The following is a 542133-nucleotide window of genomic DNA, read 5'->3' as shown; positions in this document are numbered from 1 at the left end:
AATTTAAGACAAAACAGCTTTAAGATCAGTTAGCACAGATGTGTGTTAAAACAAATTGCTATACACCTAGTGTTAATTCTATTAATTGGAGTGTGAGTCTTTTTGTAGGGTAGAAAGAAGCCTTCTACCCAGCAAACTGGTAGATCCAAATATTGAAAAAAAGCTGAAGACAAAAACAACAAGCATGAAGATGTCATATTTGATGTCACGTTCAGTTTTTTCCCAAAGGCTTACGCAGTGACTCAGTTTGGAAAGCTTTTCAGCTTCCAGCCCTTGAATGTGAAGTGTCGTTGGCATGTCTGGCAGTAGTCTCTCATTCACTCCTCAATAAACAACATTGAAATACAAAAGACGTTTGTGTAAAAATTCAGTACTGTCTGGCTTTAATTCATTTAATGTTTTTAATATAAGAATAAGCTAATATTTTTTTAAAGTAATAACTCTGGCTCTGAATGTTTTTTCCCTAATATTTTCCTTGTGCAATTCAAACTTAAAAGCATATAGTTTTTACCGTCTTCCACTTTAGTTTAAGCTAAGTAATGATACACCTACTCCGTTCACAATTGGTGTCCAACCAATAGTTTTTTACACTAGGATTGTTCTGGTTAGATCAAAAAGATTTGGTTTAGTGTTTTCATTGCAAATTGTAATTGCTATAGAGCCACACACAACTTGCAAACTTAGTTTTATGATAAATATTATGGCTAAAATTATCTACTGATAAATTCAGTAAAATGTGTGAATGTTTTTTTTCTTTATGTATTAACCTCATAGCAGTAAATGACTTGCTGTTGTTTCTTTAAATAATTTTTCTAAGGGATCTTAATAGATTTCTGTTGAAACAGTGTTAACATTTTTGTAGTTTGTACTAAATTGAACCGTGATATAAAAAATGAATTTTATGCATAGATCAGAATTTAAAATTAAAGGTTTTTTCTTTAAATGATTTGCATTACTTTATTAAAACTAAGTATGAAATGGAATAGAAAGTAAAATGGATTATGTTAAGATGGTTCATTTGGTAGCAAATACCTTTCAAATATATTTTGAGTTCTCAGCACGACAGCATTAGCCCAGAATGACTCCACCAGCACAATCGTTGCTTTCAGTGGGTACCTACTTGACTCTTTTGTAATGTGTGTGGGGTAATATTTGGAGCTGCTTTATACCCTATATTCCTGTTGGAGTAAAAATGTGCCAAGATAACCCCTTTCTGCTTTCTCACATAGAGTTGAGTTTGAAAAGTCAATTCATGTACAGATGCCAATCAACTGGAACAATTTAGGTTTTGTTTTTAATTTAAATCATTACTACACTTAAAGCCAGCCATGGTCGTTTAGTGGTTAAGATTCTGCGCACTCACCGCTGCGGCCTGTGTTAGTTTCCTGGTCAGGGAATCACACCACTTGTCTGTCGGTTGTCATTCTGTGGCGGCTATGTGTTGCTGTGATGCTGAAAGCTATGCCACTGGTGTTTCGGATATCAGCAGGGTCATCCATGGTGGACAGGTTCAGTGGAGCTTCCAGAGTAAGACTAGGAAGAAGGACCTGACCACCCACTTCCAAAAAAATTGGCCGTGAAAACCATATGAATAGCAGAGCACTGTCTGGTACAGTGTTGGAAAGTGAGAGGATGGCGCAAAAAGATCGGGCATGGTTTTGCTCTGCTGTACACAGGGTCACTAGGAGGATCGACTCGATAGGACTAACAAAAAACACTTAAAGAAAACATGTTAAAAATGTGGCACACCTGCCTAAGTTGAGGAGGAAGTATGGTCAGGAGATGGCTACATGTTCTTTGGAGAATCTAGTGTTTGCAAAGCGCTTGTGGGCAAGAACTTCCGAGCTTCCAGTTTAAACGCTAACGGGAAGGGCAGAAGATGTCCAGTAAAAAGGGTCTAAGATCCCTGAAAGAAATATGCAAATGGACACAAATCAATTGAGGACTGACTACATCTTTCTCGTAGAGGTAGAAAAACAAGTAATTGGAGTGGCATCAAGCTAATCAAAGAAGGTTGGTATTAAAGGCTGTTAATGTGACATGATCCTGAAATCCAGAACTTCTAACTAATTGTATTATGTTCCATGAACTAACAATTCTTTGGAATTATCTGGGGAAACATTTTTAATACATTTTTTCTACACGAGATGAAAATTCACTTTTTTTCCCTTTTGTACCAAATTTAGCGGCCTAGGGCCTTGCATGTCAGCCAGTAATAATGTATTTATGAATTCAAGCTATTTCTGGAGGCAGAAAACGTGTGTGGGTATTTTGTAACAAAGGATTAAATTACATGCACAAGTGTTAGAAATTTTTAGCATAACTCATTTGAAGTACTTTTTTAATGCCGTAAATTGAAAGTAAGATTGTTTTAAAGCTAACTTGACACTTCTGTAATGGGAGGCAGCTTGATCGTAACTCTGGAGTGGTAGTTTGCTAACAGAACCATCGGTAGGTTCGTAAGCAAATAAACATTCTTGATGCACCTGGTCTCATAATAAATAAAGGAGGGTACATACTTACAGTGCTGTAAGCATTATATTTTTATGGTAATCTTGAATGATCTGTTTGGAGTTATAAGCAATTTGAAAGTTTAAGGAGCTAGCTAAATGTTGTACTGAGTACTGCTTCGTCCTGCCTACGACTGTGGCATCAATTTTCTGGCTCTCGTTCCATAGAAATCACTTTGCTACTCTTATCCCTCTTTGCCTCAAAGGAGTCATAGCCAAAACCTACCATCTGTCATTTTCTCAGCCCTAAAAGTGTGAGTACCACTGTTTTAGAAGAACGTGAATTACCTTCAAGCAGTAGGCTTGGTTTTTTTATTTCTAACACTTAGACTTCTGAACAGAAGGGGGTGTGTGGGTGGCTCATTAACTCTGAAACCACCCTGGACTGACCCCCTTTTTATCTCAGAGCTGTAATCCTAACAGTCATTTGCTAGACAATATTTGTGCTTATTATTTCTACATATTATTTATATTGTCATGTATTTGAATGTACAAATACCAACAACGCTTTGAAGATAAATTATAGCACAATTGTTCATTTCTAAAAAATGAATCCAAAAACGGTGCAATATGGTTTTTTTGTCAAACACCACAAATTGTTAAGGCAGCAGAGTATAGTTCTGAAATGTGTTCCCTGCTAATTCTGGATCTTTCATTGTTTCCTCCTGATTGGTCTATACATTTCTGTCCTCTTGACTAGCATTCAGATTGTAATAGAAATCAAAACTAGTACCATTCACTATGGATTAGACATTAGTTCCCCTACTTTCTGGGAAGTTTTGTAACAGATGGGTAGAAAATGTAAGTCTTCAGTTGCAGCCTGACAACGTCCTGTGGTCTGAAGGTATACCTGGAAAGATCGTGGTGTTGAATGGGTAAGACCAGGGCTCAGCAAACTTTTTCTCTAAAGGACCAAATAGTAAATATTTTCAGCTTTGCAGGCCCTGGGTTCTCTGTCACAACTACTTAGCTGCCATTCTAGTGCAAAACAGCCGGGCAATACTAAAATGGCTGTGGCTGTGTCCCATTCAACTACAAAAACAGGCTGGCATGGGTTGCTGACGCCTGATTAAAACCATTGACTGCTGGGTTCAAAAATGTCACTCTACATGAACTGAGACCTTGGACAAATTAACCTCTGTGCCTTAGTTGCCTTCTCTGTAAGAAGGGAATAATAATAGTACACACATAGCCCCTGCTGCTAGTCTGGGTCCTCGGTGAGCTCCCTAACCTCTCCGTGCCTCTGTACTCTTGTAAGTTCCGCAATGGTATCTACCGCACAGGGTGGTGGTGAGGCTTGAGGTTATATATAGATAGAGAGGTTATATATATGTATAAGCACCTAGAACAATGCCTAGCAGTGCAGGTTTGCTATTATGAGTACACATGTTTGAAAGGAGAGAATTTGGATAGCATCTGTTTTTACAACTAGTTAACTACGTCATATAATATTTACTCCGTGGAAAATGGGAGCAGTACTTAACCAAGAAGAATCCAGTCAAGAATTGTATTAATAAGCCGTGTAACAACTGATGGCCTGAGTGCAAGTGCTCAGCAAAACACATGGTCTCCTTCAGGTAGGGACACGTAATTACATAGCGAGGAAAAGTAGAGGGTGCACAGAGCGTCTAATAGGAAGAAATTAGGGGAATAACATGTAGTAAATAGTGTAAATAAGATGGGCCTCCAGTGGCCTCAATTTAGGCATTCTAGCAAACTGCACCAGAGACTAAAGAGATGCCCACTGCTGGGCATTGAAAAACCCGCCGTGGGATGAGGCTTTCCATCCAGCCTGGCCAGCACAGTTGGGATTGTCCTAGGGTGTGTCACATGTGGGACCAGTGCATGCTGTGTGCTGCCATGGAGGGTGAAGGAGCCAGACGGGCAGAGGGCCAGGAAGGTTGGGTCTCCACGCCCTTTCCCCACATCGGACCCCTGCTCCTGCCTGGGGGGAGTATTGCTTTTAAGTCACAATTAAGCTGACAGTGGAGAAAGAATGTACGAAATTACTTGTAGCCCATTTAGAAACTTGGCCCCAGCGCCCAAATGCAGTTACACTCTTGTCACCATATCTAGAAACCTCGTGGGGTAGGTGGCCTTTTTTTGGTTTCTGGTTGTGTCCCAGCTGTGTGTGGCTGCTGCTTAGCACTTAATTTCACGTTCCTGGGTTTTCTCAGACCCCGCTTCTCTTGGTGTCTGTGTAGTTTTAAACATTTAGCCATTAAAATAGGGCCCCCTGTGACCGGGAAATAGTGAAAGAATATTTATAGGGTGATGACCCTATGCATTTTATGATTAAAAAGACATTTAAAGTTTATTATTAAGAGGTCAGAAAAGATAGTTCTATTTTAAGAAAAATACAACCCGTCAATATTTTTAGTGTTCTTGACTTGGGTCTCATGGGAACAGGCCACCACTAATGTAAATGATCAATAGTCCACAAGACAGAAGCCCACTTTATAGGTGGTATTTCAAGAAGAGAGTCAACATATAAAATAGCAACACAGATGTGGACACATAATGTATTAAAATAATAACTGTAATCATTTCTTTGATGATAATCCAGCAATGACTGTCCTAGATAAAAATAGCGAAGGATTCTGAGGCAGAGCGAAGGTTGCATTTGAGGATATTAATGCGCCTTTCTGATTCGCAGTTGGTCCCCCCAATTGCTGAGGTAGAGACCTCGAGGTCGCTCTGTCACCAGAGATGGTGAGTGAGGGGCCCAAGCTGGCCTTCAGGGATCCCACTCGCCCTGAAGCTACTTGCTTCCCCTGCAGCCCAGCCAGCTCCAAGCAGTCATTCCTCAAGGCGCGCAGAGCTGGAGGGACAGCCAGCCGGCCTGATTCCATCCCAGCATCCCACTCCAGCCACCGTCCCTTACACCCTTGCCTCCCGAAGTCCCAACAGCCCCAACTCCCTTCCCTCCCAATAAGGGAGTCCTAGACCCACAGGCTGCTTTCTGTTTTGAAAACTGCTGCCTCGACCTGCAGGGAAGGGATGTTGTCCCTTTATGCCCACTTCCGCTTTATTGTCCTAGGAGAGCATTCACTTCTTAATTTTTTTTTTTTAATTTAATTTTTTTTTTTCCCCCCAAAGCCCCAGCAGATAGTTGTATGTCATAGATGCACGTCCCTCTAGTTGCTGTATGCGGGACGCGGCCTCAGCATGGCCGGAGAAGCGGTGCGTGGGTGCGCGCCCGGGATCCGAACCCGGGCCGCCAGCAGCAGAGCGCGCGCACTTAACCGCTGAGCCACGGGCCCGCCCAAGCATTCACTTCTTGCCTGGACCTGTTTTCGTTGCAAATGTCCCTCTTCGCCTTTGTCTGAGCTATCTAGAATAGATTGATTACACTATTTCCAAGTTTCTTTTGGATGCTGCAAAGGCTTCCTCTAATTTGTGTGTGGTGGAGACTGCTGGTGAGAATTCAATGGAATAATGTCACCAAAGTGCTCAGGTGGACACGGGTAATGGCTATTAGTGTGACAGCTACACCCAGGCCCCAGAGACCAGCCCCCAATCATTCAAACGTTCCAAACACCAACCGAGATTGAGAACCTACTGATAATCCGAGCTTCCTGCTTCTGAACTCATCTGAACATATTGCTGGAAATATTTTAATTATTTATGAAGATCCTTGACATATTTTCTCAAATCAGATGGCAAGGGCAAGTGGATAAATAAGAAATTCTCTCTTCCTTTAGTTTTCATACATTACAAAATATGCAAGTATTTTGAGAAGAGGCCCAAATTCTGTAGAGTCTTTTTTTTTTTTTTATCTTTTTCATAAAGGGCCACCTGTACCTGGTTCAAAATTTAAGATTTATAAAACATTATTCAGTGAAAAGCTTCTTCCCGCTCTTGTCCCTCAGGCACCCCCACCCAGCTCCCCTTGTGAAAGAAAAATTCAGGACTTGGTCTCAACAGAACCCTTTTGCTCAATGTAATTCATAACGTCCTTTTGGAAGGAAATTAGCATTCTTGATGAAATGCATGCATATCTTTCTGATGGATATAAGTTGAGTTAAAAACTATTCTGAGAAACTACCCACCTACCTAGTTAACCCAGCCTGAATTCTTTATCCAGACATTTGGGTTATTCTTTTTTTTTTTTTAATACGTCAACAATAATTATCTACCTTAATTTTTTTTGCCTCTAAATGCCCCTGCTATGAAAGAAATCTTTGAAATTGGCCTGCTTTGAGGTCTCTGGCCTTGCAGTGAATTTATAATAAAATTCTAACATAACTAAATTGTCTGAAATGGATTTTTTCAAACATCCTCCCAAGAAGAAAAGATTATCTATTCTTATGTATCCTTCCAGGGCTATAAATATTCAAATGGTTTTTTGGAATAAAAGTTACATTATTTTGGCTAGGAATTAATTCTCAATATCTAACTCTGTTAAAGATGGAGGTTAAACATGTTTTGCCCTTTAAATGACAATATATAAATTGATATGCTCAGTGCTGGTTATCATCAAAATGTTAAAACTAGATCATCCTATTGATTTAGAACCTCATTTCGTCTTAGACTAAGTGGCATCCGGCGAAGTATCCTTTTATTACTAAATCAGCAAAAAAAGTTTCACTCATTAGGGAACGTTTTTCAAGTATGCATTTTCGTAAAATAAATATCTTTAATAGCATTTATTTTATTTTATTTTTAAAAATTTTATAACATTGTTCCGGTTTTGATTTTTTTTTTTTTTTTTTTTTGTTGGTGAGGAGATCAGCCCTGTGCTAACATCTGCCAATCCTCCTCTTTTTTTGCTGAGGAAGACTGGCCCTTGGCTAACACCCGTGCCCATCTTCCTCCACTTTATATGGGACGCCGCCACAGCATGGCTTGCCAAGCAGTGTGTTGGTGCGCGCCGGGATCCAAACCGGTGAACCCTGGGCCACCGCAGCAGAGCACGAGCACCGAACCACTTGTGCCACTGGGCCGGCCCCATTGATGTATTTATTTTTGTGGTTGCCTGCTATTTATAGCAAATGATACCAGTTTTTCATTTGTTGTAATGATTTAAAATTTTCTTTTAAAGCACTTTAAAAAAACATAAAAGTCACGGGGCCGGCCTGGTGGCATAATAGTTAAGTTCGAATGCTCTGCTTTGGCGGCCCCAGGTTTGCAGGTTCGGATCCCAGGCACAGACCTACACACCACTTGTCAAGCCATGTGGTAGCAGGCGTCCCACATATAAAGTAGAGGAAGATGGGCACAGATGTTAGCCCAGAGCCAATCTTCCTCAACAAAAAAGAGGAGGATTGGCAGCGGATGTTAGCTCAGGGCGAATCTTCCTCACCAAAAAAGAGAAAGAAAAAAAAATCAGTGAGTTGATTTTTAAAAATATAATGTAAGCAGAGGCACAGTTGCTTTGAAGGTGTAGCAAAAATCATGCAGATGGTACTCATGATTGAAGCTAGGAAATACTTTCTCTTGGCCGAGGTTTGCAATGTGATCATATAGGTTCGAAGTTTTGTTCTACTTAGTTACAAGAAATACAATGCAATGAGTATTCTATCAGGTTAGGTGAACAAAACTCAGGCAGTGAGAATATGGCTCAGCCAACGAGACACTTGGAGGCATGAGCCAGTTCTGCACCAGTTTGGGTTTGTCTTTTTTTGTGAGGAAGATCAGCCCTGAGCTAACATCTGATACCAATCCTCCTCTTTTTTGCTGAGGAAGACTGGCCCTGGACTAACATCTGTGCCCATCTTCCTCCACTTTATATGGTACGCTGCTACAGCATGGCTTGATAAGTGGTGCGTCAGTCTGCGCCTGGGATCCGAACCTGCAAACCCCGGGCAGCAAAGCTGAGTGCGTGAACTTAACCACTGCACCACCAGGCCAGCCCCGACAACTTTGGGTTTTTTTACTTTTCATTTTAAAATAATTTCCAATTTATAGGAAAGTATAAAAAATAGTACAAAGAACTCCCATATATCCTTTATCGAGATTCATCAGCTTTAACATATTGCAACGTTTACTCTACCTTCTGAAACCCTTGAGAGTGGCAAAGATTCTCTCCCTGACCAAGCTCTACCCAGGCCCCTTGAGCTCTTTCTCACCCAGGCCTCAACTTTCAGACTTCCGTGCTTGTCTCTGCACTGTCCAATTTTAGCAAGAGTCCTGCTAAGTCAGTTTAGCAGGATGTCTGATCAGGTTCCTCATTCCCCACCATCCGCCAGGGGTAGGTCTGAGCACCCTGGCCTGCCTTCAGCAAGAGTCCTATTAGGGCGATTCAGCCAGAACAGCACTTACTCCTAATGTTTCCTCTTAGTAATTTCCTATCCACTGATCCCCAACCTGCTCATTGGCTATAAATTCCCACTTGTCCTTGTTGGAGTCAGAGGTGAGCCCATCTCTCTGCCTTACTGTCTTTAGCAAGTGTCATGGATAATCTTTTCTTTAACAGGAGTAAGTTGCAGAATCATAACCTTTCATTCCTTAATATTTCAGGATATATCTCCTAAGAATAAAGACATTTCCTTACATATCCACAGTATGATCGCTATCAGGAAATTTAACACCACTACACCATTACCTAATATAATGTCCATATGGAAACGTCACCAATTGTGCTGGCTATTTACTTATCATCTCTCAGCACCAGGCTTACCTTTCTCTGCTCTGCTCAGTGACACGGGTTGGGACTTTACTAAGTGCATTTTCAGGACTCCCTTGCCAGTCGGTCTGTTTGGATCCTACCGATGGGAGGCATTGGTGGGAGATGTGAAGGGGAGAAGAGAAGGGACGTCCTTCTGTTTCCAGATCCTGGTAGCACCCTTCTAGTGATGTGGGGACACTGAGTTGTAGGTCGAAAAAGAATTTTCAGACACGAGCCGCTCGTTTGTTTCTGCACATTTATTTTGTGTTCAGCATGGGGACAGGAGCCATGGCAGTAGAGAGCGGCTGCATGGAGTGTTTCAGCATGGGGACGGGACCCATGGGCAGTAGAGAGCTGCTGCATGGAGTGTTTCAGCATGGGGACGGGACCCATGGGCAGTAGAGAGCGGCTGCATGGAAGTGCCTGTGTGGGGCCATTATATACCAGTTTAGCTATTTTTAGTATTCTATAGAAATGTCAAAGGAAAAAGTATTAGGTGGTCTGGTTAGCCTCAAAGATTAGGGCATGGGGGCGGATGAATGAGATGTGTCCTTGCATTCCAAGGTAAAGTTTGCCTCAAGGAACACATAGGCAGGAGAGTAAAGTCATTGATTACCTCCTGAAGGTACATTTCTTTGCTCCTAGCCAGAGACGATTGATTAATGCGAGACTGAATGAAGTCTCATGGAAAGAATTGGAAATTGTAAAACAAGGTGTAAAGAAGGTAAACAGGGTTTCGACCATGTCACTAGTAGCAGAGGGAAGGTCCACTTCAAGCTCCTGTTTCTTTAGGTCTTTCCAGCATTAGCCACATGATGCACCCCCCGCCAATTCCCAGCCATACAGGGGCCCCTCCTCTGAGCTCTGCTTTTGGCCATCCCAGCTCCTTCTTTCTGTCCCCACAGCCCTAGGGTGGTAGTCACTTCCCAGAGTAATAGTATCTCAGTTACTTTAGCCCTAGGCATGATAGCTGTTTCATGAATTTACCAATATTTAAGTATCCCTTTTTTTACACATTCAGCCTTCCCGTACCTATATAACCATATTTTTTTGCTCTGATTCGCATTTTTTTATTGAATTTTTTAAGTTATGGTAAAATACACACAACATAAAAACTGCCATCTTAACCATTTTTAAGTGTGGAGTTCAGTAGTGTTAAGTTCATTTACATTGTTGTCCAACCGACCTCCAGAACTTTTTCATCTTGCAAAACTGAAACTCTACCCATTAAACAATGACTCCCCATTCCCCGCACCCCCCTCCACCCCGGCCACTGCCATTGTCTTTCTATCTCTATGAATTGACTGCTCTAGGAACCTCAAGTAGGTGGAATCATACAATGTTTGTCCTTTTGTGACTGGCTTATTTCCCTTATCATTAAGTCCTCAAGGTTCATCCATGTTGTACCATGTGTAAGAATTTCCTTCCTTTTTAAGGCTGGATGATATTCCATTGTATGCACATACTGCGTTTTCTTTATCCATCATCCGTCAATGGACACCTGCATTGTTTCCACCTTTTGACTACTGTGAATATTGCTGCGTGAACATGGGTGCATGTTTGTTTTTCTAAACCATTTCTGTGCCTCCTCCCTCGGTTTCAGTTTGCCTTTGCTTCTGAGGGCCTGAGCCTGGACCTCTTCGTCAGAGCCCTGCTCTTGGGCTGCTGAAGCCACTTTGCCCGAAAGAGCAGAGAGCCCTGAGTACTTGGGAGTGTGTACTCTGCCCCTCCTGCTGGCGCGTAGCCCCGACCGAGGGCTCAGGAGAATGAAAGTTCAGCTTCCCCAGGGCAGGACAGCACAGAGGTGTGAGTTATTCTCCGGAGCCTCCCTCAGGGTCAGATTGTGCCATCCACTGAGGGAATTCCACCCTTGCTGGGCTTTTTTCTGGTCCCTGTCTTGGTCCCCCCTCTCCCTTCCAGTGTCTCCTGGGAGCACTGCTTCATGTCACCTGCACATGAATTTCCCCGCAAGTGGGCCGCTGCGGGCCCCACCTAAGCCTTGGGGGTGCTTGAGTTAGATCTGCCTTCCACACTAGAAGGTTTTTAACTCTGCCTTCGGGCCCACCTGGAGCAGGTTCTCCATGAATTGCCAGTGTGGAAGGATGAATGGGAAACAGAAGACTAAATGAAGGGATGAATGAATGCATGTTTTATCGTATGGAAGGTAGCAGGCTGTGTTGGAAAAAGCATGAACTTGGACCTCAGAACAACCTGGGTTTGAATTGCCCCTATACTCTTCATTAATTGTGTGGATTTGGAAAATGTCCTTGGCATCATAACCTTTCTAGTTCAGTTTGCTCACTGAAATGGGAAAATACCTACTTTGCAGGGTTGCTGTGAAAGTTAAGTGAGGTCAGGAATGCGGAAGTTCCTGGCAACAAGAGATGTGCAGCAAGGTTGGCTGTCTCTCCATCCCTCCCCCAGACAATCTTCAAGCTGTACGTAACTAGAGTGGGCCTGTTTACAATACTATTTATAAATAGTTTATAATACCAGAAAATTGACATTTTACAATGTCAATTCTTTTGTAAAGTAAAAATAAATCAAAGTAAATTCTTTCATTTCAGAACAAAAATTTAGTTGATACGTTGATGTTGGACACAGTAAAATAATAATCAAAATGCAATTTATTGTGACATATTTATACCACGATTATCTTAAAACCTAAGAACATTAGATATCCAAAAAACCGTTTTGCTCTTTTACCTTAAAATGTATGCAAAATATATTTTTTAATTATACATTTTAAAGCTTCATCATCCCTGAATTATGTTAATGGAAAGTAAATAGCCACCCTATGAAATACATATGTGGAAGATAATAGCACTGTTTTTTAATAATTGAGACGATCAATAGTTTGCATTATGAGCAGCTTATGTATGGTTTTTATATTCTATTTTGGGTGGTATTTTCGGTTATTTAAAAATTTGTCTCTCTGGAGAAAAATGCGAGAACCTTGAGGGGGCAGCAGAGGAGCGTCACGGCTTTAAAAGTTAGAGAACAATGACTGAGTTTCATCATTTTGGGGGAAAAATGCTAACCTATTTTGAAGCTGTTTCTAAAGAATATACCAGTTATATTAGAAATACCTCACCGCGGGGGCCTTCTCTTCAGTCCTCAGGTGTATAATGTGGCCTCATCTCCTGTTGCTGGTCAGGATCCCATTCTTCCGTGGTCAACTTGCAGAGCATAAATAGGCAAGAATGCAGGTTATCATGAATCATTAGAGCCCTTGGGGCAAAAAAAGATAGTAAATGATTCTCAGGTGGTGCTCTCCTGGGTTAGTTATTAGTATATTTGTATTATCTTTTCTGATCCTCCTGCATTGTTGGGACAAATAACCCAATTAACAACCGAAACTTGGTAAGGCTTGAGGCCTGAGCTATTATTTATGTAATATTATTTTGATAATTTTCCAAATTGAGGATTTTTTAAAAACTCTTTCTGTACATTCAGTCCTGATAAATGCCAACTAATTATTTGACGTTCAATAAATGTATGGCAAAGAATTTGTTGCTATTTGATATCTAGAATTATTTTTTAAAGCAATGTTTAGATCCCAGGATCTACATATTCCCATCAGAATTATGGCCTGGTACAATATGGTTAAGCAAATGAATAAGAAGAATTTGGAGACACCATGAGAGTTTTATGATCAAACTAATAAACGTAGTAGGATTAAGGGAATCATTGAGGATAAATATTAGAAAATATGAAAAATAACATGTTACCCTAAAATACAGGTTAAGCTAGCTCTATGTAGCTCTATGTAACAGAAATGTGTTGTTTTCTGAAAAGGAATATGTGCACCACGTGGTGAACTCTTTTTACATTGTTATAAATTTGGCATATGCCTATGGAGAAAACAATAGCCTTCATATATGATAAAAACACATAATTTTGACATAACATTGGACTTGTTAAGTTACGTCTTTTGTCATTAGTGGCCAATATGAGTACATTCTCCCACACTAAGCAGTCAACATGAACACCCAATTGATTAATTTCTGTGTATGACCAAACCTTGTGTGTACTAAAATAGGACATGGCTAAAGATGTTGGACATCTTTTGATGTGCTTATTTGCCACCCATATCTCCTGTTTGGTGAAATATCCGTTTATATCTTTTGCCTGTTTTACAATTGCATTGTTAATCTGTTAGGGTTTTTTACTGTCAAGTTTTGAGAATCCTTTATATACTATAGATACAAGATCTTTGTCAGTTATGTGATTTGCTAATATTTTTTCCCAATTGGTAGCTTATCTTTTCATCCTTTTAACAGAGTCTTTTGCAGCATAAAACAGGACAGGGTCTACATGCTGAAAATCACAACATGTTGATGAAATAAATCAAAGAAGATCTAAATAAATGGAGAGAGGTTCTGTACTCACGGACTGGAAGACTCAATAGTAAGATGTTGGTTTTCCCCAAATTGATGTATAGATTCAACATAGTTCCTATCAAAATCTCAGCAAGATTTTTTTTGTAGGTATAGACAATCTGATTCTAAAATTTATGTAGAGTGGCAAAGGAACTAGAATAGCCAAAACAATTTTGAAAAAGAAGAATTAAGTGGGAGGAAATATTCTGCCTGATGTTAAAACTTACTACATAGCTACAATAATCAAGACAGCATGGTACTGAAAGACGACTAGACACATAGATCAATGGAAGAGAAAAGAGAACCCAGAAATAGATTAATGCAATACATCCAATTAATTTTGGGGGAGGTGCAAATCAATTCAATGGCAGAAAGAGTCTTTTCAACAAATGATGCTGGAAAATTGGACATCCATAGACCAAAAATGAACTTCAACCTAAACTTCAGATATGGATCATGGATTTAAATGTAAAACTATAATACTTGTAGAAGAAAACAGGAAAAAGTCTTCAGGACCTAGGGCTAGGCAAAGAGCTCTTAGACACGACACCAAAAGCACAAACCATAGAAGAAAAATTTAATAAACTGGATCTCATCAAAATTTTTGTGTCCATCTTCTTTTGAAGAACCATTCTTTCTCCCTCCCTCTCTAGGTATGGGACCTGCTATTTTCTTAAATGATCCCATCTCTGTGGCCACGAGAGATGGGACATCAGACCCAACCTGGGCCAATTGAAATACCTGGTCTCCTGGTCATGGGAATTGGTGGGAAGCAAGAACACCTGACACAAGCCAGGCCAATCAGATACCCCTGGGATTTTTCTACTTATGGCCTGGGGAAGTGAGCCCCCTTTCTTCTCTAACCATGGGATGTGAGGATAGGAGCCCGAGAGGGTCAGTTGCCATATGAGACAGCAGGTGTGCAATGGAAAAAAAGGAAGCCAGCATGCCAAGGAAAGCAGAGTGATCTGCCTTGCATGTTCATACAGCAAGGTGCCAGCCCGGCTGACCCCTCCCTTCCCCAGGACTGAGGGGAGGACTATTCCAGCACACCTGTAACCTATGCACTGTACGTGTTTGGGAAGCTCTGCCATAGCCAGCAAGCACCCTTTTTTTGTACAGGCTGTTTGGGTTGGTTTCCTGTCACTTGCAGTGGAAGAAATTCTGACTACTTTGGGGCAAAGCTAGTTTGTGGACCCAGGACTATCTGGTTTCAAAGGCTGTGCTTTTTACCACCATGTGACATACTGCCTCCAGCATGGGTGCCCTCATCTTGTTGAAATTATACTTCCTAGAGGTCCTTTTTCCTCTAGGGGGACTCATCATCTGTACGTCTATTATGGTTTCCCCTACATTTTCAACTACACTGAATGCCCCTGTTAGTAAAGAATATTGAGATTCAGCTAACTATTGTTGATTGTCTACATTGCGCCAGTGAGTATGCTTTCTCATGTTTTTTCATATAATACTCAAGGATTCTGTGATGTCATAGTTTCTGTGTTTCACCCATGAAGAGAGCAAAGCTCCATGAAAATAAGGAATTGGCCCATGGCCAAAGGTTATTTTCCTCCCACTGACTCCTGTATGCCCCGTAAACACTGCCCTTAATGATGTCTAAGAATATATGACCTCTCTAGTGCCTGTCTTTTATTTATTGTTTTTTAATTTAAAAAATCCTATTGGAATCCTCATATATTGCTGGTGGGAATGCAAAATGATTCACTCACTGTGGAAAAGAGTTTGATTGTTCTTCAAAAGATAAACATAGAATTATCATATGACTCAGGAATTCTACTCCCAAGTACCCAAAAGAATTGAAAGCAAGTATTCAAACAAATACGTGTACATGCATGTTCATGGCAGCACTATTCACAGCCAAAAGGTGGAAACAACCCAAATGTCCATCAGTGGATGAAAGGGTAATCCAATAGTGTCATACATATAATGGAATATTATTCAGCCATAAAAAGGATGAAGTATTGATACATGCTACAACATGGATGAACCTCAAAAACATTCTGCTAAGTGAATGAAGCCAGACACAAAAGCACACACATTACATGAAATATCTAGAATAGGTAAATCCATAGAGACAGAATGCAGATTGGTGCTTGCCAGGGGCCAGGCGGGGCCAGGAATGGGGAGAAACTGCTTAATGGATACAGAGTTTTATTTTGGAGTGATGGAAATATTTGGGAACTAAATAGAGGTGTGGTTGAACAACATTGTGAATGTACTAAATACCACTGAATTTTTCACTTTAAAATGTTTAATTTTATGTTACGTGATTTCACGCGAATAAAATTTTTAAAATTCTCACGTACACACACATAGCACCGAAATGCATGAAATGCATAAATGTGGTCATACTATACTGTGATGGTTAATTTTAAGTGTCAACTTGACTGGGCTAAGAGATGCCCAGAGAACTGTTAAAACGTTGTCTCGGGAAGAGATTAGCGTTTGAGTCAGTAGACTGAGTAAAGAAGTTTGTCCTCACAAATGCAGGTGGGCATCATCCAATCTGTCGAGCACCTGAACAGAACAAAAGGCAGAGGAGGAGCGAATTTGCTCTCTGCTTGAGCTGAACATCCATCTTCCCCTGCCCTGAGACACTGGTGCTCCTGGTTCTCAAGCCTTCGGACTTGGACTGAATTACACCATTAGCTTTCCTGGTTCTCTAGCACGCAGATGGCAGACCGTAGTTTCGGAATCCATAATCCCACCAGCCAATTCCTATAATAAATATCTATATGTATAGCTCTATCTATCTATCTATCTATCTATCTATCTATCTATCTATCTATCTATCTATACACTGTTGTCAGCACCATGAAGTGGATTCTGACTCCTAGTAACCCTGCGTAGAGCAGAGCAGAACCCTGCCCGGTGTTTTTGCGCCATCCTCTCACATTCCAGAGCTGTCAGACACTGCTCTACAGCTATTCATGGGGTGTTCGTGGCCAATTTTTTTGGAAGTGGGTGGCCAAGTCCTTCTTCCTAGTCTGTCTTAGTCTGTGAGCTTCAGTGAAACCTGTCGAGTATAGGTGACCCTGCTGGTATTTGAAATACTGGTGGCATAGCTTTCAGCATCACAGCAACACACAACCACCACAGTATGACAACCAATAGATGGGCTGTGTGGTTCCCTGACCGGAAACAAACCCGGGCAGCAGCAGTGAGAGCACCAAATTTTAACCACTAGACCACCAGGGCTGGCTATATACATACATGTTTCTTCTGTTATATATATACACAGAATCAATAGTAAACTATGGATTCTGTTTCTCTAGAGAACTGAGACTAATACATATGCATAGTCTTTTTCTTCATTTTTTGTTTTTGTTTTTCCTTTGGTGCAGCCTTTCCTTTCTGTTCTGTTTTGGCTTAGCTTCTCCCGTTTCCCCTCTTCCCTGTATTCTCATATCAGTGTCCTCCCCAGAGCACCTCATGTTAACACTATGTTTCTTCAGAAATGTATAAGACATTTACATGTACATACATACATAGACATATACAAGAGTTTTTAGTTGTCTTATAAAATGAGATCGAACTATAGGTGCCTCCTACATCTTGCTTTTTTTTTACTAGAAATTCCTACTGAAATCAATCCAAGTGCTGGTCTAACTCTAATTTGTTTACTTTTAATGGCTGTGTATTGCCCTTCCAACAAAAACTGAAAATAGACCCTCATTCAGTGTACAATGTTAATTATGGGTCCTTATTTTATTCTCCCCTCTCAGTTCCTTAAAAGTCCTCTAATTCTGTCATTCCTCTACAAAGAAGGCACTGAGGGCCCAAGATGGATGAGTCATGTACTTTTAAATTGTTTCTCTATTGTGCTGAGGGGCATACCCACACTGCCTCTCCCAGACCCTCTTGGGACCAGTGACATGCATTTGTAAGAGGGCCGAAGTCGAGGTGCGGCTTGTAACTGTATCAGGAGCAAAGTTGACTTGCCCCCATGGGGACTGAACCCGAGGCCTAGGACTCATTAGAGCCACGGAGACAGCCAGTAGCTGAAGGTAATTAGCTGTGCAGACAGACCCTGTCTTCCCATGGGTCCTTAACGGCCAAAACAATCTTTTGAGGCAAAGAAAACAAGTTCAGATTGTTTTTCTGCATTGACATGGAATAATTTTCCTCTGCTTCCTCCAAAATAAGATTAATAATAAGAGTCATTGGTTTCAGAGGTTAATGACACAGGTGGTAAAAAGACAAAAATAATCCCTTATTTTATTCATTCAACTTGTTGACAGCTGAAGCCATTTCCAGTTGCTGTCTGCAGGCAAGGGGGAAGCCAGGGAACACTTTCTTTTAGACTTGATGGAACACCTCCAGCGTAGCAGGTTGCCAACACAACGTTCTTCATGCCAGGAAGGTGCCAGCCATTGTGATTGCTCTGCAGCATGGATGAGTGGTCTCCACTAATGAAGACTGAGCCACGCATTGGGTAAGTCTAATCCACAAGGGCTGGATAAAAATGAAATATGGCATTCAGGCTGAGCCTTGCAAAGTCATGGTGGCCTCAGAGGTTTCCACAGGCCTCTCCGAGTACCTGGAAAACATGACTTTGCTATTTATCAAAAGGAAGGAAAATAACTACAATTTTTTAGCAGGGAAAGTTCCAGATTTTGTGGCACTTAAAAGTTATACAATTCAGGGAGATCTCTTTAACAAAAAAGAATGCAAAAATGTATTACTTTTGCAAATTTTACAAAAATTGAGGACCAAGGGAACACATCGCTAGGGGCCATGGAAGGAGCTCATGCTAACAAGAAAACCCGAAGCTTAAGTTCTGTTTGTTTAGGGTAAATCCACCCCTGCTGTATGTTCTCTCATTTAACCCTCCCAACAGTCTTGTGATGTTGGTGTTCTTACCTCTACGTTTTCTGGATGCTAAGAAAAGTGCTAACCACTTTTTTTTCTTCTTTATATTTTTTTGTATTATTTTAATTTTCTATATAACCTGTATTTTCTTTCTTATCATAAACAACAGTAAAGTCATTTTCACTTTGGAAAAGCATGGGAAAGAAAGAAACAGGCCCACAGCTTTTGTGTATTGGGTTTAAAGCTATTTCACCAGCATGCAGCAGAAAGCCTGGCATTCAGTAGGTCTTCAGTAATATTTGTCATCTTTTCAAACCCAGATCAATTTTGCTTCGAAGGCCACATTCTTCACATATCCATGTTGTCTCTAAAGGGCTAAATGCCAGGCTAGGGGAAAGGGAAGACAACCTCATGGATAACAGATCTATATCCAACAAAGAAAATGATTCCAGAAAAATTAGGAAGGCCCTTTGCTCCCAAATTCTCATCCTCCTCTTCTTTACCATCATCACTCTTACAAAACTAAGCCATTGTTCTTATGTTTATTGAGGCTTCATATTCCTTTAGTAAGATGTAACATTATTTTGTCTCATAATTGGAATTAAGTCTATAATTCCTCTGGGATTTTGACATGAATCCCCCCTCTTACTGCAGCTGATTCTTAGGAACAGTTTTGGGAGAAGGTGGTGTTCTGAGGGTGCAATAGGCTCTAAGGAACTGACTTCTGGGGAAAAGAGGGCTCTACCTCCACCAGAATCAATAAAATCTGAGTGTGCCATGGATTGGAAAGACGTAATAAGTTCTCAAGCTACTGGAGGAGAATCCTTGTCATCTATTTTTGTGTCTTTCAGGAGAACTTAAAAACTTTCCTCATACAGTCTCTGCATATATCTGTTCTACTCACCTCCTGTTCACCCCACTGGTGAAGGAGGGATTTCCCCACCTAAATACTGTGTGATGGCGGAACACACAACACTGTCACGTACACTTACAGCCTAGGGAGGAGGAGGCCACACACCGTGCAGGCCACTTGAGGGTTGCACTTGGGAACAGAATGAACCAGTGGGAGCTGAGGGAGGCAGACTTTGTAGTAACAAGAGGGTGAGATGCTCTCTGGTTCCCCCAGGAGGATGTGATTGGTTTGTTTCAATAAAGGTGGGGAACCTTTCCCACTGGAAGGGGGACGTATCTGGCAAGAGCAGGAGAACTTATGACTATGCCCTTGGGGCCCCGAGAGGCTCAAATATATCAAGGCAGCACATGGAATTTCAGGCCTTACAATGCAATATCTTGTTAAACTTATTCCTGAGAAGTTTCTCTCATTTGTTACTATTGTAAATGGGGTTTTCTCTACCATTATGTTCTGTAACTAAACAATATTTTTTAAAAGATAACACAGGGGCCGGCCTGGTGGTGCAAGCGGTTAAGTGTGCGCGCTCCGCTGCAGCGGCCCGGGGTTCACCGGTTTGGATCCCAGGCACGTACTGACGCACTGCTTGGCAAGCCATGCTGTGGCGGCATCCCATATAAAGTGGAAGAAGATGGGCATGGATGTTAGCCCAGGGCCAGTCTTCCTCAGGAAAAAAAAGAGGAGGATTGGCAGATGTTAGCACAGGGCTGATCTCCTCACAAAAAAATAAAAAAGATAACACAGGCAGCCGAGTGAGGCAGCTGCCATTCAGAGATGTGAAGACAAAACAGCTTCAATTTTACAACTGAAAAATCAGGGAAGACATTCATGGAGCCATTTAGGACCAAGCATTACCATCCCAGGTCAGTTACCCTGTCATGCTGCTCTGCTTTGGGAGTAGAAGAGTGACATTTGTGAATCCTCAAGAACAGAAAGGGCTACTATTAAAAATCATTCATTTCAAGGATCATTAAAAATGGACAATTTAATTTGCATTTCAAAGATAGACTCAGAGAAAAGATAAATTTGTCCGTAAGACTAATGGGGAAAGTTTGATGGTGCAAATTATTATCTTTTGTCTTAATGGAAAATACAATATATAATAGCAAGTTATAAAAAAAGGAACTAAAATGATTTAAAAGCAACAATATTAATGATTTAACAAAGATAAAGGAGAAGACAATGAAACCAACTGCCCCCCAAAAGGAACTCCAAACCGTTTTTAAAAATCCATAAACAGCAAGATTAATGTCTCACCCATTTATTTATTCAACAACCATTTACTGAGTGCCTACCATGAGCCAGGATTCATTCTAGGAGCTGGCATTCAGAGGTCAAGTTTACAATGCTGGCCATCAAGTTGCTCACAGGCTTACAGGGAAGATGGACAAGCAAACAGGGATGTCCCGGGTGCCGCAGGCTTCTACTTAAGCTCTGTGAGGAGCAAGGAAGGGGCACCTACCCCAGACTGAGAAAGAGAAGGCTTCCCAGGGAAGGGAACATCTAACCTTAAATCTCAAGGATGGAGAGGAGTTATCCAGGCAAAGAAAGAGGGGAATTCCAGGCAGAGGGAAGAGAATCTGCATTCAAGGACATAGAAAGTGAGGCAGGTGTGGCCAGAGCATAGGGCAGAAGAGGATGTGACTGGACAGGGGGCAGGGTTTGGAGAAGAAGATTCTTGTAGTCCATGTGAAGAGTTTGGTTCTAATTCTACGGCAATGGGGAGTGATAGGATCAGATTTGCAGTTTGGGAAAACTACTATAGGCTGCGGGAGCAAGTAGGAAGATGATGTACAATCCAGAAGGAAAAATACGAGGGCCTGGAAGCAGTGGGATTGGAGAAGAGAAAATAGGACAGATACGAGTTATGTTACGGAAGGAGAATCAATAGGACATGTTCATTGACTGGACTTGAAAAGTGTGGCCAAGGCAAGGCTGTGCCCTGACTTGGATGAATGGGATTTTAAGGAGCAAAGAAGATGGTAAGTTCTGCTTGTCAAGTGCTGAATTTATTAAAATAGGAAGTGCTAAAAAGTTCATTAGACCAGAAGTTCTCAAATTTTTATGTGCACGAGAATCACCTGGCGATCTTGTTCAAATGCAGACTCTGTTTCTGTAAGTCTGGGATGGGGCCCGAGACTCTGACAGGCTCCCAAGTGAGGCTGATGCTGCTGGACCATGCACCACACTTTGAGGAGCGAGGCTTCATACTAGGAGGTCGATTAAATAATTACTTCTTGATTTCACATGACAGAAATAAGGAAATACCTATTTTATGATATCTGAAATTTAATAACAAATCTAATGAGATTGGAGGAATAAACGCAAAGAAGAATTACTTTTGGAGAAATGCTTTGATAAGTGCTCAGGGTGGGAGGTGAGACCAGAAGTACACAGGTGAGGGACAGCTGGACACAGGCTTCTGAGACGGTGGATCTGCCCTGCCTGGGAAAAGGGAGCAAGACAGCAGTGTGCCGGGGGGAGGACCAAGTCTTTCTGTCCTCCCCAGTCATCAGGAAAGTACATGTGGATCACTAATGGTCTTGTTGGGTGGTGGGGATGTGGAGAATGTGAGTGTGAGTGTGCTCTTGTGAGTGCAAATGTATGTGTGCGTGTGGGTGTGCATGTGTGCACAGGTGTGAGGGCATGTATTTGAGGCAAGGCTAGTTCTGCGTCCTGGCAGTGCATGCCAAATGCAGAGCCAGCAACAAAGACAAAGGGGACAAAGGGCCAGCTGACCTCTAGGTTACAAAAAGACCATCTCAACAAAGTAAAACACACACGATGACAGGATAGAGTGCCACGTGACAGTTACCACATGGACCAAACCCTCTAAAAACGAAGAGTCACCGAGTGAATTTAAAAACCAAATCCAAAGATTTGATGGCTTTTGGATTATATCCAAAGACACATTTAAAGAAAAGAGAAAAGGCCAACTAAAATGAATGCCTGTGCAAACGCAAGAAGGTCAGGAGTTTTAATCATGATCTCTGACAAAACAGACTTTAGACAAAGGCCTGAGGAAATACGAACGCTGGCACATTAGATGATGAAAAGCACAGTGAGGAATGAAAACACAGCAATATTCATTAGGTGCTACATGTTTCAAAACAACAAAATATATAAATGAAAAGGTGGCAGTTATCCAAAAAGAAATAAATGAAACTCTATTAGGATTCTCAGTGCCTTGCTTTCAGAATATGGCAGATCACATACACAAAAGAACAGCAAAAATCACAGAGCTGAACAGCATCACTAATAAGGTAGACAGAGTTCCAGAGAATTAGATGAAAAATTAGACAATCTACCTTTTAAAAATCTATATGAACCTCTCTTACACTCCAAATAATTACATATTAGGTAAAGAAGTTTCAAGTAAATAAGAATATACAGACAGGCCGTACATTGATATAATAGCAAACCTTCAGATGGTGTTCATCACGTGACAGGCACTGTTCTCTGTGTGTGCGTGTGTGTGTACAAACATTAACTCACTTCATTTTCGTAGCCTTATGGAGTAGGTATCATTATTATCTTCATTTTACAGATGAGAAAACTGAAGCAAAGAGAAGTTAAATAACTGGTCAAAGGCTGTGTCTGTGCTGTATCTTCCCACTGGACCCAGAAGTGGACACCTGCCCCAGTTGGGCCAATCAGATTTTCTCTCCCAGGAACTTAAACCTGACACAGAGAGATCCGGAGGCTTGACTTGATTTCCCAGCTGAGCCCTTTAAAGCAGGGTTCCCTAGATGATGCAGTCGGGGCTGGGCTGCCAGGCACCTGCACCGTGGAGCTGGCTGTTCAACTCTTTCTTTACTATTAAGAGCTATCCCAGGATCCTTCCAACACTTTCCAATTTTTTTTTTGTTTTTTGGTGAGGAAGATTAGCCCTGAGCTATCATATATTGCCAATCTTCCTCTTTTTTTGCTGAGGAAGAATGGCCCTGGGCTAACATCCATGCCCATCTTCCTCTACTTTATATGTGGGACGCCTGCCACAGAATGGCTTGATAAGCGGTGCATTAGGTCTCGCCCACGATCAAAACTTGCGAATCCCAGGCTGCTGAAGCAGAGTGCAAGAACTTAATCACTCAGCCACCAGACTGGCCCCCTAAAACTTTCCACTTTTGCATAAGTTACCCAGGAACCAGAAGAGCCTTATCTAGCACCCCCACGGAATTTAAGAACACTTCCCCATGATAACAATGGAGTCATGGAGAAAATCTCCCCAAATAATAACATCCTATTTTATTTTATTTTATTTTTTTAATTTTATTTATTCATTTTTCCCCCAAAGCCCCAGTAGATAGTTGTACGTCGTAGTTGCACATCCTTCTAGTTGCTGTATGTGGGACGCGGCCTCAGCATCGCAGGACAAGCGGTACGTGGGTGCGCGCCCGGGATCCGAACCGGCCGCCAGTAGCGGAGCACGCGCACCTAACCGCTAAAGCACGGGCTGGCCCAATAACATCCTATTTTAAAAACACAAACTCCACCCACCAAAATTCATGAGTGCCAAGTGTTATTTAAAAGAAAACATGTTTCTCTAACTATATACATTAATTAGAAGGCAAAAGGAAAATATAAAATAGATCTCAATCTAAAAGATTTAGAAAAGGAACAAAGTAATTAAGCATTGTTCAATTAAATAGCATTGAACAAACTAGAAACTAAAAAAAAAGGAAAAAGGAAACAAACCAATGACTAGTTCCTGAAAAGGTTAGCCAAAATAATAAACCATTGAATCAACTTAAAAAAAAATAGAAAAAATTAAGAAACTTAGAAAGCTATTAATTAATTCCACAAGAGGAGGGAATTGGCAATAAAAGTAAGACTACACCTGCATAATGTAGATTCATGGGATCAGTTGTGTTTATAGGCTTAAACTGCACTTTATTAAATCTGCGTATGATTAAGCCATACGGTATCTTTGCCTCTTACCAGCTAATTCCTTTGGGTTTTCTTTTCTTTCTTTCTTTCTTTTTTTTTTTTAAGTGCCAAGTTAAAGAAATCTGAGTTACAAATCAGAAGACTCGAATCTCTGAGGATGGAAACAGCTCGTCATCGGGTCAGATCCGGGCGCCTGGAGCATCCACAGGACTCAGGCAGCAGCGGTCGGGGCCCTGTGAGGTGAGTGGGCGCTTCGGGTAGTGGCCCTGACCACAACCATGCCGCTGTCCGCAGCGCCGTCCACAGGGACCGTCGCTGCTGCTGGCGCGTGGGGTGCGGTATGCACCGATTTTCGGAATTCGCGCTCCACGCCCGCCTCACGCGCCCCCCACTCGAGGAGCTGGTGCTACTGGGGTGTCTGCCCACTGCAGAAATCGCCACACCACCACCCCGGCCTGTTGCAGGGGAAGCTCAGAGCACCTCCCTCCCTTGCGCCTCTCCCAAACTTTTCTCCACGCAGCCCATCGCCTTGTAAAGCCTGGGGCTGTCACACCCGAAAACGCGGGTGGGGATTCTCTCTCAGAGGCCTGGGATTTCTGCTTTTGGCTCAGCATCCCTAAAACTATTAAGGAACCCTCGACGCAATGAAAGGCAGGCTCTCGCTTCCGTGGAACAGAGAGGAGAAAAAACACTCAACAGCAGCAAGAGACAGACACAGATTAAAACCTATCCTGACACGGTCCCTGTGGGCTGCGCGGAGGATCCCTCAGCTCGGGGCGTGGGGACTCCGGAGCCTTGAGCCTGTTAGTGGTGCTCCTGCGGGATGCACCAGGAGGGGGGTGTGGAAAGAAGGGAGAAGAGCCGGCCACGAGAGAGGCGGGGGACCCCCTGACACCATGGCTGCCATTCTTGCATGTTCTCTGTAGGAAGGAAAATACAATTTTTAAGAGGCTAGGAAATATCATGGTACCAGTAGAAAGAGAAATCTATTTGTTCCATCTTCTGAAGAAATGAGTATATTCCAAGGAATAAGTCAATTATAACACTAACTAAAGACCTGTATCTTTATAGATTTTCTCTGAGAACGTTGTTGTTTTAAATTGTTAGGAATAAATTATCACAGAAAGAAAACAATTACTAAAGTGCCGTCATTCATAAGCCTTCTTACTGAAGATTTGCCCAATGTTTTAGATATTTGTTATAAAACAACTATTGCTGTGATTCATCAGATTAATAATACAAGATAGTTAGACTTCATGTCTTTTGGAATTGGGAAATATAAGAATACTTTAGGATCTAAACCTAAAAATATATCCCAAAATGAACCCTTACAAGGCACTACTTTAGTTAAAGAAATTATCTGGGAGGAATAACACACCTGCTTGCTCATATATTAATATTTAGTAATTTATAATTATAATTATTATAATAATATGATTATGATAACAATAATTATTTTCTAATAGCCAGTAGATTAAGCGCTAACTTGTGGCCTGTCCTCTTCTAAGCACTGTACCGGTATTAACATATTTTATCCTCATAAAAAGGGAGTTATTATTACTGCCTCTTTTTTTGAGATGAAAATGGAAGCCCAGGGAGGTTAAGACACTTGCCCAAGGTCACACAGCTATTGCATGGCAAAGCTGGGCCTTGAACACAGGAATTACAGCTCTAGTCATTTCCCTTTTCTATTTTCGTTAAAGTAATACAAGCTTATCGGTTAAAGGAAATCAAAATAAGATGGCCCCATAATGAAACGCTTCTCCTCTGCTTGTTCCTGTGGTTACGAGGCACCCAACGTCACCACCCCAAGGAGAGAATTCCCAGTGGTCTCCACAGTGCAGCCTCTTCCTGTGGGCAGTGTTCCCTGGCACCCTAGTGGGCAGATACTCATTGAGTTCCACCAGTGTGCAACCTTAGCAACCTCCCTGTCACCGGGTGGCACAGCCATACTGTCTTCCACAAGGTCTGCATCTGGGCCTTGGCTGGGGAGGGGTCCCCTTTCAGTGTCTTCCTTTTTTAGATGCTCTGCCTCAGCCCTGAAGGTAGCGGCTTCTCTCTACACCTTCTTTTCCTGTATTCTTGAGGGTTCTCTTTACCCCTTCGTAGGTAATCCCAAATTATGGGTAATAATTCTTTACAGTCAACTCTCCCTGTTCAGATTGCTATGTGGTTTCTTTCTCCTGATTGGACCCTGACTGACACAGTGAATTATTCCCGTAATAATTTATAATAAAGGCTGCCACTTGTGTGTTTCTTACGTGGGAGACACTGGATTAAGCATGTTGCAAACATTATCTCATTTAATCCTACCAATAGCACTTTAAGGTAGACATCATTATCTTCATTTTCAGATGAGGAAATTAATGCTGCCTGGGTAAGAAATCACAGATCTGGTCTAATGGACTCCAAGCATATGCTCTTAACCATCAGACTATGAGGAAGTCCAACGAAGAAAACAGGCCTTCTGACCTAACTAAGGCACAGGTGCCAATGCACCAAACTAGTCTCGTAACCTTACATGGAGGTCAACATGGCACATTCACCCACAGCTGAAATCACAAGGTTTCTTGGAAAACCTATAAATAACTAAAATTGCCTTCCCTTATAAACATGTCCATCTGCTCCAAGGCAAACAGTCTTTTGTGATAGTTTTCAGCTAATCAACTTGCCCAAAGACAAAAAAATAAGGGCAATCTCTGGTCCACAGACAGTCTGCAATTTTTACTTTCATAAACCTTGCCCTGACTTTGTCCAGTGAGATTTGATTTACAGTTGATTGATCGCCTTTGTATACAAGTCATGTCTCTGAATTATCCTTTGACAGTTGTTTCTGGAGGTCCCACTGAGATCCGCTCATTGGAATGTGTTCGTAGGAGCCTACAGAAGCATGCAGCTTGCGTGTATGCCTCGTCTGGACCCCTTGAGTCCTGGCTGCCTTCTCTAAGTCCCTCAGGTGAGTGTCATCATCATGTGCCAATTAATTCTTTAGCTCTTGAGCACTGATTATACTTCCTGGCCAAGTTTGGTCCTGCTGTGTCCATGGCCATTGTGTTTTTGTGTGTGCGCGTGTGTGTGGTCTGGAGCAGCCAGATAGGTCACGTAGTGACGATTCTCTGGGAATGTGGCTTTTCAGGGAGCTCCAGGGCCATTCTTCTCCCTCCAGAGGCTGCCAGTTTCCACAATGACTATGATTCCAAGATTTGTAGGTTTCAAGGCTAATTCAGAGTTGCAGAGAGGGGGTGCGGAATAGGGCAAGTTCAAATGCCAGAAAGATCATTGTTCCTACCAAGATTCAGCAAGTTTTTTGAATAAACACGCTTTGGATTGTCACAAGCCTTCGGTTAATTTCCAGAGTTCTGAAAATTTTGATTTTGACAATTTTTGCTGGTGTTCTTGTCGATTTTATGGAAGAGATTTTCGGAGGTCCTTACTCCATCATTCTACAAGTGCTTTGATAACAAGGTTTAAATAAATCATAAATGTGAGCCCTTAATTTGACTAACATTCTTTCTGAACAAGTACAGCAGAAAACAGCACAAAACAAAATGGCAGGAGTCGGCTACAAACGTCTCCAGAGTTACCTTATTGTGCCTCAGGAGATTTTTCCATGTGTGAGTGTGGAGCAATTTCTTAACACATAGGTTTTTATATCTTTGGCTACCTTTGGAGGAGGTTAATAAACTGGACTGTAAAGTCTCTTGAATTAAAAGAGCTCCTATTCTGATTCGTAGAGATGGGTAAACACTTATAATAAAAAAAATTCTGAGTTGCAGTTTATCAAGTACTGAAGTTTTCTCAAAGGACCAGCATTCTTAAAACATGTGGAGTTAAAATTTATTTCTTCTCTAAGTATTCTTGAGTTACATTATCTTGATTTATACAAGCATTTATTAATCTCCATAAATTAAATTATTGGCCTTGGTTGTTAAATTATAAGATAAGAAGCAAGAAAAATACAAGTTATTATGAGGCTAACAAATAGAGAAAATACTAAGAAAACATCACAACTTTGCAACAAAATGTAAAGATTTTTAGGATTTTGGTATGTAAATACAAAAAAATTATAAAAATATATATTAAAAAAACAACGGCAAGTACAGGTAATATTATTAAACATGATTAATCCTTGGACAAATTGTACTGCTCTAATACTTTGGGTTTAAAAAGAACTATATGACTTCTCCCTGATTTTATAACAGTATGAAAAAAGTTAGCATAATATTCTAGCTGATGTAAGGCCTGAGTTTATTTTCACAGAGAAAGCTTAGTTAATATGAACTGCTTAAGTTTCCTCTTCTCTTTGTAATGGTCAAATAATATTTTCCTTAAATGTTTAACATTATAAATGATTATATAATAATCGATGTCTTCCAAAATAATTTACTCTTATAAATTTCAAGTAATGCTACAAATTATACACATTTTGTTTTTCCATTTGCTCTGGGTATATAAAATTTTAGATGCCATATTTCTCTTATGTACTTTTTCTTTTAAAAAAATTTATTTTCAGTGTCTGTACCATATTCCATCACATGGTGTTATCATACTTAGCCATTACCCAACAAGTGGACATTGTTGTTTCTATTTTTCCTATTTTCCTATTAAGTAAGACCCAAAACACCCTCATATGTTTATCTTTGACCACATCTCTGGCTATTTGCTAAAGATGAAATTTTAGAGGGTGATTACTGGAAAAAGATAATGAGCTCTTAAGCTCTTAAAATGTGCAGTCAAATAAATCTTCAGAAGTGTACCAATTTACAATTCCACTAGCCCCATTTAAAGGGGCCTATTTTGCCACATTGATATTTTCAAATAGCTGCATTGAGATATAATTCACATACAGAAGATTCACCCCTTTAAAGTATACAACACAGTGGTTATTAGTATATTCACAGAGTTTGCAACTGTCACCATTATTGAATTTTAGAATATATTCATCACTCCCCAAAAAAATTCTATACCCAGGCCGGCCCCGTGGCTCAGTGGTTAAGTGCGCACACTCCGCTTCTGCGGCCCCAGGTTCTCCGTTTCAGATCCCTGGCGCACACCGACGCACCATTTGTCAAGCCATGCTGTGGCGGCGACCCATATAAAGTAGAAGAAAATGGGCACGGATGTTAGCCCGGGGCCAATCTTCCTCAGCAAAAAGAGAAGGATTGGCATCAGACGTTAGCTCAGGGCTGATGCTCTTCACAAAAAAGAAAAAAAAGAAAGAAAGGAATTCTGTACCCATTAGTCATCACTGCTCACTCTCCCCCCCTGGAACCCCAGGAAACCACTCATCTACTTTCTTTTTTTTTTTTTTTTTTTTTTTTAATTTTTATTTATTTATTTATTTCCCCCAAAGCCCCAGTAGATAGTTGTATGTCATAGTTGCACAGCCTTCTAGTTGCTGTATGTGGGACGCGGCCTCAGCATGGCCGGAGAAGCGGTGCCTCAGTGCGCGCCCGGGATCCGAACCCGGGCCGCCAGCAGCGGAGCGTGCGCACTTAACCGCTAAGCCACGGGGCCGGCCCATCATCTACTTTCTGTTTCTATGGATTTGCCTATTCTGGACACGCCATGTAAATGGAATGTGGCCTCTTGTGTCTGGCTTCTTTCACTTAGCACAATGTTTGCCGGGTTCATCCATGTTGTAACATGTATCGGTACTTTCCCCCTCTTTATGGCAGAATAATATTCCATCATATGTACATACTACATTGTATTTATTCACTCCCCAGTTCATGGACACATAGATATTGTCAATTGATTTTTATATAATCTTTTAAAAGTCTGATTTATCAAGGAATAATTTACATACAGTAAATTCATCCTATTTAGTTCTATGAGTTTTGACAAATGTATATAGTTCTGGTACTATCACCAACCCAAAAAGTTCCCCAGTGCTCCTTTGTAGTCAGTACCCTGCCCCATCCCCAGAGGGGAGCTGATCTGTTCTCTGTTCCTAGAGTTTGCTTTTTCCAGAATGTCATATAAATGAATTCATATAGTATGTAGCCTCTTGAGACTGGCTACTTTCACTTGTGTAATGCTTTTGAAAAACTCGATCAGTTGTTCTCAATCAGAGAAGTTTTCTGACCCTTCCCCTTTAGTAATGTTACAGAAACCCTGCTCCCACCTCCTGGTCCCCCTACTTGAGAATCTGTGGGCTCGACGCCCTCTGAGATCGTTTCCAGTATTAACATGTTATTACTCATGACCCCTGACTCATCCAAACTGCTGCAGTCTGCACATTGACAGGTGTGCAAACACTGATAAGAAAAGTGTTTTTACACACTTAAGTCCCAGTAGCTTGTGGGAAATAAAACCTGAAATGTGCAAGTGGTGTGTCCATCCTGCTTGTCTGTCTTTTCATGAACTCTTCTATCATTTTCTATTTTTAGTAGTTTTATTTTTATTTAGTTTTGATCTTAATTAAAGTGGTACATTAACAGAATTTTCACAGTTGAATAGAACTATAACACTTGTTATGAAAAACAATAGTCCCCCAACCCCACCACCAACTTCTCACTCTCGAGTGGCCACTATTATAGTTCTTTTAACTGATTATTTGTATTTTTATTTTTCTCCATCTCTTTACATAACATATTGATATTTCTTGCTTTTTTCAATTTTAGGCAGTATCTGTTGACTTCCTGCAATGGAATATGAGGATTTAGCTCTTTCTTACACCCCTGTGCCCCCACCCTCCTAATACAGCAATATTATAGTTTTGGTTAAAACAATATCCAGTATTACATCCCTAGGACTATGTAAACACCGTTGACAGGTGAGGTGTGTAAAATGCTCTGATTATTTTCCTTTTCTATATAACTTTTTGTTTTCTCTGGAATTAATAATTTTATCATTTTTTAATATCCTGGGTTTTCTATATTCTTACCACTGATTTATCCCCAAACTCTCCCCAGTTTGTGTAAATCTCCTCTCAACATTTTCATATATATTCGATTTCTTCCTTTCTTCCTTCCTTTGTTCCTTCCTTCGTTCGTTCGTTCGTTCCTTCCCTTCTTTCTTTGTATTTCTTTTTTAATTTCTTAATTTCTCCTCCCTCCCCCCTTCCTTCCTTCCTTTCTTTTTAAAAGAAATCTCACCAGGAGTCTTCTAACCTGCTCCCAAGAAGACTGGTTGATCTCTGGGCTGGCTGCACAGTTACCATCCTAGGATCTCATTTCACCATCATCCTGAGAATTCCTTCATCTTTCTTTGGGTTGGAATCCCCATATTTTTCTATTTTTTGGCTCACTATTGTTTTGGTAGAATGCGTCTTAGAATAGTTTCCTGAATAGAGTACCGGGAGGAAAATTTTTTTGAGACCTAAAAATGTCTTGATTCTGTCCTCGTGCTTGGTTGGTAGCTGGGTTAGGAGTGAGGTTCTAAGTTGGAGACCATCTTCCCTCAGAATTCTGTGGCATTTCTTCATTATCTCAAAATTCCAATGTTGCTAATGAGACGTCTGCTCTTCTGATCCTTGATCCTTTATAGTAACTTATTCTCCCTTCAGGAAGCATGTGGGATCTTCTCCTTGTCCCTGGTGTTCTGAAATGTCATGGTGATGATCTTAGTATGGGTCTAGTTTTCTCTCCTATCCTGGGCACTGGAGAGGACCTTTCAATCTGAATAATTAGATTCTTAAGTTCTGGGGAATTTTCTTGGTTTGTTTCTTCAGTGATTTTTTTTTTATTGATGTTTTAATGGTTTCTAACATTGTGAAATTTTGGGTTGTACATTTTTGTTTGTCCATCACCATATATATGACTCCCTTCACCCCTTGTGCCCACCCCCCACCCCCACTGCCCCTGGTAACCACAGTCCAGTTTTCTCTGTCCATGTGTTGGTTTATATTCCACATATGAGTGAGATCATACAGTGTTTGTCTTTCTCTTTCTTGCTTATTTCACTTAACATAATACGCTCCAGGCCCATCCATGTTGTTGCAAATGGGACGATTTTGTCTTTTTTTATGGCTGAGTAGTATTCCATTGTATATATATACCACATTTTCTTAATCCAATCGTCTGTCGAGGGACACTTAGGTTGCTTCCACTTCTTGGCTATGGTGAATAATGCTGCAGTGAACATAGGGGTGCATAAGCCTCTTTGGATTGTTGATTTCAGGTGCGTTGGATAGATTCCCAGTAGTGGGATGGCTGGATCATAGGGCATCTCTATTTTTAATTCTTTGAGGAATCTCCATACCGCTTTCCATAGAGGCTGCACCAATTTGCATTCCCACCAGCTGTGTATGAGGGTTCCTGTTTCTCCCCATCCTCTCCAACATTTGTTGTTTTTTGTCTTGGTGATTATAGCCATTCTAACAGGCGTGAGGTGGTATCCTAGTGTTGTTTTGATTTGCATTTCCCTGATGATTAGTGGTGTTGAACATCTTTTCATGTGCCTATTGGCCATCTGTATATCTTCCTCGGAGAAGTGTCTGTTCATTTCCTCTGCCCATTTTTTGACCGGGTTGTTTGTTTTTTTGTTGTTCAATTGTGTGAGTTCTTTATATATTATGGAGATCAACCCCTTGTCAGATGTATGTTTTGCAAATATTTTCTCCCAGCTGGTTGGTTGTCTGTTCATCTTGATTCTGGTTTCATTTGTCTTATAAAAGCTCTTTAATCTGTTAAAGTCCCACTTGTTTATTTTTTCTTTAGTTTCCCTAGTCTGGGTAGGCATGTCATCTGAAAAGATTCCTTTAAAACCAATGTCAAATAGTGTGTTGCCTATATTTTCTTCTATAAGTTTTATAGTTTCAGGTCTCACCTTCAGGTCTCTGATCCATTTTGAGTTAATTTTTGTGAATGGCGATAGCACATGGTCCACTTTCATTCTTTTGCATGTGGCTGTCCAGTTTTCCCAACACCATTTATTGAAGAGACTTTCCTTTCTCCATTGCATGTTCTTAGCACCTTTGTCGAAAATTAGGTGTCCATATATGTGTGGTTTTATTTCTGGGCTTTCAATTCTGTTCCATTGATCTGTGTGTCTGTTTTTGTACCAGTACCATGCTGTTTTGATTACTATTGCTTTGTAGTATGTTTTGAAGTCAGGGATTGTGATGCCTCCTGCTTTGTTCTTTTTCTTTAGGATTTCTTTAGCTATTCGGGTCTTTGTTGCCCCATATAAATTTTAGTATTCTTTTTTCTATTTCTGTGAAGAATGTCATTGGGATTCTGATTGGGATTGCATTGAATCTGTAGATTGCTTTAGGTAATATAGACATTTTAACTATGTTTATTCTTCCAATCCACGTGCATGGGATATCTTTCCATTTCTTTATGTCATCTTGGATTTCTTTCAATAATGTCTTGTAGTTCTCATTGTATATGTCCTTCACCTCCTTGGTAAGATTTATTCCTAGGTATTTTATTCTTTTGGATGTAATTGTAAATGGTATTATCTTTTTGAGCTCTCTTTCTGTTAGTTCATTATTAGCATATAGAAATGTAACTGATTTTTGTAGATTGATTTTGTACCCTGCAACTTTGCTGTAGTTGTTGATTGTTTCTAATAGTTTTCCAACCGATTCTTTAGGGTTTTCTATACATACAATCATGTCATCTGCAAATAGTGAGAGTTTCACTTCTTCGTTACCTATTTGGATTCCTTTTATTCCTTTTTCTTGCCTAATTGCTCTGGCCAAAACCTCCAGTACTATGTTGAACAGGAGTGGTGAGAGTGGGCAGCCCTGCCTCGTTCCTGTTCTCAGAGGAATGGCTTTCAGTCTTTCCCCGTTGAGTATGATGTTGGCTGTGGGTTTGTCATAAACAGCCTTTATTATGTTGAGGTACTTTCCTTCTATTCCCATTTTATTGAAAGTTTTTATCATAAATGGATGTTGTATCTTGTCAAATGCCTTCTCTGCATCTATTGAGATGATCATGTGGTTTTTATTCTTTGTTTTGTTGATGTGATGTATCACGTTGATTGATTTGCGGATGTTGAACCATCCCTGCGTCCCTGGTATAAATCCCACTTGATCATGGTGTATGATCTTTTTAATGTATTGTTGTATTCGGTTTGCCAATATTTTGTTGAGGATTTTTGCATCAATGTTCATCAGCGATATTGGCCTGTAATTTTCTTTCTTTGTATTGTCTTTGTCTGGTTTTGGTATCAGGGTGATGTTGGCCTCATAGAATGATTTAGGAAGTGTTCCATCTTCCTCTATTTTTTGGAATAGTTTGAGAAGGATGGGTATTAAATCTTCTTTGAATGTTTGGTAAAATTCACTGGAGAAGCCATCTGGTCCTGGACTTTTATTTTTTGGGAGGTTTTTGATTACTATTTCAATCTCTTTGCTTGTTATTGGTCTATTCAGATTCTCCATTTCTTCTTGGTTCAATTTTGGGAGGTTGTATAAGTCTAAGAATTTATCCATTTCTTCTAGATTGTCCAATTTGTTGGCATATAGTTTCTCATAGTATTCTCTTATAATCCTCTGTATTTCCATGGTATCCGTTGTAATTTCTCCTCTTTCATTTCTAATTTTATTTACTTGAGCCTTTTCTCTTTTTTCTTAGTAAGCCTGGCTAAGGGTTTGTCGATTTTGTTTATCTTCTCGAAGAACCAACTCTTTGTTTCATTAATCCTTTCTACTGTTTTTTTGGTCTCAATTTCATTTATTTCTGCTCTGATTTTTATTATTTCTCTCCTTCTGCTGGCTTTGGGCTTTGTTTGTTCTTCTTTTTCTAGTTCTGTTAGCTGTAATTTAAGGTTGCCTATTAGGGCTTTTTCTTGTTTGTTCAGGTGGGCTTGTATCGCTATGAGTTTCCCTCTCAGGAACGCTTTTGCTGCATCCCATATGGTTTGATATGGCATGTTATCATTTTCGTTTGTTTCCAGATAGTTTTTGATTTCTCCTTTAATTTCATCAATGATCCATTGGTTGTTCAGTAGCATGTTGTTTAATCTCCACATTTTTGTCACTTTCCCAGTTTTTTTTCATGGTTCATTTCCAGTTTCATAGCCTTATGGTCTGAAAAGATGCTTGTTATGATTTCAATCTTCTTAAATTTATTGAGGCTTGCTTTGTTTCCCAACATATAGTCTATCCTAGAGAATGTTCCATGCGCGCTTGAGAAGAATGTGTAGTCAGCTGTTTTTGGATGGAGTGCTCTGTATATGTCTACTAGGTCCATCTCGTCCAGTTTTTCATTTAAGTCTAATATTTTTTTATTAACTTTTTGTCTGGATGATCTATCCATTGCTGTAAGTGGGGTGTTAAGATCCCCTACTATTATTGTGTTGTTGTTGATTTCTCCTTTTAGGTTTGTTAATAGTTGCTTTATGTACATTGGTGCTCCTATGTTGGGTGCATATATATTTATAAGTGATATGTCTTCTTGATGTAGTGTCCCTTTTATCATTATATATTTCCCTTCTTTGTCTCTCTTAACCTGTTTTGTCTTGAAGTCTACTTTGTCTGATATGAGTATGGCAACACCTGCTTTCTTTTGTTTGCCATTAGCTTGGAGTATTGTCTTCCATCCTTTCACTCTTTAGTGCTAAGATGTGTTTCCTGAAGGCAGCATATTGTTGGGTCTTGCTTTTTAATCCATCCTGCCACTCTGTATCTTTTGATTGGAGAGTTCAATCCATTTACATTTAAGGTAATTATTGATACATGAGGGCTTAATGTTGCTGTTTTGTCACTTATTTTCTGGTTCTTTTGCATTTCCTTTGTTTCTTGTCCCATTTGTTTTGGACTGCCAATTCAGTTTGGTTGTTCTGTCTTATGATTCTTCTAGTTTTCTCTTTGTTTATCATATGTGGTTTTGCTCTGATTATTTGTTTAGTGGTTACCTTGAGGTTTGGGCAAAAAATCTTGTGTATGAGATAGTCCATTATCTGATAGCCTCCTATTTCCTTATACTAAGTCAATTCAGTCACTTTCCTCTTCCCCTTCTAAGTTGCTCTTGTTATACCTTATTCTATCTTGTGTTGTGGCTGTGTGTTTACAGTGATGAGGTTAAATTTATTTTTGGTGAATTTCTTCCTTTGATCTTTGAGTTTAGTATTTAAGTGGTTGCTAACCTATTCCGGTAAAGATCTACTATTTCTCTGATTTTGTCTACCTACTTTTCTCCTTCCTCCAAGCTTTGTGTTCCCTTTCTCTTCTTTTTTTCAGGCCTGAGGGCCTTCTTGAGTATTTCTTGTAGTGGGGGTCTTGTGGCCATGAACTCCCTTAGCTTTTGTTTATCTGGGAGAGTTACTATTTCTCCATCATATTTGAAGGATATTTTTGCTGGATAGAGTATTCTTGGCTGAAAGTTTTTGTCTTTCAGTATTTTGAATATATCATTCCAGTCTCTTCTAGCCTGAAAAGTTTCTGTTGAGAAATCCGCTGAGAGCCTGATGGGAGTTCCTTTGTATGTTATTTTTTGTTTTTGTCTAGCTGCCCGTAATATTGTTTCTTTGTCGTTGACCCTGGCTAGCCTTACCACTAGGTGTCGTGGTGATGGCCTTTGTCTGTTAATATATATAGGTGTCCTGTTGGCTTCGCTTACTGGTATTTCCTGCTCCTTCCCCAGATTTGGGAAATTCTCAGCTATTATTTCCTTGAATAGGCTCTCTGTTCCTCTTTCCCTCTCCTCTCCCTCAGGAATACCTATAATTCTTATGTTACATTTTCTAATAGAGTCAGATATTTCTCAGAGTCTTTCTTCATTTCTTTTAAGTCTTAGTTCTCTCTCCTCTTCCAACTGGAGTATATCTGTATTCCTATCCTCTAAAGTACTAATTCTTTCCTCCATATTGTCAGCTCTGTTCTTTAAAGATTCCAGATTCTCCTTTATCTCCTCCATTGTGTTCTTCATCTCCATCAGCACTGATTGGTTTTTCTTTATGATTTCAATCTCTTTTGTGAAGAAACTCCTAATCTCATTGAATTGTTTGTCTGTGTTGTCTCATATTTCGTTGAGTGTTTTTATGATAGCTATTTTGAAATCTCTGTCATTTAGTTTATGGATTTCTGTGTCTTCGGGGTTGATTTCTGGGTGTTTGTCATTTTGTTTCTGGTCTGGTGATTTCATATATTTTTGCATTGTGGTTCCTGTGTTGGTTTTGTTTTTCCTCATCCTGGAAGTCTCTGGTTGCAATTTCCACCTGCCGCCACTGTCTGGTGGTAAAGGGCTGTGTAGTCTAAGCCCCCTGCGCTCTGCCCCGGTTTTTCTGCTGCGATCTGCAGTTTTTTTTCAGGTCTGCCTCGGATCGCTAGGTCTGGTCTGGTCGAGCTGCAGACTCCGGGTTGCGGGGAGAGGGGAGCTCTCTCTTTTGCCCTCTGGGTCCCTGACATGGGAGGCTTCTCGTTTGCCCCTCTTTATCCGCTCTCTGGGGTGCTCAGATGTTGATGGTAGCCCTGTGGCTCCTCTGAGTCCTCTGTGCGGGAGTTTCCCACTGGCTGAGAGAGTCCGAAGAGCCACGGTTTCCCCGCCCGGCCGCCCCTCCCCCCTCTCGGGAGCCGCGCGGACCAGGATCGCTGATCTGATGGGGAGGGAGAGGAGTTCTCCTTACCTCTCCCCACTTCCTCCGGGGGCCCAGCACGTTCCGCTCTCAGATGTGCAGCAGTGTGGATCCCTCCGCTCTAGGTTTTCACTGTCTGGGATTCCGTTGTTGGTCTGTGGCTGTTGCTTTTGTTGTATCTTGTCGGGGGAAGAGTTCACGGGAAAGCTCACTCCGCCATGATGCTGACGTCACTCCTTCAGTGATTTTTTTCACATTTATTTTTTGCTATTCTCTCTCTCCAGAACTTCCATGACTTGGCTGTTGAGAATCCTGGACTGGGCCTCTATTTTCTTATCTTCATTGTCCACATCTTTGTCTTTTTGCTTTGCTTTCTGGGAGGTTCCCTCAAATTATCTTTCAAATTTTCTGTTGATTTTTTCATTTCTGCTCTTATACTTTTAATTTTTAAGACCTGTTTTGTGTTCTATAATTTTTTAAAACAGCATCTTATCTGTTTCATACATTCAATATCTTCTTGTAAATTTCTAGGGCTTGCAATGATAGTTTCTCTCTCTCTCTGTCTGTCTCTCTTTGTCTCTCTCTTTGTTTCTGTCTCTGTTTCTGTCTGTCTGTCTCAATTCTCTCTTTTCCTCAGGCTGCTTTGTTTTCTGTTTGTTCATTTTGACCACTCTCTTCTCCCTGGGGGCTTCCCTCTAGTAGCCGGGGAGTTGGGTCTCTAGTCGTAGAGGGCTCTGTAAGACTAACTGAATGCTCTCTGTCCATGGTGGGCTGTTGATGGTGGGCATCAGGGTAGGGGGTTGGCTTTGTTTAAGTCTGGGCCCCTATGTGAGCATCCTTCTCTGGGGCAGGTCAGATTCCTCCGAGGACTCTCTAGTCTCTTGCTTGGAAGGGTAGAATGATTCCGGCCAGGACTGGGGAACCAGGTTCAGGGGTCAGGAGAAAATGGCTGGGGGAAGTTGTAACATTCTGGTGTGAATCTCCACTTCATCCCTCTGTCTGTTACTCCATCTTCAACTCTGCATGGTATCCACAGCCCAGAGGCAAAATGGGAAGAACCTGGGGATTTCATTGCTGCTTGAGCAATCTTCTAGTCATCCTGTATGTAGCCCCTCAGTCACCCTTCTAGATGAATCTGACAGTTTGGTAGAGGAGCCTCCGAGGGTATTTTGGGTTGTTTCTCAGCTTTCTCCACTGCTGGTTTATGATTCAGAATTCTTGATTCCAGCAAGTCAATTTGCTTTATCTATCCTTTCCAGCTTCTAAGAGTTTTTCCTTTTTTCATTCTCTTTGTCCTAATTGTTTATGCCTTTGTTAAAAACAAATTCTTTTACTGAGGATTTAGGAAGTTGGGGAGGCTAATGGGTATATTCAACCTGCCATCTTGTTTGGAAATCAGAAATCATGCCATTCTTTGCTCAAAAACCATGATGTAAAAACAATCAGAAAAAAGCCAGCCATTTTACGACCCTTCCCCATTCTTCCACTCTTCCTTCCCCTCGCCTGATACTTTGCCGCTGTTGCACTGAAGATAGGAGCAAAGATGTTTGGCACTGGAGACAAGTAAACCAGAAATGTTGCACTGTATTCAGGCAAGAGCAGTTTGCAGTGTCGTCAGCACTGATACAAGATGCCAAGCAGTCAGGAACAGTATCGTTCACAGCCAATACCGCCTAAGTGTAGTAACTAACGTCCAGTATAATCAGAAAGGAACATCATTTACTGTGCGTCTTCTCTATGTGCATGAAAGGCCGAATGCCCCATGGCCGTGGGCCAGTAGATCAGGAGTTTTCCTGAAGTGATATTATTTTTACAGATTCAGTTCTTACAATTCAGAGTTGCATTTATTTTAATTAAGGCAACAACCAAATGCTCAAAGGACGAGATGCTACAAGAATCAACTAGACACAGCCAGAGAGGACAGAAGCCCCTCAAGAGTGGGCCTGGGAATGTTGTATGAAAGCTTCATCCAGCACAGATGAGGCAGGCGTGGTTGAGTCACACATCCAATGGGTGACTGGTCCAGAAGAATTTATTAAGCAGTTTTTCTCTACATAGATTTAAATTTTTTTATAGTAAAAAATGTTAATCGGAGGGGAGCGAGGCAACCTCATCCAAGTGTTGTGCCTCCCTCTCAGCTCCTGGAATTATTCAGATGTCTACTCCCCAACACTGCCTCACAGTGGCCCAAAATATTAGGTCAAAGGTAAGTTTTCTGTGTGGCAAGACTCACTTCCCCGCCACTTCCTACTTGCACGCACACACACACACACACCTCCCCCAGCTGCAATACTCCGCTCAGGGGTGTCCTTTTAGGCACCGTGGGAGCACTGTCGCACAGCAGAAAGATTACCAGAAAGGCAGGCAGGAAGTAGGTGTTCTAAGACTTCAGGCAAATCACATATTCCCTGTGCTTCAGTTTCTGCATCTGAAAAATGAGGAGACCGATCTCCATGATCACTAAAGTCTCTCCCAGGAGCAACCATCCGTGGTCCCACCTATGGCGAAGTGACCTACTGGGGATGTGACCCTGGTCTTATTAGCATCTTGCTTTTCACAACTGGCCCCAGACTAGAACACATTGTTCGTTATCGGCCTGGACAGGTGGATGAGAGGATATGCCGGCTGCCGTGACTGTGACCGAGAGGGCTTTATCGGGGATGCCTCCCCTCGTGAGCCTATGGTCTCCTGTGATGGCAGTGACGGTCTTCTGAAAATACCATCACCAGGAATGAAGAAAGCTCCTCAAGTGTTTTGAAGTCCCCCTCCCGTCACAAGTCTACTTGTACTGTCTACACACTGTCTTCTCACAGATTTCTTTTTCGTAGGAAGAAGGTTGTGATCACAGGTCTTACAGTCATTTCTCTCTGCTCCGGGGCGTATTTTGTACTTATTCACATACAGCCTAGTCTGTAGCCCCATTTGACGTTAATTTGAGTGGTGGGTACCACACCCAGTAATTCTTCTCTGAGAATTTACCCTCTAGATACACTGGCATGTGTGGTGAAGGACCCACACGCAGAAGGTTCGGTGCAAGGCTGTTTGTAAAAGCAAAATCTTGGTTACGGAATAGATGTCTGTCGTAGGGGAACAGTAATAACAGGGCATCCATGATGTGGGGCATCGTGCTACTGTCAAGAAGGGAGGCGGGTCTGTGAGTGATGTGTTAAGTGAGGAGGGTTGGGATGTGCTCCCATCTCTGTAAGCACAGGGTCTCTCATATAATAATAAAAATATCCAGCATTGACAAGTGCTTGCAACGTGCCAGGCCCAGTTCCGCGCACTTTATACACATTAACTCATTTAATCCTCTCACAATCCTATTAGCTACATTCTATTATTATCCCCTTTTTACAACTGAGAAAACTGAACTGGGTCAATGTTGCACAGTTAGTGGCTGAGCCAGGGTTCAAACCAGGCAGCCTGATACCAGAGCCCTGACTTCATCACAGAGGGGCACACACACACACACACACTCACTCTCATATGTGCACAGAACATTTCTGGAAGGAGATGAGTATCAGTGGTGTGTTATCAGTGGTTGCCTCTGGGGAGGGAAGGTTTCAAGGGGTAGGCATCTTGGTAAAAGCAAAATATCTATGATTGAACACCTTTCGTGCTGTTGATGTGTATTATATATTCTTTTTTTTTAAATTAACAAAATATTGTTAGTGCATCATTTTAAAAAGTCACATGGTATGAAGAATGACAAAACAGGAGCAGTAAAATATCACATCTATGATTATTATGTGGAATATTTTTTTTTCTTGTCCCTGGCTTTTTACCTCAAACTCCTAGTAGGCCTGCCGTTGATGTTAAGTCCCTGGCAAAAACCGAGAATTCTTGTGAAAATGGCTTCTCGTATTTAGCAGCATTTAATGACATCTTTTTGAAACTACAGTGTTGGGATAGCTTTTGTAACATTTGTGTGATAAATAAAGTAATTCCCCTCTAATAGCGATTACACTTACTTCTATACACCAGTTACTAAACCTAGCTTGTCATTGTAAAGAAAGATTTTCAGTATTTGCTTGTCCATGGCACACTACAAAAAGCAGTGCACAAGGTGCTTTTTTGTCTGTAATATGACCCAGTGGAAAACCCAAAATGTGACCGACCAGCATCCTAATTCCCAGGACTGTGGTTGTGACAAATCACAGATGAGTCAGTCCTGCCTGTAGGGTTTTGTAGGAGAAACTCATTATGTGGCTTATATACTCCCTAGAGAGTGTTCAAGGTTATTCATGAAGTGAGCTGCCTGAATTATGTGGCAATGTGGGCAGTAGACAATTGTTTCAAGGGGCTGGCCCCATGGCCTAGTGGTTAAATTTGGGGCGCACCACTTCAGTGGCCCGGGTTCAGATCCCAGGCGTGGACCTACACCACTTGTTGGCAGCCATGCTGTGGTGGTGACCCACGTACAAAGTAGAGGAAGATTGGCACAAATGTTAGCTTAAGGCAAATCTTCCTCAGCGAAAAAAAAAAAAAAGAAAATTATTTCAAATTGACCACTCCACCAAAGAGTTTCTTGGGGATTCCAGGAATGAGACTGTAGTAAGGGATCTCAAGTCATCTGCCATGCATGTAAATGTTATTAAAAATAGCATGTCTTTTCTCTTGTTAATCTGTCTTTTGTTAGTCATTCCCAAATCTAACTGGCTAGCAGAATCATTTGAGGGGTCTTTTGTTGTTGTTGTTAAATAGATTGCTAGGTCCTGCCTAAATATTCAGTAGTTCGGGGGGACCCGAGAATTTGCAGTCCATCACAGTTGATATCTGATGCTCAGCCAAGTTTGGGAGTCACTAGTTCAATTTATCCCACTCTATTTACTAATGTAGTTTTGACTCAACTAATTGTGCTTTAGTGAAGTAGCTGGTTAGTCAATGAATAATGAAATGCCCACTAACATGTTTAAAGCTACATCCTGCTGTGTTTATATGGACTATATGAATATAGTACATAGAACAATAATTCACATGTAGCCAGCACTTTATGGTCAATAAAAGGTATTTGCAGATGTTGCAATGGAGGCAATAAAGTGTTGTGGTCAAGAAGACAGGTTCCAGAGTCAGGCTACTAGGGAGATCAGAATATGCCATCCCAAAACGTGTCATTTTGGCATAAGGATTATTTTCAGCTGAAGGCAACTGAGAATCAACAGATGCAGGAAGTGTTCTCTGTCCTCCCATATCCACCTAAAAGCAGGGCATAAATTTCCCTTTGTGAAGATGTTTTCCCCCTGTACCAGAAAAAGAAGAGCAACTCATTTCACTGGAGAGAGGGAGTTGACACGGAGTCAACTTTGTATAAACAGACCTTACTAAAAATCATGCTTACCTTCCGTTAGTTCTCTTGTATATTTTCTAGTCACCTCCCCATGGTTTATCATCCCTCAGAGCCCAAACCCCCTTTCCTTTGTTAAAATGGTATATCAGCCCCTGAGTCTAACTGCTTCTTTGAGTTTTGCTTCTTTATTATGAACTCGCATGCATGTAAATGTTATTAAAAATGGTATGCCTTTTTTCCTGTTAATCTATCTTTTGTTAGTTTAGTTTGCAGCCCCCCCAGTGCTTGAATATCAGAGGGTAGAGGACAGGTTTTTCCTCCGCAACACTTTAAACCTCAGTTCTACAACTTCCTATCTATGTGACCTTGGACTCATTTCTTTTTTAAATTCTCTCTGTGCCTCATTTTCTTTATCTGCAAAATTGTGGTAATAATATCATGAGATTGTAGAGCTCAAATGAGTTAGTACTTTTAAGCCCTTAGATCAGAGTCTGGTATTTAGTAATTACTTGGCAGATATTAACTGTTATTTTATGTGATCTTCATAAAGTACTATTACTGCAATTTTATGATTGTAGAAATTGAAGTTTGGAGAGTTTAAATTACTTGCCCCAGGTCAGATTTAAAATAGTAAACTCAAAACCAGATCTTCCAACTCCAGATTTCATGCTGTCTGGCTTTTAAGTATTTATTTAACATTATAGAATTGTCTATAACTTTGATTCTTACCAAGAGGATTTGAGATAAAGATTTAACATTAATTGACCAAAGGACTCTAGAAATATAAGAAAAAATGGAAAGATATAAAACAGCAGAGAGATCTCACTTCAAAAACAGCTGCTGATACCAAACAGGAGAAGCTTTAAACAACAGTAAGTAAATGACACATGTAAAGGTAAGTATGGGTATGAAATTGAATTAGGTAAGTGAGGATATGGCAAAAATAAAAAATCAGGTGTGCATTTGCCAAATCTGCTGTAAATGAGGGTAATATCACAAAGCAGACACGAGGGGAAGTTCCATTTCACAGTTACTGCTTCCCAGGTATCATTCATTTGACTTGGAGACTATGCATGGACTGTTACCATGTTATTGTAAAGATTCAGCCACTCAAATCAATACAGTGGATTCCAGCTCAGCACTGGGATGAAATTGAGTAGAGAACCAACTAGTACTATCGGTCATACAGAAATAAAAAATGATAAGCTCTGTATTCTTTCATTCCAACTTGGCAAGAGATTATAACTGAAGCCAGAAACTACAGGCCCTAGTGGGCAGTTTAATTTTTAAAAAATTAAAACAATGGGGGCAGCTGATACAGGTTCTTTGAGATGACGAGCTTTCAGCCAGCCATTAGTCTCTTCAAATAGACAAGGAAAAGCTTACCAAATATTTACAAGCCTGTTATCATATAACTTAAGTTAAATTTATATTTATTCTGTACCTGGTTATCTTAATGCTGTGTTCCTAAATTTTATGTTAAAGAATGAGGAAGAATAGGAGCACCAAAGTACATAAAGCAACTATTAACAAACCTAAAAGGAGATATTAACAACAACACAATAATAGTAGGGGATCTTAATACCCCACTTGCATCAATGGATAGATCATCCAGACAAAACATCAATAAAGAAACGGTGGACTTAAACAAAAAACTGGACGAGATGGACCTAGTAGACATATACAGAGCACTCCCTCCAAAAACAGCTGACTACACGTTCTTCTCAAGCACACATGGAACGTTCTCAAGGATAGACCATATGTTGAGAAACAAGGCAAACCTCAATAAATTCAAGAAGATTGAAATCATAACAAGCATTTTTTCAGGCCATGATGCTATGAAACTGGAAATCAACTGCAAGAAAAAAACTGGGAAAGTGACAAAGATGTGGAGATTAAACAACATGCTACTGAACAACCAATGGATCATTGATGAAATTAAAGGAGAAATCAAAAAATATCTGGAAACAAATGAAAATGAAAATATGCCATACCAACTCGTATGGGATGCAGCAAAAGCAGTCCTGAGAGGGAAATTCATAGCAATACAGGCCCACGTCAATAAACAAGAAAAAGCCCAAATAAGCAACCTTAAATCACACCTAACAGAACTAGAAAAAGAGGAGCAAACAAAGCCCGAATTCAGCAGAAAGAGAGAAATAATAAAAATTAGAGCAGAAATAAATGAAATTGAGACCAAAAAAACAGTAGAAGGGATTAATGAAACAAAGAGTTGGTTCCTTGAGAAGATAAACAAAATTGACAAACTCTTAGCCAGACTTACTAAGAAAAAAAGAGAAATGGCTCAAATAAATAAAATTAGAAATGAAAAAGGAGAAATTACAACGGATACCACAGAAATACAAACGATTATAAGAGAATATTATGAGAAACTATATGCCAACAAATTGGACAATCTAGAAGAAATGGATAAATTCATAGACTCATACAACCTCCCAAAACTGAACCAAGAAGAAAGAGAGAATCTGAATAGACCAATCACAACTAAAGAGATTGAAATAGTAATCAAAAACCTCCCAAAAAATAAAAGTCCAGGACCAGACGGCTTCTCTGGTGAATTTTACCAAACATTCAAAAAAGATCTAACACTCATCCTTCTCAAACTATTCCAAAAAATAGAGGAAGATGGAACACTTCCTAACTTATTCTACAAGGCCAACATCACCCTGATACCAAAGCCAGACAAAGACAATGCAAAAAAGGAAAATTACAGGCCAATATCGCTGATGAATATAGATGCAAAAATGCTCAACAAAATGTTGGCAAACCGAATACAGCAATACATTAAAAAGATCATACACCATGATCAAGTAGGATTTATACCAGGGACACAGGGATGGTTCAAAATCTGCAAATCAATCAACGTGATACACCATATCAACAAAAAGAGGAATAAAAACCACATGGTCATCTCAATAGATGTAGAGAAGGCATTTGACAAGATCCAACATCCATTTATGATAAAAAATCTCATCAAAATGGGTATAGAAGGAAAGTTCCTCAACATAATAAAGGCTGTTTATGACAAACCCACAGCCAACATCATACTCAGCTGGGAAAGTCTGAAAGCCATTCCTCTAAGAACAGGAACGAGACAAGGCTGCCCACTCTCGCCACTCTTATTCAACATAGTTCTGGAGGTTTCGGCCACAGCAATTAGGCAAGAAAAAGGAATAAAAGGAATCCAAATAGGCAACGAAGAAGTGAAACTCTCACTATTTGCAGACGACATGATTTATATATAGAAAAGCCTAAAGAATCCATTGGATAACTATTAGAAATAATCAACAACTACAGCAAAGTCGCAGGGTACAAAATCAACCTACAAAAGTCCATTGCATTTCTGTATGCTAATAACGAACTAACAGAAAGAGAGCTCAAAATGATAATACCATTTACAATTGCATCAAAAAGAATAAAATATTTAGGGGCCAGCCCCATGGCGTAGTGGTTAAGTGTGCGCACTCCACTGCTGGTGGCCTGGGTTCGGATCCCAGGTGCACACCAACGCACCACTTGTCAGGCCATGCTGTGGCGTCGTCCCACGTAAAGTGGAGGAAGACGGGCACGGATGTTAGCTCAGGGCCAGTCTTCCTCAGCAAAAAGAGGAGGACTGGCTTGGATGTTAGCTTAGGGCTGATCTTCCTCACAAAAAAAAAAAGAAAAAGAAGAAAATATCTAGGAATAAATCTCACCAAGGAAGTGAAAGACCTATACAATGAAAACTACAAGACATTATTGAAAGAAATCAATGATGACATAAAGAAATGGAAAGATATCCCATGCACATGGATTGGAAGAATAAACGTAGTTAAAATGTCTATATTACCTAAAGCAACCTACAGGTTCAATGCAATCCCAATCAGAATCCCAATGACATTCTTCATGGAAATAGAAAAAAGAATACTAAAATTCATTTGGGGCAACAAAAGACCCCAAATAGCTAAAGCAATCCTAAGAAAAAAGAACAAAGCTGGAGGCATCACAATCCCTGACTTCAAAACATACTACAAAGCAATAGTAATCAAAACAGCATGAGGGCCGGCCCTGTGGCTTAGCGGTCAAGTGCGTGCGCTCTGCTGTTGGCAGCCCGGGTTTGGATCCCGGGCGCACACCGACGCACCGCTTGTCCGGCCATGCTGAGGCCACATCCCACATACAGCAACTAGAAGGATGTGCGGCTATGACATACAACTATCTACTGGGGCTTTGGGGGAAAAATAAATAAATAAAATTATAAAAAAAAAAAACAAAAAAAACAGCATGGTACTGGTACAAAAACAGACACACAGATCAATGGAAAAGAATTGAATGCCCGGAAATAAAACCACACATCTATGGACAGCTAATTTTCAACAAAGGAGCTAAGAACATACAATGGAGGAAAAAGTCTCTTTTTTGGGAAAACTGGACAGCCACATGCAAAAGAATGAAAGTGTACCTTCTGCTATCACCGTTCACAAAAATTAACTCAAAATGGATCAAAGACCTGAAGGTAAGACCTGAAACTATAAAACTCATAGAAGAAAATATAGGCAACACACTATTTGACATTGGTCATAAAGGAATCTTTTCAGATGCCATGCCTAATAAGACTAGGGAAACTAAAGAAAAAATAAACAAGTGGAACTTCTTCAGATTAAAGAGCTTCTACAAGACAAACGAAACCAGGATCGAAATGAATAGACAACCCACCAGCTGGGAGAAAATATTTGCAAAGCATATATCTGACAAGGGGTTAATCTCCATAATATATAAAGAACTCACACAATTGAACAACAAAAAAACAAACAACCCAATCAAAAAATGGGCAGAGAAAATGAACAGACACTTCTCCAAAGAAGATATACAGATGGCCAATAGGCATATGAAAAGACGTTCAGCATCACTAATCATCAGAGAAATGCAAATCAAAACAACACTAAGATATCACCTCACGCCCATTAGAATGGCTATAATCACCAAGACAAAAAACAACAAATGTTGGAGAGGATGGGGAGAAACAGGAACCCTCATACACAGCTGGTGGGAATGTAAACTGGTGCAGCCTCTATGGAAAACAGTATGGAGAATCCTCAAAAAATTAAAAATAGAAATACCCTATGATCCAGCTATCCCACTACTGGGAATATATCCAACGAACCTGAAATCAACAATCCAAAGAGGTTTATGCACCCCTGTGTTCATCACAGCATTATTCACTATAGCCAAGACATGGAAGCAACCCAAGTGTCCCTCGACTGATGATTGGATCAAGAAAATGTGGTATATATCTACAATGGAATACTACTCAGCCATAAAAAAAGACAAAATTGTCCCATTTGCAACAACGTGGATGGACCTGGAGGGTATTATGTTAAGTGAAATAAGCCAGAAAGAGAAAGACAAATAGGGCATGATCTCACTCATATGTGGAATATAAACCAACACATGGTCAGAAAGAACTGTATTGTGGTTACCAGGGGCAAAGGGGGTGGAGGGTGGGCACAAGGGGTGAAGGGAGACATGTATATGGTGACTGACAAACAAAAATGTACAACCAAAATTTCACAATGTTATAAACTATTAAGACATCAATTAAAAAAAAAAGAATGAGGAAGAGCTTTCTTATAAATGAAGAGGTTATTTTTAGTAGGTCTAGGTAATATTCACTTGTAATTTAGAATGTACATATTTGTTATATGAAACTTAATGTGTTAGAATTTTTGATGGAGAAAACTTTATTCTCTTCAAATTTAAAGTTTATGTCAAGTTTATAACTATGGTTGGAGTGGGCGTGATATTACCTACCACATCTGTACTAATTTACTAAGTCCTCATAATCTGTTCTATTTAACTAAAGATCTATATAAACTCTCTTAAACTTAAGAACAAAGCTAAAGCATTTGCTACTTGTAAAATTCTGAGTTTTTTTTTCTTTTACTGATTGGTTCAAAATTGTTTTAAAATTCTGTTTTATTACAAATAAGAATAAAGCATTTCTAAGTGAGTACAAATCTTGACAAGTGCATCAGTGGCTGGTCAGATGTGACTTGGAAGTCTTGGCTAAGTTATGAAATACCTATATTTGCGTACTCAAATCAACAACATAAAGAGGGAGGAGGGAGACTTAGGTCAGTGGGGTGTGGTCGACTGTGAGCTGATGAGGCTGCTAGAAAATCCAGTGCAGCCTCAAGCTTGACCATGAGACGTGTAGAGAATGGGGGAAGGAGGTAATGGCTTGCCCTACTTTTCATCACAACTGAATCATTTGTAAGACCCAAGGACGCTATTTTGAGAGGAACCATGAGAGCACAGAGCGTGGCCATATGCAGCAGCCGTGGGGGTACAGCTGGGATCTCCCTTCAAGAGGAACTTGCCGTCCAGCAGTAGGAAATGCAGGAAACTGGTACCTCCAGCTACACCACCTTTAGGTTCTACTCAGCTTTCAGACTGAAGCCCCACTCTGCCCAGGCAGCCCCCAGCCCATGACTGTGCTCAGAGGGAGTGTGAGGGCCTGGCTATTTCTTCCCAGTGCAGGACTCCTCTTATGGGTAATCGTTGAGCTCCTAGTTGGGTTGAGCAAGACTCTGAGGCCTGCAACACAGTCTGGGGCTCTCTCTGCCCCGTCCTGCTTCCTTTCCCCTCTCCTTTCCCAGGCGTTAGATTAGCATCATGATGTGAAGCCTTTCCTCGTGTATTTCTCATTTCTCCCCCTTTTATCTCCCACAGGCATTACTCCCCTCAGCCCCCATCAATTGCTTACACTCCTAACTCCATCTCAGCTTCTGCTTCCTGAAAAACCCAAAATGAAGGACTAGGTCAATAGTTCTCAATACTTTATCCTTCTAATCACTCTATCAAAGAACCAGGTTACAGCATGACAGAAACCAAACTTCTGGTTTTTTCCAAGAAGCATGTTTAAATGTTGGCAGCTTCCTTTTTATACTTTGACAGTTGATATAAAAACCATGGGTCTCACCCGACTGCCTTTGTGTACCAGCAGTGGGATGTAAACCTCTGAGGAAGCTCCCTACATGACCTCTTCAGATACTTTCTAGCTTTAAAGTTCTTTGTTCTATCAATAATTGAGTGTCATCACATAAAATGGGGAGCCGATTTCTTCTGGGTTGCTCTAACAGGCAGAAATATAAGTAGCAAAGGGAAGGAGGATTGCACTCCGTATAGAGAAGAACCTTTTGACAACCAGAAGAGTCCAAAAATGAAATGGACTGCCACTAGAAGTTGTAGGCTCCTGTGTTGGTTTCCTAGAGCGGTCATAACAAAGTACCACAGACTGGGTGGCTTAAATAGAAATTTATTTTCTCATAGCTTTGGAAGCTGGAAGTCCAAGATCAAGGTGTCAGCAGGTTTGGTTTCTTCTGAGGCCTCTCTCCTTGGCTTGCCAACGGCACCTTCTTGCTGTGTCCTCACATGGTCTTTCCTCTGTACCCATGCATGCTTGTGCCCAAATGTCTTATTCTTATAAGGACACCAGTCATGCCGTATTGGATTAGAGTTCACCCACCCTAATGACCTCATTTTAACTTAATTACTTCTTTAAAGATCTTATCTCCAAATACAGTTACATTCTGAGGTACCAAGGGCTAGGGCTTCAATGTATAAATTTGTGGGGGACACAGTTGAGCCCATTATAGCCCCCTCAGTGGAAATTTTTAGTTGGAGTTCCAGTATTGCTGTCAGAAAGTTGTAGACTGGGTCTCCTCCATGAGTGTGTCTCCGCACATTGGTTTGCCACTAGCCGCTTCAGGTGTGCAGCCAAACTTTGATTAATGTCCATGTTCTACATGGGGTTCCCCCGGAAACAGGCCCTTAGACAAGGATTCAAGTGCAAGTAGTTTATTTGGGAGATGGTTCCAGGAAACACTGGTTGGGCAGGGAGTAGGGAAAAGAGAAGGCAGACAATAAAGGGTGCTTTATTAAGAAACTATCACTGTGGGCAGCTGGCGCTCATCCTACTAGAGGTGAGGTGGAGATGCGCCTGTTATCCCACCCAAGGGGTGAGAGAGCTGGAGCGTTTGTCCACTGGCCCCACTATGGAGGGCTGCTTCCTGGGCACGTTCACTCACTGGCATTTCCATCCTGCCCCATACAGACAGAGCAAGGTGCCGAAGCCAGACAAGTCTCCCGGTAAAGAGCTGCAGGAGCTGACAGCTGGAAGTCAGGCCAGCATTCCTGAAAACAGTTCCTGCCAAGCAGATATGGGCATGGCACTGACGCTTCTCCCACAGGGTAAAATTTATTTTAGCCGTGACTGAGGTGATGCATAGCAGACAGAATGTGCAGTAGAGCAGGTCACCATTTGGTCTAGAATGGACATTACCTGCCGTGTGTAGAAGGTAAGAAGGAGAGCACAACAGCATTAAAAGATCATTTGTTTCCTGGAACATGCAAGAACTTTCCTTCCTGAGTGTAAAGGCGAGTTCTGTCAAGGCTGTCCTACTCAAACAATCCTATTAAAAATCCATTACCATTTGAAAGAGCAATCAAGGAAAGAGTGAAATCATGGGGAATGTTATCTAATCTCTTAAAATACATGGCAAAAAATTTTAATGTTCCAAATTGTACTTTTATGTTAAACAGATGATGTGGAACTGTATTCTTGATGATCAATGTACTGTTCAGTGGGAAAAAAGCAAAGTGCAGAACAATGAAAATAGTATGGCACCGTTGTGTAAAGAAAAGGTTTACCTATGATCGTGTTGATTAATGCAGGGATTATCTCTAGAAAGATCCCCAAGTCATTGGCCACAGCAGTTACCTTTGGGACGGTGTGCTGAATTGAATTGTGGCTCACTCCATCTCCATTCCACCCTCTTTTTAAGGTGCTGTCCTGAATGCAAAGGTTGGAAAGACAAATTCTGCATTCCCAGACTCCTTTGCAGGTAGGATTCTGAAAGTGTAGCTCCCTTGGTTGGATACACTCACTCATGATTTGGGAAACAGAAGTGAGGCGCAGGGCATCTTTCCTGCTGTGTTTTCAGCTAGTGAGCAAGGTCATGGGACATGAGCAGCTGAACTCCAAGTTCCAGTATCAGAAGCCATTTCCTGGATGCTGAGAAGCAGTCGGGGTGATCCGGTGGCCACAGTGGCCCTCTGGATCTCTGCCATGGTGGCTGCTCTTGAACTCCAAAACTCCAGGGCTAGCCCTTCGACTGTCCCTCTCCCAGCCCTCCTGGAGATTTTGTAGGCACAAAAGTGCCCAGTTCCAAATTCCTCATATTAAATCCCTTTCTGCTTGAAGTATCCACAATGAGCCCTCACTTGTGTAGCATTGGAACTGGGTGAAAATGATTTTTTATTGTGGTAAAATATACAAAACAAAATTTACCATTTTAATCATTTTTCAGTGTACAGCTCAGTGGCATTAAGTACATTTACACTGTTGTGCAAACTTTACCACCATCCATGTCCAGAGCTTTTTCCATTTTCCAAACTGAAACACCATGCATATTAAACACTAACTTCCCATTCTCTCCCCCCGCCCCTGGCAACCACCGTTCTCCTTTCTGTCTCTATGAATTTGGCTACTCTAGGCACCTCATATAAATGGAATCATAGAGTATTTGTCCTTTTTTGTCTGGCTTATTTCATTTACCATAATGTCCTCTAGGTTCATCCATGTCATACCATGTGTCAGAATTTCCTTCCTTTTTAAGGCTAAATAATATTCCATTGTACATATATATCACATTTCGTTTAACCATTCATCCATTAATCAACACTTGAGTTGCTTCCACAATTTAGCTATTGTGAATAATGCTGCTGTGAACATGGGTGTACAAATATCTGTTAAGATCCTGCTTTCAATTCTTTGGGTATGTCTGTAGGAGTGGAATTGCTGGATCATATGGTAGTTCCATGTTCAATTTCTTAGGAACCGCCATACTGTTTTCCATCACTCCATATCCTTTTGAACTGTCTGAATGACTGTATGTAAACCTTATTTTTAAAGACTATTAAAAAGTATTTAGTGTACTTAAACGCAGAAAGAAAAAGAACATCTAGAGAGAGAATGAATAAAACAATGTAAGTTTTCTTCTGTGATGAGTCCTAGAGGTGCCCTGTGGTTTAATACTTGAGGAGGTACGTGGTGCGTCCCTCATCCCCAGACGTCAAGGCTCTTCTCTTAGTCTCTTCACTACTGCTCTCTCCCTTCTGTGATATATTCTAATTATCATTGCTCTTGAGCCCACCACAGAAACTTCCAGTACAGATATCTGCCCCCTTTCCCCTTCTCTTCCCTAAACTTTTCTTTGATCTTATCTTCTCAGAATTCTGATTCCTTCCCCTCCTCCAATAATTTTCATCTTTTTGCAAAAGGGCTGGCCTTTTGTACGTATAATAAGTTGATCAGTGGACCCCTTTGCTTCCTTGGGATAAACTGATCAATTATAGTCCACCAATGGAAGTTCTGGGTCTTTAGCATTTTAGGGTTGCGTTTGTTTCACGGCTTGTTAGAGTTGTCTGCAGTCACCCAGGATAAATTCGGAAATATAACTTTCTATGTCTATGTCTATATCTATATCTATATCTATATCTATATCTATATCTATATCTATAGCTATATCTATATCTATATCTATATCTATATCTATATCTATATCTATATCTATATCTATATCTATGGTTTTGCCTTATATGATACAGCTCTAAAGCTTTGACTTCACATAAGTAGATTGGATCCCAAGTAAATATGAATCCATGTTGATCATGGTGGTGGGCCATGATAAGAGATGAAAAGGAATTTCAAAACTACAGAATATTTATTCTAGAGGTCAGTTGCAACGTGATGAGGAGACGTCTGCTCTGAGTCTCACCATAATGTGGATGGAGTCACCCTCAAAAATATCCACTGCTCTTTGCTCTTAGGCTATGCTTTCTGGTTACTCATTTGGCTTTCCAAGAACCTCAATGCCTGGAAATGAGTACCCAGGTTGGATGACTATACCTTCTCAGAGGCCTGAGAAAAGCAATGCAAACAAATCAGTCCATTTATCATTAGAAATTAGTAAACTGGCATTCTGGTTTCTATATTATGGGTCTCTTCTGAATTTGGTTAGCACCAGTCTGACCAACTGTGGGACATGACAAGATTGTGCTTTAAAATATACAAGATGGAGTGTCAGAGTAAAGATTCTGGGTTCTGATAAATTACTGAGATGACATGCGATGTAGTCAAACTTCTCCTGGTGACAGCCCCTGTGTCTCCCTGGGCTTATTTCAAAATACAGCAATTGTTTCACCTTTGTCTCTCTTTTAGAAACATTCCAATGTTGTCTCACAAAAGGACTGTTCCCGGACTTATGACTAGAATATACAACTATGTACTGGGGCTTTGGGGAGGAAAAAAAAGGAGAGAGAGAGGAAGATTGGCAACAGATGTTAGCTCAGGGCGAATCTTTCCAAGCAAAAAAAAAAAGAAAGACTGTTCCTGTAAATTATATAAAAATGGACGGGGAAATGGTTCCTTGGACTCTCTTTCATCCGTCAGTATTATAACACAAGGTCATATGTGGCCCTGTCCAACCTTTATAAGAAATTACTGCTTTTCTAAAAATGTTGGCAGTTTATAATCGTTGGATTGCATTGCTCTTTCTTCTGTCTGGTTTATAAAGCTGTCACTTTCTAGGACACCTTCTAAAAGTCAAAATGAAAGGAACAAGTTACACAGTGCTAATTAAGTTATCCACTCTGAATGACATTAATGTTTTTTAAAAGGACAGCTGTCTACCATTCAGTTACTATTAAGTTTCATGGGCCGTCCTGAGGAAGGGGCAGCATCTTGCCAGGCTATGACTGGTGCAAACCTACAAGCCAAATATGAAGTTCATTGAGGTAACATACATAAGAATTATCAAGCTCATCATAATAAAAGTAATATGAAAGAGACACCTGTGACATCTTCTAAATTTCTAATATTAGTCCTATTCTAATAGTTTATTCTTTCTTCTGCATTTGAAAACCATTAGATTTCATATAACATCTGGAGGATGAGACTGATGTATTAATTCAAAGTAAAGGGAAATACTGGCTTGCTTCTCTGCCCTCTGCTCGTTCATGTATACTATGCTGAACCAAAAATGATTCTAATATGAATATTTGTTAAATTCTTCTGCAAACACCAAATGTCTTACAAGGCCCCCTAACTACTGACTAGCCTACTCACGTTTTCATTTAAATGGGTAAATGCGCTAAATTATAGAAATAGTTAGTAATAAACATTTGAATTCTATTAAAACTGTTACAAAATAAAAATGTTATTGAAGAAAGCTAGTTTCCATGTGTCACCATAGTCTAATTATTTCAAAAAAGGTAATCTGACCCAGAGGAATAGTTAAACCGTTTTAAAAACAGCCTCATATCCCTTGTTAATTGAAGACTAGAGATTTTTTTTTTTTGCGCCTTATTTCGGGAAAGATCGTGCAGTGTTTATTCCTGCAGAGGGGAAAGCAGCAGAGTCATGCTGTGCTTGGCCGCTCTGGTTCTTATTCTCGCTTGTCATTCACTGTCATTTTTAGCTTCTCCAGAGAGAAGTAAGGAACTCTCAACAAGCTAAGGTATTTTCAGTTAGGCTGTAATTCCTCCATGCTTCCGGAGTATTCTGGAGAGTCCAAGAATTCTTGATTAGGACCTGGCCTTCAGATTGTTATGAAGGAATATTTGTCAAGGGAGAAGAGTAGACCGTGCCTAACTGAGCACTTTGTTAGCTTGGCTCAGCTCTGAAGGGTTTAGTCCTGGGGACTGTGGGCCTCGGGTTGCAACACCGCGTTCCCTGCCTTCATCTTCATGTGGCGTTCTCGCTGAGTATATATTTTAGTCTGCTAGGACGTAACAAAACACCACAGACTCGGGGGCTGAACAACAGAAATTTATTTTCTCACGGTTCCGGAGGCCGGAAGTCCAAGATCAAGGCGCTGTCAGGGTTGGTTTCTGGCGAGACCTCTCTTCCTGGCTTGTGGACGGCACCTTCTGGCTGTGTCCTCACATGGCCTTTTTTCTATCTGCGCTTGGAGAGAGAGGGAGATATCTGGTGTCTCGTCCTCTTCTTTTAAGGACACCAGCTCTATTGAAATAGGGCCCACTCTTATGACCTCATTTAAACTTATTACCTCCCGAAAGACCCTATCTCCAAATGCAGTCCACGGTGGGTGTTAGGGCTTCAACATATGAATTTGCAGGGAACACAATTCAGTCCGTGACAGTTCTGTGTCTCTCCTCTTCTTATAAGGACACCAAGTCATATTGGATTAGGGCCCAGGCTACTCCAGTATGACCTCATCTTAACTTGGTTACGTCAGCAAAGACCCTATTTCCACACAAGATCACATTCACAGGTACATGTGGTTAGGACTTCAACACATCTTTTGGGGGGCACAATTCAATGCAACCAATTTTAGCCAGCATTAATGTTGTGTTGAATGACTCAGCCATCCTGTTGACCATCAATGCATGTGCGAAGCTGGGATTCAGGGATGTCTTTAGGAAACACTCTAACTGGTGGCTGCTAACTTTTAGCAGATGTACCTGCACCGTGATCTGCAGGGGCTGTGGGGCTTGGTTTGTCTGTTCAGTGAGGATTCTAGACCAGGGCAGTACACACTGTATAGACTTTTGCTCAGTAATTGCTTCTCTGGCTCCACCTTCTGTCTTGTGGTTGTGTTGTGTAATAGAGAGAGACTGAGCTCATACCCTGACCCTGGAGCTTAGTCCTGGTTCTGCTAATAACTAAACGTGTGGCTTAGGCAACACGTATACCAGTGGTTCTAAACTGCAGAATCCCCTGGAGGCCCTGATAAAACAGACTGCCGGGCCCCAGCCTCAGAGCCTCTGATTCAGCAGGTCTGGGGCAGGGCTGGGACATTTGCATTTTATCAAGTTGGCTGGTGATGCTGATAATGCTGGTCGGAGGATTACTCTCTGAGAACCATCATTATATGCTGTTGCCTACGCATGAAAATCTAGTCAACCAACAAACTTTAAAAACATTTCATTATTAAAAACTTAAAAATGTACCAAAGTAAAGAGAACAGTAGAATGGATCCCTGTGTATTCACTCCCTAGCTGAGCCAGCCTCATGCACGTCTGACCTGCGTGCACAGGGCTCCATGCTTGAAACGACTGCATGCTTGTCTAATGCTCTGCTGTCACTGTCTTGAAATTCTTAACAATTTCTTAACAAGGGGGTCTGCGTTTTCATTTTGCACTAAGCCTTGCAAATTATATAGCTGGTTCTGTCTCCCAAATTCAACAGTTATCAAGATTTTGCCAATTTTATTTATTTATTTATTTTTTTATAATTTTATTTATTTTTTCCCCCAAAGCCCCAGTAGATAGTTGTATGTCATAGCTGCACATCCTTCTAGTTGCTGCATGTGGGACGCGGCCTCAGCATGGCCAGAGAAGCGGTGCATTGGTGTGTGTCCGGGATCCGAACCCAGGCCTCCAGCAGCAGAGCGCTCGCACTTAACCGCTAAGCCACGGGGCCGGCCCAGATTTTGCCAATTTTAATCAGCAAAATTTTATTGATGACCTACTATGTGCCGACTATTGTTGGGGGTTCAAAAACAAGTAAGGCAGGATCCTCGCTTTTGAGAGCCTTACCGTCCAGTATAGATAAAGTTGCCAGATTTAGCAAATAAAAATACAGGATGCCCCATTAAATAGGGCCTTAGTTTAAGTGTGCCCCAGATATAAAATTTGGTCTCCAAATTTTTCTGATGGCCATCCTATGAGTAAATTTTGGGGGACAGGCACTCCAATATATGTTCATTTATTTATTTAAACCTTGTACACATGTAAACTACTATCATTAGCTAATATCTTAAGGGAAGTGTCATTTTGATCTTGAGAGAGGCAGTATGTATATTGGTTAAGGGCCTGGGGTCTGTAGCCAGACACAGTTCAGATCTGCCCTCCCCAGCTGCGTGGTTTAGGCAGCCTGCTCGTCTGCTCTGTGCCTCTGTAGACCATTGACCACACCGACCACTGCCTCATAGGGTGCTGCATGGTTTACATGCTAATGCGTTAGATGCTTAGCACAGTATCTAGCACATGGTGATTGCTCAGTAAGTGCCAATTGTCTCAAGATCCAGTAGGAAAGTTGGCAACAAATGATCACAGGGGTGATCAATTTAAACATTTATGACTCTAGCCAACCGTGATCATTCAAAGTATGATCATTCCGTCATCTCTCTTTGTCTCTCAGTTGAGTTAATTGTGCGCTTTGTTATTTTTTAACTGTAGTAAAATACACATGACATAAAATTTATCATCTTAACCATTTTTAAGTGTACAGTTCAGTAGTAAGTATATTCACATTGTTGTGCAACCAATCTCCAGAACTTTTTCATCTTCCCAAACTGAAACTCAGTACCCATTACACAATAACTCTTATCCCCTCCCACCAACCTCTGACAACCCCCATTCTATTTTCTGTCTCTGCAAATTTGACTACCTTAGATATCTCGTGTAAGAGGAATCATACACTATTTGGCTTATTTCGCTGAGCATAATGTCCCTATGGCTCATCCATGTTGTAGTGTGTGACAAGATTTCTAACTTTTCAAGATTAAATAATACTCCATCGTGTGGATATACCGCATTTGGTTTACCATTCATCTGTCTAGGGACACGGGTTGCTTCCACCTCTTGGCTAATGTGAGTAATCTTACTATGAACATGGGTTTGTCCACATTATTTTTAATCAATTTATTCCATCATTACCAATAACTGTAGCCACAATTCTTTAATTACTTGCATAGCTCCTGTCTTGTACAACCAGGAACTAGAAGGGAAAACAGAGCAGTAAAGGCCATATAAAAACATAGATGTTGCTAGTATTGGTTAGTGCGGCCTCTTCTGGCCTGTATTTCCTTTAGTTCATCTGCTCTCACTGCCCCTACCGACTCCAGGGAAGGGAGAACACCGTGTCGTCCACAGCTCCCTTTCTCTCTCGGCTTTTGTCCCTGTTGGTGCGTTGTGTCCCTTCTCTTGGTTTCCCGCCTAGTCTCCTCACTCTCCTCCCTCTGGCACCACTTCCTCATGGGACCAGAGCAGCCAGTCCCACTGCGCATCTGTGATTTCTGCAGCTCTCCCAGGGCCAGGATCCGGCTACTGCCCCGCTCTCCCTAATAACTGCTCGGCTGCAGGCTCCCCCAAGAAGTTAGACACGGGAAGCCTGTCTCCCAGGAGTGGGGGAGGGGCATCATGGCTGCCTATGAATTATTAATGCATTCCATTTGCTACAAGGTTTCAGGACTAATTAATTATCCCTTTAATAAGGGTCAGCTCCTCTTGTGCAACGGCCTTAGAGATGGTTTCTTAAGGTCTCTGCATCCCTGGGTTTTGCGAGCTGCATTGTGGTGGCAACGCCAACGATTTCCACTGCTGGTCGGTCTGCCCCATTGCTTTGGTCTCAGGGGGCTGTGAGGCTGAGCGTTTCTGCGCACCTAGCTGTAAAGGAGAGAAGGCTAATGAATTACTTCAGGTGAGCTGTATCGGTTGTCAACTTACCGGGGGATAGAAGGATCAGCAGAGAATGCTCCCCACTGTCTTACGCTTATGCAATGGTGGGTGGCAGGACGGGGTGCAACTCTTTTCCTACTCAGGCACCTGCAGCCAATTTTAATAGAGACTCTCAGGGGCAGTGGGTTTAGTTCTCTAGTCCCACGTAACCACTGGGGGAGAAAGAATGGCTGTTCGTGTGAGAAGACTGAGAACAGCCCCGACCAGTGGGGCCCGGATTAGCTGGGGTGGAGGTTCCCATTTTCTCTTCTCCTGGACAGGCTTCCAGCCACACCATCCACGGTCCCTGGGAAATCGAACACTAGATTTTCTTATTTTGAAATTCCTTGCTTGCTTTCCCTTCTACATTTCCTCATTATATTGCATTTTAAAACTCCTTCTACCTGTCTCTTCTCCTGTCACCCCATCAGTTTTCACTGTTGTTTTTTTGAAAAATAATTATCATAAGAAAGTTGCTTTTACAGCTGTGTAGATCTGGGTGCAGTGCCCTGAAGTTTTTGAACCAAAGAAACCATGTCACACATCAAATATGTTAAAATTCACGAGTCCGTATTGCCACTATTTTAAAAAAACTCACCTGGCCTAAGAGTCCTATAGACCAACTTATTGTTTTGAAAACTGGTAAGTAAGGGGAGAGAATGAATCGTTTGATCTACCCTTCCAATAGGAACTGTTTCCTCTAGATGTTTCTCTTTCTAGAAGCATTTCAGCTTCAGCTGCTGTAAATGAAGAAGGAATGACAGAATTAGAATATCTATAAATATTTCAGTATATATCTCTAAAAGATAAAAACTCTTTTTTCAACACATAACCATGATTTAATTACTACATCAGTGGTAATATCCAGTCAGGGTCCAAATGTTTGCAAATGAAATAAAGAACTTAGGCAAGGACCATCAACGGGCATAAACTGCATAAAAAGAGACAATCGGATATTATTTGCCTCCTGTTGAAGTTTACAATATCCGCTTATAGAGTGTTCCTGCAAAAAAAATTGAAGTGAATCAGATCAAGTCTTTAAATCTAACTCCCAGTTACAGGAAGTACTGAGGTCAGAGGAATATGTTAATATCACGAGAATATAGTGAGCAAAATCCAGAATGTGGGAAACTATACAGGGCAAATGACCTGATTTCTTCAACGACAAAAAATTACAAGAAAAAAACAAAACAGGAAGAACCTATACATTAAAAGAGACTTAAGAGACGTATTGATGAAGTACTATGTGCCGACTTTGTTTGGATCCTGCCTCAAACAAACCAAGTGTACAAAGATTTATGAGAGAACTGGGGAAATGTAAATATGAATAATTTTAGTGAAAATAATGGTAGTATGATCATATCTAAAAATAGAGTCAGACACACATACATTATACACCAAAATATTTACAGGTGAAATTGTATGATATCTAGGATTTGGTTTAAAATAACGCCTGCATGTGTGTATCTGGGGAGGGGGCTGCGTGGGATCAGAGATGAAACGAGATTGACCAAGAGTTGGTAAATGTTGAAGTTGGCCATTGCAAGTTCATCATGTTATTCTATCCAATTTTGTGTATGTCTGAAATTTTCCATAATAAAAGATAAAATGAATGATGAATGAATGAGTGAAGGAACAAATGCTCTGCTGTCCCTCCCTCATGAAGTGACAGGACCTAATGATGATTCATTCTACCGCTTCCCTGTTCCGGGTCGTCCCAGCCCTGATCGTCTGCCCCTTTGCTGAGTACCCCGTCCTCGTATCACAAAGAGCTTGAGGCAGCCTTGACATCCCATTTTTCAATTCCCCCAAGTCACTTAGAACAAAAACCTATATTGATTCAAATGACACCAACCTTTAAAAGCAATTAAATATACGTTTTATGAAATAGAATCAATCCACATGTAAATATCATCTGGTTCTTAAATATCTAATTATTTTTTCTCTGGGTTTTACAAACATTTACTGTTGTCATCATGGCTCACTTAAATAGAGATATTGTTTCCCCTGGGTGTAATACAACATTTTTACTACCAACCTGCCTTGAAATTGGGTCAGCGTTGATATTTTAGGGGTTGATTTTTTTCTTCCTGTGTTCCTCACACCAATGCTGTTGGCCTAGTTAGTCTTTGTTGGTGTTCCTGCTGAATTATTGTTGCTGGAACCACTTGTCTGATGTCTCTGGCTTCATTTGCAGGACCTATGGATGCAAAGTCTGCTGCCCCCTCATTTTAAAATAACAAAGAGAAAAGTACATGTTTCAGATCAGGAAGAGAGGTTGTTAATTCTTTTTCCTAAATAAAGGGCTAAATCTTGAAAGGCTGTTAATTTTTAAGAGCGACCAAAACTTGAGAAATTTTTAAAAATAAAAAGAATGCAGGGGCATGCCTGGTGGCATAGTGGTTAAGTTTGCGCCCTCTGCTTCGGCGGCCCGGGGTTCGAAGTTTCAGATCCGGGGTGCAGACTGACGCACCGCTCATCAAGCCATGCTGCATCGGCGTCCCATGTATAAAGTAGAGGCAGATTGGCACAGATGTTAGCTCACAGGAAGTGACACAGAAGTGACAATCTTCCTCAAGCAAAAAGAGGATTGGCAACAGATGTTAGTTCAGGGCCAATCTTTGTCATCAAAAAAAAGAAAAAGGAACTCAAAATGCAAAAGTTCTTACTTTGAGATACTTTTTTTTGACATTTCTTTGTTGTACTGAGGAAAGAAAATACAGCCCCCCAATGCAATAAAACCACATAAACGCACAGAAGGCAGAGTATAATCAGTTCCTTTTAATTCAAGTAAAGTAGCTAGTTTCTAGCTATTAAATTAAAAAGAAAAATGAACTCCCAAGTCCTTTTAGAGACTAATTTTATTTTAAAAGCAACATTCATTGCTTTACTAAAAACACACATTAGTTTCACATTTTCCATATTCTAATTTAAGAAATATTCATGGGAAATGCTAAAATATTCTCCTGTGTTTAAGTGATGGAAAAGACAGGAAAAAATAGAAATAACTTTGAAAAAATAGTTTTGCATCTAATTTTGTGTTTCTCAGTTTTAATTTTTCTTCTTTTCAAATTCTCTAAACTAAGGGCACTATTCGTGGTTTTGATACTCATAAGTGCCCAGAGTCAACTAATTTTGGCGTGTTGGGAATTTTATGTCATGACTCACAGTAATTACATGTTTGCTTTGAATGCGTGTCATTGCCATGCAACATTCCCAAATTCCCATACATTTGATCAGTAACGTTTGAGATTTTGTGGGGCAAATAAATGACAAATCTTAGTTATAGCCAAGGGTGTTCCAATTTTTTAAAAAGGGGATAGGTGAAATTCCACAACCAATAGACTGGTTTGCCAAAAATTTCTCACAAGCACTTTAAAAATAACATGGTGATTACTGGAAGACCATATGGATCAACTAAGCATAAGTCATACAAAATGTATCCATTTCCTTTTTTGAAGTTGACTCTAGGTTGATCGAGTAAGGTGATGCTATAGACCAGTGTTCTTCATTTCATTAGGTGATTAACATCAGCTTTGATGTGGTAGATGGAGAAATGTGGAGATTTTAGAGAAGTTAAAATAAGTTGACCCCACACCTGGGTTATATAATGGTGGTGCATTAATGTAGGGGGTCTCTTGGGGAATATCACAGGGCATGGCCCATGACTCCTGTGAGTGATGTGATGTGAGATGAACATGAATGGGGACGTGCAGGAGACATTTAGCAACCCTGCAGGTGACACAAAGATACATACAGTGATAGAAGACAACCCAAGTGTTTCAAATGATGGTGACAGCTTGGAACACCAAGCCAAGGCTAACAGGAAGAAATTCAATGAAGATAAATGTAAACTGTCTAAAAATGGACCCAGGATTTGTTTTAATTAGACACAGACACGGAAATGACTGTCATGAAGGCAGAAATTTTTATTGTACTTGCAGTTCCCTAGAAACAGGAGGCATGGCACACCGCACAGGGCCACATGGGGAAACACCAGTGTCAGCCAGGAGGCAGAGGGAGCCAGGGGGAATGTGGACAAGAGCCTTTATGTGGTTTCCTCGGAAAAGGCAAGGCAGGATGATCTGGCTTAGGATTGGCTGGTTTGAATAATTCCAACAGGCTCTGGGGTATGGGGGCTGCCCCTAGTTGTCTGGTACCTGGCCCTGGGGTGATTAAGGTGGGGGAATAATGTTCCGGAGTGTGAGAGCCAAGTAGAGGAGGTGGTTGGCATGTGGGCTCCAGATTGGTTGGCTTGCATTTGAAAGATGTGCTCGCAGGCAAGTTTGCTATCTCTAGAAATTGGCTAGCCCTGGGAGGGTCTGTCCCTACAGGGTCAGCAAGGCTTTAAGAGGTCAAAGCCTCAAATACAGAAACTAGAAAATGTAGTTATTACATAAACACAATGCATACATCTCTTGCTGAGGAAAGGATAGGAAGATCAGGCTTAATAATTCATGTAAAAACAACTAGATTTTTGTTTTGTTTTGTTTGGTGATTGGTTAATGAATCAACAGTGTGATACTTTGCTCTTCATGTAACAACTGGTCATCCTTCAGGTCCCTGCTCAACAGTCACCTCCACAGAGAAGTCCTCCCTGACCACCGTGTCTAATACTGCCCATTCCCAGTCACTCCCCATGATATTCGACTGTTTCATGTCCTTCTGGCACTTATTATCTGAAGTGATCTGAGGTACTTACCTATCTGTTGTTTAACATCGTCTCCCCACTAGAACATAAGGTCTTGTTCACGTCTGCATCCCTAGTCTCTAGAACAATCCCTGGCACATAGTAGATGCTCGATAAGTATTTGCTGAGTGAACAAATGCAGAGCTAAAATAAAATCCAGCTGCCTCTTTGATTGAATAGGCGTCTAGTAGTTGATCTCAGAAAATAATAGTTGCTCTGATTTTGTTAGTAAACACATAATAGATTACATGGGATTTGGGGTTCCACACATTTGAAGAAAAATATTGACCAACTAGAGAGACCAGAACACAGAGAAGTGTCCCCAGGACAGTCTACATATCTTCTCGCATAGAATCAAGGGAGAGCGAATGGACATTTAATTAACAGCTACTAAGTGCCAAGAACTGTGTTAAGTTTTGAAGGAATAAACTTCTAGTCACTTGCCTCTGAATTAAACTGGCTAGGGTTGAGAGGTGAGTGTTCTGATGGGAAATAGGCCCCCTTGGCCTATACACATGAAGCCCTCTTCTTCTCTGCGGGGCACTGGGGTTCAGCACAAGCTGAAGTTGTTCTCTGGCAGGGCATTGCCTTCAGCAGAGGCCAGATGGGGACAGGCAACCTCAGGCAAAATGCAGAGCACATGGGACCCTGGCTCTCTCGACCCTAATCATCTAAAGAAGGCCACAGTCAAAGACCAAGCCTGTGCAGCACTCATGGGCTTAACCCTTGACCAGCCTGACATCACCCAGTTGTACCACAGTCCACCTATGGCCTGCTGGGTACACATGAAGATCAGCCCCTCTGACTTGCTTACGACACTGGTCCCATCTGTGATGGTTAGTTTTATGTGTCAACTTGACTAGGCTATAGTATCCAGTTATTCAACTAGCCACTGATCTAGGCATTGCTGTGAAAGGATTTTGTAAATGTGGTTAACATCTACAATCAGCTGACTTTGACTAAAGGAGATTACCCTTGATAATCTGGATGGGCCTCATCCAATCAGTTGAAGGCCTTAAGAAAAAGTCAAGGTTTCCCTGAGGAAGAAGAAATTCTGACTCACGACTGCAGCAGCAGCTCCAGCTGGAGAATTTCCAGCCTGCTGGTGTGCCCTACAAATTCCACACCTGTCAGCCCCACAATCGCATGAGCCAATTCCTTGAAATAAATTTCTTAAAACACACACAAACACACACACACACACACACACACACAGAGGTTCTGCTTCCCTGGAGAACCCTGACTGATACGCTGCCCCTGGCTCTTGAGGGTGCTCCAGTATGCTCTTTTTTGTCTGGCCCCAGGGTTTAGAACAAGCTTTCCTGTCTCCTCTTGCCTGATTAAATCCCACGTATTTAACGGAAGGTCTCAATTCATCGGACACTTCCGGGGCAGGTCCTCCCTGACCGTTCACACCAAGTTTGGCCCCTCTTTGTGGGTTGTGGAGGAAGGGGCAGCCTCTGTCTTACTCCCGCTGAATACCTGGCTCCTGGCACAGCGCCAGCACATGGTAGGGGCCCAATAAATATTTGCTGAATGTGTATGAGGTTGGAAATTTACTCACTCCATCCTCGGAGTTACAAAGAAATGCAACTTCTTTATTTTCTACAACCAATCTGATCTTCCTATGAGCGCCCCACTCTGCTGAGCAGTAAAAGGGAGAACATTAAATTCCACTCTGCTGCATCATCCTCTTCTGGTTTAAGTAGCCTCTCTCAGAGGGAAAAAAATTAACATACAAGAAATAACAAAAAACGTTGTTTCTATGGGCAAGAACGTGATAAAAATACCTTCCCTTTTCCTATAAATCAGCACTGTAGATGTTCTGTAGCTCTGTAATTTCCAGCTTCAATGGATATTAGAAACATTATTTCTAAAGAATGATCCAAACAAAATAATTTCGAAGCAACCTCTAACCTTGTACACTGACTTCAAAAGACACCTCTTAGTTTATATGGTTCTCAATTCCCATAAAACTCATATGGTTATTGGTTACTTTCTCCTAATCTGTCAACTACCAGAACATTAAAATTCTGCTTGTGTTCTTGTGTTGCACATATGAAAAAATTCTGGTTAAATTTTTAAGTTTTCTAGGAAAAGTTCTATAAACAAATGTGTGTTGACGTTTAATGTTACATTTAAAAAGCATTAACAATTGAGGCTTCCATTGGGGATTCTTTTTTTTTACAGGTTTTATTGACCTGTAATATTTAATAAAGAATATTTTTGTAAAAAATTTTTTAAAAAGTATCTTTCGGATTACTTGATTTCTTTTGGGCAAATGCTCATATTCTTCAGGTTTGTAAACTATGTCAGTTCAATAGTGGCCTCCTCCCTCTTCTTCCTGCCCTAATGGCATCTGGTGTATAGGGGAGTGTCAGACAGCTTGGGCTGCCATAATGGAATACCATGGACTGGGTGGCTTAAACTACAGACATTTATTTTCTCGCAGTTCTGGAGACTGGAAGTCCAAGATCAGAGTGCCAGCATGGTTGGGTTCTGGTGAGAGCTCTCTCCCTGGTTTGTAGACAGCCACCTTCTTGTTATGTCCTCACATGGAGGGAGGGAGTGGGGACAGAGCTTTCTGGTGTCTCTTGTTATAAGGGCACTAATCCTATCATGAGGTCCCCACCCTCATGACCTTATCTCAATCAATTTACCTCCCAAAGGCCCTGACTCCAAATACCATCTGACTGGGGGTTAGGGCTTCAACATATGAATTTGTGGGGGCACACAATTCAGTCCATAGCAGGGGGTTTACTTGACCTCATGGTAGCAGGATGGGAAAAGACCCCAGAATTGCACCCTGTTCTCTAGATGTGTTATTCTCTGTTGTAAAGTATCTAGTGTTTTCTAGTCTCTAGACTGGTAACCACTGAAATGTGGCTGGAACTATCTGGTCTTCTAGGATGACACGCTGGCACCAGGCACTGGACCCTGGCACATGGCCACCTCCTTTGGTTCTGCACACGGCCTCTACTGGCCCCTAGGCTCTCTCAGAAGCTCCCCATCCAGCAGGCTCTCAAGCACTCAAGAATCTTCTGCAGGCACACGGAGGCCGTGGGGAGGTGGGAACACCTCCCTTCTCAGTGCAACCTGCTCACTCATGTGCTTTGCTGAAAGTGGACTCGATCTTAGAGGTGTGGAGGGTCCCAGCCTATGCCCAGGGAAGCATGCCACTGGCATTGACATTCTCAGGGGTCTCTGTCCTCTCTTAATGTTTCTGTGACCCCAGGGGGGAAGAAATGAGGACTCTGGCATCCTCTGTACTCCATTTCCATCCTCTTCTTCCTGCAGTCCAAAGTCCTTAGCACTGCCCATGACGCCCTTGTGGAGAGAAGAGTTAGCACGGCGGGCCTGACTGCTACCCCAAGAGGGGTCTGCTTGCGTGGTTAGCCCTTGGCTGGCATCTGGAAACTTAGATTTTGGGACATTTCCCACCATTAACTGGTAAGAGTGTCTCGCTGTGCCTCAACTGTCTGTACAAACAATACAGTTTATGCTGAACCCCTGCTTTCCTTCTGGAAGTCTGGAATTTGGTACATGCCAGGCAGAGGGTACCATGTGGTCAGCCCCTACTAAAAACCCTGGGCACTGAATCTATAATGAGTTTCCCTGGTAGACAACACTTCACACGTGTAGTCACAACACGGTGCTGGGGGAATTAAGTGTGTCCTGGGTGACTCCACTGGGACCAGATGCTGGAAGCTCTCGCCTGGTTTCCCCAAGTTCACCTGTGCGCCCTTTGTCTTTGCTGACTTTGCTTTGGATCATTTTGCTGTAATAAATCATAGCCGTGAGTATGACTATATGCTGAGTCTGTGAGTTATCCTACAAATCACCCAACCAGGGGTGGTGTTGGGGACCCCCAACACAGCCCTACATCATCTGGTCCAGACACCTTTCTGACCACATCACCTAATACTCTCCCCCCACTACTCTCTGCAAACTCAGGGACACATGCTGTTCCCTCTGTCTGGAGCGCCCTTCCCCACATAACCACATGGCCTGTTTTATCACCTAGTTCAGGTCTCTGCTCTAACATCATCCCATCAGGAAAGCGTTCCTTAACCACCCCAATGTGAAATTGCAGCCCACCCTCTCATTCTCTGCTCCCTCACCCTGCTTTGTTTTTCTTGTTAGCACTTACCACCAGCTGGGGCGTTTATATTAGTTTCTTGACTTACCGTCCACTCCCAACTGCCGGCACCAGAGTGAAACCTTCATAAAACAGCAGTGATTTTTCATTTCTTTCCTGATTTGAGCAAACCATCCTGAAGCATGCCTGGGTGCAATGAAATGATGTCTGGGGTTTGCTTTAAAGACTTTATCGAATAAAAAAATATGCTGCCATGCCCGAGAGCACCAGCAACTCACTTGAGAAATTGTCTGATACAAAATGCATGTTTGAGTTTATGTCTTTATTGCACGACAAAGACAGATTATCGTGTGATAACTACTATTGGTATTTTACTACATGTGTTTTCTAAATTTAGCATGAAAAATTTCCAACAAAAGTAGAAAGAATAGTAGAATAGATTCCCATAAAACAAAACCTAGATTAAGTTATCATCAAACTTTGTCACATGTGTTTCCTCCTTTTCCCCTTTACTGTAATATTTTAAAGCACATTTCAGATTTCGTGTCATTTTACTCTTACTTACTTCATAATGTATCTCTAAAAATTATGGACATTTTCTTACATAACCACAAGGCCATTTATCACACCTAACAAAATTAACAATAATTCTTGGAATCGTAGTCCCCAGACCATAATAAAAATTCCCTGGTTGACTCAAAAATGCTTTCTACATTTGTTTTGCTGGAAGCAGAATCTAAACAAATCCCACACATGTTCTTTTGTTCTGTCTCTTAAATCTTTTTTAATCTAAAACAGTCCCCGTTCATTTCTTTTTCATGACATTTGTTGCATAATATGTTTTTTTAACTAAAATGTTTATTTCAGAAAACACAGATTAGAACAAATGGAGTAACAAAAATGAAATTTGCATATTCAGTGGAAATATGGTCTGGTGAAAAACACTTAGAAACACGGAATTAGGGAGTAACGATCTTGCTGGTTTCTTTTGTAGAGCTGGCTGTGTGGGGTCTTGATTGAATTATAGTCTGCTTTCTGCTTTTCTAAAGACAATAACGATTTTAATTTACGTACTTTGGAAGGTGCTGGTGGTGGACCCTGTCCCCGGAACATTTAGTTTAGTGCCTAGTACATAGGAGGCTCTCTGTAGACAGCTGAAAAATCAGACCATTTCAATAATACAACAGTGTTTTGTCTTAACACTGCGTATGATTGTTAGAATTTCATGAGGAGGTGTGGTGATGGGGATGAAGAGAAAGTGTTTCCAGTCTCGGGTTTGCTGGGCTGATTTGCCGGCCCTTGGATAAGTCGATAATCTCCCCAGGTCTCAGTTTCCTCATCTGTAATGTTTTATAAAAATAAATTCTAAAGTACAACTATCTTTGGTGTGAGTTTTTTCATGGACCACCATTTTGTATAATATAGTTTGGAAAGTCTGCCTTCGGAGATCAGGTGCAGTGGAACGGGCACATCACCCTGGTCTAAGTGGATGGTAATTGGGTCAGAAACCTGCATTTTGCTAGCTGCATCATTTTTATGTTTGTCCTTTCTCTGCCCCTTTGGCATTTAGCAAAACAACCGTAAAAGCTGCAGTGTGCCTCAGATGTGATGAGAGGAAACAATAGCAGAGGACGGGCCAGGCCTAGCACGTTAATTAGGACTCTCTGGACAATAAGCAGCACAAACCAGCTCTAACTCACGTCACAGTGAACTTTGTTGCTGGGGGACCATAGGGATGCAAAGCCAGGGTACAGCTGGGCCTTAGAGCTGGAGCCCGGGCCTGGTGAGCAGTAGAGAATCCAAGAGCACCTTCTGTTTTGGGTTGATGTGTCCCCCCCAAAAGATGCTGAAGTCCCAACCCCTGGTACCTGGAACGGGATCTTATTTGGAAATAAGGTCTTTGCCTATGTAACCAAGTTAAGATGAGATCATACTGGGGTAGGGTGAGTCCTTGTAAGAAAAGGAGAAGAGATACAGACAGACCCGGAGGGAAGAACGCCATGTGAAGACAGAGATAGAAGAGGAGTGATGTGTTTACAAACCAAGGAACACGAAGGATTGCCGGCAATGCTAGAAGCTAAGAGAAAGGCATGGACAGATCCTCTCTGGATCCTTTAGAGGAGTATGGCCCTGCTGACCTTGATCTTGAGCTTCTAGCCTCCAGAACTGTGACAGAATAAATTTCTGTTGTTTAAAGCCATCCCAGTCTGACACTTTGTTCCAGCAGCCCTGGGAGAATGATACACCTTTCTGCCTCTTGCCTCTGCCTCCCTGTGCATATCTCTGTCTCTCCCCCTTCACACTGCAAACAAAATGTTTGTTTCCCCGTCCATATGGCAGAAAACAGTTGTCGACAACAATTTCCAAGTTTACGTGATACAGCAATAGAGACAGAAAGAGAGACTAAATGGTTTCTCTTCATTCCAGTTCCAGATTCTCAGGGAAGGGTCTCATGGTCCATCTTGGATTGAGTGCCCATCTCAGGCCCCATCAAATGCTGCCTGGGTGTGAAGGTTTACGATTATATGTCGCGCAGACGGGGTCTGATGGTCAAATAATCCAACGGATGTCCACGACACAGGTTCAGCGGAGAAGAGGGGAGAGAGGCCACGTGCCACAGGGTTCCCTTTCGGGCCTGGTCAGTGAAGCGAGAAAACCCCAAGGGAACAGTGAAGTCAGGGAGACAGAGACAACTGCGCAGAAGCCACCACTTCCCCGCAGGATCTTCTCCTTAGATGTTTGAGTTTTCTTTCCTTTTTTTTTATTTTTTAAAGAAGGATACTTCATTTACAAAAAGCTTTAGTCGTGTGGTTATATTTAATCCTCCCGAATGCCATATGAGGAAGCAATTTTCATCTCCACAAATGCAGAAACAAAGGCTATGAAAAATGAAGTGAGATGTTCAAGGTTACATTGCCAGCAAGTAAGAGCCAAGGTAGGACATAAATATAAGAGAAATTCCGGCTAGTCATGGGAAAGTAGGACAGATAAATCCTCCGGTCTACTAAACATCTAAAACTTCTAGGAATGTTGATTCATAGCAATAGTAACAATACTTACTTTTATGTAATATCTTTCTCGTAAATACCTTGAAGTACTTCTCTTATATTCCCATTTGCTTTTTTTTTTTTTGCCTTTTATTTTTTTTTATTTTTTTATTTTTTTTGTCTTTTTAGCTTATTTGTTTATTGCAGTAACATTGGTTTATAACATTGCAAAAATTTCAGGTGTACATCATTGTACTTCTATTTCTGCATGGACTACATCATGTTCACCACCAAAATACTAATTACAACCCATCACCACACACATGTACCGAATTATCCCTTTCACCCTCCACCCTCCCCCCTTCCCCTCTGGTAACCATTTGCTTTTATATATTATCCAAAGATTTTTTTGATATAACATACAAAATATTTTTTAAAAGACAAAATAATATTCATGTTCTGATTTAATCTTCAAGAACTACTGGTTTTAAGGGATATGTATTTCTTTCCAATATTTCTAGTATTCTTTCTTTTAAATATCAAAATTTCAAACTGCAATATATTAGAGAGTACCTATTTTAGAGATTCTGCAAATCTTACGACGTCTATCGAGGCACACCGTTTTCTTCTTACTTTCTTCCAGTAAGGGCTATTAGGTTGAGGTCAAATTCTGGATTTTGTTTTGTTTTCTTTTGTTTTTCTACCACTTACTTTTTAATTTCCATTTTATTCCCATGTCATCTCCTTGGCTGCTTTCTCATATTAAAGACTTACATCGTTTTTGTGTGTGCCCCAAGTGCAGTTTTGAGCACAAAGCAGAGTCTCTGTTTCACGGGCCCCTATTCTATGTTTCAGTGCCTTGATCCCTCCACGCTCTGCAAATGGGGCCCCAAATATTCTGCTTTAGAAGAAAAAAATCCGTTGAGGTACACGAAAGTCAAAGGGTATTGTCTTCATTTACTGACAAAGAGGTGATAAAATCGAGGAGCAGAGCAACATACCCAAATTAGTTACTCAACCCACCCACCCTGTCTTAAGTGTTCTTGTTGCCGGTCTAGGACTTCCACAGCATCTTCGTCTTCTCACCTAGCATGGCTTTCCCGTGCAAAGGCAGAGGAAATGCAAACAACAACAACCACAAAAGTCCTGTGGCAGGACTTTGCTGCTGTGGTGTTGAGGAAAGGACAGGAGGTGACATCTGCAGATCATACCCTCTTCTGATACTTGACAAGTCGTCTCAGCCCACTGGGTGGCCCCCAGCCTTTGAACAGTATGCCCAAGAACTTTCAAGACAAGTAGGTGGTCTTTCAATTACAGTGTGTGACCCTGAAACGTCCCTAGAAGACAGGGTCTCTTTACTAGGCAAGACTGGACACTGAGGGGTCTAGGATGCCTCGGTCCCAGTCACAGATTGGGTGGGAAGTTATATGGAGCACAAAGACTGCAGGAAAACTCATCTACTTCCTCTTAAAGTGGTGTAATGGGCTGGGTTGTATCCCCCAAAAATCCATGTATTGAAGTTCTAATCCCCAGTACCTTAGAATGTGACTGTATTTAGAGATAGGGTCTTTAAAGAAGTAATTAAGTTAAAATGAAGTCATTAGGGTGGGCCCTAATACAATAGAACTGGTGTCCTTATAAGAAGAGGAAATCTGGACGCAGACACACACAGAAGAAAGATGATATGAAGACAAAGGAAGAAAATGGCAGAGAAAACCAACTCTGCTGACACCTTGAGACTGAGGACTTCCAGCCTCCAGAACTGTGAGAAAACAAATTTCTGTTGTTTAAGCCACCAAGTCTGTAGTACTTTGTTACAGAAGCCCAAGCAAACTAATACACAAAGGTTACTCTCACATTTGAGGACACTTAAATTAGCATCAAATTAGAAATAAATAAACACTGCAATATGGAGTTTACGAAAGTGGCTCTCTGTAACAGTGTCCGTTCTTCCTTCCACATGGCGCAGACACTACTTACTGTAGATGACTGAGTAGCATGAAAATCAGTGAAACCCACTCCTCATTTTCCTGACCTCTAACCATGGGAGCCCCAAGGCTCTGTCCTTGGGCGTCTAGCATCACTCACTGTCTTGGTGAGCTCATCTGGTCCTTGGCTCTACGTGCCCTCTGGATGCTTTTAACATCTGTCTGAGTCAGCTCAGGCTTCCAGAACAAAGTGCCATAGACTGCGTGGCTTAACCAACAGCAATTTATTTCTCACAGTTCTGGAAGCTGGAGGTCCAAGATCAAAGTTCTACCAATCTGATTGCTGGTGAGGGCTCTCTTCCTGGCTGATAGATGGCTGCCTTCTCGATGTGCCTCACATGGCCTTTCCTTGGTGCCTGTGCCATGGAGAGAGAGGGCAATCTCTCACCCTCTTCTTCTTCACTAATCCCGTCATGAGGACCCCATCCTCGTGACCTCATCTAACCCTAGTCACCTCCCAAAGGCCCCATCTCCAAATATCATCACAATGGGAATTAGGGTTTCAACGTGAGTTTGAGGGGCATACAAACATTCAATCCATAACAACTTCTAAATTTTTAACTTCAGTCTTGACCTCCCCTGAGGGAGAAAATAAGGAAATTCCATTACATCTTTAAGTCTTCCTCATGCCCCGCACATTTTGAAATCTCAGATGTCAATCAATGGCTTTTCCCTTCAGCCCAATTACAGAGACCCCAAAGTCGAAGGAGTGGATTTGAGTGTAGCATCTTTTGGCTTTCCTGGTCAGGTGGAAAGGTGAGCTTGCTTCTGAGGATGGGGGATTAGGGAAGAAGTTGGGAAATGGGGGTGCTTCTACACCAGGCTCTACCTAGTCGTCTCCTAGTCATCCAAAACCCACCCATCTTCCCCCTGCAAGAAACATTTTCTTTGCAGATTCTCTTCTCTTCCCCCTCCATCTGGTCGACTAGAGTGACTCACATCCTTGTACTAACATAACTTTGATTCCAGTTTTGCTGAAAATACTCCAACTTTATTTTGTTAAGATGGCATCTGTCTTTCCTCCTCCAACATACTATCCTGGGTTACGTTATAGAACTTTTTGGGTTAATTGACAATAAATTACATCATTCCCAAATCAACCATTTGTAATTCCTTGTGGTTTAGGACAATAGGAAAGACTCAGTTTACCTATCACAAAAACATTGTAAGATATTCACATAAAATGACCAAGCTAAGTAACCAGATGGACTCTATCATTCTAACGTCCATCAGCCAATGTAGTTGGATCCGATTTTCTCAGGGCTTAGTTAATAGAAGAGAAAGGCAATTAGTAAAAGGAGTTTATTTGTATGTGATAATAACTTTCCCCCACCAAAAACATTCTCATTCAAGGTAGGTTATCTTTCAATCTTAGAAGAGATGGCTGTACAAAGGACAAACTTTAACTGATGTACCATCAAACACAATTAGAAGGCAATTGAAAGAACATTAAGTAGGATATAACTATTGTTTTATATTAGGAAAAAAAAGCTTCACTGGGACAAAAAAGAGGGGTCTTCTAAAACTCAAATGTTCTCAGAGACACTTGACAGCAAGTGTTGAGATACTGCAAAGTGTAATTAATTCCACAGATATTTGAGCAAAGAGTACGGAAAAGAGCAATTTTGGGGTAAACTCTGCTGGGACCATCTTTTCCACTGCCTTCTGAGCCCAATATTTGTTTCTTACCCTTTCAGGTCCCAGCTTGGTGTCCCTTCCTTCTGGCAAGCTGCCTTGTCCATCTGGGTGGACTTGCCTTCCAGGCCCCTAGTCCCACCTTCATGGTGCTTACCTCACAGTATTATGCTTGCTGCCAGCTAGTGCATCTCGCTGGCTGTACTAGAAGCTCCTCCTAGCACACGTCCTGATACGAGTTGTGCTCTCAGGTGTTTGAGGAATATATGAATGGATGGTGGAAGTCTTTTTGAGATATTTAGATTTTCAAAAGCCGAAACCCCAGTTATCTTCTGTGTTCTATGGCAACGGGAGAGAGAGGTAGTGTCTCTGAAAGAATCAAGAAAAGAGCAGGGATTTCCTCCAAGCTAAAAAGGAAAGGGGTCTATGATCCTGCAGGCGGCAGGTCCCCACCTCACCTGTGGTCCCCAGCTTTGCCAGCAGTGCCCCTGCCCTAAGCAGGGCATGGAAGTAGCAGAGCTGCTGCACGGATCCGACAGGTAGCCCAGGACGGTGATGTGGTCCCCAGAGGGTCTCCCAAACCTTGACGCTACCTGAGCTGCTGGGACTCTACTATCCTTCAAGAGGTGCAGGGAGGGGGTGAGGTATGGCCCACAGTGACTGGGATTGAGTTTCTTTCTGCCTGGTGGGATGAAGTTTGGAATAGAAATTGATTTAAATGACACTTTTTGCATGCCTGAATTTGGAAACAAATATAGAGTTGTTTCCACCATGGGAAAAAATGAAAGTCTGTTCATTCCATAATGGAGAAAAATCAAAGTCATAAGTTAATTACAGTGTGAATCTGTTTTGATGACTGATTTGTGAGAACTGAAGAAAAATTTAGGAGTAATCAGCATGAAATTACATTATGATGGTCAATGAGATCATTTTGAGCAATAGGTGTTGGAAAGTTATTCAGATGACTAGATCATAAACACTGGGATAGGAGAATTATTGAAAGAACGAAAGATCTTTCCTTGGAAATGCTTTAAAATAAGAAAGATGGATCACCTCTGTCTAGCAAAGAGCCTGGGGGATTGACTAGATGCCATTGGAAAGTCCTTATGAGGTCTTCTAATTTACACCCAAAGAAACCAAACTAAATCAGAGAATAGACACACATAAAGTTCTCAAGTAAGAAAAGGCTTTGGGAAAATAGTAATGTGTAAATCAGAAATTTTGTACTTTTAGGTGGTGGAAAAAATGCTAAAAGTGTAAAGCTTCCATAGCTAGAAGCATAATTTCAAATTTTGGATGATTAGCTCAGTTTGGAGTAGCTTAATGCAAGGAAAATGTGAAAAGTATGAAACGGTAGTTTAATTATGACTAATAATGGTATAATTGCATATCAATAACCATAAAAAAGAAACATAGAGGGATATTGGTGGAAAGACTTCTACCATTAAAATGTAATTTTGAGCTGTACGTCTTAATTCCTCCATTCTTTCATCTTTCATCCATAGGATATGTTTTGCATATAGTAGGCATTAAATTAATGTTATAGGAATGAATGAATGACAGTGTATAGTGACCCCTCAGGCATGTAAACAGTGTGAGTCCCTTTGGTCAAGGATGGAGGGCTTCCACTTCTCCACCTCTCCAACCACCTTGTTCCTCCCAGAAGAATTGCTAAATTATTGGACCATGTGGACAGTAGGTGAAACCATATGCCCTGAGGAGATCTTATCTTTCTTCTATGCTGCAGGTGAGCCACCAAGGATATGAGTGAACAATGATAGGAGAGGAACTACAAAAGGATCTTAAACATAGGAAAAAACATACAAGTTGACAAGCAAGAAAGACCAGCAAACCAAAATATACTGAGATATCATTTTTTTAACCTATCAAACTGGCAGAAAGCTTAAAAGTGTGACAATCCACTCTGTGGTGAGGCAGTGCGGAAGCAGGAACTCTCGTTGGTTGCTGGTCTAAGTGTAAATTTCAACCACCCCACGGAGAACAACTTTACAATGTCCATCAAAATTATAAATCCATGCTCTTTTGAGCCAGCAGTCCTGCTCCTAGGAATTTATCCTATGGTTATATTCATGCATGTTCAAAATGGCAGACGGGGTTACTCATGGGAGCATTGGGTATAGTACTAGGAAACAATTTAAATGACCATCAACAAGTCACCCTAAAACAAATTCTGGTGCATCCTTATACTGGAATACCATGCAGATGTAAAAGAGTGAGGAAGCTCTTTAAGTATTGATATGAAATTATTTCCAAGATTTTCCCAGGAAAAAATAGCATAAAGTCCTACCTTCTCTGTTGAAAAAAAAGGGAGGAAAAAAAGAACATACATCTGGATTGGCTTGAATTCTCTAGAAAGATAAAGAAGAAGCCATTGGTACTGGTGCCCTCTTTGGGGGTGGGAGATGGGATAAGAATTGAGCAATGCGGGAACGGGATAAGAGGAAAGCTTTTCATGAAATACCTCGTTTTATAGAGTTTGATTTGGAATCATGTAATGTACTCTCTTTTGAAAAATGAAAACAGGAGGATGATGTCACACTCTGCTGTGTTCTCTCTATCTGCACGCACTCGCCCTTGCTGGGGTTCTTCTATTTTGGGGCCACCTAATCAGGGGTGAGATCCCACCATTTGGATTTAGGCTCTGAGCTGAGCCTCCGCTCCAGCCCGGCTCTCCCGGAGCTCAGGATATTGTCCTAGGCCTGAGGTTCTCGACCTGCTGCACGTGACAGTCTCCGGGGAGCTTTAAAAAATCCTAATGCCCAGACTGCACCCCAGACCCATTACAGCTGGATCTCTGGCGGGGGAAAGAGGAGGACCCAGGCATCCGTGTTCTTTTTAAAGCTCCCCAGGTGATTACCATATGCACCAAGTTTGAGAACCAGTGGCCATCATCAATAACTTCCTTGTTTCATGGGCACTCTCATTCTCTGTGTCTCTCTGTCCCTCTGGCACTTCACAGGTACCTGGGGTGACCAGAGAGTGGTCAGACATTGCTTACTCCCTTGTCTGAGACAGTTGTAACTAGGAATTATTAAAACACACACACAAAAAAGACAACCCCCTCCCCCAAAAAACAACAAAAAACATCTGCTAGAATATTAGAATTCTCCAGTTAGAATCAGTTGGACAAATCAAAGATTAATACCAGGTTCATATGTTTTGTGAACTTAGAAATTTCTTATTAGGAAATTTGTATTAAATATACATATTAGAATATATGAGAAGGATGTTTCCTCTTCATCCAGAGGGAGAGATCTGCAGTTCATAGGGCAATTAATCATATGATAATAGGGCTGATCCTAACAATTTTTTTCAACACTTTATTTTTTATAACAGCTTTATTGAGTTATAATTCATATACCATACAATTCACTGACTTAAAGTGTACAATCCAATGGCTTTTAATATATTCACAGTTTCACAGTCATCTCCACGATCAATTCTAGAACATTTTTATCACCCCAAAAAGAAATCCCATACCCATTAACAGTCAGTCCCCATTTCCCAACACCCCCAGCCCAAGGCAACATCTCATCTACTTTCTGTCTCTGTAGATTTGCCTATTCTGGACCTCTCATATAAGTGGAATCAAATAATATGTGGTCTTTTGTAACTGGTTTCTTTCACTGACCATAATGTTTTCAAGGTTCATTGATGTTGCAGCATGGATTAGTATTTCATTTCTTTCTATTGCCAAATAATATTCCATTGTACAGATATACCAAATTTTGTTTATCCATTCTTCATCTGATGGGTATTTGGGTTGTTTCCACTTTTTGGCTATGATGTATCATGCTCATGAACATTCATGCATAAGTTTTTGTGTGGACATATGTTTTCCTTTCTTTTAGGCATATACCAGGAGTGGAATTCATCATTTTATTATGAAAATTTCAAACATACAACACAGTTGGAAGAATTTTATAGTGAACATGCTTCTAGCCACCACCAAGATTCAACCATTACCACTTTATTCTCCTTCCTTTATCACATACCTATCCCACTAGCCATCCATCAATTGACATTATTTTTAAATCTATTTCAAAGTAAATGGCATCAGTATTCTTCCTCCTAAATACTTCAGCATGTATATCATTAACCAGAATTCAGTATTTGTTTCATTTCATTTCTTTTGAGGTAATGTTTACATATGATTGAATGCACAAATCTTAAGTGTATATTCACTAAGTTTTGATAAATTCATCAGTATAACCCAAACCTCTGTCAAGATAAGTACATTACAGTCACACCAGAACATTCTCTCATGTTCCTTCCCAGCCAGTCTCCACCCTCTGCCCTTCAAAGACAACCTCCACTCTGAGTTTTTCTCCCTGTATTTGGTTTGCCTATCATAAAACGTCACACAAATAGAAAAGTACAATACGTACTTTTTTGTGTGGGAAGTTCCTTTCAATCAGCAAAATGCTTCTGAGATTCACCTATATTGTTGCATGTATCAATAGTTTATTCCTTTTTATTGTTGAGTGATAAGTCCGTTGTGTATGAATATGCCACAGCTTACTTTTCCATTCTCCTGTTGATGGGCATCTAGAGTTTTATGAATAAAGCTGCTATGAACATTTTTGGACAAGTCTTTTTGTGGACATATGCTTTTGTTTTTCTTGGGTAAATACATAGGAGTGGAATTACTTAGTCTTACAGTGAGTGTATGTTTAACTTTATAAGAAACTTCCAGACTTTTTCCCAAAGTGGTTGTACCCTTTTACATTTTCATCAGCATTGTATGAGTTTCAGTTGTTGCACATCCTCATCAAACTTTGATGTTGGTAGTCTTTTGTTTTTTGCAGGGAAGGATTTGCCCTGAACTACATCTGTTGCCAATCTTCCTCGTCTTTTTTTTCTCCTCAAATCCCCAGTGCTTAGTTGTATAACTAGTTGTAAGTCCTTCTAGTTCTTCTATGTGAGCTGCCATCACAGCATGGCTACTGACAGACAGGTGGTATGGATGGTGTTTCTGTGATCGGGAAATGAACCTGGGCCACCAAAGTGGTGAGAGCGCCAAACTTTAACCACTAGGCCATCAGGACTGGCTCAGGAGTCTTTTAAATTTTGGCAATTCTAGTGGGTATGTAATGTGTCTCATTGTGGCTTTAATTTATGTTTCCCAGACTCATAATAAGCTCTTTAATCACTGGGCTATTCATATTATCTTCTTTTGTGAAGTGTCTATTCAAATCTTTTGCCCATTTTTTAAAGTTTTACTATCTTGATTTATGGAGCAGTCCCGAAGAACCACTGATAATATACAAATCTACTCTATTTTTAAGGATTTCTAGGAAAGGAAAATTTTATCTCATTATTATTATTCTTTTGCTATTGTATAACTACTAACTGTAAGAACTTAATTGACTTTAGATTAGTGTCATTTAAGTCCATTTCTCTTGGCTGCTCCTCATGCATAGTTAAATCAGAAATATTTAGAGAAAATGTGTGATTAGGCTTTGCACACTTCTTTAGGTTATGTTTGAATGTATAATCGGGATTTTCGTTTGTTAAAGGATAGAAATTATTTCATAAATGATATGCCTTTATTTCCTCCTTTTCACTAGGATTCTCAATCTGTATGAAAAGGATAAAAAGGAATAATTCCACCAGGTACTGGTTTATTGCTCCATCTGTCCACCTTCATCCTCTTTATTAACGAGCTAAAGAACAGCGCTCTTCTTGCTGGAAAAACATCCTACTGCTTAGGAAAAAGGTGTGGTTCTATTTAGGATTTGCTTTCTCTTCCAGGATTAAGAGCTGTATTTAAGCAGCCTTGATCCCATGCAGGAGGATACAGAAGCTGCTAAAGCTCAGTCAATCAAAAAGATCTTCCCCACAGAGTTGGTGCTAATTTGGGCTTTAAGAGGACTGATTGCCCTTAGCTCTGTGGAGGGAAGAGTAAAGCCTGGCGATGCAGGTGTCCATGTTGACTGGCTGTCCCTCACCCTGTCCAGTTAGGGGAGGAGCAAGTAGGTGATTTCTTCTCTAACTTATTCTTTGACGCTCCTTTAGCATGCATTAAATTTATGGATCTTCAACAGCAATTGTTGGGGGAAGAAAACATTTTTCTTTATTTTTGCCTTAAAATGTGTGTAGGTCCAATTTAAAGAAGGGGATAATTATGCCAAAGCATATGGAAGCCCTACAGATTTCTAAGCATTAGAGTGATTTTGCAAGGGCCATCATACGTGAGATCAATAGCCCAAAGAGATTATTGAACAGTGAAAATGCTTCAAGTAACCATCAACAATGATATACCTTCCCCTTATGTATCATTTCATTCTCTGAGAATCAAAAGGCAAGATCACAGGCCAGATTCAAAATGATTGCAGTCTATGACCTTCCTCTGGTTTCCTCCTAAATTTCTCCTTCTGAAAGGGAATTGCAAAAAAAAAGACCAATAATTCTTGCTTTTTATCCTATTCTATTTTCTATCCTAAAAGAAGTATGTTTTTAGTATTTGTCTCAGCTGTCCTAGATTTATGAATATAAAGCCACAACACAGCATACTGGCTAAGAGCATAGCCTCTGAAGCCTGACTACATGAGTTTGAAGCCCTTCTCCACCATTTACTAGCTGTATGACCTTGGGTAAGTTACTTAGCCTCTCTGTGCCTCAGTTTCCTCATCTGTAAAATGGGTATAGTAGTACAATTCCTACTTCATAGGGTCGATGTTGTCAGTTAAACGAATTAATATTCACCAAGGTACTAATAGCTATGTTTTACCTATTATTACTATGTATTATAAATAAAAAAGAAGAAACTCTAGAAGGAGTTGAAGTTTAGGGTTAAAATTTCAAAGTGATTCTAATCAAAACTGCAACATGAGTATTTTTAGAACTTGACAAAATGATACTAAAATTCATCTGGAAAAACAAACATGTAAGAATAGCCAGGAAAACTTTGAAATTAACAATAATTATGGGATATAAGTTCTATCAGATAGGAAAATATATTATGAAGTTATACACACAAACATTTTGGTACTAGAACAAGAACAGGCAGATCAGTGGAGAAGAATGTGAACTCTCCTACATGACAAAATTGGCATTTCAAAATGCCATTTGGAAAAAAGGAAAGTTGGATCCATGTCTCATTTCTTATGCTGAAATAAATACTATATAGATCAATTATATAACATAAAAACAAAACTTAAAGAGTGAAAATGTGGTGACTTTTTTAAAAAACCTTGAATGGGAAGACCTTTCCAAGCAAGACACGAAAACTTGAAATCATAAAAGCAAACATTGATAAATCTGACAATATAAAAATTAAGAACTTCTGGCTGCAAAAAAGAGGACCATAAACAAAGTCAAAACAGGAAAAACATTCCCTCCATGACAGCAAAGGGCTAATTTCCTTAACATATGACCATATTATGAATCATAAGAAAACGACAAACAACCCAATGGCAAAAAGAGCAAAAGATATAAAAGTCAGTTCACGGAGAAAGAAATGTCAATGGATAATTAAAAAATAACGAGATTCCATGTCACCTGTAAGATTGACAAATTTTAAAAGTTTGCAGTACCCAGAGTGGGCTAAGGTGTAGGGAGCAAGCACTCTCAAGCATGGAGAGTGGGAGTTCTGGTTATCTATTGCTTCATAGCAGGCCATGCAAAGTTTGATGGCATAAAATCACCATTTTATCATAGATTTTGTGGGTCAGGACTTTGGAAAGGGTACAAGAGGAGGGATGGCTCTTCTCTGCTTCAAGATGTTCTTAGCTGGCATGACCCAAAAACTTGGGGGTCGCTAGAATGGCTGAAATAGGGACAGCGTGGGCTGGAAAAGCCACTCTAAGACAGCTTCTTCACTCACTTCCTGGGACCTGGGCTGAGATGGTGACAGATGGGCTCACCTAGGACTGTCACCTGGAGTACTACTATGTGGCCTCTTGATTATGGTGGTCCAAGGATTGTTGGGACTTCTTGCATGGCAGCTCAGGGCTCCAAGAGCAGGTGTATGCAGAGAATAAACTAGAAACGGCGTGGCTTTTTCTGACGGAGCCACACACATCACTTCCCCTCTACCCTATTGACTATGTCCCAAGCTTGCCCAGATTCAAGGGGGGCAGACAGAGATTTTTGCCTCTTAATGACAGGAGTGTCAAAGAATTTGTAGCCATGTTTTAAAACCGCCACAGTGGAAAAATAAATTACCGCAGTGTCTTTGGAGGGTAATTTTGCAATATCTACCAAACTTTAATATGCAACCATCTTTTGAATGTAAGGTGTCCTAGATGGACAATCCCTTGATTCCTATTCTCTACCTTCCCCCTCCCCGCTCCCCACTTAACCTTTTCCCTACCTGGTTTCTATCACCACTATTGCTGCCCCTTCCATTCCTAGATCTGGAATTTTCTCTGCAAAAGAATTAAGTCCTCCTCTCTAGAACCCTTCTTGTGTCCTGTAAATTCTGCAACCTCATGTATCCACTTGTTGTCAATTGCTTCCTCTGCAACTCAATATCTGCTGGTTCCAGTAAAAGGGAGCAGCTAGGAGAATGTGGTAACTCTGGCCCCACGGGTGGTAGGGCCCCAGAAAGAGTAGGGCTCCATAATAAATCCTGAGACTTTATTTCTTACCTACTCTACAGAGAGATTCATATTCTTCCTGTTGACTTAACTTTGAACTTTCCTCTTCTAATTCTGCTACTCCTACCACCTTGTGCCGTGTTTCTTAGTTATCTGTTGCCCTACAACAAATCACTCCAAAACGTAGTGGCTTAGAACAAAGACATTTATCATCTCACACTTTCTATGGTCAAGAATCTAGGCGTGGCTTCCCTGGGCCCTCTAGCTCTGGGTTTCTCCCAATGCTGCAGCCATTTCAAGACTTGAATGGGAGGGATCCCCTTCCTAGATCACTCCCGAGGTTGTCCCAGATTCAGTGCCTCAGGGGCTGTGGGAGCCAGGCCTCATTTCCTCACAAGCTTCCTCAGTTCCTTGCCACCTGGGGCCTCCCGGGGACATCTCCCAACGTGGCCCTTGCTTCATCAAAGCAAGTGAGAGGCAAGAGAGTGCCGGCAAGGTGGAAGTCACGGTCTCTTGTAAGCTAATCATGGAAGTGACACCACCTTGCGCTTCTGTATTCTATCCACTAGCAGTGAGTGGCGAGGGGATTACACGGACCGTGAGTACCAGGAGCCACTCAGAGCTGCCACCACAAGTGCTGCGGGCACATCCGCTCCTCCTCGCCTTGGGTTTTTGAGTAGGACCTCACGTTACCCACAGCGCATATTCTCACGTCCAGAGAGAGTGCTGCCCTAACCCACACCGCCAGGACCCAGAAAGGTGAGGGTGGGGAGTGTTGTGTGTGTGTGTGTGTGGGGGGGTGGTAACTACGGAATAAGAAGTTTCATTTCACTGTGACACATGATCGCTTTAGTGGAAAAGATTTACACACTCACACTTTTGTACAAGTTTAGAAAATTTCTGGATGACTGCAAAAACTGTTGGGAAAATGATCTCTGAGAAGAGGGATTGGGGATGCAGGGAGGGGTCCCTTGTGAGCCCCACTTCATACCCTGCTCACTGCTTGATCATTTCTTAATTTACCCTGCACACACATTGATTGTAATAAAAACAGTTAAAGTTAGTAAAAGGAAATTTAAGAACAGCATAACTACTGAATTCAGAAAGATTTCTAAATAACCCCACAGCATGGGCTAAAAAGGGGACCTAGGTAATTATAAATCTTTATAATCTGCAAGTGAGGCATAAATGACACAAAATGACACGGAAATACCTCAATTTTTGGGGGGTTGATTGTCCAGGTGGCGGATTTTCCGGGCCAGGTGGCTTTTCAGGTGGAGGAATCTAAAAAGTGCTTTCAGTGAGATTAGGTACCTAGCACAGAATGTTCGGGAGAGCGAGAAGGAATCGGGGGATCTCCAGCCTCTCCCGGCGGGAGCCCCCAAGCCTGCCCTCTTCTCTCTTCTGTATTAACTGTCTCTCCACACGCTCCCACCCTCCGCCTGCAAACCCTCTCAGATCGCCTCCTTTAAAGTCGCCTTCCCTCAGAAATGCTGGTAATATCAAGACAAAACAGCATCAGAGGTTATGTATTATGACCATACGTGTGCTAAGAGCAAAACAACACAAACCTTATTCCAGACATAGAAAGAAGATGGAAGAAACACTATAAGCGTGTGGACAATGTTTGTCTTCCAGAGAGGGTGACTAGGTAAATGTCATTTTTCTAATTTTATGTGATTTCTACAATTCTTTTGTTTTTAGTTGTGAGGTATGGCATAGCAGAGTCCCTGGACTAGCAAAAACAGAGCACCTGAGAGCTTGTTAAAAATATAGTGTCTCAGGGCCAGCCACAGTGGCCTAGTGGTTAAGTTTGGTGTGCTCCGCTTCGGTGGCCTGGGTCGGTCGCAGGCGCAGACCTACACCACTCCTCTGTCAATGGCCATACTGTGGCAGCGGCTTACATACAAAATAGAGAAAGATTGGCAGCAGGTGTTAGCTCAGGGTGAACCTTCCTCAGCAAAAAAAAAAAAAAACAAAAAAAAAAAAAAGAAAGAAAGAAATATTGTGTCCCAAACTTACTAAACGAGAATCTGTATTTTAACCAGATCCTCGCATGATTCATATACACTTTCTAGTTTAATAAGCTCTGTCTACAACAATTGTTCTCAAACCCGGCCACGCATTGGAATCACCTACAGAACTTTAAAAATACTGATGCCTGGGTCCCAACCTCAGAAATCTTGATATATTTGGCTGGGGTGAAGTCTGAGTGTGGGGTTTTTTTTAATCTTAGGTGATTCTACAACTCTGAGACCCATTACCCTAACACAGTGGTTCTCAACGTGTGGGCCCAGCGCTACCTGAAATGCAAATGCTCAGGCCTCAGTGCAGACCTACTGAATCAGAAACTCTGGAGATGGGGTCTGGCAATTGATTTGAATTAGGCCTCCAAGCGATTCTGATGCACTAAGTAAGGTGCAGAACCTGATAAGGTAGGTCTAGGGTGGACCCCAAGAATTTACTTCTTATCTTTCCAGGTGCTGCTGGGGCAGGTCTGAGAATCACACTCAGAGAATCACTAGCCTAAAACCTCTGATCTACAGCTTGGCTAGAGCCATACAGCTGGTGAGAGCAGAGCCAAGCCTCCAACCTACTGTTTCTTCTCTTCAACCACAAACTACCCATCTACTGTTTCTTCTTAGGTCTGAGGTCTATATGGCCCTCTTTCCCTTCACCTTCACCAAATATGCAGGCGTTAAGAAAAAATACAGATTAGTACCTCATATTCACAATGTGTCTCTTTGCTGCTCTCCAGAAGCTACTCACACTAGCTGCCCACGAGAAGCCCCGTACTTCTAATGCACCTGCCCGGGTGTCAGCCCACACTTCGCAAGGAGTCCCTGCCCTGCTCCTCTCTGAGTTCACTTGTGGCCTCGCCCATGAAACCTGCCCTCCCGGCCTGAGGTCAGTGAACTCCTCCAGGGCGCAAAATGACCAGGTCTCTGGGGCCAGCGCCTTCAGGGGCGGGTGCCCATTAGCCTCCGATCTAGCCGAGGGTCGCTTTCGGTTCTAACCTGCTGCCGCCGGTCCTTTTCCCCTCCCCGCGCAGAGGTCTACAGGCACGAGAAGAAAGGGGAGACCAGGGGCTCAGGAAGGGGAGGATGGAGACGGTAAAGCGCCACTCCCAGCTGGAGGGTGGGGACAGTGACTGTCCCCACCTTAGGTCCCTGCCACCTCGGTCCTGAGTCTTGCTCCCTCCTGCATCGAGTTCTGGAAACCCCGAGGACGAACAAGAATCTGCAAACCAGCTCCTAACCAGTTCCACTCCTTTCCCCCGCGAGGCACCGCTCCGGTCCCCGGAACGGGGCGAGTGGAGGTGGGGACTGTTCTGGGCTTCGCCGGGGTGGAGGACGCTGGGCCGTGGCGGGGGAAGGGGCCAACTATCCCTCCGGGATTAAGGCCCTCGCAGCCTAGGTTGGTGCCGGAAGCCCGCGCATGTGGCCCGGGAAAGGGGGTGCTCGTGCGTCCCTGCAAAGCGCCGCTCCCCGCGGGACATTTTAAAGTCCTGGGTCGGCACACGGAGGGGCATCCTCTGTATGACTTCAACAAGCGACCTGCAGAGTCTGCGCCACCGATCGCCCTCCAGCTGCTTCTGGTTTCGCCTGTGCGTTCGTCTCTCGCTCTCCTTATATCGCTTTCAACCGCAGCAGCAGGATCGGCGTGTCCCTGGTGGCGCAGCGCACTCCCCAGCGCTTCCTGCGCTCGGTTCGGTGGCGCAGCGCGGAGAGACTGTCTTTGGTCGTAGGACCAAGTAAGGCACGGATCGGAGGTGGGCTCGCCCGGGTCGGGGAGGGGTGCTCCGTGCGGGCTGCCCCTCGGCGCACCTGCCCCCAGGGTGGAGCGGGGCGGGGCGCACCAGCGCGCAGGTCGCAGGCCCGGACGCTGGAGGGGGCTGTGGCTCTCCCACTGTCCCCGCGGCTCAGGCTGCGCGGTGCCCAGGCTCCCCCCGCCGAGGGGCCGGCCCAGGCCCGGGGAGGGGCACGACTGCCTTCACTTCCCGCTCGCCGGCCTCGGAGGCGGCCGGTCCGGCGCGGGCGCAGGGCTGCGGGCGCTCTGCTGGGGCGCGGGGCGTGGACGCGGCCACCGCCCGATTTGCGCCGCTCCTCCCCGTGCGAGTAGCGCTCGGCCCGGCGTCCAGGCGGCCATGGCGACCCTGAGCCCGCTCCCCACCCACCCCGCCTGCTCCGCCCTCCCCTCCGCCCAGCGCCACCTTTGATGGCTCGGACCTCGGCCGGCCGCCGCCAGCCCCGCTCGCGCGTCCGCGCCGCCGCCGCCGCCGCCGCCCACGGGTATTAATAGCCGAGAGCCCGCGCCGCACGCGCAGCCCGGAGCCGCCGCACCCTCGGCTGCCGGGGGCTCGGAGCTGCTGAGCCCGGAGGCCGGGAGTGGGAGCCGGAGCCGCCGGCGCCGTGGAGGTAGGAGGCGCGCGGCGAACAATGACTGCGGCGGGGCGGGCGGGCGGCAACTTGTGCGAGTCCGGGCTCCCCGAGCCGACCCACCGGGGGCGCCGGTGGAGGTGGGTGCGTGGCCCTCGGGGTCCTGCCCGGAGGAGACGGGCGGGATCGGGCTTCCCTTACTAAGGCGGGAGAGGCGCCGGCCGGGCCCGGGGCAGTCCCGGCAACAATAGGAGCTCGGGGGCCTCCGGGCTCCGCGCCACCCTTTGCACCCTCCTCACCTCGGCGGACTCAGGCTGCGGGCTCCGCGCGCGTCCCCTCCCGCCTCCCCCACCCCGCGGCGCCCTTCCCCCCGCTTCCTCCCGTCCCACCCAGCACGGTGACAGCGCTGGACGCCGCTTCCGGACCTCTGGCCGCAATCTCGGCCCCTGAGGCCGATCGCCGGCCCGGGAGGTGGCCGCTGGCAGGGGTGCCACCGCGCTGCCGGGTGCCCGCGGGTCGCCCAAGCGCGGCTTGAGGACCTTGGTGCGTGACAAAGAGGAACACACCCTCTGCCCAAGTTAGATTTTGTCTCTCTTTACCGCCAGCCTTTATGGAGAGCAAAGTTTTTTAATTTTCTTCTTTCTTTTCTTTCTTTTTTTTTTTTCAGCGAAGGACACATTTTTGTGGTTAGCCTTTCAAAACAGCAACTTCTGATTGTGGTTTTACGATTTAAGTTCCGGAAACTTTAGCTGTGTGATTCGGCCAGACCCTTGAGTGTGTGTGTATATGTTTTATTTGAGGGGGAAAAAAATGAGTTCCCCGTAATGAGTCTGGATTTCGTTTATAGCACTTGGAACCCAGCGGCTGTCGCGATCTGTACAGGGTCCCCTAGAAAGGAGGGAGGTGAGGCTCACAAAGAAACGAGGATCCTGGTATCAGATCAGCCCCTTGAGATGTGGAGAGATTGCCTCTCATCTGGAACAGTTTAGCGGTCTCAGCCTGTCTCCCCGAGCCTTGTCGGTACCATGGTGGCCTCTGGCTGTTTCGTTTTATTATTGTTGTTAATGCCTTTCTTGTTAGTTTCCCGGGTTTAACTTGCTGAGCCAGGCCCTCCTCTGTGCCCCGGTTTCCCCTGAGCCATGGCGTTTGTGGACCCCCATCTCCCCACCCAGCAGGCAGTGTCTCTGGAGCACACCCCGGCCAAGCATTGGGTTATGTTTAACGTGCTTTGCACGTGGTGACTTGCCAAGCCCATGTCAGAACATCCGCTAGCATTGTCTTTTCTTATTCAGTCTAAACTGGAGAGGAGGAAGAAAGGCCTTTTTGCTCCTGAGAGCTTTGGGGGAGTTGCCTTAAAATTTGTCCTCCTTGTTGGGATCAAGGGGGCCCTTCTGAAGTCTGTCTTTGGCTTTCTTCCCTCATTCTGCAGCCTTCCTGCTGGGGGTTTACCCTCAGCCTTTCCGAAGGGTTGGTCTTCTGGGTATGACAGTTTCTGACAAGGCACTTCGTGTATGGGTTCGGCATCCACGTGGCTCACTTTATATTCCTGCAGCATCGATCTGCAGCAAGGCACCAATATTGGAGTTACTCCAACCACAGTGAGAGGGTTGTGTTTTTAGAATGTCTGGCTAATAGATCTGCTTCTGGGTAAAATAAATAGACATTATTGGCCAGCAGCTGGCCTACTGGGCGAAGTGTTGGTGGAGATAGTGAGTTGATGCCTTCCCAGCCCAGTGCTTCCCAGAATCTCTTGTTTCTTTTATGTGGATGGGAAACGTGAAATGCTTGGTGATGACGTAGCCGTGCCCCATAGGGTCACAGAGTCTGTCCGCGCCCTCTGTGACTTGGGGTGCGGTTTTTCATTTAAGGAATTCTGTCCCTGCGGGAATCCTGGAATTAGGTTTATAATGCCTCTTTTCACATCGATAGTCTCTCCCTGGATTATACAGGGATTTAATTCCTTGGGTCATAATAGAATACTAATGCTACTTTGTAGCCAAGTTTACCAAAAGGAGATTTAAAAATCTATCCTAGACAATTTTCTTCTGTTTATGGCAGTTATTTCATAATTATCGAGACTACCAGGAACCTGGGTGAATGTTTTTGTTTTGTTTTTCATTAAAGAAACTGTCCAAGCAAACAGCTTTAAAAATATCATAATTAAATACGTATTGAAAGGGTTAGTTTTTTTAAAAAATGTGGAATTCATCTTCTGATATTCATTGAGCATAGAAGAGTTTAATTCATTTTGAAAATGATAAATATTTATGAGGAGAGTGCTTGTGAGAAACATCAAAAAAGAAAACCTTTTTCCATCCCAGAGAAGGTTAGAGAACACTGGAGACAAGACAAGAGCCTAGTTTTGAAGGCTGAGCACTGTTTAGGAAAGAGGCATGGTGACTTTCCCAGAGGCTGAGGGAGTTTCATGGGTTTGTATGTACTTGGCGAATGCTCTGATAGCATGGTGAATAGGGCATTTCGAACAAACCCCTTGTAACTGGCCTTGCTTATTGCAGAGAACTGCCTACTATTGTTGAGAAATGCTCTTTCCCCTCTAACTGAAGATGCTACAGATAAGAGAGGGTTCATATAATCCCAAAATACAGTTGCTTGAGTCCTTTCTTTGGGCTCACAGGTATTCCAGCTGTTGGTTACCATGGCCTGGGAGGGGAGAGGGTGGACTTTTCAGTTCCTGTGGCTGCATGTGGCTGTGTCTCTCCTGTTGTTTGGTGCTTCTGATTGAAGGGAGGGCTCTCCCAGCCTGGCTATTGAATGGGAAGTGGTGGATCAACTTCTTTTTCTTGCTTTTTAATGGTTAGAGTTTCTGCCGCGCCCTCTGTTTCCGCCAGGTTGCTGCGTTAACCACTTCCACATGTCCAGGAAGATCAGAGCCCAACGGTTTCCATTAAAATTACTTGAAATACTGATTTCACCAGTCTTTTTATGCCAAATACAGCCTTTGTTTTTAATCAAGAAGCCCCCAGAAAATGTTTATTTTAAAGTGGATGGGGCCAGCCTGGTGGCGAAGCGGTTAAGTGGGCGCGCTCTGCTGCAGCGGCCCGGGGTTCAGATCCCGGGTGCGCAACAATGCACCTCTTATCAAGCCATGCTGTGGCGGCGTCCCATATAAAGCAGAGGAAGATGGGCAGGAATGTTAGCCCAGGGCCAGTCTTCCTCAGCAAAAAGAGGAGGATTGGCAACAGACGTTAGGTCAGGGCTAATCTTCCTCACAAAAAATAAAATAAAATAAAAAATAAAGTGGAGACACTGGCTTTCTATAGGCTGCCCTTGCCCTGGTTTAAGTCAGTTAAAAATGTTTTGCCAAGTGGATACTTTGAGTAAAAGTGGGCAATAGATACATCATTGAATATGGTGCTCTAAGCTTTTGATACTTGTATAATAAGCCAGGGACTGTCAAATACAATGTGACTAAAACTGAGTACGTGCTCAGTGCTGCCTATGAACTCAACTCAGAACATGGAAATTATAGACAAACTGCAAGATTGGCAGGTAAATTAATGTAGGAATTCATCATTTACACCAAATTAATGTCATATGTAAAACTGTCATATTTGTGTACATTTTCAAACAAAAGAGCCACAGTCCAAACTAGATTGCCTTTAACTCTCTATTATGATCATATTCCTGACCACAAGAGTAACTTCATTTTTCATGCAGACTTTTGGCTTTCTGTAAGGACATCTTATAAGAGAAGACTTATAAATCCAGTATTATGATGACTTTCATTTTTTGTTCTCATCCAGTTAATTCAGGATCTAGTATAGTGCCTGGCACATGGCAAACCCTTGGCGAATACTTGTTAAGTGAATAAATAAAACTAGTTTTTAATGTCCTTTCAAATTAGCCTTTAAGGCTTTTAAGGGAGATTTGATATTAGACTGATATATTGCTATTCTGGGAATCTAAAAATTTGATATTTGGTTTTGTTTCCATTTTGTTCTAATTGAACAGTTTCAATTTTAAACTTTGAAGCTGGGTAATATTGTAAAAAGATATAGACTCATTAAAAAAATCAGACAATAAAAGCATGAAGAAGAAAGTAAAACTTACCTGAGAAACTAGCTTCTGGGATAATTTTCTTTCTTCTTGAGATTTATCTTTTAGAATTTCCATCAGTGAGCATCTGTTGGTGGTAACCTCAGTTTTTGTGTGCCTTTAAATATTTTTGTTCCAGAATGATAGATTACCTGGGTGTGAAATTCTGGATTGTTGCTCCTGTATTAATCAACTATCTTCTAGTTCCATTGCTGTTGCTGTGATGTGGGCAGTCAGGCTAGTTTTTATTTGTAAATAGTCTGTCTTTTCTCTCTGGCTGCTTTTAAGATCCTTTGGAGTTCTACAGTTTCCCCGTGTCTAGCTGTAATTTCTTTTCTCCTTTACTTTTTTTTTGTGTGTGTGAGGAAGATCAGCCCTGAGCTAACATCCGATGCCAATCCTCCTCTTTTTGCTGAGGAAGACTGGCCCTGGGCTAACATCTGTGCTCATCTTCCTCTACTTTATGTGGGACACCGCCACAGCATGGGTTGACAAGCAGTGTGTCAGTGCGCGCCTGGGATCCAAACTGGCGAACCCAGGCAGCGGAGCACGCGCACTTAACCCCTATGCCACTGGGCGGGCCCCTCTTGTCTCCTTTATTTTTATTTCTCTCTCTTTTCTTCCTTCCACTCCCTTCCCTTCCTCCTTCCCATCCTCTTATCCGTTTATTCCTTTCTGTTGCTCAGTAGTATTTCAAGGTCTGGATGTGCTATGATTTGTTTATCCAATCACCTTTGGCCACTCTGGATGTTTCCAGTTTGGGCTTTCATGAACAAAGATGCTGTGAACACTTGTGAACAAGTCTTTGTGTGGAGACGTCTTCATTTTTATTGCTAGGTCTCATAATAAGTGTGTGCTTAACTTTATACGAAGCTGCCTTCTGTTTTCCAGAGTGTTGTTCTATTTTACATTCCCACCAGCGATGTATGAGCATTCCAGTTACTGTAATCCTCACTAACACTTGAAATCATCAATCTTTTTCAGTTTAGCCATTCTGGTGGGTGTGTAGTGGTATTTCATTGTGGTTTAATTTTATCTTTCCCTGATGACTAATGATATCTTTTCATGTGCTTCTTGGCCGTTTGTATACTTTCTTTTGTGACGTGTCTATTAAATCTTTTGTCTTTTTAATTGTTTTTTGTCTGATTGTTTTATATGGCTTTTGGGTATAATTGACATACAATAAATTGCACATACTTAATGTCATCTTGTTTTATAGTTGTAGGAGTTCTGTGTATAGTCTAGATACAAGTTCTTTGTTAGATCTATGTACTGTGAATATTTTCACCCAGTCTATTTTTTAACCTTTTCATTTTTTAATCGTATCTTTTGAAGAGCAAAAGTTATTAGGAAAACATTGTACATGATCTGATTATTGAACTTATTAAAGGTCAGGGAATTTATCCAGCTTTGGGAAAATGACATATTTTTGTACGTCAGGCATTCACTAGTATTGCTGTGTTCAAGAGCTCAGACTCCATTTACTTGAGGGTGATGGAGAAGTTTTGTTCTTTGCTAACTAAAACTGAGTTGAAAAAACATACAAAAGAAAAAAATTTTGTTTATTTTGAAAATTTGGGGAAATAATCATTTAAGATTATGATCAAATAAATAGATTTTTAAAATTCAAAATTGAGTCAAGTTTGTTCTTTAGCACACAGAAAGACTATGGGACAGAAATATTTCTGAAAGCAATAAAAAAAATGGGGCTGTGGGTAAAAGCAAGATGTAACATTCTGAAAAGAGGTCACGGTGGCATATGGAGGTGGTTGTAAAAGGACTGTAGGGCCTCTATTTTGCAGGAATTATATCTTGTTATCTGTGTATTCTCATTTTCTGAACCAGATAATAAGCATTGTCAGGTCAGAAAGTATGTTTTCCTAATTTTTGTTTCTCCTGCCCATAGAAGGTAAATAAATATCAGTTGATTTGAATTAAAATTTGTGCAATGAAAATCCTATGACATTTGAGAATATGGAAGTTAGAGGATGGTGTCAGAGGTAACAAGAGTTGGGAGTACAGGCATAGAAATCAGATGGATCTGCCCTTCTGCATCATCCATCTCTGTGATGTTGGGTAAGTTATTGGTACCCTTTCCTTAAACCCTCCAGGGAACCTTTCAGAGTGCATTTGTCTGCAAGTGGTAGAATGTCTGACTAATAGCAACTTAAGCCATCAAACATTTAGTTGCCTCAAGTAATAAGAAGAAGGGGTTCCCAGTTGGGTGTCTCAGCTCAGAGTATCCTGAAGGACCCAGATTCTTTCTGTCTTTCCACCCTGCCATCCCCAGCATGTTGCTTTTTGTACTCGAGCTTGTTGCCTCGTGGTTAATTAGACTGCTGCAGCCTACTTAGCTATGATTGCTAATGGCTGCTGCAGCTCCATGCTTCATACTCGCACACATTTGGTGTTGTCAGGTCAGTCACTGCACAGCCTTCTTCAAGCTCCTCTCAGTCATTAAGTAAAATCCTTCCCAGAAGCCTCCAGCATCAGGGAGGTCTTTGAAGGCAGTTCTGTGCTCTTAAATGTGTCTGTGCTCTTAAAAAGAGACCCAAAGACTAGACTGGATGTGATGCCTGGAACCACAGCAGCCATGTTGTGACTAGCCTTGGGATGAAGACAAGAGGATGATGGAGCTGAAAGATGGAACCAGAGTCCCTGTGGGCATCATTTAGTCATTGATCTTCCTGCACCTGGAGCTTAGTATACTAAATAATAGTAAATTTAGTATACTAAATAATACAGATCTAGACTTAGTGTACTAAATAATAAATTTAGTTACTTCCTAATTCTGCTTGAGTTGGAGTTTTCTGTTATTGTCATCCAAAGCATCCTGACCGATACATTAATTGGAAGACTTTATCTTTCATTTGCCATTTAACGTTACCTATGAGAAAGTAAGTTTCTACTTGTTAATTACGTCAACAGTGACTTAGTGGTCATATCGAATCACTGTGAGAGATGAACTATTTTAAAGGACTTCAGATAGCTGATAACCTGTGCAATTTTGTAACTAAGTCTACGTGAATTTTACCTCTCCTTTTGAGGTGGGCTTGCAGGACATCTGCTTGGAATTGACCATTTGGCAGTTTAGATTACAGGACATACTTGAGGGTTGGATTTCATTTCTTTAAGAAAAACTGGTGGCAGTGCCTGCCACGTCTGTCAACCTAGAATGGCATTTATCTGCACATTTAATGTTGCTTAGGAGATGTGTGAAGACATTATTCATCAGAGATGCATATCTGCCTTTATAATCCTACCAGAGCTTTTGGTTCTCGGGCATCAGATCTCATTGGGGGCCAACGTTGTTAGTCGAGTGAGCTGCTTGGAAACATGAGGATTCGGGTAAACCAGAGGTTTCCTAAATTAGACACAGATATTTGTGAATCTTTGAGGAAAAGTTAAATAATTTAATAATAACCTGAATATTAATCCAAGCAAATAAATTGAATGTAAAATATCTGGGTGAACAAATTGCAGGATATAGAGCAACAGTATTCCTATCAATTTTTATTTAATTGATATAACTTTTGAAAAGAATTCTGAGTGTTCCTCCCTATCCCTTACTATCATCATGGCCAACTGACCAGGGTAATTTGCATATTCAGTGCTGTTTTATTTTTACTTCAGTTTATATAAGGGCTTATCAAGTCAACAGATATTTAGTGAACCTTTATGTTGAGTATACTAGTTACTGTTGGTGCCACAAAAATAGGGCTCAGTTCCTGCTCTCAGAGTGTAGCATCTAGACCGATGGGAGAAGTATCTAGATAATTATAGTAGAAGGTGGAATATGACAAGAGCTTTGCAGAACGTACTAGGTAATGGTGCAAGTGTTCAGGATAGTGAGACACTGGATTCTGGTTGGAAGAAGTGGCGTTTGAGTGGAGCTTTGAATAAAGTATGTTTTTATTTGTTTATTTTAGTGTTCACTTTTGTAGTATGTTTATTGTAACAGGATTAGTAAAGTATTCACGTATAAAACAGAAACTAAAAATCTCTTGTAATCCTGCCAAAGATTATGAAAATTAAAATTTGGTTTATTTCCATTTGCCTTTTGGTTTATTTGAAATATTCCCAGTATTTTTTCCTATACATACAAACATATATTTTTTAAAAATTAGGAGAATTTGGGCCGGCCCCGTGGCTTAGCGGTTAAGTGCGCACGCTCCGCTGCTGGTGGCCCGGGTTTGGATCCCGGGCGCGCACCAACGCACCACTTCTCCAGCCATGCTGTGGCCGCGTCCCACATATAGCAACTAGAAGGATGTGCAACTATGACATACAACTATCTACTGGGGCTTTGGGGGAAATAAATAAATAAATAAATAAAAATTAAAAAAAAAAATTAGGAGAATGGTGCATGTACCTTTAGAAGCCACTTTTGCCCCTTAACATTGTCTGAGTTTTTCCATGCTAAGTTTTCTTTGGAGTGAAAGTGTTTCCTGGCCATGTAATATTCCATTGTATGGTTCTGCAGAATGTGTTTAACATCGCCCTTTATTGGTTTTTCTTTTGCTTCCAGTATTTGCTGCAGGGACCATCTGTACACAGATGTATGAAAGGAAGGTCTCTAGGCCTCTTTTCTTGCGGGGGACAAAAGCCCAGCTTGAGCCATAGGAAGCACAATAGGGAATTTCTTAGCTCTCAATAGCAACCCGGGAATGGGCAGAGGTGGATCCAGTCTCAGGAATAGAGACCTGGATCCAAAGAGTCAAGCCCCTGTGGGATTTTCCTCACAGGGTCCAGTCTCTGCTTTTGTGCTGGGCATCAGCTTCATTTTTCCGGTTATCCTCTCTGCTGGCATTTTGAGTGGGACACTTTGGTGGTGAGGGGGGAGGAGGGAAGTAGGGGGCTCTCCTGCACATTGTAGGAAGTATTGCATCCATGGCTCCTGCCTTAAAATCCAAGCTTTCCCCCAGTTATCCTGGCAATTCATCGCACCTTGGTGCATTTTCAGTTCCCCTGGAGAAGCGTTCATACTGCTCCTGCTCTGTTGGAGAATCACCTGTTGGAGTTTGAACCCCCATCCCCAGCCCCCAGGGAAGGACCCCTGTTTAGGCCAGATGAGGGACCACTCTTGTGATGCTGCGTGGGGGTGGGGGGAGAGGGGGAGTGTACAAGGCTGGGGGGATGACGAGATTGTGCCCAGACAACAGTAGCCTTTCCAAATGGATAGGATTGATAGGCAGAAATAAGGGGGAAAAAACCTTCCTGGTGGGGGACCAGCAGGGAAAGTAAAGGCAGAAGCATGAAGGACAGGCCTCTGTCCCACCACCTCCCGGGGCTGTGTGCGAGCTCAGCAAGTTCATGATCACAGAAACATTGATGTCTGTGTTCCAAGAGCAGCGCTCCTAACCTAGCGATCCCTCGTGAGGGGTGTCATAAGTAATTTGTCCTTGTTCTATGTTATCCCCATGACAACATTCCTCTCGCTGGCGCTGAGGAACGCTTGCCCAAGTGAGAGGACGGGGTGGCACTGGAGCTGGCTCAGTGTGAGTTTGTAGTTTATAGCGCAGCTGGCCTGCGCGGAGCCCACCAGGTGCGCTGGCGTGGGGAGGTGGGCATACTGCTCTGTTTTCTTTGAACTTGGGCAGACTCTTGACCTGCCCCCTTTTCTCTGTGGTTGGTCAGAAGCCTTAGCAAGTGAAGGTCTTAGTTCCTCACAGCCCTAATCAATCCCCAGCAAACCACGTGTGACACGTCCAAGTCGTGCCCATTTTTCAAATTCCCAATTAAAACGTGTCTATTTCTGGAGCCCATTGGCACTCCTTTTGCGATAATACGCGGAAGCCCTCGGAGAGCTCCTCAGCAGTGCTGAGGAAATAGGGCGGCGAGGCCGACAGCACAGCGGATTTCATCCTTCTGGGATATCATACTTCTGGGATCTTGCGTGGTTAGTTACCCCCAATGTGTGCATTGTGCCTTGCTCACCAGAGTTAGTTCCTGGAGGTCCAGGGCCGTGTCACAAACTACTGTTATATCTTTTAGGTACTTAAAAAAGAGCCTTTCTTAGATGGATTAATGAAAGTCTTAGCGTAGGATCGTAGGCAGCTGGAAAATCACAACTCATTAATTTCTCAATGTCTTCACAAGTCAAAAAGCATGAAACTGGTCTTACTTTTGACAGAGATCCATTGAGCACCTCTCATAAGGCGAGCACGATTCTTGACATTCACATTAGTGAACTAAACAGACAAAAAAATCCTTGTCCTCAAGGGGACTACATATATATTTTTTGGTCCAGATTGAGACATTTTTGATACTAAAAGGAGGTGCCAACTGCATGGGGTGCCAGAACAAGAGGTGTCTAAGTGGATGGTCCCCTAGTGCTCATAGAGTGCCCCAAAATGGAGGAGCTGATTTTTCCCGGAAGCCTTCACACAGATGCCTTTGGGACAGCCTGGGGGCAGATACAGCTAATCTCCTGTGACTTCAGGGATCAACCCACCATTCACTCACTCAGCAAATACTTATTGAGAACCTTTGCAGTAATATCTACATTCTCCTGAAAGATCTTTTGCTCCCAGGCAAGATTGTTTATGGGACACATAGCAGGAGATTTGTCTGCAGCTGTAGGGGAAAATCACAAATGGTAGTTGTTTGAAAGAAAGTGGACTCCTGAGATACAAGTCACGGATTTTAAATAACTTACTTGTGAAAGTCCTTGTGATCAGCATTTTTTCTAAGATTTGGAAATCAACAGATGTCTAGGCCCTGAAGGTGATTTAACAAAGGCATATGTTTCTTCTTAAGGGAGAAAGGAATTGAAATTGCTTCAGAAGGAAAGTGTATGTATATTTGTTTTTTAAAAAATTAATATAGAGTAAAGTTACATTTTTTTTGCTGTGCAGTTTGCTACACATGCACCAATTTGTGTGACTAACACTACAATCAAGATATGGAGCATTTCAATCAGCTCAAAAAATTCCCAAATGTTGTCCCTTTGTGTCATCCTCTCTTCTCCCCTCCTCCACCCCTGTTAACCACTGATCTTTGCTCTGTCACTATTGTTTGGTCCTTTCCAGAATGTCATAGAAGTGGAATCACAGAGTATGTAACCTTTTGAGACTGGCTTCTTTCACTCAGCATAACGTCTTTGAGGTTCTTCTAAGTTGTTGTGAGCGTCAATAGTTCTCTCTCTTCCATTGCTGAGTTGTAGTCCATCATGTGGACGTACCACAGTTTGTTTCTCCATTGGCTTGTTGAAGGACATTAGAGTTGTTTCCAATTTGGGGCAGTTATGAGTAGAATGGCTATAAACGTACAGCTGCTATAAACTTTCACCTCCAGGTTCTGATGTGGACGTGGTTTTGCTATCTCATAGGCAAATACCTAGAAGTGGAATCCACAACAGCACTTGATATTGTCAATGCTTTTTATTTTAGCCATTTTAATAGGTGTGTAGTGGTTTCTCAGCATAGGTGTGTAGTGGTTTCTCAGCATGGTTATGTTTATTTTTTTAAAACAAAACACGCAGAGAAAACACCTTTATAAGGGGCTTAACCAAAGACATGACTAGATAGTTTCCTGGACTGTCTAGCAGAGGCTGTACGAGCTCTGCCAGCTGCCTGTTTTTTGAAGGGATAGATCAAAAACAACGATTGTGTATATAAAATCTGAGGCCTGGAATGTAGCAATGCCAGCAAGAAATAGGTGTAAATAAGATTCAGTTCTATAAGTGCTTATTTCAGAGACCTGATAGGGTGTATAGGTTTGATTTCAGTAATTATTTTTTTAATTCTCTATTTGAATATACAGTGATAATAATTAAAAGATAAAATTACAGAAGCAGCTGAAAGCCAGTGTAGATATGGAGAAGAGAACACGGGCTTCAGGGCGTGTATTCGTTATCTAGTGCTGCGTGACAGATTACTCCCAAATTGAGTGACTTAAAACAATAGTAAATATTTATTGTCTTCTGTAGTTTCTGTGGGTCCGGGCTTTGAGAGGGGCTTGGATGAGCAGTTTTGGCTCTGATGTTTGCAGTAAAGATGTTGGCTGGGGCTGTAGGATCTGCTTCCAAGGAATCCCACAGGCTCCTTGGACAGGATGCTGGAGTGTCTTCACAACGTGGCAGCCACCTTCTCCCAGAGTGAGTGATTTGTGAGGATGCCAAGGTAGAAACTGCCATGACTTTTATAATCTAGGCTTGGAAGTCATACAGTGTCACTTCCACAGGATTCTGGGTCACACAAGCCAGCCATGATTCAAGAAGAGGGCACTACACAAAGGCGTGGATGCCAGGAGGCAAGGATCATTGGGGGCCAAGTTGGAAACTGGCTACCATAGGACCTGAGGGACCTGTGTTCAGATCCCAGTTTGCCACTCAAAAGTTGTGTGGTCTAGAGCAAGTCATTTCATTTCTGAGTCCTCGTTTCCTCTCATTTAAAAAATGAAGATAATAATATCTACTAAATAATACCGATTAAGATGTAAATCACAGATGCTAAATCACTTGCTTGTAAAAGTCCTGGTGATCAGCATCTTTTAAGAGTTGGGATTTTGGAAATTTGGAATTTCTTTTGAGAATTGAAGATAATATATAAAAAGAGACTGTCAGGTTATACAAAGCTCATGGTAGATGTTATTTGTATTATTAAACCATGAAGCTTAGAATCTTAACTGTTCAGAACATACCAACAAAGATAAACACATTAAATAATCACATTCTTTTTGGCAAAGGTGTTGGTCACAGCTTCTTTTAGTCTCTATATATGTTTTCCAATTTTTTTCCTTTCCTGAAAAGGAAATCTAATCATTGTGAATTAGCAAAGAACAAATTTCTTGTCTAATCTTGTTCTCGGGTCTTTCTTTTTAGTAATATCCCCCAAATAGGAAATATGTTCTGTGAGCTCAGCTGTATCATGCTGGAAGGACTCTGAGAGACATCACTGATGGGTTAGGGCTATCTGGAGAGCAGGTATGAGGATCTGCTTACTGCATCTCTGCCTCTATAGAACTTTTAGAAAATGCCTACTTGTAAAAGTAATTTTAAAATACGTAAATCAGCACCCTTTGACTTGACTGGAATGGTCCAGAAAGCTTTCCTTTTTGAAGGGATCGTGATGTAGAATAATGTACCTCTGCCTGTTTAGCTGTGACTGAAAAGAAGAGTGGCTGAACTCTGGCACCTTCGGCCCATTTCCTTTCCCAGCCTCCTTTATTTCACCTTCCCCCTGACCCGCCCCCCTCCCCACACTGGTCTGTGTGCGGTTCCTGAAACCGGACAGGAGCCCTCCTCCCTCACATCCTCCCATCTCTGCACCTGCTGCTTCCTCGGCTTGGGATGCAGGGGTCGTCTACCCAGTCCCTCTCAGCTCCGGTGTCCACCCAGTCCCTGCCACCTCCTTCAGAAGCCTTTCCTGAGGCTAAGGTCTACTCCCAGGGCCTTCCACCCTCTGTGTTTGTGCCGGTGTGTTTTCTCTCTTCCTTGCTCGTTTCGTTTCTTTGAACACTAACTTTTATTGAGTGCTTCTAAGTCCCAGGCTGAGTTCTAAATGCTTTACCTGTACAGACTCATTTAATCATCTCAACCACCCTGATTTTTTTTTTTTTTGTGAGGAAGATCAGCCCTGAGCTAACATCCATGCTAATCCTCCTCTTTTTTTGCTGAGGAAGACCGGCTCTGAGCTAACATCTATTGCCAATCCTCCTCTGTTTTTTTCCCCAAAGCCCCAGTAGATAGTTGTATATCATAGTTGCACATCCTTTTAGTTGCTTTATGTGGGACGCGGCCTCAGCATGGCCGGAGAGGTGGTGTGTTGGTGCGAGCCCGGGATCCGAACCAGGGCCGCCAGCAGCGGAGCGCGAGCACTTAACTGCTAGGCGACGGGCCGGCCCTCAACCACCCTCATTTTTAATTCCCATTTTACATAAGAGGAAACTGAGGCACAGAGAGGTTAAGTGGCTTGCCAAAGGTCACACAGCTTATAATTGGCAGAGCCAGGAAAGAAGCTCAGGAAGTCTTTCCTCACTTACTGAGAGCAACTTCTACTTAAGTGTTTTACACCACTGCCTTCCCAGTGCCTGGAATACAGTAGGTACTCAATAAATATTTGTTGAAGCTTAACTCTCTTAAGAGGTAAACTTTGTCGCAAATCATTTTTTTCCATTTCTTTGTAAAATGTAGTCCCCTTGTCCTTCGGTGGGATGCTGAGGTTCTAAAGTTACTTCTCATGCTCTTCCTGGACCCTCTTGTGTCTGGGGGGTCACTTACCTCATCTTTGGTGAGTATCCTCTTGGTTTGCTTCTTAGTGTTGAACACATTTGTTTAAAATTGTATGTAAAATATATATTCACGTGCATTGAGAAAAGGGTGTTACCCATGGTTTTCTTCGGATAGGACTCATATGAGTGATTTTAATTTTTTCCTCTGAATTTTTCTTTTTTTTCTAAATTTCCCGTAATGAATTTTTATTGCTTTTATAATTAGCCAGCCATATTATTTAAATTTTAAGGTTTTTTTCTACAGATTAAGCCAAGCCTGCCCACATATGTAAACAGTCACGTGAGACGCACTTGGAGCATCGCACATCTTTCCCTGCTGTATTAGTGAAACCATCGACTAGAAGAAAAGAAGGTCATTTTCTTCTTCCTAGTGTTTCCGAGGCACATAACAAAGGAATGTAGACGCTCATGACACTTAGTGAGAGGTAGTCTTCCAGGGGAGATGATTACCGAAAAGTGTTTCATTATTCCTGGTTTGGAAGTTCAAGGTTGCCTGAGGTCTGTGGTCCAGATCAGTGGGGTGCTTTTGTTTTGGAGGTAGAATAATTCATAAACATGAACTCAGACTCTAGGTACCATATGAGAATAGTAATTCCAAGGTCATATAAATAAATTCCAGAGTCAGCGTTATCGGATCCACAGTTGGTGGTAAGGCTCAGAGCCGGTGGGCGAGAGTTGCTTCTCCCAAGCTCGTAGGTAAATTAGCAAGGACTGCAGGGGATAAGAAACCTCTTGGTGGCCTGATTCCTTTTATTTAAAAAATGGCCATGCTTTGCTGTAGGAAGGAAAATTCTGAGAATGGCAAAGGTTGTTTTGTCTTCTAGCTATGCCATGCTGTGTGGGCATCACTTGCCTGTTCATCTTGAGGAGCTACCAGGGGGGACATTGTCCACATTCTTCATTCCCCACTCGCTCCCTTCCTCCAGCATAATTCAGTGCTAGGAATGGTCCTCAGTTACTAAGACTGAAGAAACAGTAAGAAAAGTCTGTCTTCAGGGTGATGTTAGGGAAAAGCCAATGACCCCTCAAAAGCCTTCCCCTGAAATTGCTTGAAAGTCTACTGCGTGAGCTAGAAGGGCACATAGCATGTGGGAATCACCTTCTGGCCTCTCCTTGGAATTAGGATCCTGGTGTGATGCTGTGTGGACTGCCCGTTACATATTAGATATTATGAGAGACAGTGTGCTGGGCACTTCGCATATATTTTTATTTGGTCATTTATTCATTGAGGAAGTATTATCTCCATTTTACAGAAGAGGAAACCGAGACTTAGATTATTGGGTAACGTGTGCAAGGTCACACAGCTAATAAGTGAAATCAGGTTTCCTAAAGTCCACACTCTTCTTTGTGGCTCAGTTTGGGATCTTCCTTTTTTTTTTTTTTTTTTGTGAGGGAGATCAGCCCTGAGCTAACATCCATGTTAATCCTCCTCTTTTTGCTGAGGAAGACCGGCTCTGAGCTAACATATATTGCCAATCCTCCTTTTTTTTTTCTTCCCCAAAGCCCCAGTAGATAGCTGTATGTCATAGTTGCTCGTCCTTCTAGTTGCTGTATGTGGGACGCGGCCTCAGCATGGCCAGAGAAGCGGTGCGTGAGTGCGCGCCCGGGATCCGAACCCGGGCTGCCAGTAGCGGAGCACACGCACTTAACCGCTAAGCCACGGGGCCAGCCCTGGGATCTTCTAATACAGCTGTAACTGAGCACACCGAGCTAGGGCGAGGTGAGACGGATCCTGCAGTTCAGGGTCAGATCCTGTCTTTATTTAAAATTGTTTTGTTCATCGTGAATTTTTTAAAATTACTTTTGATTTTTAAAAATATTCATTAAAATGGTCTTAGTTACAGAGTGTTGTGATGCCCCCTTAAATTTAGCACCCCAGGCTGTGCCTCACTGGCCTCACCCCAGTCCCGAGTAGCGAGCAGTTCTGGAGTCAGAATGATGACAGTCTAATCAGCCACCAGGGGATTTCATCATCCTTTTCAGTATTGTAATACTATTTCTTTTTTCCTTCAAGGCATTTTGAGGGATGAATCACAGTCTTAAAGCCATATCTTGGCTTCACCTTTGAAGATGCTGCTCTGCCTCTGATAGACACAGTTGTTGGTACCGTAGGGGACTTAGAGCAGGTCAGCTTTGAGAAACTGAAGCCCAGGTCTGGTGAAAGCCTGTTAGAGTCGTGGTGGCCAGGAAGCCAGGGGGTTTGTAGCTTGCTAGTGCTCTGGGGGGAGGCAGGGATGGGAAAGAGTTTCTGTTTTATAAGTTGAAGCCACATAATAAAGGATCTGTGAAATGAGGCTCTCCCTGAATGCAGAAGCCAGTCCTCGGCAGGTAGGTGTGTAGGCCTGATGACAAAGCCCGGGCAACACAGGCTGCGGCGGGCTGGGCGGGGGCCAGCCTGGGCCAGGGGGATGGTGGGTGCATCTCTCCCGCATGTTTGCAGAGTGGCTGGGGTGGCCTGGGGGTCCCAAATAGATCACCAGCCTAGCCAAATGCATTTCACGTGGGAATTGGCTGTGTTTCACTGAGTTCTTTTTTTTAATAAAATATTTAAAAATAACTGTTTCTTTTTTATGTTTGCAAACATAAAAAACTCTATTATTTTTAATTGCAAAAATAATAGAGTCGTAGAAACTTTGAAAAGTGAAGAAAAGTAGTCTGGCAAAACACCCACCCACCCACCCACACACACACACACACACACACACACACATTGCTTTCTTCTTCATATTAGCCTTACCTAGTTTTCTTTCCTTAATTAAAAAGACTATTTTTTAGAGCAGTTTTAGGTTCACAGCAAAATGGAGTGGAAGGTGCAGAGGGTTCCCATACACTCCCGGCCCCCCCAACCTCCTCCATTATCAACAGCCGGCATTTTCCTTAATTTTTGGTTTTTTTCAACGTTTAATTTTTTCCAGATTTATAATATATTGTACATATGTTTTGTGAATTTCTCCCCCCCTTAATCTTGCTTTAGTAATCCTTAAATTAATGTGATTAAGGTCAAAGGTCTCGTGAGGTCATTTCCTGTTGACATTTCCTCAGAGGAATGCGGCCGAGGGGAGTGGTCCCCAGATGACTTGCCCTCTGGATATTTATCATGAGGAGATTTCCCAGAACGTGCTTAGGAGGACTGAAGGGCTATGAAGACTCCATGCTCCTGCCTCTTTTATCACTGGATTTTTTTCCTCAATGGCGTTTGGAGGAAGGGGTTTGGCATCTACTTTCTATTAAAAGTGTTCAGCCTTCCACATGACTTAGAAAATAGAACTGTAGCAGGAGTGTTTCCAGAACAGTCTTAAGTGTTAAAGGAAACACCTAGCTGATGGATGCTTCTGGCAGTTAATGCTCCTGTGGGGCAGGCCTGCTTGCCAGCTTGGGGGTTGCAGAGTGGTGCAGGATTTCCACGGGAGGGGGTGGGTGAGAGCTGGGAGCATGCTGCCTTCTCAGTGATGTGTGCTGGGAAAAGCACGTCTCCCTGTGTCCCTGTAGACGCTGGCTTATTTTGTTCACTTCCGTGTAACTACTGCCTAGCACAGGCCACGACCCGTTGTCAGCAGTCATTAAATCTTTCTTGAATGAAGGAGAATGAGACCCCCTTTTGGGGCTTCTTGATAAAATTGTCTTGAACCCCCCAAACCTGAGCTGACCTTCTCACCAGCTGTTTGGCCCCCATGGTCTGTAAAAGCCTTGCATTTATAGTCAGAAGTTGATGGCAAATCTAAATTTATTCATCACCCACGTCCTCAGACTCTGTTTATCTACGTTACAGTACCATTCCTTAGCTTCTGGACCTCATTCCAGCCTCTCTCTGTGCATGCCTGGTTAGCCTCCCGTGAAGTTAAGAGCTTCTTTAACAATGTTCTCTGACTGGCTGAGGTGTCTTCAAGTGAGAAGCTTCAAGATCTTAAAAACAAATACCCAGTTAGAGGGAAAATAAAAACTTTATTTGGGAGCCATGATACCCTACGTTAGTGGCCTATAAAGTAAACCCAGCATGGCCTTTTCTAATACTTCTGATTACCCCTCTTTAGCTGAATTCTGAGTAAATTACTGGCTTGCTTGACTCTCTGAGTAATGCTGTTGGCACCAACTCCAGTAAATAGTCTTACTTTTAGTGAACAGTGTACCTAATGGCATTGAAGATTGTGTGGGACAGGAGGGAAAGAAAGGACCAGGAAATTGGCATGTGTGTATTTTGCCTCCATTGGTATTTGTTGATTTGCCGGCTACCCCGGTCAGTTGCAAGGGAGGGAGGGCCATTTGTTTTAGCCACACGCAGGTTGGCTGAACATCTGGATTCTTTACCTGACACCAACCAGGCAGCATTTCAGGGACTCTTGTTTTGAGAATGTTGAAAAGGACATTTTAATTTGAGACTGAAAGAGCCGGAAAGGCTGGGGTGCTCTTGGTGGGTTTATGCTGAAGTCTCTTGATTCTTCTTAATTGAATCTCTTGACTCTTTTGATTTGTACTTGGTTACACAACAGAACGACACATCTGGGGCCTTCACTTTACGTGCATTTTTACCTACTGCTGTGAAGCCGCTGGAGGCGTTGTTAATCTTTTAGAAAGCTTCAATTTTTGTTTAATATGAAATAAGCTCATAGTCTTAATTGTTTTAAGAATTAGATAGCGTTCTTCATGGCTGTTGTTTTAGCTTCCTCCTATGTCATTAGTGTGTATCTTGTGTGAGATGGAAGTGTCTGTCTCTTTGGGATAGAGCCCATGTGGCAGGCCAAGAGGCTCAGCTGTTAGGTTTGTCCGAAGTTAACATGATTCTTCCTTTAATCCTATCAAGTCATCCTTAAAATACTATGAAGTTTAGTTTGATTTAAAAATCTACTTTTGTTTGAGTCTATTTTTTGTTGTTATTTATCTTTTAAAAATTTTAAATTGTCCTGTAATTTGGCATATTACGCTGATATTAAAGGAAATGAAACATTTTTTGAGAAGCAGCGTCAGTGTTTTAAGACACATGGTGACTATTGCAGTATTAATAGGTGTTGTGAGCAGCTACTCTGCACATGGACCCACATGCCTCGGTTTTCAACCCCACTAATTTGGAGTTCACGGCTGTTTGAACTGTGTCAGGCTGAAGTTTGTTTTAACACAATGCCGTGGGAACAAGGTTTGTTAAGCAAATAGTGAAAATAAAGTTACATGGGGGAAGTTTACTCTGTAAGAGAAGAGACTTTTCTAACACTTTGGAAAGAATCATTCATGATTCTTACCCTTTAATACAAACCTGGTAGGACCTTTTATGATAATCTCCCCTCATTTAAAAAAATATCGTTCCAGAAATATTTTATGCATAGACATTTAACACAAATGGTAGGGTATACTGTATAATGCGTTGATCTTCTCTTTACTTAATGCACCTTGAAGATTGTTCTATGTTAGTACGTACAGATCTGCCTCATTCTTTCTATTGGCGCATAAGATTCCATTTTCTAGGGGTACCTTCAATTATCTGTAAAGTTGTCCCTAGTGATAGACATATAGGTTGTTTGAAATATTTTGCTATTTTATAAACAATGCTGCAATGAAGATCCTTCATGTCTCTTGGTGAGTATATCTGAAACACAAATTCTAGAAGTGGGATCTCTGGTCAAAGGGTCTCTTTGTTTTTCCTATAGATAGATATTGTCATGTTGCTCTCCAAGAGTTTATACCCATTTGTTCGTTTGGTTTGCTGACTCTTACATAGTGCTTTGTGCTAGGAACTAGTGCACATGCTTTATTATTATTATTATTTTTTTAATTTTATTTATTTATTTTTTCCCTCTAAGCCCCAGCAGATAGTTGTATGTCATAGCTGCACATCCTTCTAGTTGCTGTATGTGGGACGCGGCCTCAGCATGGCTGGAGAAGCGGTGCGTCGGTGCGCGCCCGGGATTGAACCCCGGGCCGCTAGCAGCGGAGCGCGCGCACTTAACTGCTATGCCACGGGGGCCGGCCCTAGTGCACATGCTTTACAAATATTAACTGATTTGATCCTCAGAGGAAGCCTTAGAGGTACTGTCGTTATCACCGGTTCACAGATGAGGAAGTTGAAGCAATAGAGATGATGTGACCTGTCCAGGGGCCGCGTCCAGTAAATCCCACGAGCTGGGATTTGAACCCAGGCCGTCTGGGTCAGAGTCCCCTCCTCGTCACGGTGCTTAATGGCCTATTACAGCGAGGAACTGCCACGAGGTCAAATGTTTTCACCTTCCCTGATCTGACCGGTCAAATGCCCATTGTTCTTAATGGTCATTTTGTACTTTTGTTATTATTAGTTGAGGATGGATACATTTTCAAATGTTGACAAGCCATTTAGATTTTCTCGGCGATCTATCCGCTACCTGTTCTTGTCCTTTGCCCGTTTTTCTGTTGAGTTGCAAATATTTTTCTTATTGATTTGTAGGAGTTCCTTTGCATATGGAGAAAATTAGTCCTTTGTCAAATGTATTTTAAATGCTTTGTCCTCCTTTGTAGTTTGCTTTTTGGCTTTGTACTTTTTCCGTCTTTTCCTTTATGGTGTCTGGAATCTAGGTCATATTTAGAGAGATCTTCCTCAGTCTGGGAGCATTTTATAAAATCTCACATTTTTTTCTAGAACTTTATGGTTTATTGTAAAAAAATTATGGGGGGCCGGCCTGGTGGCATAGTGGTTGAGTTCGTGCATTCCACTTTAGTGGCCCTGGGTTCGCCGGTTCAGATCCTGGGCACGGACTTACGCACCGCTCATCAAGCCATGTGGAGGTGGCGTCCCACGCAGAGCAACTAGAAGGATGTACAACTATGACATGCAGCTATCTACTGGGGCTTTGGGGAGAAAAAAGGATAAAAAGGAGGAAGATTGGCAACAGATGTTAGCTCAGGGCCAATCTTCCTCAAAAAAAAAAATGAAATAAAAATCAAAAAATAAAAACCTTATGTTAGTTCAAAGATTAATGTGGGATCTAACTTAATTTTTTTCTAATAATAATCAGTGGTAATGACATGCATCTATGCAGGAATAAAAAACAAACTCCCAATAGATTAGCATTTGACGTCATGCTATTGTCATAGACTCTGCTGTGACTCTTGGCAACTGAGCCACTCTCTTAGCCATGGGGCTCATGTTTATACCATGGCTATTTTTCTTTTTTGTCCAATTTCGCTTTCCCTGAAGTTAATAATTATCTAGCTTTTCCTTTGCTTCATTTTCCATGTACTTATCTAATTCATTCCAAAACTCTCACCTCTTGCCTAAATCCCTTGAAGTACATTCCAATTCATCAGATGCTCAGACATTCTGTTTTATCCTCGAGGAGATTTGTCTGGAAGGCTTCTGAGCTGCTCTAGTCTGGGCTGAGTTTTTCTCTGGCCTGGTCAGCATCCTGCCACCTCCCCCATGGTTACCCTGGGCATCCCTTTGCCTCTGTCACCTGATGTAGGACCTCTGGCCTGGTCGGCATCAGGGGTCTCTCCCATGTTACCCGGGGAGTCCTCCTTGCTTCTCTTCCTGAAATCTTTTCCCGGAGCCTATGTCTTTCTGTTTCCACACTTTATCCCTCATTTTGGTGGAGCCCCTCCTTCAGGGTGTAGAGAGACGTTGTGGGCTGGGTGGAAGATCTGAAAACAGGATGATGGGTTGAAAGGCTGTTTAAGAAGCAGTTAAAACTTCCAGGTCGCCTGTGCTTCCTGAAGCTGGGGACAGTGGCTTAGCTCTCTGAACCCCTACCTCACCTGTGTTTCTCCTCTTGTCCCCCTCTTGACATGGTTGTAGTACAGTGTTCGGTTAACTCAGTAGTTGGTGTGTATGTTATCGTCACTGCTTGCAGTGTTCACTGCTGAGCCAGATACTGTCCTGTGATTGCTTTCTTCAAAAACTTTGTTTTTCCTGGAGATAATTCACTTCTTTAAAATTTGCTTGGGGCCAGCCCTGGCGGCCTAGAGGTTAAATTCAGCGCACTCCGCTTTGGTGGCCCAGGTTCAGTTCCCAGGTGTGGACCTACACCACTGGTCAGTGGCCGTGCTGTGGCAGCGACCCACATACAAAATAGAGGAAGATTTACAACAGATGTTAGCTCAGAGCAAATCTTCCTCAGCAAAAAGAAAGAAAAAATTTGCTTGATTTTCTGTGTACCCATTGCTAATTTTTCCCAAATAACTTCAAGAGACCTGTCAATTTTCTTTCAACTAATTTTTACCAAATTCTAAAACACACCGTATAACCATTCAGTTCCCCCATCTCCTAGCGTACCACCATCTGCAACACCCCCATCCTCAATTCCTGTCTGCATGGGTTATATTCTAGGCTTGGTACGCAACCACTATTCAGGGATTTTCCTGCACTCTTCTATTTTCTTGGACCCACTCTTTTCCAGATGCCATATCTTCTAATTTCATGGTTTACTCCATTGTTTTGATAGAACACATATTCCAGTGGCTTTCTCAGAAAGGTGCAAGGGAGCTGCATTTCTTTTGAATCTTTGCATGTACAAGTGTCTTTAACGTGTACTTAGATTTTCTTAATAATTTTACTACATATGGAATTGAAAATTGAAAATATTATTCTTGAAATTTTGAAGACTTTGCTCCACTGTCTTCGAGCATCCTATAAATAAATGTGATTTATTTTTTTTCTCATTCTCTCTGGAACATTTTAAAATCTTCACTTAATTTCTCATGTTTTAGAGCCAGCCCTGATGGCCTAGTGGTTAAAGTTTGGTGCTCTCACTGCTTCGGTGGCCTGGGGTTCGTTTCCCAGTGGTGGAACCAGACCACCAGTCTGTCAGTAGCCATGCTGTGGTGGCTGCTCATGTAGAAGAACTAGAAGGACTTACAACAAGGATACACAATCACGCACTGGGGCTTTGGGGAGAAAAAAACAAAGAGGAAGATTGGCAACAAATGTCAGCTTAGGGCGAATCCTTCCCTCCATAAAGAAAAAAAAATTTCTCATATTTTCAAGTTTTACAATTTTTGGCATATATCTCAATGGGTCCTTTTGAAATTGTTTATGCTGGGCATTTGTTTTTTATTTTTAATCTAATGACCCTTGTCTATCAGTCTGGGACATTTCTTGAATTTTAAAAAATAATTTCTTTTAATTCTCTCTGTAATTCCTATTATTTGAGTATTACATCTTTTAGAAGATTCCCTACTTTTAATCTTTTTAAATTTTCATTTATTTTTTTTTTGCTCTACTTTCTATGAAATTTCCTCAAATTAACCTTTCAATTAACGATAGAAACACAAAAATTTCTGTTATCCATATTGTTAATTTCCAAGGGCTGTTGGCCTTTTTTCATAGCATCTCTCCCTATATTTTGAGACGTGAATTCTCTCTGGGGTTATTAATTCTAGATTTTAAAATTTTTCCTCTGCTCCCTGTAACATCTGCATGTTTTCAGCAAGCTTTTATCCTCCTCTGTGTTTTGGTCCTGACTTCCGTTTCGCAGGCTTTTCTTACGTGTTTGCTGATCCTTGGCTGTCTATTAAGAGCAAGTGCTAAGAGTAAAGTACAAAAACACAGACCTGAATCCCTGTGCATGTGGACAGGCCTGTCCATTGTTGAATCTTCTTTCAAGTGATGAAGCAGCAACTGGTCTTTTTGTTGGAGGAAACCCTCAAAGGTCACTGTGTGTGTTCGTTCAGATTCTCCGGAGAATGATTCCACCCGCCCTGCCTGGGATAAGCCTGGGATAAGCTACATGTATTCAGGAAGCGGGGTGGAGAAAGGGGACTCTGGGTCCCATGGGGTAGTAAGTAGACTTTTCCTTTATTCCCACCATCTCTTGCTGTGTTTTCAGCCCTGAATCACATCATTCTTTCTCACTGTGCCTGTTATGTGAGTTTCTGATCTCCCTGGTTCAATGTCTTTGGATAATAAACCTCTCAGTTGGTGGTTGGGGCAGATGGGGGAGGGACCTGGGGCTCCAAGGTCCCTCCTCCTTGTATCTGACCTGCATCTTCTGTCCCATCCTGCCCCTCACCCTTCCCTTCAGGGGGAGCCTCCCAGGGGCTCTGGGTGGGAACTGGCCCATTTGTTGGAACCCTTGAGAGCATCGCTTAGGGTACAAAATCATCAGTTACTTCTCTCTGCTTTCCATCATCCGAGAGTCAGTTGAATGTCTTCTCTCTGCTGTCATACATTTTTGTACTTTTAAAAAGACATGTTTACTGGCATTTTGTAGGATTTTTGGTGGGAGAGGGAATGCAGGCATGTGGTTTATCTGCCATGTTCAACCGAAAGTTCGTTTTATTTTGCTGATGGTGCAGTATAAAATAATCAAAATATTTACTGTAGAAGCAGTAATCCCACCAGACCTAAACTGTTAAAAAAAGCTACACATATTTTTTTTCCTAAGGGTGCAGCTTCAGTCCCATATTTACGGATTAGTCTAAGAGAACGTGTATGATTTGTTATATGCGAGGTTTGCCGTTCAAACACACCTGTGCCCCTGCGTGTATCTGCACACGCACTCGTTCCCAGTTTTCTATCTCATTTTTCTATCACACAGAAAATCAAATACAGTCTGACTGAGAGGTTTCTTTTTTTAAATCTCTAGACCACAGATGTTTTCACTCTCTCTGTGGGTGCTCGCCAGCCTCACATCGGTTTAGCACTTGTCTTCTGGATGGAACAAAGAGAAGATGTCACTGACAACTCGGGGCTGAGGGGATCCTGTTGTGCTGCTTCTGCCTGGTGCTGTTCTGTTGGGTGGGTGGGAAAGAGCGTGAGGATTCTAGTTCTGATTAGCCGTGAATGAGACATTTCTGAGTAGGAATCCAGCAGACACCAGGCTACTGAGTTAATTTTGGCTGCTGAGGGAGTTCTTGGTGGCCCAGGGGAGGAAGTGATGGAAAGGAGGGAGAAACTGGCAGGATAAACACGCTCTGAAAATAGGGTGTCATGGGGGTTGGCAGGGGGGAAGGGACTGGTCTCAGACCGGCTACTTTACCAGTGCCACTGAGTTATGTGACCCCTCGGAATTTCCCCATGACCTCACCTCCCCAGGGGTTGTAGCCAAAAGAACAAGAATCATAGGGCTGCCTCTAGCAAAAGCACCCTTAAAATACTCACCCACGAAACCAACAGCTCCTTAAAGTTCAGCATGAAGGAACAGAGGAAAATGACCTGTGAGCTCGTAACCTGCCCACTTTCTGCTTTTTGTTAGACCTTGGGCAAGTGTGATAGTTTCCATGTTTATTTTTTTGGAAGTGGAGAAGCTGGAGAGAGAAGGAAGTGAGCTAAAAGCCAGCTTTTCAGCACCACGCTGACTTTTGCATTTCTTTGTACAGTATTTTGCCAGGCCCTTGACTTTCATTTAAGGAAAAAAAGTTCTTTTTCCTTGAACATCTGTGCAAAATCAGATAGGGTGGGGGGTTTGGAGCCCAGTGAGAGTATGGGATAATTTGGTGCATTTCTGAAAGCTGGAGTGAGAGACAACAGATCCACTCTATTGTATTGCACTGGCAGCAACCCAATAGCAAAGGCAGGCCGGCAAATTGTGCCAAAAAGATGCATTCATAGTGCTGCATAATCACATTTTGAAAAATGTGTGGTAGATAAGTGGGAAAATATGCATTCTGCTTGCTTCATAAATAAAGTAGTTAAGGATGTCTGTCATTCTCACGGTTTTTACTCGAGTGTTGTATATGCACGTCCAAAAAAGCAAACCCAATTCACTCAATCAGTTTGGCATCCAGCCCCTTTCAAATTCAGCATCATTTCATTGCATTTACTCTTCTACGTAGCTGTAAGCCAGGAAATCTCATGTTCAACTAGGTCATTTGTTCTTGAGAGTTCTGTCCTTGCAAAGCAGGAGAGGAATTTTTATGAGCAGTTGGTATAAATAAAAAGTCAATGGCAAATTGTTCCATGGTTCACTTAAGTTTCAGGTGTACTTATGAACATTCCTTACAAGGAATTTTGTATATTTCAGGATATCACTCAACCCGGGTAAAATTTCTTCAGGTTTTGATTTTCATTTACTCTAGGTTTTTGCCTCTCAACTTGGAGTCTGTGGAATCCCAAGGGGTTTGCAACACTGGAATGCAGGCCTGTGAGGTATTTTCAGGATTTCGGAAAGCCTATAACCAGAATCCCATAGTCATGGGGGCCGGGATGTGGGATTGGGTGGGGGCCACCTCATTAAGTTCCTGCATTTAATGAAAGCATCAACGTGCTATTTGGCTTAGCCAGATCTTTCTCACCTGGATGTGATAACACACAGTCTCAGGCTGATCAGAAGGCCTTAGTGACCATTCATTGCATGTGCCTTTTTTTTTTTTTTTTTTTTTTTAAAGATTTTATTTATTTATTTTTTTCCCCCAAAGCCCCAGTAGATAGTTGTATGTCATAGCTGCACATCCTTCTAGTTGCTGTGTGTGGGACGCGGCCTCAGCATGGCCGGAGAAGCAGCGCGTCGGTGCGAGCCCGGGATCCGAACCCGGGTCGCCAGCAGTGGAGCGCGCTCACCCAACCACCAAGCCACGGGGCCGGCCCCTGCATGTGCCTTTAATGAGTGAGAATGAAATAGAGTTAGCTGTTGCTTTTTAACTGCAGCCTGGCAGATGTGCACTTGTGACCAGGGGTTTGGGGTTGGAGTGTGGAGTGCTGGGAGGCTAGTGAAAGGGACCCCGATCAGAGAGAATAAAGTATGGGTGACCACAGTCCCAGCTGAAGGCCAGCTGTCGCCATGCTGCTCTGTTCCGTTCCCCCCAGTTTGCTGTGTAAGATGGCGCTGGCAGGGGAGGGTTCACATCCCTATTCGTAGTTATTTAAGCAAAAACCAAAGATCCACCACTGCTGGGATCTTGGTGTCATGGTGATGGACTCAACTGCTGGTGGGTATGTGGATTCCGCTGGAGTCCTGGCTGGCTTCTTGCCAACTCCAGAATGTTTATTTCATGTATTAAAAATACACAGAGGAGGGGCCAGCCCTGTAGCCTAGTGGTTAAGTTCGGCGAGCTCTGCCTTGGTGGCCCTGGTTCAGTTCCTGGGCGTGGACCTACACCACTCGTCAGTGGCCATGCTGTGGCAGTGACCCACAGACAAAAATAGAGGAACATTGGCACAGATGTTAGCTCAGGGCGAATCTTCCTTACGAAAAAAAAGTCCACAGAGGAAAGGCTGGAAGGAAATTGACCACAATATTAACAACTTTTGTTTACCAGCTGGACACTGGTAAACCAAGTCTTCAAATTTAGCAACGCTTTGCAATGATTGCCTTTCTGCTTTCGTTTTGCAAGTGATCAATAATGAGACTTACTCTATTATTTTAAAGTGAGACTAAAGATCTTTTTAGTGCGTCTTTGGAATGTTCTCAAAGGTTGATGACGTGGAGCCCTTGACAGAGTTCACGGGGTGTGGCTGCGTCTTGCCCCCGCCCCCAGAAGTTCTACAGCACACGGGGAGTGTTCTGACAGAAACGCTAGCCAGAGCTGCAAGGAAAACCCTGGAGCAGAAGCTTAGAATTTCTGCTTATCGCCACCCGAAAGTTTCATATTTCTTCTTTTGTGCAGATTCCAAATGTTTTTGGAAGGCCTGAAAGTGAATAAAATAGCCCTTTGACGGAGCTGACAGAAAGTGAGGAATTTGGGGGGAGGGCCGAGTGAGTCATTGTACAGGAGCATCGTATTGTTAGCTTTGGCAAAGACAGTTCTTAGAGAAAGCTCTGTGAAATGACTCCCTTTCATGGGGCACTTGAACTCTCTGCCTCCTCTCCTGTCTAGTTGCCCTTTTTCCTCCTTGAATGATAATAACCAACACTTTTAGAGCACTCGCTCTATGTCAGTCATGGTTATAAGCACCTTACATATATTAATTTGTTTTCTCAAAACAACACTGTGAGGTAGATACTGTTATGTATGAGGAACTCAGGCACAGAGAGGTCAAACTCACACAGCTGGTAATCAGTAGAGCCATGATTTGAACCCAGGCTGGCTACTGGGTCTGTGCTCTTGACCACTACCCTGCCTCTGATGGAACCTGGGCCAATGGGGATGGATGGGTGTGGTTCAAGGTTAAAGCCAGGTTGAAGGATTTGCTGAAGCTCTCTCTGTCACAGGTGTTTGGGTCACAGACTGCTGGGCAGCTTAGTTTAGTTAACTTTGCCCTAACCAATCAGTCTTTGTTGAGGCACCTATTCTGTTGGCCATTCAAAAACAGGAAGTATAAGCCATGGTTTCTGTCTTCAAGGAATTCACAGCCAAAGTTGAGATACGAGATACGTTCCTATGAAAATCTACCTAACACATGACATAATTCCTCGTAAGGAACTCAGTGTGGGTATTTTGTGTTTGTCTTGGGAGAGGAATAAGTTGCCGTGTGAAGTGAGAAATGGAAATATACCCAGAACTGGGATTGCTGGAGCTCTGATATCTCTTTAATCTCCTTCAACTGGTCTCTTCTCCTAGTCTATACACAAACTTAAGTCTTTCCCATCTTAAAAAACAAAAACGAACTGAAGAATTTCCCAAACCGTTCCCTCTATTGACCTATTTCCTCACTCTCAGATGGATTTCTTGAAAAAATCTTCATTTGCTGCTCAACTCCCTCACCTAACCTTCATTTCCAACACATTCCGATAAGGCTTCCAACAGAATCATTCCACTAATTCCTAATGCCTAGAGGTAATCATATTCAAATATTTTAACTCTTGTTTTTCTCATGTTTATCTTCACAAGTTTTGAAATAATTTGTTTATATAATTTAGATTGGTTACAATTCTTATTCATTCAGCAGATGTATACCGTCAAGTGGTATGATTTAGGTTTTCTCTATCTACTTACTACTAAGAGATGAGAGGTAACTCACTCGCAGAGTCGCCCCAAACACTGCCGCTGTGGGATGAGGGAGAGGCTGTGGGGGTTACTATCCTGGACACCTAATCAAAGCATCCTCTATTGGAGCAAATAAGATGAATGAGCTTACAGTGTAAAGAACTATTGATCATTGTCAATTCTTTCTTAAGGTAGTAATTCTAGATTTTTCTTTCCTTCGACTGTTTGATTTGTTCCCATCTTTCGTGTTGGAAGCTTCCCTAAAATATCTGGTTATCTCTGGCTGTTTGCACGTAACAGGGAGGCACTGAAACAAAAGCTGATTGGAATCGATGTGTGTTGATAGGGCTTGTACACTGGTGGGCCTCTCCTTTGTGTAATTGGGCTGGAACTCATCTTTTTTATTGGGGACCCCCGGGGTTCAGTCTCCACAGAGGGGAAATGTTCTGCTTCTGCCAGGCCGCAGGGGGTGGGAGATTTTCCAGATCTCAGCTGGGCCCGCTGTGATCGCCACCCTCTGTTTTCAGGGGTATCTGATGCCTGCACTTCCTGAGCTTTCCAGAATTTTGTCTTGGAATTGGTGTGCTCCTTCTTGTCATCTCCCTCTGCAGACTTAGGGTTCAACTTTCTGCTAAGTCAATTAACAGTCGTCAATGCACTTTCTTTCTCCTAAAATATTTTTGACATTCTTGTTTTCTACTGTCTCTTTCTTCTGACTCCTTTTGTTGGGACCCTGCCTTTTAATTTAATTATTATCATTAAAGTGGGTATTGGAGAGGGAATGGAGATGAATGCCTGAGTGCAGCCTGCTGCGTTTCACTCGGAGTGCTAGTGGGCTCTCTTCACTTGATGAGAATGTTCCCGGGACACTTGGTGTTCCTTCATAATGTGCATTTTAATGCCTGCGTATGATCAAGCATATGATTCTACTCTGCTTTACTGTACCAATCCTCTGTTGTTAGAAATTGTGTTGCTAACTTTTTGTTAGTATAAATAATCCTCCATTTTAATATCTTTATTTATATACTTTTTCCTGTCTTTGTCATTATTTTCTTAGGTGAGATTCCTGAAAATAGAAATACCGTGTTAAAATAGATTAGCATTTTTAAAACTCTTGACTACGTCTTTCCAGCTTGCTTTCTGAAAGAGTTGTGCCAGTTTCCGCATCCACCAGACATGAGTGAGTGTCCCCATTTCATTGCAGATCACACTTCTTCCTGCCACTATGGGCACAGACCTGCCAACTGAGTGGAAAAAAAAATGAAGTGAACCAAATTGACTCCAGTAATTCTGTCAGCTCTCGTGCTGTGAAGCCTGGCTGCCTAAGGTCGCATCCTGGCTGGCTGACCTTGAGCAGGTTACTTAACTACTCTGAGTTTTAATTTCATCGTCTATAAAATGGAGATAATAGGAATAATAAGAAGAAAATAGACTTAAATTTAGATTTTTGCCTGACTGGTAGGAATGGAGAAGAGCAACACCAATAAAATTAGTTTTTTAGGTGGTAATAAGATTTTCTTCGTTGTTAAAAAGTGACTTGTGCAGGGGAAATGATACATTCTTTTTTTTTGTTCCAGTGGGAGATTTGCCCTAGGCTAACATCTGTTGCCTATCTTCCTCCTTTTTTTCCTTCCTCCCCTACCCCCAAAGCCCTGGTACATAGTTGTGTATAGTTTTAAGTTCTTCTGGTTCTTCTTTGTGAGCTGCCACCACAGCCCGGCTACTGACAGACGAGTGATGTGGTTCCGTGCCCAGGAACAGAACCTGGGCTGCCAAAGCAGAGTGCGCTGAATTTTAACCGCTAGGCCATCAGGGCTGGCTCAAATCATACATTCTTATTACAAAAACAAGTCAAACAATACAAAAAAGTACAAAGAAGAAGTAAAAAAAAAAAACTTACTCCAAATTTCACCATTTAGAAATAATGTTAACATTTTGTGAATTCTATCTAGAACTTGTCACAGGCAAAGGGAGAAGAGTATATAGGATTTTATCATACATGTTATTTTACTTAAAGGTATAAAATAAAATTGACTTTAATTAAAGCAAAGAAAATGAAATTGAAGCCAGATTGAAAAAATTGTTGACTTCTTTGCCACAAGAGAGATGAGGTATCTTTTAGAAACTAGATTTATGAGAAAAGATGATAAAAATGTTGCATGTGGAATAATTTCTTATAAACGACTTGTTTTAAATGGAGACGTACTGACTTCTCTATTGAAAAGTAAAAAAATTAACTCTGACCTGATGCCACTTCTCTTCCTCCCAGTTCCAAATTTGTATTAATTATGAATTTTACAGTGGAAAGGATGGTAACATTTATATTCTGCTCTAATACTACAATTCCCATAGTTCTTTTAGTAGTCCTTTTTTTGATGGATTCACTACTTATCACCAGTCTTTTTACTGTGGTTTTGCCATTCCTGAGTTTTTAAAAATTTTGATTCATCTAGGCTGGCTGGATGTCGTTGTCAAATTGCAGTCCTCGTGGGTACTGTGTTCCATGAGTTCTTAACTGCTTGAGAATGGCTTTTCTTGTCTTTATTTTTGAAGGACAGTTTGGCTGAGTATCAAGTTCTTGGGTCACACTTTCTTGCTCTTGGAATTTCAGACATTGCTCTCCATTCTTTTTTAGCATTGGATATTTCTGGAGGAGAAGGCTCAGGCCAGGTTAATGTTTTTCTCTCTTCCACATGACTAGCTTTTTCCATTGGACGTGCCCATAGGATTCTTTCATTCTTTTTTGGAGTTTAGAGCTTTGCCAGCATTGTCTGGGCATTGGTTGTTTTATGTCACTTTCCTGGGACTTTGTGTACCATAATATCTGTAGATTCAAGTCTGTCTTTGTATCAGAAAGTTTTCCTCTATTAGATCTTTTAATATTTTTGCACCTGTTTTGAATAGTATTCACTTTTCAAGAACTATCGTTGCTATGGTCTATCTCCTTTGTCTTGCAAATCTAGCATCTGTTCCTGTAATCATTTATGTATCTCTGTTTCTTTCTATTTAATTTTGAGTAATTTCCTCAATTTTGCTCCCTATGTCTCTTTGTTCAGGTGCGTTCTCTATGTTTTATTGTTGCAGTTGTGTGGCTACCATTCTGTAATCTTTTTCTAATCCATTTCTTCAGCTCAGTCCATTTAAAATCTCTTAGATTAATGATCATCAGTTCATGGAAACTTCGTATCTAGTCACTGAGCCTCTTCTTTTAGAGAGACCATTTAATCTTTAATATTTTTGAGACAACAGAGAACCATTTTTTCTGAACTCTTCGTCTGTTACTTTTGCTGATTTTCATGGCCAGCTTCACGGCACGTGACCTGAGCATTCACACAGGGCCCCGTGCTTAGATTACTGCTCTGCTATCACTGTCTGGAAATTCTTAATAAATTTTGAACAACGGGCTCTGCATTTTCATTACGTAGCCACTCCTGTTGGTTATTTTTACAATGCATATTCTTATCTGCCTATTGCCTCTGTTCCTACTCTATGATTACTCATATTTGAATGAGGCTGAGCTATTTGCTAAGAAAACTGATGTGTGGGATATGATGAGGGTCGGAAGGCTGGGGTGGGGAGTATTGTGAAACATCCTGTCATATTCATTGCATCCACTGTCTTTTTACCAGTTGTGTTATTTCTTTTACCTGGAGAATAATCGTCCTTCAGTTTTAACGGGTATTTTAACAGGTCATTTTATAGTTACATGCTGTAATAAGGGTGTGGGAGGTTATTTGATGATTGGAAAATTATTACCACTGTATTAAAATTTAAAAGCAGTTTATAAAACAGTATGTGTAGTGTGATCCTGTTTTTGCTTTTTAAAAAAGTATGACTGTGTTGAAAAATATTGGAAGGAAAAACACCAAAATGTGATTTCCCAGATTTCTGAAATCCATTCTACTCTTGCCTGTAGTGATTGTGGATAGTGGTAACAGGCTCTGTGTCCTGTAGAGTATCTCAGTAATAATCTCTAAGAATGGGTGAGAAATTCCCCTTTCTAAAAGATTGTTTCAGTTCCTCTACCTACTTAGCTTTTGTGGATTGGAGTAAAATTCATTCTTTTGTTTTTAGCTAGTACTAATAGTTGGTCATCTCTAGGCTTATGACTAGTTTTTAAGGTACATAATTTTATTGAGGTACTTTGAATGGGGAAGAACTGGTTTAACAACCAGCTCTCTTGAAAAACAAAAACAAAAACAACCCTCTGGTTCATGGCATTCACTGATTTCTGTGGTGTAAATATTCCCACCCTGGCAGATTCAGGCTACCAATGTGGCATCATTGAACACAGAGTTAGAATGGGGTGTGCAGTAGCACAGTGCTCTATAAAATTGTCACTATACAGGCACAATAGGCAAAAGTAACCTTGAGTATAGATTATAGTAAAAATGTAGGAAAATAATCAGGAAGTGATGACATCTGAATATTTATTACCTTTGCTTTTAATATAATAAGTGTAACTTTATATGTTTTAGTTTTTAATAATGTCTTTATTTAACAACTGGCTGGTAAAAATTCCCGAAAATTTAACAATGGTTCTCACGAGCCGATAAACAAACTGGCTCCCGCAAACCACTGGAAAGAACTCTTGACAGGACAAGTACAGTAAAGAAAGTCAAGCATTCAGGTGTTGGGGTTAATCAGGTTGGTTCAGAACTTTATTCTGGGGTGAGCTTGCTTTTCTGTTTAAGTTTCCGTATGATCAGAATACCAATAGAAGACCTGGGGAAATAGTCAAGTACTGTGCTCTTTATTAAAGGATTTCTGGCCATTTGGAATAGGACGGTACCTTTCTTGGTGGACGCCATTCCTGGAAAGCGGCATACGTTCCTTCAGGACCTTTTTAATAAATCCCAGATGACTTTGATTCTCTGACATTTATTCATTCATCTTCTTTTGTTGTGGTGGTAAAATATACACGACATAAAATTTATTATTTTAACCATTTTTAAGTTTAGAGTTCAGTGACAGTAACTACATTCACGTTGTTGTACAACCATCACTGCCATCCATTTCCAGAATTCTTTCATTTTCCCCAACCTAAACTCTGCACCCATTGAACAATAACTCCCCATTATCCCTCCCTCAGCCCCTGGCAACCATCATTCTACTTTATGTCTCTGTGAATTTGCCTCTTCTAGGTACTTCATATAAGAAGAATCATATAATATTTGTCCCTTTGTGTCTGGCTTATTTCACTTAGCATAATGTCTTCAAGGTTCATCCATGCTGTAGTATGTGGTAGAATTTCCTTCTTTTTTAAGGCTGAATAATATTCCATTGCATGTATATACCACACTTTGTCTATCCAATCATCTGTTGGTGGACACTTGGGTTGCTTCCACTTTTTTGGCTATTGTGAATAACGCTGCTATGAACACAGGTGTACAACTTTCTGTTCAAATCCCTGCTTTTACTTCTTTTGGGTATATACCCAGAGTGGAATTGCTGGATCATATGGTAATTCTGTGTTTAAAATTTTGAGATATCGCTATACCATTTTTCACAGCTCATTAATCATTTTTTGACCTGGAAATTAATATAACTTTCCAAAATGATTGCATTCTTATTGATTGTATCCTTTCCCATGCAGATAGCATGTCTTTCTATGAGCTTTATCTTTTGTGATGGTGTTCTTTGAACATATCATATATTTGAATGTCTAAAGTGTGATGTGATAGCCCAATTAAATGTAAAGATGTTGTCATAAGGTAAAGCGTAATATGACATGTGCCAGAAGAGAAATACAATATGCTTTGAGCACTCAAATGGAGAAGAATAGGAAAAATTTCATGGAGCATGTGGCATTTGAGATAATCTTTGATAAAGGAGCAAAATGTTGCCAAGTGGAGATTTGGAGAAGGATGATCCAGGCAAAAGTAAGGAAAGGGGGCTGTGTATACTGAGGAGAGGGAGAGAAAATTCTGGAAAGGTAAGTTTGGGTCACTTTAAGGGGCCTTGAATGTCAGGCTAAATAATTTATTCAATTTTGCAGGTAATAGAGAGCTATGAACGGCTTTTTAGTAGGAGAATAACACAATTGTAGTTGGGTTGAAAACATTTTAATCTGGGCATTCGGATGGATTACCATGTGGAGCTGGAGATCATATTTGCCAAAGCCATTTGGCTGTTGAAATAATCTGGTGGAGAGGTGTGAGGCGGAAACGGAAAGTTAGTTCTCTTATTCCCATTTTCCTCTTGTTGATGTATGTCCGTGACCAGAGTTTTGTTCAATTTTGTCTATCACCTTTTTACCTGTAGTTACATCATTCTATTAAATATGACATATATATGTCGATCATTGTTTAGGGAGTCAATTAAATCATTAAGACAATTAGTTGTGACTTGAGAAAAATGAAATAAAAATCCTGAGGTGAAAAGTGTTTAAATGTGCTATTTCAAGCTGGGAGAGCAAATATTCTGCAAGCTGAGTTCCTCCCGGTGGGTGCAGTGTTCCATCTAGTGAACATGAGTTGGCAGAGTTACCAACTTGACCATGGCCGTTGGTCGTCCTCGTGGGTGTGGATGCCTCTAGGGAGGCTGACCGTCTTTCACGTTTCTGCAGGACCCATGAGGGCAGAGACTCAATTTTGTTCACGGCTCTATCCTAAACATCTGGAACAGTTCCTGTAAGAAAGAAGCCCAATAAATATTTGTTGAATGAATGAAGTTTCACGATACAAAGGTGAGGGTAAGATATCGTAAAGGTTTATAGTAATGCCCTCATGCCTTGACTACTCCCTGAACTGCTCAAGTTTACTTGAGGGCCTGATGTTGTCCTCACTGTGGCTGAGGACAGTGAAGCCTGAGCTGCCACAGTTAATGCTCTTTGAAGGACGCCCCTTCCTAGAGATGAGTCCCCGAGTAGTTAACAGGGTGCTCATCCTGGGTATCCAACATACGCCAAGTGGGCCTGGACTAATTCTTTAAATGATGTCAACCTCCTGTGTGGTGGGGAAAAGCATCGGCCTCTCGCACCAAGATGTTTCCACCGTTGAAACTCAAGGTTGGCTGCAAACTGATACGGCACATGGAGGCTTGCCAGCCCTGCAGGTGTCAGACTTCATCAGCTTCCCAGCACCCCTGTCCACAGGTGGTAGAGAGAGCACTTCTTCCTCTACCTGTTGCGAGATGCAGGGCCACTTACCATTATGTTCCCAGCCAGTGACGAGGGCTGGGTAGCCTGATGGGTGCTGGCTGGTGGAGATGTACTTGTTAATTGGGAGTAAGATTTAGGTGACAGGATGGTCAAGTGCATGAACTCATGCCCTCTGACGGGTTTTAAGTAGATCGGGCAGCCAAAGCAGGCTTCTTAAGGTTGGGATGGTCAGAAATGAGTAGTTTTTTTGTAATCATGAAATAGTACAAGAAAAACATTTAAATTATATTAAAGGCCTTTAATTTTGATACATTCTTAAGTAAATACTCAGTGTCCCACCAGATTCCCATTGGCTGCTTTGGGCCAGGTTCACAGAGGATACCTGTTCATCTTTGTGCCACACTTTGATCGTTGTCACAAGTAGACAGTAACTGCTTTGGATCATGTGAGAATAATTAAAGATTCTGTTAAGACACCGGGTATTATAATGAGCAGTACAGAGACGGATTTGAATAAATGATAAATTAGTTAGCCAGATTATGTAAATCACAGGAGTAGAAATTCCCTAACCAACCAAATGTAATATTAAAATTAAATACATATTCAACAGAAAGAATATTTATTTATTATTGCCATGCATATTACAAGGACTTCTCAAGTCGGGCATAGTTGAATTTCTAATTTAAAAACTAGTTTGAGGCCTAATGTAATGCATATATTTTGAAATTTTATTTTCAGTTCCCTAGAAAATATTTCAAATGTACCTAGTGTATTATCACAGTTTCAGGAACAAAAGCTGAGATGTGTGATATCTGTAAACAGAAACCTTTTGGGTGATTCTTGTTGAAAAGCTTCATTAATTTTTTTCTTGCTTATGTAAGTTCTCCATCTTCATATTATGCTGTATTTCCTTTACTAGAACTGTCTATATTTAGTGACGGAGATTTGCCCCCATCTTCTGTCTTTTGCCTGTTACCACTGTGGCATTCTCTCTTGCCCCTGCCCCTTTGGTTTTCTTGACTCTGTCTATAATAGCCTTTTTATTAGCTTTTCTCTTTTTGAGCTGATCTGCTGGAGAATTGTTGCTTAGCAATGCCTCAATGCCTCCAATGTCTCCCATTGGTAGTGGGATTTAAGCAATCTCCATTCCTTTGTTATTTTCTCTTAAAAATATTTTACAATGGTCTCCTTTCTGCAAGGTTCTTTTGCATTCATATATGAACAATTACTTTTAAAAAACTTTAAAAAAATGGATTCTCTCCCTCTGTTGTACCTCAATATCATCTTAATAAATGGTAAAACTCTGAAAAATGTTCTTTCTCTTAGGCTATTCTTTCTAGAGATACTTTCATTATAAATCAGTGTTCAAAGAAGATCCTACCTCAAATCTTTAACTCTGTATATGTGTATTTTATACCTTTTTCTCTCTTCCAGACTTATTAGAAGCAAAATCAGGGTTGATTGATAGGAAATTTGCAGAGTCCATTTCCTTCTCAGCCAGGTAACTGACAGATAACAAATGTAATATGACATTTCAAGTAGATCTATAAACTCTAGTGTCCTAGTCTGGCTGCCATAACAACATACCACAGGCTGGATGACTCAAACAGTAGAAATGTATTTCTCAGAGTTCTGGAAGCTGGGAAGTCCAAGATCAAGGTGCTGGCACGTTTGGTTCCTGGTGAGGGCTCTCCTCCTCGCTTGTAGATGGCCACCTTCTCACTCTGTCCTCACGTGGTCTTTCCTCGGTGGGTATGTGAGGAGGGTATCTCGGTGGGTATATCTCGGTGGGTATCCTCCGAGATCTCTCCTCAGAGGGAAGATCTCTCTCTCTTCCTCTTCTTACAAGGCCGCTGATCCTCTCGGATTTGGGCCTCTCCCCCTTATGACCTCGTTCAGCCTTAATTACTTCCTAAAAGCCCCATGTCCAAATACAGTCACATTGGGGGTTAGGGCTTTAACTTATGAATTTAGGGGGGACAAAATTCAGTCTTTAGCATTTGGTTTCTTTTTTTTTTTCATTAAAAACAAACTTTTATATAGGTAGTCCTTGACTCTAGAATGCCAATTACAAATGCTCTAAATGTATAAACACTGGCTTCCTACCACCTCCTCTGGACCAGCGCCTGGCCCTGTCACCCACCCGTGCCCCAACTCTCCCTAAGAGTGGAAACTTGACACACACAGCCTGGCCAGGACCTCACTCTCCCGCCCCACACTGCTGGAGGCATTATGGGAACTCCCAGTCCTGCCCCAGCTGTCCTGGTAACCTTTGATACTGCTGCACTGCTGGGTTCCCCACAGTGCTCCGGGTTCTTCCTGCTTCTAAGAACTTTGACCTGCAGAACCCCTGACCCTGCTAACCCCTGAGAACCTGCTGGGATTCTTGACATCTAAGACTCTTCCTTGCCTGGTTCCCCTCACTACTCTACCCTTAGTGCTCCCTAAGGGAGCAACCTTAGGAGTCTCTGAAACAGGTGAAGTGAGAATTGGGGACATTGACTTGGGCTACAGAATATACTTTTCAGTAGAAACGAAACTATAACTAGTAGTTAGATCTTGTTCATACTGTTGGTAAGCTTCACTGTGGGCTTTCTAGGGCTGCCTTGAGAACCCTTCCACCATGTAACAGTGGAAAATGCTTTTGGGGTTCCAAATATTCATCAATACGGGAGTAAATATTTGGAATATTGTGGAAGCCACAGAATTTCACCCATATAAGTAATAAGAAAGGACTCTTGTCTCTCTCATCTTCAGTGGATATTTTATCAAGTAAAATAGATTTTATGAGCTGTCTGTTTCTCCAGTCCCTGACCTAAGCAACAAGTTGTACATAGATGGATAGAGAGACACACCGATTGATCAATCAGGGCTCAGCAATCTTTCACAAGTCAGATGCCACACTGCTAACTAACCCTTGTCTTCTGATAATTATGGTTGTGGAGTCACCAGAAAAGCAGGCTTTCCTCACGGTTGTTCATTTCCCCTCATAGAAGTGTGCTCAAGTAGAAGCAGCCAGCTGACTTCTGTATTTAGAGCAACCCGTCAGAGTGTTGGTATCATACACTATGAAGAGATGTAATGTGGGATGTTTAGTACATTCTTACGAATTTCCTCCTGGCATTTCTCTGTGTTAGTGCTTTGTCATCCATAAATATGATTTGCATGCCATTAAAACCTTCATTGAAGCAATCAATAAAAGATAACTGGTAAGTTACAAGGATGGGGCCTTTTTCTGGGACTCAGAGTCTAGGGAGATGTTCTCTAATTATTCAGAACTTTTGGGGCACATTATTCACTTGAAACTCACTTGGCTGTACTGTCACCCAGCCTTTATTTCCGTCTATTGCACAATCATGTTATGAATGTTTCTTCCAAATGCGTAGCTGAAATCCAGCTATCCTACGGCTCTGACAATCTCCCAATCTCCCAGAGCAGAAATCTGTCAAAGACAGAAAGCAGGTGATTGTGGCCTGATTTGTTCTTAATGAAGCCATCTTAGCTTCTAGTGATCATTGCTTCCTTTCCCAAGGCCTTTTATTTATAATGATCCATTTTGACAATTGTCCCTTAGCAGTGCATTTGAAATTCTGAAACTACATAAAATTAATATATTCTTTAGTTTCACTGCCTGCCTATTTTCTGGATGGATTTTTCTATTGCTTTGTCATGCTCTATAAGTATTCTCCATGGATTTTTGTATTGCAGGAAATTTACATATTCATTTAAAGAAGACTGTCATGGCTACCATATTGGTTCCTTCTTACAAGTAATAGGGTTAACTCGCCATTTACCTATATCTTCTTTAAATTGCTAATTAGTTATACTTGATTATCAGAATTGATCAAGATTATTAATCACAATTAAAAAGTTTAATAGAAATAAGATAATGTTGGAATGGTAATAATTTTTTATAATGGTTATAATAACTATAGAATTGTAAGGGTTTTCAACTTGGAAACTGTTCTTTTTTGTAAACCACAAAGTTCTGCTCTCTGGGGTACATATACATAAATCCCTGTGGATCTGGAGTTGGAGCTCTACACAGTTGCCCATTGTAGGATGGCCGCTCAGAGGCAGCTTGATTACACATGAAATGCATGATATGCATACTGTACATAGCCTACCCATGTAATTTATTTAGTTAAAGCAAAAGTGGACATTAGAAGCTGAGAATGTCAGAGAGTCAAGGGTGGTGAGAGGAGGCATCACTGTGCTCTCTGCTCCTCGTTCAGGTGCACTGAGACTAAGTTTTAAATGTCAGAATTCCAGATATGGGGCCCTCAGAATGATATATATATATTGAGGCTTAGTTTTCTGTTTTAAAATAGTGGCAACTTTAAGACATTATGTTAATATTAGATTCCCTAGCACAGTGGAGTAGGAGCTTACATTTATGGTTTCTTTTACCCAATCACAGGGTCCAGTGTTCGTGACAGCCTCTGCAGATGGGCAGCCACATGTCCCCTCACTTGACCTAGGTTTAGCCTCCCCGTGAAAGCCGAGCTCTCTTGCCTGGCAGTGATGGGGGCCTTTCTGGAACTCTGTCACCTGCTCCAGAGGATGACCGTGCAGCTCTTCTGAGCATTCCTCACGGACACGCGTCTGCCTTTCCCTGTTGGCCAAGGAAGGTTCTCTGCCACTTGTCCTGGAGACGGCCTGACTTTCTGTGCTTGCTTCAGATGGGTATCCGTTTCATGTTGACTTCTGTATCTTCTCAAAAAAAGAAAAATAAAAATCATCTATAAACTCACCTTCTAGATAAAAGCTATCTTAATGTACCTACTACTGGTTGCTATTCGGTGCTCATATAAATAAGAGTATTAATAAAGAATACAAGTTCAATTTTGAATGCCTTGTTTGCTATCTAGTAGTTATTATACGATTGATACTGTCGTTTTCAGTTATAATGAATTAAGTAGATATTTTTCCATGGGTTATTCCATCTCAGAATTACCAGTTTAAGTGTTACTTATTCATAGTAGATATTCTGTTTGTGTTTTTTTTCATTACTTCAGTAGGATTTTATTAAGAATTTTTGAGTATAACTTTCTTTTAAAATGTTCTTAAAATGTTTTGCTTGGGATCAAGTAAAATGAGTTTGGGAATATAACATTTTATTTTTTAAAAAAAAGATTGTTTATCTATTGAAAGTTTGGAAAAATTTCCCAGGCTTATTTATTTATATAGACTTTGGGGAGAGGAAAATTCCATAATTATTTTCTGATTTTTCCTTTTTTGGTCTCTTCATCTTTTCTGTCACAGATAACATGCTTTTTTGTTGTTTAATTTTTTCTTATTCTTTGTTTTTTATTCTCATGTCAATCATTTCAAAATTCTTTAAAGACTGTTTTTCCATTCTTTTTGCTTATATTGGTATAGAGGACAATACATTTTCCTTTCAGGCGGACTTTGGTAGAACACTATTTACTTGCATTACAGTCACGCACCGCATAACATTTCGGTCAATGATTGGCTGCATATATGACGGTGATCCTATAAGATTAGTACCATAGAGCCTGGTGTGTAGTAGGCTGTACCATCTAGGTTTGTGTAAGTACACTCTATGATGTTCGCACAATGACGAAATTGCCTAATGATGCATTTCTCAGAACATATCCCCATCGTTAACTGATGCCTGATGGAATATTTGTATTTTCAATGTTAAAAATGTCATTAATGACTTAAAAAAATTTTTTTCTTCTTCCAACCAATGTCTTACTGTAAAACAGGGCATTTGAGCCTGCAAATGATTGGTTGAGTTTTGCTTTGTTCTTTATTTCTAATATTATGCTTTATGATCTGGGAATGTATAACATACATATAACTTCTGTTATGGGTAAATTTTTGTGTTCCAGCAAAATTGTTATTGTTATTTGAAAAACTGGAGTATAATGTGAGAAAGTGTATGTTCCTTATTTGCTGTTTCTTGCTTTCCAAGTGTGGTTTCTGACCTTGTTTATTCTACTGGGTAGGTTTGTGTTTCCTTAACTAATGGCTTGTTGGAGTGGATTATAGAATGTTGGGGCCTTCTGGGTTTTGGCTGCTACCTAAGTGAGCCTTAGGCACTCCATCTTGGAAACAGAGCTGGTGGTACCTACTTTTAAGCTATGGGTGGGATCAGGGGCGACGCCGCTAGCGAAGGGTCAGACCAGGGCCTGGCATTCAGCCGAGAGCTTGCTTGGCCGCCTTCTGCCTTCTTGGTTCTCTAGTGTTTCACAGCTTCTCCCAGTAAACCTTTCTCTGCAGGTACCCACCCCCTTTGGTGGTTGTGTAGAATTGTGAGTAGTAAATGAAGTAATGTCAACGATGCTTAATGAATGGCACCAGTTATGAGGAGAAAGTGCTTTGTGAGAAGGTGAAGCGATTTGAATGAAAAATTTGTGTTTCTCAAAAGTTACAGAAATAGAAGTACTGTGCTTTGGCGTCTCATTTCACACCAAGACTTGTCCTTTGAGCTGGAGAGTGATCTGGAACTTCCTCCTCAGCCCACTTCACTGTCAGTTTCTCTTTTGTGACAAGCACTGTGGATTGTGTCTGGTTTTGTACGTGCCTGTTTTAATTGAGCAGTGGATTCCATGGGAATCGAGAGGAAGGCTTATCTGAATTCCCCTTGGGCTTTATTGACTTTGCCCAGTAACGTCTCCTGTGTGTCTCAGTCTCTGAAGATCTGCAGTTATAACTACTTTTGAAGGTGGTGCCTCTGCCTGTGCTCTGAGCATCTTTAGTTCTGAGAACCCAAACTTCAAGAAGGGCTTCCAGAGCGTTGTCGTGCAGCCTTTCTGGTTGCACAAGGCAGGAAGCCCATGGGAAGTGGGCCTTGGGGGCCCTTTCTTTCTTGGATGTTTCGTGGATGCTCTGGTCCACTGCATGAATACTAGGCCTCCTGGCTCATGGAAGTGAGAACGGTTTTAAGACATTTAAAAAATTCATAATTTAGAACCGTATAAAGACAGTACACCATACTCTTTCTAGGTCTAGGAATAATTCAGTCAGCATTTTGATGCTTTGATGGATTTTCTCCTTTGGCATCCTTAGTAGCTTACATGGGTGATTAGCCCAGAAGGTTGATTGGCACCTCTGTTTTAGAAAAGGGGAGAGGTTTGGGGGAGACTTTGTGATTGCATCTAAAATGACAATCATAAGGTCACTGAATATTAGGGAGGGTGACACCTTTAAAGATTATCTTGTCCAGGATGGCCCATGTCATGGTGCTAAAGACCAACCCCTCTGGCACCAGCCTTTCTGTGTCCTGGTCACCTTACTAGCTGGGTGACCACGGGGAAGTTGACTTAATCTCTTTTGCCTTGGTTTCCTCATCTGTAAAAGGGGTCAATGATAGTATGCACCTAATGGTGGTTAAAAGGATTAAATAAATTAGTATAAAGCTCGTAGAACCGTGCTTGCTCAGTCCTAGAAAGTGCTACAGAAGTGTTGGTTAAATTAAAATTATAATAACTTATATTTTTTCCACAGTCTATGAATGAGAAGCCTAAAATCTAGGAAAGATTAAATGAATGTTACAGTACACTCAAAAATGTCAAAAATTAGGATTAGAACCTGGTGGACAATCTGACAGCATCTAAATCTTTTTTCTTCCCTATCAGCAATCCACAGCAAAAATGTGCTATTCATCATCATTAATTTTTTTTAATGGACAACATTGTTTAATTAAATACCTTATTTATTAACCAGGCTGACGTTTAAACTTCTCATTTTTTCACAAAGTTTCACTTTTTTTATTATGTACTTTATTTTCCTTGACATTTCACTATTTTAATTAATAATTAATTCTAGGACAAGTGTCCCAGGACGCGATACCCTTTACACTTCTGTTGTATTTTATTGTACCATTTGGTCTGGGATCATATTGCCTAGTTTATTTCTTGACTAATATCGAAACTGTGAGAGTTTAACAGTCTGTTCTTTAATGGCTTAATAGAAATCGTTTCCTTTTCCCACCTGGAAGGAAAGCCCTGTCATTTGTGATTCACTGGATTTGGTAAGCTTTAGGAAGTGCTTTTTTTTTTTCTTAAAGTTGTATGAATTAATGCTTTTACTCCAGAATAGATGTCGGTAGGATGTTACACAGGATGCAGGACGTGTTTAAAATTTGGCATTCATTTCTTAAGCATCATTCTCAGCAGAGAATGATACAGTGTAAGTGAACTTTTTACTAAAAACTTCCTTATTTAATAATGAGGCTGTTGGGAATATCCTGACTTCATTTGAAAACAAACTTAACAATGCTTTGTAATTTATTAAAGAAACTACCTTGTGCCCCCCCCCTTTTTTTACATTCCAGAAACATTTTTAGTTATTTATTAAGTCCTGTCATTTTCTCATGAAGTAAAGGAGAAGAGTTATCTCATCTGACATCTGAAATAAGCTAAATTACCTGCCAAGATGTGGGCTTGACTGAGCTGGAAATGGGCAACACAGTGTCTGCTCACTAAGCCCGAGGAGTTGCCTTTCATTTCTAACCTCAAGTTGAGGTGGCTACCTTTGGAGGTAACGTCTATGCTCTTCTGTTGCTGTAACTGAAAAGCATCTCAGCGTAGCCCCAAACTGGAGGCAAACACGATGTGCTTCCCTAGGTGAATGAATAGACAAACTGTAGTATGTCCGACAATGGAACATTAGTTCATTTAAAAGAAATGAACTATCAAGCCGTGAAAAAAACATGGAGGACTCTTAAATGTACATTGCTTCGTGAAAGAAGCCTGTCTGAAAGGCTACATACTGTATGATGTCAGCTATATGACATTCTGGAAAAGGCAAAACTGTAGAGATGGTAAAAAGATCAGTGGTTGTCAGAGGACGGGATGGGAATTGGGGGCAGGGATGAGCAGATGGAGAACAGGAGTTTTTAGGGCAGTGAAATTATTTTATATGATATTGTAATGGTGGATACATGACATTATGCATTTTTCAAAACCCACAAAACTGTACAACACGAAGAGTGACCCCTAATGTATACTATGGACTTGAGTTAATAATAATGTATCAATCCTGGTCCATCAGTTGTGACAAATGTAACACATTAATGCAGGATGTTAATAATAGGAAAACTCTGTGTGAAGAGAGAGAAGGTATTTAGGAACTCTGTATTTTCCTGGAAACATGAAACTGCTCTAAAAAATAAAGTCTATTAAAAAAAAAAGGTTAGTATTGAGTTATGTATTTGCTGTCTGTGTTACTAATAGTCAATCTGGCTTCTGCCTGCATTTCTCAACTAGACAATTTTTCTCTTCATACCAGTGACTGTGGATCATACCAGATCTCCCGAATAAACTTTTCTTAATCCTCATTCTCCTTCTTGCCCCGACAGCATTCAGCATTGTGGTTCAGCCTCTGGTTCTTGATGCTCTTGCCTCCTTGGCTTCCTGCTATGATTTTAGAATGGATGTTCAGGCTCAGACTTTTATAAATAGGGGATTCATCCATTAGGGAGAAGGTTGTCGTAGGTGCTCTCCAAAAGTCCCTCCAACTCTAAGAATCTGTGATTCCTTCACCAAGTCTTCTTCCTTTTCCCGCCCATGAATGTTGGCATGCACTCCAGGCTGCCATCTTGGTTCTTTCTTTTTATGCCCCTTCCAGCCTCTCCCTCTGAGATGTCACCCACTGTCACAGCATCACCTCTGACTTGTGTGTGGATGACTTATAAGGATTCTTTCCTGAACCTCAGGCCCCTCTGCTCAGCTTACCAGAGTTGAACTTTGGAGAAAGCATTTGAGAGGGGCTAGCTAGGCGCTGATGAATGGTGAATGTTGAGAAAATGGAGGCAGTGACCTTGGGAATATTGCCAACGTCCTACCTCCATGCCCTGCAGTCACCTTCAGTGAGCCACAACTTGGACCTCTCAGCACTTCCTTGTTCTGTCTCTCACTTGCATCTAAGTTCTGGATTTGTCCATAATTCCATCTTCTTCTCCCACATCTAATTTGTCATCAATTTCTGAACATTCTTAATGTCAAAGTATTCCCCAAATATGCCTCCTTTACCTCTGTTCTCATTGTCACCACTGTCCTTTCTTGCCTAGGGTATTACAGATGTTTCCTACCTGATCTGTGCCTTAATCCAGCCAACACCCACTGTCAAATTTTTTCTTAAAACGGCACGGTTTCACTTTGTCTTAAAAGCTACAGTGGCTTCTTTGGCTCCATCAAACGAACCTCCTACTCCTTGGCTTGTTATTTCAGGCAGACCGGAATCTGCCTCCCCCTTCCCGTCTCATTTTCTTTTCACTATTTTCTCGCCTCTGTTAGTCTGTATCCACCACTGGCACAGCTCCTGGCCCATGGCGGACACTTCCTTATTGAATGCAAGAATGAGCTCCACCAAGAATGCACATCTTATCCACAGCGGTCCACCTGCCCTCAGGGCTATTTAAAAACTGTTGTCCTTTTCCCAAGGACCAGGTGCCATCCCACTTCCTCAGTGAGGCACCATTCTTGTTTCTGTAGCTTTTACGATTCACATAATACCTATTGTCAGAAGTAAACGTGTCGCCTTCAACAATGATCTCCGAGTCCCTGTTTTCTCTTGCCTGATAGATTTTACATGCCGTAAAGACAAACCATATGGTGCCATATGACTGCTTTGTGTCCCAGAGTGTGCTAAGTGTAGCTGCTGAAACATAGTAGTCCTTATAAACGCTTGTTAATGGTGATGATCTCCATTATTGTGACACTTGAATGATAGTATACTTGAAAAAGTATGTTTGTTATTTTCAAAGACGTTGAGTAAGCGAATCCAATAATATACTGCACCCACGTTATGGGCTAGGCAAGGGTTAGGTGCTTTTCACAAGTATTTGGAGAGGCTGACCGGTGTCAATTGCAGACAGAGAGAGAGAAGGCTTTCTTCAGTGAGGGGACGAGAATGATTTGTGTTAAGTAAAGCCAGCGTGGCTGCAGCCTAAGAAATGCAGGCTGTGCTTTGCACTGCAGCAACATTACGTGGGAACTGCGGAAGGCGGTGAGCTGGTTTCTTGTCTCCAAGAGGACCGCCTTTCTCCTTACAGCTTATTTACCCCGGCCTTTTACTTAGAGGTAGAATAGAGGGGGAGCTAAAGTTGCATTTTGTGCTCTCAGAATCATCAAGAAATTGACATCACTGAAATGTGAATAATTGGAGATTTCTTTCTGGTTTCCTGACTTTTTTCTACTGGGGTAAAACGGCCTTTTCTTCCCAATGTGTTTTACTTCCACCTCCATTCTACACATTTTTTGTTTGTTTGTTTGTTTGTGAGGAAGATAGGGCCTGAGCTAACATCTGTTGCCAATCCTCCTCTGTTTGCTGAGGAAGATGGGCCCTGGGCTAACATCGTGCCCATCTTCCTCTACTTTATTATGAGGGACACCGCCACAGCATGGCTTGACAAGCGGTGTGTCGGTCTGCACCCGGGATCCGAACCTGCAAACCCTGGGCTGCCGCAGTGGAGCGTGTGAACTTAGCCACAACGCCACAGGGCCGGCCCCCATTGTACACATTTTTGTCTTTGCCTATTTAATGGAGGAAATATGCTCCAAATCAGTGAAAATGCAAACAAAAGTATTGTGTTGTCTTAAATCGTTTTTATTTTTAACGATTTTTAAAAATTTTAGAACAAAGTTGGAGTATAAATTAAAATTTGGAAAAGGAATGCCACTTTTTCTTGCTATTGAAAAAATCAGGCACTCACCACGTCTGGTGCATGTGTGAAAAGTGGTCAAGATGTTTTCTTGGTGAAGGTATCTAACCAAGTAAGCACTCAATTTGTCTTAGGTGGATTTACTCGTCTTAGCTAATCCTCACTGGGACCCTCAGAAGTAGAGCAGTGGTTCTCAGGCTGGAGCCTGGGTCAGAAGGCTCGTTGAACCCAGATGCTGGGGCCCACACCCAGCCCTTCTGTTCAGCCGGCCTGTGCTGAGATGGAGAATTTGCCTTTCTAACAAGTTCCCAGGTGATACAGATGCTGCTGATTTACAACCACATTTTAAGAACCCCTGCAGTAGAAGGTCGGCTTTCTCTCCGTTTTCTAGGCAAGGAACATGATGTCTAGAATGATATGTGACTTCCTGAAGTTCTCCCTGGCCCCAAGTCTGAGCCTAGGGTGGTCTCTTGCACTAAGACAGGAGGAGCGTGTCACACTCCCATGTAATGTAGACAGACTCCTGCCTGCACTTCTGGACTTGTAATCTAGTTGGCAATGCAGGAAAAGAGGAGAAAGGCCTGGGCAGCAAATGAAATATCAGCTAAATACAAGCAAAACCACAGGGAGGATAAAGTGAGGTAAGTTTTGCCCTGGAAGAGTAGATCAGGGAAGGCTTTCTGGAGGAATTGACATCAGAGCTGGGTAGAGAAGATGGTATTTTAGGAGGAAGAAACGGAACAGCAAAAGCACAGCGCCAGGACGACACAGGCGGGCTGAACAGAGTCCAGTTGGATTAGAAAAAGGTTGATTTACCTTTTTCGGGGCAGATCGTTGAAATGCCTGGCTGGGAATTTTCACATTTAGCTTGGTTTTGATTAGACCCAGTTTTTTGAATAGAGAAGGGATGTGGTTGAAACTAGACTTTTGAAAGAACCTATGAAGTGAGAAAATTTCTCTTCTGCTTTCAGTTTTCCTTGAAGTAACTTTCAGAGATTTGTTGGGGGTATTTATGATAGCCTATTTAATTTAATTTTTTTTTTTTTACTAGGGTTGGAGAGGAAGGAGTGAAGAAATAGTCTTTAGTTTCCGCATTTAGTTCTCTTTGGTAACTTTGCTAGTGAGATGGGGCACCCCACTTGTAGAGAGTTAATATCTTGGTTTCCTTTTTCCAAATGATCAAACAGGCCAAACAGTCTCTCCCCTGTTTGAACTGTCTGATGATGTAAAACAGCTGATCTGTAGTTGTTTCTTTTGCTCACAGACTTTTTTGAAATAAGCAAATCTGTCTGCACAGATAGCTGTTTTTGAACTTTCTCAAAACCCCTTATCTACGTCCCTGTGAAAAGCCAAACTTGGCTGGTTGTGCTCTGGAGGAAATGCCAGGCCACCAGCCTTTCTAGGGTATCTCCCCCTCCCTGTGGGGGCCACCTCCTGGCCTGTGGCTCCCAGGGGACAGGAACACAAGGTGGCCTTGTCACCTGACAGTTTCCAGCTCCTAAGGACAGAGCCGGAATGAACGGAGCTGGCAGGGTGACACACCCTTTGCCCTTTGCTCTCCTGGGTGTTTGACATAGTTGATTTTTGTCCCCACAAAATGACAAATGCGCACTCCTTCACTCTCAATATGGGGCACTTAGAACCCAGCCCTGTGGCTTCCTGCACATCTGCCTCTTGGGCTGCTTCTCCTGTGAATAACAACTTTCTATGAGTTTTTCTTAACCTGGAATTTTTAAGTAGCTTGTATTTAAAACTGGAAGGAAAAACTCTTGCAAAAGTGCCTCTTTGTCAGCCTGTTTTGATAATTGTCACCCTTCTTTATGGTAATTTCATCTCATTAGATTTCATGCTCTAAATGGGGCCGGGGTAGTCAGCAGGATTATTTCTTTTTAGTAGATGAAATTTTTAAAATTGTCTATTTCTGAATAGGTGATATGTGTATATGGTACAAAATTTAAAAGGTCCAAAAAAAGTGGACATTGAAAAGCAAGTCTCAGTCCCTCTCACCTGTGTCCTTAACCAGTCTGGTTGCCTCAGTGGAGCCAGCTCTCTTACCAATTATTTCTCTGTCCTTCCAGAGAGGTTCTGTGTGTTCACAAGAATATTTGTGTGTGCCCATTTATTGATGTATAATTTACATATTATAACTTTCACCTGTTTTAAGTGTACAATTCAAAGGCTTTTAGTAAATTTACGGAGTCGTGTGACCATCACCACAATCTAGTTTCAGAACGTTTCCATCACCCCTAAAAGACCTCCATCCCTCCGGCCCTTTGCTGTCAGTCCCAACTCCTGTCTCCAGCCCCAGGCAACCACTTTCCGTCTCTCTACATTTGCCTTTTCTGGATATTTCATATAAATAGGATCATATGCTAGGTAGTCTTTTGTATCTGGCTTCTTTCACTTGGCAAAATGTTTTTGAGGTTCACCCATGTTGTAGCATGTATCAGCATTTCATTTCGTTTTGTTGATGAATAATAGTCCCTTGTATGGATATACCACATTTTGTTTATCCACTCACCAATTGATGGACGTTTGGGTTATTTCCACATGTTGGCTATTTTTAGCCCATGCAGGGCTCTGGGTGGACAAGCATTTTCATCTGTCTTGGGGAGATACCTAGGAGTGGGATCGCCGAGTTGCTAGGGGAACCCAATCACTGAGTTTATGCTAAATTTAAGATTAAGTTTTTAGGAAACTACCAAAATGTTCTCCAAGGTGTCTGCACCCTTTTTTGTTCCCACCAGCCACCAGCAATGTATGAGAATTCCAGTTTTTTCCTCATTCTCCATAATACTTGTTCCTGTCCATTAACGTGGGTGTGAAATATTATCTCATTTGCATTTCCTAAGGACTAATGATGTTGAACATCTTTTCATGTGCTTATTAATCATTTGTATATCTTTGGAGATTTAAATTCTCTTTTTATTATCAGTTTTAAAACATGTGCTAACAGTTAATTTACAGTACCTCTCACCATCTCTACTCCTTCCCCTGCCAACTTTTTAGTTATATTATTTCTACATTGCAGGAGTTATAATATTCTGCAGCTATTACAATTATTTTCGTCTTCCTCTTACAGTATTAGTGGATTTGAAGTCTACCAATAACTATTTTTAATTGTTTTGATACTTACTTTCACCTCTTGTTCTGCTGAAGTTTATCCGTTTAGTAGTTTCTCCCAAAAGGTATTGGGTAACATTTTTCTGAGTTCCCGACTATTTAAAATGTTTGGTTATTATATTTCATGAGAATTTGGCTAAGTCTAAAGTTTTGATTCCTCTTTTATGTCTTTGAGAACATTTTGGACATTTAAGTATTGAATGTTGCTGTGGATGAGTCTGAACTTTTGTCCTCTCATATTTTTTTTTGAACCTTTTCACCTAGGTGCCCAAATGAGTCCTTCTTAATTTTTGAAGATCAGTGATGACACAGGAACTATCTCGGTGTTCATCTTCTTATGTTAGTTATTTCTGGGAGATGATATTTTCATTTATTATAGAGAACCAACTTTTATTTCTGGAATGTTTTCCTGGATTATACCTTAAAATTTTTTTTCTTGCTCCATTATTTAATTTTTTTTCTTTAGAACACCAATTGTAGGTGTGTTGGATCTCCTCTGTTTGTCTTCCATATCTATCATTTTTCTCTGTTTTAAATCTTTTTTTGCTTGCTTTTCTCAATCTCTCCCCTTGAGACCCTCATATTTTTTACTAGTGCATATTTCCCTTTAGCTACTTCCATTTTCGTGTTTGTCTTAGTGTGTTTGGGCTGCTATAACAAAGTATCATAAACAACAGAAATTATAAACAACAGAAATTTTTTTCTCACAGTTCTGGAGGCTGGGAAGTCGGAGATCAAGGGCCAGCAGATTCCATGTCTGGTGAGGGCTGCTTCCTGGTTCATGGATGACTGTCTTCTCACTGTGTCCTCACGTGGCTGAAGACAAGAGAGCTCTCTGGGGTCTCTTTTATAGGGGCACTAATGCCATCATAAGGGCTCTACCCTCACCATCTAATCACCTCCCAAAGGCCCCACCTCCTAATACCGTTACATTGGGGATTATGTCTCAACCTGTGAATTTGAGGGGGACGCAAACATTCAGTCCGTAGCAGTGATGTTTTTATTCATTCTTCTGTGTTTTCCTCCTGAGGTCTGCCCTCATGCTTTATTTCCTTCTCATGTTTTCCCATAGCTTCCCTGAACTCTGGTAAATCCTCTTATGTTGTTGTTTATGGAATCGGTTATTTCATCGCTTTGTTAATTTATGACAATACGTTTGGGCAAAATTTTGATCTGTTGCATGTAACACTTCTTTGGTGGGTGTTTTTCATCTGTCGTTCATTTTCATTTTCTCTTTCTTCTTGCAGCATCTTTGTGAAGGTCCTTTTTTTGTTATAAGGTGAGTTCTTTATGAACTAGCTGTTTGCAAGAACTTGATGTGAGCCAGGAGACAGGGCCTTGTCCCATGCTAATAGGAATTCTTGTGACCTGACGTTGTGTGTGTGTGTTTGTGTCTGTAATCCTTTCAACCTTTGTTTTCCTCCTGCTTGCTGAGACTGGAGTGTTCCCAATGTGTCCTTGTCTTTTTCATCTGCCTCAGCAATACACTAGTTCCTACAAATATGGCTTGTCCGTGCGGTTTCTCAGGCAACTCCATCTTGAGTGCTATTTGAGATTTCCCACCATACTGCATCTAGGGAAGCTTCTAATGCTAAACTGCACTCTGTCCCCCTTGTTCCTAGAAAGTTACTGCTGGGTTTGTTGCTAAGGATGGTCTACTTATTTGGGGAGCATGGCTCTGCAGGCATGGGCAGCCTCCCCCAGCATTTTCCGTCTCCTCTGTCTGACCTTCACTGCAGTTTGGCAACTCTGTCTCACATTTTGTGGTTTGGAGTTGCAGATGTCTGCTCGTCTCCTCAGGGATGGAGTTTGCATTTTTGTGTGTGTACTCCTTATTGCTTTTGGGTGAATTCCAAGGGAAGTTTTATTATTATGAAAGACAACTCTAGTATTTTATCTTTTCTCTGTCAGTTAAAAATTTTATTACTTTTTTGCTGTAATTATTATTTCCTTTTAACTAACTTTTCAAAGAGATCTAAAGAATAAGGTAGTTTCAGAAACAGCTTTTTACCTTTAGGTCTGGAATGATCACATTAGTAATAATGTATCACAAGGAAAGAAATATTAATTTCCTTTACTTTGACTATTTCTTAGGGAAATGAGAAGTCAGAGGACGTTATGGAGGTAAAGTCAGAGCATGGACTGATATTTATAAATGGGAGACTTTTTGGTTTATTGGACTTGTCACCTAGAGGGCTGGGTTGTACCACTGGATTCACCAATTTTGCTATCAGTCATCAATTGTAGCTCCCATTATGACTTTCCAGCATTCCTCAGATAGTCCCTGGACATTCTTGGGATGCTCAACTCAAAACTCTTAGCTGAATTTATATTTGAATTAAACAGTACTTTCCATGTACAGCAACATTCTGCATGCAGGTATGAAAACAGAAAGTGTGACTACTTTGTTGAAATGTCAGTAACCAGAAATGGAAATAATACAGGCATGAGGTCATTAGAGGACTAAAGAAAAAGGAAGTTAAGGTACAAAATATCTGTTAATCACTAACTCAATTTAATTTTTAAATACCAAGGTGCTAAAAATTACAACATATATTCATCTGGGGATCTTAGGCCATAGGGAGAGAAAGGGTTCAGTTTAGGGGATGAGTGGCCTTGCTCTTTGTTTTGGTAGGACAAGCAGAAAATGTATTTGGGGGGGGCTGGCACCTTGGAGGTGGGGTGACATGGGGGAATAGGCCCTCTTCTCCCTGCCATCAGCTGCCTGGATGGGCATCAGAGCCACAGCCAGACCCACGTCTCCGTGACTCAGAGCAGCAGGAGGCAGAGTGGCCAGGCCGAGCATCAGTGACCAGGGGCAGGGCCTGTCCATTCTGACAGAGTGTAGGGCAGAGAAGGCAGGCAGGGGAGGATGCTTTGAGAGGCAGGGAGGGATCAACACCAAAGTAGGAAAAGTGCAAAAAGGAGGCTGGGAATGGGGAAGGCAAACTGGACTGATGTCATAGTTTTCTCTGAAGGTTGCATTTATTTTTAACCATGAGACAATGAATAGAAAACTCATAGGAAAGCATTTTTCCTGGTTCATGATGATTGTTTTAAACACAACTGATTTCATCATTAATTAGCTGTATACCACCCACATTTGATTCATTGAACAAATATTGATGATCTGTTTTCCACTTTGGTGTAAGGCACTGTGCTAGGCATTTAGATGAACAAGACTAATACATGAATTAAGGAAAGCATAGATCACAGAACCAAACAGATGAGAATTAGTTTCTTAAAAAAAGCTTCTTTAGGACAGAAACTAGAACGGTACTTATATAACAGACCTGTGACATCATAGATGGGCATTCAAAAGAGAAGGAGCAGTTCTCAGAAAGGCTGGTCCTTAACTAGCATTGCCTTGTCACAGAACCCCAATCCTAAAGGATTGCATAGGAATGAATCATAATCTCTAACAGGCTTTGGTGGAAAGTTGGTGAGGAAAGTGAGTGTGGGAGAAATAATTAGTAAATGGTGTTTCCTAGGTGATGACCAGACCTTTTCCTGCCCAGTCAAAGGACACGTCTTTTTTTTAGGCCAGGGTGGTGTGAATCAATGACCCAGGGTGTTGAGGGGACTCCATACTTTCTGATCTGCTGACCTCAGGGCCAGCACTCTGTGTCATGGTGAGAATGATAGAGGTTTTGCTGAGATTAAGGGATGTGTTTCCCTATGGAATTTAGTGGGAAACGTCTGGGAATCCAACTCTTCAGGAGAAGGATGAGTGTGAGTTGGGCAGGAAGAACCTACAAAATAACATTTACAAACTGGATGGTTTTCCTGAAGAAAGGAGCTGAAGGGTGACTTGCTTTCAAATGTGTGAGTCAGACACAACACTTAGCTCCGGACCTTGTACCATAGGTGACCCCTGGTGCCCCTTCCATTTCTTTGTCACTAAGTGCCCCCTGGGTCACACACACCACTCATCAAGCCATGCTGTGGCGGCGTCCGATATACAAAGTAGAGGAAGATTGACACAGATTTAGCTCAGGGACCATCTTCCTCAAGCAAAAAAACCAGAAGATTGGCAACAGATGTTAGCTCAGGGCCAATCTTCTTCACCAAAAAAAAAAAAAAAAAGAATTTTGGGGGACACAATTCACCCATAACAACTCTCATGACTTGGCACATTTGTTTTTTTGCTTTTTTGGTTTCACATTCCCCCCACCCCCGCTGTCATTCACTCTCATCGTGGCTTTCACTTGTACAGCGAGATGGACTCTGAACCCATAGCTCAAATCCAGCTCCACCTCCCCCACAGCCTACTGAATGTCCTTTTATAACCCTAAACAGTGTCCGCAAGCAAACTCACACCTTCCCCTTCTACTTCTTCTCCTCTGCCTTGATTTAAAACTTTCTTTTTTTTTTTTTTGAGGAAGATCAGCTCTGAGCTAACATCCATGCTAATCTTCCTCTCTTTTGCTGAGGAAGACTGGCTCTGAGCTAACATCTATTGTCAATCCTCCTCCTTTTTTTCCCCCCAAAGCCCCAGTAGATAGTATGTTGTAGTTGCACATCCTTCTAGTTGCTGTATGTGGGACGCGGCCTCAGCATGGCTGGAGAAGCGGTGCGGTGGGGCACGCCCGGGATCTGAACCCGGGCCGCCAGTAGTGAAGCACGCGCACTTAACCACTAAGCCACGGGGTCGGCCCTGATTTAAAACTTTCTGACCACTGTTATACTTTTATCTCCTCTCAGTAGCTACATCAGGTTAATTTTTCCATAGATGTGGGTTTTATAGCATCACCTTTTCACCTCCATCGCTACTGACCAAGTTCCCTGAAGCACAAATTGTTGCAATAGCTTTGTAATTGGACGCCTCCAGGCCCCGCCATCCCTTCTCTCTTTTTCCAGTCCATTGTATATATCATCTTCAGATTCATTTTTCTAAAATTCTACTTTTGTTGTGTCATCGTTCTTACCCCAGTGGCTCCCTGCTGCCTACAGGGCAAAGCCCGCTTTTCCCAGCTTGACTTTTGAGGTCCTTCACAGTCGGATTCCAACCTGTTTCCCAAATGCATCTTAACGCTTCAGCGTTAATTCCCACTTGTCTCCCGTGTGCCGTCTTATTCTGTCCCATCGCTTTGTTGACGCTCTTCCGTTTCCCTGGAACGCTGCCTTCTTGTGTGTCTCTGTTTCCTTCCAAGTATTACCCAACATTTGAGACTAAATTCAGTTCAATTCCTACCTTCTCCATGATGGAAGCCCCCCTCCCTGCCCTTTATTCAACCACTTCATCTCATTGAAATCTTATTGCTTTGTGCTCTTGTGACACCTGATATACTGCCATAGCATAAATGTCCTGGCTGACTGGTCCAGTCATCAAGCAGCCATGATTGAATTCCACTTTACACCCAGCATTGTGCCTAGGTAGGTGCTGAGATCCGAAGAATATTCAAGATCTGGTTCCCGCTTTGGGGTGATCATGACGTCATGGGGGAGGTAATCAGGCAAACGCAGATGGGATTGACCCCCATGCAGAGGCTTGACAGGGTCATGAGCACAGAGCGGGTAGCGGCACTGAGCTCTGCGTGGGTATCGGGGAGGTGACGTTTGAACTGAGTTTTAGAGCAATGGTAGAAGTTTCCAGATGGAGGAGTACAGAGCTTTCAGACAGCGAGAACCACACATGTCAAGGCCTGGAGCAAGACAGAGGCGGTGGGGAGAGTGAGAAGAGGGGTGTGTCGTGAGAGCAGAGTGGACTATTTGTAGAAGAAAGGTGATTGTGTTTTGTTTTTAGGAAAATAACCTTGTCGATGCTATGATATGTAGAATGGTTTCTTGGGAAAGGGGGAACAATTGGAGGGGAGTGGCAGGAAAGAAATGAATTGGGAGGTACTTGTAATAGAAACAAACAGAAGAAATCAAGAGAAAATACCCTCTGTGTGTCGCCTATGTTTGTATGAGTGTATGTTTAGTTTCCTCAACCAGATTATAAACTTGGGAGCCACAATGTATGTTTTATTTCTTCGTCTTTATAATACCTACATTCCTCAGTGTGTTAGTGTGTCCAGCAAAGATAATTAATGCATGCTAATGATATGGCTGAGGCACTGTTTATTATCTTCCCGCCAGACTCGAAATGTGTAAAAAGTAGTGCCTGGCTCATTGTAGACACTGAATAATATGTTGAACACAACCGAATCTATAGTATGTATAATTAAGAGCTGACTGTAAAACTAGAAAAGAATAAAATATGTAAAAATGTGCAAAAGAATAAAATATGCACAGATATTTGCATGCCTTGAATGGTTAAAGGTGGCACTGTTAGTGAATGAATCGAAGCCCTGCCTTGTGTGATCCCCATGGGAGGATGGAGGGCCTACCCTGGTGTGGTTCCGGGTAATTCCCACGATGAAGGGGAGAAGACGACAAATGTTGCTTAGGTGGTTTCAATGAGTCTCCTCTTCTGATGTATTTTTCTTCCTCACTGTTTCCTGCAGATATTATATAATCTGCTTTCATCATGGGAGAAATAGAGCAGAGGCCAACTCCAGGATCGCGACTGGGGGCCCCAGAGAATTCGGGGATCAGTACCTTGGAACATGGACAGAAGCTGCCCCCAACGCCTTCGGGAAAACTCATGTCCATCAAAATCCAGATGCTGGATGACACCCAGGAGGCATTTGAAGTTCCAGTAAGTTGGGGGTGTATCTGTGAACTCAAGTGTGTAGGCAGCCTTCGGCATGGGGAGTTCATCTCGTTCCCATGTTTCAGTGACACAAGGTGGCAGGAAGAGGGTCTGTGTATTCTGCACCTCCCTCCCCACCCCCACCATGCTCCCCTGACCTGTTCTGATCCAATTTTTAGATTTACACGTGAACTACCTGTATAGTGATACCAGCGGGCATATCACTTGAATTTTACCGTGACTCCATATACAAATATATATGTATCTTTTATATATATATATTTGAATTGGAGGGAACTGTGGTCTTGTGGATGGACCTCAGTTTAATTTGCTTATCACAGGCTGTTCCTCTCACGTAGATGTTTGTGTGTGTGCACGTGCCATTTCTCTAGGATACCAGCAAGAAAAATCCTGAGAAAACCATCAGCGTCCTCTGGGCGTTCTCATGTCAGGAGAGACATTGATGATTGTGTTTGTGGGTGGGGAATGGGGGTATAGAAAAATCCTGATCCAGGCCCGCAGTGTGGCAGCCCTAGAAATGAAGAGGCCTGCTCTCCCCGGGGTGAGGGGAGGACCAAAGGGGTGTCTGGGAGGTGGGCAAAGAAGAAGGAACCAGCAGCCTTGGCCTCTTTCATCAGTTGGAGCCCCTCACCCCCATGGTTCTGCTGTTTCCCTCGGAGCCCTGGCCTCATGGACGCCTGCCCTCCCTCATCCTTCTCCTCAGCCTCCTCCTTAAACAGAACTCCCGCTAGAGATTAGGATCCACCACCAGTCACGTGCAGATGGAGGATTTCTTGTTCCCAAGGCGGGCAGAGTCAGGTGTGTGTGTCTGGCTCTCTAGAACTCTGACTGCCCTTTCCTCAAGAGTCAGTGTGCCCCTACATTGATTAGGGTCCACAGAAGTCTTAGCACACTCTGGGTTTAGTTTTCTGTTGCTCTGTCTTGGCTACTAAACATCAAATCTAGCATTGTTTGTCGGAGGAAGAAAACAACTCTTGAATTCCAAACAGCCAACTAATAAACAAACTTTGGGAACACAACCTGTTTTTCAAAGTGGAGACAATCTGTCTGTTATTCCTGTTGGCTAGAGCGACTGAAATTTAATAGTCAGCATTAATGTCTGTAACCCATCATTTAATCATTTATGTTATATGATTCACTAAATTATATTCATTTCAAAGAATATGGTTCAGAGGGTGTGAATTGCCATTAAATGTCTCGGGGAAGATGAACCTCAGAAGAGCTATGTTTAAAACCGCCAGTTTATTGGACATTGCAAACAATCTTTGTATCTTTCTCATTTTCTTATTGTGGAATTTGTATCTTTCAGGGACTTGGGAACTTTTTTGTATTCTGGTGGACAAAGCCATCGATAATCTGCTGAAGTTGTAAAAATAAATCGAGGAGTGCACCTGTCAGCCTGTTAGAATTAGGTCTTCTGGAACAAGTGCACCCCCACCCCTCTCCCTATTTTTTCTCTTCGTTGCCAGACTGGTTTGGTGGGGTATTTAGTTTCAGTGTTTCCTGTTTGGTACTGTTAAGGACTTCGGAGCCCAAGTCTCTAGCAACGAATCCCATTAATCTGTGTTCCCATATGTGGTTTGGACCGAGGAGCTATCAAACGCTGCTGTGTGTGCCCGAACCCCAGGGAGCATTGTACTGTGTTCAACCGAGGTTCTTCTGTTCCCTAAACCAAAGACTGTCGAGACTCTGTTCCTAGCTACTATTTAACTAGGAACCGTATATGAACTCCCTGCCTGAAAAATAGGAGTAGAAGTGTGTTTTCATCTTTTAAAGTTATTTTACTTGGTAACTTCTGATGTCTGTGCTTTGCATTTGTAATTCTTCTGTCTGGAAGGAACTTTCCTCATCCCCCCCCCCATAAACTCCTATGCACCCTTCAAAGCCCTATCGGTGTTACCTAGAAACCCACCCTTAAAAGCCCTCACTCCTTGAGGCAGTGGCTGGGGATTTTTCTTCCCTCCTTCAGACCTCTTTGCTCGTACACCTATCAGGATGGAGCCAGACTGCCTGGGTTCAATTCCCAGCTCCTCTGACTGATTCATTGATCCCCTTGAACAAGATACTTAACCTCTCTGTATCTCAGTTTTCTCCTCTATAATGTGAGACTAGTAATGAACCCTACCTCATTTTATGAGACTAAGAAAGAATCGATACAAATAGGTTTGGAACAACTCGTGGCACAGGCTGAGAGCTTCATACAAGTAGGATTAGTGGTGTTGATGTGGATTTGCCGTGTCGCTGCTGGCTTCCCAGGACAGGGACCTTGCCTTATTGTCTCACTGCCAGCACCTAGCACGGTGCCTGGCGTGGAGTAGTTGCTCATTAAATGCTTGCTGACTGAATGTTAGCAGGAGCTTACTTTCTAAGTAGAGTTAGTGTCATTGTGAGTGTTTCACATGCCTCATCCATTCATATTTTATTTCATTTTTCAAGTTTGGTCAGAATGTTGCTTCTCAACCAATGGGCAACAGATGTTTTCCATAACTGCCTGTAGAAACGCAGAAATCAGCATTTTTATTGACTATGCTGATTCTAAATTGCTACCTCGTGCTCTTGAAGAACGGAGACAGCCAGGCCTTGGTGCAGCTGGAAGACATCAGGCCAGCGTGGTGACTCAGTTGCCCCACTCAGGATTAGAGCAGAGGGACACAGGATTGCAAGAGACCCAGCTCCACACAACTGCTTTCAAACCTTCCTCCAAAACTTTTTGCTGTGAATTCCTCAAGGCTGAGTGTCTGACCCTGGAAGTGTCCCCTCGCCCACATGTGATCCCTCCTTTGATTGGGCGCCCGAGAGAATGAATTCTTGTTGCTCACTCACATTTGCCACACAGATCAGCAGGGCATTTGGCCAGAAGTCATTATGATTTCCCTTTGGGAACATTCTTCTCTGAACCACGTCTGTCCTATGGGATTGAATTTCCTGAACCTTTTCTTATTACTTTTGTTTCAGAGTACGGATGTAGGCAAAATCGTCGTTTTAAATGCAAATTCCCTAAACACTTCCTGGCACAGAAAACCAATCCATACTCTCCATGGTTGTCTCCCTTGTTATTTATAGCTTAAAAAAAATTATTAAAGAATATACCCTTTGGAAAGGCCTCGGTGCTGAGCATCAGACTTTTCTAGTCTGTAGCTAGGCCCACCACCACCTTTGCTCTTGAACGGACAGTCTTTGTAGGTATTTCTTCTGCAGAATTGAAAGTTCAAAAACAATATTTGTAGTAAATTCCTACGTGCATTTTATCATCTTTATGTGGAAAATGCTGTGCAAATAAGCCTCACCCTGTGGTTTATGATATGTGCAGCTTTTTCTTCCAACCAGAGGTTATAAAATGAAACGGCTTGTGTGGATCTGCAAGGGTTAATGACCCCCCCTCCGCCGCCAGGACTGCCCCCCCCCCCCCTTAAGGTCCCTGAGAAGGTTTTATGTGTCCTGTCCTCATGACCCTGCTGGTAAACAAACAGTTTTCCTACTGACATTTGTGGGATGAAGCAGATGGTTTCCTCCCCGAGTGTTTATTGTTTATGTGTTTTCATGAGCAAGGTCACCCTGGGAAGAGCTGAGAGGAGCAGAGGAAATAAAGTGGAGCCATCTTTTGCTTCTTTTGATCAGCCTGGTGAAAACGCTGCAGAAGGATGCTCACAGGTGACAGGAAGACACACCTGGTCTCTGTTGAAGAGCTGGGAGTGGTCTGGTGCCGGTGGGGGCGCCTTTAGGAAGCGGTACCACCGCACTCATTGTGGCAGAAAGAACCGAGCGTCAGCCCTAGCCATGCCAGAAAATGATCGCTGTGCCTTTCTTGTATTTGTGTCTTGTCATGGCTTTACTCAGAAGATTTATAGCTCCCAGCCGCCTGAGGATAAAGTAGGGATTTCTTAGTTTGGGAAGGCTTGGGGAGAGCAGTGAGCCCTCATTGAGGGTCTACATGGCTGAGCTGCTCGGCTACTTCCATCCTTATTCGTCACCACCCGTCCTGGGCATTTTATCTTCTGCCTTATCTCCTCTTGCCAGAAAATTCTCGTCTTTGTTTACATGCTAATTTTTGGCCTCCTGCAGGTAGAATGTGAGTTCTGTTGGGGCAGGGCCTGCTTTGTTCTTGTTTATCGTGGGTTCCCGCATCTGAACGGTGCCTGGACCCAGCAGATAACCAACACCCGGAAGCGACTGCCCGCACCTCTGTTCAGCCGTTCAGCTCACACATTACGAGAAGTGGTTGGTGCCGTCTTCTCGTTAAGACGAGGGAACCCATGGGGAGAGCTTTGGTCGCTTCCTCACATTTGCACAGCGTTAAGATAGGATGGGGTTTGGAACCCAGCCCACGTGACCCAAACTTTGTCCACCTTCCTCTGCCCTGAGCTGCCGCCTCTGATAAGATCCATGGGCTTCCAGTGTCTCACCCCGTGGGATCTTTTCAGACTTGCTTCCTGTGGCTTCCTCTATGGAAGGTCACACGTTCTCACCTGTGTGCAGGCTGCTCTTGTTCTTTCCGCATTCTAGACACTGCCCTTTCCAACAAATTTATCAAGATCCCACGGACGTCCAGGCCTCCCCCATGGCCCTTGCTGAGGGTATCTCTCTTCTTACAGCACTGGTGGTCTGTCCCTCTAATGGGACTTGGAATCCAGGGCTCTCACCTTGCCTTTCTCTCTAGTGAGTTCCTTTATATCCCGGCTGACACTCAGTTTGCTTATCTGGAAGATGAGGTGTTTGGTCAGGATGATATTAAAGGCTTTGTTTCTCCTTTTCGTTTTTTGGAAGTTGGGACCCTGTGTTGATATCATTGTTGAAGAATTGTTTAATTTTTCATGATTGTATTTAATTCCCCAGGCAGATGGTAAACTCTTTGAGAAAAAGGGTTTTTAATCTTAAAAAAAAAAATCTGAAAGCCCCTAAAGCCTGATCAGACACAGTAGTTACTGTGCACCCAGTAAATGCTGAAAACAAACAAGGTGAGGGTGGGTAAGCATGCCGTGATTTATATATGGTGTGCTACTTCCGGGGCATCAGGAGAGGTCAGGATTTAGTGTGTGTGTTTGGGGGGCTAACTGACATAAACGTCACAGAGCTAAATTGGACCGAACTATATGCCACTCGACAATGAGAGATAGAAGACTGAAAGAAATCAAACATTTTCTAGACAACACATTATTAGGAAATAAACAAGCTTGTTGAATACAGAGAAGGCCTCTAAAATTTTTAAGAAAAATAATTAGTTTGCATGTCATAATGAAAGCATCCGCAAAGGTTTTTTACTGGGGGCAAAATTGCCTATGCTGTCTGAGACCTAATTAGGAGTTGCATATGGCCAGTCCTTAGATGATTAAACGTTTATTTCATTTTCTTACCTTTTGAAATGAAACAGTTGTTTAATTTCTTTAATTTTCACTGAAACCTGGGCTTAGCGTCAACGGAGAGCTTGTTCTTCCAAGTGCTTTGTGGTTCCGCAAAAGGTCCTAAATGGCTGTAGAACTCTACAGCTGTCTTCATGAGCTTGAGCTCAGAAAAAACAACGAAACGGAAGTTTGTCTTTTATTTTTTTGTTTTGTGAGGGAGAGCAGCCCTGAGCTAACATCTGATGCCAATCCTCCTCTTTTTGCCGAGGAAGACTGGCCCTGGGCTAACATCCGTGCCCATCTTCCTCCACTTTATATGGGAGGCCACCACAGCATGGCTTGACAAGCGGTGCATCAGTGCACGCCCAGGATCCAAACCTGCGAACCCTGGGCCACTGAAGTGGAGCGCGTGCACTTAACGGCTGCGCCACCCGGCCGGCTCCCGGAAATTTGTCTTTTAAAAAGCTCTGTGTCTCCTTTTGAGGACCTCCACTTTGTGTCAGGAAAGCCGAGGCTGACGGCCTCGTGCTGACTCACAGCAACTGTGTCTGTAGGAAGTCACCTTCCTTCTCTGTCTTTGGCTTTTTTATTTTGAGTAAGGTTTGTTTTCCCTTTCTTAAGTCTATTTCAGCCATCTTGGGGAATGTATGCTTTTTGGTAAGCCGCTGAAAGTCTTTTTTTCTTTTTTTTTGGACCCAAAGAGGTGGACTGTACATTTCACTGAAGGTCTTGGGAGAAAATATATCTCCCTTTCTCATAAGTGTGCTGCTTCTCACTCCCCTGGAATCACGAGTCCCTGGTAGTGTTATAGTGATAGGCAGGGGTATGAATTCCAGGGTTACTTTCTTTTCTTCTTTTGCGTGAGATGCACATAAGAGGAGGTGCTGGTGGTGGTGGTGGTGAGACCTACACAAAATTGAACTGGCCATTTAAAACCAGAAGGGAGATGCGTGTGCTCAGAGCTGCATTAACTGCCTCTTACGCAGCTGCAGTCTGAACCAGAATGAGGAGAAGGAATTTCACGAGTTCACTCAGCTTTTTAAAAATAAGTCAATGTGTCTTGCTCTTTATCAGTGTTGCTTTTGGCTCCTTTTATGAGCAAAGTTTCTGAAATAGTATTTATGTCCACTCTGCTTTGCATAGTCCTTTCTGTGTTTTATTTAACTTGAATGATAAATGGTGCTGTCTGGGTCTAGCCTCATGAGGTTAAATTTAAAGGCTATTTTAATAGATTAAAATTTTTTCATAAATCATTTCAGCTAAGTACTTCAGCTAGCCTTCCTTTCTAGCTCCTTGGAAGCAAAGAGTAGAATTTAAATGTTGGCCCGAAATGGTTTTGAGCACCCCTTTCAACTGGAGTTTCGACGCCGTGATCAAAGTCGGTCCTGTAGCTCTGACGTGATTGCCGGAATTCTGTAACAGCTGTTTGCTATTTTCTCCCTGAAGAAAGAATCTCTCAGTAGAACTTAATAAATAAAAAGAACAAACTGTAATTGAGAATGTCTGTATCTGACACTAAAATGGGCCAACGTTCTGAGAAAATGTAGGGAGTTTGAGAAGCTGCTTTTCCCCTTCTTTTAAATGGAGATAATAAATTTTCTTAATTATAAGAAACAGTGGTTAAAGGGGAAAATCAGGACCGTGGCTCTTGGCTTCATTGCTTCCTAGTTGTGTGGCTTGGGACGAGTTGGTAACCATTCTCCATCTATTTCTTGTCTCTAAATGCGGAGAATGCCTGCTTCATGGGGCAGAGTTGAGGCTCAGATGACATCCCTTCTGGAAAAGCAGAGTCCTGGACACATATTTGGTTCTCATAAAAGTTAGTCCTTTTTCTTCTTTTCATGCTAAGCTTTCCTCTCATTATCGTTCTTGAACAGAAATGAGCCCCTGCCTCTGGGGAGCTGTTGGGGAGGTGAAATGGAGAGGAGAAAGCATATGAAAGCACTTTGAAATGAAAAATAGCGTACTTGTGCCAGGTGGAGTAATTCCTCTCCTCCTTCCCCAGCTTTCTGTAGGGCCTCGAGTTAGACTTGAGCTTTCTTTGAAGGGTGAGTTGTTACCTACGAGAAATGTATCCCAGGTGGCTCTCAAAGATCTATTAGAATGAAGTACCACTTGGGCGGTTGTGAGGAAACTTCAGTTGCTGACAAGCATGTTTACTTCCTTTTCTTTGTGACGTATCTGCAGCTTCTCTGAGCTTCAGTTCGGTCACCTTTAAAATGGAGGGAGTGTTCTTCTATTTTTTTTATTATTTATTTATTTTTTTGCTGAGGAAGATTGGCCCTGAGCTAACATCCATCGCCAATCCTCCTCTTTTTGCTTGAGGGAGATTCGCCCTGAGCTAACGTCTGTTGCAAATCTTCCTCTATGTTGTACGTGGGCCGCCGCAGCATGGCCACCGATCAGCGGTGTAGGTCCGTGCCTGGGAACCAAACCGGGGCCGCTGAAGTGGAATGCACCGAACTTAACCACTAGGCCACCAGGGTTGGCCCGGGAGTGTTCTTTTAGCTTAAAAATTTTCCGTGCATTTTTGCATTGAATTCTTGGTCTCCTCTGTTGACTTAGCCTAAAGCTTCTCCATTTTCCAAGAGCTAAGGTTTTCCTGGGAGAACCTGGCATCCTTCCAGCACAGACTGGACATAAGATAGACTGGAGGTAGGGTTTCAAGACCCTGTAGGGCAGGCCTTCACAGTGCAGGCTCTGTGGGCCCATTTGAAGGGAGCGCTTAGCTGGCTCAACACTCTCGTGTTTGAATGTTAACATGAAACTTATTGCCATACAATCGCAGTGATTTTTAAATTATCTGCTGTTTGGGCCAGCCCCAGTGGCCTAGTGGTGAAGTTTGGCACGCTCCACTTCGGCGGCCTGGGTTCAGTTCCCAGGCGCAGACCTGCACCACTCGTCTGTCAGTGGCCATGCTATGGTGGCGGCTCACGTACAAAAAGAGGAAGATTGGCAACAGATGTTAGCTCTGGGCAAATCTTCCTCAGCAAGAAAACAAAAAATTAAATTATCTGCTATTTTTTATGATCCACTGGTTTGTTGTCTTCCATCACTTTGAACATTTGAGTTGTACGTAATGGTTTTAACTCCTAAGAAAGATATGGGATGATTTAATCAATCTGGGATTTTTTCTGTAGACAAAATGATCATGTAAAAGCAATTCTAAAAGTCTTTAGTTCTTTATAACTGTGAGCTAGAGCTTTATAGGTTTCTCCTTCCTCATTTATACAAACAGGAAGCTGGACCAGGGACCCACAATGGAATTCTGTGGCTCCGGTGTTATTTTATGGAATGTGATCTTAGAAACATGATATGAGTTCCACAGATGTTTATGGGCACACGAGGCAAGGTGCTGCTGGTGATAAGGAAGTGAATAAAAGTGATGACTATCCCTTAAAAAATTCCTTGCTGTGTGCCAGACATCGTGATAAGTCTGTACATAACATTATCTCCTTCGTGGCTGATCAGTGAACCTATGAGGTAGGCGTGAGTGACCTCGACGAGGCTTAGAGGGTGTGAAGGACTTGGTCTATGTCATGGAGCTGGGAAGAAGAAGCAGGGGTCCTGGCCCAGCACCTCCTTACGTGTAAGCCCTGCTTTTCCCTCACCGTTAGACAGGCCCAGGCCACCAAGAGCCCTTAGAGAGGATAACCCAGCACGTCAGTCATGCTGGTCCCTGGGACAGACGTGGTGCTAGGTGCTCTGAAGTGGGTAGGATGGACTGAACAGGGCTGAGCCTGCAGGAGGGGTTCCCCGTGACTGGAGGCCTCGAAATGTCCTATACACGTGGTATAGACTATAAGGGCCCCAGACAGAATGCGGAAAAGCTGACAGACATGAGAGAAATGGAGGAAGTAGAGTTGATAGGACTTGGCAGCGCATGGGATGGGAGCACCCAGAGAGTGGGGGAACCTAGACGGTCTTTAGGTTTACCACCTGGGTGGCTCCGTGCTGTCACAGAGGACTGGGAAATCAACTGGCATAGGCCTATCTATGACAGCTATTTTACTAGAAATGTCTTCCTTTAGAAGACATGAAAGGAGGGTTGCTCATGTTGCTAATACAAGGCATTGCCTTATTTTTAATCACAAAGAAGAATCTGTGGCTCATAAATGAACCTCTAAGATTCATAGTGATTATGTAAATCATGCAAACTGGAAGTATCAATTAGAGGTTGATTGCTTGGTTTCCATGTATATTAGGAAAATTATGTTTACTCTTTGCATTTCAATTTCCTTGTCATCCAGAAGCTACTCTGTTCAGCTTGCCACACCTAAGTGAAGACCAGGCTGGGAGGGCATTTAAATTCAGCATCTTCAGTGGACTCCGTTCAAACTCGTTGGAAAGGAATGGGGTGATTGCTTTCGTTGGCTTGTCGTTTAATTTTGATGCAATTTACTCATGAGGTGAACTATAAAGTACATTTAGCTGTTATGTAATCTTCTTATGGTCATTTGTCAGAATGTGTTTCTGTCAGCAAACAGAACTCAAATGCTCCATTACCTTTAATCTAGACATAAGACTGAATGTCTAAAGCATTGAAAAGCAGGACCAAAGAGCATTTGTTGAGTTATTAGGATATCACAACAATACCTTTTTATTTTTGTGGTGAGAAAGATTCACCCTGAGCTAACATCTGTGCCAATCTTCCTCCATTTTTTGTGTGTGGGTCGCCGCCACAGTGTGGCTTGATGAGCAGTGTGTAGGTCCGTGCCCAGGATCCAAATCTGTGAACCCCGGGCTGCTGAAGCAGAGCTTTTCCTTGGGCTGCCATCAGAAAGTACCACAAGGTTTGGAGGCTAGACGTCCAAAATCAAGATATTGGCAGGGTCAGCTCCTTCTGAGGGGTGATCTGTTCCCGGCCTCTCCTAGCTTCTGCCGGTTTGCTGGCAATCTGTGGTGTTCCTTGGCTTGTAGATGCAGCACCCCGATCTCTGCCTCCATCTTCACATGATGCTCTCCCTGTATGGGTGTCTGTCTCTGAATTTCCCCTTTTTTATAGGGACACCAGTCATACTGGATTAGGGCCCACCCTAATGACCTCATTTTAACTTGATTACCTCTGTAAAGACCCTATCTCCAAATAAGGTCACATTCTGAAGTACTGGGAGTTAGGATTTCAGCATCTGAGTTTCAGAGGGGACACAATTCAACCCATAACAAAATCATATTTAGCGTTGTAAAAATCAAGGGAAAAGAACATATATTTCACCCTGAGCCTCAAAAAGCGTTTCCCTTAACATGCATCTTTAAAATAAAACTCTTTAGTCTTTGTTCCCACTAAACGTTTTGTAGAAAGATTTCCTTTTTGATATTTTTTTGAAAAAAATCCCTAAAGGTCATTGTGTGTAAGACTCTATCTGATATATAATTGAAGGCATTCCCCAATACCCGATGCTGAGTATGTGTCCCTTAACTAGGAACAGCAAAAACAAGAAATAAAAGGCATGTGTGACTGATCTTCTCAGGGTACAAGGATGCTTGAAATGGGATAGATGTCCAATAATAAATATTTGGTTGCATTGTTATGAAAGCCCACGTCCCGGTGTCTGTGATATTTTTCCAGTGCTGGCATTGAGTTGGTTTTCTGAATCCTAGCTGATCTGCCTCTCCTTCTTGTCCCTCCCGTTACACCTGCTCTTCAACCTCGTAGTGACCTCCACTCTCTCGATCCTCTTCTGCTACGCACTGAGCCCTCATTGATTCGTTTTCCGTGTTCTGTCTTCCCAATCTCAGTGACTTGTCATTTAGGATAGCTACCCCTGGCCGTGCTGCGATTCTGGCTGCGGCCACAGCTGCTGTCTTCTCTGCTGCTACACCGGGTGGTTAAGGGCTGTTGGGGAAAATGACACTACGGCAGAGGTTCTTGCCACTGTAAATTTACAAACTCAGATCTCACCTGGTGCTCGGAGCTTCCCGCTCTTATAACGGAGTGCCCTTGGTCACTGCTCTCCTGTGTCCTGTAGGGGCTGTTGCACACCTTCCTAGTCTCTTCAGGTCAGCTCTGTTACTCCTGCGGCGCCACCAGTCAGGTTCACGGCAAGAGACAAACGACACCCACAAAAGGTTTCACCTGAAAATAATTTACTGACAGGACAATTTGTAGACATGTGGACAAGAAGGGTTCAGGAAACCAGTACGGGATGATGAGCAGCAGCGGGAAGCTGTTACCACCCTTAGTCTTGAAGGAGCAAGAAGAGGGACTGGCTCCCAAGCCGGTCATGCTGTGGCCATGTGAGAGGGGCCCGCCAGCAGGAGCCATGACCACTGCAGGGCCACAGCAGGGCCAGGAGGGGACCAGAAGAGGGAGGGGTGATGAATAGCCCACCTCTCTCTTCCTGACCACCCGTCTCCTGTCAGTGCCTCCGTCGCTGATCCCAACCAGAAGCCCACGAACAAGGGAGCCGAGGTGGGCAGTCTGTGGAGGCCAGCCAGCGGGGGCAGTGAGAGAAGAGCCAGGGCACGCTCTCTCTCAGGAGATGACCAAGCCTCCTACCTCACAGAGAAAAGGAAGACCACCAGACATGGGCTTCTTCAAGTTCATACCTCTAAAGCTTATCCTTGTCTCTCTTCCTCTGCCTTCACTTCCATCCCTGCCGTCTCGGGTGAAGGGTTCCTCTTTATGCCCTCTGACCCCTCTGTCCTTAATCTCATCTCCCTTACCACATTGCTTCATTGCAGGCACCAACAGAAATAACTTTTATTCACATATAAATCCTGTGATTCATGGACATGCTTTTATTTAATTTGTAGATGATTTTATCAGTAGAATCCAAATGATGAACAACAAAAAAAACCCAGACAGGGTTGCGTAGCAGTTATAGCATATACAGAGTATATGAGTTGAAATAAAACGTAGACATTACTGTTAGCCATCTTATCATCCCTTAGCCGATTTAATTGTTTATGTAAGTACCGAGATGACATATTTTATTAGAGCTGATAAATGGGACATCTGGTTTCCTAATACAGCACTGAGAAGTCCTCTTTTCCTTTATTAACTGGGTTTCAGCTCTATTTCGCAGCTCACTGCATCCAGGTAGGTTTCCCAGGGGCGACTGGGGATCCTGTTTGTTGACCATGTGATGAAGTGCCTGGACTCGCTGCCCTTGCCCTGCTCAGAGCTCTCCTGGTTTGTTAAGCTCGCATCCATTATTCTCCTCTAAAGAGGAAAGCTTCATTCCAAGCAAACTCTTCATGTTTGCTAACTGTGAACTTTCTGAACCCCTAATGAAAAAGATAGTCTGTCTCCTTTTTTCCCTTCCTTTCCATTCCAAGGGCAGTTTCCCTAGGGTGGGCTTTTTCCATTAGTGCCTTCTTTTTTGAAGCTCCTGAAAGGTACATGGAGTCTTAGAAAATAAAGTTCTAATTTTCTCCAGAAAACTGGTTCAACAGAAACCAAGACACTGCCAGCAGCCGTTCGGCGTCCTGCCAACCCGGGGCCATTTAGAGCGAGGTTTTATGTGGGTACAAGTCGCATTGCTTAGCTTCCAAGCTTATTTTTGCCCTCTGTCTGGCTCCAAAAATGCTTGACCAAGGGGCCTGGGGAGTTGGTTTTGTTTTTGGTCATTGCTTGGTGGTACACAAGGTACTAGACAAAAACAAGTTCCTTTGTCTCTGTGCCCTGTACCTACGTGAACCCTCGGGGCAGCTGTGATGCTTGTCAGTCCTACGGGCAGCGCTCTCTGCCGTGGCATAGAGGTGACACTTTAGATGTAGCCTCTTTTCCTGGGCTGTTCCATCACTTAACAACTCAATTGGACATTTGTTAAAATATAATGTATTAGTTTCCTAGGGCTGCTGTAACCAAGTGCCACACTGGGTGGTTTACACAACAGAAATATATTGTTCCCCAGTTCTGGAGGCTGGAAGTCCAGGGTCAAGGTGTCGGCAGGGTTGGTTCCTTCTGAGGCTGTGAAGGTGAATCTGTTCCGGGCCTCTCCCCTAGCCTCTCATGGTTTTTCTGGCAACCTCTCGTGTTCCTTGGCTTATAGATGACCTGTCATTCTCTGCGTTCATCTTCACATGGCATTCTGTGTGTGTGTGTCTCCCAGTTTCTCCCTATTATAAGGCCACAGTCACATTGGTTTAGGGCCTACCCCCATCTTAACTGGATCATCTGCAAAGACACTATTTCCAAATAAGGTCACTGGGGACTGGGGGTTAGGACTTCAACGTATGAATTTTGGGGGGACACAGTTCAATCCATACATATAGCAACTTTCATTGGTTTCTTTCTGAAACATCATTTGAGAAGTGGTTGGGCCATTTGCTGCTGTGACTTCCAGCTATTCAACTTAGATACCCAGTCTTCTGCTCTGGTTCCAGTGTAGAATGGGACATTTTTCCCAATAAGTGGAGGAGACCTTTATCACCCAAAATTCTCTTAAGTCACACGTATGCATAATTAGAATGAGACCTGGAGTATAGCCAGCCGTAGGAGATGAGAAATCTTGGCTGTTCAATCAAGTGACCTGTAGGAGTGGGTTGGTTTTGAGTGTTTTTCCTTCACTGTCGCTCCTCCCCCAGCAGTTTTCAGTGAATCAGTAATGAGAGACAGTCACTGTCTAGTACCTCCCAACATAATCCTGTTGCGTTTCTAACATCATTCACTCTGATTCTGGCAAATATCCATTTCTTTGATGTATTAGTCCAGATTGAAAAAAGAAGCCTTCACTGCTATCCCAGCATTCTCTCAGTCTCCAGTTATGCCAAAGAACATGATTAATCATTAGACAAATGCAAATCTAAACCACAGTGAGATATCACCTCACCTCCATTAAGACAGCTGCTATCAAAAAACAGAATACAACAAGTGTTGGTGAGGATGCAGAGCAGTTGAAACCCTTTTGTCCTACTGTTGGGAATGTAAAATGGCAGCTGCTATGGAAAATATTATGGCAGTTCCTCAACATGTTAAACAGAATTGCCATATGATTCAGCAATCCCACTTCTGGGTATATATCTGAAAGAACTGAAAGCAGGGTCTTGAAGAGATATTTGTACACCTCTGTTCATTACAGTGTTGTTCACAATAACCAGGAGGTGGAAGCAACCCAAATGTGTGTCAATGGGTGAGTGGATAATATGTGGTATATACATGCTAGGGAATATTATTCAGTCTTAAAAGGAAGGAAATCCTGTCATATGCTCCAACATGGATGAACCTTGGGGACATTATGTTAAGTGAAATAAGCCAGTCACAAAAGGACAAATACTGTATGAATCCACTTACATGAGGTACCAAGAGTAGTCAAATTCGTAGAGACAGAAAGTAGAATGGTGGTTGCCAGGGCCAGGGGGAGTGGGGAATGGAGAATTGTTGTTTAATGGGAATGGAGTTTCAGTTTTGCAAGATGAAAAAGTTCTGGAGATCTTTGTGAATATACTTAACACTACTGAACTGTACACTTAAAAATGGTTAAGATAGGCAACTTTATGTTATATGTTTCTTCTTTTTTACCACAATTAAAAAAACAATTGGAAACTAGTTAAAATAGCCACAGCTGATTTCAGCTCTTGAGAAAAATAGTCTAGAGCTTCATTTCCACTGCACTGTGCTCAGCTGAATCCTGACAGTGTACCAGGTAGGTGTCGGAGGATATGGAAATAGATTCAACTGCAGGTGAAAAGACTCAGAGGAGGGAAAAAGTTCATTCAAATAAACTAAAATACTAGCTCATAAGTACTGTGACCGTAGCTCCATGGATAACTGATGGAGATGCTTTGAAAACATCCAAGGTAACATTTAAGTTTCACCAGCCTTCACGGCATCATTTGGTGTTTACCTCCTGTTTATATATCATTAGTTATCATTTATGGCTCTTGCCTCCTAGGGAGATGTTAAATTCCTTAAGGCTGGCCCTGGGTCCTTTGTGACCTCCACAGCAGCTATTCTGTTGCCTGCACATACCAGGAGTAAAAAGTTAATAGACCTTCTTTGTTCATTGATCCCCTGGGGGGACCTTCAACCAGTCACTTTATACTAAGGGTCAGTTCACCTCCAGTGACATTATTTGCTGGATTTTAAGCTATCTAATGATTTGCAATGCCAAAATTTCAAAATGATATTGAAGTTACTAAAGGTGTTATGCATTCTTTATTTTCTAGCAATTTCTATGTGAATTGACCAGTTGAATAAGACGATTCTCATAACCTCAGAAACTGAATCTTTTACTATTTCATCAAACATATCTACAAGTAAGCAAGCCAAGTAGTATCTCTTCGCTGCACTTGGCACGCAAATCTGCAATTAAATATTGTTTTGAGTAACGTATGACATTCCAAGCAGAGAGCTGCCAAGACATACCATTTGGACCTTGTTCTAATTAATTCTCTGCAACTGATAAATTTTCTATTCTTTGCCCTTCTGCTCACATTTTCTCCTCCTTTGCAAAGATTCATCTGACAGTAAAGAGGAAACAAGAAAAGAATGGTATTTATTCTGCTTGTCTTGTAGCATTTGGAAACCTGAGCGAAGAATTATTCCACAAGAAATTTTAAATTTGTGTCCCCAAAGTATAACATCTGGGTAAATTTTTCCATTATGAAATCCTGTCTATTTATGTGTTATTCACAACTTGAGGCCTCTGAAGGACAATGTAAAATATTATTAACTTATGGCAGTGACAGGACACGTAGCATAATCTCCGAAGTGTTTTTCTTAGAGGATAAGGTCACAATACAGCATATAATAAAAACTAGAAGGGAGATGTCAACAACACTGGTCGAAAGCTGTGGCACTTGCAATATCTCACCTGAGTTACTAGACCACGTTTATCTCTACTGTATTGCCAATTATAGGTTAGAGAAGTAAAAAAAGAAAAAGATTGAATATGTAATTTTAGTATAGGAGTGTTTTAAGAATTGTTCAGAAAGGAAGCATTATTTACGATCCAAGTTGTGATAGTATAATGACATTTCCTTGCAGGTTGCATGATGGTCACTGGTCATGCCCAAGAGCCATGGGGCCATGGGATAAATGAGTCATTGCCTCTTATTGCCATAGAGAACTCAGTTTGTTGCCCCCTCCTGCCTCCCCCAAAAGAGAGAGATGTAGGCATTGTTAAAAAAATTGTCATCGTCCATGAAGCTGTCATAATAGCTCATTTTAATAATTACTTGTTAACATTATGACTTTGAGCATTAGAGGTTTTGGCATCTTTGCACAGATTATGGGATTTAATGAGAACCAGAGAAACATTTGATCTTTAAAAGAAATTAACCCTAAAACCTTTCGAGTCCTTTAATACTTACCCCATAGCAGTCTCTATTCATTGTAGGAAATTGGGAAAATGCATAAAAACTTCCAGAAAAAGAAAACCCCATCCATCCAACCAGAAAAAGGGTATTGATATTTTATGGTATTTCCATATAGTTGTTTTATATATTTTCTCAATTAAGAGTCTTTGGGTTGTAAGCAACAGAAAATGATTCTGGCTACTATAAGTAAAGAAGGGGCTTGTTGGAAAGTCATTGGGGCAGCGCCCCAAGACCAAATAGCGTGGATGTGAATTATTGTGAGCCAGGCAACCAGCCCATTTGTCTTTTTGAATATCTTTTTATAAAACCAGAACATATTGTACACATCGGGTGTTCCTCATTCATTCGCCTTGGGAAACATACTGTTACTAATAGATGGATGGAGTCTCAAAGAGGAAGAATCTAAGGGTATAGGAATCTAAGCGTACAGAGAAATTGCCTCTAGCTTGTCAGCAGCCATGTGATTAACAGGGACTGGTTTAGCAGTTCATTGTGATGAGCTTGGGGAGCAAGGATAACTCCCAAATACTTTCTGGGCCAAGCCGATACTTGGACAGAAGATGCAGAATGAGTTCTTAAGATCTGGGCCAGGGAGGGATGGAAGGGTGACAGCAGAAAAATAAAACGCTGGACAAGCTTATTGGCAACCAGGGGAGGAGAACAGAGCAGTAAAGCAGTTTATAGGGCACCACGCATGTTTTCCCGTTAGATACTATTTTGTAATTCATTTCTATTGCAGTCTTAGGATCCATAAAGGGACGGGAGTATTTTTATTTTTCTTGTAAAGAATAAAATATTGTCTTTAAAATCTGCTTTTTCACTCACTTTTTTGCTTGAATAATGACTCTATGAATCTTTAGGGCCCTATTATTTTTCTTTCATGTAGTCTCGCTTTCCCATTTAAGTCTTTGTTGCAAGCCACAGCTTAATATGCGATAACTTCAGGTTTCATTTATTGTTATTTTGGAGAACTGCTAGGGTTTGTAGAAAAAAATGTTTATCAGAAGTGGTTTTCAGATTTCCATGCTGTGAGGGTAGATTTAATCAATTGGCACTAATGCACCTAATTAATAAGGCATGTAAATATCATATACTTACAAATTACGTTTCAACTGAGAATGCAGTGCTTTGAAACTTTATATTTAGAATGAATGATGTTTTCAATAGTATTGTCTGATTTTTCCCAGAGAAAGTCTATATGATAATTTCCCTATCTCCAGAAGATCAAGTGAGGACCCCATGAAGGCCTTTCGTGAGGTTTCTTGGCATTTAGGAGCTCAGATGTTCAAGGGCCTCTGTTTGCAGTTTGCATGTCCTCCTAGGCCGGATGCCTATAAGTTTTGTGGTTCTAAATGAGCAGTGTTGCCATGGGTTTAACTCTGGCCCAATGGTCAGGCTTTTCTTAGCAAGATATAGATGGTTGAGGGCTTGGCAAACCATCTCATTCAGTCCATCTTTCTTTTTCCTTTATATAGAATTCTTTGTTGAAATAAAAGGATTGTGAACTTTAAGAGGAGGTAGTGTTAACAAATAACATTCTCTTCCTCTCCTGAGTTTAGAACCTATTGAGAAGGAGACACTCTCTGAGGCTGATCACACAACGTCAGCCCTATGGCTGCTAAACACTTGACTTAGGTGCTGGCCAGCCAGGCTGATAACCATGCCCTGAGTCTGTCTACAGACTCACCACCCGGTCACTGACGCACAGACAGGGCAACCACAGGCTCCCCCGTAGTGAGGCCTGTCCAAAATGTGTGCTCTCTGCCAGTAGGCAGGACCAAGTAGGGAGGGGAAAGGGCTGAGCCGAGAAGGCCCAGCTCCTTCCCCTAATTCACCCATCAAATAGATAAAAATCCACCCCAGGGAAGGAACGAATGAGGGGTGGGGGGAGAGGCCAGCTGAAGTCCTTCTATGGGGAACTACAATAAGGAAAAATAACATCGTTTAGATGTTATTACAGGTATCATAGGAAGATTCTGTGTATGTGAAAAAGTTTGACTTCGTTGGGGAAACTGAAAAGCTCTGGGACTCATTAACTACTCAATTCAATTAGGAAGTTTTGAATTCCTAAGGAGTATTTTTGCTTCCTTTCAAAATTTAAAAATTGTGGTTGAGGAATAACATGGGATACTGACTTCTTATAGCATTAACTCGTTTCTTATCTTCTGCTAGTACTCAGCTCTAAGATGTTACTTAGATTTTTCCTCTTAAATGAAGTGCCTTGCTTATTGCAGAAAGCTTCCAACTGTCAATTCCCCAGAATTCTTCTCTTATATTTTTCCTTTTCAAGTCAGAAATTGGAATGTGGAGGAAATTATCATTGCACATCTTCAATTGGTGTGAGTAAATATGTCTACATCCAACTCTGAGGATTTCTTCCCCAATCAAGAAAAAGCTGACATTTGCAACCAAGTTGTCCATTTACTAAGCTCATCTATTTAAATAAGCACCAGGTCTAGATAGATTTACAACCAATCTTCAAAGAACAGATGTTTTCTATATTATTAAAAATATAAGGGGGCTGGCCTGGTGGCACAGCGGTTAAGTGCACGTGGTCCACTTTGGCGGCCCGGGTTTGTGGGTTCGGATCCCAAGCGTGCACCAACGCACCGCTTGTCAATCCATGCTGTGGCGGCGTCCCATACAAAGTAGAGGAAGATGGGCATGGTTGTTAGCCCAGGGCCAATCTTCCTCAGCAAAAAAGAGGAGGATTGGCATTGGATGTTAGCTCAGGGCTAGTCTCTCTCACACACACACAAAAATATATGTATAATGTTATAATATGATATAACCACAAAACCTAACATAGGTAGTATGGAAAAGTATAGGTCAATTTTACTAATGAATATAGAAGCAAGAATTATAAATAAAATATAATTTAATTAAATAAATTAAAACCAGGTATGATATTTTTAAAAAGTCAGCATGACTAAGGTTTATTCCATGAATTCAAGGATGGTTCAACATTAGAAAATCTTTCAAAATAATAAATAAACAAGTTAAAGAAAAAATGTCATTAGATGTTAAAAATGTCTATTGTTGTTTTTAGCCATGGTTTTTAATATCTGATTAAAATAGGAGTAGATAGAAATTACTTAAATATGGTGAAGACTGATTACCAAAATCCAGCAACATTCAATTAAATAGTGAAATACTAAAGCTGTTCCCATTAATATCAGCCATACACATGATTGCCCTCTCTCACCACTCTTATTTAATAGTATTTTAAAGATTTCAACTTATACAATAAGAAATTGAAAAGATTGGGGAAGAAGAAGAAATCATTTTCAAAGGTTATTAACATGTACACAAAAACTCAAAATAAACTTTTAAGTACTTTTGGAATTAAGTGAATTTGGATGACTAAATAAAAGAAATACATAGAAACCAAAAACTCCTTTTTTTAATTCTTGGAATAACCTACTTAGAGATGGAAAAGTTCAAAATTGTGACCAAGAGTAAAAAATACTTAGAAATAAATTTAAATAGGAGGGAACATGTCTGATAAGAAGAAAAATGTAAAACTTTATGGAAGGACTTAAAACAAGATCTAAATAGTGGAGGAACACACCATGCTCCTGGATGGGAAGACAGTGGCATAGAATACTAGTTCTCTCCAAAGGAATTCACACATTTTATACTCTTCAGTGAGAGCACTGCTGTTTTAGGGGGAGATGAGGAAGCAGGAAATGATTTTAAGTTCATGTGGGAGAATAAATGTGTGGGAATCACCAAGACATTTTTGAAATATGTAAAATGGGCCTTGCTCTTTCAGATGTTAGAATTTTAGAGCCACTGTAATGAAAACAGCAGGTCGTGGCACAGAAATGGAATCAAGAGTCCGGGTACATATGGGAAATTACATTTGGCAAAAGGGCATTTAAATCAGGTGGGAAAAGAATGGTTTCTTTAATAAATGGTGCTGGCCTACGTAGCTATCCATTTGGAAGAAAAATTTAGCTTTTTCATCTTATACCAGATACAATAAAAACTTTTAGATGAATTAATGCTCTAGCTCTAAATGTAAAAATAAACAAAATACTAGGAAAACATTTGGTAAACTGTTTATATAGCCTTTGGGTGATATAGGAAACTCTGAGACCATAAGGAAAAAGAGTAATATATACTTATTCATTCATTCATTCGTTCATTCATTCAATTTGCTTTTTCCGCCAGAGACACACCAGCTTCAACTCAATTTGACTGTCTCCACACCACACCCCAGGCTGATTTTTAGCAGGACATGTTGATAGGGCCTAATCAGTTTATATCTATAATAATTACTTCCCCATGCTATAAATTTTTCATAAACGCCACTTTTAATGTCAGTAAAATAATTCACTGAGGATGCTGTAGACACTTGGGGGAATTGACATGGCTACATTGGTCCTATAATTACTGAAATTTCATTAGTAACTGTGAAATTACAGCTAAGCTTTGGAGCTAATCAAGTAGATGGTGGATTTGAGAATTAAAGCCCCTTTTGACTTAAGAACTAATGTTGTCTCCCCACTTCCCCGCAGGTATCCTGGGCACCTCACTGCATTTTTCCTTTCCTCCTGATACAGTAGACCAGAGCTTTGTGTAGTCAGAGCATCCTCCACCTACCGTGACCTCTACTCACACAATAGACTTAGCAGCTCTCTAGGATGGTCTTTGTCCAGCCTGATTTTAAATTCTGTCTATTTTTGCAACCTACTTTGTTTATGTTCTGCATCAATAATCTACTTCCAGACTGGTGTTCTGCTTAAAGGAAAGAGGGAGAATTAATGTATGTCCATTTATTTGCACTAAAATGTTTCATTGGACGTTTACGATTGTGCGGCTTTGTGGAGAGTTTATTTAGGGGCTGGGTGAGGGGAGGAGGAGGGGGAGGGGCTGGAATAGGCTGAATAGAGGAATGAGCCTGATAATTGTTACTTACACCCAGTAATTCTCGGAATAATGATAACAGTCTTACAAAAGTATGCATGTATATACACATGTACACACCCATTTTGTGCCATATTTAAAAATGTAAGCCCTAATTACTTGGCCCCGTTCCTTAAAAATAACAAGCAGTTGTATCTTCAGTTACACATGATTGGTGAAACTCAGATTCTGTGTAGACATCCAAAGGAATGTTACTCAAGGGAGGGCTGGGGAAGGAGAGGGGAGTCAGAACATGTACTTGCTTCTTAGTTTGAGAGAGAGACAGAAGAGGGGCTCCTAGTTCTGGTTTGATCTCTGGTTTTCAGTGTTCTCAAAGTCTTTGGCTCACTTCTACATAGGAGGGAAGTACGATGCTCCACGTTGGTCTCAGCTTCAGCAGCAGAGCGACTGGGGCCGGCCTCAGACTGCAGGCCCCTGGCATCCCCACCCTATGTCTGCTGTGCTGTTCCTCCCATTCCTTCCGGGACAGCAGCACTGCTGTCTAATAGTCCTGGAGGAGCACTTCCCAATACAGGCCAGAGGACTACAAAACAAGTCCCTTCCAGGTCCCCCAACTTCAGATCCTGGGAGATGTCTGTACTTAATTTTGCCCTTGAGACACGTTTGCAGGGCGGGGGTACCCAGTCCTCTCTCCATTGCATTGTTGACATTCTTCTTTCTATGAGCTGAGCATATTCTTTGTCAGCTACCTGAGAAAGGTCTTTCTCTGGAATTTACTCCAAATTAGCTGCTTTTCTTTAACCTTTCTTCTTTTTCACTTTTCTGAGATGTAGGCTCCTTTTCTATTTTCTATAACAAAGGAAGTCATTGGAAGAGAAGGCCATCTTTATTGAAGATGGAAGACATAGCCTACTCATTTATTTCTCTCACCTTCCATACTACAGCCCCGGACCCACGAGGCAAGAGTGTTTGTTGCACGCAGTGTATTTATTTCAAGGCTAACGTTGGGGAGAGTGGGTATGGATGCCAAGTCTCAATGGCGTCATGTCCAGTTTGATAGTCTACATTTCCAGATGATGATGGAGACAAACAGGTCCACTCCCGGGAGAGGTTGTGGCTTCTCTTTGCCTGCAGAGCTTCTGGAGTAGCCAGCACCCACTGTGTGGGGGGCGGGGAGGAGCCCTTTGGGGCAAAGTCGGGATGTGCTTGAGCCCAACTCTTCTGTAGTTAGCACTGGGAGGATACAGAAGACTTGAAGCCTGGGGTGTTAAGTGTTTTATAATTAATTATGCTCTGTGGCTTTTAAGACACCCCAGCATGGTAAGTTACAAGAATTGAAAGACCTTATCTCCAATGTTGAAATGGGGGTGCTGTGAAGACATAGCAGACGTCTCGGAACTGAGAGCAGTATCTGGACCTGACTTTCTCTGCCCTCTGAGGGGAAGGGCCAGGTTTGGACTCTCGTGCTCCTGTGTGCCCTGTCCTCCCCTCCTTCTCTGCCCTCCCTCGGGTCCTTCGCATCCAGGCCCAGCTGGTCTGAAGCCTGTTGGTGACTGTTTCTCCATCTGCGGATGAGGGCCGCCTGCCCCCGAGCCAGGTCTGCTGGCGGCTCTCGGGGCTCCGTGCCGCTCTCGGGGCTCCCTTGTTCTCTTTGTTTTGGGGCCTCTGCTTTCTTGCCAGTTTAGCAATGAGGCTAAACAGTCATTTTAACATTATTTCTAGTGCTGTTAGTAGTTTTCAGTGGTAGGGTTTGTTCAGGGTAGCTGGTCTGAAGCCTGCTAGAAAGTGAAGTTCATCATTTCTTTGGGATAACTTGGAGCAGCAGCAACAAGGCCATGATAAGAAGCTGTTCTCTGCAGTGGGCTGTGACACTGTCCACACATGAGGTTGGATTCTTACAGGTGTGTATGTTACCTGTCGGGCCTTCAGAGAAGGAAGCGTTCTTTATACTGATGTACCTAAATATCTGTTTCCTAACAGTATTATTTTCTCATAATTTCCACATTTGGCTTTTGGAGACATTAAAATTTCTGTCAGAATGGTGATCCAGTTGTCATTTGCAGTGATTTCTCACAACTTGGGTTTTCTAGACTGCCGATGTCTATTTTTGGTGCTCTGAGCCTCTGTATTCTTTGATTCTCTTGGGTTCTCTCTGTTTTACTCTGACGAATGTATTTATGACCATTCGGGCTTTTTGAAAGATGGCGTTTGGTTCTCTGTGAGCAGTCCCCCGCCTGTGACTGGGCATGCTCAGTGTAAGCCTGGGCGTGGTGGTGGCAGCAGCCGCCCCCAGGCTCCCATTGACCGACCCTGGCCGTGTGTTAGCTCTCAGCCTGCTTTCTCTCTAATCCTCACACAACCTTCAAGATGGGCAGTATCATCCCAATTTTACAAATAATGAAACTGAGTAGCTTGCCAAATCTGCCTGTGTTAGTCAGGGCTCTCTAGGCAAACAAAACCAATAGGATGTATATATATATGTATGTATAGAAAGAGATTTATTATAAGGAATTGGCTCACACGATTATGCATGCTGGCAAGTCCCAGATCCGCAGGGAGAGTCAGCAAGCTGGAGACCCAGGAAAGCTGATGGTGTAGCGCTAGTCCAAGTCTGAAGGCCTGAGAACCAGGAGAGCTGATGCCATAAGTTCTAGTCTGAAGGCCAGTAGGCTTGAGACCCAGGAAGAGCTGATTTTTTTAGTTTGATTCTGATGGAGGGAAAAAAGCTTGATGTCCCAGTCCAGATACTCAGGCATGGGGAATTTCCTTTTTCTTGGGGGATGCTCAGCCATTTTGTTCTATTCAGGCCTTCAAGTGATTGGATAAGGCCCACCCACATTAGGGAGGGAAATCTGCTTTACTCAGTCTACCATTTAAATGTTAATCTCATCCAAAAACATCTTCACAGGCACACTCAGAATAATGTTTGACCAAACATCTGGGCACTCTGTGGCCCAGTGAAATTGACATATTAAATTAACTATCACACTGTCCAAGTCCAAAAATCTGTGTTCTTTCCACTAGAGCTTGCTGCTTTTTTCAGCAGAGCCTGGCTTTTGACTCCTGGGCAGTTTAAGTACATCCAAACACACATAGCATAAGACGATGGTACTCAAACTGCAGTGCAGGCACCAGCAGCACCCATGTCACCAGGAGCTGGTTAGAAAGAAATGTAAATTCTTGGGCTCCACCCCAGACCCATAGAATCAGAATCCCTGTGGGTGGGGCCCAGGAATCTGTCTTAAGAAGCTCTCCAGGAGGTGTTTCTGTAGGGTCAAGTTTGGATGTAAGGGACATATTTTGCATTTTCATAAATAAATATGTGTATATATACAAAATTTAAAAATTAGCAACCATTATTATTACCGAAAATCTTTATAGTCTATTGCTCAAAATATTTTTAAAGGAATGGGCAGGGTACTGATATTCATACAATTTATCATTTTCTCCTACAGTAAAAGCTCGTTATTTGGGTGTCACTAATTTGTGAGTTTTAATTCTGACGAGGCATCCACTCATGATTACGTGTGGATTGTGTAGTAGAAAGATTTGCTAAATGCTAAACAAGTTAATCGTGTAAGATTGCATCGAAAATAATGTCCTAAGCAGTATTTAGTGGCCTAACCAATATTATTTACCTACAAAAAGCAGATTTTTGGTAGTGCCTCTGTTTGTCAGCATTTTGTCAAGTTAGATCTATTAAATGTAGTTAGAAATGGCAAAATCACATGTAATCTTATCTTTTAAAAAATTCAATCATTCCTATTCTTGAATTTTCACTGAGATTTATGAGTGACTGAATCTTCTAATTCTGCCTTCTCCCACAGAATAATATGAGTATGCTTACATGTAACATCTACAAAGACAGGTCTGCTTATATTTAAAATCAAATGTTTAACTCTTCTTCCTAGTTTTGGGACCTATAGATGGAAAAGAGGCTGCTAGTTTTGTTTTCTTTTGTGAGGAAGATCAGCCCTGAGCTAACATCCATGCCAATCCTCCTCTTTTTGCTGAGGAAGACCGGCCCTGAGCTAACATCTATTGCCAATCCTCCTCCTTTTTTCTCCCCAAAGCCCCAGTAGATAGTTGTATGTTGTAGTTGCACGTCCTTCTAGTTGCTGTATGTGGGACGCGGCCTCAGCATGGCCGGAGAAGTGGTGTGTTGGTGCACGCCCGGGATCCGAATCCGGGCTGCCAGCAGCGGAGCGCGCGCACTTAACCGCTAAGCCACGGGCCCGGCCGCAGGCTGCTAGTTTTAAAATAGGTACAAGAGGCACTATTAGATATATTAGGTTCATTATTAATATTCTAACTTTTTCCTATCTAAACCAATTTGCTGATGAAAAATCACATGCTGAAATTAATCTCAAATATTTTTAAATGCCTGAAGAACATGTTGCTTGAGCTTCATTAACTACTACTCCAACATCTGGGGAAAAGAATCTTCACACATGCAATTAATAATGCTTTGCCCAGTGAAACCTGATAAAGTGATATTACAGTAGTTATTATTGAAATAATGTGAGAAATTTCACAAGCACAGTATCTGTTCCATAAAATTAAACTTGAAACATGTTGCTCTTAAGTGTTGACAAGGAACAAATGAAAAAAGGAATGAATATGGACAATCAGCCAAAGATGTAGCTCAAAGATTTTGTAGTATCTCTTTGAAAGTGTATCTGTAACAAAATAGCCTCATTTGTAGATAGCAAACTGACCCTGGAAGTGCCACTAAGCCCATCTTTTCATATATGACCAAAATACTCTGCAACATTTCCAACTTCTCTTCTTTAATATTTTTGAAAAACATTGGATTTATAATAATGCCTTTCCCAAGCCAGGGGTAGTAATATCTTTCAATTCTAATGTTATCAATCAGAAGAAATTTTATTTTATTTAGAGGATAAACATAGCTAACTAGATTTCTTCCCATGCCCCTCATTGGATAATAAAAAGTAGACCAAACAGGGGCTGGCCTCGTGGCGTAGCTGTTAAGTGCATGCGCTCCACTGCTGGCGGCCCGGGTTGGGATCCCGGGCGCGCACCGAGGCACCGCTTGTCCAGCCATGCTGTGGCGGCGTCCCATATAAAGTAGAGGAAGATGGGCACAGACATTAGCCCAGGGCCAGTCTTCCTCAGCAAAAAGAGGAGGATTGGCATGGATGTTAGCTCAGGGCTGATCTTCCTCACAAAAAAAAAAAAAGAAAAAAGTAGACCAAACATTTTGGGTCTCTTGACTTTGATGGCAATAACATTGCTTGGGAGATTTTTGTCTTGGTTTTGGAGTGGGAAGGGGAGACAGGCTTGGCGGCTAGTATTTAGAGAGAAGGTTGTGTTTATTTGTGGTCCTGGAATGAGCCATTACACATAAATGTAAAAACTTTCTTATTAATACTAATTGGTTTCTAAAGTGATCATTTATTTCCCTGTAACTGTACTATTTTGTAATAGTAGTCAAACTATTCTGAATGTAATCAAATCATTCAGGATAGCTCTGAGGCAGTGTTATGAAGCACATATTGGAGACTATACTCTCAGAGTATGTTGGTTTACAGAAAACCCCTGCATGAACTTGTCACTATTAGGTATCTTTAGTAATTCTTTTTCTTCATTGCTAGGCCCCTGTGGAAACCATGTCTGTTTTTGTTCCCTGTTGTATTCTACCCTTGAGGACCAGGCATGGAACACGGGCACTGTATTCGTTATCTAGGGCTGCTGTAACAAAGTACCACAAACTGGGGGGCTTTAAACAATAGAAATTTATTGTCTCACCGTTCTGGAGGCTAGAAGTCCGAGATCAAGGTGTGGGCAGGGCCGCGCTCCCCCTGAAGGCACTAGGGAAGGATCTGTTCCAGCCTCTCTCCCAGCTTCTGTAGTTCCTTGGCTTGTGGCAGCATAGCTCCAGGCTTCACACGGCATTCTCCCTGTATGCACATATGTGTTCAAATCTCCCTTTTTATTAAGGACACCGGTCATACTGGAGTAGGCCCACCCTACTCCAGTATGACCTCATCTTAACCTAACTACATCTGCAAAGACCCTGTTTCCAAATAAGGTCACATTCTGAGGTCTTGGGGATTGGGATTTCAACATATGAATGGGGGGGACACAATTCAACCTATAACAGGTATTTAGGTACCTAAATACATGCTGAATAAATAAAAAATGAATGAAATTACACTGCTGTTATTTGCAACTTGATAGGTCAGATTTTGAAAGAATATTTTGGAGAGATTGCTTGTTGTTCCTTTTGGTTACTGTTCTATGTTCGTGAACCTAAAAGCATTTTTTCCTAAGCCTCTAATTTGCTACTTCTAATCTACTATTATTTAGGTAATAAGACAGCAGATGTTGTTAAAAATCTGTATTAAGTAAGAATAAGCAAATTCTGAATTAGGCCCTCATAAGTATGGTACACAGGCCTTAGAGGATCCATGTGCTTACATCATTGGATTTGTGTGTGTGAGTCCTTAACCAGGTAGTTAATGTATAACCATATACTAGACTATTTTTGTGACTGTCATGTGGCACAAAACCCATAGTTTGTAGTTTATCATTCTTCGTATATACTATGGACTGAATTATGTCTTCCCCCAAATCCCTGTGTTGAAGCCCTAACCCTCAGTGTGACTGTGTTTGAAGTAAGGAAGTAATTAAGGTTCAATGAGGTCATAAGAGTGATCTGACAGGATTAGTGTCCTTATAAGAGGAGACACCAGCAAGCTTGCCCTCTATCCCCCTGCATGTGAGGACACGGCAAGAAGGCAGCGGTCCGCTCTTGCCAAGAAGAGAGCTCTCGCTAGCAACTGAATCTACTGGCACCTTGATCTTGACCGTCAGCCTTCAGAACTGAAAGAAACAAATTTCTGTTGTTGAAGTCATCCAGTCTATGATGTTTTCTTATGGCAGCCTGAGCAGATTAATACAATTTATGAACAGAACAAGATTGTTTTTAAATAGGTTACTGCTTAACAACGATGACAATAATAATAGCAGCTTGTGCGTACAGAGCCAGGTACTGTTATTATTCCCATTCCAGCATTTGGCTCTGAGTTCCTGGCCGTGCTCTCTACCTTCGGGCTTGCTCAGTGGTATAGCGTAGCTGCTCAGAATTTCACACCACTCCAAATTTCGGCACCAATTTTACGAGAACTTTCTGTGGTCCTCCAGTGCAGTGCCCCCAGAGCCACATTCACAAGCAAATGAACCTCACTGTACTACCCAGGCTGTCAGCCCCACGGAATCCAGTGTAATATTCTAATAGAAATTAAAAGTCCTGAAAAGGCCACGAGTGACTTGAGAGGTGCTGTCTGAGGAGAAATTCTGCTAAAGTAATTTGTGTGTAACCTTTTGATTATGCCTGACATTTCTAATATAAAAGAACTCCTGGGGATGTCGTAGAGGGAGTTAAACCAGTGCTGGAGAAAGAGGGGCAGCTGCCCCTACCCATCACAGAAGACAGCTTGTGAACGCCATACCCATGCCCCAGGAGGAAGACAGAACAGGTAATGGCAGCTTTGAATCGGGTCGTATGTTTTTCCAGGCCCCTGCCCCTTTAAAATAATCTAAAAATTTCCCATTGTAGTGAAAAAACCACATAACATAAAATTTTCCATTGTAACCTTTTTTTATTCTTCTGAGGAAGATTAGCCCTGAGCTACATCTGTTGCCAATCTTCCTCTACTTTTTATATGTGGGTCGCTGCCCCAGCATGGCTGACACATGGTATAGGTCCGCGCCTGGGATCTGAACTTGTGTAACTGGGCCACCGAAGCGGAGTGCATCGAACCTAACCACTATACCATGGGGCCAGCCCCTGTAACCTTTTTTTTTTGTTTTGTTTTTGGTGAGGAAGATTAGCCCTGAGCTAACACCCATGCCCATCTGCCTCTACTTTACATGTGGGATGCCTGCCACAGCATGGCTTGATAAACGGTGTGTAGGTGTGCACCCAAACTCCAAACCTGCAAACTCTGGGCCGCCGAAGCGGAGCACTTGAACTTAACCACTACGCCACCGGGCTGGCCCTGTAACCATTTTTAAGTGTATAGTTCAGTTGTGTTGAGTGTGTTCACGTTGCTGTGAAGCTGAGCTCTAGAACCTCTTTATCTTACAAACTGAAACTGAACTCACTGAACAACTCCTCATTTCCCTCTCCCCAAGTCCCCGGCAACCATCCAGGCCCATTTTTAAAACTGCTTTATCTACTATAATTCACAAACCATACACTTCACTCATTTACAGTATATATAATTCAATGGGTTTTAGCATATTTACAGAGCTGCACAGCCATCACCACAGTCAATTTTTGAATATTTTCATCACCCCAAAGAGAAACCCCATACTTGTTAGCAGTCACTCCCTGTACCCTCTTCTCACCAGCCTCTGACAGCCACTAACCTACTTTCTGTCTCTATAGATTTGCCTATTCTGGCACATTCCATATAAATGGAATCATACAATGTGTGGCCTTTTGTGACTGGGTTCACAAAAGCCTTTTTTTAAAAAAATCATTAATTAAGTCATTGTATAACTGAAGAACAAAGCATAGTGCTTAAGGCTGGCCCCAGTGGCCTAGTGGTTAAGTTCAGCATGCTCCGCTTCAGTGGCCCAGGTTCGGTTCCTGGGCGTGGACCTACACCACTCATCGGCAGCCATGCTGTGGTGGCGACCCACATACCAAATAGAGGAAGATTGGCACAGATGTTAGCTCAGGGTGAATCTTCCTCAGCAAAAGAAAAAAAGTGTGCTTATCCATAACCCTCAATCCAATGGCATTTTTTCTTCAGAAATCTTAATTTGTAGCCAGGAAAATCTGACTTCTGTAAGATGTCAAGATCTCCATCTAAGTGCCACCTGTATGAAGATTTAAGCAAAAGAAATATGCTTCCAAACAAGATTTAATTAAAACCATATAGGGTCATAAATCTCATCATATTATACCTGGTCAAAGACTTACTATGCTGGAACAGAAAATGCGTAAACGTTGCCAACATCTCCTACATGCGTTTCTAAAATAATACTTGGGATTGCAAAGCAAGTAACAGAGAAAGCATGCTTTGCTTTTGTTATTTTTTGGGGAAAAAAAGCCAACTTCCTGTCTGGGAAGACAGATTAGTGGTATGGACTAGATCTTACCTTTTAATCCTCATAGAAAATGGTTCTTCCTTGTGGGTTGATATATCTTCAGACTGTTTTCAGCATATTTTTGAAGACTGTCTGCAGCTATGGGAAAATAATTAACACCAGAATTCGGTACATGGGAACACTTAAATATTAAATTATTATATTATATTAAAATATTTGCCATGTCAAGAAAAGACCCTAAACGGAGTCCATGCCAGCTTTATTCCGGTGTCTCTAATTCAGCGCGTGCTCTGGACAGGACCTGGGTGGGTTTCTCTCCCTTGTCCCCATCATAAAAACTGGAGCACTGGAGCTCTGGGGCCCCTGGGGTTTAGCAAAGGCCCCCAGGGCAAAAGTTGTGTCCATGGCCCCATTTATTGCCTGCGATTCAAGCTCTCTGGACCTGAGTGTCCTTACTTTTTGCAGCAGTGCATTGATGAAGATGTTGTTTGTATTTTATCCAGAATTTTTAGTTATTTGAAATGACTTCTGTACTGTGGAATAATTTTAATGGTTTAGGGAGAGGAGACATAATCAGAGCTAAAGGGACTGATCCTCCAGCATGGAAACCGCAGAGGTCAAGGTTAGGCATTGGTGTTGAGCAATTCTTGCAGGAGTCCATGCTGAACAGGGGAACAGCAGGAGCTGAGCACAGAAGACATTGCCGGGGGACTAGGTGGGCCTGGGGGGCTGTGCAGAGGAGAGGAGGACTTCAGATTTCTGGATGGGCCACTGATGGCCAATGGCATTGGGTAGAGAGAGGCTCCTTGGGAAGATCATGGAGGAGAGCAGGTTGTTTTGAGTTAGGATGAAATGTCAGGGGGAAGGTGGCCGCTGGCTCTGCAGCTCCAAGCTAGACCCTCCATCTGGAGTCCTGGGCACAGGGTAGGGGAGCTTGTCTATGCTGGGCTAGAGCTTTTCCAGGGAAGAGAACAGAGGAGTGACCAAAAGGCTGCTGTCTGCATCCTAGGAGTTGGGTGAGGAGGAGGTGAGCCCAAGGTTACACTAGACAGGAACCTCATCAGGAAGGAGGAGAGTCGTTTTCCTCAGAGAGAGATGATAAAGAGACAGGGCAACGGTGTGCCGTGATCATTCCATGGAGGGAAGCTGGCCACATCAGGAAGTCAGGAGGAGGGGAGGCCTCTCTGCTTCCTCCTGGTACAGCCCTGAGTACAGGAACAAGTCCTCCTCCCAGTCTCTTCCACCCTGGGCCAGGTTTGTGTCGGCTCAGGGCAGGGAGGCGGTTGGGCCGGTCCTTGGTACCTTCTGGTGGTTAAAGCATGAGTTTGATAACAGGGCAGATGCACATTTTGTGGAGCCTTCCTTTAAAAAATGAACATGAAGTTATGCATAAAAAGTCAGGTCCAAGGCCTTGGAAGGGTCAGCGAGTGATTGGCGAAGTTCAAGCTGTTTTAGCTTCAGTGTGAGTCTGTCTCCACAGCCACTGCTTGAGTGGTGTTCTGAGGCAGAGCAGGAGAAAACGGTGGAAGTTTCTTTTTTTTTCTTTTTCTTTTTTTTTGTGAGGAAGACTGGCCCTGAGCTAACATCCATGCCAATCCTCCTCTTTTTGCTGAGGAAGACTGGCCCTGAGCTAACATCCGTGCCCATCTTCCTCTACTTTATATGGGACGCCGCCACAGCATGGCCTGACAAGTGGTACGTCAGTGCACGCCCAGGATCCAAACCCGGGCCACCAGCAGCTGAGCGCGCGCACTTAACCGCTACGCCATGGGGCCGGCCCAGTGGAAGTTTCTAAATGTGAATTTGTTACTCTTCTCTCAGCTGTTTTGAGAGAAGAATGAAGATGTAGGAAATTCGGGGGGCAAACAAATAATAAGGGAACTGATTATTTGGTACTATCACTCATAATTTTAAAGAAATCTTTTGTTAAGTGGATACTCTGGATCTTTTGGTGGAAAATGAAAATATTAGAGCTGAAGTAAAAAAGAAGTCATTTGATAAGAAGGATTGGAGGAAAATTGAGTGTTGGTCAAATGGAGGTGAGCCTGTGGCTGTGCAACTCTCACTGTGTGATCAAGTTGCCTCTCTGTTTAATAGAGAATGAACACAAAATCACCCTCCTTGTAGATGGTCCCCCGGAGAGTGAGAGTTGGTTTTGTAACGTTTTCCAGTACTTCCTTGTTCAGAGTGACAATTTTAGAGTGGGAGAGGGTAGCCAAGGCCTTGGGGGAGGGGCAGAATGGAAAGAACTTCGTATAATCTGGAAACTCAATATTCCTTTAAATCAGGCATTGAGTTTTCTCCTTTGACTGACTGTGAGTTACAGGATATGAATCTGCTGTCCATAGATACTATGGCCGGACTCTAGAGGATGGGTCAGTAGAAAGAAATCAGAAGACAAGAACCCTGCCCCAGCGAAGATTCTAATCCAACATGTACCCACAACGGTTGATGAATAGTCATAGTGTAAAAACATGGACAAATATAAATGACTAGAGTATGGTATAAGCTAAATTCGTAAGCGCTGATGGAATGCAAACTCTGGCAGTGTGAAGAGCTGGGTGGAGTTGAGGATTATGGTGGATTCTGCCATAGATAAGCCCTAGTGAAGTTTTAAAAAAAGCCGTGGACGAAGTGGGCAACGTTCCAGGGGCCTCAGCGTGTGTGCTGGCACGAAGGAGCTCAGAGTGCTTCCAGAGAGACGCGTGCCATGTGCTGGAGCGGGCCAGGAGGACCCTTTGGAGAAATGCCTGGCGTGGAAGTGGTGAGCGGTTTGATGGGTGAGGCCCTTACACACCAGCCTGTTGTATTTGATGGACCCAACTACACTGCACGTAAATGGGAGGGAAACCTCTTTGAGGGGACATATTCCGTACAGCTGAACTAAAATGCAGGCCTCTATTCTGTTCTTTGCCATACAGCTTGTTTATTTTCCCATTTTGTGTGAGAGAGGTAACAGCTCGTCTTGCATTGACAGGCTCTGTCATTTTTGTATTAAACACAACCCGTTTTTGCATGGACCACCCTGAAAATTATGTTTTAGATCTATTAAAGACATGTATTTCTTTAATATATAAATATTTTCAAGGTTCTCCTCTCCCCGAGGGCAACAGAGAAAATTAGCGTCTACTGTATGCTTTGAAACTGGTTTTCTAAACACTTTTGTCTGGAATAGTTCTATACATTCACTAGCTGAATAGGAGACTTTCAGGGGGGCTCATTTTTTGTATTAAAGAGGATTTTTAAAAATCTAGACTTCTCTTAATGAACATAGTTCAATGTGTGTTTATATGTATATTATATATGTGTGTATATATATATTTATTTAGAAAGTAGACTTTATTCCTGCTCAAAGATACTGGAAATACCTTGGAAAATATATATGTGCATATATAATAGTATCTCCTATGTTTTTTTTCAAAGATATAAAAATAAAAGCATGATAAAAAAACACTATTCAAGAATATTTTATAATGTATGAAAGCTTGCGAAAGACTAATTTTATCTTTAATTATATAAATAGATTTTAATAAGTGTATCTTTGTTGTCTATGAATTTTACTGATAAGTCCAAGCTTCTACATCTATCTTTAAATTATATTTTCTGGGGGAAGAACTTAGGTTTTAGACAGTGTCATCCTCATTGCATTATTCAGTTCTGTAGGATGAAGAATCGGCCATGAAGAGACACGTTTTTGTTGTTGTTGTTGTATTCCATTGAGTAAGAAGAATCTCTATAACTTGCCTTGCCCTTTTAGATCATTAACTCTCTTTTTTCCAGCTTGATAAGAGATCTCAGTATTAACTATCAGTTATTTTTGTAATGAAAACTGGACCTAAAATTGACTTCACTGTTGGCTCTTGTGAGAGGCATATTAAATTTTGACCCCTTCACTCCTGCACACACATGTTGGATTTTAGTGTAATTTTAAACAAATTCTTTGAAGTATATGAAACTTAAGAGTCCTATTACTAAATAATTAGAAAAGAAGCAAGTCCCCTCGCCCAGCACCTTATTTCTAGAATCTTTTATTTTTAAACCAGTCTCTTGAATATCAATGATCAGATTCCTTTGGGTCAATTTGAACTTAATTAAAATTTCAGAGAGGCCTTTTATTCATTAAATATATTCACATAAATACTAGAGAGTTTTGCATAATTTTGAAGTGGAATAGAATTGTGTACAAAACTTATGGTGGAAGTACAGTCAACTCCAACTTTGTCGCTGATTGTTGGCAGTTTGGATTTTCCAGGAAATGCTCTTTCAAGAGAAGTACCATTTTGTCTCTCCTCTTCCACGGATTCTGCGCTTACATCCTCCCATCCTCTGACCACCTGATCCACTAGGATAGTTTCGTGGCCCCTTGAAGCCCAAGCGTGTAACCGCCATTTGCACAGAAGTAAAAAGTCTGGAGAGGATGGCATTTTCGCTCATCTGAATGAAAGGCTCTATTTCTTACATAAATTGAGCTTGAAGTAGGAGCTTGGGGGTAGCATTCACTAAAAAGCTGCTTACTCTCTGTTGAGTTAAGACTTAAAGTCCTGTTGCATTATTTTGTTTGAAGAAACTGACTGGAAATGGCTAGAGTTATATTAAAATGTGATATGAACACATTTCAGTGCCAAATAAAACTTATTTTTCTGCTGGGAAGCGTAGATGGAGATGTCCTCTAGGCAGTGAAGTGCCTCACAGAGGGGCCCACCCCCTCATAGCTAGGTCTGCTGGGGGCTGGGCTGTCTCCCGGATTTGATACCTCTTAAAGAGGAGCAGAAAGGCTTTTCTGCTGTGAGGTGTTTGATCCTAGGGAAAGATTCACTTCTATTCCAGCCAGAAGTTAGACCGAAGAGGGGAATTTGGTTTATTGCTAGTGCTGGAGTTAAAAGCCTTCTTCCTTTCCCAAGTGGTCTCTTAATTAGATTCGTTAGTTTTGAACATTAATTGGTATTGCTGCAGTTAGTTCCTGAAAGGTTTTAAATTCAAAAGGAACACCTCATTTACCATATTACTGTGTTCTGAGAAATCGACAGTAAGTTTTGCATAACATTTTTTAATCCCAATAATGGATTATTAATTGTAAAGCCTTTTAGAAAGACTAATAAAACCACCTATCTACTTTAATTCATGTTTGTCTTCTCAGTTTCTTGATCAGCATTTCGTAGGATGTTCATATGAGAAGAGTTAACTTTGATGAGAAAGCAAATTTTCAGCTCTCGTGTTGAATTCAGTGTTTTATATGGTAAAGTCATAGAACCTAAATAATATGAAGAGAATACTTTAATTGAAACAGATGATTAGAGTACATGTGGGACATATTTTCTACTTGTAAACTCAAAGCTTTATTTTAAGAAGCCTCCTCCAGTTTTCTTCTTAAAGTGGATGATTAAGCCTGAACTAGTTAGAATAGCAAATGTTTATTTCTTTATTAATATATGAGAAATCTTTTGGAGTTAATAGAAGAATTCTTTAAAAGAAAAACTTGTTTTATAAGTACCAAGGTATTACATGATTACCTGGCAGTAACAATTTCAAACAACACAGAAAATACAGAGAGATGTCCCATTCCTCTTAGAACTTTTGAAATTAATTCTTAATTATCATGGATAGATCAGGAAAACAATCTTAGTCTTTTCATTCTTGTAACTTTTTTTTTTTTTTTTTTGGTGAGGAAGATTAGCCCTGAGCTAACATCTGTTGCCAATCCTCCTCTTTTTGCTGAGGAAGGTTGGCTCTGGGCTAACATCTGTGCCCATCTTCCTCCACTTTATATGTGGGATGCCTGCCGTAGCATGGCTTGATAAGCAGTGTGTAGGTCCACGCCCAGGACCTGCACCCGGGAACCCTGGGCCGCCAAAGCAGAGGGCACAAACTTAACCTCTACGCAACCGGGCCAGCCTCTCTTGTAACTTTTAAAAATTAGATTCTTTAGGCTTTTTTTTAGGAAAGGTGACTAATTTTTTGTTAGCTAACTCACAAAAGTAAGGTGGGGTATGTGTATGTGTGCGTTTACATAGTCAATGCCTTCCCTCCCTCTTCTTTCCTGGGGATAATTTAAAAAGCTCAAAGTCCTTAGTCACAAATACGAAAACAATGCATAAGGGGGGCATTTAGAAAAGTTTAATTTTAACCAAGTACTTAAACTGCAAACAGACAGAATGACATCACTTAAGAACACAGCACTTTAGTGAATAGAGGCTTTATGGGTGTTTTTCTAGACCAGAGCACTGAAATGGAACGTTAATTGTTAATTAGGTTAAAGAATCCAGCTGTTCACTGAACCCATGTCTCCTGCCTGTGCACTCTCTGCACAGAACTCAGAGCTGGGGCTCCTGTGTCCTCTGCACCTGCCTTCTCCAGAGGACAGCCTCTCCTTCACACCCCTGGAAGTGTACACTTGCCCTCTGCTAGCAGGGTCACGCCCAGGCTGTGTGGCCTGTGGGTGATGTGCAACCTTCCACACACTGGGCTCATGTGGTTGGACCCCCTTTGGTTCCCACGTAGGTTTCTTGAACTGCTCTTTAAGAAAGTCACACCGGGCCCTACATGATCAGGCCAGGTCACTAACATGGACACCCCAATCCCCAGTGTGACTGGCGTGCGCTATCACTACCCACAGCCCTGCAGTATGGAGCATCCCGGGAGGATGGACGGCCCTAGGAAACACCAAGAGTAACTTGAACTAACGAAGGATGGTGGCAGGCAAAAGAAGGATACATCAGAACATAAACTCGGGGTTCTGTTGGAATCAAATGCAGCAGAGAAACCTCCCCTAGGGGAAGTTAGGAAGGTGGCGCAAAGGTAGATTATCACCCCCTCAACCTTACGAAGGATTAGTGGTGGTTACAATGAGTATAGATAATGTAAATCGGAAGTAGGTTAAAAAAAAAAGCAAAGGAAGAACAAGGACAAGATGTAGACTGGATCTAGGAAGAGGCCTGTTCACAGAATGAATGCTACAGAGTGCCAAGGGGAGCCACCAGTGTGGCCGTGAGCTTTCCAGCAATCGTTGGGAAGTGTGTTGCACATTGGGCACTTAATCCACTGTTTGTATGATAAAAACAAACCAATTCTGAGAAGACTCATGGATTTCTGACACCAAGACCAGAAACGAACCTCTCCAAGGGTTCTTATGAAGAAACATCGTGTAGTATAAAGACTGACATCCTCAATATCTTCAGTATCATAGAGGCGGGTTCCTTGGACCAATTTCTCCAAATAGGCAGATGGGCACACGCAACCCCAACTCAGTGAACAGCTGTTTTAATGGGGGAAATGTGCCGGTTACACATCTGTCTAATATCTAGCTTTGGTTAAGTACAGATTATATAGTATCTAGAAGAATAGCAAACCAGTTCTGTCTGTTTGAGCCATTCTGTGATTTTTTGAGCTCTTTCTACTGTATTTGGGTGGATTGAGACTCCCTAGCGGACGCAAGGAAGACAGGACGGAGAAGTGGGTGAGAAGATACCAGCATAGCAGACTGTATAGGATGTCTCCCTCAGGACACATGGCTTCCTTGAGATAATATTTTATTATGACCATAGAAGTAATAGGCTGTCCTTTTATAGGATGGTATAGTGTCAGAAAATGAAATGTCTGGTATATTTTTTTTAATCATAACAAAAACTTCAGAAACATTTTTAGATGCTAATATGTTAAAATTGTGATGTGCTGAGTCATTACCAGTTGTTGAACTACAGTCGATCCTCATTATTTGCAGATTCCAGTATTTGTGAATTCATTTACCTTCTCAAATGTATTTGTAACCCCTCGTCACTACTTTCAGTGCTTTTGAGGTCATTCATGGCCATGCACAGAATGGTGGAAAATTTGAGTCACCCGATGTGCGTGTTCCCAGCTGAGGGTGAACAAGGCAACACTCTGCCTTCTGGTTTCAGCTCTCACTATAAACGGGTGTCCTTCGTATGTTTTGTTTTCTTAGTGTGATGTTTTCCACATTTTTGTGCTTTTTGGTGATTCTGCTGTTTAAAATGGCCCCAGGTGTAGAGCTGAAGTGCTGTCTGGTGCTCATAAGCACAAGAAGGCTGTGATGTGCTTTGGGAGAAAATATGTGTGTTAGATGAGCTCTGTTCAAGCATGAGTTCTAGTGCTCTTGGCCATGAGTTCAATGTTAAGGACTCAACAATAGGTATTAAATAAGGTGTCTTTAAACAGAAACACATAAAACAAGGCCATGTGTTGAGTGGTTGATGAAGATGCCGTGACCAGAGACTCACAGGAACTTAACCCTATGTTTCCCCTAGGAGCTGTGGTTCAGTATTCACTAGTTCAGCAGTGACTTGATAGAACATAACTGCAGCAAAGAAAGAGAATCAACTGTGTTTCAATTAAATGAACACGCAAGTTAAGGATTAACTGCTTTTTGTGTTACAGTTTTCATGTAATATTTAATAATCAGAGAAATAGGAATTTCCAGGTATCTTTTATGCACATGGCACAGATCAGGTGATGCTTTGAACTATTTTACTGTTACAACTTCAGAAATATGCAAACGTAATAGTTCCTTGTTAATAAGGACTTTTTGGGAAAATGATATTTTTGATGGTGTGGTTCTTCTTTTATTCGACATGGCAAGAACTTAAACATTTGTCATAAAACCCTTTTTGCAAGGGTCAATCTTTGACGTCTTTATTTAGGGAAAAGGTCTGCGTTTTTGCTCCAGGAATGTGGCATTAAAAATAACTTTTGGGCTAGTCAGTCTTACTTTTTCCTTTTGACAACAGTGACATTTTAGTAGAAGAAATCTTATGTTTCTCCCCACATTCTCCATCCAAGTTATGCTTCTTTGATGACATGTAAGTTGTTTGGCTTTTGAAATGATTGATGCCACACAGGGCTGCATCTCGGGGAGGCAGGAAGCTAAGCAGATGAATGTCTACGGAAGAAGGATCACAGGGGCCCTGTGTTTATACCTGCCTTTGAGAATTATAGAAGAAATAAGACCCAAGGAAACCTGAAACGATACTGTTTCTTAGTGACAATTTCCAGTGGTGGTATTTAGAAAATGGAATTCCAGTGGGAAATGAACATTCCACTTACCCACCTCTATCCCTGCAATTACACACATGATGTTGACAGCTCCTTCCCCAGATTTCTCTTGGAACTCTTCAAAATTAAGCAGGGTTTAGGTTGTTGACCTTTTCGAAAACCTAATTCTTGGTGTTCATAAGTTTTCAAGCCCTTGAGCCTCAAATATGGATATGTATTTGATAAAAGAAAAAAGTGTGTGATTTTGTATGTATGTAAATGACGCATGAGTGTAAACTTATTTAAGAGATTTACCAGTGATTCCCAAACACCCAACATGGGGGCTGTCCATTGACTTCATGGGAAAAACTTTGGCACTTTGAAAAGAAATGGAGGATTAAACCAAAAACAAAACCGAGCTTGTCATTCTTTAAAATGTCATCTCAAGTCACATCAAAGCTATTAAGCTAAAATCTGAAACCATGTATGTTTTGAATGCTTTAGATTCTAAAGAAATCTTCTATAATACCAATACTTTGGGGGTTGTACATGATTTGTTTTCTTCTTACATAATCTGTTAAAACTTTAAATTGTGAAAAATGGCATATTTGCAAAAGGGTCTATAAAATGGGTAAGCGTAGCTTAAGGAATAATAACATGAATATCAAAGTTAAAAAAAATATAACACTCCAGGATGGGCCCCTCCTCCCTTGCTTCACCCCTTGTCCCCACAGAAGTAATCACAGCCTGAATTCTGTGTTGATCATTCCCTTGCTTCTCTTTATAGTCTGGCACACATGTGTGTAATTCTAAACAATAGTGTGCTTGGTTTCTAAATTACTTGTTCGATGCCTGTCTTCCCACTCAACTATGAGGAAAAGAATTATGTAGATTCTGGTCTTTGATCTGTTCCTAGTCTCAAGCACAGTGCTTGGCACAGAGCAGGGACTTAATAGATGTTTCTGGACTAAATAAATAAATAAAAATGTTTATTCTTATAATAAATAACAGTTTCTAATTTATGATTCAGGTGCATAAATTTGTGTGTGTGTTTGAACTGATAAAAAGCAAAATTCAACTGAGTAAGTTTTAGAGATCTTATTGGCTTTATTCAATGATTCATGAATTGGGCAGCAGCTAATCTAGCAGACAGAAAGGAGCTCTGAGGAGCTGTACAAAATAAAAGACTTTTATAGAAGGAGCAGGAACAAGGAAGCTATACTGGCAAAAAAGCGGATTGGTTATTGCGAGGTTACTTTCCTTTAGGGGCTGGCAGGGGTCTAGCAGGCAGGTTCCTAACCTAGTGCTGACCAGGCGATTCCTGATTGACTGGTTTAAGATTCTCTTCTGGGAGAGCCAAAACTGTGACTAAGTTAAGTCTTGGTTTGGCGACATGGAGCTTAGCATAAACGATTCCATTTTGGGGCTGTTGTCGTATTTTTAACAGAATAATCATAAAGATAGGTAATATCAAAATTTATTCTTGGAAGATGAACTTAGATGGATGGCTGTTAGAACTGGAGGACCAGTCCCATATGCCCACTTACAAACTAGAAAAGTGAGGCTCAAACAGGTAAGTGTTTTGCCCAAGGTCATTTTGCTCATGGTGGCCAAAGTGGGGCCAGAATTTACATCTCCTGCCTCCTTGTCCAGGGTTATGTCAAGTAGGCCAGAGGGCATGCTCTAGGTGGTTTTGTTCAAGAGATAAAGAAGGCCTTCTTCAGCTTAGTAGAAAGTCCTCTCTGGGAGAGAGGGGAACAAACACCTATAAAAAGCCCTCAAATTCACACATTAGATCATGCTATCTGATAAGGTCCATGATCAACCAAGAAAAGATATTAGATTGTGGTAGTCAGACAGTTAGTTTTATATATATTTTTTAATAATAATGTTAATAGTATGTATAATAATAGAATCATTGGAGATTAGAGTGACTCTATTGTCAGATGAATTTTTCAGAATACTTTTAAGAACATAATTTTGGTCTGTCCAAACTTCTTGATTATTCAGCATGAGAATCACAAGGCTAAAACAAAATTAGTGCATGTGGTATTACTCAGTACTTCAGAGTTCATATCTGGCTCCTACCCGGTTGATATCTAGATGGTCTTTAATAGACTCACTATAAGGTTCATTACCTGAATTTTTATTTATTTTCCAAAAGATGACGTTTCCCAAAGAGTGGGGCAGGGATTTCAGTATTAGAGGATTCTCCTGAGCCGCCCCCCGCCTCCCCAGCACTTGGGCACACGTGCACACACACACACACACACTCTCTCACTATTTTCTCACATTACTGTGACAGGAACCCAAAGGCAAGTCAATGGTGGCCCAGTAAATGGACTAGAGAGCTGAAATGGCAGTCAGGCCTGGCCCTTGGGTGCTACAGAATGCTCAGAACTTCTGAGATCGTAGGCTGCTTTAGAATGTGCACTCCAAAAATACCAACCATCTCTGTACTTGGTACTTTAAACATTTTTGAAGACTCCTATCCTTCGTACCAACCCACTTAGTTGCCTGTACCTTCCGAGGGCCTGAAATTGTCTGTAAGTCGATGTTAATGGAAGTGACCAGTGGTGGTCTTTAAAGAAGATTATCTATTAGCCCGCTCATATTCAGGTCTGTGACTTGGTGAGCCCTGGTAATAATTTATACTTCAGAGAAAAATATAACTGCCTCCGATTCTCAGAGTATTATTTTTAGAACACTTCCAACTTGTTTGACACCAACATTTTTCAACTTGATTTTGGCAAGCGTGGACCCCTGAGATTGTAAAGTAGCTTTTATCAAAATAAAACCAGCTACTTGGTTATGAGTAAGTAGAATTCCAAAGGTTGGCACTGACTCTGTAAGCGTGGAGAGTGGTGAATTAATAGCTGTATGTTGATTTAGGCTGCGACAAAAGTGATTTTCAAGCCAAGTTTGTTCAGTAAGGAAAAATGTGAAGTTTCTAATCTTTGAAAATGGCATTTAGGGAGATGAAAATTATTTGAAGCCTTAAGGAATGCTGTTAAATGTTTATTGGCAGTAGCCCCAAGTTAGCCTTTTAGCCTCACTAACCTGATGATGATGATGATGGTGATGAAGAAAGCATCAGTAGCTACTGTTTATTGAGAGCCCCTGCAGAGTACTTTCTGGATGCTCTCTTAGGAAATGGTTGTAGCAACCTTCTGATTTGTGTATTCCAATCTGGTTTATCAATGAAGAAACCTGAGACTCATATCGAAGACTTTGACGTTAGACAAAGACTGGATTCAAGTCCTGCCTCTGCCACTTTTTAACTGTGACCTGGGTTTTGCCATTTGTAAAATGAGGGTAGTAGTACCCTCCTCGGAAGGTGGCTGTGAGGATGAAAGGAGATAATGTATGTGGTAATGACACGTAGTTTACAGAGTATGCAGTGTAGACTGCTGCTGGCATTGCTGTTTTTGCACAAGGGCACACCACCAGTAAATGGTGAGCTCAGTTTCGAACCCGAGTGTGCGTTGGTGTTACCTTTTTGACTTAAGTTCTGCGTCAGTTCATGGCAAATTTTCATGTAAACTGGGCCATGTGGTTAGTTTTAGATTTGCTGTAATGAATACAGCACTGGATGGAGGCAGAATTTCTGGATTTGAGGTCAGAATCCCTCGTCCTGTGTGTGTGTGTGTGTGTGTGTGTGTGTGTGTGTGCCTGCACACTTTCCATGTGGGATTTGGAACAAATTGATTGGCATTTTTGTCTCATTCTTCATGACACAAAATGGGGCTTATCAGATGGTTATGAACATCCTTGAAAATAACATACTCTGCTTCTTTTCCACATGATCATTCCAGTTATTTCCATGCTGAGACCACCTCAGCTCACTTACCTCTCATTATGGGGACCTCTGAGTTTTGGGCAAAGTGATGATATGGGTGGGCAGTCAGCATCTGTGAAAAGCTCTGTGTCGTCCTCCCTGTCTCCAATTAGCCCTCTTGTAATGAAACACTAATACGTGCATTATTCATGTTTGTGTCATCTTAGCATTTCAGATTTGGAGCGAGAGATGAGTGTTCAAACCTTAGCTCCACTCTTAATCTCTGTGTGATTCTGAACCAACTACTTAACTTTGGTGAGTCTCAGTTACATTAACTGCAAAATGCAGATGAGAATGGTATCTGTCGACTTTCGAGTTGACGATGGTGCCTGCACAGTGACCAGAGGGTGCATGTGAAGTGATTAGACAATTCTGGGCACCTTTCAGGAGCTCGGTGAAAAGGCATTTCATCTCAGTGATATGAAGGTGACGTTACTGTATGAATTTTGTCAGTTGTATTTGTGTTGAATCTATTTTTTTTTTAATTTTATTTATTTATTTTTTCCCCCAAAGCCCCAGTAGATAGTTGTATGTCATAGCTGCACATCCTTCTAGTTGCTGTATGTGGGACGCGGCCTCAGCATGGCCGGAGAAGCGGTGCGTCGGTGCGCGCCCGGGATCCGAACCCGGGCCGCCAGCAGCGGAGCGCCCGCACTTAACCGCTAGGCCACGGGGCCGGCCCATGTGTTGAATCTATTAATGAGGTCTGTGTTCTTCTGCCTATTTGCTTTAAGTGCAGAATGAGCTTAAAGCCAGAGAAGCCAAATGCATAACAGTTTAGCCCTGGTCAGCTGTTTACACATTCAGATTCAGTCTCAGCATAAATAGCCTTACCGTGAATTCACAAGAAATTGCTGAAAATTCAGGATCTTAGCTCACTGCTGGGATTAATTTCTTTTCAACAGACTGACTGTCTAGAGAATATCCATAAATGCTATAAATGAAAACATATGTTACTATAACTGATGGCAGTGGGAGAAATGGGAAAAGTAACCACACAATTTTCAGGAACCACTTCATGGAGAAGGACTGCTGGCTTGGCCACAGCTGGGGCAAAGAAAAAGATACATTTAGTCCAAAGTTTCTTTTATGGCACGTTCTTTTTTAAAAGATTGTTTTGCATTGAAAAGCAAAGGAAGAAATTTTTATTTCTGGAAGAAATTTTTGAAACAGTGAATTTTCAAAACCAGAGATTTTAGTTTCATTTAAGAAATGAGATTTGGGGTTTAGGGAGAAGCAAGAGTGGGGAGGTCTCTTTTTATGCCCCTCTTGGCCCCTCTCAAATAAGCTCAATTAATGGGCAAGACATAAAATTAAAATGTAGAAAAATGTTGTTGGTTTTACAATTTTCTTGTAAATGTGAAAGTGGTTGCTTGCTGTGTAATTATAAAATACACTGATTTGCTGATAACTTAAAATATTATGAAACAGTGCTCTTTTTCATTTACTTTCATGGGTTGGTTTTGAAAAATATTAGTAATAAGAATAAGATAGAAGTATGTGTTTTGGTTATTGCCTCTTTTACAGTCCTTCTATATAGCAAATTTTTTTCAGAGTTAGTAAAGGGTGATATCATATCTTCAACTTTTTAAATAAAAATAAGTCTTTAGAAAATCTCATTCCTAGCTCATGACTATTCATGACCTTTGTAGATTCTCATACCATATGTCAGGCAGAGATCATGTGGGAAAGTCTCTTATAACTCCAGGAAAAGGACATGTAGTAGAAACATGTAGCGGGAACTGTAGGTCATTGTTTGAGCATCCTCTAGCTTCCCTCCGCACCCCCCAAATCCAGAACAATCCATCTGAATATTAGAAGCATCACTAAAAGTTAAAGCAGCAACATTTTTGGTGGGCAACTTGGCAACTGGTCAAAAATCTTAAAAATGTGCCCAGCTTTGCTCCAGCAATTCCACTTCTAGGACGAGCTCTTACAGAGCTAATAGAAATAAAAAGCCTGTCGAAGGATGTTCAGGAAAGTGATGTTAACAATAAAACAAAACCGTTTAAGTCCACTTAAATCATCATTTATTCATACACAGAATTCTATGTTGATAAGTTTTTTTATTGCCAATAAAATTGAATACATGTCATACTCTATTTTAAGTAATGAATCAATATTTGAAATCTGAAGGGTTTTGTTTTTGTATTATGATATTAATTCTGGACTTATGAAACTAAGGGAGCTCTGTGAAATGTATGCATGGTAGAGACAGAAAGTAGAATGGTGGTTGCCGTTGGAAATACAGAAAGTAGAATGGTAGTTGACTGGAAGGAGAAGGGAATGGGGAGTTGTTTTTTAACGGGTATACAGGTACAGTTTTACAAGATGAAAAAAGTTCTGGAGATGGATGGTCACGATGGTTGCATAACAGTGAAAATGTGCTGAATGGTTCTGAACTGTACACTTAAAAATGGTGAATTTTATGTTATGTAATTCTACTACAAATTTTTTAAAAAGGAATAATAAAAATAATGGTGAATAATAATAATGATTTTAAAAACGTATGTGTGGGCATCCCTCACCAATGGAAGGTCTTGCTTTCTGAAGGAAACTTTTGTTTTCAATTGTATGTATCTCTTAAAAGATCGATTTTTTTTAACACAATCACTATACCATTATCACACCTAACATACATATCGAAAATTCCCTAACATCATTGCATACAAAGGAAACATCATTGAATACAAAGGAAAACTTTTTGATTTAAAAAAATACAATATTTATTTATTTTCAAATTCCTTAAGCTTGTTTGGAAATGGAATCATCTGTGTATTTAGGACACCACTGGCCTTGACGGTGTCAGCAATCTGATACAATAGAAATGCCTTCTGGAAGCTTCTGGACATGGTAGGATTTTATGAAGGGGAAGGGAGAGTGGGATAAGATTTGCTAATCTTATTTACTGACACATTCTAATGATGCCAAGTTAAAAATACATATTGTCCTTTTCCTCTTCTGTTTTCCATTACCTTCTCCTCATGCTCTACTGCCTTCTTCCTGCTCTGTATATGTCTGTTTGAATCCCTCTTTGAGAAGTAGAACCCTGGGCCAGCCCTAATGGCTAGCGGTTCAAGTTCAGCGCGCTCTGCTTCGGTGGCCTGGGTTCAGTTCCCACGCAGGTAGCCACACCACTCATCTGTCAATAACCATGCTGTGGCAGCGGCTCACATAGAAGAACTAGAAGGACCTACAACTAGAATATACAACTATGCGCTGGGGCTTTGGGGAGGGGAAAAAAAAAGAGAGAGATGTTAGCTCAGGGTGACTCTTTCCCAGAAAAAAAAGGAAGAAAAGTAGAACCCTAATTGATATGTGGCTACAGTGAAAATATCCAAGCTAAAACTTTTGATCTATCAGGTACTGATGTTTTATTCATTATTTACCTAATGAATGGGACCTGATAAGAGCAGTTTGTGAAGACTTCCCAATCTCACTATGCTTTTTCCTTTAAAAACTCTAATAGAGTTTATAAAATCACCGGCCAGTATGGTTTCGTGTCAAGATGTGTCAGTACATCCTGATAAAACATTAGACCACTAAGCATCATGCTTACTAATTTATCACCTTAAACAGCTATCGTTTATTTTGAGAAGGTAAAGTTTCCAAGAGTACAGGTTGAAGTGAAAACCTGAATAGTTGCAAAAATGGTAAGAGAAGAGGAAAGCCAAAGTCAGTTACCGGCTGTCTGCTGAGCCTCTCCCATTCTCTGCCAGGCATTAATTTCTTGCCCTCGTGGTGAAGTGGCAAATTCAAGATCAAGCAACCAGGGAACGCTCCCATCTGGTAGGATTCCTCATATGTGTTTATGTGATTTCATTTGGTAATTAATTCAAGAATTTAAAAGGTTCTCGATTTCCAGTTTGTTTTTTTAATCAGCAGTACACATTTGCTAGTTTGTAATGAGTCTTAGAAATTTATCTGGGGAGGGGCTTATGTGCAACCTGTCTTCATGCCCACCTGCCCTCTAGTATTAGGCGCCCCCCAGACTTAGCATGAGGGACCAGAGGTTTATATTCCCAGGGTTTGCTGGCCACTGGAGCTCAGACCACCCTCTTCACCAAGTTTCACAGTATTTGATTATAAAAATGGCAGCGTTACATTTTTAAAATTCATATTCCAAGATGATTTCTTGAAAACTTGACCTCTTGCACACTTTAGAGAAAGAGAAGAAAAGAGGGAGAGGTTCTTGATGTAAGTCAGGTGGAACTTGGCTTAAGCTTCAGACCAAAGATTCCAGTTGGATGGAGGGGAGATGGCCTAGGGAATATTCCAGGGGCCATAGAAATGGGAAATTTAAAAATACCTGGAAAGGGTATCTGTGTGTGTGTGTGTGTGTGTGTGTGTGTGTGTGTGTGTGTGTGTGTGTGTGTCTGTGTCTGTGTCTGTCTGTCTGTCTGTCTGTCAGTATGTGTGTGTGTAATGAGAAGAGCTGTGTGACCCCAGGCCAGTTACCTCTGAGCTTTAGTTCCAATGTTCATAAAACAAAAGAATTAGAATAATTGATCCTTCAAGTTTCTTTCCTGCTTTTAACCCTCTGAACTATATTAGACACGTAAACTCCTGCATCTTCTAGATGGGCAGCCCATTTCAAGGAAAATTCCAGAATAACCAATCCTTACCTTGGGTAAATACAATTGAAAAACTCATCAAGCTTCATAATACAATTTTTAGTTCACTATCCACTTACATTCTGAGTGCCTTATTGCTTGCTGCGGGAGGGAACACTTTTTACTTTTAATGAAATTATTGGTCTCTTCTGCCCCTAACAAGAATTTTTGTTCTCCTAATGTTAGCTGATTGAATAAATTATACAGCCTGTTTCCTTATTCCATTTCTTATTTATGACTTTGGATACTAACTAGTTGCCCCCAGTGGTTCTGCACCGTGGAAAAGGCATAATAAATTCTTGTTTTGTGTATATTTAGTTACTCGTTGCTCATCTGACTGTCTAAAATATATAAAGCTCCTCTTATATCTCAAGATGCTCCCAATCATGTGTTAGAATTCCCACTGTTGCCTATTGATTGGTGAAACACTGCTTCATTTAAAATCTTTCTTTGCTCTCCTTTAGTTTATTACATTTTTAAAAAATAATACAAGGCTCAACCAGTGCAGCCACCTTCAGTCTTGTTGAGTTCAGCCATTGCAAACATTCACTGCCTCCCAGATGAACTATGCAAGCATCTGCAAGATGGAGGTTATGGTACCAGAGGTCTGGAACTCAACCCAGCTCAACTCTGGGCCTGTGAAAGCAAAGCACTGAGGGTCAACCTCAGACTCGCCCGCAAGTGCTTGCTTTATTAAAACTGCCCCAACTGCCTCCTTCTTACCGGCCTTTTAGGCCCTTCTTCTCAGAACCCTGATGCTTCGGCTAGAGCTGCTGTTTCCTGTTCTTCTGAGGCAGTGGAGCTCTAACACGTAAACTGCCTTCTGGCTTGAATCACCCTGTTCTGCCAAGAAGCTGACTAGTGCTTGAAACTCACTTCTCATCTGCTACTTACCAGGTTGACCAGGCCAAGAGCAGTGTTGAATGAGGCCGCAGACAGGATGCAAAGGGCCGGCGTGATCCCAGAGCCCCGCCACTGCCGGAGGGTCGGGGCCCTCAATATTAATCAGTTCAACAAGGCAGGAGGAGAGGGCTCTGGGGAGACTGGCACGACCTGAGACGGACGTTCACATTTAATTCCTGCTCTGCTGGGGGCATTTATGAGGGCATCTTAGGCTCAAGGACAGTGTGGCGGTTCTCCCGGGAAGATGGCAATCGATGCTGCTGATGGAGTGTGTTGTCTGTGGGGTCTCAGGCTTCGTTTTATAGGTGAGGCTGCGGGGAGGGAGGAGATGCCTCCCCTGGGACCTCGTGGGGAAGTGCTGGCCCTCATCCGTGGGTGACTGTAGCTGAGCGGATTTATTGTGAACTGGCCCATCCTTGGGGGAAATATTCCTGCCTTCCAGAAAGAAATCCTGATGTCTCCCATTGAATGCAACCTTTTGTTCCACACCCCGGGGTCACCTCCTCTCTTCTTTGACCAGACACCATTCCTCCTCACAGATGTAAATTGGCTTCCATAAATCTGCGTGGCGGAGGACCTTTTTGCTGGGGAGCTTTGCTTTTGGCTTTGAATGGAAGGGGGGAGGGTGGAAAATTGTGTGTGTGGGAAGGAGTTTTCGGTGTTGTAGGAAGAGTATTTATTGATGTTTGTAAAAATATCAGTTTGTAAGATAGATGCTATCTTCTTGATACATAACATGCTTGTGTAGGAGTTGGGGGGAAAGAAAGAAAAAGAAGCAACACATGGCTTGAGTTTCTCTGTGTGGCCATTCCTTCAGCAGCCCTCCTCCAGCTGATTGTGTTTCCTACAGGTTGATACCATGTTACTCTTATTTGCCAACTATTGCTTTTCCTCCAGACTCCAAACGTAACACACAACACCCTTGGCTTGTTTTAGGGTCACTTAAGCATCTGGAGGGCAGCTGATAAATATGATGTCCCTCTGTGTTTGGTTAGGTAATCAATGTTTTTCCATTTAAGATCATAAAGCTGAGCTCATTGAGGAGACCAGCGGAGATCTCCAGTTAAAATAGAAATGAAAAGATTGGATTAGAGTTTTAGTGGAAACTGGTCATTCCAAGCATCTGTTCGTAGAATTCATGCATTTTGTGTTCATTGGAGATAATCTGGTTGCATTACCAGCATTGAATTAACGTGTTAAAATGGCGTTTTGATTGCATTAGTGGCACGTGAATTTTAGTTGGAATCTTTTCCAAGTAAAATTGGGACAATGAGAATACAGCCGGTAATCTGTCAGGCCCAAAGCTAATTTACTAAATCATTCCATTACTGTTCATTAGGGTGAGGAGGAGTTGGGTGCTTTTTGGAGAAGCCAAGTATTATCATGACGTAGAATAAACGTTGATAGATTGTAACATTCATAATGAAAGGCGTTAACCAGGTCTTTTTTTTTTTTCTTCTCCCCAGAGCCCCAGTACATAGTTGTATATTCTAGTTTTCAGTCTTTCTAGTTCTATGTGAGCTGCCGCCACAGCATGGCTACTGATAGACCGGTGGTGGGTTTCCGCGTCCGGGAACCAAAATAGGCCGCTGATGCAGAACACACCGAACTTGAACCACTAGGCCATCAGGGCTGGCTTAACCAGGTCTTTTTACTAAGCATCTCAGACACTATCACCACGTTACTTTCCTAATACAGTTCCATCTTAGACATTATTTTTATTTACAATGTTTATATCCACAGAGAATCTCTGGCCATCTCCCAAGAAGACAAATACCGGGATAGTTATTACTGAATTGATTTTCTAGAGAAAAGTTGGAAAGAATTTAAATATCTATAAATAGGCTAGATAAATAGAAAGAAGGTGTATTTAAACCAATGCTATGCCAGAGTTAAAGGAATAGACTATGGTTATCGAAATCAACATAGATTGATCTCAAGAACATAAAGTTGAGTGACACAAGAGCATGGTTTAATTTATATTTAGAAGTCATACATACCAACAGTTCTCTGTATTTCTATAGGTGTGGGGGGTGTGTGTGTGTGTGTGTAAAATAGATTGGAAAGATACACAAAATACCTGATAGTGATCCGTTCTTCAGATAGGAAGATGGGATGGGAGTAATTTTATCCATAATGTTTTATTTCTATTATAAAACAAAATGACCTGAACCAAATGTGACATAATATTGTCATTTCTGGGTGGTGGATATATGGTTACTCTCTTATCATTCTTTGTACCAAAAAAAAAAAAAAAAAAAAACTATGCTCATTATTCAAAAGTCATAAAATATTGAGCAATATAAAAAAGACAATAAAAATATCTTGTGAACTCATATAAAAGTACATAACTTTAGGGGGCTGGCCCAGTGGCATGGCAGTTAAGTGCACGAGTTCCACTTTGGTGGCCCGGGGGTGGCAGGTTCGGATCCTGGGCACACACCTACACACTGCTTGTCAGGCCATGCTGTGGCGGCGTCCCACATAAAGTGGAGGAAGATGGGCACCGATGTTAGCCCAGGGCCAGTCTTCCTCAGCAGAAAAAGAGGAGGATGTGGATGGATGTTAGCTCAGGTCTGATCTTCCTCACACACACAAAAAAAGGATCCGAACCCGGGCTGCCAGCAGCGGAGCGCAAGCACTTAACCGCTACGCCACGGGGCCAGCCCCTAATGCATACTTTTTTGATTGGTGATTGTTCTTTGAGGGAATTTCTTCTAAGGAGTAGCTTGGTGTTTGTGCAAAAATCTAGCCTCATAGATGTTCAACATTATGGGATTGAGTAAATCATGGCACGTCCATAAAGAAATCTATTCTCCAAGCATTACATGATATTTATCTTCTTAGAATTGATGTCATGTTTGATTATGAGTCTGACTTCTATACTATGACATCCTTCTATTGGTTTTCCTTTTCCCATTTCTTTTCAAGTTTTTTCTCCAACTTTTTATTCGTTATCTCTGCTTGGTTTGGAAATAAAGTGACTTTTGTTGTGAGCAATGGTGCATCCTTGATTCTAACTTTGACTTGGTCACTGATTCACTGGTGGCCTTGGGGAAAACACCGCCCTTCATCCTTCAGTAAGTGACCTTTCACTGATGGCCAAGCCCTGGATGGGAGGATCAGCAGAGCACAGGCAGGCATACGCCCAACTCCCACAGAGCCTTGGGTCTGCCTGCCTCTGTCCTGGTTTCCTCATCTACAAAAAGAGACTAATAATACCTGCTTCAGCTCCCACAAGCGATTTAGGGAGCACCTGGGGAAATGCCCTTGGCATTTATACACGTTGGCAAAACACATCTTCCATCTTTCCTTCAGCTTTCCCTCCAGTGAAAAAGTTCCAACTCTGGTTACCCAGGGTGCTAGGACAGGGCCTTTGCATATGCTGTGTTCTCCTTCTGGAATGCCTTTGTTTTATGCTCTTTCCTACTCCCCAACCCCCATCTTGAAAACTATTTCCTTTCTAAACCTTGCTCAAACATTACCTCATTTGGGAAGTCTGTGCCACCTCTATATCTAAGATGTAATTTGTTATCGAACCTTACAAATGGTATTGTGAGTACTTGCCTCCCTAGCACTATACCTGCCAGACTTTAGCTCGTTAAAGGGAAGATGCTGGTCTTTGTTATTGTTATAACCCTACTAGGTGCCAAACGCAGGCCCTGGCACATACCAGGTGCTCAGAAAGTGTTTGTGGGAATGAACTGAATTGAAGGCACTTTGAAAAGTATTCAGTGCTAAGCATACAAAAGTGGTATCACTGAGCGTATCTGAATGTGGTGTTTTGAATCCCTGGGTGTAACCAGGTGTTATCTTTGGACAACAGAATGTGATCTTTTTGTGTTAGCAATGCTGTTCACAACACGGCACACACACACCCGTCCTTGTGAATTTATATAAGTCTGGTGAATTCACACCCAGCTGTGTAGGCACATAGAGGTAGGTGATTTTAACTGTGCTTCTCTAGGCCAAACCCAGCTCTTAATGCTGCATTCTAAAGGTGTTTATTTCAACCATTCTTTCCACAACGTGTGTACACTGAGCTTCTGTTCTACTCGAGGCGTGGATCCTATGGAGGTGGGGATGCCATCTCAGAACTCACAGTCTGATGGCAGAGGCAGATGATGTAAATGTTAACTCCGTGTATAAAAACTGAACGTCAGATGGCACTCTGCGACTGGTCCGTTTTCTCTGTGACATGTTGTAAAGTTCCCTGCCCTGCCAGAATAATCCTTTGATTCCCAAGGGTGATGTTGATCATTCTATGTGACAGTAAAAATAAGCTAAAAACAGCCAAATGACTTTCAAGTGCTTCTTTCCTTTTATTTTCTAGCACGAGTGACTAATGAGGGCAAAATTGGTGTCAAGGGGCATGAAGTTAATAGATGCCATTTGTACCAACCCATTCCTTTATAGATAAGGAGAGAGAGACCGAGTGAGAATAAGTAACCAAGGGGTTAGTGTTCTATTTTAAATGGTTTTCTAGCTCATTTTAGCAATGATTTTTACGTTATTTGATCCCATCCCTGTTTAATCCATCTGAAAGGCAGCAGACAGAAGGGGAAGCATTAATTTTGGTGTCAAAGATCTGAGCCCAATCCCAGTTCGACTGCTTACGTCTGTGTGGTCTTGGACAGGTTTGCTCTCTGGGTCTCATCGTCCTTCTCTGTAGAATGGGATTAACCACACAGTCTTGGTCCTTTGAAGGAACTAATGTAGATGAGGCACTAGGGCCGAGCACACCGTCCACACCAAATTAACCTCAGCCCTTATGAGTGAAGTTTGAACATTAACACAGAGCTTACTCATTCACTTGCTTGGTGGAGAAGTGAGAGTTCTAGGTTAGTCGTGAGTCACTCTTTGGAACAACCCTTTGGAAAGTTTTCTGAACTCACAGATTTCAAACCAGTTCCCAGAATTTCCAGATATTACATTTAGATTAGAGAGGGAAAGCAACCCCAAGATGCTCTTTAATTGTTAATAAAACCGATCATTGAAAACTATAAAAGGATGGAGTAGAGGCACAGAGAAAGGGGTTATTATTTTACATTCAACAAATTAATATCATGGTAAGAAAAACTATTTTTATGTAAACAGTGAGTTTTGGCCCCGGGCTAGTTCTGAAACAAGGGCCACTGTTTTTGTTAAAGAATCTCTCGCACTCTGACCTAACCACTTGGTTTGTGGCATCATGGGGCAGACCGAGTATAGTTGTCCTCGGGGCCTGCCTTCCTGCATCACAGTTGCTGCTTTGAGTAAACTTGGCCTCGCTACCTCCATCTGGTTATTCGTGTGGATGTGGGAAGTGTGGGATTTGTAAATACAACCCATTTTCCCTTTGGTGGATGCTTTCCATAGCCCAGCTGCCTCGCCCTAGACTTTTTAGGTCAGACCTGTACTTGGCTTTTCTCCGGGTCCTCTGCCTTTGACAGGAGCGTGTGGAAGCCCCTGGCCCCTTCTTGTGCTAGGACACTTGACATGCATTCATAAAGGGCCTGGCGTGCCTGCCGAGGGGACCTGTGGGTCCTTCCTCAGATCTAGTTTTTTCCCTGTGGGAAAAGATTCCAGTTCAGTAGTCTCCCGCGGGCTGAGGGATGTGCCTCACAGTTCACAACCCTTTAGGCGAGGTCAACAGAAATATGACAGGAATCCAAGCAATGTCTGTGTCCGTACCACACAGGCCCTCGCGCAGAGGACTCCAGGACTGTGGTTAACTGTGGCCTGCGGAAGCCGGTATCTAGTGATTTCTGACTGCTGTTTTCTAGTCACTTTTGGTTAACCTGCAGGACATCTCACGTCCTGTCTCAAAATGAAATTGAGAGGTGAGATTACCTCAGGAACCCGCCAACTGCAGCTCATAGGCCAGATCCAGGCCACCGGCTAGGAATGGTTTTAGTTTTTTTTTCCACTGAAAATTTTAATTGTGGCAAAATACACATACCATAAAATTGACCATGTTGACCATGGTTAAGCACAGAGTTCAGTAGTGTTAACTATATTCACATTATTGGCCAACCAGTCTCCAGAACTTTTCATCTTGCAAAACTGAAACTCTATGCCCATTTACGTTTGTAAAGGGTTGAAAAGGTAAAAAGAAGAGTATTTTGTGATATGTGAGAATGACGTGAAATTCACACCTCAGTGTCCATGATGAAGCTCTGTGGGAACACAGCGTGCCCATTCATTGATGTGCTGTCCATGGCGGCTTTTATGCTGCAGCGGCAGAGTTGAGTGGTTGCGATGAGACCATGTGGACCGCAAACCCTAAGATATGTCTGTCTGGCCCTTTACGGGAAACGTTTGCTGACCCCACAGCAAGTCTAGGTAACTATAGGTTCTCTTTATCCCTTCTTATAACTGATTTAAGGGGCCTTATATACAGCATTATTGTGAATCTGTAGTATTTAATAAATATTGCTGATTTATTGGCTTTATGTTTTGATATTTTCGTAAAACACACTGCCCCAACCATTGATAAGCTTGTCTCCCCTTTAACTTTGTCTGAACCAACCAACCCCATAGAAATGAATCTTCTGCACTTGCAAGGCTAATGATGATCTTTGCAGGCAAATGTAATGAGCTACCTTTTTTACTCTTTCTCTTGAATTATCCCTGAAAAGGGATGTAAGTAGTTACATGGGTAACCCAAATGTAAACAATGAAATCCTAATAGGTTCTTTTAATGTAAGAGGAGAATGCGGTTGAATTTAAAAATCCTCTCCATTCATTAAATCCAGATGTTAAGAAGGACACCCCTCAAGAGGATTCCAGTTATTCACGTTTGTTAAGCCGTGTGCCGCCTGAATGGTCTCCTTCAAGGCCGCCCTCTATGGGAGATGGAGTAGATGTTGGTCTCTACTTTTGGCACATGAGGTTCAGAAAGGATATGTCAGGCTTTGAAATGTGGAAGAGTCAGGACTGGGCCACAAATCAAGAGCCGAAGGCTCAGATACAGGTATTCCCCCAGAAAGAATTCTACTTTTATGAAACTAAGATGATATGACTTGTGTGTTTCAGCCATAAATTGCTGAGGATTACTCTCGTTCCTTCCCTACAGACTCTGATACTATTGTCTTGGTTTGGACAATACGCACCTCTTCCTCTCGGTTGTCACAGTTACTCGAGTTACTCTCTTCTTTCTCTCTGTTACCCTTTTTTCTCCCGTTTCCAACGTTTGTGTGACTGAAACAAATCATCCCAGTTCTGTCCTTGAGCTTGGAGGTGGAGGTGGTTTTAAATTTGTCTGGAGCTTAGAAAATTTGAGGCGTTTGCCTCTCCTTACATCTCATCAGGCTTACTCTTCCTCATGTCTGAGACCCAGGTGTCCGCAAGTGAGGGCTATTCCTGTAAATCACCAAAACTATTTGTATGAACACGTAGGAAATCCGGGTAAATTTTTTTATCCTAAGAACTTAAAACATACAGAAAAGTAGACACCTATATACCCATTCCTTGTGTTCAACAATTAACATTTGCCATATGTGCTTCATCCACTCACCCATCCATCCATTTATTTGTTGAACCTTTTAAAAGTAAGTTATAGACATCAGGATCTTTCACTCCTTTTTAAAATAAACTTTTAATTGAAGTATATAACATACATACAAAAAACTACACAAATGACAAGCATACAGCTTGATGAGTTTTCACAAAGCTTTCACTCTTAAATACTCTAGAGTGCATCTCCAAAAAATAAGGATATTCACGTAACCACAGTACCATGGAACTCATTTTTAATGTTAAATTCTTGGGACAATGAAGTGATCAGGGGCAGGAACCTTGTCCTTTTCGTGGGCAAGCATGATATTTAAATTTCCAATGATTGCTTCATTCTTTGCCTTGTTGCTATTTAAGGGAGGGGTCAGGGAGGAGAAAATTTAGTTTTTAAATTTTTTTTCTTCAGTTGATTACTTGATCATATTGCCTGAGGAAGTTGGGGGTCAGTAAAGAGTAGAGGTTTGAGGTAAGAATAAGTCAGTTGTTATTTAAGACTTACCACGGATCCAGCTATACTATTTCTAATCGAAAGCTTTGAGAACAGGTAATTTTATAGAAGGGGAACTACATAATCCTTATTCCCAGGTAAATTTAGGTTATTTTTTAATGGTACACTTCACATTTGACAACTAGGAAAACATGTAATAAGCCATAATAACCCCTTCCCATTTGGTCAGGCACATCACAGGTCTCTATGAAGACTGAGCTGTTCACATATTTTCAATAACACATAACGGGTAAATCTGGCAAAATGTGTTTTGTGCTTATTTTCCAAGAGTTCTTGTAAGCTGCCCTAAATTCCTTATGTGGGCAATTCTAGGTTGCACATCTGGTTTTAAATACGTGTGTACATGGGCTTTGTTGGGTCTCGGTTTTTAAACTATTCATAATTTATAATGCCTCAGTATATCTTTCTTGGAAAAATCCATTTTGTTAAACATTCAACATGATGACTGCACTCCCTCCTTGATGTTGGACAATACATGGGATCTTGAGAGGTCCTTTGTCTTAACAGCTGTGTACATGGGAATCTAATGAGTTCACAGATACCAGCTTCACGATGCCCTAACTAAACCTGCTGGTGAATGATGAGGGATTGTGAATATTGTCATGATCTATGTCAATTATATAGCCCACATGTGAATATTGTCATGGTCTATATCAGTTACATAGCCAGCTTTCTTATTTGATGAGAGCATTTTTCTTAGAATTGGGACAGCTCAAAAACTGAAACTGAGTGTTTTAATTTTTCCTTCTTTTCTTTTTTTTTATTAGTGGGACATTCATTTGAGGCAGTGTATGGAGACAGTGTGGTGACCTACAGAGAGCAGTGGCCTGAGATCAGAAGGCCAATGTATGAATCTGGAAAGCTACTCTCTTCATGAGTAATTACAAGCCATAATTTCCTCCTAGTTTCACACTGTTGTCCTCTAAGTCAGAAATCACGAAGTAAGAAAAGACAGATCGAAGTTGTTCAAGTTCTCTTTTCGGGAATATTATTACAAATTTCGCTGGTGTCGTAATAATTTCCCAAGTCAGGATGACAGAAGAGTTGAAAACAGCCTACTTAAAATTATCAAGGAAATGGAGGAACTGTTTCTTTCCGTGGTTAATACCGGGGAGTCTGATGTGGTGTAGATACTGTGCTAGTTGTTGGGGAAACAATACTCAAGAAAATAGACCTGGAATTGCTCTCATGAAACCTAGAGTTTGGAAGACGTAAGACATTCTACGAACAATTACATAGGTGACCTCAGTTTTTCAAGTACAGATGAGAGCAGGGAAGGAACCAGTGGGTGTCATTCGCTAAATGCTGCACCTGCCGTTTGCCGAGTCTTTCTGGTCTTACGTTGACAAGGCTATCTCATTGACTCATCTTACACTGATGAGTCTATCTCATCTACACGAATGAATATATATTATTTTTAAAATATCACAAAGTAGCCCTCTATGAGTTCTATTAAAAAGCCCAACAGTTATTATAGAGAATAATTTTAACTGAAAGATAAGAGAGGAAATTTTAACTTGGGGACCAAGACATGAAATGGATGTTCTTCAGTTTTTCCTCTCACTTCCGTTCTTGACCTTTCTTTATGTTTGGGAGCTTAGTGATCTTTATATTTAAGTCTTCAGGGGCCTGATAATAAAGTGCGAATCCATGGGAAGAACTTCACTTAATAGGTTGCAGTTTTGCCAACTCTGTAATCAATTGGTAGAGGCTGCTTGGAGTATCTTGACCAGAAGGATTTGGAGTTTGAGTTCAGGGTGAAAGGCCCTGTGCTAGATTAGTGATGTCTGTCACTGGCATGGCACGATGCCGCAGTTGCTACTCTTGGATTTGAGCTCTTATCAGCTCACATTTCAGAGATAATTAGTGAGGATTATAAGGACTAGGATCAGAATGGAGCCTTGGGGGCAGAAAGGAGACACTGGCTGGACTGTGAGAGGGTACCAGAAACAAATACGTGTAGAGCTAGAAGGGCCCTGGCCACACCTGAGTGTAAGCTATGCAAGGGTCAGGACTTAGTCTAATGTTTTGCCCACAGTAGTGTCTGACCCAATAGGCATTCCGTAAGTATTTGTCAACTAATGTTGAATAAGATTGTAAAGTTTGTGGTTTACACAGCTCTTGTGAGGTAGCAAATGCTATTTTGTGTGTAGGAAATAGAAATTCAGAGACCACACAAACTAAGCTTTGCGAGGGTGGTTTCTGACCTCCAGGAAGGAGTTCAAGGTCAAACAGTAGAGGGACCAGCAGAGCATGGATTTAAACCTCAGTTTGCCTCCCGGCAAAGCCCATCTTCTTTCTATGATAAAAGAAAATGTGAGAATGAGGTAGGCAAGTGACAGATTTTAGCCACTTCCTATCACAATCTTTCTTTAAAAAGTGGCAAAACCTTCGGTTTTACATGGCCAGGGATAAAAAATGGAGTTTTCCGGGTGTGGCTGTTAACTTGGTCACTTCCAAGGAAGCATACCCTTCAGCGTGAACACCGTCTCTGCCAATGCACGCAGGGATTCACTTCTTTGCTTGGGATTTTTATTTCCTCATCACACTTTATCTTTATTCAGGTGGCATCCTGTATTAGGCTTGGTCATTTTGCCAGTGTGATTTCTAGAGGGAAGAAAATTAAGATTTGAAAAATGATCAATGAGGACACGAGATATCCCCAAGATAGCCAGGCAAACTCCCTGGAGCTTTCTGGGGTGCACACAGACACGCTCGGTTTAGAAAATGCAGGGCTGGCTGCTCAGGTTTCTCTTTGTCTGAAATGCAGAGCTTCACGGGCCCCTGACTGACCTCTGGTTTCCCTTTCCCAGATCAGAAGAGACGAGGGAGGAAAGGGGTCGTATTCATTCATTCATTCATTCATTCATTACTTCTAGAAGAGGAGCTTGTCTGAAAATTTTTGCTTTGTTTTAAAAAACTATATTAGCATATGGGCCGGCTCTGTGGCTTAGCGGTTAAGTGCGCGCGCTCTGATGCTGGCGGCCCGGGTTCGGATCCCGGGCGCGCCCCAAGGCACCACTTCTCCGTCCAGCGCGAGGCCGAGTCCCACGTACAGCAACTAGAAGGATGTGAACCTATGACATACAACTATCTGCTGGGGCTTTGGGGGGAAAAAATTGAATAAATAAAATCTTTAAAAAAAAAAAAAAACTATATTAGCATAGAAACAATCTTCTTTTTAAAATTCTTTCCTTCTCCCTCCACTCGCATCTCACTTCATAAAATCAGAGGGCCCCTGGATGGTCCCATCGAGAGGGTTTCAGTCTAAACATTACAGGACTAGCAAAATTATACTAATCAGTTCCCACGTTGGTCTTGATCTTCCAAAATCTTACATGTCAGAAGAAAGGTACCAGTATCATTCAATAAGTAAAAACCTCCTGAAAAATGTTAGGGTTTTATCTGTACATCAGGTAAATTTGGTATTCAAATCAATTCCTTTCTCTTTCGAGGTTTTAGTTTAGGTCAGAGAATAGATACTTGGTTATAACACAGTTTATTAGTTCCCAAGTATGATGATTTCATTCAAAAGCGAACTTGAGCCACATAAAACCGTATTCATCTTGCTGTCCTTGAGTGAGTCAGTGAATTAGCTCGTGATCCACGGCTGGATTCATCTGGCAAGTATCTTTCTAGAGTAACACTGTGGCTCTGAGAGAGCTGAGGCGAAGCTTTCACTCTAGTTTTCTACGTGTGAGTCTGTAGTAAGTTCATGCCTTATCTGAGTCTCTAATGTCACAGAATGTTATAAACAACACTAACGAAGGAATCAGCTTCTTGTCATTCAAAAGTAGGCTTAACACACTGAACTATTTACACATGAAATAAACGATGTCTGGGATCTGCTTCCACATAAAATGGGTGTGTGTGATCGTCGTTAGGGATGTAAATGAAATAGGATTGGCCATGAGTTGATCGTTGTTGAGGTTGGGTGATAATATGTATGTTTTAAAATATTCTATAATCAAAAAAATTTAATGGATTTAATTGTTTCCCTAAAGGCGAAATCTGACCTGTTTATGGAGAGGAAAACACTTGGCCAAATAGAGTAATTCATACCATTTTTAGGTTTTGAAAGGAAATTGCCCTGCCTCCTTCTGTTTTTGTAGCTCTGAAAGACTGAGCTGAGCTATTGTGACAATTAGTTAATATAAAATGTCCCACTTTCCCAGCGAGTGGTTGGCATTGGTGGCTGAACAATTTCAGGGCTGAGAAGAGAATAAAAGCCTTAGACTGATAAATGGTTGACGTCTAACCTCCTGGTCACTTTCTGGGCTGGAGGCAGTGTGATTTGTGTAATGTTAAACATAGTTGAGAAACATAAAACACTTTCATGCATGGATTTCTTATTGCATTTTAAAAAGCATTTTCGCTGCGAAGCTGCAAAAGTTGCGTTCTGCATGTGAAACTGACAAGAGGTAGGGGGATCCGATGGATGTGGTCATCATCCAGTGATGATGTGAAGTGATGCTGGCCATCCCTTCTTCCTTTTCCTAAGGCTTGTAGGCAGATGGAGATCACTTTGATGTCAACAGCTCTGTGTAACATTCTGAGAAGCTCACAGGGTGGCAGGTCCAGCCAGCCCTGATGGCTCCATGCCTGTCACCGGTGTCATTAAGCATAACTGGAGGCTAGACCGCTGTGTTCAGCTTTCCTTTTATTAATGTAGCCGATGGGATGAGGACCCAAATACCACAGACAAGACCAGTTTCTAGATTATTGAGTGTTTCAGAGTCTCTGAAAAAGACATTTAGAAACATCGGAGCCTGCTGATTTTGCCAGGGGTGTCCGGAATTTGTACCCAGCGTTATAGAACAAGAGTTCCTCCTCGGGCACTGTGTGCTACTCTGCCTGTTTTATAGAGCTGTTGATTCATAAATTACAGCCTAACAGTAACTGAGAAAAAACAGAATATGAGATTATGTGTGCGCCTTGATTACAAAAGCGAAACAAAATAGAAGACCTAAACAAATTTATAAATAGTTGTATTAGGGCAAAGGGAATATGGGTAATTTTTTTTTCTTGTTTAAAATTGTCTTTAATGTTACATTGTTTTTATAGTTGGACTTTTGTTTACCGAAGAACTAAAAGAAGTCAGCTTTCTGGTATTCAAAAAGTTCCAGAGATGGAATTTTCCTGTCGGAGTGCAATGGTTATTAGTGGTTAGGTTCCATAATGTAATTGAATAGGATGTGGCATATCCCTTTGCCTTTCCTGAGTCCTGAATGTCACCTCCCAAACCCTGTGCAAGGGGGGAGGGGGTTCCCGCCACTGCCACCCACTGCCCACCCTCGGTATATTTCCAGCAAGGCGGGCATGACTGGGAGTGAGAGGGAGATTAGAAGAGGAGGAAAATTCCAGTAGGTGCTCACATGTGGGATTATTTGCTGTGCTGTTCTTAATTTTAAGATTTTCTGATATTTTGTTTTGATAGCAAAAGCTGAGAGATATAAAAGCCTCAAAATTATAAATACAGATACTTATTTTGTTCAAAGTGATTTGTCAGATCAAATCAGGGTATGGTCCCAGAACTTATATGAGCTCTTGGATTTCGTCTAGAAAGAAACATCTTAATTTGTTCATCATTTCTAAAAAGATTACCTATGGCCTGGTGTGAGCATGCTGACACAGACGCCATTGGAGTTCTCCCTGAGACCTGCTAGCCCAGGGTCTACCCCACCCGCTAGAGCACCGATTTAATCCAGCTCAGCCAGGGCAGGCAGCCCACCCTAGAGACTAGCCCCACCCAACAACAAGCCCTCAGGCAACGTGTGGGCCTGCATAGATTGGTGACTGGATTCTCTGCAGCCTGGCAACTGAGCTGACTTGAGCAGGGCAGGGTGTGCACAAGGAGCGGGTGGAGAGTGTGGGGCCGTGGCAGAGTGTGTGGGGCTCCCGCCGTGGAGAGACTGGGTCCACTTGGGGAGGTCGGGGCGCTCACACGGGGCAGGACTGTGTTGACTGTGTGTGTGGACCTGTGGGCGGCAGGGCTTCTCAGCCACAGAAGACTTGTACTTCTCAAAGACCCACATAGGAGGTTTGCTCCACCTTCCAAAACCTGAAACAATTGGGTGCTCCTGTGCCTGAGGCCAGCCCCACCCAGCTGCAATCCTCAGAGAGCTGACAAGAGACCTAATAGGCTAGAGGCTTACAGCAATTGTAAGGCCCTGAGCCTAACAACCTGCCACGGTGGGGGCCTACTCACTTAAAAGAAATACTGCAACACAAATGTGGTATTAGAACTTGCAGCCAACTGTGCTGGGGCTCCCCACAGCTGATAAAGAGACTGAAGGGCCCACAACAACTACAAGCAGCTGAGCATTACAACAGCTGGCCAGGAGCATAACTCAGCCTCGCTGGGCGCCTACAGGGAGAGCAAACAGGCCACAGCAGAAGGATACACGTAGCCCACATAGGGGTCACCCCTGGAACATTGAGAACTGAGGGAAGCACACTGGAAGCCTCCTAAGCCATCACTTACATAAGGTCACCTATCCAAGAGCAGGAGACGTAGCTGACCTACCCAATACGTAGACACAAGCACAGGGAAAGAGGCAAAATGAAGAGGCAAAAGAATACATTCCAAGTAAGGGAACAGGACAAAACCCCAGAAAAGGAACTTAGTGAAACAGAAATGAGCAACCTACCCGACAGAGAGTTCAAACTAAGAGTGTTAAGGATGCTCACTGATCTGGGGAGAAGAATAGATGGACTCAGTGAGAATGTCAACAAAGAAATGGAAAATATAAAGAAGAACCACTCAGAAATGAAGAATACAATACTGGAAATGAAAAACTCATTAGAGGGACTCAAAAGCAGAGTAGAGGATACAGAAGAACGGATCTGTGAGCTGGAAGAAAGACTAGAAGAAATTACCCAAGGTGAACAGGTAAAAGAGAAAAGAATTAAAAAGAGTGAGGACAGTCTAAGGGACCTCTGGGACAACATCAAGCGCACTAACATCCGTGTTATAGGTGTCCCGGAAGGAGAAGAGCGAGACAAGGGGGCAGAGAATCTATTTCAAGAAATAATAGATGAAAACTTCCCTAACCTAAGGAAGGAAACAGACATCCAGGTACAGGAGGCACAGAGAGCCCCAAACAAGATAAACCCAAAGAGGCCCACACCAAGACACATCATAATCAAAATGTCCAGAATTAAAGATAAAGAGAGAATCCTAAAAGCCGCAAGAGAATGTCAAGTTACATACAAAGGAAACCCCATAAGGCTATCAGCTGACTTCTCAGCAGAAACCTTACAGGCTAGAAGAGAATGGCACGATATATTTAAAGTGCTAAAAGGAAAAAACTTACAGCCAAGAATACTCTACCCAGCAAGGTTATCGTTCAAAATGGAAGGAGAGATCAAAATTTTCCCAGATAAGCAAAAATTAAAGGAGTTTGTCACCAAGAAACCAGTGTTACAAGAAATGTTAAAGGGACTGATTTAAGGGGAAAAGAGAAGACCACAAATAGGAAAAATTATCTATTTCCACGATTAGAACGTAATGGATACAAATGCACAAAAAAGAGGTTGGATATGATATCAAAAACATAAAAGGAGGGAGGAGGGGAGTTAAAGAGTACAGCTTTTAGACAGAGGTCAAACTAAAGTGACCATCAATTCTGTATAGAAGAAGTAAGGAACAGAGAAGGACTACTAAAACACTGAGGAAAAAAAAAAAAAAGTTAAAAAATGGCAGTAAGTACATACTTATCAATAGCTACTTTAAACGTCAATGGACTAAATGCTCCAATTAAAAGGCATAGGGTGGCTGACTGGATAAAAAAACAAGACCCATATATATGCTGCATACAAGAGACACACTTCAGACCTAAAGACACTCACAAACTGAAAGTGAAGGGATGGAAAAAGATACTCCACGCAAATGGCAATGAAAAGAAAGCTGGGGTAGCAGTACTCATATCAGACAAAATAGACTTTAAAACAAAAACTGTAAAACGAGACAAAGAAGGGCATTACATAATGATCAAGGGAACAATCCAACAAGAGGATATAACACTTGTAAATATCTACGCACTCCAATGTAGGTGCACCTAAATATATAAAGCAATTATTAACAGACATAAAAACAGAAATAGACAGTAACACAATAATAGTAGGGGACTTTAACACTCCACTTACACCAACGGATAGATCATCCAAACAGAAGATCAATAAGGAAACATTGACCTTAAACGACACACTAGAACAGATGGACCTAGTAGAAAGATACAGAGCAGTCCATCCAAAACCGAAGAATACACGTTCTTTTCAAATGCACATGGAACGTTCTCCAGGATTGATCACATATTAGGCCACAAAACAAGTCTCCATAAATTTAAGAAGATTGAAATAATACCAAGCATCTTTTTCTGACCACAAAGGTATGAAACTAGAAATCAACTATAGGAAGAAAATCAGAAAAGCCACAAATACATGGAGATTAAACAAAATGCTACTGAACAACGACTGGGTTAATGAAGAAATCAAAGAAGAAATCAAAAAATACCTGGAGACAAATGAAAATGAAAATACGACATGCCAGAATTTATGGGATACAACAAAAACGGTTCTAAGAGGGAAGTTTATAGCAATACAGGCCTATCTCAACAAACAAGAAAATCTCAAATAAACAATCTAACAATGCACTTAAAGGAACTGGAAAAAGCAGAACAAACAAAGCCCAAAATCAGTAGAAGAAGGGAAATAATAAAAATCAGAGCAGAAATAAATGAAATAGAGACCAAAAAACAATAGAAAAATTAATAAAACCAAGAGCTGGTTCTTTGAAAAGATCAACAAAATAGACAAACCTTTAGCTAGACTCACCAAGAAAAAAAGAGAGAAAGCACAAATAAGTAAAATCAGAAATGAAAGAGGAGAGGTTACAACAGACACCTCAGAAATACAAAAGATTATAAGAGAATACTATGAAAAACTATATGCCAACCAATTCGACAATCTGGAAGAAATGGATAAATTCTTAGAATCATACAACCTTCCAAAACTGGATCAAGAAGAAGTAGAGAATTTGAATAGACCAATCACCAGTAAGGAGATCGAAACAGTAATCAAAAACCTCCCCAAAAATAAAAGTCCAGGACCAGACGGCTTCCCTGGTGAATTCTACCAAACATTCAAAGAAGACTTAATACCTATCCTTCTCAAACTCTTCCAAAAATTGAGGAGGGGGAAGCTCCCTAACTCATTCTACGAAGCTGACATTACCCTGATACCAAAACCAGACAAGGACAACACAAAAAGAAAATTACAGGCCAATATCACTGATGAACATCGATGCGAAAATCCTCAACAAAATACTAGCAAATCGCATACAACAATACGTTAAAAAGATTATACACCATGATCAAGTGGGATTTATTCCAGGGATGCAGGGATGGTTTAACATTCGCAAATCAATCAACGTAATACACCACATTAATAAAATGAAGAAAAAAATCACATGATCATCTCAATAGATGCAGAGAAAGCATTTGACAAGATCCAGCATCCATTTATGATAAAAACTCTGAATAAAATGGGTATAGAAGGAAAGTACCTCAACATAATAAAGACCATATATGAGAAACCCACAGCTAATATCATCCTCAATGGTGAAAAACTGAAAGCTATCCCTCTAAGAACAGGAACCAGACAAGGATGCCCACTGTCACCACTCCTATTTAACATAGTATTGGAAGTCCTAGCCAGAGCAATCAGGCAAGAGAAAGAAATAAAAGGGATCCAAATTGGAAAGGAAGAAGTGAAACTGTCACTATTTGCAGATGACATGATTTTATATATAGAAAACCCTAAAGAATCCACCAGAAAACTTTTTAGAAGTAATAAACGAATATGGTAAAGTTGCAGGATACAAAATCAACATACAAAAATCAGTTGCATTTCTGTACACTAACAACGAAGTAGCAGAAAGAGAAATTAAGAATACCATCCCATTTATAATTGCAACAAAAAGAATAAAATACCTAGGAATAAACTTAACCAAAGAGGTGAAAGATCTGTACACCGAAAACTATAAAACATTTCTGAAAGAAATTGAAGAAGACACAAAGAAATGGAAAGATATTCCGTGCTCTTGGATTGGAAGAATTAACATAGTTAAGATGTCCATACTTCCTAAAGCCATCTATAGATTCAATGCAATCCCTATCAAAGTTCCAACAACATTTTTCACAGAAATAGAACAAAGAATCCTAAAATTTATATGGAACAACAAAAGACCCCGAATAGCTAAAGGAATCCTGAGAAAAAAGAACAAAGCTGGAGGTATCACACTCCCTGATTTCAAAATATACTACAAAGCTATAGTAACCAAAACAGCATGGTACTGGCACAAAAACAGACACACAGATCAATGGAATAGAATCGAAAGCCCAGAAATAAACCCACACATCTATGGACAGCTAATCTTTGACAAAGGAGCCAAGAACATACAATGGGGAAAAGAAAGTCTCTTCAACAAATGGTGTTGGGAAAACTGGATAGCCATATGCAAAAAATGAAAGTAGATCCTTACCTTACACCATACACAAAAATTAACTCCAAATGGATTAAAGACTTGAATGTAAGACCTGAAACTGTGAAAGTTCTAGAAGAAAACATAGGCAGTACGCTCTTCGACATCAGTCTTAGCAACATCTTTTCAAACACCACATCTGACCGGGCAAGAGAAACAATAGAAAAAATAAACAAATGGGACTACATCAAACTAAAAAGCTTCTGCACAGCAAAGGAAACCATCAACAAAACGAAAAGACAACCTAACAATTGGGAGAAGTTATTTGCAAACCATACATCTGATAAGGGCTTAATCTCCAAAATATATAAAGAACTCATGCATCTCAACAACAAAAACTACCAACCCAATTAAAAAATGGGCAAAAGACCTGAACAGACATTTCTCCAAAGAAGATATACAGATGGCCAACAGACACATGAAAAGATGTTCAAAATCACTAACTATCAGGGAAATGCAAATCAAAACTACAATGAGATATCACCTCACGCCCGTCAGAATGGCTATAATTAACAAGACAGGAAACAACATGTGTTGGAGAGGTTGTGGAGAGAAGGGAACTCTCATACACTGCTGGTGGGAGTGCAAACTGGTGCAGCCACTATGGAAAACAGTATGGAGATTCCTCAAAAACTCAACGATAGAACTACCATATGATCCAGCTATTCCACTGTTGGGTATTTATCCAAAGAACTTGAAAACACCAATTTGCAAAGGTACATGCACCCCTGTGTTCATTGCAGCCTTATTCACAATAGCCAAGATTTGGAAGCAACCTAAGTGCCCATCAAGGGACGAATGGATAAAAAAGCTGTGGTATATATACACAATGGAATACTACTCAGCCATAAGAAACGATGAAATCCAGCCATTTGTGACAACATGGATGGACATTGAGGGCATGATGCAAAGTGAAATAAGTCAGAGGGAGAAGGTCAAATACCGTATGATTTCCTTCATTAAGTAGTAGATAATAACAACAATAAACAAACACATAGGGACAGAGATTGGATTGGTGGTTACCAGAGGGGAAGGGGGGAGGGAGGAGGGTGAAAGGGATAATTGGGTACATGTGAGTGGTGATGGGTTGTAATTAGTATTTTGGTGGTGAACATGATGTAATCTATGCAGAAATAGAAGTACAATGATGTACACCTGAAATTTTTACAATGTTATAAACCAATGTTACTGCAATAAACAAAAAATTAAAAAAAAAAAGATAATCTAGACTATCATATATCATCAGTATAACAATGGCAGTCATACAAAGTTTTTGATGAGGATTTTTGTTAATATCTGTATATTCACTTTCATTAATAGTTAAGTACTCTAGATGTGACTTGAAGTGAAACTTTCCTCGTGTGCTTTGTATATTGAAATTCTACCAGCCAGTTAAAGTTTAAGTGTATACTTAATTTTTCCAAGAATAAAATGCAACAATAATTAAAAAAAAAATAATAATAAAAAAAATAAATAAATAAAAAGATTACCTATAACCACATAAATTTGTTCCATTTGTTCAGTAAGCAGTCTTTGAGTGCTGATTACTGCCCCCGTACTGTGAGGAGGTGGGAGGTGGTGGTACTAGGGAATTAGGTGAAGGTTTGCTGCGAGCATTTCCTGAATGCAGCCTTGGGATAAATTCATGTACTGGTGGCAAAACTTGAGACAGATTCAATGGAGTGAGTCTGATTTCCTTGGGCTTGTTTTGGGCACACGGCTGCTATTTCAGTTTCCCAAGAAATAAGTCGGTTGGTCCATCTAGCGCAGGGGGTCTCAATCTTGGCTGCCTCCTGGAATCACCTAGAAATCTTGTAAAACACACACATAGCCAAGATCCACCACCAGAAATTCTGATTCAGTTGGTTGGCAGAGGGAGCCTGGGCATCAGTATGTCTTAAGAGCCTTCCAGGTGATTCTAACGTGCAGCTACAGTTAAAATCCAGTGACTTGGTGGATAATAGGATGTTGTTTTAAATTGAGCTTAAGGAAAATGTTATTGTGACTATGAAAATGGGCTGTGTTTTCTCCCACAGGTCCATAATGAGATTTTAATCGTGAGCACAGAGGCTGTGCAAGAGCTTTGTCTAATCCGTAGAAGTCGTTTCCAACTCTGTTTGCATGTTACTGTCTCCTAGAGGGCTCTTAAAAATATAAGTGCTTGAGGCCAGCCCAGTGGCACAGTGGTTAAGTTTGGCACGTGCCACTTCAGCGGCCTGGGGTTCGTGGTTCAGATCCCGGCGTGGACCTACACTGCTCATCAAGCCATGCTGTTGCGGCAACCCACATACAAAATAGAGGAAGATGGGCAGAGATGTAAGCTCAGGGCCAATCTTCCTCACCAAATAAATAAATAAATAAATATGTGCTTGCCCCTACCGGCCACCCCCAACCCATTCTGATGGGCATGGTCTGGGACCGGACGATGGTGTGTGTATGCGTGCATGTTTGTGACTGTGACTCCCCAATGACCTTAACGTGCAGACAGATTGGGATCCAGGGCCTTATTTGAGTACCGTCCACATCTCACTGGAGTGGCTTTTTGAATATTGAGAGTATATATTTATTGACATACCTACTACTATCTGTCAATAAACCTCTGTAAGAGGCCCACAGGACTTATTAAATTCCTAACTGCTCCTTTCAGCAATTCCTCAATTCTTGTTCCTACCTCCTGGTTTCATAGAATATGCCATAAACTTAAAAACATGAGGTGTGAACATTTATGAAGACTTTTGGACTCCGACTATGACTAGGCTGCAGGGTTTTTCTTATCATTTTAGTGTTATTTATCCACATTGACAGCATAATAAATAAATATTAAGTTTATACATGTACAATAGAAAAAAATTCTAGCAACTGTGCTGGCATTTGAAATTTATTGCTTCAATTACAGCTCTTTGAATATACTGTATATTCTTGAGAGTGTCGAAGTAGTTTATTTTTGTTTTCCACGCTGATTCTCTTCACTGAGAACGTTGAAATATTCCGTGATGGTGAAGTGAAATTGCTCTCTTTTTATTAATATAATTAAATGTGTGCAGCCCTTGCATCTGCTATCTGAAGCAGATTCCACACTGTCAGTTTACAGCAGCACTGCTTGACACAACTTCCTGTGATGAAGGGAATGTTCTGTGCCTCGGCCACGTTTGGTAGTTATTTGAAATGTGATTCTTGAGACCCAGGAACTGAATTTCTAATTTCATTTAATTTTAATTAATTTAAATTACAATAGCCACCTGTGGCTAGTGGCTACCAGTGGGCAGAACAGGTTTTGAGGCTGGGTCAGCACAGCTTGAGAAGTGATTTGGCAGAGCTGTGAAGCAGGGAGACAGCTGTCCCATGTTAGGGGCCTGCCTTCCCATGGATGGTGTGTCGTCTGCCATCTCCTGCTTGGTACTGCCTCTCACAGAAGCTTGGGTAAGAAAGAGTGATCTTAAGAAAGGCCGCAGGCCGGAGGATGTGGCTCTGTGGGGCAGGGATACAGCTCATACAGAAGACCTGTGGCTTCACCGTGGCCCCGGGTCTCAGCCCAGCCCACGTCCTCCATGGCCTGCTCTCATGCCTGTATACCTTTCTCAGGTGTTCTCAGCCTCTCCCTTGCCTTGGCGGGATATAACCACTGTCACATCAATGCCTCTGTCCCTAGGCTCTCTGTCCCCTTTGATGACTGCCTACACCCTTCTTCTCCAGTGCATCTTGCCTCAACATCCTCTCCTCTCTCCTGTTCCATGCCCTGCCCCACACCTCCGTTAGTTCAACTCCGACCGCTGTCACCGGCTCCCCTAAGAAAACAGGCTCCTTAATGTGCTTCAGGGGCCTTCAGGATCAGTTCTCTCTCCAGCTTCACCTCTGCTCCCTCACCCCAGCCCCAAAACCTGACAATAAATACCCTAACCTGCTGCCGGACCTGCCAGCTCCTGCCCTTGGCACGTACATAGTGTCACACCTTCCTGGATTGCGCTCTGCCACGGTTCGTCTAAGGCTCACTCCTCCTTGTGTTGGCTGAGATGACCCTTCTTGCAGTAAGCCCACCTGACCCATCCAGCACACTCAGGTGTCCTTCCTGAGTGCCACAGTCCCGGTGGTACACCTATCTGTCTCCATTTTGCATCCACAAAGCCGAGCGATGCCCGGCAGGACATGAGCCCACTGTCTGCTCTCGGTGACTGGGTTCCGTGAATGAACGAGTTAATCACTAAACCCCAATCTTTCTTTTTTTTTTGTGCACGCTTCTTTAAATCCTAAGTTTGGTAAGTTAATGAATTTTTACAGAAAGTCTGACTGTCTAGACTTTATGCCTCAAACTTGTTTACTGATTGCTCAATTTCATTGGCTCCATTCATATTTTTCTTTTTACGAAACCCTGTATTCTTGCTCTGGGTGCTATTAACTCGCTCATTTAGGCCCCTCATATTTTAATCATAGCCTGAAGATGGCTGGGTTCCCACTAAGAAAAGTAATAATAAAAATAGGGTTGCCTTTGTGATGAGTGAATTTTTAAAGCATTTCATGTAAGACTGTTTTCAAAAAAATTTTTTGGACAGTTATTATAAATAATAAAAGCAGAAGCAAGAGAATACATTTATTGCTAAAGGCTGATTAAAAAATCATTTGTTTTAGAAAGATAGTTGTCAGAGGAGTAACATTTTAGTGGCTTTTATGGTCTATTGGTTACCATTCTCTCCAGTGCAGTGCACCTGCCTGCCCTCTGCATTTCCATGTTCCCCTACGTTTACTCCATGGCCCCACCTTCTGTAAAACCAGCACAAGAAAGTCATGACAAGCAGATCACCAAAATGCTTTAAGCACTAACTGATTTTACCTGGAAAAATTAAACGGCACCAATTGCAAACAGAAAAATTGCTGCGAGGTCACCATTAAAGAAGATAAGCCTTTGGCATTTGAAAATTTATGGCACAGTGTCCCTGAGCTGTTAATGAGCTATGCATCTCTCTGATTATTACAAGAATTATCTAGTAAACTTAATTCTGGCTAATAGTAAATTAACCAGTTAATTTTGTATTAATTGAAATTTGAATTTTGTTGTTTGAAGGCCACGCTTCTGGCCTTGTCAACTTCTTTTAGCACATGTAAAATTTTAATGTGGATTGGGGGCTGGGAGGGGGTGATGCACATCTCGAATGCTTCACTTGGCAGAAATCCGCAGCCCCGCAGCCATATACTTTACTCTTTAGTTCCTGACTCAAAGCATGATTAACTCAGTTAACCTACACAGGCTTAGTTATTGTTCCTAGTACGCAGAAAATTGGAAGCTATAAACCAGGAGACTGGGCAAAGCAAGCTGTGACAATTGATAGCCGATGCTCTGACTTTGAAGAAGTAAATAGTAACTAAAGAGCAGGCACAGAGGTTTAGAATACTATAGGCAAAATAAATAAAGTTTAAAATTCAGTTCTCTCTGTTTAAGAACTCAAGGAATCATAAACATATTTAAAAATGATTTTTATCAAAGAGGATTAAAAGATATTTGCTCTTAAAAGGGAAGTTCTAGAAAATTCTGTCGAATGCTTTATTTTTTGACATTGCTATAAATATGAGATGCCATCAGAACTACTGTCTTAGAAGATGCATTTTACTAAAATAATCATGTTCATAAATATGCACATGTTATTATGCATTTCTCAGTATAATGAAGGACTTTATGTACAATTGAGAGAATTTGTCAGAAAGGATCACTTGGGCTTGATTAAGCAGGATAATTCTACATAAATGCTGTAATCTGTGTATGGGCTTTGGTGAGAGAAAATGGCTTTCCTGTAATTTGACTTAGTTTGAAATTTTCATAAGGAAAATGAGGACATCTTTATCTATTCCACAGAGAAAACCAAAAGGAAGTCTGAGAGGAAGCTATTTGTGCAAAATTAATGTCAAGAAAGACTAAAATTACTTGGGGTTTTAACCTATCCTCAAACTCTTCAGAACAGTAGAATGCAGTAAGCATTCCTTCTGGAAAATGTCATGTATGGTGATTAAAATCTTAGTATTTCCTCTAAGTGCCTAAGGAGCCAACAGAGTTTACTGAGGTGTTGGTGTAGTTACCCAGATGACCTTGTAAAGAGGCAAGTTAATAAAGGAGCGGCCACCCAACTGGGCAGAATCCAAGTCATTTGGCATGACAGCGGCCACGCCTGAGCTTCATCATGGGATTCTAAGAAGTTATTTTGGGGGCCGGCCGGTGGCGCAAGCCGTTAAGTGCGTGCGCTCCGCTGCGGCGGCCCGGGGTTCGCCAGTTCGGATCCCGGGCGTGCACCGTCGCACTGCTTGTTAAGCCATGGTGTGGCAGCGTCCCATATAAAGTAGAGGAAGATGGGCACGGATGTTAGCCCAGGGCCAGTGTTCCTCAGCAAAAAATAGGAGGATTGGCATTGGATGTTAGCTCAGGGCTGGTCCTCCTCACAAAAAAAAAAAAAGTTGTTTTGTTGTGTTTTTCTACCTTAATAATTTTTTTGATAAAAGCCCGATTTTATCAGCCAGTCCAGTACTATTTTTCTAGATATTTGCTCTTACATGGGGAGAAATAAAACTAAAGATTTTTGCTTTTACATAATTGATATACCTTTAACTGAAAATTTGCTCAGTTTGGTTAGTCTGTATATCTCTGAAGAGGAAGGTTAATTAATTAGCTTGTTCATAGGACACGCTACACCAAATATGGATTTTTGTTGACTACACCTAAGGATATACACTTGCCTTAATAAAATCCTAAAAATTCCCCCCCCCCAAAGCCCCAGTAGATACTGTCATAGTTGCACATCCTTCCAGCTGCTGTACGTGGGACGCGGCCTCAGCATGGCCAGAGAAGCGGTGCGTTGGTGCACGCCCGAGATCCGAACCCCAGGCCGCCAGCAGCGGAGTGCGCGCACTTAACTGCTAAGCCACGGGGCCGGCCCTCCTAAAAATTTTTAAGGTTAGAATTTCATATTCGGATGGGCAGCTGACAAAGAAGTTAGGTGTGTCTTCTAAGTCTATACTGTGCAATATGGTAGCCACCAGCCACCTGTGGCTATTTAAATTAAATACAGTTAAAATGTTGTGTCCTCAGTCACACCAGTCGTGTTTCAAGCTCTCCTTTGCCACATATGGCTAGTAGCTACCATACTGGACAGTGAAGGTATCATTCCCATCCTCGCAGAAAGCTGTTGGTCAGCACTTGGATAACCATTGCCATCACCTCCCCTCTATGTATAAACGTCTTAAAAAGTCAGAGATGATACATACACCATAATTTTCCCTACCTATGCCCTGCCCCAGCCCTGCCATCACCTCCCAGTACCTAGGCAAGAAAGCTAACTCCATGAGAAATGTTCTCATGGACCTGAGAGCTAGAATTGAGCCCCGAGAACTAGGTGGTTAAGCTGGCTTCAGCAGTCACAAGGATACTTGGAAAAAATAATAATAACTCTTTACAGCCTCAGTTGAACAGATTGCCCTTGTTATTCTCCTGATGACACTAGGGATTCCTAGACTTTTCAGAATTACAAGTCCCGGTTATTTATCTGGATTGCTGACTCCCTGTCTTCCTCGATGTATTTTCCTGGTTATATTTGCAAGTGAAGTTTGGTCTCATAATGAATTGAGAAGGTTAATTTTTAATATTCAGAGGCTCTCAGTACGCCTCAGGGTGATTTGAATAAGCATGACATTAAAACCAGGCAGAGAAATTGCTCTTTCCTCGCCAAGGGCCAGCTGTTGACCCTCTTTGCGCTAAGGCACACATCTGGCTAACGCTGAGTACTCGTTCCTGTCGGATAGACGGGGAAATTTCATTCCTATAACAGAGATGAGCTCCCCTGGACCTGAAGCCACACAGGAATCGGTCTGACATTACGGTCTGGCTCGTCATCTGATTTTAGAACAAAAGATTTTAAAAGCTGCCTCTATGTTACTTCTTTTCAAAAATATGCCAGTGTTATTATTTTACTATCTAAAAAGTGATGTGAAGGTTCTCACTGACATTATTCCATTCAATAGAGTAGGTAATTTAGATGGTAACAATGTACATTTCCCCTTGTCAGACTTAACAAAGCTATTTTAATGTTGAAGGAAAAAAATACAATATGTACACATTTTTAAATTTTTTCTGTTTGTTCTAATTTGGAAGAGATTCTCCTCCCCCAACCTGGAGACTATCTTACTAGTAAGGAGTTAACAAAATTGGAATAAAACAGATTAATTTAGATTTTCTGGTCATGAATCCCAGCCTCTTCCCAATAGCTATATTTCCTTTTCTACTGGATCAGCTATTCATTTCATTTCATTCAGAATTTTCTGAGTGTTTTCTCTTCATCTCCAAGAGGCTCCGGGAAGATGTGTGGCTGCTTAGTGATGTCCCTCGCAGTCTGAGAAAGCCAGGTGTGTGCTAGACATTAAAACACGCTCATTATCTTTCCTATAATCTGCTCCCTTGTTCTTCCAGAAATTCAAAACCTAAGTGGATCCTGGTTGTAATGAAAATATCATCAGTCCTTTTTACATCCAACATTGGGGTCATTTTGTTAGGCGTCTTTGTTCTCAACTGCTTTTTAACCCAATAGCCAGCATTGCACCTGCAGTCTTCCTTTATGGAGAGAATCTAGTTCATGCCTCAGCTATTAGCAATCTTGAAGGTTGAAAATGAAATGCTTATAGCAAACAGCTCAGTAAGATCAGTTGTGGCTTTCCAAGGATCATTTGTAGTAATAATAGCGAACTTGATGGGAATCTTTGTTTGGCACAAAACCATCCCAGTTTTCACAACATCTAGATTGAAGCCTCTCTCCAGGCTGCTGCCTTCTCACCTGTGGCCGCATGGCCCCATCAGTGGCCCTTCAATGACCACCTGTGTTTATTTCAGGCCACGTCTCCCTCTCTGCATAAGTGGACTCGTGTATGACTTGATAGCTCTCCTTCTCTGCTCCTTGGATACCAGATTCCCCAAGCTCAGTATGTCGAAAACTGAATTTACTCTCCCTGACTTGTTCCTAATACCTTGTTCTTGAATTTCTTAAAATCACTGGCTTCATCGCCGAGCCTCCCAGACTGCACCTGAGAGGCACCTTTGGTTTCTCCCATACAGGCTTAGAGAAATCCTGTGACTGGCTGGTCTTTCTGCCTCCCTTAGGATCCCTTTTTCAGTCCACCTCCCAAGAGACCACTGATTGATTGATTGGTCCATTGGTCCAATGTCTACTCAATACCTGCTCTGTCCCAGGCACTTTACTAGGTAATGGGAACACATCGGTGAATGAAACAGACTCAATCCCTGCCCTCATGGAGGGGGATTGTGGGGGAGGACACAGCCAACTAGTAGTAGCACAGTCAAGAATGATGAGCCATGTCCTAGCTATGTTTATGCATATCTGAGCACGTCGTTCTTCAGTGGTTTTCCTTCATCATGGGAATAAGATCCAAATTCCTTAGCCTGTACACAAGGCCCTTCCTGAACCCATTGGAACCTATTGATATGCTTACAGATCCCCCAAGCTCACTGCACTTCCTGGCCTTCATGTCTGTGCTTCTTTGGAATGACTCGGCCCCTTGTTTCTTGGGCAAACTGCAATGTGGAGCTCAAGTGTGGTCACTTCTGTGAACCTTTCCTGATTTCTCATGTGTGATGTTTCTCCTTTGTGCTTCCATAGCCTCTCCGTGCCCCATCACTGACAATTTCACCTGCACAATTTTTTATTTTCTCCTCCAATAAGTTCTGAGACCCTTGGGGACAGAAATGATGTCTTCTATCATTTTATCCTTAGAATCTAGCACAACACCTGGCATATAATAGGTGCTCGGTAAGTCAAATGGTGAGAGATGCCTACAAATGGAATCATTGTTTTGATGGAGGTAGTAACACCTGGTTTCCACGACTGTTCAGGCAGACCCATAAACCCCTGTCAGAGATCCGATGAGTGAGATTTCTGTATTTGGTGGGATATTGGCCTATGTGGCATTTACATTTTGTGATTCTAAGTTGTCACTGCTTGTGTTCCATTGCATAATTATTTATTTTTACCAAGCTCCCAAATGTCTTAATTAGGCCTGTCATATGTTATGAATTCCATTTCTGGGTATTGTAGGAATTGTTGTCCTAGCGCTTTTTTCTGCTTGTGAGCAATTTGACTCAGTGGGATGATATTTTATTTTATAACTCATTAATGTTTGTGATCCCGTGTACTCACATATTCAGTATCATCTGTCAGCTACCACTGGAATCGATCCCGCAGACCATCAGAATGTTCTTTCCTGCTTTATTAGTCCTATGCCAAGAATCAAGGGAGCACGACGAATCCAGTGTCACATAGGAACCATATGCTTGGCCTGGGCTGTGTATGCATGGGCAAGTAAACCAATCATGTCTGTCTGTCTCCAAATAAAGAATTAACTTTAATGTTACTTTGGGTAATGCACATTATCAAAGTTAAACTAAGCACAACATAGGAAATTCTAAGAGGTTACCCATAAAACGGAAAACGATTTCATTCCTACTGAGTACAAATGTGGCTTCATGTATGGTGTCTGAGATCATATACTTAATGTGAACTCCCGTAACACCAAAGTGTGATGGTTAAAAAAGTACATCTGTTTCCAACGATAGATAAAAAGCATTTATTTGAACTATCCTCATGCAATAAACCTGTAGAATGTTTGGTTAACTATTTGCAGTCAGTCAGCGCCTACCACATCCAGCGACGTTCTTCAAGCTTTCATTAAGACTTTACTATGTGTAGGTCTTGTGCGAGGGTCCATGATGAATGAGATAAAGTCCCTGCTCTCAAGGAGATCACCGTCCAGATAAATAAATACTCTAGGTACAGTGATTTCCATGTGGCTGTTGGCCTGGCCTGTGCTGGATGTTTCTTCTTCTGCAAAACTCGAGAGGAAGACTCGCTGTCCTGGAGGTTAAGTCGTTTAGTTTAATCCTGAGGGGATAAGCAGATGCTCTCACCGAGGGCCTGGCATCTGGGACTGTCAACATCTATTACTGAAGGGACCCGATGAGATGGAATTAAAATTAGCCTGTGCAGAAAGAACACGGGAACCATCAATGAGATACTTATGCTGTCCTGGAAACAATTGGGAAAAACTTTGCGGTCAACTTGCTCTAAGAGTAAAAGCAGCCGTGTCCCCATGACATGGAATGTGCCACAGAGCCCGCGTAGCCTGAGGGTTCCTGCGGATGGGCCACCAACCGCCAGAGGCTGCCAGCTCCGGACTGGAATCGCCATTGTTCAGCAAACATTGGTTTGAGCCCCCGCAATTTTTCTGGCCCTCCATGAGGCACTGGGTATAGACAAGTGAACCTACAGGACAAGTCAGCTGTCTTCATGGAACTTACAGCTTTCTAGGGGGTGACTAAGGTCGCGAGCTGGCCTGGGGGAGTAACTGCCCTCTTGTTTGTGATAGAGGAGGAGGAGGGAATTCAGTGTTGGTTGAATAGACTTCCTGACACAAAGGTCAGTGTTTGACACACATACACGTTCGTTGTCGCCCCTTACTACACAACCCTTTGATGTAGACGTGTAGTGGACATGTCTCTTTTTGAAGTGGGAGAGAACAATCCAGGACCATCAAACCTTACCTTTGGGGGATTCCCTCATTGTATATGGCCGGCAGGGTTGGGGGGAGCCAGAGTCCCCCCTCTCACCAGAGCAGCCCAGTGGGGCAGAGGTGCCCACCCTTTCAAGAACTGGAGGGAGTGCCTCGGAGAAAGAACTAGTTGAGGAATTAGTGAACTTAATTGTGAGTCCAGAAGCAATTACATAAAACTGTATTATCTTAAATGCATTTGCTTTATATAAATTAAATTGTAACTTTATAGTCCATAACTTATTATTTGAGTCTTCCTCATGGTGTTTACATAGTCACATGAATTTCAATCTGAAAGAATTCTGCTTTGTAAAGGAACAACCCAAATATTCAAAAAGAAAACCCACAGTTACTTATTGAGCATCTGCTATGCGGTAGGTAGGCCCTAGGGATATAGCGGTGAATCAGACAGACAATACCCTTGTCCCCATGGCTCTTATGTTACGGTAGAGAAAGGTGGAAATAGACCAAATACAGCATATGCCAACAAGAAAAACAAAGCAAGGGAAAAAGGAGAGAGTGTGTGGTGGTATGAGTATGGGCATATATCTGTCAGTATTTTATATAGACTTGTCAAGGAAGCCTCTCTGATGAAGTGGCACTTAGCAGAGACCTACAGGAAGTGAGGGAGCAAGTCCTAAATTTTGGGGACTCTGAAAGTCATTTCAGAGAGCTGGAGGAGGATATGCAAAGGCCCTGAGGCAGGGGCATATTCCATGTATTTGAGGAACAGCAAGGTGACCACAGTGGCTGAAATAGAATGAGGTAGAAATGGAATGGCAGGGGGTTAGGTGCCCAGAGAAATAACAGGGGGTCTGTTAGGCCAGGAGAAGGAGTTTAGATTTATTCTGAGTGTTGGGGTCTGACTCGGCCTTGTACGAGGAGCACACTAACTGCTGAGTTGAGAGGAGTGTAGCAGCTGGCTGGGAGGCTAGTGAGAAAGCAGCCGTGGTCACCTAGGAGACCGAAGGTAGCGGTTAGCCATTGGGTCCCAGATATATTCTGAATGTAGAGCTGACAGGATTTGCTCAAGAATTGGATAGTGGGTGTGAGAGAGAGGAGTCAAGGGTGACTCTGAGGGTTTGGCCTGAATAGTTGGTACAATGGAGTTGCCAGTTTTTTGAAGGGGAAGACCAAGGAGTGAGCACATGGGGAAGAATGTTAGCCCCTGAATCTTATCTGTTTCCTTTGTTCTATAAAGGGGAACTTGACATTGTAAGGATGTACATTTCTGAAAGTATTAGTAAGTATTACATTTGTCTAATTTTCGAGATGATTTGGGTCTGTGAAGTTGGCCTTAGTTTTCCATCACTGGCAGGGTTCCCTGATGAGAATATGTTGGGTGGGTGGATTCCAGGCTTGCGGCGTAACTCTCACAATGGGCAAGTTTCTGCCAGCGGGCACTTTCCACACCAGCTGGGGGGTTCTTCACGCTCAACAAGATTCTATGTTTCCATACTGAGCATGATTCTCTTGGACCTCTCACGAGCTAGCTGCCCCCCAATGTCAAGGTGAGTCACTTCTTACCCCAAGTTGCTTTCTCCCATTTGAGTGGGATGATGGACACAGCCTCCAGGTCGCAACTCTTTGGTGCTCGGTGACCCTGCTACCTCTCTCTCGGGCATTCAGAGAACAGTCTATGTAAACACCACCAAGCTGACACAGTTTGGCCCAATGATTCGGCAGCATTTTCTAGGAGAGTGAATGTCCTTGAAAGCATCGACACAAAGCCTTATTTGAGGAGAGCTGGGGTGGGGGAACAATAGCTGCTATGTTCCTTACAAGAACGTCTTTGGAGAGCAAACTAAACTTGAGTGGGTGGACACTGAAAACGCTTTTCCAAGAGTAGGAAGCAAAATGTAATTCTCCTCCTCTGTCGGGCCTTTCTGTTGACATTTCCTGCTCCTTCACAAAGTGCAGTGTGTGCCCTGAAGTGTGTAGTTGTGGAAGCAACCATAGCCATTTCAGTATATCATACACACTGTGGATAATTTTAAAAGTACCCTTTATCACACAGGTGGGAAAAGAAGACTCACTGAATTCAATATATAACATCGATGTTTTTAATGAGGAACCTCAAGTATTCATCTGCCTCCCATTTTTCCATTGAACTGACTCTTAACTTTTTTTTAAATTAGGGGAGTAGGGACTATAAGTGATAGTTGATGCTAATAAGTACTTGGTAAAAATGAAATGAGGTGGGAAAAAGCCGTGGGGGGAAAATGTATTTGCCAAAACATGTTAGCGTAAATAAGGTAATAATAAATGTATCTCATGGTCTAGAAGTGTACCATCCAATACAGTAGGCCCGAGCCACATGTGACTGCTTAAATTTAAATTAAATCTAATTAAAAACACAGTTGCACCAGCCACATTCAGGTGCTCAGTAGCCATATGTGGCTCATGGCTGCTGTCTTAGCTCAAATATGGAGCATTTCCTTCATCATAGAACATTGTATTGGACAGTGCTGGTCTAGAATATAAAATAAGAACCATCTGTGATAAATTATATACTTCATTCATGCCATCCGGCCCAGGGCCAGGGTGGGAAAGTGCAGAGAGACACGAAGGAAATCTCTGTTCTTCTAAGATGGTGTGATCTGGGTGATGCTGCGTGGGGGCTCACTTTTGTGTCCTTCAGTTTGGACCTTTTCCTGCTTGTAACTCTGGTTGAGAACAGTCAGGAGTTACCCATGAGGTAACATACTCGCTTCTTTCCAAGACACTTAAATAGAAATATAACCTGTTTTAGTAAAAAAGTAATGGAGTAGTTTAAATCCACAAGGTCATAAGATGTAGGAAGAAAAGTAGAAACAGAGGTGGGGGAATTGTATTCGAGTCTTACGTGTATTGTGTTATCCGACTTTTAATAAAAGCTAACCAGATGGAGGAAGCTTTTCCTAACTCAGTTGTGGATAACTGACATATTATCGTCCTATTTATCAGTCACATTTAAATAGAGTCAATTGTTTTCTAGTGTGAAGACCAGGCAAAGGGTGGTTATCTGCCTTTCTTAGGCAGGCATGTTGAATAAATATTTACTGAGCTGACTAGACCTGTTAGAACAGGACTGGGTTGGGGGTGTGTGGGAGCGGGCAACATTCCCCTCATAGCACAGCTGCCTGACACCACTGCTGCCAGATACATCATGAGGCTTAAGGTTACACTTCAGAGGAGGTGACTCCAGGCCACCTGACGGAAGGTATGGTGGCTTCCAAATCAAGACCATTAAGGAAATGTGACCCTTCTCTGAGGTACCAAGCTACCTGCCTCTGGTGGCCCCAGAGCCCAGGGGAAAACTTCCAAGTGTAGTGCAGCCTACCCACAGAGATGTTTGGAAGCAGCCTCCAAATGGCACAAGGAAGCAGTCAACACGACGTGAAATATAGTCAGTATAAGTGACTGAAATTTCTAAGTTCACAGCTTGTCAAGAATGTGTGTTGAAATGAAGCTGGAGGATGTCGCAATGACAGACAGTAATGGGAGGGGGTGACCTCCCTGAGCCTAGAGGAAGGTAGAGCGAGGATTTATCAGGGTAGCGTGGGCCAGCAGAGAAGTTTCTCTGACTGGCCAAAGGGAGGGCTGTGCACCCTTCTGGCCATGTGACAGAGGGCTCATGGCACAGAGTTTCACTAAGACAGCCATTTTGCTTATTACCCAGATCTTTTTGCTCATGTTCACTGTTGAGTCAGCAAATCTTTTGATCGTGGCTGGGTTTCCAGATGTTTTTTGGACTCTGAGGTAAATGTGATGATCCCTCAAGATATGCTGATCTGATTACCTTTATTCTTTCCAAAGTGAGTATATTTATACGTGTAGAAATCTGTCTTACGAAATTTCTATAGACTTGAAACATTTCCCCCAGATTTGATCATTCCCACAAGCTGATCGTTTTTCCTTTCCTAAAAGGACAGAATAAACACTTAGGTGCAACTGCCTCATTTTGGCCCTAGGGTTGCTTCACTTAACTCGCATCTGACCCCTGGCCCCTTCCTCGGCGAGGGCTGTGGGAAGCCCAGCTCTGTGACACTTGAGTTATGCTTGTCATGAACACTGGTAAAGCGACTAACTTTAAAAGCAGCTAACTTAAAGAGGGCAGATTATTGGATGGCCTGAAAGAGTCAGCCGTCACCAAGCATCCAACAAATACTGATAAATATTATTACAGTATTTTTTATAAACTTTATTTGTAATTTGCAATGCAGTTGCAGTTGAGTTTTCCTAGATGTCATATTACTTACTTAAAAAAAAAAAAAGAACAATTTGTGATTTGAAGGCGATACCCTCACCACTACTTCTCTGTGTGAGTCATTGTAGAGAAAGCCATAATGAAATAGACGCAAACCCAGCCTTTGGCATGAAGGCGAATTCACAGTGTTAGTACTTTTGGAGAGAGCCTGTTCTCAAAGGGTAGTACCAAAGCCTGTTTTGAAATTGGGTTTGTTTCTTATTTCTTCTTCCTCTTCTGGCAGGAGTGAAAAGCATTTCATTCTTCAAACATTTTTTGCAAGTCCACTTCTACTTACCTAAAAGGCTGTATTGTTGGTTTAAATGACTGGAATCAACGTTTCGGCTTCTTGCCTGATATAAATTGGTACTCTTTCAGAGTAGTCCTAGTGAGTGGTGCTTTTCAAAGTGGAATTAAATTATGGGGTGGGAATCATAAATTGATTTTGATTCCATTGCCGAGTCCGGTTGATTCGTGTGGCTGAGGGAGCGCTGTGTTGAAAGGGAGCAGGCAACACCATCAGCAGTGTCTTTGCTGGACACGGGAAGGACGAAGTGGCAGTAGACATGACCCAGGTTTGCTACATGGGGAGTGCCGGCCATTTAGATTTACAGAAGTTTGCCGGGGCCACTACCTCTGATTCACCTGTTCTGCTCATATACTTCAGATTTGTCAATAAGATGACCTTTGAAAGCCTTGAAGCTCTTCAGATAAACAGGCTCCAGGTCTCCCTCTCTCCCCTGTATTGTGTTGGCTGGGCAAATCAGTTCATGACGCATATTTGATTTGTTGATCTTGTTCAGCAAAGCATCATGGTCTTAAAGAATGGTTCATGTAATAAAGAGACTGTCAGAATTTTTTTTCTACCCAGTCTAAACATGTAATCCAGAAATAAAGGTCAGTTCGGATTTGTTAACATCTGCCTTATTTAGGACATGTTGCATGTCAAGTAACAGTTGCCTAAGTTCTTTATGCTGCAATGAAGAGCCATCTCTGGAAGACCGGGGTATGTGTATGTGTTACTCTGAGAGCCTTTTCTCTCCATCCTTTTTTTTTTTTTTGCAGTCTTAAAATTGATATACAAATTAAAGGGAAATAATTACTGCAGTTCAAAGCCCAAGAAAAAAAGCCCTGAACTTCGATGACCTTAGATGGCTGCTTAATCTGTAGCCCAGTGCTTGTCTGTGCCAATTGCACAATAATCTCACCTGGGGAGCTTTTTAAAAAGAGTACTGATATCCAGGTCTCACACCAGGCTAATTGAATCAGAGTCTTTGGGGGTGGGACCCGAGCATCAATATGTTTTTTAAAGCTCCCCACATGGTTTTAATGCACATCATGGCTGAGAACAACTGCTCTAGCAGATCTGTGCCTTCCACTTCCTTGTCTATAAACCCCACTATCCACTGCAGGTAAGATCGCCCTTGATTCGACCCATCAGCTTCTCCAGCCTCATCCCCTATCACTCTCTCCCTTCTCCCGGCTCCCAGGGATCCTGGCACACCTGGCCATTGGAGCATGCTCATCTTACCTCTCTACCTTTGTTTGCACACGCTATTCCTTCTGCCTGAGTGCTGTTTCCCCAGTCTCTCCCCATTCCAGTTCTCTCCACAAAATTACTTTCCCCCTAAGAATCAGACTCATTGTTCTTTCTCTGTCAGAAACCCTCCAGACTTGGTGTTCCTCCTACGTTTTAGAAACCCTCCAGACTTGATGTTCCTCCTACGTTTTCATGGAAGACAGGGACCACCCCTCTTTATGCCTACACGCTCACTGCAATCTATGTTCAAAAAGCGCTTGCTACTGAGTGAGTGGATTGGCGTTAATATCTGCCTTTCCTTCTGAGGTTCTGAGCCATATTAAAGTATTTGTAAACTGTAAAGCATTTTACAGATATAAAGTGGTTTACGATTATTATTGGTTTTGATCTTTAAATGACAGCAAATGGATATTCATTGGTCACCTTCCTGTAAACTTTACTCCTCAAGTCAGAATGTGGGAAGTTGTGCATTATTTATTGTTTAGAATACAGCCTGGTCGCCCTCCGGGTGGGTGCCGCAGCCCCCCTCAGGAAGCACAGGATGTGGGCTAGGCTCCGCGCAGTCCACTGCAAAGTGCAGCTCAGCTAATCAATCGGAGCTAATTAGATGATGTGTTTGCCTTGGGCAGCATCTCTGCAATGCCAAAACCTTGTCCAAATAACCGAGCTGCCTGTGAACTTTTATTATGTGGACTTATGTCTCTCAAAGCCATCTGTGAGCATGGTTTTGTGAAGCAATTATGTTGCAGGTGTGCAATGGAGATGAAGTAATGGCTTAATTATTTGGTGAAGCAGCAGGCATTTTGGACCGGAGACTGGCTTCACAAACTTCCCAGGCTTTTTCTTCATGCTATTTTGTTCTTTGGAATTTTAACGCAACTTAGAGAGAGAATTATTGGGGCTGCAGCCAGCTGTATGTACAATAATTTTGAAAAGTCAGCTTGTTCTATATTTAAATCATTAGAAGGTCTGCCTGATTCTCTTTTATATTACTGCCATGCGGGAGGGGTATAGGGTGGGGGTGTATGTTTACGAATTGTCTCCAACTTAAGCAAAATTTGGGTATGTGTATATTTGGGGGAAGGAGGCCTGTCTCTTTCATCAAATTCTCCAAAGGGTCTAAGAGGAATGAGAGTATTAAATGTTGTTTTATGTTTCTTTGAAGTTGTCAGTAGTATCTGGGAGTGAAAGATGGATCTTGAATGAGTTCCTTGTCTTTTTCTATGACATAAAAGTAGATCTCCATCGGAAGCCAATTCATTTCTAAATTATCCATTCTCCTGTATCTTGTTTCCCATCGTCCTATGCATTGGCATTTTGACCTTGACATTTCTGATGAGAACGGGCAGAGAGGTGGAAAGTGAAATGAACCACAGAGCAGGATGTTAAGAAACAGGGTGATCCAGGATTTTCGTGTAAGGCCGTGCAGGACTGTGATGGGAATGCCCCCCAGCCCCATAGCTGTTTTACGTGGTGGCCCTGGGCGTACCCTACATTTTTGAGCACCTGTCATATACCAGGCACTTTGTATATACTTTCATTTTTAGCTCTCACATTAGCATTTTGAAGGAGGTTTGGTTATCTTCATTTTACCGAGGAAAAGTGAAGAAACTGTGGCTCATGTTTAAACATCTTGCAATATAGGAACTGCATTGGGATGGTCCCTTACCTGCACAGAGATGGGGCTCAGGAAGTATTTATCAAATTTGACTAGCATAGAAAACACGATTCCCCAAGTGGTAGATATAACCTCTTATGGACCTGCACTTCGTATTTTATTTTGTATCATTGGCTAGCATGAAAGAATTGGTTGGGGTATAGCAATTAGCTTAATTCTTTTTGGCTTACCTGTGTTTTTCAATTATTTTGAGTTAGTTCTGCCAGCTGCTCCCAGGAATACAGCGAACTCCTTATTTTGTTTTTATCTGTGTGTTGATGCTGTTGACCTTTCCCGCAGAGTCTTTTCTTCATCAGACATTTATTAATTCTCTGGTTATGGGAACTAAGCACCGTACAGAGGAGTTAAACACAGTCCCTGCCTTCTAGATGCTTAGAGCAGAATGAAAGAGCTTTCTGTTTTTTCAGCACCTTGGTTTGTATAATAATGTAGGGCTTAAATGAGGTGAGTCCCACCTGCTGACGAACGACTGCTGTGTTTCTTACTAGAATGCTGAAATATAAAGAAATTAAACATGAGCAAGCTTTAGGAGCTGAGGTGGTCATATACTAAGCTGTGTGCCTATCTAAGAGTTTTCAGACTTTGTGCTCAATGAGACCACCACGTTGTAAGTGGAGTGGGGTGCCAAATGCAGAAGTGTCCTGCTTTAGATGCCATCTGGCTGGAGGGATGGAATGGAAAGGCAGAGGTTTGTTTGGGAGCGCCATGAGCAGGCCTGGACATTACAGCCACCACAGTTCACAACTTCAGAAAATACTGATTTGATTTTATTTTTTAAAAAATTAATTGATTTTAATTCTGAGTAAGAAAATAATACCTGTTCCTATGTAAAAAAAAAAATAATAAAAAAATAAAAATTGAGCCCAAAGGAAGTAAAAAGAAGGAAAAGTAATTCTCCTATCCATAGTTGACCATTGTTATAAAATTTTGGTGTCTATTTTTCTCTGCGTGGGATATTCTTTAATATTGACCTTGGCTAAGAGCAGCCTTTTCTCTTCACACCATCTCTGCCATGCACTGAGAATAAAACAGTTGCCAGCCAAGAGACGTAAAAGCATGCTCTGGCCGGCTCCGTTGGAAAGACAGATCCTGGCAGATTAAGTGTATGAAGGTGTAGGGGCTGCCTGTTGAAGTGAAGACTTGGACATTATGCATTCAAATGATTTCCCTCCTTGCCTATCTACAGAAGACTCATGAGTCTGAGCATTGTGTGTAGAGTTATGCTCCTGGTGGCAGCATAATTGCTAAAGAAGGAAAAATATTAATAAAGATATGGTCTGGGCCCAGAAGAACTACATGAAAGTCTTAACTCAACTGGAAATCTGGATTCGCAACTTATGAGAACTCTACACAGATCTTGCCTTCCCTTTTTTTCCTTTCTGTGAGCAGCCTTAGCAAGAAATGTAATTCTTTAATCGTTCTATTTGAGAGTTTAAGAAAATAAATAGTAACAAATAGTTGTTTTCTGGAGCTATGTGGCTGTAAAACATGACTGCATGTACAAAAAAAAGGTGTCCTGAAATCATTGCTGTTTCATAATCAGTGCATTTGATTCTAGCTATTTATTATTTTTAAATAGTTCTTTGTTTATATGTTTTTGCTTGTTTTCTGCTTCCTAGATTATCTGCTGCTTCAAGTATGTAGTGCTGTTCAGTTGGTACTAAAATGCTCTGGGAGCGTTGAAGATTCCCTCTTTTGTTCTGACCTCACCTTTGAGCAGTCTCTAATGTTCCCCCAAATAATCTCTTAAGAACTTATTGATGAACTCCTTCTAGGTCCCTGTAGTCTACCAAGAACCCCACCAAACTCAGTCTTCGACCACACCCTTGCCTGGAGAGCACTGTGTCTAGATCAAGATATTTACTGAGGCCAAGAGGGAAGAGGTCTCAGGTTAGCAGGTGCTGGAGTGAGGGGAGAATGGTCCATGCTGCCTTACTGGTTTGGGTGATGACATCAGATTTCCCTGTAGGTCAGTCACTGGGAATGTTTCCTTAGGGTCCTGGGCTGCTGTCAGCTGTCTGGACCCTGTGTTTCACCAGATTTGGTAGTAATTATCCAAACCACATCATCTTTTTTTGTGTGTGAGAAGATTAGCCCTGAGCTAACATCCAATGCCAATCCCTCCTCATTTTTTTGCCGAGGAAGATTGGCTCTGGGCTATCATCGGTGCCCGTCTTCCTCTACTTTATATGGGATGACGCCACAGCATGGCTTGACAAGCAGTGCGTCCGTGCGCACCCAGGATCCGAACCTGTGGACCCCGGGCTGCTGAAGTGGAGTGTGCGCACTTAACCGCTGCACCACCGGGTCGGCCCCTCATTATCATATTTTTAATAGGCACTTCTTTGAGTGGCAGTGAAGGGAGATGTGCAGATGCTTGGGATCCCTCCTGGCAGAGCACCCAGGATGTGTGTGCCTTAAATTCTTTTTTGAGTAGATTGATTTACAGGGGAAATTCGTATTATATAAAATAGTAATTTTATAAACATATGCAAAATATATTCTATAAATGTAAACTATTTTTGCATTCTGCCTGTTGGCCTCATCACATCTGCCATCTCAGCAGCTGGGGAAGCCACTTCCCCACTTGTCCCAGTGGGGCCACTTGCCCCTTTTCCTTCTGTACTTTTTTAAAAAAAATAAAGAGAAGGACAGAACAGCATGATTACTATTTTATTTACCAAATAGTCATTTTGAATATTTATGATGCTCTTAATAGTCAGTCATTTCTTTGAAAAAAAAGACTTCTCCAAAAATGTTGGCCTGATCAGGTACCATGACTTCTGGTTTCTGTGCTGCCTCTAACAGAGGCTCAGTAACGTTGGAGAGTTACCCTTTAAGGGACTGAGTAACTTCTCCTAAAAAGGAAGAGCCTTGGCCTAACTGACCTCCTGGGTCTCTCCAACCTGAAATTCTGTACTTGGTCTAGCCCAGTGGTCCTCAACTGGGGGCCACTGGGCAATGTCTGAAGACTGATTATCTTCTAATGGCGTCTAGTGCGTACAGGCCAGGACGCTGCTAGCTAATCATCCTACAATACATGGGACAGCCCCCCCACAACAAAGAATTATCCAGCCGCAATGTCAATAGCGCTGAGGCTGAGAAGCTCCCGTCCAGAGGAAGCTGGAGGAGGTGCGGGTCCAGCTCTCAGCCTTCCCAGTGCATTTTCTTGCTCTCCATTGGGCTTGCAGGGTTCTCCCTGGTCTGGGTGTCACACTCAGCTCATTTACCATCTGAAACTTCTCGAGATGAAGAGATGGAGGAGCTTCCTTCTGGGATAAGTCAGATGGGCCCGATTAAAGGAAACAGAGCTTCTATTGTCTGGGGTTGCTGGTGAGTGTGAGAAGACGAAAGTCACCACGTACACGGAGGTGTCGGTTTTCTAAGCCATGTTAAAAATGTGTGGCTCATTTTCTTCTCTCATTTTGTTTTCCCGGCAGTGACTTAGAAACTTGGCATTTGTTTACATTTCCATATTTCCAGTACATTCCTGGGACTTGGCTCATTAAAGGCTTAGAGTTTTCTAGACTATAGTGTGTCATTTAATCTTCATAGGGACTAATGCCTGAAGAAGAGCCATTTTGACAAAATAAATTAACATGACTATAACCTTTTGGAAGGCTATTTGAGGGAGAAACAAGCCAAGAAATGATGGTATGTTGAAAACACACGCAGGAATACCTAACGCGCCTTAAGGAGCAAATGTTTTTATTGTTTATTTATTCAAGTGCACATGTACTCAGTGGCATATGGCTCGGACCTCTTTAAAAAGCAGAAACTGAAAACTGTCCTCTGAGCAAAAGCCAGGACAAGAGTGGGGAGGTTGCCCAGAGCAACGTCGTTAATTAGGGTGACCGGATTTCACAAACAAAACAGATCGGCCTGACTGCAGCCATTAAAATTCACAAACATTCTTTTCCCTAAGGAAGCCTGATTCCTTTTAAGGAATACTTGTTGTAGACACACCTCTACTTACACATACACAGACCCTCTCTGTACCCCTCCTGAACTCCCCTGCAGAGAAGCAGGAGGCAAAAAGGAACTTCGCATTCTTGGGGTTCAGCTGCCACATTTGGCACGAGAGCAGGGGCTGGCCAGTTAGCTCTTACTCTGCTCTTTGATGGAAAGCCATAATCACACCTCCAGAACAGCAGGGCGAGTGCTCTTAAAGAAATTCACTTCCACCGCTTCCATATACCGTCCTCTGAGCACCAAGTGCCACTCTGTGCCCGTCTCAAGGAATCAATTTGTATCTCACATTCATTCTCCACTTCCCCATTCTCACCTTCCCCCGCACGCACCTTTTTTAACCACTGCAGTCATGAATGGCCAAAGAGGGTCACTCTTGCTTTCCATGAGCCACTTTTCCCCAACCACAGGCAGATCTGGTTTGCCAGACCTCATCCTTTATGGGCATGCTTGGGCAAGCACCATCTTTTTTCCCTGTAATGTGGTTTTCTGGACACAGAAAATCTAAGATGAAGAGTGAGGAGGAACTTCTCCCAGATCTCGTTAAGGTGAAAATGGGAGCAATGAGTTCTCGGTTATGGGTCTGTCCCTCCTCTCAGAGAGAATGAGGGAGCAGGGAAGCCCAGTTGATAGGACCCCTTGGGACCAGGGTGGAGGCAGGATGTATCTGATCCGCAGCTGTGGGTGCTTTGAAATCAAGGGCGATGGAAAGTGAAGGTGAGTGAGATAAGCCCATTTGGGTAAATGAGAGAGGAGGTATCCGGCAGGCCCCGGTGTGGGGAGTTCCTGAGAGAGAACCGAGCTGAGGCGGCCGTGCGGTGGTCTGCTCAAAGTCTGGAGGCGGCCAGCGGGCCCCTGTGGAGTTTTTATGATTTCCCTTGGGCGTGCTTTGTGGGGAGCAGGCTCTTTGTGATTGTAAAGGGAATATCAATAAAATTTACCTCTATGGGACATGCTCAGCATGTATAAACCTCAAAAGCATTATGCTAAGTGAAAGAAGCCAGATTCAAATGACTACGTGTTGATTCCATTTATATGAGGTATCCACAAGTTTATAGAGGCAGAAAGCACATGGCTGTCTGGGCCTGGAATGGGAGCAGGAATCAACTGCAGACTGGCTTGAGCGAGCATTTAGGGGAAATGTTTTAGAACTGGATCATGGTGATGTTTGCACAACCCTGTAAATTGACTGAAAATTATTGAGGTGAACAGTATAATGGTTGAATTTTATAGAATGTAAATTATACTTCAGTGAAACTGTTAAATTTTTACTTTGATTGGATTTTGTTTGGGGTTTGAGTAATCTGCAAAAGGATTTATATGGCTTGGAGTTGGTCCCCATTATATTAATTCTGAATTGGGGAAACGGGTCTATGAATGATGCTGTTAAGACTTGGCACTCTTAAACAAAGTCCTGTTCTGAACTTGCTCCCTCAGTTTTGGTAAGTAGACTTGTGTAATCCTCATTTTTATCTTCTGAAATGCTTAACATACAAAAGAACTCATAGTTTATGTCTACAGGACATACATTTATATATACAGGAAAATCTCACTAATTTGGACATTTGAATTTAGTGCAAATTAATAACATCTATATGTGTAAAAGGAGTGAAATTCTATAGAATCTCAGGGTTGGAAAGAACTTTAAAGGTTAAGAGTTGGATGACAGACACGGTGAAGAATAGCAGACAATTAAGAAATTCAAAGACTCTGGACCGTATTTGACTAGCGGATTAAAAGACCTCAAAGTTAATGGATGCCCCTTTAATTAGAAAGTTCCATTCATCAGAGTTCACTCATTATTTGACCTTAGTGGTGGTCTGAATTTAATTGTGAGTCTCCTTTTTGCTGGTGTTTAGAAAATTCCATACCTAGCGTGCTCTCGTGTTTATTTTGGGAAATGCCGTGGTTATTAGCAAGGCTGCTGAGAGTTGATTCAGGTCTGGTGAAAACAAAATGTAAGCTCCCCTTCCCTACCCACACCAGTAGGTTCCTCTTGGCGTGCAACTAGTGGGGCCCAAGCCCGCTTCCAGAAGATTCTCTGACTCTGCTGGACTTGATTATGGAAGCCGATGACATTACAGGTAATGGGATAGGACTTTCTAGCTGCTTAACTGAAGGCTCTTGTTTTTACCCATATTCATCAGGAGTTTTTCTTTTAACTATGATTTTTATGTAAGGACCAAGTGGGCAAAATAATTATTTTTAAATGGTCGTAGATTATAAAAGGCTTTTGAAGCAATGTACATGGTTTGGTTTCATTCATTAATTCAGTCAACAAACATTTGCTTTGCTGGTGATGAGTCCAGAAAGAAGCCCGAGTTCCTGGCTTGAGATAGCTCCAGGCTGGTGGGGAGGAGGGCTGTAGGCTGATGGAGGGCCGGAGCCCAGAGACACAGAAACCAAGAAGCAGCCCTGTGTGGTGGGTGTGGGATAGGTGGTCCTACACGCTTCTTTCAGGATGGCAGGCACCATGCTTTTTAAGTGGTAGCACCTTCGAAGGCTAAATTGATGACCTGAGAAATGGTTTGTGATGCTGAAGCTCATCTCACGGGTCAGTCGAAAGGCCTACGTTTATTTCTCAGTGTTCCCCGCTCCCTGCCTCTCTTCCAAGCACTAAAAAGTCATGACCTAAGCTGGCCTGGCCATAAATTCATGCAAAGCAAGTCAATGTATTTGCTTCTCAATCAGCCAGTTGGAACACAGTAATCATGTCTTTCAATTTAACCTTCAAAAATAAAACCACATGTGCCTCAAGGAGATGTTCTCTAATTTTGCCTCAGAGTCTTTAAGCTTTATCTCTCTGTGGCCAGCCTGTATTCTTTATGTTGAGTAGTGAACCATTAGACATGACCATAATATTTGTAGCAAGAGAAAGAGAAGTAAAAAGTTCACTGTTCTTTATAATGAAAAGAAGGTAGGTGCTCAGTAAGAATTTAAAAATGTGTCTTTTTTTTTTTTTGCGTAGGGGAAAAAACAATTCTTCGTCCACTAATATGGTGGATTTATTTGTATTTACAGGGGAAATGTCATCCTAGTATTGGCCACATCGGGTACTACTCACGTGCCAGGCAGAATGCCGGTTGCTTTAAACATGTAAACCTGTCACCTCTAGTCTTTCCCGAGGCCTGTGGGATTAGTCACGTTCCCAGTTTACGGAACAAGAAACTTGGGCTTCACTAGTTTAAGTAACTTGACCAAATTCGCACTACTGGTGGCAGAGCCAGAATTTAAAATCACGACTGTTCTGTGATCTTTAAAAGTTTTTGTGGAAACATTAAAACTCTCTTCCTATCAGTTATAAATGTATAAGGAAATGAAGGAAATAGTAAAATTAATGTTTATGTAGTACACTGTAATTCAAAACATTAGAAAGACGGAGAATTTTAAAACTTAATGAGAGTGGTTGGAACAGTGCTTGCCTTCTCGTCATGTAGTTTGTGACATGGAGGGAGCATCTTTTCTCTGCCTTGGTCAGTTGTCACACTCCTTTCTTAAGTGTGGATCAGCTTCCAACATCTGATCCTTTGCACTTTCAATGTCATGAAATATCTCCGAGAATTTCTTTAATGTGAAGGTTTTTTGCCAGCCTCACCTCCTCTATGATGCCTTCATCCTTTGCATCACAGCCACTGTCCTCATTTATGTCCATAAATTCGCCTTCTCTAGTTTCTCTGGCTCTCGAACGGCACCAGTGCCAACGTTCCTGTGATTGGCGGTGTCTTCTATAACTCCATTTAGGTGCAGTTCACTTTTTACTTCGTGTGTTGTTACTTTTCACTTCTTTGCTGCACTTTCATCTTTCTTGGCCAATTCCCTCTTTCAGTTATAGGTTTTTGTGAAACCTGATGTGAATTTATCACTGGGAGATGAGGCAGCACGGCTACAGGCTTTGCTGTCTGTGAGAACTGAGTAACACACGTGCGGTGACCCGTCTCCCTTGGACTGTGAAGGAAGTGGTGTAATTGGTCACTGATCATAATGTGTGTCCATTCTTTATGGGGTGATTTGTGGACCAACGAGCTAGCAGTGTTATTCACAGTGAAATATACCGTGATAACTGAAATTTGAATCACGATGTTGGGAGACTGGAGTTATTTAACCGAACAGTGGTAACTGAAATTGGTGCATATCAACCATTCAAAGCTAGTATCCTAAGAAAGGTGGAAAAGGGGAAATTGCCTGATCCATTCTAGTTCTCTTACTTAGGAGGAGAGGAGGGGGTAGGGGACAAGCAGTTTCTCAGCTCCTCACCCCTATGCTGGGTGCTTCACATGTTCCATTTTACAGGGAAGAAAACTGAGGCCAAGAGTTTTATTTCACTTGCTTGAATACAGTTAGAAAGTGGAAAACTTACAGTTCAAACTCAGATCTTTCTAGCTCCAAAATCCATGGTCTTTATATTATACCACTCTTTGGGAAGGAAACCAAATGTTGTGGTGGGAAAAGAGAAGGAAGCTAACATTTACTAAATAGTGGGCCTGGGCTCTGTCCTTCCATGCTGTCACACCTATTCCTCACAGCCCTTCAACCCTCTCATTGTCCCCGTGTTACAGAGAGAGAAACAATGCAAAGCTCAGAGAAGCTACGAGACTAACCGAGTCACACAACTGGTTAATTGTGGAGAGTTAAACTTTACAGAAGATGGGTAGAGTTTAGTCATTCCTCATATGACTAACAAGCTGTTTCATTGGTTTTATTCTCCAGTTTAATTCTTCATTTATAAATTGTGGTTCAACAGATGAGAAAGCTGGAAAAAGCAAAGGTTTTTGGTTTTACTTATAAAGATTGATTTTTTTTTCTAAAAAGGCAGTTTTGGCTCATATAAAATTGCCAATTTTTGAATTAGGTTCAGAATTTTACAAAACTTGTTAGAAATTGAATTCTAATATCTCACACAGATTATGTTATGGATGGAATTGATAGAGCTAATTCCTCATGAAAAGTAGTTTCCTCTCCCACTGAAACCCGCCCCCTGCCCTTCAACCTCTGGCTTCTCCATCTTCTTCTCTTGTTGACTGGCTCCTCCTGCCCTAGATGCCGAACAGTGTGGGTGCTCTCAATAAAATGGGAATAGAAGGAAAGTACCTCAACATAATAAAGGCCATATATGACAAACCCACAGCCAACATCATACTCAACGGGGAAAGACTGAAAGCCATTCCTCTGAGAACAGGAACGAGGCAGGGCTGCCCACTCTCACCACTCCTGTTCAACATAGTACTGGAGGTTTTGGCCAGAGCAATTAGGCAAGAAAAAGGAATAAAAGGAATCCAAATAGGTAACGAAGAAGTGAAACTCTCACTATTTGCAGATGACATGATTGTATATATAGAAAACCCTAAAGAATCGGTTGGAAAACTATTAGAAACAATCAACAACTACAGCAAAGTTGCAGGGTACAAAATCAATCTACAAAAATCAGTTGCATTTCTATATGCTAATAATGAACTAACAGAAAGAGAGCTCGAAAAGATAATACCATTTACAATTGCATCAAAAAGAATAAAATACCTAGGAATAAATCTTACCAAGGAGGTGAAGGACCTATACAATGAGAACTACAAGACATTATTGAAAGAAATCCATGATGACATAAAGAAATGGAAAGATATCCCATGCACGTGGATTGGAAGAATAAACATAGTTAAAATGTCTATATTAGCTAAAGCAATCTACAGATTCAATGCAATCCCAATCAGAATCCCAATGACATTCTTCACAGAAATAGAAAAAAGAATACTAAAATTTATATGGGGCAACAAAAGACCCCGAATAGCTAAAGAAATCCTAAAGAAAAAGAACAAAGCAGGAGGCATCACAAGCCCTGACTTCAAAACATACTACAAAGCAATAGTAATCAAAACAGCATGGTACTGGTACAAAAACAGACACACAGACCAATGGAACAGAATTGAAAGCCCAGAAATAAAACCACACATATACGGACACCTAATTTTCGACAAAGGTGCTAAGAACATGCAATGGAGAAAGGAAAGTCTCTTCAATAAATGGTGTTGGGAAAACTGGACAGCCACATGCAAAAGAATGAAAGTGGACCATGTGCTATCGCCATTTACAAAAATTAACTCAAAATGGATCAAAGACCTGAAGGTGAGACCTGAAACTATAAAACTCATAGAAGAAAATATAGGCAACACACTATTTGACATTGGTTTTAAAGGAATCTTTTCGGATGACATGCCTACCCAGACTAGGGAAACTAAAGAAAAAATAAACAAGTGGGACTTTATCAGATTAAAGAGCTTTATAAGACAAATGAAACCAGAATCAAGATGAACAGACAACCAACCAGCTGGGAGAGAATATTTGCAAAACATACATCTGACAAGGGGTTGATCTCCATACTATATAAAGAACTCACACAACTGAACAACAAAAAAACAAACAACCCGATCAAAAAATGGGCAGAGGAAATGAACAGACACTTCTCCAAGGAAGATATACAGATGGCCAATAGGCACATGAAAAGATGCTCAACATCACTAATCATCAGGGAAATGCAAATCAAAATAACACTAAGATACCACCTCACGCCCGTTAGAATGGCTATAATCACCAAGACAAAAAACAACAAATGTTGGTGAGGATGTGGAGAAACAGGAACCCTCATACACAGCTGGTGGGAATGCAAATTGGTGCAGCCTCTATGGAAAACGGTATGGAGATTCCTCAAAGAATTAAAAATAGAGATGCCCTATGATCCAGCGATCCCACTACTGGGAATCTATCCAACGCACCTGAAATCAACAATCCAAAGAGGCTTATGCACCCCTATGTTCACTGCAGCATTATTCACCATAGCCAAGAAGTGGAAGCAACCTAAGTGTCCCTTGACTGACGATTGGATTAAGAAAATGTGGTATATATATACAATGGAATACTACTCAGCCATAAAAAAAGACAAAATCGTCCCATTTGCAACAACATGGATGGGCCTGGAGCGTATTATGTTAAGTGAAATAAGCCAGAAAGAGAAAGACAAACACTGTATGATCTCACTCATATGTGGAATATAAACCAACACATGGACAGAGAAAACTGGACTGTGGTTACCAGGGGCAGTGGGGGTGGGGGGTGGGCACAAGGGGTGAAGGGAGTCATATATATGGTGATGGACAAACAAAAATGTACAACCCAAAATTTCACAATGTTAGAAACCATTAAAACATCAATAAAAAAAAATTGCCAATTTTTGAATTAGGTTCAGAATTTTACAAAACTTGTTAGAAATTGAATTCTAATATCTCACACAGATTATGTTATGGATGGAATTGATAGAGCTAATTCCTCATGAAAAGTAGTTTCCTCTCCCACTGAAACCCGCCCCCTGCCCTTCAACCTCTGGCTTCTCCATCTTCTTCTCTTGTTGACTGGCTCCTCCTGCCCTAGATGCCCAACAGTGTGGGTGTCCCTGAGGTTCTGTCCTGACTTGTCCTCACACACCACAGGCCTCACGTTTGAGAGATTTCCACACCAGACACCCAGCCAACGCATTAATGCCCATGTCTTCTCATTCCCACCCTCTTTCCTTCAAGGCCACACCAAGTACAAGTCCCAGTGCTCCTCCTGCTAAATAAATATTTCTCACATCTGTTTCCTCTCATTTATCTCTGTTGCTGGTCTCTGTTTGGTTCTTCACAGCAGCTGACTGGAAATGATGAGGCCTAACTGTTCTCCTTACGTTCTTGTCTTCCGCCTTCTGGTGCTCCCGTCCCCTCTGCCAGAGTTTCTAAATCCCAAACTCGATAATGTTGTGCTCTTGCAAAACACCTCTCAATGAGTTTTCATTGCTCACAGGATAAACTGACTTAGCAGAGCATACAAGATCATTTCTGATCTGACCCTAGTCTAACTTCCTACCTCATTTTCCCCCCTTTTTCACATACTGTGTGTCATTTTGGGGGAAGTCTCAACAAGTTCCTGCTTCTCAGCCTTTCCCTCACCTTGGACCAGCCTCCCTCCGCTTCCTTGGACAGACTTGTCTCCAAAGGTTTCCTGGGCTCTGAAACCCACAGAATTCATCATAACTTGTTCTCCCCCTGTGGTTCCATAGCACATACTTTCCTTGAGTGTAGCAGGCATCACATTTTGCTTTGTTTACAGGGCTCTTCCTATAGGAGTGTGTAAAGGCCTTGAGGACAACAGCTGTCACATCTGCATTCATCACTTAGTGGGTATTCGGTAAATAGTGATTGAGTAGATTTCAAGATCACTGCTCTTCTGGTGCTCGTTTGGGGAATGTTATGCCTAGAGAAGCAAGTTATACAGGACGTCCTTTGCTGATGCAGTAGTTGAGAACTGTGACTTGGAGAGATTGACAAATCTGGTACCCTCTTAGATGATATATTGAAAGAATCGTGAAGGAAGGGTAAGAGATAAAGATAGAAGATAGGGTTACAGCCTAGACCAATACAGTCTGACGAGCGACATGTGGCTGTTGAGCACTTGAAATGTGACCAGTCCAAACTGAGATGTGCTGAAAGTGTAAAATACACACTTGATTTCAGAGACCTAGTACCCCCTCCCCAAAAACAATAAAATAACTCAATTTTAAAATATCGATTATATGTTAAAATAATATTTTGGATATATTGAATTAAAATATATTAAGATTAATTTCAGTTTTTTTATTTTTTTTACTTTTTAAAAATATTGCTACTAGAAAAATTGAAATTTCATTTGTGGCTCATGCGATGTTTCTCTTGGCCAGCTGGGCTAGAGAGAAGCTATAGGAAGCAGAAGGGTCGGGGACAAGATGAGAGGCAAAGGGCAAATGCTTTAAAAAGAATCAGAAGTGGAGAGAAAGGAAGAAGGCCTGCTGTATTGGGCAGAGTGAGGAAAAGCGGACCCTGCGAAGAGTTAAGTCAGAAAACACAGTGTAGGCACTGCGGATAAGAAATGTGGAATGCTGCCTCCGCAGGCGGCCCCTTACCTGCGACAGGCAAACGAGTTCCAACAGTGGACGAGCGCCTGCGTTGTTTTTCTCTTATTATGAAATCGTTCCTGTTTACTGTTGCATAATTAGAGAATGAGTAAGCGAAAAGGAGAAAAGATATTCACCACTCGTAATTCTAGTCCTCAGAAACGATCCCCTTAAACCTTGGTCTGCCACTGTCTTTCAGATCTCTTTCTGTGTTTGTGTGCACTTATGTATGGTTTTTATGCAAATGAGACCGTTCTTTACACATACTCCTTGTATGCTGCTTTTTTTTCACTTAGTAGTTTAAATGTTTTTCCGTAGTAGCCTTAAGTTTAAGGTAATTATTGCTGGAGTCCAGAGAAATAAAGCGAAGGAATGTTATTTCCACAGTGCAGCGTGCTTGGCTCCCCTCTTCCCCGAGTTTCCTCTCTTGGGGTGACAGCGACTTTGACTGACCTAGATGTGGGTCCGTTTACTCCGGAGAGGCAGGTCGCCTCTGTGCCTTGCCAGGTGTTGCCCTGTTAGTGGCATTTCCTAAATCCCACTGCTTAAACCCTTCCTCCTTCCAAGGATTAGAGCTGTAGACTAGAATAAATCTGAATATCTGTAATTCAAGATTCAAAATGAAGCAAACGCTGTCAGCATTACAGCTGTGCATATGTCTAGGTCTGGACACGTTTAGCTGTGCGTAGGTGCCTATATTGGCCTTTAAGTGGTCCAGAGCACATTATTTTGAGGAATTTAAAGCTAAAAAAATTTTTTTAATTACTAATTTTTTTGAAATTTTAAAAGTTGCTATTTTACTAATTCATAGGTTCCATATCATGGAGGCTCTATTCTGACATTTAAAGGTGGGGGGGATATCAGTTCAAGTGGGAGGACTTTGTAGATTTTAGATGATGGGAAGAAATGTTACCTGCAGGGGCTAGGCAGCAGCTTAACGGATAATGGGTGAAATGGGTCGTAATGTAGATTTGTTGCAAACTGTAACTTTGTCTCCCAAGAAATCAGCATTTTTAGCTACACTCAGATTGTTTATTGAGATTTTATTTGTTTTAAATTTCCCACTTGAGAATAATCATGGTTTATACTTCTTCCTGCTCCACCTCCCTTGGGTCAGCCCATCCCTCTTCCCGATTACCTGAGCTAGACAGGCAAAAGGGTAAGGCTATGGCTTCCCAGAAATTGTCAGGGTTCTGTGAATGGGGAATGGGTTCCATTTGTGAGGGCTGTGGAAGGTGGGGGAGGGAGTTAGGAAGTTCAGGAGACTGGCATTAGGATCTAGAACTTCTTAATAACGTCAATGACAGTTAGAGTTACGGCAGAAACAACAGTACTCACAAATCAGCAACAGGAACGGCACCATTTATGGAACTTCCACTGAGGGCCTGGTGCCCTACGGTGGACCTTTCACATGTGATATTTTTAATCTTTACAACAAACCTGCAAGAGGAGTTGTGTGATCATTTTACAGACGAGGAAACTGAAGCCCAAAAAGGTCAATGCCTCGTTGAGGTCATGGCTATGGAGTGGCTGCATGGGATTAATCCCAGGTTTTCTCCCTGCAAAAGGAAGGTGAGTACCAAAGTACCAGCACATCTGAACCCCCACTCCCACTCCCAACCCGTGTTTGCTTCGTGCTGGGGCAGGGAATTTTGGCCTTTACAATGATTAGCATCTTTTAGTTCCATAACAAGCTCTCTTCACCTTTTCCTGCCAGCTGAGAGTAAGGAAAACTGGCAGATGGCAAATCAGGTGTGTGTGCGCGTTAGTAAAGTGGTGGCTTTTAAAATGCAATTTCAGTGTTTTGGTAGGTGACCCTTTTTCTACTTTAAAAATCTTCTCTTTCTAGAGAAATCTTAAAGAGCCTTTGAAATGTCTCTGTCAACTCCCAGAGAGAGCTTGTACTTTAAAAAATAAACTTTAATGAGCGGAACTGGCCTACTGTAATGATGGGTTTGCCTTCCTTGTAAATTAAACACTGTTTTTAAGATGGGCTTTGCTACATTGCCAAAGTTCATGTTTGTTCTCCAAATTATAAAGATTAGAGATGGAGAAAAGAGATTTCTTCTAGCTTTTTAGTTCTAATCTTGATGCTGTGTGAAGAAATTTCCCAATGCTTTTATTCATTCAAAAAGAGGTTAACGTAACTCAGTGGAATAATTAGTACACCCCCAGTTGTGGCAGGGTTTTGTTTTTTTTTTTTTAAGCAGGAGGATTTGGAAGATGGGGACATTATTTTTAAGAGGAAAATTTAAAAAACAAAGCAAGCATCTCTTGCATAAAAGCAAGTGTAGATTTTGACACACAGCAGAGCTGAGTGCTATTGACCTTCGCTCTCGCGTTACCCTAGAGTCTGAGCAGCTGCCTTCTCTCGCCGTCAGTGTCGCCAGCTTCTCTGATGTATTTACATCATAGACATAATTTGGATAAAGAGGGCAGGAGGGGGAATGGGCAGGACTTTTCATGGACTGCTCAGGAAGACGAGCTGTTACAGGTAGATTGTGCCCCCTGAAAGGCATGTTGCAGTCCTAACCCCTGGTACCTGTGAATGTGACCCTATTTGGAAAAAGGGACTTTTCGACGTCATTAAGATATAGTGAAGATGAGCTCACTCTGGAGTAGGGGGTGTCCTTAATCCAATATGACTAGTGTCCTTATAAGAAGGGAAGAGACATACAGGGAGGAGAGTGCCGTCGAAGTCCCAGACACACAGAGAAGGCCACGTGACGATGGAGAGGGACAGGAGTGACGCGTCTACAAGCCGAAGAATGCCAAGGATTGCCAGCCACCCCCAGAAGCCGGGGAGAAGCATGGAACAGGTTCTCCCTCAGAGCCTCCAGGAGGAACCGACCCTGTGGACACCTCGATTCCAGACTTCTGGCCTCCTGAACTGTGAGAGAATAAATTTCTGTTGTTTTAAGCCACCCAGTTTCTGGTACTTTGTCACAACAGCCCTAGGAAACTAATACACACGCCTCACATTAGGCTGCTGTTGGCACGTATTTTCTCTCTCTGTGACACCTAACACGCCCCTCCCCCTGCCCGGTTGAAAGACTTTTGCTTTGTCTTACTAGCCCTTCAGCATGAATCTAGTGCTGTTCTGTCCAGCAAAGGGGAAGATATCCTGCAGAAAAAGAAATCTAGAAGAAGTAGCCTTGCACAGCACTGGGAAGGCATAAACGGCAGAGAACCACTCAGCCTCCCTCGTCTCTGCCTGTACTTTGCCCACCTCCTGCCCCCCCCCGCCCCGCCACCCCCCCCCCCAGGCCCTATGAATTGCACTTGTACAAGAGAATATACCTCAGAACAAACTACCTTGGAAGTCGACATAGTCTAAACAAAGACTGGACTTAGGATTGGGGGTCACTTTCTGGCAACTCCTTCGCCTGTTTGCCCTGAGACATCCCCAGGTACCAAGGCTCCCCAGGCTGCAGTGCTGTGTGTGTGGACTAGTCTGGGTCTGAATCCTGTGTGGTGATATGTGTGCCTGGAGCCGGTGGGGGGGCGGGTGGAGGCAAGTAGACCTGGAGTTGAACCCTAGCTCTTGCCTCCAGTGTGTGATATGGAGGCGGCTGTATAACACACATTTTCCTTGCTAAGAAAGGAGAGAGAACGAATGTTTTCCCAAGGGCCTACTGTATACCTGGTACTCTGCTGGGCACCAAAAGGTATCACTTTATTCAATCTTTAAGAACACTTCCAAGCAAGTGATTTATCCCAATGATTCTGAAGTAACCTCATAAAAATTAAATTTTCCTCCTATACATTCACATGTCACTTAACAGTGGGGATATGTTCTGAGAAATGCGTCGTTAGGGGATTTTGTCATTGTGCGAACATCATAGACCGTACTTACACAAACCTAGATCGTATAGCCTATTACACACCTGGGCTCTATGGTACTAATCTTATGGGACCACCATCGTATATGTGGCCTGACGTTGACCTAAATGTCATTATGCGGTGTATGACTGTAATTCTTACCTCTCTGGGTACTGTCAGGATTAGATGAGGTAAAGTATATTGTGTACATAGTGCAATTTGCAGCATTCAGTGTGTGCTCAATAAATGCTGGTTTCTTGCTATTCTTATATCAACAAACTTAAGAATCAAATAATGTAAGGGGCAGTGCAGGCTAAATGGTATTATGATTTCCAAAGTGTTATTAGTTTTACAATTTCAAGACAGCTCAAAAAAGAAAGAGGGGGAAAAGAGTCTGTGGTGGAATCCTACGTAGTTTGACGTGACAGCAGTGTTTGCTTCAATGAAATCTCAAATGGAGGGTGGCGTTTCCTGAGGTGGCCGGGCCACCTTTGGGGAAGTAGAATGATCGGATTGGGGAAGAGAGAGCAGCAGACCATCCTTACATATTGTGTTTATGTGTTGTCGAGAGAAACTTTTTGTTTTCCTGGGGACTCAGATTGGAGGCAGCAGATGGTTTACAGATTTGGAGCGAGAAGTCTGGAAAAGAACCAGGGCGACGTGGGGGAGAAAGAGAAGCCGAGAGCCAGGCACACGGGCAGAGCTGCAGATGGACGAGAGGAGAGCGCTGCTGGGGCTCCTCCACTTGCCTCTTGGGCCTTTTCAGAGGGTTGCACAATAACAATTGATTGCAAATTAATGGTGAAATGTTGTAAGCAAAGACGTTCTATTAATATGACTGATGTAGGGTCAAGTGCTTATCTGATTTAAGCCCGTGAACTTCACAACTCAAGTTACTTACCTGTGCCCATTCATTCCCCATTCTATAAGTTTTGGGGATAAAAGTGAAAATATGTGGCCTTATAGAAAAGGACAATCAGGCTGTGCTCTAGAAAAATCAGCCTGTGTTTGGGAAGACCAAGATGAAGACAGGCAACGGTACAAGTCAGTGATACACGTCTGCTCTCGTTTCCTTCCTTCACCTCATGATGTTGTGGAGAAGCGAAGATGTAAAAGTTATTCTTGATGTCTGAATCACTGCAATTAGGAGGATTCACTGATGGTTTTCTGAGTTCCAGTTCAGCAGATGAGCAGTCGGGGAGTAAGAAATGTCAAGCTGATTTCAGCTTTAAGTCTGAGTCATAATTATTATCCTCAAATAAAATAGCTCTTAAAACTTTACATTTTTCAGCCTCTAATTTTCATTAATAATCTTAAATAGTTTCAGATGTTCGCAAATTCAGGCCTATCCCTCCTACAGAGAGTACAGCCAACCCTTTCCAACTATAAAAATAAATGTAATCTTATGTAATGGGCCTGGGGAACGTGGGGGCGTCTGTGAAACGAGACAATTTCAGTTGGATTATACAGACTCTCTTGGCTGTGACTGAATTCCTGTCTGTGTCAGTATTTGACTGGAGTCTGTTCTCTCATTCAGAATTTGTGTCAATCCCTGTCTCAGAAGATGCTAGGGTGTTTGGCACAACTGTGTGAATTAGAAAAAGGTCCTGTTTGGGTGGATGAATTAGGGAGAGGTGAACTCCCTGGGCAGACACCGTAGCCCCATGTCACATGCTTGGGGCACACAGCCTGTCATGGGGGGTGGGGTAGGCCACATGTAGCCCCCAACTCACCAGCTCATTTTGTTCCTGCAGACTCTGCTCTGTTTCTGGACCAAGGCAAGAGAATTGGTATCTTATCTGCTCCATCCTTGTAGCCCTACACCTGGGACTGTGCTGTGCCCTGGGGTGAGCTTGGTATTCCTGTGTCCAGGGTCCTAGGAGCCACCCCTGGACCTTTTCATTTTGGTCTAGTTTGCATGACAAGGCTTTGTCAGAGTGTCCTTCTGGCACTCTGGATTCCCTCTTGGAAGAGAGGCCTGCCTCCTTGGCTTGGACTGGCTATCCCACACCCCCACAGCCCCTTCTACCTGTGGCCATCATCCTGTTCCTAAAGCAGATGGACTTTCTAAAAGAAAAGCCATAACACCATTGACGAGCAACAGCACCTAACCTTAGCTCCTTGCTATGAGCCCCTATTAATTCTCAATGCTTAAGGTGGGGACGGTGAGCCCCTATTTAATCTCCATGGAAACCCTGCTAGGGAGATGCTTTTCTCATCCTCAGTTTCACAGATAGGGAAATGAAGGCACAGAGGGATTGCAGAACTTGCCCAAGGTCACACAGCTCATGGATAGCAGACCTTGTGCTCTAACAGCTATAGCAGACTCTCCAAAGCTCCTAGTGCTGCCTACGCCCAACACGGGGCCTGGAGCCCCCTGGCCCACGCTTGTGAGGTCATCACCTTGGAGGATGCAGCCAGGCCCAAGCAGCCTAAGGTTCGCAGTGACTCTTCTCTCACTTTGGGGGCCTCCCAAGGCCGACTTGCCTCATCCTCACTTCTTCCTTTCCCACTAGAACACCTTTGAGTGACACTTTGCTTCCGTGCCAGAGTCATCCATGACACAGCTAAAGTTTCATTAATAACAGGCTGATTTCAAAAGACCACATTTCAAGCATGTTTATGATTTTACCCAATGATTATATTATTGGGAGATTTCGGTGAAATGAGTCTTGTCTCCCTGAGTTGCATTTGAGTGGCCACAGATGTGATGTCAGCAAAGATAAAATCAGGCCTGCCATTTGCGCATGCGTGATCAGTAGAGTCACTGTAAAGAATCAACTCCCGCTCAGAAGCAGCCGGTTGGAAAGCAAGTAGATGCATTCTTTCCATCCTCTTTTTGTTTCATGTTCTTGGGAGATTGGTAAACCTAGGGAGGAAAACCTGTAAGGCTGATTCTGAAAATACCCGCAATATTACAGTTTTTGTGGCAGAAACTGTGGGTATGTGAGAGGTTCCTCTCAAAAAACAAGCCACTAGGTTCTCAGCACGTGGAAGCCACACAGCTAGGTTGAGTGCAGGGAAGCTTCTGTCCACTTCTGGCTCCCACTCCCTAGTCCCACCATTGCCTCCAGAAAGGTGGGTTCTTATTTTGACCAAAGCTAAGCATAAAGGAAATCTGCTACCAGAGAGCGAGAGAGATTTAAAAATGAAACCCTGTTTTGAATGATCTATGCTATTGCTTAGAACTGGAGACACTGACTCCACAAATGTATTTGGAAATAGAAATTTGTTCCTGAGACAAAATTCCCCTTCCTTATATCTGAAGGCCACTTTCAGCTCTAAAGGTGATTGTTTAGTTTCTATCCTCTTGTTTTCCAAAGAAGGTGCAGATGGAATTGGAATTCAATTGATTTCCTCTGTCTTTTGGGATAAGTGGCTGTCTTGGTCAACTTCGGCTGCCATAACAAAATACCACAGGCTGGGTGGCTTAAACAATGGAAATGCATGTTCTCACAGCTCTGGAGGCTGAGAAGTCCAAGATCCAGGTGCCAGCTGCTTTGGTTCCTAGTGAGGCCTCTCTCCTGACTTGCAGACAGCAGCCTTCATGCTGTGTCCTCACACGGGGGAGAGAAAGGGGAGCTTGCTGGTGTCTCCTCTTATAAGGACACTAATCCTGTCAGATCAGGGCTCCACCCTCATGACCTCATGCAACCTTAATTACTTCCTTACTCCAGACACAGAGGCACTGGGGTTAGGGCTTCAACATAGGGAAGTTGAAGGGAAACGATTCAGTCTGTAGCGGGGCAAAGCTGTCATCTCATGTAATCAGGGAGAAGATGAGCCTGGAAAGTCTAGGAGAATGGGCCTGTGGGCCTGACCTCCAGGGCAAGAGACTGGAGGGTACCCTGGTGTGGAAGGCCACACCACCCTGTGTTTCCCCAGCATCTCCCAGTTGAAGGTGGCTGTTGCTTTCCTGGGCTTCTTGCTGCTTTCCCTGTCGGGTCTTGCATTCTCCCAGGCCGTGTGAGTGAGCTAGTGAAGGCTGGACTGGTACCTGGGCTGCCACCACTGCGTCACCAAGCAGCCCACCTTTTCTTGGTTTCCTTTGCTGTCTGTTCCTCTAGAGCTCCCTGCCCCTGCTCCTGCCCCCAGTTCAGGCGGCAGGCACTGGGTTGCCATTGCTTGCCTGAACACCTTGTGGCCTTTGTGTATGGAAAGGGTGTGTGTGTTTTGTTTATGCAACTGCATGATATACAAAATCCATATGTCTTCAGATGTATACATATTGCACCCTTTGGAGTTAGTGTTTAAACAATTAGTAAAATACTTGGAAGGGAAAAATATAATCCATTATGGAAAATCAAGAATAAGTTTACAATCTTCACTTATTTCTCTACTTTTCCCCATAAATTTATATATAAGCCCACAGTAGAGCATGTCAAAAAAAACAACTTTCAACTCAAGTGTAACTTGGCAGGATCAAATTATTTTTATTTTTCTCAAGGAATTTGTTATAATTCACTATTATAGAATTTTTAAAATTTTCAGCCTTATTGAGGTATTATTGACACATAAAATTGTAAGATTTTAGAAGCAGACATTGTGGTGATTTGATGTGCAAATACATTATGAAAGGATTTCCCCCATCTAGTTAATTAACACATCTATCACCTTACTTTTTTTTTTTTTTTTTTTTTTTGGTGAGAACATTTAAGTTCCACTCGCTTAGCAAATTTCAATTATACTATACAGGGTCATCAACTATAGTCACCATGTTTTACAGTAGATCCTCAGACCTTATTCATCTTATAGCTAAAAGTTTGTACCCTGTTACCAACCTCTCCACGTTTCCTCCACCCCCCAGCCCTTGGCAACCACTGTTCCACACTCCGTTTCTATGAGTTTGACTTTTTTTTTTTTTCCTTTCTCTCGTGGACTAGCTTTTCTGTGCCTGTCTTGTTCCCTCTATCTGCTGACCCACATGCCTGGCTTCTCTGGCCTCACGGAAGGTGGAAGATGCCCATTCTCAGACATGAGCCCAGAATCACGAGCCCTGCCACCACAAAGGGAGATGCAAAGTCATTTTCTCAGCTGCAGTTCCAGATTCCTGAAAAGACTCTCTGATTGGCCCGGGTGTGCTCACGACTCCCTCCACCCCGCCCCCCATCCTCCAAACAATGTGGACGTGCACCTCTTACTGCCAGATGTTCGTCTGATTATAGTTTTTCTCAACTTGCCAGTCACCACTTGGAATAACACCTGTACCTGCCCTAAGCCACGGGAGGCTGAATTTTTTAAATCATCTTAAGAAGATTAGAATAAAATGAAAGGAGAACAGGTCTTCTCGTCTCCTTTCCTTCTTTTGCCCCGGGCAGCTGATGGCACAACGCCTAGTGGGATGCTAAGGTGCTTTCTTAAATCAGATAAGAGTGAGCGGATTCAACTTGCTATCTTGGTGTCCATGTGACACCCTTAGACTTTTAGATACACCTCAGGATTTGTTGGAATTTGCATGGTAAATGAAACTGTCTTAAAGCAGTCATTTATTCAGAACTCTTCCAACAGTGACCTTGGAAGAAATATGGGCACTGCTCTTCTTGTCCCCTTTTCTAAAAAGCCACCCACTCTGTGGGTTGATAGGAGCTGCCGGAACTGAGTCCGGTTTCGACAAGCGCTAATGCTGTTCTGGAGTGTTCAGTGTTAGGTCTCCACCGCCTCCGCGCCCTCTGCACAAGGCCTGTGAATCTAAATGCAAAACGTTTACTCTCCGAGAGGCACCTCAAACTTGGGAAAATGCAGGTGCCCCCTGCAGGTGCCTCTCAATGGCTGTGCCTCAAGGACTTGGAGCCCTTTGAGTTATGTAAGAGGAATGTGCCCGGAACCTCTCACCGGCTCCTTTTACCTTGTTTAAAGCTGTGATCTGCGAGTGTGCCTGTGTTGCTCTATTCAGCCACTGGTTCAGACAAACCTTCCAGTCCTGCTGGTCTGGAAAGCCAAGGAGAAGGGGCTGTCGCCACTGACCTCCCAGAATAGAGGACCTCCTTGCTCTTTTGATCATTTTGCATCTGCTGGCTTGCTTCCCTGTGCCTTGAAACTGAGGATCCCATTTCTTTTTGTGAAATCATCCAGGAATACACCCTTGTCAGCCCTGGGCCAGTGGGTTAACTCATTAAAGCTCTTGAATTCAGTTGACTAGAGTGAGCCTGAGTTACACGTCAAAGCATTAACCTGAGTGAAAGTTATACTTACACTTAGAAATGGTTGGGTCTGAAAAAAGGTTCTAAGAATTGAAAGCAGCCTTGGGGAAAGAACAAAAGTCACCATCGGATGCATCCAAGGTTTTTGTTGTCTCATGTTCTTTCGGTGACAGATGGGCTGTTGGACCTATGGCTAAAGCAGCAACACTCAGAAAATTCCAGGGGGAAAATGACATGACATTATTGCAGAAAAAAGACATGTTAATATTGAGGTGGAGTTAGAAGACTGAAAAATTAACCATGAGTAAGAAATGGTTGACTCTTCTAAGAAATCAGTTAGGGAAAGCCTTGCCTCAAATAACCTTCATATTTTAACTTCTCAGTTATTACAAGAAAACCATAGCTTGTTTGAGCATTGCTCTTTGAAATCTTATGGAATAGAGGCATGCTTGACATAATTATTTCCCTGAGGGAACTAGATTTCTCTACTTACCCAGACAAGGCTGTGCGGCCTGGGGCAGAATACCTTTCCTGACCCTCAGTTCCTTCTTCCAGTACTTGCTAGTAGGGTTTCTGTAATGGTGAAATTAGATAATGTTTGGAAAGTGCCCGGTGTAGAGCGTAGCAGACAGTCAGCAATACCTGAGAGGTACTTCATGAAAAATATTGCCAACGTGCGGAATCCTAGGTGACATGCAGTGACTCCTAGGTTGAACACCAGCCTGCCTCTGGCCCAAGGCTACATGCACCTTGAACACGGTGATTTGAACTGCTCTCTGCCCTACTGTGCAACAGCCATCGGCTGCACCATCTTCTTCTCGGTTGTCAATGCTCCTTGGCCAAATCTCTCTGAATGCTGTGTGACCAAGACCAGATCTTGCTTAGATGATCTTTACTGGGAACAGAAGGAAAACTCTTGAGGAACATGGAAGAAGGCTGACTGAGTAGAGGCTGTTGCCTGGGAATTATCCAAGGATCACAGCTCAAGTCAGGAATTTCTACTACTGTGGAATTTACAAATTTTTCATTTCATTTGTTGTAGTAGCCATCTGACACAAGAAGCAGTCAAACCCAACCCACTGAAAACATGCACACATATACACACCCTATATACCACACGCGCATTAATGTCAGCAACATACAGAATTGCATTATAGAAATGGGTATATTTATCTCATTTTTAATCATCTGCAGTGAAAGGAAGCATTTGTTGTTTATAATCGGTAAGATGATCAATATATTCTTTTAACACCTTTGAGAGGGGGTTGATTTTTGGTTGGGGGTTGGGAGCAGTTGCCATACACATATTTCATAATAAGGTTTTAGATTTGTTGTAATTTTCATTAGTATGTTTAAGCAGGTGTGCCCAGGTAGTGCAATCAGAGAGGCAACAGGATTTTATTTAAAATGTGATTCAAAGAATCTCCATAATGGGAAATTCACCAGGCTTTCTTTTTCTGGCCGAGTTTCCTGCTGCCTTTGAGGATGTGGTTGTTTAACACACAAGGCTTTTTTCTCATTTGAGATATCCATTATTATTATAATATCAATAATAACTACATTGAGTTTATTATACCTATCAAATATTTTCTAGCTTCTTCCTAACACATGAAAATATTACATGCTTATTTTGATCTATATGTCTATCTGTTCTTTCTATATTAGTCTATTTTAAAGGAAAATTCTTGAAGGCCACCTTTTAAGGTTTCTCTAATTGGCACTCTTTGATTATTGTTAACTTACTGCTTTTAAAGGAGACTAGAAAAACAGATCTTCAAACAAAAAACATATAAGTCTAGTTTATTTTGCTATTAAATATATATAACAAAAACTCAGATTCCTTTTTTTTTTTTCCTTTTACCTTTGACCCCCCTCACCCATTTCTCCCACCCACACCCCCCACCTCTGGCAACCACCAATCTCTTCTCTGTATCTATGAGGGGTGTGTGTGTGTGTGTGTGTGTTTTACATTATACATATAACAGAGATCATATAGTATTTGTCTTTCTCTGTCTGACTTATCTCACTCAGCATAATGCCCTCAAGATCCATCCATGTTGTCATAAATGGTAAGATTTCCTTCTTTTTTATGGCTGAATAATATTCCATTGTATGTACATACCACAATTTCTTTCTTCATTCATCTGTTGATAGACACTTAGGTTGTTTCCGTATCTTGGCTACTGTAAATAATGCTGCTCTGTTTTGAGTTAATTTTTGTGTGTGGTGTAAGATAGTGGTCATGTTTCATTCTTTTGCACATGGTTGTCTAGTTTTCCCAACACCACTTATTGAAGAGACTGTCTTTTCCCCATTGTATCTTCTTGACTCCTTTGTCATAAGTTAATGGACCATATATGCATGGGTTTTATTTCTGGGCTCTCTATTCTATTCCATTGATCTGTGTCTGTTTTTATGCTAATACCATAATGTTTTGATTACTATAGCTTTGTAATATAGTTTGAAATCAGGGAGCATGATGCCTCTAGCTTTGTTCTTCTTTCTCAAGATTGCTTTGGCTATTCAGGTTTTTTTGTCGTTCCCTACAAATTTTAGGATTATTTGTTTTAGCTCTTTGAAAAATGCCATTGGAATTTTGATAGGGATTGGATTGAATGGACATTTTAACAATCGATTCTTCTAATCCTTGACCATGGAATATCTCCATTTATTTGTGTCGTCTTTAATTTCTTTCGTTAATGTATTGCAGTTTTCAATATACAGGTCTTTCATCTCCTTGGATAAATTTATTCCAGTATTTTATTATTTTTTATGCAATTGTAAATGGGATTATTTTATTTCTCTTTCTGATAGTTCATTATTAGTGTATAGAAATGCACCATATTTTTATATATTGATTTCGTATCCTGCAACTTTACTGAATTCACTTATTAGTTCTAACAGTTTTTTGATGGAGTCTTTAGGATTTTCTATATATGATATCATGTCATCTGCAATTAGTAACAGTCTTCCTTTCCAACTTGGATGCCTTAAACCTCAGATTCTTACGTACTCTTTGTGGGTAACTTTATTCAGTCTTTAGAGGGGAAAAAATGTCTCTCCCTTTCTAGAATAATTCAGAGAATATTTGCAAAGCCCCATAATTTTGTCTTCCTGTTGAGTGTCAACAGGTTTTTTAAAAACTTCTAAGGAAGATAACTTCAGAGCAATTAAATACTCAAGAACCAGCATAGAAGTTAGTCATCTTTATATTTATAACTAATATACGTTCTCAGCTGCACTACCACTGAACTACGTCTAAAGAATTGCACAGAAGTCACAGTTGCATTACTTGATTAATATATTCAACACACTAGGGAAATTTGCTCTTAAGGTCTATGACTTAAGGGCTAAAATAATCCTTCACTTTATTTCATTTAGAAATCTGAATTTTGTGTAGGGCTGGTTTTGAAAATGTTTTCCCAGTTCCAGGTGACTCTTGATTTTCTTTGTGTTTTAATTTGTGGCTTGAAAGAGAAAAAAAGTTCAAGTTGCTCTCATACTTTATCACCCAGTCTTTCATGAAGGAAATCCCATTTTCATGAGGAAATCTTGGCACATCTAATCCAGCTTGTGTGTTTTGGCAATAGGGACAAGGAAAGTACAGTTCCTGCTGCTCCTTATGTAAGATTTATTTTGTAGTGGGTAACCTTGGTATTCAGAGTTTTTACATTTAATTTATGACTGTCTGCAAATTCATGATCTATCAGTTGGGTCTATGTTGTTTGATGGAATAATGATTTGACATTTTCTGGAGTCTACTTTTTTATAAGTTGCCTTTAAGGAGCTCTTTTTCTAATGTCTTCAAAGGAAAAAAAAAGATTGTTTACTGTCATCAGAAGAAAATATGAAGCACTCACTTGGTCTGTTTGCTGTTGTCAAAATGGGTTGACCAAACCTGGTGTGTTTCCGAGTATCTTCCACTGTGTCTGCCTTCACAACCATTCCCTTCCCAAATTCCTTTCCTTTCTCCCTTTGGGCCAGTAAAGACCCCTGGAAGCATCAGGCCCCGATGAGCTAGAGCCCCATTCTGGGGGTCCTCAGGGTGCTGTGTTTCTGCCTTTTGCCATCCAGTGAAGATTTACTGACCTGTTGGCCTCTGTGACTCTTGGCTGCCTTCCTAACTATTATGGAGGGCATTGTGGTTATTGGCCATGCCTAACACTCTCTTTTTTGAGATGTTAACAAGGTAATTGAAGTTTCTTAGCCAAATTGGATAGAGAATGTGAAGTAGATACTGTTAAAGCAATTCAGGACACTTTGTCTTGAAACATTGTGAAATAATGAAGATTTCCCAGCCTGATCGGTAAATAACTTGCAAGGAAGATTCGTGAAAATAAAAAATGAATAATCATTGCTTGCTCCACAGTGGCAATTATTATTATGGAATGATAGTAAACAGCACTATCTTGAAACTTCATTATGTTATGGGGTTTCCTTTTGTATGTTATGGCAGATATGCCAATCTTGCATGTTTTCCATTTGTACTAGAAATCTTTGAAGCATATGATTTTTATTGTGTTTGCATGCCAGGAAACATATACTTCAGTAGAAGGTCAGTACTGGAGGGTGGTTCTTTTACCCGTTTATCCACTGTTCATAGCTTCTCTTACCGAGTGGTATTAACCGGAAGTTCAGTTTCTGTAACATGGCCAGAGTGAGCAGCTCCTTCACTGTCTAGTTCTCATCTTACCCTGGCCTGGGAATGATCTTGGCAGAAACCCGCAGATCATCGGCTCTTAAGGTTTTCTTCCTCTCCTCCTCCTCCTAGACCCAACACTCGAGGGAAGGAAAGGAGGCAACAAGCAGAAGCTGTTTACTTTAGGGTGACATACAGGACAGAATCAGCATTCTTGAGGACATCCAGAATATATCCCACAAGCAGGAAGCTTCTAAGTGCAGTGTGGCAGACTGCCGTTCAAACTACTCCACATTAATGTTACAGAAGCCTGACGAGAGGAGTAGTAACCCATGACTTAGATGTTTGTCAGATTTCAGGAGCATAGAGTTAGGTCAATCATGAAAATAAATGACTTACATCAAGTTATACCAATAATTTTTTAAAAACGTATTATTATAGTATAATACTCATACAGAAACATTCCCAAATCACAAGGTGAACACCCTCAGGTTCCACCACCCAGGTCAAGTAATGGAACATTTCAACCCCCCAAAATTTCCTCCTGGTGACCCCTCCTGGTCATTACTCCCCCCAAGAATAACTACTATCCTGATTTTTAATACTAAAGATTAATATGACAAGGAATTCATGATAAATGGAATCAAGTAATATGTATTCTTTTGGGTGAATTCTTTGATTCAGCATTATGTTTGAGAGAGACTCGTCCACCGTGTTACTGCGGTAATGGGGGATTCACTGTCGTTGCTGGAATGAACACCACAATTTATTTAGGCATTCTACTGATCATGGACATTTGGGTTGTTTCCAACTTGAGGCTATTACAGGTCCTTTGGTGAATATATAGACCAATTTCTGTTGCATGTGTGTGGATGCTGGGTCTATACATACGTTCAGTTCAGATAGTTCCTAGCAGTTTTCCAAAGTAGTGGCACCGACTTGTTCTCCCAGCACACCGCTTGTTCCGTGTCCTCACCGATATTTGGATTATCTGTCTTTCTCATGGTAAAATACTTAAATTTTTTTAATTATGGTAAAATACATGTAACATAAAATTTACCATCTGAGCCATTTTGAAGTTCAGTATTAAGTATATTCACATTGCTGTGCAGCTAATCTCCAGAACTTTTTATCTTGCAAAACTGAAATTCTGTACTCATTTAACAACTCCCCATTTCCTCCTCCCCTCAGCCCCTGGCAACTGCCATTCTACTTTCTGTTTCTATGAAATTGACTATGCTAGATACCTCATATAAGTGGACTCATACAGTATACACAGTATATGTCTTTTTTGTGACAATAATATACTTTTATGGAATGACATTTAACCTGTTTAGTATGATTACATTATGTTGAATGCAAGGTGTATAACTTGCGTTCAGCCTAACATTATGCAATACAGAATTGCAAGATACCGCATTAGAATCAGTAAGAGTATTTGTGAGCACCCAAAGCACTTTCCATAAAGTGAAATGCCTTGAGGAGTTCCTTGTACTAGAAACTCTAGGTGACTTTTTTTTGGTGTTGACTAAAATGACTGTGATTAGTCACAGTGCATTTTTCTTTAAGCTGGAAAAAATAGAAGGGATTTATTCTTTCTATAAAAACAATTCATCTGATAGTCTCCTTTCCTTTCCTTCTGGGCCAAAATTAGATCCAGTTTATGGGAAATCCCATTCATGAGGGCTGCACCTTCATGACCTAACCATCCCCCAAAGGCCTCACCTCCTAATACCATCACATTGGGGATTAGGTTTCAGCATATGAATTTTGAGAGGACACAAACATTCAGTCTATTGCACCAGGGGTGCTGAGTTTATGCGTTTAATGTTGAAATGGGAGAAATTATTTCTTTCCTATATGTCAACAGCCATCCTCCCAAGAGTGCTGAAAACAGTACTTCTGGGAATATGCATTTAATTTTTTTATGACATCCTTGAATCTATCTTTACCCTCAACTTATTACCAATTTGATTAATAATACTGTTGACCTTTGTTACTGGCTCTGTCTCTTATGTACTATTCTTGATGCTTGGGTATCCATATGACTTCCTTAAAAGTGAGGGCTCCTGCCTGCCTCTTTGGCTTGTGATTAAATTTAGGTTAGGCGGATCTTTTTTGGAGTAAACCGTCTCATCAACACTTTTCCACTTTCTTCATTGATGAGCTGCTGGTGACATCTGGGTGGAGGGTTACACACTGAAATCCAGAGGAAAGGCTGATCCTGCCTAACTTGCTAATCCATCTTGTACCTGTGAACTCAGAATCAGGTTCCTTAATTCAGAAGTACACGTGTGTCAAAAGTCATTGATAAATTGGAGAGGCACCTTCACTAACACATACTCGGAAGATTTCTCAAGAATATTTATCTTAATATTGGTAGCTTTTCCAGTTTGGTCTTTACAGAGCTGTCATAGAGAAAGAATGTGTGTCTGAGGAATTGGTAAAACAACAGCATGTTGGTTAGAGTTATGTCTCATTTTCTTTTTAAACGAGAAAACTGAAACCAGCAGGGTCCGAAAGCTTCCCTGTGTTCCCAATATCCTGGAGCAGCCCCAGGGCGTTTCAGCAGAGAAAACAAAGCTTGTTTTATCCCTGCCCTTCATAGGTTTGCCTGACAGGCTTGGAGGCACATTGAGTTAAAAGGGAGCTGTTAACAATATAATAAGTGCTTTTGAAGTTTTTCCATTGGGCAATCTGTCAATAGATGACTGCTTTGAAAAATGAATGAAAATCAAACGTAAAGACAAAATTGCTCCGTCTACTTGATAATGAATAAACACATGCAAAAAAACATTCAAGTGCATGAACGTCACCTGTCTATAGTGTTTTGTTTCTGCTTTATATCTCTGTTCCATGCAGTTAATAAACCAGCCTGGCCTATAGTATCATTAAAGAAAGATTCTTTTTCACAGGCTCAGATTTAGAGATTTAGTCTTCCTTGCTTTCTTTTCTTTTCTTTTCTTTATTTTAAATTGTGGTTAAAAACACATGGAAAATTTACCATCTTACCCATTTCAAGTGTACAGTCCAGTAGGGTTAAGTATATTCACCTTGTTGTGAAGCAGATCTCCAGAACCTTTTCATCCTGCAAATCTGAAACTCTATACCCATTAAACAGCGACTCCTACTTTCCCCTCCCCATTATACTTTCTGTTTCTGTGAATTCGTTCCCTGCTTTCTTTTACAAACATATTCATTCCTGAGTCTTCTCTCCTGCTTCAGTGCAATTTGGACTAATCATGCCTTTAAGGAGGAGAGAACAATATGTAATTTTCACAGTGGTTTCGTAAAATAGAGTGCAAGCATAGACCTACGAGTATGTGGAGTTATAATTAGGGTTTCTTTGGGCATGGTGGCATCACTGTTCAAAATGTCCAAGTTATTTTGCATGAATAACTAAGAAATTCAATGGTGAAAGGCCAATCCAAGCTTTAAAAACTAGATCTTTTTCCTGCCTGTGTCAGCCAGAATTGAGTCTAACTATCCAATTTATAGGCAAACCTGTGAACTATACTTCTGTAATCAGGATGTGTTTAATTTTCGACAGATGACAGAGTCTTTGTTTCAAAATGTGCTTATTGCCCCCTGGTATTTTAATTTAATTTGTTTTTAGCACTAATGTAATTGTTTATTAATTTGGATCAAATGCATTTAATGAGTACACACTATTGATAGAATGTTATCACTCGGAATAACCCGAGCTCTTTATCAAGGGGAACACTCTCAGTCTTCAGTTGTGTGTGTCCCTTGCTGTCTGTCACCACTGCAGGTAAACGTTTTGAATGCTATCTCAGATCGTGGAGGACTGTTTTTTAAAGATAGCACTTAATTGGAGGACTGTTTTTAAAGATAGCACTTAATTGCTTGGTTTTGTTTTTTCCGAAACAGCTTTCACGTTTTACCTTTTTTCAAATATGGCTTTGCTCCTGATGGTGGTATTCGGATGCTGTAGGCTGCCCATGTTACTAAGTTATAACTGCGCAGGATTTTATTTAAAAGGTGTCATCTATACCCATGCTGTTTATCGTATATCTTGCCTTTGCCTTCCATTTTCCCACCGCCAGCTGAGCAGGGGTGACACCACATGAAAGTAAAGTATCGCTAAAACGCTGACTGCTGGGATGTTCTACTTCAAAATAAGGTTTTATAAAAAGGGGCTTGGACTGAGCCCAAAACTGAAAACCAGTGTGAATTAACAACAGAATGTGCTAAATCCAAGACATCTTTCTCTTTACCAAATTTTGAAATAATCACACAAGAACAAACTAGTGAACTCATTCAAAAGGAAACCAAAGTTTGGATACTCCAAAAGCTCTGCCTCAGAAGCAGTCAGCACATTGGTGTATTCTCTGAACAACTTTAGAAAGAACACAACCCTCCTTTTATATCACATATTTGGTGTGTTCATTAGAGCCGTCTGAGGGATAAGGCAGAGAGGCCACATGGACAATTACTATTTGCGATGTGACGGTTTTGCTGTGTCCATGCTATCGTCCTGTAGATGTTTCTGTCCCTGTGTGACCATCACATGACTAGATTTGTTGCACATCATTGCCCAGTTTGCCATATGTTTCCTGGTCAATAGAATGTCATCCTTTATTTTCTCATTTTCTTCTTAGCGTTTTCCCTATGGTTGGCCTTTCATGAGTGGTTTGCATCCATGGCTTTTGGAAGATGTCAACTCTTTGAGCAACAATTTCTTGAAATAAAAATACATTCTCAAATTGGCTTTAGAATCTAGACCCCAGCTTATAGTTGTTTTTGTTAAAGACTGCTTTTTTAGTCTCTCCATGAGAATTATGGTTTTAAAATGATTTCATTCATCCATACATTCAGCAAATCTTTATGAGACCCACTATCATGCTGTTCTAGTGAATGAAACTGACGAAGATTCATGTTCTAGCAGAGCATGCATTCTTTTCAGAGAAAGACAGCCATGGATAAGGAACGTTATAAAGAGGTACACTATTTTGGACGTGTGAGAGTGAAAAATGAAAAGAAATAGAGCAGAATAAGAGGGATGGAGTTATGGGGGCAAATTGCAGTTTTAAGTAGGGTGTTTAGGGTGAACCCTATGAGAAGCTGACAGTTGTGGAAAGATTTGAAAGATGTAAAGGAATTATTCATGAAGATTGCTGGGGAGAGAGCATTCCAGGCAGAGGTAGCAGCCAGTGCAAAGCCCCTGAGGCAGGTGTGTGCCTAATATGCTCAGATAACAGCAAGGAGGCTTCTGTGGCTGGAGCGGAGTGAGCAGGAGGGAAACCAGTTGGATATGAGCTCAGACAGGTGACATGGGGTGGAGCAGATCCCCTGGGGCCTTGTTTTCCATTGTAAGCCCTCTGATTTCTACTCAGTTTTGAGCAGAGGAGTAACACATCTGATTTAGTAGAAGATGACTGTTTCTGATAGAACTGACTTGAGAAGCTAGTTGAGAAATATTTATGTGATAAGTCAGATGGTAATCATAAGTGACAGGTCAAATGCATCAGAAAAATACAACGAAATTATTATGAAAAAAATTTCAACATGGTATTCAAACTGGTGAATTTGAGAAGAATATCATGAAAGGTAAGCCACGCGAATTCCGAGTTCTTGTGCGCCATGGATGTATGTGAGTGTGTGCGTGAATCAGAATCATAGGTATGTATGGAGTTAGAGCATATGGATGATACGAAGTTTCCAGGGGAACCTGATATTCAGCATACCCTCAGAATCGTTGCTATACTGGAATTAGCTTCTTAATTATATCCTGTTGGTCAGCATTTCTATTAAGTTTGTAAGAACTTAAAGAACCTGTATGTAAACCCTGCAGAATGATCTTCTTTGTCAGCAAGTGGTTTATTAACACCCAAGGAGATTGTTGTCTGATACTGAAAGGAAAAGTGTGTTTAATTCAGACTCTTTCAGTCCTTCTAGTAGATTGTCAGTATTTTGGGGTATGCTTTTGTTATGTACTTATTTGTAAGTTTCTTTTTCCTAAGTCTAGGGTCTATGTGCTTACATTTAGTCTTACTCTAGCAAGTTGCTGGTAGGAAGGGACTGTCATCAACAGTGAACACATATAATTTTTTTGCTTTTTAGTGGTTTTTGAGTTTGTAGATCATACAGACTGTTTTTCCTCCTCCTTCCTCTAATATCCACTATCTCATTCTCTAACACTTCATCAGAAGATACTAGAATATAAGGAAAGTATAAATTTTATTTTACAGTAGTTAGAGTGTAGTGAGGCTTAGAAATACTCAAGAGGGAGGTTTCATAGCTACCAAAGGTTGGAAATAACTTGGAAAAGGTTTCAACTAAAAATGAAGCATAATTGTTAGCTATGGCTTATTAAGTACCTGCTAAATGCTGGCACTGGTGCTTGACGTTTTATGTGTATTTACTTCATTTAATTCTCACAACCGCCTCTTTAGGGGGTATCATTGTTCCATTGTTCAGATGGGAAAATCAGTGCCCAGACAGGGCATGTCACTTGCCTGGGCCACGTAGCAGGTAAGTGACAAGCCAGGCATCGAAGTTGTGACCTGACAACTCTAGAACCCCTGTCTTCCCCCACTCTGTGCTGCTCCCAAATGTAATCTCACACATTTTTCTACCTAATGATAATAGATAGCTTTATCCACTGGAAATGACATAAAATTTAGGTTTCCCTCTATCTTTCTTTATAATTATAATGTATAATTTCTTTATAATGAAAATACTTTTTATAGTGCTCAACTTTTTCTGTATCTCCCCACCCCCTGCGAATTTACCAGTCCTTTCAGTAGATTGTCAGTATTTTTGGACACTTTTTTCCCGTATTTTTTTATTGTGGTAAAATACACATAATATAAAAGTTACCACCTTAAGCATTTTTAAGTGTGCAGTTCAGGGGCATTAAGTACATTCACATTGTTGTGCAGCCGTCACCACCATCCATCTCCAGAATTCTTTTCAACTCCCCAAACTGAACTCTGTACCCATTAAACAAGAACTCTCCATCCCCAGCCGCCCCCTGCCCCTGGGAAACACCATCTACTTTCTGTACCATCTGCTTTCTGTCTCTACTGGATATGCTTTTTGTACTTTTGTTATATGCCTATTTGTAAGTTTCTTTTCCCTAAGTCTAGAGCTTCTGTGCTTACGTTAATCTGAGCTTTCCAGTTTTTTAAAGGAGGAGAAGTACTAACTCTTTGGTTAGCACTCTGACCTCCCTGCAGGTACATAAACCCAGAGCTGGAGGCCACTCCCAGCCGCAGTCACTTCTACTGTTAACAGAATATTAAACCTGAGAAGGACACGAAAATGAATGAAAAATAAATAGTATTCATTTGGTAGGTTTTCTGGGGACTCCAGAGCTGAGAATTCTTACAGGGTCCTGAAAGCTGTGTTTTCACACTGGGATTTACATATTTCTAATTTAAAAGCCTTAGGCATAAAAAACAACTTAAAAATCCCTTTTCAGGATGAGAAAATATTCCCATTCTCCCTACTGACTAGTGAAAAAACATTAAAAATGTTTCCTGTTGAAAGTGTCTGTAAACATTTAAAATAATTTTTCTTTCATTTAGTGTTCATGGCGGTTCTCCAAGGACCTTGGAGACTGGTTCTTGGGGAAAGGCTGTGTTTCAGAAACATGGCAGAAGAGCTCTGCCTGCACATTGAAGAAAGATGAGAACCAGGAACCACATAGGTTATTTGGTGGCTTTGTTTTACAAAGTCTTCACCTTTCTGTTCAAACGTTAAGCTAAATTCAATAAAGTATCTACTCTCTGTCTTCCTTTGGAATAATAATTTTGGAGGCCAACTGTACGATATGGGGTGTGTTTTCAGAAAGTTCAGGCTCAGCCGGCTGAATGCACTTTTGAGGCTTAATTAGGCCACTGAGCCCAAAGAGAAAAGTGCCAATCTAAATAGACATAAGGAAAATGCAAGCATTTTTCTGTTGCCGGAAAGGGCGTAATGCTTTCCTTGAGCAGTCATAATCTGGTTTATACTTGCCTTATTCATTATTTGTGTGATATTTTATTCCCTGCTCAGTGGATATTTAAGGTAACAAAATGTCAAGCAGGATTTCTTTTGGTAAATTTTGGAATTTTTTATTTATCTACTTCTAAAAGTGATCAAAAGACAATGAATTGTTCAAGGTGAAGAGCAAACAAACCTAGCACCATGAATAGCCGAGTTCTCCATAAACATTTTTCTTCTTTTGCTCACTGGATTACAGGTTTGCAAGAAAGCAATGGAAATCCTTCCTGCACGCACGCACACGTGTGCACACGGGCGCAGGGGTGGGGTAAAGGAAAAAGGGGAGTTCTGTATTAATGACGCTGTGCTTATAATGTAGCTAAATTACAGCAAAGGAGCTGAAAGGGCCCATTCTCTTCGCTGCCTGGAGTCGGGGACTCTGAAATCCAATCTGAAGTGTGTTTAACGAGTGTTCTGAAGGCTGGGGCTCAGTGCAGAGGGAACAAGGAGCACAGTGTGTCCTCGCAGACAGCGTGGCCACCCTTGGAGCCGCCGCGAGGAGGGAGGAGGAAGACTCGCGGTGTTTGTGGACCAAGTGGATGGGCAGGCCTAAACATTTAGCTACATTCTCCCAGGAGAAAAGACTTGTCCCCGCTCCCCAACTTTGGGTTTAAAGTTGGAGTTCCTGTTCTTGCTCTGGTTACCATTTCACAGCGATGGTGATCAGTTTGCTGATGAGGCTACCACCAGGTGTGCTGTTCAGCTTTTGAGTCATCTTCTTCTTCCTCCTCCTCCTCCCTTATCATCATCATCATCATCATTGCTAACACTTGGTAGAGCTTCCTGAGTACTGGCTACTATCCTAAGAGCTGGGTGTATACTAAGTCATTTAATCCTCACCACAACCCTATGAAGTGGTTCAGTTATTATGCCCATTCTACAGAAGAGGGAACTGAGACCCAAAGAGTAACTTGCCCAAGGTCACACTGCCATGGAGTGGAGATGTGGGATTTATAAGAAGGTGGATGTCTCTAGAGTTTGTATTCTTAATAATTACATTATACTGCCTCCCTAAGTCACCCAAGGGCTGGAGAAACAACATGAGCAAAATCTCCCACATTTCAGCTGTCCATGTCTTTGCTCACTAAGGAGTCCTGTCTTTGCAGCAGATTGGCTTATGTGACATGATTGGCTAATGTGACACTCACCCTAACTTGCAGGGACTGTCATACTATGCTCATACTATCTGTATCATACTGTACATCCTACTAACCAGCTTTGGTGCCTCGAGTTATAGCACTTGGGAAGCAGCAGCCTCTTTCCTTGGTTTTATCAGCAAGTTTTCTCCAGGACAGTTAGGGTCATCAAAATTATGGGTGTAAGTCTTGAAAGAATTAAGAGTGAAAATCGAAAAACACTGAGGCTTAATGGTTAGGAGCAGATCCTCTGAAGCTGGATTTGAATCCCGGCTCCACAGCGAGTATGACCATGGCAACTCTGTGTCCTCCAGCCTGGAGTGTCCCAGGGCGTGTAGCTCAGACGAGCTGCTGGTGTGCAGATGTATTGGTCCCTCCACCCACAGGGGGAGCCCGCAGGGCAGCAGCATCTGGCCTCCAGTGTATTTATTTACTCCACGGGTCACATAGACATTATTATTGATGTCCCATAAGGGAAAATCCTATCTGTTCTGACTTCTAATGTGCTGTCAAGAAGTCCAGTGCCCTTCTGATTCACTGGCCATTGCTTTTCTCTCGCCTAACTTTTAGAATCTTCTTTTTGTTCATTGTGTTCCAAAATTTCCCCATAATTTGCCATGAAATGGATTGTACTCATTCATTCTGTGAGATACTCTCTGGCACTTTTCAATCTAGAAAGTTATACCCTTCAGTTCTGGAAAATTTCCTTATATTACTCTTGCATAATTTCCTTTCCCTCTTGGGTCTCTTTGTCTAGAAGTCACATTCTTCAGAAGCTGGAACTCTTGAACTGAGCCTCAGGTGTCTTACGTCCTCTCCTTGCCATCTCTTTGTCGTCAGGTCTGGGTTCTAGGAGAGTTCTCAACTGTACCTTTAAACTCTGCTAGTGAAACTTTTATTTCTGCTGTGCTGTTTTTTATTTCTAAGAGCTCTTTCTTTTAATCCAAATATTCCTTTTTATAATCTTCTGGAGTGTTTTTTTGTTATAAACTCAAGCTATATGAGGATACAAATTACAATGTTTTTTAAAAGTTTTTTACTCTCCCCTGCATTATCGGAAATTCCTGGCGTCTCCCACTTCTGAACTTTTGGGGAGTTCTGCGTAATTTGGCTGCTTCCTGGTGCTGACTCTCTCTCCTCTCCTCTGTAATTAGATTTCAGTTTCTCCTCTGTCATCTTCTACAATTTGCGGGAAATCTCTCACCTGCTGGCTCTTCTCTCGTTTTCTCTGTTTCCCATGAATTTATTCCTTTTTTCATTCTTTCACTTTTTTTAAAGCAGGATTTCTGGGTATAGTGGAGATATGCTGCACGTATTCAGTCTGCATATTTAGCTACAAGTCTGACATTCGTTTTATTGTTTATGTTAAGCCCAGTCTGGCAGTGGCCTTGTGCTAAAATTTCTAAGAAAAATAAGCATTTATGGACAGATGGGTGGGTTCATGTGGAATTCCTCAAATTGTACTCTCCTTGACCTTCTGCTTCATTGACAGCTCCTGACTATGTGCAGAGGGGGTAGGAAGGGGAATGGGTCCTCCTTCTCAATGTCAGCCCATTCCCCGGCCATTACTTCTATAAATTAGCGTTTCCTCATCACAGTAGCAGCAACAATAATAGAGAACTTGTGTTAGGTGCCAGGTCCTTTGCTAAACACTTCGCAGTCATAGTTTTATTTAATTCTCCCATCGATCCTAGGGGGTAGATGATACCGTCTCTAGTCCTTTCATGACTCCATGTCCTGTGGACTAAACTGTGTCCCCCCCAAATTCATATGTTGAAGCCCTAACTCCCAATGTGGCTGTATCTGGAGTAAGGAAGTAATTAATGTCCAATAAAGGTATAAGGGTGAAGCTGTGATACATTAGGATTAATGTTCTTATAAGAAGAGACACCCAAGAGTGCTCATGCACGCTTTCTCTCTCTCTCTCTCTCACATAGTACTTACCATATATTCTAATTTAGCTGTTTATTTGTCTACACCCCCAACTCAGAGACAGTTGTACTGATTTCTGTTCCTTTGATTCTTAGCACAGTGCCTGCACGTGGCTACTTGCCTGATCACCGTACGCCAGACTCCTCAACCCATTATAGTTATCAACACTTCTACCCACCTGGTTACAAACTACTGAAGGGTTGTGGGGAAATCTGCAGTGTTATAACACCTTGAGATCAGACAGGTTGAGGGTTAGTGGGTTATAGAACTGTGAACAATATTCTAATAGGTATTAATGGTAGGAAAAAGGGGGCCAAGGCCTTTGAGAGAAGCCATTCCCCACTGCTGGATAAGAGCATGCCCTTGTTGTCATGGTTACATTAATCCCAAACCAGAAAAAACAAAGCACTTCCAGAAACAGCTCTCTGAAACCTCAGCAGATGCAAATTTTGTAAACCTGGGCAAACGTTATCTTTATAGATTTCTGTCCGTGAGATTATTCCAGAAAGGCAGCACCTTAGCCTTTCAAGTAGGATGAATCATTTGTTCAGACCCTTTGAGGAGGTGGGGAGCGGGAGGAGACTCCACCCCCAACCCAGAAAGAATTGTGTCTTTCTTCTTTTAGAGGAGAAAGAAATATTCCTGCATAAAACTTCACATAATAGAAATAACCTGAAGGCAGAGACATATTTTAAAGGTACAATAAACTAAAGCCACTTTGATTCACTATTTTTCATATCTTGAGGCTATATGTGAATGTTCGTACTATTTATTATTCAGTGCTTAGTTGCCAGACATTCCCCAAGAGTGTAAACCTCCTCCTATAATTTGATTTTATAGGATTCTATGAAAATCCAGTTCAAAATGGAGAAAGCAATAGGAACACACAGTTTGAAATCAGCCAGCTTATTTGTGCGTTAGATTCAAATTCAAATGCCTTTTGGAGCATAATTAAAAGTAGCCCAATAAGAAAAAAGTGATAAAAATGTGATTATGTAGTTTCACTAATTGCTGATTTGTTCTCCAAAATAAAACATATAATTGCTATCTGATTTCTTTTCTTTAAGGAGTACACTTCTAGAATATTGTAACCAAGACTGGCAGTGTGTGGGGTCGGCCAGACTGGTAGTTTCTTAGAGGCTGTGGGAGTCTTAGAGGTCTGTCCCTTCACCCCCAGTACAGCATTTGGGGACAGTTAAAAAAAAATTAATTTGTCATAACATCCCTTTCATATTAAACCATGCTAACATATACAGGTTTTCAAATGATGCCTAAATAATTTGATTTCCCTTCGTCATGAATGACAGCTTGTGAGTCTTAAATATAAATGGGTGCATGTGTGCATGCTGGTGTGTGTGTATCTTTAAAAAGTGGCTCTTTGAGAAAGTACTTTTACAGATGAATTTTTCTCAGAATCTCTTCTTTGTGTTCTGCCAGCTTAATCTATGCCGTTGCCCCTTTTTCCCCATTCAGACTTGGACTTACTTACAAGTTTGTTTTAACAATAAAAGACTAGCTAGTGGATTGTAGCTTTTGAACCCCACCATCAGCTTCTAGTGCAGAGCCTGCACCAAATGCATAACTTGTAGTTACTTCCAACGATGCTCATTTTATGCTTTTTTGCCAGACATGTAAAAGAGCTCTTTGCGCTGAGAAATATCAGTGAACATCTAGTGCACACACGCTCACTCTCCCCATTGATAAGGCCCTTTGCAGCCACTCTACTGGAGCTGGGTCCTACCCCTCAATATTATCCTAAGATCTAATGTAAAGAAAATGGATTCTTTATTTCTTGTTCTTAAAAATAGTTTAGGAGGCCGGCCCGGGGGCATAGTGGTTAAGTTCGCAGGCTCCACTTCTGCGACTCGGGTTCGCAGGTTATCCTGGGCGTGGACCTGTGCACCGCTTATCAAGCCATGCTGTGGCGGTGTCCCATATAAAGTAGAGGAAGATGGGCACGGATGTTAGCCAGGGCCAATCTTCCTCAGCAAAAGGAGGAGGATTGGCAACAGATGTTAGCTCAAGGCTACTCTTCCTCACCAAAATAAAAAACTTGAAACAGATTCTATTGTGCCTGACACTCTCCAGTCGTTTATAGATATGAACCTCATCCTCAGTTACTTTTTTTTTTGCCTTTTTCTTCTGCATTTTTTTATTGTGGTAAAATATATATAACATAAAATTTACCATTTTTAAGTATTCAATTCAGTGGCATTAAGTGCCTTCACAATGCTGTGCAACCATCACTGCTATTCATTTTATGTTCTGTGATATGATTTTGACAGAATTAACTTTTAGTGTGAAGTTCAAAAGAATTCATTGGAGACGAGTGCAGAGAAATGATGTTGCAGACTGCTGGAGTAAATCCATATAGCAAGAAAAAGAGGGATAATTTTTCTTAAAGAATGAGGATGAAACTCTTTCCCTGCTTCCCTTCTCTGAGATGCTTTCTCTGAAGCAGAATTCAGCCCTGGGTGCGTGGATACACCCCGACAGTTCTACTCCTTCTCCTGAAAGAAAGGGAAACAGAGTCCCTGACGTTTTGTGTCATGGTGTCTGGAGGCATTTTAGGCCGTAGCTGCCTGGTACACGTTGGGGTGTCAATGCTGGGTGCCATTTACCTATGAACGTGTCATGTAGTGGCTGCATTTAAGCCCTAATACAGGGCCGGCCCCGTGGCTTAGCGGTTAAGTGCGCACGCTCCCTGCTGGCGGCCCGGGTTCGGATCCTGGGCGTGCACCGACGCACCGCTTCTCCGGCCATGCTGAGGCCGCATCCCACATACAGCAACTAGAAGGATGTGCAGCTGTGACATACAACTATCTACTGGGGCTTTGGGGGAAAAAAAGGAGGAGGATTGGCAATAGATGTTAGCTCAGAGCCGGTCTTCCTCAGCAAATGAGGAGGATTAGCACGGATGTTAGCTCAGGGCTGATCTTCCTCACAAAAAAATAAATAAATAAATAAAAAATAAACCCTAATACATGCTTTCTAGTGATGCTGCATTCTGGCTTTCCTTATATCCCTGAATGGAGCCAGCATTCACAGGGGAGTCCATATAATACTTTATGGGCATCTATTTTATTGATGAGATTTAGAGCTGTAATATTCAAATTCTAAATTGACTTCTCCCTGTATAAAAATTTTGGCACCCTAGAAAAATCATTTTGCATAAGGATTTGTACAAAATAATAAGTTTTAAGGAAATTTTTAAGAATTGAGACCAGAGTTATATCCTTTATTAACTAGATTCCAAGCATCTATTTTCAACCCATCGTTCTGCAGGAAGTCATTAGCCGTGCTTATCTCTGCTGAACGTAGTGGTATTTGAGATGCTGAAGTAATGCTGCAGATTCTAGGGCTCAACACAGCCTCTTATTATTACCAGGATATGCTTGATGTGTTCACAGAAATCTCTGCTGACTCAGTAAAGAGCTGATTCAGATGGTAACGCTACCTCTCCTCTACGTGTTCCATAAAGTGCTTAGTTGAACAGCATGTCCATAAAGACATCCATTGTATAGTGACATTGTTTAGACTTTCAGCATTGAATTGTAAAGTTTCATTTCCCAGAACCTGTAAATCTAGATGAAGTTATCAAGTTCTCTTAGTTCCAGGAATTCTTTGGGAAATCTGAGTACTTGCCAGCTGGTCAGGTAATTGGTGGTTCATTTGGTAACAAATAGGAAATGTCAAGGATGGTGAGAAAGAAGAATTGTGAAGCTAGAATGTGGTCTTCCCTTAAAAAAAACCTTATGATCTAGGAATTCTTCCACAACTTCATAGCCCTTGGCCTGTGTCTATAATGTTTTTAATCCTGTCTACAGATCCTACTGGACTGAGGGAGGGCCTCGAACGAGTAGCTGTGCATGTTATTCGTGTAGCTCTTTGGAGGTAGGTGTGAGAACTTGAAGCCAGGAGCCCCATGAGCCTGGCTGATGAATTCCCTAGTGCTCTCAGCATAACTGAATAGGGCAGATTGTTGTACCACAGAGATGGAAAATAGGGTTGGTGACCAGTAATCTATGTGGCCCTTAAGTCCACTGAATAAATACAGGTTTATGTGGGGGGGGGGGCGTACATTTGACAGAGAAGAATGTGGTTTACACGTGACCACATGTTACTCCTGCCACTGGTGCAAGTGAAATGATTCTACCAGTGACCCTTGGACCAAGCATTCAAAGTCTAGAGCCCGGTGAGTTTGGGATTATCCATGGAGAATATTGCACACCTTTAGATAGCTGTGAATATCTTCTGGATTTCAGTGATGCAGAATATGGGAGCATAAAGTGGCATCCATGTAAAAAAAAAAGGTGCTTTATCACTGGACACTGAAGCATCTTTGATGGCTCCTCAGGTCACGCTAGGGCGGGCTAGTGTACGTGCCCATCATCATACTGGTCAGGCTCTGCCTCCCACTGTCAGTCTCCTGGGTTACTAATTGGTTCCTAAAATGCTCTGCTCTTCTCAGAGGGGAGGTGAAAGTATAAAAGCAGTAATTGTAGTAAATGGAGACATTTTTCTTCCAGTGTTTGATCTCTGGGAGATGCAGGTGGTGGAAATGGTGGAAATAGATCCGTTTTGCTAGTGCATCGTTAGGAATCCGCCAGATGGTGAAGAGAAACCAAGGCATATGATTCTAAGCGTTTGGGGTAGAAATTTTGTTCTTATATATCATACTCCCCTTCCCTGTAGATTCAGTTTAGAGAAAATGCATGCGTAGTATTGATTTCAGCAGACATTGGTTGAATGCCAGGCACTCTGCAGGCAATAACAATATAAAGGTGAATAAGTAGCCCAGAATTTAATTGGGGAGACAGACTCATATTCTTAACTATATATAATACAGTGGAGTGAGTAACTTTCAATCATTTGTTCATTCATTTCAACAAAATTGGTTGGTCTTTAGGCCTTTACCATCAATGTGCATGTAGTCTAGATGGGAGTCTGCACACAGTGCTATGAGAGCTGGAGAGGAAAGCCATAAATTCTGCCTTATTTTTGGAGGAAGAGAAAGGAACAGGAACAGGGTTTTAACTGCCACAAAAAGCACACAGGATCATGAGTTGAAAACTTATGTCCACACGAAACCTGCACACAAATACTTATAGCAGCTTTATTCGTAATTGTCAAGACTTGAGTAACCAAGATGGCCTTCGGGAGATGAATGGATAAACAAACTGTGGTCCATCCAGGTAGTGGAATATTATTCAGCAATAAAAAGGAATGAACTAAGAAGACATGTAGGGACCTGGATGCATATTGCTAAGTGAAAGAAGCCAATCAGAAAAGGCTATGTACAATATAATTCCAACTATATGACATTCTGGAAAAGACAAAACTATGGAGACAATAAAAAGATGAGTGGTTGCCAGGGGTTCAGGAGGAAGGGGGTAAGGGTTGAGTAGGTGGAGCACAGTGGATTTTTAGGGTGGTGAAACTATCCTCTACGTTCCTGTAATGATGGATACATGATTTTATGCATTTGTCAAGACCCATAGAACTATACAACAGGGAGAGTGAACCCTACTATAAACTATGGGCTTTGGGTGATGATAATGTATCAATATTGGCTCAACAGTTGTAACAAATGTACAAACTAATGCAAGATGTTAATAGTAGGGACACTGTGTGTGTGGTGGGGAGAGCTGTGTGGGAACTCGCTGTACTTTCCACTCAATTTTCTGTAAACCTAAAACTGCTCTAGAAAACAGTCTATTATTAAAAAAAAAAAAAGAGGGTGGTGCCTGGGATTGGGTGGGGAGAAAATGGCAGAGATCAGCATCTAAGTGTGAGAAGAGCATGAGGAGGGGCCCAGAGATCAGCATCTAAGTGTGAGAAGAGCATGAGGAGGGGCCCAGCGGTATGCATGGGTAGTGGAGTGTCATGGAGGTGGGTGGTGGCAAGCTCGAAGGAGCTGAAGACTCAAGAATAAAGAGGCTTCCTGTGGTGGGAGCCATGGCTGTTTGTTTTCATCACGGCCTTTCTAGAGGGCATAACGCCTGTTGTTTCTGTTTTCAGCAAAGAGCCCCGGGGAAAGTGTTGCTGGATGCAGTTTGCAACCACCTCAACCTTGTGGAAGGTGACTATTTTGGCCTTGAGTTTCCCGACCACAAAAAGATCACGGTAGGTGATGTCAAATTAATGCTGCTATTTTACTGTCTGTTCGACTTGGGAGAGGAGAGTAATTGGTACCTTTCCTTGGCCATACAGAAATACGTAGAAGAAAAACACCCGGAAAGCCCTTGTGTATCTTCTTTTGCAAGTAATGGGTGCATATGATTAGCAAATTCAAAGAGAATGCTCAGTGAAGACTGTCTCCCCCTCACCCTTCCCCCCACCTCTCTCTCCGGGAACCACCATTTCCAGTTTCTTGTGTATCCTTCTGATAAAAGTCTGTGTATATCTATACACAAACACATATTTTAAAAATACACTAATGTGAGGAAACAATATACAATGTCATATACTTTCCCCTCCATTTCCATTAGTGTCTCGTGGAGATCTTTCCTTTTCCGCACATAGAATCCGCTTCCTTCTCTTTTATAGTTTCATGCCATTCCACTGAATGGATATGCCATAATTTACAACCTCTATTGTAAATTATGGGGTAGTTAGGTTGTTCCCAGTTGTTTGCTATTACAAATGATGCTACAGTGGACATACCAGTACATTCATGTTTGCTCATGGCCGAGTGTTTTGGTAGTTCAGATCCAAAGGCATAGAACTGCCTCATCCATGGGCTTGATCATTTTAAAATTTGCAACATATGTCTTTAAAAAGGTTTCACCGATTTGAACCCCAAATTTAGAACATAGCTTACTGTTCTTTTTTATCTCTTTCGGCTGATGGCACTTGCTTAAGACTGTGTCCGAGTCTATCTTCCATTAGACCCCCTTTTAGGCTATAAGTTTCTTGACTATTTCTATTTACCCTTTCATTCAGTACACACTGAGGACCTAGAACTGTTACTAGCGCTGTACTGGGGATCCAATAATAGTAAGATGCAGAGAATGTATAATCTAAGTGGGGTGTCAGGTGTAGTTGGTGGACAGTATAGGGTATGTGACAAATGCTCCACTGGGACCAGAGGGCGTTGAATGATGGGGGTAACAAGCATTGTGTTCAGGAAATCCTTCCCAGATATTGCGAAACTGAGTCCCATGAAGCCAGTAGGAGTTGACCTATAGAAGGAATGTTCCTGGAAGAGGGGGCATCCCATTTACAAAGAGCAGAAAGCAAATGGATTATTTAGGAACCTGCAGATAAGGCTGAAGTTGAGAGGGAAGGGGGAGGAGGGCCCTGGTGAAGGAAGTGAGAGAGAGGAGGTTGAAAGGCAAGCAGGAGCCACATCTCCATGGGCCTTCTATACCATTGCCATCCAATAGAAATATAATGTGAGCCACATATGTAATTTCACATTTTCCAGCAGTTATGTTAAAAAAAAGTTAAAATAACTTCAAAATATATTTTATTTAATATATCCAAAGACATTTTCATTTCAACATGTGATCAATATAAAAAACTATGAATAAGACATTTTACATTTTTTCATGCTAGGTCTTTGAATCTGGTATGTATTTGACACTTAAAGCCCCTCGATTCAGACCAGCCATATTCCCAGTGCTCAGTAGTCACATGTAGCTAGTGGCTATTGTATTGGACAGCACAGTTCTGTACCGAGTTAATGTGTGTGGGAAGCCATGAATGCATTTTAAAGGGAATGTGATATGATCTGATTTATGGTTTAGAAAGAGAACTGTAGCCAGATTGGAATAGGGCAAGCCTGGAGTCCGGAAGGCTGTTAGGGGCTTGCAGTATTTCAGGCAGAAGACACTGCTGGACGGAACTAAGAGAATCGAGGTGGGGGGTTGGAGGGAGGTGGATGAATTCAAGAGATTGGGGGGGGCGTGGTTAGGGATATGATTGAATGGATGGGCTTGAGAGGGAAAGTGGGCTCAAGAGCAGCTGGGTTTTCTGGCTTTGCCATCGGTGGGGGGATAGAGGCACCAATCACTGGAGATGGAAAACCTCAGAGAGACCATGTCCGTGAAGAGGTAAAACAATTGAGTTCCGTCTCAGACATGAGGAGTCGGAGGCGTCAGTGGACATCCCAGTGGAGAAGTCCAGTGGCCACTCCCAGTACGTGTATCTCTCAGAGCACAGGAAAGAGATCTGGGCTGAAATTCAGATTCAAGAATCATATGATTATTTTAAATTAATTGAAGCTCTGAAAGTGGGTGAGAGTGTAAAGAGTGAAAAGGAGGAGGCAAGAGTGGAACACCAGCATTTAAGGGATGGACAGAGAAGGAAGGACCCTCAGAGGAGGTGCAGTTAGGGCGGAGGAAAACCAGGGAGGGAAAAGTCACAGAGCAAGAGAAGAGAGCATCACAAGGAAGGAGTGAACAGCAGATGTAGGTGGGTGGTGAATGAGCGAGTCTGTTGCACACCTAAAAATGGGTGAAAATTCTGTTTTTCAACTTGCTCCTACCTCCAAATACTCTGTCATTTTCTAGTGCTTACATTAAACCTAAGCCTCCTGGACTCCCAGGCCTTTTTTCGGATGTGGCAAATGACCACAGACGGGCCAAATCTAATTCCACATTCTTTGATTCATCTAACAATTATTTTGTGCCTAAACCATGTTAGTCATCACACTTCATACTGTAGAAGACACATGATGTAAAGTGACAGCAAGTTGCTATGGTTTCTATTCATTTGAAGGGCACAGCTTAGTAGGAGAGACAAGGAAACAAATAATTACAATACAATGTAGCAAGTCCTATGGAACATTGTTTCCTAAACCTATTTATGTTAAAGATTCTCAAAACCCACTTGAAGATATGCTACCTCATTATTTCTAACAACCCTGCCTGAATTGCTGCCAGGTCCTAACGGCTTTCCTGACTTGTCTTGCCCTATTCCTCTACAGCTGGAGATGCCTTTTTAAACCATAAATTAGCGGTGAGGGTACTAAGCTTCTGAGAATTGTCCCATATCTGGGTCAACCGGCTAGCTAATGGCAGAGCTAGGATTCTAACCATGATCTTCTGCCCCCAAGTTCAGTGCCCTTTCTGTTCACTGTGGGTGCTTCTCTTTTGCTAGGATTTACAGACCTATTGATCTTCCTGGCTACCTCCAGGGCTGACTCTTTCAAGTTTTATCAGGCTTGATTTTTATGATTCACTGTTTTCCTTATCATATTGTTTAGGAATACGTTCAACTGCAAATTACAGAAAACCCACTAATGATGACTTAAAGAAATGGGTGTTTATTTGTCACATGTAATACAAATAAAAGCCACTGCATGAGTGCTGAGCATGTGCCAGACTGTTCTGGTCCCTGTAGACACAACACAAACATGGCCCACATTCTAGAGCAGGGTCAGCAAACTTTCTACCGCCAGCCCTCAAATGGCTGCGTTGCCTCTTAGCAGCAGGGGGACTGGGGCAGGTGGCTGGCCTTACTGAGCCTCACTTTGCTCGTGGGTATAATGGGGGTAATAGTGCCCACCTCATGGGGTTTTGGAAAGGATCAAACGTGATAATATCTATCAGCATGAAACACCATGTCTGGAACCTATTAACGAAGGTATTAGTTATAGAAACTATTATCATTGTCGTCATCATTTTGTGTGTGTGTGTGTGGTCAAAAACAGATAACATAAAATTTATGATCTTAACCATTAAGTGTACAGTACAGTAATGTTAACTATATTCTCATTGTTGTGCAACAGATCTCTAGACCTTTTTCCTCTTGTAAAACTGAAACTCCATACCCATTAAATAACGACTCCCTTTTCCTCCTCCTCCCAGCCTTTGGCAACCACCGTTCTGCTTTCTGTCTCTATGAGTTTGACTACTCTAGTTACCTCATATAAGTAGAATCATGCAGTGTTTGTCTTTGTCTTTTTGTGATGGGCTTATTTCACTGAGCATAATGTCCTCAAGGTTCATCCGTGTTGCAGCATGTGTCAGAATTTCCTTCCCTTTTTTTTTTTTTTTTTTTGTGAGGAAGATCAGCCCTGAGCTAACATCTGTTGCCAATCCTCCTCTTTTTGCTGAGGAAGACTGGCCCTGGGCTAACATCCATGCCCATCTTCCTCTACTCTATATGGGCCGCCACCACAGCATGGCTTGATAAGCGGTGTGTGGGTCCCCACACAGGATCCGAACCTGTGAACCCCGGGCCGCCAAAGCGGAGCGCATGAACTTAACCACTATGCCACCAGGCCAGCCCCTAGAATTTCCTTCCTTTTTAAGGCTGAATAATACTCCATTTTTATTGGAATATTACGCTGCATTTTGCTTATCCATTCATCCGTTGATGGACCCTTAGGTTGCGTCCACCACTTGGCCGTTGTGAATAATGCTGCAATGAACATGGGTGTGTTGTCGTTGATAGTTTTTTTTAATGCTACTGTTGTGATTATTACCTTTGCCAGGCTTCATTAGGGAGGCTGCTCACTTATCTGCTAAACCAAGAGGAAGCATGGTTGTTCTCAAAATGCCCCAACGTGAGCTGTCACAACTGGTTTTGCCCATTTTTCTGTGTGTGACAGTGGGAAACTAGTTGTCCCCCGAAGTCCCTGGCATGCAAGGTTGTGGACCTTTGTTTCTAGGTGGTAAGTTCAGGCAACTCACATTCCAGCCCAGCCTTCCACCCCTCTTCTCATCATTTCTATCATGTAAATAGCCCACATCAGAGCATTATTCATAGTAAGGGTTTCAAAAAGCTTAAGGGGAGAACAAACACTTTCCATGGTCTAAGATGTGTTTCTCAAGATTGGAAATAAACTAGTGATAATTAGTAAGTAATCAATATGCTCTACCCTTAATTAGACTTGTCCTGTGGCTTGTCAGTTAATAGAGTTGATTTCTGTGTTTACATGTGAGTTTGGCCCACTGTTGTTGTTGAGTCCAGGCAGCTGGCCCCATGAGATTGCCCCACAGGATCAGAGAAGCCTTTTAATCAGCTTTTTTTTTGACTGATTGGCCTTTCCATAGCAGAAACGCTATTGATCCTAGGAATCAAAACCCTGTACTTAATATGCCAGCTAGACCTAGAGCCTGACAACTGGTAAAAGGCCAGAAAGACACTAGGTTGCCACTGGGGTGAACTCAGAGAGTGAATCATCCTTGAGCTTCTACTGTGTGCCTCGGCCTCTGCTACAAACCTAAATGCACCTCATTTGTTCTTCACATTAGGTATCGGCAGAAAGAGCCAGGTAGTAAATATGTTAGGCTTCGCAGGCCATACTGTCTCTGTGACGACTACCCAACTCTGCCGCCCCCGCACAAAAGCAGCCACAGATAGTATGTGAATGAACGAGGATGGTTATGTTCCAATAAAACTTTAGTTATGAGCACGGATATTTGAATTTCATAGAGTTTTCACGTGTCATGAAATATACTGCTTCTTTTGAGTTTTTTTTTTTCCCACTGCTTAAAAATGTAAAAGCCATTCTTTCCTCTCAGGCTATACCAAAGCTGGTGGTAGGCCAGATTTGGCCCACGGGCCTTAGTGTGCCCATCTCTGCTCTATAATATTTCTCCGTGGTAGGTATTTTGTCATCCACATTTTAGAGTGAGCAAACTCAGAGAGGTAACTTGCCCAATACCTAACAATGAGCTGTATGACCAGGTTTATAACCAGGATTCACACGCCGGCCTGTCTCAGCCAGTGCAAGCACTCTCTACTACTCTTGGCTGCCTCTCCTCACATAGCCCCATCTCAGAGAGCCACACAGACCTCAACGGCAGAGACAGGTGTGTAAGAAGATTGATCTCATTGGCCTTTTGAGAACAGTGGGAACAGCTCTGCATTATGGCCTGTAAATCTCTGTTTAAATATTTGCTTTGTCATTTAGCAGCTGGGTAGATTCTGAACTTCTTTGATTTTGTACTTTATCTGAAAAATAGGATTAATCAATGACGATTTTACAAGGTTATCATGAGGATTAATTCAGATACTTAACAGTCATGAGCCCGGCGGGATTCCTAGCGCGTAGTAGGCAATCAGATATCTGTTGTACTTTATGCTTACATTCTAGCTCAGAAACCAGAGGCTGGCCCATTGATCTTTTATCAAAGCTACATTGCTTAGTGACCTGATCAAACAATTCTAATTTCTAATAAATAAATATTGATAAATCTCAGGAAGAAGATTGACATCTTTTCGTTCATTTTATGTTCTTCTCTGTGCCAGGAGGAAAGTTTTGCCATTGGTAGATGTCTGAGCGCAGGCTGCCGTAACAAAATACCGTAGACTGGGTGGCTTGAACAACAGGCGTTTGTTTCTCACACTATTGGAGGCTGAAAGTCTGAGATCAGGATACCAGCAGCTTAGGTTCTGGTGAGGACCCTCTTTTCTGGTTTGCAGGTGGCCACCTTTTTGCTGTGTCCCCACGTGGCAGAGAGAGATCTCTTCCTCTTCTTATAAGGCTACAGTCCTATTGGATGAGGGCCCCACCCTTATGACCTCATTAAACCTTAATTACCTTTTAAAGGCCCTATCTCCAGATACGGTCACTTCAGGGGTTAGGGCTTCAATATATGAATTTGGGGGGGACACAATTCGGTCCGTAGCAGCAGGCATGCTTTCTGGGTGCTTGAGGTCGTGGAAACTATGGCTTCTTGGGATGAGGGATGTCCCTTGCTGGTGGTTTCCCAGCCCCACTGGGGTTTGAACAGACCTCCTTCCTCTGTGCTTAGTCACAGCCTCCTGACCTTGTTTCCTCCTGGAAGTCTAACTGAGGACATCTGAGGTGAGGAGGGGCTCTTTGTGGAACATTCCAGGTGTAAAGGATGAAGAGTATTGGAGAACCAAGGACAGATGTGAGTGGGGGAAGCCAGCGGAGGTGAGGTTGTGGAGCAGCTCCGTGACCACGCAGAGCAGCACTATGCTTTGATCCGACAGTGGCTGTGTTGTCAAGGCAGGGCTCAGAGGAGGCAAAGTTCTCCTCCAGCAGAGTCTGGGGGAGGGGCCAGATCACTTGAAGAATAGAGCTGTGGGTAATGTTCCCTTTCTTAAGCTGGAAGGCAGGTATGTGAGGTTTTTTGTTTGTTTTCATTTTGTTTTTTTAATTAATAGACTTTATGTTTTAGAGGACTTTAGGTTTACAGAAAAATTGAGCAGAAAGTAAAGAGAGGTCCCACATATATCCCCCCAGCACACACACAGTATTCTCTATTATTAACATCTTGCATTCATGTGGTGCATATGTTACAATTGATGAGCCAATATTAATACGTTATTATTACAGTCCAAACTTTACATTAGGGTTCATTCTTTGTGTTGTACATTCTATAGGTTCTGACAAATGTATAATGACATGTATACACCATTACAGTATCATAAAGAATAGTTTCGCTGCCCTAAAAATCCCCTGGGCTCCACCTATTCATCCCTCCCTCCCCTCTGAGTCCATGGCAACCACTATCTTTACCTTCCAATTTTCTTATTTTCTATATTCTTGGTGCTCTGGCATTTTGGGCCCTGCTGATGGGAGAGATGCCCTTCTGAGGGCTGGCCAATGCTCAGAGACAGCAAATGGCTCCCCTGCAAGTGCACCTTTCATATGCAAACTAACCAATCCAGAGCCCAGACTCTGAACCACCTCTTCTGTCTGGCTCTTATGCTCCAGGAGGCAAAATTCCCCTGCCCTCATTATCCCAGGGCCAGGTACCAGACAACTAGAGACAGCCTCTACACCCCAGAGCCCTCTGAAATGATTCGAACTAGCCAGTCCTAAACCTGCTTGCCCTGCCTTGCCTTTCCCCATGGAAAGCTCAGTAAAGTCTCCTGCCCATGCTTTCTCCTCACCCTTTATGCCTCCTGACCAACCCTGGTGCTTCCCCATGTGGCCCTGCGTGGTGTGGCATGTCCCCTCCTCTTGGGAAACATGAGTAACAAACTATCTTTTCAATGGCAGTCATCTCCTAACCTCTTGGCACCACCATCTCTGAAAAATGAAACCTACATTTTAAAACAATTTGGTCCAAAAAAAATCATGAAATATGTCTCTACAATGGATAGAGTCTTGAGAAGATCGAAGTGGAAGCATAGTTTTTGGATCTTCCCAAACCCAAGACCTCACATAAAAACAGCTACTTCGCAAAATCAAAAATGTATGGACAGCATTTATGGCAAAACTGGGTGTCAGAGTGTAAGCCCAAGACTCCAAAGTGCAAGCAGGTGGAGAAAAAACCAGCCAAACACAAGGGCTGGGTGCTATCAGGGTCTGTCCAGGAATAAACGGAGGGAAGCAGCACGGCAGCTGATGGACCAGAGAGAAGCCCCAGATGGACGCTGGAAGTCACAGGGATGCTGTTTGAGAAGAGGACCTGCAACTAAGGCCTGAGAGGTTGGAAGAGTCTAGCTCCAGCGAGCAGTAACTCACCCTCGAGGACAGGCTACCACTTAGAAACTGTGGAGAATGGGGCCAAAACTGAGCTGGGTAAGGACAATAGAGAGGAATAATAGAGAAGGGGAGGGAAATGGAGCCAGGAAATCTCAGAACGCAAGCTGCCGTATCTTGCAACACTGCCCAAAAACAATGGAAGAAGAGGCTCTGGGAGGTTAGGAAACTACTGTGAACCATACCTTCTTCTAAGAAGGTTAGAAAACAATTTTCACATAAAAATGAGTGACAGTAAGGTATCACAGTCATAATGATATTTTTTTTAAAAAGAAACAAGTGTATTCATCCTGAGAGACCATGTATGGCCTTGCCGAAGGGACCCATGAGTGTGCAATCCACAAAATCCAGACTCTGGAATATTCTACAGATAACAGATAAACTATAAGGAAAAGAAAGGGATGGAGGAAGAGGCTATAGATTAAAAGATACTTGAAGGATATAAAATTTTTGAAAATAGAGAAGACTAAATTCTAGTGTATAAGATGCACCATTTGGTGAAATAAAACATTAAGAAATGTACACAGTTACTGTAAAAATCTGGATAGTGGTTGCTTTCTGAGGGAGGAAGGGGGTTGGTTTTAGGATGAAGTGGCTGGTAGAGGTCTATTTCTTGACTTGGGTGGTGGATACAAGGGTGTTGCCATTTAATAATTCACTAAGCTATCCATTTGTTTTCGGTAGTTTTAAGCATCCATGTCTTATTTTAAAATTAAACAGTTTTAAAAGGGCGAAAAAGAAAATTAAAAAACAGAAGAAGCAAACTACAGATTAAAGGGGGAAAATCCAATTAAGTAACAGAATACCCAAGTGAAATCCTTTGAAATGAATTTTTCAAAGCTAATGCAAATTAACCAAATGATTTTAAATTAGTTAAAACTGAGTAGTTGATGGGTTACAAGTATCACGCCTGGGGTCTATTGCTGAGCCCTTCTTGAAAAGTAAAGTTTCCCTCCAGGCAAAGGCCCCCTGAAACCCCAAGCTTTGCCTGATAATATTGTCTTGATTTTATTCCAAAACTTTCCTTCACATATATCTGGGATATCAAATACTGCTTAATGAATTTAATACACTAATGCACAAGGATAGCCTGTACTACCTTTCATTTTGTACTTTGGTTTACAGATATGTCTTTAATTTCTTTTTATTTAAAGCTTTCCTTGTAAATAAATTAAAAAACATATCCTAAAATTTTCAGTTCAAATTTTATCGACACATTCCTTCAGCAGGTCACTGTTGTTTAAATAAAAAAGGCAGGGGGTGGGCGGAGGACCAAGCTATATTAAGAGAGATTTAATGGACATAATCAGATATGAAGCAGGGTCTTGGATTGGATATTAGTTTCAACAGACTATAGTAAAGACATTCTTTATTCACGTAGAGGAATTTGAATATAGTCTGAGTATTTGATGAGAAGAAAGTTTACAAAATGGAAAGCTAGAAATCAATGACTAAAAAATAAAAAGTAGGTTACAAACAGTATGATCTCAGTTTGGTTTTTAAAAAGTGTATTTATGTTTGTACTCACATACATCAATCATAGAAAAAGGTGTGGAAGGATAAACATGAAGGCAGTGGGTCCTAAACCATGATCCCCGGGCCAGCAAGCAGCATCAGCATCGCCTGGACACTGGCTAGGAATGCAGATTCTCGGGTCCCCACCCCAGATGAGGGACTCCAGGAGCAGGGTCCTGTGGTATGTGTTTTAACAAACCCTTGGGGTGATTTTGATACAAGCTCAGTTCTGACAACAACTTCACTAAGATATTGACCGTGATCTCTTGGTGGTGGAATACAATTTTTAAAATTTTGCTTATCCAAATTATCTAATTTTCTAGAATACATATGTATGAATTCCTTATGATAGAAGATTATTTTTAAATTAAGAGGTTTTTGGTGGCATCCCACAAATTTTGGTTTATTGTGTTTTCATTTTCATTTCAGTCTAAAATACTTTCTTGTTTCCCTTTGGTTTCTTCTTTGACCCACATGTTATTTAGAAATATGTTCTTTAGTTTCTAAATATATGGGGATTTTCCAGAGTTCTTTCTGTTATTGATTTTTAATTTAATTACATGGTGATTGGAGACTGTAGTTTGTATGACATGAAGACTTTTAAATAATTTACTGATATCTCTTTTATGGGCCAAAATATGGTTTATTTTGGTAAATGTTTTGTGTGTACTTGAAAAGAATGTGTGTTCTGGTGTATGGGATGGAGTATTCAATTTGTGTCAATTAGATCATGTTGGTTGATAGTGTTGTTCAAACCTTCTCTATCCTTACTGAATTTCTGCCTATGTGTTCTATCAATTATTGAGAGGTATTAAAATCTCCAACTATAATTATGGATTTGTCTATTTCTCCTTGCAGTTTGATCAGTTTTTGCTTCATGTATTTTGAAGTTCTGTTTTTAAGTGTATAAATACTTAAGATTTTTATGTCCTCTTAATTAACTGACTCCTTTATCATTAAGAAATTACCTTCTTTATCCCTTATAATATTCTTTTTCTCATGTCTACTTTGATACTAATATAGCCACTTTAGTTTTTTTTTAATTATTAATGTTAGTATGATATGCCTTTTTCCATCCTTTTCTTTTTAATCTATTTGTGTCTTTATATTTAGCTTGTTTTTTGTAGGCAGCATACAGTTGGGTCTTGCCTTTTTAGCCAATCTGACAATCCCTGCTTTTTAATTAGGGATGTTTAGACCATTTACATTTAATATGATTATCAATATGGTTTAAATTGGTCATTGTGCTATTTGTTTTCAATTTGTCATATCCATTCTTTGTTCCTTTTTTCTGCCTTCCTTTGGATTAATTGAATATTTTGATGATTCTATTTTACCTTCTTTATTGGTTTATTACTATAGCTCTTTGATTTGTAACTTTAGTGGTTGCTTTGGGATTTTTGTGTGTGTGTGAGGAGATCAGCCCTGAGCTAACATCTGCCAATCCTCCTCTTTTTTCTTTTTGCTGAGGAAGACTGGCCCTGGGCTAACATCCGTGCCCATCTTCCTCCACTCTACATGGGACGCCACCACAGCATGGCTTGCCAAGCAGTGCATCGGTGTGCACCCAGGATCCAAACCGGCGAACCCTGGGCCACTGCAGTGGAGCGCACACACCCAACTACTTGTGCCACCAGGCCGGCCCCATACTTTGGGATTTATAATGTACATCTTAACTTATCACAACCTGTCTTCAAGTGATATTATTCCACTTCACATATACTATAAAAACTTACAACAGTATACTTCCACTTTCTGACCTTTTTGCTATTGTTATACAGTTTTCTTTTACATAAGTTATGAACCCCATACTACACTGTTATTATTTTTACCAGTCAGTTGTCTTTTATAGAGACATAAATAATTTAAAAATCTTTAAAACATCTTATACATTAACCATGCAGTTAACATTTTGGTGTTCCTCATTCCTTTGTGTAGACACAGATTTCCATCTGATATCATTTTCTTTTTGCTTGAAGGACTTCCTTTAACATTTCTTGTTATATGGCTCTGCTGGTGATGAATTCTCTTAGCTTTCATATGTTTGAGAGAGTATTTTGCCTTCCTTTTTAAAAGACATTTATTGCTGGGTATAAAATTCTAAGGTGAATTTTGTTTTCTTCTAGTATGTTAAAAATTTTCCTCCACTGCATTCTCACTTGCACTGTTTCTGACAAGAAATGTATTGTCATCTTCATCTTTTTTCCTTTGTACATAATGTCTGTTTTTTCTCTGGCTGATTTTAAGATTTTCTCTTTTTCACTGTTTTTGAGAAACTTGATTATGACATGCTTCCATGTAGTTTTCTTCACATTTCTTATGCTTTGGGTTTGTTGACCTTCTTGAATCTGTGGGTTTATAGTTTTCATCAAATTTGGAAAAATTTCAGCCATCATTTGTTCCAATACTTTTTATTCTCCTTTTCCCCTCCCCTACCATCTCCTCTCCTTTGGGACTCCAATTCCGTGGATATATTAGGTTGCCTAAAGTTCTACAGTTCTCTGACACTCCATTAATTTTTTGGTAACTTTTCTCTCTGTGTTTCATTTTGGATTGTTTCTCTTGCTAGGTCTTCAAACTTAACAACTTTATTAGTATTTCTTCTGCAATGTCTAATTTGCTGTTAATCTCATCCAATGTGTTTTTTATTGCACACAATGTAGTTTCCATCTCTAGAAGTTTAGTTTGGGTCTTTTTTATATTTTCCATATCTCAACCTTTTGTACATAGAGAATACAATTGTAATAACTGTCTTCTTCATGTCTGTCTCTACTGATTCTAACATCTGTGTCAGTTCTAGGTCAGATTGATTTTTTTTTTTTAGTCTAATTATGGGTTGTACTTTCCTGGTTCTTTGTACTCCTGGTGATTTTCTTTATTGGATGTCAGATATTGTGAATTTTACTTTGTTGAATGCTGGATAGTTTTATATTCCTATATATTTTATTGATTGTTCTGGGATGCAATCAAGTTATTTGGAAACAATTTAGTCCTTTCAAATCTGGCTTTTAAGACTTATTAGGTGGGACTGGCATAGTGTACAGTCTGGGGTTGTTTATTCCCTACTGTTAAGGGATGACCCTTTAGTACTCTACCCAATGCCCATGAATCATGAGGTCTTCCAGTCTGGCTGGTGAGAATAGGTAGTATTTCTAGCCCTTTGTGAACACCGGGGTATTGTTACCTCTAATTCTTTTGTTGGTTTTTTTCCCCAATCTTGGGTACTTTCCTGATAAGCATACATTGATCAGTATTCAGCTGATTACTCAAGGGTAACCCTCTGCCCTATCCTAAAAGCTCTTTCTGGAGAGAGCTTTCTACTTTCCTGTAAACACCAGCTATCTTGTCCCCTGCACTCTCAAACCCAACTCCTTAACTCATGGATTTTGCCAGGTTCTGCCTGTGTTCTTTGTCTCTGCATCACAGCCTAGAAACTTGCTCTAGGCAGAAGGCCTGAGTATGCAGTTTTCATTTTTAAACATGAAGAGGAAAGCTGAGCTTTTGTTGAGTTTTTTAGCTTTTAGAGGGGCAGTGTATTGTTGCAGAAAAATCACAGATTTGGAATCAAGTGGACTTGATGTTGAATCCCAACTATGTGACCTTGGGCAACTTCAATAAGCTCTCTGAGCTTGACTTCTTTCCTGTGTAAAATGACCATGTTGTAATGAATATTAAATGAAAATGTATAAAGCACCTATCCAATGCCTGGCACACAGTAGGTGCTCGAGAAATAGTCTCTTCCCTGCCCTCTATCTGATATCAAGTAACTGACTCTCTTTTAAGAAGACCCTTCCAAAATACCTCAAATATTTTAGTTGCCTAAAAAATCCACCTGAAATGTCATTTACCAAAAAAAAGGGGCAAAAGATGTTTAGGGAAAGAAGAGAGTAGCTTTGGAGGCAATCATCTTGCCTTGCCTTTGATACCTGGGCATTAAAGCATTTCTTCTCACCAAACAGTATTTCAGTGCAGGGAACATATTCCAAAGGGGGAAAGTAACATTTACAGGGGATTGGCAGAAAATAGAGAGCCTGACTTACATGTAGGCTGGTAGGGGAAGATGGGGCTGGAAAACTGTGTTGAAACCAAATTGTCGAAGATAGGTGTTATGGGCTGAAATTTGTATGTTGAAGTTCTAATGCCCAGTCACTCAGAATGTGACTGTACTTGAAGATAGGGTCTTTAAAGAGGTGATTAAATTAAAATGAGGCCATTAGAGTGGGTCCTGACTCTGTTATCATTTTAAGAAGAAGAAATGTGGAGATACCCGAGAGACACCAGGGGCATGTGTGCGTAGAAGGAAGACCGTGAAGCCAGAAGGCGGCCATCTGCAAGCCAATGAGAGAGGCCTCAGAAGAAACAAAACGTGTGACACATTGAGCCTCCAGAACTCTGAGGAAATAAATTTGTGTTGTCTAAGCCACCTAATCTGTGATACTTTGTCATGGCAGCCCTAGCAAACTCTTACTATAGGCCTTCAAATCCCAGCAGGGGAAGTTCCTTGATTCGGAGAGTCCTACTGATTGGAAATGACATTTCTAGAAATCTGTTCATTTTGACCAAATCGCTTTACAGTAGGTAACATGGATGTAGAGGTGTGCTCTGGAGCCTAGCAGCACGGTTTTAGAACAGGGATGTGTACCTTGGTTGAAGGGGTGGGGGGAGGGGTTAGAGATAGATCATTGCAGTAGTGACCCTCTAGAGATCTGTTGGCAGGGAAAGAGAGATTATGGTCCTTTTGTTGCCTTTTTAACTCATCTGGAACTCGTTGCTGTTCTGCTTAGGTTGAATGAACAAGTGATTTATCTAAGATGACCTAGTCCAGTTCAAATGCTTCCCAGTAGCCCTCCCTATATATCATACTTCAATCCTATTTTTCTTCTTGCTCCTTCTAGCTCATCCATTTATAGTAGTTTAAGTCCTACGTGTGCAAGACCTTTTATCTCAGCTCTGCCAATATTGATCTAACTGCTAAATGTAGGGATCCTTGCGGGCCCCACGTTCTCACCCCGGCCAATTCAGCTGTGATGGGACCAATGCCTTGTAGCACTATTGCCACAGAGCTCTACCAAACGGACTAATTCAGGCCAGTCTGATGTTCCCAGACCTACATGTTCTAAAACCACATGCTCAGTTGGCTCAAATTGGTGCTTGTATTTGGTGCTTTCCAGAGAAATGCCAAAAACAGAAGAGAGATGTTTTAAAACAGTTCATAAAATTGGCAACTACATTGCCAGAGCTTAGTTGTTTTGTCCTGAGTGGTTTACAGAAGTTTAAGCGGATTCTGTGGCAGAATTGGCAGTGGTGAAAGGTCTTAGATGGTTCCCCTGAGGCAGCCATGGAGGCCAAAAGAACACAAGAGGGCAGGCTCATGAGTGGGCACTCAGCAGCCCTGGGGAATCCCACTAGAATTCTCCAGTTAACTTGCTGTCCCGTGGAACACAACTATTTCGAATCTTCTTTGCCTCAATCCTCAAATTTTACAGGGGAAACAGATGGCATCAAAGAGGAACTTTCTTATCTTCCTGACACAGAAATGTAAACTTACTAACATCTGTCATTGGCCTTTCTTTCTCCTTCCCGCAATGGCAGAGCTCTTCTTTCTGTCTCAAGCCAATGCCCTGTGTTTTAGAGCTACTGTCACATCACCTCGGGTCCCTAAGACGTCCTCATCCCTTGTTCATATTCTCAATCTCTACCCTTTTATTTATTTTTTTTTTTTAAAGATTTTTTTTTTTTATTTTTTTTATTTTTTCCCCCCAAAGCCCCAGCAGATAGTTGTATGTCATAGCTGCACATCCTTCTAGTTGCGGCATGTGGGACTCGGCCTCAGGATGGACGGAGAAGTGGCGCCTCGATGCGCACCCGGGATCCGAACCCCGGGCCGCCAGCATTGCAGCGCGCGCACTTAACCACCAAGCCACAGGGCCGGCCCAATCTCTACCCTTTTAAACACACCCAGGGCTTTGCTGTTAAAAACAAGCAAATAAACAATACCCTTATTTGATTCCTTACCCCTATACTCCTAGTCTCTTGCCTCTTCCTTCACAGCCAGCTTCTTAAAAAAGCCATTCATCCTTCCTGCCTCTTCACTCCCCACCAGATTTTCATACCCATCAGTGAGTCAACTGACAGCAGACATTCTAGTTCTCTCTTATTTGACCTTTCAACAGTTCTTCATATTCCTCCATTCTGGAAACGCTTGGCTTCTTGAAACACCATGGCTTCCATGACACAACTCTCTCCTTATTTTCCTTCTATCCTCATCTGCTCCCACCTGGCTGTGCCACGGTGGAAGCATCAAAAGTGCTCATGCATTTCATTCTTTGGATGCTATGAGGCCATCTTATCCTCCATGGAATCAGGGTGGTGACGACTTCTAAATGTGAGATCTTCTGCCCAGGCTTCTCCTCTGAGCTCTGGACGAGTATGTCCGACTGTATCCGTACTTCATCTTCCTGATGAAATCCAAGGCACCTCATAAGATCAAAGTGTCTAGAACCCCTCTGTCCTGGCTCTCTTCCAGTTCTCCTTGTCTCTGTGAATAGCACCGGCATCCTTCAGATGCCCACGGCAGAAATCTTGGCATCATTCTGGTCATTGTCTCCTCCCTCCGCCGCCATATCCAGTCCATCAGTAAATCCCATTGGATTTTACAGCTTAAATTTTTCTTAAATTCACCCACTTTTCTCCAACTCTGCTTCTGCCCTCCTGGTCCAAAATACCATTCTCTCTTGCCTGGACAATTGCAACAGGTCAACCTGCATCTATTCTGGCCCCTTCTATCTGTTCTTACACTGCCAGCCTAATCTTTTTAAAGTGCACATCAGATTGTATCAGCCCCATGCTTAAACCCTTCGCACTGCTCTTAGAATAAGGACAAAGAAATTTAACATGACCTCAGTGGGGTCTGACCCACCAGCCTTGCTCTGCAGCCATGTTGCTCTCCTTTAACCTCGGGCATCTAGACAAGGGTGTTAACTGCATGTCTTCATATATTCTTCTTACTTCTCTCCCCCTTCAGATCTCAGCACAGTGGCATGTTCAGGGCCATGTTCCCTGAACAATGTCATGTTCATATCAAGTCTCAGGTTCCCCCTGCCCCCGCTCCTCCCGTGACTGGGTCAAACTTCTCTATCCTAGACTCTTGGAGTCCGCTGGGACCCCCTTCGTTTCACTTGTCTCAGCTACTTCTTCACTTTTGTGAGGAAGGTTTTCTGGTTCTTGTCTGTCTTCTTCACTAGACCATAAGCTCCATGAAGCGGGGACCATGATTGGTTCTCTCATCGTTGGATTCCCAGAGCCTGGCATAGGGACACGGTGATGGAGGAAGATTAACCTGAATAAGTAGGAACTTAAAATTTTTAGTTTTTTTACTATGAGAATTCATAGTGCTCATTTAAGATAATTTGGATAATGTAGAAAGGCAGAAGACAAGAAATCACCCATCTTCCAACTTCCAAACACATTTTCTCACATTCTTAAATATTCATCAAGAACACGCTTTTTAATGCCTGCATGGTAATGTGTCATATAGATGTAGACTCTTTTATTTATTTATTTATTTATTTATTTATTTATTTATTTATTTATTTTAGGTTATTGTAAAATTTTTCACTATTGTAAAAATGCTGTGATTAGCATTCCCTGTACATAAATCTTTGTGTGCTTAATGTAAAATTTCCCAACGTTGAATTATTAGATGAAAGGGTATGTATAGCAGTACTTTTCAGGCTTTAGATAATTATTCCTTAATTATTCTCCAGAAACATTGTACCAGCTCATACATCCACCAATAGAGCAAGACAGTGTGTGTTTCCCCACACCTTGGCCCACTTTGGGTATTACGTATAAAATACAAACATGTGTATATACAGGCATATCTAGATGCACATTTAATGGGTGGAAATGGTATTTGATTATTTAAATTTGCATTTGTAGTGCAAATTACTCCTGAATTTGAACATTTTCCCATTAGCCAATGTCGTTTTTCTTTGTCAGTTACCTGTTATTTGCATAGTTTTGGGTGTTCCCTTTTTTAGAAAACTCTCTTAACATTAAGCACATTAACCTTGTTTTTATCGTATATGCAAATATGAACTTCAGTAGAACCCTTTTCAAATGATCACAAGTTCAAGGGGAGTTGAAAGAAAAACATATGAAATGGGATAATATGATTAACTTAACTCTTTATTATTAAGGGCAACTGCTTTCTCTCTTTTTAAAAAAATAATTGCCACTCAAACTGCAGCTAAGGAGTGTGTGTGTGAAAAGAGTCCGGACTTTGAAGTTGGAAAGGCCTGATTTTAGTCCTGGCTCTGCCACTCTGGAGTGGAGAGACATGGGACAAGTTATTGAGCTTCTGCAGGTTTCAGATTTCTCTCCCGGGTAATAGGAATCCTCTGGCCTTGTTTTGAGAGGTAAGTAGCTTATGGATGGTGCCTGGTACAGAAGTGGTGTTCTATAAATACTCATTTCCTTTCCGTATCCCTCAAAGGTATGCTGTTCTGTAAATACATATACGTACATGTATGTTGTCTCATTAGGGAGCGTGCATATTTCACTCGGCTTAGAGCCAGACATGCAATCATTCATTAATATTTGCTGAATAGCTAACTATGATGAAAGTACAAGTGAGAGTAGAAAAATTCTTAGTTAGCCATTTGAGTCTAGGAGAGATTTTAATTTTAAAGCTTAGAGATAATATTAGCAAATTTGGATCTATTCTATAAAAGTGGTAGATGATGTAAGATATGGCATTCTGGAGAAGAAGGGAACAGTCAGCCTCAAATACTCAAAAATGTTTTTATTTTAAACAGCTCCAAATAAAATCTCAACATACTTGCACTGTTTCATTGAGAATTTATGTCTCAATCTGTTCTTTTTTCCTTCGTAGGTGTGGCTGGATCTCTTAAAACCGATTGTCAAGCAGATTAGAAGTAAGTATATACCGTATATTTAACGATGACGTTAAATATAAAGCCAGACATTTTCCTCGTCTAGACATCGTCTGCCCCGTGCCATCAAGCACCAGTGACACAGAGTCTGTTTTCACATGATTGCTTTTCATCATCCACTAACCTACGTGCTGTTAAAAAGTATCTTCTGCAATTTTAATATATAACAATTTGGTAATCAAAACCTTGCTTGGAAAATCAAACATTGTTTAGATTAACAACTGAAGCATGCTGTTAAGCCCCAGGATCACTGAGCTTGTCTTGTCTGTGCCTGTGTTTCTTACTGTCACTTTCGAAGGGGGAAGGTGGAGCCATTTATTCATAAATCAGTGTTGGGTTTTCTGTCCTGCCACTTCAAAGCCTGTGAGATCAGAATGCAAGTGTAGTTTGGAAAAATAAGGTGCCAAAAGTGTGTGTGTGCGCGCACATATGTGTTTCTGAATGACAAGCCGAACTGAAGGGAGCCTGGCTTGCATTTAGACTGTGTGTTGAGAAAAGATGAAGGAGGGTCTGAGAGAGGAAAGGAAAGAGAACACTTGCTTTTTCTCTCCCTTCTCATTACGCCTCAGCACTGGATCCTCCTCCTCTCTCTCTGCTTTGAGGTCAAGTTCAGAGCTAAGTTCTGTTCTCAAAGTCATCCAAATGGTCCCTTGCTACAGCCAGAGACCAGGAAAAATTCTGAGGATGGTAACAAAACTGCATTCCTTCAGTTGAGCATGAAGCACACAATACCTTGTGGGATGGTTTTTATGTCTGATTAGTAAACCCCACCGGGCCACTTAACAGCATTTATGTGGATGTAATAAACAGGCACACTGTGTCTGTATGGCCCTTATGCAATTGAAATTACTGTCGATCTTCTGCCATTTAAATTAAGCAATTACTGATGCTGAAAATGGAACGGCCATAGTTCATTTAACGTTTACTGGGTGGCTGGCCAGTGACTAAGTGTAGGGGGGACATGCAGCTGAGAGAAGCCCCCAGGCCTGCTGGGTGGAGGTAGCATAGCGTCTAGATGGATGACCCCTGTCCCTGCAGTAACTTGTGAAGGGAACTGCTAATGGTGGAAAGGAGTTTCATAGCACGTTACCAAGTGCAGACCCAAAACAGCGATTCACTGCTGGGTCAGCACTGGAGCAGGGCTTCTCCTTTTCGTCTCCGTGTGCTCTGACGGCCCTGTGTCACAAAGCTGTCATTTTGCATTTAGTGCTAGCATATTCCCAGCTTCAGGTTTCTACAGATCCGAGCAGCTTCATTTAATTCCCTGAAAATTACTGAGAGGAAATAGTGCAACCTTCCATCTTCTGCATTTTGCTTCTGTTATTTTATGATCCAGAATTGACGTTCAAGGGATTCTGTTAATTTTAGAGTGATTAAGGAAAAGAAGCCCAGCTTCTCTTGGCTTCAGTATTTCTGTGCCTTGTTTTTTCCCTCATAATTTTGTATATATTGACATCTTCATCTTATGCTATATCATTGTTGGGTTTTTTCTAAATTTGAATGTGCTATCGTAGAAATTATAATACAACATCTATTTTTTTGTGTGAGAGGTAGAGCAAAAAGACATTTTCTGGTTTTATATGATTGCTACTAAAATTTGGATTTCATTATAGTGCATTATATTTCATAGAACATAAACTTATTGCTATTATTCCAAATGGCAGCACCTGTGAGACTGCTCTGATACTGTAGTTTGTACGTCAAACAAGCTGACTCAGATTGCAAATTATCATTTTATAATCTATTTAATGCTCTGTTTTAATTCTGAAAACAAAAGTTATCCATCTTCACAGTCTCTCCCTGCCTACCCCATCCCAGATCTGCTTCCTGATTTTGTCTGAACTCATGGAGATGGTGGTTTATGAGACACTTAGGAAGGCTTTGGCTGAGTTGGACAAGGGCGGGGCCATGTCTTGTGATGTTTCTCTCCAGAGCTCAGGAGAGCACCTGGCACATAGGTGCTAGATACATATTTTATGAACACATTAGCAGCTGTACCTTGTACATAGTTAAAAATAGTAAATTACATAACTGGTTTACACGTTCATTATCTCCTCCTTAAGTTATCTGAAGCCTATGTTTGGACTAAAGCAGCTGATAAATTTTTGAAGACAAATGTCTTTTCTTAAAACCTGGGTACAATTTAAGTCTCCAGAGAAAAAGTTTAATATCTCAATGTAATACCCTTGTCACAGTTTTTTAAAAAAACAGATGTGTTTCCCCACAATATGAAAGTGTGATTAGTGACCAAACTGGACCAGTTGTTATATGACTTGGGCGTTGGCAGCTGTGCTCTTGGCAGCTCGGAATGAGTCTCATTGTTTGGTGTATAATATACCCCAGAAAGTCTTTTTCTTTAATGGCATTTGAAACACAAATCAATAAACGCTGTATTGCTTTTTTTCCCCTTTTTAGGGCCAAAACATGTTGTTGTTAAGTTTGTGGTGAAATTCTTTCCACCTGACCACACACAACTCCAAGAAGAACTCACAAGGTTAGTGGTTTGGAAACTGGGTACTTAGTGCTATGGGATGCCGAGGAGAAGAGAAAGGTTAATGTTCTAAGTCGATTGATTAAACATTTTCACAATGATTACTCAACCAGCATCTGCTTAACTGTGCTTAGCAGTTTAAACCCCTTCTCTTCCAGTTGGGCTTACAAACACTGGGGGAAAGAAAGTACCACCCTTTCCCTGAAGCCTGGTTTCTTCAAGGCTGTGATATGAAGTGGACTGTTACAACCTGTTTCTATCATATTTTCCCTCTGATATCTATCACATCAGAAGACAGTTTTGGGAAGTGAATCTCTTCTATGAAACCAAGATGTTAACTCACTTTCTCTTTGTTGCTGCCATGGATGAGTGGACGTGAACTATGGGTCAGTTTCTTTGCAAGTGTGGCCAAGTGGGAGAATCGTGAGCATCCAGTCAGGCCTGGCTCCCCACATCAGTCCTGCTCTTGGTAGCTGTGTGACTGGCCAGTTACTTGTTCCCTCTGCACCTCTGTTAATTCCCCTGTGTCAGTGTGACTATAATGCTTGCCTGCCTAGGATTGTTTCTAAGATAAGCACTATTATACATAGAGTGGCTGGAACCCAGTAGGGACACTATGAGTGACAACCATCATCATCATTGTCATTGTCATCATCATCATCATCACCATCACTACTTCTACTCATTTTATAACTTGCAGCAAAACAGATGGTATTCTAAAAGAGAGCAGAGCTCAGTGGGAACACATGAAGATAAAATGCCTCCCTTCCAAGAGTGCTTTTATGAGTACACTAATCTGACCAGCCAAATTCTTGCCGCACATGCGTTTCAAGCTATAGCTGTTTAAGACCAAGGCTGTCACCCATTTCTCATCCCTCTCAGTACAGAGCACATCTCTGGGCATCTTGGATAGTTGACCAGCATTTATCAAAAAGATAAAGACATTCAGTCAACAGTATTTATGAAGTGTGTAAGCATTGTTCTAGGCACTGGGAATATGGTGGTGAAAAGACAAGCTTGACTCACATGGGAACAAGCAAAACAATTAAATAAACAAGAAAAATATCAGATGATGGTAAGAGCTCTTTAAGTAATTGAAGTAGAATGATGTGATAGAAGGTGACGGGGTGACAACTTTAGATTGGTCGATCTAGGGTCCCTCTCTGAGGAAGTGATGCTGATCTGTCAGTCATTTTCGGAGGAAGAGCTCTCCAGGTAGAAGGAATAATTAGGCAGTGCCCAAGGCAGAAACAAGCTCCAGGTGTTCAGGTGCCTAAGAGGGCCGGCGTGGCGGGAACATTGAGGGTGAAGTGCAGTGAGACAGAGGCCCAGTGATATGTGGTGTTGAAAGACTAGGTACCATGTGGATGCTACAGGGAGGATGACAGCAGGGAATCCAGTGAGGAAGCAATTGCAGTCCTCTAAGCCAAGACGATGGCAGCAAAGGAGGTGGTAGGAGTAGAAATGGAGAAAAGTGGTTGCATTTGGAATACACGCTGGAGGTGGGGTCCGTCTGTCTTGGTGATGGGTTGGGAGTAGAGTCTGAGGAAAGTAGAGAGGGTGTTTAGATTTGACTTAAGCACTGGGTGGGTGGTGGTGGTGATTCCTAAAATGAGAAGGGGTGGAGGGAAGTAGAGGAATGGGGAGAGGTAAAGAGTTGAGAGTTTGGTTCTGCCAGGTTATGTTTGAGATGCCTGCGAGACATCACGTGGCTGTGTCAGGAAGGGCATTGGGCACACGAACGTGGGGTTCCAGGGAGAGGCGAAGGCCAAGACTCTTCCCACAGCTTTGTGTTTCCTAAACGAGTCGCCACATGTTTACCTGCACTTACAATCCTCAAGTCGATGAAGCAGTTAAAGGCAGCCGGAAATTGCAGAACCCATCAGCCCTCTGGGAACCCCGTGCTGTTTGACAGGACACTTAGTGTAGGGGAGGGGCGGCTGGAACTGCCACACCCATTGCACAAGATGGAGGGGCCGACGACAGTAGAGTCTTCGTGTGGTGTCGTTACTGGGCTACTATGTCTCAGTTTCTGGGGCCAGTTTTCCCATTGTGGAAACATGCGTTGCTCCAAGCTCAGAGTATTGAAATCAGTCTAAAGGCGAGTCCAGCTGTTGGTCAGCACTGTGCCTTTCCCTCCTGCGTCTCACTGGGCCTCTATTCTGCTTAGGAAGTGGGCGGCATACATCCTTTTTTTTTTGCTCCATTTTTTCTCCCCATTATACTTTGCAATTAGTTTTGCACCTTTTAAATTTGGGTGAATCATTGTCTCAGGAGGTTTACCATCCTGATCCTTGTAATAAAATTCCATCCAACTTGTTACCACCGAGCCGTGTGCGCCTGGCGTTTTGCCAGCTGCTCTGTCCAATCTGATAAAGGCCTCCTGTTACATAAGCTCAGCTGGACGTGGCAGGTTTTGGGTTTTGTCGTCTTTGTTTTCTCGCTCCCAGTGTTAACTGACATTTTAAAAATCTTTTCCGAGGAGAGAATTCTTTTGGCTCAAGGGTGAATAAAATTGACAGGAAGTTTAGAAGGTCCCCATCGCTTTCCACTTTGTCACAAGGTGTGACATGAGGGGGACCTCCCAGATCCAATGTGTTGGCTCCCACACTCTCAAATTCCTGAATAAGCAGAAATTTAATGATGAAACCATTGAGATTCCAGGCGCTTTTCTATAGCAGGTGGCGAGGCAGGGAGGGGTTGGGAGAAGGTCTGTGTCCACAGGACTTTAGGTGAGGGACGTGGAGACCGGAGAGAAACAGAAGTGGGCCTGCAGTTGAGCAGAGTAGAAGTGACTCCAGCTCTGTGGTTAATTCTCTGGGCCTCCAGGAACAGCTTTCAGCTTCCCATTTATATAGATAGAAGATTAAATTGCACTTCACTGTTAAACAAGTAGCTGAATTCCTTTCTATTTATTGAGCTGCACTTTCAGTGGACTGTGCCCTATTGACACCAGGGCCCAGGCGCCTAGAAGGAGAAAAGAACTGACTCTTAAGTGCAGGTTTAAAATGGCCACGGAGGGGTCTTTGGAAAAGAAGGCACCAGTTTTCTTATTGCCGGGCTCTGCATCACTTTGCTTGTACTGATGAGTCCAGGCACACTTCCCTCTGGGCGTCCCATCTTCACTTGGATCCGATTTCTCTTTGGTTGTGTTCTTCTTATAGGTGGAGGCACCCTGTCAGAATCTGCCATTGTGCAAGGCCTGCTGAAGTCTTTCCTTAGGCTGCAGAGAAACTGTAAATTACTTACACTGAATAAGAAAAGAAAGATAAAGTCCTCCCAAATGAAATAAATTAAAATAGACACGTTTAAAACAAGGCATCAGATTAGTGTGATTTGCACCTCTTGCAGTCCCTGGAAGCGAAAGCCCTTCAGATGAGCCCTGCCGCCGTCACTGCCTCCCTCCGCTCGCCCACCTTCTGCCAAGAATTGATTCCATTGTGAGCACTTTGTGTTTTCATCGTGTTTATGGGTTTAATTTTGTTTAGTGCCTGCTGAGTACAACTTATCTTTTGGCTGCTGTGGATTTGATTGGAATTGCTTTGGTTTGTAGTACAAAAGGTGTTGCTGAATCTCTGAAGTTAGCATTGCAGCCAGCATGCTCGTCTTACCGCTGTCATTAAGACAAGTCAATACCCAGGAAGGTCTTTCTCAGATTACAAGGGCCTTAGAACAGGAGAAGTCAGCATAATTAGGGGGTGACCGTTCTTCCTGCAGTCTTCAAAATGGCACTTGCCCTCTAACTAAATGTATGAGCTGTCAGGAGCCAATGCCAGTGTGCACACGAGACCGTCACCAAAGACCCCCAAAGCCTGTTGGACTCTGACCGTGAATCCGTCCCTGTGAACACAGGACCCGTGTTTGAACTGGTAGGTGTAAAATATTCAGAGTGTAATGCTTTTAAAACGTAAAGCCCTCCTACTTATTTAAAATTAACCGCATAGGTAAGAATTAACGCCTCTAGCTCTAAGAACTGTTGGGTTCAAAAGACAATAACCACTGCCTTCCCTTTGACTTTCCAGAAAGAGAGAACATGACAACAAGAATAAACATTAGGCGCGGTTGGATAAAGGTCAACTGTTGTCAGCTGGTAGATCTGGGATGGTTTTTGTTTGTTTGTTGGGGTTTTTTTTTTTGCTGGTTACAGAATTGCCTCTGTAATTTTTAGTTCTTAATAATGGAACTTTTAAATAACTTACAGGGAATTAGTTTTTCCTTTATATAAAAAAAATTGGTAACATTTATTGAATGTTTTTGTTCTAGTCACTGTGCTTTCCTTGTTTTATCTCATTTAATTCTTTAGTCCTCTTGGTTTCTTTCTTGAAGAAAATTAGCCCTGAGGTAACATCCGTGCCAGTCTTCCTCTACTTTACACATGGGACACCACCCCAGCGTGGCTGACAAGTGGTATAGGTCCATGGCTGGGATCCAAACCTGGGCCACCAAAGCGGAACACACCGAACTCAGCCACTACGCTACAGGGCCGGCCCCATAATTCTTCTGGAAACTTCTGTAGTTGGTTTTGTGAAAGCCCTTTTTTTTTTTAATTAAAAATACCCTTTCGTTATTATAAAAGTAGTAAATGTAAAGTGTAGAAAGTTAGGATATACAGACAAACAAGACTGAGAAGATGACAATACTAGACTCCTGTTGCCCAGAGATTACCATTGTTAACATTTCAGTGTGACGTCCTTTCTGATTTTTTCTCTGTATATGTACGTTCTTTCCATCTCATGTAATACCCTGGCCATACTCAAATTTCCCCATCTGTCCCTCAAATGTCATTTGTATCTGTTTATTTTAGAGTGAAATACACTGCAGGACCACGTATTACATCTGGTTATTAGGTCCTTTGGACTAATTTTAATCTGGCAGAGTCCCTCCTTATTTTTTTTCCTCGTGATCCCATCTGTGGAATAAACTGGACCAGTTGTACTACAAAATATTCTGCGTCCTGAATCTGTCAGATTGCTTCCTTGTGATGCTACTTCCTTGTGATGCTAAATCCACAATCCTCTGTATTTACTGAAAACTGGAAGTTAGTTCTAAAGTCCAGACAGATACAAGTTAAACCTTTTTGGCTAGAATCTATCATGAGTGATGTTGTGTGTTTCATATTTCATTCATGATGCTTAGATTGATCATTGAATTAGAGGGGTGACATTCTGACCTTTTCATTATTTTTCTGCAAAATAAAATTTGGCGTCATCCACTTGGACTATGTATATATCCTGAAATACCTTTCCTACTGGAGAGGCAGCTTACGTGCCCAATTTTTTGCCTTGGTTACCAGTTTTTGACTAAAGAATTGCTTAGTAGCCTCCTCAAATGGTGATACATTCAGTTTTTCCCGTTTTCTCTTTTTTGAGTGTTGTTACGAACCCTTGAATTTTCGTTAATTCCATGTGTTTCCATTCACTTTAATCATTCTTGTGCAACTCAAGTTGTCACCACTTTGGCCAGTGGATGCCCCTTCCGGACGCTCCTTTTGCCTTTTTAATGAAATCCATTTTTATTCTTGAAAGCTACCTTGCTTTCAGGCATAACTGGATATTCCAGGCTCCCTATGCTCTTTTCCCTATCCCACACCTGGAGTCTACTGTTTCTCCAAGGACCCGCCTCTGGTCCTTCCAATGGGTAATTGTACGAGAGTCAGAACCTGGTTGCTAAGGGTTGCTTCTGAGGTGACACTGCTTCTAGGCCATGGGCAAAACTAGTAAATATCTTTCTAAAAATTTATGAGTTCATATTGATATTTTTGAATCAATTTTAATGTCATACTGTTTTTACTTAATTTCTTTTCTCTTTCACCAAAAATGTTTACTTGCTTTATCCTACAATATAAAGAAAAGAATTTTACAATAAATTGATTTTTACAGATCCAGTAGCTGAGGCATATAGAAGTAGCTAAGTGAACATTACATCACATAAAAGACACCCTTGGCTTTTCGATTCCGTTGGCAGAGCTCTTACTAGCTACAATAAACTACTGTTATTGTCTGAGCCATAAAGCCATTTCTGATTATATTTGATCTAGGAAAAAGTTTTAAATGTTTGCTATACCCTGCAAAAACATATAGGGTGGTACGTTATAGTCTTAATGTTTTTATGGCTATATCTCTCCATATAAAACGAAACGTATTACTTATCGTGTGAAAAGATTGCAGCATATGTCTCCCGGTCCTTTTAGGGAGGTGCCACTGTTTACATTGCAGTCATTGGCATCATTCCATTCCAGCCTGTGCAGACTTTCTCTTCCTTGGTTTTATATACCTTTCTTTAGTTCCTCACAGTGTGAACAGGTGGCTGGGAGTGCCCCTGGCTTTGATGCCGACCCTCCCTGCCCTCGTCGTGTGACGCCCGTCTCTATTTGTGTTCGCAGGTACCTGTTTGCTCTGCAGGTGAAACAAGACCTGGCTCAGGGCAGGCTGACGTGTAATGACACCAGCGCTGCTCTCTTGATCTCACACATTGTACAATGTAAGTTCTGTCGGTTTCCTTTAGAAATCTTGTCGGAAATAGCACAATGATCTGATTAATGGGGGAAAAAACTCACATTCACTAAACACAATAACAATGTCCTGTGTGATTTTGCTGTTAGCGTGAATGCCTATAGGTGCAAAACAGTACTCCTAATTTCATTTAATATGCATAGCCCTCAAACATTGACCCAGGAATTCTGTGTTCTGATGTTTGTCTACTTTTTTCAAGGACTAGTACGCGATTGTTAATATCTTAGTTGTCTCAAAGGAGAAGCATGGATGGACGGTGGCGAAGTAGACTCAACTTGTTCTGTTCTGTTCTTGGATTTAATATTCATCCTTGAATATGGCATGTTAGCTGTAAGTCATAAAACTCTCAAAGATTTCACTTCTTGGTTTCTGCTGTCTAGAGTTCAGTGAGCTAAGACGCATGAAGCCGGCCTGAATCCTAGTGATGCTTGAATTTCACTTTCTTAATCTACACAGAGGACAAATTAGATTGTGCTCATTCTAAGGCTTACTGACAACTCACCTGGGCAATTTTTTCCTTCTTGGCCAAGGCAGAAGTTACCTGAAATGGAATGTCCACATTACGTTTCCTGAAGGTAATCATGTGTGTAGACCAAAGTCAACATATATAAGCACTAGTATTAAAAAAAAGTTGTGCTATCATATCACTTTTTAATTTCCATTGTATACAAAGTAGTCCCATATAATTGGCCCCACCCCACTCTGATAACTGCCCAGTCAACAAGATTTCTAAAGGTTTAGAGGAAGTGTCACTTCTAGTAGTTAACAAATTACCTTAGTCTAATATGAGGAGGTGTTTCTATAGGCCCTGCTTATCTTCTTATTTTTTATATCTGGGCATTATTAAATATCTACCAGACATAGCAGATAGATGTTTTCCTACCAATTTGAAAAAAATGATGTGAGAAAGGAAAAACAAACAAAAAATAAGTATCCTTTATTAAACCTTACTCTGTGCCAGCACTATGTATATTATCTCATTTAATTCTCATAACAACTCCATGAGATCAGTACTATTATTATTCCCATTTTACAAATAGGGAAGCTTTGGCACAGGAGGTTACATAACTTTTGCCTTTCCTGTGTGTTTAGTCTTTCCACTCCCCACAGTGAGAGTTGAGATAGAGGCCTTGGAATCAGGCAGACCTGGTTTCAATTAGTTGATTGATGATCCTGGCATGTTACTAACCCCACAGCCTCTGTTTCTTTTGGAACATAAGAGTAGTAGAATCTTTTTCATAAGGCTGTGAAAATTAAATGATAGCATAAATACCCAACCCGTCTTAGGTGTTCCATACGCGTTACTCTCCTTTCTTTCTCCTCACTCACCTAGAGCCCTCCCTTTCCAAACAATGAGAAATTTTCAAATGACGCTTCCTTATTGGAATGGTAACTTCATAAAATGTCTATGACCCCGGGGTTTTTGTAAGCAGAAGAGAAATTACTCAAAATCTTCCTGATGCTATTGAGTCTTGTACCTTTTTCTTCCTCTGTTCCTTCCTTTTTAAAGCCTGTTAACACGGTGACTCTCACTCACACATACGGGATGTGGAGGCTCACTGGTACCCAGAAGACCTCGTGCTCGTCTGGTAGGCCCCAATTCCCCAGACACAACAAGGGGCTCAAAATCCCTTGAGAATCTTGAGTTCTGCAAAGAAAATGAAACAGATAGGTTCAGAAGTGCTCCTGCTATTTACATACCGTTTGATGTGCACTGGTGATACACAATATTTTTATAATCTTATAAAGCCCCACTTCTGCATTTTTATGCAACCCATGCGCTTTGCCATGGAAGGAGGAATTTCACAGAATCCTCTCTGAATAGTGTGTTGACTTAAATTATTGATAATTATTTATATTATCAGTAAGGTATGAGTGGTCGACTCGTTTCCCCTTTGCAGAAGCTACATTAATGCTGATGGAAAATGACCCCTGCTAAGCTGTATGTTCACCTCATCGGTATCCGTATACCCAACCTAAATCATTTTCATTTTCCTCCCTTCTTTCATTTGAATGCGTGGAGTTGTCTTTCAGATATTCTATATTTTTTCCTTTGCTCCTCTGTTGCTAGCCTTCTATATCCTCTGTAATATTTCAAACTTTTCATTTTCTCTAACTTATTATAAATTAATTAAGTAGGACAAGCTGATAAAGAGAAGAATCAGACACTAGATGGCCCCAAGGTTGAAATTCCGCTTGTGTAGCTGGGAGGCATGGCAGGGCCACATTTTTTGCAGAATTATGCGCGGCAAAATGGGTTTCTCAAAGCATATCTTCATGAGATTTCATTGAGTAAAATCACAGGTTTTGGGTTGTTGTTCCTATTTTTTATTGTGAGTAGACTGCTATGGAATTTAGTACATGCATAAGCTAATATGACATCTTGGCATAAAAATATTTAAAAATCTTAAGTCCTATCTTGAATATTTATTGGTTCTCCAAGTCTCCAAACATAAGGAGGAGCCTGTTTCTTCATTTCCAAGAAGAGAACACGTGGAAAGAAAATGAATTTCATAGTCACATACCGCCATTGCATTTTCAGAGGGCATTGAAAGGCAGGTGACTCAGAAGAAAAGACGATTAGGTGTATTGACCCTGATGCCAAAGGAAAAACTGGAATTCTTAACTCTTTTATATTGAATTATGGAAAAGAGTGTGTTATAAAATTCATATGAGTTAAGAAGCCCAAACTTAAAGCTCACAAGAAATTTAGGATTTAGCTGAGTCCCCATATGCAGTCAATCTTCATTATTCACAGATTCTGTATTTGCAAGTTTGCCTCCTCTATAAAATTTATTTGTAACCCCAAAATCGATACTTGTGGTGGTTTCGTGGTCATTTGCAGACGTGCACAAGATGGTGAAAAATTTGTCACCCTGCGCACACGTTTCTAGCTGAGGTGGAACGAGGCGACGTCCTGCCTTCTTCTGTCAGCCTCATACTGCAAACGAGTTTCCTTTCACGGTCTATTTAGTGCCACACTTTTTGCATTTTTGTGCTTTTTCTTGATGATTCCTCTGTTTACAATGGTGCCCAAGCGTAGTGTTGAAGTGCTGTCTGATGTTCCTAAGCGTGAGAAGGCTGTGATGTGTCTCATGGAGAAAATAAATACAAGCGTTAGATACACTTCGTTCAGGCATGAATTATAGTGCTGTTGGCTGCACGTTCAATGTTAACGAATCAATGATGTATATAGAATATGATGTCTTTCAACAGAAACACACACGAAACAAGGTCAGTTGGCAGAAATGTTATTTCAGGAGTCTCACAGGAACCTAACCCTGTAGCTCCCCTAGGAGCAGTAGTTTAGTATTTGCTAATTCGGTGTTCATGGGAAATTTATAGAACATAGCTACCGTGAATAATGAGAATGAACTGCACTTTCTTGAGGCCAGAGAGGAAGAATTACAGAAAAGTCAGTGCCGCCATCATCAAGGCAACCAATGAGGATGGCAATATGGCCAGGCAGGTCCCCACGCTTTGTGCTGTTTTCTGTGATGGAGGGTGGCAATTTTACTCTATTAAAGGAGGGAGAAATTAGTCCAGAAAAGGCAATTAGAAAATGGTGTTGTTGATCTGTCATAGCAGCAGGAAGAGAGTGAGTGAGTGATTCTGCTAGTGGCAGCTGGTGCCAGGTGAGTTGGCACTGTTTCGTGCAAAGCAAATATTCTCAGCAGGTGCGATTTATGGCAACGTATAGGCCATATCCTGCATGATTACTGGAGGTGCACTGGCTAAAGTGTGGCAAGCTGCTTCACGTGACGAAATGAAAGGTAGGTTTCATAGCAACAGTTACTTGCTTTTACTCAAAACAGCTGGGCTCTGGTTATTAGGCTACTTTTTATTAAGCTTGTTACACAGACTATATGATGTTTGAAAAAGAAAAAGGCATGCCGTACCAGAGGTATTAAATTGGTATAAACTGAGCTGCAGCTAGTGTTGTTAAGGTACAATTATTATTTTAAAGTGCCATCATTTAAATTGCCAGATTACAGCAATTTGGGGACGATGTTGAGGTACATGAGAAAAATATGCATCCTATTTCTTGTAGATGAAAAATTTATAAGAATTTACAATCTGACTAGTCGTTTCTGAGAAGAGGACTGTAAGAATTTAATAAACTTTAATTTGTTTTAGCCAAACTAGAATATGTACCTTTATAACTATTTATGATTGTCTTTTCTCTATATGATAAAGCATTTGAGGTTTGCACTAATAATTGTTATACATGAGTTTCAAAAGTTGATTTTGTAAAGTCCTGAAATTTGAGGGCTTATGTAGAAGTCATAGGTCATAAACCATGTATCAAGAATTTACTGCCTAGAACAGAAGTGACCCCTAGTTGGGTGAGGAGGCAAAAAACAAACCAGGAACATGTCTGGCTAAAGGTAGATGATTCTGAAGTTTTCTTTCTAACTGTTAGAGATGAGAACAAGTGGAAGCCATCATCGCACATTGGCACAGTTGTTAAACATGTCCTCGCATCCCATCTTCTGACATCTGGCTCTTAGGAGACCCACCAGCTGGGATCGCCTTATATTGTCAGCTGGTTTCCAGTTTGTCAGCTGGGGAATAGTCCACTGGAAATATAACAAATTGTGGAGTATTAATCATATATGGCCAGTTTTTCTTTCTGTCTCTTTGTAGCCGAGATTGGGGATTTTGATGAAGCATCGGACAGAGAGCACTTAGCAAAAAATAAGTACATACCTCAGCAAGATGCACTAGAAGACAAAATTGTGGAGTTTCACCATAACCACATGTAAGTCTCATTCATTGTTTCATGTTTCCTTTGAGCTGTTTCTCTCTGTCCTTCCGAAATACATGGACACACACACACACACACACACACAGTAACTATTGGGAAGAAATATGCAAAGGGTGAGGGAAAAGAGACAGGGGCTCGTGTGGGCGTTGTTACTCTTCCTAGGCTCTCAGAATGCGGGTCACTCACTCAGGACCACAGCTCTAGGCCCCTTGTTTGTTTTCCTGTGAGACCGAGGTAACACTGGAATTTTAGGACACCCCGGGCTTTGAAATAAAAGAGAGAGTGTAAGACCAATTAACAGGAGATCGGGGGCCGGCCCCGTGGCTTAGCGGTTAAGTGCGCACGCTCCGCTGCTGGCGGCCCGGGTTCAGATCCCGGGCGTGCACTGACGCACCGCTTCTCTGGCCATGCTGAGGCCACGTCCCACATACAGCAACTAGAAGGATGTGCAGCTATGACATACAACTATCTGCTGGGGCTTTGGGGGAAAAAATAAAATTATAAAAAAAAAAAAAAACAGGAGATCGGGAAGGGACATGGTCAACGAGAGATAAAGTAAGAATATCGTGAAAATCTGGAACCTTTGTACCATTTGCATTTTGGTTTTTTGTTTTGATCAGTAAAATACTTTCAAAGGATCCTCTGTGCCTTTTGTTGTTGTTGTTGTTGTTTGTTGTTGTTGTTAAGGAAGGCACTTGAGTCCTGGTGATGATATGAAAGAGTGTTGCCTTGAACTTTGCAAGTTTGTCTGTTGTAAGTGACTAAAACCTTGTTTTAACACGATGGTGTTTTGCTTTTATGTGACCTTAAAGGAAACTCTTTGAGATTGCAAAAAACTGGCCAAGTTTGAGATAGACTTTTTGGGGTTTGTGTTACACGAGCAATAGAGCTTTAGTTCCAGCTGCTTGACTTGGGGTTATAATGAATGGGAGGTTGGGTGTCATCTGATCGGGTAACCCCATTGTTGGTGATGAAATGCCTTTTTATTTCCCAAGAGAAGCTGCTTAATCTCAAATTAATAGACACAGGGAATTCAAATCACCTGGCCTTTCTCTTTGATTTTTGTTCTGTCAGTGGACAAACACCAGCAGAATCGGATTTCCAACTCCTGGAGATTGCTCGTAGGCTAGAGATGTATGGGATCCGGTTGCACCCTGCTAAGGACAGGGAAGGTACTAAGATCAACCTGGCTGTGGCGAACACAGGAATTCTGGTGTTTCAGGTAAGAGCATTTAGAACACAGCTCAGTTCCCTTGGTGATGGAGAGATTAGAGTTGGACCTTCAACTCTGATTCCATGTTGGGTGGTCCAAGCTAAGACCTCTGATTGTTATTTTTAGGTAAATAGGGAAAAACTAACCTCATCTCAGGGCTTCTGTTTCTTTCCAGGCCCTCAACTTATTTCATTTGCCTTTGCTTTGGTTGGAGAATCCACAAATATAGATTTATTTGCATTTATTGATTTCGTAGGGTCGCAGAAATCTGTCTCTCTCCTCAGACCTATGCTTAGAACATAGTATAATGGAATCAAGATTTCAGATCCCCAAATCCTTTTCCACACTTGCACATGATATTCATGTGATCCTTTTTTGGTAACCTAATTTGATTTTTACCTGTCAGCTTATTTCTGATTTCAAATTTGCCTCATTAAAAAGAAAAGTGTAATATGCACTTGGAAGATATAGCAGTTTTATAAATTCATAGACACCCTGTCCATGTACTACAGTAATTTTGCAGCACAACGCACACTGCACTTGGATCCTTCCCTGTGTTTTACTTAAGGACATAATGATTTTCTGCGCTCTGAAATGTGTGCTCTCTTGATCACACTGCTGTTGTACTGTTTTATTGATTAATGCTTCTTTTTCTTAACCTCATTGAAGCGTTATTGACATACGGTACAATGCACATATTTAGAGTGTGCTGTTTGATAAGTTCTGATATATGTATATCCTGTGAAACCACCAAGGAAATCAAAACAACGAACATATTCACCACCACAAAAGTTTTCTCCAGGCTTTTCTTTTAACCGAAGTGGGTCATCTGTGCTTTGGTTTCAAACAAGTGGATAAAGCATCTGCCTTTCTCATGAAATAGGGTCAGATTTCACCAGGTTTTGAAGGTGTAAATACGTGCATGACCAAAAACTCTTTTCTGAGCTCTGCCAGGTTTGGTTACATTTCTCCCTTTGTATTTCACCAAAATAGCCCAGGTGCTTCTCTGCTCCGTTATCCACTGGTTGTGACAGACACTAATCATCACAGACTCCCGTCCCTAGAGGAATGGAAGCCGGCTTTCATATGGGATAGTGGGGAGAGCAGGGTGGTATTTGAGGAGGGGACTTCCTGACAATTTTGGACCTGCAGAAATCATCTAGGAGTACCTGATGAAAAAAAACGACCACAAACCAAGTGTAGTTTTCAGTACTCCCATTAAACTCCAAAATCAAAACCCTTAATCATTTCTAAAAATCATAGAGGGGGAAAAGAATTGTCTCACAATTGAGATAATTTGCTTCGATTGTGTTTGAAACAATCCAAATATTGAGAATTGCTCAGTAATTTAATCATGTACAAAGGCTGTATCTCAGAATTAATCTTCTTGCCGGAGCCTAATTGCTTCCTTCTTACCAATTTAAATAAATGGTCCTGGTGTTCAAGGGGACTCCGGAGGAATTCTCATTTTAGTTGAGATGACAGGACAGATGGGAGCTGGTATCTGGCAACTCCCCACGGTTTCTCCACCATGTCCCACCTGGCTGTCAAGGATGAGGATGTGTGAGTCCTTCCTGGAGAGTGTTCTGTGGCCTAGAAGACACACTGAAGGCAGGGCCTCCCCTCCCCAGCCCTGCTTGTGCTGTTGGAAGCCTGGTGGGCATGGGTGCCAGACCCCTGTGGACGAAGGGGGTGATTGCTACCCTGCTGTGTTGCCTCTGCAGATATTAACAACAGCTGCTGTTTCAGGCACGTGCTCGGGAGTCTCATTGTGCCACGTTAACTGTGTGATTTTGGACAAATTAAAATATATCCATGCTGCAGTTTCCACATCCGTAAAATGAAGATAATAAATCTCGCTGGGTTTGGTGTCAGGTTTGATAAGAGAAGGTTGGTCAAGTCCTTAGGATGAGTGCCTGCCACTCCGTAAGTGATGGTCGCTAATTATTGTGGTAGTTTTCGTGGTTTTTATTTATCTTTCTCTGTATCGTTCCGTCGGCCAACCTCTTCTCTCCCTGGAGACAACCTTAGTTGGAAAGCCAAATCATATAATTGGTGAGAAATAACGATCCAGGAACGGAACAGGTATCATCCTATAGCTGCAGATCCTGGGAATTCTCCAGCCTAAGGCGTTCTTACTGAGTGGTCTATCATCAGCCCTGCTTTCAGCTCCCCACAAGCAAAGCACACCAACTCCCACATTGCTTCTTATGCATTTCCTGGCTCACTGGCTGATACCTTTCTCTTAGGGTTTCACGAAGATCAATGCCTTCAACTGGGCGAAGGTGCGGAAGCTGAGCTTCAAGAGGAAGCGCTTTCTCATCAAGCTCCGCCCAGACGCGAATGTAAGTGGCTCACCGGAGGGAGGGGAGACCCGCTGAGCCCACGCTGTGGTCCTTGGGATGGAGGGGCCATGCTGGGACACAGGCTGAAACTGTGGCCAAAAGCTATTCAGGTGTCTGAGTGTCTGTACGGAGAGATGTATCCAAATGCTTGGTACCTCCACAGCTGCCATTCTCAGTAGACAGAAGGTGAAGAATGTGAAGCACAGATATGTGCCTGCGGGGAGGGTCACTTACCTGTGCAAATATGGGCAGCCCCTCCTGACAAATAGCCAGAGCTGTGCAGTTGTTGCATCTCTAGCTGGGCCGCCTCGAGACCCCATTCAGCATTCTGCCATATCCCTGCCCACACAGCGGCAGTCCCCAACTCTCAAGACCCTACTCTTGTCCCCAAACGTCTGACAGCACAGTCTCATGAGCCAACCAGGTCCCCCCACCACCACTTCCTGCAGAACCCCTAAAGATGTCACTTACACTGGAACTGGGTCAGAGGAGGAAGAATAGCATCTTCTTTGTCTGCCGGCGATGGCGATGGAGGAGATGGATGATAAATCGCTGACTTCCCCAACCAGAACTTGGAGGGCTTTTTCTCATGGAAAAAAGATTACAAATGGCATTCTAGGCTTATAGGTTAACTACAGTATGGATCAAATAGGCTTTTGTGGCCTGACCTGGGAAAAGGCACCCTTTATAACTTGCTTTCTATGGGAAAACGTATTTTGAGTTCCAAAGGGCTGAATTGCAGCACAAACTTTGTTCATAAGTTGGAACTGCACTGCCCAGAACTGTGAGATCCTCCAAAATAGTTGGAACTGCTGGGAACGTGAAGGACTGTGCTAACTTTCATTTCTATAATATGGCCACTTAAATTGGGAGCATTCGATCTGAGAATAGAAAATTACCATATCCCCTTTCCAGAATCAAAGGACGTGAATTTTTCGGCCTTGAGTGATGCTTTTGTGCTCCAGCAAAACATGGTCATTTCCTGTATGGTCCCTGGGGCCACCTGGAGGCTTGAGCCATAGGCTTTTTGATAGAGAAAAGACTTAAGTCCAATATTCAAAGTTGACATGAACCATGAGGGAAACAGAAAGAATTGTGTTTCAGTTATTTTAAGGAGGCAAAAAAGGAGTTTCAGTACCTGGATTTTTTTTTTTAGAAAGAAATATAAGCCAAGTAGACAAAATTTGTTTATGAGTCCTCTCAAAAGAAATGTTCTGACTTCTGCTGAATACCCCTGATTTCTGTTAGTTCCTCTAAGGAATTCTGTGCGGAGGAAAATGGTTGAATGATGACCATATTTTGTCATTAGCAACAACTATATTTTACTAAATATGTAAATTTGTGATCATGCTATAATAAAATACACAACTGAAATTTTATTGGACAAAATTGGTTTTTGTCCATTTTCTTATTTTTCAACCCAATGTCTGTGGGTAATGGAAAAAAACTGAAGTGATATTTTCTCTTTTTAGAGCTCGTACCAGGATACCTTGGAATTCCTCATGGCCAGTCGGGATTTGTGCAAGTCCTTCTGGAAAATTTGTGTCGAACATCATGCCTTTTTTAGACTTTTTGAAGAGCCCAAACCAAAGCCAAAGGCTGTTCTATTTAGTCGAGGGTCATCATTTCGATTCAGGTAAGGATCTCCCTCACACCTCTCCAATTGCCATGCGGACATTTTCCCCGAGACCTTTCTTTTCTGCTGCCTGTCGCAGCGGCTGGGTTGTGCAGCGAGGAGATAGATGAAGGTTGGCCCCCAGGAGCTGCAGCGGGCAGGGTGCTGGTCATCCCACAGGCTCCTGGCAGACACTCTCCGTGCTCTGCTTGAATGTTAGCCACGAGGCTATCTCCCCAGCCACAGTAACTCCTAATGGGACTCTCTAATTCAGAAAGGATTTCCTCTCTGTGTAGATGCAAGTGTCTTGTTAACATCTGGGGTAGCTTCATAAATGCTACCTTCTGTCTACTTTACTTTTTCACTCATTCTTTTCACAGATATTTGAGTGTCTACTGCATGTCAAGTACTGTTCTAAGCGTTGGGGATATACAGTGGACAAAATTATTCCCCCCTTTATGAAGCATGTGGACTCTTGGAGTGGCTGATTAGTAACCAAACACAAGATTATTAAGTGGTTTAGTTAATTGAACATTTTCTGTTATCTCTAAGGGAAATATCAAGGGGCAGAATGGTCACAAAAACACAGGCTCTCTTAGGGCTGCTTTTGCTCCTGGCTGGCTGAGAACCCCCATGTCCCCAGCTGTGGCAGGAGGGAGTCACGGTGATGGGGTGTCGTGTCACGTGTTTAAATGGATGCCTTGGTGTCTCCCCTCCCCCTCGTGGTCTCCATTCTAGCGGGCGGACTCAGAAGCAGGTCCTGGACTCCGTGAAAGAAGGAGGGCATAAGAAAGTGCAGTTTGAGAGGTAAGAGGAACTCGGAAGCCACTTACGGTCTGAGAAGGTCCTTCTCTCCTGATAACGGCGCTTCGCTGCGCACTCGCTCCTCACCCGCTCCTCACCCAGGCTCGGTGAGTTACAGAATCTCTGCCTCACGGTGCACCGCGCTGGCTTAGTGTCGCACGGGAGCGCCCGAGGGCCGGGGCACTTACTCCAGCGGATGATGAGAAGAGGAGACTGAGGGCACCAAGTGAGGAAGAAGAGGAAGCTGGCAGAGGCCAGGGAGGGAAGAAGAACAGGAGTTTACAGTGGGATAAAGCACCGTCAAAACTTACTTGGGGCCCGCCGGTGGCTTAGCGGTTAAGTGCTCGTGCTCCGCTGCTGGCGGCCCGGGGTTCAGATCCCAGGCGCGCACCGACGCACCGCTTTTCAAGCCATGCTGTGGCGGCGTCCCATGTAAAGTGGAGGAAGATGGGCACGGATGTTAGCTCAGGGCCATCTTCCTCAGCAAAAAGAGGAGGATTGGCAGATGTTAGCTCAGGGCTGACCTTCCTCACACACACAAAAAAACTTACTCATCAGTGGGGCCTTAAATATTTGGGATTTGAATTTAAAGCCTTTCTATAAACGTTTTAATTAAGTAAAGTTTGGATGAGAAGACACAGGATGTATTCTTGTTGTTGTTAGCAAATGCTTATATCTCATGTGCTGGGCACTGCTCCAAGCTCTTTTCATCTATTAACTCATAGAGTCTTCATAGCAGCTCTGTGAGGTCAGCGCTATTTTATTCCGTTTTTAAAGCCAAAGACAGTGCAGCTCAAAGAGGTCGAGTAACTAGCTGGTTAGCTAGGTCTCAGAGCTGGCAAGCAGCCCCTAGTCAGCAGGCTCCGGAACCCACTGCTCCTGAACATTGCTCTGCCTCCCGGGGGAGAGAAGCAGGGAACCCGGAGGGACTAAGATAGAAGCGGGGAGGGTGAAGTGACCCTGCACCAAGGACTGTTGAGTGCATGTGGGGGTTTTTTAAACATTTTTGTTTTTACATTTCAATACATTTAAAAGTTACAATAAAGTACAAAGAATACAGCGAACACCCATATTCCTACTATTTAGAATTAACTATTAACGTTTTAACATATTTGTTTAGGGTTTTTTTTTTTCCTTCTTATCTTATTTGTAGCTATCATTGTTACAGATATGGCTAAAACCCCCTTTAACCAATAGCCTCATGTTTCTGTTCCCCGTCCCCAGAGGCAACAGTTGCCAAATTCCTGTTACTTCTCTTATCCGTATTCATGCATCCAGAAAGGATATGTAGAATCGCTCTGGGGTGTGTTTTCATTTATATAAATAGTATCATGCTGTACACAATTCTGCATCTTGCTTTTTAATCCCTACACTGATTTTGAGATCTCTTTTAAGTGTTTTATGGTATTATGAATGACATTTGGTATTACATTTTATTTATCAGATTCCCTGTTGATACACATTTAGGTTGTTTGGTGATTTGTTTTGTTTTTGCTGAAACAAACCTGCTGCTGTGACCATCCTTGTATATTTCTCCTGATGCAGATCTGGGGTCCTTTCTCCCTCCCTGTATCCAGAAATGTAACGTTCAGAAGGTTATTTGCCTGCTTATCTAGATATAACAAGCCTCATAATTTTCTTGGATGATCCACAATTAATCTTTTGAGAATCACAGAAGAAGTGGCTCAGGTCTCTGATTCAGAGTGTGGGTGCTCCAGAGATTTTGTGTATTAATTTGGAGTATTTTGAAGAAAAGCTGGACGTTCATTGGAATTTAATCGCTCTATATTTACAGTTTCATGCATTTGAGTACGGGAAAAGTTCCCAATGCTTGTTCACTGGGGAGGAGAGGACCCACAGACTAAGGAAGGGACATGATGAAGGAGAGGCATGAGTGGCAGTAAAGCCAATTCTTTCTACTGTTGAGTCTATAAATGCATTCACGGGGCAGGCCTTCTTCTCTGAACTTAACCCTGTGAAAGAGTTAGCTGATTCATGGTGATTGCCTCTGTTATAGAACTGATCTAAAAAATCATTACCCAAAATACATGAATCGATTTCATATTGTTAGACCACAGCTTGCAATTCAGAGCATGTGCGGCCCCAGCCACCTCCTCCCTCCCAGTGACTTTTCCATAACCAGAAAGTTAGTGCTCAATGGCCAGTGCTCCAAGCCAGCTGTCCCACTCGAACAGGAGCAGGGGATTGCTGAGCCTTGTTCAAGGTTTAGGACCCCCCGAACCCTACAAGTGTTATGGAAAGGACGACTGGGTCTGTTTCCAGGGAGCACGTATGCAGACTACTTTGGGTGCCGGTGCCTTCATTATTGAGGAAGTGCCTAATGCTGTTATTTTTCATTTAAAAAAAAAAAAAAGAAAACCTCACCTAATTTTAGCTGTCTTATGTGATTTCTCCCAGGAAACACAGCAAGATTCATTCCATCAGAAGCCTTGCTACACAGCCTACAGAGCCGAGTTCAGAAGTGCCAAAACAAGTCAGTAATGGTCATATACGAGGATAGCTCTGTTTTCACAAATGTGCTCTGCTGAGCACTGTGTTTCATAGTATGCTTCCGGGTTCTTTGTCCTCCACTTTTGAGGTGTTTTATAGAGGAGAGTCTGGTAGCGTGCCCTGACTCTGACCAGACGCAGGCTCTGTGCCTCTGTGCACCTCAGCCTGGGCTCACAGGCCCCGCAGTGTGTCCTTTTTCAGCTGGCTTCCCATCCTCCCTCTCATGCTCTTGCCACAGAGAAGTTTGCTCTGTTGGCCTGGACTCAGCTTAGGGGTGGAATGATCCACCGGAGCCAGTAGAGCTGAACCCACCCTCCAGCTAAATGGGTGCACTTGTGTGAAGTGATCAGGACCTGCTTTGCAACTGATGGGCATAGCTCCCCTTCGGTGCCAAGGTCAGGACCTTTCGCCGGCACAGGACTGGGTGGTGAGTTCCCAGGGCTCGTGTTACAGGGCAGTGACCACAGTTGGCAGGAAGAGACATTATCACTCTTGCTCTCAGGGTGGTAAGAGCTCATTTTCCCTGGAGTCGGTCTGTGGGTGAGTTTTCAGGGTTTTCTCTACAAGAGAATAAGAACTTTGTTGGGGAAGACCATGCAGGAGGTTTCATTGTGTGAATCCAAAAAGAGTCCTTAACCTGTCCATTCTACCCTTAGAAGTGTGAACAAAGAAGTTTTTGTCATTTGTCTGAAATCTGTGTCAACTTGCCTTTGGGGGTCCATGATGTGTTTTCTTCCGCTTCCTGCCCGCACTTCCTTGGGAAGCCCCTATAGGCTAGAAGGGCTCTCTTGTTCCATAGAAACTTTGGAAACCCGATGAGACTGTGGGTCCTAGAAAGCAGAGACAGTACCTAACTTGTTCTGCCAGAGACCCTGCATTGTCAGCTTCCACACCCTGCAAGAACTCTCTGGATCCTGACCAAACATACTCAGGAGTACCCACTTATTGTCAGCGCTTTTTTCTAACACTGTGGAGGACAGCCTTTACTTGGCAATCCTTTCGGATGCTTGAAGCTTAAGGAGATGTTATTAAATTAGACTCTGATGTGTCTCTCTTTGTTTTCTGCTCTGGTGTAACAATCCCCCTTTTCTGTTCATCTCCCTCATCCTTTTCTTGCCCCCACCCCACCCAGGCTCAGCAGAGTGCCAGCCTTACACTTGGAGAAGGTGCTGACTCCCCAGATGGCCAGAGCTGCCAGCAAGGGAAGGAACTGGACGTTTCCGCCGCAGAGTGTGGGCCACACCAAAGCCCCGCTCTGCAGAAGAGCCCAGTGGGTAACAAGAAGGCCGATGGAGCCATCAAGGCGATGGCGGAGGAAGAGGAGGAGGTCGTTAAGGATAGGACCCAGCAGAATAAACCTCAGCCCCCGCAGCCAAGCACAGGTCCAGCATCCAGGGCTGCTAGAGGCAGCAGCACTTCCATTCCTTTCATTGACTGCAGTGATGTAGATAGTGAATACGACCTTCTCAGGGAACAAGCGTCCCAGTCACGGTCCCAAACAAATGACAATTATGAGGGTGATTTGACCAGTGGTGTTTATCTGCTCTCCAGGGATGAGAGGCAAATAGAGGCTAGGTGCAGGGCTTCCCCTCACTCTGTGAAGTCCTCCCGGCCTCCTTCCAGAGAATTCCTTGATGATGATTCAGCAGACATAACCTTTGATATAAGTGGAAGCCCCCGACTCCCAAGACATAGCTCTCTGATAGATGAGATGTTCAGGGGCTCAGGCAGTCACAGTCCCCTGGCCACCCCCTTGTCCCCCAGCAGCAGATGTTCAAGTCCAAATATGAGTTGGGACAGGACTGGGTCTCAAGGCTATGTTTCAGAAAATGGACATGATCATAGAGAGAGAAATATAGGAGAAGATACTATCCCAAGCCGGGGTCCTCATTATGAAAACTGTTCCCCCATCTCACAAAGGCCATACTTACGGAATCTTCCCAGTAGATATAATAAGTCAGAGACAGACCCACTCATCCTTAGCCAGGTAGCATCAACCCCAGAGGCAATGGATAGACTTGATGGCCATGAAAAGAGAGGACTGGCCAGCCTGGCTGGTTCAGAAGGTAGAATGCTGGCTAACGGTACACCTCTTGAGGTGGGTCCAACCTCAAAGATGCCCATCATGCAATCAGTGTGTGCCAGTAGCATGGCAGACCAGCTGGCACCCCTGCAAATGACTGAGGGCTCTACCAGCAGTGGGACTGAATCCAGTGATTCAGACTCTGAAATGGTGAACCCTTTGAGCCAACCCCTCATGTTTGGTAATCCAGCAGTGCTGGGTTCCCCTTCCATGCCGAGAAGTAAGAAGTCCTCGGGTGGCCTGCATCTAAGCGAGGAGAAAGAGGATGAGTGAGGAGACTAGAAGGCATGTCTTCAAGTGTTGGGAGCCTGGAGTCATGAGTCCAGGGTTTCAGTGGAGATTGTCTGTTCTGGTGACTCGTTAATTTTTAATCAACATTCGTTAGAGGACGTTTTGGACAGGCACATGTTTGGATAGGGTATGCCTGACTTCTAAAGTCTTTCAGAAAAACAAAACTTCACACGATGGCTTGCTTTCCAAAAAAGGTGGGGAAGATAAAGAGCAAGTCATAATGACTAGTTACCGGGAGCTCGTTTGTCTTTCTGGTTCAAGGCTGGGAAGAAAGACTTTATTATGAATCTAATCATGTGTATAGTGTGTTGTATTTACATGGAAATTTTCTTGTATGGTCAATTTTGTATGCCGATCACCCTCCAAATGGTTGAGTGTTTGGACTGAAGTAACATTGAGATCCCAGGAAAAGTGTTGGTTGTACTTTTTCCCCCTTCTTTAAAAGGAGGGCTGCTTTTCTGTGCCTCATAAAGTGAGGAATTGACAAAATTCAAGGCCAAATGTGAGTTGATTGCTAGTTGAGATCAAGTGTTGGTGAAATCTTAGTCAAGAGTAATGAATATTTTAATCGGAAGAATTTGGAGTTATTTCTTCTTTCCAGACTCCATATGAGATGATATAAAGGTCGTCAAATCTTCATGAACTGTAATTTACATGGGCCTCCTGGTTCGGTTTGGGTTTGCACTGGTGGGTCAAATTGTTAGTTATGTTTTAAGAAGCTATAACTCTGGCTGTCAGAATCTCGTGATGAAACACAGAAATGCTATTGAGCAATGACGCAGGAGAAAGTATGACCTCACAATAGGCACTGTTGTCACCAAGAGGTTAGCAAACTAAATGTCTGCCTCTGAATCGTGCACAGCACAGAGAAGGACCGTTTTCCAGTGTCATTGCCTTTGGTTGGTTTTTATGCACATTCTTAATGTTCACACTCTTGTGAACAGTGTCTTCCCTCGGGAACAGTGACTTATGGCTATGCAGGAAAAAAATAAGGTGTAAGCAGTGAGAGGTTTGCTTTCTTTTAAAATCTTGCTCACCTATGCCAGTGCCTTCACTCAGCATTCCTGCATTTTAGAATGAAGAGCCTGGTTTTAACTTGCATTTTCTCAGCCTTAGCTGCGCATTGGGATCACCTGGGACATTTTAAAAATTAGTGATGCCTGGGAATTTTGGTCTAATTGGTCTGGGGTGCTGCCTGGGCTCCTAGATGGTTCTGCTAGGCAGCCAGGGTCACTTCTCAGCCAGACACAATTGCCTTCTAGAATCTAGTGGAATATTTTGAAAGTGTTAGCTGAGTTTTTGGCTTGCTTGCAGAGTAAGAAAAGCCTCACAAACGAAATGATTTTCTTAATGCCTGTTACTCAGTACTTTTCAGTCTTTGGTACTTTTTTAAAAAGATAAATTGTAGAGTAAAATTTTTAGATCCTAAGTAACTAGAAAATCATTGAAAGGAATTGTAACAATGATGCATCCCTGACGTGCCACCATGCCAGTGGCCTTACTAACTCATCACGTGACTTTCTCGCAGGGGAAGAGCTAAGCGTGTTTAGGAAACTGAGTAGAATTTGGCAGCAGTATATTACAAATAGAAGTATTGACTGACCTCATGGTTCACAAATGAGTATCCATATGAATGTCAAGAAGTTGGTTTTAAAGATTCTGAAAACTTAATCCATTTTTATACAAACTTTTGTTCTGTCTTCCTAATCATTTGATTCAGTGCATGACTGATGAATCAAATGGATTGTTGGATGGTTTGAAAGATGTTCATTGAAGTAGTCTATTTATGTCTTGCTTTAGATTTTTATATTTAACAGAGTCACAGAATTGTAAAGCGAGAAGGGGCCGTAGAGATCCCTGCAGATAAACCTTCACTTTATGGATGAGAAACCTTGTTCTGACAAGTTGAGAGGCGTCACATAGTCAGACAGCTGTTGCATGACAAAGCCAAATCTAGAACCCTGGTCTCCAGGCTTCAGCTCTTTACTTGATGTGACATCTTGGCAATAGGACCTTTTTGATTCAATATTTTAATTTTTGAGAATTTTGTATGGATTAATTATTAAAATCACATGGAGACCAGGAATCATGTAGACTTTACTTAGGCCATTACAGTCCATACTAGGTAGGAAGCACTACTGCTTTTTATATTGTGGGGTTTTTGCAGTAATAACATGTTTTTGCACATTCTGTTTTGGACTTAGAAAAAGATGTCCATTTGCTATATAAAAATTTAGTCAAATGTGAGTTAAGCAGAGTCACATTTGGAATCCTGTGGTTTATTTGTGAAGGTGATTTGTTCAAATGAGTTTTCTTTTTACCTCTAGTTATCCAGCAGTCTGAGAATAAAATATCAATGAGCAACAGGTATCAACTCACCCAGCATATAATGTGAATCATCGCATGTAAACCTCCAAAGCAAGACAGGCTCCAATAATTATTTTGTTTTGCTTTTTTCTAATGAAGTGATCGTGTCTAAAGTGTTTTAAAAGCTGCTGATCAACGGTGGGGTACTCAGTTGCATATTGACGAGATTTCCCACTCTTAGGGTCGCTCATAGAGTTTTTCTCGGGTTGGTTTTGTACCAGCCAATCAACTCAGTTTCTGCTTCTTGGCCAGTATTGATGAAAGCAACAACCCTGGTGTGATTGATGGTGCTTAAAAGAGAGGGAATGTGGTTTGTTCAAAAGCCACATATCCTGAAGTACTGAGAATATTCATTCATTGCCTCTGAGCGAGCTTGTACCGCACAAATAAAGACCCCGAGCATTGGTGGGGGAGTAAACGTAAGCATTTGAACCTGGTGGAGCCAGTTCACTGAGGTGATGTGGTCTCTCACTGTGCAGAGGTCAGGGAAAGCCAACAGACTCCACCCTTCCACATTCCATGCCCTCTGCCTTCTGTGAGACTCCAGTCCCTGAGTCTTTATGTGGCCTCCGGAATCTCCCTGTGTGGCCTGAGGAGGGTGTGCGCGTGGATAAAGTTGAACTAAGTGCAGGGAGATCAGAGATGGGATTGGGTGTGAAGAACAGGCAGCAGAGATTAGAGACCTGTGAAATCTTTCAAATTGCCAAAGGATTTCCCAAGGCCTTTCAACCAGTTTTTCTAAGACAATAGCTGCTGCAGAGGCCTCCTGAGTCAACAAGGAACCCAGGTCCTCAGATAATGGCTGCTCTATGAAATGATATCTTAGGGCCTTGGATGGAAGACAAACCAAATATAGAAACAGAAATCTTTATGGCACTCAGGGCTACTGCAGGGCCTCCTTGCGTTAATATCTTTTGTTAGATAGTATTTCAAATATATAAATTGTAGACCCTTTCGTGGTTGATTTTGTTGCTTCTTGTTAGAACAAAATAAAAATGCGAGAAATTCTCTTAGCATGAAGAAATGCATTTAATGAGTTCCAGAACTTAAAATGAATTGCTCCAGCTCCTTTAGCAGTCGTCTGTATGCCGTTGACGATATTTTATTAGACAAGCATTTAATTAAAGGAAATCTGTGGGCCAGATTCTTCCCACATACGTGATTCACATTTAGGAATTTCTCGCAGAGTTATCTCACCAAATTGTGCTGCGTGGCCTGCACTTAAAATGTGAATACTTCCGATTTTATTCTCAGGAACTTCTTTGAAGATTCAAACCAAGCCATGCTAGAAAAGCTAAGCCTGCAAAACTAAAACAGCATGAGCTTCTTGAAATTTCCACCACGTATACAAAATCCAGTCTGCCCTCAATTGAGTCAGAAACTCAGCTTGCATAGTAGCCCTGGAATCATTTTGATTGTGTTGTCACGCAGTTTCTAAAAGAAGAAAAAATTAAAATATTAAACTGTCAGCTTAAATTCGGTTAAACCTGTTGTGAATACGCATTCAGCTCCCTTTTTCATATCTTTAGTCAGTGTTCACATACTTTTAATCAACTTTTTCCACTTCAAATGTTATTCCATATTTCAACACAGAATGGGTTTGGTGCAATTGTAGCCATTAGTGAGTAACTGGGCCACAGGTAGGCCCGGCTTTAAATTAACAAATTGGGGACCCTCTTCACCATTAGGTTTATTTTGAGTTTGTTTCTGTCTCCATCACTCTTCTTTGTCTAAGCCCTTATTCTTTTTTTTTTTTTTTTTTTTAAAGATTTTATTTATTCAGTTTTTTCCCCCCAAAGCCCCAGTAGATAGTTGTATGTCATAGGTTCACATCCTTCTAGTTGCTGTACGTGGGACTCGGCCTCGCGTTGGACGGAGAAGTGGTGCCTCAGGGCGCTCCCGGGATCCGAACCCGGGTCGCCAGCATCAGAGCGCGTGCACTTAACCGCTAAGCCACAGAGCCGGCCCTAAGCCCTTATTCTTATCAGCCAGAATTTAGAGAGATCTCAGAGTTGCATTCCCAAGAAAGGCTCTTTTTTTTCTGCATCTTCTCCTTTGTAATCTATAAACATCCCTCCTCTGATAGTCATGAACTTAGTTAAACTCTCTAAGTCTGGCCTTCTTGTAGTTTCATGGAGTAAGTCTATTTTATTGCTGCAAATTTTACACGTCAGACTGCAAAAGACCTTTCTATGCAATCCCTGTAATAGAGTAAGTTTCTTTGAACCTGAAAGAGGTGAACATTTCAAAATAACCCATTGTTGGTAGCTCGCTGGTGAATTTTACATTCACCTATGTTAGCCAAATCCGTAAGAACATGTGGAAGGAAAGGTACTAGTGAATGAACTATGAGCAGGGCGTAATTAAAGAACTTTACCCTGGCGACGTTAAAGAATTTACTAGGGCTGCTTTTTCCTTGTTAGTTTAATTCCATGTGTTTCTGTTTAGTTGAGTGAAACTTAATACAGGGAAAGGGGACTCCAGTGTACACTTGTGCATACCTCTAATACCAGTTGCTGGTGTTGAAATTGAAGCCATGACTTTTAGATCACCATAAGCAGGCCGGCCCCATGGCTTAGCGGTTGGGTGTGCGCGCTCCGCTACTGGCGGCCGGGTTCAGATCCCAGGCGCGCACTGACGCACCGCTTCTCCGGCCATGCTGAGGCCGCATCCCACATACAGCAACTAGAAGGATGTGCAACTATGACATACAACTATCTACTGGCGCTTTGGGGAACCAAAAAAAACGAGGAGGATTGACAATAGATGTTAGCTCAGAGCCGGTCTTCCTCAGCAAAAAGAGGAGGATTAGCACGGATGTTAGCTCAGGGCTGATCTTCCTCACAACAAATAAATAAATAAATAAATAGATCACAATAAGCATGCCACTTAACGTAGCAGTTGTCTTTTTATTAAAAAAATAATAATGAGGGGCCGGCCTGGTGGCGCAGCGGTTAAGTGCGTGCGCTCCGCTGCGGCGGCCCGGGGTTCTCAGTTTCGGATCCCGGGCGTGCACCGATGCACCACTTGTCAAGCCGTGCTGTGGCGGCGTCCCATATAAAGTGGAGGAGGATGGGCATGGATGTTAACCCAGGGCCAGTCTTCCTCAGCCAAAAGAGGAGGATTGGCATCGGATGTTAGCTCAGGGCTAGTCTTCCTCACAAAAAAATAAAAATACAAAAATAATGAAAAGCAAAACAATATCCATGATGATTTGGCCTAGCCTTGTAGACATCACAGATCAAATGTGCCTGGTGTTTCCTTGGGTAACCTAGAGATTTCCAAGTCTGTCCCCTTTGAACAAAAGTTGTAAATGCTGATTTGTATGCCATATGTATGTTTGGGAGGAGGTAGGTGGACTCTTGTTTTGCGAAAAAGGTCTTGCTTCATAGAAGAAACAGCATATCACTCCAAAAAACATAGATGAAACTTATAGCACAAGGAAATTTTTTCTTTTCCAGTGGAAGCAATTAAACACCCTGGTGAAAGCTAGGGAAGAATTAGAAAATCTTCTTTTCCTGAAATTGAATAGACTCTGATTGTTTGGGATCATTTCAGTGCGGGTGGACTGAATGATGCAAACATCACAGCTTAGCATGGAAACAGCCTTGGGCATCTTCTTGGCCTCTGGCATTTGATTATAACTTTCCATGGAAGGCAGCTCATTTGCATCTTCGTGTGGGTTCTAGATCAGGTTACTCTGATATGTCTTGGGTGGCTTTATATTTGAAAGTAGGGAGGATTAAAAATCAACTGTTGACGTGGGATATCTGATCTACATGTGTAGTTGAGAGCTGGTGTAGAAGGTTAACCACAAGGCTAATGCTGTTAATGCAATCATGAAAATGGTCCTGCGAGATACTTGAGCTTGCTGCTGGGGCCACAGTTTCAGAATATCGAAGAGTAGTTAGAAATCATTGCAAAATGCAATGCAAACCGTGTGTGTGTGTGAGTGTGTGTGTGTGTGTGTGTTGTAGAAAGCATGGAACAGTGGTTAACTCTACTTTTGAGTGAGAGAAGAGGTAGAGGTGGGAGTGGCACAGAGAATGCTCTGCTTTATTATGAGTTGGGTTGGTAACTAGCTCCCAAAGAGGAGATGGTAGAAGGGTCATGTGGGAGCCTGTGGTGGTTGGTGATGGGCCTGTCCTTACTCATGGACGAGCTTTCTGGCTCATGAAACTGAGCTAACAATTGCTTTTTCCTGGGCCTCAAAGTCCCTGTGTAAGAAATAAAGCATTTGTCACTGCGCCTGCAGTGATGTAGAGAAAGACCCAAGATAGATTTTCCTTAGTCAAGAACACACACCTGCCGCTCTCTCCACACCCACCTCAATGGCCGATGGATTGATCCTTTGCGCTCACCACTCTCTGCCTGGAAAGTTGCCGTGGAAACCTAACTAACCAAATCTCACAGGCTTGGCCTACATTATTAATCCAGTTCCCTTCTGTTCTCTCTGTGTGTATATTTAATGCTATAGATAAAATATTTTATTAAAAATTTCTAATATACCCAATTAATTTTAAAATAGAAAAGGCTGGGGACTTCATTCTCATTTTTGTCATTTGTTTAATGAATTTAGGGAAACATTTTTCTGTTGTTCCATTATATGCACTGTTTTGTCAGCACGCACCTCTCTAAGAGAAAAAGCTTTTTTTTTCAACGTTCTGTCTTTATCCTCAAAGCATGGTGTACCTTCTGTTCCCTGCATTGTTGGAGCTCTGTCTGATGTCTTTTTTTTTTACTCTGCTGAATACCAATTTGTACTTGGAATACCTGTTTCCTCTAGAATACAGTGATCCTGTTGACTAAATAGCTTTCACACGGAGGCATGCTGGGTGGTACCATATTTTCTCTAGGGGTGGGGAACGTAAATAGAAGATTTCACTTTTCTGCTTCCATCTTCTAACAAGCCCGCACTTTGTACTGTGTGTGTGTGCATGGGGGTACGGGTCTTTGGGAGCAAGCAGGATCACTGTAGTTGGGGGAGAGGTCTCATAGAAACAGAGAGTGTCTGTGGCAGTAGCTTACATAGGGCAGCTCAGACAGTTACCGAAGGATTGGCTTTATACGTTGAATGGGAACATCTGTTGGAATGGGAATAGGAAACTTTACAAAGTTCATATCTATACGAGAATTTAGTTGTGTGTTTGTTTTGTTGGGGGGTGGGGAGAGGTGGGAATGTAGACAAGACCTCTCCTAGCTCGTTCCCAGTTGGCTTCTCACAGCCAATAAGCTGTTTTTAGTTTTGATGTGTACCCAAAATGTAAGCTCTCACAGATACTGCCTGGTTTCATCTTCTCTCTGTGGCCTAAGAGTGCAGTATCTCAATAAAGCATGAATTTATACCACCAGGAAGGTTGCTGGCTTCTCCAGTAACAATGAGCTTGGTGATTCTTTAAGCATGGAAGGCCAAACTCATGTTAACAGTGTATGCACGGTATTAATATCTCTTGTAACCTAAACTGAAGAGGCTTTTACTTGTCCTAACAGGTATCTTGCTGTAAAAATTGTCAATTGTAACTGTTCTTTCCCACTGATGGCTGAAGCTTTGTCCAGAGTACAAGATGGTATTTTTCATTGGTATGAAGCACCACGTTCCCCAACTCAAATACTGCCACCACCACCACCATGTTCAAACAAAGGAGATTCTCCTTTATCTTTTCCCCATAAGTAAGAACAGGCTAGTGCATTAGCTATCATTTTTCCATTAGTAGCATTTCTCTTTTTATTTTTCTGCAAGTTGCATCGCTGTTGCTTTTCTGAATTGCTTGATGATGAACGGCAAAGTTGGTGTTTAGCTGCTTATAATAAACTTTTCTTAAAGGAACTTGGTCTAAGAAGCACATACACATTACCCTTAACAACCTAAGTTATCAAGAAGAGGACCACACCACTATGATTGGTAACCCTATAATCAGGTTTTTCTTGTGGAAGCTTGTAATCTCAATAAAACATTGTCAGCTTTTTTCATTGGGGTGGGACCCAGCTTAGTTATCAGACTAGAGTGAATCCTGCCTGTTCTGGAAACTACCCATTATTCAACACAATGCTGACCTTTTGATAACTGGCTTTCAAATGCAGACAGTCTCCAGAGAGAGAGTTCATTGTATTCTCTTTTAGAGGGAGATTATGGCTTTAAAAAGAGCCTGTTTAAAAATACATGAAAACCTACATCTGTAACGTATTTCCTACATGTGCCTTTAGAGCATATTCTGGGTACACAGAGATAAAATCTCCTATATTTTAGAACCAAATAACAAGAGACAAATCATGATAGATGAGTGGCATCTAGAAGCTTGCCAAATAACTTTATCTGGGGGAATATTGAAGAATCAGCATAGATACTTTTTTAATAATTGCACTTTTTAAAATCTTGAAAAAAGGGCTTGAGAAAGCAATGTTCTCATTTTCATCAATATTCTCATTCTCAAATGTTTAAATATTTAACAAATCTGTGGATTACTATTTTCAAAATAAATGTCACGTTTTAGAGTTCCCTCTTTAACAGGAAAAATAACACTTATCTAATTAAAAAACAGATTATCAATTTATTGACCAATTTAAAGTATAGGACAGGTACAATGAAGTATTCGAAATGCCATTTTTATTACTTGAAAAATAGATTAGGAATTTCTCTTTTCCCAGACTTGTGTGAATTTGCTCTTAAGCCTTAATGAAGTTGGAGGAGGTGGATGGTCACTAGACAGCTTGTACCCAATCCCAAGAGGGGCAGACAGGCATGAGCTTGGCTTGTTGACCGTGAACTCTGTTCCCGCTGGTTATGTGCTTCTGAGCAAGAGCTGGTGACGAGCTGCGGCAGTCTGAGCTGTGTTGCAAATTCAGCTTCCCCAGAGCAGCCAGGAGAGGAATTATGAATGCACTTTACATTAAAAAGATAGAGAAGCTAAGCCAGTTTTGGGCTGGGTGATAAATTGAAATCCATAAATATAGCAGTGCTAATTTGAAGTTCCATAATTGTTTGTGCCATGAGAATGTGTACATTTAAAAGAGTTTTAAAAAGCAATTACTAGACATGCCTCCCTTGAGAGCAGTATTAGTGAAGGCATTTCCAGTCCACTGGGGACATAAACTCAGCCCTCTTGATACAGATTAGTGGTAGGGAGGGGTATATGGGGAGGTCATGAAATCATTTGGAAAAGGTGAAGGATTTGAGAGTTAACTGGAAATATAACTGGATGCCTAAAAAAAATGCAGAGTAATTTCTGGAAATAGGAAAAATAATTTTTCAAAAGAATCAGGAGCTTCCAGACTTTCAAAATGTAACTGATCTTTTTCTAAGCTCTTCAAACTTCTTTCTACCTATTGCCTTAATATCCAGGTGCTTTCTCAAAAGGTCCCCCAAAATTATTTACCTAGAGCCTCTTGTTGAAAGAAATTCCTGTGTGTCAATTTTTCATGGAGGAAAAAAAACGATAAAATACCCAGGCATTAATAAGTTCATTGAGTAGCAATGAACGTCAGTCATAATTTCTTCTCATCGCCTGGGGCTGTGCCTTCAAAGCAGGTGACAGGCTGCGTGATTTGAACAGGCTTTATAAGGCTGCATAAAGCAAGCGGACTCATTTTATCTAACAACACAACCATGTTTGCTTTTCTGTAAAATGGACTACTTCACTGAAAATTGGTTACATGTAGTTCTAATAACTGTAACCTTAGACAATTGACTTTCTTTAAGACACAGCTCTTCACACTTGCCCCAGGCTCTACGTGGACACCAGTTTGTACAGACCATTGTCACAGGCTGGCTCAAAGTCAAAGAGAATCTTAATTACTCATCAAGCTGCCAAATTCTACTAATTACCCTCGTCAGCATATTTCATTGATTGCTGAATGGCAAATGAGCTACGTATTTTTGTTTGGATCATGTCACCTCTAAATTTTCAAAACCTCAAATAGTTTCTCTTGCAAGAGGAGAAGCGGGCTATTCTCCATGGATGCAGCTCAAATTAGCAAAATTGAACTTTAGAGTTTTGGATGTTTTCCTTAGAACTGCTGATAGATTTCTAGAACAGGCTGCTTGGTGTTTACTGATTTATTGGTCTTACTGTTTAAATACACCCATCACCCTGCCTTTCTTGGGCCTCATGAGTAGACACAAAGCCAGCTGAAGTAGCTCTGGTAATGGAAATGGGCCACCCTTATTTGGTCGTTCTCCAAGGCTGTGTATTACAACTTGGTGATTGCACACGTCTTTAGGCTACACGAGTGAATGCAGCAGGCTTTCACCCAGCAAGCTGTGGCTGACCCGGAGCTGTCCCCTACTCTACCTAAGAACACAGAATGTCAAGAAGTTTACTTTCCATGTCCCATTTTCTGAATCCTGTCTCCAGTGTGGTCCAGTGGGGATTCTTCTAGATTGCTATCTTCTTTGAACTGTGTTCTGCCTTCTTGGCAGGGTAGCGTCTGTCCTGGAACCCTAGTCTGTTAGCTCATCCTTACAGCCTCCTCAGTCTAATAAATCCAAGTGTCCCTGGGGGGATTCACAAGGACAATAGCTTTTGACCTTTGGAGAGCGGAAGTGGTTGTACTTGAGCCTGTTTACCCCTATTTTCTCCCTTGCAATGTGGCAGTTGGTTTTTCATCTGCTGCTGGATGCTGTCCAGGGTCTGATAGGTCCTGTTTTCCCATCCCCCACTCCTCCTTCAAGCTAGCCTTCTAATTGCTTTTTATTCTTGGCTCCAACTCTTTCAATGATGGGCGAATGCTTTTTCTGTTCCACGTCACTGCAAAGTCAAGGCCCAGCATGTTCTCCCTTATAACTGCCTCACCTGATCTCACGCACAGTGTGAGAGCTGAAGGTAAGCCCGATTTCGCCAGATGATGGTGGACAAATAAAACGTGATTCTCGACTACTCACAAATGCATGAAATGTTTTGATCTCCAGACAGACTGCCACAATTTCTCTTTTCTAATTCCTATTTGTAGTGATAACGTTTTTCTTTTTGTGATTTTTTTTTAAAAGAGAATAGTGTAGTACCTTGAAACAACTGCAGTTTTGATTGTTGTCACTATTTCTATTTGACAAATTCCAATTCTTTCGAAATTATTGTATCCAGTTGTGCACTAGTGTCAATAAAATTGACATTGTGAAGCAATTTCTGGCCTTTTTCTCCGGGTTTTACTGGGTCTGGTGGTGTGTGGGGTGATTGGGTCTTTGTCTAACATCAGGACTTCATTTCAATGATGTATTTTAAAATGCGAGGATTTAAATGGAGGGATTTTTAAAATTTGAACTTCTTGAATCTGCCTTTTCGTCACATTTTCTAATATTCTTCTTCAAGGATCATTGTACTGGCCAATGGGCAGTGGGCAGGATGTCTGCTTGTCATTGCTTCTCTGGGTGCGGAGCTTTTCGCCTGCACGTTGGTGACACAGCTAGCTGATCGACCTGGGACCGGGTGGGGGCTGCTGCTGGTTTCTGCATGGTTCCTTCATGCTGGGATCAAGGTCACTACCCTACTTCATCAGCTCCGTTCTAGGCTGTCCTATCTTTTCATTTCAAAATGGATATGAACGAATCCAGAGGGAGAGGATAGATGTCAACAAAATGAGGGTACGCCTGGAAAACTGCCCTTGCCCTTTCTCTGGGAGAGCCTTGACAGCGTGCTGAGCTAGCGACGAGCCTGAAACTGTGCATTGGAAAACGGAGAAAGCGTTGACGTTGTCTTCCCTTATCATGGTGACAGACAGGACTCGGGCTGCTTCACTTTTGTTTACCATCATACTAGTTCTAGCAAATTTGCATTAGAACTATCAATGTGTTGGGTAAAAACACTTAGGTTAGAAGTATATTTTGAGACTAAATCCTATTTAGCTTCAATAGGTTGAGATATCAATATTTGCAAAATTCTGTTGGCAAAGAGTTTCATATATACATCATCTCCTTTGGCTGACTCATGATGAGTAATTGTACATTTTCATACTATTTAATATGGTGTCCTTTTCAGAGGATTAACTAATTACCTGTCACTTTTTGACTCGTAAAGGGGAATTGTAATTATGTAATGACCTCCAGCTTTGCATTTTTCAATAATCACTTTTGCCTGTAAATGTGATGCTAGTGTTTCTGTCCCAAACAGTGAGAGAGACATGGAGTGACATCACCAGGTATAACAAGCCCGCTTCTGTTCTTTGTAGAATGGGGAGATGGCTGCTTTCACTTTCTTTAGCTGTGGCCCCTTGTTGTTACAAGACGTAGTCTGTCCTAGGTGCACCAGTCGTTTAGTTTCCTATTAGTATAGCTCTATTTTCTAGTCATTTCCCATGTCTCCTTGTGACATAGACACTGTGTCTTTCTCCAGTAATTCGTAGAAGCTAAGGCAATAGTTAGGAGGTGAAGATTCTATTTGGGGATACACTATGCTTTTAAACTATTCTAATTATTCTTAAGCAGAGATCTCTATCTTATCATTAATTACATAATTGAGGCTCCACTGAGTTATTCATACTATAGTATCTTTAGTATTAAGGCAGCTGTAACTTCAGGAAAAAACTAGAAAATATTGAAGCGCTTTATGTGTGCCATATGGTAGTCAAGCTTCTAAAGATTTGAAATGGTGAAAATTGTAAGTAGAAATCAGGTCCCAGAAGGAATTACTTTTTTTTTCTTTAATACTTCTCATCCCCAAACAGGCTCCCTGACTGGTAGCCCTCACCTTTCAGAGCTGTCCATCAACTCGCAGGGAGGAGCTGTGCCTGCCAACGTGATCTTCTCTCCCAACCTGAGCCCCGACACCAAGCAGGCCTCTCCCTTGGTCAGCCCGCTGCTGAATGAGCAGGCGTGCCCACGGACCGACGACGAGGAGGAGGGCCGGAGGAAGGTGTGGCGACCTGTGTGCACACATGTTATTCTTTTTTAATTGCAGTAATATATATAACATAAAATTTGACATTTGAACCATTTTTAAGCATACTATTCAGTGACGTTAAGTACATTCACAATGTTGTATAACTGTCATCACTATCTATTTCCAGAACATTGTCATCATTCCAAACTGAAACTCTGCACCCATTAAACACTAACTCCTCATTGCACCTCTCCCCAGCCCCTAGCAACCACCCTTCTCCTTTCTGGATCTATGACTCTGACTCCTGTAGGAACTTCATATCAGTGGAATCATACAGTATTTGTCACTTTGTGACCAGCTTATTGCACTTAATGTCCTCAAGGTTCACCCATGTTGTAAGCATGTATCAGAATTTCCTTCCTTTTTAAGGTTGAATAATAGTCCATAGTATGGGCAAACTACATTTTGTTTATCCATTCATTCCTTGATGGACAGTTGGATTGTTTCCTCCTTTTGGCTCTTGTGAATAATGCCGTTAGGAACACGGATGTAGAAGTATCCATCCGTTCAAGTCTTTGCATACATCCCCAGAGGTGGAATTGAGTGGACTCTTGTGGGAAGCAAGCAAGATGGCTAGCAACAAGGGATTTCCTTTTACTTATTTTTGAAAGAGCAAAACTGATGGCTGGCCTGCTCTAGAGTGGTGTCACCTGCCACCTAACCAATGGACTCCAGGGAATTGAGTCACAATGTTGTCACCAGCTGCTTTCACCCTTGTCCCTTGAGATCAGCCACCCTTCGTATTCCCACAAACAATATAGCTTCCATTTCCTAAACAATAACACCACCAGCCCATGGCACCCAGGACAAAGGCCACTGTGGTTTCTGTTTCATTTATTTCCTCAAAGACTGCATCACTTTATTTTTACTAATTAATTAGATTTCAGATGCCTAAGTTTGAATAAATAGTCCTCAGTGCTGGCTAACATACTCATTTGAGGCCTTTCACTGAGGGTTATATTTACATGGAAGGAAACATTCCTAGACTATTTTCTCATCATGAAAATCCATTCTCTTATCCTAGTTCTTCTCACACAAAAAGGAGAATAAGTAAGAGTTTATTTAAACTTGATACCAGTGAACAAAAGATCATAAGTTAGCAATGTATCACTTTCATCAGAACTGTCTTATAATCAGGATATTCTTAGAGACTTATACCCAAAAATTATTATGATGTCTTATTTCTTTTTATGGATTTTGCAGAGATTCCCGACTGACAAAGCATACTTCATTGCAAAGGAAGTGTCCACCACTGAGAGAACATATCTGAAGGATCTTGAGGTCATCACTTCGGTACGTGGACCATTTTCTCCAAAGCATTAAATTACCTAATTTATATCAACTAGTATTCAGCTTTAGGAGAGAAGCTGGATCTAATTAAATGTTGGGTTCTCTGACTCCAATTAAAAGGATTTTGGTCCTGCGTTATAGAAATTAGACGGTAATAGTATATTTATTTTGGAAAATACTCTATAAAAACTTTTATAATTGTGATTTTTAAGTGCAAAGGAAGGAGGTTTCTGAAGTGGAGAAAATTAAAACTGAATGTTCTACTGTCTGCATGCACCAGTGCAGAACATTTCGTGTTTTGCTCATTGTCAAGTGTAGCTACTTACTTTTGCTTGAGAGAGACCTCAGAGGTGAATAGGAGCCTCCTTTTATCTTTGATAATAAATTGAGCCATGTCAGCAAAGTCTGCTAGAAGACTGCCTTTTATTATTTTGATTAGTCCTCTTCAGTCTTGGAAACCAATTCAAAGCCTTGCAGATGTCTTCATGACTCCTGGATTCTGGGAAAGAATTAACCATTTGGATGTCAGCTTGAATCACTGGGTTTCTCTGCCTCCAGGGAGTCTATGGCACCTGGCCCTGGGCAGGTGCTCAGGAAACACTGTGGGACCCATCCCTGCCTCACCTCCGCAAGATGAGTGACTGTGTGAAGTCAGTCACTCTGGTTGTCTCTCTGCTTCAGCCACCTGCGTGCTCAGCATTTTAACAAAGGAGCAGAGATGGAAGTTCCTAAGGACTGAGCCAGGGGGTGTTCGGTGGTATAAATCCATGATTACCCAGTGAGTTGGCCAGAATGGATGTTTTGGTTTGAGTAGCTGCCGATTTCAGAGATTTGTTCTGGCTTCAACAATTGCTTGGTAACAGCTTTCAGGAAGGACTAATAAAGAGATGGGTGCTTCTCATCCCATCTAACAAAGAAGGCAAAGCAGTAAGGCCTGGAAACCCCTGAGGCTCCTGAAAGGCTAGGAATCCAGCGACAAAGCCCTTTGTTCTCCAGCGGGTTGGCTGCTTCTGAAGAGCTGCAGGTGTTCGTTGTGCATCTTTCCACCTCTAAGTGTGTCCTCTGCTCTTTTTATTCCCAGTGGTTTCAGAGCGCAGTGAGCAAAGAGGAGTCTATGCCCGAAACATTGAAAAGTCTCATATTCCTGAATTTTGAACCTTTGCACAAATTTCATACAAACTTTCTCAAGGAAATTGAGCAACGACTAGCCCTGTGGTGAGTACAGCAATTATATTTCACCCCACCCACCTCCTCTCTCTCCTTCTAATGTTAATTTTTTGTTGTTTCTTATAAACAGCAGTCATAAGCAAAGACAAAAGCAAGAAACTGGCTTAAAATAGCCAACCTCAAAGTGATTTTCAGTTAAATTCTACATGTATTTAGGTCTCCTCCTGAATTTTTTTAACCTTTGGTTTACAGTTCTTCAAAATGCATGTTTTCTTACAATAATTAAATGAATATCACAAAATGAAGGTAGTAGTTACTTCTGGAAGGACGATGACGGTTGTAAAGAATAGAGGCATGAGGGGCTTTGAGGGGAGTTGGTAATATTTCACTGGTACTGCTTTATAGTCATTTGTTAAGTGTCTGTATGTCTCATGCAGTTTTCAGTATTATATTTCACAGTGTTTAAAAAGCACTTGGAAAAATACAGAGCCTAGTGCACCTCTCTCTCTCTCACCTTGAATCTCTCTTCTAGGGATTTATCTTAAGGATACATTTTAATATGTGAAATGACATATGACAAAGATATCCATGACAGAAGTAAAAGATTGGAAATGACCTAAATGTCTATGAATAGCAAATTGGTTAAAAATAAGATTTAAGTCCATTAAATACCAAATAAAACATTAATCTGGGAGAAGAAGACGGTGGTGCAAAAAATCAGGAAAAACTTTGTATACTGTAGAATGCAAAGTCTGATGTACCCTTACCTAAAATAGAACTTTTACAGAAAATTCTTATGGGGTTTTTTAAGACAGTTATATGTAGATGCATGGAGAGCTGACTGTCTACTAAAGATGCATTTGAAAACAATGCCAGGAGAAAATAGCAAAAGGCTTCCACTGCGTTTTGGGCAGAAATGGAACCCATGTATACGGTTTCCTCACTACAGGTGAGAATTTGGTTTTAAGTAGTCTCAGGAGCATTGAGTGACTGTGGGGCCTGTAAGGAGCCATGGGTGAGGTGGTCCTGTCCCAGGTGATCCCAGACCATGGAGTTCAAGCTTCAGTTCAACAGGTTAGCAGAGCTGCTCCTCTGTGCCGTGGAGCGAACGTGCTCAGGCATCCAGCTTAGTGTGTTTTTTATATCTGGAGATAATTGATGTGCAATTCTCTTTCCCACGATAGAAGGAGGTGGGCGGCTTTACTAAGATGCCCCAGGGAGGAGAGTACAGCCAGGATTGAGAAATAACAGGTAAAAGATCAGCCTCACTGAAAATGGGGAAAGATTGAAAATGCCACTTTAGAGTCTTACTCTATGTTGGTGCTGTGAATGTAAGAGAAATACCACTTTTCAAAATTAAAAAAAGAAATTCTACAAAATCGAGCTTTATTTTGCCTTCCGAAAGTTTACCTGGAAACTTTCAGTTGTGTTCTGCCATGTTGCCTCATCATTCAGACAAAGTTGAATGATGCTTTCATAATAGAGTCAAAGACCTTACAACTCTGGAGAAATCAGTTAACAGTTTGTTTTCTGGCCAGTGAGATGTATATTAATATATCTCATCTTCCTGTAGGCTCAGAGCATCTTGAGCTGGTGTCACTACAGCAGTTTCAGTCCACATTGCAGTTGATTTAAACAATGTTGGGGAGGTCACACATAGGAAATGTCATCAATTGGCAGTACCCTGGCAGCCCAGTATGGTAGCTTCTCTCTGGTAGCTCCCGCCACCAGAGAGAACTTTGGAGATGTAGGGGGAGGAAGGCATATTCCTCTACCCTCTAGGTTCTTCTGGCTGATCTAAGAATTAAATTGACATAAGACAGAATAACAGGAGAAAATCAAACAAATTTAGTAACATGTATACATGGGAGAAACACAAGAAAACTGAGTAACTTGCCAAAATGGCTAAAGCCACCACCTTAAATACCATCTTCAGCTAAAGACAAAGAAGGATATTGGGGTAGTGGTTTAGGACTACAGAGGGGAGGAAGGCAATTCACATGGAGATGGAAAAGCAAATGTTTGGTAAAGAAATGTTTGCCATGCCTTGCAAAGACAATGAGAGGTGGAGAGGACTTGGATCAAAGGTTCCTCCCTATCACACATAGTTCATATCATGCTATAGTTATCTACGGTGATAGCTCCTTCCTGGAACAGGCCTTCTGTCTTAAATCATTTTAGGCAGTTAGGGGGAGGGTCAAAGTTTCTTTCTGAGTCTTTTATTCTTAAAAATAAGCCAAAGAGACACATTTTGGGGTGGCAAATTCTGATCCCCCACAGAGAGCTGTATGAAAACATTGCCTTCTAGGAATAAATGCCATCCTCTTGGATTTATCTGTGACCATAAATCTTCAGCATCTGGCCCTTATCTGTGAAAAAATATCCAATTGTTTAAAAAGCAGCTGCTGTCATTTGTTTCCCAGAGGATTTTCAGTAGAGAATCTTTCAAAGATCTATAATTTTATTCATGTTTTACATGAAGATACCAGAAGCAAAAGACTCAAAGCTAGAGAGAGAGCTGATAGTCAATACGCAGCTCAATTGACATGACCTTCACTAGCCTTGCAACAACGGACCCAAACCAAATTGATGATGTTTACCAGGAGTAAATGTTAAAATCTGACATTAAATTCAACAAATCAATACCTCAAATGCGTGATGAGGAAGACCTGGCTTGGCAGGGATTCAAGGCAGAAAGGCAGAGGGTGAATGAGTTTGGTATAAGCCAATAGAATAACATGGGGAGAAGCCAGTGTCTGTGCCTGTAGCTCTCAACATTGGCTGCTCATTAAAATCACCTGGAACCCTTAAAAATCTTGATAACCAGGCAAAACCCCAGACCACTTATATCAGAATCTCTGAGAGGTAGAACCTAAGCATCAGTATTTCGTAAAGCTTCCCAGGTGAGTCCAAGGTGTAGCCAAGGTCAAGAAACTTTGCCCTGGACTGCCTTGTTAGAAAGAGACCAGAGCATGGAAAACGATTGTCCCTTACCTTCAAGGCTCAGAGCTCCTGCAGAATACTATACCCAATTCTGAGTTTCACATCTGAAATGGGATAATAAGAGAATGCATTTCATTAAAGATAAAAAAAGATTGTTGGAATTATGGGCATTCGGCCTAGAAGAGAGATTTTAGAAAATATGGTGGCTCCCTTCAGGCTGAGTGTATGAGAAAGGGAGTAAGCATCTTCTTAGTTATACCAGTGGACAAAATTCAAGCAAAAGAGTGAATTTCCAAAGAGGCACATCATCCTGAATATAGAAAAGGCTTTCCTGACACTAAGTGCAGCTTAGCAATGAGAGGCTGCCTTATGAGGTATAAGCTTCTCCACTCAGGGTTTCTTGAGCAGAGGTTGACTGCCCGTTTCCAGAAGGTATTTATCTATTGGGTGGAACCCCATTCTGGCAGTGCTCAGGGCCACCTGGGGTTGGTGGGTAGGGGAGTTTTAAAAAAATACAGACTGCCAGGCTCCATCTGGCCCTCCTGAATCAGAACATTGGGATGAGACTCAGAAATGTGTATTTTTAAAGTGCTTTTGAGATGACTATGATGGATAACTTCCCTGGAACAGCTGATGTGGAATGCCTCTGACAAAGCTAAGATTCTGTGATTCTTTGGTTTGCATTTTGGTTATAACTCTTTGTTTCTTCTAGAAGCAATGAATGAATGCATGAGTGGGTGAGTGTGTGAGCAAGCAAGCGAGGGTCAGACTTTGCCTGCTGGGGACTTGCAGTCTCAGAGGAAGAACCAGGCACGTAGAGCAAAGAAGGCCAGGCCCTCATGGATGTGTGTGCCACGTCCATTGTGGGCACAGGGCATCGCTGGCCAGTTCTGCCTTGGACATGTGGTCCATTAATGCCTTCACAGAAGAGGCAACCTGTGAGTAATACATTCAATGAGAAGAATGGATCACAGGGAAGTTTATTAGGAAAGGAGTTCACACTGAGTTATTGACTGAGAGACCACATATAAGTGTGTGTGTGTGTCTATGTATGTATCTATGTATATATATTCATACTTTGATATGGGAAACACGGGTTGGCTCACGTAGGTTGGGTGGCTGCGTCTGCATCGCCATCTCGCCACCACCTGAGGTCTCTGTCTGGCTGTCTGTGACCCTGGCAGAGCCTCATTTCCTCATGTCTAAGGTGTGGATGGAACACAGGCCCCACCTCACAGGGCTGTTACACAAACTAAATGAGACAATGTTTGTAAACGGTTCTGCCCCACACATGGAAAGAGGGGAAAGCTGATCGTTTTTTATGTAAACTTTTTATTTTGAAATAATTTTAGATTTAGAGAAAAGTTGCCATGACAATAGAGTTTCTGCACACTCCTCACCCTTTCTTTTCCCCTAATGTCAACTTCTTACGTCACTATGCACATTGGTCAAAACTAAGAAACCAACATGGATACGTTACTATCAACTAAACTCCAGACTTTATTCAGTGATATTTTAAATTATTACTGTTAATGGAAAGAAATCTAAAGTTTACTATACACCTAAAGGTCCCCAAAATGTGGCCCTTAAATGACACAGCCACCATGCTTTTCCTTTGCAGTCCGACTCTAGGTTGTCATATACTTCCATCAACAGTGAAAAATTATAGGGCAGAAAAATTACCGGGAGGTTTTCCTGCATGGTTAGGCTGAACCCTGGCTCAGTAAACACACCTGCCCTGATCCAAATATTGTGTTCTCCTAAGTAAACACACCTGAAACGAGGATGGACCGTTTCATCCTGGCAGAGGCCCAGTTACCTTGTTTCTTCAAAAACAAGGAAACAGGTTTGGTGACTTCTGAAAACATGAGGAATGTTTTTCCTTTGGAAAGCAAGGATGTTTTACTCAGCTGTTCAAATGCATTCAGAGAAAGCCACTGACAACCTTTGGCATTCAGTCAGGAGTCCTAAATTCCAGCCCTGAAATGACTGGCAGGCGCTGAGCGCAGACTGGCCAAGTCCTTCCCCAGGGATGGATGAAGACGTGCTCTGGGACAGTGTGCCTTGGCGGATTCTGCAGTGTACAAAACTCGGCTTGCAGCTGGCGAGAATCAAATCAAATCAAATCTCCCTAGGATCCAGGGAAGTCATGCAGAGAGGTACCCGGGATAGGCTGTGGGCACACACAGTTTTCAAGAAGGATCAGCTGCATTTTTTGGAAGAAACTTGGGATAGAGTCACTTGGAAGGAGTGCAGAAGCCTAAGTAGGAGGACTGGAAAGACCGGATGTCGAGATGTCACCGAGCAGACAAGTCAGGGATCATGGGACAGAGGAGAAGGGAACGGGAGGCCTCTGGAGCTGTGAGCCTGGTTAACTGGGAGGATGGTCATGAAATTAAAGAAAGGAAGAAGCAAGTGCGATGGAGGGAAGATGAGCTTGCTTGAGGGGTCAGTAATGAAGTCCTACAGGCAGTTGGAAACGCAGGTCTCAGGCTTGGGAAAGAAATGGGGCTCAGGGGTATAGATTTGGAAGTTATCCACAAGAAGAATCAAAACTTTAAGGAAGAGAATGTTGAGACAAAAGAGAGCCAGGGATAGAATCCTAACTCTTGTTAAGGCTCATTTTTATTGTGGTTTTAAATCCTTTTATGCCTCATCCTCCTTAAAGATTTTGAGACAGTTTTCAAATGCAAAACAATATAAGAAAAAGATAAACAAGGTCATCTAAAGCCACACTGCCCAATACAGTAGCTACTAGCCACTTGTAGCAATTTAAGTTAAATTAAAAATTTGTTTTCTCAGTAACACTAGCCACATCAAGGGCTCATTAGCCATGTGTAGCTAGTGGCTACTGTATTGGATAGCAGATATAAAAAACATTTCCATCATCACAAAGTTCTTTTGGGCAGCATTGATCTAAAGACTGAAGAAGAACTAGTACTCATTACCACAACAAAGGGCCTGCCACACAATAGTTGCTCAAAATACTTGTGCAAAACAAATGCATGAGAATGTTGTAGTTTCCTCTAGGGTAAATCTTGAAGAGTAATAAGTAAGTTTGCTTGTTGTTGTGTTTCAAAGGCTCCAAAGCAGAGGGGGTCCTGGCAAATGAGGATGGACAGTGCTTTTACACTTGTAAAATATTTACATGCAAAGTTTGTGGCTTTAATATTAATAATAAGCTACCATCGATGAGCAGTTACTATGTGCAAACTCTTTATGTACATTGTACCATTGCAAAGTTGCCATTATTGATCAAAATAAAAATGACCACCATGCTTTTCCCACTTGACCTTCAAAGACAGGGGTTGGCATGACCTGTGGCCAAATCTGGTCTGCCACCTGTGTTTGCTAATAAAGTTTTATTGGAACATATCCATGCCCATTCTTTTACTCATTGTCTATGGCTGCTTTTGTGCTGCATCAGCAGAGTTGAGTAGTTGTGACAGAGCCTGGATGGGCCACAAAGCCTGAAATATTTACTGGCTGGCCCTTTACAGAAAGACCTTGCCCACGCTTGTTGAAAAAGAACTTCCCCAGGAGTAGATATTATTCCATTTTGTAATTACGAAAATGAGGCACAGAAAGGTCAAACCCCTTGCCCACAGCCACAGCCCATAAGTGACAGAGGCACGACTTGAATTTGGGTCTGATCTGATCCGTTGTGCCTTTGAGGCTGTGTTGTTGAAGCACAGGATTTTACACCTGAGAGGGAGCTGGGAGAGCATCTGCCATCATTTCTCATTCTTCAGAGGAGAAAATGAGAGTGCAGCTTGCCCTGGGCCACACAGCGGGAACCAGCACAGCCCCATCCAGCACCCATGTCTCTGACTCCTGCAGCCTCTCTTCCCCTCCCGGCGCCAGGAGGTCAGCACTGCTGATCGAGATGCCCGTCTGCTCTGAACACCCTCCTGGGGTGTTGGTCCTCTCTTGAAAGTGGCAAGAAGCTCATAGCATCTGGTCAACACTGGTCCTATGGTGACTTTGTCTACAGAAGTGTCACTTTTAGGCCTCAAACCTAAGAAGGTGGATTCAAGTTTTTTCTAATCTACCAAGAGACTTGTTATGGTGAGACGGCCACTGCTGGGGTGGTCATATCAGCGGGGACTCCTGTAGAATCTGGCCTTGCCACTTGCCCTGGGAGCCTGTCTGTCCACCCCAAATAATTGCAATAAAAACAACAACTATAATAATACCCACCAGGCACTGTTCCAAGCACATCACACATATTACCTTGTTTAATCCTCGCAACACCAAGGGGCAGGTCCAGATGAGGATACTGAGGCATGGTAGATGAAGTAACCTGCCCCAGGTTACAGTTAACACTGAACTTGAACCCAGGGTGGGTGGCTTCCCAGTTCTTAGTCTTCACACCTCACCCTGCTGCCTCTTCAACTTTGTTTGGTTCTCCGACATGGCCTTCTGCCCTCTCCCTGGGGAATTGCTTCCAGGGCCTTAGTTTTAAAACCTCACGTACTGACTTTTTGCTGAGGGAACAAGAGGAAGAAGAAGAAAAGTACACCTCCCTCCGAGCACTAACTTTTTCAAACCACTTGGGCTATTGGACGTTATTCTCTTCAACTAGTGTAAATTTTCCCCCTCCCCTTTGAGTCTCAGGGGAGCTTTTGAGTTTGCTTGCTTGTTTGTTTTTTAACACATACGTGATGTCCTAGGACCCCTTGAGGACCCATGTTTCGTGACTGTTGTCGTTACTTCCCCGTGGTGTCTGGGGATCCTTGAGCAGAGATATCTTGCCTGTGGCTGAATCAGGTACGAGGTGGGGCATGCAGTGGCGGGGCCTAGAAGAGAGAGGGTGTCTCGTGGTACCTGTTTGGCTCTGATTTAGGTCAACAGAGATGCTGAGACCATTACAACCTGACACGAGGCTCCTTCTATGGTGTTACTGTTAAGGTGGACTTTAATTTATCCCCTCAGTTTTGGAAGAAGAGGAGTTGCTGTAGGATTTTGTTGGTGTAGTTTTTGCTAACATGAATGTGTCCTGTGTTCCAGACACTGTTAAACACTCTTTGTGTACCATGTCACTTAATCTTTACAAGAATGCCATTAGGTCGATATTATTGTTGTTATTTCCTCACCTTACAGGTGAGAAATGAGGCATAGAGAGGGTAAGTAACTTGGCAAACATCACAGAGCTAGTTAAGGGCACAACTGGTTTTTGAAAACAGCCCGTCTGGCTGTCACTATGCCTTTCGTTCTAGAAGCTTTAGGCCTAACCTTTAGAGGGAAAGAACTCCAAGAACAGCCTCATTGCCATTCACCTGTAACATGAGAAAAAATTCCTGGCTCACGGGAAACCTCCACCCCAGCGTAATCCAAAATCCTCACGGCCTGCTGAGCTGTGCTCCCCATGCCATGCCGGGCGGAGCACAGACACACAGACTGCATGGACGGGGACGAGGACGTGACATGCTCTGTTCCTTCCTGTTGTGCACTTGGGCTTTTCGTGGCAAGAGCCATCCGTGCACCCAGAACCTTGAGCTGTGACCTGTGTACTTACACTGTCAGTTTGAGGCCTTGTAGGGAAGTAAAGAAAAACCAGGCCTGAAGTCAGGCAGCCTTTTCAAATCCCAGTTCCTCTTCCGTTTACCACTGTGTGTCCTCGAGCAAGTCACTGAACCTCTAACATCAACTGCTTCATTTGAAAGTGGAGATAAATTGGGCCGGCCCCGTGGCTTAAGTGCACGCACTCCGCTGCTGGCGGCCCGGGTTTGGATCCCGGGCGCGCACAGACGCATCACTTCTCCGGCCATGCTGAGGCCGCGTCCCACATACAGCAACTAGAAGGATGTGCAGCTATGACATACAGCTATCTACTGGGGCTTTGGGAGAAAAATAAATAAATTAAATTTAATTTAAAAAAAAAAAAAAGTGGAGATAATGATCTCTTGCCTGTGAGAGGTGAAGGAGAGGAGTTTGGAAAGCATTTAGCACTATTTCTAGAACATGGTGGCATTCAACACATAGGAGCTAAACCCACTGCCCCAACAAAACATTTGCAGCTCCCCTCCACCCCCTCACTGCCACTCTCACCCCTCCCCCCCTCCCCACTCTGGCGCTGTCCTGAGAGCCACATTGCCGTGATGACAGCAACACGCCATCAACCACGAAAGCACCTGGGCGCCCTTGTTCTTCATTTGTTCATTGGCAGCAGGGTCCGTGCTAATCTTCGTGTCAGCAGACTTGGCCAGGATCTTCTTTTGTTTATTCAACAAATATTTATTGTGTCCCCACTATAGATCGGTCACTCTCCTCAGTGTTCAGTGAACAAAACAGGCCACAATTCCCATTCTTCTACAGCTTGGATTCTAGTTACATCCTTCGCTCTGCTCTGTGTCAAGGAGGCTGCCAGACCGGCCTGACGAGATTTGAAAGGAGAGCCTGGGGCCAGCTCAGGAGCTCCTGTTCTAGTTTCTTCTCATGCTAAGCCAAGAGTGCAATGAGTGTCTGACCCTTTTCTCAGAACAGAAATCATTGTCAGTATTCTAGAGGTGTTTAAAAAAATCATAACTTAAAGACTGGCAGTATTTGTGCAATACAGCACCTTGCATTTCTGCAATATCTTTTAAAGCATTTTCTCTTCAGTTGTCTCATTTGGCAGTCAAAACAATCTTGTGGAATTATCCCCATCGTTCCCCCTATGGAAAATGCAGCTCTGAAAGTTGTTTAGTGTAAAGCTAGGTGAGATGACACCCCATTTCTTACTGGTGCCCGTGAACCTGGGGGCAGGAGACGTGGCTGTTAACTTTACTTGTTCTCTAGTTCTATTGAAATATGCCTAGTGCAGCTGAGGAATTGAATTTTTAATTTCACTCCATTTTAAGTTAAAATTTAAATAACCACATGTGGATACTATATTGGATGGCACAGTTTTAGAGGCATTAACGGGAGGAACTCTGAAGATAGATGGATGGACGCAACTTTCCTTCCCCATCATGACTGAATGCCCCAGCACACTAGATCCTTCTCAGTCCATTTTCATAGAATTCAGAGTCATTGAGGTCATTGTCAAAAGCAAGACTCAAGGGCAGTTCTCTGAGCCGTCCACTCCCTGCTTCAGCCAGATTAGGGCTACTTTTTTGTGCAAAAGCTTTTGTTTGAAGAAGAATTTCATTGGTGTTAAAAACAAGACTGTGCGAAAAGGTTTTAAAAATCACTGCTTTCAAAGTAGACAGCAGTGAAACTAATTGGAGACAAGGCAGTGTGGTCTATCTGGAAAATAGTCTGGAAGAATACACAACAGAAGAAAGTGAGGACAAGATGTGTGTTATGGCTGTACCATGAGGGGAAATCGCTTCTATACTTAGTTATATAAATTTATTTAAAATTTTATGTTTGTTGTTTCAAAGGCAAGAAAGACACTTCAAGGACACCTTGAGCTTCCATTATATTCTGCCCCGAGCTGGCTTTCCACTGTCCGCCTAGGGATCCAGGGACGATGGTTGTTGGTGATTGTCTCCTTTTAACACATGAGTCAAGTTGCATGTTCTCAAGCACGTGTGGAAGCTAGTTTTTCTTTGATTATCTGCCTTATTCCTGACTGTAAAGCCCACTGTGCTTTGAGAGCAAGCTGCTTAACTTAAGAAAACGGAAAAAGATTTTTCCAGTTGCCTGAATCGCTGGTGGGCTTCTCCTGGAAAATGCTTGAGAGAGAGCACTCTCCGGGTCACTGATGAGTTAGAAATGGCTCTTCTATTCTGCATTTTAGTATGTGGCCATGAACAGGACTGAACCTGGGTAATGACTTCGGGTCTCATCTGGATGCTGTCAAGACTGCCCTGGAGTGGGCTGTAACTTTTCCTCCTCTTATTAAACTGGATCTGGTGTTAAACCTCAAAAGAAGAAAAGCTGTAGCTCTAAGCAAGCCAGTAGTGTGATCGATGGGCATGAGACGGGCGAGAAGGTAAGGCGGCTGTGCTCGTCTGGCGCCGATGGACGGCGTGAATCCCTGACCCGTGGCTGCCGGAGGGAGACCTGCGAGCCCCTGGCCCAGTGAGGGTGCCTCTTGCACAGATGTCTTCCCTAGCAGTGGGGATGTGAATTAACGTTCAAATTAATGGGATTGTCCTCTCCAGGGATTTCAAAGGATATTGAAATCCATCAAAGGATATTGAAATCCATATATATTCCATCTGGCTAATATATATTTTTTATATTAATATAATCTATTACTCTGGCTCATTTGTTTGCTTTTTGTACCCAGCCATCCTCCCCATCCCACATATTAATGGGAGATTTGTCTTTACTTGTTTACATATTATCCTTTTATTTACATAGATACACAAGCACACATAATTACAGAGCTTTTTTTTTTCATTTAGAATCATAGAAACCACAAGGAATAGTACCGATAAGGATGTGGTGTTCATTTTGCAAATAAGGCCTGGAAATAAGTCTCCACAAAGTCAAATCTGTTTTCCCGGGTCAGAGAGCCCCCAGACACAGAGCCAGGAGGAGTCGGCCCTCTAGCTCCGAGCTGCTCAGTTGGCTTTTGTGTTTTAATCTAGTGAAGGATTCTTCATTTGTTGCGAGGAGAAGGAGAGGGCTGAATGTCTAATGAACGTGCTTGGGTTAATCCTGGGCTACTTGACAAGCGCAGTGTATCAGTCTCTGCCTGCGTTCGCGGGGAAAGAATCTCCTCCGACACTGGACTGAAGCCAGACCTGTCCTGCTTTCCAGAGAACAGCCTCTCAGAGGGCAATGGCGCCCTAGGGCACGCAGTGCCGTGAGGGACAGTTGGGGCTTGTATCACCAGCAAAGTCACCGGCGTGCCATAAACTCTGTGTGTTCTAGGGTTCCACGTGGATTTTATGTTGAGCCTGGGGTTGCGGATGTGAGTGGGGGAGCAGAGTGGCCGTTTCCCCTGCCACTGCCTTGCCCCACCTGCACCTACAGCCTTGAGGTGTAGAGTCTCCTGGCGGACAGAGTCAGAGCCCCCACCTGCAAGGTCTCCTTCTGCGCCAGCAGACAGCCTTGCTGTTGGTCGGCGGCCCTCCCACGGAGGACTGGTCCTCATTTTCATTTCCTTTTCTTCCTCTTCTCCTCAATCTGTCTGCCGCTGAGTTACTGACCAGCTCATACCGTGGAGAATGAAGTGTTGACAGGGAGTCCGGAAGACTCGGCGATTCACGGGTGTGTGTGTGTGTGTGTGTGTATGTTCAACCCTGTGAGGAGATAACGTGTAGCTGCTCCCGGGAGGACATGAATCCTGCTGTATGGGTCAGTATTTAGCATCTAGGAGGCCTCTTAGTACATGATGTTTTGAAGTGAAATTGTCAAAAGAATTTGCAGCTTTGTAGCCGTGCAGTGATTACACAGACAACAAATATGTGGCCCTGTCCTCCAAACAAGGACCCTTTTCTTGTGAGGTTAACATCCGGAGGATGTTCCGGAAGAGCTATAATTGCTTTTTCACGTTCTTGATAATAAAACAACCTTTTAGCTCTTCATAATAAAGCAAACGCTTGGACTTATGGATTTGGTGGCATTAACATGTAGAGGAAGTAAAAACACGACGGTATTTCTGTACGAGGCAGCAGGAGTTTCGGGTCTTGTCCGCATACCCATGGACTGACTCCATGTTCTGGAACCAGCAGGGCTGGGACTTGCCACGCGCTGCGGTGGGGAGGGGACGGGAGGGGGCAGAGCTGCCTGTACTGGTTGCATTAGCGTCAGAGGTTCCAGCCTGGTGTCACCACACCTTGGAGGGCTGGCCCCCTTTAAATTATCGATATCAGTGTCTTCCCAGCAGCACAGGAGCTGGTGACTAACCCAGAGCAGTTTTTAAAATGGAAGTAAAGATGCTAAAGACAGAGAAACAGGGCTCGGCTAGCAAGCTGACATAGGAGGAATGGCCCTTTGAGTTTGGGGCTTTAACTTCAGCACATTTTCTTTTAATAAATAGTTGGCAGAAGAAGAAAGGAAGTGAAGTCAATGGAGTTCGGCTTCCAGCACCACTCTCCGAGCCCCCCTCCGGCGTCTGCCTTCCAACACTTCACTTTCCCTCGGGGTGGGGTGCTGTCAGTGAGAGGGAGGAAATTGCTCATTATGAATGGAAGCTAGAGACCCCCACTCTCCCCTTGCCCACCCAATCCAGAGGACTCTCGCTAAAATATCTTGTCTTGTGGATTAACTAAAGACCTGTCTTATGTGCATTGTCAAATGGCATGCCCACTTGAAAGTTTTGGTTCAGTTATCTAAGTTACAGATAATAGCTCTATGTACCCACAAATCAAGTTTAAATGGTGGCTTGCCTCCTTTTATTGATGTGTGCCATTTAGTCAAAATCAGGCCATTCTGGCTCAGGTAGTTGGCTCTTTGTTGTTCAGGCATGGGGGGGCGTGGAGAGAGGGAAGGAGAACTTTCCAGCTCTGAGAAGAGCCTTGTGTGGTGGTGAAGGTGCAGTGGGGTGGGTGGTTCTAAATAGTAGAAAGCCTGCATTTCAGGCTGGAGCTCCTTTCTGCTCCAAGTGCGTAAAGAGAAGAGCAACCAGTAATTTCTCAACCAAACCCAGTCACACACCAGGATCAGCAGAATAGCCAAATGTTAAAGTTCTCAATAGTGATTTCATTAATAACCATTTGCCAAAAATCCAGAGATGCCTCAATCGTGCAGCTGATGGGGTGGAATAATATGCAACGATTAGCATTGGGCTGAGGACTGTCTCCAAAGCAGAGCCTGGACCTAAGACAGATGCTTGACTATTCTCCAGTGACCCCATTTTGGGGGAGAATTTGATCAGATGGGTGGGGATATGGGAGCCAGACAAGTGAGAATAACTGAGGTTCCTAGCTTGAGACTAGGGCAGAACAGTTACATCATTGAGGAAGGAAATGTAGGGGGAGGATTGGGTTTTGGCAACAAGACAGTTAACTGTGTGGAACCTCTTGAGTTTGCAATACCTGTGGGGTCATTCATGTAGAGCCCTCTGGAAGGTATGAGAAATACAGTGCCTGGGTCAGTAGCTACAGAGAACATTTGGGAATAGATTTGGCATCATGCATTGAGACCATGGGAATAGAAGGGATAACAATAGGGGAAAAGAAGGGAAAAAGTAGAAAGTGAAAAGAGAAGATAACCACCGATGGATTCCCAATGAACACAGACACCTTGGGAGTAGCCTGAAGAGGAAGGCTTGGCAAAGAGGACTGGGGAACTAATTAAAGAGAAATCAGGGCCTGGAGAGAGCCTTCCAGAAGCTAGAGAGCAGAGTGCCAGGAAGTTTGGGGCCTCTAGCCAGAGAGGTTGAATAGGAGCAGGAGCGATGATACCTCGCTGGGTTAGGTAATCGAGGAGTTAATGGTAATCTTCCACAGAACCCTTTCAGGGGGTGGTGAGGATAGCATCCATATTTTAATTAGAAGAGAAGCGAGTAGTAATTAAGGCGATCTGCCAACAATGTTTGTTTTGGCAGCTAAGAGGAAGCAGAAGGATTGAGAAATGAATTCTGTGTCAGAGTGGAAGAGAACGGAATAGGATAAAGAAAGACGGAGCCTGGAGGGGCTACTGCAGACCCAGGAAGGGGCTGGGGGCATCATGGACGCTCTCTCTTCTTTCACTTTAGAGAAGCTTGAATTACCTCCTGGCTCTCGGCACTCTGGCGTCCTGTGACGGCGTTTACACTATCCGCCTAGTTAGAATCAGTGGAATAAATCGGGTTGTTCACTGCTCAGCGTGGGAAGCCAGAAGTGAGCGAGCAGCCAGCCCATTTCTACCTGCCCTGGCTTTTCTATCCCCTGGGTTTGCTTCATTAAGCACGTGCGTTCCTCCCTGCCCTTCTCTCCCCATCTCAAGATCCTTGGTGAATCAGAGATTGAGTCAACAGTTCTGGAAGGCTCCGAGTGCTGCTTCCACCGAGATGGAAGTCATTTCTCTCCTTGCTGGAGGCGCATTAGCGATGGCATCTGTGGGGTGTAAATCACGGCCCCTCCTGACTGGGGTTGCAGGTGTTTATTCCACTCTGAGCGCCTCTCACTTCCGACTGGAAGCCTCATACCCAGATTTTTACATTTTTAATTCATCCTTTTCGCTTATGTTGGCTTCTAGCTATCCGGAACAGTTGGTTTGAAGATATTAGCCTGGTTTGTCATTGAAATTCGTGTTTTAATTGTCTCTGGGAAATTCTTTTCTCGTCAGCGTGTGAATTCGCAGATACACACTGGTATCAAGGTTGGGAGCGTAGACCAGACTCCTGGGCTCAAGTTCAAGCTCACGATCTTGTGATAACTGACATTAGACAAGTTGGGTAGTTTCTTTGTGCCTCAGTTTCTCTAGCTGTTTAATGGGGGTGATAGTGGTACCTGCCTCATGAGGCTGCCATAAGTGTTAGATGGGTCGGTGCCTACAGTGTGCTCAGCATGGTGGGCAGAACTCACCAAGGACGAGCTACCATTATTATTTTTCTCTCTGCTGTTTAAGCGCCTGGATTATCAACATTGGCTAAAGCACTAAGCTATCAGAAATATGAATATATACCCAAATACTCCACTGAAAATGCCCAGATCTTTGCCACCTGTCACCCAGCATGTCTAGGGGGGCCCTGGCCCCTCCCCTCTCCTCTCCGAACCTGACACCCATCCTGCCCTCTTCTGGGTCCTTTTCCTCACTCTCCCCTCCATGCATGGGCCTCCTGCACTTTCTCAATTATATTTTTCTCTTCCCAAGGGCGTTTCACACAACTCTTTGTCTGCTTCAGGCTAAGGGCTCTTGGGAGCAGAAACCTTGATTTTGAGGCTGTCTCGCTTCTCAGAAGTGTCTATTAGTCTCAATCTGTGGGATAGAATCCGTCTCATGAGCTAGTTACTGCAAGTGATCTCCACGCCGTTCTAATAATGCTAAGATCACCCAAGTGTGAGTGGAAAAAATGTAAAATGAGACCAAATGAAAATCATCAGGAAATGGTTCTTTCCTGGCTCTTTCAAAGCACAAGTGGAATTCTTTGTCTGCAGAATGACTGGGGTAATTTCAAAGTCTCCTTCCAGGGCCAATGTTCCGTGACTCCCGGAGAAGGGAGAGGTACAAAGACGCCATGGGAAAGGAAGACGTAGGTTAATATTGTATGATCTGGGCCGGCACACTTTCTGGAACGTTTTCACTGCTAACACTTTGGTTTCCAATCCTTTGCTCTCAGGGAAGGCCGCTCAAATGCCCACATCAGAGGAGATCACCAAAGAATCGGAGATGTCATGCTGAAGAACATTCAGGGCATGAAGGTGAGCTGCTTCGGGACTCGAGTTCCCTTGGGAAAAAATGCTGGGGCTGCCGGGGCCTTGGCTGTAATCCTGTCCTCGAGCACACATGGCCTGATCTGACAGTCTGCGTCTAACACAGCTCAGGGGAAAGCATTCTGTCCTTCCTAGGTAATTGTATTTGGAAGCATAGAGGAAAATTCGGTCACTTTGGGGGAAGCACTTTTAGTACTTTTTCTCTTCAAAAGCTGTGTTGTAACCAAAACAAAGGTATATTCTGAGAACAAATCATTCAAATCTCGTTTTAAAAAATTACGTAGACAAAACATTGTTTGGTTGACTGAACATTTCACTTTTAGTCAGTTGTTTTGGCTTCTTGTAATTGTGACAAAAATGGATTTTTTTGGATTTGGAGCTATGTAGGAATTCCAGTCAACTCTATGACTTTAAGTCAGTGTACCAGGCAGATATATTTCTAACCATCCAGCAATATCTACAGTGATACAAAAGAGTGAAAATATACCCAAAGAGTCAGTACATTTCAAACCAATATTCTCATTTTTGAAATCTGCCCCCTCTTACATCTGAAATTTTTATTTTTGCATTTTCATTTTAATCCATTAATAATTCCCTTAATATAGAATGTTTTAATTCATACAATTTATCTTTTGAATACAAATACACCCATATTTGCATTGTAAAGCAATTTTCCCGTATCTCGGCTGCCCAGAGCCTGTCTAATAACCTTAACCAACCACTAAGAGCTAATAATCCCTTAGAGAAAGCAGGTCGCTTGCACTGCCACCATTTCGGTCCATCCAGCCATCCCTCTGTCCATCGGTCCATCCCGTGCTAGCTGAGCACCTACTACATATGAGGCACTTGTAGAATAAAAGTTAGTGTTGGGGTTTGAATTAATTCCCACGAATCTTGCTAAGTTGTTTAGTGTTTAATTTTTTCCCCTTAGAATTATGTATCTTATGAGTTTGGACAATGGGAGGGGGACACAGAAAAGACAGGCTCTAAAGCTACTCAAGAGATTCCCTGTTTCTCTGAACAAAGATCAACATGTTATTAACAGACCCCAAGCTGTTGCTCGCTTTTTCACGGTGTTCAAAAAGCAGTACTACCCACTTTGCGCAGTATCAGAGAGAAGCCATAGAAGCCATTGGGGTTGCAGGATTCTGTGCAAAAAAAAGAAGAGAAAGAATTATCTAAGATGTTCCACAACTCTGGTATTTTTAATGTCATAAGTAAGGTTGATCCACAAAACTCAGATGTGACAGTAACAGACATCTTTTCACTTTCCGTGGTGTTTATTTTAATTGATATATTTTATTTTGTTAGAACAATTTTAGGCTTACAGAAAAATTGAGCAGAAAGCTCACACAGAGAGTTCCTATATTCTCACCTCCCACCCCCCCATACACACACACACTTTCCCCAATAACGTTAACATTGGTGTGGTACATTTGTTACAACTGATTACAATAATATCGATACATTATTATTAATTACATCCAGAGTTTACAGTAGGACTCACTCTTTGTGTCATCTGTTCTGTGAGTTTTGCCAAGTGCACGATGTCACATACCCACCATGACAGTATCATACAGGGTATCTTCACTGCCCTAAAAATTCTCTGTGCTCCGCCTGGTCGTCCCTCCCCTCCACACACCAGCCCCCCACCTCCCCCAACCGCTGACTTTTACCCTCTCCATAGTTTTGTCTTTTCCAGAATGTCATAAAGTTGGAGTCACACAGTGTGTAGCCTTTTCAGATTAGCTTTTTTCACTTGTTAAAAATAACCTTTCTTCTCTCTTCTAGAACATGTTTTTGTTACTGTTGTCCTTCCCAATCATTTTCCTCAGAGGAAGCCTTTTTTCCCATGTTCTCACTTTTTCTCAGTCAGTTTGGTTTTTTACCTTTTCTCACAATGCTCCTTTCTTCTGAGATTATAAACCTGCCTGTGGGTGGGGGTTGGGGGGCTCCCATCTGCGCTTCCTCCCTCCAAGGAGGGTGGGACTCTGGGGACAGCAGTGGAGACCTGCCAGCTCATTCCGCACCCCCTCTGGGACAGTCCCTAGAGTTCTGTTTACCAGCTTTCCCTTGTGGCTCTCCCAGGGAGAGCTGACATTCACTAGGCATCCGCCCTCCTCTCCAGTAACCCAGCACCTAAGACCGCCTAAAAATACACCTGAGTTCCGCTCATAGCCGTTCTTTCTCTTCGGTCAAGTTGGCATTTTTGCATTTAGTCAGCTTCCTTGGCTGTGCTGGCATTTTAGTTATTGTGCTGATGCCACGAGCATTTATAGCGTGGAGCTCTGTGCAAGCAAAATAAAAATAGAAGGAGAGGCTTGGAGAGCCACTGGCAGGCTTTTTAAGAACTTGTTTAGGTTGTTTTTATATTACAGTTGTTATCATCGGTTTTATAGAATTTTTATGAAGTGTGGAGGGGAACAGCAGAAAGCTCTAGAGATGTAGAAGCCCAGGTTAGCACTTTTGTCCAAATTCTTAGGGTAATATATCTTTCCTGCTCCCACCCCCCACACCTGTGCATTTACCTGCATTTGCTGGGACTCAGCGGAATGCTGTCATTAGCTTCAGCTGGACTGGCTGGTCCCAGACCCTCCGCTCATGACTGAGGGAGCTGGGCCAGAGCTCCAATCCCCTCCTGAAAGTCAGAGATACTCAAATCATGATCTCTAGCCCACGCTGTGAACTTCCAACTGGAAGCATCTGTCCAGATGCACAAAGGGACTTCAAAATCCACACAAAGAAAAGGAGGTCCTCGCCTTTCACCTTGACTCTTCTCCTGCCATCCGGGCTGGGACCGTCACTCCTGAGCCGTCTGTCTCCCCAGCCTCCCCCTCCAGGCCCCTCTTCTTCTTAAAATCCGACCACGTTACTCCTTCTGGCTCTCAGCTTTCTCTCTGCTGGATGACTCGACTAGCTTCCTGATGAGTCTCTTTGCCTCCCATCGAGCCATCTTCTCAACCACCATTTATATTACAGCCAGACTGTCCAGGCTCAAGACCCTGCTTGTCTCTCTGTGGTTGAGAGAATACAGTCCAAACTCTGAGCCTGATGAAGAAAGCTTTCACACTCTGGCCCTAGACGATCTTTCCAGGCTCCATCTCCCATCCTTCACGTTCTACTCTGCACTCGAGCCATCATGAACTCGCCTCTCCAGGCGCTCAGGTCCTCACAAGACTCCTGCCTCGGCTGGGTGTGTGCATTGGTTCATTTGCTCATTAATGCATGCAGGCAGCAGACACTGATTGAGCACCCACTGTGTATATCAAGGCCCTGAGGATGTAGTGACGTGACAGTCTCTCTCAAAGTCAAATAGGGGATTGCACGTGTGATAACACTGCATAGAGCTACATGCCCGCACGCATGCACATGCCACACACACAGGGGCATACCTGGTGGAAACTGAATAAACCCTGTGGATTGTAGCCATGTCCATTTCCTGGTGTTGATACTGTGCTATAGTTATGCAAGATGGCAGCATTAGAGGAGGCTGGGTGAAGGGTGCATAGCACCTCCCTGTACATTTCTTTATCACTTCCTATGAATCTATTTTTTTTTTTTAAAGCCAATAAACCCAGCAGGGGAGACCATGTGATAAGGGCTAAGATGGACAAATTCAGCATAAGTACAGGAGGAGAGAGGAGTCCCTAACCGGGGCAGGGGAGGCTGAGGCTGGACTGGGGTCCTAGGCTGGGGAGTGTCACGTGCAGAGGCTCTGGGTACAAGAGCCTGGCACATTCAAGTGCCGATTGTTCAGTGGGTGGCCCGGGGTGAGTATCAAGAGGCCACAATGGAGGCATTGGAGGGATCACATCCCAAGGGCCCTATGTGTCCTGCCGAAGACCCGAGATGGTAGGAGCTCTTGTATTCCAAGCAAGAGGGCCACGTGCTCAACTGCAATGTAGGAGTTCATTTCGGTGCCCAAGGCGCGATGAAGTGGAGGGGTGAGGAGTGGAGGCAGAGACCCCAGTGGAGACACCATTACAGTGGTGGAAGGCACGAGGCCGAAATGAGGGTAGTGACCGTGGGGATGAGGACGGGAACAGGTTTGACATTCTGAGGAGGTGGAATTGGTAGGACTCGATGAAGGATTCAAAAAGGGAATCTGGAATGGTCTCTAGGTTTTTCTGCCCTGAGTAACTGGCTGGTGGCAGCACTCCTGAGGTTAGAGAATCGTGGGGTGGCTCCAGCTGGGGTGCTGGGTCTGTGTCTGGATTCTGTGTTTCAAGCTGTTTACGGAGCGGAGTGTGGGAGTGGGGACGCCGGGATTAGGGGTCTGGATGAGGGAGTGAGCAGCGCACAGCCAGCCAGCCCAGTCCTGGGGGTAAGGCATGAGGACGACCACTGTTCTCTTGTCCAGGGTGTCCTCTGTTCCCCCGTCACCCTCATCTGTCTGGAAATGTCCTTACCTTGTGATTCTTCCTCACCTGCCATGAGGAATTAATTCTTCCTTTAACGTTCTATCATCAAACTTCTTACCCTGCGTCTGTCTCCACTACAACATGTTAAAGGAAAAAAGTATTCAACACTTACTAAAGATGCTAAAGCAGACTTGATTCAGGACCAAGTGCTAGATGTAGGGACCGATGGGATTTTACAGAGGGTGAGAGATTGGGCTCAACTCTGAATACAGCCTAGGCAAGTGGGAATTTATAGCCAAGGAGCAGGGTGGCAGCCAGAGGATGGAAAATTACTAAGAGAGAACATCAGGGATGAGGGGGACTCTGGCAGAACCAACCTAACAGGATTCTTTGCTGAAGGCAGGCCAGGGTGGTCAGACCTCACCTGGGGGATGGTGAGAGACGAGGAACCCAATGGCCAGGGTGACCAGATCTCTAGGGTGGGGGGTTCTGGTTAAACTGACTTAGCAGGATTCTTGCTAAAACTGGATTTTGCAAGGAGGTAAGTGCACAGATGGCCTGGGAGAAGGTTCAGGAGGCTAACAAAAGTTTGATTAAGCAAAGGATCTTTCTCAGACCCCAGTAGAGTAGGGACCATGTCTAATTCTCAACCAGCTCCCCCAAATCTAGCAGAGAGGAGGCTCATGTCAGATAGTTACTATACCAATGCATGAGGAGAGTTAAACAGAAATATCTATTTTTAGCTACATAGTGTTTATTGAGTGGCCCTGGTCTGCTTGTTGTCTGTGACATTTAGAAGAAAACCACAGGCCCCCAAAGGAGCTCCTGTTCATTTATTTCCTCACAGTTTTGCCAGTCTTGTTTTTAAAAGAACATTTACACCTCTAATATTATATATATATCACATATTTTATAATCCCTACATACTTGAAACTGTTCAATGCTTAATAGAGCTTTTTATTTCGTCCTGAGAATTTAATTTAAATAGTGAAATATGAAATTAAATAAATGTGATGAAATAATGAATGCAAAGGTGATCTATCCGAAAGTCCGCCTGGGTGGATCGCGGGCGCGTCAGTTCAGCTGAGCAGGACCGCCCCCCCCCCCTTGTTTTTCTCCCCCACCAGCAACTGGCTGCCCACCTGTGGAAGCACGGCGAGGCCCTGGAGGCCCTGGAGACCAGCATCCGTGGCTCGCGGCGGCTGGAGAACGTGTGCAGAGACTTCGAGCTGCAGAAGGTCTGCTACCTGCCGCTCAACACCTTCCTCCTGCGTCCACTGCACCGGCTCATGCACTACAAGCAGGTCCTGGAACGCCTGTGCAAGCACCACCCGCCCAGCCACCCAGACTTCAGGGACTGCCGTGGTGAGCGCCGCCGGCCTGCGCGCCGCGGGAGGGGCTCCGGGGGAGAGCTCTGTGAGCCTGTGTCCCGGGTTTTCCTAATCACACCCGCAGCTGTGCTTCTCAGTACCTGGTCAAATACTTTGTTACCTCTTGATCTTGCCAGAAAGAAGGTGACAGTCATCGCTGTGACCTCTCTGTTCCTTTCTCTTTTGCATGCATTTCTCTTTTGATCCTGGGTGGTTTGGGGCAAAGAACCCTGGAGAAACTCCACTTAGAGTCAGCCCCTTCCAAGAAGTTTTCCTCTGCCTACGCAGTGGAAACTCATCACTCCCTCCTGGGACCAGCGACAGAAAATGGCTTGTAATAAATACTCTGCTCATTGCTGCTGGGCATTTGTGATGGACCAGTCGCCGCAATAAGCACTTCACCTGTATTAGCTCTTAATCTTCACCACAAGCCCACCAGGCAGTGGTGAGCTCATTTTGCATATGGGGGCTACTGAGACCAGAGAGGTAAGGAACCTGCCCAGAGTCACACAGGAAAGTAAATGACTTGGAACCTAAACCCAGAACCCGTGTTCTTGGCCCTAGTACTCCACTGTCTCATGATGAGATTACACACTGTCACTCGCTCGGCACGTGGGACAGGTACTGTGCCAGATATTTTACTTATGTTAACACCTTTACTCTTTGAACAACCCCATGAGATAAGTGTTATCCCATTTTACAGATAAGGAAACTGAGGCTCAGAGCAGGTAAGGGCTTGTATCACTCAGCAAAAGGTCAGAGCTGGTATTCCAGCCCATGCTTTCCCACCGTGCCACGCATCGTCTTTTTGAACCTAAGTCGTCCATCTCGTGTTATATGCAGTCTGTTGACGTCTGTACTCTCTGGCCTGGACTGCAAGCCCATTGAGGCCCAGGGCCCCAGGCCTGTTCTTGCGTCCCCTACACTCTCCAGCCAGTCTGTATGCCGAGTGGGCCCTCCGCAGGTGGCTCTTGACAGGTTACATGAATTTGCACACCTGTTAGTACGTCAAGGCCCATATCTCTTGCTTAAAGTATCACGAACACCTCCCATCTCTTAGGCCACCTGTGTTCTCTTTTTATAAATGCATCTCTCACTCACTGCTGTGCTTAAAACCTCGGGGACACCTGATTCTCTCAGGCTAAAGTCTAAACTCCTCAGGATCTGGCCCCTGACCAGTCTCTCATGCGACAGATACGCACTGAGCACCTGCTGTATACTAGACACACGAGAGGGAATGGAATGGACGTGGCCCCTGCTCAGAGAACCCACTAGTGGGCACAGAGTGGGGCACTTGGGCAGTGACTAACCTGTGAGAGGGAAATGCCTGGTGCAGCAGGGGTGCTGGCTTCCCACCCAGCCTTCAGGTTCTAGGAGAGGCTTTCTGAGGGAAAGGATATCAGAGTTGAGAGCTAAAGTGTAAATAGAATTTTCCTGGATGAGGGGAGGGTGTGGAGGATAGAGTTGGGAATAGCACATAAAGAGGTCCAAAGGGGACAAAGACTACAGAACGTTCCAGAAAGGAGAAGTTCTGTGTGGCTACAGTGTGGAATGCAGAGAGACAGCAGCAAAAACGAGGCTGGAGCAGTAAGCAGGGACCAGATCCCATGGGGTCTTGTAAACCCTCCAAGACCTCAACTGAAGAGCAAAGGGCACACAGGAAGGGTCTTAAGGAGGGGAATGGTGACGTGGGGCTCGTTCTTGAGAAATCACTCGGTTGGTATCTAGAATATATAAAGGACTCCTGCACATTAGTTTTTAGACAACCCCAGCGAAGATTTGGCAAAGTAATTAGGATCTTGGCAGTTCTCGGAAGGGGAACAGAAACGGCCCCTGATGTGGTTTTGGTTAGCTTTAGACTGTCTTTCAGACAAACTGTGGTGCCTCATGCCTCCTGCCTTGGTATAGTCTGTTCCTTCTGCTTAGAGTCATCGCTCCCATGACTTTGCCCTTTCCTAGCACAATGCTCCTCCTCCCTTAGGCCTCAGCTTGTGTCTGACCCTCGAGGTTGGGGGACCCACCCACCTAGCTTGTCCTGTCGCATTGGCATTGCCGGTTGGCCGAGCCTGGATGGAATGCCCCAACACCCTTCCCAGCTCTCAGGGGGCTGTGCAGATCTATGACCCAGGAGGGTGGGGGACATCTTTGGTTTCACATGTGCTATCCTCGGCCAACTTGCCCAGTTTGCGTGTTACTATTTTTCTAAGCAGTCCTCAATGAGAAAAGTCTCTCCTTGACAATTAAATGGCAAAGGTGTTCGTTATCTAGCTTAAAACGTAGGGTGGCAGCATTGTAAAAAGGCTGGGAAAACCAAGATATCTCTGAACATATGTTTTCTGAACATGAGGGATGCAGAGTGCCAAGACCTGTCCAGGATGCGTGCCCCAGGAGCACACAGGGGCCAGGGCGCCATCTTTTTCCTCTTAGAGCCTCCTCACTCCCACCCCACTAAGCATTCGGTGCCCAGTAACTGTCGATTGGACCAAATCGGCTGGCAGTATTTGAAGACTGAGCAAGCCCTGGGTCTGTCACTATGGCTGAGACAAGCAGCATTCTGTGATAAGCCACGAAGCATTTAAATTGCATCCCCAGGGAGAAAGCAAGAAAAGAAAATGCTTCCCTTCCCAAGTTGAAATGCTGGGGGAGGGGGTATTTAGTGTTCTGAAGACTAAAGTTCAGTTGATAAGTATCTCTTGCTTTCTTGACAAAAATACCTAAATGCTCACCTGCTGTAGATTTGCAAACGTGTACAAATTGGGCACTGGGTCTTTTCCATATTGGATGCTGACCAGTCTGGGGGAGATGTGCCCATATTGGAAAACAAAGTTTAGTTTTGCGGTTATTCTCCGCAACCATCTTGGTAAACACTCTAACTTCTGCAGAACGAAGAACTGAATTACGCTGGAATGTTAGTTACCCAAAAATATTGCACTCTCAATTAGACCCTCTCCCAGAAAGATCCCTCCTTTGCCCCAGATTGTTCTGTGGCCAATCTGCTCCCTGTGCTCTGTTCTTTCCAGATAACAGGAGGGGATAGAAAAATCTCTGCCCTGGGGACAAATTCCAGGCCCTCTGAGTCCCCTGCTTCTCGTCTCTCTACAGGCAACAGTGGTTCTGATTGAAGGACAGCTGTACACCACACAGCTATGAAGGGGGCTTGTACATTTTCAAGATGCTTTTGGGAAACTAAAGTAAAGCAAATAAATACATAAAGCAAATCATTCGATTGTTATTACTGAGAAATAGCAGTGTTTTCCCTAGAAGGATGGCTTCTAAGACAGATCAGCTACTGGAGGATATTACCCTGGAGAGCTGAGCTTGGAGACACTGGGAAAAAAGACCCTTGTCTGCCATTAATGCTGCGGAGTTTTTGTGTCTGTTTCCTTCATTAGCTGCTCTGGCAGAGATTACTGAAATGGTGGCACAGCTTCACGGTACAATGATCAAGATGGAGAATTTCCAGAAGCTGCATGAACTCAAGAAAGATTTGATTGGCATCGACAATCTTGTTATTCCAGGAAGGGTAAGCAGCTGGGCTCTGTGTGTGTGTTGGAGGTAAAGCCAGACAGGCCACATTTAAGTGACTTAAATTTGAACCTTTTGAGTGCAGACACTCCCAAGTTAAAATATCCTCCTAAAGTAGCTTCCTTGCACCTGGGGGACAATTGAGAAAATGCCTTGTATGTTACAGTGTCATTCAAAAACTTTGCGTTAGAAGGGGATACTCCTTCGACTTCATATTCTTTTTCTCCTTATTGGTTGATTTGCTTATTTACTTTTTCCCTACCATATTCCAAGAGGATTTTAGATATCTTATTTTATTTTTTAAAATGTAGGTAAATGGGGGCCAGCCCGGTGGCGCAGCAGTTAAGTGTGCACGCTCCTCTTCGGCAGCCCGGAGTTCGCAGGTTCGGATCCCGGGCGCGCACCGACGCACTGCTTGTCAAGCCATGCTGTGGCGGCATCCCATATAAAGTAGAGGAAGCTGGGCACGGATGTTAGCCCAGGGCCAATCTTCCTCAGCAACGAAAAAAAAAAAAAAGAGGAGGATTGGCATCAGATGTTAGCTCAGGGCTGATCTTCCTCCAAAAAAAAAAAAAATAGGTAAATGAAAATGCAAGATAAAGAAAAAAATTTTTTTAAAGAATTGGGTAAAATGGTGATATAAAGCCAGAGAGAAAGTTAGTGCATGAAAGCATACTGTAAATTCTGTAAGTATGAAAGATATTTTTTAAAGAGGCAATTTTCTATACATAATGTAATTTTAATTAGGAATTAAAATAACATTTTAGCCAGAACACAATTCTGGGAGAGAGGCAAGTTCATTTATACTATTAACCTTCATCTACACCCCTCATGAGAGACGTAGGTCATTCACAATGAAGCAGGGCCTCATTGCCCAAACACTCTCCTTCCAGGCCAACGGGAATTTTACAAATACAGTGTAGCCTGCCCTTTTTCAATTCACTTCCCAAGAAGCACTCATCACCCAAGAATCAAAAATATTAGCCAGTTGCTACATCTCATCAGATGTCTCCATGGGATCTTTCTCCTATAGCTCCCCCTTTCCAAACTATACATCCCCCAGGTTCAGAAGGGAATTGTAGCCTCTTGGATCTGCTGCACCCCTGCCTTAATCTTCAGACAAGTGTCCTGCATGTCAGGGGCTTCTAGTCTTATCTGACAGGTGGCTACCCTGGAAACTTTAAACCTGTGTCACTTTGGGAAGATGAGGGAACCTCTCTGAGTACTAGGGTATTTCTGTCTGGAAGCCTAATTACAAAACTGACCGGAAAACCAGCATGCGAGATTGTCAGAAGAGTTATGTGGTAAGTGCTGGGTGGAAATGAAAGCAGGGATTTGCTTCAGCTCTGCTGGTGAGAAATTCTGCCCAGCCTCAGCACATAACAGCTGCATTTGCCATCCACGCGGACCCCTTAGGAAAGCCCTGTGGAATCAGTGTCATTTTCTCTTAACTTTGGACGTTATAAAATATTTAGCATATTATGCTCCATGGCAAAAATAGACTGTTTGTAAAGAATTTCTTATTTTGAGGAAAGTTTTCACGGTGCAATGAAAAGAGCCTTGGATTGGAGTAGGTGACCCTGGGTTCACATTCTAGCTCCACCAGAGCTGGGCTGTTTCACCTACTGGAATGTTCTTTCCCTTCTGTAACATGAAGATCATATCCTCTCCCTCGTGGGTCATAAGGATCAAATGAGATTTCATGTGTAAAACTAACACAATAAATCTTAATTATCTTCCCCTTCACCCCCCTCAGCTTATGTGAACAGACTAAGCATCCACATATTATATAATGTTACTGACACACAGCACAGCACTGTAGAGCATCATGAGCATTTTGCCAGATACAGGCTCTATCACCCACTAACTGACCAGGTGATCTTGGTCAAGTGTCTAATCATTTTGCTTTTCAATTTCCTCATCGAAAAAATGGTGATGATGATATTGAACTTGCAGGCTCACGTACAGAGCTAATATGAGCACCGAGTACATGCTGGGCACCCAGCATGTGCTAAACAAAGGGAGGTCAGTGGTATTTATAAAGGTGAGGTCAGACCTGGGGTGCTGGTGGCTAGCTGCAGACCTGCCTTATGTCCATATTCCTCTGTTCATCGACCTGCTTCACAGCCATTGTTTCAAGTCAACCCTGAACGCAATGGGAAGGAGGGAATGGAGGCCCTCAGAAGGGGTGCCTTCTAAGATGGGGCATTCCATACACCAAGGCTAATTGATTCTCATGAATTAATTTCAAATTATCAAATAACCTAATGGGTGGAAGGAAGGCTCTGACAGATTTGTCTACAGATAGAATTTTAAAAATTGAGATTTTTAAAGGTGAGCAGATAATTTTAGATGCCCCCTCAACTACTTACAGGCTCATTCTTAGCATGGCTTTCAGACATGATCCCGCTCACCCTTCTGCTGGGGTCAGTCTGAGGTGGTCTCACGTCCCGGAGGGCAGGATTCTCCCCTGAGGCAAAAGGCCCTGGCACTTGAGCCTGAGTCAGGCCCCCGGGGGTATTTCTCACCCTAGGACTGTGTGTCAGAGAGAGTTCTGCCAGGACTCGCTGTCCAGGTGAGAAGGACGTGTTCTTTTCGTTAACTAGAACAGAAAGGAAGCCGGGGCTGGAACAGGGGGTTCATTTGGTTAAAACTCCGATGCCTGGACATCTTTGGATTTCCCTCCAGAAGCAAGCAACTTGAGCTTAAAGATATTAGCGGCCTTTTCTTTTTGTTCCTGTTCCTCGGTTTAAAAAAAAAAAAGTTCTAGGCAAGAGACATTTTCCATCTCCAGCCCTCAGACATTGACATCTGAGTCCATAACCCTTCCGCTCCCTGCTGTGGATGCCCCCGAACGCAAACGCAGGCCACACCACTTTTCTTTCTCTTGCAATGAGTGCCTCCTGCCACCCTGTGTTCTTCCCACATCCCGAAGATTCGTTAGAAAACGCTTGTGTTCCAATGTCAAATGTGCGAGGTGAGAACAGGAGCGATGGCAGCACGTTAGGGTCCCCACCCCTCGTTCTGTTACCGTTCAAGGAGGAAAGCAGCCCCCCGAACACCGTTTCCTCGTATTGTATTGTCGATGTCTGATAGCATCCATCCTGCAGCCCTGCAAGTGTTTATTCTGTGTTACTTTGTTGAGCTCCAAAATACGTCAGTGACATCGCGAGCAGATGTCGTCTTTGATCACATTTCATACAGGCCCAAAGAAAGGGCTAAGTCAGGCTATGCAGAAATCTATGGAATCAAAATGAGTTGGCTGAGTCCCTGTTCTTGGCTCAGTAGCGGCCGTGAGCACAGAAAAACCTCGTGGCAGGTGTTCCACGGATCCATTGCTTTGTAGCAAACTACCCCAAAACTTAGCGGCTGAAAACAACCCCTTAGTATATGTCACGGATTTGCGAGTCAGGAATTGGGCAGGGCTCAGCCAGGTGACCTTCTGTTCCATGTGGCATTGGCAGAGGTCCCAGATGGGCTGGTCTGGAGGGTCCAAGGCTGACACCTGGCAGGGGCGGCTAGAGGCTGGGCTCAGCTGGGACTGTGCACCAGAGAACCCATGAACTGAGAACCCAACTGAAAACAGGTGTTCAAACAAAAACTTGAACACAAATGTCCATAGCAACACCATTCACAGTAGCCACAAGGGGAAACAACCCAAATGTCAGTCAATAAATAAATGGATAAATAAAATGTGGTATATGCATACACTGGAATATTATCAAGCCATAAAAAAGAATAAAATTCTGATATACCACAACATGAACTTTGAAAACATGCTAAGTGAAAGTAGCCAGACACAAAAGGCCACATATTATGTGATTTGATTTATATGAAATATCCAGTAATTTATAAGTAAATCCATAGAGACAGAAAGCAGACTGGTGGTTGCAAGGGGAAGGGGAAATGGTGAGTGACTGCTTAATAGGCACGGGGTTTCCTTTTGGGGTGATGAAAAAGTTCTGAACCTAGACAGTAGCTATCGTTGCACAACATTATAAATGCACTAAAGGTCACAAATGGTAAATTTTATATCTATTTTACCAGAATTTTTTAAATAATAGGTTTTTTGTTGTTGATTTTAACGTCCCCCGGAATGGTCCATGCCTCTAAAAGTTTATGTCCAAGAGAGAGAGTTCCTTAGACACACTTGCTTCTCACTCTTCTATCCTAGAACACAGGAACTGGGTTTTGAGAACCAGAGTTTTAACTCATGGAGAAGATTCCTCTACCCACAGCACTCAGCTGTGGCTTATCCATCTTCCTGGTTCTCCTTCCAGGGCCTTTGTCACCTCCCTCGAGCAGGAGGCCCATAGTGCCTGGGCGTTAAGCACATAGTTATAGGCCAAGTGTGAACCAGCCCCACCACGCAGGATATGCAACCTCAGGCACGCCGTTGGGCCTCTGTTAGTGGAGTTGATGGTGGTCCCCACCTTGCAGGTCCTTGGGAAGGAGAGGAGCTTAGAGACGGCATAGCAGAGCATTCAGTAGATAGTGACAATGATGGCTATGATTTCTACTCTGAAAGGGACGCTGGTATGAGGAAGCCAGAATCTCCCTGTTGGTCCAGGTTCGCACGCTCGCAGTCAACTCTCGCGGTCTGTTTTCTCTGCAGGAGTTCATTCGCCTGGGAAGCCTCAGCAAGCTCTCCGGGAAGGGGCTCCAACAGCGCATGTTTTTCCTGGTAAGTGGTGAGAGCTGTCTGTCTTCGCTGTGATCTGTGATCCGTAGGTCACAGGGCCGGGCCTCAGCCGCCCGGGGTGGGGGCACCTGGAAGGCAGAAGCAGCAGCCAAAAGCTGCTCAGACTGGATTTGTTGAGATCAACGAATTGTCGTGCAAGATTCTGAAAACATACCTTCCACACTTGTTGATTTCAAACGGAGCCCCTTCGTCTCAGCCGCACTTGTCCTTGCTCCTCTAGTTCAACGACGTCTTGCTGTACACGAGCAGGGGGCTGACGGCCTCGAATCAGTTTAAAGTCCACGGGCAGCTCCCGCTCTACGGCATGACCGTGAGTATGCGCTGTGGGTGCGAGATCGGGGCCTTTCCCTCTGGGCTGCCTGCAGGTTGCAGGCCAGGCAAAAGGGAGCAAGAGCCAGTGACAGTGACATGAGGAAGGAAAAGGAGGGACTTGACAAGGGAGTGAGAGCATCACAGGTGCCATGGGAAACCTGGGCCTTGTTAGGTGTCCCCTAGAGGGAGGGGAGATGCACGGGTGTGTTCCTTCTAGAGTCCAGCAAGGAGGCAAGCTGACAGGCCGCATGTGTGAATCTGCCTCTCCCTGCTCTGAGCCCGGCCTCAGGGCCCTGAAAGACAGTCCCCACCATCCACGTGGAGTTATGGAGCCCACTGCTAGACAGGGAGCCACTGTCCTTCCCCGGAGATGTGCCAGTGGCCAGGGCTCCATATTCTAATAACCATTGGGTGGCAGATGCAAACAGGGTGCCAGTCTGCACAGGATTATTTCCCTGGCTTATACCCACACTCTGCTCAGTGGTTGCATAGAAGGAAGTTTGTGGGCTTTGCCAAAAAAATTCAACATGTTTTGACCTTCCTTCTGCCTTTCCAAATTGTGATTTTTTCTGATTTGGACCCCTTGTCCCTCTGCAGTGGTTCCTGGTTCCTCTGAGCCCTGCTGAGTGTCCCCACCTTCTCTCCAGCATTGGCCTGTAGCCAGTTTAGTGAATGTTTGAAAACGCATCGAGGGTCTCCCTCCCTTTTTTGCAATAATGTCATGAACACTTGTCTCGCAGATAGAGGAAAGTGAAGACGAGTGGGGCGTGCCCCACTGCCTCACCCTCCGGGGCCAGCGGCAGTCCATCATCGTGGCCGCCAGGTAACTGGGGAAACTGACCCCGCAGCTCTTTACCCTTTTATCTGCTGTGGCTTGAAAACCTGACCTCCACCTCTTCTTCAGCTCCCGGTCCGAGATGGAAAAGTGGATCGAGGACATACAAATGGCCATTGATTTGGCAGAGAAAAGCACTGGCCCCACACCCGAGTTCCTCGCCAGCAGCCCCCCTGACAACAGTAAGTGTGGAGAGGAGCGCTTTCCTGGTGCAGGCCAGGCCATTGCCTTGAGGAGTTAGCGTGGAGGGGAAGGCCAGCTCTGGCTTACAGAGGGAGTGCATCCTGTTGTAACTAAAATCACCTTCCTGGTGAGCCTCATGTCCGTGGTCCACATTTGTGTTTAAAGCTCAAAATCAAGCAGCCTCCTTTTTGTAAAAGTATAACCCTTCAAACAGTCTGAGGGAGCAGGGAAGTCACCTTTCCTGTGCCAGCATTGCCCCTTGTCATACAGAATGTCAGCGTCTAGGGAGAGAACACAAGGCCATCCAGGGGCCCGGGCCCAGGTGTGTTAGGGGCTCCCTGGCAGAGAGGCTGGCAGGACGCCCCCAGATGTGGAGCCCTGACAAGCAGAGGGGCTGCTGGGAAGCCCCCTGGCATGGGACCCTGATAGGCAGAGGGTGGCTAGTCTGTGCACGGGTTCCCCAAGGCCAGACTGCTGTGAGTCCCCCCTACCTTCCAGTCCCATTCAGCAGCTGGGACGGGTCGGGAAAGGGGCCCTTTTCCCGGCGAGCAAGGGTCAGAAGCACTGCCTTTTGCGCATCCTGCAGAGTCGCCCGATGAGGCCGCGGTGGCCGACCAGGAGTCGGAGGACGACCTCAGCGCCTCGCGCACCTCGCTGGAGCGCCAGGCCCCGCACCGCGGCAACACCATGGTGCACGTGTGCTGGCACCGCAACACCAGCGTCTCCATGGTGGACTTCAGCGTGGCCGTGGAGGTACGGCCGCCAGCCCAGGGGGCGGGCGTGGGGGGCATGGGCCACCCTTGTCCTTCTGAGCATGCGCGCCCAGCCTCGCAGGCATTGACCTTCTCCCACGAAAGCGAGCGCGTGTCTTGGCCTCGTTCGGCCCCACTGCCGCCTGTACAGTGCTCATTTTCCTTTGTTCTCCCGGCCATCTGCGCCGTTGTTCTTCCTCTCGTCGAGTCAACCGGAGGGCAGAGGCTGATCCTGCATTTAGCCCTGTGACCGGAGACGCATGCAGAGAGCCCGGTGCGGGCGGACGGGCGGCTCGAGGCGCGGGGTCGCCACATCCTGGAGCAGCTCCCTGCAATCGGGTGGGACGAGGCAGGAGGGTCGGAAAGCTGGTGTCAGGCGGTCAGGTAGAGGTCACGGACGAAGCCGCAGGACACGGCCCCTCCGGGCAAGCTCTGGGTGTCGTCCCTGAGAGTTGGCTTGGTGATGGGCTCTCCCCAGATTGCAACCGCGAATCTTCCAGAACTCTCTAAACCCCATTCCCTAAGCATCCTCCAGTCCAGTTCCCTAATCCATTCCCTTTCAGAAAATGGCAAGCCCAGAAAGCCGGAAGACCGCCGAGTTCTCTTCATATCCCATGGGCAGCAGAAGCTGACCTGATGGTTAGGAGGCTCTCTTGTTTTGTGTGAATGTGCCTGTTTCACTACAGAATCGTGTTGTGTTTGATTCTGGGCTTCTGCCCAGACCCCATGGCTGGGGTGCCATATAGTAGAGGCCCTGGGTTATCTAAAACCTGAAAAGTTCTGAATTCCTAAACATGCCTGGCCCAAAAAATGTCACACGAGAGACTGTGAGCCCAGAACAATGGTTTGTTTGCCTTTTTCCCCAGCAGTGATGGCGATATGCCACATTTCCTGATGGATGGCCCACTGCGACTCTCCGAGGTGGTTCTCTGAAGGTGACCTTCAGTTCTATGGAACTGCTTGTATTGAGTTTCTTTGCTACAGATAGTGTTCTAAACCCTGTGCCTGCTCCTAAAAACACCCTCAAGGGGAGGCGTCCTGGGCCCAGGCCCTGGGTGTGGGGCTCTGCCACGTGGAGGTCCCCCAGCTGTGCCTGGCCTTCCTTCCTTCCCTCTCCTCTGTGCCCCACAGGGATGGCCTTTCTCCTCCTTATGGTACTAAGCATTCCGCCCTCCTTCACACTTCCACCGGCTCTGTCTGCAAAGCTTGCCAGCCGGAGACTTCTTCCAGGGGACTGAGAATCTTTCCAGCATGGAGGGAGCAGGGAAGAACCAGTGACGGTCTGGTGGGAAAACATCCCCAATCAGATCTGTGTGTCCAGTATAGTCCAGTGAAGCCGGTGGAGGTGCAATGCTGTGGGAGAGAAATCATCTGCCTCCCTTTATACAGACCTGCATGATATGTAGTTAAGACTGTCAAGGCGTGGGAATGGGGTAGGCTTGAAACTTCATTTTTAACCCTGGAGGCACGTAGGTGTTCAAGAATGCAGCAAACGCACCTAAGTCAGGTCCTGGGCGGCCCAGAGACACTTCCTCAGGCCCAGCTCTTTTGGGGTGACAGGGCTGCACAGCTGCCGTCCTTTGCGTGGTCAGTGAGTGTGCAGAGGCGGGTCAGCACACTGGCTCACAGGCCACAATCTGCACACCCACCTGAGTGTGTCCAGCCCGTGAACTAAGAAGGGGTTTCACATTTTTGAATGGTTACTAGAAATATCTTTGATTTTGCCTCTTGTCCCGAAAAGCCTAAAATATTTACTCTGTGGTCCTTTGAGGAAAAGTTTGCCGAGAACTGTAGAGCGTGAAGGCAGCCCCTGGCGGGGTGGCTACAGGGCGGCAATACTGCAGGCTCAGGACTCGTGGGACTGGCTTGTCTGTCACTCTGCAAACATCCCTCCCTTGCCAGACCGCCTCTTCCCAAGGCGCATGGCTTCAGTCTGGTGTCTGTGGTGGGCTCCCCCCACTGCGAGTCACATGTCCCCTGACTGGCAGATGAGCCCCATTCTCCCAGGGCCTCAAGTTCCACTGTGTGGCGGAGGGGAGGGGAGCAGCCCCTTTCCTCCTGATGTGTCCCCACCGTCCTACGCACCAGCCTCTCTCTCTTCCAATTCTGACTCCTACAGGACTCATGCAGGTAGAAACAAGTACCGGGGATGTTTGGGGACAGCGTGAAGACGAGCCGGCCTCAACAGAAAGTTTGTCTGCAAGCCAGTGGGCACGGGGGCTTCATGTTAGACAGCGGGGTCTGATGGTGGGATGGCCAGTGTGAAGCCTCGCCTGTGGGCAGTAGGGCCAGTGAAGGGTTCTGAGGTGAAATGATCAAAGTCGTCTTTTAAGAGGTGTGATCTGGGAGAAGGGTGGGCGTTGTTCAGCAGTCTGACCCCAGGTGAGGACCACGAAGTTGGAAGGATCCGCAGTGAGAGGGAGAATCAGGGGTGGGGACTGTTTGTTCCCTGTGGCGGCTGTAACACATTATCACAAACTGGTAAAACAATGGAAATTTATCCTCCCACAGTGCTGGGGGTTGTCCAAGATCAAGGTGTTGGCAGGGTTGGCTCCTTCTGGAGGCCCTGAGGGAGGATGTGTTCCAGGCCTCTCTCCTGGCTTCTGGTGGTTGCCAGCAATCCTCTGTGTTCCTCGGCTTGTAGAGGCATCACTCCAGTTTCTGCCTCTGTCTCACTTGGCGGTCTCCCTGTGTGTCTCTCTTAAAATGTCCTTTTCTTACAAGGACATCAGTCATTGTATAACTTCCTCTTAACTTGATTACATCTGCAAAGACCCTATTTCCAAACAAGGTCACCTTCACAGGTACTGGGGCTTTGGACTTGAACATATCTTTTTCGGGGACACAACTCAGTCCACAGCGGGGACTGAGCCGTTTGGGAGCTGGGAGGAGCCAAGAGGCTTTCCTTTGGTTGGGGAGTCGGGGAGAGGAGGCTGCTGTGAAAGGCAGCGAGGAAATGGGTCATCGGCTGGTTCCGGGTCAAGGATGTTGATCTCTCCCATAAAGTCAGCAGATGAAGACTGGGCCAGGTTGGAGATAGCCTAAGGGTCATTCACATAGACAAAAGGGTTCAGGCTCTTGAGAGCAGAGTTTAGGGGCTGTCAGAAGGAGACTGATGTGTATCAGAGTGAAGCCAAGGGGAGTGAGAATTTTGGTGGGGTTGGCAACTTGGGAGGCTGCTAGGACAGTGGGAGCAAAGAAAGACCAGTGGATACAGTTGTTAAGAAGCATCTAGTCTACTAGGATGGCAAGGCCAGAAGGATGTATTCAGAGAGTTTATACCCTGGCAAGTTCCAGAAAGGATTTAGGGTGGCTGGCAAAGGTTAGATTCTCCTGAATGTGCCTTGGGAGAAATACTGGCCTAGAATCTGGTCGATCAATAAAGTGCATACACCACACTGGGACTGGCTCTTGTTCCCAAGTTAATTGCATCTAAGAGAAAGCTCTTGTGGACTGTCTGAAGGGATTTATTTGATTCAGTATAAAAACACAAAGTACAGTCACACACCGAGTAACAATGTTTCTGTCAATGACTGACCACATGTACGACGATGGTCCCATGAGATTAGTACCACACAGCCTAGGTGTATAGTAGGCTATACCACCTAGGTTTGTGTAAGTACACTCTATGATGTTTGAACAATGATGAAATCACCTAACGTCGCATTTCTCAAAATGTATCCCGTCGTTAAGTCACGCGTGACTGTGTAAGGAGAGGAAGATGTGCTCCTCTCCTCACCTCCACAGTGGGACTGCCGTGTAATCATGTGGGATTTGCAAAAGCATCAAATCCCAGAGTCTGTCTGCCACCATCACCTGCTTAGAACTCAGATACCCCATTTTCTTGTGCCTTTCTGCCAGTGGGTGAGTGGCAGGCAGACGGGGTGATAGATGGTTGCATCTGGGTGAGGGGATGGGACATTTGGCCTGGGATGCCCCCTCCCACTCCGTCTGCAGTGTCCCTCTCAGTTCAGCTAAGCCCCAGTCCACAGGGACGGGCTCTGTCTCCTTCCTGCGATCTCTCAGCTTAACTCACTGTTCCTTTCTGTCTCCCCATCAGAGCATGAACAACTCAAGGGCAGAGACATTTAAACTCTTTTCATCTCAGCTCCTAGCATAGGGGCCTTACATGGGTACTTAAAAATGCTTATTGGATTAAGTACAAAAGTACCGAAGGGATAGAATGAAGCAGACTCAGATATATTTTTTATATATTTTTTTTATTGTGGTAAATTTGCCCATTTAACCATTTTTAAGTGAACAATTCAGTGGCAGTAATTCCATTCACGAGGTTGTGCGACCATCACCACCATCCATTTCCGTCTTCTTTGAGTCTTCCTGGTAATGGGCTGCCCGCTTGTCAGGGATGTGAGTGGGCCTTCTCAGAGTCCTCTGAGCGGTGACACTGAGGGGCTTCAGAGAGTCAGTGAGGACGTGCATCCTCCGCTCTCAGCGTCCCATCATGGCTGTCCGGGAGTTGACGGTAACGCTCCACGCCAGCAGCTCCTGCAGGCCTCGGGAGACCACAGGACACCCTAGGATGCCTGTTTCTACCAGTGTTTACGCTTCGTCTAGCTCCTGGGGAGAGGTCACTTGGGTGCCTGGCGGAGGACAGGGCCCAAAAGCACTCTGCAGCAATCCAGCCTTCCAGCCCAGGCCAGGGCCACTAGATGGCAGTCAGGAGCTGCTGGCGCGGGGCTCACGATGGCTTACTCTCGAGGGGTGTCCTTCCCTACAGCTTCTCTAACAAAGCACCACCAACTGGGCAGCTTAAACAAGTGTGTCTCACTATTCTGGAGGTCAGAAATCCAGAAATCAAAGTGTCAAGAGGTCCGAGCTCCCTTGGAAACCTGTGCGGGGGGGTATCCTTCCCTGCCTCTTCCAGCTTCTGTGGTCCGCTGGCCATCCTTGGTGTTCTTTCGCTTGTAGCTATGTCACCCGAGTCTGCCTCCATCTTCGCAAGGCACTCTTCCCTGTGCCTGTCTCTGTGTCTCTCCTCTAAGGACATCAGTCCTAGTGGATTAAGGGCCCACCTTACTCTAGTATTATCTCCTCTTAACTAATTATACCTAGGATGACCCTATTTCCAAATAAGGTCACATTTGGAGGTTCTGGGGCTTAGGTCTTCAGTGTATCTTTTGGGGGGACATAATTCAACCATTAACAGGTAACAAGAAGAATTAATCAATCAGGCTCATACCATCCACCTCCTGGGGGGTCTCTCCACCTATCAGAGAGAAATGCCATTTTCTTTTTCTTTCCTTTTTTGTTTTTTGTGAGGAAGATCAGCCCTGAGCTAACATCCATGCTGATCTTCCTCCTTTTTGCTGAGGAAGACCGGCTCTGAGCTAACATCTATTGCCAATCCTCCTCCTTCCCCGCCCCCCCGCAAAGCCCCAGTAGATAGTCGTATGTCACAGCTGCACATCCTTCTAGTTGCTGTATGTGGGACGCGACCTCGGCATGGCCGGAGAAGCAGTGCATCGGTGCGCACCCGGGATCCGAACCCGGGCCGCCAGCAGCGGAGCGCGCGCACTCAACTGCTAAGCCACGGGGCCGGCCCCGAAACACTATTTTCTTAAGTCAGTCGCAGGAAGCCTGTTCTCTGAACCAAAGCCCCTGCCTGTGAGCCCTGTGTAGGCAGGGCCCGTCCAGTACCCACACCGAGAGTCCCACTAGACTGTGAAGACCAAGTTCTCCTTTCCACTGGACCAGCCTGCACCCCGCTGGTGGAGGCACCCCCATTGGTGCTCCTTACAGGCCTACTTATCTTTCAGAATCAGTTGTCTGGGAATCTGCTGAGGAAATTCAAAAACAGCAACGGGTGGCAGAAGCTGTGGGTGGTGTTCACGAACTTCTGCCTGTTCTTCTACAAGTCACACCAGGTAAGTGCTTCGCACAGGGCAAGTGGCCCTGTGGCCTTTGGGATAAGGCACTAAGTGTGCCTGCCCCGGGGAGGGGAGAATCTTAGAGACCCCTCCACAACACCCTCCCTTCTTGGGGGGCAGCCTTCCTCTGGAAGATGAAGAGCTTTGCCATCAAGTAGCCCGGCCAGGGATGGAGAGAAGGCAAGTGTTGGAGGGAGTCCCACCACAGGCCTGCCCGGGAAGGGCATGTCCATCAGAGACCCTCAACTCTGAGGGCAGGTTGACATCCATCTGCTGACATATCCAGCCCTGAAAAGGGCCATTTGTCTGCTGGTTGGACAAGGAGGGAGATGACTGAATTTATGGCTCATGTCCTGGCCAGGATGCACTAGCTGGACCACAGCACATCAGCCAAGACCAGCTTGCCCAGAGTTGCTGTGGGGCGAGAGGCTGCAGCCACCTCTCCCAAACCGCCTTCTGTTGACCTTTTCCAGGACAATCACCCCCTGGCCAGCCTGCCTCTGCTTGGCTATTCACTCACCATTCCCTCGGAGTCTGAGGACGTCCACAAAGACTACGTGTTCAAGCTGCATTTCAAGTCCCACGTGTACTATTTCAGGGCCGAAAGCGAATACACATTTGAAAGGTAATGTTCCCCTCTGCACAGGGCACCTGCAGAAAACGGACTCTCCTCTCCCGAACAACAGGATTTCTCCGGAGCCAGTGAGGGCACAGGGCACTCCTGGCAGCAGCTACTTGCTGCCCATGCTGGGCCTGGGTATTTACACCCTTCCAGAATGTGCTTGTCGTTCTAACCCCGCCAGTTGCTTAGAATGAAAGTGTGTCATGAGATCCAGGGTCCCTCTGCGGCAAGTCCACTTCTGTCCTCATAGAAGCAAGTGGAACCACAATTTCCCCGGGGAATAGCATCAGTCCTTAACCTGTACCATGTCAGTTAATGCCACACACTTGGCACTTTTCCATCTCTAACGTGTTTCTGTCTCTAGCTTCAGTAGCTGTTTAGTCCTAATACTTCTGATTGGGCTATGGCCAAAAGGCTGTTTCAGGTCAAAAGACCACACGAGGAATGAAAAAAATCCTAATATTTCTTCAAGTTACCTTATTAGTAAGCCTGCCTACATGGTAGAATGAGACCCAGGGGCAGTAGTCTTCATTTAGCCAAGAAATAAAGTAAAATGGAAAGAGCCAGGCTATCACATTTGACCAGTGGCTTCAGTCTGTTCCTGAAATTTCAAGTACAAATTCTGGGCCTCTGGGAACTGCATCCGCAGCAGGCGACGAAAGCAGTTGTCACTGCTGAACCACCTTGGGGGGGATCCTCAGGCCACAGACCAGACAGGGCAGTAGTTGCCACCCCCATTTAGGGAGAAACCGTTTGATAGGACAGTAACTTATTCCCTCACTACCCAATGACACTCAACCACAGGAGTTTCTAGTTGATGGGCCAGTTATGATCTGTGCACAAGCCCTAGTAAAGTTAGTTCAGGGGAAAGAGCACAGTGGTTCAAAACTAGGGTTGAAAGCCTCCCATACTATCATCCCTAAACAGCAGTCCCTGAACTACATTGCTGGGAAAATGAGCGCAGGGAATAGCAATTCTCAAGTCTGATCCCGAACTGGAACCCTTAGATTGAGGGACTGAGCATGGGAGCTGGATTAATCCAAGTTGGGATCTTGTTACTGTTGTGGCAAGGATAGTTTAGCCTTGAGTGGTAAGATCCTAAAAAGACGTGTGATCAGGGGCTTTCTAAAGCCACGCTATAAGCGCCATGAAGGCAGGAAGCTTGGCACACTCCAGGCTTTCTCACCCTCGGCACTACTGACATCTTAGACCAGATAACTTTTGGGGGGCAGGGGAGACGGTCTGTGGATTGTAGGATGTCCAGCAGCATCCGTGACCTCCATCCACTAGATGCCAAATGTCCCTATGTATCTGAAAACCACCAGCATACCACGAATACTCAAATGCATAAAATGAACTCCCACTAAGCAGGATGGGCTGCACAGCATTTTCTATGAGAAAGATCAGGAGGTCGAGTTCTCCTAAACAACCAGAGGCCACCTTACCTCTAACCGCTCTAAATGGGATGTGCTGCCATGTCACGTGAGCAAGGCACGTCCATCTCGGGCACTCTGGGTTCTCTACAAAATGAGCAGGTCCAAGTCAATGGTTCTCAAACTGTGCTCCCCAGGAACACCCAGAGGAACCCTTAACCCTGCTTTCATTTACTTGGGTGCTACCCGTTCATTTAAGAACTCTTCTTCTGCTAAAACAGCAGATTACACACCGGGCAGTATTACCTCAGGCTGTGGTTTTGTGAGCAATGACAGCCAAGGGTCACGAGGCTGTTACAAGCAAGAGAAAAAAATCAGACAGGAGTTAATAAAAAGTGGCCCTTGACAGTTCTTAACTTTCTTGTCTTAGGTGGATGGAAGTGATCCGAAGTGCCACCAGCTCGGCCTCCCGTGCCCACATTCTGAGTCACAAAGAATCTCACGTGTATTGATGGCAGGACAAGTTACTGATTGTTCCAGCAGTGGCTGCTTTCCTGGAAGACATTTGCTTTCTTCTGTACTAATGAAGCCTGGTAAAATTGATACCTGTCTGGAAAACAAAACCATGGTTTTACAGCAACTCTCATCTGTCTCCGCAGAATCGTTTTAACCTTGTCTTTTCAGCTGTTAATTTCTCGTCTGAATGGAAGTGCTCCCACCTCCAACGCTGGTGGCGTCTTGTCTGTCATTCTCTTGGTGGGCTGTTTTTAGCTTGTGCCAGTATTAAAACATTGTCACTAATATAGTGCCAAATGACATTTTTTTCCTCTACAACTGCACCTTAAAAGCAGTACAAACACATCCGTTCAACCAAAAGACAGGGCAAGTGCTCTTCTTTTTTTTAAAGAAACTTTTATTATTTTGATTTCTAGGCTGCTGCATTTTAAAAAATGGATTTTCCAGTGTTTGCGATACACATGGCACAATCTTAAGCAAATGAGATCATTTTCAGATTTCGTTTTTTTCAATCTTTCTACTTTTATAACAATAGGAAGTTAGTAGGATTTACTTCTTTGATTAATAAGCAATTTGCAGCACACTACGTTCCATTTTGGGGTTTCGTGCTCCCATGAAACGCTGGTTACCAGACCTACTTCTTGGCGCAAGTTGACCAAATTGTTTAAGTGATTACTGTTTTCAAACTGTAGCGGGTTCTTTTCTGTTAAGAGAAGCAGAAATCCAGTGCGATGTCTGGACTATCACTGTACTGTGAGTGGTGTATACAATGGGAAGATATTAAGCTGTGGTGTTTTGCTGTCTGTTTCACAAGCATGAAAACCTGTATGTCAGAAATCAGGGCCATTTGTGGTATGTTATGGAGAGTTTTTGTGAGCTTCCGGTGGATGCAGAAGCACTGCAATAATAGTGCGTAGTCCCTGGCCCCCGTTATCATACCTATATCCTCCTGCAGCTGTGGTTCGGAACTGCACATTCAGTAGTAGTATATATCGTGCCTGTCTTCAAATAACAACATTCTTTTCTCCTTTTTATACTCATTTGCCCCAGGCATGGGGTACCGACAGTATGACATTGCATATCCTCGATAGTCGGACTACACAAGGAACATGGTTTCCAGTAACTGCTGGGCCCACTAGTCAGAATCTGTTTGCCTATTCTCTCTGGGGATCAGGTGGCTGCTATTCCCCTTGTATTGTTAAGCCCTATCCGATGCAGCCCCCAGAGGGGGCGACCAACACAACACAGTTCTCTTCCAGTGCCCTGCACCACAGCTGGGAAAGCCCCTCACTAAGAAAAACAGGTCTGCCCCGACCCCGTGGAGCTGTGACTGGTGGACGTGGAGATGGCAATGTACAAATGGACGAGTAGCTTGAGTTGTGTTAATCATTTGCCTTACAATATGTACCAGACGGTTTTAAGTACTAACAAAAGGGAATAAAAATACCTCACGCCACAATCCAGCATATTGAAGTTTTAAGGCAAAACCACCAATCTAGTCTGTCTTTATTTTCATCTGATGCGGGTGGGTTGGGGGGCAGAGCTCGATGGTCACTGCAGGGTGGGTGGGAAAGAGAAAAAGAACAGAGACTCCACTGCTCATTAAGACAGACAACATGTTTTGGAAAACTTGTTTTGATATTTTAGTCTAGCTGTTCCTTCCAACTGGGTACTGGGGTAACAGAACATTTCTAGGAGACTGCTTGTCAGTGACTATAAAAGACAAGGACTAAAACCCAAGGGATGAGAGCAAAGCAGGGAGGGGCTGAATTCCTTTGTGAAAGGGGCCCCAGAGACAAGCCAGTTCCCTGAGGCTGCCCCCACCCCGAGAAGGTGAAGCTTGAGTACATTTGACCCCAGTCGCCAAGCAGCCAAGACAGCAGAGGCAGTCAGGAAAATTCTCCCTCCAGTAGTTCACTGTCACTAAATTCTACAAGGCTTGGGGATGAGGTGGTCTCCTACTTCAGTATCTGTGAATGATTTCAAACCATTTGCGGGACACTTCGGGTTCCAAGCTAGCACCTCTGTGCCCCCCTGTGACTTCAAAGAAAACTTAAGTCCAAATCATGTGGGCAGCTGAGACCACTCCCAAGCTGCCAGGAACAGACAGAGGTGCAGAGATTCCCCCTTAGTTCACTGGCGCTGCTGTAACAAAAATGCCACAGACTAGGTGGCTTTTCAACAACAGAAATTTATCTCCCAGTTCGGGAGGCTAGGACGTCCAAGATAAGACGCCGGGTCGGCTGAGATCCTTCCTCTTGGTCCATGGACAGCAGTTTCGCTGCATCCTCACGTGGCAGAAGGGGCCAGGGAGCTCTGTGGAGTCTCTTTCATAAGGGCACTAATCTCCACTGATGAGGCTCCACCCTCATGACCTAGGCCTCCCAAAGGCCCCAGTTCCCAATACCAGCACACCGGGGGTTAGGATTACAACATACAAATTTTGGGGGGAGGGGGGACACAAACATTCAGTCTATTCCCTCTACATACAAGACAAAATCACACAAATTGTTTTCTGTGAACTTTATTGACTCTTGCATGAGACAGTAACTGTGCTTAAAAACACACCTTGAGCACTCCCATTTATTGCCATATTTTATAGCAGAAATACAGAAGCTGTTTTTTTAGGGAAGGAAATATAAAAATGCTTATAAACAGACCATATGTTTTGCCAAAAGAAAGGTACAAAATGCTACATGAAGAACTGAACTAGACACTTCACAGGACCAACTTGAGAAGAACCCTGTGGGATTCAGAAGGGGTGTGGCACTTGTTACATCAAGACAATCATGAGACCAGCTCTGTGAGGGTGCCCAGGTACCCCAAACCACACTGGTGGCCACCTCGCTCAGTGCAGACAGCTGGGACACAGAAAAGAAGACTTCAGCAAGGCATAAACACCCAGCCAGCCAGCCTACTGCCTCAGTTTCCAAAAGGCGGCAGCTTGCTTCTGTGTGAAACCACCCCCCACACGAGGTGCCTGCAGTCTCGAAGTGGACAAGCTGTTAACTGCTGGGTTTGGCATCCATAATCTTCCTAGTGTTAGTAAATCCATCTCAAACGCTGAGCTCACGGGTCTGGTGAAACACCAGCAGCAGTTTAGATTGTCTGAGGCCAGTTCCACTGTAGTTCTGGTACCTTGGTCTGTCTTTTAATGAAGATTTGAAGTGCATACACAAAATGCTAGCCTCCTTGGCTAAATAAGATGCCCTTAAAAACATCAGCTGAGTTTTTCTGTCTACAGAAAGTAACAAACCAGGAGAGACTGTATGGGAGAGGTAATCCACTTTTAAAATCCAGTCAAACCACATCTTCCCCAAGAAGCTTAATCGACAGAAGATGCTTCCAATAAACTCTAAAAGAATAATTTGTTGCTTTATCCTGGAGACGGCGCTGTGTATGATAGTCTAGTGATGGCAGAGTATCTACTAACCATTCACACCAGCATGCTTAACTGGAGTCCAGTCCCCCTATCAGCATAACCACCACTCCTGAGATTGGCTTCAGCATCCAGTCTTGATGTCATTGTCAATTTGCAAATGTGAAACTCTACATCAGAAAGCTGCTGTCTACGTTGGCGCTCTTAAAACCAGACAAGCAGCGCATTTGGGGGAACACTGCTTCATTTCTTTGAGTGATTCTTCTCCTACAATGGACAAACTGATCTTTGGCTTATGCCTCACAGAGGGAAATAAACAGTTCCCTCATATGACTGAATAGTCTAGAAACACAAAATGAAATATTCTTAAGTTTTACTGTTCAAGTTAACATTCTTGCTGCAGAATGACATGCACAATGAGAATTAGCAATTCAGTTCTATTTCCCCTAACCAAAACATAGCCCTTACAGAAATTAATATCCAACCCAAATCTACTTCTAATAAAAAAATCATGATTTAATTTTAGTATTTAAAAACTAGACTCCATTAACAAATCTAAACAATACTCACCCACTCAAACATCTCTGGCTCAGGCCTCTGTCCTCTCCCTGTAACTTCCAGGCCGTGGGCCCAGATATCTGACCTTTCATCTTGAAGTTTGCCCTGTAACTTCCTTGCTTCCAAAAATCCTTTGTCTTCCCTCTCAAGAACTGCTACTCCAACAAGAGATGACAACTGATGATTCTTATCAACAAACATAAAAGAACAACACGTGTACCTAGACAGTCAAAAATTGCTGCAGGATCTCTATTTCCCATCCCAGAGACCCAGAGATGATTTCCCCCCTTGGCACGTGAGGCCCTGCCACAAGCTAAGAAAAATACAGACACCTGGCTGACTAACCAGCAGACACAGGCTCCTTTAAGAAACAAAGCAATCCTTAATCGAGGTCTCTGGGAAGAGAGAGCAATTTTACAAATCGGCAATATTCACTGTATCTTCTCAGTGACCGATTTTTTAGAAGTTGCATAGCGAACTGACCTGGACATTCAGCGTTTTGAATGTGGGCACTTCTTCCTGGAGCCTGCTGAAATGTCTCATCATCTCATCCACACACACACACACACTCCCCTGTCAAGAGTCATATTTCAAGGAGAGTATGCAAAATAAGTGTGTTATAAAATTTATTTGTGTAAGCATTCAGACATTTTTAGGTGGGAAAGATGATATGCAGATTTCACTACAAGGTGCAACAGAAAAATCATACTGGAAAGGACGGTATAGCCGGCGAGGGTTGGCAGTGGCACAATTCCAAACAAATGGCAGATGAGAGCACTTCATTGGGGAGAAACTTAAAATAATAATTTAAAGCTTCATGAGGCAAGATATGTTCCAATTTAAAACACTAAGAAATAGTACCATCAATGAAAAAGGAAATCAACTTCTAAGTGTACCAAAAGGGCTGCTGGGCAGACAAGAGGAAAATTTGCATTTGTTGAGGTACAAACAGGAGCATTCCATAAGAGGGGCATTAATTATTATTAATGGCAAACCCTGAAAATACAAAATAAAACCCAAATCACTGGTCACATAATTCAAAATTTACATGTAATAAAGGCAAGGCAATAGACTCAAGTTATGGCCTGTCGAATATTTACTCCACTGACATTATCTACAGAAGCACTTGGCCAATTTGTACACAGTGATTCCTTATGCACGCCAAAAAGGTTTCCGTAAAAATGACACTATATACACATCTGTACACTGATCCACCAGAGTGAGTCTCCAGCTCCTGGGGAGGGGGAATCATCAACTTAAAGCAGGATACCTGAGGTTTCATTTCTTCAGTTGCCTTATCGTAATCCCAAATATACATTTCAGGGTTTGTTTTTGTTTTGAAAGACACTTTCCTTGATATGTGCATTATGGTTAAAATTAAAAACAAGAATAATAATAAAATAAAATGATCGCTTGAAGGAGCTGACCCTCCCCACCCCATCTGGAGACATCACGTGGCCAAGGCCCGCAAGGAAGGACTGTGTAGCCTGGACAGGCACCCGTGGCGGGGAGGACAGCCCCTTGATGGCGCACCTCTTCAGCGGAGTCAGCAAAGGCTCTCGTTGACTTTTAAGAAAGAGGAGGATGAAGAAGAAAAAAGGAAAAACAAAACCCCAAATGACAAAGGAATTTCAGTGGGATAAAGTTCCTCCACCACTTAGAGAGTATCTAGGAAAAAACAAAAAGAGAAATAGAAGTAAATAAATGTCACTTCTCTAAATTAAATTAATTGGCAAAAATTCAAATAACCAAAATCCTAGTTTTTATGGATAATCTCAAGTCACAAAAAAATTAAGTGGAACAAGTATCAATGGGCTAACGATTATATAAATAATTCATAGAAATTAAGAAAATCATGGTTCCAACACAAAAACTTCTCACAGGTAGGTTCAATTCACTCATAAAGAACTAAAAGTATATGACAAAAAGAATGTGTTCAGCCTCCCAGGAGAAAAAAAGATGTGAATAAAACAGTAAATGATACATATTTACTTATAATCAACTTCTAAAAATTGAAAATTCAGTAATACCCAGTGACACAGTAAGATTCCAGGGATGCATGTATATGGCCGATTTGAGCAGCAGTTCAAGAAACCCTTTTTGGCCACAAAAATATTGATGCTTGTTCAAGTAACCCACTTCCTAGAATCATCTCTTAGGTTTTTTGTAATTATGATAATTAGAAAACAACTCTGATGTCCAACAATAGCGAAATGGTTAAGTAAATTAAGCAAGCTGAATAAAATAGAGATTAAAAATTATAATTACATTTAAGCAATATGAAAAATATATACAAGTTAATAAGTGTACACAAAATTATGCATGTATAGTAGTTTTACATGCACAATTTCTTTATCCCAAATAAATACGAAAGAATGTCCAAAAAATTATACCTGCACTATAATTTGCAGAAATGTAAAAAACTTGCATTAACAATGGAAGGCAATGCACCAAAGATGATGATTATGATGATGATGGGGCTAAAGTGGTGGGATCATGGGTACTGTTCAGTAATCCTACAGTATCGTCTTGCTTTGGAACACAAAAAAGGGTCAGAGTGAGGACGCCCTCACGGCCAAGATCCCCCCCAAGGCCACCTCAAAACTGACCGCCGTCACAGGAGATGGCTGAGAACGTGTTTTCCGGGACTCATCACAAACATTCCAACCTACAGCCCCTCTTTTGAGGCATTTAAAATACTCGGCACTCTCCCAGACAGCAAACGATTACATAAGATCCTCCTGAAAAGCACGCTTTACCCACAGCTCCTAAGACTTACTTTCTTTTTTTGTGTGTGTGAGGAAGATCAGCCCTGAGCTAACATCCATGCTAATCCTCCTCTTCTTGCTGAGGAAGACCAGCCCTGAGCTAACATCTATTGCCAATCTTCCTCCTTTTTTTTTTTTCCCAAAGCCCCAGTAGATAGTTGTATGTCATAGTTGCACATCCTTCTAGTTGCTGTATGTGGGATGCGGCCTGAGCATGGCCAGAAAAGTGGTGCGTTGGTGCGTGCCCGGGATCCGAACCTCGGGCCACCAGTAGTGGAGCACGCGCACTTAACCGCTAAGCCACAGGGCCGGCCCCATAAGACTCACTTTCAAGAAACATAAATGCCTCCTTCACGGGAAACATGATGCCTCCATCAACGAGGAGTTGATGCCACACAGGAGGATCCACAAGTTCATTCAAACTAACACAGAGGAAGCCTTTGAAAATGCTTTAGACAAAAGTCGGCTCTCATGTCTGCTGAGGTGATCCACTGAAGTAACGCATTTGGGAGGAAACGGGTAGCAAGCATTAGCAACGGCCACTGTTGTTTGGCAGCATCTGGGTGCGGACACACAGGAAGAGCTTGGGGAGCAGAAAGGAGCAAACAGGTGGCACCAGCCAAGGCCTGTGGGGACCAGGTAAGGACCCCAGGAGCAGGCTCATCTGATGGCCGAGGAGGAGAGAGCGTTCACACGTCACAAAGGCAAGAAAAACGAGAGAATAGTCTGGAGACGAGAAGACTGACCTAGTACCCCTAAAGCGTCACTGGAACGTAAAATTTAACCACGCTGTCGACAGTGGGTCATTATACCCGCGTTATATGTGGTGAACACTCGCCGCAAGGGGCTCCCGAGCACCTGAGGTGTGGCGAGTGCACGCTGAGAGGTGCTGGTGGTAACTGTTCACACACAAGGTTGCAAAGACTTAGTACTAAAATGAACGTGAAATACCTTACTGAGAATTGTTTATACTGATTACAAGTTGAAATGGTAATATTTTGGATGCAGTGGGTTAAAAAATAATATACTATTAGAACTAATTTCACTTGTTCCTTTTTTACCTTTTTTTAATGTGGCTACTAGAAAATGTAAAATTCTATGTGTGGCTCATATCGTCTTTCAATTGCACGGTGTTGGTACAGGTCACCTTGTGTCTGCAACTAAAGGAGGGGGACAGGGAGGGAGTGACAGGAAGCACCCTCAGGCTGGTGCAGACGGAGCGCCGTTACAACCATCACGACAAGGCTTCTGGGCACAAGGCAGCGTTGGGAACTGGTACAGGGCACAGCCCCCCAAGGCACAGACCACGCCTGCATCCATTCCCAATGAACTCTCCGAGCCCAAACTTTGGGCATTTCTGGACACGACTTGAAAGCATAAAGCCAAACAGAGAGTTACAAACATCTGGCCAAGGACTATACTTCTCTGGCTGATAATTAGGCTGCATCATTAAGAACAGACAGATATCTTGAAGTCATTCTGTATTTATGTGGCAAATGCTACAACCGCACAAAGCTCTGTGGTCCTTCCCAGTAGTTTCCAGATTCATAGCATTCAATTATTCATTCATATTGATCTATATAATTCAGAACAAAAGTCTTCTCTAACTTGATTCTGCTTCCTCCCTGTGGCCTGGAAGCTAACAAGGACAGACCAGGAATAGAGAGAGCATCCAACTGACAGACTGACAAGCAGTCCACCTGAAGTTGTTCCCACACCCAGCCTTAGGAAGCCACAGGGCAAACACGGCGTGGCCTTCATGGGGCTCTTCTCCCTGAAAGCAGTGACCCTGACTTGGGGGCACTGACGGCAGTTACCTCTGGAGCCGCTGCACGAGCTGGGCTACCATGGTGTCCGAGATCCCAGGGCACGCCTCTTCCGCCAGGTAGATGGCCCCCCGCAGTTCTTCTATGGACCCCATGTTACCTCCGCACGCCTGGCTCTTCTCCTTCAACTGAAACCACACAAACGTGAACAGCACAGGAACCAATGAGCATCTACTTCTGTGGACCATAACTGCTGCAGCCACCCAAGTCCCAGAAGCAGCTTCAGCTCAGCTGCTGGGTGACTTCCAATTCCTTTCGGTGACAGCTTTTTGAACGCTGAGAACACTATGTATAGAAAGGGCATCAGTTAGACTTAAGTCACCACCTTCACTAGGAAAGAACAGAGATACTAGTTGTCTGTGCATCTTTTCAGACTCTGATCACAACGTCTGCCCTGTTTTCTTTTCCCATTTCAACTTTAATCTTATCTCAGAAAAGCAATTTCAAAATCACTCAGCTCTGCTCTCCACACGGAAGCTGCAGTGTGGGCCATCTAAAGATTAGCTCCTAATCTTAATGGGTTGGTTCTTAAGACTCCAGCAAACTGCCTCTTTGGTCCAGAGTGCTGTCAAAGCATTCTATTTCATGTAAATAGGTGGCAGCCCTAAATTCTGGGAATCTGCAATGTCCATCTTGGCACCTCTGCTCCCACGAGAAATCTTAACAGTGTCTTTAGGCACCTCCCTCAGTTTAAGGTCAACTCTAAGTCTCTTTCTGGGATGTGACCAAAACGTGCACTGTGCAAGGAGAGCGCTCAGGTCAAGATGCAGCAGCGCGCAGGACTGACAGCCTCTCAGAACAGGCTCCAGAGGGCGGCGTGGAGTTAACAGGCACCAACTCGCTTCAGCAGCCCCCTCCCCGATTTCATCTTTAAGAAACAGTTCACAAAATATTTAGCTTTGGCTTTTCAAGCTGTTGTGAACCTAGGCTGTCATTCCCAGCACCAGTTTCCTTCTAAAAACAAGGGCTTCTCCCTTCTCCCTCTAAAAGGACATACAGGAGACCCGGAAAGGCCCGCCGTTGGGGGGGCCGGTGGGTGCTGAGGGCGTCTGCTCGGCACTTCCCAGAGTTTGTTCCCTATGTCCCTTCTCGTCACAGACTGCAACACAGCCGACCTGGAGACAGCTGCTTGTGTCCATCTAGGCCTCCCAATCATACAACAACTAAGGACAACAGTACTTATAAGTGCTGGGTGAGTAGCCTGCAACCCACCACTCTGCCTCCCTGCCCTGTCCTACAACCACCTTCTTCCACTGCCCACTCCGCCCCTTGAACCCACGGGAAAGATCCTCTGCCCACAGGCTGTTGCTGGACGGGCTCTATCAATCAACCCCGACCTGAGTGAGCCATCTGGGCACACAGAGTGATGTCAGGGAATGTCCTCATCTGTAGACATAGGCACAATGATCCTTAAGTACTGACCTTTATGACTATTACATAAAATGATGCACACTGAACACAGGTTGTCAAATATTAATAATACAAACATACAGGAAAAGATGCCTGTGAGTTCACCTCTAGGTTAGCTGAAAAAAATCAAATTATTACATTTAGGATTAATTTATTAATTCTGCATAATGACTTCAGAATAGCTTCTTCATGTACCCAATAAAAAATAAACAGCTTCAGGGCCGGCCCCGTGGCTTGGTGGTTAAGTGAGCGCGCTCCACTGCTGGCGACCCAGGTTCGGATCCCGGGCTCACACCGACGTGCTGCTTCTCTGGCCATGCTGAGGCCGCGTCCCACATACAGCAACTAGAAGGATGTGCAGCTGTGACACACAACTATCTACTGGGGCTTTGGGGGGAAAAAATAAATAAATAAAATCTTTAAAAAAAATAAATAAATAAAAATAAACAGCTTCAGACAACTGAGAAAATCTGTGCCATTTTCCCTAACTGCCTGATTGATCCTAGGGAAGTGTCAATGCAAGGTTGCAGGAAAACAAAGGAGCATCTAGACACCAGAAGGACCAATCTCCCAAACAACCTAATAAAGCAAAATGGGATCTTATGGACATCCTAGAATGAGCAAGGGCAGTCAAAAAATGGGCCATGGCTGGAGCCAGAAAGCGACACAGAGGGGCCTCTACCTGCCCTGTGCTGTTTGGTTTTCCATCTGAAACCAGTGTGTTCAGTGGTTTCAACTGGCACTTCTGGCTCAGGCCAGGGCCCCTCCAGCTGGGCCCCGATTTGCCAGGTTGGAAGCCAGGGCCCTTAGGCAAACTCATGAGGGCAGAAGCTGGGCCAGGAAAGGGATGGGAGCTGGGAAGAGGGAGCAGGACTTAGGGTGGTCGGGAACACCCTGGGCACTGCCAAGGTGAAGGCATTGTGCGAGCTAGGTTCAGGCCAGTGGAAGGCAGGAATGAGCCTGTGTGCGTGACACTTCCTTCCCACCCTAGACCATCCACCTCAAGTATGAGGATCTCCTGATACAGCCTCCCTGGAAAGCTCTGAATCACCACACTAACTGAAGGTACTGGTGTGACTCATTCTAAATTATCTTAAAGGTAGCCTGCACCAGGAAGGGGGCATAAGAAAATGAGAGACAGGGTATTTCCAACTTATTTTCAAATCAGCTACTAACTAGATGACGAATAATCTTCATTCTCATAAAATCCATTCTTGAAAATATCTCAAAATGCAATATGCACACAGACGTGCACAGGAGGCAGGGAGGGCTCCCCTGAGAACGAGCAGGAGCTGGCACACAGATGCAGTCAGTCACAGAACGAGGAACTGAAATGGGCCAGGCACACAGGAAACCAGCAGCCCTGCTGGGTAAGTGACCTCTCTGGATACGAGTAAGGATTAAGGTTAATCTGGGGGCTCAATGAGAAACATGAGGATGCCAGGGAATCCAATGTCTCCTTTAAAAAGAAATCCACTTTTTACATTGCTATAAATTTGTCTGTGGCAAAGAGAGGAGGATGCATCCAAATTGATTTTGTAGAAAGCAGCACAACTGAAGCTAAAAATCACCATGGTGACAAAGTGACTCAGGCCAGTCACTGATACCCCGTCTATACACTCAAGGCAGCGACACAGTGACGTTTCCCAGGAGGGGCTGGACGGTGCCCAGGAAGGCAGTGCCCGACTCCAGCCGGCCTCACGGAGCAGGCTCTCCGCCTGCTTGTGCTGGCTTATTCTAACCTCCCAAATCCTCCTGCAACACTGTCACAGGAGGGCCTGCCCCCATCCCATCCCCCCATCTCCCCCCAAAAGTCAACTGGATATCTTACCTCTGCAAAGAGAGGAAAAATAATTGTAGATAAACACTGAGAGAAAGGCCTCTTTGGGATGTCTTTCTTCTGGGGGAAGAAAAGAAGGTAATCAGAAATACTGAACATGCACATTTCCAACAATTCAGTAAACTGCAGATATGACCATCAAAGTCTGACGTCTTCCCTGTTCACTGTAACGTCTGAGGAGGACGGTCTCCCTGTCTTTCACTAGACTCTAGTTTCACTTGCAGGGACGCGCACAACCCATGCAGGTGGGCAAACCACAGTGACCAGATCCCACAGGGGAAGGCACCCGAGGGCCAGGACGTGGCACTCGGTGTGGACGCAGGCGATGCTGAATGGCACCACTGTGCTCTCTATGTAGAGGACTTGACTAACGAGACCTGGAAATGGAAAGCAGACTGATGCTGGCTATTTATTGCAAGTGGCTGTTGTGGAACAGTGGCTTAGTCTCTACTTTTGCAACCTCTATCTGAACACATAATGACTCCCATCCGCTTTTCAAGGGGGACTGCAGGATCACCAGGGGACAGCCACTGGTCCACACTGCCTGAGAGAAACTACACCACTGTGCTTTAAAAAATTCCTGAAAATATAGCTTTTTGTAAACTTAAACAGGCATGAAACCAATTAATCAAAAAAGTTTTATATAAGTAGCACAAGTAATACATTTGTTTTTACAATCCATAAATAAAACTTAATCACAAAATTCTGGTACCTTCTATGTGTAACCCCAATATGCAAAACACACAGTCTCCTCAAGAGAGCTAGAACGTCATTTCATATGTGAAACCTCATTCACCCCCCACCCAACTCCCACTATATGTCCCAGTGTCGGGAAATGCCGACTCCACAGCAGGACAGCAGGGCTCCAGAGAGCAGAAATCAGCACTAGAATAGACCCGAGTCCAGATTCTCAGGTCTCAATCTCTGCGTAATCAGACAGAACAAAATCTTTTATCTGCCAATTCACTGACAGCAAAATTCCAAAACAGGCTGCCAAGAGGGACCACCTAGGCCACTAAAGCAGCAGGCTTCACACAAAAGTGACTCCAAAATGCCCCGACAGATGACAAACGTTAGTCACTCTAGCACGAGCAAATGTACCTTATCTCTTTCTAAATCCGATGGCTGAAGAGTTCCATTCTCAAGACTCAGGGAATTCTTCTCTGAGTCCGGGAAGTTCCAGCCCCCAGAGTCGCTGCCTCCGGATGCTTGGCCGTCCGTGTCCGTTTCCCTTAACACAGAAATCCAGGTGACCTCTGTGAGTGAGCACGCTGGCTCTGCGGGGAGACCCACTGGCAGCCCCTCCATCTACACTCTCCAACTCCACTGAGCACTCGACGCCGCCCAGCTACCCGTGCCTGCCCTGTCTCACCCCCACACGCCACACCCACTCCCAATCCTCTCCACTCCCACCCATCACACCCGCCTGCAGCCTCTCCTGGGTTTTCAGAAGACAACCCTGCCTCCTATCTCACAGAGAGAGACCATCAGAATGTGGTTCCTGTAACTTCCCACAGTGCCAGCTGCGTCACACTCATCCCTCCCGCCTCCTCAGCTGTGAAGAGGCGCCCCTTCTCCTGTAGAACAACTCTCCAGTCCACTGACAGCCCCTCTCTCCTGGACTTCATCTTCTCCCCCCTTAGGCTCCTTCCTACCAACATTTAAACAGACACTCCTTTTGCTCACTCAACGCAACCTCCCTTCTAGCAGTGTGAACTAGTGCTAGTCTCTGCCACGTTTCTTGGATGTGTCACCTGCACTCTCCAACTCCATTTCTTACTTCCACTCACTCCAAAGCCCACCTTGTCCCTCCATCTGCTATGTCCAAAGCCACCAATCCTCTGCACACCACTAGACAAGGGAGTTACTGCTGAGTCCTCATCCTGCCTGGAGCCTCAGCAGCAAATGATCCTGCTAAGCACGCCCCTCCTCCTCTAGACTCTCTGGACTCCTGGGTCCGCACTGCACTGGCTCTCCTCCTACTGTCTCATTCACAGGTTGTCCTTTATGCTGGGATTTGGTCCTAGGCCTCCGGCCCTTCTCACTCTGCAGATATGCTCTGAGCAACACCATCTGTTCTCGTGGTGCCAACGAGCATTTACAGAGCAGTGAGTCTAAATCCTTACCATCTGCCTAGACATCCTGCCTGAACTCCAAACCACGATGTCACTAAACTGGACAGATCCTCCGACTGGACACGTCCAGTCAGCAACTCGAACGTGTCTCACATCAAACTCAGCTTCTAGAGGGTACAGCCCTGGCCTCCCTGGACCAGCTTCTTCTCCACTGCTGTCATCTCAATGGCACCCGCCACCCTGCTGAAATCTGGATTGTCTCCACATCCTTTACCCAAATCCATGGCCACGTCTGGACTCCCTGTTCATCTTTTCATCTCCACTGCTACCACCCTAATCTCTCAACGCCATGACCTCAACCACTTCCCAGTCAGTGGCTCTCACTCTTGGCTTTACAACGGCATCACCTGGGGACCCTGAAAAACCACTTTGGGTCTCATCCCCAGCAATTCTGATTCCACTGGCCCGGCATGTACATCCGGGCTGTGGGTCAACTTGAACTTCCAGCCAAGGTGTGAAGGAGAACAGAAGAGGGACTATGGATTTAGGGGACTTCCCATCACGACACTTCCTAATGCTTCCTTTCTCCCTTCACGTCAGAGCCAGAGCCAGCTTTCCTGACCACTGTGTACTGAAATGGCATCTAGACCTAAATTAACTGGTCTCTTTAACTAATGGAACTCCTAGATGCTTAACGTGACACCAGCTTTTAGTAAGAGCTTTTACAATGCCAAGCATCTACCAGAACACAAGACAGAATCGATAAAACATATATTTATCTCTTTTTAAGAAGATATTTAAAGCAGTTTCATCTGATCACTATTTTAAGAGCAGGAAGTATCATGGAGAAAGAAATCAGGTCAAGTTCTTGATGTACAGTTCTAACTCAGAGAAACTCCAATGGCAACAAAAAAGAGGCTAAAAGACTCCCAAACAGAGCCAAACTAATTCAAGAATCACCATCAACCTGGATTATCTTTAAAAAAAAGAAACCCCAACCCACCCCTAACAAGAGATGAGAACAGGCCCATGTCACGCACACCACACGGCTCAGACACACACCCTGGCTCACAGACACAACCCGGCTGGCTCACACCCCTCCCGGCTCACACCTGCCCTGCGTGACTCAGGCAGAGCTGACTCACGTGTCTGAGTCTTCGGAGCTGGAGTCTTCATGGCTCTGTTCGGCCTTCCATCTCTTGTACCTGTCGATGAGCTCCGTCAAGTAGGATGTTTTCTTTGCGTTGCGTATTATAAACTTGTGCTTCAGTAACTCCTTAGCAGTGGGTCTCTGGGGAACAAACCAACAAACAAAACCAGAAAAAGCATGAGATGAAGTTCCCTACCTTCTACTTTATTCTACCCTGAAGGTCAGACTTCTGCCTCCAAATGTCAAACAACCACACTAATGTGTAAAAATCAAGTTCTACTTTGAAGTTTTTTTCCCTAAGACTTATTCAAATAGTCATGTAGCACCTGTGGGGGGCACTCGGTGTAGTGTGGACATGGCATTTACTATCCAGTGGGGTCCTTAACATTCTGCAGGGAACCATCCAATGAAAGCAAGAGAACTTCTCCCAAAAATGCATTTGCACAGAAAACGTTGCAGAGAATTTTCACAGAGATCATTCAAGAGATCTAGATTATACCTCCTAGTTTTTATAAAACATTTTATTACAAATGCTGGCAAGAGAGAAAACATATGTTCTATGTTACCTTGTTAACTTTCTATATTAATGTTTGGTTCTACCCCCCAAAAGAAGAAGATAAATGTTAATTTGGATCCATCTAGAAGAAACCAGAAAGGAGCCAGGAGATACCCTTTTCTTGCATGCTGAGAGCTCCTGAGTTCTCTCGGTCATCAGCTTCCCCAGTGTAGAAATGCTGGTTTCCCAGGTCTGCCCCTTTCTTTGTGAGTGGGGTGAGGACTTCATCCAGGCCCCGGGCTCAGCATGGCCACAGCCAGACAGCATGCTTTGCACTTGGCCAACTGCTTTGCCCTTGAGGGTGGCAAACCGCATTACAGGGCGCATGCTTCCCAAGGAAACTGCATATAGCCCAAATTGGAGCAGACAGCAGGAACAAACAAACCACGCGAGTTAGACTAAGTTTCCACTTACTCTCAATTACTAAAGCTTTACTAACAAGAGCCAGGCATGGTCCTCAAATTCCACCTGGGAAACACCTGGCCCCCTCAGGTGTTCCTCACTCCCTGTCCACGCGCTTGTGAAACTCCACGTATCTCAGAAGTGCTTAGTCCCAGCTTCTCATCCTTCCCCTCGGTGCATTTCAGGTCAAGGTACGGGTGGAAATGTGTGCACTGGGCCAGTAAGCCGAGAGGAGAATACATTTTCAATGGGAAGATGTGCACACATCTAGGTAGGTGTGTCTTCTTGGGTGCGGGTGCACTGAGGCTAGGAACCAGCAACACGACACACCGCTCAGAGCCTTGTGGACACGCAGAACAGCTGCCCCACACCGCCCGATGCCTGATGCCTGACGCATTAATAAAACGCTGACCTGGTGACCTCAGGCTGCATCCCTTCCAGGTTCTTGGAAAATGCTGCGTTCCCATTTAATTCCTTTCCCAAAGCTGGAATCATATCAGAAAGCCATGGTGCTCTTGTAAAACTAATCACCCATGTTTAGATAAGAGTTCATAAAAAGGGGATTTCAGCTTGGCCTTCAGCTAACCTTGCTGGAAAACTCAGAAACAAAACAAGGACATATGGTGCTATCCACACACCAAAATACACAGATACTTTCCAAAGAAATGTCCTAATTCAGAGAGAAAATCAGGCTAACGCTATGTAGTTGTTACTGCTCCACGGCTCTGCCCATGTCAATTAAACACAAGGAAAGTGAGAGGGAAGAGGGGAGAAAAGCAAGGTGGGTAGTTCATTCATATTTAATTTGCCTTTTCTTTCCTAACACATGCCAAGAAGAAACTGCAAACATTGACTTTAAAGATATATTTAGCCATTATTTTTCAGGCCAGACTTGGTGATTACTAAAAACAGCATAGCCTGACCTTCCACTACAAACATTAAAAATTTATGATTCCACATATAATATTAAGGAGAATAGTCTCCAAGCTCAATGAGGTATGAGATGCTAGAAAATCTGAAAGAAAATAAGATTTTTGATCCTTAAAAGAAAAAATAACAATAAAAATATATTTGCAATTCAAAGAAATCAATCATACCCATTTAGAAAAAGAAAAATAAACTAGATCATGAAGACAGCTGACAATAGTGATTAAAGAAATTCCAATGAGATGTATCTAGACCAAGCCAGGCCACACATGAAGAGATGCCCATCCTGATCTTGTGAAACTCACAAAGCTTGGTTCCTTATTCAAACAGGCCTCCACAAACTCCTTGAGGGGTTTGCTGTAGTTTCCTTCCAGCGTTGGGGGGTTGTTCTTTGGAATGAGGAATAAAACCTTCATGGGATGCAGCTCCGAATGAGGTGGCTCCCCTTTTGCAAGTTCTATAGCTGTTATGCCCAGCGACCAGATGTCTGCCTGCAACAACAAAGCATCTTTAGAAACACCCAGCAGGAATAAATTCAAATAAATATACCTCTTAGGAAAAAAATACATCTCAATGTACTTCTAAGGTTCTGAAAAAGATGATTATTTTTAACTGAAAATAGAAAAGATAAGCCTTCGTTATAATTTCAAAATAGGCAACACAGAAGAGGAGAAAATTTACTATACAAAACATCTTCCACCTCTCTCCTGAAGACGGCTGTGACAATTACTCCTTGTCCACCTACTGTTGGAGGGATAAGCTGCTCAGCGTTCATTTAAGTCCCTGGAGTCAACAGGATAGGTAACTAGAGGTGATTTGGCAAGTGGAGGCGTGTTTGCAAGTCACCCCACCAAGCAAAGCTTAGATTAGAACTAAGCACAGCTGTGAGGTCGAGAGCAGGCTCCCTGGTCTCAGAAACAGGTTTAAATGCCAGCCTACAATCCAAGTGTTGTGACATCAGACAAAAGACCTAAGCTGTGAGCCTTGTTCCTTCCTCTGTAAAATGGGAACAACAACAGGGTGGCTGTGCGAGCTGCCTTAAATAGCTCCCAGAACTTTTATGAAAATGTTCGAATATACATAGAAGTGGAGAATATTAATATAATGCACCCCCATCGACCCATTACATGAATTTTTTTTTTCTTTGCTGAGGAAGATTCTCCATGAGCTAACACCTGATGCCAATCTTCCTCTTTTTGCTTGAAAAAGATTCACCCTGAGCTAACATCTGTGCCAATCTTCCTCTATTTTCTACGTGGGTCGCCACCACAGCATGGCCACTGACAAGTGGCGAAGGTCCATGTCCGAACCCAGGGCGCCGAACGGGAGTGCACCGAACTTAACCACTAGGCCATGGGGGCCGGCCCTACCTATCACGTGAATTTAATTATTATTAACAATTTGCCATACAAGCTTTGTCTATTTTTTGCCATAGTACATTTTTAAGTAAATCACAGACATCATGACATTTTTCCCTGAGTACTTCAGTTTGCCAATATAAGGACTTTTTACTATATATCAACACCTAAAATTAACAATAATTCCTTACTATCATGTAATAATTAAATTTCCTCAACTATCCAAAAAAGTCTTTTCATGGTTGGTTTATTTGAATCAGGATCCAAACAAGGCCCATATGTTTCAACTAACTGTTAGGTCGCCTAAGGCTCTTTTAATCCAGAACTTCCACTCCCCAATCTCCCCAGTGCCACTGACTTGAGGAAGAAACAGGCCCCAAATTCTGGGTTTGTCTGGCTTCTCCTTGGTGTCACTTAATGTGTTCTAGCTCTTGTGTTTCCTGGAAATGACAGGTTAATTAAATCTAGAGGCTTGGCTAGATTTGCTGTTGGCAGGAGTCAGGGGGCACCTGGTGTCCAGCTCCTGATCCCTCTCCTGCCCAGCAGGTGCCTGTGGCCTCGGCCGGCCAGTTAGGTGGATGAACGAATTCCGTGACCGTGTGACGTAAGTGACAAGAGCAGGCAGTCTGGAGGAACTCTGGTTAACGAGGCTCTCCCAGCCGCCGATGCCAATCCCCAGGAAAACAGAGGCTGAAAAAGCAGCAGGACCACACAGGCCAGCAGAGAAGAGGGGACGGCGAACAACTACCCTGCTCTTGTCCCTGTGCACTGCAAACCCATCTTAATTCCAGGCAATGACGTCAGAACCTAACAAATCTCTCACACTCACGCTACAGCAAGGAAATGAAAAGGCTGAAACGCCATTTAGGTCACCATAGGACCTAGACATTTTTCAACCTTTAACAACCTGGAGAGGACTCATCTGCCATGTTCCTGAAACCCTAGTGAATACCAGACGTCCTCACCACAATCTCCCCCAGCCCAGCAGTCCGGGGGGTCGATGCCTACCATGTATTCTATTTGCTTCTGTTTCCAGTGAAGGTGGGAATAACTGTCAGCAAGCCTTGTTCTAAATTCTTTGTACTAAATTTGTAATAAAGGGATCAGTCTAGAAGAACCAGTATCAGGAGTAATGTTCCTATTTCCCTTCCCTCTACAACTTGGACTCTGCTTTATTTTACATGTGTATTATTTTAAAAATCAGCACAATGTGACTTATTCCAGAGTCCCCCCCGCCAGGAGGAGGAAGATGGGTGCAACGGAGTGTGCCAGCAGTGTGCATCTGTAACTGTGCAGGAGGACATGGGTAAGTGTGCAAGGAGGGAGGGCGAGTTACAAGAACAGAGGAGGCAAAGATGACCGAATGCTCAACCCTCATGTGGTAGCGGCTCTTTACACAACAAGCCCCTTTCTAAAGTTTGTATGATTCTACATGTATATGCCTACTCCAGCTCTCTTGGATCTCACTAGAATTGCTGCTGTTTGCAAAGCCTGCTGCTCAGCACCAATCTGCCTCCCGGCTGTACAGATATAGGGCCTTTGTCCAGATACCTCTGATGAATGCACCTCCAGACCCCCAGCATCCCATAACCACTTAAACACACTCCTTAACTAGAAGGCCCAGGCCGACGATGGTGTCTGCTGGCAGTCTGTCACGGGATGTGCTTGCCCTCATCTCCTTCAGAGGTCCGAGGGCTTGCTATCAGGCTCCGGGCCAGAAAATAAGCAGACAGGCCCCAAGACTTCAAGGACCTGGCACCTGCTTCCATATGCCAGGATGCCCCAACTAAAGTCGACTGAGGAAACAGCCTTCCCAGTGCTCCCGTAACACATCTCTTCAGAAAAGAGGCACAGGCATCACTCACCTGCTTCCCCTGGGGGGGCACCAATAGAGCCTCGTCAAGAAAAATGTGCACCACCCTCCCAGGCTGCCAAGCCAGGAGCCCGAGTGTCACCACAGCTCCTTGGAACTCCTCTCTGGATCCCTCTAAATCAACCAGGTGCCAGGTGTGTCGCTCTCGACCTCTCAGATCCCGGGGTCCCTCTCTGTCCCTCCTGCCCTGGCTTAGTTTAGAGCTACCCTCTCCCCCCAGGACTTCAGTAGGGGGCTCCTAAGTGTCTTCCTGCCCACAGGCTCCCTCTCCAGACATCTAACATCTCGCTGACTAATGTGGAAACCTTGATTGGCACTTGAATAAATGGCAAGCAATTTGGCATTATGTATCAAAAGCCATAAAAATATCCAAACTGGTTAAAATCATTTAATTCCCCTTCTAGGAATCTAGCCTAAATAAATATATTTTAGATTTAGAAAATGGTATATGCTGCCAAAAATATTCAATAGCAGCATTACTTACACTAACCCTTAGCAGAATGATTTAGTTGTTATGGCACATTAACCTACTGAAGTATCATGTATCCAACAACAATGACATTGATAGAGAATCACAAATATAACTGAGTTGGTCTACTATTATATCTAGGAAAAATGGCATCAGATTTAGAACATGTGTCTGGGTTTTAAAATAAAAGTTTTGGGGGGGAAAGGGCAGTCCTTTTCCAAAGCAATTAAAACTTAGGTATCAGAAGAGATCTGTTTTACTGCCATTTGGGAAAGACATGAAATCAGATATTAAGAGAAAACAAACAGTGGTTTTCAACATGAGCCCAAGTCAAAAGTTATTAGAGGCAGGTGCTTTGAACTGCAGACACTTATTTGTGAACAGGTTTTTTCCTCTGTGGACAGTTCTAGGTAACATGCTCCTAAGTGACAACACAGGATTACTCGTTCCTGGTGATCAAGGACTTTTCTCAATGGGAGTGGGGGAGTGGAAGTCAAGTGCTACCAATAGACAACATTCTAAATCCCTGCAATACCATGTTAATTAAGTAAAAGTAAGCTGGCTACAAATCTGCAGATACAATATAATTTAAGTGGCATAAAAAATTTATGGATAGAGTATGTTCTAGAAGGAACCACAGTCAACTCTCTATAATCAAGAGCAAGAGAGGGAAAAAACCATGGAGAATCCCAAATCACAGTTATAACTAATCAAAACATAGTTCAAAATGGACTTCATATAAACTATTTACTTAATTAGATGCACTATTTAGGCACACATTCGTAAGCAGCACCTAGAGATAGAAAAATTGTTTACAAGCTCTAACTAGCAATACACGGTTGATCTGAAAGGGCCCAACCATTACCGTGTGCTAAAATAAAGCCTGTTAGTCTCCAAGCTGGATGCTTTTCCCACTCACATCCTTCCCCCACCTCCAGGGCTCACTATTCATGGCCAGGACTGTGGGTAATTCCTGATGCTGCAGAGGGACCAGGGGAGGCCAGTGGGCTCGGCCTGCGGACGGGGAGGCCCAGTCACACGCTGCAGTGGCCAGGCTACCTGCACAGATTCCAACAACAGACGGGCTGATACTGCCGTGTTGTCACTCATCTTTACCAATTTTACTTTTTTCCGTCAACGCATCACCCATCTCCATTTTCCACCATGGTTAGACAGCAGACAGTTATTTCAGAGATGACTGGACACCAAAATCACTTAGCTTGTGCTTGAGTGGTGGGTCTGCAGATGTTTTCCATCCTTTTTTTTCCTCCTGTGTTTTCCAGATTAAAGAGTACATATTGCTTCCGAGGCCAAAAAAGGGAAAAGTTATTTATAAGAGAATACTGGCACCAGCCTCTCAGCGACATGGATGTCGTTTCAGTTAACAGGCAAGTCAGTTCTCTGGCCTCATCTCCTACCACACTCTTCACCAGTCTACGATCCAAATACAAATGTCTCTTCTTTCACACTGGACTTGGTCTGAACGTCCTTCCCTCACCTTTGAGAGGCTAAAAAGCCCCATGTCTGTGAAGCCTTCCCCAGCTCGCTTGAACATTCCTCACTCAGCTCCCCTGCACTCCTTGTCCCATTAGAGCACCTGACACCCAGGAGCGCAATTACTAGTGGAAAATGTAAATTATTTAGCACAGCACTGGACACAACTACAGTAAAGACTGAATGAATGAATACAGAGAAAGGGACGTGAAGCAGGGACACTGTCTTTACCCAAGTCCAGTCCATTTACTGACACACCATCATAATAACCGTACAAAGAAAGGGAAAAAAAGATTTAAGTTCTTTAGCCCAAGATCCTAGTCTAGGATTGAAAGTAAAGGCTTCTCTGTGGGGGAGCAGAGTTATCTCCCTTGGCACCATCTCCAAAGTTTGGGGACCTCTTACAAACCAAGCTACCCTAAATAATAATGACGACGACGATGATGATGATGGATGATGATGATGATGATGATGATGATGATGATGATGATGATGAAGGTTCTTAAGGCATACAGGCAATCACCATTTAGTAATATTGTGCTTAGATTAAGAACTGAGATTGACATAAGCACCCCTGTATGGGCAAACACATTCAGAACACCTAAGCAGCCTCGACAGACAACAAGGGGTCAAAGATACTGAGGTTATTGTGTTAGACAGGATTCTGGATGTATATATAAAATTAGGCTTATATTCCCTTTAGTTCAGGGAGATGAAGATGCTCGTGAGGCAGGTGCATTCCTTGCATTCCATTCCTTTTCACAACCTGACCTTCCTCTGAGAATCAGTGTGTACCCAAACATGAAACTGGTGGGAGCCTGCTGTCCTAACGATGGTCACAGACTCTGCTACCCCAGGGCTGTAAGCTCCTGACCTGTAATGCAGACACTAGTGGAAATGCCCAAAAGTACGTGCAAGGAAGAATGGAAGGGGCAACTGGAAAGAAGCAAAATAAGTTTGTCTCAGGAGACCAGAGTGGCCACAAGAGCTACAATGTCCCTCGAAGAACATAAACTGCCCTGTCAGGCAAGCCTCTGAGAGGTGACGCAGCCACTGGAAGGACATCCACAAAGCAACCTCAGAAAAACAGCCTCTGGGGGGCCGGCCCAGTGGCGCAAGCAGTTAAGTGCGTGCGCTCCGCTGTGGCGGCCCGGGGTTCCCCGGTTCAGATCCCGGGCGCACACCAACACACTGCTTGGGAAGCCACGCTGTTGCGGCGTCCCACATAAAGTGGAGGAAGATGGGCACGGATGTTAGCCCAGGGCCAGTCTTCCTCAGCAGAAAAAGAGGAGGATTGGCAGATGTTAGCACAGGGCTGGTTTCCTCACAAAAGAAACAAAAAGGCCCTCTGTTAGGTATTGCTCATGACAAGAGCTGTTAGCCCAGCGTCACAACAAATGGGGTGGGTGGGTGTGTGTGTGTGTGTGTGTGTGATCATCTCTAAGGCCCCAGCCTCTGGAACCCCACTTCTTATAAGCCTCAAGACTCAGACACTAACATTAGCCTTATCTGCACTTTCCACACCCTCTGGGTCAACAAACCTGGGAAGCAAATTTCAGATAAACATTTTCTTTCACACATGATTTCCAGTTAAGAGCTGTGTTGGGTATGATTCAAGCAAATGGAAGAATTAGCTCCTGACACAAGCTATAGTAAAAGGAAAAGCAGTTAAAGGCTAGCAAGAAATGTGACACATTTCCTCAAGCTCCCCAACCAAGTGTGCGTTCCCTGTGAGTCTGAGGCAGCATCTTTTAATCTACCGAAAAAGAACATGTTGTACGACATCTCCTGATCAGAGGAGAGCACTTTCATCTTGACAAGAATGCCAGGAAAAAAGGGCAACGCTTTACAATGCAGTACAATCTCTCCTGCTCAGAGGCCGCCTTCCCCCAGAGAAGCCCTGCACTACAGAAGAAGAGGGAGGGGAAAGACCTTGGGCAGCAGGACAATTCTCGAAGAAAGAGGGTGAAGTGAGCAGTGGTGAGTGATACTCAAATGTAGGAACTGAATCCCGAGTCACATGTGCCGTGGTTGATCAGCTAATTTACTAGAAAAAAAGAGGAGAATAATCAGCATGGTATAATCCGATGAGTTAAGAAACCTGGATTCTAGGCACAGCCCAACCAAAATCTACCTATGATCTTTCATAAATGGGCCTCAGCTTAAAATAAAGAGAATGGACTGAACACATAAGTTCCTGTCAAGTCCTAAAATGACATGACCCTAGCAAAAGGGCCAATAGCCGGAGTGGCTGCAGAGATCCGAAGCAGCTTTGGGGGTCATCAAGTAGCTATAGGGGGTCATCCACGACACAGCGCAGACCACTTACAGCAACAAAACATGCCCAAGACTAGACAGCTCTGCTATCCTGGGCCTTGAAAACCTAATGGTCACTTAGTGGCCACAGGCTACCAAGGCCATTGGGATGCCCATGAAGTCCTGGCCACCATACAACCCAACAGTGAGACAGCCAGGCCCACCTCTGCTGTGCTGAATCAGGTACACCTGCAGCTTGAACTCAACAACCACTCGCAGGGGGGACCTGAGGCCCTGAGGAAAAGTTACTCTGTGCTCCTGTGCTGGTTTAACAAAGCAGGAAGTCTACTGCATAGTGAGATTTCCACTTAAAGAAAAGAAACAATATATCACGTAGATGTATCTGAGTTAAATATTTGTTTGCCTAGAAATACTGGTTCAGAAGAGCCAATCCTCTGTGACCATGTGGAGATTTTACTGCATGCACCTACTGAGAAGTGGGGGGTTGTGAAAGATGGGAGTTAAATCAGAGATCCAGGAGGCAGGGTCCCTAGGTTTTTTCGTCTATACTAAAAAGTTCAAGAAACTTGAAGGGCAACAGGAGAAAAAGCATACAGGAAAAATTGGGAGAGTAGAACATATGACAGGTAAAAAAGGCTGGAAAGAAGGAATTACAATTTTGCCTCATGTTGGTAAGGAGCCTGAGGGTGACAATCCTGAGAACTAAAAATAATGACAAAGAGTCTGTGTGATCACTACAAGCATTATTCTTTCCAGATTCTGGTCGTACTATCTGTGTGGACACGCGTTTCTCTTGTGGGATCCTCTTTCTGTACTTGTCCCTTAAATGTGGTTCCGAGTTCTGCCCAAGGCCCTCTTCCCTCATCCGCTCCTCTCAGGCTTCAACCACCACCTGTACCCAGACAAGTTCCCGGTACCTCTGCAGACCCACCTCCCCACGTGCCTCCACTGCACTCCTCCACCCGGATGTCTCAACAGGGCCGAGCTGAACCCACTCTCGCCAGCGTGGTCCTCTGCTCCTCCACACTCACCTTCAAAACATGCTCCTGCTCAGTGTTCCCCACCATCCTACAGACACTGTTGAAGCTCAAAACCTCACTAACTGTGGACTAGACAAATAAAGGGCATTAACGATGTGGCACGAGACAGAGAAGAAACCTGTTTTCAAACAAGGTCCAAGAACTACCCTTATGACCTACACTTCAGGGTACCCGCTTCACTCCAACTGGAAAAGCTATTAGGTTCAAGTAAAAGGGGTAACTCTCCGGACCCGCGAACATAAAGCATCGGCCTCACCTTCGAGTCGTAGGCGGACTGTTTAATGACTTCGGGGGCCATCCAGAAAGGGGTGCCCACGAAGGTGTTTCTCTTTATCTGGGTATCTGTCAGCTGGCCCGCCACTCCAAAATCGGCCAGTTTCACCTCTCCATGTTCTGAGAGCAAAACGTTGGCAGCTGCAAAATAAAACCAAAGATGCCTCCTGACATTATTTGCTGTACTGTTCGATCCATTACCATTTTGGGAATGTGTGCATTCTCTCCCCAGAGACATCACGTGCTCAACAAGAACAGGCACCAAGGGGATGCTTCTGGTTAAACTCCTCTCAAAAGCCAACCCACTCCCAGGCACGTTGAAGGTGCTCTACAACTACGTGCAGGACAAGCTCCTTGAGAAGAGAAGCAGAGTCTACCTCGACAGCTCATTCCTACCCGCCTGGGGTATTCCAAAGGAATAAACACAAGATGTTTTCTTACCTTTAATATCTCTATGAATTTTCTTCTCTGAATGCAAATAATCAAGTCCTTTCAGTATTTCTCTTAATATAGTAGCAATCTGAGTTTCATCTAAAGGGCCAGGTTCTAACTAATAAGAAAAAAATTATTAAAGTTATTTAAATGATTATCTCAGAAGAAGTTTGAGATGATAAAACAGTCAATCCCTGTGTTAAACAGACAAGGATAATTAAAATCTAAAATCTTCACTCCAAAAGAGACATTTTTCCCAAACAATTAAAACCTATATAAAGGGCCCTAAAAAAAAAACAAAAAACAAAGAACCAGAGAAAATGACTTCGCTGAATGAAGCAAGGCTGGCTAAAAGAATCAAAGTAGAGCCAATGAGAAAGCCCGGGGTCAGCCCTGCCGTGCCTGCAAGCTGAGCTGAGGGTTTTTAGCCCAGAAAGCAAAGTCCAGAAACTCACGGCCCTTGCTAGGTAGGACACACAGCAGCTTGGCTCTGTCCGAACATATGTAATGGTTAGCAAAACACAAGCGGTCAGAAAGAGGCCTGGGAGCCAGCCACATTCTGAGGCTACCCCTGCCCCAGAATTTTTTAAATCTGAATTTTAAAACTTGAGGGAAGAGAGCTGAAAGAGCTCAAATCCTAATGATTTGAGACATTTTGTTATTCAATATTTATGTTATTCCAAATGAGGTAATAACAGCCTCTGAAAACTTATATTGTGAGAAACTCAAAGGAATTCACATTGACTGCTTGTTATTCATAATTGTACAGAGATGTAAGGAAGAAATGTCAAGCACAAATATCCCCATTTTAAAAGGAAAAAATTAGGTTCTAGAGCTCAGTTCAAATTGGAAAGTGATTCCACCATCACTTGCAGAGCAGGGAACTCAACCATAACTAATAATTACATAAGTTACTTCAGCAAAACAACCTAAACTCCGTAAAGGGCTAAAAATGGAACCATCTGAAAGAGGGGCAGAATTCTAATAATATAAATTAATTTTTCATCTGAATGATGATCCTCGATATTACATTTTCAGACTTGATGGTGAATGCCATAATAACCCAAATTCAAACACTTTAGTCAACAGGAAGACACAACCCCGTGACCTTCACTGAGTAAGTTTTCAAAAAACAGATGTGCTTTAAACCAAAGGGAATGAAAACCAGGCTACTCCTTCTAAGGCAGAGTTCTGACTGATGTGCGTACATTTTCTTGGACAGACAGTCCTACTTATGTCTCAGGGCCTTTGCCCAGATGATGGCAACAGAACAAGTGTTTATGGGGCCTAAGGTGGGGGCAACTGAGACACCCCTTCTAGCTTCATTCCAACTTTCTGGTTCAACTTAGCGAGCTGTGCCGCCTCGGATCACAGGCCAACCTGGTCTACACAGAAACCCACAAAGTCCAGGCCGGGGGATTCTCATTCTCAAAGTTGGGGGCTGCCTCTCCTAGCGCTGCCTCACTGGGACTCTGCTGGTCTGGCAGCAGGGCCCGTCCAGGATCAAGCTGCTTTCTCACATTCAGAACACACCTGTGAGAGAGTGGGCCGCTCACTTGCAGTTTTACCACATATGCTCAGAGAAAGTCACACTGCTCCCGTCAACTAGCCTGCCAGGAAGGACCCCAAATTCTAATTAAGATTTTGCCCCAAAATTGCCTCAGACTAAGGCAGCATGTTGCACACTTTGTTCCCCAGAAGCTAATCTTTCCCAGTTATCTGACCAAAAGTCTTATTTTCAAGAAACACACATCAAAACTACTGTTCCAAAGAACACAACCCAGAAACCTCGCCTTGTCTGCCTTCTCCACACCTATTTTTGAGTGTTCATAGAATGTAGAAATTTTAATGCTCAAAATGAGGAAAATGCACTTTTCTCATAACCTGGGGAAAACGGGGAGGGGTCAAGACGCTGGCGTATTTGCTCTTATTCACAACACCAGAACACAGAAGGATAATTAATCCAGTCGTTCAAAATCCTCTCACAGAGTGGAGGTTCCATTTCCTCCTCCAGCAGGTTTTACCCAAGCAGACAATCAGTAACATTCGGCTAGACTTGGGCTTAACCACCTCCTCCCCTCTATTATCAAGGCTCTGGAAAGAAACAGCAGAGCAGCCTGGTGTTATCACCAAGGGGAGATAAGAGCTGAGGAAAACTAATTGAAAAATGTTCCCCTGGATCATTTAAGAGCTGGCTCTCTGAAATGTATGTATGGTTATGCTGGTTTTGTGCGTGTGTGCGTGTGTGTGTGTGTGTGTGTGTGTGTGAGAGAGAGAGAGGAAGATCAGCCCTGAGCTAACATCCATGCCAATCCTCCTCTTTTTGCTGAGGAAGACTGGCCCTGAGCTAACATCCGCACCCATCTTCCTTTACTTTATATGGGACGCTGCCACAGCATGGCCTGACAAGCGGTGCATCAGTGCACGCCCGGGATCCGAACCCGGGCCGCCAGCAGCAGAGAGCGCGCACTTGGCCGCTACGCCACAAGGCCGGCCCCTGGTTATGCTCTTTTAAATCTGGCCCACACACCACCCACCAATGGTCTATATGCCATGTGGGGATGGTAGGGGAAGGGGAGAAAGATGAATACTCTATTTACAGGGTGGGAGATCCTTCATGGTGTCACAATTCACTATAAAATGTATTCAGTTGTTCTCCACACCACTAGCGGGTAAGACCAGGCTGAGCTAAATTCTCAGAATTATATATTAGCATTCTCCTCCATTACCACTTCTAAGCAGTATAAACATGGTGGTCTCTATCATTAAGAAGACTGTGGGATCTTCAAACAATCTTTATAAAAGAAAGACTTCCAGGAAAAAATGTGGATTACATCTCATCTCTGGGTGACTTCTAACTCCCTCTCCCCCAAGTCTGTTCTCGCCTTTTCCTCTGTAATAGAGACTATCAGCCAGGCACATGGTCACCCAACTAGAGACCACATTAGACAGCCTCCGCAGCAGCAAGTCTGGCCACGTGACTAAGTCAATGGAATGTGAGCCATGCCTCTTCCTGGTCTTGGCTTTGAAACACTGGCAGCTGGAGAGGACAAGGAGTGAAGAACACAGGAAGCCATGGGCTACAGATGGTAGAGCCACCCACCAGCGCAGGGCCCTGATGCTATGTGGACCAAAGCCTACTGACCTTACACGTGGCAGAGAAATAAATTTCTATCTTGTGTGACACACTGTTTGGGGGCCACTACAATAGCAGTTTAGCTTAAATGTTAATGAATATGCCATCTCACTTTTTTAAAACCATGTTGCATACTCATTTTTAAGTCTGTCAAACATCTCTGCCTAATTGAGTGACCAATTTATGTAGCATAGCTCCTTCTTAATTAGATTCCAAGGTTGTCCCTTAGATTCTCCTGCAATGCTGATTGATCTTTTAATCAGCTAAAAATCTTTTAGACTCAGGCCTCCTGTTGCTAATCCTCATTCCAATTCTCCCTCTTCACCTCATTCTGCTTTGTTTTCCTTGTAGCATTTTCCCACATACGATATAACTGCCAGTCCTCCCTCACTAGACTACAGCTCCATAAGAGTGGGGGTTTTCTTCTGCCTCATTCACTGCATAACTCCCAACAGCCAGAACAGTGCCTGAGATGTAGTACGCACACAGCAAATATTTTCTGAATGAAAAATGAATTCACCCAAAATCTATCACATTTTAAGTCATAAAGTCTTGAACTGTGTGATACCTATTACACTTGTAAGTCATGGGACCCTAGAAGCAGAAGGAACTTGAGAAATTATTTACACAAGTGGTTTTCAAACTGCATTTCCTCAGAGTGGCCTTGGGGATCCTGCAAACACGTAATTTCAATTTATTATTTAATTTTCTTTAAATTAAAAAAACCCAACAACAGATTGAACACACTCAGATGTGTGCATTCAAAATAAATATATGCCTATTTCTCTCTAGTGTTCGTGGCTCTTAATAACTAAGCTATGTTGTGTCTATGCTTCACACTAGACCCCATATTTTACGCTCAAATAGCAGGTAAAAGTATTAACTGCATTTTTTAAAAGTCAAAAAGAATGCATCACCAGGAAAGAAGAGAGGGCTCCAAAGGACACACAACCTCCAACAGCATCAGTTTATCTTCTGCCAGCTACAGAGATGGCCACGACCAGACAACAGAACTGGGAGGTCCATCCACGGGACAGTGTCTCAGTAATTTACAAAAAGCAGATCTGGGTTAATTCCAAACTTGAAGTAATAAAGCCCTTCCGCTGTGTCCTTCATTTTGTCTGTTCTGTGGGCACCAAGATTTATTTACAGACCATGTTGTGGTAGAAAGAGACTAGGATTCCTGACCCGGTCTTGAGGCGAACCATCTTTACCCCTCGGCACAGTCACTTCCCTCTCTAGGGCCATCTCTGAATGTGTCAAGTGGGAAGAGAGACTCAGATTTTCAGTTCTCTCCAGCTCTGACAGTTGACGTTGCTGGCACCTCAGGAGGGCTCAGTGGTGTGGACATAAGAAAGGACTGTGACACCCAGACAATTACCTACCTACATCCAAGACATCCCACCACTTCCCACAAACGAACATCCAGGAATTCTCTCTCTGTCCCACACCCCAACCTAGAACTGCCTCCAACTGGAAGCTCAATTCCAGAATTAAAAGAAAGCCAAAAAAATTTAACTGTCAGACAGGCTTAAAAGGCAATCTTGAGTGAAGTAGGGTGGCCATCTTCCTGTCCCAGGCAAAGGTGTCATTAAGATTCAATTCAAGGAATTGAAACTAATGTCTCACAGCCTACGTGAAAAGACATGATAACCACAATGCAGAGTGAAAAAGGCAAAATAATATGTACACCATAATTCAAACTATATAAAACCCATATGCTTATGGCCAAGAACCGGGAGGGGCTACAGACAGATAGCTGTGTATCTCTGAGTAGACTGAAAACTTAGACAATTTTCATTACTGTTATAGACTGAATGTTTGTATCCCCCCCCCCCCACCCAAAATTCCTATGTTAAAATCCAAACACCCAATGTGATGGTTTTAGGAGGTAGAGTCTTTAGGAGGTGATTAGGTCATGAGGGTGGAACCTTCACGAACGAGACTAGCGCCCTTGCTAGAAAAGGCCAGACAGCTTGCCCTGCCTCTCTGCTCTCCGTCATGCGAGGATACAAGACGCCACGTACAAGCCAGGCAGCAGGCCCTCACCAGACACCAGATCTGCCAGACTCTTGATCTTGGACTTCCCAGCCTCCAGAACAATAAGACATAAATGTTTGTTGTTTAAGCCACCCCGTCGATGGTAATTTGTTATAGGCAACCCAAGCTAAGACAATTACTGAGTGCATGAAGAGAAAAGATGAATCTAGAAAGAAGAAAATGAAGAAAGAGGGGTGAAACCTTCATGCTCTGGGCAACAGCAGAGCCCTCTCCTTGAACAAGACACAACTCGTCATCTTTCCCTCCATGGGCCTTCACATATGGGGCTCCTCCAAAGTCACATATTAACATACTAGCACTTAAAAAGCAGAATGTTTCAAAGAAATGCCCCAAATCCATATTTTCAGCTACATGGTATCATATATTCATCCATATATTCAGGTACACACTAGCACATGAAAAGCAGAATGTTTCAAAGAAATGCCCCAAATCCATATATTCAGCTACACGGCATCATATATTCATCCATATTCATCCACATATTCAGCACTAGCTGAATACTAGCACTTGCAAAGCAGAATGTTTCAAAAAAGTGCCCCAAATCCATATATTCAGTCACATGGTATCATGGATTCCCATTTTGATACACGACAATATTCTGGTTTTTAAAATCTTTTATAAACATATAATAGACCCTCTCAAAATAATCCTAATAGTTTTCAACATCCAAAAAAATAATTCTTATATCCCATTATTAAAGTGTGTCTTCTTCTTCGAGGGTTGGGGGCAGGCCAACAAAAAGGAGATAAGAGACAGAGAGAGAGTGAAGACAAAGTCAGAGGGAGCGGAAGGATGGTGTGGAGTCAGAGAAAGCACAGGCTTTGCAGCTGGTCACAATGAGGTACAGTACTTGCTAGCTGGGACACCTAACCTCTGAGTGTCTCTGCTCTTTTGTCAATTAAAATGAGATGATTAGGGACATCCACAAAGAGATGTGGTTCTTGTCACCAGGGCCCCTGATCTGGAAGGTGGATGGCAGTTTGCTGGGACTCACACTAAACGAGATTTTTTTAAATAAATGGAGAGTTCTATACTTCCTTCCCACTGTAAATGTCTAAAATTTCACAGACTGCAATTCAAAGCTCCAAAGAAAGTTACCACTAAATAAATTAAATTACCGTGGCATTAAGAATGAATAAACTAAAGCATTTGGAGACTAGAATTACTGCTCTGAAGGACTCAATGTCGGTAAAAAGAGTCCCTGCAAACAACTTTACATACTCCACAAATGAAATTCACTTAAGATAATAGTAAATCTAATTACACAAAATGAGATAATTTTCTACAGTCCTGTAGTATTTCCCAAAAGAGGAAAAAAATGAAAAGCTCTTTGTGTAATGTGTATATTTATGGAAAACAAGCAAAGCAAGTCATAAAATTTATCCAGCTGTTTTGTTGCTTTTCCCATTTTAATGTAATTATTTACACCATATTAAATTTTTTTCTTTAAATTTCCTTTTGAACACCATTTTAACCAATTGCTTTTATGGTTTATAACATTATGTGATTTTTTTAAAATTGAGTACATAAGCCTTAGAGATACATATAGTTTTAGAGCTTTACCTTCCTAAAAACTACCAATTACTACTATTACTGTGAGAAAGAAATTTCCTTTTAATTAAAGGGTATTTCTTTTCTTAGTGAATAAAGTCTGTGTAGACAATAACCTCTAAAATACAGGGGCTTCTTTCAGCTCTCATGAGAGCAGTGGAAACTGCAGACCCATCATCCTGACACTTCCTCTCAGCAGGACCCACCCTCTAACGTTAAAATGATAGATTAGACCTGTCTTGGAAATCACCACTCACCCAAAAGCTCAGTTTTACAGGACAGGTAGGAAATGAGTGCTGATGACACTGATTTCACTGCATGACCACAGTGGGGACGAGATGGCAAGTGCTAAACAACTGTGTGAGTTTTTTAAAAAATTTGTTTTGCGTACACCAAGTGTCAAGGACAACTTAAGCAACACTTATGATTCGCCAGTTACTTCTGAGCTTCTTGTCAGAGGCCAACACGTAACCACATTTTACCACGAGAAGCGAGTCGCAGACTGTGACTTGGAGGTCATTCTATACCTAGCTTCCACCATCTTGTGTGCGGGCTGGCGCACACTAACGGCACAGGAGGTGGAGGCCAGGTGGGAGACATGGTCCTGGTGCCAGTCCAGCCCCACCATAAACTGCACAGCGACGGGTGGAAGTCCTCTGCACGTGCACCCAGGAAATGAAGTGTGCACTCCTGCTTGGCCTGACCACTGCTCTGACATGTGACACCGCACTGCAATCATCACACCCTGCCTATCTCTTACTCTTGAAATCAAATTTTAATTTTTAAAAATTCTAATGACTCTCTGCCACGTGAGGACGCAGCAAGAAGAAGGCCATCTGCAAAGCAGGAAGAGGGCTCTCACCAGAACCTGAACACGCGGGTACCCTGATCCCAGACTCCCCAGCCTCCAGAACTGTGAAAAACAAATTTCTGTTGTTTAAGAAAACGAAAAATTCTAATTAATTATAAATGAAAATGTTACATGCATATTTTGGAAGTAAGTTACTATCCGAAATATGAAACAATGATGGGATATCAGCTCCACAAAAGTTACCCCTAGTTTGGAAAACAGCCACCAAACTGTTCTTAAGTAAGACAATGACAGGCTAAGTCCTTCGTGGCTTCTATGAATGAATTCACTGGTTTCCCATGAAACAACAAAACTGGTTTCAAAAGTAGACCTATATTTTCAGTAATATATCAGAAGCAGAAATACATATAAGGAATAGTTTAGTCCCTTTTTCATGCAACTTAAGAGGGAAACAGAAATGGATAAAACCAGAATTTTCTTTACAACCAAGATTTACAGAGAAAAGCTTGGATGTGTATTAGGCATCGGACATAATACTTACTAGATCTAGTGCAGAGCCTCCACCAAGATATTCCATTATTATCCACAATTTAGTATCCTACAAAAACAAAAAAGGAAAATTATTTAAAAAAAATAAAACCAGAGAAAATTATTTTAAATAATCTAAGGGTATTTTTCACTGTTATTTTGGAACTAGAAAAAATATAAATACATAACAGCAAGAAAAGTGCGTCCAAGCGAGTACTGTGTAGGCAAACCTGCACACGGTCGGAGGGGGGCTTTCACAGTCTGCCCAGGGCCCCTGCATCCGACTCTTCTAGGCAGCGTGTTCCAGACCTACTGAACCAGGATCTCCGAAGGGGGACCAGGAGGTTTCCATTTTTAAACAACCTCAGTCAGTGATACTCAGGCACAGTAGGGTTTGAGAACCAGTCCCCAAAGCCAGTTAAGGCCAGCAGCAGTCACACACATCCACCCTGGGTGTCAGCCAGGAGGCGCCGGGAGCACACAGCAGTGGGAACAGATCACTTCGCTCCCTCGGGCCTGCAGCTCTGAGCAGCTCTGAGCCATACAGGGTCTGACCCTCAGTCCCTGTGAGCAGAGGGAAGGCGATGCTCCCGGGGTGGGACAGCTAGTGCAGCCTTTCATTCACTCTCTTGTTTCGTAGAAAGGCAGCCAATTTCAGACCCCCCAAAGGCTACCAGACTCTCTTCTGAGAACTTTCCAGGAAAGCAGGCCCCAGCCTAAGCCTTGCATCTGTGTCCTCTCAGCCCCTGACTCACCAGCATCAACTCTGTGTCTTTTCCCTTTGTCTCTCTTGAGCCACTCAGCCCCCATGACTTCCAGAGTTCTTTTTAAACACAAATCCCAAAGTATACTCCCTTGAAAACCAACATGCAAGCAAGCAAATAGTGGCACCGCTCTCCGCGAGGGGGTGTCTGTGTGGTGGTCAGGAGCACACGGGCTTGGGGATGAGCCAGACCAGGGCTGCGATCCTCGCCACTCCTTACAACCTGAGGGATTCGGGAAGTTAATTCCTCCCTAAGCTTCTGACTGAGCGCCTAGCCAAATGCCTGACCCACAGCCAGCAAGCAAGAACAACAGCTAGCGATGTGGATAACCCATCACAGTATCAGTGGTGAGTAACTCATCAGTGATATTGGTGGTGGATAACCCCTCAGTGATATTGGTGATGGATAACCCCTCAGTGATATTGGTGGTGGATAACACCTCAGTGATATTGGTGGTGGATAACCCCTCAGTGATATGGCTGGCGGATAACCCATCACAGCCCCAGTGGTGTTCTGGTCCACTACCTGGGAGCTAGGTTCCTGGGTGTACTTACATCAACATGCTTCATTGCTACCTGAATATTTTATTTTAGCTTTCGTAAACATCAAAAGAGAAAAGATAAGGAAACAAAACCTTTCCAAGGCTCCCTGGTACATTTCAGATAGAACCAAGCCCTCCCTCTTCAGAATATCCCCAAGGAAGACCCCTCCTCCAGGCCCCCATGCGCACTGTGGTTCTAGCAACGCTGACTCTGACTGAGCATTGTCTTCTGGAACATGACGCAGTTTCTCAGGCCTTGTTGCCTTCTCAGCAGTTTCCTCAGTCAGGAAAACCTCACTTGCTTCCCTCCCCCATGCCCTGGGCAAACTGTCACTTTAGCACCTGTTGGTCTGATGTTCGTTTTAGATTTACCTGTCTGTTTCCCACCACCAGCCAACTAAGTGCCCAGAGAGAGTGCCCGGTATGGCCAAGCTCAGGAAAGGTCATGATGTTCTGCTGTCAACGAAGGGCCAGTTATGTTCACTGTAGACTCCCTTCAGGGAGGCACTGATACATGCACTACATTTGTAAAATAAACTCCTTTTAAAATTTAAAATAAATCCTGACATCTGGAGTCAACTCTATGACATCCTAAATAAACAGTCCAAGTTTTACTGTACAAAGAACACTTTCTCAAGCTTTTAAATGCCCCTACTAATACGATGAAGACAATTTTCAGCCTAGACTGGAAAAGGCAGAGAAGCCTTAAATGATGTGCTTGGGATCCACCTTATAAACATTTTGTTCACTCAATATCAGTCCAGTCACGGACACCTGCCTTGAATAGGCTCAGTCACCCCCTGGTTCTGATTTCCAGAGAACGTCCTATCAGAAAGAGTATTCTCCAACCTTCCCCTTACTTCACAAGCATGTCCAATGGCAGATTTCCATAACACTTGCTCCTGGAGAACATCTGTGTGCTCCTTGTAGGCATTCCTAAAGCATCCTGTCTTACAGCGAGAAATAAACCATTCCAGGCAATGGCCAACACTATTTTGGATGACATAGGAAATCTAAATTGTTTTCTATAAGGAATTCAGAACTTCACATTTCTATTCCGGGTCCCTTTTTTATGGCACTGTTTGACCCAGTCCCCACCCCTTTTATCTTATGGGTGTTAAGCATCAGTTTGCGAACAGCGAGATAAGCTCTCAGCCGTAGGTGATTTCTCCCCACTTCGTGCCCCCTCTGCAGCTGGCGGTGCCGACAGGACACCCTGGGAGACAATCTTGGGTGACTCAGAGACTCACCACACTGCTTCCTGAATCAGCCAGACACAAAGTGACCACAGCTGTCAGCCATTCCAAAGCTCACGCTCCTAAATCCCTGTGGGTTAGCCCAGCAGGTAATTAACTACCAAGGAAACAAAATAACCCTTTAAACATGCTACTCTCTCCTTTCAGGGAGTCTAACAGCCATCAAGTGACCCATTTTCTCGTGTGCTCCTAATACCTCAGGGGCATTTAAGCTACAGCAGAACAACTGGCAAACTAGGTGCCCCCAGAAGAAAGGCTAACCCTCCCCACTTCATTGTAAAGGCTTCGCCCTCCTGGAGAAGATGGAGTAAGAGACCAGCCCTGCCTCTCCTTTTATCCAGTTCGTTCCTGGTACCAGACACGCTAGGGTACGAACGCTACCCAAACACAAGGTCCACCAGATTTGGGGGCACTTAGGAAAACAGCAGTGGGTCCTTTATTCAGGCCACCACTTTTTAAGTACCTTACCAAGGTCCCATGACTAATGTGTCTTTGTTCCCAGTTCCATTAGCACCACTAATCAGGGAATGGAAATTGTATCATGAAAGGTTCCACTGGCTGCCACCTCTCAGCTGAACTTGCATTTCAACCTCACTGGGTGTGCAACTCACTCCGGCCATCGAGTTGGCATGGAAAGTGGGGAAAGCCCTCTGGACGTGGAATCATCAACTCCACCAGCTCCTGCACTCTCTGCAGCCAGCCCCACTCATTCCAGGCTGAGTGGCCACAGAGCAGCCTCTCCCAGGGGCCAGGCACCGGGAGGCAGCAATAAGCAGAGAGAGTACCCACCTTCTAGAGTAGCAGACACACCTCTAATGATTGTTCAATCAATTATAACTGTCACGAGTGGGTGCCATGAGAGGGTACAGCAGGGACCTGCCAGATCTTAGAGTCAGAACCAAGTGTCTTTTAAGAGGAACCTGAATGATGAACTGGCACTGAGATCAGAGGCGAAGCAGAGGGAGGGGACAAGGGGAGAAGTGCAGGTCAGCCAGCACAGGAGTGCTGGCAGGAGTGAAGTGGCACGGCAGGAAAGGGGCGGCATCAAGGACCTAATGGAGGGAGGGCTTGAGGAGGGGGCCCGGGCGGACAGTGACCTCAAGTAAAGCAACAGAGAAAGGCTGATCTTGTAGCCCGGGTTGAACATTTCAGACTTGCTCCTCAAAGTCACTGAAGGGTACCAGAGCAGGTACTCATTTTGGAATAAGCGGTGGATGTGTGTGGAGAAGGGCTGGACAGAGTGGTTGGAGGCTCCTGCAGAGGTCTGGGGAGAGGGAGATGCGGAGGTGGCTGTGGCGTCATCTGGCGAGGCTTGGGGGGCAGAAGCGACAGGACTTGGTGCACCGGGAGGTCAAAGCAACTTCCAGGTTTGGCCTCGCTCAAATGAACACCTGGCAACGCCACCTACTGACAGGGAGCCCGGGAGGAAGGAGGTAGAGGGTACGACAAGTTTGGGCAGGTTGACACAGATGTCCACAGGTCATTCACATAGAGGGTGAATCTTCTTTCTCTTAAAACAAAACAAATCACTGGCTTTAAAATAACTGATAGGGGCCGGCCCCGTGGCTTAGCGGTTAAGTGCGCGTGCTCCGCTGCTGGCGGCCCGGGTTCGGATCCCGGGCGCGCACGAGGCACTGCTTCTCCGGCCATGCTGAAGCCGCGTCCCACATACAGCAACTAGAAGGATGTGCAGCTAAGACATACAACTACTGGGGCTTTGGGGGGGAAAAAATAAATAAATAAAATCTTAAAAAAAAAAAAAGTTTATAAATAAAAAAAAATAATAAAATAAAATAAAATAACTGATAGCTTCTACTACATTCCAGTATAAATTCCAAACTCTTTGGCTAGGTGAACTAGCCCTTCACAAGCACGTACCCATCTATCTCCTCATCTCATTTCTACCTTCTCTCCATGCCCCCAGAACGCACCATGCTCTACAGCCCGCAGGCTTCTGCAGAGCTGCGCCCTCTGCCAGGGGCTATCCTGCCCAGCCTGCCTCATGCAAGTCACAGCTCACAGCACAGCTACTGTGGCGACACTCACTCAGGGTGCCCATCTCCCTACTCAAGTCTCCAGGCCCAAGCACCTGTCCTCACTCTTCCTCCTGCCTCAGAGACACAGGTCCACCTTATCCTCCGTCCAAGAACAGCCTTGCCAGCCGTGTTCCCTGTTCAACCATCACCTCCCATTCCTACCAGGGATCCCCATTTCCACGGGCGACTTCCAGTCCCACCAGTGCCCCCATCACTCAATTCATCACCTTCCCTTTGACACTTCCATTCTTGTCTACAGCTCCATTCCTCTAAACTCCATCATTCTCTCACTTTCTCTAGTCTGACTCTTTCCCATGGTCCCAACTAGCCCTAAAGCTATGGGTTCTGCTGGCTCCTCCCTCTTCTGGCCAGAATTCCCAAACTACAACCCCCAGCTGCTGGTCTCTCTTTCCTAATGAAAGGGAAGGGTGCTACAAATAAACTGCCTGCCTCACAAACTGGATGAGGATAGAGATGCTGTGGACATCATGAACACCAGGGACAGAGTGAAGGACAGAACTCAGAATCTGTAGAATTCTCTGGTGCAGATACATCACTGTGCTGCATCAGGGAGCACACCTGTGGCACCACACCTCCAGTGCAGGACACATACTCAACACAGACGGAAAAGGTCTCTTAAATTTGCCATCAGTCATGATCTCAAATAATTTCTACCACCACCAATCCTAAATAAGAAATGTTCAAAAGGGAGTAAATGGATTAGCTCAGGCAAGTGAAAGATGGGCTTTGAGGGCTGTAGGCAAAGTACTCCCCTTCGGCTACATCAGGATTCCTCACCCTCAACACTAGTGACATTGGAGACCCGGAGAGCCCTTTGTTGTGGGGGCTGCCCTGTGTACTGCAGGGCGGTTTAGCAGCATTCTCAGCCTTCTACCCACTAGACGCCAGTAACACACCCCAGTTCTGATAACCAAAAATGTCTCCAGACACTGCCAACGTCCCCTGGGGGCCAAAATCATCCCCAGTGAAAAGCACTCAACAACACAATCCATATTGACAAACTTGAAGTGTTACTGGACCAGAAGTGCTATTAATGCTCTCCTTACTCTTAGCAGAGCCAGTTTATCCTGTGAGATCTCCAGCTAGAAGACTCGCACTAATTCACTACGAGACATCTAAGCTTCGAATTCCTCATCCATAAAAAGATGGCAAATAATTTCTGTGCTTTTATTGACAATAAAATGAGATAATAAATGTCAAAGCACTTTGCCAAGTTCAAGGTTCTATTAGCTTTATCAACATCATCACCCATAAACACCCTTAGAATAATCTGGTAAAACCAAAACAGCCCAATTAATAAGACTAAATAGTATTTCTCTACATGGGAGTTTCTGAGCAAAAGAAAATCAGGAACAATGATTCACACACTTCTACATTAGAATGAAAAAGTAATTACTGCCCCACAAGCCTTGAGGCAAGAGTGTTTGAGAAGGATGTTGTTCTCGGTGACCAAGTGACCAGGCATGGTCAGTGCCCGGATGTAGAATCAATGCCCTCATAAAACCTTCCGAATCGTGACCTGTAAGGCGCTCTAAGAAAAGTAAGTCAGAAGAGTTCTTAAAACAAGAATGATTTTAATCAGAATAATTTCATTTTTTAAAAATGACCTCAGAACAATGTAAACTATGAATGACCTTGTGATACTATTTTCTCACAAGGGAAAGAAAATGGTTTATTTATTTAATAAGGTCAGGACTCAAAATTTAAAAGGTACCAAAGTATACACAGTGAGATGTTTCTCTCTCACCCCTGGTGGGCCCCTGCGCTGTCCAACCCCCCATCCCCAACAAGCTATGTGCAAATACCTATAAACTCTTTCTCCCCTTCTATCCAAATGGTAACATTCTATACACTATTCTATATCTGACTTGTCCTTGGAGCATTCTATACTTGTCTATAAAGGAATTCCTTTTTTTCTCTTACCACAACTAAATTCATGCCCTATTGACAACATCGTTTTTTTCCATTCTTTTGTTATTATGACCCAGGCCTCAATGAAGAAACTCACACATGTGTCATTTGGGGAGTTCCTAGAAATAGAACTACTAGGTCAAAGGAATCCACTTGAATTTTAACAGAGAATGACAAATTATTCGTCAAAGAGGCTATCTCAATTTATACTGCCTCCAGCATCGTGTGTTAATTTCCCCTTTCCTTTGCCAACAGAGGATAATAAAACTTTTGGGGGGGGCGTTGTTATGAACTGAATTGTGTCTCCCTCCCAAATTCATATGTTGAAATCCTCAGCCCTAATACCTCAAAATGTGACTGTTTTTAGAGACAGGGCCATTAAAGAGGTAATTAAGTTAAAATCAAGTCACTGGGAGGGGCCCTAATCCAATCTTACTAGTGTCCTTATAAGAAGAGATCAGGACACCACACACACACACACACACACAGAGGGAAGACAACGTGAAGACACAGGGAGATAAGACGCCATCTACAAGCCAAGAGAGGGGTCTCAGAGGAAACCAACCCAAACCAAGCCTTGATCTCAGACTTCCAGCCTCCAGAACCATGAGGACATAAACTTCTGCTGTTTAAGCCACCCCATCCGTGGTCCTTTGTTATGGCGGCCCTAGCCAATGAAGATAGTCATCAATCCATAAGCAGGAAAAAAAAAAAAAAAAGGTAATCTCAGGGAGTTTCTTGCTTTTTCTCTTGATGTAGGGCTGAATATCCTCATATACTGAAGAGTCATGTATATTTTCTTTTCTGTGAACCCTCTATTCATACCCTTTGTCCACTTTTCTACTGGGTTACTGACCTTTTTTAAAAGTAGGAGCTTTTAACATATTAGCCTCCTGTAACATGAGCTGCAAACACAGCATTTTCCTCGCTTGTCTTTTGATTCTGATTTTGGTAGTTTTTGCTTGCAGAAATTAATTTAACGTAGACACAACATCAATAATGACACCACTTACAGCAAACTTGCCCTGAACTGTTTGGAACTGCTTCCTGGAACTGGCGACTGAAAGCTGGGGCTCCCCTCACTCAGCGCTCCTCACATTAACCACCCTCACAGGGGGCGTGACGGACGCCAGGAGGTGACAGAACGATTAAAACAAGGCAAACAAGAAGTGCAGGGCGGAATCCGCACAACTACTGAAGAACAAGAGTTTTTTAGTGTGTGTGTGTGTGTGTGTGTGTGTGTGTGTGTGTGTGTGTGTGAGGAAGACCAAGCCCTGAGCTAACATCCGATGCCAATCCGCCTCTTTTTGCCAAGAAGATTGGCCCTGGGCTAACATCCGTGCCCATCTTCCTCTACTTTATACAGGACGCTGCCACAGCATGGCTTGACACACAGTGCGTCAGTGCCCACCCAGGATCCCAACTGGCGAACCCCAGACTGCCAAAGTGGAGTACGCACCCTTAACCACTGCGCCACTGGGCCGGCCCAAAGAAGAACAAGATTTTTAAAGTAGGAATTACTCCAAAATGAAGCAAGCTCTGCTCTGCAACTGCACTGTACTCAGAGGCCTCCAAATCCATTAGCTGTAACAAAAGGCTGAGCCCAAAAGCTATCAATAATACAGGAGGTTTTATTAAAACAATCTGGGGTCACAGTCTTCCTTAAGAATACAGTTTTTAAAGCAAAGATACCCTTTTGCTAACGTAGTGTGCATGAACACAGAATGCTGAGACCAGGTTTGAATCCTGCCTCTGGCCCTTACCAGCTCTGACCTGAGACCAGTCCCTCAGCCACTTTCAGCCTCAACTGCTCATCTGCGTCCGGGACTAAACAGCACCCATCTCAGAGGGATGAGCCCGGCACACAACCAGTGTTCATAAACTTCGGCTGTTATCACTATAGTAACTTTGGCGTGCCCCCGGTCCACTGGGAGGCTTGTGAAACCGGGAGGCAATAAACTGGGATCTAAGTCCAACCCCTACCTCGTTTAACAGTCAAAGTGACTCCCTGACATTCAGACCTTCCAACTGTACTCAAGGTACAGAACATAGTTCCTGACCCCAAAAAGCTTATTTAACTGTTCCTCTGTCTCACAGATGCTAGCATTTCTCAAATGACTCAGACACCTACCACGCACACGTTGTTCTACTCTGGGATAAATGAGTAAGACCTGGGCTCTGACTTTAAGGAACTTTTAGTAATAGAAAAATGGGCAAATGACTACGATCAGGCAGCCTGTGGTGGATTCCACAGAAGAGACACAGAACGCCGTGCATGTTTAGAGGAGAGGCCCATCTGATGTGAACGAGGAAAAGGCCTAGATAAGGCTTCAGGAGAGAAGTGGCATTTGAGCCGCATCTTGAAGGAAGGACTATGACAGACAGGCTGGGCCAGGGGCAGGGCGTGTGTTTCTGGCCAACGCAGATGAGGAAGAGAAGTGGAAAACAAGCCATCCTGTTCAGCTAACGTGGTCAAAAATGAGACCAACACCCATGAATGCCAGCTGATGGAGTTTCAACTTAATTTAATACGATAGGGAATCACCACAACTTCAGACAGGAGAATAAATAACCAGTAACGACCCACATGACAGAATGAATGGGGAGAGAAGGAGAGTAAGATCAACCAGAAAATTAAAGCAGGTCAGGGCAAGACCTAAAGACATTCTAGAAGTGGCACTGATCAAATACTGCCACTATTCTGAGCCCCGGTAAACGATGACTCCATGAACACAAACAGGAACGAACAGCAGGAAGAGGACAACTGGGAGAACAGAGGAGGGAAGGAGAGATGACTCTCTGTGCTTTGCGATATTGATGGGCCACTCCTGAGCAGCAGCTGGAATGTAGTTTGTGAAGTTTAGGAGAGAGGCCAGGACCAGCACAGAGGTGACAACTGGCAGAGTGAAAGTGAGCATGTGGGGACCCACCCAGAAACCTAGAGTTGGCATGAAGATTATTTTAAGCTGAAGACATTTGAGATTCAACAGATGCAGACAGAGGTCTTCTCAGAGCTTCCCTTATCTGACTAAAGCGGCCACTTCTGGGAAATGAGGCTGTCATAAACCGCCTCTTTGGGGTGGGTCTACTCTCAGGAGGAGGAAGGAGACCAACCTACCATAAATCTCCTCTCTGGGAGTCTTATGGCCCCGAGGAAGGAAGAAAAACCACTGAAATCTACAGAGACAAACACTATCACAAACTTATCTCCTGTTTGTTCTTGTAAAAACCCACTTGTCTTTCCTAAAGAAACCAATGTTCTTCCCTCCCTTCTCTCCAAGTGAGGTATATCAGCCTCAACCTTTAATCATTTAATGAGTATGCACACTTATAAATCTTTTTCTCCTGTTAATCTGTCGTTTGTCATTTTAATTTGCAGGCCCTCTAGTCAAAAAGAGGGTAGAGAAAAAGTGATATATTGCCAAATTTTTAACTGAAGGGCGCTCAGAACACATGAAAGCTACCCTGGTAAATAAAGTTCAGCCCATATCACTTAACTGATCGTTAGTTAAAAAGATGACCCTATAATCACAGGCGAACACTAAATCCCTGTGGGTCTCTTTTCCCACTGGCTACCCTCGTTTCAACTTCTATATTATCTCAGCAACACAACTGAACGGGGCGGGGGAATGACATACAAGGCTGACCTGGGGTAACATCCAGTCAGAACTTCCACAGTCACGTGGCGCAGGCCCTCTGGCCTTCACTTCCTCCAGGTGATCAAATCAAAACTAACCAGCCCAGGAGGGGGCAGTGCCCTGGGAAGAGTGCTGACTCTCCCATTTCGTCCCCTCCCTCCACGTTTCTGCGTGTTCTTGAACACATCCAACTCCGGCACCGTATCTCGAATTTATTTCAACAGGGAAGAAGGCCTTACATTTAAAAAGAAGAGAAAACTAGAATTTCTGTAGCAAGTCATTTCTGTCAGTATTGTCTGAAGAGGCTGGCCGCAGTGAAGGAGGGAAGCAGGGACCCAGCACGAGGAAGTTTCCTTTGCAGGGAACAAGGGCTGTGAAGGGTCACAGGACAGATGCACAGGGAGCAGACTGCAGCACAGAAAGCCTGCAATTTGCCTGACTAGAGCAGGACAGGAGAACGACCGTCTGCTTCGTACCTTTTATACGTTAGGCCCTGTACTGGACGCCTCACATGCGTTATCTCCACCAGTCCTCACAATGTTCCTATGAGAAAGCTACAGCTGGCCCACGCTCTAGGACAGGAGCCAGAAAAGTGAGGTAACTTGCCAGATGCTAGAATGCAGCAGGTCCTGGAGCCTCACCACCTCTCATTCCATCGTTACCACTCCCCTTCTGTGCTCACCCCAGAGGAATCACCGAGCCACGGAGGGGTGAGGGGTAGAAGGGTAATCAATCATTCAGCTTATCTAAGGATAACGGAGGGTGGGAGGGGGGCCACTGGGTAGGGGAAGGAGAGCCCGGAGTTTCCCCTCTTCCAGGCCCTGAAAGGAGGGCACAAGTGCTCCAACGCAAGTCTTCTCGTGCTAGAAACAAGCATGAAGTGGGAGAAAAGACACTATCCACGAATATCAACTAAAAATAAGGTTGTGCAGCAAAACCTGAAACAGCACAAAGAGAAACAAAACAAATCAAATAAAAATTATTGGATCAAATCCTTAGATCAAAGGAAAAAAATCAAAACCACCACTACAAATTAGCCAAAAATGATCTTGGAAACACCACATACACTCAAAACTATTTAATACAGTCTAAGATTTATTCAGATGAAAACTTAACAGCATTATATATTTTCATTACCCAGCCAAAAAAAGAAAAAAATCGTAAGTGTTTAATCCAGAAGTTAGGAAGGAAGGAAGGACGGAAGGAAAGAAGGGAGGGAGGGAAGAGAAAAAGAAAGAAACCTAAGGAAAGTAAAAAAAACAATTAATCAAAATAAAGATACATGGACAATTAATGGAAAAAAATATTAGAATGAGAAATAAATCCAGTTAATTTTTAAACAAACGATAACCTCCAGTTACTATAATCAAGAAAAAAAATAGATACACTAAATTTGCAAATATAGCAATAAAAAGAAAATTATTACAGGTAGAAAAATTTTTTAATGCAAATAGAACAGATCACAATATTTTATGATGGTAAATTTGAAAATCCAGAATGAAACAGATAATTTCTTTGTATTGTATGAATTAAAATTTACTCAAGAAAGAATAAGAACTATACGCAGAAAAGGGTGGGAGAAGAAACTGATAATTAACCTCCTCTAAAAATATATATAGATAGATAGCAAGCAAGGTCAAATGATTTTGCCCTTGAAAAATTTCAAACCTTCAAAGAACAGAGTAATCCAGCAACTATCCTGAGGCACAGCACTTTTCCTGCCATCACAACATAATACCAACACCTGGAACAAGTACCGATCAAGAAGGAAGCAGAGGGGGTTCCTGCTAAGAAATGGACAGAACTCCTAGGAAGGAGGGCGCCAGGAATGCAGCACTTCCTGGGCCAGGGAGTTGTCATCTGAGAGGATTGGCCCAAAAAGAGTTATTTCTAGAGAAGAAAAAAAGGTGCTATTGGAAATGAATGTTAGGTTTGAGAGTCTCCACATACCTAAAATTTTTTCATCTTACTTTCTAACACCACCTGCCCGCCCCCACCAACTAGCAGGATTGCTTGGCTCAGCTCACCTGCCCAAAGGCCAGGTCTGCAGTGCTTCCAGGAGGCCTGAACTCTCTCTCCTAGCTGCCATATTGCCATCACACTCAGACAGGTTTCCCAGCAGAAACCGTCAATGACAGGAAGAGAAGTCAACTCTTGCTTCCTTGCAGGGAGAACACAGCCAGAGCTGCGGTCCTTCCGGGCCATCTCCCACCCGCTCTGACTACCAGGGGCTGACTTGGCTGTGACCAGTGTTGGGTCAGGACATCAGATGAAGGAGGGAGAGCTGAGTCCTCCACAGGACTAGGGACGGCCATATTCTCCTTCATAATGGGTGGCCACAGGCTCCCTTACAAAGAGAACAGCCCCAGAATTTCTAGCGTCTTCCTCCTGGTTAAGTAGGCGCAGTCCCCACCACCATTTCACATGAGTGCAATGCAGCAGCACTTCATAAAGAGTATTTCATTTGATTCTCCCAATAACCCTGTCTACTTGGGAACTCAGTCTTCTCTCATTTTACAAATTAAGACACCCAGTCAGTGGCAAGGAAGGAGAATAGCTGGGACTCAAATCCAGATATTCTGACGTTGAGTCAGAACCTAACAAAACCACAATAACAAACATCACAGACTCTAAGATTATAAACATAATCCTCCAACTTCTAAAGGATTCCAGTGAGGAAAATATAGTCTGTTGTAACTGTTCTAATATTTAACTGTTTTAACCGGTTTCCTTTTAGAAACCAATGACTCTAACCTGACTGCCTGAAAAGTACATGAACTCATAAAGTGTTTGCCTGTAATTTGAGGGATTCACATGCCCCACTCCGTCATGCCCAGTTTAACAATTCTTGTCCTAATGTCCCTTAATAAATTGGAAGGAACACTGGGCATTTCCTAAAATGCTCTTCTTAGGGTTTATGTCAAAGGATTGTCTCTTTTGGAGGGGGTGTGTGTGTGAGAAAGTTTTAGTAATTAAGTCTCTCAGATGGGTACTGAGATGTTCCTCTCTTTTCTCTTTCCACCAACACAAATTCGACACAACCCAATGATAAATCTGGTAATGCGAAGTTTCTGTGCTAAATACTGGTAGATACTAAGACGAATAAAAACACTCTGCTTAAACTTAAAGATGCTTATACAATCAAGGAAATACACTCACAACCTAAACCAGAGGGAAAAGAAACATTTCTAGTAATTACAAAATTAGCCTTCTGCTAGATGAAGATCTTAATTGGTCATTATGCAGTTTGTCAGAAATATCAATCACAAAAACTATAAAACCAAAAGTGATTATGGATGACTTGGTATTAATTCTTTGATAAAGACCCAGCCCAAAGAGATCAGATAAGACCAAGTCAGAGGGCAGGTGTGGCTGAGAAAGACTTGAGTGTCTTAGTATTATAAGACAATTTACAGAATTGGTACATTCACAGACAACAAATGCTGTATTTCAAATGCATGGGTGGCAAATTCATATTTATACTTTCATCGTCATGCGTGGAGTTCAGCCTAAAGGTAAACAGCTTCCAAACTAAGGGGCTTTTCAGGATGCTTGTCTGTTCAATGCCTGACTGTACCGAGGAAATGCTTCTGCCATTTGAACGCTCTGCTTCTCTTCCAACCTTTTGGCCACTTCGCTAATCTGTATTTTCTGCACAGTTCTACTCTAGAGGGAACAGTTAGATATATGCACATGTTCTCAATTTATAATAAGTTTGTTAACGATGAGCTACTGAAAACAGCCAAGCTACACTTGGATCAGATGTGCAAATCCCAGGGCGCCCTCACTGCGGCAGCCCTGGGGCTCAGAGGTCAGGCGACAGGCCCAGAGGGCACACGACCTGAGGCTGGGTGAGCAGACACCCCACATGTGCTTCCTGCCCCACATCCAACCATGGCACGAACTACCGCCGCCCCGGCTCTGCTTCTGCCTGGGGAGGAAGACCGTATCGCAGCATATAAAAACCCACAGCGCTCCATTACCAACCCCTACGAAACAGCCGGCCTCGTGGCTCTGTCTGGCACATGGCAAAGCGTGGGCAGTCAGTAATGACCATGACAATGTGTTACTCCCAGACAGGATTCAATAAAAGGCCCGGTTCTAGCAGTTCACTTTTCTTATTTCAAAGCAGATGTCTTTATTTAAAAGTTATGCTGTGCTGCATGAACTACTGGATGAGAAAGAGTTTATTTACCTCACTGGGAATAAGCCTTCTCTTTAATTACATACCAAGCAGCCCTTCATTACATAATCTAACATAGCATACCATTTTTTAGAAATTTACTCAGAAATATAAGTTTTAGAAAAGAAAGCATATGGCATAATTATCTTACGTAAATACATCAGCTGTGTTTAGATACTCCCAATGGAGGTTTAAATATGCAGATCATGTATGTTGAGACAAAAAGAACTAGAAATACAACTAATACTTCTTTTAAATTATAGGTAACATCAGCCAGAAAACAGAGTTGAGTTTCTTTTTGGCAAAGTAATATATTTAGCCTAATTGGAATTTTAATTCATTCAACTTTCTGGACAGAAAAACATAAAATGGAGCTGCCAAATGTCTTCAGGGACCTTCTTCAATTACACTAGGACAGTGTGTTCGGGAGAGAGAAAGGAATCCACAGTTCCGATCCTCGGAAACATTTCAAAGCAGATCTTTTATATTATCTTTGGCATTGATCCTACAATTTTTTTTCCCATGACTGATTGCAAAATGAAATATATTCTATCGGGATTTGAAAGCGAGATTTCCTTGCGGATTTGTTGAGTCCACCCCAAAGAAAAGTTAAGTAGTTTTGCTTTTTTACCGATGGTCACCCTGGAGTGTGACAGCACAAGCTCAACGTACCATTTCTGTTTTTCCCAGAAACACAAGGACAGACACTTGCACACTAAAAATCACTCTCAGAGAAGACAGATGTGCTTCTTCCTCTCCAGAAGTCGCAGCTGTTCCAGGCCAGTGGGGAATGCAGCACATGACTTCCAAACGGCCAGGGAAGCCTTGGAGGCTGGGTGGCTGCCTCTGCGTGGGTACATGCTGGAAGGGGAGGAGTTCCACTGTTCCAACCAAGAGCCTGTTTGGCTAAATGACTGCGCAGATGAGCACCTAGTAATGCAGGGAAATGAGGACTCTGCCAGCCGAGGGCAGCAAGCGTGCCCACAGAACCGAAGACATCCTCTCTCCAAATCCGGAACCAACAAGTATGATCTCCAAGCCTTGACAAGGCAGCAACAGTGGGAGAGAGAATTGTTAAAATCTTAACTGAAGTCACAAGGATAAAGCTTTTGTTTATTGCTCAGAGAAAGGAAATTCTCACAAAAAAAAAAGTCCAACTATACCGCCCCATCAGAGGGCGTGAGGCCACTGTGCAAGGAACAAGCCAGCCCCCCAGTGTTGCGGGAACCACGACGGGCTGTTGCTGCCAGTTCTCCGTGATCAGAAACCAATCACTAAAACAACTCAGCATCCAACAGACTCAAACCCTCCATGTCCCCAAGACGGGCTCTGCCCTGGGCCAGCATCAGTGTTCTCCTCTGGGTGTGAATCAACAATTTGGCCATTCTTGAAGAATATTGTGCCTCTCCTGCACAAAATAAAAAATCCAACTTACAAACATCTGGGGAATCAAAGCAGGTTTTAAAGAGCTGCGTATCTGATCATGTTTATAAAAACTGGCATGAATTTCCTCTCTTCAGAGACCCTACTTATTACATCCACGTCACTTAAACGGAATCATAAACCCCAAATCTATTTTCTTTAGAGAGTATATTAGATTAACTGAAGCCAACAAATAGCGAAAATAGAAAGCAGCAGCATGGAAACAAGACAGATATTTGGAAATGACTCTGAAATCAACTGTGTTTAAACTAATAAGCCAAAAACCTAAGAAAACAATCCATAGGCATCACAAAACAGACGATAAAACGGACAAATCATATCATTTCCTGGCACACACTCCACTCTCTCTTCCAAGTTTTAATATGCTGAGAGTATAGCGATGTTGGGTCCAGCACTTCTAGAAGCAACAAGCATACTCCAGGTTCCTCCCAACTCCTCCAGATGGACGCTGGCACAGGCCAGGGAAGCGGGCAGGTCCCAGGGAGAAGCAGTCTTTCCCTGCGTCCCCCTGCCCACAGCACTCTTCCTCCAGACAGTGTCTCCCTTCCTCCTTCAGGTCTCGTGCAGGGCCACCTTCCCCGAGAGACCTCCCTGACCACCGTATTAGGAACTGTGGCCCCTGCCCCCATACCGCCTGCGGGAGTCGGATCCACCGTGTGTTCTGTGGACTGGTGAGCTCCACGAAGACCATCAACAAAATTCATCAAAACACATTTCTTTTTCCCATTTCTGCCACAGCAACAAGAGAAACACGCCAAATGTTTTCTGTACCCTTATTTTACCTTCTATGCCACAAATACGGTGATGATGCTCCACAGAAATCCAGGATCCCACAAATTAGAGGCTAAAACCTATTGTCCCAATCTCACACTGTTTATCTCAAATTATGTGCCACGGTCTCTGAGGAACTGAAATAAAGTGAACTGACGAGCTCCAGAGACACAGGTGGCTCTGGAGGTGTGGGCCCTGCCAGCAAACTTTAGGAGGGCAGCTCTACCCACAAAACCCGCCAGGCCCCTGCTGCCCTTTGCCCCCTCAACTCTGCAGACCACCCAAACCCTGGCCCTCGCCTTGCCTGGTGCCTTGTCCCTCATTTGGATAAAAGGAAAGAAGGAGGCTTTTTCCTCCTGTCCCCAGAGTAGAGGATGTGCAGAGAAACTGGCACTACGACGGATGACAGCACAGCAGGCATGGCCCGGGGAGGTCAAGTGCTAGAACCGCATCATTCTAACTTCTCCTAAAGTCAGGAGACTCTGTCCCTCAATTACTCCAGCAAGAACCATCACGGAGCATGAGCTACGCAGAGGCTGAACTGCCAGCGTCACCTCAGTCAGTATCGCCCTGCCTGGTAGGTGGTGTGTAACAACCTCTAGGGCCACAAACTGAACGAGTGAGCGTCAGAGTAGAGGATGTGGGAGAAGGCTTTATTGGCTCCCCTCGCACACTGCCTCCTCACCACACCCTTCCTCGGAGGCAGGAGGGATCACCCGCCCCAGTCAATCTGTCTGTGCTCTCCCACTCTCAGAGCCCAAGAGATACCACACAAGTGACCTGACAGGAGGAGAGGGAAAGCAGGACAGGCAATCCCAGACAGCTGCCAAGAATGTTCTATTAACTTTGTCTCCAGATTTTCTGTCTCCTAGAGACCACTAGTGATCTCATAAGGGCCTTCAACATGGTTCTCTTAAAAACAGCTTCAAATTAAGGACTTACGTCCTTCACATGTTCACTCTTACAAAGCACTGAACACATTTCTAAGGTATCTTTGATGTGTGGCCTACGGGGGAGCCTGCACCTCAGGAATTTAAATTAGGTCATTCATAAACACAGCCAGGCCATGGCCCCGAGGTTCCAGCCCAGGGGTGGGACGGGGCATCTGCAGTTTTCAACGTCCCCCATGTGTTCCTGCTTTAAATTATGACCTCTGGATTAAATAAGCACCTTCTAATCAACCCCTTTCTAATGGGAAATTTTGATTGCGAGTTAGCTCACCAGAGAGAAGTCACTGCTTTGGACATGTTGAATGTGAAGCTGCCATGGGACATTCCAGGGGAGCCATCTGGCAGAAGCTTCCATAAGTGGATCTGAGGCCCAGGCACTGAGCTTTGGAAGCTCAGGCTATAGTTAAAAGCTTGGACTAGATGAGCAAGTGAAAAACAAGCAGCAAAGTGAGCCAACCACTAACAGTAACGGAGGTAAAGAACGGTGAACGGAGACACTGGAAATTCCCATTGAGAAAGGCTGCCACGTTCTCCAGACCTGAAGGCAGAGGTCTGGGCTACGCTGCCCACAGCTGCACTGCACGCACCCAACAAAGTAGCTCATTAACGTCCAAACGTTCGTTAAATGAACGAAAAGTGAACCACACCCAACCTAAGGCAGAGGAAACCTTAGAAATACCTTTAGAAAGATTTCAAGAGAAATCGAGACAAAATGATTTTAAGGTAACGTGGTATTAATCAGGACCCCTTCAATCCCCCAACAACTTCTCTTCACTAAGATTTTAATGTACTGTCGGTTTGGTTCTCGTCATTTTTGTGTGTGTTAACATTACTTTGTGTCTCTAAGAAACAAGACACGCACAAATAATTTACAGCTTATTTTCTCTCAAATCTGACAGCATCACTCAGAAAACTATTTACTGAAAAATGAAACTTGCTTAATAAAACATTAACATGCTATTTCAGTAATTGCCTTTTATTTAATGCTTCATGGTCCTTTGTCAATTCATCCAGTTTTGAAAACACCAATATTTTAAGGAATGTTTTTCAAAAGATAGCAAAATAGCAGGAGACCAACAGGTGGCTATTACTTTGTGCTAACTTGGCATCTCCAGACTTAGTTCTTCACCGCACTTGATGTTTCCTAAGGCTCATCTTCCCAAGTATGTTGACTGGAGAACTACTTCAAGAGGGATCCACCAAGGACTCGGTATGGAACAGAAATTTACCATTAAAAAAAGAGAAAGTGCAGGGTCCCACAATGAAACACATTTAGGAAATGCTGCATATTTACCACCCTTAGAAAGTCTCAAAAGCTCTGAGAATACTGTAACAGAAACCTACTAAACCCAACACATACAAACTTACTTCAACAGAAAGCACCTACTAATATCTCCCAGGAGACTCCTCCAGAAACACTACCTTAGCTCAAACCTACTTAGGGAGCCATCCATCAGCTCACCAGTCAGTCTGAGGCCCTTTATGGGACATCTCCTCTCGCACTTCACCCCCTCCTCCCCTCACCCACCTCCACCAAACCACGGAGACAAATTACATGCCTGTGATAACAGAGAGATTCAGCATATAGACAAAGGTTGGGTAGGCCCGACTTAATGAATGATATTAGTGGCAAATTTCATTATTCAAGACACTCATGAGAACAATGAGATGCTCACATTTTTAAATTACACGTCTAGACTTTTCAAGTCACATACCTCAGTGTCCTCAAGTGCCCACACCTTTTCTTACCACATATGATGAGTAAAACATGCATATCCATGTCAGACTAGCCAATACACTGTCTTTCTAGAACCAACTTGATCACTCAAGTTACTGCTTAAACTTTGAAACGAGAATACAAGGAAAAAAAACGGAAACCACAACAGAGGGTTCCGATAATATTTATATCACATTATTCACACCTCTTATGTGTGGTTTGAAACTCATGAGTCTCTAATTAACCAAAGTGACTAAAAACAGTTCAGTTTTCAGGAACTGAAGTAGGGTTCGCTTGCACAGCCTCACAGGGAGTCCCTGAAGTGGTCTACCAGGAGCAGAGCAGCCCCAGGCAAGAGCCACACAAAATCTGCACACTGCCTCCTCACATCCCCTGGAGGCCCTAAGTCTGCATGTGGACCAATCCCCCTCCTCTTCCTCAGCCAGTGAGGGGGCAGGGAGAGGACTGAGGCAGCAAAGAGGCTGAAACCCACCCCTGTCAAACTGTCAGGGGAAGAATTTTTCAAGTAAATTTTTTTTTTTTATTTAGAAGCAGAAAACCACACTACCTGAATAATAACTGTGAAAACCAGGTGCATGTGTAGAACTGCCTGGTGTGATCACACAGTTAAAACTGACGTGCTCTGACACTGAACGACGCTCATCTGCAATCTCTATGGTGTGACAAGCACAATAAGCAGTCACCCCAATGGCAGCTCCCTTATATGGCCCAAAGCTCCAGTCTGGCTTTCCTTTCTCCCTCGTCAGTTCAGTGTCTCTACTAAGAAATTTCCCTGACATGTCCCTCCTAAATCTGCCCCACCTCCTCACCCTCTGTCCCAACGTGATGTTGCCCGGGCCTCTCACAGGGTCTCCGACGCCAAAAAGATAGCAAAATAGCAGGAGACCAACAGGAGGCTATTACTTTGTGCTAACTTGGCATCTTCCGACTTAGTTCTTCAGCACACTTGATGTTTCCTAAGGCTCATCTTCCCAAGTGTGTTGACTGGAGAACTACTTTGCTTTCTTTGAGCTGCTGTCTCAACTCTCCAATCCTAAGCCAGCGCTGGAGAAACTCCAAGAAATGGATCCAGGACGCCACGTACTCCATCTTACTCTGCCCTAATCCTGACCTCCTCTGTCGTGGATGGGTGCCCCATCCTATGTTCTTCAAGCACAACTGTGTGGCCCCACCATCAGAGCACTTATTCAAGGTGACAACTGCCTGGTTATCTGTCTCGTTCCCTCACTACACCAAGGAAGTTCTTGGTGCAGGGCCCACGCCTCATTCCTGGCCCAAGGCAGGGCAGCAGGGCCCATAAGCACAGGAATCGGTGAGTCATGAATGACTCAGAAGGAGGAAGCAGGAGGAAGAGGAGGGCCCCACGCTAGATCTCGGAGCCCTAGAAACAGGGAGAGTATGACCTGCGGACGCAAACACAGAAATGATTTCAGCACAGTTGTAATATGCTGTTGGAGGGAGACGGCAGCACTAGGAATCCTAAGAACTTTCTTGACATACATGAAATCCCAGTAACTTTTTTTTTTTTTTTTTTTTGGGGTGAGGGAGATTGGCCATGAGCCAACATCTGTGCCCATCTTCCTCTATTTTATATATGGGACACCGCCCCAGCACGGCTTGATGAGTGGTGCGTAGGTCTGCAACCGGGAGCCAAACCTGTGAATCCCAGGCCGCCGAATCGGAGCGTGTGAACTTAACCACTACGCCACTGGGCCGGCCTCCGTTAACAATTTTTAAAAAGCAAATACCTGTGAGGATAACCTGTAGGGAAAGACATTTCAAATCCCAGGTAACTAAGGGCTCACACACACATCATACTGAATATACTGGAAATATTTTCCATGCATTTTTTTCAGTATGTCACAAGCAAACACTAGTTAAATGCGCTCTAGGGGCTCCAGTTCTAAACCCAACTGCCAAACAGATCCCAACTTACCAAGAGAGGGCTTTTTAAAAACAAGTTAAAGATGGACACAACTCTGCACACTTGCAGTACATCTAGTCGAGGGTTAAGGGACCCGATAATTATTTGCTCAAAGAAGAAAGCAGAAAGTCAGAGACTAAGAAAGTGCCACTCTTGTTGACAGCTACTCCAAGAGACCAGTTCTAATATCACAAATATAAAATGGAGGCAGAAACTTGATTAAAACCAGAAAAAGTGGGGCCGGCCCCGTGGCTTAGCAGTTAAGTGCGCGCGCTCTGCTGCTGGCGGCCCGGGTTCGGATCCCGGGCGCACATCGACGCACCGCTTCTCCAGCCATGCTGAGGCCACGTCCCACATACAGCAACCAGAAGGATGTGCAGCTATGACATACAACTATCTACTGGGGCTTTGGGGGGAAAAATAAATAAATAAATAAATAATTAAAAAAAAAAAACAACAACAACAGAAAAAGTAATACCAAACTTGGTACGTTATTAAACCAAGAACGTGAAGCTAGAATAAAATTCACTTAATAACCTTGAGTTCATAGCCTCCTGCTATCACATGGAAGTTCACTGTTTGTCTGGCTACCTTTCATTAAAGCTGCCGCGGCCTCGTTCACACAGTCCATAAAGAAAGAGCAAGGGAGGGCAGATGGCTGAACGCGCCTCTTAGAATGCAAACACAATAGCGGGAGATCTGAAAAGTAAGAGAACATGTAAGAAGCAAGACATAATCTTCCTAATACATTCTACACTAGCCAGAGCCTCACAAGAGCTCAGCTCGTAAGTGTGCGCGTGAGCTTGGAAAGATGCTGACAACAGTCATAAAGAGAATCTTAATGGGTCAGAATAAAAGACAAAAAAAAAAGGTTAATAAAGAAGAGTTTTCCGTTATTTAAAATGTGTACAAGTTGTCATAAAGGAAATGGTCACGTGAGGTTCCTGACTGCCCCTCACTAAAACTCTGCGGGAAGCCCACTGACCACAGCCAGCAGGCAGTGAACCCCACAGCGCCTCTGCACAGCCCATCTTGTGCTCTAGAATACAGCCACGCAAAACCACTGTGACTTCTCCAACCTACGATGGCCAGCAAGTCTTGCAACACCCAAACACATTCGCCCTCTTCGTCATGGTCACAAAGGGAGACGTGAGGCCTATTTAGAAAGTCAGAAAGATCAAACTTGGGTTAAAATCAATTTCTCTCAGTAGCCATACTTAGACTTCCAAAGTTTTTCATTAAAACAGTAAAAGTGAATCTTCACTCACAGCAGATTTTCCCAAGAAGACAAATTAAAATGTCTCCTCTTTTCAACCCTGCAACCTAAGCTCTTAAAGACAAAAACTAGTAAAATAATGAAAAAAATTTGCTAGGAAACACATTAACTTATTCTGATATATCTATTCCTGAATAAAGCAATATAGCAGGAGAAAGCAGAATCTCTGCCAACAACAGTTAAGTTTCTCCAGAGTTGCAATCCATTTTCTAGGGAAATGCAGATTTCTAGTCCACCATGCCTTCCCTGGGTCAAGTTTTGGAGCAAAAGCTTCTAGAAAGTTCAGAGCTGGTCTCTGAAATTTGTACACACTAGCACCAGACTCACGCAGGGGTACCCTCCACAGTAGTTGATAGCAACCCTGTCAATAGTTTCTCGCCTAATACAAGTGAGAAGGGAAACAGACTCTGCAATTTGTCCCAAAATGGCAACAGCAGCTCACAGTGGCCAGAATTAAGTTCAATGTGTAGTGAGAGACAGACACAAAGCCATAAAGAGTTGACCAGGAGTTCAAGATCACCATCTCGGGAAAACTCCTGTCCTCAACCAGCAAAAAGCTGCCACAGGTGTCCTACATGCCACTCATTTCTAAGCCCTGTGGAAGAAGGGCTATTTGTTACCCAATGTGGCAGAACCCTAACCTCGGCTGGAAGCAAGAAAAAAAGCCTCAGGTCCTCTGAGCACATGCGCACAGGTGTGGGTGGAGGCAGGCTCGGGACTGATGAGGAAGGCGCACGTCTGTCCGGGCGGCACTGACAGAGCATCTTACCTCTGTGGAAGTCTGTCGAGGTCAGGGTCATGTGCCCACTGTCCATCGGGCTGCCATCCCTTTGAGGAGAGGGAGACAATGATGGGAACCAAAGGATCTTCTAAAGGCAAGTTCTTACCGCAAGCTGGCCCAAAGGTCCCTGCAATCAAAGAAATCATTGTGGTTTTGCATCTGGCATATTTATGCCCCCTCTCTCCTAGGGACAAGTCTGTCGGCCTCTGAATGGATCTCAACTTTCAAAAAGAAAAGTATCCAGAAATAAAGATCCACCTAGATAAAAGAGACGAGAGGAAGGCAAGAAGTCTTGATGCTATACCTCAGTGCAGAAAGCGAACATAATAGCATTTCCTTCTCAAAGAAGAGCCAATGTTTCCCACCAAACATTTCAATACAAGCAACTCCACCTCATCACACCTGCTTAATATATATGACTACTGACTCCAAAATCCATGTGACACTCTAATACCAGCCTCAGCTGGAATAAGAGAAAAGGCTTGTATGTAAACAGAAAATGTAGGTGATTAGCTCCTGTCTATAATCAACCTTGCCATTGACCTATCTCCACTGACTCCATTTATAACGACAGGGAGAAGTCATTAGATCCAATTGAAGCATATAATCAGAAAGCCAATCTCACACTAAGTCAACCAAAAATCATCAAAATTCAGTAAACTAAGTTACGTACCTAATCCAGTGTAACGATCCTTGGTCTACTTAACAGGTTATATAAATTGCTTTTAGCAATTCAATCTGCAGTAAGCCAATAGCCACCCAACACCAAAACATCAATACTTCCCAACTAATTCCAACTAATATGTTCTACTGTATATCATCTCACCGTTTTCTTTAAATCCTCTTTCCTTCAAAGAAATGCCTGAAGATATTTGATCCTTGCCACCGCAATAATGAAAATCACAGAAATCAGAATATTCTGTTTACAGTTATCTGTACCATCATGCATACAAAGAAAAAAAGAAGGAAAAAACAATCTACTCAAAGAGTTTTATGAGGGAGAATATTTCTTTTGTAAAAGTTTGACTCAAATATGTTTCAGGTATCCAAAGAGGAGGGAGAAAAGTCACCCACAAATTAATGTACTTCTGTAAAGATGAATCATCACAACAGGGCACAAGAACTCAAACACAGCAAAAAAATCTTTAGGTCTCGTGCGTTTCCAAAAGGCAGATATCTCAACCGCTTCACGCCCTCCTGAGATGCCCAGGAACTAACTCCACATCAGTCAACCCTTCAGAGCCCAATGGGGCGACACTGTCAGACAAAAAAGCCATGTTACCACCAAGGACCTGCCTCAGGACGCAAGGGGGCGGGGGAAACAAACCCAAGCGTCATGAAGAACTCAGCTCTGCAGAGAGCAAGTGTGCTAATTAAGTGGACAGGCCATGAGGAGAAGAAACGCCATCTCTGCCCCACCGTCCTATGGGCAACCACACACAGGCAAAGAACGAGGATGGAGGCGCTGACAAAGAAAGCTACAGGACCACAAAACCAAAATGGGGTTCTTGGCAGAGACCAGGTGTAAGCAAAGGAGTAGGAGAGACAACAGCTGCCCTGCAGGGCTCATGTGACAGCCAGCTCTGGCAGCTGGAGCAGAAATGGGCATGTCAAGGGCAGGACCCACTAGAACACCTTGTCAGAGGTGCTGCTGGCTGATCCACTCAATCAAGACCTCCCCTTCTCCCTTCCCCAACTCTGTGTCTCTGGGGGAGCCCACCCTACTCCCAGCTCTAGAGGTAAATCTTGTTTGGTGGGAGCCGACGAGGTGCCCCCAGCCCCCAGGCAGGGGCTGACTGAGGCATCAGCCTGTGACCCAGTTATGATGAGTGAAACATGAGAGGAGGTGGCCTGGGGAGGTTTCTGAGAAAGGTTTCCCGTAGCTGAAGAAGAAAACTCTTCCAGAAAAAAATGACCCTTTATCTGCCCACAGGCAAAGCCAAAACCCTGAGGACTGCAATATGAAAAGAAAGAAGGAAACTGGACCCTCGATAACAAGCTGTTCTACATACACCTGGAGCTGTCCTTCTTCCGGAACTTTTACTGCATAAGGAAACACACACCCTTTTGTTTAAACCTTCTGAGTTGGTATTTTCTCGAACACTGAAAGCCTCCTTAGTGGTAATTATCTTCTGTGGGCTGATTCTGCAGATACTCCCTCTCTTAAGGTGGCCCTACAGATCAGTGGTTTTCACCCTTGATCTCACATTAGAATCACCTGGGGAGCTTTTAAAACACCCACCGTCTGGGCCACAGCTGAGAACAAAGAAATCAGAATTTGAAGCTGGGGCCAGGTCTCAGGAATCTTTAAGCTCCCCAGGTGATGCCACAGGATCACACTCTTGCAGGTGATCCATCATCCACCTGAGGAAAGAAAAGGGCTGCGCCTAATTAAGCAAAAGTAAGGCACCCCTGCCTCAGGACTGAATGGCTTAGCTCACGTAAAATGGGCTCGGCTACTGACTAGACATCTGAACTATCCTCTGTAGAAGGGGGAACGGGCCACAGAGAGCAGGACTCCAATAAGGGAAATGGGGAGTACCTGGTAGGACACAACAGTCAGGGGCGGGGAGGCCCATGGTGGACCAGGAATGAGGAACCTCCAGCCCTGAATCCCAGCTCAACTACCAACCCTGCGATATTAGGAAAAAATGGAAGCACCCAACTTCTCCGTGCCATGGTTTTCTAATCCAGAGACTAAAAAGTGTGGGCCAGGAGCCTCCAAGGTCCTTTCCTCTTCTAATACACGATTCTAATTTCTCTGACTGTGCACAAGAAACAGCTTATTAAATGGCAAGCTAAGCTGAATCAGAGACTGAAAGGAACTTAGAGGATAAACATATCCAATCTCTTTATTTTCCAGATGAGAACACAGGTCCAAGATTAGGTGACAACACTGCTGGTTTAAATTCAGAACCAGCACTAGATTTTCAGAGGTAGGTCTCCAGATCTCTAGAGCTTGGGGTCAGAAAGTCTAGAAAAGAATAGAAAAGTAACGGGTAAGGGCAGTCTTCCCCTCTTTCTAAGAAAGTCTCTTCTCCAGCTCCTTTATGATATTTCTCAAAACCGTATTTGCAGACCTCTTCCCCCAATCCCCAAACCTCTATTGCAAGTCAAGCTGGAGCTGCGTTATCCCACAAACCTATGTGGTCCAAAATGCAGAGGGAAAAGTACCGAAGTGGAATTTAAAACCAATGTATGAAGAATATTTAGTATTATAGTAAATTCAAAAATACAAAGAACTGTGTGGCTCACCACGGCAGTCCAAGCCATTCAGAATCCATCCTTCCTCTGCACAGCCTCTTACCACTTGAAATACTCCCAAGTTTGTCCTGGACAGTCCCCAACAAAGGGAGAAACAATTCCAAGTTGCATACACAGAAATGATGACCACTCAGAGCCTCTCCCAGCCTCCATCTGAAGGACTCTGAAGGAGACAAATCCATCCAGACATCGCCCCACAAAATACAAAAACTTTCCACAAACTGCAAACATCTCCTCAAACTCAATACACAGGCCAGTGCACAGTGTTTTCAGTTTAGTCACTTTGAACCGGGTTAGTCCTCCACATCAGGAACCCAGAGAAGGTTCAGGAGCCGAAATGCAGAACTGCCAGCACAGGTGTGAGTAAAGAACACAATGATCAACTGAGCAGTGGGCTAAAATTCTCTGCCTCAGCAGCTTCCTAACCCATGACCAAGAAAGAAATACCAGGGAAGGAATTGGTGAGGGAGCCTCTACAACGACCTATGGTCCAAGGCAAGGTTAGGTTCTACTTTTCTGTTCAATCTGTGAGCACTGTGCAAAACTGCAGACCAATATAACAAACTGCCCTAGAAGACAATCTTAAAGTTCTTAACTAATAAAGCCAACTCTCTGGTCTTCTCAGCAACATCAACTAGAGAAGACTTTCCTCACTCTGTGAAGACAATTTTCCTTCTTAAAGGTAGGAAAGGGCACACCTTAGATCTAGCAAATTGCCATCTATTTGAACCAAGATTGAAAAAGAAAAATCACATAACTATGTTACAAATTATAGGGAAAAAATATGTGCTATGCTTTATTTGCTCATTATTTAAAAAAGAAAAAAAAAAAACTCTTAACTAGGAATAGAAGCAGACTTCCTTAATTTAAAAAAAAAAAAAAGGCTCCACACCAAAACTCAATAGCAAACACCATACCTATTAAAGAAAAGTTTAAGATGCATTTTCTTTAAGATCAAGAACAAGACAGGCATATCCTTCCTATCACTACATAGCCAACACAGTACTAGGTCATGGCCAAAACACACATGGTCAACACAATACTAGAGGTTCACGGCCAAAACATAAGACCTAAGATGGCAGTAAGAATGGAAGGGAAAACAGAGAACTATCACTATGTGTGGATGTGAGCATATGCACAGAAAACTAGTAAGAGTCATCAAGACTGCCAAAAAAATGTGAAAAAATCATAACCATTCCCTTAACTAAGCAATAACCAATCTGAAAATATAGCATTCAAAATAGCAATAAAAACTAGCTCTCTAGGAACTGACCTATGAATCCACAAGATCTTTATGGAGGAAAATTTTTAAACTTTATTAAAGCTCACAAAAGACAACCCAAACAAAAAGACAGGCATTCATGTTCAAGGATGAGATGGCTTAAGATGTCAATTCTCCTCAAAAGTCAATTTTTAAATTTCAGTAGGATTTTAAACAGAAAATGTACAACCTCATTCTAAAATTTATGTGGAAAAATAAAAGTCTTCGAAGACCTCACGCACTTTTTAAAAACAGCAAAAGTTTTTGTATGTATGTGGGCAGAGGTGGAGAGGGTTACCCCCCCAGATATCATGACTTGAAACAAAGCCAAGGTAATAATAAACAATATACATAGCATGAATGATATTGGCCCAGGAACAGAACAGAAAATCCAGAAACAGGCCCAGACACATATGAGACTTTGGCACGTGATACAGCATCATACGTGAGTAGGGAAAGGACCGATTATTTATAAAATAGTATTAGAAACCTATCACTACATGGAGAAAAATAAAATCCCTACTTCATACTATACACTAGATAGATTAAAGATCTAAATGTAAAAGGCAAAATTATAAAGCTGATAGAAGAAAAAAAATTTAAATATATTTTTAACCTTAAGAATCTCCTTAAACAGGATCCCAAAAACAGAAATCCAAAGGTGAAAAATTGATGGATTTAACTACATGAAAATTAAGGATTTTTTTCAACAAAGGACATCTTAAAGTAAAGAAGTACAATAAATAAAGTACAATACAGAGAAAATTGTTGTGATATCTAAAACTGATAAAGAATAACTTAAATATACATATCAAACACTAAAAATAGGAAATCCAACAGAAAACTTCACAAAAGATATGAACAAACAATTCGACAGGGTAGGAAATCCTTAGGGCCAAGACTATATGAATAGATGCTCAAACTCAGTATTAATAGTAGAAATGCAAATAAGTATAATGAAATACTATATACATATGAGACTGAGAAAGGTTGGAAAGTTTTATATCAATGTTGGCAAGGAAGCAGACAAACCAGGCCCAACATCATCAGCCATGAGGGAAATGCAAACCAAAACCACAATGAGATACCACTTCACACCCACTAGGATGGCCATAATGAAAAAGACAATAATAAATTGAATGAGGATGAGGAGAAACTGGAACCCTCACTCACTGCTGGTGGGAATGTAAAACAGTGCAGGTGCTTTAGAAAACAGTCTTGACAATTCCTCAAAAGGTCCAACACAGAGTTACCATATGACCTAACAATTCCACACCTAGAGATATACTCAAGATAAACAAACGTCTACACAAAAGCTTGTACACAAATGTTCACAGCAATATTATTCATAATAGCCAAAATGTGAAACCAACCCAAATGTCCATCCACCGGATAAATGAAATGTGGTATATCCATACAATGGAGTATTATTCAGCAATAAAAAGGAATGCAGTACAGCGGCCCGCCCAGTGGTGTAATGGTTAAGTTCTCACGCTCCGCTTCGGCCACCTGAGGTTCATGGGTTCGGATGGTGGGCACAGACCTACGCATTGCTCAACAAGCCATGCTGCAGCGGCGTCCCATATATCAAGTAGAGGAAGACTGGCACAGGTGTTAGCTCAGCGACAATCTTCCTCAAGCAAAAAGAGGAGAATTGGCAACAGATGTTAGCTGAGGGCCAATCTTCCTCACTGGGGGGGGGGGATGAAGTACGGATGCATGCTAACATGAACTTTGAAAACATTATGCTAAGGGAAAGAAGCCAGTTACAAAAGGCCACATATTGTATGATTCCATTTACATGAAATGTTCAGAAAAGACAAATCTATAGAGGTAGAGAGTAGATTGGTGGTTGCCTACGGGTGGGGAGGTTGGAAGGAAATGGAGAGTGACCAGTAATGGATACAGAGTATTTTTTTACCAGGTGATGAAAATCTAAAGTTCACTATGGTGATGGCAGTACAACTCTGTCAATATACTAGAAATCAATGAATAGTGCATTTTAAATGAGTGAATTGTAAATACTGACAATATCAAATGCTGGTGGGAATGCAAAATGATACAGCCACCGTGGAAAATTAAACATACACTTGCTATATGATCCAGCAATCCTACTTCTAGGTATTTATCCTAGAGAAATGAAAGCTTACGTTGATACAAAAACTGTACATGAATGTTTATAGCAACATTATTCATAATTGCCAAAATCTGGAAACAACCCAAATGCCCTTCAATAGGTCAACACAGTACATCCATACAATGGTATATGACTCAACAATAAAAAGGAACAAACAAAGATGGATGAAACCCAAGTGCGTTATGCTAACTGAAAGAAACCAGTATCAAAAGGTGCGTGACACAATTTATATGACACTCTGGAAAAAGCAAAACTACAGGGACAAGAAACAGATCAACAGTTGCCAGGGGTTGGGGTGGGGGATGGGTTGGGATTTCTTCAGGATGCTAGGATTCTTCTGTACCCTGTGCGTTGGTGGTTATAAGAATCTATACATGTGTTAAAATGCATACAACTGTAAAAACTGTACACCCAAAAAAGTTAGTTTTACTAGGTGCAAATTTTAAAAAATAATTATGTGGCAGGGAAAAATAAACTCATACATGGTACACAAAACAATGTTTTATCTATTGAGGACACACACATATCCTAAGACATATCAAAACTTGTGGTACAAAAGAGAAGGGCAGTGGGGATGAAGGACAAAATAATAAAATGGATCAAAACAGAGAAGGGTCTTACATGGATCAGTGATGATGGTGCCACAAAGTGCAGAACATGAAGAAAAACTCAACTCTCCTCATTATGAACCTCATCTGAGGTTCATAAATGGAAAAGGGGGAAAGAAACACAATAAGAAAACGACCAACACACTTCATTTAACGGAACAAAACAGGCTATTTTACTGGCTTGGCAGTTAGTCCAAAGCTCAGAGAAGCTACAGTGGGAAGATCTCTGCTTTAGCACCAAGAATGACATAACCATGTTTTAAAAAACAACAACAGGGGGCCAACCCAGTGGCACAGTGGTTAAGTTCACACGCTCCGCTTCGGCAGCCCAGGGTTTGCAGGTTCGGATCCCAAGTATGGACCTACACGCCGCTCATCAAGCCGTGCTGTGGCGACATCCCACATACAAAATAGAGGAAGACTGGCACAGATGTTAGCTTGCGACAATCTTCCTCACCAAAAAAAAAACAACCTTAAAACACACACACAAAAAGAAAGCAAGGTATCAGCATCTCATTTGCTTTTTCATTCATTAACACTACTCTAATGACCAAGGTCAAAATTAAAACCAGATAGTTACTTCTGACCTTGGTCATCATCAGTTTGCTAGAAAACAGCCCAACAGTTAGCAGGATGAGGGCCTCTAGGTACACAGCACAACTCCCGGTATTAAATAATGTCCCGGCAACATCAACTTTGCAGTGAGAGCACAGTGTTCAGGGAGAATCACACTTCCCATGAAGACTCCCTTCAGTGAGGGAATGCGCCCTCTCATTTGATGAACTGCATCCCTAGGACACCAGCCCAGCACCGCTTTCTACTGCTTCATTAAAGAAAGCTGAGCTTATAATGAACACTAGACTAGAAAGGGTCACAGTCAGTATTTAGATAAACGACCCCTGCTGTGAACAAGCTTCTTTGGCCCATTATGTTCCGAGGAATCACATAGCCTTTGCCCTATCTTATATCAGAACAAAAGGAATGCAGAGAAGCATCTTTCAGATACCATCAAATCCCCTATTTGACATTTCATGGTTTCAGCAACTGGCATACAAGGCTGCACAGGCCCCGAACAGTGTAAAACCACTGGCCTAAGTTTGGACACACCCTGCTGACAATGTGACAATGCTCACAAAGCTCACAGCCGGTCTAGCCACAAAAATCACATGGGCATAACCGTGGTCTCTGAGACCCCCTGTCCAAAATACCCTTTGGAATAGCCCAAGAGTCCTAAACACCAGCCCTCGAAATACCATTGCTTATACCTATATTCTGGGACAAAAGACCACTGTTCACTCCACAGGGCAGAGTTTTCTCAGGAGCGGCACTGTGGACATTTAGGCTGGGTGATTCTTCGTTGTGGAGGCTATCCTGTGCACCGCAGGCTACGTAGCAGCATCTCCGGTCTCCACCCACTAGATGCCAGTAGCACTGCCCCCTAGTAATGACAATGTCTCCAGACATGGCCACATGTACCTTCAGTCCAGGAGGGTACACATGGGGCAGTCAGCAAGAGGTACAAGTACTCCATTTAGGTGGCTCGGACCCAATGTCACGTGTTCTTCTCTGTTACAACCACAGAAACGCCTCCGGCTACACAGGGACTTCTCCACTCGGGAAAGCCCCGACTTTCTTCTCTGGCCCTTTAAATTTGGCTTGTTGACTCTGGTTCAATTAAGCTGCAAATCGTCTCTCCACGTGTACTATACTAACAGGATCTTATTTTCTCTTTCTCAACAAGAATGTGAACTCTCGGTCTTTAGGGTAGGAAAGACCTGAAGGAGAAAGGACCTGTGTGCTTTCATAAGAATTCTTGAGGCACAGGAGAGTTTATACACACCAGACATAAATCTGAACTCAAATGCTTATCAAAACTAATAACCATCTATCCTCCTAACTATGTCTGAAACCAGAGATCAATACAAGAGCAGGATTTGCCACGGGGCAGTCGGGGGAAAAGTGCAAGTGGAGGTAAAATTCAGACGTGTCCTAACGGATATGCTCATTGTCATGTAGCTACACCAATATTTCTTCTCTGAGAGATAAAAAGAACATGGAATTATAACACAATATGGGCAAGGGACAGACAATGGTTTTGTTTTTTTCTAGAGGTAAAGCATAGTAGGCTGATTATCGTCCAAACTAGGATGCTTCTGAAAGCCAAGGGGGCGGCTATTAATAGTTATGCTGGGACAAGGAGCATAAGCCCAGACCATGGGTGGATGGTAATCCCTACCCAGCAGCATCATTCACAGAGACGCCAGCCATTTATATTAAGTATTTTGTACTTCTTTCCCTAGGGTAAAATGATTGGATTTTCTATTTCATCAGGAACTACTCTTTTCCTTTTGGGAAAGAAAGAAAAAAAAAGACAAATCAGAAGTTCAAAGAATATAACTTTAAAAAATTACTCCAAATTGTATCTGTAATGTATACAACACAATCAACCCTTTACCAGAATAAGTGGTACTTACATAGCGCACTTAGTTTTCTAAAACTCATCAAGGGACTTTCCCATGTTAGTTTTCTAGTGAATCTGATGGGTAAAACTACCTTAAGAAACTTTGAGAACTGAAGACAAACTTACTCTGAAGTCAAGGATATGAATCCACTATTAGACAACTACTCACTCCATGGACATGTTTCCTTAACATAGATACTACACCAAAAACAACTAGACAAGTAAAGGTTTGATAAACACAGTTTTGTTTTGGGTTTTTTGCCTTGCACCTGATTTGCTTTCATTAAACTGGCTTGATGTTTGAAAATACTAAATAATTTATCATAAAAGAAACTGATAAACCTAATTTTTAGTATGCTAATAATCTGTTTTTAAGACTTGTGAATTGTGAGTCATTTGGCAAGAAAGCTTTTCCCTTATTAAAAAAATAATTTTTAAATTATCATTTACTAAAAATCTCCTACATGCCAGGTACTTTACCTATATGATCTCAATCTTCACAGTAATCACATAAGATAGGTATATTTATCTGCATTTTATCCTTGAGGAAGTCAGCAGCCTGAGAGACACCCAGACAGTTAAGTCCCTGTACTAGGATCTGAGACTAAAATTCTGGCTATTACTCTAAGAGAATCTCAAAATGGAGATTCTAATAGGCTGGCAACCTCCACAAAATTAAAAAGCAGAGATTTGTATCGCTGAGGAGAATGAGTAGCACATGTCAATCCTGCATAAAAAGAAAACAGGCATAGGATCCTGTATGACCCCACACTGTCCACTGTTATGATATTATGTCTTCACTGCCTAATTCAACAATAAAACCAAAAAATTCTCTCTCTCCTCTTGCACAGACCCAAACCACCCTCAGACACAGATACACACGGGTTCATTATGACCTTGTACATGTTATTTTTGTGGTAAAAACTCCAGTGGTATAACGGTTGGGATACAGAGGCTTCTGGTTAATTAAATATTCTAGCTAGTTTAATTTCCCAAAAATTAAACACAAACTACAATGAATGAAGTTCTTCTATGGAATGTGATCATCTTCAAGACTTTTCCAGGCCTCAGATTCATCAGCATAAACATAAATTTTCACTGTTGTATTATTCCCTCTCCTCCCCAAATTGTTGGCGTTGTTTTTAACATTTGGGGGAAAAACATGCTTCACAGCCATTCTGCGATTTGATCACAGCTACAAAGTCAAAATTAACTCCGCTCTCCCAATCTTCAGTAACATTCAGGATATTTAGATCACTTACTTATTGTTTTTAATCTCTTTTTCTAGACTAGATGATTGAAACCAAAACATAACGATGAGACCTTCTAATGCTAATCTAGCAATGAAGAAACCAGTTTCTGCTCATTTCCTCTTTACCCAATCTTGCTCTATAGAAGTTCCTTAACACAAAGTGAAATCCTACAGCCCTCTCTCCCATCACCACTGAAGGAACTAAAAACATCAACTCTGAACACGATGGGGAGTTTTTAAAAGGGCAGTGAAAACCATACAAAGCACAATATTTTTTTGTGTGTGTGAGGAGATCAGCCCTGTGCTAACATCTGCCAATCCTCCTCTTTTGTTGCCGAGGAAGACTGGCCCTGGGCTAACGTCCGTGCCCATCTTCCTCCACCTTATATGGGACACCGACACAGCATGGCTTGCCAAGCAGTGCGTCGGTGTGCGCCCGGGATCCGAACCGGCGAACCCCGGGCCGCCGGAGCGGAGCACGTGCACTTAACCGCTTGCACCACCGGGCCGGCCCCCAAAGCACAATTATTGTCAACTCTGTGTCCAAGACCCATTGGTCTTACATGTTAATTTAATTTGTATCTTCCTTGACAGTTAGGACTGTACTAATTTAAACTCCATAAGCCTATGAGATGGATCACCACTGAGGGTCTTCCCCCGGGCCAAGGAATTTTATGAAACTCTGTTATACAAGAACGGGCACATAGAATCACAGGTCTGGATTCTTGTCCTGCTCAACTTATACTAGTTAATATTGTTTAACAAGAGCAGTTTATTACGTTTTTAGTCAAGTTAGACAGAAAGGTTTAAGAAATTAAGGGCAACTTTTCACAATGGTGATATTATTCCTGGCATTCTCAAGGCAGTTGTATTTCCTAAAGGACAGTCTGCCCAGTAAAATATATAAAGTAGTTTAGACAAAATTATCAAAATTTTTCATCCTACCTGCAGACAGACAGTGGAGAAAATCATTCCGTGAGTTATTCCGCTTCCTTCACAGAGGAAGTAGCTTTGGAGAAGGATGGCCGGCTGAGCACCAAGCCCATTTCCTCTCCCACAAAGCCCATGATTAGGTGACATTTCCCAGCCTCTCCTGAGTTTGGTGTGGTCATGCGACTGAGTTCTGGCCAGGGGAATGTGGGCTGAAACAATGCACTCTCTGTCTAGGCCTGGGCACATGAAAACTTCCCACCAGAGCCTCCTTTGCCCCCACGATGCTTAAGGCAGCCGAGCAGAGCCAGGTTTGGAAGATGGAAGGAGAAGCAACAAGGCAGAAAGAACCGAGGTTCCTGAATAACTAGAGGAAAAGTGCCCAAGGATCAGGGCTACCAGTGAGCAAGAAATCAACTTCTATCATATTTGAGCCATTATAAATGTAGCGGGTTTACTCTAGCAGCTGACATTGTGTTAACTAAATAAACTCACTGGGCAACTCTAGATCAAGGTTAGGTTGACTCAGAATGTAAGTTCTAGAATTAGTGACTCAGGCAAGAGTAGGACATACCAGATGGAATCTCGTGATACGTACAGTTAAGGTAACACCATGTTTGGCTACCATGAAGCAATCTATTCCAGCGTGCAGAAAAAAATTCCACTGAGGTTGAAAAAGATACTCTTAAACCACTGAGCCTTAATTTCCATAGTTAAATATTACGTGGTATAAATCACCAAAAATGTGAGGATCTTCTATACTTCCTCTGCCAAAGGTACCATAATTCATATGAAAACAAAACGTCAGCATACCACATGAAACCCAACTCCGAATCTACCGTAAAACTATTGTTGAATTCATTCCACAAAGCATATTAAGTTATACAGTAGAGCAAGTTCAAGTTGAGATTCTTCAGCTGTTTGTTTTCACTCAACAGAAATTTCACATCAAGACCTTTGATTTCCCATATGGAAGTCACATGTGTTCTCCTCTTGGATCACGAGAATGACAAAACTTATAGTGCTTCCCTTTTGCCCTCTCAAAACCCAAACTGGATGCACCCCACAGCAACATTCATTGTTACTGCTGGCACACTTCCGCCTCCTCGCTCCGACCTCAGTGGATGCATCCTTCAACGAAGGGTAGTTTCAGGGACGAGGTATGAATAAATTCTATCCATTAAGGAAGAAAATTAACACTCACTAAGTACCTACTACATGCCGGTATTTTCACATACCAAATTCCATTTAATCTTTACAATAATGAGGTAAATACCATAATTTTCCATTTTACAAATGAGGAAGTAGGGAAGTTTAAAAAAAAAACTTGCTCAAGGCCACACACCAAAACAAACAAGATTCAAGTCCAAAACATCTGACTCCGAAGCTTATTCTTTTCACTCCAAAATGCGGCATTTGACCTACGACACACTGCCATCCTTTAGGAATTAAAAAAAAAAATAGGATTACCAATTTTTATTTCTTTTAAATATTCATTTTAGTGCATCAAAGGTTCTCAAAATTTTCATCCTTCCACTTGTGCTTTATTACATTTCCACAAAAGCAAAGCCTGCACTATCCCTCTGACATCAGAGCAGGTTGTGAGCTGCAACGTGGAGAATTTAGAGGATGAACCCAGGACAGGAGGAGGCCCAGTCTTACATTATCCAGGCTTATTGCTGCCTCCTCCAGGAAATAGTTCTTTCTACCTATGAAGTTTTAGTTTCCACAAGAATTATTGCAGAATTTTTTTTCACCAATTCTTAAAATTTCCAAAACCCCATTTTGAAAGATACTACATTTCTAAGTTCAGTAAAACAGGCATATGTCAAGGAACTTGAAACACAAGGGCTAGTCTTAAACTTTCTTGGTATAACATGATCACCCTACAACATCTAAAATGTTTCATGGAGGACTAGAAAACCATCTTTAATACTCCTCTCTCACTTAAAGAACTGAGTGAAGATCAAGGACAATTTGTAGTGTTGTATTATAACTACTGTTTTATTTAAGTAATTACTTACTTTCCTAGAATTCTTAAAAGTTAAATGTAATAAACTAGCTCAACTAATCAACATTATCAATTTTCAGTAGTTTTTAAAAACAGCATTAAATTAAACCACATTTGATAACTGAAAATATCAAAAAACTAATATTCTTAGGTTGGCAGGAGTTTTTACCATAAACCATGCTAAAATTGGGTGATTAATGGTTATCATTATAACAACTTAATAAGAAATGTGTTTTTGATGACAAAATCCCACTCAGAAATACCCTTTCTTGTCTGAAAGGAAATTTCAACATCAAACACTTTTACCAAAAATATATTTCTCTAAGTGACATTTAAGATGATAAAAAAAGCCAGGTTCTTTTGATTGCAAAGGTCGAGACATTTCTCCTTCCTTTGAAAATCTGCTGTGCTCTTTATTGAAGTCCTTCACATACACTGCTCGCAGCTCAGATAAGTGCTGCATCATGGAAAATCGTGTTTTTATTTTTAAGCTTTACCTTCAGATAGGATCCATAATATTTGGTTACGTATGGACTGTCACACTGACTCAGCACTGTGATTTCTTGTTGAATGTCCTCTATCTCATCTTCAGCTTCTTCCAGATCAATGATTTTTATGGCAACCACTTTCTGAGTCCGATTGTCAATGCCTTTGAACACCTCACCAAAAGAGCCCTTTCCAATTTTCTCCAGTTTTGTAAAAAGCTCTTCTGGATCTGCTTTTAGGTTCTGTAGGAGAGAAGGAAAAGAAAGAAAACTTCAAAAACTCACAATCCTGTGACAGCTATTTCCTTGTATTTATAACCTACAGACCACAGTCCCTCCAAGACTGATCCGTTTTCCTCACTGAAGGCTGGTTGTGACTACGATTCTTCAAATTCAGGACTTAAAGATTTCTAAGTCTCACCCACATGTATGCATTAGGATATGAAACACAGCAAGTGTACAAACAAGAACAATTACCCAAATTATAAAAACTAGGAAAGACTCCAGCATTTGTATAAAGTAAATAAAAATCAAAACACTTATTTGAATATGTTATAACAGATATATGGACTTACTGAAAAATCATTTGTCTAAGCAAAGAGTCTACTTTTGTTCCCACCCTTCCCCCCCAAATTTTCTAAATTCAGGTTAGTACATACTAAGACATAGGTTAACCAGCTATATATGTAACAGGAAAAAAATTTACACCCTAACTTAATTGTTCCATAACAGGCCATGTTTTCAAGCACAACAAATACCGTCCTACGCATCTTCACTTACAGCTACTGCCTTGCCTACATATTTTAACCAGATACCAGGAAATGATAACCAACCTGTTTTCTTTTGTCATGTAAACATCATGCCTTTGAAACAGCTTCCAAAAGCTCTTACCCACCAGCCTGGTTAGCTGACCACACACACAACAGTGTACATTTCCAAGGAGCCCAACTGCAGGGACTCCTACAGCCGTCCTACCGGCTCCTGACCAGAGAGATGCGTGAACAGCTGAGTTCTCAACAGGCAGCAAGCTGTCATCCCCAGGGGGCGTCTGGAAACAGTATGAGGGGGTGTCTGTCACAAACTGAGGGGTGATACTGACATTTAGCAAGGAGAGCTGGGGATGCTGCAAGCCTCAGCCCGAGCAACTGCCCAGCCAAATGTCGACAGCACCAGCCTGCAACCTCACAGAGCGAGAGCCACCAACCCCACAGACACCCCTTTCCTCTGACACACTGCGCATGCGCAAGAGAAGGCCGGGTCAACCTTCCAAGTCTATCAGTCCTTCAAAGAAACTGAAACGTTATGGAAAAAGGAGTCAGAGGGGGAAGGCAGGAGGGTTGAGCAGGAGGAAGAGTAACAGGCACAGAAGAGGCGGCGCCATAGATGGGTTGACGTAAGGGGGTCATAGACACAGACTTCCGGCAATTTCCACAGCATCATGAGCTGAGTGAGCTTTGTGAACTCACCAGGCACTAACCACTAACTTGCTTTCCATGGTGAAACAGGGAGTTCAGAGCAACGCTTTACAGGGAACTGCTGAAACCCAGCCAGCCCATTTCCAAGGTGGGGGTCTTGTGGTGCCACAACATGAACTCCATGGAAACAACGGACCCCAAGAACGCCCCCAGTCACGCGTGTGCCAACAGTCACGGGTGGCCTCGCTGACACCAAAGGTGCCCCGTTCTGGGAATGCACCCTGAACAATGTAGGAGCTCACAAATCCCACCAACCTCATCAGTAAAAATGAACAAAGCAAGTGAAAAGTGCGCCCTGGGGTTACCAGGAAAAGGGACACAGAGAAACCACAACCATTTTCAGCAGCTACAAACTCGCCTGTTTTCACACCCTTTCTCTTACCTCCTTCTCTCCAGGATGAGCGGGGGTGGCCCTCTTTTTCTTCAAGACCAATCCTAACAGCTGGGCTTTTGCATCCATCCTCCTCTCCTCCAGGATGTGGCTTCCTCAATAACCCTCTTCCATGCAGCCCTCTCCGTGCCTCTCTGCCCTGGGCAACGTGCTCGGGCTTCTCCCATTTAAAAAAACAAAAACACCTTGCTTCACTGGTCCCGCCCTCCCACTTCCCTCTCTCCTTCCTTTGAAGTTCCCTGAAAGTCATCCAGGCCTGCCCCCTCACTGGTCACCGCTGCAGTCTGGCTCCCGCTCTGGCTCTGGCCACCACGGATGCAGAGCCCGCATCTGATCCTCCTCAACCACGCCCTCCCCACCCTAATTCTCCAGTCCCTTGGCGTCTGTCTACAACCCTGCTCTCATCTTTCTCCAGTCTCCCTGGTTCCAGAAGAGTCCTCTCACACAGACTCTCCCTATGCTGGCCCGTAATCACAGGCAGTCCCCCAAGGTTCCACACTTGGCTTCCTATTCTTTCTCTACTCCTTCTCCAGGGGGTTGTCACAGTTTCACGGTTTGGGAGCGTGTTCCTCAAGCCTGGCTGGGCAGAATCACCCAGGGACTTAAGGATCCCAAACACTCGCACAGTCATGGGGATTGAGGGGGTGCATAATCCACATTTTTTAAAGATCCCAATTGATTCTGATGAATAGCCACCTTTGAGGAAAACCAGTTTTAAATTATTGTGTATAAAGGAACTTTCAAATTGCTAGCTCCGGCCCTGCCTTTTGAGTTTTAACTCCTGGGATCAATTACGTGCTAGATATTGCTTTCTGCCTGGATATCGCAAGATTAACACGAACTGAATTCATCACTGCCCCTGCTGAACTGGCCGACCTCCCACAGACTATAAGCTGAGGAAGTTCAGGCACCATGTCTTACCTCTATGCCCACGTGCCTGGGCACAATGACTGATGGTCAGTAAATGTCCCCTGAGCAGTAAGAAAACCCCAGCCTTACACTGACACAAACAGAATCCAGGGTAGACACTACAAAGAATACCCTAATTCAGACAGACAGAGAGCCTGAGAAAGGAGGAACAGGTAGCAAGGGAAAGGAAGACGTGCTAAGAGCCCTAATACTCAGGAGCAGTGATTCTCAAGTCTCAGGAGTATCAGAATCACCTGGAGGGCTTGTTGGACCACAGATAGCCTAGCCCCACCCCCGGACTTTCTGATTCAGTAAATCTGGTATGGGGCCCGAGAGTCAGCGAGTGCACAAGTGATGCAGATGCTGCTGGTCCAGAGACCACACTTTGAGAACCAAGGCACTAGCCACACACTTGAGCCAACTGCAGACATGGAGAGAACTGCCTAACATCCTAGCTGTCCCTGCTGAGCCAGGCCAGCAGCTCTCCAGCTGATGACAGGCACATGAGTAAGCCCAAGCGAGACCTGCAGGAAAACCCCAGTCAACCTGAGGAATCATGAGAAATACTAAATCATTGTTGTTTTAGGCCACGAAGTTCTGGGGTGATTTGCTACACAACAACAAACAACGCAACTCAACAGAGATCACGGATCACTGAGGAGAAATGTGTCCATTCCTGGGGAGGGGGTGTGGGGGCGCAGGGAGATCTTCTATACTCTGGAGAGGAGTGTCTCATTTTAATACACTGCCTGGTTTTCCTTTTGCCTGGTCTGAGACAGCGTAGAAAACAGCTGTTTTCACTACTGCTGTGACTGTCTTCCTGAAGCCCTTTCCCCGAGGCTGCACCTGTAAAGCTGGCGGCAGCTGCTATCTCCCATCTGCTCTAGTGTGGTGTGTCCTTCTGTACTCTTTGTTACTGCGTCAGCAGCTGTAAACTGGACTAAAAGCTGTCCCTGGCAAGAAGGGAGACATCTGCTAGGACAGTGCCAGCAGGGCACCACAAGCAGGGTCCTGCCCTTCAGTAATTCTTGCGTAAGCTCATTACCATGCAGTGTGGCCCCACGGCCATAAGAAAATCAACGCCAACCATGAGGCATTTCAAAAAGGAGCTTCAAGATTCTGCTGCCAGAATCGGTGCTCTGAGGAGAGTAGATCCCCTTGGTGGAAAAGGTGCCATTCCGCCAACCAGCCGGAGAATTTTCACTTCAGAAGGTTTATGCTGAACCAAGCACTGGTCACCATCCCAGGTTAGGAAGGCCTGCGGCCCCACACCCACCCATCGGCCGTGCCTGAAAGGCAGCTGGCTCCAGGCAGGAGTCAGGACGCAGAGGCTCAGACTTCTCTGAAGCAGGGGAGGGTCAGGACCCTCCCTGCAATGTCCCCCTTTCCTAGATCAACGAGGCTGGGGGGACGGGAGGGACGGGGTTGGATGCTGCCTGAAGGTGAACATCCCACTCCTCAGGTCCCAGATTCGTCACTCAAAAACACCAATGAGATGCCCATGCAACTTCCCCTTCACGCAGCTGAGCTAGAGCATCACCCTAAGGCAAAGGAGGAACAACCGGCTTCTCATGACAGAAGAGGTGTGAATCCCATTTATGTGCTTACTAACAACTATGTGACCCCATAGCTGCTCAACATCTCTAAGTTGCTGTTTCCTCCTCTGAGGGAAGGGTTTCGGGGATGGAGAAAGAAGAAAAGAAATAACAGCGTCTCTCTAGATTAATAAGCGCAACTAGGAGTGGGGCTTGAGCCCCTACCGTTGGCGGCATCCGACACACCTAGCGTGTGTCTGCAGCAGAGGGCACTCACATACTGATGTCTCCTCCATAAGCACAACTCTCTGGTTCCCTCAAAACCCTCACCATCCATGCCAAGAAACAGCCCAACTTGCATTTGGGGGAGCCCCAGGGCTACACAAAAACTTCAGGGAAATGACATGGCTCCCTACCTCAGGGGCTTTATTTTCTTGTCTTTTTCATCAAGACACCAGGCCACCTCTCTCTTTCAACTTCAGTCAGCTAAATTCTGGGTCTTCCTACATACTCACACCTTGTCTTGTTTATTTTTAATTACAAGATTTAGGAAAACCAAGACATTAGTTATACTTAATCATATTAAGGTCAGGATCCTTAAAAACTGACCAAAATAAGAAGATGCATTGCCCCAGATCAAAAAGCCCAGACACAAGTCTGGGCTCTGAAAATGCTCCTATGCCCTTTCCTAATAAGTCCAGGAAACCCCTCAGTGAACCCAGAGATTGCGGGAAGAGCCCAAACGCCAGGAAAGTACCCCCAGGGAGTCTGGAGTCAATGGTTTCACAGAAGTTCCTCACTGATCATGACATGGAAAGTTTCAGGGCGATCAGCCACCCCGAAGCCCGGGATCCCCCAGAAGCCCCAGCTACGGGAGATGAACAGACACGAGCACAGCACGAGCAGCCGTCACACTGCACACAGCACAGCGAGGGCAGGCCACCCGCACCCTCAGGATTCCTGTGGAGAGAAAGCCCACGTGAGCCACGTCCTGCCCCCACTCTGAGCCTTAGAGACATTTCAAAGCCAGGCCCTTCTGGAGCTCAGGCTTCCACAAGTATTCACTGTATTTCATCCCTTGAGAGAATTCATTAAAATAGTTCTATGATGACTTAAGTATTTCCTATTTTTAAACCTGAATAGCTATTACAGTTTTCCTTTGATCACTTCTGGCAATGACAAATGCATCTGGCGTTACGAATCAACTTTCAAAGTTAGCTTCAGATGTCCCACTTGCACAGTCACACCATGCTATGCCACTCCGGGTGGAAGCCAAGCTTTTCTCTGTTTTTGCACAAAAAGAGAAAGGACCCAAGTCTAATATGTTCTAATACCTGCCACTTCTCACAGCACTGTCCCTGGAGCACCGACAGAGGACCCCAGAGTTCGGCGGGTCTGGACCAGGGAGGAGGGTGAGGGGCAGATATGCCCCCTTCCCTGCTTCTGAACTTGGCAAGCATCCTGAACGAATCGAATCGCAGAACTCTCTCCTCCTGGAGGTGAACTCGGCCTCAGAATCCCTCACCACCCCCTCCCTGAGGCAGCCACACCAAGGCTGCTGATGGGCACACAGGGGGAACCTATGTGCGGGCCTGGGGTGGCCCTATTACCAAAAGGTCTCTGCGCTGGCTCTCACCATCATCTTATCCTTCTGGATCTGCCCGACTCTCCCACGTGTTCCACTGTTAAGTGTTACTACCGACCATTTCCAAAGCTAGTAACCCCTGTACCCCAATTACTCTCTTACTCCCACATCCAAACTGTGCCCGTCCTTCTTCTGAAATGTCCCTCCTGCCATGCCCCTTGCCTGACTCCACACCTGGCCCTCCCTCCCCCACAGCAGTGCCTCCAGCCGGCCACTTCAAGACCTTCCTATACCTGCCGGCAGAGCTTAGCTCCCCCAAAGCCCATGGTTTTCCTTCCCGGCTTAAACAACCGGGGACAACGCACCATCGAGACGGAAGTCATAAACCCTCACTGTGCATCTAAACCCCACAGCTCCTTTCTAATCCCACGTTCTGCCAATCTCCCCACTTACCCTCCCATCACCCAACTTCTCAACACTTCTTAACGTGGTTCCATTTACAGACAATTCTCGAAGTGACAGAATTAGGGTGATGGAGAACAGACACCTGGTTGCTGGGGGCAGAAGGTGATGAGTAGGGGTAATAGGGAGATTCTTTGTGGTGATGGAACAGTTCTGCATTCCCATTGTGGTGATTTTACTCGAATCTACACATGTGATAAAATTTCACAGAAGTATACACCAAAAAAAAAATATACATGCAAAAACTGGGGACATCTGCATTAAGGTCTGCGCCTGAGTTAATAGCATTGTGCCAACATCAATTTCCTGGTTTTTACAGTGTAAGATATCATACAGGAAAGCAGGTGAAGGGTACACAGGAACTAACTATTTTTGCAACTTCTTGTGAGTCAAACTATTTTTTTTAAGTTATTAAAAATGCTTAAAAAAAAAGCCCAATCTCAACTTTGTGCCCTTCTACACCTTATTTCTTCTGCCCCAAAGATGCCACTATTCTTGCTCTGTTACAGGTGGAAAATTCCCATCTGCTGTTTCAAACCCACCCAAACCTGACAATTGCCTGGAGCAAAGGCAGCAGCTCCACTCTCCTTTCTCCTGGGGCACACCTTTTATGCCATAGGTTGAAAACTGTATGAACAACATTTTACAGATTGTCTTCCCCCTCAAGGTTATCAACTACCACTAAAGAGCATATCTATAATCCTGCCCACCTAACCCAGCAGAGCTGAGCAGCACGTGGAACTGCAGGCAAAACCCAAGCTTCCTTAGAATGCGGTCTCAGACATCCTCGAGTAACGGAAAACAAAAACCCGGCCCAGATGCAGAGCATCACACGGAGCAGACAGGAAAACTCAGCCATGGCCTGAAACACTGAGACCCAGTGTGCACCAAGCAGCTGCTTTGCTCTGATTTTGCAAAATATCTCATTTGGAGTAGCGGTTCTAGCAGACCTGGAGAGATAAGACACTAGATACACGCCCAAAATAAGCTATTGGACAGGTATTCAATACTGCCCTTCTGAATGCTTAAATTATCTGCCCAAAACTCTGGTTTCTAGGGGGCCATAGGCACTGGCAGTCTGAACTCAAGCTCAGATCTCAGCTCTGCCAAATTACTCCAAGTTACTGAACCACCCGGCCTCTGTTTCCTCATCTGTAAAATGGGGTAACATGACTTACTTCCTAGGATTTTGGAAGGATAAAATGCGAACATAAGGAAAGCTCCTTGATATCTGCTAAGCAGTAAGTACTTAATAAATAGAGACTGCTTTTGTTGTTGTCGTTATCTTTGGTGTACTTAATATTGAGCTATTCTTTCTGACAATACTTGATCAAGATTCAGTAGAAGCCTTTCACTTGAACTAGAGCCAGAAGTAAAGCCCAGATCACCTAACTCACAAACCAGTGTACTTCCCACTGCACTCCCCTAAAATCCAGTAAAATAATGGGAGGTCTTTCTTCCCTCGGGAAAGGGACAAGGGGAACTCAAGCAGCATCCTAGAGAGAAGGAAATATCTGCCAAACTCTTAAGTTACAGAGGCCCATCCTCCGGAGGCCACGTGTGGTGGAGGTCACAGCAGTGCAGGTTAATGAAGCACAGGCCGGAAGGCCAGAGGGCCCTGCGGCATGGGTGGCGGTGTAGCACATGGCTTCCACAGAGAGCACTGAGCAGTGGCTGTTAGGCCACTCAGTGGCTCTTAGGTCTAAGAAACGATGCTAGGAACTATAAACAAAAGATCATGGCTATGAGAACCTCCAGTAAATCTTTTTTACTTCCCTATAATGGTGACTACTAAGACCCAGCCTCAGGATAAGGGACTCGAAGCTGGATGAACAGAAGCACGACTTTAAACGGAAAAGGAAAGCAGGCCCGAGTCCAAGGAGAATTACAGCAAAGAAGGCAAGATGCAAGAGGCACTGGCCTAGGGGGACAGAACACGACACATCAAGCAGCTCGTCAAGAGGTCCATGTGGTCCCCAGACAAAAACACATACTTTTAGACAGTTTATGAAAGAGAAATCCTAACAATTTCTGAGCAGAAACTGGAACCTAAAAGATTGTCTCACAAAACAATCTGCAGAAGATGCTAATCCATAAGGCAGCTACATTTTGACACCCATAAATAAGCTCGAGTCCCAGACAGAACTCCTGGCCGTCCCCACGTCACAAATTAGGTGAAAGCTGCAGTGGGAGGCTGTGAAACTCTCTGGTCTTGGGTGTGGCCTGGGCAGAATGAAGCCCTTAGAAAAACAACCACCATCTCTGAGTGCCTGCTCTGAAGGAGGTCTCACCTCCATTCTACAGCGGTTACGTGATCTGTCCAAGAACACAGTGCGTGCGACAGTCCCTGAACTGGAACCCACAGCCTTCTGATTCCAAAGTCTGAGCATGCCATCAAACAACAAAATACAACATTTAGATCACAAAATCAAGAATCAAAAGATCCAGATTTTCCTCCTGCAGTAATACTTTGCTGCATGACCCTGAGCAAGTTCTTAACTTCTCAGTAAAACAGAACAATGATGCCTGAAGTCTTTATTTACCTGGCAGGTTTGTCAGAGGATCAAATCAGCCTAAGAGGGAAAAGTGAGGCCCACTGCAAAACCTTCTTCGGAGCAAGGCGGGTGATCTGCTACCTTTGCTGGAGCCAGCGTGAACTCACAGTGAGCACAGCTAAGAACCAGCGAGGTCAGCTGTACAACGCGCTGGATTCAGGAGACCTTTTTAGAAATCACTAAAACACTGGCCAAAACACTTACTGACAACATATCACGTACAGCACAATGCAACATGACCCCAAAGAGAGATTAAAAACTATTGTCACTTTTAAGTATGGCTGAATTTTATATTCCTATTTTTATACAAATTCTTCTTCTCATAAATAAGAAACCTTAAAGTTACAAGCAAACAAAATGACCCGAAAACCTGTCCTGTCAGATTAATCTAACCATTACATTTCAAAAGCATTCTGTACTGAAAGTGACATTGGACAATTTGTCTAACCAAGCCTATTACCTTGTAAAGGTTTTCTCTCATTCTAGCAAGTTTAAAGCTCACTCTTTATCAGGGCCTTTTCCATGCCTCCCCCATCTGAAAATCAAGCTGCCCTTTTAATAAAACACATACAAGAATACACATATATATACACACAAGACCAGTGTAAAGCTTATAAATGAAAAAAAAAGAAAGAAAAACTCCAAAAAAGCCAAATGCCCTTTTTGGGGATTTTTCCCAGCCAGAAATCTCTGCAACGTCCTAAACCCCTTCAACCCTGGGAGTGGAGGCAGCAAGGAAACTTCATGGCACCTCCTGCCCTCCTCCCTCACCCTGGGAAGCGCCCGCACACTTGCGGGAAGGGTGTTCTGCTATCAGGGAACTGTCATCAACACACCCCAGTGTGTCCCGCCCATCCGGTCGCTGGTGTCCCCTCAGCAGCCAACCTTAGACACATTCTGACGTGAACAGAATGGGGGAAACCTTGAACTCCTCTTTACGACTTGATAAGAAAGTCTAAGGTCAGGACTTCCATTTTTACACCAAATGCTGATTCACCAGGCTCCTCTTGAGGAGGAAGAACAAATTTGCAGTGCGTTTCCTACTCAGTTGGCCCGCACCCTTCAAAGGTACAAATGGCAGGCCTACGTTCTTGGCTCCAAAACGGCCTCAGCCTCCTTCAGAAGTGAGCTAAAACCACCCAGCCGCAGAACAGAGGGCCAGGAGAACCCACGGGGAAGGGCGCAGACCATGAAGGGCAGCTCTATTTGCTGCGCAATCTCACTCAAGTCACAAGCAGTGGCTTACAGGGGGGCCTCCCTGCTGTGTGTGGTGAGTGATTCTCAACGGGGGCTGCACACCAGAATCACCTGGGGAGCCTTAAACCACTCGGTGCCCCACCCTCACCCTGGACCATTAAATCTACATCTTCAGGGATGGGACCCCAGCCAGCATCAGTATTATTTTAAAGTTCCCCAGAAGATTCCACCATGCAGCCAGGGTTGAGAACCAGGGGTCTAGCCAAGGAGACTGCTCCAAGCTCTGTGGGAAGTTACAATGCTAGCGAACTCCTTTTATCTGCTCACCTGCTTTTCTCCACCTGGGAGGGAATCACATTGCAGCAGGGGAGAGGGTATCTCACCTTTTCAATCTTCTCCTCGCCAATCCCTTCCCTCCCGCCTCTGCGGACTTCAGCCACCTCACCGCTGACCCTGCACGCCCATTCTCAGCCTCTAGCCCGAAAGGGTGTTTTGTGTATTAACTAGGCAGTTAATTTGAGGTCTCCAAAATAAACCATTTACCAAATAAATATCTTTAATTTTTTGTGTGTGTGTGAGGGAGATCAGCCCTGAGCTAACATCCATGCTAATCCTCCTCTTTTTTTTTTTGCTGAGGAAGACCGGCTCTGAGCTAACATCTATTGCCAATCCTCCTCCTTTTTTCTCCCCAAAGCCCCAGCAGATAGTTGTATGTCACAGTTGCACATCCTTCTAGTTGCTGTATGTGGGACGCAGCCTCAGCATGGCCAGAAAAGCGGTGCGTCAGTGTGCACCCGGATCCGAACCCGGGCCGCCAGCAGCGGAGTGCGCACACTTAACCGCTAAGCCATGGGGCCGGCCCCCAAATAAATAACTTCAAATAGCAAATGGATCCAGTTATCTCAAAGAACTGAGAGATTTCTCCAATCCTCAAATATTCTTTAGAAAAGTCTCATTCCTAGCTAATTCATGAAAGATCATTTTTTAATTTGAGGCCAAAATCACAGGTATACACAGAAATATGCTTTCCTCCACATTATAATAAATCCACTCATCACTACCAGATAAGGTCCTCCCGGCCTGTTTCTGTCATCAGACCATTTCCTTTCCTAAGAGGCCGCATTCAGTTCCTCTCCTGAGCTCTCTCTAGCATACTACAAATGCTCCACAATCGGGCGTTTACTAATGAGTTTACTAATCATTTCCCCCATAGAACACACTTTATTTCAACCCCACAGCAATCACATAATCTAGAAGAAACTGAATAAATATTCTACAGTTTTTGACAAAAAAAGAAAGTTGAGGCAAAGAGACGTTAACTCCTATGCATGTTGATGTCTGCACCTACATATCCAACTGCCCGGAGTTTTAGGGAATCCTAGGGCCAGCACCTACTCGTCTTCAAATGGATGCTTATTCAAGGCAGAAACTGCTTTAGCAAAGGAGAATGCAAATACAATTTTTTAAACATGAAAAATGAGAAAAAAAATGACTGCACCACCTAGGTGAGTCTATTGTTTCCGGCCTCAGTATCTAATAAACCACACACACACACAAAGACACACACACACACACACACACACACACACACACACACAAAGACACACACAGGTCCTGGTGACCTTAGGAAACCACTGCCTGAAGCTTTGTGAGGTCCGAGTTCAGGAGGAAGGCACCAAGGGAGAGGGTCCAGGGTGGAAGGCTGCCTGGAGAGGCTCTCCAGCCCTCATTCCCTCAGTGACGAGCTCTTTGTCAGTGAGGACTGAACAAAAGGCCCTGGGGCTCTGGCTCCCATTCCACTGACCGCCTGCCCAGTGCCAAATGCTCACAGGCACTCTGCTAGATGGCCTCATTCACATCCCCTGTGGACCACGCAGGACTGATATCAGAGGGAGGCCAGGAAGCAAGGGCCTGGGGCTTCAACTCACCCATGGTCACACAGCTCGGTGCAAGCCCCAGCCTCAACTAAGCTTATGCACTCCAGAGTCCCCAGGAGGGGAAGCTCTGACTCCCAGGAGGCTCCCCCAGTGGTTGCTGGGTGCACTTTTCTTCAATGAAAGCCTCTCTGGCTGAAAGATGAAGGCCTGAGGTTTCTTTAAGATGACGAGCAGGCCCAGACACCAAGGCAAAGACAGAAATCAGGACAGTTTTGTTGGGCAAGCACTTGATGAAAAATACACAATGCATTCCAAATAAATTATATAGCTCATTGAGAAATGAATCCTCCTTTATTAAAACCAAAACAAACAAGCCATGGGAAAGATTCCGACCATACCCTACTGTAATCACAGACAAAACCAGCAGCTCCCACTCCCAAAGCTCCTCCACACGAAGCTGTGCTGAGGAGTTCTCCTGACATTCCTCTCTAGACCTCACGACTCCAGGAGAAAGAGAGCACGATCCTCTGACACAGCCGAGAAAACATGGGTGCAGAAGGTGGGTCACCTACACAAGGTCCCCACAGCTAGTAAGTGGGGTTTAAGTCCTGCTGTGTGTGTCATGGGTGGTCCTCTGGATTGGAAATGGCTTCTAAGCTGCAAACTTGGCAGGATGCCTGCCTAGAGAGGAACCATCTGGCAAGGTGCACCCTTGGGTTATCAGGCTAGAATGCTAGAATCAGCAGAAGGAGTATAATCTGATGCCTCCTTCAATTCCCTACAGGTGACTCACCCTCCTGTATGTATTTTTAAAAAGCTTACAGTAACAACTAGGGTCAGGGAACCTGACTATTCTAAAAAAATCAGACCAAATGGTTTTAGCATATCTGTATTTCAATCAATAATCACATTTCCTTTACCTGAAAATCCTTCAGCTTTTAGAGGCATCAAGGGGAAAATGGCTGGAATAGAAACGCTAAGGTCACGGACAAGGTTGATTTGCAACAAGCAGAAATCCATGCACCCTGTCCACCAGGGGGAAAAAGGGTCACTGAGCATTCCTCTCGCCACAGGAGGGGCGGTCTTAGCCAGTCTCACATTTCACAGAAGTCCTGCACTCCGTGTCAATCAGTAAGACGACTGCCACCAAGCCAGCTGTCCAGTGTAATCCTCGGGAGGTTCAAGACTCTGCGGGCAGTATAACGGAGCGAGGGCAGCAAACCTTCTGTGAGGGCCAGATGTAAGCTCCTTAGGTTTTGTGAGCCAGTCTCTGCTGCATAGTCGTCTTCTCTCTTTTTTTTTTTTTAACAACCCTTTAAAAATGTAAAACTGTGAGCTCATAAGCCGACAAAAACAGGCCGAGGGCAGCTGTGGTTTGCCCATCACCCCATGCTAGACCATCAAGACCACTAACACATCAAGCCTTGTCCATCGCCTACCGTACTAGTAACGCTCTCTGATCCCACTGAAGGACCAGCGCCCAGCGGAGGAGGGAGCTGTCGTGGCCTCTCAGAAATCATTTCCATGCTTCACTCAACAGAACCAAGAAACACCCCCCTCCCCCATCCTCACTGCCATGCTCCTTCGCCTGTCCTCTGGCATTCCCAAAGGAAAGAAGGAAAGAAACGTGACAGTTGGAGCACTTACACACCGCACCCAGAGCTTTCTTCCCTTGGGCTAGTCTCATCCTCTCCTCACCCCACCCTCTGAAAGAAGCTGCTTTTACAGACGAGAAAATGGAGGCTTAAAGAGTGTACATTACTCACCCAGGGACAGAGCCAGAAACGGTGGCGTCTGGCTCCAAAGCCAATGCTCTATTGCCCTACACAGTCACCCCTAAAAACCCATCTCTGATGGAGCAGGTTATCAGTTAAGGTCACGTATTTTTATAGTTAGTGCCAGTGATGGAAATCTCTTTGGACTATGGCCCTCGGGCAGGGTTCTAGTCAGACAGTCCTCTCAGGTAAGACTGTTCATCTCAGGTAAGACTGTTCACCTCAGGTAAAGGGGAAAGACTGCTTGTCTTCAAACACTTTCTAATAACACATACAGGTTCAATCCAGAGTGAGATTCTCCCACCCTAACCCCGCTCTCAGCTCTGGCCCACCGTTTGCTCTCAACAGTGCCATGTGTTTGCATCAGTCTCTCCTACTGTATGGAAGGAGCTCATTTAAAACAGTCCAGTGCCTGGCATGTAAGTGTGACCCTCAATAATGTCGGCTGAGTGAAAGAACAAGTAAGCTAAGGTAGAGCCTCAAGGTCTTGAGGCCAAAGCTGCCGCCGTAGCAGAAAGGTGGCAGAGGGACCCTCCTAGATTAAAGAGCCGGCGGGTGCACCTGGGTGCTCGGCCTCCCCGACTGCAGCAAGACAGGGGGCCGCATCCAGGCTGCACACTAACAGCCCAGACAGCGGCGGTCGGGCAGGAAGCTCTGCACGCCCAGGTGGCGAATGTCACACAGGAAGCCAGAGGGACAGTACTATTCCTGGTCCTCATTTGGGTACATTTCTGCTGCCTCTCATCCTAACAGAGATTAAGAGAGCACACCCTGGAGCCCGACTGCTTGGATCTGATTCCGGACTCTGATGAGGGACCTTGGACAAGTGACTTAGTTGCTCTGGACCTTGGTTTCCTCTTCTGTAAATGGGGATAGTAAGAGCGCCTGCATCGAGGGTGTGGGCGGGTGAAATGAGTTAACATACGAGTTAACATATGCCAAGGGCTTAGGGCCTGGCTGTAGGAGTTAATCATCGTTATTCTCCCTCCACTCCTCAGCTCAGGGTTCAGTGCAAGTTCAGAGCCAGCTGACCCTGCCCCTGCAGATGTTACTGGCAGCCTCTATCCTGGTTTCCCGTCATCACAGCACATACTCGCTTTCTGCTGCCCCTCATCAATGTCACTAATCCACAGAGACTCAGCAAATTCTCATCACTTCCAGGACCTCCTTCCTGAGGATCACATCAGACTTCAGGTTTTAGTAAAGGAAAAGGTGTTCTCACCTGGGCCAACCACTTTGCTTCAGGGCCTATTTCCAATCCATTCCTCACCTTATCTGCACCTTAAACTGACCACAGGCTCCAGAGGAGAGTTGTTAGCTCATCTGATTCCTTTGCTGCCTAGTCTCATCCTCTATCCCCCCTGTGGACCTTTCTCCTCCTCCTATCCTGTGTCTTGCACACGCACACCCACGCCCACATACACACACACACTCCAGGAATACTCCTTGTGCTGGAATCATCACTCCTAGAGTGAGTTTCAAGGAACGGCCCACCTGCCACCTAACCCCCTAGCTCCAAGGCTCATCTCATTACCTCTCTCCCTCACAGCCCCGGGCACCCCTTCCTTCTTGCTCCTTAATTAGACCCAAACTGAGGGGAAAGAATTTCATCATTACTGAGAAAACCACAGTGAAGATATTACTTTGCTCTGTCCTACTAAACCCATCATGACTTCTGGACAATATCCTAAGGAAAATGAAATGAGGAGACAAGGAGCCCAGGGCTGGGGGTGATGGAAAGGAAAGGGTTAGTAACCAAAACATATACAGAGTTATTCCACAGATCCTGACATCCACCACAACAGGACAAACTGTTTATATTATCTCAGCCTGCTGCCCACTTTGTACACTACTGCCCATTTCCACCCTGTCCACTCCAGCCGCACTGCCCTGAAGGACATGCCTCCTCAGTGGGTGGTCAAGCAGGCTGCAGTACTAAAACGCCTCCAAAAGAGTCAATAATGTAACACAACTCTTTTCGTTATTCGGTTGCTTTTCTCCATTTTGCCACATTGATAGAACAGTATCAGTGTCACAGTGGAAGCAGCGGTAAATCTATTAAGTCTATGAAACCACAAGATGTTCTCTCTTTCTCTATTACATTGCTGGAGGGATATAAATGGTACAGCTCCTGCAGGAAGTAGTTTAGCAATTTCTCAAAAAGTGAAACACAAAACCATCATGTGACCCAGCAATTCCACTCCCAAGAGAACTGAAAACCGTCCGCATGAAGACATACAGGCAAATGGTGACAGCAGCATTATTCCTAACAGCCAAACACTGGAGACAACTCAGTTCTCCATCAACCAGTGAACAGACAGACAAAATGGGGCACATCCACACAAGAGGATACTATGCAGCAGACTACTGACACATACTACATCATGAAGCTCAAAATCACGCTAACTGAAAGGAGACAGTGGGGCCGGCCCGGTAGCGCAAGCGGTTAAGTGCATGAGCTCCGCTGCAGCAGCCCAGGTTCGCCGGTTTGGATCCCGGGTACGCACCGACACACCACTTGGCAAGCCATGCTGTGGTGGCGTCCCATATAAAGTAGAGGAAGATGGGCACGGATGTTAGCCCAGGGCCAGTCTTCCTCAGCAAAAAAAAAAAAAAAAAAAAAAAGAGGATTGGCAGATGTTAGCACAGGGCTGATCTTCCTCACAGAAAAAAAAAAAGAAAGGAGACAGTCACAAGAGATATATACTATATGATTTAGTTTAAATGAAATGTCCAGAAAAGGCAAATTGATAGAGACGGAAAGCAGACTGGGGGTTGTCTAGGGATGGGGTGCAAACAAAAGTTAACTGTAAATGAGCATAAGGGATCACATTGCGGGGATGAAAATGTTCTAAACTGATCTACAGTGATGACCGCACCACTTGGTCAAGTTACTAAAAACCACTGAATTGTACACCTGAGAGGAGTATATTTTATGACATGTAAAACATACCTCAACAAACTTACTTCAAAGAAAAAAATCACACATAAGGTATCTTTATTCATCTGTCTCCCCAAGTTCATCTTCCCCCAACATCTAGCAAAACATCTGGCATGTAATGAGCTGAAATGCCCAGTGAATGAGCAACTTTTTGAAAAACAAACGGTTTTGTCTTTTTCCATAGCGTCATGATTTACCAAAACTGCACGTGCCCGTCTACTCTTGCACCCGATCTGCCCCAAAACACAACAGCCAGCGTGCGCCGCAGAGCAAACGTGCCCACGAAGCTTCAAGCTGACCAAAACGTGACCCCAGCACTTGACGATGTATCCTGACCAGCTATTTATGAAGCGCAGTGCTTGTTTCTCTTCCAAGGTTGAAAAGAAAAAGTGTCTTCCTTATGTTTTCTAAGAGCATTCTTATGAAAACCTTTGGGGTTAGGAGCAGAGAAGAGCGAGCATGATGTAAGTATCAGATTCAAAAGAGGTGAAGGTTCAGAGAAATTGTAATCTAATTTAAAATAAACTCAAATTCTTTCAGGAAAGATTTATTTTTGACTTAGAAGCAGCCAATTTAATAAACACACCAGATACCGTCCCAAGAGAATTAAATACAGCAAGTGAAGCAAGGGAACGAGAGCTCTGACTTCACTTGTGTTCTGTGCCATTTCATCTGTCTTAAACAGCAACGAGGAAGAGGATGTTTCAAAGAAAATAATTATTAAGGAAGAAAGAACTGTATTAATCTTGCTTTGAAAAGCAAGACTTTATTTTCTCAACTAATATTATAGCAAAAATAATGCAGTAGTGAGTAAAAATATATTGCTTGCTAAATTCCATACTACCTATAATTTACGTATGTCCTACTTAATCCCAGGTTTCAGTAACACGAGTATCTGTTGTTCAGATACAGAAATACAACGTGCCTCCTCACAGTCTGAATGTGAAGTGGAGTGGTTAAGGGTGTAGGCTTTTGCAACAAACTGGTTCAAACCTCGCCTGTACCACATATTTGCTTTATGATCTGGGACAACTCATTCAACCTTTGTATTGTGGTTTCCTTACTTTTGAAGAGGTGAAGATTCAATGATTTTAATCTCCTTTACTCATAGACCACTTATAACTTATTTCTTACCTAGCTTGAAGACTAAGGTCTTCACAAGACTACATTATTTTCTGGACCTGGTAATCAGCTCTCTTGATTTAATATTGGCGTGGCACCACATTCCACCAACCCCAGAGTTGACTGGTATGTCAGCCATTTTAAAGGATTATAAATGGGGACTTAAGCAAACTTCTGGAAGATGTGCAAACCTAGACAAATACTGCTGAGTTAAGGACTGTTCCAGCCAACTCTCTCTTGTCTGTTAGGTAAGGGCAAAAGGACTGACAAACACAATACATTCATCCTTTGCACATTCAAAAAACAATCTCTACCAGTAGGTTGGTTCCAACTTCCTCCCAGCCCTGCTTTTTACTGATGGTAATTAAAATCGAGCCAACCTCACCGATTCTGGTTCAATTCAACTGTAACACAGTAATCCCTCACACCCATCATACAGATGGCTTCTTAGATCCAAGAAACAGCATACAAGATAGTTCATTTACTTTAGATTAAGAAACAGTCACATGGCTGAGATTAATAAATACTCAGGTTTCCTGGCTTCTAATTTCCAGTGTACCTTCTGTATTAAATCCCCTTTTCGGGGAGGGAAAACACCCAGTGAAGCCGAGGGGAAGCAGAGCAGACCACAGCCCCTGGGGAAGCTGACAATGCAGTTCACTTTCTGCATCTTTACCTTTTACTATACATCTCTATCTATACGTCCAAGTATTAACACTCACTGTGTACAGCCCCAACAACTCAGTTTAAATTCGAACCTCATACTTTCCAAACTCAAAATCGTAACATACAGCCTGACAAGAACAGGTGTATTTGTGGAGATAATGGGTCAGAGAACAACACCCTAGACCCTCTAGTCACTGCAATTCACAACTCGCCAGCCAGACAGTGTGTAAGGGAAAGCCACTCAACTGAGGCCCCTGGGCCTGAAAACGCCACAAAGGTAAAAGGAGAGGGACAATGGGCCACAGCTCTGCTATCCGGCTGAATAACAGCCAAGGATGCTCTCCTCCAAAAGTTTACCGCTTCAATGAAATCCCTCCCAACCAAGTACCCTACAGAGCTGCTGCATCCCCACAAAAGAGACCTAAACACTTGAAGGGCAAATCAAATGAGTAATGCAACAAATCTGCCCTCCCCCAGCCCGCACTGGACTGCAACGTGAAGTATGCATCTATTTACCTGAAGCTCACATAATTATTCAAGTACAGTAACTCAACTTTGATGCAGAGGTCAGATTTTAGAAACCTCAACCTTCCAGAAGCACAAAGCAAAAAGGCCTCCAAGCACAGAAATAGCTGTCATGAATCCTGAGCCCTGAATTCGCATGCGCTGCTCTTCACGGGAGGGGAGAGATATTCTGGTGCACAATCAACACACACTCTAAGAAAGGTCAAATACCTGGGTTCCTAACCCACAGCAGATTAGAAGCAGCAGACTAGGCGAGGGTGGGCAACGACTCTAAGAACAGCTTTAACTGCAGAAGAGAAGAAATGCAGAGAGGATGAAGGACAGCCATCCGAGGCCCTCTGCTGTAGCAGCAAACCCCCCCACTCCCAGATAGTGCCCAAAGACATCACTGAATTACAGTATGACGCAGGACACCTCCCTGACTCTGAGAGGAAATGCCAGCCATCCCCCAGAGGGTAAACTCTGAAAATACCATGCTGAAATATTTAATAAAGATATATGCCCAAAAAAGGATTTGCTCCTGACACAAAAAAACTCCAGACCCTGCACCACAGTTTCTCCTTAAAGTTATCCTCTTTTCAATATTTCTTCAATTCTCCAAATGGAATCAGGGAGGTAACCTCTGTGAGGTCCCTTCTACAAGGAAGCTGTGCACAGGCTCATGTCTCGTACTGCTGCAGCAAACAGGGCTGGCGTCGGTCAGAACCAGACAGCAGGGCAGGACGTGGGTGAGCATCGGGCTGCAAGGACCAGTGGTGCAGGGTCCCTGCTATCACAACTGACCACAATCACACACTGTGATCTTCCACCAACCAAACTGACCAATAAACACTGTTGAAGGAACTGTTTTTAATTCCCATCAAAACAGTTAACAATTTACTACTAGCTATCTGGTAGACTCAGTCATCCACGCACCTATCTATTCCAGATAAACCACGTATTATACAAAAGAAGCTTCACTTGACTTCTGAGTCCTTAGCTTAATGAGAAGAGCACACAACAAACCGTGGCAAGTGTGAATATACTGACTCCAATTCGCAGTCGGTCGTGCTGATGGAACACAGGCTTAAAAATAACATGAGGAGAGCTCCCGGAAAAGAAGGCAAATGAAAGGCACTTTTATGCTCCTCTCCCCTGTCCACACTGAAGTTAATAAAAGAATGAAAATGAGAAGAAAAGTCCATCCACAATAAAACCAGGAAACAATCATAACCCTAAAGACTACCTACCACATACAGTAAATATCGGAGCCAACCTGAGGGAAGAGGAGAGAACAAGCCCACAACTTGCTAGGCCCCAGGCAAGAAGCGGCTTCACTGAAACTGAGATGTCCTTTTCCAGGAAGGGCAGGGGCTGAGGTTGTGGGCAGGATTCTGGGGCGGCAGGGACCCACTCCATGGGGACCTGGTTCATACCACAAAGCTGCCCAGGAGGCCTGGCTGAAAAGGGCCATGGCCACTTCCCCAACCAGGAAGAGAGCCCAGCTTCGCAATGCTGACCAGAGGCAGCTAGCCTGTTTAACCTTCCACCACGTGAGCCTCCCTGATCATCAAGTCACCCCAAGGAAGAGTGGATGGAGGGACGCCCCTCAATGGGCAGAAGACAGCATCAGGCAGGGGTGCAAGAGGACGGAGCAGACCTGAGGTGGGCCAGTGCTCCGTAGGGCTCCCGCGATGCTGCACTGTCCTGGGCAAACTGCAGGCCCAGGTGGAACTGCCCCTTCAGAGGCGCCTCCTAGTCAAAGGAATCCACAGAGAGGATCCACAAAGAAAAGGGGGCATGGGCCGGCCCCGGGGACTAGCGGTTAAGTTCAGCACGCTCCACTTCGGTGGCCCAGGTTCGGCTCCCAGGAGTGGACCCACACCACCCATCAGCAGCCATGCTGTGGTGGCGACCCACATACAAAACAGAGTAAGATTGGCACAGATGTTAGGAAGATTGGCACAGATGTTAGCTCAGGGTGACTTTTCCTCAGGAAAAAAAAAAAAAGAGCAGTGTGAAAGAAATACAATAAGCAAAAGGCAGAAGGAAAATGACATTTCAAAGGACTTCCCAAGGGAAAGGGGAAAAGTTTCAAATACTTCTCTTGACTCAAAGAAATTAAAGAAAACCGGGACTTTTTTTTAAAACCAATCTCAAAAACGGACTAGCTGATACAGTTGAAGATAATAAAAACCATTACCAAAATAAGCACCACATTGGGCCAGCCCTGTGGCATAGTAGTTAAGTCCGGCATGCTCCGCTTCAGCGGCCTGGGTTCACGAGTTCGGATCCACGGCACGGACCTACACCATTTGCCAAGCCATGCTAAGGCGGCAACCCACATACAAAATAGAGGAAGACTGGCAACAGATGTTAGCTCAGGGCCAATCTTCCTCACCAAAAAAATAAATAAATAAATAAATGCCACATTAAAAGCAGCAAAAAGTAGAAGAGACACTGCTGAAAACAATGACAGGGAGAATAAAAAATCACCTGAAAACGGGAGAGCTAAAAAGATAAAAGTGATCAGAGAAGAAGCTAGATATGTATCTATACATACATATGAACTGTACCTGAAAATGAAAATAATGAGATAGCAAAAATCCCACTTCTAGTTTATCCTAAGGAAATAATTAGACAAGTGGAAAGCTTCATATATTCATTGGTGTTTTCTATAATTTTTTTTTTTCCTGAGGAAGTTTAGCCCTGACCTGACATCTGTGCCAATCTTCCTCTATTTTGTATGTGGGTCCCCACCACAGCATGGCCGACAAGTGGTGTAGGTCCACACCCAGGATCCGAACCCACAAACCCAGGCCGCCGAAGCAGAGCACGCTGAACTTAACCATTACACCACGGGGCTGGCCCCTTAAACTTTTTTTTTTAAGTTGAGAACTACCTAAGCAGACATCAATGTAGGATTAGCTACAGAAATTATTCCGCAGCCATACAATGAAATACCAAGCAGCCACTCAAATAATGCTGATTTATTGACATGGAAAAGCATGCCAGTGTTCAAGAGGAAAAAGTACACTACAGAACAGTACATATAGAATGGTTCCATTTTTGTTGTAGGGGAGGGGCGGGTGGGTAACATATGTTCACAGAAAAAACTTTGGAAGGATGTACACTAAAATATTAACAGCAGTTATTTATGGTTTTTATAATTTATGTTTGTCTGCATTGTTCCAGTTGTTAATGAGCTTATTTCACAAATTTATACTATGAAAAAAGCAGAGCTATACCACTTCCCTTTTTTTTTTTTTTTTGTTTTTTGTGAGGAAGATCAACCCTGAGCTAACATCCATGCCAATCCTCTTTTTGCTGAGGAAGACTGGCCCTGGGCTAACGTCTGTGCCTATCTTCCTCCACTTTATATGGGATGCTGCCACAGCATGTCTTGACAAGTGGTGCACCAATGTGCACCCGGGATCGAACCCGGGCTGCCAGCAGTGGAGCACGTGCACTTAACCTCTATGCCATGAACAGACACCCGAACACATACACAGACTAAAAGATCAAAAATGCCAGACTTGGCGGGGAGGGTGAAAGGGATAAGGGGGAACCTATGTATGGTGACAGATAAAAATTAGACTATTGGTGGTAAACACGATGCAGTTTATACAGAAACTGATATATAACAATGTACACCTGAAATTACACAATGTTATAAGCCAACGTGACCTCAATAAACTAAGAAAAAAAGAATACTTTACACTATCTCTTTGTGGTTAAAAAACAAAAAAAGGCGAGACTTGACTTCAGGAAGATTTTAAGTTTATAGTCCAGAATTCTTGGACCAAACCATCTGGTCACAACAAGTCAGTTATTAGACATCTCTAATCCATTACCCTAAATCAATCTGGGTAATAAAGAAGCTAAAAGCAACAAATGTCCTTCCATATTAGATTTAACATGCTGAATTATACTATACCAAACACTGTAATTACTGCATTTTCTTTTAAACAATTCTCTCCATGAGGAGAACCAATAAACAAAATGACAATGCTAAAAAAAATAAATCACCTGAAAATCTCAAGAAAACTTAACTCCTACTATACAGTCATGTTGCTTAACGACAAGGATATGTTCTGAGAAACGCGTCCATAGGCGATTTCCTTGTTGTGTGAACATCAGAGAGCGTACTTACACAAATCCAGATGGTATAGCCTACCATACACCTGGGCTGTACGGTACTAATCTTATGGGACCACCATCGTATAGGCGGTCCATTGTTGACCCAAATGTAGTTACATGGTACATTACTTACTTGTGTTTATTTTTAAACCCATTCAAATTTCATTTTCTGAAGCTAAAAGGAAACATTCAAGTTTAAAGAAATTGGGAGACCACGGGAATTTCTTAAGATATGGATACAATTCAATATTCCTCTTAAAATCCTTGTCATTCTAGGTTTCACTGAAGAAGAGAATGGAAATTGTTCAATTTAAAAGACAGCATGTTTAATTACATGTTTTCCTCACTTTCACGCAGAGAACAAGATGTGGCAAGATAGATAATCAATGCAGCAAAGGCTGAGGAGGGTGCAGCGGTCCAGCGACAGGTGTGATTCCTTTCACAATGGACACCCGGTGAAGGGCTGGCCTGCACGGCCACTCGCCACCTTCTCCCTGAAGACTGTGTTTCTCCTACCAGTTCTGGCCCCACCAGTCCAGGCAGATCTCAAACGGCCTAGTCCATAAGTGAAAAGACCCCACCCTTCAACGTCAAAGGCCTACCCACCTTCTTTCCACTAAATGTCACAACCACCAAATAACATTTGAGTATTTCATTTCAGAAGCCTTTTTTTTTTATTTTTGGTTTTGCTTTTTTTTTAATGATGAAATTACCAGACCTGTCAAAAAGCTTAAACGATAGGTGATATTGCCATAAGGTGACCAATTTTACCAAGAAGGTGGTGAGCAGAGGCTTTCTTCCCTTCACTGGCCGACTCAGGTGCACATCAGAGGCAGCAGAGGCCTCCCTCACCAGCCGCCTGCCCGTCATCCTTCTACCTGGCCTCCTGTCAACCCACCCAGAGACAAGCAGGCTGGTTGCTCAGCTTCCAAACTATCGCCCACAACAGCTCTCCTTATCTCCAGGCCCACAAATGCGGGCGGCAACCTCCATCATAGAAAGTCAAATTCCCATCTCTCACTTCCAAAAAGGTGTCAAGAACCAATCAACAGGTTCAAAAGAGCCAAGAAGATGGATTTTCTCAACTAAAAACTGACATAACACATCAACTCTTCGTGTTCGTCACATGAACTCTTTTAGTTATTCACACCCTGATCTCTGAGGCCCTCTAACACCTCAGTTCCCCTTCTTCCTACATCTAATTGTTTTAAGGCACAATTTTTTTTTTTTTTGAGGAAGATCAGCCCTGAGCTAACATCCATGCTAATCCTCCTCCTTTTTACCACCCCACCCCAAAGCCCCAGTAGATAGTTGTAGGTCATAGCTGCACATCCTTCTAGTTGCTGTATGTGGGACGCGGCCTCAGCATGGCCGGAGAAGCGGTGCGTCGGTGCGTGCCCGGGATCCAAACCCGGGCCGCCAGCAGCGGAGCACGTGCACTTAACCACTAAGCCACAGGGCCGGCCCAAGGCACAATTTTTTTATATGGAAAAAATTAAAAAGATGATACAGATAAAGTCAATAGGGTGCTGGCTGTGTGCTGTTTTTCCAGTATCTGAACTGAGATCCCACTTGTCCACTGATTCTTATAATGTATGCCATGAGGGTGGGGGTGGTAAGAGTAGGAGGTGCAATTTTTAACTGCAAATCATTGTCTTCTCTGCAAGGCTCCCAGTTTTATTCAGCTATCAACCCAGTAACCCTGGCTTTATTACCAACTCTTTCTGACCAATAGAGCAAACAAAATATGCACAACACACACAAGTCACCTTCTCTATCCTTCAATATCACAGCCTCAATCACGTACCCAACCAAATACTCCAGTCAATCAATCCCAAGCTGTCGTCTCTATCCAAACAGAACAATCTGTGCTAAACCCTCATGGTAAGGGATGGCATTTACAGGGCTGAGTCACCAATCCCTCCCTTCTCCCTTGAGAACTCACCTGAAACCCTAACTCTCCACTACAGTAGGCAAATTCACTATAGAACCTGACCAAGTGTAAAGAAAAGAACATGGCGCCTACGGCCAGACAAATGTGGGTTCAAATCCATCCCCACCTCTAAATAATATGTTTCTCTAGACCTTACTTTACTTATCTGTAAAAGGACAGAAAAATGCATACATACTATAGTTTTCCTGTGAATAAAATATAAAAATTGATTTTTAAAACAGTGGTATATAACAAATGTTCCCATGTCCCCATTATACTTTGACCTGAAGCCTCAGCTGCATTGTTCTTCCGTGAGCCACAACTGCCAAAATTACACACAGTACTAGTTGAAACGCAGATGACTGGCACACATTAACTAACAGCTGAAGGTGGGAAGGTAAATCATGGAAGTGTCAAGGAGCTGACCCATCTCAAGGGTTTATCCTCAAATCACACACCTGACCACATACACGTCACTATTCTCCCTCATGCCACATCTTTCTCTGAAAAATGAATAAATTACTTAATCTACTATATCCCCTTCAATATGCATCCGGATCTCTCAGGGAGGCCCTAGTAACAATGAACAGACAAGCCCCCAAACATTATCCTGGGCTGGGGCCAGAATGGTCACGGTTCAGGGGCCTCTGCGATGGGGCTGTTGCTAATACAACCCCAGTGGTGACTCCATCCTGACACCACGTAGATAACACACGCTGTGAGACACAAAGGCTTCAGTTAAGTAAATTTTTGCTCTGAACATTTGAAATACATTCAGCTAATCATCAACTAAGACTATCAACTTCCTCCATTAGCCTAATGCCACCCACCTCTTCTCTGCCTGCCTGCGCTTGGTGTAACCTCACAGGGCAGAAAATCACATCTTACAACTCTTTAATTTAATGATCCTGACTTTCTACAGGAATCCCGCTTACTCACTGAACTCATTAATACATTTATTTACAGTCGCCACAGCTGTAATGCTGTAATGCTGCAGGTTCCCCCTCAACACCCAAATTCAATCCTCTCTAGAGGGTTTTCGTGCTAACTCATGAAACATCATGACCAGTTGGTCACTGCCAACTGAGGTGACTCTTCAGAGAAAGTAAAAGCTTCCTTGTTTCTTCTCTCTGCCTTTTTTTTTTTAAATAGGAGGAGCCTCCTTCCTACACTTTCGTCGTCTTCTCAAAAGACAAACCACGAGCAACCATCACTGAATCCAGCCGTGTTTCCTAATACAGTTGCCTCCCATGAAAGCTCATGGACACCGCCATCCTTTTCCCAGGCAGAAGAAGCCCTGAAGCTCTTGGCTCAAAAGTGAAAACACTCATTTGCACGTTATTCTTATATAAACTCTCCTGTTAGTTCCAGAGGCCCAATTCTAAGTAGGCAAAATAAAATGAAACCATCTTTACAGCCTACCGTGCTTCAAGTGTATTCAGTCCAATTAAAAGAAAAGAAAAACACTCCTCTGAACCAGGACTGAAAATTAAGTTCAACTTTAAAAAATATATATATACATAGGGGCTGGCCCGGTGGAGTAGTGGTTAAGTTGGCGCGCTCCACTTCAGCAGCCTGGGGTTCATGGGTTCAGATCCCAGGTGTGGACCTACGCACCGCTTATCAAGCCATGCTGTGGCAGGTGTCCCACATATAAAAGTAGAGGAAGATAGGCACAGATGTTAGCCCAGGGCCAATATTCCTCAGCAAAAAGAGGAGGATTGGCAATGGATATTAGCTCAGGGCTAATCTTCCTCACAAAAAAAAAAAATATATATATATATACATATATATACACACACACACATATACATACACAATACTGGACCAGCCTATTAAAATCAAGACATACGTAGGTTTCCAATCCCTCCTTGTTATTCGTCCCTCAAGCAAATCAGAAATAAACAGAGAGGCCACCAAGGCCACTTTACGGTTGATCTGGATTATCCAATCCACTAAGCAGACACCTCCTGACACAAAACCCCCCTCTTACTTCCTCTTTTTTAGCATTTTTATCATACTCAAAAACTAAGCCTAATGCTTTCTCTTTCCCATTATATCAGGCAGGAGGAGGGAAAGGGAAAATCCTCATTTTACTCATCTACACCAGTCACTCCAAACCACAGCCAATTCTATGAACAGATCCTCATCTGCCTGGAATACCTTCTACCCACTAGCTCCTTAAAGAACTGTTCAAATACACACTCAAATGCCGCCTCCTCCAGGAAGACTTCCTCTCTTTCACCCACTTTGTTTAAAATCACCTCTCTGATTAATACCACCCTGTACTCCCAGTGCTTGCTGGAATGTCTGCCCGACACCGCGCATTAAGGACAGCAGGCGTCGCTTATCCATTTCCCTAGCCTCTAGCATGGCGCATTAAACACAGCAGACATCCAATAAATCTTTGCTGGTTTAAAAATGAGTATTATGTCTCATCAGGAGCACAAAAAGCACTTAAGTGCTGGCAGAAATTGGATTGCTTGAGGGGTCTTGGTTAGAGATTAGTGACATTTCTGATGGAACTGCTGCGATAGGGAAGAAAAAAACCATCAAATGGACCTTCCAGCCTTCCCCTCAGTTCTAAATGTAAGATAGGGAACAATCCTTTGCAATTAAGGTGACCACAGAATCCTTACTCTCAACATTAGTTACCCCTGGGGAATAAAATCATACAATTCTGTATTGTTTGATTTTTTTTTTTTTTACAATTAGTTATATTACTTCTCTAATATTTTAAATAAATTTAAATTTGTAATTGCTTAATTTTGTTAAGGAATCTTTACATTAGTTCAGAGGGGAAAAAAAGGCATCACGTGGCATTTTCTCCTTACAGTCCACAGTAGCTTCCACAGGAACTGGAGTTATGGGACGGGATGTCGACTCCAGGTCCCAAACCGAGGTCATAAACATGCCAGATGCTGACGACAGGCCAGCAAGGTGAGGGCAGCTCCACAGAGACCTCAGGAGCTGCGTGAGCCAGGACACGGGTGGAGGTGGGACACACAGAGGCAAACCACTTGCAAAGGCTACGGGAGCACCTGTCCCACCCAAGGGGTGAGATCTCCTTCCACTTAACCCAGCTGCAAAAGGGCAGGATAACAGAAATTTTAGGGAGTCAAAACAAAAAAACGGAGGGCCAGCCGGGTGCAGTAGTGGTTAAGTTCGCGCACTCCGCTTCGGCAGCCCAGGGTTTGCAGGTTCAGATCCGGGGCGTGGACCTACACACCGCTCATCAAGCCATGCTGTGGCGGCGTCCCACACACAGGAAGATGGACACAGACGTTAACTCAGGGCTAATCTTCCTCAGCAAAAAGAAGAGGACTGGCAATGGATGTTAGTTCAGAGCCAGTCTTCCTCAAAAAAAAAAAAAAAAAGCTTTACTAAAAGAAGGAGGTTCATTTTCAGTGCAGACACTTAGTTTTTTAAATTAACAGCCTCAAATAACTGCAGGGGCAGAGGACCAGAAGGAACCGTGCAGAACTACCCTATTAGAATCTTTTCCCTTGTCAGGTTCCTAAGTGGCTGCCAGAGCCTAACTTCTCAAGATATAATTCCAGACACACGTACCTTGAGAACCCCAATCGCGTGCGTTTTCATAATGACAGAGACCAATGGCGACCCAGGCCCCACCACAGCCAAGAGAAAGTACTTTTGGTTGAGTCAGAAACTGAAGAAGCCAATGAGGAAAAAACAGTATGTATAGAAAAATATTTCAGTAGAATCAAAATGACATGTTTTAAAAATAGCCTCATTGATTTTTAGGGCAGTGAAACTATTCTGTATGGTACTATAAGGGTGGATACATGTCACTATACAGTTGTTAAAACCCATAGAACATACAGCCCCAGGAATGAACCTTAATGTCAACTATGGACTTTGGGTGTTGAGGATGTATTAGTGTAGGTTCACCAATTATAACAAATATAACCTAGTGCAGGATGTTGATGGGGAGGTGAGTGCAGGAGGTATATGGGAAATCTCTGTGTCTTCCACTCGATTTTGTCGTTCACCTAAAACTGCTCTAAAAAATGAAGTCTATTTAAAAAAAAATTTTTTTAAGTATCTTCATTATTCCAGTTAACCCCCAAAGAGCCCATACTTCCCATAGACACTTAAGGCCCACTGCTCTTTACAGAATAGAACTTTAAAATGGGCCATTTCACTTTAATTACTGAAATTACCTCTGGCTAAAATAGTAACAAAACAAGAGTCCTGGTTTAACCTGCCAAGTTTTATAAACTGTCATCTCCAGACCCCCAAGTTATCTAAAACATCATGCCTCTTAGATCTAGATTAGATTAACTAAAAGTAAACCTAGATGAAACTCCAAAATCTCTTTCTCGCCTAAAGCTAGCATTATAGGATGCTTACGTTGTACAAATGTAAAAGAAAATTATTTTAATAACATAACTACCCAGAAACTCCTACCCCTAACACTGCTTTCATTTTTCTTAATTACTCTCCAGGTTGCAGCAGGCAGGGTAAGAAGCACCATGGGAACCCCAGTACCATCCAGTCTGGCTTAAAATGAAAGCTTGCTGACTTTAGTTAACCTAGACGCTTCTACACCGACTTTTACAGGTATAACCAAAGACCAAGATGTTTGAACAACATCCCCATTAAATTCTGCTATCCAACTCATCAGAAAGTTACAGTAGTTCCCCTCATGCAAGGGGGATACTTTCCAAGACCCCCAGCGGATGCCTGAAAACCGCAGATAGTCTTGAACCCTATATATACTGTTTTTTCCCATACATACATACCTATGACAAAGTTTAACTTATAAATTAGGCACAGTAAGAGAATAACAATAACAAAACAGAACTATAACAATATACAATATACTGTAATAAAAGTTATGTGAAGGTGGTCTCTCTCTCAAAATACCTTATTGTACTGTACTCAACTTTCTCCTTTTTGTGATGATGTGAGATGATGAGATGAAGTGAGGTGAGTGACACAGGCGTTGTGACCTAGCGTTATTGCTGGACCAAGGTTGATCTTGGAAAGCAAAACCGCCAACAGGGGGGACTACTGTACCTTCCGATCCACTTCAGGAGTGACATCCATTAAAGTACAAATTAAAGAGTTTTAGGGCCAGCCCCGTGGCTTAGTGGTTAGGTGTGCGCGCTCCGCTGCTGGCGGCCCGGGTCCAGATCCCGGGCGCACACCGACGTACCGCTTCTCTGGCCATGCTGAGGCCGCGTCCCACATACAGCAACTAGAAGGATGTGCAGCTATGACATACAACTATCTACTGGGGCTTTGGGGGGAAAAAAAATAAAATAAAATCTTTAAAAAATAAAAATAAAGAGTTTTAAGGTCAAATTTTATCCTAGATATTTGGAGCTTTGGCATACAATTTACCTAATAAAACTTTTTAAAAAGACACTCTCGTCACCTAAGACTGCTCTTGACTTAGGGACAATCAGCTCAGGAACTGCTCCCACTGATAACAGATTAGCCACCCACGGTGCCCCTCTCTTCTCATCCATCCACCCTGGGGCCACCTGTGGAAATCACTTGTGGAAAAGCCCTGACATAGCGACAGCAGGGTTCAGAGAAGAACTCTGTGAATAGCAGAAGCTCAGTGGAGCACCTAGGGGCCTGTGAGAGCTGAAACTCAGGCTCCTCCCTGTACAGTCTTCCTCCTCATAGTGCTCACGCTCGTTCTCATATTGCTAACCACCACTCATGACCTAATTAATAAACCACGGCTCCGTCCCTAGCCTGGCCTCTTCCCCCAAGCTCCAGACCCATACATGTAACCAATTATCCATTTTCTCCTCCTACATCCCAGTTACCTGAAATACAATTCCTTACCTACATAGGTTCTTCATCTTCTACGCCAGTCGGTGGCCCCACCATTCACTCACCCACACACCCAAGCCAAAACCCTAGAGACCATCCTAGGATCCTCCCTCCCTCGCCATCATCACCAAACCCAGCCCACTTTACCCTCTTACACGGCTCCCCCTTGCACCCCTTCCCCTGCTCCCCACCCAGCCACTGATGACTCTGTCCAGTCCCACATCAGCTCTCCCCGGGCCACAGCAACGGTTTCCGGGCTGAGGGACCAGCCTCCGCCCTCTCCAGCCCAACAACCAAACTGTTAAAACCCCAAATTGGTCTCATTCTGCTGCTTCCAGCTGTCCTAGAAATTTCATAACACCTAATAGGCTCAGCATGCGCCTTCCTTTACGATTTGGTTCCCGACTACCTCCTCAGTCTCCTGTCTCTTGTTCTCCTTCCTTTCCCTTTGAAGTCCAGCAAAACCGAACTCCTTGCACTTTTCCAATACTCTATGCTATTAAAAAAACTCGTACACTTTTGAACATTCTAATCTGTCTGGATTCCTTCTGCCTTTAAAAGTAATTCTTCTAGAACAGAGCTCAGGCATCATTTCCTACATTAATCTTCACTGTCACCTCTCAATATTTAATTATTGAGCTGTGCTATCATGAAAGGAAGGCATTAAAGGATGGAGGAGAAGGGTACTGGAGGTAACAGCGAGGGCCAGCACAGCGCAAGGGACCAATGTGAACTCAGCAATACTGCGGGGACCAGTCCTGCACCAAGAAAAGTAAAGAAAATTCTTCCTTATACCAACTACTTTACTGCCTTCAGAACCAGGAACTTAACTCTTACCATTACAATTTAGTTAGTCTTTTCCAGCCTAGCCTCACAACTTAGCCACCATTTATAAACTCACTTCTATAAGAAAATGTGCTGAATTTCTAAGCAACAAACTTACAAATAAAATCTGAAATTCATTTGGGAACTGCCCAGATTTTAAACCTTATTTCTGACATATGAAAAGTTTTGCTTTTTCTTTTGCATCTAACTGTAACAATGGTGATCATGGAAATAAATTACAATCAAAATATTAATATATCCCTTACTAATTTTTGCTTTATAAAATACTACAAGGTAAACGGACAGTCTACATTTATAGTTTCTCAGCTTAGAATAGGAAAGATCTTTATGACACAAAGTCCAACAACACTTCCTCTTTTTCTTTAATTGTACTTCTATCCAACAAGTTTCCATTTCCGTATTCATTCTCCTAAGGCTAAACAAATACCTGAAGACAATCATACAATAAAGAAAAAATTTTTAATTTGAATAAAGAAAAAAGCAAACAGGTTCTAGCAGAATTCAGTAGTGCTAAATCCTCACATTATTGCCTTATATTTCTCAAGTTCTTCTATTCATCAAAAAAATATATATGGTAGAAGGGTAGTAATACAGGTCCATGTCCCCTATCCAAAATTCTAAAACCAAAGTTTTTCATAACTTCTTTGGAGGGAAGGTCTACACTGATCTGAAACCACTTGGTAGGAAAACCTGAAGTGACGTAGGGGCGATCCACAGTCTAAATGCTAACAGACACGCCTCGCTGCTCCAGCCCGTGGGCTGCTGCACACAGCCAGGCGGCCCGTCTCCAACGCTGGCACCGCTACTGCAGCAGCGCCTCATGCATGTGTGCACCTTGTGCGGGAAGAAAACATGTATACACGGTATGTATCATTTCAGCGACCACTGCCCTGTCACTCAAAATACACACAAAAGCAGATTGGGGTAAATGATCATTCAGAGCAATAATTTTAAGTCACAATATTTGCACCTATCATAGTCTTGCAAATTTCCATATCTACAACTTTTTGTTAAATATAAGACTACAAAGAAACATACAGGACATAAAAGTTATTTTAACACTAGAATATTCAGCACATATACAAAGTATTCATCTGAAGGACAATTAAGATGACGACAGTTCAGCCAGGCAGAATTCCCACTGCTTGTCTTCCTCAGGCGCCTATGTTTGCTTCATCCACAGCCTAGGGGAGGCCCTGAGAGGACAGTGGTTTTGTCGTTCTGAGTTAATGCTCACATTTATACGCACGCACGCACACACACACGCAGTCTTTGTGGGCCCCAGTCCACATGTACTGTTCTCTGTTCAGGATACAACTCAGCAAGGGATCTGTAGTTCCACTGGGTAAGTGGTCTCACTTACCAATGTAAGCAAAGCAATTAACTACAAAAACTCATTAAACAACAACAATCACACTGTTGGGGGAGGGGAAGGATGAATAATGTTTTTCTTTCTCCAAAGGCAAAAAAGGCAGCAAGATTATTCCTTCTAACCAGCAGAGCCAAACAGGAATGTGCTCCTGGCTAGAACCCTGGGTCCTAAAGATGAGGCATGCCTTACATTAAAGAGGCGGGGGTAAGTCAGTAATGACATTAAATAATCACCATGCAAACTGTATGGAAATGGAGGATAATATTTATGATCCACTTCTGAATGGAAAACAAATATAAAAAGTCCACCTATGTAAGACTGCAATTACTTATAGGTATGTATGTACATAGATGACAACTGGAAAATAAGCAAAATAGAAAAGAGCCATATTCAAGTAGTGGGATTATAGATGCTTTTGCTTCAAAAATCATTTAATGGGGGATGGAGTGAGGGTGTTTTTCCAGGGTGGGGGGGAGTTTCCATTTCTGTACCCACTTTCAGCCCCCCACCTCACATTACTTTTTAAGAGACTATGCACAGACAACATGGCCAGGGTAGGAAGCAGGGCTCAAACCCTGCAGCTGATAAGCAACCGCAGGCCCTTCCGCTGGTTTTCACAGGGCCTGGCGACCACCAATTCTCCAGCAAAAGCCAAGAGAGCTATCGCTACGCTGATATAAAAGGACCAACGATGGGAAGAACCATTTCCATGGAATTTCAAAAACAGCCTTATTTCATTGCCACAGCTAACATATGTAGACATTATCTATGCAACAGGCCATGTATAAAAACACTGAGAATTTTATCATTTTAAAAAGGATTAAAATATTTTATCATCTAATAACTTTTCACTCCAACTATTTTTCAGGATGTTGAGGGCTCGTTCCTTTGGAAATAAAGAGGAAAAATTATCTCTGACCAGGAGTGCTACAAGCTTCTTTTAGGCTACTTACTGATAAAAGTCAGGTTACAATGAAGAAATAATAAAATAACATTTTATATGCACACGCATATATGAACATAAACATATATCTATATATTGGGGGAGAGACTGAGAAGGCCTGCTCTCAAGAAACCATTTGCTCCACATAAACAGTAATTCACCCAAGAAGAAGGAATCAGGCAGATCCCTGGGAAAGCTGCTTTTCAACTCAGAACTGTTCTAAACTAGGTGATCACTTTAAAATATGACTCTGCTCCACGCCCACAGGGAAATGCAATTCCACCCCACCAAATCGAGGCTCGCACCCTCGGGCTGCTGGAGCTGCAGGCCCTGGCCCATCTGGGAATGTGACCTGAGACCACCACGACCATTAGGTGTGCGCGCTTCACTCACACCCCGCACGCTTCACTGACGAAGACAGGCAGCCTGCACGACCAGGCCAGGAAATGCACGCAGTTTCACTTCACGTAGCACTTCCTTTTTTCCTGAAGAAGACAATATGGAGGGAGGCATTCAGAATAACAAACTGGGTCTTTTAGACACACTTCAGATTCACTATTAACAAAGAAAACAGAAGAGCTCAAACCTCACAACTACCTGTCCTAACACAGTCCATCCCCTAAGTCTGCTTAATATGCCAGTTACCCCCCTTATATTGGAAAAAGCCACATAACCAACTACAGAAAAACTACAATGCACTTAAAAAAAAAAAAAAATCAAGCCCTCCTCCCCCGCAAAAAAAACACTCTCAAATAAGCAAGTCTGATAAGATCAAAGCCTAGCTAATCATAGTACACTCTAATACAAGACCGCTAATACAGAAATACTGATCATTTTTTGAATTAAAAAATCAAATCAACTATTTATACATAAAAGCATAAAACCTCTGACATCCCAAATATTAAAAAGACTACAGGTCCGGAATATTTCTCTCAGTTAGAGATATACGCATATCTTCAGTCAAGTGTTAAACAGAACAACCAGAAGAAAAGAAAATCATTTTGTCCAAAGAGAGCCCATTCCTTTCCTAACTGGCCCTCCCCACACAGGTGAATTCATTTCCTAACCGCCCCCCCAACACGGCCAGCAGGTGTTCATCACTGAGGCCTCTGTGTTACTTTGGATGGATGGTGCAGACCTTCCCTGAAGTCTTCCCTTAAAATCCAAATAAGAAAAAGAAGGCAACATAATATAAATACTAACAGTTCAGCAGGGGTTACTGGGCAAAGGAATCTGGGGGTATCCTGCCAGGTGAGAAGGGTCCCAGAGGCAGAAGGAGCATAGGGAGGCGTGAGGAGCCAACAAAGGGAGAGATGGCTGGAAAGCAGCACAAGAGGAAACTGGGTACTAATACAAGGCCCTGAGTTTTAAGCTGGAGTTTATATTTGGTCAGGAAGCCACCAAAGGTTCTTTTTTTCTTCCTTTGGAGAGGAAGATTGGCCCTGAGTCAACATCTGTTGCCTATCTTCCTCTTTTTGCTTGAGGAAGATTCACCCTGAGCTAACATCCATGCCCATCTTCCTGTTTTGTATGTGGGACGCCTGCCACAGCATGGCTTGATAAGTGATGTGTATGTCCACGCCTGGGATCCAAACCCACAAACCCCGGGCCACCGAAGCGGAGCACGCCAACTTAACCACTATGCCACCGGGCCAGCCCCCCCACCAAAGGTTCTTAAGCAGAGAGTGACGTGATGGAAACAACAGTTAAGAGAAAGAGAGATTATCCTGGCAACACTGTGGAAGATTATCAGGTTCAGGGCTTTTGTTTCAGTCCAGGGTTTTCTAAAAGAACCACAGAATGCTAATTCTGAGAGATACATTTCTTAAAAAAATGAGGTTTTGAGGTCAAAAAGACATGGGCGCACACATCTTCCTCCACCCCCAACAGGTTTACAATACATGCTAAGATAGCAAAGGCCCTAATAATTCTTACAACTAAAAAGCCTATTTAGGGCCGGCCCCATGGCTTAGTGGTTAAGTGAGCGCGCTCCATTGCTGGCGGCTCGGGTTCGGATCCCGGGCGCGCACCGTCGCACTGCTTCTCTGGCCATGCTGAGGCCGCGTCCCACATACAGCAATTAGAAGGACGTGCAGCTATGACATACAACTATCTACTGGGGCTTTCGGGGAAAATAAATAAATAAAATTATTAAAAAAAAAAAAGCCTATTTAATTCCCAAAGTCAGTCTTCTGAAATACAAGCCGTTAAATCGCAAGCATTGTTTTCCATTGTGCTGCTTTTCAAGTGGGCATCGCTATAGTGTGCTCCACAGTGGGGTGCAATAGGGATGTCAGGATTTTTAGTTCTACAGTGTAGTGGTTCTCAAAATGTGGTCCCTGAGGCAGCCACACACCCGGAAGCTTATTAGAAATGCAAACTCCATCCCAGACTACAGCCCTGCAGTCTGCAGATTATCAAGCCCTCCAGGTGATGGGGATCAATGCTAAAACCTGAAATCACTGTGTTAGATTACTGGATACTTTTTTCAGTTAGTACTTCTTCACAGTGCAAAGCAATCTGGGCAACACCTGAAAGGTAATCAACAGAGCCAGCCAAAGGCCCCAATCCCACCCTAAGGGAGGCCCAAGGGCTCAGGAGAACAGAAACACAGGGAAAACATCTTAAGGTCACCTCCCCCACACCCACATCCTAAATTCCAGAAAGCCAGTTAAAAATAATATTGGAACATGAACAAAGTCTTCTTTAGAAGTCAAAAAAAAAAAAAATAGTGGAAATGAAAGTGTCCAAAACACCATCAGTTACTAACCCTGAACTGGGCTGGTTTCAGGAAGCTGGCCACACAATCTGACCATTAGGGAAACAGAAGCCACGTGAGGGGCAGGAGTGGGAGGGGGCGGGATCTGAGATGCCTGGTGGAGGCGTTCTGGAGTAAGAAGGCAAGAACACAAACCCCAGCACCCAAAGTCAGGGCTCCACACCCGGCTCGGCTGTTTTCTAGCTGAGGGTCCTGAGCTTCATAAGCCTCAGGCTTCTCATCTGAAAGCTGGCGTAACAGCCCTTCCCTCCGCAGGGCCTTGAGGATTGATTACCCAAGGCACAGTGCCTGGCCCTGGAGAGCAAGACAATAAAACTCAGTCCCCTTCCTACAGGGCTCTCACTAAGGGCTATAAACTTTTATTTTCTCGACTGACATCAACACAGCAAGGCCAAAGGCACTGTTCACCTGTTCCACTTACCCACTCAGGCAACACAGGGAAGCAGAAGGAAAAAAAACCCACCTACTGGTGGGAACAGCTGAGGAAGTGAGTAATTCTTTGTACTTACATATCTTTTTCTTTTTAAATTACCTCTCCAGAAATGTTTGGCACAAGGAAAGTACATCAAACACACTAAAGGAATGTCCCAGCAATACCTTTCTTCAGCAGGTTCTCAGTTCATCAGGAGGTCAGGTAGCAATTTAACAACGAACATGATTTTCAAGTTATCCTACGAAACTGTGCCTAAAATAGCTGCTGACCAACACTCGGTCCCCACGTTCTGGATTACTTTTCATTTTCCCTCAATGGTTTATCACTGTAAATTTCCACCCAAAACAGTACTTTGTTCTTAAGTAGAATATGCACCCTTCGAATCATCTGTCCATTTGTCTGAGGATTTAAGGAAGAGCGCCAGGCCATGCCCCAAGCCTGTGCCCGCGCACTGGGCATGCAGAGAAGCCCACTCTTCATTCCTGGGTCCACAGCGCACAACCCTCTAACACGTGGCAAACTGGGTCCACCACACGTGCGCCCGAGCCCGCTCTGGTAAGCTACCCAACATCTGCTGTGCATCTGTGCCCAAGCCCTGAGCTGCCCACGCCACCTTGAGCAATGCTGCCCCCGCCCTCACAGGAAGCAAACACTCAATTCCGGACCACGGGCTGGGCCCCCAAAACATCAATCAACTTAAGCAAATGTTTCTCCAAAGAGATACCACGGGGCTCCCTGAAACGGTTCTGTGCCCACAGGATCCTGAGACCCGAAAATGAGAGACAGAATGAAGAAAAGCAGGTTCTTAGTTCAAGTCAGGGAGGCAGAGGTCACTGACCGAGATATGAAAAAGCAAGCTTATATTTATACTGTCCTTTACTCACAGAGAGAAAACAGGAGGCAAAATCACATGATGGAGAGAACAGTAACTCAGAAGTCCTTCCCCATCCCCACACTGGGCGGTCCTGACCTTGGAATTCAAATTCTATTCATTCATCTATAAATTGAAAAGAGTGACTTCCAGGTAGGCAGCAGCTTAGATCAATCCTGAAATCCCACTAAAACCATAATAAAGGGGGTTTCCTTTCAAGAAACCTTAAAAGGCTAACCCTCCATGTACCAGGAGGGGAGAGAAGACCAACAGCAGTGAAATTGCAGAAGCTGGAAAGCAGGTGGTGGTAAGAAAGATGGGGGAGAAGACAAATGCTAAGCTACAGGTGGAGAAAGCAGAGATTCAACTCCATCCACAGTGCTGAATCCCCAAAACTCAGGAACTGGCAGCACCAGGTCCCTCTGGAAGGGGAGCACCTGCCCTAAGGAGGGGTGGCTAAAAGTCAGCTAAAGAAGTGGTGAGATACCCAGATGGCCTTCCCCACTCCTCACAGCCAGGCAATTGCCTCGTGCCTCCCCAATCAAGGAAACTGAAAGCATCTTCTCTGGAAAGGAAAATTGAGGGCTTCTGGAGCAGGACTAAAGCTACGCAACACACTGCCCCCACACTCAGTCCTTTCCCTCCACCCAACGCTCAGGTTCAGAACAAGGGAAGGGGGAGAGATTAGCCTAGGGGTGCTCCAAGTGTGGACAACCACCAGTCCAGCCCAGAACAAGTCAGAAGGCTCAAGGGAAGGCTTCTCCAGGAAGGCAAAATGTACAAAAAGCTACAAGAAACGAACATAAGCGATTCCTCAACCCTACTGTCCAGGGGGAGCCCCAAACATCACTGTGGTTAAACATGTTCCATTCAAGGGCTCAGATTTCCAACCAGCTCAGCAGCCCCCACTCTTAAATATGAGAGGATATTTGAGGGTGGCCTCTACTGTAAAAAACAGAGACCAAAACAAACTAGGAGGGAGAAGGAGCCTTGGAGGAAGAGAATCTATTCTGAGGGGAAAAACAACATAACTACGATTAACATTCTCACAGAGATAAGAGCCGACATTTCAACTGAAACAATTAAGGAACATTCAGAGAGCCAAAAAGAACTCTTAGGATTTAAAAAACAAGAGCAGAAATAAAATACTCATTGGAAGAGCTGGAAGATAAAGTTGAGACAATCTCCCAGAAAGCCAAGTAAAAGAGACAAAGAGATGAAAAATAGGTTTAAAAAACATAAGAATATTTGAGCACCAGTCTAGAAGGTCCAACATCCAAATGATAGAGTTTAAGAGACACAGAAAATGAAGGAGGGAGGAGAATCAAAGAAATAATTCAACAAAAAGACCTAAGTTGCCTGATTAAAAGGGCCTACGAAGTACTCATCACAAAAAATCAAAATAGACCCACATCAAGACACGTCATCATGAAACTTCAGATCACAAAGAAAAAATTCAGATTCTATTAAGTTCAGGAAGAACAACACAGCTTGTGTATACAGAATCTAGTTTGGTGTGGCACTGCAACACTGGAAGCTAAAACACAATGGAGAAAGACCTTCAAAATTGTGGAGAAAAATAATTTCCACCCTATGACTATATATCATGCCAAAATATCCATCAAGGGGAAAAGTAAAAACAAGGAAGTTTTCAGATATCCAAGGCCTCAAAAAACTTATCTCCCATGTACCCTACCCTATAGTCACAGGAAGGCACTGCAAGGTATGTTGCACCAACACAATGGTGTAAACAGAGGAATCCCTCAGACGAAGGCAAAGAAAGACAGAGGGCACCAGTCGTGCACCAAGTGTGAAAGACCACCAGTCCAGACGCAGCAGGTCAGGAGGCCACAGGAAGACTCCCTGGAAAGGTGAAATGGACAGCCTGTCTTTCTCTACCTGAACTTCCTAAGAGAAGGTTTCAACAACGGGTGCGAGTTTGGGGTTAAGCTTTAAGTACTGCTACAGACTGAATGTTTGTGTCCCTCCAAAACTCTTATGTTAAGACCTAACCTCCAATGTGATGGTATGAGGAGGGGCCTTTGGGAGGTGATCAGGTCACGAGAATGGAGCCCTGAGGATTGGGAGTAATGCTCTTATAAATGAGACCCCAGAGAGCTCCCTTGCCCCTTTTGCCATGTGAGGACACAGCGAGAAAACATCCATCAGTGAACCAGGTTCCTCACCAGACACTGAATCTGCCAGCACCTTGATCTTGGACTTCTCACCTTCCAGAACTGTGAGAAATAAATGTTTGTGTTAAGCCACTCATCCTACGGTATTGTTATAGCAGCCCGAACTGATTAAGTACATTACCAAAAAACAACTTCCACAAAAGATTTGAAAAGTAATCCGGGTTACCTAATGGCTGGGCTGGGAACACATGTACGCTGGCACATTAATGTATATGCAGATCTAACCAAAGTTACAGTGTAACCATATTGGGGAAGGGAGGGGAGGTACACGTGAGTGAAGGAGGCAAGAAGAGAACTAAACCCTCATCTTCCGAGTCCAAAGTCTACAGATAATGCCTGGAACTAGAAAAAAAGTAGCAGCAATTTTTAAATGTTCTTTATAAACAAAGGAGTAACAACAACAACAATCAGCTAAGAGATCTAAGGGGCTGCCTTTGGGGAGGAAGAAAAGGAGGCAAGAGGCAAGTCTGCTATCTTTCCAAACAAACTTTACAAAGCCATCTGACTCGTTAAAACATATGTACAATTTCTTTAACAAAAACAAAACAAAAATCCTAAAATTAAAAATAAAACAAAGGATTTGGACCTATACGGTCCTTTCAAATCTTATGGCCTAAAAGTCTTTTTATAAACAGGAAGAGACAAAATAATAAACATCAGCTACATATTTGGTAAGCATTATAAAACTCAAAATGTCCCCACACTTTATTCAGATACCAACCAGGCGCCGAACAGATGAGGTTCCTCCAGCTAACCAAGAACCCTCCTGAAAACACACGGGAAGGTCTCTCAAATCAACAACGCTGTGCCCAGGAGTGCCCACATAAAGTGCCTTTGTAATCCACAACTGGGGATGTTTCATACTTTGTAGCAAGCAAAAGTACATCTCCTTTTATGTTCCCTCATCTAAACCGTGGAAACCAGGGAGCCATTTAGGATTAGGAAACTCCACATTCACCCCAAGGAGCCAGGTGTTATAATAGCCATGTTTTTCTTTTTTCCAAAGCATTTGGCACTAAGAATGTTAAATATATTGCACTGCAAAAACATGAATTATGGGAAATGACTGGTCCAATGACAGCATCTGACTCTAGGCAGCAACAGAGGGATAACAGTGCAACTTCGATTTCCTGCACTCGCGCCTGCCACAAGATTCCATTAATGATAACAATGCTGAGCTAAAGCATAAAAAAAGCCACAGAAGGGTTGGTTGGGTGTGGTCCATTTCCTGCAGGTATGGAGTTTCCAAGCAAGCAACTCGGAATCACTAGGAGAAATCACTCAGAGAGCGAAGTGGTACATTTCTCAAGAGATCTTCAGACTGCCCAACTCTGGCTTCAGTGTGACTGTAAAAATGAATCAGAAAGAAGCAACTACCAACAGGCTCATTTCTTCAGTAACTCCTCACACTACATCTTGTACTAAGGTCCTGGAAAAACACTGGTGAACTGAAAAGCAAAGTCAACCAGCAACAAGTAAGCTTAGCTCCGGCCTAGAGAACAGTAGCTCAAAGATGAGCATAAAAATTACATCAAGGAAAAAGAAAGCAATAACAATGGCTGCCACTTGCCCCGAACTACCCTCTACAGGGACACTGTGCTATGTTAGCGGCCTAGAAAAATCCAATCCAACCAATTTCTACTTGAAGGTCACTTGGTTCTATGTGAAATACTATCGAGAATGTTCCCAGAGCTAGGATTAGAACCAAAATGTGCTGGACTCCTCCAATCATAGTTTTAATTTTAATTCTAAAAAATCTTCTGATAACCCTCTCCTCAAAAACCACACTTTTAAGCAAAACAAATTCTTAACATTGTTAAGTTTTGGTGATAGAGGAAAAGAGAGAATATAAAGTATTGAAGTAAGTATTAAAACAGGCAACGAACAGTAACAGAAAAGCGTGCCTTTATTTTCCTTATTTTTCTTTGGCATAGAACAGCAAAAAGGCTCGAAAGCACAAGGGACGGGAGAGAGTAATAAAAGACTATAAGATGTTCCTTGCGAGTTCAAATTACCACGCTTTGAGTCAACCTTGCTAAAAAGTCCCCCCTGGCTATCCTGCTGACACCTGAACCTCCAACCACTCAGTCTTCTCGGCGCCCACTCTCACTACCCCGGTTCCTCTCACCTAAAGTGCCATCACTACCTCCAAGCAGGCACCAGAATGCAGCCTGGTCCACCTTCTCCTTCCACCTGCCACGGAGAGCAGGGTTCCTAAAGCACCCGACACTCAGCGCTTCCCCACTGCAGCACCCAGCAGCCAAGAACACCGGCTCCCTTCTCTGGGCCCCTGCTGCCCCCCAGCTCTGGGACCCAGGCTAGCCCACTTGAACCTGTCTCCTGCTTTCCAACCACGCACCTCTGCTCTCTGTGCACCTCAGCAATTGAGCCTTCTACCTGAATCGGCCCTCCCCAGGCTGCTGACTTCCTGCAGACAGGCCGAAGGAGGCTCTCGCCTGTGCCTTCCACCACTCCCTGCCCCAAAGAGAAATGTGAAGCCTGAATGCAGGCCCCACGTCCAGTCCAACACTCTAGGACATTAGACCACATTCTACAGTGCAGCATTTTCCTCAAGGTGCTTTCAGAACCTAAATCCAACAAGTACCCCTATCTCCACACACTACAACACGTCCACCTTTCCCCAGGGTGCAGACGGTAACAGGCTCAAAATGGAGAGGGCTCTTCCATGGAGGCAGGAAACATGTTTCCAAACTATGGAAACATGACACTACCAAGAAAAAAAAATACAAGAGCACTTTAGCCACAATTAAATGCAGCTGTCCTTCTGTTTTCCTTCATTTCCCAGATTTCTAGAGCACACAGGTTTCCCCAGAGTAAGCAAGAGCACTCCAGAAAAGCTCCCAACAGGTCCAAACTGGCCACGAAACATCTCTCTCGCTCTCCCAACACAAAGGGGCGTTCTCAGCAGAGGGTGGTTTCTCCAAGCAGCTAGAGACACGAAAGGGGAAAGAGCGGGCAGGGTGAAGTTAACAAGTAAGTTTTACACCTATTCCTATAAACTGTCAGTACTTTCAAATATTAGAGTATCTTAAATTTACAACATCCTCAAAACACACTAAATTAACTCAGGCCCTACTACACATGTGACATATCTAATTCAGTATTTTTCAAACTGGGATCAAACCAGCCAGCTGTGAAATCAATTTAGTGTTGCAACCAGCTCGGGGTTGTTTTTTTGGTTTTTTTTCTAATAGAATACGCCACACATCAGTCCATCACAAGCAGTAAGAATTAGAAAGGTCCTCTGAAACTTTTGTTTCAGGACTTGATGTAAAATATATTTCCTACGTGGGTCAAGGTCCAGAAGAGTTTAATAGTAACTGATAAAATTCCGTAAGAGAAATTTATAAACCAAAACCTAATTCTTTTTAAATTACAACTTATGGAAACTAAAAGCTGATCGGTGCTCCAGCCTCCAACTGAAGCTTTTCTTATAATCTGAATTGAGTGAAACAAGAAATGTTCAACAAAAGACAAGTAGTGAAATCCACAAATCAACCTAATTTCTTTATGTCTTTTCGTAGTTACTAAGTTACATTTACTTAGTTACATTTAGTTCATGATTTCTATTTTTTTCTAATACGAACCGGGTGTGGGAGGTAAAAAAGGAAAGGCCCCTGGCAACCTTCATTAAACATTTACTAAAAATGATAACTTATTCAAATTTACAGTCATCAACCCCTCACCTAGCACATGAGCATTCAATAACAGTGGCTGATTGAACAAATAAAATATCAATCTCATATTTTTAATTTCTTCAGCAAACGCAATTTGGAATGAAATAACCTTTAATTTTTGCAAAAGTAATAATAAAGCAATAATTCAGCATGGCGAGTAGGAGCACAGTCTTGAAGGCAGGAAAGACCTGGTTTCAAACCACAAATTTGCCACATGATACATCGTCTCACCTTGGTCCATTCCATTAGTCTCTGTTGGTTTCTGCATCTACAAAATGGCATAAAGAATACTTATGCCTCAAGTGGTAGCAGTAAGAATCAAGAGGCATAAAAATGATTCGCGAGACAGTGAAAAATCGTGTTTATACTAAAATGTTCTTTCATTCAGGTTTTTTTTTTTTTTTTTTTAAGCATCTTTGCCTCGGCTGCCTGAATTCACTCTGCTGTCTTTCTGAAATTTTTAAGCCAACTCGTTAAAAGCCCTGGTCAGGAGATGAGACGGAAAAAAAGGGAGGGATGAGGTATCTCAGGACAGGGCACAGAAGGGTTAGTACCTCCCTCCTGTTTTATCCTGAACAGTCAGTCAAAGGCAGGTGCATCTTTAATTTAATCTCAACAACTCTGAGGAATGCCTCCCTGGGCAGCAGCAGCTGCTAATTCCAAGTAGAAAATAAATGTGCTTGTTTTTCTTTTTTAGGGGGAAAGGAGAGGAAAGGAATGTTCTTCCCCAAATGGCACCCAAAAACAGTTATCGTACAGTTTGAAGATGTACTTAAAAGCAGGGATGGCTGTCAGAAGCCACCTTCGCACCTCTGAAACTATAACAGCTAAAATGTGGTCCTCTCAACTAAATAAAAATGTACCAGCTTTTACACTGAGAAAGCAAAATAAAAACAGTTCCCCTGTAACACTACCCAGGAAATACACTATATTTGGAAGGCAAAGTTATTAAAGGAATTTTACCTTCTTTTCCCAAGAGTTAAGAATTTTGGCCCACACTCCTGAAGAAAAAAAAAAGCAAGGACAAAAAAAAATTGTTGAGACCAGATACCACCTGGTGACCATCTGATACTGACTTCAGGGCACAAGCCAGCCAGGCTTTAAGTACCTTTTCAAACTGATTCGCTTTCCACAAAGGCCAACTACCTCCATGGTAAACTCGAAGTGAGGCCTTGGTGCTGGATTACAACCTGATTAATACAGCATAGAAGTCAGTCTAAAGGAAATATTAACTAAATGCATTTTTGTTATCATTACAAGAGGTCCCCCTTGCTCTAGTGGTCAAAAATAATTTTTCACGCAGTTCACCTTGCCTTCCTGCCTCTAAATTCAAACCAAACCAAAGCAAGAACTTTAAGAAATACCAAGAAACCACATCTGATTTTTACCTAGCGGTCAGCAAAAGCTTAGGTTTTAAATGCGTGTTCAATTTAAAGGCTCTTTAAATGAGATTCAAGAACAGTTTTCTTCAGGCACACTCAAGATATTAACTTTAACTGCTACTCCTTAAAAAAAAAAAAACTCCGGCCAAAATTCTGGTAACTTTATGTTCCTATTTTTCCAGATTTCAAAGCTGAACAGTGAAACCCACTTTTCATGGTTTAAAAAAGAGAAAGGAAAAAACATCTGCCTCAGAAGAGGTAGGGCAGATCCCCTGCTCCTAAGAGGCCAGGTACGTGCCCTGCTCTTCTCAGCCCTCAAGGGCGAGGGAAAAAGAAAAAATGAGCCTGCAGATGTCTGTAAAATAAATAATCCACTTGGAAAACTGTGGTTGTTTTCTTAGGTCCACTCGCTTAGCTAAACTGAGAGAGCAAAACTTGAAAGACATACCGTATCGTGAGATTTGAACCCTAATCATTTTGCCACCATATATGCGCTTACAAACAGTACAAGTTAGTCAAGGATGGTGGTTTTCTTTTTCAAAGGGCTAAGAACAGTGCCCAATGACAAAAGACCTTAATACATTCACGTTAATTTGAAATTCAACTTCTCTCCCCCTCCAAAAAAGTCACTGGTCGGCCAGGATGCCACAAAGTATCAAAGGAGAGGTTGACTGGGAAGGAATTCATCCGGATCCAACCAAGTCTGAAAGTAAAAGCCCAGGGTCCCGGGGTCCGGCACGCGAGTGCACGGTGTCCGACTGATTGCTTCTTCCAGCTTTCCAGGCTCGCACTTTCCCATCTGCACCAGGACAGGCGCGGAACGAACGCGCTGGAAGTGGGGCTGGCACCTACACCTTGCCGCACCCCGCCCTGCCTCCTCCAGCCGGCCGGGCCGGGCCGGGCCCAGGACGAGTCGGGGCGCGCCCGGGGCTGCCCTCCCGCCGCTCAACTCTCCGGCCGCTCGCCAGGGGGACAGGGGCCTCCGCCGCACGCAGGGCCCCGAGCCGGAGCCGGGCCTCCAAGGGCATTTCTGCGCATCCATTCTCCCCGGGGAGGTCGCCGGCGCCGGGCCTGCACTCGGGAGGCGTTGGGAAGAGAGCAAAGCGGGGAGAGCAAGGCGGCTGGCACCCCCGCATCCCTCCCTGACCGCGGCGACGCCGGCCGGCGAGGGCCGCCTCCAGGCCGCGGCGCCCCGATCCCCGCACACCCCCGCCCCCGAGCCTCGGGCCGCGGCGCCGGGCAGTGGCCCCGGGGGCTGGGAGCACAGCGCGGGCGGCCGGCGCGACCCCGGAAGGGCAGCGTGGGGGGGCCGTGTTTACACCGCCAAGTTCCCGCTTCCGCTCCGGCCCGCGCATCCCTCCCTCCCTCGGCGGCCCGGCTGCTGCCTACCTGCATGCCGGGCAGGCCCGACTGCACCGGGGAGTGTGCCATGGCGCTCGGGACGGCCAGTGCCTGGGACGGGACGGTCGGGCCGCGGCGATCCGCGCGGGCGACGAGGCCCGCGGGCCGCGCGCAGCCCTGGGGCGGCGGGGGCGGCCGGCCGGAGCCCGAGGCCACCCCAGCCCCGGCGGGTCCCGGGCCGGGCGGCGAGCTCAACGGCGGGCGGCGGGCCGCGTCTCCATGCGCGGCGCCGGGGAGGGGCTCGAGGGGCGCGAGGCCTCGCCGCCAGCTGCCGCCGCTGCTGCTCCGCTGGAGCCGGGCGGCCTGGGCCCGCGCGCGCCGGTCGCCTGGAGCCGGAGTGGGCGCGCACAGCCGGCCGAGCCCGCGAGTGCCGAGCGCCCCGCGCCCCGCCCCGGCCCGGCCCGGCCCCCGCGCCCGCCCCCGCGGCCCGGCCGGGGACCCCGCCCCGCGCTTCCGGGAGGGGGAGGAGGCTCGCGGCCGCCCGGGGCCCTAGGCCGCAGCCGCCTGCGCCGCCGCCTGCCGGGGCGGCCGGGGGGCGGAGCGTCTCCCGCGGGCTGCCCCTCCCCCCGGCGGCAGGGCGGAGCGGGAGGAGGATGGGCAGCCGGAGGGGAGGTGGGGGCGGCCGCCCGCCGGGCGGGGAGACGAGGGACGCGGCTTGGAGGCAGGGATGGGCCGCGTGCCCACCACCCCCACCCCACCCGCGGCCCAGTCGGGCCCTAAGGGGGTCTGGGCAGCGCGGGAACGGTGCGCACCGACTCTTCCTCTATCCTCCTCCTCCTGCCCTCCCAGCCAGCCCACCGCTCTCCATCTGCCCCCGAACAAACTGGCTCCGGGCGGCCTCCTCGAGGGTAGAGTCTGGGGCTGGGGGACCTGGGGAGGGAGAGTGCCCCGCGGGGCCTCAGCCAGTGGCCAGTTCAAAACTACCAGGGCGGAGCTTCTTCGGCGTCTGGGTAAAGTTTCCTACCAACCCAAGGAGGAAACCGAGAGGGGAGAGGCCGAGAGCTGCTAATCCCCCCTGCTTTTGCTACTTGAAGACAGCCCCGCTTGGACTTCGAGGCGCTGTAAACTTAGCTAAGTGAGGCGGCTCCGCACCAAGGCGGGAGCGGCCACCCACGAGAATGGAAAGGTGGGGGAGGGGCAGGGAGGAAGGGAAGACAATCGAAGGAAACGTGTCTAGACTTACCCCGGCCCTCTCCCTCTTTCGGCTGCCAGCGAAAGGGCCAGCTCCGCTTTCAGCACCAGTTCGACCTCCACCGTTTAGCCACCTCTTCTCCAACTGCAGAGGAAAGACATTAGGAATGAGTCAATACTGCCTCCAGAAAGTATTTTATTTACAATGACAGAGTGGCAGCCACTGAAGTGATCTGCTGCACCTCAGGTTGTGGGGACCCTGGCTCCTCATTCATGCCCGTGAATGCTTTTGTTGCACCATCGCTGTGCTAGGTCGGACGTACAAAAATGAGCCCCCCAGAGTTCACAGACTATTGGAGGAAACTCTAAAAGTCCTCTACTAAGGTAAGGAAGGTTTCTTCTCTGAGATGTCACTGTGTTCTTAACAACTTCAGGTCCCTCTGGTGCTCTGGATCAGAGAGTGGGGTGCTTAGACTGAATCCCTCTTTCCCTTTGGAAATATGCATGTTTTTCCTCGAGGTCCTTCAGGATGGGTCACACACCTTCATGGTTGTCACTGGTACACTGTTTTCACTGAAATATGAAGCCCTGCCACCTCCAAGGAGTGTGAAGAGCATGTGGTAAATACGAAGTTAAGCATGAATCCTGATACCTAGGAGCTTGCCATCTTGTATAAATCTTGTGTACCTAAAACATGGTTACGTAAAGAGATGAACAGCAAAACAAGCAAGAACGTGAGTCTTAAAAGGGTTAATACTCTTTAACCCTGGAAGTCTACTTAAAGTAACAAATGCTGAGGAAACAACCAAGAAGTGCAGAAGAACGTAGATAAGAAGATGCAGTGCAGTGATATCTATAATTGTGGGAAAATTGGAAACATTAAAAGTCCACAGAGATTTTTAAGTAAATGATAGTATATTCATAACATGAGTTCTAGGTAGTTATTAAAAATTATGTATTTCAATATTTAGTACCATGGAAGAATATTTTCATTATATATTATTAAGAAAGAAAATACAGGGTACAAAATTATGTATAGTCTGATCTCAAGCTACTCCACATATATGAATTTATAAATTTAACATATATAATTTAAATTTATATAATTTTATGCATATATGCATAAACAGAGAAAAACTTGGAAGTATATTTACCAAGCAGTGGCTATCCCTGGAATTAAAGGTGATTTTTTCAATAGGTGGTCAACCAGTAGAGACTATCATGCTAAAGAAGTCTCTCCTTAGGGTGAGCCGTCAGGGCAATAACATGGCAGCAAGATAAGGAGGAAGAAACAGGACAAGTGGGCAGAAATGTTTGGGCCCTGATCTGAGGCATTACCATAGGAAACTCTCAAAGAACACTGGGGCCCACTTTACGGTGGGCTAATTTCCAACAAATGTGCCACAGGGGACACTGGACCATAACAACCTGGGTATAAAAAGTAATCAGAATCCCGTTTTGTATCCAGAGGCTAGTGAGGCTAAGAACATGTTGGTTACAATGGGATATAACTTATCTGCACACAGTGACCTGCATTCATTAGCTGGTCTATTTCCTTGTACCCTGTTTATCTCCTCACCACGACTAAACCTCATTTCCTCCTTCAACCATATTTCTACAATTGAGCACCATTCTCCTTGAAAGAGAAGAAAGAAGCAAAATAAGAGTTACTGGTGCGGCTCGGTCATATGCAGACATTACCCAGGATTCCCCATCAGTAGCCCTCTCCCTTTGTTTTAGCAGAGCAGAGATAATTGACAGGGCCCGAGCCCATGATGAGATCCTGCCCAATTGCTCATTGCATTGGTTCATACATTAACATATTGTTCTGAACGCCAACTACATGTCAGACATCTAGGTTAGTGTTGGGCATATAAACGCTGGATCCTCAAGTGCCTCTTATCCCATCCTAGGGACATGGTCTCCCAGAATGCTAACTTCAGAATTTTACAATACCACAACTGATTAAACTTAGAGTCACAACAGCTATAATTTCCACAAGGGAAAGAAGGTTATCCTGTCATCCTCTTCCTCTGGTCACTTTGTCTCCACCCTCAACTTATAATTACAACAGATCATATACTATTGTAATTTCAGAAGGAGAGATTTTGAGGGTCTCCATAGAGATTATGCATTTTCTGGTCTCCATGGAGACACTTGCTAACCCATGGAATTATTTTCATCCCCTGGCTCTCTTTATCTTTTGTGTTGACTTAAGGACATGAATTGGGCAATGAATTGTGCTCTGACATATATTTGGGACCACAAAGGACATTTCCATACCCTTACAATGAGCCCCTCCAAATATAGAGCCCTTGTGTATTGAAGTTCCCTAAGCCAGCTCTGTAGTCTCAGCAGAGCTCAAAGAGTGCAGCCGAAAACAAGAATTCAACAATCAGTCCCTTCACTTCTCCTTCTGAGTTGAAAAGATAAACACCCCCAAATGCCACTTTATAAAGAACAGCTAGACAAGTAGCACATTAGCAATTTAAATTTGCAGATTAAAGAAAGGGACTTACATGGTGAACTTTAAAGGGAGAAATATGAGTAGCTTGGATAAGTAACTAACAGAAGGCTTGACAAATTTCTACACATGTTCAGCAGGTGAAGACACAAAAGAGGAAGACAGATTATTAAAATCAGTATAAAGAAGCATGCCTCGTCATAGTTAGATGACATGATGGCAAGAAAATATATGCTAAAGCCCTAGGAAAAGATCCAGCTACATTGAGGAATGGTGCAAACGAAGTTTCATTATGTGGGTGTGAAGCTCAGAGGGCCAGCTCTCAGAGGGACATGGCTCCACATCCGTTTTTGGTTGCTAGGGCTGCCATAACAAAGTAGCACAGGCTGGGCGGCTTAAACAACAGAAATTTATGTCCTTACAGTTCTGGAGGCCAGAAGTCCGAGATAAGATGTGGCAGGGTTGATTTCTTCTGAGGCATCTCCTTGGCTTGTAGATGGCCATTTTCTCCCTGTATCCACACATGGTGTTCTCTGTGTGTACGTGTGTGTGTTTCATAACCTCCTCTTCTTATAAGGACACCCGTCATATTTGATTAGGGCCTACCCTAATGACTTTATTTTAACTTAATTACCTCTTTGAAGACCTTATCTCCAAATACAGTCACATTCTGAGGTACTGGGGGTTAAAACTTTAACATATGAATGGGGTGGGGGGACACACATGATTCAGCCCATAACACACCCTTTTCACTGTATGCACGTTTGCGGTCAGACCCTTTAAGTGGTTCCTCCAGGCTCAGCTCCCTGAGCGAGAGCTTCCTCTCTCCCAAGGCCTGTGGACCTTTCTGCACACTTCACATTTCACATTTCTGCTATTAGGCATTGCTTCATATTTCCTTGGGCGTAGTCCCTAAACTTTATCTCGCGTAGAAACCGGAGCCTTAATCTCCAGTCACTGGACAACTGAGAGCAGAAGCAGGGAACAGAGGCAGGTGTTTGCTTGGTAAAATATTTCTAATTAGAAGAAATCATCTGGAATACATGGCAAAATCTGCCAGAAAACAGTTCAGAATATTTTGTAGGGAGTACTTAAGAGGTAGTAAAGACTCATTTCAGCCCAAAGGTTATGCTTTAATAAGGTCTGTCTTTCTCTCTAGGGCCTCCTTCACTCCTGAGCATCACTGCACTTGGAGGTGCAATTTACCAGGAGGGTTGGGGTCTAAGCACCCAAGGGGCCAGGGGGCTTTTTGTTGCACATTCCCAGCGTGGCAGTTCGAGGGGCTCATGCTAGGAAAGTTTAGGCTGTTTAGAAGGGTGCATTAGAACAGGCTCACTAGAGAAATTATCGAGTGCAATTTTGCCTGGCAAAAAGCCAATTAACAGAGCTCGTTGCCCTCTGAACAGTGGCCACTTGACCCTGCCAATCAGCTGATAAATGCTTCAGTATACAAAGACTCCTCAAGTGCTGTGCGTGTGGATTTCCCTCCCTCCTGAGGCTGGGTTTGCTTTCAGATGGATCCGGAAAGGGCAGAAATGAAATCATCCCCAGAAGGGTGATGTCATCCATCCTACAGTCACGGAACCACAGCACCAGTTCTTAAAAGCCCTTGGCCCTGTTTTCTGACAAGAAAGAGAAATTGTAGAAATGATTTTAATTTTTCACTTCAAGGAGATCTAGGGAATTATGTGCTTAGTGAACATGGTATAACCACACAAAGGTAAAATGTGCCTATGAGTTGCAGGCATCGGTTCCAGAATGCACATAATCAAGTATGCTTGGACTCCTCATGAATACACTGACCTAAACGCTACCCTGTCATCAGGGCTTCACCTGCAAAAAGATAAGCATGTAGTCTCGTACCTTGATTTTCCAGCCGGTTTTATTTGGTTTCCTAAGAAGCTATGTTAGTGATGCTATTAGTCAGAGCTCTTTGAATAAGGAGTGACAGAAACCGAGCTCAAACCTCCGTAAGCACAAAAGGGAAATTTTAGCTCAGTGATTGAAACCCAAGCTTAGCTAAATCAGGCTTACATAAATCCAGGAGAGTAGGTTCAATAATAAAATCAGAACTCTCTTTCTCTGTCTCTCTCCCCTGCTAGCCTCTGCTTGGCTTCATCCTCTTATAGGTTCTCTTAAGTGTGGTGTCCAGAGTCACTCTATATGGTCCTTGGAGTGACTTTCTCTTATCCAGTGTCCACATACCACCTCCAGTAGAGAAACTCAAATTTGTGTGTGTGCATTCTTGTGACCAGAGGACAAGAAGACACAGAGATGAAACAGTCCAGGCCAAATTACATGCAATGGGGAAGAGGCAATTCCCCAATGGAAAGAATACTCCTGGCCTGATACATTCCACCCCTTGGCTACTCAGCACATGTGCATGCGCACACACACACATATACACACACATACACTCGTGCTCACACATTACCTTTTTCCATATGTATAATTTCTTGTGTGCACCTTCCTCCCCAACATAAGACAGCCAACCCATGCATAACCATTCATGTACTTATCTCTTTTCCAAAGCAAGGCAAGCCCCAGTGCCTTCTAGTTAGGTCATCCATTCCTATCATAGGTGCTCTGGATAATATGCATTCCTCTTTGTCAAGTCTAGGTGTAGCTTTTCACAGGCCAGCAATCTATGTCTACATGGTAAAGGTTATTACCCTTAATGTGTTTAATATACTATGGAAAAGAAGATTTTTGATAGCCACCTTAAAAACTCTCACTTGAAAAGGGGGAGACAGGGAAATAAGCAGGCATCATCATCGGTCCATAATATACATAATACCTTCCTGGAAAGTAAGGCAGTGGGGGGAGGGCCTGAGTATCCACTGGGGCTGCACTCAGCTCTGTTCTTTGAAAGGTTCTCCCTGTTCTGTGGTCCTCCATGGCCACATTGGAGAGGAGCATGGCCGACCCTTCTGGAGGCTGCACTGCTTTCCCAGCCCACCTCCTATTGGTGAGGATTTGGGGTCTTGGGGATTGTCTTAGTGCAGAGGTACAAACTTTCTCCTTGACAGGACCCGTAGTATCTTAGTAATTTTTTCCTAGCATCTCTGAGCCAAAAGAAATACCAAAAAAGTCCAATTAATTAAAAAGCTAGGTACAAACAACTTAGTATTTCTGTCTTAATAACTTAGTAGCCATTTGAAGAAATAATACTGTAAATTATAAAATGATATTTTAATTTCATTCTTAAGTAATCACAGTTACATGCTAAGGGGACATATGTTGCTGTTGGACACTGCACAACTTCTCAAACCTTAGAATCAGATTGGACACCACCACCTTCAGTTCTTGTTTTGTATTGATTTTTGTGCTTTTTGTCAGAGCAACTGCCAAAAATATAAGCAACTGCTTTGCAGTGGAGATATGACATCACTGGAAAGAACGTAGCATGATCTAATGTTAAAACTGTGGACTACCTGTCAGTGTGGTATCTCACGGATGTTTAATATTGCTATATTTCTAGAAAATTTAAAGTATCTCATGTTGCTTCTGTGAATTCTCTGCAGTACTCAGGGCACCTTGGGGCAGAGTTTGAGAACCATGGTTTTAGTGATTTAGTCGTAGGTTTGTGATTGCCCTGGTGATATAACTCCCTTGAAAACTGAGTAGGAGACCAAAGCCACAAAACTGTTGAGTCAGGGTCCTGGAATCTGAACCTCTTCATTGCATTCTCTGGCCTTTTTATACCAAGAGCCTCCTGAGAGTTGGGCTCTCAGTAGCACACCAGTATGGCAGATGTCATGCCATGGGCAGGCAGTGCCAAGGCATCCAGAGCCCCAAGTCTGGCCCCTAGCGGGGAGTACCCTTTTCTGGTTAGGACAGTGTGCCATACAAATACTAGGCTTCTTTATATAGATGAGGATGTTGCAAATTTTCATCCTCTGTACCTAATTGAGTCCAAAGTCTACAAATGATCCAGGTCCTACAGCACAAGTCATCACAATTCAGCCAGCTTCAGATTAAGGATCATTCAGGTCAGGGACCCCAGCTTCGCACACACAGGGACTTATACCGTCTTCCACTCAGTCTTTCCCATGCCAATTACCCACTTTTTCTCTTGCACCTTCCATTCGTGGTTCCAGTTTTTTACTTGTCTGAACTCTTTTGGTTTCATACAACAGAAACCCGATTAAAATTAGATTAAGCAGAAAGAGTAACTTACTATCTCGTGTAACTGGGAAATCCAGTATTTATGTCAGTCCCGGTCTAGTTTATAGAGAAAAATTGTAAGAGGTGAAACTAGGTTTTGAAAACTTGATTTGGGGATTAAAAGAAGGTAATCGGGACTCTGTGTCTTGATATTTTGGCTCGTCGGCCTCTGCTTGCATTACCTGTCAGACGGGATCTTTCCATCGGAGAGCAGGATGGTTATGTGAGCCTTAGGTCTTCATCATCCTAACAGCTTGAGAGCCCAGACTTAAAGGGAGCATCCTTCATGTTAGCTCTGCCAGAATTCTTAGGGAGGATTCTGATTGGCTGGGGCAGTGGGAGGGGCAGGAATCCCATCAGAATCCAGGGACAGAGGACAGTTTCTTTGGTGGGAGGCTGTACCCTAAATGAAGTGACACTGAAAGACAAGATCTTATGCCCACTGGAGTGGGGGAATTGGAGGTTTGTTCTGTGCAGCTGCTTAATCCAGTAGTGGGGAAATCTTTCTTATTAAGTTCAGAATCTTCTTACAGAGTTATAAGGACCAAGGGTTGGCAAACTTCTCTTATAAGGGGCCAAATAGTCAATATTTTAGGTTTTTGGGCCATATGACCTCTGTCACAGTTACTCAGTTTCTCCACAGTTACTCCACTGTGGTGTCAGCAAAGCAGCCACAGACAGTATGCACACATGTGAGCATGACGTGTTCCAAGGAAACTTTTTTACAAACCCAGTTGGCAGGCCAGATCTCTTCCCAGGAGGCATTGTTTGTTGACCCCTGATCTAGATGAGTGACCTTGGTAAGCTGAGCTAGTGGTCAGAGCATTGAATAGAGTTCAAACAGGACAAGTTTAAGGAAGTACATGAAGGAAGAAAAAGAAACTACAGCCACACTACATGGATATGTAGAATTGACAGAAAGAAACCAAGGAGCTATCCTGGACTGTGTATTGTAAATAAGTCTATGATACATAATTGTAGTTAAAGACAAAGGCAGGGTCCAAAATACATATGTAACTGGTGAGAACACGAGGAGGCAAATTTCTGTACAGAGGATTCACACCTTCCGGGAACATTACCAAGGGACTTTCACAATGAAAAGGGAGTCATAGAGAATCTCTGTGACAAATCATGAGCTCCTTGAGATCAGGGTCCAAGTTTAATATTTTTTCTTGTGATCCCAAGAATGTTCCTGGTGTGGGGATACATAAGAATCATATAATAAATACTAGTTTATTTATGTCAGGCAAATTTCAAATTAAAATTCTATTATTTAGGAAGTGCTTAAAAATATAGGGAAACTGGCACTTATACACTGCTGGTGGAAGTGTAAATTAGTATGATTTTCCTAGAGACACCTTCAGAAATATAACAAAAACCTTAAAATATTCATACTTTTTTATATTATATTTTTATTTAAAGATATTATACTTAGGGAATAATTACAACTATTTAGGAATGTATATGTGAAGATGAGCATCATATCATTATTTATAATAGAGAAAAACATAGAAACAGTTGAAGTGTCCAATTATAAAAGTTTGGCTAAAAAATTATGACTCACTCAAAGAAGGGTATAAATTCTATGTAGCCATTTAAAATTATTGTGTAAATTAATCTTGACATATTTATTAAAGATATTCATGGCTTACATAAGGATAAGTGAGAAAAGCAAGTGATAGGAATGTATGTGTATTATAATAACATTTTTCATTAGCGTATATGTGGAATTCTGCTTCTGGCAATGGCTGAATGCTGGCCTAGGTTATTTCAGAACAATCCTGCCATTAAGAATGACTAGAAAAGCTAGACAAATTAATTAATAGACAAATTTATAAAGAAAAAGAATGTGTTTGAAGTTATCAGGACACTAGTAAGGCAATTTGTGGAGCCAAGAGCCAGAAGAGAGGGGAGCCAAGAGCCGTGGACCTGGCATTTGGGGCTGCTCTTCCCCTTGAGCCAGTCGCTGGTTTGAAAGAGACGACTGAGTGGCGAAAGAGCAGCACAGAGGGCTGGCACTTTCACAGGGCCAGGTGGGCAAAGTTTAGACTTCAGTGCCGTCTAAGGAAGAGAAGTTCTGGGACACAGCCCAGACCTCTGAGTGGAAGCACAAAGCACTGCATCCTAAGCGTAGGGGCGAATCAGATATAGACTCTCACAAAGAATAAGTCAAGCTTCAAATCAGCCCAACATGGGCCAGCCCTGTGGCTTGGCGGTTAAGTGCACGCGCTCCGCTGCTGGCAACCTGGGTTCGGATCCCGGGCGCAGATCCCGGGCGCCCACCGATGTACCGCTTCTCTGGCCATGCTGAGGTTGCATCCCATGTACAGCATGGGTGTGCATCTATGACATACAACTATCTACTGGGGCTTTGGGGGGGAAAAACAAAAAATAAGCTCAATAAATTAAATTAAGATGCCCTAGCCTTGCTCTATACCAGAAGTAAACGTAAATCCTTTCTGGAGGAAGATACCATCACCTAGAGTCTCAATCATCTCTACATTTTTTCATAAACAATGTATGGCACTCAATAAAAAATAACTAGGCATAGTGAAATAGAACTTACAAAATATAACTAGGCATATAAGAAGGCAAGACTTGACAGAAAACCAAGAGAAGAAATATACAATAGCGGGCCGGCCCCGTGGCTTCACGGTTAAGTGCGCACATTCTGCTGCTGGCAGCCCGGGTTCGGATCCCGGGCACGCACCGACGCACCACTTCTCCGGCCATGCTGAGGCCGAGTCCCACATACAGCAACTAGAAAGATGTGCAACTACGACATACAACTATCTACTGGGGCTTTGGGGGAAAAAAAAAGGAGGAGGATTGGCAATAGATGTTAGCTCAGAACCGGTCTTCCTCAGCAAAAAGAAGAGGATTAGCATGGATGTTAGCTCAGGGCTGATCTTCCTAAAAAAAAAAAAAAAAAAGTTGGAAAAAAAAAAAAGAAATATACAATAGAAACCTACTCATAGGACATATCTAAGTGATCAGAATGAACATTAAAATACATATGAATAATATAGTCAAGAAATTAAATGACAAGATGTAGAATTTTCCAGAAAACTGGAAATTATATAAAAGAATCAAATGAAAATTCTAGAAATAAAAAATATCTTTGAAAAATTTTTTAAATTGATGGGTTTAAGAGCTGATTAGATGCAACCAAAGAGAGATTTAATAAACAAAAATAATGTGTGTATGTGTGTACACACTAACATTCAAAACACAATGTTAAATAAAAGAAGGGAGACATAAAAGAATATTGTACATACAGAGTACTGTATGGTCCCACTTATATGAAGTTTAAAAACAGAGAAAACCAATCTACAGTGTTAGACATCCAGAGTGGTTAAATTTGAGGAGGATAAAGGGAATGATTAGGTGCAGGAATGAGGGAGCTATTTCTTGACGTGAGTTGTGGCTACACTGGTGTATTCACTTTGAATTATTCATCAAGCTGTTTATGATTTGTGTACTTTCTGTATATGTTATATGTCAATAAAATATTTATTAATATATGTATATACACATGTAAATATGAAAGGCTATTAACAGAAGTTATCTTTGAGCATTATGGATAACTTTTTTCTTTTTGCGTTTTCTACAATGATCATGGATTCCTTGTGAAAAAGGAAATAAGAGAAAAAAAAAGAAGAAAAAAAGAAAAATACTGACTAGTTTTTTTTTTTTTTAAATTGAGGTATAATTGACGTATAACTGACTAGTTTTATTTATTAAAATTTCTCTGATCCTAGAATAAAAGAAAATGGGATTTAGATTTGGCTTAGGAAAGAATCTCCTGGAAGTAAAAGTTGTTAAACAGAGAAAATGATTCTTCTTCCCTGGTGGCCTTTCAAAATAGACTAGTGTTAAGTGTAGTCTTCTCTGAAGGCACAACTAAAGACCAGAATACCTCTCAAGATTCATTTTGCATCTATGATCCTATAGTTTTTGATATGAGGGCAAAATATTCAAGGAACTTCTTTTATAGCGAGTTTACCTTCCAGGTAGTGAGCTGGTGGCTAGGAATAATAATATGTAATCACATCTTTAGGACCTCACAGTCTATGGAAGTCATATAATTATAGGTATAAGGTGATAAAGTAGAATAAACACCATTCACTCATTCATCAACTATTATGAACTGCATATGCATGGGTCAGACTCTGATCAAGGGACTGGGATATTGCAGTAAACGAAACAAAAATCCATGCTCTCATGGGGTATATAGTCTAGTAAACAAACACACACATAACACATCAAGTGTGATAAGTGCAATGAAGAAAAGCAAAGCAGAGTGAGGATAAAGAATGATGGTGGAGATGGTTGTACAGAGTGAGCTATTTTAGGTAGGATAGACAGGCCTTGCTTACCTTGTTATCTTGCCTGTCTGGGGACATTTTGACAGACACCTGAATGAAGTGAGGGAGTGAGTGATCCACGTGGCTTTCGACTTGAGCAGTTCCAGGAAGAGCCAGTGTGCTTGGACCATCCCTCAAGTAGCAAGGCCATTGTGGCTGGAGCAGTGTGAGTGGGCAAGAGAGAATGAACAGAGGTCAGGTCGCTTGGAGCAGATCGCTTAGGGCCTTGTGGCCCATGATGAGGACTTTCGACTTCATCTTTGTGAGATGGGAAGCTATTGGAGAGTTTGGAACAGAGACATGATATGATCTAACTTAAGTTTTAAATGTGTTACTCTGGCTGCTGAATGGACAATTGATGTTGAAAGGGCAACTGGGGAAAAAAGACCAGGAGAAGACTCGTGCTCTTCTCTAGGCGGGACATGATAGTGGTTTGGACCACAAGGTATTACAGGAACTAGGGAAAAGGGATATTATTCTGGATATATTTTGAAGGCAAAGACAATAGGATCTGTTGGATCCTGAAGGAGTAGATGTGGAGTGTAAGAGAAATAGAGGAGTCAAGAATAACTGCAATGATCTTGGCCTGAGAAACTCAGAGAGTTGAGAAGCAACATTTATTGAAATGGTGGTAGTCTTTTTTTTTTTTTTTGTGAGGAGCTAACATCTGTGCTAATCCTCCTCTTTTTTTTTTTTGCTGAGGAAGACTGGCTCTGAGCTAACATCTATTGCCAATCCTCCTCCTTTTTTTTTCCCCCCAAAGCTCCAGTAGATAGTGGTATATTGTAGTTGCACATCATTCTAGCTGCTGTATGTGGGACGCGGCCTCAGCATGGCCGGAGAAGCGGTGCGTTGGTGCGCGCCCAGGATCCGAACCCTGGCCGCCATTAGCGGAGCGCGCGCACTTAACCACTGAGCCACGGGACCAGCCCGAAATGGTGGTAGTCTTGAGAAATGCAGTTGGGGAGGGGTATGGGACTATATGAGCTCACTGTTCTTTTAATACAAAGGAAGCAGCAATTAAAAAGACTGAGTTAGGCAAGTAACCCTTCAGAATGGATGAAGAGAACATCACATTTTGGTGGAACCTTTGCAAATTATGCACACCACAGAGAGATTGTAATGTTAATAATTTCACAAATGATTTGCTATTAATTTTGCTCAAATTCCTTTTTTTTTCAGTTGTTGCATTTTAATAGGGTCATAATTAACGGCAACAATAACATTCACTCCTGGAAACCATTTTAACTCATATATTTCCTTTACTGCTGGCCTTAAGTGTCACTCTTTCTGGGAAGCTTTCCTTTGCCTCTTCAGTTAGGGTTAGGTACTCTTCCTGCAGGATCTCCATAGTATTTCTCTGCCTGATCAAAAGGACAGACAGTATGGGAAAGAAAGGAAGAAGGGCAGGGAGGGAAGGAAGGAGAGAGGAGGGTCTAGAATGATATCATCTCTCCATTTGGTTGTTTGTGGCATGGAGTCAATTCCAACTCCTAGCAGAGCAGAACCCTGCCCGGTCTTTTTGCACCATCCTCTCAACTTCTGATGCTGTATCAGACAATGCTCTCCTGCTAGAGTTTTCATGGCCAATTTTTTCAGAAAGTGGGTGGCCACGTCCTTAGTCTCGAGGCTCCGCTGAAACCTATCCACCACAGGTGACTCTGCTCATATTTGAAATACTGATTACATGGCATAACTTTCAGCATCACAGCCACATGCGGCCGCCACAATGTGACAACCGACAGATGGGTGGTGTGGTTCCCTGACCAGGAAATGAACCCCAGGCCCTGAGAGCACAGAGTCTTAACCACTAGGCCACCAGGGCTTGCTTGTCTCTCCATCTCCTGAGATTATTTCATTGCAGCAGGTCCACCTTGCTTCAGTTCATCCCCGGTCCATTGGGCCAGGTGAGATGTAGGTGTATTCTAGAAATGTTGTCTCGTGTGATTAAGTGGAAAATTATACCATGATGACTTTTGGAAGCGTCTTAACATCTTCCCTCTGTTGCAATTGTATTAAGACTAGAATTATAGACCAGAGCTGTCCAATAGAACTTTCTCTAATGATGGAAATGTTCTGCATCTGTGCTGTCCAGTAGAGGAGCCACTAGCTGCATATGGCTATTGAACACTTGAAATGTGGCTGTGACTGAGGAACTGAATTTTTAATTTTATTTAATTTAATGAATTTAAATTTGAGTAGCCACATGTGGCTAGTGGCTACTATTTGGATAGAATAATTATAGACTCAATATTGGAAGTCATATTTTCTAATTTCCTCCCTTTACAGATGAATAAACTCAGCCTTAAGAAGCAATATTATTTGCCCAACTTCCTAATTCCTTTTACTGAAACAGGTTTCTGATTTTGTCACTACTCATTCCTAATGTGACCTTTATGTTTATAACCTACTTCTCCCGTAGAAATGTTTAATTTTCAGATAGCAGACCAAATGCAATCCATATAGACTAGTAACAGTAATAAACCACTTTAAAGAAAAAAAGACCTTAAGTGCAGCTATATTTAGAAAAATGTGATTTTCTCAATAAGCAATCCTAAAAAATTATTATGATTATAATAAATTACATACTGTGGCTCATCTGATGATTACTTTTCTTAAGTGGTATCATTTGTTGAAACTCAGAATTAACTGCACATAACATTACTCCAATGGTAAACCAAACATCTGAACAAAGAACCCAATTTCTGAGACTTTACATTCTCAGCTAGATAATGAAGAAGCGGGGACACATAAAATAGCTGAAAAATGACTGACTATATAAAATAAATATCACATCTACTTCCAAAAGCACCTCCATATTCTGTACAAACATCTTGAGGGGAAAAGGGTTGGAGTCGTATGTGTAAGTGATGGAGGTCAGGCAGGAGTGGTGGAGGCTCGGGGGAAGCTGGGAGTTGTCGCTCTTCTCCTGTAATCATAAGCACAATTCTTGTGAACCTACTGTGTGCCAGGCCCTATAGCCTATAGAACATTCTTTTCAATAGTTTAAACCAAACTCTATTTCTCTTTGGACTTTTCTTACATATCCATCTGGCAAATTTACAACCCTAGATGGACCAAATGTCCACCATCTCCCTCACGCCCCCGGGAAGCCGAGCACCTGGAGTAAATCACACCGGGGGACGACTGGCTGTAGATGTAAGATTACTACTCTCACATGGGCCCCCAACACTCCCTATGGACCACCTCTGCTATTCCAGGTGGTCTGTCTTCCCACTCTCCTCACAGCCCAGCACCCCACTTCTGCCCCGTCTCTCTTAGCAGAGGCCCTCCTCTCCTTCTTCGCCAAGAACAGAAGCCATCAGATGAGAAATCTCTCAGTATCTCACCTCCCCGTCTACATTAAGATTGGTCCCAATACTCTTTTCCTGTTACAATAGAGGACGGATCCTTCCTTGCATCTAAGTCCATTTCCTCCAACCCTCCTCTCTTTTCATTGATTTTATGCTATCTCTTATTCTCTATCACTGCTGGATCTTCAGTCTCTCTTTTTTACTCAACCTTTCCCATCAGCATTTAAACACATTCATGTCTTTTCTACTATAAAAGATACAAAAACAACCTTCCCTCTATACTATATACTCCCCAGCTGCCATCCCACCTATCTCTTTTCCTCCACAGACAAACTTCTTGGAAATGTGTTCTGTTTCCTTACCTTATTCTCCCCTGTCAGATCCCTCCAATCTGGTGTACAACCCCTACCACTCCACAGAAACTGTGCTAAATTCACTGATGACCTAGGTGGGTTTATCTCATGGGCAATTTGCAGTCTGTTATCTTTTCAATGTAACATCTGACATGGTTGACTATACTGCCTTCTTGAAGCATTCTCTTCTGTTGGCATCTGTATCACACATTCTCTTAGTTTCCCCTTACCTTTTAGGTTTCTCCTTCTTAGTCTCTCCAGTGGGCTCAATCTATTTTACCAAACCTTTAAATCTGGAAACTCCTAAGGCTTAGTTCCAGGCTCCCTCATCCTCTCACTCCTCTTTGCTCTCTTGGGTCCATTATACCATTTGGCTATCCTGATGATTCCCAAATTTATATCTCTGGCCCTCTCTTTAGAGCTCAAGACTTATAAATCCAACTATCTACATGCCATCTCCATTTGGATGTTCGCCAAGGTCAAAGTCTTCCCATACAGACTTGCCTCTCCTCCTGTGTTCTCAACATTGACTAATCAGACTACACAAAGCTGCTCGCTCAAAAACATGGGACAGCTCCTTGGCCCTTGCATCTCCTTCTCCTGATTAATCAATTATTCCTATTATCCTATCCTCTACATTGCTCTGAAATCCATCCATTTCCTCTATCTGTGCTGTTACTGCTCTACTGTAAATCTTGCTACTCAAGCGTGGTCCATGACCAGGAGCATCATATTCCCCAGGAGCTTGTTAGAAATGCAGTGTCTCAGGCCCCACCCTAGACCTGAATCAGAATCTACATTTAATGAGACCCCCAGGTGATTTGCATGTACATGAAATTTGAGAAGCACCTCTCTAAACCACTGTAACTTCTCCACCTGTTCCCCATGCTTCTACTTTTGCCCCTTCCAACAGATTCTCCACACAGTGAGCCAAATCATGTCCCTCACATACTAAAAGCCGTTCAATAGCCTCCTATTTTTCTTAGAATAAAGTAGTTTACCTTTTATATGCTGTGATTCAAGATACTATTGACCTTTGTCTAACTTTCATCTTTATTATGTCTCTTTTAAGACAAGAAATATTTGGCAGCTTTATTTTTTAAAAAGTACCTTAAATCAAGAAACGTTTCATTTAATTTTTTCCTTTTTTGTGTGAATGTCATAGTTGCATTGCAAATGGGACTATTTCTCAGTTTATGTAGTTATTTAATTCATATAATAAATGCACATTAAAAGCCCTCAGGTATTAAAGAAGTCATTTTTTTCTTTGCAAAATGCCATAAATTATGTTCTGAAAAATTGAGAGAAACCCCTTTGGATGAACAGGATTGAAATCTGAATGCTGTAAGCATAGAAAACAAAACCCTTCTTAATTTTATTTTTTTATGAGGAAGACAGTATCCTGGACATGATGGCCACTTCTTCGAAAGAACATCATCTAATATACCCAAATACGTTAAAAACAGGTTCAGCACTCTCTTTCAAGTCCTGTGTCAAATGCCAGAGTGGAAAAAGTTTTTGTTGCCATAGGTAACCTACGGACCTTTGAAAACAAAAGCACCACTGTTGAGTCTGTAAAATTCAATTTAAAAAATATCCCTTTCCAGGCCGGCCCAGTGGCGCAAACAGTTGGGTGCACATGCTCCACTGGCACGGCCCAGAGATCGCGGGTTCGGATCCGGGGCGCACACTGACGCACTGCTTGGTAAGCCATGCTGTCCCATGTAAAGTGGAGGAGGATGGGCACAGATGTTGGCTCAGGGCCACTCTTCCTCAAGAAAAAAGGGGAGGATTGGCATCGGATGTTGGCTCAGGGCTGGTCCTCCTCACAAAAAAAAATAAAAAAAAATCCCTTTCCCTGGTTCAAATATAAAAGAGGAGTTTTGGAATAGAAATATTTCATAAAGCTATGGAATCCAATCCAAAATATGAAACTCAGTGTAGCTTCTCCTCCAAAGCTTTCTTTTTCTTTTTTTAAACAATTTTTATTTATTTATTTATTTTTTTGTGAGGAAGATCAGCCCTGAGCTAACATCCATGCTAATCCTCCTCTTTTTGCTGAGGAGGACCGGCTCTGAGCTAACATCTATTGCCAATCCTCCTCCTTTTCCCACCCCCCCCAAAGCCCCAGTAGATAGTTGTATGTCATAGTTGCACATCCTTCTAGTTGCTGTACGTGGGATGCGGCCTCAGCATGGCCAGAGAAGCGGTGCGTCGGTGTGCGCCCGGGATCCGAACCCGGGCCGCTGGTAGCAGAGCGCACGCACTTAACCGCTAAGCCATGGGGCCGGCCCTCCAAAGCTTTCTATACCTTATACTTTGCAGTAGGGTACAGGATGCTGCCAATAAACTTTAATTAAGTTGTCTGGAATGTTGGCTGAAATCATCAGGCAGCCCTGCTTTCAGGTAGCAGAGTCCAAGATACTCCCAGGAAGACTGAAGGGGCTCCTCCAGAACGTTTCTGATTCACTTAAAGCACTGGGTGGCAATCATTGGTGGAATTTTAGGGAAGTATCTTCTTGCCTTGGAGGGCCACAAGCAAAGGCAGGATTTTCTAAGGACTAATTCGGGAGGGCTGACAGGGACTTCTGCAAAGCAGGGACCAAAGAACCTGAAACTTGGGGATGGGTTTGAAAAGACAGAACTTGGGAGAGAGGAGGAGGATCAAAAAACCCAAAACAGTTAAGTGAAAGATGCCAGTTACAGAGGACCACATATTGTATGATTCCATTTGTATGAAACATTCAGAATAGGCAAGTCCATAGAGAGAGACAGTAGATTATTGGTTGCCTAGGGCTCGGGGAGAGGGATGGAGGGATTAGGGGTCAACAGCTAAGAGGGGCAGGGTTTCTTTGTGACATAATGAAAATATTCTAAAATTGGTTATAGTAATGGTTGTACAACTCTGTGAATATAATAAAAGGTACTGAATTGTACACTTTAAATGGATGAATTGTATGGTATGTGAATTTATTTTGTAACAGCTCAATAGAGCTGTTAAAAAGTAAATCCTAGGGCCAGCCCAGTGGCCTAGTGGTTAAGTTCAGCATGCTCCGCTTTGGCAGCTTCGGTTCAGTTCCCGGGTGCAGACCTACACCACTCATCAGCAGCCATGCTGTGGTGGCAACCCACATACAGAATAGAGGAAGATTGGCAACCATGTTGGCTCAGGGCCAATCTTCCTCAAGCAAAAAGAGGAAGATTGGTGACAGATGTTAGCTCGGGGTGAATCTTCCTCAGCCAAAAAAAAAAAAAAAAAAATTTCTAAAAAATACTCCCCCAAAAAAGATGAGGAAGAAAAATTTAAAGATATTGAGCAGAAATAGTAGGAGTGACTGTTTCTCATGATACATATGCAGCTATTTCTTGTTTTTTTCCAAGTTAGCTATCAAGCATTGACTTCCTGCTATTATATAAGATGAAGATTCCGCTTCTTATATACCACCACCCCCCTCCATGCACCATATACTTTTTCCTCCCACCATCCTCCCATTATAGCTGTATTGTAATTTTTGGTAAGATCAATATTCAGTGTTGATGACTCTCAAACTTATATCTCCATCAGTGTTCTTTCTGGAGTCTGGACCGTATCCAAGTGCTTACTAAACATCTATTCTTCAGTACCTAATAGGCATCTCAGACTGAATTTGTCCAAACCTGAGCTCTTTCCCCCTGCAAAACCTGCTCCTATCATTGCCTTTCCCATCTCAGTAAATGCTCAGTAAATGGCAGCGCCCTTTTCCCAGAGGCATCCTTGGCTTCACTCTTACTTTCCCATCCCATATCTGATCTGTCAGCAAATCCATTTGGCTCTACCTTCCAAATATATACAGAATCTGACACCTTCTTACCACTTCCATGATATACGCACCCCCACCCCCACCACAGCCCACCCCTGGCTCCAAGACACCATCATTTCTCCCTTGAGTTCTGCAATGGCCTCCCAGTTAGTTTTCCCACTTCTGTCCTTGGTCCCTTGATCTAGTCTCAATAGAGTGATCCAGTTAAAATAAAGGTCAGATCATGCCACTCCTCTTCTCCAAAGCCTCCAGTGGCTCCCCATTGCACTGCAGGGACATAGTGGCGGTGAGACTCCTGTACTACTAAATCCAATTGGCCCCTGGCTAGTCTGTTACCAAGCACACAAGCCTACTTCCTATTATCTATAGTTTTCTGGAATGGCTAGGAAGGTTAAACCTCCACTTAAAACATCAACCACAAAAACAACTCAGCCTTTATCTGTTAAGCTTATAATGCTCTCCAGTGTAGACGTTTTTCACCCTGATAAACAGAAATCCTCACCATTGCCCTATGCATGGGACAAGGGCTCTAGACTATTTTTCTACCCAGTCTAAAGCAATTCCAGCTTTGATTTCCTTAATGAGGAAAGGGGAAAAAACACCTGCTCGTTTTCCTCAATGGCTCTCTCTATATATAACCTTTTTCTGGTTCCTTACACAAAGCATTTGTAGACTTTTCAGGATCCTTACTTGGGGACCAAACAAGACTCCCCCAAAAGAGACTAGGTAACTCTACTGGGGCCACCCTTTGGATGTCTTAATACCTGTTTCTTTCTGTTTGAAAATGGCCCTGTCCTTAATTAGGATGAAATTCTTGATCCAGTCATTGTTCTATTAATCCACAGTAGTAGTCCTAATCTATGAAATCCAAGTCTGTTATCTAGGAAGTGGTGTCACGGGGAATTGAAATACAGAACTTCTTTGGTGGATTACAGAAGCAGCACTGGAAGGATTTATAGAAAAATTGCTATAAGCTAGTTTAGGAAGCAGGCTTATTAAAATAATCTTCTTTGAGCCTATTTTTCTCTGAAATACTGGGAAGGGGGTAGTGGCAAAAGCATGACCTTCTCCTGAGCTTTTACACTCTCCTCCTTCACCTTCAAGCAAAGGAGGGTCTACAGAGGATGCCCTTCTCCCTAGGTCTCTTGCTGGTTAAGCTACTTCTTGGTTCTGGCCCTATTCCTCATGCATATTCTTTATTTATTCATTCAGGCTCCTGGGGATTCAATCTCATTTCCTTTCCTCCTCAAGTCTTTTACTAAGTATCTATCTCTTAGAGCTCTTCTTCTAGAACCAACTTCAATTTCCTTAGCTTCCCTTTTCTTTGCTGTCTATCATTCTCTTATTCACAAATATTTGCTCAGCACCTACCATGTTTTTTTTTTTTTTTTTTTTTAAAGATTTTATTTATTTATTTTTCCCCAAAGCCCCAGTACATAGTTGTCTGTCATAGCTGCACATCCTTCTAGTTGCTGTATGTGGGACGTGGCCTCAGCATGGCCGGAGGAGCGGTGCCTCGGTGCGCACCCGGGATCCGAACCCGGGCCGCCGGCAGCGGAGCGCACGCACCCAACCACCAAGCCACGGGGCCGGCCCCTACCATGTTTTTATAAACCTTTACATCAGACTCCGTCTCTGCTCTGGTGAAAATCACAAGAGTGAGGCAGGCAGATAGTAAATGACCAGACAACCCCGTACATTCGCACAGAAGATGCATGATCTTTTACATTTCAACATTTCTAAAGTTGAAATGCATCTTATAGGTGATGAGAGAGAGACAAAGAGAAGAGAGAAACCTTCCAGTCTCCAACTTAGAGAATGCTATTTGCCTGCACGCTTCTGAAAAAGTGCTGATGCTGCTCTCTGTTGCTGGATTCCTCCCAGAAGCAGAGCCTGGGGCAAGGGCTTGCATAGGGACAGTTTGCTTGGGGCCTGATCCCAGGGAGCAGGAGTGAGGAACTGGGCAGAGTGCAATGTGGGGAGTAGAAGCCAATACAAGGGGCATTACGACTGCTGCCACCGTGGGCAACTGAGGGTCAATCCTGCTGGGGCCTTTTGAGGAGCCATGTAGAACATGCTTCAGAACCGTCTACCCATAGATAGAAGAGGAGCATTTTCCACCAGCGTCACATTTCCACAGGCATGAGTGCCGCACTGCATGCTGGAGAAGTCCCAGATGTGTGGTGCTGCTGAGGCGAGGTGCTGGCAGATTACACCCGCTCGAAGCGGGTTGCTGAAGCAATGGTTGGAGAAAGGGGTGGGCTGAGAAGAGGAGGTGGGGCGGCAAAAATGTCCAATATAACTGCTATTTTTTTCTCGTTTTTAATAAGAATTTTCATAGCAGCTCTATTTACGATGGCCAAAATTGGAAACAATCCAAAAGTCCATCACCAGGAGAATGGATAAACAAAACGTGGTATATTCAGCAACAAAAGAGAGTGGAGCACTGATGCATGCAAACAACATGAGTGGCTCTTACAGACATGATGCTAAGCAAAAGCAGCTGGAAACCAGAGTACACACTGTGAGATTCTCCTTACATCAAGTTATAGAACAAGCAAAACCCAGCTATCGGCAGGAATCAGAATAGTGGCTGTCTCTGGTGGGGAATAGGGATTAACTGCAAAGGAGCATGAAAGAACTTTCCAGGATGATAGAAATTGTCCATATCTTCATAAGGGTATGGATTGCATGGGTTTATGCCTTCATCAAAACTCATTGAATTATACATTTAACATGTGTATGTTTCCCCACATGTAAATTTTATCTAAAAAAATTATTAAAAATTTTGAACTCTAGCTAGTAGATTTACTTCTCACAATGGTATAGGTTAACTCTGAAATTACTTTCTGTGTACTCAAGTCTTAAGCAAATGAATAGGATATATTTAGGATAATGACAGCTAGGTGTCTCACTGTGGGAAAAGGGAATGATAAATATGGACAGAGGAAGACTAGAATGTGCCCTGCGTTGGTTTGGAACTGGAGGTATCAATATGAACTCATGGTTTTATATGGATAGATAGAGATAGACTTACATACACACACAAGCACACACACACATTTCCTAACTCTGTCAGCTGCAAGGGCCTAGAAGCAATGATGCACATTAATAATGAGCACATGTATAGCCCAGATCTTGGTTTCTAAATATTACTCTCTATTAAAAAGAACTAGAGCTCTTTGGAGAAATGGCTGACTCCAGGGCCTGGGCAGGGAAAGTACAAATTGACCCTGAAACATCTTATGCCATTAAGTAAGAAAGTGGCTCAAATACTGATGGGGAGATATCAAAAGAACAGAGACCAACTTGAAGGAGTTCCCAGTGGTCAAATCTGGGGCAATTTGAGCATCAAGACAAATAATGATTGTGACGGAAGTTAGTGGTCATGGAACCCATGACAAACTGAATTGAAAATGATAAGGCTAAACTAACAGTAATTAATAAATGAAGCAGGAATGGCAGCAACTGGAGACCATGGCCTACTCCACATAGTACTGTTAACGCCCTGATAAACAGCATCCGTTCCCCAAACTGCAGGAATCCCAGCTATCCAACTATGCACAAGTGCTGCCAAGTTGCCAAGAGCTTCAAGGTGGCCAGCCAGACTTCTGCACAGTGCCCCGTCTTAGAATCCTGTGTCAATCCTAAACACTTCTAACCCTAGTAACAGTAACAATAGCACACTTGGTAACTGTAGGAAGTATAAGGCTTAGTTCACAAACTCAAGGTGAAAAAAATATCTTTTTCTTTGTTTTCTTTATATCAAACTAAAAACCTTCCAACCCTCCAGCCTACATTTTCATTGTTATTGAGGTCTCTTCTCTTCCCAGACTCTCAACGGAAGTCAGAAGTTCTAAGTGGTACCAAGAACAGGCAAAGCCACTTTCCTGTGTTTTGGGCACTCTTTGTTAGCTTCATTTTCTAAATCCACCATGGTCTCTTTAAGCCTGGTAGGTCTCTGCTTCCTTGGGGCCAGGAGCCCTGTAGTCAGGGTCCAGTCTCCCTAGGCCCTCCTAAATTCTCAACATTTCCGCTGAGCACAGCAGGGATTAAACCCCAAAGACTGGAAGAAATCCCTCCTGCTGCCCTACATTTGCCTCAAGATGCTCCTGTTCCCGCTGGTGTCTTCAAAGGAAGACAGCATTATTTCTCTAATAAGCTCCAGTTTTACGAAAATAAAGGCCAGGAGGAAAAGCATCTTTTGAGTAATTTCATTTTTGGCACAGTAGCCCCCAACTTCCTCTGAGCACAGGGTTAGTGGGGTAATTGAGGGAGCACAAAGGTCCTGCTGACCTTGGTGGAATGGGGGAGGGGGGAAATGTCGGAAGGAACACCCCAATAAATCATCCAGTCATGTGGATTATGTGTAAGTGCCCCTGGGTTGTTTGTAAAATGAAAAACCAATGACTTGTGCATTAATCACTCATAAGAACCAAGAGAGGACTTGTGTTTTTATATCAGTTTTAGGTTCATTGGGGGAACTTTGTGGTTCACTGATGCACCATCAACCTTTCTTCAAGAATCATGATCTGGGCCGGCCCTGTGGCTTGGTGGTTAAGTGCGCGCGCTGTGATGCTGGCGGCCCGGGTTCGGATCCCGGGTGCGCATCGAGGCACCACTTCTCTGTCCATCCTGAGGCCGAGTCTCACATACAGCAACTAGAAGGGTGTGCAGCTGTGACATACAACTATCTACTGGGGCTTTGGGGGCAAAAAATAAATAAAAAATCTTTAAAAAAAAAAAAAAGAAAAGTTTAAAAAAAAAAAAAAAAAAAAAGAATCATGATCTATTTCAACCTCCTGGCCGTGGAGGACACCCGTCGCAACATCATCCCTGCTCGAACACGTCCAGGCTCAGGAAGCAGCTGCCTCCCAATGCAAATGACGCCTCTTCTGAACAGTTCTAATTTAAGGCAACTTCTCAGCTTCTTTTAATTCTTTTCACTGATCCAGCTAACAACCTTTGAAACTGCCCTGAATTTGTCTAGTTTACTAGTGTCTAGTTTCCTGGCAGTGGTTCCAGGGACATAATTTTACAGTTTTTGCAGGACTTTAGGAAATAATCTGCTTGGACCTGGAGTTACAAACTCATTTGAAGCATCTAGATCTTCTCTCAACTCCTCCTTTATCTAGCACCTTGTACCCTCTTAAAGATGTCTAGTCTCCCCATTCCATTTGAAACTTTTCTCATTAAAAAAAAAAAAAACAATCGAAATTAAGTAGTTCAACTTTTTTCTTTCATTGCTGAACTATATTCTCATTATATAAACAATGGAAGTTCATAGTGGAAAAACTAGGGAAAAAGGGAAGAAAAATTACCATAAACTCAACACCCAGATCTCTCTTCTTTTTAAAGGATAATTATAAGCATAATTCTATATTTACCAAATATCCCACTGGCTGTGCTGTTTTGGACTTGCCTTCTCCACTTAGCAATATGTCTTGAAATGGACTGTGTTCTCACGCTCATCATTTATCATTATACTCCAGTCTCAAGCAGTGAGTTACCTCTTTGTTATTCTTTTTTCAAATATATCTATTTTTTAAGCTTCTGAATATTTTGTTCTTTTGGTTCCTGGTAATATTTTTTAGTTCCATAACTTTCATTGACTTAATTCTATATACAGTCTTCTGTCTTGTGTACATAGTAGTTTATAATCTGTCCATGTTGGTGTCACCCATGTACAATCCAACTTTCTTTAGATATCTTCCATTTCTTCCTCATAAAAGAGCATCATTGTTAATTGCTTCTTCAGAATTTTGCTTTTGTTAAGCCCTCATCTGTCTTGTAAGATTTAGAGCCTCTGGCTTTGGAGTCGGATCTATTTCTTTCTCTGGACCTTCTTGACATCTGCCTTTCTAAAATCTATGACACATAGTTGACTGAACCCAGAGCAAGGAATCTAACACAGAGTTGGCCACGCATATGTGCACAGGCACACATGCTAAGACCCTGCACTCAATGGTTAACGTATGGACCATCCTTGGCTCTATGACCACAGTCAGTTGGACTGGAGTGGAGACACCCAGTTGAAACCAAGCCAGTAGATTCTCTCCTGGGAGGATGGAGCAGGGGCACAGAGACTATCAGTCTCTTGCAGGCACTCACATGGGAAGTGGTAGGAATCAGAGCCTGGAGCAGCAACATCTGGCCCAGATGCATGCAGAGGGCAGAGAAAGCTGGTTTTCAGAGAGAGAGAAGAACAAAGCAGGCACAGAGTAGGAAGCAGAGATACTACAGCACACACGGTTGTTGCCCTTCCCTGAACCCCTTGGGTTCCTTTTACCAGCTCTGTGCGTGCCCATTGCCAGCCTCTGCAAGCCTTGTTGCTCATGGCCCTTACTAGTGACTTTCTGAGGATTGCCCTTGCATGCTGGAGCCATCCCATCCATATGGAGAGCCAGAAGCCCCTGGCTTATACCCCTCCGCCTCCCTCTCCTCACAGACTGAAATTATCAACTGATCAGTGTGCAAATACAGAAGTCCAGCTCCACTGCTTGAGGCAGAACAAACTCTGAGGTCTAATTTATACCCCTGAGCTCCCCGTTCCCCAGCCCCCTTACTAAGTTCCGCCTGGGAGCATCTCATTTACACCCCGAATCCTTGGGATTCGGAAGAACCTGATGCAGAACAGATGGGCAATCAGGCAGCCAGAGAAGAACAGAGAGTGGCCTTGGGCCTAAGAGATTGCTAGCTCCTGGCTCCAGTCCCTTGTGAGGCCTGAAGCTCCTCCCCTGTGGGTTCTGTGACCTGCACCTGAATCTTTAACTCACTTTTCTCTTGTGTTAAGCTTGAATCAACCAATTTCTCTGACTTGTTACCCTAGAGACCTGACTCAGGCACCCAGCAGTCGCTCCCTGCTGGCAAGTCACTGTCCTCTAAAGTTCCCAAGCTTTCACTTTGATCAGTTATTTATTTCCAATTGGTCAGCATCTGGGGGATGAAATTATCAGAAGATAAGTTCAGAATTTTTCAGAGGCTCTGCTTTTACTGGAAAGTGGCTTCCGGCAGAATTTCTGGACCTTTAAGTCACTCATCACTGCTATTTTTAGCCATGCTTATGTCTTTATATTTATTTCTGGACCATTAAAAGCTAAATATACATGTTTATTTATTTGTATAAAATAAATACATATCTAATACATGTAAATATTTTATATATAAATATTTATTATATATATGTGTGTCACTCTTGTCCTAGAATAAAATTTTACTGGAATAACAGCTTTACAAATATTATTTTAATGGAAAGTTTATGTCTTTTGCCCTTTTATCCAAAAGTCTATTTATAGGAGAAAAGAAATAAAAGCTCGTGTTCCTTATTTGGTGTTTGTGTTTCTTCTACTATAGCCTGCCTAACAAAGATATTTTTGTGGCTGACAGAGTTTTTTGGTTTTTTTTTAAGGTTTTTTTCCTAAAAACTAGAGACTTCTTTGTATATTAGATATCAAATTCCTCCATGGCTGTGATCAAAAGTAATATCGCTTAATAGACTTTTCTGTCAACAGGTTAGGTGTTTCCATTGTATTGAGAACACATTACACAACAATTGATAAGTATAGAAAGTCAGGAAGAAAGGAGGAAAATCACTGTGGACGTGCCAGAAGCCATGTCTCCATCAAGTCACTTCCCCTCCCAGGCTTCAAATTTGCTCCTTAATGAAATAATGAAATTGATATAAAAGACCTTGATTGTTCCTTTTTTTTTTTTTTTTGAGGAAGATCAGCTCTGAGCTAACATCCATGCCAATCCTCCTCTTTTTGCTGAGGAAGACTGGCCCTGAGCTAACATCTGTGCCCATCTTCCTCCACTTTATGTGGGACGCTGCCACAGCATGGCCTGACAAGCAGTGCCTCAGTGTGCACCCGGGATCCAAACCTGGGCCGCCAGCAGCAGAGCGTGTGAACTTAACCGGTACGCCGTGGAGCCGGCCCCTTGATCATTCCTTTTAATGCTCAAAAGGAAGATATTGGAAGGAAATGTTAGCCACATGTGGACTTGGAGAAGCACAGGACTAGAAATTAGTTCTCATTTCTTGTTCAATGGTTTTCTTTTTGCCATCAACTTTAAGGCCCTGTTCTTTTCCACAGTCTCCCTAAACTGCTTGTTTATTTTCAGCTGCTCTTTTGACTTCCTGATGGTTTTCCAGATTTAAATACATATGAGCAATGCTTAAGGCTCCAAACATTTTTGTCTGGCATTCTCACAGATCACTAGACTTCATTTTGTTGAATGCTGACCACAGGTCCAGAGGGCCCTTTGCAGAGCACCACACATAATATGATTTCACTAAATGCTTGCTAAGTGGCTGGATCAAAGAAGCAGAAAGGGCATATAGAAATCCCTTAGGAAAGAAAGGGGAGGATCTAAGGTTCTTCTGACTTAATAATCACACATATAGGGGTGATGTCAGCAGCATGGTGGAGTGTGTTGTTCCCTTAGTCTCTCCCCATTAAGTTACAACTAAATGGATGTTCATTAACCAGCAGAAGATTCCCTGCACAGCACAACAGGACTTCTGAGAGATCCATGCAGCTATACCTCTGACAGTGGGTGAACTGGATCCCCTGGAGGCAGTGGAACTAGGTTAGTGCACACCTCCTACCCAGGTCGCGGATCCCCACACAGTGGCTGGTGTGACTGTAAGAGGAGGCAAGGACAGCCCGGCCTGCACGAACACTTTTGGAGTTGCAGCCCGTCCCACAGAGGTGCCTACTGGTCCACAGCAGCCCCACTGGTAGGAAAGCTCTACACTGAGTGGTGGTGGATCAGCCCCTGCGATGGCACCTGCCCACTGAGCACAGCAGTTTGTGGGACCCACCAAGTGGCAGCTCAGCCCCCACATAGGTTCCCCACCCACCCAGCACACAGCAGCTTAGCTGGTCCCCTGCTGAGCAAGAGGCCCCACCTATGGTGCCTGACCTGCCCACCCAGCGCAGAGGCCCTGCCCACCTGAGTGCAACCTGCAGAGTGGCTGCGGCCAGCCACCACAAATGCAGAGTAGCCCTACCTGCACAACTTCCAGCAGACGGGGCGGGATTAGAAAACACAGCTCCTACTCCCCCCTAGAAGTGGAAGGTGGAATCTGTGTCCTGATACTACCACAAATGCACTGGCAAATGATCATTTCATCAAACACCATGAAGAACTACAGTAACAATTCAGAAAAGAAGGAAAATGACAAGTCTCCAGAAATCAATCCTGAAGTCACAGAAATTTACAATCTAAGTGACAGAGAATTCAAAATAGTTGTCATAAAGAAACTCAATGAGTTACAAGAAAACTCAGAAAGACAGTTCAATGAGCTCAGCAATAAAATTAATGAGCAGAAGGACTCCTTCACCAAAGAGATTGAAACATTAAATAAAAACCAAACAGAAACTCTGGAGATGAAGAACAGAATTAATGAGATGAAAAAGTAATGTAGAAAGAATTAAAAATAGAGCAGACTATATGAGGAGAGAATTACTGAACTCAAAGATAGAAATCTAGCAATGATTCAGGTGGAGGAGGAGAGAGAACTAAGATTTTTTTAAAATGAAAAAATTCTTTGGGAAATATCTGACTCAGTTAGGAAAAATAACATAAGGATAATAGGTATCCCAGAAGGAGAAGAAATAGAGAAAAGAGCAGAGAAAAGAGCAGGGATTTGAGAATTTCCCAAACCTGGGGAAGGAACTGCACAAGTACATGAAGCTAATAGAACTCCTAATTACCTCAATGCAAAAAGACCTTCTCCAAAGCATATAATATTAAAACTGTCAAAAGTCAATGACAAAGAAAAAATATTAAGGGCGGCAAGGCAGAAGAAAATAACTTACAAAGGAACCTCTGTCAGGCTTTCAGTGGATTTCTCAGCAGAAACTTTACAGGCTAGGAGAGAATAGAATGATATATTCAAAATACTAAAAAACAAAAACTTTCAGCCAAGAATACTCTATCCAGTGAGACTATTGTTCAGACACAACGGAGAAATAAAAGCTTTCCCAGATAAACAAAAGCTGAGGCAGTTCATTGCCACTAGACCTCCCTTACAAGAAAGGATGAAAGAAGCCCTCCTACCTGAAACAAAAAGGCAAGCTTACAAAGCTTTGAGCTAGGATGTAAATAGACAAAATCAGAAAATTGCAGCTCTCTGTCAGAACTGGTTAGCAAATAATTATAAAAGATAAAAAGAAGGAAAGCATCAAAAATAACTATAAACATTTCAACTTAGTCACAAACTCACAACACAAAACAGAATAATTTGTGACAACAATAGCTCAGAAGGGAAGCCTAACTCCATTAGGCTAATGGAGATAAAAGGCTATCAGAAAATGGACTATCTCATCTACGAGATCTTTTATACAAACCTCACGGTAACCACTAAACAAAGAATCAGAATAGAGTCACAAATCATAGATAAAGAGAAAACTCTCACAGAAAATCACCAGACTGAGATGGCAGTCAGAAATACAAGGGAAGCGAAACAATGGAAATATAGAACAATTAGAAAATAGGAAATAAAATGGCAATATTAAGGCTTCATATATCAATAATCACTCTAAATGTAAATGGATCAAATTCTCCAATCAAAAGACACAGAGCAGCTGGATAGATTAAAAACAAGACTCAACAATATGCTGCCTCCGGGAAACACATCTCAGCTCTAAAGACAAACATAGGCTCAGAGTGAAGAGATGGAAGACAATACGCCACGCAAATGACAAGCAAAAGAAAGCAGGTGTTTGCCCTACTTACATCAGACAAAGTAGACTTCAAGATAAAAAGACATTGAGAGACAAAGAGGGGCAGTATATAATGATAAAAGGGACATTCGATCAAGAGAAAATAACACTTACGAATATATATGAACCTAACACAGGAGCACCAATGTATATAAAGCAACTACTAACAGACCTAAAGGCAGAAATTGACAGCAACACAATAATACTAGGGGACTTCAACACCCCACTTACATCAATGGATAGATCATCCAGACAGAAAGTCAACAAGGAAACAGTGACCTTAAATGAAACACTAGACTAGATGGACTTAACAGATATATATAGAACATTCTATCCAAAAACAGCAGAATATACATTTTTCTCTAGTGCACATGGAACATTCTCAAAGATAGACGACATGTTGGGAAACAAGGTGAGCCTCAATAAATTTTTTTTAACAGTTTTATTTATTTATTTATTTATTTATTTATTTATTTATTTATTTATTTATTTATTTTGTGAGGAAGATCAGCCCTGAGCTAACATCCATGCTAATCCTCCTCTTTTTGCTGAGGAAGACCAGCTCTGAGCTAACATCTATTGCCAATCCTCCTCATTTTTTTTCCCCCAAAGCCCCAGTAGATAGTTGTATGTCATAGTTGCACATCCTTCTAGTTGCTGTATGTGGGACACAGCCTCAGCATGGCCAGAGAAGTGGTGCATCGGTGCGCGCCTGGGATCCGAACCTGGGCTGCCAGTAGCGGAGCGTGCTCACTTAACCGCTAAGCCATGCGGCCAGCCCGAGCCTCAGTAAATTTAAGAAGACTGAAATCATAACAAGCATCTTTTCCAACCACAATGCTGTGAAACTAGAAATCAACTACAAGAAAAAAGCTGGGAAAGCCACAAATATGTGGAGATTAAACAACATGCTACTGAACAACCATTGGATCAATGAAGAAATCAAAGGAGAAATAAGAAAATACCTGGAGACAAATGAAAATGAAAATACAACATACCAACTCTTATGGGATCCAGCAAAAGCAGTTCTAAGAAGAAAATTTATAGCAATATAGGCCCACCTCAACAAACAAGAAAAATCTCAAATAACTAATCTTAAACTACACCTAACAGAACTAGAAAAAGAAGAACAAACAAAGCCAAAAGTCAGCAGAAGGAGGGAAATAATAAAAGTTAGAGCAGAAATAAATGAAATAGAGACTAAAAAACAGTAGAAAGGATCAATGAAAATAAGAGCTGGTTCTTTGAGAAGACAAACAAAATTGAAAAACCCTAAGCCAGACTCACTAAGAAAAAAAAGAGAAGGCTCAAATAACTAAAATTAGAAATTAAAGAGGAGAAATTATGATGGATACCACAGAAATACAAAGGATTATAAGAGAATCCTATGAAAAACTACATGCCAACAAATTGGATAACCTAGAAGAAATGGATAAATTCTTAGCCTTATACAACCTCTCAAAACTGAATCAAGAAGAAATAGAGAAACTGAATAGACCAATCACAAGTAAAGAGATTGAAACAGTAACCAAAAAGCTCCCAAAAAACAAGTCTGGGTTTTGGGGAAAAAAATCAGATGGCTTCTCTGGAGAAGCCTACCAAAGCTTCTCTGGAGAATTCTACCAGACATTCAAAGAAGATATAATACCTATCCTTCTCAAACTATTCCAAAAAATTGAAGAAGATAGAATGCTTCTAACTCATTCTATGAGGCCAACATCACCCTGATACCAAAACCAGACAAGGACAACACAAAGAAGGAAAATTATAGGCCAATATCGCTGATGAACAGAGATGCAAAAATCCTCAACAAAATATTGGCAAACTGAATACAGCAATACATTAAGAGGATCATATACCACAATCAAGTGGGATTTATCCCAGGGATGCAGGGATGTTTCAACATATGCAAATCAATCAATGCGATATACCACATTAACAAAAATGAGGAAAAAATATCACATGATCATCTCAATAGATGCAGAGAAAGCATTTAACAAGATCCAACATTCATTTGTGATAAAAATTCTCAATAAAAAGGGTAAAAAAGGAAAGTACCTCAACATACTAGAGGCCATATATGACAAACCCACAGCCAACATCATACTTAACAGTGAAAAACTTAAAGCCATCCCTCTAGAACAGGAACAAGACAAGGGTGTCCACTCTTGCCATTCCTATTCAACACAGTACTAGAGGTTTTGGCCAGAGCAGTTAGGCAAGAAAAAGAAATAAAAGGTATCCAAATTGAAAAGGGAGAAGTGAAACTCTCGCTATTTGTGGATGACATGATTCCATATATAGAAAACCCTAAAGAATCCACCAGAAAACTATTAGAAACAATCAACAACTACATCAAAGTTGCAGGGAACAAATCAACTGACAAAAATCAGTTGCATTTCTGTACACTAATGACAAACTAGCAGAAAGAGAAATCAAGAATATAATCCCATTTACAATTGCAACAAAAAGAATAAAATATCTAGGAATAAATTTAACCAAGGAGGTGAAAGACCTACACACTGAAAACTATATGACGTTATTGGAAGAAATTGAAGAAGACATAAAGAAATGGAAAGATGTTCCATGCTCATGGATTGGAAGAATAAACATAGTTAAAATGTCCATATTACCTAAAGCAATCTACAGATTCAATGCAATCCAAATCAGAATCCTGAGGACATTCTTCACAGAAATAGAACAAAGAATCCTAAAATTTATATGGAACAACAAAAGACCCTGAATAACCAAAGCAATCCTGAGGAAAAAAGAACAAAACTGGAGGCCTCACAATCCCTGACTTCAGAATATATCACAAAGTTATAGTAATCAAAATAGCATGGTACTGGCACAAAAACAGACACACAGATCAATGGAACAGAATTGAAAGCCTAGTGATAAAACCACACATCTATGGACAGCTAATCTTTGACAAAGGAGCCAAGAACATACAATGGATAAAGGAAAATCTCTTCAATAAATAGTGTTAGGAAAACCAGACAGGCATGTGCAAAAGAATGAAAGTAGACCATTATCTTACATTATGCACAAAAATTAACTCAAAATGGATTAAAGACTTGAATGTAAGACCTGAAATCATAAAACTCCTGGAAGAAAATATAGGCAGTACACTCTTTGACATTGGTCTTAGCAGCATCTTTTCAAATACCATGTCTACTCAGGCAAGGGAAACAAAAGAAAAAATAAACAATCGGGACTACATCAGACTAAAAAGCTTCTGCAAGGCAAAGGAAACCATGAACAAAATGAAAAGACAACCCACCAACTGGGAGAAAATATTTGCAAGTCATATATCTGACAAGTGGTTAATTTCCAAACTATATAAAGAACTCATACAACTCAACAACAACAACAACAAAACAATCCAATCAAAAAATGGGCAGACATTTTTCCAAAGAAGATATACAGATTCCCAACAGGCACATGAAAAGATGTTCAACATCACTAATTATTAGGGAAATGCAAATCAAAACTACAATGAGGTATCACCTTACACCTGTCAGATTGGCTATAATTAATAAGACAGAAAATAACAAATGTTGGAGAGGATGTGGAGAAAAGGGAACCCTCATACACTGCTGGTGGGAATGCAAACTGGTGCAGCCACTATGGAAAACAGTATGGAGATTTCTCAAAAAATTAAAAACAGAAATACCATACTACCCAGCTAGCCCACAACTGGGTATTTATCTCAAGTACAGAAAATCAACAATTCAAAGAGATTTATGCACCCCTATGTTCAATGCAGCATTATTCACAATAGCCAAGATATGGAAGCAACCCAAGTGCCCACGAACTGATGAATGGATAAAGATATGGTATATATATATACAATGGAATACTACACAGCTATAAAAGAAGACAAAATTGTCCAATTTGCAACAACATGGGTGGACCTTGAAGGTATTATGCTAAGCGAAATAAGCCAGACAGAGAAAGACAAACACCATATGATTTCACTCATATGTGGAAGATAAACACATGGATAAAGAGAACAGATTAGTGGTTACCAGAGGGGAAGGGGCTAGGGGAGTGGGCGAAAAAGGTAAAGGGGCACATATGTATGGTGATGCATAAAAATTAGAGTATTGGTGGAGAGCGCGATGCAGTCTATACAGAAACTATACGTACAATAAGGTACAGCTGAAATTACACAATGTTATAAACCAATATGACCTCAATAAAATAATTGAAAAAAAAAGAATTAAGAACAAAACCTCTAAATCTGCAAAATTAAAAAAAAAAATCACACACAGTTTTTTTGGAGCCTACTTTTAGACCTAAACCTCAGGACCTATGCCCTTCTGGTGGCTGGGATTTTGTCATAACCAAATATGTGTATAATAAAATAATGTGTGTAATAAAATAATAATTGCTAACACTTGATGAGTGCTTAACATGTGCCAGGCATTATTTAATTTAATAATCACAAAACTCCAAGAGGGGGGTGCCACTGATTTATTTAATTCTAATGTGTATATCAAAAAAAATTCTTTTCTTTCAGTAACATCTCAGAATCCTGATGCACCTCACAACTGATGGCATTTTACAGTCGGTATTGTCCAGGCAGCAGGGGTAGTTAGGTGTCTTTGCCTGTGTGTCCACAGGTCACTGCTGTTAATATTAGCATTTCAACTGAGCTATGTGCATTGTTGGGACTATGCAAGCAGAGAAAAACCTGGAAACAGAGCTGGAAATTTGTTGTTGGAGAAATAATTGCACTTCTATATTTTCTTGTAAAGCAACAATCAAGGGCTTTATGAACTTAAGAAAGGAAGATTTTCCTGTAGTCGATGAGGCTGTGTCACCTTTAGTAACTGAAATGTGCACAAAAAGGTTGCTCACCACACACCAAACAATGCAACAGGAGGCAGGAGCAACTGCCAGATCTCTGGTCTAGATGAAAGAAATTTCAAAGCCTTGAGAGGCTGGTATGACCAACCAGCTCATGCACTGTACAGGGTTATTGTTTAAGGCAACATGCCAAAGTTTAATTGGCAGTAGTTGTCTTTATTAGAAGTAGATAAATAATGTATGCCTTTTATCAAAGACACATTAAACTTGATTAAATCTACTATCTCCATTTTGCAGATATAAAAACTGAGGGTTGAAAAAATTAGGTAATTTGCTCATTTCACAGCTTTAGGAAATTATAGAGCCAGGACTCACATCCCAGCCAGTCTGATCCTAGATCTCATGGTCCTAATCACAAAACCACACTACCCCTCACAGCACTTAGCACGGTGCCCGGTAAAACAAATATTTGTCAATACAAACTAAACTGTTTAAAAAGGGTTTATTTTCGTAACAAAATAAACAAATATGCAGAGAATGTCTCTAGCCATGGAAACATCGTCATTCTGGTGGGAGAAAAACTCAGATCATAGCTGATTCCAAAGCTTTGAGCCCAAGGATACCTGGGGAATCTCAGAGGACTACGTCCTCCACGTGGTCTCCCGTCCAGATCATGGAGTATGGAGCACCAAGGATGTGAGCCAAGTGTCATAGATGTGGGTCCACGGGCAGCAGCACGCTCTTGGACCCCTGACTTGGAGTTTGTAAGAGTCAGCCCCCAAGAGACTATCTTCAACCCGTCAATTGAATTATTTCCAATTTTGAAACTTAAAAGTTTTATTTTAACATTATTTTTTTGTGATTACTAAAGTAACTCATGCCAAAAAAAAAAAAGAAAAATTCATAAGATAACAGTAGCCACTGTCAATGCTCTGGCATACACACATTGTCAAGTTTTGGATCAGGTTGCTTTGTAAACTTTTCTTTGGACTTAGCATGTTTCGTAAGTACTTTCCCATCTATTAAACATCTAAAATATAGATGTTTCCCTGACTAGGGGTTGATCTCCATAATATATAAAGAACTCACACAACTGAACAACTAAAAAACAAACAACCCGATCAAAAAATGGGCAGAGGAAATGAACAGACACTTCTCCAAAGAAGATATACAGATGGCCAATAGGCACATGAAAAGATGTTCAACATTACTAATCATCAGGGAAATGCAAATCAAAACAACACTAAGATACCACCTCACGGCCGTTAGAATGGCTATAATCAGCAAGACAAAAAACAACAAGTGTTGGAGAGGATGTGGAGAAACAGGAACCTTCATACACAGCTGGTGGGAATGCAAACTGGTGCAGCCTCTATGGAAAACGGTATGGAGATTCCTCAAAGAATTAAAAATAGAGATGCCCTATGACCCAGCCATCCCACTACTGGGAATCTATCCAACGAACCTGAAATCAACAATCCAAAGAGGCTTATGCACCCCTATGTTCATTGCAGCATTATTCACCATAGTCAAGAAGTGGAAGCAACCTAAGTGTCCCTCAACTGACGATTGGATTAAGAAAATGTGGTATATATATACAATGGAATACTACTCAGGCATAAAAAAAGACAAAATCGTCCCATTTGCAACAACATGGATGGGCCTGGAGCGTATTATGTTAAGTGAAATAAGCAAGAAAGAGAAAGACAAACACTGTATGATCTCACTCATATGTGGAATATAAACCAACACATGGACAGAGAAAACTGTACTGTGGTTACCAGGGGCAGTGGGGGTGGGGGGTGGGCACAAGGGGTGAAGGGAGTCATATATACGGTGATGGACAAACAAAAATGCACAACCCAAAATTTCACAATGTTAAAAACCATTAAAACATCAATAAAAAAAAAATATATATATAGATGTTTCCATCATGCAAATACTGTCTTTTCGAAGCATTTAAAAATTATATAAAGTGTAAATACCCTTCAGATAAGGTTTACTGTGGATATAATAAGCCCTAAATAGACAATGGGATTTCCTCAGACAAAATTTAAATGTAGCTGGTTTTTAGAAATGAACAGATGGATAACTGCTTTCTGAGTGTCCCTTTGAGACCCTCCCCTCCTGCCCCTTTCCCAACCTCCCAAATCAAAGGCTTCTTGTTTATATTTAACTACCTAAAATACGACATATTAGTTTCCCAGGGCTGAGGTAACAAAGTGCCACAAGCTGGTGGCTTAAAACAATAGGAATGTATTTTCTCCCAATTCTGGAGGCTAGAAGTCCAAAACCAAAGTGTCGTCAGGGCCACGTTCTCTCTGAAGACTCCAGGGGAGGATCATTCCTTGCCTCTTCCGGCTTCTCCTCCGCGTCCTTCGGCGGGTAGAAGCATCACTCCAATGCCTGTCCGCATCTTCACATGGCCATCTTCCCCGTGTGTCTCTCTGTCTCTTCACGTTCCCCTCTCCCCTCTGTTTCTCTTCTCCTTTAAGGACACCAGTCATATTGGATTAGGGGCCCACTCTACTTCAATATGACTCCATCTTTTTTTTTTTATTATTATTACTTTTTATTGTGGTTAAAATATACATTACATAAAATTTACCATTTTAACCATTTTAAGTGTACAATTAAATAACGCTAAGTCTGTTGTTGTACAATCATCTTCATTATCCATTTCCAGAACTTTTTCATCAGCCCATACTGAAACTCTACCCATTAGACAATAACTCCCCCTTCCCCTCTTCTCAGCTTCTAGTAACCTCTATTCTACTTTCTGTCTCTATGAATTTGCCTATTTCTAGGTACTTCATATAAGTGGAGTCATATAATATTTGTCCTTTTGTGTCTGGCTTATTTACCATAGCATAGTGTTTTCAAGGTTCATCCATGTTGTTGCATGTGTCAGAATTTCATTCCTTTTTAAGACTGAATAATATTCCATTGTATGTATATATCATATTTTGTTTATCCATTCATCTGATGATGGACATTTGGGTTGATTCCATCTTTGGACTATCGTGAATAAGGCTGCTATGAACATTGGTTCATGAGTATCTGTTCAAGTCCCTTCTTTCAATTCTTTTGGGTATATACCTAGAAATGAAATTGCTAAATCACATGGTAATTCTATATTTAATTTTTGAGGAACCACCAAACTGTTTTCCACAGTGACTACATAATTTTACATTCCCACCAGCAATGCACAAGGGTTCCAATTTCTCCACATCCTCACCAACACTTGTTATTTTGTTATTGTCCACTTTCTCCATAACAGTCATCGTAATGGGTATATGACCTCATCTTAATCTAACTTTACATTTGCAAAGACCCTATTGCCAAATAAGGTCACATTCTGAAGTTCGAGGAAGGAAATGAATTTGGTGGGGGAGGGCTCTATTCAATCCCATACCTGTGGTGAAGAGGATTTCCCAAAGGCAGAGTGGGATTAAAGAGTACAATTCCCAGAAATCGAATTTACCCAAGATAGGCTGTGATACATATCTTTGAGTTTGAAGGAAGAATGATGGCGGTTAAATGAAAGAAATCAAAACTAATGCTTTCCTCACCTTGGTGGCTAAGTTGCTGCCCATTTAGAATAAAACAGTGTTGAATTAACTGAATTGATAAATGGATATTTATTTTATATGCAGTATATCATGGGTTTAAAATCATAAATGACAAAACCATTCTGAAAAAATAATTTAGCAGATGAAAGCCAAGAGAAAGGCATTGGTGAACTAATCATCTCTTTCAATCTATAAAGTGTGTTTATGGACATGAGAGTTAACTTTGAATGCATAGTAAGAAAATGCGAATTACCCCCCAGAGCCTTTGTGTACATATCCCCTTCGGTAACGTTTGAAGGGTGTACAGAGCTTGGATGTTGGCTTTAGTGGACATTGAGAAGTTTCAGATCCTTCATTCCTTGGATGTGTGCTCCCACAATTTACCCTGTAGAGATTACAGATGACTTTGGTTAAATTAATGTTATTGAAAGAGAGAGAGAACGCATGTTTGAGATGTTACACATAACAAGCGGAAGAATTTCTCATTAGCCCTGGGTAAGCACACGGCCTCTTCTTCCTCTTTTCCTATTTTTTGGTTGTTTTTAACTCCTTGTGGGTAAATTTTTTTAAAATATTAAAATAACAAAGGGCCTGCAGGGTAGCATAGCCGTTAAGTGCGCACGTTCTGCTTTGGTGGCCCGGGGTTCGCAGGTTTGGATCCCAGGCGCGGACATACACACCGCTTATCAAGCCATGCTGTGGCAGCATCCCGTATAAAGCAGAGAAAAATGGGCATGGATGTTAGCACAGGGCCAATCTTCCTCAGCAAAAAGAGGGGGATTGGCATCGGATGTTAGCTCAGGACTAATCTTCCTCACATACCCACAAAAAAAATCCATAAAAAGAAAATACACAACTGTCTAGTTATTTCACTTTCTGAAATATTTGAGTGGAAAAATGTGTTTTAGAGGAATTAAGTAATAGTGAATTAATTAAGGGATGAATAGTTGATTAAGGGCTGGGATTCTGTAGTGACTGGATGACTTTAGTCTAGTCACAACCTCAGTCTCCCCATCCAGTGTCCTTATCTGACAAACAAGGATAATCATGCCTACTTTCCCAACCCCACATGGCATTTGGGGGAACTAAATAAAGTGACATTCTTGAGGGTTATGTCTCAGGTTCCTCTCTTTCATTCTACATTCACCACTAGGCCCTGGCCACCAACTCACATGCCTTCATTTGGTATTTGTTGGTAAATGTCTCTGGACTCTGCTGAGTCCAGACTTTAACATCCAGCTGCCCACTAACCACCTTCACTTGGCGTCTAACCCCTGGTCTCTCAGACTCACCATGTTCAGAACTGAACTCATCATCTTTCTCTACCAATCTTGGCTTCTTTCTATTTTCTCTGTCTCAGTGAATAGTAACAACATCCCACACACTCGGCCACTCCACAGGAAACCTGGGAGTCATCCTTGCCTCTTTGTCCTCCCTTGCCCGCAATATACAGTCAGCCACTCACCAAACCCTTGACAAAGATTCTCTCCTTGACCAAACTCTAGCCAGGCTCCTCTAAGCCTGCTTCTGGACTAGGCCTCACCCTTGGCCCATAAAGACTTGAGCAAACATTAACCTAGTTTCTAACAGCTCAAGGCTGCATCCCTAGGATGACCCTAGCCCCCTTTAAAGTGCCTGCCTGAGAAAACTTAAGGCTGCCCAGAGAATTGACTGTTCCAGCGACACCTCAAGGTAGGGCCCCCGTGGCCCAGCCTCTGTGAGAGGGGAGGAGCTGAACTTCGACAAAAGCCAGTGAGCAAACCTAGATGGTTTCACATGGACCAATCCCTCCTTCCTGCTTTTTGAATTTTTCACTTCCCTGTCTCTCCTCAAGCTCCGTCATTCCCCATCCCTACCCCCTCATTCTTCCTTTAAAATGCCCAGTCACCTCTGCACAGATCGGAAGGAAGCTCGGCACTTTCCCCCTCTGTCAGTAGTTACTGAATAAGATCCGTTTTCACCACTTTACCTAACTGCCCGCTGTGTTTATCTTCGACACCCTCTTGGTTCTACCCCTGAAGCATCTCTCAGTTCCATGCATGTTTCTCCAATTCCTTCACTTCAGTTTGGCCACCATCGTCTCTCCCCTGGATTGCTGCTGCAGCTTCCTAGGAAGGTCCAGGCCCTCAGTCTTGCCTTCAATGCACTTTCCACACAGAGCAAATTTGATCAGTGTGACCTCCCATGTCCGCACTCAAAGCCTTCAAAAATGGCTTGCCTTGCTCTCAGGATGCTGTTCAAACTCTCTAAAATGGTCCATGGTAAGGTAGCCCGTTGACAACCAAACTGGAAAACTCATAAGGAGTTGGCTGAGAATAGAATCCTTTGGGACAGGATGTCCTGTCCTTTTCCTCCCTGTCTGCGAGGGAGATTCTGACTTTGCCCCTCCATCCCTTCCTGTTTCCCCATCCTCCCATGCGGGTCCAGCCTGGCCGGGCCTACTCTCTGGGGCTTCACTGGTGCAAGATCCCAGGTCCTAGGTCCCAGGAAGGAAGAGGCAGCAGGAAGACTCAAGAGGCTTTTCTGTTTTTCTTTGTCTATTTCTTAACGGAATATTGTTCACATAGGGCTCCACTGTCTGTTGCAAGGTGCTTTAACATTTTCCTTTCATTGAATTCTGATGATCACCTTGTGAAGTAGGTTTGTTCTTATTGCCATCTTACACATGAGAAAACAGGCTCAGAGAACTTAAAAGACTGCCCCCAGCCCCCCACACATCATAAGAGGACCTAAATCCAAGTCTCCTACATCCTAAACAATTTTTCCTTCCGCTCTGTCATGCTCACTCCCATTTCTATGACATACCCTTTCTGCTCCTTTTGCATTAAGTTTCACCAGCTCTACCTCTTTTCCCATTTTTACGTCTTGTGTGCGAGGAAAGAGTTTCCTCTGGTTTCCTGTCTCAGCTCTCCCATACTCCTCTGCCTGTTCTACTGTACTCCGCAGAGATGATAGGGCAATCTAACGTTTGTCTCCTTATTTGAAAATAAAATGTTAATTTAATTTTTTGAACAAGTCATTTATATAAATGGTTGAAAAATTAACCGTACAGTGAGATATATAGTGAAAATCTTGTTTCTGCTGTTATTCTCCATCTTTCTGTTCCCACTCTTCTCTTTCCCACCAATAACTACTTCCATTATTTTCTTGTTTATTTTTCCAGAGTTTCTGTATGCAGTACAAGTACCAGTATCTATGTTCATACCTCTTACCTTTTATATAGAACTCTACACATACATACACCATCTGAACTTTGGTTTTTTCACTTAACAATAATATATATTGGAAATAGTCCATTATAAGAGCGTAGAGAGTTCCCTCATTCTTTTTTATGGCTGCAGAGTAGTTCAATGAATGGATATATTCCATGATTTATTTAGTTTTTCCTCTAGTGATGGAATTTGGCTGGTTTCCATTCCTTGGCTATTAGAAAAAGTACTGAAAGCGATAACCTTGAATATACTTCATTTTACACATGGAGAATAAATACGCCTGAGTCAAAGGAAATGCTTGATAGATGGTGCCAAATTTTCTAATACACATTCCCTCCAGCAACGAATGAGAGTGCCTGGTCAATAGTTTGTGTTAGACTTAGATATTTTTGCCAATCTTATAGATAAACAGTGGTATATTACTGTAGTTTTTTTTTTCCTTTTTTCCTTTTTTTTTGGTGAGGAAGATTGGCCCTGAGCTAACATCCGTTGCCAATCCTCCTCCTTTTGCTGAGGAAGATTGGCCCTGAGCTTACATCTGTGCCTATCTTCCTCCATTTTGTATATAGGATGCTGCCACAGCATGGCTTGATGAGTGGTACGTATGTCCGTGCCTGGGATCTGAACCTGTGAACCCTGGGCCACTGAAGCAGAGCATGTAAACTTAACTACTATGCCACTGGGCCAGCCCTGTATTAGTGTAGTTTTAATATGCATTTTGCTTATGTGTAAGGAGGACCATCTATTAATATTTTTAAAGTCATTTGTATTTACTTTAATGTTAACTGTCTGTTTATATTCTTCGCCTTTTCAAGAAATGTGTGTTGTGGTCTTATTATTGACGCTTTAGAGCTGTGTATATATCAGGGAGACTAGTGTTTTGTGGTATGAGTCGTATAAATATTTTTTCTAACTTTTAGTCATTTGTCTTTTGAATTTGCTTATGATACTTTTTGCCATGCAAGAGGTGTTTTTTTTTTTTTAATTAACATAAAGTACAATTGACTGTTTTTTTGGTGTAAAGTGCTACACATATATAGATTTGTGGAACCGCCACCTCAATCAGGATACAGAACAGTTCCAAACTCTCTGGTGCTATCTGTTTGTAGTCATGCCCTCCCCACCCCTCGAAACCACTAATATGTCCTCCGTCGCTATAGTTTTTTCTTTTCAAGAATATCTTATAAATGGAATCGTGTGTAGTCAATGCCTGCATAATGATGTTTCAGTCAATGACAGACCACATATATGACAGTGGTCCCACAAGCTCGGTGCCATATAGCCTAGGTGTGTAGTAGGCTGTACCACCTAGGTTTGTGTCAGTACCATAGGGGAGGCAGAAATTTTCCTCTACCTTTCTAGATTCTTCTGGCTGATGTAAGAATTAAATTGACATGAGACAGATTAATAGGACCTAAATAAAAGTTTAATAACATGTATACATGGGAGAAACCCAGGAAAACCAAGTAACTTGCCAAAATGGCCAAAGCCCTCACCCTAAATATCATCCTCAGCTAAAGACAAAGGAAGATATTGGGGGAGGGGAGAGTCAGGGACTTCAAATGGAAGGAAGGCAATTCACAGGTAGGTGAAAGGAGCAAATGTTTTGGAAAACAAGTGTTTGGCCACAGAAACAGAAGAACACAGAGGGGAGCTCAACAAACAGGCTTCTCTAAGTTCCTCCCTGTCTACCGCCTAGTTCACATTATACTAAGATGATTGCTCGCTTCCTGAGACAGGTTTTTTTATCTGAATTCTTTTAGGCAGTTAAAGGGGTGGTGACAAGAAAAAACATTCTGAGTCTTTTGTTTCTTAAACATAATCAGCCTAAAATAATCCTTATGTTAAAAAGACACATTTTCGGGTGGCAAATTCTGTTCCCCTTCAGTACACTCTATGATCGCACAACGACGAAATCACCTAATGACGCATTTCTCAGAATGTATCCTGCATTTAGTATGTAGTATTACGTAATATGTAGCCTTTCAAGATTGGCCTGTCTCAATACAAGCCTTTGAGATTCATTCTTAGGTGTGGCTATAATTATTAGCTTGTTCCTTTTGATGCTGAGTAGTAGTGGTCCATTGTATGGACATCCCACAGGTGGTTTATCCAGTCCCCCATTGAAGGACATTTGGGTAGTTTCCAGTTTGGGGCAATTATGAATAGAGCTGTATAAACATTTGTGTATCTGTTTTTGTGTGAACATATGGTAAACAAAAATGAGTGGGGTTTCTGTGTTGTCTGTTGATTTTATAAGAAGCTGAAAATTGTTTTCCAGAGTGGTTGTATCATTTTGCATTCCCACTGGCAAAGTATGAGAGTTCCAGGTGCTTCCCATGCTCTCCAGCCATTGGTGTTGACAATATTTTTTATTTCAGCCATTTTAATAGATGTGTAGTCATATCTCATTGTGGTTTTAGTTTGCATTTCCCTAATGGTTATGATATTAAGCGGATTTTCATGTGCTTATTTGTTTATGTCCTCTTTGGTGAAGTAACTGTTCAAGTCTTTTGCCCATTTTTTCCTTAGGTTGTTATTTTCTTACTGTTCAGTTTAGAGAGTTTTTCGTATATTCTGCATGTAAGTCCTTTGTTGGATATGTGATTTGAAAATGTTTTGTCCCAATGTATAGCTTGTCTTTTCATTCTCTTAACAGTAACTTTGCAGATCAAAATTTTGTATGCATTGTACAAAATTGTATAATTTTGATGAAGTCTAATTAATCATTTTTTTCTTTCATTGGTCATGCTTTTGGCATCCTGCCTAGGAATACTGCTTAACCCAAGTTCATGTACATTTTCTCCTATGATGTATAGTTTTACATTTAGATCTATGATCCATTTCAAATTAATTTTTCATAAGATGTGAGATTTAGGTTGGGGCTCATTTTGTGGGTGTGTTGATGTTCAGTTGCTTCAACACTATTTGTTAAAAAGACCGTCGTCTCTCCCTTGACTTGCCTTTGCAGCTGTCTCAAAAATCAATTGGCCACATTTGTTCGGGTCCATTTCTGGCCTCTCTATTCTATTCCATTGGTCAATGTGCCTCTCGTTTGCCATATCACATTGTCTTGATTACTGTAGCTTTATAATAAATTTAAAATTGAGTAGTATGATTCCTCTGAATTTTTCTTTTTGAAAATCATTTTGACTATTCTAGTTCCTTTGCCTCTCCCTGTACATTTTAGAATCAACTTGTCTATATCTGTAAAAAATCTTGTTGGGATTTTGATTAGAATTATGTTAAATCTGTAGATCAGTTTCAGGGAATTGACACCTTTACTATGTTGAGTCTCCCCATCTAAGAATTCACCATTAATTTAGGTCTTCTTTTATTGCTTTCAGTATTAAAGTTCTATAGTTTTCAGTGTACAGATCCTATACATATTTTGTTAGATTTATACCTAATCATTTCATTTTGGGTGAACTATTGTAAATAGTATATATTATATATAATAGTATATATTTATATATATATTTATATATATTCTAAAATTTCAGTACCTGTTTTATTGCTAGTATGTAGAAATGTGATTGATTTCTATGTTAATCTGCTACGCCACAATCTGTTAAAATCACTTATTATATCTAGGAGGCTTTTTGTTGATTCCTTGGGATTTTCTCTGTAGACAATCATCTCATCTGTGTAAAGAAACTATTTGGATCCCTTTCCAATGTGTATCCTCTTTCTTTCTTTTTTTTTTTTTAAAGATTTATTTATTTATTTTCCCCCCAAAGCCCCAGTAGATAGTTGTATGTCATAGTTGCACAGCCTTCTAGTTGCCGTATGTGGGATGCAGCCTCAGCGTGGCCGGAGAAGCGGTGCGCCGGTGTGCGCCCGGGATCCGAACCCGGGCCACCAGCATCAGAGAGCACACACTTAACCGCTAAGCCACAGGGCCGGCCCCCTCCTCTTTATTTCTATGTCTTGCCTTATTGCACTGGCAAGGACTTCCAGTGAGATGTTAAATAAGATGCAAAAGTGTTTGTTAGTTTTGTTTGTTTTATTTTTTGAGGTTGCATTTATCAATCTTCTATGAATTTTGGATTTTGATTAATGACAGAAAAGACTTTCCCACTGAAAATTATTTTATTATAACTTTTCTTTTTAATGCTTTTTGGAAGAAAGATGCTAGGACAGCTGTGAGGCCTAGATAAGAGAGAAAAAGAGATTTAAAGAGGCATTACTATAGTGTATGTATTTCTTTTCATGATGTCTGAGAATTGTAATACAAGAATCTGAGGTATTTTGAAATTATTTTTTATTGATGGACTCTTTTCTTTAATCACACACCACACTAAGACTGGACTATGTGGGTAAGAGATCTTTAAATGTCATATTACCAAGGATTCAAAAGGCATCCACACTCAATTTTAACACATGAGTCTGTTTACTGATGCAAAGTGAGAAAAAATTCAAGTGGCCTGACAAATTTAAGTATGATTTCAAGAATGACCAATAAACATATGAAAAGATTCTCATTCTTATTAGACATTATGAATGCAAATTAAAGCTCTAATATGACACTATTACATACTCGGCACAATGGCTAAAATGGAAAAAAAGCAAAAATATACTGAGGATTAGTCAGAATACGAAACAACCAGAATGTTCGTACACTGCTGTTGGGAGTATAAACTGATACAATCACTTTGAAAACTTGGTAATATCTGCCAAATGCTACCATGCATATCCTGTGACCCACAAATTATAGTCTTAGGTAGATGTCCAAGATAAATGCATACTTATGTTTGACAAAAAACATGTACGAGAATATTCTTAGCACTATTAGAATAGTGCCAAATTGGAAGCTATCCAACTCCCCCTCAACAGTAGAATGGACAAAGAAATTATGTTATATTCACACTGTTGTATACAAAACTATATTTATTGAGAATGAATCAACTTTAACTACATATAATAATGTGGATGAATCTCACAAACATAATGTCAAGTGAAAGATGCTAGACCCAAAAGAATACATACTGTATGAGTCCATTTATATAAAGTTCAAAAATAAGCAAAACTGACACATGGTGCTAGGAATCAAGAGACTAGATACCCTTGAGGAGGGTAGGAGTGAAAGGGGGCAGGAGAGGGCTTCTGGGAGTCTGATAATGTTCTTTTTCTTGACATGAGTTCTGCTACATGGGTATGTTCAATTTGTGAAAATTCACCAACCATACACTTATGATTTGTATACTTTCCTGTCTGTATTTAACACAGTTTTAAAAGTTCAGTGTGTTTTTATTTAATGAGTGTGGTGGCTGACAGGAGGAGTAAGACACAACTGCTGTCAACATCCAACCACATGATGCGTTACT

The 542133-nt window shown here is 42.9% G+C and overlaps 2 protein-coding genes across 8 annotated transcripts; one reads left to right on the top strand and one right to left on the bottom strand.

Moving 5' to 3' along the window:
- The first annotated feature begins 86634 nt into the window (after window positions 1-86634).
- Window positions 86635-377734, top strand: FARP1 (FERM, ARH/RhoGEF and pleckstrin domain protein 1). 5 transcript variants are annotated; one of them, XM_087435902.1, is made up of 28 exons: window positions 87441-87800; window positions 145120-145313; window positions 274233-274299; window positions 276427-276531; window positions 295236-295278; window positions 297712-297790; window positions 304170-304267; window positions 308947-309061; window positions 310142-310289; window positions 312530-312625; window positions 314098-314261; window positions 314979-315047; window positions 317463-317538; window positions 318688-318937; window positions 332950-333137; window positions 334368-334457; window positions 335536-335669; window positions 351712-351793; window positions 357294-357531; window positions 360929-361059; window positions 365677-365745; window positions 365984-366073; window positions 366816-366898; window positions 366980-367092; window positions 367680-367846; window positions 373623-373730; window positions 374207-374358; window positions 376159-377734. In XM_087435902.1, exons 2-28 carry the CDS (start codon window positions 145222-145224, stop codon window positions 376238-376240), a joined length of 3129 nt encoding a protein of 1042 aa, XP_087292028.1. In that variant the 5' UTR covers window positions 87441-87800; window positions 145120-145221; the 3' UTR covers window positions 376241-377734. The 5 variants fall into 5 exon arrangements, with proteins under 5 accessions (XP_087292027.1, XP_087292028.1, XP_014637318.1 ...); XM_087435901.1 differs by lacking the exons at window positions 87441-87800; window positions 274233-274299 and adding an exon at window positions 86635-86701; XM_014781832.2 differs by lacking the exon at window positions 274233-274299 and having other exon boundaries at window positions 87442-87800; window positions 332980-333137.
- Window positions 377735-378752: 1018 nt separating this feature from the next.
- Window positions 378753-495187, bottom strand: STK24 (serine/threonine kinase 24). Of its 3 annotated transcripts, none has more exons than XM_087435905.1 (11): window positions 494870-495187; window positions 448093-448323; window positions 410452-410508; window positions 402361-402469; window positions 401903-402060; window positions 393441-393626; window positions 391246-391391; window positions 389127-389256; window positions 388017-388085; window positions 384767-384903; window positions 378753-381849 (listed from the first exon to the last, which is right to left on the bottom strand). In XM_087435905.1, exons 1-11 carry the CDS (start codon window positions 494909-494911, stop codon window positions 381813-381815), a joined length of 1302 nt encoding a protein of 433 aa, XP_087292031.1. In that variant the 5' UTR covers window positions 494912-495187; the 3' UTR covers window positions 378753-381812. The 3 variants fall into 3 exon arrangements, with proteins under 3 accessions (XP_087292031.1, XP_087292032.1, XP_087292033.1); XM_087435906.1 differs by having other exon boundaries at window positions 388017-388082; XM_087435907.1 differs by lacking the exon at window positions 384767-384903 and having other exon boundaries at window positions 494870-495186.
- Window positions 495188-542133: the final 46946 nt, after the last annotated feature.

Source organism: Ceratotherium simum, chromosome 10 (assembly GCF_057802395.1).
Source record: "Ceratotherium simum simum isolate JZ-2026a chromosome 10, ASM5780239v1, whole genome shotgun sequence".
Lineage (NCBI taxonomy): Eukaryota > Metazoa > Chordata > Mammalia > Perissodactyla > Rhinocerotidae > Ceratotherium > Ceratotherium simum.
Note: the sequence above shows the minus strand (reverse complement) of the source record. Positions and strands in the feature narration are given on the sequence as shown.

Excerpts from the sequence above, each read along its gene's own strand:
- FARP1 (XM_087435901.1), top strand. The coding sequence starts at position 145,143 with ATGGGAGAAATAGAGCAGAGGCCAACTCCAGGATCGCGACTGGGGGCC. Across the intron at positions 145,314-276,426 it reads AGGAGGCATTTGAAGTTCCA|CAAAGAGCCCCGGGGAAAGT; the intron begins GTAAGTTGGGGG and ends TTCTGTTTTCAG. Across the intron at positions 335,670-351,711 it reads GAGCAACGACTAGCCCTGTG|GGAAGGCCGCTCAAATGCCC; the intron begins GTGAGTACAGCA and ends CTTTGCTCTCAG.
- STK24 (XM_087435905.1), bottom strand. The coding sequence starts at position 494,911 with ATGGCACACTCCCCGGTGCAGTCGGGCCTGCCCGGCATGCAG. Across the intron at positions 402,470-410,451 it reads GAGGCTCTGCACTAGATCTA|TTAGAACCTGGCCCTTTAGA; the intron begins GTAAGTATTATG and ends TTTTCTTATTAG. Across the intron at positions 388,086-389,126 it reads CGGATTTAGAAAGAGATAAG|AAGAAAGACATCCCAAAGAG; the intron begins GTACATTTGCTC and ends TTCTTCCCCCAG.